This window comes from Cryptomeria japonica, chromosome 10, assembly GCF_030272615.1.
Source record: "Cryptomeria japonica chromosome 10, Sugi_1.0, whole genome shotgun sequence".
Lineage (NCBI taxonomy): Eukaryota > Viridiplantae > Streptophyta > Pinopsida > Cupressales > Cupressaceae > Cryptomeria > Cryptomeria japonica.
Genome location: NC_081414.1, coordinates 7264930 through 7841645, shown reverse-complemented (window position 1 = coordinate 7841645; position 576716 = coordinate 7264930). Strand labels below are relative to the sequence as shown.

The 576716-nt window shown below is 38.6% G+C and overlaps 3 protein-coding genes across 8 annotated transcripts; 1 reads left to right on the top strand and 2 right to left on the bottom strand.

Moving 5' to 3' along the window:
• Positions 1 to 99913: 99913 nt before the first annotated feature.
• On the bottom strand, positions 99914 to 140277 carry LOC131069391 (uncharacterized). Of its 3 annotated transcripts, none has more exons than XM_058004786.2 (7): positions 140053 to 140277; positions 138937 to 139014; positions 138706 to 138781; positions 120265 to 120338; positions 120010 to 120080; positions 100525 to 100665; positions 99914 to 100375 (listed from the first exon to the last, which is right to left on the bottom strand). In XM_058004786.2, exons 1-6 carry the CDS (start codon positions 140089 to 140091, stop codon positions 100662 to 100664), a joined length of 342 nt encoding a protein of 113 aa, XP_057860769.1. In that variant the 5' UTR covers positions 140092 to 140277; the 3' UTR covers positions 99914 to 100375; positions 100525 to 100661. The 3 variants fall into 3 exon arrangements, with proteins under 3 accessions (XP_057860769.1, XP_057860767.1, XP_057860768.1); XM_058004784.2 differs by having other exon boundaries at positions 100525 to 100640; XM_058004785.2 differs by having other exon boundaries at positions 100525 to 100626.
• Positions 140278 to 207951: 67674 nt separating this feature from the next.
• LOC131069392 (putative gamma-glutamylcyclotransferase At3g02910) lies at positions 207952 to 208905 on the top strand. Its single transcript, XM_058004787.2, has one exon. It carries the CDS (start codon positions 208050 to 208052, stop codon positions 208689 to 208691), a length of 642 nt encoding a protein of 213 aa, XP_057860770.2. The 5' UTR covers positions 207952 to 208049; the 3' UTR covers positions 208692 to 208905.
• An 82710-nt stretch (positions 208906 to 291615) lies between these two features.
• Positions 291616 to 570349, bottom strand: LOC131069394 (probable DNA helicase MCM9). Of its 4 annotated transcripts, none has more exons than XM_058004789.2 (20): positions 569988 to 570348; positions 569802 to 569904; positions 569616 to 569715; positions 525120 to 525258; positions 474972 to 475038; positions 468650 to 468824; positions 455592 to 455691; positions 408932 to 409029; positions 394891 to 394956; positions 393709 to 393765; positions 384170 to 384286; positions 329553 to 329625; positions 295769 to 295835; positions 294933 to 295014; positions 294602 to 294723; positions 294343 to 294413; positions 292640 to 292749; positions 292507 to 292554; positions 292274 to 292426; positions 291616 to 292190 (listed from the first exon to the last, which is right to left on the bottom strand). In XM_058004789.2, the coding sequence occupies exons 1-20, from the start codon at positions 570152 to 570154 to the stop codon at positions 291949 to 291951; spliced, it is 2157 nt and encodes a 718-aa protein (XP_057860772.2). In that variant the 5' UTR covers positions 570155 to 570348; the 3' UTR covers positions 291616 to 291948. The 4 variants fall into 4 exon arrangements, with proteins under 4 accessions (XP_057860772.2, XP_057860771.2, XP_057860774.2 ...); XM_058004788.2 differs by having other exon boundaries at positions 393709 to 393801; positions 569988 to 570347; XM_058004791.2 differs by lacking the exon at positions 384170 to 384286 and having other exon boundaries at positions 569988 to 570349.
• Positions 570350 to 576716: the final 6367 nt, after the last annotated feature.

Genomic DNA, 576716 nt, shown 5'->3' with positions numbered 1-576716 from the left:
ATTTATTGCTAAACTACCATGCATTAATGACAAAATTGAAATGCGTCAAAGTACGAAGAGGTTTGGTGGTACTTACCGGCTCTCCTGCCTCTGCTGGCCTCTGAAATCGGCGAACACGGTCGAATCTATGTACGAAGGCCATCGCTGCTGACTGCTCCTGCTCTTTTCTCGCTCTGCACTGTGATCTCGTGACGGTGTCGATGACAATGAGGATGTCTTTTGCCCATGGTCTATCTTATAGCCTACCCTAGCCCTTGCATTCATTTTCCCGAGTCAGTCTTCTTCATCCCGTGACTCTGTCACTTTATCCGGTCTATCCATTCTAGCCTTTCTTTCTTATCAAGAGATTGTCTGCAGTCTTTTCAGACATTTTCATCCAATCTCTCGAGGGGGCATATCATTCCCATTCTGGGGCAACTCTGTATCAGTTTATCTTATCTTCTTTGAAACAACGCGACAAGCCGCATTGTCTCAAAGAGGGGCAAAATGTAGACACCTAAAATTGTCCAGTCTAATTAAATAAATATTTTGTTTATTTAATTATTTAAGCCTAATTCTTCTATTAATTAAATAAATCTTTATTTATTTAATTAATTCATTTATCCTCTTCTAGCCTTATTTCTCATTTAAATAAATACATTTATTTATTTAAATTATCCTCTTCCTAAATTAAATAAATATTTTATTTATTTAATTATCCCACTTCCACTGTTAATTAAATAAATCTTTATTTATTTAATTAATTCATTAGCTTTTTCTACACATGACACATGTCATTCATCTCTTAATTCCTACACTACCTACTTCTTTCATTATTTTGGTATTTCTTTTACCTACCCTCTAATCCTAGCCGACCTCTCTTTTTACACCTCTCAATCTTAACCCTCCATTTCATATTGTGTCTTCTATTTAAGAAGATGTTTTCTTCATTATCAAACCCTAATCGACAATTTGGAGGACTGGACTACACTACGATCCTACTTGCAACCACATTCCGTTCTTTGTTGAGCTCTTGTGCATATAAAATCTGAGAGCAAATATATCAAGCAAGATCAATGGAGATAGGAAGAATGGAGATCAAAACCCTATTGGACATGTGATGGTATAATCTTTGTGATTTCATGTGATTTGCATTGTCTTAGGTAATCTTCATATGTTATGGTGGATCTTTGTTGATTGTTAGGCTAGGGTTTGGTGGTTGAATTCATTTAGTCTTTCAATATTGTTATTATTGTTATCCATTTTCACCATACTACAACATCAATTACAAAGGTTGTTAAAATGTCAATTGACTGTAGTTATCAACTAGAACCCTGTACCCGGTTGGTTACAATCTGAAAAAGGTCTGCTAATACAAAATTCAGGCTCTCAGTGAATCTGTCACTGTCCTTCAATGTTGCCTTTGTTCTTTGAATGGTACCAGTGAGGTGATGCATTTGCTCTTCCGGTGTCTTCAGTCCTTGAACAAGTGCCTCTGATATCTCTTTCCTCAAAGAGATGAGGTAATCCAATTTGGGACTGAGTCTACATTTTAGATCTTTTGCCTTTCCTTTTATTCTTTCCTTTTCCTTATCCAATTTCTCAAGTTTCTCCTCAAAACCTGCTATCTTCTGCTCAATAACTGATATTGGTTCAGGTGAACCAATGATGTTGTGAGCTATATCATTTCTTTCTTTCTGCACATTACTGGTCTTATTGTCTATATCCACTGTCAAAATATTAGTCTTGCATGTGTCTCTATACAATTCCTTAAACTCCATTATTGTTTTTCTTAGTGTCGATAGGAGTGTGTCAATATGTCCCATGCACTTCTTTATTCTCTCATCAAAGAATATCTCTTTTTCCTTATTCATTTTCTCTCAAAATGTCTCCTCATTTATCTAGTCAACTATCAATATGTTACCAGTGATATACTTAGACAATGTGTCTAATTCACTTAAAGAATCTTTATTTTCCACATTGCACTTGGGTGCAATTAGTTTTAGAATAGGAATGGTATCATCAATAGCTTTATATGCTAGTTCATTACACTCTCTGATTTTCTTAATCGAATCCAATAATACCTTTGTCACATTAGTTGGTCTGAATTATGTCATGGAAGAACCAGATGATTGTCCAACTACCTTAACAATCTGCATTCCACCTGTGTGAGTAACCTATTTGCTTGTATTGACCTCTGGTAGGTCAATTTGTGTGTGCATTTCTATCAGCAAAGGTTTACGCTTCTCAGTTGTTGCCGGTGGCATTGTCTCTGTATGAACCTGTGACTCAACCTTTTTGTCCTCCTGTTTCTCAACTTGTACCTCAGTGGGTTTCATTGTTCTCTCTACTGTCGGTTTCTCTGATGATGTCTCAGTGGTATTCACTACCGGTTTCTCAGTATGGACTTCTGTATTGTCCACTGTCGATATCTCAACTGGTTTCTCTGTGTTATCAGCTGATTGCTCTAACTTTGTAGGTTTTTCAATGTTTGCATTAATGATATTGTCAGTATCCATTCCAGTAACCAGGGGATCAACTGATTGTTTAGTTTTCTCAAGGTGTGTCTCAACCCCAATCTCAACATTATCAGCTGGTGTTTCAACTGCAATATTGTCAACCGGTGGTTCGGTAGCCACATCTTTCTTCTCACCAGTGGTTTCCTTATCAACCACAATATTGACCTTTTGTGTATCAATATTCATTGTATAAAAAAGTTCAGAATCAGGATTTGTATCCTCATGTGTAGTCTCCATATCCTCAGTTATCGGCGTGTCAACAATTTCAATCTGTGAAGTAATAGAGGGAGGTGGTGGCAAATTGTCTGTTACTTTTATGTTGGGTAGTCCACCTACCTTGCCTTTACCTTTATCCTTATCCTTTTGATATACCTTAAATGTTTTAGGTCTATTGAGTTCTTCTTGCTTCTCTTTCTCCATAAAGAATATATCCCATTTATCTGTTGTCTCTTCGATGATTTCATTAACTCTGCCTGCCATTAAGGATACATGCCAGTGACCACTAGAAAATACTGTCCTGTTAGCCTCACTTATTAACTCATCAATTTCTTCTACTAATTTAACAAGGTGTACAACAAGTAGCTTTTCAACATTTATTTTCTTATCCAATTTCGTAATAGCTAGCCTCTTGGCATCAAGTCATCTATACAAGTCACTAGGTAGATCATCTACAATCTCTATCAAAAATTTCTTATAGATATCTAGGTGTAGAATGATACTATTTTCTATGCTTTCCTTTTCCTCATTTGTAAAAGTATCATACAGTTTAATAACATTAGACAAGTTTCTATCATCCGTTATTTCATTCAAAAGATTGTCTAAAGGAGGAATAACTTGTTTTTACTTCTTCTTCCTTGGTGTCATTTTCTTTGTTAGGGGCCTTACTGCCTATTGTTTCCTTCTTGTTCTCTTTGGTGCAGGAGAGGGTGCCAGTAAAGGTTTTCTTTTCCTTTCTACTCTCTTAAACTCAGCTGGGATTTCACTGTCAAATGAGGTTCCAACCGGTGAGACGTGAGCTTTCGGTTTTAACCCTTCCAAGTCACTTTCCTTAATACCAGTGATATTCAATACATTTTCCTTGATCTCTTTCACCTGTTTAGTTGCTTTCCTGATATATTGCTCTCTTTTCTTCCTTCATTTAACTGTTTGTACTTTGATTTTGATGGTTTCAGCACAACCAAATATTTTCTCTTCAGGTTCTCTAGGGGCTTCAAGTAGGGCTTTGGCATATATCTCAATTATGTTTTCATCAGCCTCATAACCCAATTTTGTCAACCAAACAGTTCTAGGAACCACTGCCTCCATCCAGATTTCATCTTTCTTAATAACAAAACAAATTTCTTTCTGATATTTGTCAACAATGTCTTGAGGTAGCCTTTCCCTTGTTTTCATTCTAGCCTTAAATGCTTGGAAATATTCAATTATATTGTTTTCCCTGTCTCTTCCCATGCCAGTAAAGATATCTAATAGTTGTTTACCTACCGGTATGTCAAAACCAAATTCTTTCCTGCCTATACCGGGGACTTCCTTTGTAATATATAGCATTAGGCACACAAGTAGATTAACAAATCTGAAAGTACCTTTCTTATCACCTTTAATTTTCTTTAGATTATCAATCAATTCATCCTTCAACCATTCACATATATCTATTTTAACATTACTGTTCACCATATCATAAGCACTCTTGATACATAAACTAGAAACAAAGTTTAACCTATTAGCATGTGTAGTTTTTATAGGAGTTGAGAAAATACAACACCACAGGAGCCCAAATAATCTCTGTAAGCTGAAAAACTTTTTACAAGGAGAAGCAATGAAGCAAATCACAGAAGGAAAGAATACATAGGAAAAATATGCTCCAAAAGATGAGAGCTCAATAATCTCCAAAATGTATTGACAATAATAATCCTTCTTCATACAAAGAAAAGAAAGAACTCAACCTTTAATAGGTCAAGAAACCCTAAAAGGGAAAACCTAGGTTTGCACATAATAATTAATTATATGCGCCTAAAGTTAGCTTAAGTGTAAATGAGATAAAGGGAACTTAAATAATTAAACAAATAATGTTTAATTAATCAAGTAAATACCCGAATACTCTAACACCCCCCCTTAAGCTAGACTTAGGGAGAAGCTAAAACCTAGAACAGCTACTGAAAGCAATAAAGATGGGTCCCGGCAACAAGGCCTGATCAGGTACCCAAATACAATGAAATCTCTATGAACTGGAGAAATAGAGAAAACCACGTGGGAACAAAACTCTACTCCAAAAAGAGATGGAAAATAATATCACTGAAGCATGAAGAACCTGCAAACTTTGTCGAAGAATAACTGTTGATCTGAAGAGCATCCACTAAACTAGAACATGACCAGGTAGAGAAGACTATAATCTGCATGAGTGCCCTCAAATGACACTACTCGAATTAGGAGGCAAACAAGGCAAAAACAACTGAAATCGAAGATATAGATGGCATGAGAAACCAAAGCCTGAAGAGTTGATCAATCTAACCACAGAAGTAGTAGAACCAATAGGATAAACCTCCCCATAATGCGAAAATGGGAGAGGGACACGAACACTAAAAAGGACAGCCAAAAACAATTGCATGACGAAGAACCAAGAACATCAAAGGTGCTGAGACACATCATCATGAGGCAAATTTCATGGAAAGAACACTCACTAGACAAAGGAAGATGGCAAACAATAGGCAAACATCAACCCCCTCATGGCACTTGATCAATAGTGCATGTACAACAAGACACAAGATATGAAAGATTCCAAGTAAACAATGCATGATGGCACTTTATCTCAGTGTGTTTGCATAAATACAAGCTACAATGATAAGAAGATTGGAAATAGAAACATGAACCAAAATAGAGACACCCTACTTAGAGAAGAGATCCCAGGACCTGAAACAACCACGATATCCACCAGAGTGCTGAAAATAAAAAAACTGAATAAAATATGCATGGAGCAGAATCTAGAAATAAAACTTAGATGGATAGAAAGTACACAGCACATGCTTTCCAAAAATATAAAGTTTTCAAAAAATGGAGGTCGGATGCTCATTCTATGGCTCCTAGAGTGCAAAAAATAGACCTCACTTTGACTGGAAACAAAATAGTCAAACAGAAAAATTGGAAAAAATTACAACACCATGAGGTCAAACTCGGAACCAGCTTTCTGATGCCTATTCGTTTTCAAAAAAATGACTCCGTATGCCCAAGATAGAGCCAAAAAACCAAACCCCCCCTGAAAAGGCCAAAAAGGAGGTCTGGTGGCTCTTTGGGCAGAGGAGGCCAAGGAGCGGCGCTTCGGTGGCACTCCAGTGGTGGCCTAGTGGTGACCTGGTGGCAGGGCGGAGCCTCCTAGGGGGCTGGGTGGAGTGGAGCCACGTGGCCAAGCGGCAAAGTGGGTCGGGCGGCGGAGGAGGTCAGGTCGGGTGGCAAAAAAGGTCGGGTCGGGTGGCGGAAGCCGGTGGCGGGGAGGCCGAGCCAGGCGGTGGTTGGGGAGCTGGGGGCTGCAAGGAGGTAGAGGTCGGGGGCTACAGGTGGCAGTGGGTCGGTCGGGTGGCGGGAGGCTGGGTAGCGGCCAGTGGGGTGGCGAGGCCAGCAGGCGGCAGGGCGGTGGCTGGCGGTGCAGGACCGTCGGAGAGGGTCGAGCCGACGGGGAGAGGTGTCGTCAAAACAGCTACTGGTCAGTTGTCGAGAAATGTGGGGAGCTGGTAGCGTGGGGCCCAAGGCCTGCAAGACTGCGGTAGGGCCAGGGGCCCCATGGTACCTTGCGTACCATGGGAACCCGCCCCAAAAAAAAATTTTAAACCCCTTTTTTTTTGCTTTTTTTGAAAGAATTTTTTTTTAATAAAAAAGCAAAAATTCGGCCTGCATGCCGTAAAAAGGCAAAATATTTTTTTTTCTCAAAAAAAATTTCTCGATCTGTGTGCCAAGGCCATACGGCCTGGATCTAAGAAAAAAAATTCACCCAGAGGCTCAAGAACCAAAATAGGTCAAATTTTATATGACCATAGGGGTTTTCAAGCCTTCTGAGCACGATGGTGAGGTTCGTTTGGGCCCAAAGTTCTTAGAAAAAAAGGTCAAACCCTAGGTACATAAAAAATTCATGAAACCCCATATCTGCTTCCAAAGCAAAATTCTCAAAACAAGAACAGGTAGCTGTAAATCTGAAGCTCTGATACCATATAGGAGTTGAGAAAATACAACACCATAGGAGCCCAAATAATCTCTACAACCTGAAAAACCTGTTACAAGGAGAAGCAATGAAGCAAATCACAGAAGGAAAGAATACACAGGAAAAATATGTTCCAAAAGATGAGAGCTCAAAAATCTCCAAAATGTATTGACAATAATAATCCTTCTTCATACAAAGAAAAGAAAGAACTCAACCTTTAATAGGTCAAAAAACCCTAAAAGGGGAAACCTAGGTGGTTTGCACATAATAATTAATTAAAATAATTAATTATATGCACCTAAAGTTAGCTTAAGTGTAAAAGAGATAAAGGGAACTTAAATAATTAAACAAATAATGCTTAATTAATTGAGTAAATACCCGAATACTCTAATAGTTTTGTATCCTAGTATGATGCTAATGAATCTAACATTTATGTCTTTCACATCATTGACTCTCAAGGATCTGTTGTCATGGGTTGCACCAGTTAATCTCATCGCAGTGATATTTGGAACTTTCTTAGATTTGTCAGGCCTGCTACCGGTGGAAGGTAAGCTAGTCACTGCCTTTACTACTTCTCTAGTGATCTTATGGATAGAATCAAGCCAAAAGAATTCTCCATGAACTCTACTTAGTACAATCCTCACAACTTCCTTAGGGAAATCCGGAATATCAAGTATTTCCACAAAACCTAGGGTTTCTATGATCTTATGTTCTGGTTTCACAACACCATTCTCATCACAAATAACAGTCTTATACATATTCATGATTTCAGCAGCACCTAGTTCCTCAATATGACAATGTATGTATATCCTAGGGTCTTCTGCATATGCAACTCCTTTAGGGATTTTGGAGAATGCACCTAGGGTATCATCCAGCTTCGCTACTTCGGGTATGATTTTGAATATAGGCCTAGGGTGTTTAACCACTTTAACAACAGTAGGGTTTGCAATGAATTCAGGAGCAGAGGAGGAAGCCATTGATAAATACCTTAGTCTGCCTTTAGGTTTGGATGCTTGAAATATTTTGCTACACTTCTCGTTGTGGATGCCTTCACTCGAGTTTTTCGCACTCTTAGGAAATTTGAATGCTCGGTGAGTGAAAAAGAGTGAAAACACTTGCTTTATAATGTCTTTTCCTTCAATTACCACAATAAATGCCTGTCGGTTAAGTGAAACTTAACACATCTGCTGGTAAAGAAGCAATTCATCTTCTTACCATCAACCGAGGGTAAACTAGCATGATTTTCAATTAGTTACCATACCCCCAAAGGGTTTCTTTTCAGTTAGATGAAGAATCTCCTGCCGGTGGAGTGATACTGTGTGCTACCGGTGAAGGAATAGTCTCATCAGCATTCTGATCTCTCTTTCTAATCCATTGTTTTGAAAATTCTTGCTTTACCTCATCAACCGTCTCTTTACCTTTCAAACTGGGTCCTTTATTATTTGTCGGTGATGTCTTACTTCTACAAAATTTTGCAATAAGTCCAATCTTGTTACAAGCATAACAAGTCACATTGTTTTTCTGAATAACCTTTCCATATCCTATGCCGGTATGTGTTATGCATTGATTAGATAAGTGTCCAAATCTTCCACAAACATAACATCTTACATTCATTCTGCAATTTTTTGACTTATGACCAATTTTGTTGCATTTTGAACATTAACCGGTGGGTGCATTAGTGTTCTGATAGTTTCTAGATCTACACTGATTTGCTCTATGACCATACTTGTTACAGTTAAAGCATTTCCCATTAAATTTGTAGGCATTAGGTTGTCTTACCGGTTTACTGTGATCATGATTGTTTGCAGTACTGAAGCTTTCACCAACTTCAAAACCAAGTCCATTAGTGTCTCCATTAGGTTTCTGATTTTTCAGCACGTCATCAAGTTCCTCTGAACTTTTCTTAAATTTCTCTTTATGTTAATTTGCAGTAGCCAACTCATTTTCCAAGAAATCCTTCTGCCTCATGAGTTCATTTTTATCATGTTCCAAGTGAATCAGATTTGTCTTCAACATATCATTTTCATGACTGAGTCTTAGATTTTCAGTTCCAACATCATTGAGTCATCTAGTCAAGTCATCTTCATTCTTCTTTCTGTCTTTAGTGTCTTTATAAATGTTTTTCAAAGACTTTGAAGTCTTTGAGAAGTGACTCCAAGTTGCTTAGGAATGTGACAATAATTAGGGGATGGATTAGGCTAATTAGGAAGGGGTTAGAAGAATCTAGAAGGGGTTTAGGATTTCGAAGTGGGTTTGGTGGATGAGGGAAAATAGGATTTTTATTAAAATAAAATTCATTTATTTCAACAAATAGGTACAAGTTGCATTTTTAGGAGAATGCAAGTGGGGGGGGGGGGATTTAATGATTTAAATAAATGTTTTATTTAATTTATTTAAAAGAGGAAAGGGGATTAAATTGAATAAAAAGGATTTATTCATTTAATTGATTGTGAATTTAGTTTAATGAATTAATTAAAATAAATTAAATAATTTATTTAATTAATAGGAAAATGTTTTGAAGATGAATTAATTAAATATTAATTTAATTAAATCAAATAAATAGCAAATATTCATTTAATTAAAATGGACAGATTTACGTGACTACATTTGCCCCTCTTTGAGACGGTGCGGTTTATCGCGTCGTTTCAAAGAAATAAAAATAGGTGTGAAGAAATATGCCCCATAAAATGCTAATTTAATGGGTGGTATGCCCCTTCGAGAGATGGGCTGAAAATTTTGAAAAATTGGGTGATCTCTCGAAAAAGAATGAAAATTGGCAGGATGGTAGAAGAGAAGAATTTAGCAATAGTGGTGAAAAAATGGAAGAAAATGAAGATAAAATGGAGAAATGGGAGGCTCTAGATGTTCACGGGGACCACGGCGGTGAGCGAGGTACAAATTAGGGTTACGGTGAAGGGTATATATGGGGGGAAAGGGGTGAAAACAGGGTCATTTGCATTTCTCTCCATAGTGATTTCTGAGCTCCGATAGTGACCTTTTGGAAAGAGCAAGCAATAGTCAGGATGTCGATACCGATAGCAGATCATCGGCTAGAGCGAGTTCACCAATTCTAGTGGCCAGATGACTACGGACCAGCGGTATGTGAATTTGAAATTTTGAATTTCATGCATTTTTGATAGGTTTTTTAGCTTGTCCAAGTTGAGTCAAAACAATAGTGCTAAAATTGTGTTTTGGTGCTCTTGTCAATTTAATTAGCGCTATTGTGCCACTATAGCGCTATTGCATAGTGGTTTTAGCGCATTTGCAAAGTGTAGCGCTATTGCATAGTTGATTTAGCGCTTTTGTGTTGTCAACATATTAGCGCTATTGTTTGTAAAGTAGCACTATTGTGAGGAAAAAAGATGCCCCAGTGTGTTGAAAGAGAATCTCCTGATGCCAATGATGGAGGGATTGAGAGGGGAGTTGTTATGAACCATAGTAGACCTGTTGAGACTTAGGCCATTAGGATAAATGTTTGTTGTATTCTAGGTGTGCCATGATTGCTTACCTGTTGAGACCCAAAAATACTTGATCAAAGTATCTGTTGATAGTCTAGGTTTAAACTTAAGAAAGTTTGAAACAAAACAACTGATGATGATGATTGATGCACGTGTGTAGGAGGACCTTCATGTCTTACAAATGCGGGAGACGCATCCAACCACATAGGTGTTGTGTGATCGATTGACAGAGGCTGAGGTTGATTGCATTGCAACGATAGGATTGTACGATGTTATGTATATGCCCGTGATTCGGACGAATCGTGGTTTGATCACAGCATTGGCAGAGCGGTGGCATAGTGAGACATGCACGTTTCAAATAGCACAGGGGGAGATGACGGTTACACTAGAGGATGTATGGCGCATCCTACACATTCCCATTTGAAGAGAGCTAGTGATGTATGATCGAGCTTGGGGGATAGAAGCAGTGCAGAGATTTTTTTATGAGGATGTGTTCATTGATGATGGCTCAGTAGTATGGGAGGATATAGCTGCTTTGTACGAGCCACTACCAGTTGTTTTATTATGGATTGTTGGGGGACTGCTATGCCCAGATCGACGATCACATGGACTGGCCGCTGGTTGGGGCCAGGTTATAGAGCAGATGATGATAGAGGGGACCCGCTTTGCATGGGGACCATGTGTGCTATTGCACTTATATCGAGAGCTACATGAGGTAGTATACCGAGAGGTGAGCTCATTGGGAGTGGGTATCAGTCTTCTTCATATTTGGGTGTGGGAGAACCTTCCTATGACTCGATTGATGAGTCTGAGATTTAGGAAAATAGACCAGCCTTGTGTATATATGTATGGCGGTATGATGAGCCAACCCCACCTGGGGAAGCTAGAGTGGTGGTAGCGAGCACTGGATGATTTAGATGCAGTGATCTGGAGGCCGTATATTGAGTGCGATCCCTGGGAGGATGATGCAAAGGACTTGTTGTATGTGCTTATGAAACGATACCTCATTGGTAGGACAACCTACAATGTGGAGAGACTGGTACCTGGGAGAGTGCTGAGACAGTTTGGACAGAGGCAGGGATTGCCTAGTGGATCAGGAGAGTATGCATGGGTGGCCCGAGAGAGGTTCCAGTGGGGGCTAGTTTTACTTTATGATCAAGATTTGGTAGAGTTCCACAAGCTACAGGCAAGACCATGGCACTTGAGGTTGGGGATGGTAGATGCAGGGGTGTCAGATGAGTACACTCAGTACATTGTGGCACATTTGATTCCTCGGATATCAGATCCAGCAGAGCCTATTCCATCCTTCGAGGAGGACAAGAGACAGAGACGGAGGAGGAGAGGAGGTCACGTAGGTGGACGAGGGAGAGGGGATGGAGGAGGAGGTGAAGGAGGAGGAGGATTTGGAGGAGGTGGTGGATTCGGAGGTGGAGGTGGGGGTGGTGGATGGTTACAGCGGAGAGGGAGAGGTGTGCAGCCTTTGCGGCTATCATAGGGACCTTTGATGTAGGGAGGCATGAGATTAGGTGGTAGGGATGCAGGGGAGGGATAGGAACCTATGGATATAGGGGAGGGACCCACTGGAGGAGATCTGTGGGACCATATGATATTAGTTTTGCAGACACAGATAGAGGATATGGAGGCGGAGGTGGTAGCTAGAGATGTGTAGCTTTTTGCACAAGAGTCAGAGCTGACTGTAGTGCTGTGGGAGAGAGATCAGGTCATGGACAGGGTGATCCATTTATAGGAGAGAGTGCGGGCCTTGAAGGGAGTGTAGGGACAAGGGCCTTTATGGATGCATTGGCGAGGGAGTTACGGAGAGCAAGTGCAGAGGTTGATTACTGGAGGGGCCTATATGAGCAGGAGGTTCCACCTAGTCGACGGGCACTGAGTTATTCACAAATGCATCCAGAGAGATCAGAGTGGTCTCAGAGAATGTAGAGAAGTGGTGGTGTGATGGGTCCTCCATGGCCAGATAGATCAGGTGGTGCAGGGGGGAGCGGGGGAGTAGGTGGTGATGGTGGTGCAGCATCTGGTCAGAGTGGCATCTGAGAGAGCATTTATGTAATTTATCATATTGTCATTTTGGACTGTATCTTGGATGGCTCTTGGTAGCTGATATTTTGGAATTCATTGTACTCTGATACATGTATTTATTGTGGCAATATGATATGATATATGAGGAGATCCCATATTTTGTGATGAGATGCATGTTTGATGATATGTATGGATTTTATGTAGGATGTTGATCTATGATGTATACTTAGATGGATATTTGTGCTTGATGTATGTATTCATTGATGAGATGATTCCTATATGAATGGTTTATGATGATTTAGTTGATGTCTATATGCATGTTTTATGAATGTGGTACTAACATGTGGATGTAGGTTTATATATATGCATGATGTGTTGGTGTAATGCTTGATTGTATGCAATGCCATGATGTTGATGATGTATGCATAATGAAATGATGCTAACGATTATATAGATAGTACTTTGTGTTTTATGATGATATGCAGTGATGTTTGATATGTTAAAATGTAATTAATGAAATGATTTAAGTAAATGCATCTAGATGGTTTAAAATGAATGCAATATGGATAAACAAATGCAAAGTACAAATGTTTATGTGATGATTTCTAAATGAATGCATATATATAAACCAATGTTGAGATGGTTTGTGGTCATGATCTAAATGTTGATAAAATATGATTAAGTGAAATGATAATGTGATGATAATGCAACTCATGGGTAATGAATAACTACACCTTAATGTAATTAAAAGGATAATGAATGTGTTCTAATGAATCCTAAATGAATTTTGTTGTAAGATGAAATGAATGAGTATAAGAATATACAAGATGGATAAATGAATGCACTTAACTCGTGGATAGATGAATAAATGCATGCAATGACAGAAATCTAAACAAATGTGTTGGAAACAAGTTTTAAATGATGATAAATGATGAGTTGTGAATAATACTAAATGAATACATAGTAATGGCTAATAATGGTAATAAATGCAATGATGAGAATTTTTTATATAAATGAATCTAAATGTCATGAGTTTGCAATGATGAAATGATGTAATGATACTAATGCAAGTACATGATAATGAACTATATGTATTAAATGTGATTTTAAATGATATGAAATGCACTCTAATGAATGGCTAAGAATGAACCTATATGCAAGCATACGAGAATGAACTAGGTGCATTTAAATGAATCTAAATGTAATGAAATGCTAATGTGCTCATGATATATGTATGAAAGGTTGTGTAGACTTTGCATGATGGACTGATGATGTATCAGAGAACTCTATCATGATTGCATCCAAGACCAATTCGCTTTTCAAATAACTTCTCATATTAAATCTTGCTTGCATGCAAAACCATGCATATGAATAATGAATGATTAAATGGATGGGTGACATGCAATGGAATGCAATATAAACAGATGAGATGAAATGATGATCCATAGTGCTTTATTTTCATCATTGAGTATGGTAGTATCAATCTTGGACGAGGCAGTAGGAACCAAGGATGGAGCATTGTACCTGCAAACAAGCAGCATAAATAAAGAATAAAGAATATGGACCCTCCATAATGGTTCATGCTCATATGGTCGAGGTATACGTTGTAGTCAACAAGCTATAGTGATCTATGACTATACTTTGCATAAGATTACGTAGCTTAGTGAACTTCCCACGTAGACACCATTAGTACATGCCCCAGAACATCATTGGAATAATTCGCAGAAGATACACAAACAAAAATGATACTTAGGAACCATCCCAACCACTCTAATCACTTGTGGATATCCCAGAGTAGCGTAGGAACCTGATATAAATGAATAAATAACCTACAAATCAATCAAGTATTTGATAGCTTAAACAAAATTTTCTTGTCAAAGAAAATGTGATCTTGTCTTTGTTTTGGTAAGGATGCATCCTTGTTTAGACAGTTTGCATGTTTGATGTTGATTGTTTGGGAGATGTAATAAGTGATCGCTATATGAGTATTTCACAGTGTTTGTTTGGTATCTACTTGGATGCATATGTACAATGTGTTGCCATGTTTTTGATTGATTTTTGATGTTTTATCATGTTTTTTTTTGGATTTTGTGATTGTTTTTTGAATGTTTTTGGTATTTTGTGAGACATTTTTCTGAATGAAGAACCCATATGAATAATAAGTAATGCAGAATCCACTTCCATCAATAGGCTAAGGGCATTACCCCCAGTTTCGACATGACTATGAAAAAGTGGGATGCAAGACACATGAAGTACTATCCTTGATTGTAGATCAATAACAAGCTATGGTTTGAATGATGGATGAGTGGATGCAATGAATGTGATCACGACGAGTCTGAAATATAATGGAGCCATAGCCTTTACAAGTGGTTCCTGTTTGCCAGGTTTTCACCATCGCACTTACCCAAGGTGCCACCAGAGTGGTTGCTCACCGTTTGGATGCATGATTTTTCTTTACTATTTTGTTTTTTTTGTATTTTCTTCAGGACATTTATCTGAATGTTTTTGGTGTTTTTCTGGGGTTTATGGGAGCCTGATGCTCTATACAGCTTATGTATAAAACTGTTTGAGATGCATGTTGTTGATCGGATCTCCTAGCGGTTCTCCTTCTGAAGTAGCCAACTGATATGCCCCGGACCCAAATACGGCAGTGAAAACATATGGACCCAGCCAGTTTGATTCAAACTTTCCCTGATGTTCTTATTTGGTTGGTTATGAGGATTCTCTCGAAGAACAAGATCACCTACCTCAAATGTACGAGGTTTAACTCGATGATTATAGTTTTTGCTCATGCATTGTTGATAGGCTTTGAGGTGGTTGTATGCATCTTGTCATTTCTCATCAAGTAGTTCCAAGTCTTGAAGATGTGAGACTCTGTATGCTTCATCATCTATGAGATTATGCAAGGAAACCCATAGAGATGGTATTTCAACCTCAATAGGAAGGATGGCTTCTGCTCCATAGACTAGTGAGTAGGGAGTTGCGCCTGTAGGGGTTTGAATGCTAGTTCGATATGCCTATAGTGTTGGATTCAATTGAACATGCCAATCACAGCCGACATCATTGACTGTATTTTTGAGGATTCTCAATATGTTCTTGTTTGATGCTTCAGCCTGACCATTTCCTTGTGGATAATAGGGAGTGGAAAAGCGGTGTTGGATGTGAAACTTCTCACAAAGTTTACGCACATCCTAATTTTGGAAAGGAAGCCCATTATCTATGATGATGGACATGGGTACACCATACCGGTAGATGATGTAATTAAGGATGAATGAGGCAATCTGCTTGTCGGTGACTTGGGTAAGTGGAACAACTTCGATCCACTTTGTGAAGTATTCGGTAGCGATAATAATGAATTTGTGGTCATTGGATGAAGATGGATGAATCTTACCCACAAGGTCAAGTCCCCATTGACAAAAGGGACATGGTGTTGTGATTGGTTTCAATTCCTATGTTGGTGCATGTATCAAGTCTCCATGAACTTGGCATTTCTTGCATTTTCTGACAAAGTAGTATGAGTCTTTTTCCATGGATGGCCAATAGTATCCAGCGCGTATGATCTTCTTAGCTAGTGAAGGACTACTTGCATGAGTTCCACAAATTCCTTCATGTACCTCTTCCAAGGCCTTTGTTGTCTCATCATGTTCCAGACATTGAAGGAGAGTACCATCAAGACTGCATTGGTATAGGGTTTCAGCAATAATGGCATATCGAGCGGTTTGGCAAATGAAGGTTTTACGTTGGTTATTCGATTGGTTAGGAGGAAGTGTGTGATCGCGGAGGTAGGTATAGAACTTATTGTACCATGGGGATTCAGAACCGACAAGGTGACATATCATCTCAGATTCGAGGATATCATAAGCGGGAATCCAAAGTTGTTCTAGGAAGAACTCGTAGCATGTTGAATTTTGTGGAAGATCGAGGAGAGAAGAGATAGTAGCCATAACATCAGCAGCTCAATTCTGATATGATGGTATCTGCTCAAAGGTGATAGTAGTAAATGATTCCTTTAAACTATCCACCATTCATTTGTATGGCATGAGTTTGTCATCTTTGGTCTGATATTCATTTGTTACTTTTCGGATGACCAGTTGGGAGTCACCATATATTTGTAGCTCTTTTAACTTCCATTGGACAGTTAGTCAGAGTCTTGTGATCAAGGCCTCATACCCAGCTATGTTGTTTGTGCATAGACATGTGAGCCTATAAGACTTCGGGATGTTGTCACCTTGAGGTGTGATAAACAAAATGCCTACCCCTGAGCCATGCCTAGTGTATGAACCATCAAAGTATAGTTTCCATGGTTGTGTTGCTGTGATCATGAATACCTCTTCATCTAGAAAATTGGAAATGAGAGGATGATCGCCTATGAGTGGTGCATCATCCAACTGATCTGCAATAACTTGACCATTGATAGCCTTACGGTCCACATACTCGATGTCAAATTCATTTAGAATCATCACCCATTTGGCCAAGCGGCCTGTCAATGCTTCTTTGTTGAATAATTACTTTAATGGATCGATCTTGGCAATGAGCTGTACTTTATGTGTTAACAGATAGTGCCTCAATTTAGTGGTTGCCAAGATTACTACTAGGCAAGCTCACTCAATAGGGGTATAATTGAGTTCATAGCCGACTAGTGTGCGAGAAATGTAGTATACAACACACTATTTCCCTTCTGCATTGTGTTGAGCCAGTAGCACTCCTAATGCTGTATTAGTTGCTGAAATATAGAGCAATAGAGGTCTACTCAGATCTAGTGGGATCAGCAATGGTGTATTCATGAGATAGTCTTTAAGCATTTGGAATGCTTGCTAGCATTTGGTATCCCATTGAAAGAGGATGTTCTTGTGTAATAAGTGTGTAAAGGGGTGACACTTATCTGCCAGTTGTGCAATGAATCTTCAGATGGATTGTAGCTACCCTTGTAATGTCCTTAGCTGATTGATGTTCCGTGGAGGTAGCATGTCCATGATTGCTTTGACTTTGGCTGGGTCGACCTCAATGCCTTTGCTTGAGACAATGTATCCTAGAAGCTTCCCTAAGGTTACTCCAAAGACACATTTATTTGGGTTGAGTCAAACATGATATTGTTCCAGTCTATCAAAGATTTTATCTAATATGTCCAGATGACCTTCTCTTGTGAGTGATTTTTCCAGTAAGTCATCAACATAATCTTCCATTATGGTATGCATCATATCATGAAAGATTGTGGTCATTGCTCGTTGATAGGTCACTCCTGCATTTTTTAGACCAAAAGGCATTATATTCGAGCAGTATGTTCCCCATGGACATGTGAAGGCCATCTTATGTTGATCCTCTAGTGCGATCTTTATCTGATTGTACCCTTAAAAGCCATCCATGAGTGAAAGCATGGCATGTCCTATTGTTAGGTCCACTATTATGTCGATGTTGGGTAGGGGGAAGTCATCTTTTAGGACATGCCTTGTTCAGATCTCTGAAGTCAGTGCAAATATGGATGCCCCCATTTGGTTTGCCAATAGGTACAATATTGGATATCCAATCTGCATAATCAATTGGTCTAATAAAACCAACATCTAGGAGTTTCTTGAGTTTTGCTTTGAAGAGTACCACAATCTGAGGGTGCATCTTGCAAAGCTTCTATTTGACAAGTTTAGCTCCCTCTGCTATGGCGAGGTGATGCATGACTAAATCTGGATCAAAACCAGGCATGTCTGCATATGACCATGCAAAGTTGATCTGGTATTTTTTGAAGAATTTGACAAACTTAGGCTGTTCCTCTGGATTTAAAAGAGATGCCAGATGTATGTGGTGAGGAGTTTCAGGAGTCCCCATGTTGTATTCTTTTGTCTCTTCAATAAGGATTGTTGATCGTTCTTGTTGTGTACTAGAGGGGAGGATGTCAAACCTTTCATCCTCAGGCGCCTCAGAGAGGTTTTCACCATTTGATACGCTATTTTTTTTAACTTTTGTGGGATCAAACAATGCCACAGTGTGGTTTTCATTGGAAGATCCATGTTTTATTGTTATATTTTTGCAGCTGAAAGGTTTGGCATCCACCCCAAAGTATGTTGCGCTATCAAGTTCAATGGAGAATCTAGCTTTGTGATCCCTGCTTGGTATGTTATCCCTTAGTTCCAAAAATTCAATGATCGCCTCATCGTTTTGGAATTGGTCAAGGGATGGGGGACTAGATTGGTTCCATTCGATGAGTTCGGGATGGATAATGGGCATTACCTCATCGATCAGGTTAAGTTAATAAGAGGTTTCAGTGAGGGTCAAGACGTTGTGGTGAAGGTCGTTGATGGTACTCTCCCTGTTAGAATCAGGCATAGGATGTGATGTAGGGTCTGTGGAAGATGTTTCCAGTTCAGGAACCCAAGAGGTCTTTATTTGTGCTTCTTTGTAAACAAGGATGTCTTTGCGAGGTGGAGGTAGTGAGGCCTCTTCCTCATCTGAATTATTAAGCTGGATGGAATCAAATTCCCACTCATGTGAGTCACTCTCTGAGTCGCTTTCCAGTATCCGATTACTATACCATACTAGGATGTCCTTTGAGTTAAACACTACAGGTGTGATCGCTTGATGTACCATTGTAGATGAAATGATCGGTGCTGCAGGAAGAATTATGGGGATCAAAGAATCTGATACAGGGAGTATTGGCATTGTTGAATCTGCTGCTTTTGCTAGAATTGCCAGTGTTGTTGATATTGCTGGGGGTTCTGATATTGCTAATGGTGTTGTTGATGCGGTTGTTTTTGTGGATGGAGTTGTTGGTTTGATTGGTGGCATGATTGGTGTTGTGGAGGTTATTGTTGGGATGTTCAACCGTATTGGAGCAATTGGTGTGGTTCTGGGTGCTATTGATATAATCAAAGGTGACCTCTTTATGTTTCTAGTCGGCTGATATAGAGGTTTGCAGGGTTTCCCTTTGAATCTGAGTTTAGGAAGAATCTCCTTTTGAAAGCCTAAACCTGTGTTATCTTTGGGCTTTAATTCTGGCTGCAGTGGTTCATGTCATCCTTGCTTGCAAGGTCCCAAAGCACTCTAACCATCATACCACATTCTTTGCATAATGAGAAGACCTTTTCCATATTGATCTGTGGGAAGCTTAGCTTGTGGGATGTTCGTGGTGATAGGATCTTTATAGATCCATTCTGCTACGTCCTCATCTCTGGTCTCTTCTTCTTGACTCTTTCCAAGGATGAAAGGTGTCAAAGTGCATGTTGGCTTGATCAGTGGTGCTTGAAGTAACCTTTGAGGTTTACCATGAGTTCTAGGAGAAGTGGGCATTTGTCCAACACAAAAGAGTTGGTTGAGATTGTACTCCCCAGGACCTTCCTCTGTCATTTTCATTTTGAGCTTCTCTTGCTTGGGTATAGTGGTATTTGAACTGGAAAGAGAGGTTGGACTAACGTATGAGGCAAATGAGGTGGATTCTCTATTGTTAGGAATGGTAATCTCTGGTTGATGGTTGATATTGTTACTGTAGTCACATAAATCTGTCCACTTAATTAAATGAATATTTAGTATTTATTTGATTATTTAACCATCAATCAATAATTAATTAAATTAATATTTAATTAATTCATCTTAACCCTCTTCTCCTATTAATTAAATAAATTATTCAATTTATTTGATTTAATTCACTTAACCAAATTCAAACCATTAATTAAATAATTAAATCATATTTGTTTAATTAAATCTTCTCTCACATTTAAATAAATTAATATTTATTTAAATCCCCCAAAATCCCATCTCTCACATTTAAATAAATTAATATTTACATTTATTTAAATCACCTTTATCCTCCACCCACTTGCATTTTCCTACAAATGCAAGTTGCACAACTATTTTAAATAAATCCACTTGAAACCTTTAATGGTTTCCCTTAAAGTCTTCAAACTTAATGGCTTCCTTCTAGAGTCTTCTCAAGCCTTTAATGGTTTCCCTTAAAGTCTTCAAACTCAATGGCTTCCTTCTAGAGTCTTCTTAAGCCTTTAATGGTTTCCCTTAAAGTCTTCAAACTTAATGGCTTCTTTCTAGAGTCTTCTTAAGCCTTTAATGGTTTCCCTCTGTTGGGCCCATATAAAATTTCCATTCCATATGCATCCTTGTTTGAAGTAATGCTTATCTAATTCATTGGTCAAGAAATTTGTTTAAAATTTTGCTCATGTAATTCGGTCATTGTTAAGTTTCACTACGTTGAACTTGAACCTTGAGCTTGAACCTTTTTGGTTCAAGGTTCAAAGTTCGACGGGCGTTGTTTTGAATGTTTTTCCTACCGCGCGATTTTCAGTCTTGCTAGTCCTTGTCGGCATTTTGTGTTCTCTGAACCTTGAACTTCAACCTTTTTGGTTGAAGGTTCAAAGTTCAAGATTTGTCATGTTTGTGTTGTGTTGCGATGGTTTTGCAAGGGTCGGAGTTTTATGTATAGGTTTCTTGAAAGACAAGTGACTTGCCATGTGGTGACGACATGGACTTTTAGAACATGATAAACGGCCGCCGAGTGGAAGAAATATTCTTTCTTCAATGATTTGAAATCTGCCATTTATGGAAAGTATGTGTGAGGATCCACTGTGTCAGAAGTGAAGTGACTTAACATTTAAGGCATGATTCAGTGCAATCATTTCAAGGTAAGGTCACATGAACAAGGAGTAATGAAGGCAGCTTTTAGTAATGATGGGTAAGATTTTCTCGGCTTTAAAATTGAGTAGTTGTCTCGTCGGGATTATTATTTTCTTGAGAATATTTTGAGAAAGAGTTTTCAAAGCGAGAGAAATAGGCTACGATAGAGGTTTACAGAGTATAGAGGAAGGTATGTTCAACAACTTTCTAAATTACTGCAGTTTGTTCTAAAAGATCTGGGTATTTTGTTAGCTGCTTGTTTCTTTTTCCACTTTCCTTCTTTGCTTGGAATTTATTGGGGAAAACCACAAACTAAACATGAGACCTATTTTTCCCAAATTGATGAGCTCATCTTCCATTGTAAGATCTTTACCAGAGTTAGATGATACAGCTTTAGTTCAGCTCGATTTAGATGTTTTTCTAGAAAGAGTAAGGAATTCAGCCACAGACTCCATGATGAGAGATGTAGCACAGAGCAGATTATTAGAAGCAGTCGCCTTTCCCACAGTTGCTCCTTGCCCTGAGTTAGTCTTAGAATGTATGAATGATTATGACAAGGGTAATAGATGCATAAGGAAAAATGATGGTGAAGTCTTGTTGTCCATTGATAGACAGACAGTAATGGCAGCCATGGGTATTCCACACCGAGAACCCTATGAAGATTGGACCATTGGCAAATCCTACGGAGTTTTCTCTGAGAAAAAGCAATATTATAGAACTATTATTGCACGGAACTGGCTACTAAAATTCCAAAAAGGGGGCTCGAGGCTGCCAAAACCTCTAACCCATGAACATTTAATTCCTGCAATCCGAGACTTGGTAATACTATTGAGCAGGGTAAAGGGTAATTCCCACTCTTTTTACTGGAAGGACTGGATGTATTTCTTCATCCAGGTCACTCTGGATAGACGTCGGTTCATCGACTGGGGAACTGTCATTGCAGAAAGGTTACATGAAGGTTTGAGTAATTATCTGGGAATGCCTAATTTTTATATGTCATCCTATCTGTTATATATGGTTGCCTGTGTGAGAGAATGGTCTGGATTGTCTCATGTAAAATGGGTTCAAGGCATGAGAATTTATGAGTATCATCCTAGTCTGACTTTGAAAGGGCATGCTCATGATTATCTCCGTTGGAATGATGTTTTCGTTGGAAGGATGACCTTTGAATTACAAGGTAATTTTCATAGAAGAACGTCTCCAGAAGCAGTTGAGCTTGTTAACATATATGGGAGTTTCTTTATACAGTTTAGCCACTTCACTTACCTAAGAGTTGGAGGATTTAAAGGTGAACCCTTTAGACTACCCAGGTACATTTTAGACTCCTGCATTTTGATCAAAGTTTCTAGACAACTTGCTTATGTCACAAAAGATTATGGTGAGGACTCCGACACAAGTGGGATTTTTCCCATTGATTTAGGCCATTATAGTTGTAGGTCAGTCTCCGATGCACTAAATCTTGAACTGGAATTTAAAAGGTTTCATTTGAAGACCTTTGTGAAAAGGGATAACTTTGATAGTAAAGGTTTTATTGCTCAGTATGTGAAGAAGATGGTACCTGATCAACATGTTCCTCATTTGGAGGATTATTGAGAGCGTTGCCAAGATGAATTTGAAGTATGGAGAAGGAGTTGGTCTAGATTAACTTTGAAACAAATTCATGACATGAAATTGCCAATGGATACCTCAGGTGTCACCACCGATGATGAAGACATAATTGATTCAGAGTTTATTAAGCGGGTCCATGATGAACCTCTTCTAGAAGTGAATTGGAGCAAGAAGATGGGGGATAGTATTCAGACATGCACCTTCAGTGTAATGCGCAAGATGGAAAATTAGCTTAGGAGTTGCTGATTTCATCCAACACGAGCAACCAGTTCAAGAAGCAAAAGTGGAAAGAGGAGTACCGCAAGTAAAACTTCTATTTTGACTAACATTCCCGTTTCTAATGCAAGAAAAGGACAGGCAAGGATTAAAGAAGAGAACCTTGACATCGGGGTTGAGCTTTCTATTACTGGTCGAGTGACCAGGTCAAGGTCCAAGAATATTTTCCAGCCATTGGCTTCTCATCTCGTTTTGGATTTGGACGCAGAAGAAACACTTTGCAAGATGACATCCCCTGTTTCCAAAGCAGACAAGGTTTCAATTGACATGGATACTATTTTCCAGGACCCAGGGACACTCGAAATCCAGTCTCATATAGACCATGCCACACCACCATCCTCAGCGGGATTTCCACCCATGCCTTCAAAAGAACTGACTCTAGCACCAAAATGGTTAAGTGATTCAATCACCAGGAAAAGGAATGTGGTTCTGATTTCAGCATCAATGGAGGACATTGTCAGTAAGTATATGGGAAGGTCTACAAAGCCCAAAAAGTTAAAAATAGAGGCTATGACTGATTTTGACGAGAGCACGAAGCATTGGACTGTAGACATTGCCAGACCCGAGTCCAACAAAGATGCTGCTACAGCTTCTAACGCAGAGTACATTGTTGAACGAATTATTTGGGGATTGGAACCAAAGCCGTACATGTGAAGCATCTGGAGACTTCGACTAAATGAATTATCTCCCGTACTTGGAAGGATGAGAGAGACAAGGCTGAGTTAAAACAAAGTTTAACACAAATGGCCCAGTATATTCATGCTTTGCAGAACAGCCCATTACCATTGTCCCAACATTCAGGACCATTTAGTCCAAAATCACCTAGAAATCAAAAATTCTTCGATGAAGTTCAACGAAATAGGATGATTGCCAAGGTTTTCTCAGAATGGCTCACCTCGATCATGCATCAGACAACTAATTACATAACGGATTTGGTCTAGATTTTCAAAGAAGCCAATGAGGTCACCAAAGCATTGGACTCCGACTTGGTCTTGTGGCAGAAGGAGAAATCTAAGTGGGCTATGATTTCAAAACAAATGTGTGATATTCAGCATTATGGTCTAATGAACTTTCTTGCCGAGAATAAAGTGTCGGGATTAAATGAGGATGTAATGTTTATTTGTAAGGAGAGTATTGAACAGGGTTATAATGAGTTGGCCAGTTTGCGTGGCAAATTAATGGCCTCAAGGGCGACCATGCAGAAGGACTTACATTGCGTGGATGTCCAATTACTTAAAGAAGATAGCGAAACCCTGGAAGACACTACGGAGATGATTAACCAGTTTAGCAGCCACATCAGACAAATCAAGATGGAGAAATCCTTGTCCGTGGAAGACTTTATGAGGATCTCTAAAGTGGAATCGATGCTCACTGTTTGTCTTGATCACCTAGATTCCCACAGAGATAAAGTACAGATGGTGAAGAGAAAGAAGGAGCTCTGGAAGAAGAGAGTAATTCATATCAGTTTGCCACACGTAACTGTAATCCAAGAGTTTTCAATAGTGCATCGAGAGTGGAGTGCGGTGAAGGCGGTGATGGTGTCCATTCAAGACACTGACCCGAGCGATCACACCGGAACTGAGCAGACGGCATGACTAGCACTACTGGCAGTTGTTTGCCAGCGAGTCTAGTTATTTTCCTTAGTTTCAGTTATACAGTTAGGGTTTCTTTCTATTAACTCTTACGTGTTAATTTTACTTTGGTAAAAAGGAGCTATTGGTTCTGGTGACCTATAAATATGTTTTGTAATGACTTTGAACAGGTTCACTAAGTTTTTGGAAAGACTATCTTTAAGATTGGCTAGAAACATTTTGTGTATGTAGAAAGTGGATGACCATCGATGAATGCAAAATCTTTTTAACAGATATTATCGGTTTCAAATCCGTGTGTTTGAAATCTGAAGTTTGATTTCTGTGTAAATCTATTTTGAAGAAGGGGCTATTATACTTTCTATGTGTGCTGGAAAACTATTGGCAAATTTCATCTTTATAAGCTTTTCATTTTGTTTTAGTGTTTGTATGAAGTCTGTCGGCTTTATATAAAAAGTTATATATGGATCAGTGCTTGCATTCATTTTGTATTGACTGGTGTATGCAATTGCCTTTAAGTGCTTTCTGGTGAAAAGCATTCTATTGATTATATGTAATTTGGAGCCGAACAAATATTTACTGGAGGGAGCTGTGCCTTAATTCAGAGGTTAATCAATATAATGATTTTCCAGCTGTTTGGTAAAAAGTTTGTCTACCTTTCTATGACCCGCAGTACTTTAAGATTAAACAAATAAGGGAAGACAAATCTGTTTACCAACAGATTTTTGGTGACTTTGTTGGGAAGCGAAGAGAATAATTGGTTTTAAAACCAGATCATTTTTATAGTGTACTCTGTTCTTCATAAATGGTATTGCCTCTTGAAGGGTTTTTGCCTATGTTGCAACCAAATCTAAACTGGGTACAAGAGGAACAAAGTAACATTACCTCAGAGCTGGATACTCTAGCCTAGACGCATAGAAGAAGTCAAGCAGAGTATGATAGAATAAGTGTTCTTCTTAACGAAATAGAAAGACAATCGGATCAGCCAGTGTTAGTCATTGAAAGAGTAGTAGATCCTAGGGTTTTCTTTATCCACGTCCCTGATAATCAATTCCAGATTCCCAAACATTTGTTGCCCTGATTGTTCCACACTAGACTCTAGGCCGTATACTAGATCCCAGAGGAGGGGGGGTTTCTGACCCAATCTTTGAAGAATTCCAGAAATTAAATTTCCAATCCACCATCTCGCTCCAATGAAGGGCAAGGAGTAGACCTCCATCTCCTTTGTCATCATCACCTGCGTCTCCAGTTTATCAAGCATTGGTCCTGCACGGTGTTGCCTTACCAATTTCATTTAATTCTACTCCTCTTAATATTATTTTCCCAATGGCGGCCAACAACCCGTGGGGGGCAGCTGTAGGCCCGTTGAACCTAGGTTTGAACCTTAATCCCTTGCCAAAAACTGCTAGAGATGATTTGCCCAAATTTAGCAGGGATGGGGTGGTCACTGTAGATGAGCATTTGAATGCTTTTAGCGTAGCCTATGGAGTAATAGCGGTTCAACATGAAGATGTGGCTATCTGGCTGTTTATCCAGACATTGATAGGAGTGGCGGCTGATTGGTTCTATCATTTGCCGAATAGTGTGATAACGACCTGGCAGGATTTGAAGACAAGATTCAAAGCTAGATTCAAGGTAGCTGAAGATGAACACTCCCTCCTAGCTTAGTTATCCCAATTGAAAAAGGAACTTCCTGAATCCATGAGGGACTTTGTAGCTATATTTGATAAGATTCTATACAAGATTCCGGTCAACCAAAAACCTTCAAATGATAATCTCAAATGTTTTTTATTAACTCTATGCCCTCTAAAATAAGTTTCTTGATTCGTAGGCAAAGGGTTGCAAATTTGAACGCCGCTAAAACCCTCACAATTGAATTAGAGGATGATTTGATCACTGCAGGCAAATGGAAATGTGAAGTACAAACATTCAATGCCCAACCTACTACTTCCTCAGATCTGGTTATTCAACGATTAATGAATGATGTAATTGCCCTAAAGATGCAGACTCCTAAAGCAAGTACTTCCTATTCCCAACCATATCAAGATGTTCCTAGGAGATATCCTAATCAACAAGGAGGAGGTGGACGAAGACAATTACAACTACCCCCTGTTCAGCAAAGACTTTCTACTAAAGCACCACCCCTCAAGGTAAATTCTTGTGTGTTTCATTTAACTGATCAACATGATGGTTCTTTGTGTCCAGAGATGGTTCATTTTTTGCAAATGATCAATAAAGGAGAAACAATCTTAGAAGCGGATGAAGGAGGTTCCCAAAGTATGCCTGGTAACTCTGAAATTCATTATATGGAATATGTCTCCGATTCAGAAAGGGGAGGAAACATGTTGGTCTCTTTGGAAGATTCCTCATACGCAATTCTTACAAGAACTCAACAGAATTTGAAATCTCAAGATGTTGTAACACTCATACACAGTACTGAGAAAGGAAAAGAAATCTTGACTCATCATGGAGGTATGTCAAAAATGGTCCCAGGAGTTGCTCCTTCAAGTTCTGATTCTTTTACTAACCCTTTTGATATCATTGAGTTTTGCAAGACATCTTGTGTTCAGATTTCTCCGACTGAATATTTGAAATTAAAACCAAAAGAACTAGATAGATTGGTTGAATTTGTCAAAGGGGGTAATTCTCATGCCTTAGCAAGTGAAACCCAGATGCCCATGAGTATTGATTCTCCAGCACATGCTAATGTCAGTCCTGCTCTAGTAACTCCTGTGGGCTCATCGGGGACTGTTCCTACAAGATGATCTGCTCAAACCCAACCTTGAAAACAAACCAGAACCTTTCTATGTGTCCCTATATATTAATGGGCATAAGTTGAGTAATTGCATAATTGATTCGGGAGCATCCGATAATGTCATGCCTTCAGCTGTAGCAAAAGATTTAGGTTTAACCCTAACAAAGACCTTTGGAAAATGTTACTCCATGGATTCCAAGCAGGTTCCTTTATTAGGGCAAATTAAAGATGTGCAAGTTGCCTTAGTAGCACATCCTGCCAAAAGAATCAAGTTGACAATCCTAGTGGCTGACATTCCTGCTAGCTATGGTATGTTGTTGAGTCACACTTTTTGTAAAGACATGGGAGGGGAAATTAGGATAGATTGGTCTCAAGCGGTGATCACAGTTGGAAAACAGAGAGTCCTTTTGCACCCTGAAACAAAGGCTAAGTACACAGTCTTTCCCTCAGATGATCTGAAAGCTCAAATTTTGTATCAAGATTGTGGCTTTGGCAATTACATGATATCGGCTGAACTTCAGGATGAGAGTATGTTACTGGATGCGGGTAGGTCTAATGAGCTCTAGTCTATGGAATTCAATGGGAGTTGTTCATCTTCTGGATCAGGGGCTGGGGTTGTTTTGATACCTCCCAGTGGAAAGGTCATTCCTTATTCTTTCAAGTTGGAATTCCAAAACACGAATAATACGACCAAATATGAGGCCTTGCTATTAGGACTGGCTGAAGCAAAGAGGTTGCAAATCAAAATGTTGAAGGTGAGAGGTGATGCAGAACTTATTGTTAAGCAGGTGAGGGGCTTATTTGCAGTCAAAAAAGAGATATTGAGACACTATAGGAATCATGTTTGGGATGAGATTAAAGCCTTCAATGCTTTTTCAATTGAAGCCATTCCTAGGGAGTTTAATTCGAAGGCAGATTCTTTGGCGATATCTGCAGCCTTACTGGTTCCACACCCAGATTTCACAATCGACACTTACAGGGTTGAACTAGTTTATAGACCTAGTGTGCGAGATAATTCTGAATCCTGGCAGGTGTTTGAAAATGATAAACATATTCAGAACTTTTTGCAATGTACCGATATTTTTACATCCTTGTTTTGTGAGGGTTCAAAGACAAGTTGTAAAGAATTTTCTCCTGACACACTAGAAGAAGTACATGATGGGATGTTGCAGTTAAAAGGGAATAAAATTCCAAAGGGTTTAGTTTATCTTGAACGTCTTTTCGATAGAAAAGATGGATATGTTAAGCAAAGAGATAAGGAAGCTCCTGTAGTTCAAAGCTCTGGTGAGTATGAGCAAATTAACATTGGTACCAATGAGGATCCTAAATTTGTTAATTTGGGAAAATGTTGTTCTGAAGTGGAAAGAAGGAAGTTCATTGATTTGCTAGTTGAGTTTAAAGATGTCTTTGCATGGAGTTATGAAGATTTCAAGAACTTCAGGGATGGTAAGTTTCAACATCAAATTCCTTTGAAACCAGGTGTTAATCCATTCCGGCAGAAGTTAAGAAATTTTAATCCAAAGGTAGTAGAAGCAATTTTTCATGAGGTTGACAAGATGTTGAAGGCCCGAATTATTTATCCTCTACATCATTCTACCTAGATTGCCAACATCGTTCATGTTCAGAAGAAAAATGGTGAGATACGAATTTGTGTTGATTTTAGAAACTTAAATCAAGCAAGTCTGAAAGATAATTATCCCCTACCTGCGATGGATCATATTTTACAAACTATTTCTAGGTCGAAGATGATGTCTATGTTGGATGGTTTTTTTGGGTATAATCAGATTAGTGTCACGGAGCAAGATCAACACAAGACAGCCTTTATAACTCCCTGGGGTACCTTTGTGTATAATAGGATGCCTTTCGGGTTGATTAATGCAGGAGCAACTTTTCAAAGGGTGATGGATCTTTCCTTCGGACATTTGAGGGATAAGGTTATTGTGGTATATTTAGATGATTTAACTATTTTCTCCAGAAGAAGGAAGCATCATGTGCGAGATTTGAGAAAGGTTCTAGTGAGATGTAGAGAGCATGGGGTATCCTTAAACCCTAAAAATTATGTTTTTGGTGTCACGGAAGGAAAACTTCTGAGACATATCATTTTGCAAGAGGGAGTAAAAGTTGATCCACAGAGGGTAAAGGCAATACAACAGCTTAGTCTCCCCTCAAATAGAAATGGAGTGAGGTCCTTCTTTGGACAGGTGAACTTCTTAAGACATTTTATTCCTGATTTTGTTGAAACTACCAAATACATTGTGAATATGATGAGTGAAAAGGCAGCCTTTAAGTGGAATGAAGCTGGCATAAAAGCTTTTGAATAGATTAAGAAGGCAATTGCACATGTGCCTACCCTGGTAAACCCAGACTTTAATAAGGACTTTATTATTTATTGTTATGCATCAGAACATACTATGTCTGGGATTTTGGTGCAAAAAGGTGAAGATAATAAGGAGGTGTCAATTTCCTTTATGAGTATTCCCCTGAAGAAACATGAGTTGAAGTACTCACAGATAGAGAAGAAGGATTATACGTTAGTAAAAGCTGTGAAGCAGTTCAGGTATTATATACTTCACTCACATGCGATTGTTTTTGTTCCCAATTCTGTAGTAAAGGTTGTTTTAACTCAACAAGATGTTGGCATCAACAATAGAGCATCTTGGGTCTCCAAGATACAAGAATTCAATTTAGATATCAAGCCCACTAAACTGGTCAAAGGACAAGGCCTCTATAGATTGATGGCGGAGAATGAGTCCAATGAGGAGGACAGTTTACCTTTAACCCTGTTCGTTGATCATCAGGATTCTTGGTTCACCAATGTGGCGTATTATCTTACATATGGAGACTGTTTAGATCATCTTTCTCCTAGGGAAAAAAGAAATTTGAGGTTGAAAGCTGCAAAGTATGTTATCTCTAATAACATATTGTACAAGAAAGGTTTAGATGGCACTTTCCTCCGATGTGTGGATAAACCACACCAAGAAGCTCTATTGAAAACTTTCCATAATGAAGCATGCGGGGGCCACTTTTCCTCTACGGTTACTACATACAAAATCCTGAGAAACTATTACTATTGGTCAGGGATGTTCTGAGATGCATACACCTAGGTGTCGAGGTGTGAGAAATGCAAGTTGTTTACAGGTAAACCCCAGTTGGCCACCTTGCCTTTGAGGCCCGTGGTAATTGAAGAACCATTTAAGTAGTGGGGACTAGATTTTATTGGTCCTTTGAACCCCATTTCTAGTGCGGGGCACACTCACATATTAACAGCAATGGATTATTTCACTATGTGGGTGGAAGCTATCCTCGTAAAGAAAACTACCTCAGAAATTGTGTGTACATTCCTTAAGGAGAATATTCTTGTCAGGTTTGGAGTTCCTCAGAAAATAGTCATAGATAATGCATCAAATTTATCTTCATCCGAGTTGAGCTTATTTTGCTATGATCATAGAATTTCTTTGGCACGCGCTTCTGATTATTATCTGCAGGGTAACGGTCAGGCAGAATCAAGTAACAAGAACTTGATCAACATCATGAGAAAGTTGGTCAGTGAAAATTTTAGGGATTGGCATAAGAAGCTACATGAAGCAATATAGGCGGATCGAACTTCACCAAACAGAGCCATATGAATGTCACCATTTGAGCTGGTATATGGTATCGGCGCACAACTCTCTCTTCCTTTGGAATTAGCGGCTTCTAAACTACAGATGGTGATAGAAGATGCATTTTTCCAGAGCTCTCTTGAAAAATGAATCGTCTACTTAACCAAGATCGAAGAAGAAAGAGAGAAGCTGGTTGAAAAGATTACAGAATATCAGATGAGGGTTAAAAATATTTTTGATCAGAGAGCAAGGCCTAGAAAGTTCATGAAAGGGGACCTGGTGTTATTATGGGATAAAAGGAGGGAACCGAAAGGTGCTCATGGCAAATTTGAATTGTTGTGGAAGGTGCCTTATGTGATTCATGAAGTAAAGGGGCCCAACTCTTTTAAACTTGCTTACCAGGATAGTTTTGAACTTCCCTTGTCCTATAATGGGCAGGACTTAAAATTGTATCAATTGTAAACAAGCATCCCCTGTTAGTTTGTACATACTTTCTTTTGTGTTGTGCTAGTCTAGGTGTGTCCATTTTTGTTATAAGCTGAACCTTACTCAGTTATGTTGTGAAACCAGAGATCTTGTGATTCATTGCTAGGTACTTTACAAGTCCCAGTCCCCATGCAAAGCCATTGTTGGGCCCATATAAAATTTTCATTCCATATACGTCCTTGTTTGAAGTAATGCTTATCTAATTCATTGGTCAAGAAATTTGTTTAAAATTTTTCTCATGTAATTCGATCATTGTTAAGTTTCACTGTGTTGAACTTGAACCTTTTTGGTTCAAGGTTTGAAGTTCAATGAGCGTTGTTTTGAATGTTTTTCCTCCCGCGCGATTTTCAGTTTTGCTAGTCTTTGTCAGCATTTTGCGTTCTCTAAACCTTAAACTTGAACCTTTTTGGTTCAAGGTTCAAAGTTCAAGATTTGTCATGTTTGTGTTGTGTTGCAATGGTTTTGCAAGGGTCAGAGTTTTATGTATAGGTTTCTTGAAATACATGTGACTTGCCATGTGGTGATGGCGCGGACTTTTAGAACATGATAAATGGTCATCGAGGGGAGGAATATTCTTTCTTTAATGATTTGAAATCTGCCATTTATAGCGAGTATGTGTGAGGATCTGCTGTGTCAAAAGTGAAGTGACTTAAAATTTAAGGCATGCTTCAGCGCAATCATTTCAAAGTAAGGTCACACGAACGAGGAGTAATGAAGGCAGCTTTTAGTAATGATGGGTAAGATTTTCTCGGCTTTAAAACTAAGTAGTTGCCTCATCGGGATTATTATTTTCTTGAGAATATTTTGAGAAGGAGTTTTTGAAGTGGGAGAAATAGGCTGCGATAGAGGTTTACAGAGTACAAAGGAAGGTATGTTCAACAACTTTCTAAATTACTGCAGTTTGTTTTAAAAGATTTGGGTATTCTATTAGCTGCTTGTTTCTGTTTCCACTTTCCTTCTTTGCCTGGAATTAATTGGGGAAAACCACAAACTAAACATGAGACCTATTTTGCCCAAATTGATGAGCTCATCTTCCCTTGTAAGCTCTTTACCAGAGTTAGATGATACAGCGTTAGTTCAGCTGGATTTAGATGTTTTTCTAGAAAGAGTAAGGAATTCAGCCACAGACCCCATGATGAGAGATGTAGCACAGAGTGGATTATTAGAAGCAGCCGCCTTTCCCACAGTTGCTCCTTGCCCTGAGTTAGTCGTAGAATGTATGAATCATTATGACAAGGGTAATAGATGCATAAGGAAAAATGATGGTGAAGTCTTGTTGTCCATTGATAGACAAACAATAATGGCAGCCATGGGTATTCCACAACGGGAACCCTATGAAGATTGGACCATTGGCAAATCCTATGGAGTTTTCTCTAAGAAAAAGCAATATTATAGAACTGCTATTGCACCGAATTGGCTCATAAAATTCCAAAAAGGGGGCTCGAGGCTGCCCAGACCTCTAACCCATGAACATTTAATTCCTGCAATCTGAGACTTGGTAATACTATTTAGTAGGGTAAAGGGTAATTCCCACTCTTTTTACTGGGAGGACTGGATGTATTTCTTCATCCAGGTCACTCTGGATAGAAGTCGGTTCATCGACTCGGGAACTATCATTACAGAAAGGTTACATGAAGGTTTGAGTAATTATCTGGGAATGCCTAATTTTTATATGTCATCATATCTGTTATATATGCTTGCCTGTGTCAGAGAATGGTCTGGGTTGTCTCACGTAAAATGGGTTCAAGGCATGAGAATTTATGAGTATCATCCTAGTCTGACTTTGAAAGGGAATGTTCATGATTATCTCCGTTGGAATGATTTTTTCATTGAAAGGCTGACCTTTGAATTACGGGGTAATTTTCATAGAAGAATGTCTGCAGAAGCAGTTGAGCTTGTTAACATATATGGCAGTTTCTTTATACAGTTCAGCCACTTCACTTACCTAAGAGCTGAAGGATTTAAAGGTGAACCCTTTAGACTACCCAGGTACGTTTCAAACTCTTGCATTTTGATCGAAGTTTCTAGACACCTTGCTTATGTCGCAAAAGATTATGGTGAGGACTCCGACACAAGTGGGATTTTTCCCATTTATTTAGGCCATTATAGCTATAGGTCAGTCTTTGATGCACTAAATCTTGAACTGGAATTTAAAAGGTTTCATTTGACGACCTTTGTGAAAAGGGATAACTTTGATAGTAAAGGTTTTATTGCTCAGTATGTGAAGAAGATGGTACCTGATCAGCATATTCCTCAGTTGGAGGATTATTGGGAGGGTTGCCAGGATGAATTTGAAGTACGGAGAAGGAGTTGGTCCATATTAACTTTGAAACAAATTTATGACATGAAATTGCCAATGGATACCTCGGGTGTCACCACTGATGATGAAGACATACTTGATTCAGAGTTTATGAAGCAGGTCCATGATGAACCTCTTCTAGAAGTGGATTGGAGCAAGAAGATGGGGGACAGTATTTAGACACGCACCTTCACTGTAATGCGCAGGATGGAAAATTGGCTTAGGAGTTGTCGATTTCATCCGACACAAGCAACCAGTTCAAGAAGCAAAAGTGGAAAGAGCAGTACCACAAGTAAAACTTCTATTTTGACTAAAATTCCTGTTTCTGATGCAGGAAAAGGACAGGCAAGGATTAAAGAAGAGAAACTTGACATCGGGGTTGAGCTTTCTATTGCTGGTCGAGTGACCAGGTCAAGGTCCAAGAAGAGTTTCCAGCCACCGGCTTCTCATCTCATTCTGGATTTGGACGCAGAAGAAACACTGTGCAAGATGACATCCCCTATTTCTGAAGCAGACAAGGTTTCAATTGACATGGATACTATTTTCCAGGACCCAGGGACACATGAAATCCAGTCTCATATAGACAATGCCACACCACCATCCTCAGTGGGATTTCCACCCATGCCTTCAAAAGAACTGACTCTAGCACCAAAATGGTTAAGTGATTCAATCACCAGGAAAAGGAATGTGGTTCCGATTTCAGTATCAATGGAGGACGCTATGAGCAAATGTTTGGGAAGGTCTATAAAGCCCAAAAAGTTAAAAATAGAGGCTATGATTGATTTTAACGAGAGCACGAAGCATTGGACTGCAGACATTGCTATACCTGAGTCCAACAAAGATGCTACTATGGCTTCTGAAGTAGACTACGTTGTTGAACGAATTGATTTGGGGGCAGAACCAGAGTCGTAGATGTGAAGCATCTGGAGACTTTGACTAAATGAATTATCTCCCGTACTTGGAAGGATGAGAGAGACAAGGTTGAGTTGAAACAAAGTTTAACACAAATGGCCCAATATATTCATGCTTTGCAGAACAGCCCATTACCATTGTCCCAACATTCAGGACCATTTAGTCCAAAATCACCTAGCAATCAAAAATTCTTCGATGAAGTTCAACAAAATAGGATGATTTCCGTGGTTTTCTCAGAATGGCTCACCTCGATCATGCATCAGGCAACTAATTACGTAACGGATTTGGTCTAGATTTTCAAAGAAGCCAATGAGGTCATCAAAGCATTGGACTCCAACTTGGTCTCGTGGCAGAAGGAGAAATCTAAGTGGGCTGTGATTTCAAAACAGATGCGTGATATTCAGCGTTATGGTCTAATGAACTTTCTTGTTGAGAATAAAGTGTCAGGATTAAATGAGGATGTAATATTTATTTGTAAGGAGAGTATTGAGTATTTGTAAATTTTATTTGTAGGGAGAGTATTGAATAGGGTTATAATGAGTCGGCCAATCTATGTGGTGAAATAACGGCCTTAAGGGCAACCATGCAGAATGACTTACATTGCATGGATGTCCAATTACTTAAAGAAGATAGTGAAACCCTGGAAGACACTACGGAGATGATTAACCAGTTTAGTAGCCACATCAGACAAATCAAGATGGAGAAATCCTTGTCCGTGGAAGACTTTATGAGGATCTCTAAAGTGGAATCGATGCTCACTATTTTTCTCGATCACCTGGATTCCCATAGAGATAAAGTGCAGCTAGTGAAGAGAAAGAAGGAGCTCTGGAAGCAGAGAGTAATTCATATCAGATTGCCACACGTAACTGTAATATAGGAGTATTCAAAAGTGCATCAAGAGTGGAGTGCGGCAAAGGTGATGATGGTGTCCATTTAAGACACCAACCCAAGCGATCACACCGAAACTGAGCAGACGGCATGACTAGCACTGTTGGCAGCTGTTTGCCAGCGAGTCTAGTTATTTTCCTTAGTTTTGGTTATATAGTTAGGGTTGCTTTCTATTAACTCTTACGAGTTAATTTTACTTTGGTAAAAAGGAGCTATTGGGTCTGGCGACCTATAAATATGTTTTGTAATGACTTTGAACAGGTTCACTAAGTTTTTGAAAAGACTATCTTTAAGATTGGCTAAAAACATTTTATGTATGTAGAAAGTGGATGACCATCGATGAATGCAAAATCTTGTTAACAGCTATTTTCGGTTTCAAAGTTGTGTGTTTGATATCTGAAGTTTGATTTCTATGTAAATCTATTTCGAAGAAGGGGTTGTTATACTTTCTATGTGTGCAGAAAACTATTGGCAAATTTCATCTTTATAAACTTTTCATTTTGTTTTAGTGTTCGTATGAAGTCTGTCGGCTTTATATAAAAAGTTATATATGGATCAGTGCTTGCATTCATTTTGTATTGACTGGTGTATGCAATTGCCTTTAAGTGCTTTTTGGTGAAAAGCATTCTATTGATTGTATGTAATTTGGAGCCGAACGAATATTTACTTGAGGGAGTTGTACCTTAATTCAAAGGTTAATCAATATAATGATTTTCCAACTGTTTGGTAAAAATTTTGTCTGCCTTTCTATGACCCGCAGTGCTTTAAGATTAAACAAATAAGGGAAGACAGATCTGTTTACCAACACCCTCAAAGTCTTCAAGCATTTAATGTTTTATCTTCCTTTTTCTCATATAAATAAATTAAGAGTTATTTAAATAAAATCCAAAATTCACATTCACATTTAAATAAACTAATATTTATTTAAATATCTATCCAAATGCAAATTACACCATTTAATTGAAATAAATGATTTTATTTTAATTGAAAATCCCAAAATTCCTCCCACTTGCATTCTCCTACAAAATCTACTTGCATGCCTAAATCCCTTCTAGATTCTTCTAACTCCTTCTAATTAGCCTAATCCTATTCTAATCATTGTCACATTCCTAAAGAAAAGAAAGTCACTTCTCAAAAACCTCCAAAGTCTTCAATAACCATTAAAGGTTTTATGTCTTCAAATGGTTAACCTCTAAAGTATTCCAATCCATTAAAGGCTCTTACATAACCATTTATGGTTAACTCACCTTTTACCTTTGATTAGAGACTTTCCTCTAACTTAACCATCCTTTTGACTCATGGGTCTCTTCAAAGCATTTATTTATTTGACTAAGGTAACCATTTAACTCTTGCACATTCATTTATCCCTTGGATAAAAGGAATATCCATTAACCTAACCCTAACCCAACCCCCTAGGGTAACCATCATGTCCCCTCAAGCATTTAATGCTCCTTATCTCCCCTCTCAAGCCTCCTCATGGTGACACTTGTCAACATGGGATTGGGTTGAAAGTCTCACATGGATTGAATATCTTTCAATCCTAACCCTTGTTAAGATTTCTCAATCTTAACCCTTCATTTCCCCATTTCTTCTATAAATAAAACCCTTCTCCTCAAGCAAAGGAGGAAGCATTAGAGTATTGTTGTTATACCGGTATTAGCATAGAGCTTTTTCATAGCATCACTATCTACACTTGCATAGCATTTGTTTATCATATTCAACCATCTTGAATCTCCATATGGCATCCATGGCTAGTGCTAAAAGCTGAGAGCTACACTCATGTGGAACTTGGAGAGGAGAGGAACAAGGCAGGAACAACTATGAGCATCTTGATTAGCATTTGGAGGAGTATAGTTTATCTATTCTATGTTTGTATGCTTTCTATTTCATGCTTAAAATCTCTCTTGATATGCCTGTTTAGGATAATCTTTTGTTGCTAACACTAACATTTGTTTCTTGTGCTCTTGTGTGTGTTGTCATCGAACATATTTTCTAATCCTTTTTGCAGAGCATCAATTACAATATGCAAATGGATTTGCATCACCCAGGATTGTCATTTCTACACCATTATGGGGAAACTTGATACACTTGTGGTAGGTGGATGGAACGGCTTGCATGGCGTGCATCCAAGGTCTTCCTAACAATAAATTATATGGTAGAGGAAGGTCCAGAACTTGACATATGATGTGCTTCACTACTGGGCCCAATCGGATTGGTAACACAACTGCTCCTTTGGATGAATGCTCTACATCATCATAAGCTTTTATGGTTATCTTTTTGCGGGGATCCACTGATTCAATTGCATATCCCAATGTGGTGACCAATTGTAGTGTACAGATATTTAGGCTTGCTCCATTGTCGATCAAGACTCGCTTGATCTGAAGTTGGTTGATAAATCCTTCAATATGGAGTGAGGCATTATGACGTTGCTGGAAGGAAGTATTGTCACTTTTAGAGAAAGTGAGACATAATGATGACCTCAGATTTCCAGCCATAGCTTGGAACTGATCTGTATTTAAATTTGCAGGGACTGACGCCTCTTGGAGAGCTTGGTCCAAGATTGTTTTATGAGATGGGGATAGGTGCAAAAGCTCTAAGATGGAGATAAGTGCATGTGTCTTATCTAATTGTTCCACAAGGTTATACTGTTTTGGGATGGAAGGTGTACCTTGTGGAGCTCCTTTGATGGTGATCTTGCTGTGATGCGTAACAACATTGCAGTTAGAGTTTGGATTTTTGATGGTAATGGTTGCAATTTGTTCATTGGCATCATATGGGTGGTTGACAGTGTAATTATAAGCAGCTTGTGTATAATCAGTGGTATCTGTGTTGCACCCTAAAGTGGAAGGACCCCTTTGATCTTGTGATGGAAGTGGATTCTTAAACATAAGATGATCATTATTTGTTGTTTTTGGGTCGTGTCCTTCAATTTCAATCTCGCCTCGGTCAATGAGATCCTGAATAAGATCTTTCAATCTATGACAATTGCTTGTTTTATGCCCTTTCCCTTGATGGAATTCTCAATGTTCGTTGTCTCTCCACCATGAAGGTTTAACCTGAGGTTCCTAATTGGATGTCTTTGGTAAGGTCACCAGATTTGAAGAGACCAACTGATGTAACACTGTTTCAATGGGTTCCCCTAAGGGAGTGTATGTTCTTTTTTGTTTATAATTTTGCTGGCATTGTCTTGGTTCTTCTTGCAGTATATTGTGTCCTTGATTTGGTGGGGGAGGAACCGTGTTGGTCTTACGAGGGGGGTTTTGCCCTGCAAAGCAGACCACAAGTTGTACACTTTTAATAGTTCTTGCATCTACAACCCCATCATTGATGATGTTCTTGTTTTTGTTCCAGAAGTTAGGTTTATCACTGTTGAATCGTGGGTGAGGCGCATCTTTGGGTTCATTGTATATTTTGATAAGCCCCTTTTTTATGAGGGACCTTTCACATTTTAAACCCTATGTGATCATGCCATTGAAAGACTCTATACCTTTCATGTCTAAATGAAATTCCATTTCTTTGTTTAAGTTGGAAATAAATATTTCCACTAGCTCTCTTTCAGGTAGCTGAAGGGAATGCCTGCTAGACAATTGCCGCCATCATTGTAGGAAAGCTGAAAATAGCTCCCCTAGTTTTTGCTTAGTGTTACATAGATCGGCCATGGTGATATCATGTTCAATGTTATGTGAGTAATGTGCAATGAATTTCTAGACCAGTTCTTCAAATGTCCTAATGTCGTCGGTTAGTTAGGAAAACCATTGTGTGGTTGTCCCTGCCAAACTTTGAGTAAAGAGTCGCATTAGGTATGTGTACTCATATGCCACTTCTAGGCATGTTGAATGAAACTCTCTAACATGATCACGAGGGTCTCCTTTTCCTCGATACTTTTCAAACTTAGGTGTTTCAAACCCTCGTGGAAAAGGTGGCATATATCGATTCTTATCAAAGAGATAGGGACAAATATCGTTAAGTGAAAACTGGTTTGTTTTCACACCATTGTGGAGTTGTTGGGCTAAATTCTTGACTTGTTGCTGCAACATGTCTATGTCATTTGGAGGAGGAGGAGGTGGGGGATTTCCTTGATGAAGGTTGTATCTAATGTGATCTTGACCTCTTTCTTCCTCATTACGACTTTGGCATTCTGATGCTTGCCTTAGTTGTGCAATATCAAAATCAGAGGGTAGTTTGGCTCCCTCTTGGGCAAGTCTTAAAAAGTGAGCATGAGCATTGCTCCTAAGTATTTTTTCAAAAAGTCGATTAAAGAGAGGGTTGTGTTGTGCCCTTTTTATTGCTGCAGGAGTAGGAGTACTTGGATTTTCATCATTTGTGTTTCCTCCAAGGGCTTCTTGGAATTCATTGAGATTTTCCTCCTCTTCCTCTTCAAATTCGAGTTGTCTAGACCTTGATCTAGTTTGAGCCATTTTGTTTACAAGTTTTTGTTGAAGTTTGATGAAAATAATGATGAGTTGGTGATGAAATGAAAGATTCATGTTTGGTGAAGTGTTTTGCATATGGATCTCTAACACTAAAGGTAGATGTTACCAAAGTTCTTCCTTGAATTACTTGTTGTGTTTTGTTGACAATGTTTGATATGATAAGGTTTAGAGAGATCTGAGATGTGTTACAGACCCAACTACCTAGTAATGAGAGGATTCACTCATAGACTAGTTTTAACCTGAGTAGAAATGCCTCTTAGGATGAGTTTATCCTAGATGTAGAGACACTCTAAAAAGTGATGTGTTTTGTGTTTGATTCAAGCAATATCAAAATAGAACTTAGGGCAAAAACCTCTTGATGTTTTGAGAGTTGGAATGGATTTGATGAGATGTGAATGTGATAATGGATGAAATGTGAACTTCAATAGAAACTCTGTGTTACAAAAGGAACAAACTCTTCCTCTTCTCTTTCAGGGGTTGGTGGTTCTTCCCTAGCTGAGTTATATGTGATGCAAATGTCTGGAAAGAAGGAAGGATTGATTTTGCCTCTCTTGTTTTGATGATAGCTCAAAGCTCTATATTGAGTAAAAGCTCTAGGGTTAATGACTCTTGATCAAACTCGTTTGATTTTCCTTGAAGATATAGACGCATGTGACGTAAGAAGGTTCTATGTGAGACAAAGATTTGTCTATTAAGATAGAAGAATTTCCTTCTTTTGATGAAAGTCTTTGAGCTTAATGGTCTTCTCTTCAAGTTGTCATGTTGATGAAGACTCTTCTTTCTCAAGATGTGAAGAATGGTCATATAGTTTGATACTTTGTTTTTTGCACTTTGTTTTTGATCTTTGTTGGTATTTGAAAATGTTTTGTGTTGGATGAATACTTGTCTTTTGGAACTGGATATTTTATTTTTCTTTGACAAGAAAACAAAGCAAGCACACAAACACAAGAATGTTGCCTCAAAAGGCACAAGTAAGTATGGTTCTAGATCAACCCAATCTTTGGACTTTTATGACCCTTTCTTTCCAAATGTTTTTGAGTATATTTTTCCAAAAAGCCTAAAGTCAGCTTAGTTTATCACTGGTCTTGACTCAAAATGAAGACACTTCAAACACACTTTATCCCTAAGGTCAAATGGCCAGTTGCTATAATTTCAGCCCACATATTGATATTTCTTCAACTTTGGTACTATACCTTATGAATTCTGTCATGGTAGGTAAGGATGTGATATACTAAGTCTTGCACGAGCATAACAAATAGATGATCCCTATGATGGGGGAGTCACCACTTTTATCAGGCTACATGTAATCTTTCAAAAAGCTATGTTTCTACTCAAGGAAATATGTATGGTGAGCATCTTGGGAGCAAAACCTTCTATGCTCTTGCACTGAATTTATCACAAATATCCTCAATCAATAGAACGGGTGGGCTACTACATAAAGGTGTTTAGTAATTTTCGATGTCTTTGGACATAAGTTCATTCTGCAGTGACTCACTTAAGAGCCTTGTAACTTGTGGTGGGGCCCATTTGTCCTTTCGGCAAGTTACACTGTAGGAACAGCTATATCTAAGGCTACAGCTTTCACTCACACTTGATTTCTATAGCGGCTCGAAGGATTTACGGTGTGAGGTTGTTTCCAAGAGCGATGTGTCTCTTGGTAGGCCTCTCTTAAAAACATAAACTTTTGAGTGTTACTAACACTTTTCTCTTGCACCTAGGACCACGAAAGCCAAGGTAGAGGATAGTGTGTGTTAGAAGTAGGACCACTCGACAAAAATTTTGCACAAGTGTGCCAGACACAAAAGACACTTGTTCTTTTTAACTTATCATTGCAATATGATCTAACTATTTGGAGATGTTGCTCCAACAGTCATGATGTTCTTTTTATCCTTTAAAGGCAATATGTTGAGTAACTAGGAAATAAAATCCTGGTCAACTTAATGAAAGGCATGTTTTTCTTTGAAAGGAAATCATTTTGAAAACAAAACAGATTGATTGTTCTTTTTACTTTCCCAAAACAAAATGTGGATTGTGAATTTTAGCTTGAGTTGATGCAAGGAAATCAAAATTGTCTTGTTGAGTTTTAAGCACCAAAAATGAAGTGTTTGAAGTTGATTTTTAAGCACCAAAAAAGAAGTGTTCAAATTGCCTATCTTGCATGAAAAACAAAGTTTGTTGTGAGTTTTTAAAGCACCAAAATGAAGTCTTTGAGGTTTGATTTTTAAGCACCAAAATGAAGTGTTTTGAAGTTAATTTTAACTTGCAAGAAAATCAAGAAAAGTGAAATTCTAAAATTTTACGCAATAAAATGGGTTAGTTCAAACCTGCACAAGAAGCAAATAGTGAGTAAAATCCGCATACATGGTGGGCCTCTACAAGCCTAAGAAAAATTGATTTTACAATTACAAGGCATTTTTTACAACGCTTTGTTACAATAGCGCTACTCTATGTGAGAAGAGAAGCACTACTTAACACAAAAGTGCGACAGTAAGGACAAAAGTGCTAAAAGAAAATTTTTATACAAAAAGTTAACAGCGCTAAAACAGGAACAAAAGCGCTACTTAAGGGTCAATAGCGCTACACTATAGAAAAAAGCGTTAATTTTGGGACAATATCGCTATTGGGGAAACAATAGCGCTAAAAGACCAAATTGCAATAGCGCTAAAGCGTGAACAAAAGCGTCGAAGCGCGACCTGTGTGTCAAGTAAAATAGTCAAAAAAGTTAGTAGTTTAAAAAGTTTGTTCTTCGATTCACGTTGGGTTCACCAAATGATGCTCTGCAAAATGGGAGGTTGTTAGACAAAAACCTGTGGTCGTATAACACATAAGAAGCACAAGAAACAAAAAGAAATGTTAGTGTTAATCAACCAAAGACTAATCTAAGCAGGCATACCAAGAGAGACACTAAAAACATAATGAAGCATTTAACTATGAAAACAAATGCAAGAAGACATCTCCAAATGCCTTCCACCATGCTTGTAGCTCCTCCTCCCTTGTTCCTCTCCTCTCCAAGTTCCAAATTAGTGTAGCTCTCAGTAGCTTTTTGCACTATAGATGTCTTATCTACATTTGTTGTAAGAATCTCTATATTACAACAGACCTTGTAGATGCTAGTACATTGTTTCAAAGAATTTTCAATAAGTATAAGTTTCTCTTCAACCTTCCTCTTTTTGTCTCAATAATCTAGTCAAAAGTGGTTTTCTTCTCCAAAGTAAATCTTTCAAGTTCTTGTCAGTCGGAAATCTGCTATAATGATTGAAAGTTTTTAGATATGTGTTTTGTCAATGCCTTAAGCTTCTCGGAAGGGTTTGCTTCATTTTCAATCATACAATCAGGAATCAATCTATGCAAAATTGTTATTGACTGATGTATTATTCCTTTGTCTGCAGATCCCTCCTTCATTGTCTTTTGAGCAGCCATCATCATTAGCTCTATGGGCCTCGTCTCTATGATTGATTTCTTCTCAACTTGAGAAGTGTCAATTGCCAAAAGTTTTGTTGGGGAATCAACTGCTGGTATAGTACTAGGTGTCTTATCAGTCTCATTTTCCTTATCCTCTTCTTGTGTATCCCTTTTCTTATCCTCTTTTGCACCAGTGGCTTCGCCACTTGGTGCAGTATATGTTACTGTCAGTGGATTATTATCCACAATATTACCAGTATCCTATACAGTACCTATATTACCTTGATCAGACTATACAAATGTTGTCTATGCCAATTTAGTATGTGCACTCTCATCAATTTTAGGTTTATCTACTAGTTCATTCAAAATTTGATTTGAACTTCCCCAAATTCCTTTTCCTATAGATTTGTCTGGAATGGTGGGATTTGTTGCCTTAGCAAATTATTCTTGAGAAGTAGGGAAATCAAGATTCTTTTGGAAGAATTTAGCCCAGCCATCTTTGGTCTCATTTATTATTTCATTGACTCTACCCATCATTAAGCTTATTTGTCGAGGTTTGCTACTAAAGATTGTTCTATTTGCAACTTCTATACATCTTTGCATTTCCTCATTATTTATAGAACCACACATACTCAAAAGTTCAACTTCTTTAATCTCTTTGTCCCTCTTGATTGCATCTAATCTCCTTGCATCTAACTTATTATATAATGATAAAGGAATTTCCTTCAAAATCTATACCAAAGCCTTCTTATATATGTCTAAATGTAACAAAATTGCTTCTTCTATTTTATTTTGTTCATTGTCATCTAAATGCTCATATAAATTTGACACATTCTTCAAAATTTCATCTTTAGTTACCTCATCTATTAATTCTGCACAAGTCATATTACCAGATTCAGTTGCTTCATCACTCTTACTCTTCTTCTTGTTGGGGGTTGTAGGAGTGGATGGAACAAGCTTCCTCTTCTGAGTAGGTTTCCTTGTCGGAGGTGTGGATGTTGTTGTCACCTTTCTTACTAGCTTCCTCCTTGGTTCCACCTTCTTCTCTTCTACTGGAGGCTTGTCAACTTTCTTCCTATGTACCCTTCGGAATGCAAGAGGTTGATTATCCTCTGCATCAGAGTCAGAAGTGATAGAAGATATGAAAGTTGTTGGCCTCTCTACCTCAAGAGCACTTTTCACCACAGTTGTTGCAGTTGCCATTGCCGGTTGATCTACTGGTTTAGATCCAGAACCTAGTTCTGTATCTATCCTGTGAATTACATTTTGAATGAAGGCAGACATTTTGTCTATTTTATTTTCCCTCCTTTTCTTATTGAATCCAATTTTAACTTCAAGAGCCTTCTCCTCCGTAGTGCCAAAGTGTTCAGCCTTATCATCCAAAGGAGCATCAATCAACATTTTAGCATATAGTTCAAGAATGTTGTCATCAACTTCATATCCCAATTCAGTGACCCATATTGTTCTAGGTTCCACCACTTCCATGAGAGTCTCATTTGTTTTCACCATGAAGTAAATATCAGTGGAGTATTTCTCCACAATGTGTTTGGAGATTCTCTCCCTTGGTCTCATGTTCTCTTGGAAAGTTTTAAAGAAGCCCCAAAGCTTCTCATCCCTATTGCTGCCAAGACCAGTGATTGCATCTTTAACCTGCATACCTACCAGTATGTCATGAGCCCAACGTTTCTTTCCCAAACCCAGTAGCTCATTCATGAAATATAACATCAAGCAGACAAAAAGATTGCCAAACCGAAAAGTTCCTTTCTTAACACCTTTGATTTTACCAAGATTTAATATTAATTCACTTCTTAACCATTCACACAAACCATAGTTTTCATTATTCTTTATCATTTGGTATGCAGCATGGATACAGGAACTGGCAATAGAGTTCAATCAACTTGATTGTGTTACCTTGTAGCTGATGATCATGCTGGAAAATTTTGCATCTGTATCTTTGATGGTGCTAACCCTCATCGATCTTCCATCATGGGTTGCACCGGTGAGCTTTTCAACCTCAGTGTTGGAGATCTTCTTCCCTGGTTTCTGTCCAACTTTGGGTAAGCCGGTGACTACGTGAATTGCTTCTTTGGTGATCATGTGAGGCCAGTATAGCCAGATGAATTCATTATGGACCCTGCTCAAAACATATCTAATCATTTCATCCTTGAATTCCGGTATATACAAGATTCTGGTTAACCCTAGGTCTTTAATGATTTGATATTCTGACTTGATTGTTCCAGAGCTACCTAGTATCACAGATTGATACATTCCCTTGATTTCCTCAGTGCCTAAATCCTCCAAGGTGCAGTGAATATAAGCCCTAACATCTTCCACATAAACTACGTCATCGGGAACCCTCAAAAATGCACTAGTAGAGTCTTCCTTCATTGCAATTTGAGGAACTTCCTTGAAAATGGGTCTAAGCCTATCCTTAACCTCAACAACAATGGGATTCGCAATGAAAGTGGGAGCAGATGATGATCTGGATGTCATTTCAAATAAATACCTAGATAACGATCATCAATTTAAAGAACTTGATCACTTCTCAGATAACTGGTGGAAATCCTTTTAGAATGCCTTTGCTCACTCTTGATCGCCTATGATTTGCCTTTGCTTCACTCTGTTTTGCTCAAGTGCTGGGTGAGTGAAAATTAGTCCATTTTCCCTTTTTATCAGCGAGTAAACCCTAATCCTTCACTGTCATAAACGCTTAGCGGTGTAACCTATCGGATGTCAATTTCACAATTTTATACCAGATAAACCTCCATCGATGATCAATACAACTCTCCAAATCTCTTGCAGGGAATATGCAAGATTTGCAATGAATTTGCCAACCCCTAAGGTGTATGCCTCAGTTACCAGTTGAATTTTTTGTCGGTGTAGGAATGATGTGTTCTACCGATGGAGTTACTGGTGTAGTTACCGGTGTAGTTGCATCTCCACTCGGTTCTTCAGACTTTCTAACCCATCTCTTGGTGTGATCTTGTTGTATTTCATCTACCTTCTTTCCTTTCTCATTTTCTTTATCATTGATAACTGGTGTAGTCTTGCTTCTGCAGTACTTAACAATATGACCTATTTTGTTGCATGCATAACATGTAACATTGTTCTTTTGAATTTCTTTGACATATCCGATGTCATTCCTTGACCTACATTGATTAGCCAAATGTCCAAACTTTCCACATGCATAACACTTAACATTCATTCTGCAATCTTTTAACTTATGACCATATTTATTGCAATTTGTGCATTGACCGGGAATTGAATTGTAGTTTTGATTTTCTCTATTTCTACATTGTTTAGCCATATGCCCAAATTTATTATAAACAAAGCATCTACCATTGAATTTGTAAGCATTAGATTGCCTTACCGGTTTCCTCTAGTCTGATGAGTTCTACATACTGGTTGTTTGATCTTCATTTGCAGTACCGGAGCTTTCACCTTGTGCAAATCCAAGTCCTCTAAAATATTCACTCTGCCTTTGTCTTTTCAATAAATCATCCAACTGTGCAGCACTAATCCTGAATTTTTCTTTATACTCACTTGCAGTAGTCAGATCATCTCTTAGAGTTATTATTTGTCTCTCCAGCTCTTGTTCATTATTTTGGGATTGTACCAAATCAGTTCTCAACAGATCATTCTCATGAGCCAATCTGCCACATTCTTCAAATTTGTTCTTCAAAGATACAAGATTTTCTTCCTTCTTCTTTCTGTCCTCAATATCTTTTGACATCCTCATAGTCAGGTCTTGCATTTAATTCTTCATGAGCATGTTTTCTTGACTCAGTTTCTGACATTGTTCCTTAAGTGCATTTTTCTCTTCATCATTGTTTTGCAAAAGTTCCTTCCTCCTAGCTTGAGTTGATGATAACCTTTCTTGTAGAACAAGAATGAATTCATTAGCATAATTCAATTCATCTTGCAGCTTTAAGTTCTTCAACCTTTCAGCATCATAATCCTCAAGTGTCATCTCAAGTTGCTTCTCCATAGCCATGTTCAATGATTCTGGTTTCAGGATCTTCCTCAATCTGTTAAACTTCCTCTGAGGTACCAAGCTCTGATACCAATTGTTGGAATACAATGAATCAAAGAACACTGAGAGGGGGGGTGAATCAGTTTTCTACCGGTAACACAGGATTTTAACTTTTTATAACATACACATATAAACCGATAAATGAAGAAACATATAATATGAGGTAAATAAACTAGCAACATTAATGAACACCATAGCACACAGAATTTTGTATGTGGAAAACCTCAAAGAGAAAAAACCATGATAGGATTTGTGACCCACAATATCAATTCACTGGCCATATGAAAGATATTACATAGCATGGGGTCCTGCACATGCAGGAAGGCACACTGCCTAGAGCACACTGCTCAACACAAAAGAGTATCACTAACTACAAGCTTTTGTTGAGATAAAATAGTAATGGTGAACTCACAAAATGCATCTGCAATGCCGAAAAGAGTTCTGGTTATAGCTCTGCTCTGTACCAGTTCATAAACCCTGAACCCTTTTACCGGTATCTCCTTTCCTCCAAGAATTATTTACAAACCATCTACTGATCATTGCATGATATTAATTTCGTATACAAATGACCTACATACATATCCTTCGTATCACTTTATTCTACTACCTTGTCATATATCAAAATGACCTAATAGACTGACTTATATACCCTCTACAAACAATATGTCTTATGTCGGCTTATGATACATTACAAAAGATATTCAATGTCGGCCCTATATAATAATTACAAATTGATTTTACAAATAAAACTTTTCGAATCCCAGACTGATGTCGGCTTCACTTAAGTGATGGATGTTGGTGTTGATGTCGGTGATGACTCTGATTACTCCAATGTCGGTCTCTGCCGATGTATGCCTCCAAATGTCGGTATCTACCAGTGTATGCCTTCTATATAATCTTGTTGCCATCAATGACAACATATGAATCCAATGAGTGTCAATTGCCAACACTCTTAACCGCCACCATATGAGTCTCTTTTGGATTTGCAACAAATCTAGCAACCAAGCCAACTGCTTGTGCTATATACGGTCTATTGTGCACTTCATACTGCAACTTACCTATCATGGATCAGTATAGTGTCTCATTCACTTTATTAGCCTCATCATCTTTGAAAATATTTCAACCTGTAACCATCGGAGTTCCAATAGGTTTGGAATCTTCCATTCCAAAGGTCTTCTATATTTCCCTTATATATTTGGTTTGTCTAATGAATATACCATTCTTCAGCTGAGAAACTTGTAGACCAATGAAGAATTTTATTTCACCTATCATGGATATTTCAAATTCTTTCTTCATTTCTTCTGCAAAACCTTTGCTCATTTCATCATCTCCTCCAAAGATGATGTCATCTACAAAAATATTTGCAATCAGATGTTTTCCTTCTTTTCCATTCTTCAAATACAAGTTACTGTTGTTACTGGTTCTCATGAACCCAATACTTATCAGGTATGAGTTCAGTCTCTCATACCAAGCTCTTGATGCTTGTTTTAGCCCATACAGAGCCTTTTTCAGCTTACATACCATATCTCTTCCATCTTCTGAAGCAAACCCTTCTGGTTTCTCAATGTACACTTCTTCCTCTAGAACACCATTCAAGAATGTCGATTTGACATCCATTTGGTAGACCTTAAACTTCCTGTAAGTAGCATAAGCAAGCAAGATTTTTACCCCTTCCAGTCTGGTCACCGATGCACAAGTCTCTATGTAATCCAAACCTTCTTCTTGTGCATACCCTTTGCAAACTAACCTTACTTTGTTTCTTACTACTTGACCAGTTTCATCCATTTTGTTTCTGAACATCTACTTGGTGCCTATCACATTTTTGTTCTCCAATCTAGGCACAAGGGTCCAAGTTTCATTTTTCTCAATCTGCTCCAGTTCTTCGTCCATAGCCTTTATCCATTCTTCATCTTTCAAAGCCTCCTTTGTTGTTTTGGGCCCAATTTTAGAGAGCAAATAGGTACTCTCCCTTGATTTTCTTCTAGTTGATACTCCTGCATTCTTGTCACCAATAATATTGTAAGAGGAATGATTGATTCTGACATACCTTGGTGGTGTGGGTTCATTTCTTGGAGCTTCTTCTACCGGTTGTGCAAGTTCTACTTCACATGCTTCCTCATTTGCAGCTACACTAGGATTCTCTGTAGCAAGTTCAATCGGTACAGTGTAATTGAATCCTTGATAGTCCTCCAGTTCACTCTCGTTATCATGTTCATTTTTCTCAAAAAACTCATCTACTCTGCCATTTGCACTTTCCACAATCTTACCGGTCCTTTTGTTCAAACACTGGTATGCTTTACTCTTTGTGGAGTAACCTAAGAAGATTCCTTCATCACTCTTAGGATCGATATTTCTAGAGTACTCATCCCTCTTGATGTTGCACCTTCTTCCAGATACCTTGAAGTAACTCACATTGGGTGAGTATCCACACCATAATTCACAGGGAGTCTTATTTGTCCCCTTCTTCACCTGTATCTGGTTCAAGGTATACAAAGCAGTACTCACTGCTTCTCTCCAGAAGACATGTGGAATATCCTTCTGAATCATTAGAGTCCTCACACAATCAATTAGAGTTATGTTTTTTCTTTCAACAACCCCATTCTGTTGAGGTGTTCTAGGTGCATACATCTGCCTCATAATCGCAAGTTCTTCACATTAAATTATGAACTCTCCTCCTCTATTCAATCTCAAACATTTTAGACTCTTACCGGTTCCTCTCTCCACTCGAGCCTTGAAGACCTTGAACATGTGAAAGACTTCAGATTTTTCTTTCAAGAATACAGCCCACATCATTCTTGAGAAATCATCTACAAACAACATGAAGTACCAGTCCCCATAGAAACTCTTATTCCTCATAGGACCACACAAATTTGTATGCACTAAGTCCAACACATTCTCAGATGATTAAGATATGTTGCTGAAACTAAATCCAGTCAACTTTCCTAGCTGACAATCTTTACACATAGCATTCTTGGGCTTCATAATGTCAGGCATACCTCTGACAGACTTCATTTTACTAACATTTGCTATGCTATCAAAATTTACATGACACAATATTTTGTGCCACAACCAACTATCTTCTACCTTTTCCATTAGGCAACTTCCTATAGTGGTGTCTAGGTAGAACAAATTACCTTTAGTTTGTTTACCAGTAGCAATCAGACCTCCCGATTTATCACTTATTTTGCATATTTCTTCATTAAACTTCAACCGGCAACCCTTATTTTTAATTTGTGCAACACTTAATAGACTATACTTTAGCCCTTCTACCCAGTAAACATCTTCACAATTGGTTTTATTATTTAGGGCAATAGATCCCTTGCCTTTTACCGCACAGGGAGCATCATTGCCGAATCTCACCAGTCCTCCATCACAGTCCTCCATGCTGAGGAATTTTTTCTTGTCACCAGTCATGTGGTGAGTGCAACCACTATCAATTACCTAGTCTCCACACTGGTTTGAACTAGAAATCAGTGCCATATCACTTTCCTCTGTTATATCTTCCTTTACCACTACAAATGAAATCCATTCTCCATCATATCCTTGTGATTCTTCATCGATAACTCCTTCTGCAAGATAGAACTCCTTCTTGCTCTTCTCTTTGTATCTTATCCTTCCTATCATTGTCAGGACATCTAGATGCAATATGACCTATTTTATTGCAAGAGAAACACTTCCAGGGTAGTTTACCTATGTACTTCCCTTTTCCTCTTGGCAGCCTTCTTGCTATTAGAGCTTCAAGCTCATCTTGTTCCTGTTCTTCAGATAACAAGTTGTCATGTTCATGAGAATGACCAGTTCTTGCAGTAGAACTACTTCCGGTTTCTTTTCTTCTCATGGTTGGTGCAAGTGTCATGGAAGATTTGAAGGCAGCATCAATCTTAGGCATGTTGTTATCATAGTTGCTTAGTTCAAAAGTAGTCAACTTACCGATTAGGGAGTCAAGTGTAATATTAACTGTTCCCAAATATCTGAGTTTCTAAATTGCAGAAACCCTTATGGCATATTGTGGTAGCAAGGTTCTCAGGATTTTGCTGACCATGTCATCTTCCTCAAGTTTTCCTCCAGCATTTCTGATGAAATTTACCACATCCTTTATTCTTTTTCTCTACTGTTCTATATTCTCTCCTTCTTGCATCCTCATCTCATCAAATTTTCCTATCCAACTGTCCACCTTAGCCTTTTGTACATGAGGATCTCCTCCATAAATAGTCTTCAGCTTATTCCACATCTCATAGGCTATTTTCATATCTTGAATCTCAGCATACTCGTTATCAGATAGAGTACTAGAAATTACCTCCATAGTTGTGATGTTATCTTCTTTCTCTTTGATCTGATATGCAGTGAGAACCCCTGTAGGTTCATTGTACTTTATGCTTGCATGATTCCAGTATTGATCTCCTAGGGTTCTTAGGTAGAGCTTCATTCTACCACACCATAATGTGTAGTTCTCCTTAGAGAAATTGGGGCCTTCCTTTCATATCATCTTGGATCTTTCCTTAAGCTGTTAAGCTCTTCTGAATCTAAGAACCAGGGCTCTGATACCAATTGTTAGTCCCAACCAGTGTTGAGAGGGGAGGGGTGAATCAACACTATACTGGTTTGTTCTAGATTTAACCTTAATCAAAAATTCTATTCAAACTTAACACTTATCAGTATAAGCAGCATTAATAAGAAACATGCACACATAAAATCAAACACACATGACTACCAAGATTTATCACGTGGAAACCCAAATGGGAGAAAACCATGGTGTGAGTAGAAACTCACAAAATCTGCACTCTTCCGGAGTACGCCCGGTGAGGAGCCATCCCTATTAGGAGATTACAAAGACAATATTAGGTACGACCTGATTAAGGGATTTTCTTTAAGGCCTGTTAGAACCTTTACCTTTTTAGAGGTAGTCTTGTTAAAGGACTTAGGATCATCATTTAAGATGTCACCCAGTTAAGGGATTTTACAAAGGGACATGTTAAAGTCCACTCGGTTAAGGGATTTTACTATTGTAGTTATTAGAAAATAATAGAGAGAATGATCTGCTATAATAGCTACTCTTAGCTTAATCAGATCCAAATGAAGCTCTTCGGTTTGACCATTGGTTACACTTTCTTTGCACTCTATTCGTGCTCTGCATTACACTTGCTCTGCACTCTACTAGTGCTTTGCATTCTTTCTCTGCTCTTCACCCTATCTGAGCTCTGCACACTCTCTTCACCACTTTGTTATTCACTTAGCAGTTCTGCCCTCTTCTCACCTTGTTGGATCGCCTCTCTTCAAAATTGCACTTTGCAATTTTTATGATCAATCTTTTTGGTTTTTGCCAAAAACCTTTATACCATATTTTGCCAACACATACCCGTTGATTCCTCAATGAGTTTACACCTAACACTCGATAGATTTGAAATTCAAATCTTCCCGCACTCTCTCTGTGCGCTCTCCATCAATCTCGCCAGCAACTCATACTTATCTGCCTCTGCAACTCATAATTTCACCAACCTCTGGGTCGTGTTCTGTCTCTTTAATGCGAACCGGAAAATCCACACAAATCTCACCTTAACCGGTTGTTAACTGTTGTAGACTTCACTAGCCGTTTGTTTGATGATATCTTGCCATGACTGACTCACCTTTGGTCATCACATCCAACTTACCGATCACTGCTCCGAGATTCTCGGTGGATAGCATTCTTCAACTTGTATCACCGGTTCACCGATGTAACTCTTCATCTTTTGCCACCGGTCACTGATCATCAATCAAACTGATCACCTATATGTCCAGAGTGTTTCGGTCGTGCATAAGACTACTAAACTGCAATCTGAGTCACCTCTTGTCACCGCATCATCATTTCATCTGCCAGTTTTAAGAAAATGATCTCAACACCTATCGGGTGCTTGACTGACCGGTCAACTACTCTGTTTATCCTTCAACCAATTAGTCTTCTACCAACATACTGCTTAAGTGTGTCAATAATGCATATTTGGGAAGCAGTGAATCCTCCATATTGTTTGCAGCCATGAGTAAACCATTGGGGTTTACCACACCTCCTTGCCTATGAGCTTGGCCTTATTCACCGATAAGTGTTAGTCATCAATGACAATACTAACTGATGAACCAGTTGTGCCAACACCATTAGTTATGCCAACACATCCAAGCTCATTTATGAGGGGGAGTCACATGTGGACCTAGGTATGTGGAATGAATTTAAAATTGGGAAAAAAGTTAATGATGATTAGGCTTTGGTTAATTAGGCTTAATGAAGGGGATTAAATGAAGGGTTTGTAGGAATCTATTAATTAATTAATTGTGCAGTAATTAACTAATTGAGATTAGAAGAAATATTGAAGAAATTAGCTAAGGTTGGGGATGAAATCAAATTTTAGAAGAATTAGGGATAATATAATTAATTTTTAGACGAATGAGGACTAACATAATTAATAATTAATTATGTAGGAAGGGATAAATTAATTAATATTAATTGAATTAATTTTAGGTGGGTCTAATGGTTACAAATTTACAAGTATACCAAATGTGTTTAAATTGGATTCATATTTGTATGGTGGATATGAGTGGCCTCTTGTATGCTAGGCCTACATTTTCAATGAACGCATGATTTTTAGGTTTTCTATATAAAAATCCTTTTTAAAGATTTGTCGATATTGATGAAATGGGTTTTTTAGTGCTCCAAAATAAAATCTTCCTAGAATGGTTTCTACTTGAAGTTACATATTTTTGGATGATAATTTGATAATGTTTAATTGTACAAAAGAGTGTCTTTATGTACCAAAATACAACATTGCACTATTAAATTTGGCCAAGTTGATTCCCAAAAGTTAGTGCAAAAGGGTGAGGGAATTACCAATATTAAATTTGAAATTTTGAATTTTATAGTCAATCTCAAGCATTATAGGAGTGACCAAAACAAAAATAATAATAGATTCTTGAGATCAAGTAATAATGAAAAGAATGGGTAGAAATAAGTGCAACTAGGACATGGAGAATGTTGAATGTATGATAATATTAAAAAAAAAGATTAAATAGAATAAATAAACATTGAGGGAATCAAACTTAACACAAGAATATGCCACGTATTCATGTATGGTTATATTAAGACATTCCATTAAAAGGAGACAAAAAATTTATTTATTTTATTAATATAAATGCATGTTTCCAATAAAAAAAGAGACCCAAAACTAAATGAATTTGACACTAATGTGTACAATATTAAAAAACAAAGCCTTTACCCTATAATTGGATCTGAGGGAGAATTATCTCCCTTTTACTTCCATAGAAATAAAGAAAACTATTTGACATGAATTCAAATTAAAGATTAATTACAGATCAAATTCAATGTTCTCATCTCTTTCGCTGCTATTGCTTCTAGATTAAACTATTATTATAACATCTCTTTCTTCTTCGCTCTTCTCGTGGCGTTTCTACTCTTTTTGTTGTTCGTCAGCAACAGTCTATTGGCGTTTCTGCTCCTGTTGTTGTTCGTCAACAACAATCTGTTGTTCTGTTGCAGCAGCAGTCTGGCAGTGTTTCTGCAGGGCCCTCCCCACTTGATTTTTCCTTGAATGTTCCTAATGACAATGTTGCCTAGACGGTTGTTTGTCCAGGCGGAAGGGAAGATCTGCCTCCCTTTCCCAACCCCCCTTTTGTCTTTCCCTCCACTCTTGAGTTGGGGTTGGGTTGTTGCAAGTTTGACGGGTTTTTGGCCTGTCTAAATCTGTTTGTTTGGGATTTGTTCCCCTGTTTGGTCCATTTGCGGTCTTTGTGCTGTTATTTTTTCTCATAGCCTGTTGGCTTTGTAAAGGGTCAGCACCCTAGTTAACGCTGTTTAATTTTTTGATAGCCTTTTGGCCATGTAAAGGGTCAGCGCCGTTGTTAAGGCTGTTTTTTAAATCAAAAACATCTCTTTCTTCACTATTGTCTTGAATTAGATTGTTATTATTTTTTGTATCAACCTTTCAGATCACACTCTATGATCTATTATCTTTAACTCTCTGTTATTCTGATGATAGATCACAGAATGTAATCAGAAACGTTAATTAAAAATTAATAACACAATTTAATCCATAAACAACAACAATTAAAATCATCCGTTGTTGACGTCAGTTTTGCTGTGAAATGTCAACCGATCAATGATGAAACCAGCAGAAAATTTACATAAATCGAAGTAGGTAATTGAAAATTTGAGAAGTTAAATCTGTTTGTGCATGAGCACAGTAAAAGCGAATAGGTATTAATCTTAATCGAAATGGGCCTGCCTGCTTAGGTATTCTGTTTTGTGGATTTGAAGGGATCCAGCAAATCTCTGCAAAATCTTAGTGATCATCAGTAAGATGTGACCGCCTGCTGTCTACAGTGAGCTCCACCAAATGGGTGATGATGGGGTGCGTACCATCGTTTTCTGCAAGAAACAACTTAATGGGTGGTACGCTTCAAATTAGTCAAAAAAGTTATGGATTTGTTTCAGCTTATTCCGTACTCATTCACTGGTAAGAAATGAGCAATCTAAAAAGCAAAGGGCCAGAAGAAGAACATGGAGGGCATGTGCAATGCTCTTCCGTACTTCCTTTGACCATTTTGCACTCCTATTTTCTGTGTTGCCGGGAAAACTTTCATGGTTTAAATTTTGAAATCTGATGGTTTATTTAATCCTGAAACACCTACAGTCTTTTTAAAATTACACGTAGAGTGGTTGGCTTGGGCTGGTTGTTTGCTCCCTCATTGTTCCAGGTTCAACTCACATTGTAAGAATAAATATATATATATATATATATATATGTTATTTGTTTGATCATTTCTATGGACATGGGATCATTATACTGTAGGAAGTGTACAAATGTTCCAGTATTTATGCATAAATGTCCTTGTAGTGGTGCACAAATGGGTTAATTATGGTAAAAAAAAGCTAAAAAATTGTCCACTATTGGTACATGTGATATTCATTAATGAACTTTTCATTATCATTATTTTGGGCTCCTTTACAATCTAGTAACGGGGGGTTGAGTTGACAAAAACATGATTGTCATTGGTACTATGTCCATAACTAGTGCTCTTCCCCTATGTCACAAATTTGATTTTGAAATTTTAAAAATCAAATTCAAATTTTGATTGACTCCCACCTACTCATTTTTTGCCAAGGACCAACTAAACACAATTTTGTATTTTTTAACATTATCTTTGTATTTAAATGTGTTGAAATGCATTTGATCGTATCTCAACTAAGTGTGTATCTAATTACATCATTCACAAAATCATGCTAGCAACACTTACATTGGAGCTATCTAAGAACACTTCTAGCCATTCTAGACCATTTGCACCATTTGCTACTTTCACTTATAAGCATGACTATAAAGCTAATATTTTTGTGGGGTTTACCGAGGAGAATGTAAACCTTAGAAATTCTAGCAATCTTCTAGATGTTGTCAACCCAAACAATAGATCAAATAGAGGTAAACTTAACAAATTAAGAAGAAAAAGTACACATATATCCAAATCATTTATGTAGGTTTTAAGATTAGTTTGCATCCATGGAAAAGACTTAGATCCATGGATCTTTTATAATACAAACTAACTTTTCTATACCCAAGGTAAAATTATAACAAAGAGTAACAATTTTTTATTTCGGAGTTTTTTGAGTTCAATGTTTTCAATAAGATTGTTTCTTAATTTAATATTATGTTCCAATTTTTTGATATTCATTCCATGCAACTCTTAATTACCAATCTAGATTACATTTTGTTGAGTTGTACACATTTCATTTGATTAGCTTAGATTAAATTTAGGCAAAGTTTATTTTCCCTTACATTTTTGGTGAACCTATCTTTTGTTACATGGCTTGGTTTTCCTCTAAAGTTTTTCATCAATATTAGGGCTTTTAAATCTAATATAACTTTGACTTATTATTTATTAAAATTCTAGAGTTCAATTTATATTTATTGTAATGTTCCTTGAAAATTGAACAATTTTTTAAATTCTAATTGAAATCATGATGCAATCAAGGTAGGGAGATCCAATTAAGGACAACCCATCCTTGCAGCCTAACACATAAACCATGCAAAATATACCGATAACCGGTAACAAGATGCTAGAAATAGTAGAAAGGACAACTGGTAACATAACAGAGCACATAATCGGTAAACAATACGAACAATTCTTATTACAGTCTGAAGAATTACACATGCCACATGATGGATCGCAATCCAGGATACAAATAATGCTTACAACACAATTACAAGATCCGCAGATAATCCACATATCAGATCGGCCTCCGGAAACAATCTGTCAATTCTACCCTAATCCGGACCTCAGCCTTCCGGCCTCAGTCCACCAGATCAAAATCTCACTAGATCTACATCTTCGCTCGATCTCTAAACTTTGTCTTCGATCTTCCAACTTTTGTCCTCTCAAATGATTCACAAACTTCCATTTATACCGTCCGCAAATAATAACAACTTAATCAAGTCGGCCCAAAGATCAACCGGTTCATGAAACGTGTAACGGTAACATGTCGGCTCAAATAACCAAGAACAACTTCCAAAATGCATAAAACAATGTGTGGTCCTCCAAGAACATCGGACACGGCACAAGAAACATAAATCAACGATCCGCAAGTCACGAAGATCAACTGCAACCTGATCCAACTTCGCTCAACACGCTGCTAGAATAACCGGTAAGAACATATCAACCAGACCAATACCAGAATCGATAACTCACTGAGATCAAATCCAAAAGCCATGAAACTCGAACACAACAAAGACCACGAACAAAAGGGAATAAACCCAAAACCACAATGCTAAACACTCAAACAAGAATAAATGCCACGATCTCCAAGCAATTCCACTGAAAACTGCTCAATCGGTAAGAACTAGATCGATGCTCCTGCATCAAATCATGTTTAATAATTTTGTATGCATGTACTAAGATAAGAAAATACATTTTGATGATCACACTCCTTACAAGATCATTCGTTTAAACATTCCTTAGTCCATGTCTTTAGACTCAAGATCTATTTAGTTTAATCCTTAGATATTGGTAGTAGATCTCACACGAAACCATACCCTAAGTGAATAAATGTAAGATTACTAGTAAAAATATAATTATACTATTTCTAATCTTATGACATACACATTTTGTCAGAGTTGATAGTGAACTCTACAACTCTCCAAAATCGCCTGCAACCAAAATGCCTATCACATTTGAAGAGAAAAAGTTGTGATTGTGTAATATGCAACCTTGAGAGAGTTGTGTGATCTAAGCATTATTCTTGTAATTTTACTGTGACATAATCACATAAAATGGCAATGAGAGTTTTATGTTCTAATGAAGATAATCTAATAACCTCAAAGGAAATATTTGTACAATAATATTTATAAATCAACAATACCCTTTTTCTAGGAATCAAGCAACCCTATGTATAACTCTATGTATCACTTGAGAAATTGAAATCAACGAATGATTTTAATGTCAAATTCAATAATATAATATTAAATTAACCTAAACTACAACCCAAAATAATTACTCTCCATTACCATATTTAAGAGTCATTTCCCTCATAAGACCATGATTATCATGATTACTTGTATATCATATTACCTTGATAGAATCTTCCATTTTCTTCATTTGATTTAGTGCACTAAAAGGAATCTAGATTTTCATGACCATTCCAATGGTTTCCCACAAACCATCTATCAAAACCATGGGCCCAAAATGGATGCATGTAAGTCCTCATAATTTAAATATAATGCCCAACGTATGTGAGACCTCCAAAATAGAATATAGCTCATCTTACAAGGATGTCATTAACCATTCTTACCAGATATTTTATAATTAACTCATAAATGCTCTGTATGACGAACTAATTACTCATATACATGGATATTATTAGTCAATCAAATATGGTAGATCAAGTTCACTAAGTAACCCCTTAAATTAATGACTTGTACAAATATCATAAGAGATGACATATAGTAGAGAGTGCCACCTACCTATCTAGTCTAGGTATTGTTATATGCTCATCCCTTACCCTATCTACATGTTCAAATATCCATACACATTCAACCTATTCAAGCATTTATTAAACTGATGCATTCACATACTTCTGTGTATTGGTTTCCACACTATTTTTTCCTTTCCTTATGTCTAGGTTTATTTCCACAATTGTGGGTTCGAACTCAAGGTTGTAAATTTGATCCTTTCACATTCAAAATTTTAAATTAAAATTTGTCCAACTCTTGACTATAATTTTCCTACCAAGAGTTGGCTAAACATACATTTAAATGATATGTTGCTATGGCATTTTAAGGCATTTAACACATTTGTTTTACACATTGATTATTTTTCTCATCCTAGGGATTTGAACATTTGATTTAGTGTCCTAAATGGAATCTAAATTTGCATGACCATTCTAGGAGCGTGTGCATGTCTAAAGAGTGTTGTTCAAATATTGTAATCATATTTACTATTATTCACCTAAGAGATCTGTCCCCTAACAAAACAATTCCATCCCTATTAAGATATTTCTAAATATTACTAACCAAAAAATAGAAGAAACAAAGGCAAATCAAATAGATAAGGAGAATAGAATTGTACAAAAACATTTTATCAAATCCATAGGTATAAAACATTTGTGTCAGTTCGACCTTACACAAAACAAAAAGAATACTTTGATTCTAAAATAATGATAAAACTGTCATATCTTATTTTTTATCTAATAAACCTTATCTCTAAAACTTTATTTTAAATCATTCATTCTTCAATCACAAAATATATTATATTTACTTTTTTAATATAATTATTAAAATTATGTAAAAATATCATTCCTTATTATAATTTAAAAATATTATTAAATTAACCTAAACTAACACCCCCAAATAATTACTCTCCATTACCATATTTAAATACCCATTTCCCTCATGGGACCATCTTTATCATAATTACTCGTATATCATATTACCTTGATGTAATCCTCCATTGTTCTGTTCATACTTTTCTCTTTCTCAAGATAAGCAAATATGAGTGCAATTAGTCATTCAGAATGTTTGTCTCAGTCCAGAAAGCTTTAAATAACAGCATGAGAAATAAAATATGAAACTTTTTGTATGCTTAGGGGGATTCAACTCTTCACAACCGTCCACTCTGCGGATACCCAGGAAAAGAAGATTCTTCAATTTGACCAAAAATAAAACAAATTCAAAAGTTCACTTTTGTATATCTCGAGCCCCAATTCCATTTTCTTTATCAAAAGATGATAGATTATAAAACAGAAAAAGTTCCAACGCAGTCCCCACTATGCTTTTCTTCTTTAACATTCTCTTATCTCAAATTACTTTTTATCATGAATCTGTTCTAAACTTGAAGTATATCTCAAATAATATATGAGAAAAGATTGAAACAGGAAAAACACAGAACCAGTTTGTGATGGTGATGGTGATGGTGATGGTGACAGTGACAGTGATGGTAAGTAATGGTGGTGGTGGTGCACTGCACTCCAATTTCTATCATCATCTTGGAAAATATTCAAAATAATACTCAGTTCTCACTTTTTTTAAAGTATATGGGAGATGTCATAATTGCCTGCACTATCATCAGTGATGAGTGACGATCCCTTTTTTCTGTTCCTCAAAGGAAGTGCAAATGATAAGACCACTGATCACTCACTCGCCACTGCTTTCATTAAAAGAAAATGAAAGCAATGATCATATGTCTCTACTTTAAAAACATATGCATGAATGTCAACATAATCCAGACATTTTCAATGAGTGTCGATTTAGAGCTGGGAGAAGTTATATTAAATCGTTTTGCTTTATAGTAAGTGCTTGTGTTTTAAAATACTTGGTTGCATTGCCATTAATACAATAGATTTTTCTGTATCAAACGACCCCAACAAAACAAAAAAAAATTAATTTGAGATCACTTTTGTCATGGTTGTAAATATCTTTACTGGAGTTTTAAGAACAAATGCTTTAGTTACAGTCTTGATGAAATAGGTCTCCCTTCTCATTGATGTATGAAAAATATAATAATCTTGTAGATGTCCAAATTTCTCCTCAATAACATACGCAATAGTAGCAAAAACTTTACAATCTATCAGCCTCTTGATTTTTGCGTAATTTTGGTTATTGATATTATCTTATCTAGATTTCATTAGCATTTATATCCCTAAATTGTTGTTGAGTCCTAGATCTACTATTCACAAGCCTAGATTAAATGCATGCAAACATGACCTAAGTCATTTTTACAGTCGCAAATCTAAATATTGAACTTTTAAAATTCAAATCCAAATTAAAGCAGGTCAACTTCCTTGTTGGAAATAAGTCACACCCGGATCGATGAGGGACTAGCCACAAAGAGGACTATGGCTCGGTTGACAGCACTTGAGCAGCAAATAGAATGTCCTAGTTTTGAGTCCTAGCTGGTCCGTATGAGTTGTAGTGCAGCATGTGGTATCGGAGCTGGGTTAGGAGCTCTAAGCACCTATAGTGTGGCTTAAGGGTGGGTGTTAGAAATAAGCCACACCCTAACCAATGATACACTAGTCATAAGGGGCCAATGGCTTAGTTGGTAGAGCACTCCAACAACAAATGGAAGGTTCTAGGTTCGAGTCCTAGCTAGTCCATGCAAGTTGTAGCTCAACATTCCTCTTGCTAGTTATTGCAATGTCATTAGTCCATGCCTGCTCTTCATGCCCTAACTATCCTACAATAAATATATATAAAACCTATTTAGATTTGAAAATTAAGGATGAAATCATAAATATTTTATTCCATGATCAACAAGGATGAAGTATTACATTTGAAAATTAGTAGAATTCTCTTGGTACAACACTATGTGTAGACATTTGTTTGACACGCTAACATCTAGTGAATTTTCAAGATTCAAAAGTGTACTTTTTGTGTGGACCATTTACGACACGTGTTGTAATGCCCAAACAAGAAAGTAACAAGTCTTCTTACCCATTCAAACAAACTAAACACTTCCTCTTTCTCATTTTGCATATGTATTTCCACGCTCTCAAGAAAATATTTTTTCTCTCTAACTAAAAAGAAGCTCTATCAAAATCTTCTCAGTCATTGCAATATTATTGAAGCAATTTTGACCTCTTTGCATATGCTATCTAAAGATTCTCAACCAGCTCTTCTTTGTCAAATCAATCACAAATCTCAAGAGGGGAGCTCATGCTATTGGTAATACTCTTCATTATATCTCTGGTAGAATATATCTTTGAATCTAAATATATATATTCATCATTTTATCAAATCATGGTGCTTTTCTTTGTAGACCAAGGTTGACACCATAAATATTTTATCTTTGTATCACTACTTTTAAATTCCTAGGATCACTAGGATTTAAAAGTGTTCTTTTTATCATTTTCATCTCTAGTTGTTTGTGGAGGTTAGAAGACCAAAATGGATATTTGCTTGAGAAAAACCCTTAAACATCCTCGAACATTTTTTTCCATCTTTGTGTGTGTGTAGGGTAGGATGCTTCTAGTACTTGATATAGACACTCTGAAAGATTATAGATTGATTGTGGAAGGATTGCATTGCAATGCAAGGACATCCCCACTATGTGATGGTGTGGTAGGTTAGAGATCATGTGCCTAATGTCAAGTTGCTCTTTATTGATATATTCATTTTAAGTTAGAAAGAGACTTATATAAATCTATGTGTCTATTACAAGTTAATTTTACTTCTTCCCTTGTTGTTAGTCAGAATCAAGCTTCTATCTTCAACATACATTATATTTATCATTCACTTTAGAAAATAATTCTTCTTTGTATTAAATAGTAGCACATTTTATGCTCTATGAGGTAATCTAAGGATTTGTTGTTTATATTAGTATCTTCTTTAAGCATAAAATTATGTACTTTACATTTAGATGAACCTAGCCCTTCTAAAGCGTATATTCTCTTTCTTTAAATTCTTTACATCATTTTGATCTTTCTTAAGTTTGACAAATGTTTGGCATCTAACAATGTTGAAGATATCTTTCCCCAAACTTTCATGCATTTGATATTTTATTTTCTAAAGAATATTTTGATATATTAGATGTAACACTTGATGAATTTGTATAATTACCGTATTTCTAATTGTTCTATATCTCCTTCTTTATCAAACTCTATTCCTTTAAAATGTTTTTTAAATAGTTCTTCTAAAAGTCATAAAAAAATTATTAACTTAATCATTGTTCCTAGTGTTCATAAGAACCCTAAGAGACCAATAATATATGTTAATGAAAAAAAATTGAAATCAAAAAAATTAATAACCATTTTTAGTGACCCTTCTACAACACGACCTCCAAGTTATTACTTATATCTTGCTAAATCTATAACTTCTAAAGTTCTTGCAACTACTACTTATACCTCAATATCCCACACTTATAATATTCAAAGAAATAAATACAATTTTAATGCTCCAACATCTCTTCTAGCTCCTACACCTATTGCTCCTTTTGTAACTAAACCTATTTCAAAATACATAGGTGAGGACAGTTTTATTAAACAATTTCATGTTACTCTTGCTAAAATCTCATTTGGGATCTTCTTCAAACTACTCTTGTTTATCATGGAATCCTTTAGGAATATTTAAAAAAGATATTAATGCCTTCTACTAAACCAAATAATGTAAGTTCTTTGAGAATGTATTCATTCTAACACAACGAACATCACATTCTATCAGGATAAGATTTCTTCTTCTAAAGGAAAAAGTCAATCAGATTCATTAATGATAATTATTGATATAAACTAAATATGTATTATACATGCTCTCATTGATATTGGTTCGATCTACTCAATGTTTGTAGTGTGGATCTATTACCTCAGGTTAATATTGATATTATTATCTTGCTACTACATCTTTATCTATTTGTGGGCTTGATAACAATGGACGACAAGCTCTAGGTACAACAATATAACCTCTAAAGATAGGATTTGTTACTTAAATACCTACCATAGTATACATTACTTCAGATACATTACCATACAATCTTCTTCTAGGTAGATCATGGATTCAAGTATTGGGTGTTATCCTTTCAACTTAACATCAGTCTATTAAATTTGTTAATGATAATAAAGTAATTACAATAATGTTTGACCTTGATGCCCTTTACTATTGTTGACTGACTAAACCTAGTTGGTATTTAAATACTCCTAATAGATAATTTAAAACTTAATTTTCTCCTAACACAATAATACAATCATTAAATCCTACCAATGGTCCTACTAGTCCTTTTAATATTAATACATGTGTTGGTGATTATTGGGATTCAATAAACTTTGCATCATCCTTCATTGGAGAATATAAAGTCAACCTAATTCATTTTGACATTCCATAAATACCATTGACATCTCCAATGGGAGATGAAATATCATTTGCTTCACGATATAATGAAAATGATAAAATGTAATTACACTCTCATATTGAAAATGCCACTAATGTTGGTCATCCTTCTTTTGAGGAGTTCAATCACATTATGACCTAGGATTCAATATCCTTTAAAAATTACCTATAAAGGTAATGGTTATGATCAAGGATAATGATAATTTTCATTTGCATGTCTATTGAAAGTCTATCACATGTCCATAACTTGTTGGTTCTTCACCTTGTGTGGTGATTCATTTGTATTTGCTATTTTTTTTTAAATTTGGATTATTTGATGGAATTCAATAAAGTGTTAATTGTTTACATCTTTTATGGTGAATATGTCAAAGTTTGTGTAATAATTTCTCATGTAATATGGTAGTTTATGCAATTACTTTGTCATTTTCACAAAAATCCTTAGGATCTTTCATCTATGATGATTATGATTGTGTGAAATACTAGTCATGTCATTGTAGCTTGATCAAATTTCATTGGATCTTCCAAGATAAAAGATAGTGAATCAAATGCAAAGTTGGTCCTATTTATTTTTAGTTTATTTCTTCTCTAAACCTTCATCTTTTTTACTTTTTTTATATTTGATTAGTTTAGGAGTGGATTTTTTAACAATGTGTTGTTATAAATCAATTTTTCATGTTTACAAGTTATCCAATTTCTATTATAGTGCTAGAAGTGTTCAATTTTGTGCAATAGATGATTGGAGTACAGCATGTTCATATATTATTTATCTTATTTGTTGAGCACCTAGTGCATTTAATGACTTTTTAACATTATTTTCAGCATCCCCTTATTTGGGTACAACTCTATAAGCCACTGAATTATCCAACATTGTCATGAACTGACACAAAGGGACCTTCGAGTAATCAATCTCTTGAGGTTGGTTTCCTTTCAAGAGAGGTGGTACATTTGGTGTTCTACTTACATGTTGATCAGTGTGTCAAAACACCCCTCAACGCTAACACTAATAAAACTTTACAATTCTTGATCCTTCATATTGTAGTACACTCCTTGTTGGTGATACTATTAATGTCCCTATCGATCCTTCTTGTGGAAAAATAATATACTTGAAAATATTTTTCTTCTAGAGAACACAAATCACATTGTAATATTTACATTTTTATCTAGATATTTCTTCTTGGTCATGTATATGCATAGTATTGACCGATCCATTATGATCCATAATATAATTTTATCTCTATTCTAAGCCCAATAAGCAAAAAAATTGAATGATGCATCCCAAGGTTGATAAATTTTTGCGATATAAAAATATACTTTCTACATGAACTATTTATGACGTGTCATAACACTCAAACAAGAAAATAACGCCTCTTCTCACCCATTAGAGAAAACAAAGTCCCTCAAGTATTTCTCATTTTGCCTATGGATTTTCTCTCTCTCAAGCAAGCATGTTTTTCTCTAAGAAGAAAATCTATCAAAATCTTCTCAGCCATTAAAGCATTATCAAAGCAAGTGTTTCAGTTATTGAATATAAATTTAGCTTGCATCGATAGAAAATCACATTATTTTAAATTATCTCTCGACAAAATTCTTAAGAGATACTTGTTTTTGCATCATTTGTGTGACCATATGTATGGATGATATATGCAAAACTATGATTCAACTATGTACCGCACTTTTTCCACAATATGTACCAAAAATGACTTGAGAACATAATATCTTTGTCTAAGGTGAAACTCTACAACAATACATGTAGTTTGATGACTACTTTGAAGAGTAGATCTATAGCCTTGGATGCATCATTCAATTTTTGCAATGAACAAATTGTGTCGTTTTTAATAATTTTTAATTAAGATAGAGATAAAATTATTTTCTCATTAAGTTTGTGGTAGCTCAAGAATAGATTTCATGTTCTTCCTAAGTCTTATCTACTATTGGTAATGACTTCTACACTCTTATATTCTAGGCTAAAACTTTTTCAAGGTGGCATATTATGCATCTCCCAATAAATATTTGGCATATTAGTACAAACATTGCTAGTAATACATTTCCTACAACACAGCCAAAATTTTATCTACACTAAAGTATACTCCAAGTCCCCCATTATTACTTTCCTAATGTGATTCTCATGTTGAACTATGTGATATGCACAACTATTTACTTCTAAAAAAATCCTTCCTTAAAGAAATCATCAAATGAACCTTTACCTTCAGCCCAAGGTTCCATGCTTCTAAACATCAAAATCTATCCCAAGGTTACATACAAATTTGTCATTATCTCCATTCTTACCAATTTAACTATTATAGTAGATATCAATGCTTACATTCTATAGTTTACCAATTTAAATTTATTTCTTATGTTAGACCTACAGTTGAGAACAAAAGAAAAACCCAACAATTATTCTACCCATCTTGTATGTCTCTAGTTAAACTTTACCTAAATGTTAAACCTAGATACCTAATGATTGGTCTATAGACCACTCCTTGGCAACAAATAATGCCTCCACTTCCTTATAATATTAATCATAAATTGAATATTTTTTCTTATCTTCATTCAACTTTTCACTTCATTAAGCAATGGACATACCCTTTTTACTCAAAATAAAACCAATAGCACACCAATTCCTCTATTATCTTGTTCAAGAGATCAAAACTCTTCTCAATATTATTGTTAGGAAAATAGTGTCAAAACCTTGCAATAATAAACGGGCATTGTTGATACATGAGCGATAGGAGGTTTAGGGGGTGTTTAGGGGTAGTGACACTGACTATAGGGGGTTGCAAAGGGGTCACCCTTTGCTGGCGGGGGTTTCTAAGGGCAAAACCCCCAAAATAAAATCACTTATAATTTATCATTGTGAATCTTGGTCATTTATCATTGGGTCATAAATTTAACAGTGAATATTTTGTGTGCTTTGTTTGTCCTAGAAGGCAACCCTGTTTATGAGGGCATTGTATTACGATTGTGTATCATGATGTATTAGAAGAGTCCAATAGTTGTTGAGTTGCCTATGTATCTCCATTGGTGATAATCTTGTAAGAAGCTTGCTCTACAAGTATATAGTAATTTGTTTTCTAAATAATATATTAGGCAACTTTTAGAGTGTGGTGTTTTTCTCCCAAAAAGGTTTTGCCCACATAAACCATTGTGTTGTGGTATGCATATTATTTATGTCTATTTCTATTAAGTATTTGTAATTGTTGTAAAGATCTTAAGTTTCGCATTACCCTCCTCTCAAGGTTAGTGTAGGAAGTTGTTCCACTACTTAACTTCCTTACAATTACTATCTATTCAAATATGGCTTTACGAGCTTATATAGGAAGTTTATCATTTGTGTGACCATATTTATGAATGATATGCAAAACTATGACTCAACTATGTGTGTGTGTGAAAAGTGGACCTGTATCTGTATCTGAAATACACAACACTTCAATTAAGTCATTAGATGCATGGTTAATAAATCAATAATCAATGAATAATATAAACCATTACAAAGCGACCCATTGCCTTCTATTAGATGTGAGTTTAGATTGCTCTCAGATTACTAAGTTATCCAGTGACTAGACAACACCTAAATGGAGGATTTTTAAATCTATACGAGCATGGATTTAAGCTAGATGAATGCAAGATTAATTTAACATGATTTAAGCAATAAATGAATATTTAAGCTAAATGATTTAAGAAATATGAAATAACTAATATGCAATATCTCAATGCAAATTCTCAATGAACCTAGAGCAAAAATAGCATAATAACAATATATTTTCCAGTATCTTGAATGAGAGATGAGAGCCTGAATTTATAGAAAATTCAGAAAGAAACCAAAGGTTGAGATCAAATGATGATGAGCGGTCAAGATTTTCCAAGAGGAAGCACAATCCAGGTGAATTGATGTAATTGGATGCTTTTCTCAGTTTTAAAGGAAATCGAACTAAAATTAAGATAAAATAAAAAAAAACTGATTTATACTCTATTTCATTCAATTTTAATATTTAATTGTTTTAATTGCTTTCTCTGAGATTATTTATCAATTTTTAATTTATTTTTCGAGATTGTCTCCAATTTATTTCTTTTCTCAATTTTTTAATTCTTTCTTGGTCAATTAATTCATTTTTTATTTATTTCCTCTTTTGAAGATTTTTGGCAAATTGATTTATTTAATTAAATGTGCTAGGATATTTAATAAAATAAATAAGATAATTGTTTAAAAATGATTTACTTAGAATGATCAATTAATTAAATAAATATTTAATTAATATTGAGTGATTAATTTTGCCATGTGACATTTGATGATTTTAGAAATTAATTGTGTGCTCAAGATTTATTTAATTGTCTTTGGTTAGGACCTTGGTGATGTTGTCGAGATTAGGGGCTTATGGTTTAGATGACATTTTTTAGAGTATTATATTTGCCCCTCTTTGAATTAATGTGTGAGCAGCGCGTTGGTTCAAAGAAAGGTTTATGTCTAGGAGATACCAGTTCTGAACTTGATTGATCACGAACTAGATGAAAGCGAGGTGTTTAGCTTGTTTCAAAGCGACGAAGCTGAATGAAGTCTGATTAAAGTGATACCATTCCCGAACTTGATTGAACTTAGGAACGATAGAAAACAAAAGATACCGAACTTGAACTTGATTGATCAAGAAGCGGATCTTACTGATCTAGAACTTGATTGAACTTAGATACAGTGAGTGATGATAAAAATCGATCTTGAACTTGATTGATCAAGATACGATGAGCGAAGATAAACTGTCCAGCTTGATCCAAAGTGACGAAACTGAACACCTGCTTAGATTGAACGTGATCAAAGAAACTCTTTAAACCCTTGATTGAGTTTAAACAAATAATCAGCTTGATGAAAAGCAATGAAACTGATTAACTTTAAGAGATTGATTCAGATAAAATACAAATATCAGCTTGATTTGAAGTGATGAAACTGATATGCCCCTAGCGATTGATTCGATTCATATGATCGAGAAATCTCAACTTGATACAAAGCGATGAAGTTGAGATGCCCCTAGCAATGAGGTCTTATTTGATTTTCTTTAGTTGAAAAAGATGTTCTGCTCGACTTTCAATGAAGATTTGAAAATTTTCTCGACATTTGAAGATGTAAGGTCATAAGGTCACGAGTATGCCCCCTCAGGAGCGAAATCGAAAAATAGTGAGGGTACATGATTATAGGCAATTATGAGCGATGATAAGTTGTTTTGAGCACAAATTGATTCAAATGAATTTTTGAAAATTTTGCGTTGATTGATAAGAAATTGAGCGCAAAGTTGATTTGTAGAAATTAAATTGAAATTCAACGTTGAAATTGAGCGCAATTTGAAGAAAGAATGAGCATTTGATGAAAAGAGCGCTAAGTGGTCCATACTTTGTGAAATTGACTAGCAAAATGATCTCAAATTTTGATTTCGATCCTGAAAATGGAGTCAAAACGGGCAAATTAGCTAAGGGTACAATTTTCATGACGATCGGAGAAAGTTAAAAAATTAGGTTTCTGGCTATATATGGGACAAAAGGGTCATTTTCAATTCATTTTAACCCTCCAAAGTTTGAAAATTCAAAAAGCCTTCTGTGAGAAAAATGGTGGTCCCTACTTGTGAGCATCGATTCGAGCGCCAAAGACGACATAATTGACCGCGACACTATGAGCCACCAGTAAGTGATCTATCTTAAGCCTGTTATTCATTCCAAATTTGAATTTTTTTGTTGATTTTTCAAGTTTTTTGGCATGTTGAGTTAGGGTTTCTCATTTTGTCGTGCAAGACAGGATCTTGTCTCGTACGACAAACTGCTAAATTTTATTTTATCATTTCAGACCATTAGATTTGTCGTTCTAGGGCCACCCTTGTGTCGTACGACAACCTTCTTGAAAGACCATTTTTTTGTCTGGGGTCTAATCTTTTGTCATTTGGGAGTCTTTTGTTGTACGGGGCTCAATCCTGACTCGTACAAGTTTCTGATCTTCTGTGTTTTGTCGTTTGGAAAACAGTGAGCATTTTTGAAGGTCTAAACTTGAAATTTTGTTTTTGCAATTGACGTAGTTGGATTTGCGTGATTTTTTACTCCTCTTGTAGGCTTAGTTGGAACATATTCTGATACTCCATTGTTTGATTTTGCAAGTTCAATTGCCTCATGTGCTCTTCAGGTGTGTTTATCCACCTACCATGACTTTAGTTCAGCAGCTATCAGAGGTTGAGCAGGCTCATATTGACTTGTGCGACTTGACACATTTGTTGAGATTACTCGATATCCATGTGAATCACGGTATGCTCACAACATTGGTAGAGAGATTCCATTCTGAGCATAATACCTTTCACTTACCAATTGGGGAGATGACTATCACTCCTGAGGATGTATATAGGATCCTCTGTATCCCTTTTGCTGGGGATAAGGTGGACTACGATTCAGGACACCTTCCCGGATTACAAGCAGTGAGGCATGTCTTCAGGGATCCTGATATCCTGACAGGTTCCATCAGTTGGGACATCATGATGAGCAAGTACAGTGATGAATTTCCTCTGGCTTCTATCCTAGTAGGTTTTATCGGTTGTTTTCTGATGCCAGATAGAGGTCAGCAGGGATTTCAGTGTGGATGGGGCCGGATGCTGGAGAGATTGATGGAGACCCCTCAGAGGCTTGGCTGGGGTTCGTGCATTTTGGCCCACATGTATCGCGAGATGCATGAGATAGTGTACAGGGAGGGCAAGAGCATGGTCGTTAGTGTTTTGATTTTACTAGTTTGGGCTTGGGAGCACCTCCCATTTTATCGGTCTATCGTTGATGATAGCAGAGAGCCTGGGCAACCAGTTGTATATAGGTATGTCGATTACGTTACACAACCCCATCTGGGCAAGACAGATTTTTGAAGGCGGCAGTTGGATGACCTGATAGTCGTGGTATGGAGGCCTTACAGGGGCTTAGAGTCATGGGATGACTGGAGGCTGGTACGCAGGGACCTTTTTATTACTCGCCCTCTGATTGGCAGATCACAGACGATAGTGGAGCGGTTTGTAGTATCACGGATGATGAGGCAGTATGACCGGTCTCAGGGGGTATCACAGGAGTTTACAGCATATGCCCGATATGCTGATGAGGAGAGGAAGGGATGGTCCCCGAGGTTGTCCTATGCCTTGGCCATGCAGGAGCTAACTGGTCTACAGAGACTGAGATGGGATTACTTGGGTGATATTGCAGATGCAAGGGTATTGCCCCATTATAGAGATTTTTTCAGTAGCATTCATTCCCTCATTTGATGGATCCAGCTGAGCAAGATCCCCGAGGTTGTCTTATGCCTTGGCCATGCAGGAGCTGACTAGTCTACAGAGACTGAGATGGGATTACTTGGGTGATATTGCAAATGCAGGGGTATTGCCCCATTATAGAGATTTTTTCAGCAGCATCCATTCCCTCGTTTGACGGATCTAGCTGAGCAAGATCCTTGCATTGAGGAGGTTGAGGATGATTCCCCTGCGCAGGGACAGGGACAGGGTCAGAGGCAGAGTCAGAGACAAGGACAAAGAGTTGAAGCTCTGAGGCGGACAGGTGGTGATCCTGGCGCTAGCAGTAGCAAGGTTCCAGCTGATGCGGGATAGCAGAGGGGTGAGGGTGGATCTCTTGGGGGTATAAGCGTGAGATTGGGCTTAGCTGAGGAGGAGCGAGCAGCTCCGAGACAGGTCCGTCAACGGCGAGAGGAGCAGTGTGGAGCTGGAGGTGGATATGGGGGTAGAGAGCCTACGAGAGAGCAGGGGATGGATACTGGACAGTCGATGAGGGCATGCTTAGCGGAGCTGCAGTCACAGTTGACAGTGGCTCAGACTCAGTTGGTGGAGTGAGACCGATAGCTTGCGGATCTTAGGGTTGAGCGCGATTGCCAGATCTCAGAGATGAGAGCAGAGATAGAGCCCTTGCGACAGGAGGTCCTTCACCGGACTAGTAGGGCAGCCTACTATGTTGCAGCATATAGTGTCGCAATTCCAATTGCGCAGCAGGTTATACCCTACTCGCAGTATATGGCACGTTTAGAGGGAGCTCGGGCACCTCGTCAAGATCCCGATCATCAGGCTCCACCTCCTCCACCAGGCGATGAGGGAGAGGCCCAGAGCTAGATATTCTTTTTGTAGCTCAGATATTTTTTGTAGACACCCATTTTTGTAGCCATACTATTCTTGCTCCGATGGGAGTTTGTACATGTCATTGGACATCATTTTGTACTCTTAGACTTGATACAATATATATATATATACGAAATCCGATTTGACTTCATTATACTTGTGTTGATTCGATTTTTGAGATGTTTTCTATATGCTTTATTCTACATGTATGCATTTCTTGCAGTATGGATGTATGTAATGCAAATGATCATGGATGTCTATTTTTCTTTCTTTTCATATGCAAATAAATGATGATGCAAATAAATGAGGAGAATGAGTAACTAGTAATGCAAATATTTATTTTTCTATGCAATAAGATGAATGTGAATGAATGATAGTGAAATGTATGAATCTATATAAAATGCTCATGTATGCAGCTAACATCTCAAAACACAAGTACTCGGTTGGAGAAATGATGAAAAGAGACCACTTAGCTAAGAAATGATGAAACTTCCAACTCTCATTCAGAAGATAAGGAGATCATTGTTACCATACTGAAATCACTTGAAATTCACAAGATGCAGAATGAAATGCAAAATGATATGCAAAATGCAACCTAAACCTAGTCACTGGATTTTGAAAAGCTTAATTTTCATCATTGAGCATTTTGACAACCACAACAGGTAGATTAGAGTTCCTTTCTTTCCATGTGCAATATTAATTACCTTGTCTGCAATGACCCCTTTTTTTGTTCATATCCTTGGACATATTTAGCAGAGACTTGGATTGCACAATAAAGAAATTCCCTCAAAACAGACAAAGAAATGATGGGAACCTCCCTGTAGCATTCAAATAAGCGGAGTCGAGGTATGTGAGGCAATTTCACCTTGATGTGAAGGCTCTTATCACAGACACCCAGCTGATTAGATGTTTTCAGATCATCGGAATCATTCCTACAAGTAGAAAACAAGGAAGATATTATGCCTCCAATCCTTGCTCCTCTTAGTCAAGATAGACTTCCTCAAGTTACTCAAAGAGATAATAATCGAAATTCAATAAAAGACAGCACACAAAGAAAATTTTCATGCATAGCTCAAACAGTTTAGTGATTGTTTTCAGTAATGTTTTGCTTGTGTACTCAGTGATAAAACTCTTCAGTAGTCAGGAGACAGGTAACTGACTCAGAGTGGACGACTAGGTTTCACTGACGTAAGGTTGACTTGGTTGATACTACTTAGGACATGTAATGTGCTGTTGTCGATTACCTAAGACTAGGACATTGATCTGTTTCAAGCCATGAGGGTTCCAACGAACCAAGATGTCACAAAAGTGACTAAAATATGTACAAGCGAAAGCAAATATGCAGGAAGGTGGGAATGTCAACGTTGTGTTGATAGATGGAGCGCTTGAGTACAAGAGGCGCCTATTTGCCAGGTTTTCACTTGCTTGGCAGAGATTTTTTTATTTTTTTTTATTTTTTTTTACCAAGGTGCCTGTTTACCAGGTTTTCACCAAGGCATTTTCTCTCTTTTTCCCTTTTTTTTTCTTTTCTTTATTTTTTTCTGATTTTTTTTTTAGGATTTTTTTAGGACTTTTTAGCTGTATAGGCTGCTGGAGCAAAGAATATTTAAGTGAAGAATTTCTTTAGATGGATGGTGTTGATTGGTTTGCGAAGTTGTTTTTCTTCCGATGTTGTGAGTTGATAGGCACTAGAGCCAAAAGTTGCAGTAACGATATAGGGACCCAGCCAGTTGGGTTCGAACTTCCCTTTGTTGTCTCGAAACTGTTGATTTTTAGGATTTTCTCTTAGAACTAGGTCACCAACCTGAAATTCTCTTTGTCAAACCTTTTTGTTATATCTTCTAGACATTCTCTTTTGATACACTCTGAGATGATCAAACGCCACTTGTCAACGCTCATCCAGCAATTCGAGGTCTTGCAATCTAGATATTCTATATTCTTCATCAGTAACAAGACCTTGCAAAGAAACTTTTAGAGATAGTATTTCCACCTCAATAGGTAATACTACTTCGGACCCATACACCAGAGAAAAAGGTGTAGCCCCAGTAGGTGTTCTGATACTTGTTCTATAAGACCACAATGTAGGATTGAGCTACAGATGCCAATCCTTCCCAGATTTGTTCACTGTTCTGTGCAAGATAGTCAATAGGTTTTTTTTAGATGCCTCTGCTTGTCCATTATTTTGAGGGCAATATATTGATGACCAGTGTTGTTTTATTTTGAATTTCTCACAGAGTTCATCTAGATCTTTGTTCTTGAATTGTCCTCCATTGTCAGTTATAATGGATGAAGGTATACTATACCTGCAGATGATATAATTAAGAATAAATAGAGCTACTTGTTTGTCGATTGCTTTGATGAGCGAAACCGCTTCTACCCACTTAGTGAAGTACTCAGTGGTAGTGATAATAAATTTGTGTTCATTAGATGATGCGGGATATATTTGGCCAATTAGATCAAACGCCCACTGTTGAAAGGGTCGGTGTGTCACAAAGGGTATGAGATCCCTTGCTAGAGAATGGATAAGGTACCCATGCAGTTGGCACTTTTCACAGGTTTTAGCAAATTTTATAGCTTCTTTCTCCATGTCTAGCCAGTAGTAGCCAACCCTTAGTAGTTTTGGTGCTAAAGTTAGACCGTTCGAATGGGATCCACAAACACCTTCATGAACCTCGGATAATGCGCATTGGGACTCCTCAGTTTCTAGACATCTAAGAAAATTATTATCTAAACCTCGCCTGAATAGGTCGTTAGCAATGATGACGTATCGTGACGCATTTCGAATTAGGTTCTTTTTTTCATTTCGAGAAAGATTGGCAAGGACAACTTGGTCACGCAGATAAGAGTAAATGTGGCTATAACGAGATGAGTCATGTCCAATAATAGAACAAACCATCTAGGACTCGGGGGAATCATAGGCAGGAGAATGTAACTCTTCCACCAGGAATTCAAAGCAAAAATTAGACTCTTGTAGTTATGGTATAGATGCCAAAGTGGCCATTGCATCCGCTGCTCTATTTGTTGTTATGGGGATCTGCTGAAATGATACGAAGGTAAAGTATTCTTGAGATCATCCACCATTCTCTTATAAGGCATTAGTTTCTCATATCTTGTCTGATATATGTCATTGATTTGGTTGATGATGAGTTGAGAATCACCATAGATGTGTAATTCAACAATCTTCCACTCGATGGCCAGCTTGATCCCGTTTACCAAAGCTTCATATTCTGCAATGTTGTTTGTGCAAGGGAAGAGAATCTTGTAAGCTTTCGGCATTGAATATTTTTGAGGAGTAATAAAAAGTATTCTGGCACCAGAACCATGTTGAGTGAAAGACCCATCAAAGAACATCTTCCATGATTGTTCAGTAAGGTGCATGATTGATTCATCTGGGAATTCTATATGCAGAGGTTGACTGTCTTCAAGTGGAGCATCAGCAAGTTGGTTTGCAATAACCTATCCTTTGATGGCTTTACGTTCCACATATTCGATATCAAATTCTGTAAGAACCATGACCCATTTGGCCAGTCTTCCTGTAAGTGTTGCTTTACTGAGAAGATATTTGAGTGGATCAATTTTAGCTACCAGCTTAATAGAGTGTACCAACATATAGTGCCTTAATTTTTGTAATGCCAAGCATGATTTATCTATTATAGTGTAGTTCATTTCATATGACACCAATGTTCTGCCGATGTAATAGATAGCTTGTTCTTTTTTATTGTCATCCCGTTGTGCCAGAAGTGCCCCTAGTGAAGTATCTATAGCTGATATGTATAGGATCAATGGCTTACCTTGAATCGGTGGCATTAATATGGGTGGATTAGAGAGATATTCTTTGATTTGCTGTAAATGTTGTTCACAATATTTATCCCAGTTGTAATGAACTCCTTTCCTTAATACCTTTGTGAAGGGTTGAGCTTTGTCTAGTAGCTGAGATATAAAACGCCTTATTGATTGAAGACGACCCTGTAAACTTCTCATTTGACTAATGTTCTTGGGTGGAGGCATTTTCATTATAGCTTGGACCTTTTCAAGGTCAACCTCAATTCCTATTTTTGAAATTATGTAACCAAGCAATTTTCCTGATGTCACTCCAAATGCACACTTTTTAGGATTTAATCGGAGCTTGAATCTTTCCATTCTATCTAGTATGAGGCCTAGTTCTTGAATATGCGTAGATCTCTTCATGGTTTTTACCAGGGTGTCATCAACATAATCTTCCATGTTTTTATGCATCATATCGTGGAAGATAGTGGTTACTGCTCTTTGGTAAGTTGCTCCTGCGTTCTTTAGACCAAACGACATAACATTCCAACAGAAGGTTCCCCATGCACACGTAAAAGTTGTCTTTTCTTGATCTTCAGGTGCTATCTTGATCTGATTGTAACTAGAGAATCCATCCATTAATGAATAAATCTCATATCCAGCAGTCATATTTACTATCATGTCAATGTTGGGCAATGGAAAATCGTCTTTCGGACATGCTTTGTTGAGATCCCTGAAGTTTGTGCAAACTCTAATAGATTTGTCTGCCTTTGATACAGGTACTATATTTGATATCCATTCCGCGTAGTCTATGGCTCTGATAAATCCATCTTTTAGAAATTTCTCTAGTTCAACTTTGACTAGCAGTGCCACATGAGGATGCATCTTACAGAGTTTTTGCTTGACTGGTTTAACTCCTGGTGTAATAAAGAGATGATGCATGATGAGATCAGGATCTAGTCCTAGAATATCTGAGTATGTCCATGCAAATTTGATCTTCTTTTCTAAAAAAAGGTTGATGAAATATTTTAACTCTTCTACTGATAGTGATTGAGCTAAATGAATGATGTGTGGTGTCTCTTGACTCTCAATGTTCACTAGCTGAGTTGGCTCGATCAATATAGAAGACCTCTCCTGGAAATGACTTGGTAGTATATCAAGTATCTCACCTTCAGGCGCCTCGGAGAGGTTTTCACCTCTAGGTACATCCTTTATTTTCTCTTTTTTAGATTCTGACACCGCCACAATGTGGTTTTCGCCATCAGGTCTTTTATTTTTATTTTTCTTATTTTTGCGACTAAGATACTTGATATCTATTTCAGTCTTGTTTTCACTCTGTTCACCGATGGAAGAGTTCATGGGTTCAACTGCATTGAGATAATAGGCTAACGTATAGTCATTGGCAAAAGTAGGTACATTCAAGGGTTGGTTATAAAGAGTATAATCAATCAGTTATGGATGTATTAAGGATAAGGTTGGAACAGGCTCAAGGGAGTTCATGGTACTATCATCATGGCTTCAGACCAACCAGTCGAGTTCCAGAAGACTACCTTGCATATGTGTCTCGAGACCAGGAAGAGTCATGACATGATTATCGAAATTCATGTTAGTATTTAGTGGACCTAACCCAACCGACCTACTTCTAGTGTTGTCACCTACTTCAAACTGGACTACATACCGTGGTGTGATAGTAACAGGGTCAGCAGACAGCATCTCAACATTCATGACAGAGTAGTCATAATACGTTGTTGAATAATTGTTGTTATAAATAGAGCTCCTATCTGAGTTATCAAAGTCATAAGATGAAGTTTCTGACTCATCTTCAAGTGGCTTAGTAAAAGTATATATAGTATCAATACCCATATCTTTGATGCTGCAAGTTCCTTCGTGATTTGGTTCATTGAGTACTTGTATTTGACACACTTATGGACATAACCTTGATGGTTTGGTTAATCCTTGTCGTCTGTTCCATTCAACTTCTTTTGGACTGATGACTGGTTTTGTTTCTGTAGCTTCTAATTCTTCATTCGTAGTTCCCTACCTAATTTGTCCTATCTCATTAGAGGGAGTGTTAGTAGGTGAAGAAATTTCTTGTGTCATTTCTTCCTTCATCTGTCGTTCATAGTCTTCTTGTCTTTTTAGTCTGATTTCTTCCATTTCCTTTTGCATTTTTAGGCATATCAGCTCTTGTGCATCATCTATGATATCACTGGATTCTTTAGGGGTTTCTGTAGTAGATGTATTTGAGAGATGGTCAGGACCCCATTCATACTAATTTCTATCAGTTTTTGAATCATCTACTTGTTGTCTGCCAGTATATGTGACCGGAATGTTCAGCGGTGCAAACAATTCTCTGATTTTGTATACTTCATCTCTCATATCCTCTGGGACTTCTACTTCTTGTGGTATTATAGTTGATATAACTAGAACTTGATTACCATCGGTTTCCTCTCTCTGGGTGGGCAATTATTTTTGTTCATCATCACACTTTTCCTGAGTTTGTTGAGTATTAATTTCTTGTGTTGTTAAAGGTAGTACCTTTTTCTTCCACTTACATTGATGGTGGGATGTGTGCTTCTAATCTGATGACTTTCTTGGATCATATCCCAGGCCAGCTTTATCATTGGCAGACTTAGTTTGTAACTGAATAGGTTCAAAAATACCTTTTTGACGTTTGCCTAGAGGACCAGTACCTGAATATCCCATGCGTTGAAGCATCTTATAGCTTGGACCATATTGTGTCGAGGAAATCTCACAATGGCGTATTTCTTTATTTGCACTATCTTCTTTGAAAAGCGATTTGAGAACATCATCCTCTTCTATTTCACTTGCAAGAGAAGTAGAGGATTGTACAAAGAGACCATCATAAATGACTTTTGGAGTTGAAGTTTGTGGCCTCATAACCTTTGATGGTTTTCCCGACTGTCTTGGTGATGGAGGAAGAGACATTAGTGAGAGTATAGGCTCTATCTTGTAGCCATCTATGTCGGTGTTTGTGATTTTCAATTTCTTTTCTAAATCTTTCAGGAAAGATTCTGAACTTTCAACTGTAGAGGTTACTCTATTATGAGGAACAAAAGCATCAGCACTTTGCGTTAATGCATTGCAGGTATAGCTTGTATCGGCAGGAATACTGACTTCAACTCCATTATAAGGAAACTTCATGCATTGATGATACGTAGATGGTACTGCTTTCATTTCATGAATCCATGGTCTGCCTAGTAAGATGTTGTATGAAAGATGAAGATCTGGGACTTGAAAAATGACATCTCTTTCTACAGGTCCTACCCTAATCAGTAATCACACCAGACCCTTAGAGGTTCTTTCTTCTTCATCATAAGCCTTGATTGTTATTTTCTTTGTTGGGTCAATAACGTATTCAGAAAATCTCAACTATGTCAGTAGATGGTAGGTACAAATATGCAACCCAGCGTCTCCATCTATCAAAACACGTTTAACTCAGTGTTTATGGATCATGGCTTCAATGTGCAATGGTTGGTTATGTGGGTGACTCAGTGAGTTATCATCTTCTTTAGAGAAAGTGAGGTAATGAGGTGAGGTCAGGTGACCCACCATAGATTGAAACCGATCTATGTCTAAATCTTTAGGGACACTAGTGGTAAGTAAAGTCATGTCCATGACCTCTCTATGAGCAAAAGAGATCTTAAGCAGTTCCAAAATGGAGATTTGATCATTGGTTCTCTTCAATTGTTCGACAATACTATAACCAGAAGAAGATGATGAAGCCAGTTGTTTTGATTTGGCCGTGATTGTATCTGTTTGCCTATTTGGTAGATTTGATGTTGTTTGATCGAAAGTTGAGGAACTAGCTCCTAGGAGAGTAATCTTCCTTTGAGCACGAGTCATGGCATTAGCAGTTTGTGCTTGACTTTGGTGATCCTGGACTATGATCACATATGATCACATTGCAATATTCAAGTTGAGCATATTCAATCATGTTGATCACATTATCGTTGTTAGTGTAGGTATAATTGACTTTAGCTCCTCCCTTGGATTTTAAGGAATCTCCTTGTTCATAAGTCAGTAAGGGATCTTTAAAGGCCTTATGATCAGCATTAGTCGTGTGATTTCCAATAACAATCTTTCCTGCGTCAATGAGATCTTGGATTTCATGTCGAAGTTTCATGCAGTTGTTTATGTTATGTCCCTTGTTCCGATGGTAGTCATAGTATTCATTTCTCTCCACCATTTGGGTCTAATTTCTAGGTCATATGGTCTAGAATTGTCTGGCAATGTTATCAGATTATTTGTCAATAAGGTTTTAAAAGCGGATTCATATGATTCATCTAGAGGAGTAAAATCACGCTTAGGTTTTGAGAGCCAAGGCTTTTCTTTAAACCATTCTCTTGTTTTCTTTGGAGGATTTTCTGCTGCAGTTTCAGCTACCTTGAGCGCTTGCTTGCCACTGGCCAAGTTAAATATTGTGGATTTTATTTTTGCTTGAACAGTATCTACCACTCCATCACTAACAATGTTTCTATTGTTATCTTTGTCATATTTCCAATACTTGCTCTTTTCTTTGGAACTAGAAACTTGCGATGTTTCTTTCCAAAGCGATATATCTCCCTTTTTTATAAGCACATCTTCCATTCTGAGGGCGTTATCTACCATTTTGTTGAATGAAGGGTGTACTTGAATCTGGACATTGTACTTCAATTTAGGGATTAAGTTGTTGACAAAGATATCCATTTTCTCAAGGTCTGGAATAGTCTATGAATACCTTGAGAACATCTTTCTCCATCATTGGAGAAAAGTGAGAAAGGGTTCTCATGTCTTTTGTTTGGTATTGCAAAGCTCTATCATAGTCACAGGATGTCGAATGTTGTATAAGTATTGTTGTAAAAATAGTTGGATTAGTTCTTCAAACGTTTTTATTCCTTTGGGTAGACTTGAGAACCACTTCATTGCTTGACCCCCTAAACTCCTTGGGAAAAGGCACATGAGGTACGTTTGATCGTGCATGAACTCCATACAGGTGACACAACTCCATACATGATCTTGAGGATCTGAGGTACCATCATATTTATCAAATTTTGGGATCTCAACTCGTGAGGGAAATGGAGGCATGTAAAGGTTTTTGTCAAATGGGAATGGGCATATTGTGTCCAGAGAATATTGTTTTGGTATTTTATCTTTGTTTTGTAGTTTTGTGACTGTAGTTTGTAATGTTTGCATTTGTTTGCTTATCTTTCCCCATGGTGTCTCTTCCTCTTTAGTGACAAGGGCCTCCACATTATAACCAGTAGGGAGTTTGGCGCCTTGTTTTGCTAATTCTAGGAAATAGTCTTCTTTTTCCCTAGCCATGATGACCTTCATCATTTTTCGGAACTCTTTATCATTCTAACATCTATGTACTTCGGCTTTGGGAGGTTCAGGAAGCTCAGATTCAGTCGATGAGGAATCACTATTAGTGGCATGATTGTTGAAGTTGTCATGAGTGTCTCATTTACTAGCTTATCTTTCTTTTCTTTCCCCAGACATGGTGGGAGATAGGGGCTGACCAAAGATTGGGATGAAAACATAGAAAACACGCAGTATAAATAGTAACTCCAATCACAGCATGCAAACCCTATGGAAGTTGGCTTAGAGAAGAAAACTTTTGCTTGCTGACTTAGGTACACACCCAATAGCTAATCAGAATACAACCGCTAAGTCTCACATAATGGATTCTCAACATCGTATTAGCCAACTCCAAACGCTAATGGGGGCACGATATGGCAAGTGTCTTAGGAGAGTTATTATCTCTCTTGCACAAAGATTATCAGCCTTTCGGAGGTAAATCGGGTAGCTTCCGATTTTAATTGGATCTAGTAAGGGTTATGTTCGGTGCATCGAGGTATAAACTCAATTAAGAGGTCTCCCAGCCTTGAAAACCAAGGTTCAATATACCCGAAAGTACTGAGGAGAGCTATTCCCGAGCACTGTCGTTGACTTGATTTTCATCAAATCACGTTTATTTTATAGTGGGTTGGAGTACTTGGCGTTTAGTCGTTCCCACTTAGGTCGTTCCCCTCACACCGGTCGTAACGGCTTTAAGAGTTTTTCAACCCCTCGGGAGGGCAGGCCTGCTAAAGATGTACAAATCTCAAACAAAGAAAATACCTCAAGGGTCTAGATTTCTGATTGTCTAAAAAGAGACAAGAGAATACTCTCCTACCTCTTAGAATTTTCTAAAAATACAAAAGACGGATTTGTTCATTAACCAGATAGCAAGTTAGATGCCTAAAAAAATTAAAGAATAGACATTCGATTGATTCTCTTTAGGCAACCTACAAAAACAACGTATCAGTAGTCATGTTGTTTTTATTCTTTGACAGGCGTATGTTTGATTGATAAATTCTTTGACAAGCGTCCTGCAAGAAACTGGTTAGGCTATGAAAATACCAGGCAGACAGAAGACAATTTAGGGCTAGTGTTAGCGCAATCAAAATTTAATTCAAGAAAAACCCTGAAAAAGTGAAACTTGCTTTAATCCAACAGAAAATAGAATCGTACGACAATTCCCATAGAATTAAATGACAAAAGGATTTTGTCGTACGAGTTAGAAATAAGCATAGGAGGACAAAAGACAAAATCAAATATTCAAAACAAAATGTCATACGACACCATTTTCTGATTCGTACGATAAATAATAGGCTTCAATATAATGTCGTACGAAAAATAACAGGCTTCAATATAATGTCGTACGATGCAGTAAAACTACTCGTATGATATTTCGCAGAGATTGTACGGACGAAACCTGCAAGATAAAAAAAATGATTTTGAGGCCGAAAAATTAGTTTCCTGCCCCACAGTGGGCGCCAAAAATGTGTGTGTGAAAAGTGGACCTGTATCTGTATCTGAAATACACAACACTTCAATTAAGTCATTAGATGCATGGTTAATAAATCAATAATCAATGAATGATAAACCATTACAAAGCGACTCATTGCCTTCTAGTAGATGCGAGTTTAGATTGCTCTCAGATTGCTAAGCTATCCAGTGACTAGACAACACCTAAACGAAGGATTTTTAAATCTATACGAGCATGGATTTAAGCTAGATGAATGCAAGATTAATCTAACATGATTTAAGAAATATATGAATATTTAAGCTAAATGATTTAAGAAATATGAAATAACTAATATGCAATATCTCAATGCAAATTCTCAATGAACCTAGAACAAAAACAGCATAATAACAATATATTCTCCAGTATCTTGAATGAGAGATGAGAGCCTGAATTTATGGATAATTCAGAAAGAAACCAAAGGATGAGATCAAATGATGATGAGCGGTCAAGATTTTCCAAGAGGAAGCACAATCCAGGTGATTTGATGTGATTGGATGCTTTTCTCAGTTTTAAAGGAAATCGAACTAAAATAAAGATAAAATCGGAAAAAACTGATTTATTCTCTATTTCATTCAATTTTAATATTTAATTGTTTTAATTGCTTTCTCTGAGATTATTTATCAATTTTTAATTTGTTTTTCAAGATTATCTCCAATTGATTTATTTTCTCAATTTTTAATTCTTTCTTGGTCAATTAATTCATTTTTTGATTTATTTCCTCTTTTGAAGATTTTTGGCAAATTGATTTATTTAATTAAATATGCTAGGATATTTAATAAAATAAATAAGATAATTGTTTTAAAATGATTTACTTGGAATGATCAATTAATTAAATAAATATTTAATTAATATTGAGTGATTAATTTTTCCATGTGACATTTGATGATTTTAAAAATTAATTGTGTGCTCAAGATTTATTTAATTGCCTTTGGTTAGGACCTTGGTGATGTTGTTGAGATTAGTGGCTCATGGTTTAGATGACCATTTTTAGGGTATTACACTATGTACCCCACTTTTTCCACAATATGTATCAAAAATGACACAAGGGCATAATATCTTTGTTTGAGGTGACAACTCTACAACCCCCAATATAGTTTGACTACTTTTAAGAGTAGATCTATAACCTTGTATGCATCATTTAATTTTTACAAGAATGAATTGTGTCATTTTTTATTTTTTTTAATAAATATAAAGATAAATTATTTTCTCATTAGGTTTGTGGTAGCTCAAGAATAAATTCTTCCCAAGGCTAATCTACTATTGGTAATGACCTATACAATCTTATATTCTAGGCTACAACTTTTTCAAGGTGGCATATTATACAACAATATATGCTTCCACAGGGATCTGGGCTTGGTGCTCTGCAATTAATTATGTAGAGAACTGTGTTCGGTCGGTCACTCATGTGAGGCTTGTCTCGCACAGGACGAGAGGTGGCCGGCCTCTAGGGCTCGTGCGTATTCAATGCTAAGTTTCCCTTCTTCGACATGGACCTACATTCGCCCAGCATTTCAAATCCACTTGTGGAGGGTTCCAAGGAAGACAAGCCCAAGACCTTCAAGCAGGTGGTTGCTAACGCGGTGGTGCTTCCCGAAGGCGCGAGATTCTTGCCTAAGGAGGATTCTACAATAGATGGAGTTGAAGAGGGGGGAGGAGGTAATATTCTGGCTATCAATTCCCTTATTGTTTTTCCTAATTTTCAGAGGGCAAGTGTTATTTATGGCTGCCAATTCCGTCGTCTTTCTGGTGGCCCTAGATATGAGTAGGTTGTCGTCTAGGAACTATTTGAACAATTGGCTTCAGAATGTTTGACAAAAGAAGCTAGGGTTTTCTTTCTCCTTCTATAAGATGATTCATAAGGGTTTTCTTTTAATCTATTTTAACAACCCTAACAGTAAAAAGAGGTTGTAGAAAAACAATTTTGCAATATTGGGTCAAGTTGCTTTCGAGCAGTCTCATGGGACCCAACCAACCATGCGGAGGAAATTTTGGCATGGTCATTCCCTAGATGGATTACTATTAAAAATGTGCCTCCATATCTATAGGGTATTTTTCCCAACTTGGTCGAACCCTAAGGAAATGTGTTACAAATGGATGCTACAACATCGCTCCTCCCTCATATGAATGCAAGGATGTTGATTGCTTTCAAACCTGGCAAATAATTGTTGGATGATGTCAAAGTGGAACTCCCTGATGAGACCATCACATGCCCCATTGAATACATGGGTGGTATGAATGCTTACTTTATTTGCAGAAGGGAAGGGCACATTGGAAGGATTTTCCCTATTATCAAAAGAAAGTCTCCTATTAATGTTAAGTCTGGCGATAATTCAAACCCTAAACATCATAATCCCTAGATAGTACCCTTGTTTCAATGTCGTCCTCTCCCACTGTTGAGTCTATCTTTGAACCTTCTAAGGATTTGATTGATTCTACTCCTGCTACCCTCATGATGGATAAGCTTGAAGCCCTCTATTAGAAATCAGAAAAGTTAGCAGATCCTCTATTATCCCCCCCCTGTGGACTCTGTCCATAACCGGAGAGGCTCTACTCCCTTTTGCCCTCCCCCTTCCAACCCAAGGAAACTAAATGCCCAGTTGATTATTCCAAAAAAATTTAAGAAATTGAATGAAACTAGAGACAAGGTGCAAAACATCTTGGAACCCAGGAGAAAATCAAAAGGCAATATAATAGAAGTTGAAGGGATAGGCCCCCCACCCAAAAGGGACACTACTAGTGATGGTGGTGGACCCTTAAAGCCTCCCGCCCCCATCTCCAAGGAGGAGGTATCCACTTCTGACAAGATTAAGAATAAAGGGGGAAGTGACAAGTTAAATACAATCTCCTCCAAGGATTGTAACCTTCAGATGTTCTTTAACTCCCTTCTTCAGAGGCAATTTCTTGTTGATGTCTCTCCAATCCTACTGGTGGTGAGGATGGGGCCTCCAATAGGGACACAACCATGACTGGTAGTGAGCAAAATGTGGACATTGAGGTAGAGGATATGTCCACCACAATTCAGGATGAGGACAAAAGGACCTCTTGGGCAGTGGTGCCCTATGGGAAACAGTCAAAAGAGGAACTCATTGAAGAGTCTACGAAGCAATATGGTGACAACGTTGCTAAGGCCAAAAAAAGTACTAGTAAACACAAGAAGCAAAAAACTAGCAACCCTCCTCCTCTAAGTGTTGACCATGACTTTGGCTTTAAGAAAAGAAGGGGTGGACCAATTGGATCTACTAGCAGCTCTAAGGTAGGGGTTAAGCCTAATGACAATATTCCTAAGTGCTTTGACAGCTTCTGAGCTCCAATGGAAATGTAGAGATGAAGTTTTGAATGGAAGTACACATAGCCTCTTGGAATGTTCTATTAGATACCCCAGATAGGAAATATGTAGTCAAGAGATTCCTAAGACTATACAGAAACATTGACATGCTTTTGTTACAAGAAATCAAAGCAGTAGACTTCTGTCTTAACATCAATCTGAAATGTATTTGGAAAGATGCTATTTATTTCACTACCAAACACATGAAAGGTAAGGGAGATGCTTCTATCTTGCTCAATAGGAAATGAGTTGATTATGTTGTTAATTGGGGATGTTCACCATGCAATAGGGTGGTGTGGGTTATGTTGAAGATGGAAGAAACAGTGTTTGGTATTTGTTCATTGTATGCACCTAATGACTATAGGCTTAGGACATATCTTTGGAAGTGGATGTTTGAGATGGAGAACATCCCTTGGATAGTGGGAGGAGACTTCAACATGATTGAAAGCTCTGTGGATAAAATAGGGGGTTCTAAAATTGAATGGAAAGGTGAAGAATGGTTTTTCTGGAACAGAATGGTTAGTAAGCTCAGACTTATGGGGTCCTTGGCAGGATGTAGGAAAGACCACCAAGGCATTTGCTTTACCAGGTGCAACTATCAAAAAGGTAATAAAATGATTTTTTCCAGATTAGATAGATTTTATTTTAATAAAGATTTCTTTAGTATAGGCAAGAATGAAGAAGGGTTCCAATGCAAGGTCTCCCCTTATACACTCTATGATCACCACCCTACTCAAGCTATCATTTTTTAGAGGGAATTGAATTGTGTTAAGCAGACCAACAGGAATGGATTTTCTCTCAACATCAACCTGTTGGATAGAGAAGAAGTACTTCAGGCAGTGCTTAGCATCAAACAGTTTAATAACACAATGTTAAGAGATGTTGGGGCCATCAAGGCATGGAGCCGAGAAGTTCTAAGTTGGAGGGCCTTATTCCAAATAGTTGGTAATAAAATTACTAAGGATGTCAGGAGGGAAGAATCTCAAGCCCACCTTACGCTTCAAAGAGCTGAAGAAGACTTACAAACGGATCCTTTCAATTCTGAAGCTATAGAGACTATGAGTCAAGCCAAAAAATCCTTGAGGAAAATACATAATGGTAAGATTCAAGGAGCCAAGACTAGGGCCCATATGTAATGGATTGGGCATGGGGACAGAGGCTCCAAGTTCTTTTTTCAAGTATTGAAGTCCAAAGAGGTAAGAGTCAATATTAATTCTATTTGTGATGAAGGAAATATCATCTCAGATCAGGCAGATATCCTAAGCTCTTTTGCTAGGTTCCATCAAAAATTATTAATTGTTGAAGATAATGGACCACAAAAAGAAAGTGCTAGGATGCAACTGGGATCCATCATTCCTAAAAAAGTCTCTGAAGAAGATGTTGTAAAACTGAATCAGTGTGTTACTATTGAAGAGATTAAAGAAGCAATCTCATCTCTCAGTAATGGCAAGGCGCCAAGAATAGATGGCCTCCTAGTAGAATTTTACAAGAGTTGCCAAAATTGGATTGTTGAGGATCTGTTGCAAGTCTACCAGGAGGCTGAGACTAATGGTTCTTTAGGAGAAGATATTAATACAAGGGTTATCAAACTTATTCCTAAAGAAGGTGACAAAACCTTGATAAAAAATTGGAGGCCTATTAACTTGTTGAATGTCTCTTATAAAATCCTTACCAAGATTCTTGCACTTAGAATGGAGAGCATTCTTCCTAAGATCATATCCCCTACCCAAACAGGATTTGTGAAGGGTAGGTACATACTGGAAAACCCCCTCACATGTTGGGAGGCTATGAGATGGACGAAAGATTCAGGGCAAGATGTTGCTATATTGCTTTTGGATTTTGAAAAAGCGCATGATAGGATAGAGTGGAAATTTATTAACATGATGTTAGAGTGCCTAGGCTTTCCAAAACACTTTTTCAGACTTGGCAACATACTGATGAAAGATGCCAAGGCTTGTGTAGAAATCAATGGTGTGAAATCTGATAGGTTTGACCTGTCTAGATCAATAAGACAAGGTTGTCCCCTCGCCCCTGGATTATATGTCATTGTTGTTGATGCTTTATTCTATCTTTTAAGGGATTTCTCTACTTCCCCAGGACTAGATGGGATAAAGTTGCCTAATGGGAATACTCTTTCTAACATTCAGTTTGCAGATGACACTGCAATCTTAACTAAGCTAAAGGAAGAGGATATAACTGCATTAATGAACAAACTGAATTTGTTTTGTGAAGCATCTCGCAGTAAAATATCATTGGCCAAATCTACTCTTTTGGGGTGGGATGAACAACCCCCAGTCTGGCTCAGTAATTTTTCCTTCAGTTGGGGAGGACCTAACTACTTGGTTAGATACCTTGGTATACCTTTTGTTGTATAGCCTAACTTAAAAGCCATGTGGGATTGGGTAAGATGTAAAATTGATAAAAAAAAAATTGAGGAAATGGAATAAGCACTATCTTACAGTAGCTGGAAGAGCTCAAGTCTACCAGAAAATGCTTTCATCTTATAATATTTATTACATATCTTCATGGCTCTTCTGTAATTATCAGTTTTTCTACATTCAAAATAAAATCAGAGAGTTTCTCTAGTCATATGGGAAAGGGGGTAGGAATACACATCCAGTAAAATGGAATTGGTGCACTATGAATAAGAGAAGAGGAGGACTTGGGATGAAGGATTTGAGATGGAAGGGTGTTGCACTTGCTTCTAAATGGATTGTTAAATCCCTTATGAAAGAGAAGCCATGGAAGGTCTTGGTAAGGCACAACATCAGTAGGGTTGTACCCAAACAGAGTCCTAAATGGAGGAGTTTGAGCATATGTGACATCATTGTTGGAGACTTCCAAGTTAGACCTATTGGTTCACCAATGTTCAAGTCAATTTGGAAAGCATGGAAGGTGGCCAGAGGTTTCATCTCTTGCAAAGGTCTTGTTTGGAAGGATGGGAGTGTATGTGGTGAGTGTTCTATTTGGTGGAATTTGAAATATAATGACAAGCCATTGGCCCTAGTGCAAGGTTGTTTGGCCAAATCTTGGGCAAGCAAAGGAATTCTTTGGTTATCTGATATTTTGGACAATGGGCATCTCCTTGGTTGGAATGAGGTTGCTTCTAAATTTGATATTCCCCCCTCACAAGAAGAACTATACCATGCTTAGATCTACCTTTGTCCCTCTCTATCTTCTTAGATCTTGCTCTATTAACCCTGATAGATGTTGCTCCTTCAAATGGTCGGATGGTTTTGCACTTGTTGACTCTAAAGCCAAAACTATATATGCCTTCCTTGTTGATAATTTGGACATTTACTCTCATGCTAGCTCCTGTTGGAGTGTTAATCTTAATGTTACACAGTCGTATAAAATCTTTGAGGTTGTCTACTTTAGACCTATGGTTCCCAAAAAAAGATACTTTTGTTGGCTTCTACTATTGCATAAGCTCCCTATCCACACCCCTGATGGTGATTACAAAGTTTTCTCCTGTTGCAAAGTCCTTGAGTCTTTGACACATATTTTTTGACTATTTATTTGCAAAAGAGGTTTGGAGGATTTTTGGGGTGAATATTGGATGTAATATTAATCATAAATTGATTGATTTTTCTTATATTCATTCAAATTTTCACTTCAATAAGCAATGGACTTACCCTCTTTACTCAATATGGAACCTATAGCACACCAATTCCTCTATTATCTTCTTCAAGAGATCAAAACTCTTCTCAATATTGCTCTCTATTCAAATATAGCTTTACAAGCTTATATAGGAAGTTCATTAGAATAGTGAAATAGTGAACTTATCCTCCTTTCTACATGCGATGTGCTATTATTGCACACATTCCACTATTCTAATGAACTTCCCATATAATCTTGTAAAGCCATACAAACTTCTAGGCTATATTGCAGTTGGCGATAATGACCACTCAATAATTGATCAAACCTTTTCAAAATCCTTCTTCAACATATCTTAAGAAATTATAAATCACAAATAAACAAATTCCTTTTACATAAAACTACACTTCTTTAGGTTAATACCCTTATCCTAAGTTGCATGAAAACCTACCACAAGTGTTCAAAATGCTCTTCCTTCATCCTATTAAAAACCAAAGTATCATTCAAATAAACAACAACAAACTTACCAAAGAAAGGATTTAAAACTAAATTCATTACCCTCATAAATGCGCTTAGTACATTTTATCAATCCAAGTGGCATGATCAACTATTTGTGAAATCCATCCTTCGTTCAACATTTTGTTTCTTATTCTCTCCACTCAAAAAAACCATTAGGTCATATTGTTTTGGTCAATGAAAGGAAGGATATAGAAATGAACTAATATAAATCAATCCCTCCAACCAAACATTAGAACACAAAACAAACCAAGTGGTTGTGATTGTTGTTGTCCTCGAGGAAGAGACAAGATGGTTGGTGGGAATGGTTCCTTAATTACAATTACAAGGATTGATTGATTATGCAATGAACTAAGCTAACAATGATCAAATTGAGTAAACTAACTGAATATGGACGGTACAAGACAAATAAACAGTAATAGAAAGTGGATCTTACAAGATAACATAGAGAGCAACCTGGCATCAAAAGTTAGGACAAACTATCATAGATGCCTTCGCATATTGTCGATGCCAATAGACCACTTTGAGATCCGAAAGATATAAAAAAATTAGGGTTTCTTATCTATACAAATCCAACACAGTTTGTATACTTGCGACAAAGAATAACCAAAAATCAATATGTGAATGAATTTGAATAATTAGAATAACCCAATAGATCTATGATAAACTGGGAAAGAAAATATATGGGGCTTTAGGAGTCTCCAAATGACTAAAGGTGTCAAATATCCCTTCAACCACAACAACCTAAACACCTACAAAATGGAAAGAGGGAAAGGGTTTGTATTGTATAAGGGCTTGCCTCAATAAAACCTAATGTTTAGAATTTCCACATCCACAACAACAATGTTGATGACAAACATTATGTGCTCAGAAGGAGTAGAGGCCAAACAAATAACAATGCTAATGATAAATAAATAGAAGGATAGCTTTTGCCATACAAATCTAGAACCGTTGTTGGACTAATGTTGCCAAAAAAATCTCACACAAGACAAAAGAAAGAGCTTCCTTGAGATCCTACAAAATGTTAGCACATAGAATGATAATAATAGCAAAGAACATCAAACAATTCTCAAGTAGGGCTTCACTATAATAATGGAATTTATAAACTTGTGTATCATAGATTGCAATTTCTCTCTTGTTATGTGCCTATATTGTATCTTGTTCATTTTCTATAGATCTTTCATCCTTCTTTACCTTTTTTGTGAGGGATAAAGAAAGTTACTTATACATGAAACTAAGCACATCTTCAAGTAACCATTTGGGTGAGGCCAACAAGCAAGGTCGTGCCTTTTTGTATAACTAGGCCAAGATTTGATTCAAATATTTTGGCATGTACCATCAAGACGCTAGTACACCATGCTAGTGTTTACGAACATTTTTATTCAAAGGACAACTAAATTTCTAGAAAGGTGATGAAACAAGCACATTACAAACATAATCAAACACACATGCAAAACTAAGTGCCAAACCTAACATGAAATGTAATCATCAACAATTAACAACATTACATCTAGTCCTTATGAACATTAAGTTCATACACATCGTAAAGTATAGAGAAACCAAAATATTTTCATCAAAACACTGAAGAGACAGGAGGACTCTAAGATAAGAGATGTGATAGCCCCCAGGCTTAGGATCCTACCAATGTTAAGATAAAAAGGGTTACACACAAAAGACACGTGGCAAGAAGCCACATGCATACCTTTTCATATCTATAAGCTATCAAACACAAGGATCACACCATATACTATATGTTGAAACAACCATGGTTAGCAAAATAATATAATCAACATCCAAACATACACAGATCATGCACAACAAACAAAATCATACAAGGTATGGCCTCTCCAACTAGCGAGATCCACAAATTCTTACTAGGATACATATCAAAAACAAAATTCACAAGTCACGAGCTAGAAAAATATATTATTTACTAGGCTTATGAGAAAATGAAAAAATCATAGGCTATTAAGATTTGTATATTTACTAGGTAGGATTCACAAGTAGCAAATGAAAATAGCACAGGCTAGTAAGATCTAAAGATTTGCTAGGTGAGTTTCATGTCAACAATATAAAAAATTACAAGCCAATAAAAATGTGTTGCTTGCTAGGTAACTCTGATAAATTGCTACAAGGATTATCAAAAGGTGTGGTTCATCTTTCTCCTTTTCTGTTCTTCTTATCATCGAGACTTTCCACCTCTAAATTTTCTCCATGCTAAGGTGAAGCAACACTTTCCTCTTCCACTTGGCCCACATGAATTCTATCCTACTTACCATTACTATTGTTGTATTATATCTATTGACACTCAAATGCTATGTGCCCTACCTCTCCACATTATAAACTTGTACTATTGAAACCTCTGTCTCTTCCTCTTATCAAGTTTCATCTTCATCTAGAATAGTCACCTCTACCTTTAGAATAACATCTTCTTCCTTCAGTCTCTGGAGTATAAGAACTCATTTGGGAGATGTTGACCTCTTCTTCTTTCACGACATAACCTCTCCCAGTACTTGATAGCATCTACCATGGGAATTCCTTCCCCATCCTCTTACATTGTTCTGATGTTTCCTTATCAACTTCTCCTTGACCTTCAAAGTGTATCGGTAATTTATCTCATTTTGGTATTGACAACAATAAACCATTGACATACCTTAATAATTGCTCAAAATCATCTTCCACATGTCTCACTCTTATGCTCAATCAATAAACTCTTTGGTCTTTGACACTTGTTTCTCGTTGTTTCAAGTTTTGTAACTTACAAAACAAATTGATATGATAGTCTACTAGCATGAATTTGGTTGTCATCTTCGTCACCATGCAACCCCAAGACTTTTTCTTTTCTTTTCCTTTTCTTTGTCTAAATGTCCGCAAATAATCCCACCATATGGATGTGTGCCCTTTCAACTTTGTGCAAGCATATTTGACTTTTATTTCATCCTAAGTACCTTCAAAATCAAAATAGTTTTCAATATCCAATCGACAAGATCTTTAAAGTTTAGGCTTCCATTATAAATTGAGGGATCAATTTGTAGTATATTATTTATTCTCAAGAGGGCTCTCAAAAATCTTTTATTTTTTTGGTCTACTTGACCTTGGTTAGCTTCATTCCCTCTTATTACTTCCTCTTCTTCATCCCCACATCTTCTATGTTCACTCCTCTTCTTTGTGTTATTTCTTTGGCTTCAAATCTTGTTGTTTTTTTGTGATGTCCCCACCTTTAACCTAATAATGATAAGCAATAAAACACTTATGTGATCAAGGGTAGCAGCCTTGAAACACCTTCAACTAGTTAGTAGTTAGGAAATAAAAATTTGTCAATAGTATTTAAGATGTAAAAGTAAGCAGCCTTACATATTTTCAATAAAGATTGTAGCATGAAGACCTTATTGAGGACACTTGATTTTCCTATCAAGTGTCCAAGTACACTTGATTTTCCTATCAAGTGTCCAAGTACACTTCATAAGATAGCAAGTTGTTATGCAAGTTCCTTCAACAAGTTCAGATTCTCAAGATGTCTGGAGCTCCCGCCCACAAGGCAATTTCAAAATTCTGCAACGGCTCTCCTGCGTGCAAATCTCCTTCTGCTAAATCCGCTCATGCAGTGGTCTCCTTTGATGTTGTTTCTTTTCTGCCCCTTCCCCCTCGTGTTGGGGTCATTGGTGTTATTGGTGGTGCTCCCCATGAGGCGCATGTTGCTGGTTTGTGCAATGCTCCCTAAGGTAACTCTCCTATTGGGGACTTGCCCTCCGTGGTGGGAGTCGTTGGTTCGTGTCCACCCCCACCAATTCTTCCGGGGGGTGTTGTTGGTGTTGGCTCTCTAGCTTCTGGTGATGCTTCTCAACCAACTGTTGTTGATACTATTGGTGCTAAGTTCAAACCTTCCTCTGCTAGCAAGTGTAGCTTTGCTCGTGTGGCCAAATCTGTTGCCCAGCCCTCCAAGGGAGTTCATCCTCTTCCCTGTGCCAAATCCTCGCCTATGGTGATTTGTGGACAAGATGTGGTGGACAACATTGGGTTCTTCCAACGTTGTGCTCTTGTGTGCAGATTTTCAGGGCTCTAGCCTTCACTACAGGACCTTCATCGCTAGGTAAGTGACTCTTGGCGGCCTTTGGTGGCTCACAATATTGAGCTTTTTCCCTGTGCTAAAGGCTTTTTCATTACTTCTTTCACATCTTCGACTGATCGGGATTTGGTTTTGGGCGTGTTATGGGCTTGGGGAGTGCACTCCCTCTCTGTTAAGCCTTGGACAGCCTCTTTTAACCCTCTCGTTGAACCGCTTAGTGTGCGTCCAGTTTGGGTTTGCCTCATAAATCTCCCTCTTCAGTTTTGGGAGCACTCTTACTATGAAGCTATTGAAAACTCTATTGGTCGAGTCTTGAAGGTCGATTAAGCCATGTCTTCAATGAACCACACTACTTTTGCCCTCATCCTTTTGGACATTGGCATCTCCTCACCTCTCCCGGGAGATGTGGCTCTCATGGTGGGGAATAGGCCTTGGACACAACTGTTGGACTTTGACAACCTCCCCTTTCGCTACCAAAGATGCTTGACTACGGGTCATCTTACTTCAAATTGCTCTATTTCGTGCCACAAAAGTGTTGCTACTTGGTGGAAGAATGCTATTGTTGATCATTTAACAATCAATGCTCCCAACTATGCTTCCCCTGGCTCCTCTTATGAGGATGATGTATGCTCTCAAAACAAAGTCATGCCCCTCACAGCTACTGATACTCCCGTTGATCCTCCCTTTGAGGCCCCATTTCCTGAGGTCCCCATTGCAACTTCTCCTATTCTACAACCACAATCTACTCCTACTGGACCTGCTTCTAGTGTTATTTCGTCACAACCTGTTGTTGTTCTACAATAGCCTCTTGTTGTTCTGTTGCAGTACTCTATTGACACCGCTGACTATAACCCTACAAGGTCCCTTCCATTTGATCTCTCTTTTGATGGTCCTAATGACAGCATCACCTGGACAATGGTTGCTCGTAGGCGAAAGGGGAAGTCTTCTCCCCTTCCCCAAACCCCTCTTTGTTGAGGTCTAGGTGTCTCTCCCCCTCCTTGATTGGGGTTTTGGGTGTTCTCTAGTTTGACAAGGCTTTCTTTTGCTTGTCTGACTATGTTATGTTTCTAACTACCTTCGGGTAGTTGTTTTTGTTGCCAATATCTTCTTTTTTTTGTGTTGCTTGTTTTTGGTTAATATTTTTTGACTATGTTAAGGGTCATCACCCAAGTTAACGTTGCTTTACTAATCAAAAACATAAAAAATAAGATGTAGAAGTAAAGACAAGAATTCTCATAATCAAGGAACGAATGCTCATGGCATATTGAAGCCTTGATCATAATATTGATGTTATATAGAAACTCATGTAGATCTCTTATGTATCAATCCATAACATCTAGCAAAAGAAAGATAATGGAGATGATGAGTAACATATCCCATCATCATCACCAAGACAACATGAAGGCATCCCAATTGCATAAATACAACACTCAAATATCAATGCCACACCAATCATACATGGAGAAACTTATTATCAATTTCACCACCATAACAGCATATTAATATTGCCATATCAGGCAATATAGTGTGAAATACTAACAGCATATTGATATTGCCATATCAGGCAAAGCTTTAAAAAATTGGGCGGCAACTTACAACACAATCTACATTACCACATCCAGAAGAGCGAAGTTAACTTCATAACTGCATATTGGATCAAACTACCCTTGCATAATCTCCAAAGATATATCAAAGACGACAAAGATACTTCGTTCTATCAGTTAAAGTTACATATTGCAGAATTTAAAATACTTGAATATCATACATTGATATTAATTGTATGTCTCAAAACTGATGTGTTTATAGCAAATCATTGAGTGACATTTATTATCAGATTTATAAGGATTTTGTGTTTTGATAAGAAAGAAGTCTCTTGCAATTGAATATTTAAAGAAAGAATTCACTTGCAATTGATTTACAAGTTAATTGTTTCCTTCTTCCCAAGCATTAACATAAGGGGGCATTACATATCCCTTGTAACATTTCTACAATTGTTGTATCACCTCGTAGCGCTCCTCTACAAGCAAATTATCTTCGTGTCATATTCATGCAACTTCTCTACAGTTGCAAGTCTACACACACTTCACCCATAACAAAAATTTCAAAACCTCACTTCTTGACACTCATAATCACACGGTGCCTACTCTGATACCACTTGATGCAATCATGATGAGGGATAAACCCAATTACGTCGCCTAATCAACTTTCAATCATAAGTATGAACAATAGCAACAATAGTCTCATTATATTGCAAGATATATAACACCTCATAATAAGAATACAGGTACAAAAGTCACTTTAGGCTAACACAATTCAACAACAATTACAGACTCCAACTCCATGACTTCCATCTTTCCCTTGCCAACTTATGCATTAAAAAATGTCCAATCTTTGATTGGCAAAGAGCCAAACTTCATGTCCAATTGTATTCAATCTTCAATGCTCAAAATGGTCCACGAATCCTATCCTTCACTCACCCACATGTTCATGATCAACATTCCCCTTTTTATATTTCAATTTCTAGGAAGTTGAAACAACAAAAGGAGTAGTCAGATAACTTTATGACACATGATGTTGGTTGATTTGCTTGAATGGTTGATTTAGCTTCTTCCATTAACATTACTTTCAATCAAGGCTCCGAGTCTAAATCATGCATCAAAGTTCCTACAACTTGTAATCCTAAAATATCCCTTTTCAATCATCGATAGTTGAACGAAACTATGTACTTGTTAACATCTTGGCCACTTGAAACATGCCTACAGCAATTGGCAATTTAATAGAATCACAAATTGACCAACTCCTCAAGACCTCACCTTTCGACAATTGACAATTTGGTAGAACCACAAACTAATGAACCTTTCAATTGTTCACCTTTCAACGATCGACAATTTGGCAAAACTCAAAACTTGTGAACCTTCATGACTTAGTTTGTTTCTCATCGGTGCTTGATCAAATGATAAAATTATGTAGGCGATGAGCTATTTCGACGAACCAATCGTATCACAAACCCATCAAACCACTGAAATGTTATAACTTCACCAATACTATCCAAATTAGTTAAATTTGGATTGATGGAACATTTTAAGTTGCTTAACATAGTGAACTCTTGACATGGCCAAAATTCCACCACAATTTCCTTCCCCCACCCCTGTCAACTTACCAAAATTGTCAACCAAAAACAAAGAAAACTAAAACTAAACAAGAATTGTTTTTTATATACAAGATTGCCCATAAACCCAAATACTCTTACATCACTCCTTGTTAGAGCTATTGATTGCTTTGGAAACATAGTTATGCAAATTGCCAATTTAAAAGTTTGAAAGCCATACGAGGATAAGTCTTTTTGTGTTGTGCAAGTGGTGATTGATTCATCCAATATTTATAAACTAGTTAGCGTGATAGTTGAAAATGCCTAAAAACAAATTTTTGAGTCCTATTTTTTCATTCCTTCAATAAAGATTTGAAAGACATTGGGAATTGAAGCTAGAAAGGCACAAATATTGATATCTAACCACCACACAACACTTGCAACATGTAGAACCCTTTCAAATAAATGATTCTTCAAGCCAATAAAAACTAAATATGTTAGCCATTTCATTTTGTTGCAATGGATGTTAGAGGTGCAAGAAGCTCTATTATCCAATATTAGTTGAGAGCAAAAAAAATTGGATTGAATGAAGATAGAAAAAGAAATTGTGAAACAAGAATACTTGATAGTGCTTGGCCTACCACTATGAGGTAAGAAATTCAATATATCAGATAAGTAGCTTTTAATTTTAAATTTTAATTTCTAACTGTCATTGCAATTTGATAAACTTTAGCAATCAACTTTACCTTTTATTTTTAAAATTATTTATTAATAATTGTAATTTTCTAAATATTGCTTGCAAATGGATTTTCTATATTATATCACATGTTTAATCAAGTTTGTTGTTACAAACTCTCCTAGCCTAATCATATTTTTGTAATAAGAATATCAAGCTTATAATCAAAAAGATGTGGAAAATAATTAACACCAAACATTATATGGTTGTCAATGTTGTGAACCCCAATTAATATGCAATTAGACCCAACAAAGCTCCTTCAAATGAAAGGAGTGGTTTTTAAAACCCTTTGAAAGATGTACAATGTTGAAGACCAAGCAAATATTGACAGGAACGGATTGACTTGTCAAATCTTTAAAGTCCCGCGTTCAACAAACCAAAGTCTAAGTTGAATAGAGTTGTTAAAAAGGACCTTAAAATTCCACATACCAAAGTCTAAGTTGAATAGAGTTGTTAAAAAGGACCTCAACATTCGACAAACCAAAGTCCAAGTTGAATAGAGTTGTTAAAAAAGACCTTATTGAATGGTGGACATGCCATGGGAAGGAATACACCGAATCTAAAGCATCTCTCTCTCTCTCTCTCCCCTCCAAAAAATGACCCCCAAACTGCCATCCCACAAAAACATTCCTACCATGACACAATACCTTTTATTTTCACTAAATACATCTTTTTGTTGTTCCAAGTAACAAATGAATTTAACTAAAATGAATTCAACTAAACAATATTGTTTAAAAGGAATAGCATTCTCTACAAACTCTCACATCTTTAAATAACCCACTCATGCTTAACACATACAACTAAAGCCAAAATTTCCAAACCATCTCCTTCTAAGGAAGCTAGTTGCCAACCAATCTGCGAACTGATGCATTGACTTTTAAATTGTCCCCCTTAAATCTTTTTAAATCTTCAGTCTCTTGCAACTATAGTGCCCCATCTCCAAGAGCAAGAGAAAGTGAAACTTGAATCATAGAGGTTGCTAGTTTAAGTGTCATCTCTGTTACTCCTGCTAACAAGTTTATTCAAAATATCCGACACCTTTCAACCACTTGATCGAGTTCAACATATTGTTAGATTGTTGTTTTGAGTAACAAGCATTTGCATAAACCCCCTGCTTTTATCAATAAAAACTAACAAACCCATTTAAATCATGTTTTTTGTCGCACGAGGGTGTGCTTTCTTGGACCCTTCGGATATTTCTTATTCGTTTAGAGTCTAGAGTCTAGACCCTTGGGTACTATGTGATTTGTAGATCCTTCAAGCCTTGCGGTTAATACATTGCTGATTGCAAATATCCTCGTCCAAATTGGATTTGCTGATATTTGGAAGTCTGGCAATTTCAGAAAAAAAATGGTTTAATATTAATTTTCTTGCTATTTTTTTTTATTTGATGTTATATATTACTTACAAAGAGGATGTATTCCTGCAACTAAAACCTCCCAGAAGAAATAAAAGGTTTGTTTTGTGATACATCGATCCCTGAGGTCATTACAGTGAAGCAAGAATTTCAAGCGCAAGATAAAAGATTGATGAGCAGAAAAAATGGCTGTTTACGAAGAGTTTTTGAGAGAGCTGCAAGACGATTACGACAGATGGTAGCCTATTATGAAGTGCCAACCAGATTGGGAATTATTTATGTGATCATAGTCAACAGGTGCACATGTTGTCAACCAAACAATCACTTATTAGCGAGGGCAACTTAGCACGTGAATCAACATTCAACATACCTTAATGGCCTGTAATGCCATTGTCCCGCACTCTTCTCGATGAAATATGGTTTTGATGAAAACTCACATATAAAATTAAAACTAGAGAGATTATTTACAGGAACAAGTTGATATATCGTCTATTAATATAAACTGGCATCAACTTGATCAATTGATATTTTCCAATCCACAGTTGACCTGCATGGACAGTAAAAGAAAGATATGAACCTTTAAAAAACATAGTTACCATCTACATTAAATAAATACCAGGTTAAACATGCAAACTAAATTCTTAAAAGGACTACATCTCATGTAGAAAGAAAAAGATAATAGTTTCAAGGAATAACCTGTTAATTAAGACTTTCCAACTCATATTATTGAGTAGTATATCGTTAGGAAGTTCCAGGGCCACCATATAATTTTGGAGCATTTTTCTCAAGGTTCACCACCTATAAAATTAAAACTGACATCGAGAGTGTAAGTGTCAACTGCATATAAGAAAAAAGAAAATATTCAGAAAACAGAGGATTACACCTTAAGTCGAGCAACGCACATCCTTTGTACTAGGTCCAGTTTTCACAAAGGGATTGCTAAAATGTGATGAAAGAAATATCTCATTGAAATGAGCTTTTGTGTAGTTCATGCAGTCACCAGAGAGGTATGGTTTGAAAAGAAGGGAAACCAAATCTCTGATCACTTTATTGCCCAATTTCTCACCTCTTGTTTATAATCTTCTAAATTCATCCACTGACACGAGGAATTTGCCCAAGACTCTTGAAATTAATGAAGCATGGATATCGAGTACTCTTCTTTTCTTATGTTTTAGTGTATAAGTATGTGCTAGAAATTTAGAAAAATACTAGCAAAGTTTCTGTAGCTTCTGAAATTGCTTCTAATTCACTTTTTGAAATCAACAAAGCAAGGAAAATCGAGTAATCTTCTTTCTTACGTTTCATTGCAAGTCTATGGTCAAAACTCAGAAATTTTGAAAACATCTTTTTTGGTTTCGTTAGTTTCTTAAGTGGCTGCTGAATTATGTTTTGAAACAACTCCAAAATCTAAATTTAGATTTATAATTGATAATGTCTCTTTTTTCATGCATGTCCAAAATGCCTAGGGTAGCTGCAATTCAGCCCCTGTAGCACAACTATGAATGTTTCCTTCATCTCATGACACACCTAATACATCTAGTGCATATGTGCAATTCATCACAATTTTAAGTAATGTTTCCTGTGCAATTGCTGTGTAATAGGCAAACCTGACAAACACTTAGGTTCCTCACATTCCCCATTATGGTGCTAGCTAGTATTTCCAGGGTATGTGAATGCAGAAAAAACCAGTGTTAAATATGCATCCATCATCTGATGACACACCTTAACTCCAACATGATATTGGGAAAAACCAGTGTTAAATATGCATCTACAGCATATGTAATAACCACCCCTGATTTTTTTATGTTTGTTTGCAAGTTTGTTTCCAATGAAGAGAGTTTGTTGATGTTTACATTCAGATTTCATTCAAGATAAGAGACAAGCATAAAACAAGATACTCGCAACATAACATAGAAGTTAAAGTGCTGATTTTAATAAATGTTCATTCAAACTTCATCAAACTCCTAAATGGCATTATGAATCAGTTTTAAAACATAATCAGACCCAGGGGGCAGAATAGTATTCAAATACATGAAAGGATTGCTCAGAAATGTTTCCAATGCCCCTGCTAAGCATTCAAAGGACAAGGGCAAATTTGTATGAAGGTCCTCCAAGACTCCAAGCTTGGAAAATTCACATTGGCACTCAGAAAAAACTTCTGATCATCTCTAAACTCAATTGCACAATGTCATTCTCATAAGATGCAACAATTACTCAACACAAGTAGAACACACGATTTACATGAAAGCCCTTATGGGAGAAAACCACAACAACAATATTACTTATATTAAACTCTTCTATAAATTCCATACACAACAACCCACAAGAGACAACCACCCCCTCAATTCATAGGCACCAACCCCCACTGCTAAGCACCGACTTAGCGAGAGACACCAATCTCTCCTTTAGGAAGCACCAACCTCCAAAAAAGAACTAGGTTCCACCTACTTGGATGTTGCAACTTTAACGGATGATGGTCACATCTAATTCCTTCATAAAAGTCTTCTTCTTATTCATATATACTTTCCTTCACCAATTTGTATATACTCCCTTCACAAAATCTGCTTTGAATGATTTATTCTTGATTCCTCATAAATCTTTCTTGTGTTTAAATGATATATACTTTTATATCATGCATGCTTCTTTCCACTTCTTATTTGATCTTCACATCTCACATTCTTTTTCTTGCAAAATCTGCTAGAATGGCATTGCATTTATTTGTGATGTCCCCTTCTAGTTGACATCTGTCAGCTGAGTAGATTAGCCTATCACTGACCCTCGTAGGCTGATGAGGTTGGTAAGAGGGTCTCCCGGAGATTGATTTTTCATCTTCAGAGTGAGCATTACAGGAATGGCTTTCATTTGAGGTCTCCAGGACTCCGTTTGAGAAACTTTCTATTTTTAGCAGTCCTGCTATTTTTAGCCAGTGGGTTGGGCAGTGGCAGAGTATGGCTTGGCAATCTCCAATTCTGACGGCAGTAGGCAATTCTGATGGATACTTAGAGAGATATTAATATTTAATTACTTTAATTAAATATTAAATGGCGAACTTTAATGTTCTAATATTTTTAAGTCACTTTAAGTTATAACTTAAGTGAGGGTCTATTTCTCATCGGATGGGACCACTTTTATATTAAACTGAAAAGAGATTTATTTTTGAAGCTTCAATAGTCAAAAATAAATATTAAAAGTTAAAACATCATTTAATGCCAAATCGTACTTTTCTTGGGAATCGCACCAAACCCTAAAGGGGAGAGATAAAAGAAGTTTTTAGGTCTTCTTTTCATTATGTGAAGTTTTGATATTGAGTTTGCTTTGAGGAGACTTTGGCTTGAGGGTTTCAGCAGGGGTTTCTTCCTACAGATGATCTGAGAGTATCGGTACAGGGAAACGGTGGATTTATGTGCAACAGCATTAGAGGCTGTGAAATATCAATTGATTTTGCTTTCAGTTGGTTTTATCCAGAAACCAAGATTGGGCAGATTAGAAAGGGTTTTATTCATTTTATGCAAAGGATTGATTGCAGCCACTAAGTCAGAACAGAGGCAGAAATAAGTGTGTTTACAGCTGGGGTTTTTGTGCATGTACGGCCTGCAGATCTGCCATACCTTTCTTCCTTGAAAGGGTAGGATTTTGTTCAAAACTAGCTTTGTTGTTCGAAATTGCAAAATAAAAAACATAAAACGCAACAGGTTCAACTAAACCTCCGTTGTCTGAGTTGAGAACCCTTGGTAGGTTCTTACAGTGGTATCAGAGCTAAATCCCGCCATCCTAAGGGTTTAGAAGTTCCATGCAGTCACAGGAAGCGGGTTCACACAAGTATTACACACGCAGAAGAGCCCTCCTTGAAGGAGAACAGAGTCTTAATAGGCAATCAGACACTATGGGTGATAGGCATACAGGCAGCCCACCCAGAGGCCACAGAGCTGAGGATGAGGAGACAAGAATTTTTTAGGACTATGGCTACAGGGCAGCAGCAGGTTGCTCAGGCTTTACAAGCACTCACCATGATGGAGCATATGAATCCTCCAAACCGACACAATCAGGAACCAGAGGATAATAGGAGTGTAGCCAATATTCCTAGACCGCACAAGGCAGCTACACGCACAGTTGACAGGCCTTCAAGGCCTAATTTCTTGGTAGAGGAACCTGAGGATGTTGCTAGAGCTGAGGCAAAGCCTATCTTTGTTGATAATGTCATGACGGTACATGATGAGTGGAGTCTTCTTCCACCTAATGTTAGGCAGAATCTGAATTTTGATCAGTTCATGAGACAAAAACGGGAGGTAGAGAGAAACAGGAAAGAGAGGAGGCCTTGTTTCCAACATTGACATCTTGAGTTTGCCACAAGCAAGCTCACTCTACCTTATTATGATGGCAGCGGTGCAGTTACAGCTAGGTTCTGGATCCATAAACTGGATACATACTTCACACTGAGACCCATGATTGAAAGGGATGCAATTAAGTTTGCAATTTTACATTTGCACGGTACTGCACATGAGTGGTGGCATAATGGACTCATCACTGTCCAACATGATGAGATAATCACCTATCAGGAGTTTGCAGGTTTGTTAGTGGAGAGGTTTGATAAGAAAGACCCACAGTCTTACTTCAATGAGTTACCACAGCTGAAACAAACAGGGAACTTGGAGGTGTATGTTTCAAAGTTTTTGAAATTGTCATGCATGGTAACTAACATGTCAAATCAGCAGTTAGTAGTCTTGTTTATAGAGGGACTCGTGGAGCCTTTCAGAGGTTGGGTCAAAGCATTTAATTCCCCAACACTTCTACTTGCCATTAAAAAGGCACAAACTATGGATGTGACAGCCACACAGAATAAATTTGGGTCAAAAGGATCAACGTCTTTCAAAGATAATAAGAATTACAGCAAAGGGAAGGAAAAATCAGACTTTAGAAATGATGACAAAGGGAAGACGGCAGCTCCCCCCTTAGATCGTGAGACACTTAACGATTTGAGGCAGAAAAAACTATGTTTTTATTGCAAAGGTCCATATGATGCCAACCATGACTGTCCTTTGAGGCCTAAGGGCAAAGCAAACAAAGTAATGTGGGCATATTAGGATGATTCAGAATCTGATCAAGAAGGTCAGCCTGCTGGTTATGATGATTTAGAGGCTGAAAATGACACACGGGGTCCTCCAAGACTTGACAAGACGGATGCAGAAGGTGATGAACACCTTAAGGAGGCACTTCTCACTAGTATTCAGCAGGAAGGGTCATTCAGAATGAGAAGAGTACTTGCTAGTCAGAAAGTTATTACCCTACTAGATACCGGAGCCACACATAACTTTATTGATGCCAAGTTAGTTGAGAAGAGAGGAATCCAAACAGAGGAGTTTGAGGGCATCCGTGTGAGGGTGGCAGATAGTTACACTTTAAAGTGTAACAGGAGGATTACACAACTCCCATTGTGTGTAAACAATTATGAGTTCAAAATTGATTTCTATGTGGTTCAGATGGATGTTACAGATTTGGTCCTTGGTATGAGGTGGTTGCATGAGCTAGGCAAGTTTACACTTGACTTGCAGGAGATGGAGATGTCTTTCACTGTTGATGGAAAGACACATGTGCTGAAAGCTATTAAGGACATCAACTTTAGGATGATTACACTCGGGCGGATGGAGAGGCTTGTACGCCACGATTAGACTAAGTAGGCAGCATAGTGTATGATTATGCCTATACAACAGGATGCTCAGAAAGTTGAATATCGTCCCGACATTCAGATACTGAGAACCAAACATAACAAGGTTTTCAGTGGCATACCATCAGGGAGGCCACCAGATAGAGATTTTGAGCACATCATTGAGGGTGGCAGATGGTTACACTTTAAAGTGTAACAGGATAATTACACAACTCCCATTGCGTGTAAACAATTATGAGTTCAAAATTGATTTCTATGTGGTTCAGATGGGAGATACAGATTTGGTCCTTGGTATGAGGTGGTTGCATGAGCTAGGCAAGTTTACACTTGACTTGCAGGAGATGGAGATGTCTTTCACTCTTGATGGAAAGACACATGTGCTGAAAAGGACAGCAACTTTAGGATGATTACACGCAGGCGGATGGAGAGGCTTGTATGCCACGATCAGACTAAGTGGGTAACAGAGTGTATGATTATGCCTATACAGCAGGATGCTCAGAAAGTTGAATATCGTCCTGACATTTAGATACTGAGAACCAAACATAACAAGGTTTTCACTGACATACCATCAAGGAGGCCACCAAATAGGGGTTTTGAGCACATCATTGAGCTAGAGGAGGGTGCAAAGCCAGTGATGATTACTCCATAAAGACATTCGAAGCGCCTGAAAGATGAAATAGAGAAAACCATACAGGAGCTTCTGGCTATGGGACATGTTCGGCCTAGCAAGTCCCCCTTTGCTTCTTCAGTTGTTTTGGTGAAGAAGAAGGATGGCACATTGTGGATGTGTATAGATTACAGGGCCCTTAATAAGCGGACGATCAAAAACAGATATCCCATTCCGCATATTGATGAGCTCATAGATGAGTTACATGGTGCCTGCTATTTTTCAAAGATTGATTTGAGATCAGGCTATCACCAGATTAGTGTCCGTGAGCAGGATATTGAGAAGACTATTTTTCATTGTCATTATGGACATTTTGAGTTTGTGGTTATGCCATTTGGGCTAACCAATGCACCTGCTACTTTCCAATCCACAATGAACAAAGTCTTCAGACATCAGTTGAGGAAATCAGTTTTGGTGTTCTTTGATGATATACTGGTTTACAGTCGTACTTGGGAGGAGCACCCCCAGTCACTTAGATACAGTTTTAAGCATTCTGAGTAGGGAGTCCTTGTATGCCAAGGAATCCAAATGTAACCATCTGCCACCCTCACATGGATCAAACTCAGGGTCCCCACTGAGGAAGAAAGGGAAAGAATCACGACGGCTGCAGTGGAACAAGCCAAAAAAACCTATGCTCTCAGAAACAGAACTATAAACCCCGAGCAGGGAAAACCCTTCGGAATGTTCATAAAAGAAGTCAATAAAATATCTAAACCAATAAATAGAATGAGTAATATCCAAGATAAGGACCCAGGCAAAAAAGAGAAAGAGGTTCAGATAACAAAACTGCAAAAGGGAGAGAGGGAGAATATGGCAGCTACTTCCCCAATACCCGTTGCCACATCATTTGACATTGCCAATGCTTTGACACAAATGAACGTCTCTGTCCCATTGCTTGAGATGATGAAGTTCCCAGAATACAGAGAGAAGACTCTAAAGGATGATCACAGATGTCTCAGGAGATAAAGTGAAAGAACACCCCTTCAGTTCTGCATATTTTCCTTTCAAATCTGCTTATATATCTGCTGTTTAAAAGGAAAAATATCACTTCATACTTGCTGCTCCATTCTGCTCTAGGTCTACTTTGGACCTATTTTAATTCATATAATATTACCTTGAAAAACTTGCTTTCTCTATGTCAAAATCTCGTTGCATTTATACTCAATTGTATGCCTTTGTGAAGGGAGGCGATCTCTCTTTAAAGGGAACAAGTTGTCCCAAAGGTTTAACTCCCTTCAAGGAGTGCAATTCCACCAAGGGAGTCGGCCTTTTCATGTATTTATTTTTTTTATAAAAACTTTACCAAAGGATGCGCCACTTCATGGAGAGTTGGCCTCATTTTTAAATCCTTTTACTGTTTAATATTCTTTAATCCACAAGTTCATATGCTGCCACCATTATAATTGCTTCTACTTTATTATAAATTGTTGTCTACATGATAATTAGATGCTGCTTTTCATAAATATATGTTCTGCTGCTCTTATACTATGATCCTCGGTTGCTAAACCTGAGCAATTTAGTCTTCATTTACATATGAGTTTCTTTGCAAAATCCAAAGCGTGAGTTTCATTGAAAACTCCAAAGGGTGGTCGTCCAGCCTTGTATTTAAATTTGTCTTAGCCAAAAAGAAATAGGAAAATGATTAGTGGCCTTTGGCCATTGCAATTTCTTCTCCTTGAACCTGCTGATTCCATCGTGACATCAATGACAATCTTAGACTTCAATCAAGGCAATAGCCTTCCTTTGACATCAATGACAAACAATATTTCCAACAGTGGTTACACATCACAATAGGGTTCTTGAATTAGAAAGTGACAATACTCTATTTGTTCTAGGATGATGAACAGATAATTCAAGCTTTGTGTCGTATGGAGCTACTTAAAGGTATCAAATACCAATGTGTCTAGCTCGAGCATGCATTCTTGTGCCTATGAAAGATGGAAGTCCCCTCCACCAAGGTTTCACTCAATAGATTTGGGTGTCTAAATTGTCTTAAATTCTTAATAGGTGATGATTCTATGAGTTCAAAGTCTAGTTTTTGTCTTCTATATGGTATATGGTTGGTGTATAGTCTGTTTGGCACAACTACACCCATTCTAGGCTTATTCAAGGGGTTGTCTCTCGCGATTTTTTCAATCATCTAGTTAGAAGGGTGCTTCGTAGACTCGCTCCATTTGTGTTGTAGATGTCATACTGTTGATAGCAACTACAGTATATCTAGTAGGAAGAGTTAATTGATATTGTATGTAAAAGTTTATATAAAAGGGACAAGGACCCTTAAATAAAACCTTCACATTATATCTAAAACATAAACATCACAAATACCATCCAGTCAACTGTTGGTGTTCCCAACTGATTGCCTGATTATTCCTGTGAGCAGCTACCTTCAATGATTAGGATTGTCCAATCAGTAGCCAACGAAAAGGAGAAAATAACTTGTTCTCCTCTGCACTCTAGGCTCTGCTAAACCTGGGGTATTCCCTTATTACAATATCTGAAATGTCTATCTCTGCACACTAAGATATTGATTAACTTGTTCTCTCTTCTTTATCAAGGTCTGATTAGATTATATCTTGGATTAGCTAAATACTTGATACTTTATCTATGATAACCTCTTTGAGAACATGAAATAACACAAATACGTAAAAACGTAAAAGATTGTTTTCTGATTTTAAGAGTTAACTGCTTTGAGAACATGAAATAACACAAAGACATAAAAAAGTAAAAGATTGTTTTCTGATTTTAAGAGTATAAGAATCTAGGCTTTGAATCAAAATAATATTCTCAGAACGATGCCTATCCTAGGCTACAAAGTCAAATTCTACATGCAAGTGCTACCTAGGTTCCTATACACCTGGAGTAAATGAAGTCTTGACATTATAGACCTCCTCCATCAGGGAAACAATTGAAGAAGGATCAGAGCTCACATTACTTGATGATCCAGACAAAGAAGAGAAACTATTTGAGAGTTTCAAAGAATTTCTGGACAAGTATATGTCGGAGAGTGGAAATGAAAAGTAAGATTCATGAATTGTTGCTGACCAATTGGTGTCGAGTCCATGACACACTTCATTTAGAGTTCACTTGCAAAATGTGCCACAAAGCGATCAAGGAAGCTCGTCAAATGCTCCAGCAGTTTGCAGATCCTGAAAGTGATACAGAAAGTAAACAAGATCATCAAAAGCATGAGCCTCAGGAAAACACAGTTGAATATACGGAGGAAGATCAATTGTAAGATCGTCGTAAGCGCACCTTTGAAACACAAGCTTCATCGTCCAGGAGGACGATCAAACAAGAACTTGAAGGTAAAATAAACCAAGTGTTAGAAGAACTTGATCGAAGTATCATGGAGGTCCAAGCTCCGTCACCTCAGCAAGAAAAGGAAGAACAAATTTCAGTATGGTTTCAACCAAAAGGGCAAGCTTGGATCCTAAGGTTTGATGGATCCTATTCAAAGAAAGGAGAAGGAGCCGGATTCAAATTAACTAGTCCCGATGGGGAGATGCTTCTTATAGCTCGCAAACTCCAGTTTCCCTACACAAATAATGTAGCAGAGTATGAATCACTAGTTCACGGGTTGTTGTTCGCCATAAGTAAAGGAGCTAAAATTGTACAAGCCTTTGGAGATTCAGAGATAGTAGTGAAGCAAGTAAGAAAGCAGTATGTCTGCCATGGCAAGAGATTATCTCATTACCATAACAGAATCTGGGATCTCCTCGAGAGCTTTGATGCTTTCAATATTCAGTTAGTAGAACGGACAGATAATCAAATTGCCAATACCTTAGCTCAAGCAACAAGTTCACTTGAGCCTCTTGCCATAGAGAACATGGATCGGCTTTCCATAGAACTATCATTAACCCCCTCAATCCCAGATAATATCACGAATTTCCAGGTATTCAAGGATGATGATCAAATTTGTGAGTTTTTGACAAGTTCAGATGTATTTGCAACCCAGATGTTTGATGATGAGGAGACAGAGGAAGAGGCCGAATTTGATGATGATGGTGTCTTAAATTTGGGAATGATACAGTTAGAGAGGATGTTTGATCAGGACCAAATCAATGAAATAAAGACTCAAAAGACTGATGGTGACCAGTACAAGAAAGTCAATGTAGGAACCAAAGACAATATCAGAAATGTGTACATAGGCAAAGTTTGTACACCAGAAGAAAAGGCTGGAATAATTCAGGCTTTAGAGGAGTATGCAGATGGCATAGCTATGAAGACTTGAGAACTTATGATACTTCTATCATCACACACATGATTCCCCTCAAGCAAGACAGTAAACCTTTCAAGCAACACCAAAGGCCAATTAACCCACTATTGGAGCCTCTCATATACCAAGAAGTAAAGAAAATATTAGCAGCAGGGGTCATATTCCCAGTGCGCCATTCAACGTGGGTCGCCAACTTGGTCGAAAGAAGAATGGAGAGATTAGATTGTGTGTCGATTTCCGTAATTTAAACAAAGCCTCAGAGAAAGACAATTATCCCTTACCATCTCTTGACGAAGTTTTGCAAATTGTGAATGGATCACATATGATGTCCTTCCTGGACGGATATTCAGGGTATAATCAGGGACTCGTTGAATATGAAGACAAACTGAAGACTGCATTCACAACAAAATGGGGAACATTTGCCTACAAAAGGATGCCCTTTGGGTTAATCAATGCAGGAGCCACATTTCAGAGGGCCATGGATATTGCTTTCAAAGAGCTGATTGGAAGATGTATAATCATCTACAGGGATGATCTTAATGTGTTCTCAAAAGAAAGGGAGAATCATGTCGAAGACCTAAGAAAGATATTCCAGAGGTATCGAAGGTATGGGATTTCCTTAAATCCAAAGAAATGCATATTCGGGGTCACTGAAGGCAAGTTGTTAGGACACCTAATCATAGAGAAGGGTATATTAATTGATCCTGAGCGTATTGAGGCTATTTCAAGAATCCATCTGCCTTCTAGCCAAAAAGAGTTGAGATCTTTCTTCGGGAAGATTAATTTTGTTAGAAAGTTTATCACTGATTTCGCCTTGATAGTGAAACCCTTAAATGAAATGTTGAAAAAGGGTGCAAAGATGGAATGGACACCACAATCAACGATAGCGTTTGAGGAAATCAAGCAAGCTATAACTAATGCTCCTGTTTTGGTCAGTCCGGACTACACCAAACCATTTTACTTGTATTCCTTTGCATCAGAACATTCATGTGCCGCAATACTCACACAGTGGACAGAAGAAAAAGAAGAGCATCCTATAGCTTTCATGAGCTCACCCCTCAAGGATGTAGAGCTAAGGTATCCTAATGTTGAAAAGCAGGCTTACTCATTGGTAAAGGCCATTAAGAAGTTTAGGCACTATATTTTAAGAAGCAAAATTTTTGCCATCGTTCTTGATGTTGCTGTTAAGACACTCCTGATGCAGAATGAGCTAGGAGAAAGACGAGGAAAGTGGGTCACCACTATCCAGGAATATGATATTGAGTTGCAACCAATGAAGCTAGTCTGAGGACAAGCTCTAACACAAACTATGGCAATTGAAGGACCTGAATTAGTGCAACAAGCGTATGTTTTGACCGATGTCTCCCAAGTGGAATGGTACTACGATATAATGTCATATTTGGTAGATCACAGATACCCTGCTCCCATGAACACAGCACAGAAGCGAGCTTTTAGACTCAAGTGTCAGTGCTACATGCTTTAAGGATCAGTACTCTATAGAAAGAATCATGAAGGTATATAACTTCAATGTGTGGGAAATGATGAAGCTAAAAGAATCATAGAACATTTCCACTCCAAATTCGGAATGGGTCACGGAGGAAGCCAAGCAACTGCTTTCCAGATCTTAAGGGTGGGATATTATTGGCCTACTATTTTTAAGGATACCTGTGAACATGTAAAGACGTGCCACATTTGTCAAGTTGCCGCAATTAGAGAAAAGAACCCTACAATGCCACTGCAACCAATCACATAAGTGAAACCATTTGCTATGTGGGGACTTGATTTTATTGGAGCAATAAACCCACTATAATCAGCACAGCACAAATACATTTTGACAGCAACTGATTATTGCACCAGATGGTCTGAAGCTCAGGCATTGAAGAATTGCACAAGATTTGCACCAGATTGGTCTGAAGGTCAGGCATTAAGTTCATTGAAGAGCATATTATCACAAGATTTGGATGCCCTCATGCTTTAGTATGTGATAATGGTTCTGCTTTCACTTCTTTAAGATTTTCTAACTGGGCATTTGACTATGGTATCACTTTAAAGTTTTCATCAAATTATTACCCCCAGGGTAATGGATTGGCAGAATCAACCAATAAGAGTTTTCTCAATGTAATCAAGAAGTTGCTAGAGCAAAATCCGAAAGATTGGCACACTCAATTAAGGTTTGCTCTATGGGCAGACAAAACAAGAGCCAAGAAATCCTTGGGCACTTCCCCGTATCATTTAGTCTATGGACAAGATCCAGTTTTCCCGATCCAACTGAGAATTGCGACTATGAAATTTATGCAAGAATTTTTGGACCCAAAAGAGAGAGTTCGAATTCACCTCTCACAACTGTTGTTACTAGAAGAACAAAGAGATCAGGCCTTGGAGAAATTTGCTAAAAATCAAGGGACAGTCAAATGATGGTTTGATAGACGAGCTATCGTAAGGCATTCAGAATCTCAGATTTGGTCCTTTGTTGGGATAAAGCCCATGAACGAAAAGGAGATCACGATAAGTTTGAATGTTTATGGAAAGGACCATACCAAATTGCCAAGATACTAGGAGAGAATGCTTTCAAATTGAAGACCTTGACAAGTGATGACATTCCTTTGCCCGTTAACGGGCAATTTCTGAAACATTATTTCATGCCCTAAGTTTTGTGATGGGACTTATTTGTACATAGTTAGAATAGTTTTGTTTGGGTTGTGTGTTTAGTTTAGTTGTCTTTGTTTTCTTAGTTTAGTTTGTTGTTGTTTTTGCTTTCGCGTGCTTTAGTTTAGTAATAGAAGAGGATTCCCATTAGCAAAAGGGCGATGTTGCTTAACACGCGCACACACTGGTTTGACCTTGCCAAGTTACGTTTGGGGTATTCCTTTGGTAAATATTTGTGGAGAGCTTTTGAATTTTAGATTAATTGTTTCTAAAGTATCTTAAAGTTAGGATTAGTACTTGACTAGAAAGGGAATCACCCATTGTGTCTCGACACTGAGTCTTTCAATCATTACACCTTATACACAATAAATTCTCTGAGTCATGTTGGTCTCCCAAGTGAAGTCATGGCAAGAGAGAAAACTTAAAGAAATTCATCAAAAGTCTTACTTCAACGCCACTATAATGCTCAAGCCCATTGTGAGCTTCATTGCTTACGAGCCAAAGAGTGGAAGTGTGTGAAAAGAAAAAAATATCAAGAAAGAATAAAAGAAAACGAAGAAAATCAAAATACTTGGCTTTTGGGTGTGCAGAAATCTCTATAGGTGTACCCTCAAAACAAAACATAAATCATCAGAAGTAGAGCAATCTCCGTGAGATTATAGAGATAACCTCGTCGGGGCTATGGAAGTTCACTCGCAGCGAGGCTCTATCCAAGGATGCTTTTGGAGTTAAGACAAAATAACACTTAAACTATAACTTGCCATGGCGGAACCAAAGAGTCAGAATGGTCTTATGAGATGGAAATGAATACAATTGCACACACTTGTAATTGAAGGATGAAAGATCTTGATACTATTTAGGATTCCTCTTCCTTTTTGAGTACCCTTCCTAGCTAGCGGGTAAGTTAGCTATAATTAATTTTTGAATCTAGGGTTTCGAAATGGATTTTATCTTAGGAATGTTCAGGAACATTCCCCTCGAAGAGTCGCCCGATGTTGTGACCTTTTTCACACATCACCCCATTGAAAATAGGGACCCTCTCCTTTCCTGCTTTCTAGGGTTTTTGTTAGTGTCACATGGCCTTCCGCTTTAATTTTGCTCAGTTTTGTCAAGTTTTGAATGGTTTGTGTCTTAAGGATTGAAAGTCAATTTTTGCAAACCAAGTGATAACAGAGTCTAGACACTGTCAAAGTGACTACAAAGGCCAAAGGACGAAGAACACACTTTATTTAAATGAATTCAAACAACTTTCTATTTTTGGAAAGTTTGCTTTTTGTTTTTCCTATTTTTTAAGGAAGTTTCGTTTTTGACATTTTTAGCTCGATCCCCAGGATGGCTATTTTTAGAAAGTCTTCCCTATTTTTTAGGGATGTCTGCTTTTTGCTTTTTTGGAGTGGGGACCTAGGGTTTGCCTTGACTGACAACATAAATACTTTTCTAAAACAACGTATGTTCTGGTTGCAGTTCCTTAGTCTAAGCCTTAAGAGCCACACTTCTTCCCATCCCTAGCTATTAAAATAACCACTAGGCAGCATGTCCTATTCCCATATTCTCTGCCTTAATATTTTTTGGGGTTAATGATATGCAAGGAGTATTTCAGAGAATTCGATGAAGAGTTGTTTTTAAGTCACATTTTGATTTTTTATTGGTGGTGCTAAGTTCTATCAGTTTTAAAAAGTAGATATTGCATCGTGGTTTCTCTTAGCAGACAACACAGACTGAAGGTTTCTCATGGTTGATGTAAATTACTGTAGTCAAAATATCTCTACTTAGAACGGATAATATGATGTGACAGTATAGTTGTAGTAACAATTTTGCAAGCATATCTCCTCACAGAAGAACAGAAGCAAGCGTTAGGGCTTGCCTCTCTACACAGGTTTAGTGCCGGTCATACTCTGCGAGTCTGCACTACTAATTGTTTGTTTTGTTCTCTTCAGTAACACTGGTAAGTAATGCTGCTAACAGGATGATTAATGTGGCAATTGTGAAGAGAATTTCTATCAATCCAAGGGAAGCTCTCTCTTTTAACATAATTATGGTATGAAACATAATTTAAGAGCATAATGGGAGGAAAACAATTAAACTTTTGCTAGGCTTCATTATGCTTGTGCTAAGCAATTTGATGTGCTCTCCCCATTCTCAAGATGTGCTCTGGGTGAACAGTGGACAACCGTAGAACAATAAGAATCTTCTTGTAAGAAATACTGTGCCAGCTGTATAAGGGATGAAACTTAGTGAGGAACCTGTTCATTCAATTTGACTCATTCTTGATCTATACACCATAAATTTAATTCAAATGTTTCTTGAGGTGGTTAATTTTTCAAAGCCCTCAACTGTATTGGAAATTAGAAGAACATTCAATTTATTGAACACGTGTTTATAGAAAATTGAATAAGAAGATTGAAACATCCAATATGGTGCAAATTGCAATTCTTGATAAACTTTGGACTGATTACTTTGTGAAGGTGCAATCATCAATTTTGGTCTCCATTTATTGTATATAGTCTAAAATATATTTTCAAGTAAAATTACTATTAAAACAATTATGAAGCGTAGATAAAGAAGTTTAAATATACTAAAGTGTATATCAACCAAGAACAAGCTATCTTTGATAGTTCTCTGAATTGCAAATTTTGAAGATTAGGAAAACAAGATTCACCACATGATGTAATATATTAAGACTGTTATATGATGTGAAGGGATGCTATGTGCCATGGTTTTTAGTGACAAACTCAACAAAAAAAGCCGGTATTAGGACTGTATCTTTGATGAGTCATGAACGGAAAAGGTCTAGTCTTTTATTAGCATTTATGAGCCAATTGTAGATGCAATTGGATTGTGTGCCAAACATATCCCTTTATAACATTAGGTTGTAACCCTCCATTACAATTTTGTTTGAAGCTTTTGGATAAAACTTAGTAGCTATTTTTAACATCGACATTCAGATCACACTCTCATCCATCATCAGGATTTGCCTTCATCATTCTGACAATGGATCACAGAGTGTGATCCAAAACATTGATGTTGAAAAGCACTACACAGTTTTAACCAAACACAAGCGTGTCCCTTCTTTGAAAGATGTTTATAAGGGCATGGATTGCAGGAAAAGATCCTACAGAATGATCAATTTCAATAACAAAATTCATCCACTGAAACCACTGTCAGAGGAATAAATACAAGAACAACTTGCAAACTACAATATATGGTAGTCAGAAACCACTTGGTTGAATTTGGAAGCAAGAGTAAAGCTCCAAATAAATACAAATAAATAGCATCTTCTTCCAATGTTCCTTTAGATCCTATTGCAGGCTTACTTTGCTGAAAGCTGCTTCCTGCGACAACTTGAGAAAGTGGAGCCTTTGGTGATGATACCTATACACAGAAGGAAGATTCTTCCCAGTAGCATTTCCCTGTCCGTGCCCTCTCTAGCCTCACTTCCCACCATAACTAGCAAGATCATTCCCCAAAAGGATTAAAAATCACATCCATTAGGAGAGGTCATAGCTTCCTCCCACAACAGTCCCCTCCCCGGTCATACCCTAATTTCAGATCTGCAGTTCCTAGTGAGAAAAATCAGATTTGCAAAGAACACCTGCTCCGACTTATTTGCCACCATGTTCATGGAACCATAACATGTCCAAAGTTTCCTATCAAAAATGAAAATGGTAACTACATAAGAAAGGAAAACCCTCCGAGTTAAATTTTCTATAGACTAGAATGAAGTCAGGCTATGGCAGCTAAAGAAAAAAGCATTGATATACAGATTTGTGGGAATTTTCCCTAGATTCAAAAATCATAGGTTATGAGTATGAAAAAAATTGGAAACCTCCTGCCTTTGTGGACATCCCCATAATGCCCGAAGGGTATTTCATGGTTATATCCTCCTCAAAACGAGAGAGAGAGAGAGAGAGAGAGAGAGAGAGAAGACCTGCCTGCCAAGGTGAACTATGCTTTGTGAAAAAATCAGACCTTTTTATAAAGCCATGGCCACCTGATTTAAACCAGCTCAATATCTCCCAAGTAGAGTTCCAGTTTGGGTAAGACCCTTTGCCTAGGTGAATAATGGCAAAAGTACTCTCAGAAAAATTGACAATACTATTGGAAGATACATCATAACATCTGACTTCACAAAACAACCAGGATTTCTTACCCACACCAACATCTGTGTCAACATTAATTAGAAGTCATAACCAAAAAAAAAAATACTGTTCAACATAGGAGGAAATGAAAGGGAACAACCAAAAAGACAATGAGGATATTTCATTCATATATACGATCTACCATGAACATGGGCATCTGGCTCATGTTGGCCCCACCATAGAAGATCAAGAATATTAGTGCATGTATATATAGTATAATAATGTAATAAGTGTGGTTAGGGATAGGTCTTTAATTAGGGTGGTTGTTGTAGTCGTATTAGTTGTAGTTGTTGCAGCACTTAATGAGTCTGTTGTATTGTCATTTAATATTGTAGTTGTACAATTAAATATGGTAGGTGTAATAGAGCATTTCTGATTCTATATAATGCTGCTACTCCTCTTTGTGGAGTAAGCCACTAAAATTAATTTATCTTATCTCATTTTTTTGAGTTTACTGAAAAACGGCAAATTAAACCAGCAGAACAGGGGTAAAATAACGGTAAAAAATCGCATAGTTGTTAAGAAAGGTGTCTCAACCTTGCTCCTAATGTTGAGCATATAAAGGATACAGTTTTCAGACTATGAAACATAAAAAAACTCAATTTTTGGGCTATAGACTTTGTTTTGGGAAAATAAAAATTTCATGTTGTTGGGGGCCAAACAATCTCTCGCATCAAAGTTATGGCTTTACAAAGTTGGGACCCCTGCACTGGAAATATAAAAACACACTGAACATAGAAAAAAGTTATGAAAGGAAGTTACACTTCTTGCCCAGCTTATGATGTACATCACAACACATCATAAAGCATCTTTGAATGGATATAATGAAGCTGAAATGGAACACCCTAGTTGGAAAGCACATTATAGGACACTTATGATAGGTATTTGTGTGTCACTTTTCGGGTGGTTTTAGCTCATGGTTTTGTAATTACCATTTGATAGTTTCGTCACTCATGTACTACTTCTAATTATAGGATGCTTGAGATGGAGGTATTTGATAGTGTGTTTGTGAGTACTATTATGCTATCAGAACTACTCCAAATCTTTGGTTGGTGATATGCCTATAGAGGCTTGCTCTGCAAGTGTAATGTAACTGTGTTTAGATTACTAAATAACACATTGGGCTGCTTTGGAGTTTAAGTTTTTTTACCAAAGGGATTTTCCCCACATACGCCTGTGGTGTGGTATGTTTTTTGGTTGTATTTTGTATGTGTTTCTCCTCTTTGTAATTTTAAAGATCTAAAACTTGCACAATACTCACCTCTAAGATTAGTTGAGGAAAATTTTCAGCACAACTTGTTTCCTTTCAATAGCATAAATCCAAGAAAAACAGCACTCAACTACCACAGAGACTGAAAGAGGACAAATTTCAAAGAAACTACACTAAAAAAGGCAAGCCAACAACTCAACCCACCAAACAAATCAGCACTTCAAAATCCTCTGAGGCACTCAACCACTATGAGATCAATGACATGTGAAGTATACAAAGCAGACAGGAACAAATAAAAAGCCCATTTCCAGCCTTGGCTTAATGAAAGTATGTCGAAGTGAAGATATCACCACAGGCCAGCCAAAAGGATTTGACGGAAACAATCAAAGTCAACTTGTAGCACAAGGACTGGAGGAAGAGAAAAAAGTGGTAACTTGTCAACCCATCCCCCCCAGCCCCACAACCAGGTACTATTTATATCATTAGTAGGCCCCTCTAAATCAACACAAAAATGTATGGCCATGAAAAGTACAAAGAAAGAAACCAAACAAAAGTGAAAACCTTCATAATTCAGCCGAATACTGCAAAGTAAAAATGTAAATGAAAGAAGAAAACCTACAGTGGATGCCATCAAAGTGTTCCTATCAAAGTAATGAAATGGAGGAGCAGATGGAGCTTATCAATCTTCGTAAACATATTGTAGTCTCATCCCACAACCCACAAGCAGGGTAATTCAGATAATTATATTAGAAAGATTTTGTTAGCTAGTACTTTTGTTTCTTTTCTCCAAGATCGCTAACCCACCTTGTTTCAATCCCTCTATATCTCAGATTTTTATATCAGACTGGTATTGTTGTCAGAAACTCAGAACACCTATTACACCATATTTTGCATATGCGTGTCATCCATCAGCTTCAACTTTCCAGAAAAAGAAATTGATGTTTTGTAAGGGCCATTTTTGGTATATAATCATGATCTGATACACTCCAACAATGGTTAAACAGACTCAGCATAATCATAAGAATGCAGTTGAACTTTTATTAAAAATGGTGTTCTTAATATAGTTTTTAAGACACCTGAGTCCTTGTTCATTGCCATATGGTTCTTTCGCAAATTAATCCCAAGTAGTATCTTTTCCAGCTGTAGAAAGGAGTTTGATTACATATAACAACCTTAACCATGTGAGGAGAAGCAAGTTCAGGCCTCTTGGGGGCAGAAGCTCTGGCATATGTTCACAAACTTTTGAACCACTTCATGCTCAAAAATAAGAGTATATAGAAGGGCCTCCCAATATTTCAAGGATCAGTGTGGCCAGAAGTGCATTTCAGAGATGAATGACAAGTTTGATACAAGGATTTGGTATGCTTGGGGGACACCATAAAAGTCTCTATCCATCTCCTAACTTTTTACGACATCTTTGGAGGGCATTCCTCAACTTTTAAGAATGTCCCATGAGAATTGCAAAAACCATTAAAAATAAATAAATAACAAAAAAAGTACATTTTCTTTGTTTGCCCAATCCCTAAAAACATCATGGGCCACATCCACACTTCTTAAATGCATCTAAAACCTTAATATTTCAATTCTTCAGCAGCTGTTGAAGAAGAGACAAAAAGCGCATAGACATTGTTAGCAGCTTACCAAGAGGGTACATTTCCAATTCCTAGCCCATTGCATGTCAGTATCATCCCTTTAAATCGGCTCAAATATTCCTGCAATACCATATGGCAACTTAAAAATGGACCAATCCAATCTTTAAAGGCTACAAATTATGATCCACTCGGGACAATAAAATTCATTAACATCTCATCATCTGTACCAAAATTAAATTGATACTAAAATCTAAATATCTTTTTATCCATTATTATTGATGGCTAAATGAAGAAAAAGACTCACAGCTAAAGTGTATTGTTGCACATCATAATTTCCGCTAATATCATAATCAAGACGCTTGACCCGATCGCTTAACACTGCCAACCAATTATGTATCTAATTAACCATAATTGAAATCATGTTATGAACAAGTGCGACTTGAAATTGAATGGATTCGTATCATATGTGAAAAACAGTTTCAAAATTCGGGCAATAATTGGAACTTTTAACAAAATAAAAAAGCATTGTTAGACATGCAATAAAATATAAACTGAAAAGGAAAAATATGATTTAAATATGCAACCTAAATAGGACCAGGGAGATAGTAAAGTAATTAATATTGCACCCCTCTTGTGAAAAATATTGCCCTTTACTAGGCTTAAAAGAATTTGAATCTTAATGGGAAGATGATTAACCTAAAGGGTCTACGCTACCTTTCTCATATAATTATTGGAATATATCCTATTATCAATGATAGGCAACATGTTGATTAGCCTAGAGGGTTTACAGTATGATCCTCTATATAATATTTGGTATCGATGACAGATAGAAAGAATTTACATAGAAAGTGTCAAATTTTTGGATAGAAATTATTTGGAAAAGCAATAGATATTAAGTAAGTAAAGTAGTTTACTCAAGAATTGCATTTTGTGATTGTCCCATAGCATCATAAAATTGATCAACCATAGCAAGAGAGATAAAGGGGAGTGATAATGGATTAGGAGATAAAAACCATGTCTGTATCTTCTAAAAATAAGACAAGAAACTAAGAATTCCTGATCAAATTCGGAGATAGGTATACATCATTATTGTAAGAAGTTGGGTAAATATATCAACTATTGCACAGAGGGGAGTCGAATGAACCAAATAAAGCACAGGAGAGTACTATTTCATACATTACATTATACGAGATCCTGTTCATAACATGCCATTCTACTTCAGCGGAAAATCAGATATATGGCTTCAAGATTCTAAATCTACTTAATATATGATACCAGAATTTAGTTTCCACATGATTAACACAAAAACATTTAAGATTTGCTTCACATTCCTGTATTAACCAAAAATATTCATTTACACAATAGAATTAATAAGTGGAAGAATACGAGTTTGATTTAGATGGATGCTCCTTAAAGAATGTCACATGAAACCCACATTTCAACATAGAAAATTGGCAGAAATAAACTCCTAGGTACTAAAATTAGGGGTGGAATTAAAAAACAATTGTTGTTTATATCTATACTGACAGCATTCACAATTTTATTAGCTAGAAATTGGCTAAAAGACCTGTTGTTTTACCTAGCTTGCAAAGAATTTCCAAGTATCAAGCTCAACATGGGAGACTATCTATTTACACCCATATATGCTCTCCCACGAGGACTGGATGTGTAATGTCCCCATTTTTATGCCATCCTATTTTACGAGCATTGGCCAGTTTTATGGATTTGTTCTTTTCAATCCTCAAAGAACATTACTATTTATAGTAAGTTCTTGCATAGTACCAGTCTTTTTGGGTTTTTTGGGTTTGTTCTCTTCGATCCTTGCAGAAAACTACTATTTATAGGAAGTGCTAGCACACCACCAATCCTTCTGGGTTTTTCTGGGTTTGTTCTCTTTAGTCCTCAGAGAACACTACTATTTACACCATTGACAATTTTATTAAAAAGAAATTGATTGAAAGACTTGTTATTTTGCCTAGCTTGCAAAGAATTTCCAAGTATCAAGCTCAACATGGGAGAGTATCTATTTACACCCATATATGCTCTCCCACAAGGAATGGATGTGTAATGTCCCTATTTTTACACCATCCTATTCTACGAGCATTGGATAATTTTTATGGATTTGTTCTCTTCGATCCTCCAAGAACATTGCTATTTATACTAAGTGCTTGCATGATACCAAATCTTCTAGGTTTTTTGGGTTTGTTCTCTTCAGTCCTCGAAGAACACTACTATTTATAGGAAGTGTTTGCACAGCACCAATCTTTCTAGGTTTTTTAGGTTTATTCTCTTTAGTCCATAGAAAACACTACTATTTATGGTAAGTGTTTGCATGGCACCAATCTTTATGGTTTTCCTGGGTTTGTTCTCTTTGGTTCTCAAAGAAACACTACTATTTATAGTATATGCTTGTTTCAGCACCAAGCATCATTCTTCAACACCAATAATGTCTCAGCATGTTTGGTTTCAGTTTCCGATGCTTTGGTGGGCCTTTCTGCAATGTGCTAGGAATTATTTTAATATTTGCACTAAAGTTATGTTTTGATATTTACTTTTGTTAATTTTAAGAAATTAAATTATAATCAGACTGTGAATAAACAGTAACAGCAATAAGACACAAGACACAAGACACCAATACCCTGGGAAAACCTCCCTCTTGGAGGTGAAAAACCCAGCCTTTAAATATGATATGTATTATCTCAAATGTAGACAATTTACAAGGCAATGAATTATCTCAGATTGCTGTTCAAGATATCGGTGACGAATGCAGCCCTTCATTAACAGCAAATGATTAGGAGGAGCAGCAGATGTCTAGATCAGATTCGCACAAGAGACATGAAGATCTTTGACAACTTTGCCACAATCAACCTTGAAGAGTTTGCACAATCGCCTTATACAAGTTTGCATTAGGAAGGATCGCTGCTACGAGAGCAGATAGCATTTGATAAATGATGATTGACTAATGGCTTCATTTGCTGTTATATTTATATCCATCTTAGCGCCAACCCTCAAGTCGGCTTGCATTGATTATTGAATTATATTATATTGTCATTTACTAATTGCCTCCCACGTTACATTTGGGTCCAGCCCAATAACATATGTAATTGCATCCCACGTTACATTTGGGTCTAGCCCAATAACATATTTAATTGCCTTCCATGTTACATTTGGGTCCAGCCCAATAACACATTTAATTGAGATAATACATATGAATTTTAATTGTCATTGACAACATTAAATTTCGATAATCAGGTATCCGAACTAGCTAATATTTTCAACACTATAGTGTTAAATATTATAAAGTTACGTTCCTCAAGTGGACACCTCAGAGAGATAAGGAGGGTGTTTTTGCATATGAAAAAAATTTAATATTTCAAAGGGTCTTTTCAAGAGGAAATTTTGCTTTTTTGAAAAAGGCAACAAAAACAAAAAAGCCAATGGCAATACCAAAAAAAGCAAAAAAAGTGGTTTTTAAAAAAGCAACAAAAAAGCTAAAGTTATAAAAGGAGGATAGGGGCTCTCATTTGGCATATACAATGTTTGCAGTTGCACACATAATAGGATGTTGTTGGAATGAATAGTGGAATTTCTTTGGATTGGTGAGAGAACCAGCCTAGCTGGTCTAGTATTTTCACATAGAGGACACAAAGAATTAAAATGAAGTTTTGATTCAGGGTTTTAGAGAAAAAACAAAAATTTTAAGGTGAGCTGATTGTGAAGTTTTTGTAGTTTACACTTGAAACACTTGGCTACTTTCTCGATTAACTAAAAGTATCTCTTTACACACTTCCAATCAAGACAACAAAGTACACAGTAAGAAGATTCACAACCCTACTCACTAAAAATAATAATTTCAATCATAAAGAAAGTGTTGGCATATGTGAACCGGTATGAAGACATGATGACATTGTATGTTGTCATTGATGTCAATATGCTGAAGAGTGAACCGGTATGTGGAAATAAGCAACTGGCAAGAGAACCGGTATGATACTAAGAGCTGGTATATGAGAGAACCGGTATAACATTGTGAACCGGTATATGTGAAAAGGTGAACCGGCATGTTGGTATGAGAACCGGTAAATGGAAGTTTTGCATGACTACCGGTTGGTAGTCTCAACCTCAGGGTTTCCGGTTGAAGTGTTCCAAGCCTATGTGACTCAACCGATGACATTGTGTGATGAGTTAGCATTGTAATGAAGATCAGATCGTGTTGCCACGTCAGCTTGAGCGCATGAAGGATCTTGCATGAAGGAGATCGATCCTATCTACCTCGGGAATATGAGAAGTCTCTGTAAACGGTGGAGAACGCGTGATGGGTTACAAGCCGCCATGAAAGCGGTGAAGAATGAACGATGGAGAATGTCTTGAGATATGATCAAGACTTTTGTATTCAATGCAATGTGTTCAACAGTCAGGATTGAACCGTTTGAATTACTTAACCTAAATGTTTTAGGGTTTAGGGTTTATGCTACCGACCTATTTGTTTCCTATAAGGTCGATGTTGTGTTTCTTTCTGAGGTTGTTGGCAAATGGTGTGTGTGTATCTAAGTGTAGAGATACGTGATTCTTGCCAGACCAAATGAGATAAGAGGATTGATTCCTGCAGTGTGTGTGTGCAGAAGGAAGGAACTTAAGCGGATCTGCATTAGGCATTGAGTGCAATTATCAGATCATTGTAATACGTGTTGATCTTTAACCACTTCAACAGTTGGAAAATCCCTTAACCGGGTAGCTTTAATCAGCTTGTTGTAAATCCTTTAATAGGGTGACTCAAACTAATTGAGTTCTTGAAATCCTCTAACAAGGTAACCTCTAACAGGGTTTAACCCTTAACCGGGTATTTAGCCATCCCTTAACCGGGTGATCCCTAACAGGATCGGTTCCTAGCAAAACCTGTTGTAACAGTCTCTAACCGGACTAGGCTCCTAACAGAGCGGACTTCTAAAGAGTTCAAAAGCAGCTTGTGGGTATTCATCCCCATTGTGGTTTTTCCCAGTTGGGTTTCCACGTGAAAAATCTGTGTCATGTGTGGTATTTTTCATGTGATGTTTTAAGTGATTTGTGTCTGAAGGTAAAACATGCTGAGCTAGCTGTTATTATATTTTTTATGATAGATTACCTATTCGTGCACAAGGGTGAAATGGAAGTGTAGTATTAAGTTGAGTGGAAAACTAAGCGATTAACCGGTTAATGCTTGTCACAGTCATTCTTAACTTTACCGGTTGCACTCTATTTCAGACCAGTGTTACTGTCTGTCAGACATTTGCAGTGTTTGCAGTCAAACCGGTTTGGGAAAGGAAGTTTGTACCTGTAATGATTCACCCCCCCCCCCTCTCAGTACCGGTTTGGTACTTATTGTTCATCATTGAGTTATTAGAAAGATCCTAACAAAAGAGCAGAAAACACCACCCATTGTTATGACATAAACATAGTAAATGAACTAAAGCATAGAAGAATCAATATTACAAAAAGTCTTCTAAAACATGCCAAGGCATTTGAGGATCCTCCTAGAGGTCCATCACCATCTAGTGATGTTGACTGCAGGAAGCAATCCACCCAATATGTGCTCATAAATATACCTCTATCAGCCCAAAAGTGAAATTGAAAGGCTGTTTAAAGATATTAAAGTAATTATGGTATTATTTAATGGTCATTTAGTTAGTTTTAGTTGTTTAGATAGTTTTTAATTTTCTGTTTACGATTGTTTCTTTTTAAGAAACATCATCTTGTAAATTCCTTTATATAGATTCTTTCATCTTCATTTCTTAATATCAATTTACCATTTCATGGTCTTTCATCTTCATTTCTTAATATCAATTTACCATTTCATGGTCTTTCATCTTCATTTCTTAATATCAATTTACCATTTCATGGTATCAGAACCGGTTAACTTTTTTGGCGGAATGTTTTTAAAGACAAAAATTTCATGAATTATCCTGAAAAGAAATTTTCAGAGAGTTTTTTATTCAGTTTTTTTTTTAAAATCGAAAGTTTTTTTTTCACAGGCTTGATTAAGTTTTGGAAAATCAAAGGTTTTTGGTCTGCAAATCCATTTCAAGGCAGATCGAAGCATTTCGAAGGGTTTTCATTGTGGAGAAAATTGAAATTTGCGTGTTTGAGTTCGCTGAAGGAAAAATCATGGAAGGGTTTTTGTGTCTAAAGATCGTGGCGGGCTTATTTGTTGAATCGTGTGGCCTTCTTGCAACTTCGTGACAGATTTGTGAAGATAAAATAGTGTTTTTTCTTCATATCGGATTTTTAACGCTAAATATCACAAACGCTGATTTTTTAAGGAAAAATAGTGTGACAGTGGCATATTTTCTGCTCGTGATTTTCAATGTGTGACAACAGATTTTGTGTTTTTTGTTTGCGACAAGTCTGCAAAATTTTTACAGTTTGAGGATTGTGATTTTTCTGTGGCGTGAAGGGTTTTTCTCCCATGAACGGGCCTATTTTTTACCTGCAACAGGACGTTTTTCACAGTGGGTTTGTGCAAGTTCGGCTATATTTCACACACGGCTAGGGTTTTTGCATATGAGTTTTGGTCTGAAAAAAGTTTTTTCCCACGACCTGGGTGGTTGTTTTCTACAATAAGGGTTTGAGTTTTGTTTTTTGTTGCAGCTATGTTTTTTGTTTACAAATCATGGGTCTGCTAGTATTTTCTAAGCTGAACACCTCAGAATCTATGCCAGCAGTTTGAAAATTTGCCAACCCTGGGATTTGTGCCAGCAGAGTTTGACTGAAGTTTGGCCTTGTTTTTCATGCATAGGAAGATTGGAGGGATGGCGTCATTGACCAACATCATGTTGGAAAGCAGTCAGCGGTTCAAAATTTCGTGGATATCTTGAAAAAAGAAGTTCTGAAGTTTTTGATCCGGTTTTTTTAAGAAAATCAAACATTCTTTCTTTCACGGGCTTCACTGAGGTCTGGAAAATCAAAGGCTTTTTGTCTACGAATCCGTTTCAAGGCAAACTTAAGCATTTCGAAGGGTCTTCATTGCGGAGAAAATTGAAATTCACATGTTTGAGATCATAGAAGGAAAAATTAGGGAAGGATTTCTGTGTCTGAAGATTGTAGCAGGCTTATTTGTTGAATCGTGCCGCCTTCTTGCAGCTTCATGATGGATTTGTGAAGATAAAATCGTGTTTTTTCTTCATATCGGGTGTCATTTTTTTGCTGAAGATCGCAAACGCAGAATTTTTGAAGGAAAAATAGCGCAACAGTGAGACGTTTTCTGGTCATGACTTTCAATTTGTGTGACAATGGATTTCATGTTTTTTGTTTGCGATAGGTCTACAATTTTTTAACAAGATTGCTAATCATGATTTTCTCAGCGGCGTGAAAGGTTTTTCTTCCGCAACCGGGCCCATTTTTTACCTGCAACGTATGTGCAAGTTCAGCTCTGTTTCACCCACAGCTAGGGTTTTTGCAGACAGGTTTTGGTCTTCAACAAGTTTTTTCCCATTACTTGGGTGGTTGTTTTCTGCAATAAGGATTTCAATTTTTTTTGGCTGTGGCTATGGTTTTTTTAACAAACTGTGGGTCTTTTGGTATTTTCTGATCTAGATGCCTCGAGATCTGTGCCAACAATTTGAAATTTTGCCGACCTTGGGATTTGTGCCAACAGAATTCGACTAAAGTATGACCTTGTTTTCCATTCATTGGAAAGCGAGAGGGATGGCATCATTGACCAACATCATGTTGGAAAGCAGTCAGCGCTTCAATGGCAAAAATTACAACACGTGAAAGCAATGCATACTCACAATTTTCTAATACCGGTGCCTAGACCATATTATTCTGGGTAAAAGTGCACATCCTTCGACAGCAAGAAAAGACCAAGACAAGTTTGACGCTTGGGATGGCGTCGTTGACCAACATCATGTTGGAAAGCAGCCAGCGCTTCAATGGCAAAAATTACAACACATGAAAACAACGCATACTCACAATTTCTCATACTAGTGCCTGGACCATATTGTTCTGGGTAAAACTGCATATCATTCAACAGCAAGAAAAGTCTAGGACAAGTTCAATGAGCGAAATCGGCAAGTGGTTATGCTCATTAAGTTGTCAGTCACTGATGACATGCTTCCACAAGTGTCATCTGGCAAGAAAACTGCAGAGATTTGGACGCATCTGAAGGATCTCAATGAAACGTTAAACAAGGGCAAAGCATTCAATCTGAAGAATATGCTATATTCAATCATGATGGACGATAAGATGTCCCTGCAAGAGCATCTTACAAAGATCAAGGATATTCACGATCAACTAGAGGTTCACGATCAACTAGAGGCTATCGGTTGCAAGATGGAAGAAGAGGATATGATGGTTATCACGCTGAAAAGCTTACCACAATCCTACGAACACTTCATTGAAATGCTCAACATTACATACACGAATGTTGACCTAAACTTTGTTGACCTATGCAACAAGCTTTTGCAACATGATAGATGTAAACAACTGTTTGGGAGTAGCAACGAATCATCCACTACAAAACAAGCATTTACTACCAAAGCCAAACATAAAGGCAAAGGCAAAGGCAAGTCCTTTCAACCAAAAGGACAAAGCAAACCTGAGGATGACTCCAAGAAGATTATCACATGTCATCATTGTGGTAAGCTTGGCCATATGAAAAAACAATGCAAAAAACGGTTGGCTAATGAGAAATCCAACCAGGGAGGGTCTCAACAAAAGGCCCATGTTGCAGAGCATATTAAGCAAGAGTCTGCCTTTTATGCATTTATGGTCAAAAGACCAACAAACCATGTCAAATTATATGCCTAGTACATTGATTCTAAATCTTCTCAGCATTTCACGCACAAAAGAGATCGGTTCACGAAGTACGAGGCTTGCTCTGATTTTGTGATCTTTGTAGGAGGTGAAGAGTATACAATTGTCAACAAGACATTCAAATCACATCTAGTGGGAGAAATCTCATATTTCTCAACATATACTATGTTTCAAGCATGGAGCTCAATTTGCTTTCTATCAATCAGATGATGTGACACTGTCCAAAGTTGGATGTCGTCTTCAATGTACACAAGTGCCACATTGTTGATAAGGAACCCAAGAAGGTTATCACATATCATTATTGTGGTAAGCTTGGCCATGTGAACAATCAATGCAAATAACGATTGGCTGATAAGAAATCCAACCAGGGAGGATCTCAACAGAAGGCCCATCTTGCAGAGCATATTGAGCAAGAGTCTGCCTTTTATGCATTTATGGTCAAAAGACCATAAAACCATGTAAAATTATCTGCCTAGTAATTGATTTTAAAGCTCCTCGGCATTTTACGCATAGAAGAGATTGGTTCACAGAGTACAAGGCTTGCTCTGATTTTGTGATTTTTGTAGGAGGTGAAGAGTATACAATTGTCGGCAAGAGCAACATTCAGATCACATCTGGTGGGAGAAATCACATATTTCTCAACGTATACTATATTTCAAGCATGGAGCTCAATCTACTTTTTGTTAGTCAGATGATGTGACACTGTTCAAAGTTGGATGTTGTCTTCAATGCACACAAGTGCCACATTGTTGATAACGAGTCCAAGAAGACAATTGCAGTTGACCTCAGAGATCATGGATTGTACAAGCTAGTTGATGCTAGAGAGTCTTAGGAGATTGCTATGGTTGCGAAGAGTTCACCCATCAGCGGTATGGAATCTCAACCTATCATATCTCTCTCAGTTGACTTGAGAGAATCTGGTAGAAGGCTTACCTGAGATTCAATAGCAGACACATGGTGTGTGCAAAGCTTGCCAAGCAGGGAAGCAACATCGAACTCCATTCTCCGATGGACAAGCTTGGAGAGCATCCAAGGTCTTGCAGTTGGTTCATGTAGATGTTTATGGACCAATGAATATGACATTGGTCACTAGTGCCACGTATTTTCATCTATTTGTTGATGATTTTACTAGAAAAATGTGGGTGTTTTTTCTCAAAGCAAAATCAAATGTGTTTAATTAATTCCAAAAGTTAAAAGTGTAATGTCCCCACCTTTTTAGCATCTCAGTGGAGTTCTTAGCCTTTACATTCTCCGAAGGCTAAGTGGAGAAATAAGGAGAAATTGATTAAATTAATTTCTTATTAAGTCATTAAATAAAATAAAATAAAAAAAGGTGACTTTATATTTAATTAATTTAATTAAAAGTGACTTAAGTGATTTATTTAAATATTTTAATGTTATTATAAAGTTATAAAGTAACTTTATAATAATAAAGTCACTTTAATATTATAATGTGTGAATATGTCTTTAATCCCACATTGGCCAAGAAAGTGTTTGAGCTCTCATAAGAAAGAATAAAAAGGGACCTAAGAGCTCATTTTATATCATCCATCCAAAGAATTGATATTTGTTTGTTATGAACTTGGGAGAAGAAGCCAAGGGTTTCTGATTCAGTCAGCCATTGGAGAGTGACAATTCTTCAGTGTTGCAACCATTTGAGGTGGTGAAATATCCACTGAATTTGGCATTTCAGGAGAGCTTCATTCTGGAGTTCTATTTGGGCTTTAAAAAGAAGGGAAGACATCTAGGGTATGCAGATTTTCGAATATATATCAATTGCAGACCTACAGTTTCATTTGGCAGCCATTAAAAATCAGAATTGAAGCAATCATTTCAAGATACAATTGCTGCTACAATACCCGCGCTACAGTAACCGTGCTACAGTAGACGCTACAGTACTCACGCTATAGTAATCCGTGAATAGTGAAACGCTTCAGTGGCGTGAATAGTGACATGCTACAGTACTAAGAAATCAGGCATTTAATTGGCAAATTATTCGTAGCTACAGCAGGAACGTGTTTAATTGGCAGTCCATTGAAGAGTGGAGACCATCATTTGCAGCAAGCATTTTACATATCAGGTTCTCTAATTTTGCTGTCATAAGTTTTGGAAATTACATGTTATACCTTTGTAACTATTTGGTGTGAGAATAACTAATAAAAACTTCATTATGCTACTGCCACATAATTTCTAGTTTGCATGCCAAGTGTTTGATGATTTGTCAAGCCGCTGTAGTTGTTATTTTTAGTTACTTATATGCATCAAAATCAATTGGCATATCATTTCTATGACATTGTTAGTCAATCTTTCATGGTTAGAGGCATTCAAAACATTAATTGCAGTGTACAAGACCCAAACAATACAAACAGAAAACTCATAACAGCAAGTACAGACTTTGCAAGACAAGTGTTTGACAAAATTCCCAAGGGTAGAAATCAATGATTTAAGGGCAAAGTTAGTAAGGGTTCTTACAAAAAGCAATAGTTGAAAAAGAGTCAAGACATCAAATCATAACACTCTTAAGTCAGATAATGGAGGTGAATTGTGTTCCATTGAATTCATGAACTTCTATGCTAAACATGGTATCAAGCGTCAACTTACCACACCCTATACACCTCAGCAGAATGGTATTGTTGAGCGGAGGAACCAAACTATAACAAAGATGGCTCAATGTATGCAAAAAAACAAGAATGGGCCTAACAAGTTTTGGGTTGAGGCAATCTATTTTGCAATATACCTTCTGAATCGGTCTCCCACACAAGCTGTTAAGATGATGACTCCCGAAAAAGCTTTGTCTAGGAAGAAACAAAAAATCAGCCACCTCAAGGTTTTTGGTTCAAGAGCATATGTTTGGATTCCAGATGCAAAGAGGACCAAACTAGATTCCAAAAATCAGAAGTTGATGGTTACAGGTTACAGTGACAATCATAAAGCCTATCGACTGATTGATGTGGACATTGATCATCTCACATTGAGTAGAGATGTGGTTTTTGATGAAGGTGGACCTTTTTTGCTCTCTTCTCCCATCCAATGTCCTAAAGATAAGCCTCCCGAACAAAAGATATAGGCGTTAGGCTTCCATTAGCTCCACCTAAAGGGAGGTGATTCTGATGATTCTGAACTTCAGTTATGGAATCTCCTAGGCATGATATTGTTCCACCAAAGTTCCCTCAAGATAACCTAGACCAGCATCCAGATTATTTTATTCCAGGCAGCCCAAGTCATATTGATACTCCTAATTTGGAAGTAGATGATTCTGCTCCCCATCCTAAGTGTTGTGAAAAGCTTATCGGTGATGTTTGAGATGATAAGCTTCAAGGGTAGATCTTCTAGAGGCAAGATTTACCATTTCAAAAGACTTGTTGAATGTGGGATGGATCTATGACAGAAAAAACCCCTTCTTAACATCCGACCAGAAAGAAATGTGTTGCCTTCCAGATGTGCAATGACTATAGGGAGCTCATTGAAATACTCATGAAAAATAAGTTTCATATTCTCACCATTGATGATTTGATTGATGATCAATGTGGTGCAAGCATTCTCACTCAATTTCTTTTGAGAAGGTACAATTCTTTCATGTGGATCTCCCATAGTCTACACACAATCACCTTGGATCTTCTTCTTACCTTTTCCTTCTCTAGTCAATAACAAGGCTAAGTTAGATGGCAAAATTTTTATGATGGAAGCTAACACTAACTTGACAGAAAAACATGGTTCAAAGTTACTACCATCTATGGACTTGTCATGAGAAGCAAATATTACTTGTTTAGAAGGAGTACTAGTCGATATTTCATACAAAGGAGGTTGTAGTAGAGCAAAAGCAAGTTGTATAAGTTGTTGGCAAAGTTGTGTTGAAGACATCCAACAAACTTAATGGAAGCTGGAATGTCACAACCAGGATTATGAAACCCAAAATGAGGTCCTTTTGGGAAAATAATTGCTATTGATGAGGGAGTGGCATACTTCCATCACATGTACTGAATGTTATTGTAAATGTAAATAGACTGTTATTACTTTCTGAGCAATCAGAATTCTGAGACAACTAGTTTAGAAGTTTTAGCGTTGGATATAAGGAATGTAAAACCGATTTTATTAGTCTTATCGATTTGCCTTTGCAGATGAAAAACAAACGATTATATTTACTACCGATCACTGTATTGTTTTCTTCTATCGAATATCTTATAAACAGAGAGGGTAGCGTATATATATCTTTTGTTTCCATTGGATCGTGCCTCCACAGGGGGTCACGATCCTATATGGAACCACGTGGTTCCACATAGGGTCGTGACCCCTGTGTGGAGCCACGATCCTTCTACACCGGCGATTACTTCCTTACATAAACTCAACGATACATAGCATAGCAAATTTGTTAGTTCATACTAACTAAATTTAATCACAATTAAATCGCAAATAACAGACTTGGTTTCTGTGCGTTGATAAAATAAGGAGACAGATTTATTTTCCTGAGTGTTACGACTGAGACTATAATTAACACTCCCTTTACGACTGAGACTATAATTAACACTCCCTCTTAGTCTTAGGAGTATAGACCTAAAACTTAATTGAGCTCACCACTAATCTCATGAGAATTACATCACCTAGATGTGAAGTATCATCGTGTGATACTCAGGATATACTCACTTTGATATCCAGTTTTAAGTATCAGCGTGTGATACTAAGGATATACTCACTTTGATATCCCTATTATAGTATGTGCACTGACATTAATCCGCTTACATAATGTCTACTATAACTTATCATATTACTGATATTCAAATTGTCTGATTTTCAGTTTATATGATCTTCCAAACATTTATAAGATCGTCACCTTACAATGTTAAAATACAAGTGTTCATTAACTAAAGAATCGTCATCCTTTAGGAATGAACACAGGGAAAGGTTACATACTTCATATACTCAAATATATGACCAAGAAGTTTACATAAATTTTAGACATCAATTACAGTTTAACCATACCAAGATACCTCCTGAAGTGATCTATTTTCACTCTTGCTAGGGGTTTGGTGAGAATGTCAGTTGTCTGATCTCCTGTATTGACATATTCCAGTCTTATTACCTTTCTCTCTATCATGTCTCTTACATAGTGATATGGGATCTCAATGTGCTTGGATCTATCATGAAAAATTGGATTCACTGAAAGTTTAATGCAGCTCTGATTGTGACAATGAATGATAGTAGGCTTCAGACTTTCACCAAACAGTCCTACTATCAATTTCCTCAACCATACGGCTTCCTTAGCTGCCATGGATGCAGCCATATATTCAGCTTTTGTGGAGCTCTGAGCTACGGATGATTGTTTTCTGCAGATCCAAGATACCATGGCTGATCCTAACCTGAAACAGCATCCTAAAGTGCTCTTCCTGTCTATCACGCTTCCAGCCCAATTTGAATCAGAGTATCAATGTAGGTTCAATGCAGTGTGTTCATAATGCAGTCCATAGTCCAAGGTACCTTGTAGATATCTCAATATATGCTTTACTGCAACCAAATGTATTTCTTTGGGTTCAACCATGTGTTGACTGAGTGCATTTACTACATAACATATATCAAGTCTGGTATTGACAAGGTACATTAATGATCCAATAATCTATCTATATAATGTTGGATCTACAAATTTGGAATCTGCTATAGCTTCTTTTAGTTTATGTAGGTTTGTTTCCATAGGAGATGACATTGGCTTACAATTCATCATTCCAAATCTCTTCAAAATGTCAATGGTGTATTTACCTTGATTTAGATAAATACCATCTGGTTTTTGCCATACTTCTAATCCAAGGAAATAATGGAGTAGACCTAAATCCTTCATCTCAAACTCTGAAGCTAGTTCTTGTTTGCATTTTGCAATGAGATGATCTTCGCCTGTAATTAATAAGTCATCTACATATAATATGAGTATCAACATTTCACCTTTGATTATTTTGAAATACAGATTTTGCAATGAGATGATCTTCGCCTGTAATTAATAAGTCATCTACATATAATATGAATATCAACATTTCACCTTTGATTATTTTGAAATACAAATTTGGATCAGCAATGTTCTTAGAGAAACCTATCTCTAATAAGTAACTATCAATTCTTTCGTACCATGCTCTGGGAGCTTGTTTTAATCCATACAGTGCTTTCTCTAACTTGCATACATGTGTTTTAGCATTATTTACCTCAAATCCCTCAGGTTGCTCTAGATATACTTCTTCTTCAATTGTTTCATTCAAAAATGTAGTTTTTACATCCATTTGATGAACTTTCCATCCTTTAGATGCTGCTATAGCCAGGATTGTTCTGACAGAAGTGTATCATGCAACAGGTGCAAATGTTTCTTCATAGTCAATTCCTTCCTTCTATGAGAAACCTCGAGCAACAAATCTTGCCTTATGTTTTTCTATACTGCCATCAACAGCATGCTTAATTTTAAAGAGCCATTTAGAAGATGCAACTGATTTTCCTTTAGGTCTAGGAACAATTTTCCACACATCATTCTTTAAGATAGATTGATATTCCTCTATCATGGCATCCTTCCATACTTGTTGTTTAAGAGCCTCTCCGGCACTTGAAGGTTCAGCATTTATGAGGTCTATAATTAGAGTAACATAGCTAGAAAACTTTGAAGGATAGCTAGAAAACTTTGAAGGTCTTTTGCTTTCTCTAACTGTTCCTCTAGGTGTTGCAAAGGATTCTGCTTCCTGTACTATTTTAGTGGCCCATAGTGGTCTCTTCCTGGGATTCTCTGTTGTAGTGTTCTCAAGTTCCAAGGTGTTATCCTCAGGATGCTCCCTCTGAGTTTCAGAAAGAGAATCTTCTTCCAAATTAATGGAATCCGTTGGGATTTCAGGTGTGATGGAACTCCTTGTTTTGTTAATAGCTATATCTTCCTCAAATATGACATCTCTGCTTAATTCTATTTGTCTTTGACCAGGGATGAATATTCGGTAGGCTTTAGATGTTTCACTATATCCTACAAAAATCCCTTTTTGTCCAGTAGGTTCTAATTTAGTTCTTTTCTCCTTAGGTACATGAATATAAAAAGGACATCCAAATATTTTGAGATGGCTAATATCATGTTTAATTCCAGTAAAGACTTCTTCAGGAGTTTTGTCACCAATATGAGAGTGAGGACATCTGTTTCGAATGTATACAGCGGTATTAGTGGCTTCTCCCCAAAGTGCAGTTTCTAGGTTTTGATCTAACAACATAGCTCTTGGCGCTTCTACTATTGTTCTATTTTTTCCTTCAACAACCCCGTTTTGTTGAGGATTGTAAGGTACAGTGAACTCCCTCTTAATCCCAGCATCTTTACAAAACTCTTTAAACACTTCTAATGTGTATTCCCTACCATTGTCAGTCCTAAGAGTTTTGATTTTCCTACCAGAGTGATTTTCTGTAATAGATTTGAACTCTTTAAATTTCCTAAGAATATCTTCAGGTTCTTTACTTTTAAGGAAATAAATCCAAGTTTTCCTAGAAAAATCGTCTACAAAGATTACATAGTATAATGCGTTTCCTAGTGATGGTTCAGACATAGGCCCACATAAGTCAGAGTGAACTAGTTCTAATACCCCTTTAATTTTTCTAGAACTGCAAGGAAAAGAGTTTTTAGTGCTTTTCCCTAGTGCACATCCTTTACAAACATCTGAATGAATTGGCTTTAGTTTAGGTAGTCTTGTGACTAATTTCTCCATAGAGGGTAGAGCACGAAAATGTAAGTGCCCTAGTCTTCTATGCCAAATTTATGCTTGATCTATGACTTCATGAAGTAAGGTTTGATTTGGATCATTACACAATTCATATAGGTGCCCTTGTCTGTAACCAATCACTTGTGCTCTTCTGAAGGTGGTTGTTTTTGGCCATGCCATTACCTTTCCTTCTATGAATGAGACTCTATATCCGTCGTCCTCAAGTGTAGAGATAGAGACTAAGTTCCTTTTGATGCCTGGTACAAATAGTACCCCAGTGAATTGGATTGAGATTCCAAACTTCAGTCTGATTGTACATGTCCCGACACCCTTTACAGGATGTGCAGAGTCATCCCCTATTGTTACCTCTTCATTTGATCCCTTTTCCATTGAGTCTAGTAATTCTCTGACTCCGGTGACATGTCTTGACGATCCACTGTCTATCACCCAAGTGTTAGACTTGTTTGAAGCTTGACTTGATAGTGCTGTATATAATACAAACTTCTCAGATTCAAGTTTTGTGTTCCTCTCTACTTTAGCGAATGATGCCTGTTGTTTTACTTTATCGGGACAGTTAAATGACATATGTCCGTACTGATCACATCTATGACATTGGATTCTTGACATGTCTTTCTTATGAAAGCTTTTCCCATGATGGGATTTTCTCTTCTTGAAGTTTCTCTTCTTGTCTTTCTTACGGGAGTCGGTATTCAGAATGTGGAGGTCTTCATCTTTAGTTTTGTGATTTCCCCCTTTCATTTGCCTTGATTCTTCAAGGAGACAGTCATCCCTTAGTCGATCGAATTCTGTGAGTTTATCCCTTGCATTTATGCCTTGTTTGAATAATTCCCAGGATTCAGGTAATCCGTCTAGGGTAATCATTGATAGTTCTTGCTTCTCGACATGATAATCAAGTTTTTGCAGTTGATCTCTGAGTGAACCTATCCTCATGAAGTATGAGTTTATTGTTTCACCTTTATTTATACTTATATGGTTCAACTGTCTTTTTAGACCTAGGGTTTTGCTCGGATTGTTTATTTCACACGTCCTTTCAAGGGTTTTGAACATTTCATATGCGTTGTCATATTTTAATATAAGTGGTATTATGTGATCCCTTACTGTATCACGATTTTTACAGCTTTATCATTTCCTTCATTCCATACAGTTTTCTCAGGTTCGTTTACAAGTTTGGGCTTGTCTTCTTTTATGAATTTGATTACTTTGTTCTCTTTTAACACTATCATAAGTCTGACTTTCCAAGCCAAAAAATTTGCTGCTCCTTCGAGTCTGTCCTCAAATCTGATTGTGTTCACCATTTTAGAACTCTTCAATTTTGTAAACTTCGCTTTCAGTCTATTCGGATCTTTAAGTAGTTAGGCTCTGATACCATGTAAATGTATATAGACTGTTATTACTTTCTGAGCAATCAGAATTCTGAGACAACTAGTTCAGAAGTTTTAGCGTTGGATATAAGGAATGTAAAACCGATTTTATTAGTCTTATCGATTTGCCTCTGCAGATGAAAAACAAACGATTATATTTACTACCGATCACTGTATTGTTTTCTTCTATCGAATATCTTATAAACAGAGAGGGTAGCGTATATATATCTTTTGTTTCCATTGGGTCGTGTCTCCACAGGGGATCACGATCCTATGTGGAACCACGTGGTTCCACATAGGGTCGTGACCCCTGTGTGGAGCCACGATCCTTCTACACTGGCGATGTTCCACATAGGATCGTGACCCCTGTGTGGAGCCACGATACTTCTACACCGGCGATTACTTCCTTACATAAACTCAACAATACATAGCATAGCAAATTTGTTAGTTAATACTAACTAAACTTAATCACAATTAAATCGCAAATAACAGACTTAGTTTCTGTGCGTTGATAAAATAAGGAGACAGATTTATTTTCCTGAGTGTTACGACTGAGACTATAATTAACAGTTATGTAATCTATTTTTACAAATGAAGGGAGCTGTCCCCATTTTAAGAAAAAATAAAAAATAAAGCAATTTTAATGCTATATGTCAAGCAGAAGAGATATTATAAAACGATATCTGTTACAAAAAGGGAATTTTGGCCTTTGTAATGACACAAGGTTGTTAGTGATTCTACAAAGTAGAATAAAAAAGTTTTATTTTTGCATTTAACTCTTCCCATGCAATTTTATGTCTGGTTTCTAACAATGAGAGGGAAGTTGCCATAACAAAATTTATTATGCCAGCGAACTTGAGAAAAAATAACAAGTAAAAATACCAGTGTATGCTTCATTTATTTCTTGAAACTTTGCAGTTGCAGCATCATCTCCTTTATGCTTGTCTGGGTGCCATTTCTGTGAAAGAAGAAAACAGATGCATTCTTTAATCAAATATAACTGCAAAGTATCTCTCTTCAGCATACACTACTGAATTGTCTCATCGTAGCCATGCAAAAGCTGAATGACATTAAAAAAAAAACTAGAAAACAGGAAAGAAATTAAAGCAAAACCAATGCAAGCCTGAGGTAGTTCGTCCTAATTTTATCATCTGCGGCATCATAATCGACTTCAAGCACCTTGTAATAATCCTGAAAAAAAGTTTAGAGATGCTGTCAGAACAACCATTGCAGTTAAACATGTTTTAGCATTTTACTCATACTCTGATAATATAGGCACCAAATTCATACTATGTACTGACTACCATCAATCTGGAAATACCGATAGATTTGTTAGTAGATGTCATCTGGAATACGCTAATGAGGTTTAAAAGTCTGCTATTGCAGACTTTATACAAGCTCCCATTTTTGTGAATTTTGATAATGCTTTAAGGTTGGATTTTACCCTGCCTGATGGGAATGCTGTAGTTTTCAATAGTAATTTTGTATAATAAAAAATATTATTTGGGGATATCACTTATCCCTGGACACCTAAGCTGTTGATTGTTCTAATGCAGTTCTTAATTTAGGAAAAGTGAAGTCCAGGGGATGTGGAGTAACGATAATGGAGGCACTCTTAAGAACATAACCCTGGTTCAAATCCTTCATCTGGCAATAAGGCGGAGCATGTAGCCAGGTTAAATATTAATGTACATTTCATCAAAACCCAGGTTAACAAATATTAAGAATGCCGATTAAAACAAGTAGTCTGCTGTGAAATTCACTGATAAAAAACCCCAATTTACTCATTGTACATTTCACAAAAAATGCAAGTTAACTATAGTATCGTTTGACGAGGTTAACAATTATTGTGATTATACACCAAAACCCAGGTTGGCAAATATAAAATGACAATTAACCCCACGATCTGTTGAAAAACTTCCTCAGAAACCCTAATTTTGTCATCTTAAATATCCAAAAGCAGTTTTGATATACAGAAACCGATTAAAAACTGAGAAAACAATGTCAAAATTTATGCGCACAGAATAGGGAATTTAACAGCAAAAGGATGGTTTTTTCTGGCATGTTTCAAAATGCTCCCCGTAGTAGACCTCTCATTTCTCATTTTCCAGGATCTAGAAAAAAAATAACAGAGATAGCAGAGAACTAAAAGCCTGAAAGATGAAATTTAAGAGCCGAATTCGTTAAATATGTGAAACGTAGATATAGTTTGAAAGCCAGAAATTTGACCTTAACAGATAGTGAGAAATCTCTGAAACAATTTCCCATATACAGATATCTAGAGCTTCGACAATTCAGGGTAGAAATTTCCCATTTGGAGGTGGGTGCTAATTTAGTATGGTATGTTCCTGTGGTCTATAAAGGCCGACGAAAGCAACTATTACCTGGCCAAAAAATTACCGTTTATCCCAAAAGAAAGTACGCAAAGCCAACAAAAACATAAACAACAATGAAATGCTGTCACGCCGGAGGATTTATTGATGCATTTATGTCTTTTTGACATTTTGTTTTCATTACACGAAAAGTCGGTGGACGATTGTCGCGTGCGGTTTTTTTTTTTCAGTTTTTGTTGTTATTAAAAGGGACCATGTTTTTTTAAAAACATTCATTCTTGTTCTAATGATAATGGCCGGCCTTGTTTATCTAACCTTATCATAATTAAAAGTATATGAATAAAACTTATATATTAATAGTTGTTTATTTGTATTTCTTTTAGTTAAAATTTGTAGATTTTGTCAATGGGTCTTTGGTCTACGGTGAAGTTGAAAGGCTCTAAATGAGCTCACCAGGGATGAAGTCTTGCTGAATGCATGACTCTGATATCTTAAGGAATGAGGCCGGGATCGTGCCTCGAGCGAATTTGGCAGAATGGATACCCCTCAGTTTTTGACTCTTAGCCGAAGAGGTGCAGCCTATTGACTCGTGCCTCGGGTGGCAAAAACTACTTTGTGGACCTCCATCAAAAAAAAATTGTAGACTTTATGTCTAATCTAAAGATATATTTATTAACTCATGTTCTAATGATAATGGTCATTCATGTCTTGTTTATCTAACCTTCTAGTTACTAATTTTATAGAAATTAAAAAAAGATAATTAAAAGTTTTATTAATAAAAATTTGTAGGTATTAGTAGTTGTTTATTTGTACTTTTTTTAGTTAAAATTTGTAAACTTTGTCTAATTTATTAATTTAAAATGAATTTGTACATCCCATAAAGATTTTAATATTTTGCAAGTGATCTTCATTCATTAATTCATTATGGGATGTGATGGTGGATTTTTTCATGTTAGTATTAGAATTTTTTCATGTTACTTATGCATTCATTGTGTTAAATATTTCTATGACTTCAACCAATCAAATCACAAAATTAAAAATTTTGAAACAAATTTCTATTGTGCATATTTAATGAATGTACATTCTCATATTAATTTTGTAAGGTACGCCCTAAGATCTCATGTTTAGATTTGTGCACTTTCAAGACTAGGTGCTCTCCAACAACTTTGTCTATCTAGCACTCATATTTGTAGCATTGACCATGTTTAATAATTAATTGATAATTAAAATATAACAATTAATTATTTTTCAATGTTGGATAGATGTTTATTTTTCAATTAATTATTAAACACGATCAATGCTACAATATGGGTGATGGATAGACGTTGTCATATCCAATGCATATGTCTTAACCATGGTAAGAGGGTCAAGTTAACCCTAGTTAGAGCAATTGGATTTTTTAATTTTTAAATTGTCGTGCTTATCGGAGTTGGTAAAGAGGAGTCAAATAGGCTGAACAATTCATTTAATTTTGGTAATATTAATGAAAAAATTGTTAACAAATGTTAGTGTCACATTGGTCAATTTTTGTATAAAGGGATTGTGTTGAATTTTTGTCCTAAGTATTATTTTACTTTTTCATTTAAAGGGGTCGTGGGAGTGTAAATCCAATAAATTGTTTTTGGGGAATTTTTAAATTTTCTTGAAATTTTGACGACTATTATATGAATCCTTAAAATTAGTTTTAATTTTAGAAGTGTAATTTTAGATTATTGTTTATATAATGATGAATATATAAGTATTATTTTTATTTATTTTTTTATTTTTAAAATCAATGTATGTAAATTACATAAATTTAGATAATAAAAAAAAATAGCATCAATAATGTAGAGTATTTTTTATTAAAAGATATTATATAACTTAATTTATGTGTTTTTTATTCGAAGATATTATATAATTTAATTTATGTGTTTTTATTTATAAAAAAAATCATTTGCAAATAGATGTGCTTAAAAAAAACCATAAGTAATATAGAGTTTTTTTTTAATTAAAAGATTTTATATAATTCAATTTATGTGTTTTTCATTAAGAGATATTATATAATTCAATTTATATGTGTTTTTATCCATTAAAAAAAATCATTTCAAGTTAGATGTGTAATTGTATAAATAGGTGGTCTTAATATGTACTTGTAGAAGTGGTCTTGAAATTTTTAAATATAAATTTAATTTTTGGATTGTTATTTTTACTTCCACTTAGTTGTTGGTACCCTTAGAATTGAATTTAAGAACTCCTCTAATTCATTCTACGACATTGAGAGTCATCTTAAATAATTGTTTTAGGGCATTAACAACAATTACACCAACATTTAAGAACATTAGCACTACATTATATGCTTGAATTAGCATCTAGATATATTGCATATTAAATGTCATCCGCAAGTAACAAATATATTTCAAATTATGTTATAACTAATAATATATCATTACAACACCTAGCAAATATATATATATATATATACAAATACTTTTCTATTTGCTACTCTAAACTAACCACACTATTCGCAGGAACTTGACGCTTTACGTCTCTTTTTATTTTTATCATCTCATGGCTCACATAATAGTTGAACTTAATGCAATGTCATACATCAAGTTGGTCATGAAGCCAATTTTAGAGTTTGGTTAAGTCTCTAATTTGTTCGAGGGTCTAAAATATAATCAATGAAAGTATCTTGTAGAGTGTAGAAAGTGTTGATAAATGTACATCTCTATAGTGGTATATTAATGCATTAAAAATAAAGCAACTAAACAAGCATTAAAATTAAAACACCTTATTCTACTCATGCAAACCTCATATCAAGTGACATATCAAGATGTGCTCGTAATGAATGTAGGTGCACATTTTTCTCACATAACAACTAAAATCCCTTGATGATAAAACTAAAATAACTTAAGATGGTTGAAAGTGATGGTATCAAAATAATGAATGAAAGGCTTGATTAATGGAATTTTAGGAAGATCAAATAGATGGTTGATCTTGGATCTCAAGTTTGATCCAATATTGGTGGGTTTTATGAGGATAGGTAGCAAGCATGAAAAAGTTGCACATTGTTTTAATTTTAATTAAAATAGTATTGCTAGATTGATTAATGAGTAAATAGAATTGATTGATGAGTTAATTAATTGCATGAAGGAGTTAGACAAAGTTGACTATTTGCATGCAATCAATATGTGAGTGCATGGTGAGTGAAGTGGATTAATGAATGAAATTGAGAGCATGATTGGGTGAACTAGATGAACTAGGTAGTTAACTAGGTGAAGTGGATTTTAATAATTTAATTACTAGCTTACATATATTTGATTTTAATCACACACACACACACACATATAAAATACGCCGAGAGATATCCTTCTCAAGGCGCCTATTAGAGTTCAGGGTACATGATAAAAATAGGCGCCTCGAGAAGGATATCTCTCGGCGTATTATATATGTGTGATTAAAATCAAATATATGTAAGCTAGTAGCAGTCACGACACAAGATGGGAAACAATAAAAAAAATCAAAATATAACTATGTAATATTATATTATTAATGTTTGTTGAAATAATATGTAATATTATTATTGCAATTATTATTGTTATGTTCTATTTGTTTGTGTAATAATATTATAATATACTATTATTATTAATTTATATTGTTTTGATTATTATAATATTATTTTATAATTTATTGAAAATAATATTCATAATATAAATTTGAAATATTCTAAATGTATTATATTATTATTTTAAATTATTTTTAGTTATAATATTATTTTTATAGTTTTATTAGTAATATTATATTAATAGAGTGTTATATGATAAGTATAATGCTATTATATTCTTATTTTGAAACTATAATATTGTTTTATAGTTATTACGTGTATAATATCAAGTTAAGAGTTTAAATCTTGGTTAGAGTTAGGGTTAGGATTATGGTTAGGGGTGGGACTATGGTTATAGATTTGATTATGATCATGATAGAATAACAATTATGATGGGCTTTAGTTGAAGATTAGGGTTAGGGTTAGGGCTAATATCATAGTCAGATTTATGCTTAGGATTAGGTTTTGCATTAGAGATACAATTATAACGAGGGTTAGGGTTATAATTATAATGAGAGCTAGTATTATACTTAGGGTTAGGGTTAGGGTTGGGGTAAGGGTTAGGATTGGGGTAAATCTTAGTGATTATAATTAGGGTTAAGGTTAAAGATTATAAATAAAATTAGGGTTAGGGTTAGGGTTAGAATTATAATTAGGATCAGGGTTAGGGTTAGGGTTAAGATTACAATTAAAGATAGTGCGTGATGATAGCTATAAGAGTTAGGGTTTGGGTTAGGATTAGGGTTGGGGCTAGAATAGGGTTAGGGTTAGGGTTAAAATTATAACTAGGGTTAGGGTTAGGGTTAGGGTTAGGGTTATAATTATAATTTGTGTTACAATTAAAGATTATAATTAGCGATTATAATAAAAAATAGGGTTAGGGTTAGGGTTATAATTATAATTAGGGTTAAGGTTATAATTATAATTAGGGTTAGGGTTATGGTTAGGATTATAAGGTTATATATAATTAATAATTAGATATAAAGTTAGGTTAAAGATTATAATTAATAATTAGATATAAAGTTAGGTTTTGGGTCATTATCAGGTTAGGGTTAGGGTTAGGGTTAGGGTCTAGATTAGAGGGAGTTATAGTATTATGGATAAAATAATAGTTATATTTGGTTTTAATTAACAATTAGAATCGTTATTGTAGGATAATGCTTGGGGTAAGGGTTGAGGCTCAACTAGAATTAGTATTAGGGTTAGGGATAGGGTTTAATTAGGATCGAGGTTAGCATTACAACTAAATTAAGGTTAGAGTTAGTGTTATGACTCAAGAAGGGTAAGGATTTAAGGATAAAACATGTTGTTAGGTTTTCGGCTATATAATAGAGCTTCGTTTGAAGGTTAGCGTTAGAATTTAATTAGGGCTATGGGTTATGTTAGCATAAATATTGGGGATAACATCAAGCATAGGTTGGATTTACAATCAAGGTTACTTTAGGGTTATGGTTGAGGTTCAAAATAGGGTTTAAATAGTAATTGTGGTTAAGGTTAATTTTAAGGTTGGGTTATTACAAGGGTTCAGTTACAGTTAGTGCTAGAGTTTAATTATGGGTAGAATTAGGGTTGTTATTCAACTACATTATGGTTAGGGTTAAATTAGTATTACACTTCACTTAGGATTAGGGTTTGGGTTGGATTAGGGTTAGGAATAGAGTTCAATTAGAGTTAGGGTTAATTTTAGGGCTAGGATTCAATTATGGAAACAATTGAGGAAAAGGGTTAAGTTTAAGAATAGGGTTCAATTAAATGCTTAGATTAGGGATCAAGTTGTATTTAGGGTTCAAATCTATGGTCAAAGTTGAGTTTAGGGTTATCATTCAATCAGATTGATTAGGGTTAAATGTAAAGGGTTAGGTTTTGGGTTAGATATATAGTTAGGTTTAGGGTTAAATATTATAATTATCAATTATGAATAAAAGTAGGGTTAGTGTTAGTGTCAGGTTTTGAGGTAGGGTTAGTATAAGGGTTAAGATTAGAATTATTATTAGGGTTAATGATATAATTGTGTTAAGGGTTACAGTTACAATTAGTATTGGGCTTAGGATTAGGGTTAATCTTAGTGATTATAATTATTAATTATAAATAAAATTAGGGTTAGGGTTAAGGTTAGAATTATAATTAGGATTGGTGTTAGGGTTAGGGTTAAGATTGCAATTAAAGATAGTACATGATGATAGCTATAAGAGTTAGGGTTTGGGTTAGGATTGGGGTTGGGGCTAGAAAAGGGTTAGGGTTAGGGTTAGAATTATAATTAGGGTTAGGTTTTGGGTTAAATATATAGTTAGGTTTAGGGTTAAAGATTACAATAATTAATTATGAATAAAAGTAGGGTTAGTATAAGGGTTAAGATTAGAATTATTATTAGGGTTAATGATATAATTACATTAAGGGTTACGGTTACAGTTAGGGTTGGGGTTAGGATTAGGGTCAATCTTAGTGATTATAATCAAGGTTAGGATTAAAGATTGTAATTATTAATTATAAATAATAGTAGGTTTGAGGTGGGGGTAGTATAAGGGTTAAGATTAGAATTATTATTATTAGGGTTAGAGTGTGGATCATAATTAGGGTCAGGATTAGGTTATGGGTTAGCTTTAGGGTCATTATTAGGTTAGGGTTAGTATTAAGATTATAGGGAGTCATAGGGAGTCATAGTATTAGAGATAAAATAATATTTATAATTCATAAATTAGTTAAATATTAGGGTTAGGGTTAGTGTAATGGTTAGTATGATAATTATGATAATGCTATGATTAAGGTTAGAGTAATAAATTATGGTTAGGGTTTGAGATAGGATTTGTAGAAGGGTAAAGATTGCAAACATTGTCAGGGTTAATGAGTATGAATTCTAATTCTAATTATAATATGGGTTTTGATTAGGGTTAGGGTTTTAGTTAGGGTTACGATAAGGGCTTTGGTTCAAGTTACGATTAAAATTATGACAATATTAGGGTTAGAAATATAATAAAATGTTAGAGTAAGAAAAAATATTATGGTTACAATTACAATTGCACTTACGGTAATGATTAATATTAAGGTTTTGACCATGGAAAATTCTATAATGTGAGTGGATAAAAATCAAACATTATATTTATTTGATTTATATTAGCATTATTACAACAACAATTTTCAAGTCATTTGAAATTCGATTTTAGCATTAGTTAAAATGTGTAAAAATTGTAAAGTTTTGCAAAATATTTTACAATTAATATTAGAAATAAATTATTATCTATTGTGACAATTATTATTATTATATACATGAGCCTTATCAATACAACAATTTTTGAATCATTTGAAAATTAAATTTATTGGTGGAGAAAATGCATAAATTTTTTGTAAACATTTTGAGAATTATATTTTATATATTTACAACATATTCGCTTGTAAAATATACTTAATGTGACACATTTTAGAAAACCACATGTACGAAAAATAATATTAAAAAATATATTTTCTATGAAAGCTAAATAATAATGCAAACTTTTGTTTTCAAATATACATCTATGTCCTTTGAACTACATAAAACTTCAAAATTATCGGAGTATTATAGGTCGACCAAGAAGTAACTAAATGAACAACGCTTCATTGTAATGATTTAAATACATAACAAATTATTCACTGATGAGGATGGTATTCCAACCCTTGTTCTCATAATGATCGTGATATACTTTTTTTAAAGAATCTGGAAATTTTGATGTTATCGCGGAAACTTCCTTAACTTTTTTTGCAACATCTTCCATTTGTAATATTTCTAATTCTTCAACGTCATCTATCATTAAGGCCGTGTTTTCATATTCTTTGATAATTTTATTGCAGTACTCCAAAACTGTTCTCGCACATTTGTCCATGTGGCTCTCAATAAATTCATTTGAATTCATAGATACATCTGGGCTTGCAACAACAATTTCTAATGCATTTTTAGAAACATCCATGGTTTTGATTATTTACTGAATATAAATAACATAAAATGGAAGTTAGTATTTTAGAATTATGAGAATGAAAATATCCATAAATAGTTACAACATAAAATTAAAAAATATTAACATTTAGTAATAAGAAATATGCATAAAATAAACCATCAAACACTTAATAGTCATAGTAAAGTATGTAATAGTAATTGAGGAAAATTTGAACATAATTTATTAAAACATTTCATAGGCATTGAATAAAATTCGAACATAGTTCATTAAAAAACAGAGTTTACAATCCAAAAAAAAAAATTTATTACTCAATCCAAAATTGATTACAATCATAATAGTTACAAAATTTTGTAGACTCTCATTTAGGAGTCGCTATCACTTTGTCTGATGGATTCCTCTTAATAATGGAGAGAATTTATATGGTGTTTGATAGGCTCAATAGTGGTTTGACCCTTCTCAGGTGGTTTATTAAGGTCAGGTTTAGTTTCGATTCCAAGTTTCTTCCAAAATACGTTAAGTTTCTACTTGAATGTTGCTTTGTTAGCAGTTGTCGAATCACGTCTTTCTCTTCAAAGCCGGTCAATCACATCAGCCATTGTCTCTGTATCTGAGGGAAATGAACAACAACTATAGTCATGCTCAAGCCAAATTTTCCAAAAGTGAACTCATAAGGGGTTTCGAACTTTCTTCTGAGGTGTTCGTCGCAATCGCACCCTATGAAGCACGATAGTCTACGTTAAGTTTCTACTTAATTTTTTTGGTGGTGATACTAAGGTTCAGTGTTGAACTTGGTATCTCTAATAGCATATGTAACATCCCAAAACACTTGGTGGAAATTAAAAAAACAACTGATATGTATCTTTAAGAAAATATTTTTTAGCTAATATTCATTTTTTTGTTGAAATAAATAACAATCAAACAATGCAGTAGTTTTCTAAAATATTGAATAGGCATTGAAGAAAAGTTGAACATGATGTATTACATAAACAAATAATATATGAAATCATTTTTTCATTGAATAAAATTTGAACATAACATTTTGCATCAACTTATAATGATTTATTTCATAATCATTAAAGCAAATTTTAACAAAAACACATTACATCAATTTTTCTTCTAAAAATTCCAATCTATTTTCGTCAGCCATTGGCTTCCTATTTTCTTAAAGTCTCTTTACATAAATATTTGTTGAAGGTCCCATTGTAGTTGTGTCCATTGTCCTCCAATCCACTCTTGAGCGGAGCGTAGGTCAGTCTTAGGATAAACTTTCATAGTACAAGTATCAGGAAAGTATATTTGAAAGAGCTCATTCCCATCAAAAGGTGATATGAATATGTTCATAATAATACCCCTCCACCAACAATCAGCGTCAAGCGCTTCTACTGCGAAGCCAAGTGAGAGGTCAATGGGCATCTGCTTGTATGGTGGAATGGGTCTCATATTTTTCAAATATACCTCCTCCACCAGTGCCTCCCTATTTGAATCCTCTGTAATGAGTTTTTCATATTGAAAAAAGAATGTATTCTTGTCATGACTGTCATTGCCACATGCAATGATAGTTCCTTCAAACCACGCTCCTCAGAATCCCTCCTCTTCACTACACACCTCCACTTTCATTCCTACGCTCACCTCCATTTTCTGAGCAAGTATCACTAACCAAATTGAATCCAAAAAAATCATGATTACAAAATTTATATAAGAGAAGCTTATGCATATAATGTATTAATTTTGATATATAATATTAATTTTAAATCACTATGATGTCAAACATTCATAAAGTTAAAGCTAAAGAAAATTAGTATTGTTAGCCAAAAACAATTGTTCACATAGTTCGAGTTTTGAAAAACATATCCAAATATAATGAGATATAACATTGTAAGAAATAAATTGTACCATTTTCAACCTCAAATGATGACTTGTAATGCAACTAACAATGGCTCATAGTAGAAACATAGTAAAGTTCAAAATTTTGCAAATACAATAGTAAACAATTAACATTGTAAGAAATAAGTTGTACCATTTTTAAAATATGATGTACACAATCGACAAAAACATATTCATAGTAGAAAACATAGGAAAAGTACATAGTTTTGAAAATATGATAGTAAACCACTAACATAAATAAAATATAAAGGCACAGTTGCAAATTAGGAAGAGCTTGCAGAGGAAGGGGACAAAGCATTAACATTTTCTGTTGGAGGTTCTGCTTGTAAGGTTGATGTGGATACTGAAGATATGGTTGAGCAGGAATATGTATATACAAAGACATTAGTGCTTTGAAGACATTTGAAAGTCTAGCTGTTAGATAATGGCCCAACTGGATACTATGTGTTGTTAGGGAATGTGTAAAAACCAATGGACAATTATTGTTCAAGGCCACTTGTAGAGCATTGTAAATGCAAGAAGCTACATTACTTTCTTTCAGCAAGTAATGGGAGAATAGACCCCCTAGAGGAGCATCATGGTTGGTTTCATCGTAACCACCGATAGCTTCATTATAACCAACATATGGAAGAAAACAATCTTTAATGTATGCATATGCTAACTTCTCCATGAATTCTGAATTGTCAACCAAGTCCATGCAGTTCGATAAGAAGCATGAAACCACATCAGAGTACCAGATTGTGTTACAATCATTTTGAAGAAAGTCTTCACCCAATATGAACCTGAAGCATTGTTCAGCACACTCGCAATGAATAGAGAAAATGTGTGCCAATGTAGTGGAATCAATTGGCCTTAGAATCGGGCAATCCCATTTTGGTGGTGGAATGTAAATGTGTTTATTTGTCGGCACCTTACACACTCTGATAGTGTATAAAAATGAAAAAGGTAAAACCATTAAATCTATCTTGGCATAAAATAGGAAGATATAATGTTTAACATAGAAGACAAAAATATTTCCAATCGATTATACTTGTAAATTGACTATACCTTTTGATTTCTTAGGTTATGTAATCATAAGAATGCTCAAATCCGATTTGAATGCATCTTGAAAATAAAATAATAGTATTTTATTAATTCATCAACAATAATCAAGTTCTTAGTCCTGACATTTTTATAAATTACTATAAAACTTCTTCATAATTTTATGTTGTGCATAAATTTTAACTAATTTTTCCTCTAGATTTTGGACAACACTTCTTAAAAAACATAATAAGAAAGAACATTTGCCACAAAACACATTTAGGGAAAAAAATTATTTTTCTCTAATTGAAGCAAATTTGAAGAAAAATGTATTAAATCAAATTATCTTCTAAAAATTTGAGTCTATTTTATTCAGCTTTTCGCTTGGAAAGTTGTTCGCCATTTTTCATTTTTTTCATAACAATCACATGTGAATGGTGGCATTATTCTGAGACCTTCTAGAGACTTCGCACAAGATACTACAACAAATTTCAATCATGTTCTTTCTCTTGGTCCTATATCAATTGTATCTTTTGAAAAAGTCAATCCTTGAGATTTGTGTATTGTCAATGCCCATGCCAATCTTAATGGTAATTGAAGTGTTATGCCTCTTTGTATTGCTTCTATTGGAATTGTATTTGGATGATGTGTTGAAATGTGGTGACTGATCAGCAAAGTACTGTACACTCAGCATGTATCCTCGCCGGGGTTTGGGGGCGGGAGCCCCGAGAAAATTTTTTTTGTCATTTTTTGTTGATGAAAACCGACATTGTAATTAAACCCTAAAAAGGCTAACTTTGTTTGTTGCCCTAAAAATGCATGTTATAAGCGGCTGGGATGCTTAAGGCATTGTAATGTTGATGTACTATTTTTGCTGGATCATAAGAAAGATTGGACGACTGTATATGGTGGACGTAACCCATTTTGGATGAACCACGTTAAATCTCTGTGTTATCTGTGTCCTATTTTATTTCTTTATCTTTTGTATTTAAATCTGCATATAATTGTTAGTTCATATTTGCTTCGGATCTGATTGAAACCCTAACAATTGGTATCAGATCGAGGTTTTCTATAAATTGGCAGGACTTTCAGATTTGAGTGGGAGCAATGGAGGATTCCAAATTCAAGGTTGAAAAGTTTAACGACCAGAATTATCAGTTATGGAAAATGCAGATGGAGGATTACCTGTATCAAAAGGACTTGTAGCGGCCATTGGAAGGAAAGGCAAAGAAACCGACCACAATGTCAGATGAAGAGTGGGACATTTTAGATAGAAAGGCATTGGGATCCATTCGATTGTGCCTTGCACCGTCTGTAGCATTCAATATAACAAAAGCAAAAACGATTGTAGATTTCATGGCAACATTGGCAAAGTTGTATGAGAAACCCTCGGCTTCGAATAAGGTATTTCTTATGAAATGTCTGTTTAATTTGAAAATGAGTGAGGGAGGATCTGTAGCAGAGTACTTAAATAAATTTAATATAATTACCAGTCAATTGTCTTCGGTAAAAATTACTTTTGCAGAAGAGGTTAGGGCTCTCTTGATTTTATGTTCTTTGCCAAAAAGCTGGAATAGCTTGGTTATGGCTGTAAGTAACTTTGTCTCTGGTAAAATTTTGGTATTTGATGATATTGTTGGTGTTATCCTAAGCGAGGAAATGCGAAGGAAAAGCACAGGTGAGACTCCAACATCATCGGGTAGTGTTTTGAATGTGGAGAACAGAGGAAGATCAAAGGAAAGAGGAAAAGGCCCTGGGAATGAGAAGTCATGAGGGAAGTCAAAGAAAGGACGCTCTCAATCTAGAGGAAAGAAAGATTGTTGGTACTGCAGAAAGCCTGGTCATCTAAAGAAAGACTGTTGGTCTCGAAAAAACAAAGAAGGAGACAAAAATGAAAATGATAGTAAGGAAGCTAATATTGCAAGTAATACTTTACAAGATGCTTTAATCTTGTGTTTGGATAATGTTAATGATTCCTGGGTAATAGATTTTGGGGCTTCATTTCATGCTACACCCCATAGAAAATATTTTCTAGATTATGTTCAAGGTGATTTTGGACAGGTATATTTGGGTGATGATGAGCCCTGTCAAATTGTTGGAAAAGGAAAGATAAAGATCAAGTTGCAGAATGGTAATGACTGGTTTCTGCAAGAGGTAAGACATGTTCCTAACTTAAGAAGAATTTTAATTTCTGCAGGGCAACTAGGTAGTGAAGGTTGCATAGTTATCTTCTTAGACAGTATCTGGAAGGTCAATAAAGGATCATTAGTAGTAGCTAAAGGTACGAAGGTAAGCACATTATATCTGTGTACTGGTAACACTTACTCTACTTAGCTGCTACAGATAAAGTTACTGCAGGGACAACAACAATAGATGTTGCAAGAACAGATTCGATAATGTGGCACCATAGGCTTGGGCACATGAGTGAGAAAGGGATGAAAACCCTTCACTCCAAAAATCTATTGCCAGGACTAAAGAAGATTGATTTAGAGTTTTGTGAAAACTGTGTTTATGGTAAACAGAAAAGAGTCAGATTTCTCAAGGTTGGGAAAGAGAAGAAGAGTGAGAAGTTAGAGCTTGTACATTCAGATGTATGGGGACCGACTCAGGTATCATCTCTTGGTGGCTCTTGTTATTATGTTATTTTTATTGATGACTCAACCAAAAAAACATGGGTATATTTCCTAAAACAAAAATCAGATGTTTTTGAAACTTTTAAGAAATGGAAAGTTTTGGTTGAGAATGAGACAGGAAAAAAGTTGAAGTGTCTCAGATCGGATAATGGAGGTGAGTATTGCAGAAAATCATTTGAAGATTACTGCTCCTAAAATGGGATTCAAAAGCAGAAGACAGTTCTAGGAACTCCACAGGAAAATGGTGTGTCAGAGAGAATGAATAGGACTATCATGGAACGCGCGAGGAGCATGAGATTGCATGTTGGATTGCCCTTACATTTTTGGGTAGATGTTGTACATACTGTTGTCTACTTGATAAATAGAGGACCTTCAACCCCTTTGGATGGTGGTATTCCAGAGGAGGCATGGACTGGTAAAAAGGTAAATTATTATTTTCTAAAAACTTTTGGTTGCGAAGCTTTTGTCCATGTTGATAAAGAAAATATAACCAAGCTTGATGCTAAATCTCATAAATGTACCTTCATTGGATATGGGATAGATGAATATGGCTATCGGTTATGGGATTTTGAAAATAAGAAAATAATTAGAATTAGAGATATTATATTCAATGAGAAGGTTATGTATAAAGAACAGATGCATGAAAAAAAGCATGAACAGGACAAACAAGAATATGTGGTGTTGGATGAGATTCCTGAAAATGAAATGCCACAGGTACCTGATGCTCAGCAACAACAGATTGTCCCACAAACTCCTGTAAGTGTTAGACGTTCTACGAGGACAAGTAGACCCCCTGAAAGATTTTCTCCTTCTTTGTATTCTATTTTATTAACGGATTCTGGTGAACCAGCAGAATATGAAGAAGCAATGCAGATAGATGTGAGCTAGGCATGAAAGAGGAGAGGGACTCCTTGATGAAAAATAAGACTTGGGACTTAGTCCCTTTACCTGCAAAAAAAAGAACCTTGCCTAACAAATGGGTTTATTGGCTAAAGGAGGAGGAAGGAGGTCAGAAAAGATATAAGGCCAGACTTGTGGTAAAAGGTTTTGCACAGAAAAAGGGTATAGATTATCATGAAATATTTTCTCCAGTTGTAAAAATGACTTCAATTAGAACTGTACTTAGTCTTGTGGCTGCAAATGATTTACATCTTGAACAATTAGATGTCAAAACAGCTTTTCTCCATGGAGATTTGGAGGAGGAAATTTACATGTTGCAACCACAGGGATATGAGGTCAAAGGTAAGGAGAACTTGGTGTGCAAGTTGAAGAAAAGTCTGTATGACCTAAAGCAAGCACCCCGCCAATGGTATTTAAAATTTGATAGTTTCATGGCTGAACACAGTTATCATAGATGTCATTCTAATCATTGTGTATATTTTAAGAGATTTGATAATGGCAGTTATATTATCCTGTTGCTTTATGTTGATGACATGCTTATTGTTGGGTCCAACATGCAACATATAAATGATCTTAAACAGAAATTAGCCAGGTCATTTGCTATGAAGGATTTGGGTGCAGCTAAGCAAATTCTTGGTATGAGGATTACATGGGACAGGAAAAATAGAACCTTGAATTTGTCCTAAAGTGAGTATATAAAGAAGGTGTTCAAAAGATTTAACATGCAGGATGCAAAAGCAGTTAGTAAACCTTTGGCTAGTCATTTCAAATTGACTAAGGAGATGTGCCCAAAGGCACAGGAAGAGGTTAATAAAATGTCTAACATCCCGTATTCATCAGCTGTTGGCAGTCTGATGTATGCAATGGTATGCACAAGGCTAGATATTGCACATGCAGTGGGAGTTGTGAACAGGTTTATGAGTAATCTAGGTATGGAACATTGGAATGTTGTGAAATGGATTCTTCGGTATTTGAAAGGAACTACTACGAAGGCATTATGTTTCAAAGGATCTAATGTTGCTTTGAGTGGACTTGTTGACTCTGATCTGGCGGGTGATATTGATTCACGGAGGAGTACTACAGGGTATGTTTTTACTATAGGGGGGACTGCAGTCAGTTGGATTTCTAGGCTACAAAAGGTTGTTGCACTTTCAACCACTGAAGCTGAGTATGTTGCTGCTACAGAAGCTAGCAAGGAGATGATTTGGTTACAATGTTTTCTGGAGGAATTGGGTTAGACACAGGAGGATCACCCATTGTATACTGATAGCTAGAGTGCCATTCATCTTGCGAAGAACTCTGCTTTTCATTCAAGGACAAATCACATTCAACTCAGGTACCACTTCATCCGGACTATTTTAGAGGAGGGTCAGTTACGGCTTGAGAAGATTCACACAAGTGAGAATCCTGTCGATATGTTCACAAAGGCAGTTCCACAAGAGAAGCTGATTTCTTCATCAGTGTCTATTGGTCTTCTTGATTGATAATTGTGGAATTTATACTAGTCGAGTCCTAGTGTTTTATCCAGCGGATGTTGCATGTACAATGGTGTCATGTAGTATCAATCTCCAAGTGGGAGATTGTTCGGTGTGGAGCCTGATCAGTCTCCAAGTGGGAGATTGTTGAAATGTGGTGACTGATCAGCAAAGTACTGTACACTTAGCATGTATCCTCGCCAGGGGCCGAGCCCCGGGCAGGGGTTCAGGGGCAGCAGCCCCTGAGAAAAGCGGGAGTTCGGGGGCGGGAGCCCTCGAGAAAATAAAAATTGTCGTTTTTTGTTGATGAAAACCGACATTGTAATTAAACCCTAAAAAGGCTGACTTTGTTTGTTGCCCTAAAAATGCATGTTATAAGCGGCTAGGATGCTTAAGGCATTGTAATGTTGATGTACTATTTTTGCTGAATAATAAGAAAGATTGGATGGCTGTGTATGGTGGACGTAACCCATTTTGGGTGAACCATGTTAAATCTTTGTGTTATCTATGTCCTAGGTGCACCACGTTAAATCTCTGTGTTATCTGTGTCCTATTTTATTTCTTTATCTTTTGTATTTAAATCTGCATATAATTGTTAGTTCATATTTGCTTCGGATCTGCTTGAAACCCTAACATGATGATCATCAAATGACATTCCATAATAATTGTCAAATTCAACCATCACATATGTAGGTGGTTCAGGTGGAGCACTTCCTAGTTTGTAGACAATCTTTCGAATATACCCTGGAGCTCCATTTACAAGACCTGCCTCTATCCAAAGATTTGAAGTCAACATCACCCTTGAATTTTTGTTGATCAATAACTCTAGATCAAGTTCATCATCTGAACAATCTTTTATTGCATTAACACTTCCTGCCTTTGTTGCAACACTGTGTGCAACAAGATGCCTCAAGGAATATAACATTTTGTTGTTATGATTATGGACATTGTCATTAGTAGAGAACAAATGGACGAAATTTTCAAAATCCTCATTGGTTGTAGCATTTAAATTAATAGGGATTCTCGTCATAAGCAACTCCTAATCATCATTTATTGGGTTTGTATCTCTCAGATTTGTCAAAAGTTGACGAAATCTTTGTTGTTGGATGTTTTCTCCATCTTGTCTAAATATTTTATCTAAAGTTAACACCATTTTGAATTCATCCCATAATAACTTTTCCTGTCTATTGTTGTCATATGTCGGTCTATCATTGACTAGAGGTAACTGACCCAAATCTCCAACTAAAATCATAGATATACCTAATAGAGAATAAATAAAAAAATCTTTCAAATTATGTACTAATATTATATCAATTTAGTACAAACCAGTTATATTAAATATTATATAAAATAGTTGCTATCAATAGTAATAATGGTATACCTGCAAAGCTTATGTCTGTGTTTTGTGGGAATGCCTACCTGAGCCGAGAATCTATATTTTACAGCATGTTTTGACCAATGAATCTCATTTCATCAATCATAAATGTATTTGATATGTGTCATTTCTTCTTAGAAACTTGTGAGTCTTGCTCCTTCTAATGGACAAAATTCTCTCATTGGGATTCTCAATTTTGAGTGAATTGTTGAGGCCCCTATATTGAAGGCAGCAACTCTTGTTGGTACAAGTAATAGAAGCAGAGAACGACATGGAATTGCTACATTTTGAAGAGCTTGACTAATGACACCAATCAAATATGACTTTCTTGTTCCTGTTGTTCCTTGAATTATCATGAACAAAGGCACCACATTTTGATTACTATGATAGTGTGTCATAATCATGTTCATTGCCTTTTGTTGTTTATCACCAAGTGTTGTGTAGTTGATGCATTGTGGTATATCATCAAATATGAGACATCCATGATCCTTCATGTTTTTAATGAAATTGATTGCTTGAATTATGTGCTCTTCACCCTGATATTCATTACACCAATCTGTATTTCTGTCAATGTCTCTTCTACCTAACATATCTATTTCAGAAACTTGCATATTTTGACCATTATGCAATCTAGATATAATTTCCCACTCATGCTCTATGGTATTTCCTTGAACAACTTCATTTTATTCAATTTCAGAGTCACTGACATTTTCAACATTTTCTACAATTGTTATTCGCTGCACATGCCAAGTATTATAGTTCAATGACTCCCACTTTTCTACTATGGATTTATTATCCTGACCAATATCCCTTTCTATGTCACGAAATGACTTGTACAATAATACCTCTGAAAAACAAAAATCAATCCATTTATCATACTCATGTGAAGGAATCGATACAAATCTAGGAAAAACTCTGACAATGGCTGCTCTTTCTCTTGGCTCCCATTTGTTGTCTCTTCTTCTTTTTGGATTATGTATCCATGATCTAGCTACATCAATTAATGTGACACCTTCCATACAAATAGGCCTTGTTTTATATCCATCAATAAAAGATTTTGTTTATTCATCATTGTTCTGATCTTCATTTTTCACGGTTACAAGTTTGAAAACTTCACGAGAGACATTTAGATTAACAAACCTTCTACTGCTCTCCATCAACAGAAGTTCTAAAAGCATGTGACATGTCTCTTGTGCTCCAATGTCTCTTTCTATAATAGTTTCTGTGAGGAGCCTTCTATATACTTGTGCAGCTAAATCATCAGAGTTTTCCATGTCTGAAAGATGCATCAACATCTTCTGGTATGTTTCTGAGCTTTTCTCGACCTTTGCTGTGTACTTTGCAATGTACTTTATCACTACATGTTTGGAAAGAACTGACTGCCAATCTATATTTTCTCTTCATAGTTGCAATATGTGATGATTGTGTGAATTCACTCTGTCATCATTTCTTGTTGGTTCAATTTTTTTCTCACTGATTTCTATGTCTACATACAATTTTGATCCCCTTAAATTCAACGACCAAGGAGCATTATACCTAGAATTAATATCAACCAATCATATATATTATTTTCTTGCTTAATATATAATTTCGATATACAAATATTACTTGATTAAATAATTACCTACAAACCATCCTTCCTTGTTTTTTTCGTAGGCATGCACCCTCCTTACAAACTATGTGTCGTTCTACACAATTTAATATATCTTCATAATCACGGTCAATATCCATGTCTGCAAGTTTTGATGTATTTTTAAGACATGGATGTTGCAGATAATTTTGGAATGCCTACAATTGGAAATAAAAGAACTTACATATCAGTTTTATCGTTAATTATATAAATAGTTAGTTTAATGTAATATTATAGATATGTATGTCTAAATATTTATTGAACATGCCTGTATATTTCTTTGATGCGGATCTTCTCTAGGATTCCATGCATGAATGATAGAATGAAAATATCTCTCAGCACTTTTTCGTTCTTTCTCATTTGACCAATCAATATTGTCCATATTGGGAGCTCCATTGATCCATAAAAAATCTGTGCACATGTGGTGAACCCCTATGTTGCCACTCATATCTACACCAATAATCTTTGACATTCATTCCTTTTTCTAAAATCTCTTTTCTGAATATTGTATTTCTTAAATGCATGTAATGTGTGACTATATGAGGATAGTCAATAACATTCTGATTTCTCCATTTTTGAGCTTCTCGTGAAGTAGTTGGGGATGTTCCTGGCATTAATGCATGCAAATCAAGCCAATATATATATACTGCACTTAGAGTGAAGAATATTGTAGGAGAGCCGATTTGGTGAAGCATGTCTGTCAATTATGCATGACATTTAGCCCAGTACGATCCGGTACCCCTTAAAGTTGTTCTAAACCACATCAACCTATCAACTAAATTAGATTGTGGCATGTTTTCCATATGCTGACGTAACTCGTTAATGGTGATAGGTATGTCTTGTAAATTTCTTTTTGCAAACACTGCAGATGAATTCTGTGCACGGTGTCTCATTATCATGTTCATCATAAAATATCTAAATCTTGGATGTTTACCAAAACGATGATCCCTATACCACAATAGATGTTTCACAAATTCATGCAGGTGCACTCACCTCATTCTTGGTTCTAACCAGTCACATCTGCCATCAGGAAATAATGTTGGAAATGCCATATTAAGTAACCCTGATGTGGCATATTCATTGATTGGAGATGCACCAATGCTTGGTCAATCAATCAATGTTGTTGGATTTGCATCAGGATTATTAACCCATACACGGATTAATTCCATCTCACTTTGGGCATTAGATGGTCTCGAAGCCATTGACATTATTTGCTCAACTATATTACCTTCATCAATCTCCATGATGGGACCCACAAATGTGATTTCATTTACATCTTAATCAAATTCCATCTACACAGTTTTTCAATCTGTTGAATATATTTTCATCAGAATTTGTTGGCAGCTCATTGCAAGCATTTTGATCTATTTTAACATCAGAGTAAAATTTGTCATGCTCTACTTTGTATTTGAGTGCTTTATACACATGATCCCTATTGACTGTAAAGTGGTAATTTGTGTCACGTTGATCCCTTCTTCTAACAATAATAATTGGCAATTCTCTATTGAATGTGGCAAAACATTTAAAACATGCTCCACATTTTGGGGAAAACTAATAGTGTGTCCTTTGTATTTATATTGATCACCTATTGCACGTGTAACTTGCAATATTGGGTTGACACGTGCAATCAATATCTCCTCCACTTGAGTCAATTTTGCAAGGTCCTCCGGTTGTGGGCCAAGATCCATATTATTTGAAGATGATTTAACCTATGATTCCCTCTCTATTGTCGACATATGTTGCGTATGGGACCTTCAGAGCTTGGAGCTACTTTGATTCCAAGATAAGATCCTTGACAAACATAACACATGTTTGGGGTTCTAAATATGTCCAATTGATGCCTAAACTGCATTTGGAATCTTCTAAAATCATATTGAAGCGAACCATTTGGGTTTGGCATCTTTTGTAAACTACCTTGAACACCTACATTCATCTCTAATTGATGCCCATGTTGTGGTGTATCCTGTACATGGTCTATTGTTGTTGAATTTTCATTTTGAACATTGAACTCAATATTTCCATCAGATGGATGATTTTGTCTCTCACTTGGTTGGGGATTGACTTGTTGTCTTTCTTGTGTTTCAGAATAAGAGATTTGATCAGATGTTCTTTGACATCTATTTCTCTGTAAGTTTGTTGTTGGCATTGTGTTTTCATTAATGTCAACCGGTATTGTTGTCATGGATATCAACCGGTATGCAAGTTAGTGTCCCCAGTATACAAGTTATTGTTGAGGGAGAGGAAACTGGTACCCGGTATATAAGTTGGTATTAACCAGTGAGTAGGCATTGGATACTGTAGGCAGTCAACTAGTGATTGATGTGTTGGCAGTGTGTTGGTGCCAACCGATAAGCATGTGACCGATAAGAAAGCAAGGTTGAACTAATAAAGAAGGAAAAGCAACTGGTATGTAGTTTGATGACATTCAGCAGGACTCCCACCGAATAAAGATGTTATCACAAGATGGAGAGAAGACTGACAGAGAGTGTGCTCAACCGAATCATATGTCTGGTTGAAGTTGTGTCTGCTCAAACAGGGAAGTCATATTTGTGCCATGCCAGAAGCAGACTGAGAAATGTAATGTCAACCAGTTCCCATCAGATGGTTGTCAGCAAGTGACAAAGATCCACTTCTACCAGTAAGTGGTAATACTTAGCTTATCTCCCAACATGCATAGAAACATGCATAGAATGCATTATAACCCTTCGGGATAAGACAATCAAAGAAGTTAAAGGCAGGTGGTTGAAGACACATACCGGATGACCAAAGTGAAAAATCGTAAGCCTTCAATTTATGAAATCATAAATGAGCACCAGATCAATAAGAGTAAGCATGATGAGCTACCAGGACAGTTAAGGAGTGATGAGTTTGTCCCTTTGACAAACTAGTTGAGAGAAGAACCGGTCAAATGAAGAAGAAGGTATGTGTTAGCATTTGTGGATATGGATTCACTCTAGGTTGTTGATATCAACAGAGATGCCTGTTGATGATTGATGTCTGAGATTGTCATACCATCGATATGATAGGAGGTGTGCATTAGAGATTGTTGACATGTCAATGTCAACTAGTAAGTATGTCAACTGGTAAGAGAGCAAAGAGACAAGGGGATGGACTCTCATCAGATGGAGATGTGCATGATGACTCACTATATATTCATTTTGTGGATTGGCAAATTAGGTAGCTAGACTAAGGTGATCCAACCGACAGAACATGAGACTGCATGTCATGGAGGTTAACTAGTCAGTGTATACTGGTAAGGTAAGATATACCGGTAGGGTATGAGACTCGGTAGGTAAACACCAGTTGAGTGGTTGGTTAGTGACTGGACCGAAACCGGCATAGACAACTGAGCTAGATGCTGATAGAGAGAACACATGGATTTCAGGTAGCAAACGAGCAGTGACCGGTGAACCGTGTATTGTTGAGGTAGTTGGTGATTGGTTAGACATTAAATGTCGATTGTGACATTTGCGGGTCAAGTGCAAGGGTTTTTGGCTCGAAGTAGACCGTAAGGTAAAGATCTGCAATGTGATGATTGATGCAGGCTGTGCGGATGCAGATCAAAGTTGGTGAGGGTAACAGCTGCATCATGCATGGTAATTGAGAAAACACAAGGCCGACAAATCAGGATGCAGGTTGCTAAAAATAGAAAATGTGTATTGGAAGAATCAAACATGGTGATGATGAGTGACTTGTACATGCAGTAAATCCTTGAAACAAGATCTGATTGGATTCGACACACCTCATGGTCGGTGGAGAAAACCCTAGTGCACCAATGTTTGAATCTTTGTTTTGTCGGGAAAGCTCAAATATAAATATGCGTATCAAAGATTGAAATTGATTGATCGGAGAGTCAATCAGTCAGAGAGTTCATCGAAGAACATTAAAATGACCGAGTGTGTGGAGGTGTAACCAGTGAGAGGGTTTAAGAGGGGTTTAACTAGTAAGGTTAGAGTTACCGGCAAGTTGCAAAGAGTATAACAATCAAGTGAATCGGTAGTGCTAGAACCAGCAGGAAGGCAACAGAGGGTGTTACAGTGCAGTGTGAGTGTCAGAGGAGATCTGACAAGATAGAAGAAGAGAAGAAACAAAATCAGACAGAGAGGACTAAGAATGGGTAACCAGGTGGATGATCTGACAATTCATTCAACCGATAGAGTCTAAAACGGTAAGGCAACAACAGTGAGAAAAGAAGAGCTGAGAAAGAGTAAGAAGAGGTCAAACAAGGCAGAGGATAAGTGGAAGAAGAGTCAAAGAGGATAAGCAGAGAACTAGTGGTGGCAAGGAAACTGACATAGAGATAATTGATTACAGGAGTTACATAACTCATTTGTAACCGGGTTATTACTAATGTATTGTTTTGATAGTATTCATTGTACTCATTGAGTTGGTGCTTGGTGTAGGGGCTGGTGCTCCTTTGGGTTGGTGCCCATAAATAATTAGGGGTTGGTGCTCCTTGGGTTGGTACCCTAAATCAGTAGGGGTTGGTTCTCCTTTGGGTTAGTGCCCATAAATCAATAGGGGTTGGTGCCCTAAAATAGTAGGGGTTGGTGCTCCTTGGGTTTGTGCCCTAAACGTTGTACCAGTTGTTTCATTGTGAGGCTGGATTGGAGCAGTAGAGTCCAACAACATTTCTCACTGAGGTTTTTCCCACATTGGGTTTTCCTCGTATATTCGTTGTTATGTGATGTGTCTTTGTGTGCTTGCATTTTGAGTTCTTCCCTTATCTCACTGGTATATCCTCTTAGTGTTTGAATTGCTAACTGGTACTCAAAGTTAGGATTAAAAGGTTAAGATTATTGGAAACTATTGATTCACCCCCCCTCTTAGTGGTATCTTGTGTTCAACATTTGCATCATCTCTATTTTCAACTTCTAGTTGTTCCACTATTATCGATGCCCTTCTTCTAGCATATCTTTGTCTATGGGCTTCATTGTGTCTTCTTCTTTGTTCTTCTATTTGAACATCTGTCATTTGTTCTTATTGTCATCTATGATACTCTCTTTGATATTGTCTTCAATATTCTCTTCTTTTCTCCTCTGATTCAAAATCTAATCTCGGTCGCACCATAACTGGCACCAATGATTCTAAATTTTGCCTTGGTCCCTTCATAGCTGGTATCGAATAAATTTGAAGTTAACAAACTAAATAGACTTGATTTTCTTATTACCTAATACATTCTAATCATCAAGATCCCTCAAAGGGAAATATGAGACAATAATTTGTTAGACACGATGCAACGCTGAGAGGGGGTGAATCAGTGGTTCTCAATCATTTTCTTTTAACTATCCTATGTGTGTATACCAATTATTAGATCTAACTCAATGCAGACTTACTGGTTAGTGGGGAGACTAATCACAAATGCATTCACACATAAAGGGACATCACATAACACCAACATATACGAGGAAAACCCAAGATGAGAAATGTTGTTGGAGACTACTGCTCCAATTGAGCCTCACAATGAATCTCTGATTACACTATTTAGGGCACCAACCCCTGATTTAGGGTACCAACCCAAGGAGCTACAACCCCTGATTTTAGGGCATGAACCCAAGGAGCTACAACCTTTGCACTGAGCTCCAACTCAGTGAATACAAAACATAATCATTTACAAATTAATACCCTTGTTACAAATGAATTTTGTAACTCTTCTTCAAATCTCTCTATTGGATCTTCAATCTGGTTCACTATCGGTTCTCCCTCTCAATGCTGCAACCCTATCTCTTGTTGCAACCTTAACAATTCAGCCCCTTCTCCTTCTTTGTCGATTCTCTCTCTATTGGTTCTCTTTGCTAGTTCTCTTTGCTCTTAACTGCTCTGCTAGATCTCCACCAGAGCTATCTTATTTCAGTTCTTTGCTTGTCTACTCTACACTCTATTGCAACTATTCACTGTTGGTTTGGTCACCACCAGTTTCCTCCTCTGTCAGACTCAATGACCGACTATTAGTTGCTTCACTATTGCCAGTTGAAATCTTCAACCAGTTTTTCACTCACACACACTGAGTCTCTATACTGACACTCGTTGAGTACTTGACTGTTTTTTCTCTCAAATGCAGTAGCAACACTCTCTCCTTCAGCAACACAAACAATATCTTTGGCTCGCATACATATAGCTAGATTTTCCCGTCAAGATGTGAGTTTGAACTTGGCGCCATTATGATCTCTTCCAGTGATCATGAGGCATATCAAATCTGATCTGATCTCGTTCTACATGAAGATAAGCAACCTGCAAGCAATCAGGCATTACCTACCATATCTTCTACCTTCCAAGGAAAGTTTGCTAAACTTAGCAAACACGGACAGTCAGTCAACGAGGCACAAGATCAATCACCATAAATGGTTCTGCATATTGCATCACCAACCTCATTCTGTACCTGGACACTCTGCATCGATTGATGCATCCCATCGATCACCTCTATTTGACTTTCCTCGACCTGAACACCTCTGCAAACACATCCCATGATTTATGGGGTCTACAATTAATGTCGACCAACTCTACAACAACCTCGTTGATGCACACTCTGTCTACTACTGCATGCATGTTCGCTACCTTGACTCCATGTGGTACCTTTGTCGACATCCACCTTAGTTTGGACCTCTGTGTCAGTTCATAAAGGATCACTGACCAAACACTCAATCGGTCCTTCTTGTCTGTCGGTTCTCTAACCCTGTCGGTGTCTCACACTTTACCGGTCAATCATCATGTCTGGACTTTGCCGATCTGCCAATGGAACACCTTAACTAGTTGCCAGACATGCCTACCCATAGCATGCTCATTCTCATCATGTAGGAGCACATCACTTAGCCTCTTTGCTTCCTTTTTGGTTCTCATGCTCACTGGTAGCCATCCTGATGACACCATGTCATCAATCTTCAACAGATTCCATCTAAGGCATCTGTATATCAGTTGCGCTCTCTCTCTGCAGCTATTGTTGTGCCTTTCACCATTATTAGTTTGAACATTATCTCAGTCGATTTGTCAAGGTGACAAACTCATCACTTCTCTACTCTTCCTTTTATGTTCCAGTGGCCTATCATGCCTTCTATGTCGATCCAGTGCATATCCCTGATTTCATGCACTTGAGGCATCCCTTTGATTTACCAGTAGGTCCAGTGTGAGTCATGTTGTTCTGCATCCACACAACATACCGGTGACCTGTACATCCTTCTTCACCAGCGTTGATGTGATTTAGGTAAAATTCTACCTCTTCATCCCAAACAACAGCTCAAGCACCTCACTCATCCTATGTGTACATTGGTCATAAGTTTGTCAGTTGTCAACCTCTCACTTGGTTAGTTTATCTTCTCCATATCAACACATCACTTACCAGTTGACATCTTCTCCTTACCAGTGGCAGACTATACTAGTAACCTGTCCATATCACCCACACAAGTTAAACACTAACTTGTGTACTAGTGACTCCAGTGGTTATTCCTCTGAATGACATTCTTCTTCTTTACCGGTGACCTACAACACTGGTTTACATCAATAACTTCATGTCAACAATACTCCCATACCGGTTGACATCAATGACAACACAATGCCAACAAGATTTTAGGTTTTTTTTTTTTTTTTTTTACTTTCATTTATTTATTTTAAAAATTGCAATCATATCCATCTTTTGTTTTCGTCGCACTATAGTTGGTATCAAATAATTTTAATGTCAACAAACAAAATAGACTTGCTTCCCTTATTACATAACACATTCTGATCATCAAGATCTGTTGAACGACAAGATGAGAACATACAGTGGTAGATGAAAGGTTAGCAATTGTAAAATCGAGTGCAATCCACATAACTAAGAATTTTATTTATTTATTTTACTTTCATATATTTATATACAAATTTGAAATCACATCCATCTGGTGGCATTGCCTTCCAGATAATAAATAATCATTTACATCCATCTGGCGACATTGCCTTTTAGATAATAAATAATCATTTACATCCATCTGGCGGCATTGCCTTCCAGATAACAAATAATTTCATTTGCATCCATCTGGTGGTATTGCCTTCCAGATAAGAAATAAAAAAACATTCTACCATTACATATTTATCTGGAAAAGTGTCATCTGGTGGCATTGCCTTCCAAATAAGAAATATACATTATACTTTTATATATTCATTGCCTTGCAAATTTAGAATAAACATTCATATTATAATTGTCAAAGCTTAGAAATTGACCAACCTTAAAGCACAAAATGAATAATAAAAATAGATGTGCAGTAAATAGTTCTACAAATTCAAATCTAAATAAATATTCTTTAATGAATTATTGAAATAGATGTATTAATATTAGTAAAAAACTAATATTAATATCATTAAATTCTCATTAGTAAATAATCTTGATATTTGCTTGAATAGAAACAAATACTCTTAAAAAGTAATATTGTAATATTTAATACATACGTGGTTGATGTGGGTTGTTGATACACTTTAGTCGTAATGAAGCGTGCTACAAATTGTGCCTCAAGTTGCATAGATTTCCTGTCAAAAATATTTAAATTAGAAATGAAACAATTATACAAAACAAAAATTAATGAATCTGGTAAGCAAAAAAAACTAAAAAATGTAAGGCATAAATTACTCCAAAATAAATTATTCATAGTAATAACTTTTGATGTCTTGGAAATGGGGACAAGGAAACAACAAAGTTCAATGTTAATAAGTTAGTTTCAACCATAAAACCAAAACAAAGAACTAAAAACCATTCCAAACATATCAAAAGAGATTTAAAAAAGCATGAAAGAAGTTTAACAAAACAAAAGAAAGGAGAAGAGCCTCCCTATGACGCTTCCATGATTCCTTTTGATGCTTCTCCCTTGTTTCTCCCCTCTCCAAGTCCTAAATGAGTGTAGCTCTCAGCTTTTAGCACTAGCCATGGATGCCATATGGAGATTCAAGATTGTTGGATGTGATAAATAAATGCTATGCAAGTGTAGGTAGTGATGCTATGAAAAAACTCTATGCTAATACCAGTATAGCAACAATACTTTAATGCTTCCTTCTTTGTTTGAGGAGAAGGGTTCTATTTATAGAAGAAATGGGGAAATGAAGGGTTAAGATTGAGCAATCTTAACAAGGGTTAGGATTGAAAGATATTCAATCCATGTGAGACTTTCAACCCAATCTCATGTTGACAAGTGTCACCATGAGGAGGCTTGAGAGGAGAGATAAGGAGCATTAAATGCTTGAGGGGACATGATGGTTACCCTAGGGGGTTGGGTTAGAGTTAGGTTAATGGATATTCCTTTTATCCAAGGGATAAATGAATGTGCAAGGGTTAAATGGTTACCTTAGGCAAATAAATAAATGCTTTGAATAAACCCATGAGTCAAAAGGATGGTTAAGTTAGAGGAAAGTCTCTAATCAAAGATAAAAGGTGAGTTAACCATAAATGGTTATGTAAGAGCCTTTAATGGTTTGGAAGAGTTTAGAGGTTAACCATTTGAAGACACAAAGCCTTTAATGGTTACTGAAGACTTTGGAGGTTTTTGAGAAGTGACTTCCTTTTATTTAGGAATGCGACAATGATTAGGATAGGATTAGGCTAATTAGGAGTTAGAAGAATTTAGAAAGGATTTAGGCATGCAAGTGGATTTTGTAGGAGAATGCAAGTGGGAGGAATTTTGGGATTTTCAATTAAAATAAAATCATTTATTTCAATTAAATGGTGTAATTTGCATTTGGATAGATATTTAAATAAATATTAATTTATTTAAATGTGAATGTGAATTTTGGATTTTATTTAAATAATTCTTAATTTATTTATATGAGAAAAAGGAAGATAAAGCATTAAATGCTTGAAGACTTCAAGGGAAACCATTAAAGGCTTAAGAAGACTCTAAAAAGAAGCCATTAAGTTTGAAGACTTCAAGGGAAACCATTAAAGACTTAAGAAGACTCTAGAAGGAAGCCATTAAGTTTGAAGACTTTAAGGGAAGCCATTAAAGGTTTCAAGTGGGTGAGGATAAATAGGATTTTAAATAAATAATTTATTTATTTAAAATAGTTGTGCAACTTGCATTTGTAGGAAAATGCAAGTGGTTGGAGGATAAAGATGATTTAAATGTGAGAGATGGGATTTTGAGGGATTTAGTAGGAAAATGCAAGTGGGTGGAGGATAAAGGTGATTTAAATAAATGTTAATTTATTTAAATGTGAGAGAAGATTTAATTAAACAAATATGATTTATTTATTTAATTAATGGTCTGAATTTGGTTAAGTGAATTAAATCAAATAAATTGAATAATTTATTTAATTAATAGGAGAAGAGGGTTAAGGTAAATTAATTAAATATTAATTTAATTAATTATTGATTGATGGTTAAATAATCAAATAAATACTAAATATTCATTTAATTAAGTGGATGGATTTATGTGTCTACAACTTCTATAAATCTAGTTCACTACAACTTGTTACCATATTTTTTTCTCAAACTTACTAAGTTTTGTAACTTTAAAAATGTACTAAGTTGTATGTCTTTCCTATTTTTACTATATTTTGATTTTTTTGTTAAATTTAATTAAAAAATCCATTCTTTCACTACAAATAATTACCATAATTTTCTTCTAACTTACTAAGTTTTGTTTTATTAAAAAAAACTTACTAAGTTCTATATCTTTCTTATCTTTACTACAGTCTTGATCTTTTTGCAAACAAAACATGGAAACATCTATTTTATAAGAAATAACTTGCTTTATCTAAAACTTGTATTCTATAGTTAATATTATCCTTAAACACTCTTTAATTATTAAAATAGATATATAAATATTTGTCAAAAACTAAAATAGTAAATACCCTTTAGCAGTAATATTTATGCTCTTAAATGTCTTTTAATAAAGGTTAGCAATTGTAATATTGGGCACAACCCACATAACTAAGGAATTTTTATTTATTTTACTTTCATATATTTATTTACAAAATTGCAATCACATCCATTTGGCCGCATTGCCTTCGAGATAACAAATATTCATGGATTAGTATTAATATTATGGTTAGGGTTTATATCATGGTTAGGCGGTAGTGGTAGGTTTAGGTTTCAGGTTATGATTTGGTTTAGGAATATAATTATGGTCATAGTTAGAATTTAGGATTAGGGTTATGATTACGTTAAAGTTAGGGTTTACTATTATGGACAAGGATATGATTAGGGTTAGGATTTACATCATGGTTAAGGGTTTACTATAATGGACAAGGATATGATTAGGGTCAGGAATTACATCGTGGTTAAGGATAGGGTTAGGTTTGACATCATGGTTAGGCTGAGTGTTTACATCATGGTTGAATGTAATGTTAGGGTTACAAGTATGGTTAGGGTAAGGTTTTAGAGTCAAGGATTCGATTTAGGGTTAGGGTTAGGGTTTACATCATAATTACGGTTAGGGTTATTATTATGGTTTTGGTTAGAATACAGGGTTAGGATCCTTTAAGAAGTTGTGCATCAAAGTGTAGAATCTTCAGAGCAATCATGATAAACACCAAAGAAAAAAATACTCCACAAAAAGGAAATTTTATTAATGGTGTAATGACATGTACACTCTTTTTGAGAGAAATACATTCTTTTATGAATGGTGAGAATCATTCAAGTGAATGCGATAGGCTCATGCTGTAAGACGGGGACTCTTATGAGGGCGTTCTACTTCGTCTTCAATATCAGCATCATAACCTTCTTCAAGATGCACACGTACTTTTCGTGCTTGACAACACACATAAAAGATGAAATATTGTAGAAGACCTTGTCGGATAAGTTCATCAAATTGTGTATTTCTAGTATGGTGAAGAGCGTCTAACAAGGCAAAATAAAAACCAGTACTCTCTGGTACTACATTTTGGGCACCATGATTGCTATCAACGCTACTGACATCATCAGGAAAATTCGACATCAAAAAGAAAAATAGCTTCAAACCTCGATGACCTTTTTGCAATGTAAGTTCTTTATGCAACACAAAAAAATGTCTTAAAAGGCAGCTTCTTCACATAGACTTCTTTACATGCAAGTAGAAGGCAACTTGACACATGCAAACTTCTTCACATAGATTGGGAGTGAAAGTGTCTTCTATGCTTCCTTCATGCTACCCTCCAACACTCCCAACATTGCATCTCTGCTCTAATACCAAAATAGAAGAGTATAAGAGAAGAAAACAATGCAATGCTTTGGATTATTGGATGACATAAATATATACAGAGCATAAACTGTTGAGGAAAGATAGAAATCAAATAGTTATACCATCGTTGGGAAATGATAGACATATCATTGTGGAACAAAATGATAGAAACAATGAATGAATTATGCTAACATAGGCTTCATTCTATTTTTGTGTTAGGGGTAGAGGTCAATTTGATTTAGGTTTCATTTTTAGTACATAGGTTTAGGGGTTGGATTAGAGTTTAATGAACTAAAATATAGATGAAATAAGTTTAATTATAGATTTAAACTTATTCTTGTGAGCTGCCAGCAATCATCAAGCATCTTGATTATTTACGAAGACAAAACATAGATATAAATGATCATCATCACAAACAAAGATAGCAAGTTACATAATCATCATATCAAGTAAGAGTATACAAGTGAGTTGATAAATATAACTATAATCCATGAAGATCATCATAGCCGATACATGAATGATTCACCATAAGCCACGTCAATATCAAATCTCATGAGTATTGATGATAATTAATTGGTGAGATTAATAGTAGTAGTTTGGCAAGTAACCGATGCAAGTCAGCAATTAAGACATATTGTCAGCCATAGAAGGAGGGAATGATGATACTTAGAACACCGATTAGTTAAATTGACTATTATGTTATCAACAATGATGTATTAAGTCAAAGAACCAATGATATCTTCTACTGGCATTGATTAAATAATAATAGTAGATATATAGTATTAATATCAATAGGTTTGACTTAAAAGTTTGGCATTACGGAGGAAGCATCTCATGCATAGGAAGTATGAGCAAGATGGAAGATTTAATCAATCATGGAATCAAGCCAAATTATATTATCGCTAAGAACTTTGAAGGTCGATCACACATGCAAATTCAAGGATATCAACTAAGGCAAGTATTAATTAATGAGGGGATGACAACTTAAGCAATAACAGTTTGAGAGAAAAAGATGATTAGTTTGAGTAATCTTGAGGGGTGCAATAAGGTTCTATTCACATATTCAAAAAGCGATGTTGGGCAAGAAGGTAGTTACATCAGGACTAACGAATGGGCTCAGAGGCACAATCACAACTATGCGGATTCAAAGAAGCTTCCTCACCATTTCATATTTACCATAGACAGATCAGGTTCGATGAGCGACTAAGATATCAGTCCCACCTTGCTAAAGTTTAATGACCATAGGCATAGGCTTCGATGCGTATATGAGGCTATTTTGAGATTTATACAAGGCCACCTTAGAACAGTTTCTAATGATTGTGTATCTGTGGTTCTATTTGATGATAGTGCAAGTGTAGTGTTAGAGATGGAAGATTTGAATGAAGGTATTGTTCATCGCCTTCTTAAGTATAGCCCTAGTTGGGAAACTACCTACATAGCAAGGTTGGGTGTTGCATAGACAATATTGATGAAAGGGGTCCAACACCACAATGTGAACATGAAGAACCATTAATATTCTTCCTCAGCAACGGGGAAAACTGGGATGGGGAGGCTCCTGTACAAATTGTGGACAAAATAAAAAAAGTAGATCCTAGAATGATAGTATTCATACAATTATGTTTGGAACAAACATGACAACAAACATTTTGATTTATGCATGGCAGACTAATACAGTCTACAGATAACACACAGATACGAGAAAAGTGAAGTAAATAATAGATCAAAGGAGTGTTAGTTTAAAAACAAGCAGAGAAAAACATATAATAATGAACAGAAAATAGCAGAAAGAATAATAGACACAACAAATAACTCAAGACACAAGATTAACGTGGTTCACCACTAAGTGGCTACGTCCACCAGAAAGCAGGGAGAATTCTTATTAACCAATATCCAATACTATAGTACATCATGTATGGGCTGCACACAAGCATTTATATAAACATATCAAATATGAAATGAAGAGTCTTCTGGGGAAGACAAACAACCATGTGACTGTTGGGCTTCATATACCCAACAATCTCCCCTGTGAAGTCCAACCGACACAGCCTGTAACATTCCCCGCATCTCCATTCCAAGGCTCATACTACAACCAGCTCTTGAGAAGATTTTAATATCACCAAACTCTATTTATGAACAATGTGAATTAATCTTCTCTAAGTCAAATTAGAGTTAAAAATATATTCTCTAACTACTTCATCCAGTAATCCATAATCAGGAACACTTCTATTTGTAGATGCATAATGCACTCCTCCATCAAAGTCTCTTGCTCTTGTGCTCCCTCGTAATATAATATCTAGAAGATCACCATTATCAGATTTTAATACCCAAATATAAAACTCTCGTACAACTGTGAATAGTCTACAAACATCGCTCCCAATTCTCACGATTGCCTCACTGCCCACATCTGGAACACACCGACTCTCATTCGGCCACACGACATCCAACATAAACAAATCTAATGAATCATTACTACTGCCATCAAATTGGCCAGATTGGAACCCATGTTCTCTCCTCATTTGACCAACACTGGATGCAATATTCTTATGCAATTGGGCTGCCACAAGATCTGATTTTGAGCTTCCAGCTACACACCTTGCACCAACGGGCTCCATATCAAATGAAGTTGTTGTATTTTGTGTAGAAACTTGTGCAGTACCTGCAATCAATGCATTCCACTCCGCCTCTATTTCTGCAATCTGGAGCAATAAATCATCACTCTTTTGTTGTTTTTGAAATTCATTTTCCTCAAAGACCTTATCCTCAGCCTTTCTGAAGTCTTCTGGATCTTGCGTAGCCTTGAGCCAGAGGCTCTCTCTCGCCTCCATGAGCTCTATAATCCCTAAGCTCCTGGGATATTCAATGTCCAAACACCCCGAATCCTCTTGTGGATTCTTTCCACCAAAGAAAGGCTTTCCTATCAACAAGGCATACATTTTTGTGAGGAAAGAGTCCTCTGTTAGGAGCTTCCCATCACTTTCCTCTTGCTGAAATACGGTCTCTTCAAAAAAATCCCATTCTTTCTCAAAGTTATCTTTTCCAATATTCATGATGCGACACAAAACCATCAACTTTTGGTCCATACAAATCAGTTTGTCGGTGAGTAGGAGATTCTCTTCCTTCAACCTCATAAATTTTTCTTTTTCATAATCCTCCCAAGTCTTGGTTTCAACTTCATCCTCACTCGCTTCAACATCCTCCTCTTCAACATCCTCTTCTTCAGTTGAATCAAGAAAATCTTCAAGCAACGAATACTTCAAACCCTCTTTTTCTTCAGCCGAAGTCTCCTCCTTTTTTCAGCCATCCCACCAATGAACATGGCGTTTTGTTTTAACTTTTGCTTGCACAATTTAACTCTCCACCGAGTCTAAATTTGCAAGAAAATCTTTGATGACTGAATCGTTGTCTTCATCTTTTGGCTGCCTTTTAGCCTTCTCGAGAAACCAACAATTTCTTTTGATGTGGCCTCGCTTGCCGCAATACCAGCAGCTAATTTCTCTAACTTTGAACTTCCACATCTTCTCGAGAATTTTCAATCCTTTATCTATCTACCTTTCCATCTCTGCTCAATCACTTCACCTAAGCTCTGATACCAATTGTTAGTTTAAAACCGAGCAGAGAAAACACATAATAATGAACAGAAAACAACAGAAAGAATAATAGACACAACAAAGAATGCAAGGCACAAGATTAACGTGGCTCACCACTAAGTGGCTACGTCCACCAGAAAGCAGGGAGAATTCTTATTAACCAATATCCAATACTACAGTACATCATGTATGGGCTGCACACAACCATTTATATAAACATATCAAATATGAAATGAAGAGTCTTTTGGGGAAGACAAACAACCATGTGACTGTTGGGCTTCATATACCCAACAAGGAGCATACCCAATTTATGCACGAAAAAGACAGAGAAATAGGCAAAACCTTGTTGAGCTTCAGACGTGGATCAGAAAGAGATCCGTTAGCAGGGAGAAAATTCTTGGGCTTTCGATTTGTTCTTTTGTGAATCTGTTGTCAGTAAATGATGGTAAAGACGCTTTATTAGTGAACACACAACTTGAAAAAGGTACGAAATGGAAAAGAAAAAATGAAGATAACAAGTCAAGATTTCATTGTGGGTGAAATGATTAGGAGTAGGGAAGATCACTTACCAAAGCAATGATTAGGAAGATATCTGTGAAACACTAGAACAGATCGTTGTATGGCAATTTATAAAAAGCAGAGCTAGTTGGAGAAGCCACTCAAATCTGCATTGAATATGCACTCCCACGCTGAGGACGAATATAACTAAAACTCTTGCACTTCCATACGTTTCATATTCTCCACTTCTCTACATTATTTTCTATTGTATAACGGTCCACGCATACTTGGAATGGTTACAATTCATGGCTGCCATTAGGTTTCCGTTTTCTTTAGTGTGTACACACATGGCTTCACTCCCCCCCTACTGCGACTATAGGAATACCTCTCACCATAATTAAATAAATGAGTTACAGGAGCACATCAGGTGGGAAATATTTGTTATTAATTACTAATGGATAACATGTGAAAAATAAATAGATATTTATTGAATAATTATTGGATGATCTTGGATAATAATTAAATTTTATTTATTATAGCAAGTGGATAGGTCAATTTAGTTAAATAATGGGTCATTTAAATAAATGGTCATGTACTAGGTAATAAATGGATGATGAAAAAATGATGATAAATAATGAAATAGAGATGGTGAAGGCATATTATTTTGGTGTTTACTTTTACCCCCTCATTGAGATGATGTTCAAAGTAACATTGTTTCAAAGAAAATAAAAGTAGTTAGAAAGAAATGGATTAAAAGATTGAAGAAAGTGATGATATACTCTAGTTGTGTGGAATGAAATAATGAAATATTAGATGGTAAAATGATGATACCTTGTCTCATGTAAAAGTTGCCTTTTCCTTTTTTGGTCCTTCAATACTTTTTCCAATGTCAAGCATCATATACAAAATATCAATGTAGTTATAAGTGACTTTGGGAGACTATACTATTGGGAATTCTACCATGTTTGCCTTGTAGCGTGGCATTGTTATCTCACTAGACTCTATGCATTGTCAACTTCATCAATTATGACTATGTATTGCTGTTTTCATCTTTTATTTATTATAATATCATTAATCTCCAACTTGTCATAATAGATGCAAAACATAAACATGCTATTGAAAACTCATTGAACTTCTTTGTGCCCTTGTGTTTTGGTTTTTTCATTGCCACTTTTGATACAATGTTTGTTTCTTGATTCACTACCACTTTTAATGAACGTAACATTATCCTTCATGATGCTTTCATTATTTCTAATCTTGCCTCCATTCATTGTTCTTCTGAAGAAGCACTCTTATAGTTGCATGGTGTGGCACCCTACCCCATTATTTTCTTTTGGAATAAGTAAAGTGTTGTTTCATTATCCTCCTTACATAGATGAAGGTATTCTATATTGTCCTTTCAAAGGATTGTCATCTAATATTTTAATATTCCACTTAGACAATTATCATTTAGTCTTGTGTAGTATTATTGAAGAGTCTCATATGATATCTATCAAAAGGATTTTTAATCATTCAAAAATTGAGAAGCATGATGATGATTCCACTATCAGGTTAGACTATTTAATCCATGCATAGGTATTAAGTTAGTATTTAATAGGTGGTATATGCCACTGCTAACAGATTGAAACATTTATAATATCTAACTTCTAAATATTGTTTTACAAGATTGCATTTTGATTTTGCAGATTTAGTCTCAAGGGTTGTCATTATTTCCATGCTTTGACATTTTCTCCTTGATCTTTGGTGTCATTTCCAAAATTTTATTAACAAGTTTTCCCTCTTGAGTATGATTTCCTTCAATCTAATACGACCTAATGATTAAATCATGCTTGTTTATTTTTGCTTCATAGACCAACCACTTGATTCTTGATAAGTGACTGACTCCAAGGACATTGGGCAAGGAGTGTGTAAGACAAATATTTCACAATTAAGAATCTCAAATCAACCAAGTTTATTGGATGCTTCTCTCACCGTTGTAACCTCAACATAGTAAATTGGATCTATATACTTCAAAAACATGTTATGGCCGCTTGCAACAACCTCATCATTACAAACCACAACTTTAAAAATTCCCACCATGATCATATAACTAACTCCACTACATATTTGTTCAACAATGATATGACTACTACACATCTAGTCAATATATTGTGATAGAAGTGGTTCCATATCATATCCTACCTTTGAGTGATTAGATAGATCAACAAATAGGTGTAGTGAGATTGTTATAAACTCTCTAAAATGACTATAAATCTTGAGTTTGTTACTTTCAAATAGTAAGAGGTGTGAAGTTTGATTATGTGGCATAGAACAACATGCAACATACAAAAGGTCTTCCCAAAGTTCCATATTACCTTGAGGACCTTAGTGTTGCCTCCCATTATGAAGGAACAATAGAAACAAATACAAACAATTGACTCCTAATTAAAAGGATTCATTCTTAGCACTCAATGCTTTCATATAAATACTATAAGACTTGTCTATGAAGGTAGTCACCAAAGATCTAGAGGCTTAATGGAAAACACAATAACAAGAGAGAAACAATATGACAAGAATAAATTGTATTCCTATCAAGAATGCAATACAATGAATAGGAATGTACATAGGAGATCCCTTGGTTAAATACGCCAAGGTGAAACATAAGAAGGCATAAGATTATGACAAGTATCTTAATCTTATAACATTATACACAAAGTGATAACTTATCACCCACCTAAGGTGGAAAAGTGACAATGTGATACATCCACTAAAGGTGGATCATCCACCTAAGGTGGAAAAGTGATAACATGATAAAACCATTGAAGGTGGAAGTTCTACATGAGGTGGAAAGTGATAATGTGATAAGTCCACTAAAGGTGGAAATATCCATGTGGTCCCTAAGTAAGTTTAAGTGAAATATGTAATTAAAGCCTAGGTGAAGAACTAACACGGTGCAACACCTTAATTACACTAATACTATTGGCATGATTGGCATAACCGGTGCAGATGAGGTGATGTAGTTAAAGACTAATGACTGAACCGATAGAGAATAGAAGACTATTTGTGATGAAGAGATTGAGATTTTTTGATTAGATGACTTGATCAACTATTTGTGTTATCATTGATGACAACTGATGTTAAATAATGTTAACTAATGTTTCCTGATGTTTAGTTTGTCATCTAAGTGATTTAGTCTACCGAAGACAGGGTTTACCGGCAATATACAGAAGACTATGAAAAAGGACTTTAACCGGTATATGCAGAGATGTTTTACTTGAAGCGCATGATTGGTGATGATTGGTGATTTGTGGTTTGGAATGTAATCTTTTATCATGATAATGAGTATCTGATCAGAACCGCATCTTGTGATGACTATCGGAAGGCATGTTTCTAAATTCTGATGAAGTTTTGACGGGGTTTTAGAATTGGTGAATAAATCATCAAACCAGTAATGAATTTTGGTATGACGGTGATCAACATCAAGTCTACGTGTTGATGATAATGCAACACAAACCGTATGAAATGTTTGAAAGATGTTTTGGTGCATTCGGAGAGAGAATTTCTTGGGAATGTACAAAGTGCTTAGCAGAGCGAGCTAAGGGTTTGACTTTGTACCAGATCGACTTGCCGTGATGACTTATGATCATTCAACGATTGCTATTTATTTGTAATTGATAATAATGATCCATATGATGATCTGCAATGAGTTGTAAAGATATTTGATGATCTATGATGTAATTTAGGGTTTAGTGGCTGACCTAGTGGAAAGCATTATTTATGTTGGCTTAAGTTGATGTTTGTTGTGTCGGTGATCTTAGAGAAGAGTGTGAAGCCGTACAAGAGAAGAGTGAGATATGCCTAAGAGTTGCAGATAGTGAAGCATAACTGGATCTGATTTAGTAAGTTGAGAAGTGCAAGTAACAGATCACTTTTTCAACGTTGTTCTCTAACAATTACAACAAATTAAATCCCTAACTGGGTAGGTCCTGACAGGCCTTAATCTTATAAATCTCCTAACAAGGTAGCTCTCAAAAAGAGTGTTAAATACTCTCACGAGGTTGATCTTAACAGGTCATTAAGCTCCTAATCGGGTTGCACATCCAAATCCCTTAACCGGTGACTCCTAACAGGGCGTATCGTAAGCTCCTAATAGGGCATACTTCAAAAGAGTACAAATATTTGTGGGTACTAACTCCCACCGTGGTTTTTCCCTATTTGGATTTCCACGTCAAAAATATGGTGTTCCTGTGTGGAATGATTTTCATGTGATGTTATTGATTATCTTTAGTTTATTCATTATTTTTTAATACACCGATTATAGCAGTTTATCAGAGATTTATCAGTGATTATCGGTATTGTTTAATGAATTAGCATATGTGGTAAATGAAGTTAGATTTGTTGTAAGTTTGATTTGGGTTTAAAGTTTCAAGTTGGTATTAATACTGATTCACCCCCCCTCTCAGTATTAACTGGATCCTCATAGGATTAACAATTGGTATCAGAGTTGTGGTCCTTTGTGTGTAGAAGCCCTAATTGCTTGAGGGAAAGATTATGAGGAAGTTAAGATGATAAAGAAAGAAGGTCCTAAGTTCAACAAGGATAACTACAAGATCTAGAAAGACAGAATGAAGATCTACATCAAAGGTCTCGGTGTACAATATTGGAAGCAAGTTGAAATAAAATATGTTGCTCCTACTACTACTACTCCCTTGACACCGGATGAACTTAAAGAGCAACAAGATAACATGCAAGCCTTAGAAGCTATTGTTAGTACTTTATCTGATTCATAATATATTGATGTTCAAGGATTAGAAACTACGGGTGAGGTTTCAGAAAAGTTAGATATAATCTATGGAGGAGATGACCATGCACAAAGAGCCAAAGAGGAAAGCTTGAGAGGAAAGTTTGATGACATGAGAATGCTTGAAGGAGAAAATATTACACAATATGGTCAGAGAATCAAAGAAGTTGTTGGTGGCATAAAGAGTGCTGGAGGTAAAATGGACAATGACGCAATAGTAAGTAAAATGCTTAGAACTCTTCAACCTCAGTATGCTATAAGAGTATCTGCAATCCAAGAACTTAGATCTATTTCAAAGCATAAGGTACTTATTGATTCATTGATTGGTAAGCTTACAACTTTTGAGTTAAATAGTTTTGACAATAGTGTGACAAAATCTACTGAACTGCTTTTAAAGCTTATGTTACCGGTTCATCTACTAGAAAAGGAAAAGATATATGTCAAAATCATGAGTGCAGGTCAATTCATGGAAGTAACCAGGGAAATGAAGACAATGAAGATCAGGTGATGGAACTTGAGGCACTGTTAGCAAAAAGATTTCCAAGAGGCACCCGTAAGTATAAAGGAAAGCTACATATGAAGTGTTTCTCTTGTAGTAAAATTGGTCATATTGCTGCTAATTGTCCTAATGCTGACAAGAGAGAGGAATTTCGAAGATATAAAGGAAAGGGCAAAAAGCAATGTTATGTTGCAGCAGATGAAGGTGTGACTGATGAGGAGTCTGAAGATGAAGATGACAATGAGGAAATTGTGTTTGTAGTTGTGAAGGAGGAACTGACAGATGAAAAGGCACTGGTATCTCATATGGAGAATAGTGATGAATGGATTATAGATAGTGGTTTCTCACACCACATGACCGAAGACAAAAGTAAGTTCATAACCCTTGATGAATTTGATGGTGGTGTTGTTAGATTTGGAAATAACTCTCCCTGCATGGTGAAAGGTAAAGGTTCAATTTCTCTAAATGGGAAGAGTAATGTTGGTGATGTGTTTTAGGTTGATGGTCTAAAGCATAATCTTTTAAGTGTTGTCAGCTCAATGATAAAGGTTATTTGCTTGAGTTTAAAAGTGAAGTCTATAGAATTCTTGGAGGGAATGGTGAACTGATTGCTACCGGGAAGCAAACTAGAGGTAACTTATTCTATTTGAATAGTAATGTTAATAATTGTCTGGTTGCAAGAATGGAAGACAATTGGTTGTGGCATAAAAGATGTCATGTTAATTTTAATAATTTGGTTAAGATAAGCAAGTCAATTGTTGTAAGAGGATTGCCCCAACTTGTTAAACTGGATAGTGTGATATGCAAAGATTGTCAAATTGGTAAGACGACCTCTATTTATTTCAAGCAAGAATTATACTTTTGAGAATATTTTAGATTTGGTACATATTGATCTCTGTGGCCCTATGAGAACAAAGAGTTATTACGGTGATAGGTATTTCATAATTTTCACCAATGATTATTCTAAAATGACGTGGGTGACATTTTTGAAGGAGAAATCATAATCATTTAGTAAATTTAAATCATTTAAAGCTCTGGTTGAGAAAGAAACTGGTAAGAACTTGAAGTGTTTAAGATCAGACCGGTGAGGAGAATTCACATCTAATGAATTTGTTAAGTATTGTGATGAACAGGGTATCAAGAGACAGATGTCAGCTCTGAGGACACCACAATAGAATGGCATAGAAGAAAGGATGAACAAAACAATAGTTGAAGCTACTAGAACCATGCTATTTCAGGGTAATGTACCTAAAATGTTTTGGAGAGAAGCAATCAACACTTTTGTATATACTTTAAATCAGGTACTAGTAAAAAGAGGTAACAATAAAACACCCTATGAGCTATGGTATGGAAAAACTTCTTGTGTAAGTTATTTTAAAAATTTTGGGAGTCAATGTTTTATTAAGAAAGATAATCACATTGAGAAATTTGATGCAAAATCTGATGAGGGAATCTTTCTTGGTTACTCTACTAAGAGTAAGGCATATAAATGTTACAATAAGAAAACTAAGAAGATTATTGAAAGTGATAATGTGAAGGTAGATTATCTCTCTGGAAATTCAGAAGGTACCAGCAGATCTGAGCCTGAAAGAGATGATGAAAAACTTGTGATTATTGAACCGGAAGCACAAAACAATGAAGAACTGGCAAATGGAGAATTAGGTGTTCAACCGGTAAGTGATGACAACGATGAAGAAAATGAAGAACAAGAAGAAGAAGATGCAGAACCAGTACCAGTATTGCCAAGGTATGTCAAATTAAACCATTCACAAGAGCAGATAATTGGTGATAAGAATGTTGGTGTGCAAACAAGGAGGAAAATAAGAGAAAACTCTTGTTTGATATCTACAATAGAACCCAAAACAACAAAGGAAGCACTAAAAGATGGTGATTGGGTCAATGCAATGAAAAAATAATTAGATCAATTTGAGAAGAATCAGACATGGTCACTTGTTCCTAGACCGGAGGATAAGAATGTAATTGGAATAAAATGGGTCTTTAGGAATAAGTTGGATGAAGAAGGAAAAATTGTAAGAAACAAGGCGAGGTTAGTCTGCAAAGGGTATGCACAGGAAGAAGGTGAGGATTATGGAGAGACCTTTGCACCGGTTGCTAGATTAGGAGTGAGAATGCTGCTAGCATTTGCTGCATATAAGGGATTCAAAATTTATCAAATGGATATCAAATCAGCCTTTCTGAATGGGATTCTAGAAGAAGAAGTCTACATTGAAAAACAGGATGGATTTTCTCTATCTGCTAATAAAGACATGGTATGTAGATTGCATAAAGCTTTATATGGTCTAAAGCGGGCACTGAGAGCATGATATGAGAGGTTACATGCACATCTGATCAAAATTGGATTCCAATGTACCAATAAGGACAACATTTATTTGAAGACTAATGGAGACAAGATGTTGATAACATAAGTGTTTGTAGATGACATACTTTTTGGAGGAAATGATGATATGTGTACGGATTTTTCTGATGTAATGAAAAAGGAATTTGAAATGTCTCCAATCGGTGAAATAAAGTTCTTTATTGGGTTACAAGTCCAGCAACTGGATGGTGGTATCTTTATTTGTCATAGCAAGTATGTCAAAGAGGTGTTGAATACATTTGGCATGGAAGACTACAAATCAGTAGGAACACCGATGGTGACAGGTTGCAAGTTGTCCAAACAAGATGATTCTCCTATTGTTTGTGAAAAAGAGTATAGGTCTATGATTGGTAAATTTCACTATGTTGTTCATAGTAGGCCAAACATTGCTCATGTTGTTGGATTAGTTTCCAAATTTCAGAAAGAGCCTAAGGAGACACATTTGGTGGCAGTAAAGAGAATTTTTTGGTATCTCAAAGGCACAGTAGACTATGGTTTATGGTATCCCTATAAAGGAGATTTTAATTTGGATGTCTTTACTGATGCAAATTGGAAAGGTAATGTGGATGACCGGAAAAGCACAATCAGTGGAGCCTTTCTTCTTGGTGGAAGATTAGTGGCATGGAAGAGCAAGAAACAAACATATGTTTCTCAATCTACAATTGAAGCAGAGTATGTTGTTGCATCCATGAATTGCACATAAGCAATATGGATGAGACATGTGCTAGAAGGATTCAAAATAGATATGTCTAAACCGGTGACTATCTATTGTGGTAATACAAGTGCAATAAATATTTATAATAATCTTGTACTTCATGCTAGAACCAAGCACATTTAATTGAAGTATCATTTTCTAAGGGAAAGAGTTCAAGAAAAACAGATCAAGGTGGAATATGTGAAGAGTAAAGATCAAATAGTTGATATCTTTACTAAGCCCTTACCAAAGACTACCTTTGAGTTTCTTAGAGGTAAACTAGGGATTAGACCCCTACACTAGAAGAACTAGAATGATGGAGATGCATCAATCTTGTGGATATAATGCTTATTTTTCACTAAGGATTGATGAGGTGCAAGCTACTCCATAGGGGGAGAAGCTCAGATATAAAGTTGTGATTTAATGATTCGATATAATGATTGGATATAATGTTCTGATTTCGTTAGCAGAGATGATGATGACAAAAGATCGATGATGCACATACACCTTTGGAATTATTGTCAAAGGGGGAGAAGAACAAGATCAGATTTGGGAGAAGAACAAGATCAGATTTAGGAGAAGAACAAGATCAGATTTGAGAAAAGAAAAGGATCAGAGAAGCTGGAGAAGTATTGGTTTAGGAGGAGAAGATAAAAGGAGGAGACTGATAGATGATATGATACCGACCGACAGATGATATGATACCAGTAGCAAGTAGCAGTGATGGTGTTACAATCTGATTGGCATATCTGATTGGTGTTGCCATCAATGCCAAATGGGGAGATTGCTGGCATGATTGGCACAACTAATGCAGATGAGGTGATGCAGTTAAAGACTGATGACTGAACCGATAGAGACTAGAAGACTATTTGTGATGAAGAGATTGAAATTTTGTGATTAGATGACTTGATCAATTATTTGTGTTGTCATTGATGGCAACTAATGTTAAATGATGTTAACTGATGTTTCCTGATGTTTGGTTTGTCATCTAAGTGATTTAGTCTACTGGGGACAGGGTTTACCGACAATATACAGAAGATTCTGAAATAAGACTTTAACTGGTATATGTAGAGATGTTTTACTTGAAGCAGATGATTGGTGATTATAGTGTCATAAAATTGTGACCCCTACAATTTTAACCACATTTTGGGGTCGTCACCTTGGCGACGACATCTCCTTCCCTAACTGAGACCTATTTCTACATTTTCACCCTTCACTATTCCTCCTTCATATCATGTGTCTGCTCTAGACCCTGTCCGGGCCCCAAAATAGGGCAGGACAGGGGCGTGATGCCCCTATCCTCACCTCTTAGGGTGGCCCTATGTCAGGTCTGCTCGATCTCCTATGCACAATTTGTCTTCAGGGTTTGCAATTCCTCTTTGTTGGCCTTCGGTGGTTGAAAGTTAATCCTTGAGGCATGTATAAAAAGGAATTTGATACCCTCATTCATGAACAGATGGACAACACATAGACAGATTATAAGGGATAAGGAGCATAAGGAGAAGATACAAGATTTCAAGGTCATCATCAAGTATTCAAGTCTTCTTCATTCATCCATTGGAGCAATATTATAACATTCATTTGCAAGCATGTGTGTGTGTGTTAGGGTTTTGTCATGTTACATGCCATTTCATACAACATTTGTGATTGCATTCAAGAAGAAAAGCAATCATCATCAACAAGTTGCGGATCTACAAGGCATACATTTTCATTGTTTAGATTTAAGTATTTGCAATTACTTTCTTTCAAGGTTGATTTCTCAACTGAGGTTTGACTGAGGCAAACCCCTATCCATAACCATTCTAATGGGGAGGGGTCTCAAAGAGAGTCACACCTGGTTCAACATGTAGTTTAATGATGTTTTAGTGGGATCCTATCACTCTTCACTTTCCCTTTCACAAGTCAAACACTCAAACTCTCTTGGAGTGCTCCCTATCAATTTGTGCTCTTTAGTTGCTTCAGGCATGGTTGAGATTCACAAGGGTAAATCCAACCATTATGCTATCCAACTCTCCAACATGTACTTACAGGGGTTTTAGGGGGTGTCTTGTAGGTGTTTCAGTTCCAATCAAGTTATTATTCAATTGGTTTTTCATCATTTTCACATCGCTCCCTCTTTCTCCTATTTTCTAGGCCTAATAGCCCTAGAGCCCCAATTAGCCCTACCTTACCGGTTTTTGGGAAATTACTCAAAAATATCTCAACCAACCTTCCAACACCTTTGGTGATATGAATACCCTTTTGGACAAAATTTACGATCCATTAGGTTAGGTATTCCGGTCTATCCGTACTGGTACGGATCCCAAAAATGGCATTTTTAGAGGGTTTAGGACGTAGCAGTCTTCTCCAATGGGTTTTGTTGCTCTCTCCACCATATCACACCTCCATATCTTCATAGAGGATCTTCCACACATCACACTTTCAATCCAAACACTTGGCACATTCACAACTCTTCTTCCCTGCAAGCAATCGCAAAGTTTCAATCATTTTCCTAACCGGGCTACGAAGGAGCTTGCCTAGGAAATGATAACAAGTTGCCTCCAAAAAAATTCTAGGCTATTAAAAAACATATTTACACTATAAAAGGGTTCCATAACTTGAATCCCAAGGACCATTGAGCAAAACTCAAGGGATTTCAAGTTGGAACCATGACTGGGCTCTTGAACCCTTGCTCAGGCCGAGAGCAATACAAATTTGTAAACACACTTCAAACCTGCACTAAAAGAAATTACAAACACCTCCTAAGCAATAAAATAACATACACTAAGCCACCATGAAAGAACCGTAGAAATTTCAATCCATTTGGTACGGACTGCTGCTACAAAAATGACAAAATTACAAGGTGAAATCTGGAAATTGTCTTCAAAATCTATTCAGACTTGCTCACAAATATTCCAACATGTGTACAATCATTCTCAGAGCATTTTATATTCCGTTTTGGTCATAACCAACTCTTCATCAGTTTCCTAACCACCGATTTTCTCAAAAATGCAAAGTTGCTCAAAAAGTTGCATAAAGTTGTCAAGCAACAATGACAACTTTTGCTCAAATGTGCATTTTTGCATTTTATGCCTTTCTACTCAAACTAAACCTCCTAGAATGACTCCCTAACATTAAAATGACATTCCTAAATTCCTAATGAGGATTTACAAGATGTTTTACATCATAATGCAAATTTATGCCATTTTTAGGCTTACAAGGGCTCATAGGCCAAATTTGTGAAAACAAACAATCTTGGTGACAATCACCCTTCAAATGACTATCAAACACACATGTGGACCTCTGAGTAGTCCATTATTCAAAAACCTAATCCAAAATATAGAATATCACACCAAAATTTTGAAAATGCACTAAAAACTAGGTGTTCCTACACCACATTCTCCTTCTCTTTTCTGTGTGTAGGTTGCTGGTGCGCAACTGTAATTGTAGGTTTGGGCTTCATTTGTAGAGATGGAAGAACCCTTTTCATTTTGTGGATTTTGTGGTGGACCATGTACATTCCCACCACGGTCCCGATGACTTTTCTCCAAATTCGCAGGGAAGATCCACATCAGTCTAATTAGCTCAGATCGGAAGTTACAACGCGATCTCGAATTGGTAGCTCCTCATTTCACTCATTTCCTCTCTTTTCCATATAGTCAACAAGTCAAATTTATCATTTACAAAAGACGATAAATCACACTTCAACCACTTGCAATCCACTCAGAATTCACATCCTTGTTTCCCTCAGATTTGGATCTAGTGGATTCAACCCCTCTTTTGAATGTAAAGTTTATTTCCAAGTGAAAATCATCCTAGTGGCTTCCTTTCTCTCTCCTAGGTGGGGAGTCACTGGGATCCAATTTTCCAATTTATAGTGATGATTGGTGATTTAAGGTTTGGAATGTAAGATTTTATCATGTAATGAGTATCTGACCGGAACCGCATCTTGTGATGACTATCGGAAGGCATGTTTTTAAATTCTGATGAAGTTTTGACAAGGTTTAAGAAGGGTTTTAGAACTAGTGAAGAAATCATCAAACCGGTAATGATTTTTGGTATGGCGGTGATCAACATCAATTCTACGTGTTGATGATAATGCAACACAAACCGTGTGAAATGTTTGAAAGATGTTTTGGTTTGGAGAGAGAATTTCTTGGGAATGTGCAAAGTGCTTAGCAGAGCGAGCTAAGGGTTTGACTTTTTACCAGATCGACTTGTCGTGACAACTTATGATCATTCAACGACTGATATTGATTTGTAATTGATTGTAATGATCCATATGATGATCTGTAATGAGTTGTAAAGATTTTTGATGATCTATGATGCAATTTAGGGTTTAGTGGATGACCTAGTGGAAAGCATTATTTATGTTGGCTTAAGTTGATGTTTGTTGTGTCGGTGATCTTAGAGAAGAGTGTGAAGCCATAACAGAGAAGAGTGAGATCTTCCTAAGAGTTGCAAATAGTGAAGCATAATTGGATTTGATTTAGCAAGCTGAGAAGTGCAAGTAACAGATCACTTTTTCACTGTTGTTCTCTAACAATTACAGGAGATTAAATCCCTTAACCGGGTAGGTCCTGACAGGACTTAATCTTGTAAATCCCCTAACAGAGAAGCTCTCAAAAAGAGTGTTAAATCCTCTCATGAGGTTGATTCTAACAGGTCATTAAGCTCCTAACTGGGTTGCACATCCAAATACCTTAACCGAGTGACTCCTAATAGGGTATGCTCCTAATAGGGCGTATTGTAAGCTCCTAACAGGGTGTACTTCAAAAGAGTACAAATATTTGTGGGTACTAACTCCCACCGTGGTTTTTCCCTATTTGGGTTCCCATGTCAAAAATATGGTGTTCATGTGTGGAATAATTTTTATGTGATGTTATTGATTATCTTTAGTTTATTCATTATTTTTTAATACACCGGTTATAGCAGTTTATTAGAGATTTATCAATGATTACCGGTATTGTTTAATGAATTGGCATATGTGGTAAATGAAGTTAGATTTGTTGTAAGTTTGATCTGGGTTTAAAGTTTCAAGTTGGTATTAATGTTGATTCACCCCCCCTCTCAGTATTAACTGGATCCTCATAGGATTAACAAATGCCACCCTTAAGTCCACCTTAGGGAGAATGTACACAAAAAACAAACAATGTAAGATGGGTCTTGGCTACTAGGCCATGTTAAAGGGACTCATGTACAAATGCAATGCAATCTCTCAAAAACAAAGAAAATAAGAAAAACCAATGGGAAAAAAATCCTCCCCCAAAAATAGATGAAAATGCAAAATACTCTCAAAGAATAATGAGAAGGAAAAAATCCCATGTAAGTAAAAATCCCCCCCCCCCCCCCTCAAAGTATAATGTGCATCAATGGTAGATGCTCGAAACTAGATGTAGAAGATGCTCCATGATCATTGAACAACATTCTTCCCCGTAGGAAAAAAACAAAACTAAATTTGTATGAATAATGTCAATCCAACTCCTGAAAAATCAAGATGTATGGAGTCTCTGAAAACTAATCAAGTGCCCCCATGTCGATGTTGAAAGTTTCCCCTTCCAAATCAAGTGTACTAGGCTACACTGCTGAAAAAGACAATCTAGGGTCTAGTGAAGATGAATGTAGAACATGATCCAAAGACTCAGGTGTCTCCTTTGAAGACAAAGAGACCTCATCCAAATATTGTACATAAATATCCACACTCATATTAAACTATGAAGAATGATCACATAGAGAATGAACAAGAGGGTTAGAGTGTTCCCTTGCAAGAAATAAAGAAGGATAATCTCTATCAAAGAGAAAATGAATATCATCAATGGTGTCTACCAAATCCACAAGATAAGACTCCATGAACAAACTTGTAATGTTTGTCAAGTAGTCATGCATAAATGGTGTCTACCAAATCTACAAGATAGGACTCCACAAACAAACCTGCAATGTTTGTAGAGTAGTCATCCGAAGGCATTACATCTAGAAGACAAAGTATATCCTATTGCACTGAATCACAAGAAGTTGAAACTGTAGCAACACAAGCATCATTTGGATCAATAGTAGTTATGATCCCAATATGAGGAGATGGAATGCAAGGCTCAAGAACTAGATCACATGTGAGAATGCCCAAGTTCAAGTAACAAGAGTTCTCCTCAATATCTAAATCCACACTAAAAGTATGATCATCATATGAAAAATCACAATCATCAATAGGAACAAAGTTTGAAAAGGAGTAAAACTAAGATTCATGATCCATATCCCTACTAGAAATGATAGCTCCACTCTCCAATCATCTGATGATAACTAAATCAAGAGTGAACTCCAAAATTTTCCTTATTGCACCATGAGTGATTTGATAGATGGAAAGGAGATTATTTGTCAAGTGAGGTACACATAACACATCATTGAAGGTGTCATCTCCAATATCAATATACCCCTTCCTAATTACATTCATATATGTATGATTTCCCATCAAAATAGGTGGAATGTTGCAAGGCTCAAATGATGATAGCATAAATTGCAAACATATCACATGATGAGAAGCTCCAAAATCTAGAAGCCATCTCCTTGAATCATGACCTGTAGTAGCATAAAGAGCTTGCCCTTTGTTCTTACTTGTCCAAAAGGTGTGACTCTTTTCCTTATCAAATTCTATTTCTCTGGAAAAATAAGTTGAAGTAGACATTCAAGAAGGCAAACTAATTCTATTCTTCTCAAGAAGATGTTTCAATTCATTAATATCATTCTTATAACAATAGTGTTCTTTGTGTCTTATCTTCTTGCAATATGCACAAGTAGGCTTCTCCTTCTTAGATGATTTTCCCTTAGGAGAGGATGTGGAATTTCCTTGTTGAGGAGAAGAAGATTGTACTCTATCCTTGTGTGGCTTAGGCTTGTTCTTATATTGCTTTTTCTTCTTGTTGGATCCTATCTCATTACTCTAGCCACCAAAGCATGTGACTTGGATAACTTGAGAATATTCATTGTGATCAAAGTTTCTTATTCAAGCATCAACATATCATTGAATGAATCAAAGGATTATGTAGTATAGGCACTCCCCATATTCAAATAACGAGTGTAGAAACTAGAAACAAAAATTGCAGACTCTGAAGGAATCTTGTTCAACAAATTGAGGATCAATTATGCAATCTTCTTATCAATGCCACAATCTTTGAGTTGTGCTCTTAGCTCATTTTCCTTAGTTACATAGTCTTGGATTGCATCAAAATTCTTAGGATCGAGATTAGTGAGATCATTATCAAGTTTGTATCACCCAATCTCATCAACTTTGCGATACAACTGAGCAAGTTTATCCCAAGCATCCTTAATTATTTACACTTATCAATATGAAAGATAAGATTATATGATACATATTTCTTTAAATGTTCCAAGAGCCATAGCAATTTTAATGATCCAATCTATTTTCAGAATAGGATATGACGGTTCTTGAATAGTTTCATCAATGTAGTGAGTTAATCAATATGAAAAAAACCAAACTATGATCCATGCATGACATTTGCCAAAAATAAATCAAATAAGACCATGTGTTGAAAGTGAATTTTTTTATCATAATGACTACAAACTAATAGCACCGCTATGAAATACAAGAACAATTATACACTTTTATAAAAAAAATGCAACTAAAAAGGAGTCCATATGAGCCTAAAAGAAGCCTTTGAAGTTGCATAAATATGCATTACACAATTTTCTAAAAAAATATATGAATTAAAATTAGAAAAACTTCCACAATTACAAAGAGCATGAAATTCTATTTAAATAAAAAAAATTATTGTTTAAAGGAGCCTGAATGACTAAGATATCACTATTTAAATTTTGTTTTCATAATTATGATGCTCGTATCGCCGCGACACCTCCAAACTTCAAATGCCTATAGATTTGGCCTCTGGTGTTTGATTTGGATGAAACAAAAGGCAAAACAAACATTCTCAAACCTTTTGAATCCAATGGTAACCTTATATTTGACCCAACAAGCTTTAATTTTTACTTGCAATACAAAGCCATAAAAACAAGTAATTCCAAAATGCACCAAAAATCTCTCAAAAAGACTAACTAATGGCACTCTAAAAGTTCTAATACCATGTAAAATTTAGCAATGAAGGTAGCCACCCAAGATCTAGAGGCCTAATGGAAATCACAATAACAAGAGAGAAACAATATGACAAGAATAAACCATATTCCTATCAAGAATGCAATACAATGGATATGAGTGTACATAGGAGACCCCTTGGTTAAATAGGCCAAGGTGAAACATAGGAAGGCATAAGACTATAGAAATCATATCAATCTTATGAAATGATACATAAAGTGATAACCTATCAGCCACCTAATGTGGAAAAGTGATAGAGTGATACGCCCACTAAAGGTTGATCACCCACCAAAGGTGGAAAAGTGATAACATGATATAACCACTAAAGGTGGAAGTTCCACATGAGGTAAAATTGATAATGTGATAATTCCACTAAAGGTGGAAATATCCTATGTGATCCCTAAGTAAGTTGAAGTGAAATGTGTGATTAGAATCTAGGTGGAGAACTAACAAGGTACAACACCTTAATTACACCAACAAACACCTATAGGTGTTTCTTCATGCATGCATTGTTGAACAAATGCATGTGTTGATGTGCAAGGACAATAGGAGCTATCTCACACACATGTCAAACACTTAATAAATCTTTCCTCCACACATCCTCAAAGCTTGGAAAAACCTCTACAAATGTCAATTTTTGGTGTTCATGCTTCATGGGGTGGAAAGCTATAATGTTAGTCATCACTGGAGTAACCAATTGGTGGCCTCACACCATGCCATGAGATTCATTAGACTCTTCAATAAACTACAAACAAAACGCTAATATTTCTCATGCCATGTGGTGTTCAACCTTGAATTTAATCATTTCCTTTTCCTTCTAAAATAGCACGAGGATATTAAAAATATCAACAATAATAATTGTTGGTGTAAATAATTATTCATCATGGATATTATTACACTTTACTTAAGTTAACTTAGGATAATGCATCTCATCGTAGTTTGGATATGAGACACTTAGGGAAGTGTGCACATAGGGATGTAGCTTGTAGGAGAAATTCCACCTTTTGTGGTCTTATCTTGCTGTTACACTCCACATTCGGTGGGTTATCCACCTCTTGTGGAATATTATATTATTTCTCCTACATACCCCTACTTTTTCTTACCCACCCCTATTTCTCATTGAGCCACATGTCATGATTATGTGCTCACATATCCATATGGCCTTGCCTATACAAGCAGGCCCATATTCATTGTATTGGTTAATCCAATTGATCATTTGTATATTGATGAGAATACAGTTGTTCTTGTCATAATTTTCTCTCTCTTTTGTGCTTTTCATTGTGCCCTTGGTCTTGGCAAAATCTCACATGGTATCAAAGCCATTGGGGCTTCATTGATTGGTTTTGGGAGTCAGTTTTGGAAGGCTTCTATTTTTAGATCCGAGGTATTGCGCATTTTGGAGGCATCCTAGAGCATTTTCAACCTCACTATTGCGTCTGGGAGGCCATTTCCATAAAAAAGAGTAAAAATCGACCTATTTTGGTGAAAGTCGGATTTTGGGTGTGGAGAAATATTTTGCCCAATTCGGGCTATACGGTATGGATTTTTTTTTGACCCCACCCCCGGTACCTGCAGACTGATGGTTGTACCTTCGTCTGCAGGCATTGTACCTCTGGCGATAGGCATCATACCTCTAGCGGCCGTAGTGACCACCGGCAACAACAACCTTGACCCTGCTCCTCGGCGGCCCCCACAGCTTCGCTTCCACCGCAGCCGCCTCCTCCGCCACTCCGGCCCCACTGCAAGGCCCTCCCATCGACTCCAACATCCGCTCCGGCACCTCGGCCACCGGCAACTCCCCCAACATGTCGGCCACTGGCTCCGGCCTAGCCCACCGGCCACCGGTCCCCCATCGACCATTGACACTCAGGCCGCTGGCAAACAAAAACCCACTGGTAACCAAAAACTGGCACTCCTGCCACCGATTCTAGTTGCCACGTCACCGCTTAAACCAATGAATCCACACCCGCCACATGGTAGGAGACCACTGGCTCGTGGAAAACCTTCTGACACGTCATCCGCTCAGTCAACGCCACGTCTGTCTTGTCCATACGTTCAGCCAGGGGGTGTGACGACCATTTTGACGGTTAGATGACCGTCAAATTTAACACAATGATTTGCTAACGTCAGCTTGCATCAACATCTTTTTGAAAATTTTAGACCCCTCTCCGTTGAGTAGTTTGGTTTTTTGGGACAACTTTGGAGGCTCATAACTTGCTCAATTTTGCTCCTTTTTTGGTGCAATTTTTTTTAATTTGGGATAATGTTTTGTGCTCTCCGCAATGGTGTGGTTATTTTTTTATTTTGGTGCATAGGTTTTTCAGAATTTTCAGATTCTCTCAGTTGTACCTGTCCAATCCTCGATCTTGCAACTTCAAAGGCTTCATTTGAGCTCATACGACCTCCTTTTCATGTGCTAATTTTTTTTTGAAAGTACATATTTTTTCATCTACTTTCATAATCTATGATCAATTTTCAGAGATTTTGAGTGACATTTTACTTTCAGATATTGGTCTTCTTTGGCCTACTTGGTACTTGTAATTTGCTTGGATCTTAGTTTAGATCTCTTGCATTATCAATTTGAGTTTACTTTGGCCTCTTTGAGGCAGTTGTAAAGTTGAAATCAAGCATCCACTTTGCTATTTTTTGCAAGTGGCCCATTGTATATGCACTAAGTATAAAGTGTCAAATCATCATTTTGGGGGGGTTCTTTGATTGAGTGAATTTGAGGGGGTGTCTTGTGTGATTGTGCCTCTCTTTCCTTGCACTCTTTCATTTTTTGTTGCTATGAGTCCTCCTAAATTTCCACCTTTAACTCCACATAATTATGCATCTTGGAAAATAAAAACATGGAGCAAAATAATAGAAAAAGGACTCACGCATTACATAGATGGAACAATAGTAGCACCACCTGATCCTAAGGTTGATCCTAAGGCTGATCCTAATGCTCAATTAGAATGTCTCACTAAGAATTGCATGGCTCTTGGAACTTTACGTAAGTATGTATCAGATGACCTCATTTTTCACATTGAGAAGTGTTCTACAATCAAAGAGGCTTGGGAAATTTTTTAGAAATTGTATGGTCAAGTTGATGGAATCAGAGGTTACAAGATTGACAATGAGCTCACCAACTTGGATCCCAAGAGTTTTGATACAATCCAAGATTATGTCACCAAAGAAAATGAGTTAAGAGCTAAGCTTAAGGATTATGGAATTGACAAAAATGATGCTCAGTTGATATTTAACTTGTTGGACAAGCTTGCACCTGAATATGCAACATTTGTTTCTAGCTTCCAAACTCATTGTTTGACAGTGGGGAGTTCCTACACTATGCCTACATTTTATGCTTTCACATAAATGTTGATATTGGAACAATCTAAGTTGTTGAACATGGGGCTTCTCAAGTCTTCAAAGTCGAAGGCTTTGGTGGCTAATCAAGGGAGTCAAGGCAAAGATTCCAACAAGAAGAAGAAGCAATCTAAGTGAAAGCCACAACAGGAAAAAGGACAATCATCCTCTCCATTACAAGGAAATTTTGCATCCTCTTCCAAGAAGGGGACTTCACCTAAGAAGGATAAACCAACTTGTGCTTATTGCAAGAAGTATGGTCATGATGAGCATCAATGCCACGCCAAGCAAGTTGATGAGTTGACAAATCTTCTTAAGAAAAATAACATCAACCTTCCATCCACCTACAACAAGAAGGATTCATCTCCTTCCTCTTCCTCGCTATCTAAGGGAGAAGGGCAAGCATTTGTGGCTACAACAGGTTCTTCACAGTAGTGGATACTTGACTCGGGTGCCTCTTATCAAATGGGTTCTACAAAGGAGCAATTTTCTTCATTGGAGTCATCAAAGGTACCTCACATTTACATAGGTGATGATACACAAGTTGAGGTTGAAGGGAAAGGTTTAGTTGACACAGATGATGGAACATTTGAGAATGTTCTCTATGTTCCTAACTTGTCTACCAATCTTCTCTCTATCTACCAAATCACTCACTATGGGAATGGGAAAAAGGTTGAGTTTACACCTGATTCGGTTGTGGTAAAGGAACTTGATAATGATGCCTTGGTAGCAGTGGGACAAGTCAATGACAACTCAAGGCTTTATTCATTCTCCCACTTTGTGCCAAGTTCTCCTTCTAGGGCCTTTCTTACTCATTCAAATTCAAAAATTAAGCTATGGCATGAGCGATTTGGTCACCTCAACTACCGCTATCTTCAACAGCTCAACACTAAAGACATGGTCACAGGCCTACCTCGAATCAATTTTTCAGAGGGTGTGTGTTCAGGATGTTCCATGGGAAAGCATCCTGAGGAGAAGTTTGATAAGGGGAAAGCTTGGAGAGCTTTGGAAGTTCTTCAACTTGTTCACAATGATGTAGCAGGTTCATTTCCATCACCTTCATTTAGTAAGGCTCGCTATTCCCCACCTTCATTGATGACGACTCCCGCTTCACTTGGGTCTATTTTCTTGTTCATAAGTGTGAAGTGTTTGACAAATTTCTAGACTTCAAGGCTCATGTGAAGAAGCAATCTAGAAAAGTGGTCAAGATTCTTCGCATAGATAATGGAAGGGAATATGTGAACAAAAGACTTGAGGATTTTTGTACGGATTTTTGTACATTTGAGGGGATTAATCTTCAGCATTTTGTCACTTACACTTCACAGCCAAATGGAGTTGCAGAGCGCAAGAATCAAAATCTCAAAGAAATGGCTAGTTGTGTGATACATGCACGTTCTCTTAATCCTGCCTTTTGGGCAGAGGCTATCAGTTGTGCCACACACATCCAAAATCGGGTTCCTCACAAAGCTTTGATGGGTATTACTCCTTTTGAGGCTTGGGCTATTAGGAAACCGATTGTGAGACATTTCAGAGTCTTTGGGTGTCCAACATGGGCTCGCATTCCTCTGAAGAAATGCAAGGCATTGGAACCTCAGAGTAGGCCTTGTCTTTTTATTGGATATCTTGAGAGCGTTAAGGCATATCGATTGATGGATCCTAAGACACATGAGTTGTTCATTGAGAGGAGTGTTCATTTTGAGGAAATCTCTCCTAGCTTAGCTTCTCTACCTCCTCCACCTTCCGCGTTTGTGGATAGTGATGCCAGTGATTTAGATGATGAGACTCCTTCAACTTTGATTCACAGGGTTACACCTCCGCAGGGTCCACTTGTAGTTGAGGAGCCTCGTTCTCCACCTCCACCTAGATCTCGTTGGGCTTGACAAACACTTGAGTCAACAGGCTCTCTTGTTGGGGATCCTTCAGATACAGAGAGGACTCGATCACAACATCAGGACCTTCCACATGCATACATTGCTATCGCTTCTGATCCACAAACATTTCGGGAAGCATCAGGGGTTCCTGAAGGGGACCAAGCTATGAAGGAAGAGTATAGTTCCTTGATGAGGAACAAAACATGGGAGTTAGTCCCTCTCCCTAAGGGGAGAAAGATGGTTCGATGTAAGTGGATCTATCGGACCAAGTTTGTAGTGGATGGTAGTGTGGATAAGTATAAGGCTCGACTTGTTGCGAAAGGTTTCTCTCAGGTTCCAGGTGTTGACTATACTAAGACCTTTGCGCCCGTAGCCAAGATGAATTCCATTCACTTAACACTTGCTATTGCCACAACTCATGGCTGGGTTGTACATCATATGGATGTGAAGAGTGATTTTCTTCATGGGGATCTTGATGAGGAGATTTATATGGAGCAGCCACAGGGTTTCATCTAGGATTCTTCCTTGGTTTGCAGACTAAGGAAATCTCTTTATGGCCTTAAGCAAGCCCCCAGGGCTTGGTACACCAAGATGGATTCCTTTCTTCTCTAACCAGGGTTCACCAAGTGTCATTCCAATCCAAATGTCTACATTTTGCGACAAGATGACTCTCACTTGATACTTGTGCTCTATGTTGATGATTTGATCATTACAAGGAGCACCACATCCATCATTAGCAGGGTCAAATATGCTTTGCATGACATATTTGCTATGACTGACTTGAGTCTTTTGCACTACTTTCTCGAGATAGAGATTTCACAGTCATCTTCTGGGATTACACTATCGCAAACCAAGTATGCTCTTGATCTACTTGCATGCTTTCATATGGCTGATTGTAAGCCTGCATCGACTCCCTTTCTTTCAGGAATCAAGCTTGAGGCTCAGTGCTCTTCTCCACCAGTTGATGCTACATTGTATCGTCAGCTTGTGGGTAGTTTCATCTACTTGACTCACACACACCCTGATATTTCATTTGTAGTTGGCATGGTTTCCCGATTCATGCAGGAACCACATGAGCTTCATTGGAAAGTCACCAAACACATCCTTCATTACATCCAAGGTACACATCATTATGGGATTCACTATGCAGCAAACACATGACTTCGCTTGGTTGGTTACATAGACTCTGATTGGGCTGGCAATCTTGATGATCGTAAGTCTACTTTAGGTTACAACTTCCACCTTGGTTCGGGCCCCATTTGTTGGCAGAGCAAGAAGCAGCATGTTATTGCTCTCTCTTCGACTGAGGCTGAGTATCGAGGAGATATTAATGCAACAACTGAGACCATTTGGCTTCAACAAATTCACAGAGTTTGGGTTCACCACTCCATGACCGACAGTCCTACATTGTGATAATCAGAGTGCTATTGCAATCTCGAAGAACCCAGTCCAACATCAGTGGACCAAACACATCGAGATCCATATGCACTACATCTGAGAGCTGATTCACGAGCAGGTCATTGATTTGCAGTATTGTCCTATAATGTAGTAGGTTGCTAACATATTTACCAAACCTTTCACCGAGAGTAAGTTCCAGCAATTGCAATCTCTCTTGGGGGTGTAGGATGTCTCATTAGGGGAGGTCAGCTAACTTCTCCTTCCTCTCTTATGGGGGGAACTTTTTCCTCTTTGAGGTTTTGTCCTTCTTCTTTTAGAGTCTTTTGTACATTCATCTCTCTTTTGGGGGGGAGTTTTTTCCCACCGGGTTTTCTCCCTTTCTTCGTTTGTGAGAGATTGCATTGCATAGGTTTGCTTGCATTTGCATATTGTACATGGGTACTGTATATGGTGAAAATGGATAACAATAATAACGATATTGAAAGGCTAAATGAATTCAACCACAAAACCCTAGCCTAACAACAACAAAGATCCACCATAACATATGAAGATTACCTAAGACAATGCAAATCAAATGAAATCACAAAGATTATACCATCACATGTCCAATAGGGTTTGGATCTCCATTCTTCCTATCTCCATTGATCTTGCTTGATATATTTGCTCTCAGATTTTATGTGCACAAGAGCTCAACAAAGAACGGAATGTGGTTGCAAGTAGGATCACATATGCCAAGTAGTCAATTGATCAAGTAGTTAGAATGATTGATTAGGATTGATAATGAAGGAAGTATCTCCTTATATAGAAGACACAATATGAAATGGAGGGATAAGATTGAGAGGTGTAAAAGGAGGTCGGCTATGATTAGAGGGTAGGTAAAAGAAATAATAAAATAATGAAAGGGGTAGGTAGTGTATGAATTAAGAGATGAATGACATGTGTCATGGGTAGAAAAGGTTAATGAATTAATTAAATAAATAAATATTTATATAATTAATAGAAGGAGTGAGATCAATTAAATAAATAAGATATTTATTTAATTTAGGAAAAGGATAATTTAAATCAATAAATGTATTTATTTAAACGAGAAATAAGGCTAGAAGAGGATAAATGAATTAATTAAATAAATAAGAATTTATTTAATTAATAGAAGAATTAAGCTTAGATAATTAAATAAATAAAATATTTATTTAATTAGACTGGACAATTTTGGGTGTCTACAGGTACCTATCATGGCCTTGTAGCCGAGACCCATCTTGCATTTTTGACTTAAGTCTTCATTCCCCTAAGTTGCACTTAAGGGGGGGTGTTGGTGTAAATAATTATTCATCATGGATATTATTACACTTTACTTAAGTTAACTTAGGATAATGCATCTCATCATAGTTTGGATATGAGACACTTAGGGAAGTGTGCACATAGGGATGTAGCTTGTAGGAGAAATTCCACCTTTTGTGGTCTTATCTTGCTGTTACACTCCACATTCGGTGGGTCATCCACCTCTTGTGGAATATTATATTATTTTTCCTACCTACCCCTACTTTTTCTTACCTACTTCTATTTCTCATTGAGCCACATGTCATGATTGTGTGCTCACATATCCATATGGCCTTGCCTATATAAGCAGGCCCATATTCATTGTATTGGTTAATCCAATTGATCATTTGTATATTGATGAGAATACAATTATTCTTGTCATACTTTTGATTCTCTTTTGTGCTTTTCATTACATGCCCTTGGTCTTGGCAAAATCTCACAATAATTGTGTAATCAACCTTTAGATCCTCGTCATGTATCCAAAGTTAGCATGTTCCATAGTGTGTGGGTAGGAAGGACAGAGATTGGCATCAACATGTTATTATGATATATATCAACTCATTTCTCAACTTTATGGTACTTTCTTAACAATTATGTTAAGGTCTTCTTTTAAAATTTGTACATCCCTATCTGACAATACATTCTTAACTATCTCAAACTTTTCTTTTCTTTTTATTGTGTCTTTCAAGTTACAATAAGAGATAGAGTCCAAAGGCTATTGCTTCAACATTGTACTTTCAACAAGGAATCCACTTATGATGAGATTATTTCTAATTATCGCCTCCATAATGAATTCTACTACTTGGATGAGATAACCCTTAATTTCATAAAGATGCTTTTGGGTGAAGAGGGACTTGTAAATATTAGAGCTTTATGTGCTCAAGTTTTTATTGTTGTAGACTTAAAGAACAAATTGAGCTCTTGCATTTGGATGCTACAACCCTCCATTGGATTTTGAGTAAGGTTATCTCTAATGAGAAGGATCTTGTTTTGGGGTCAAATTGTAAGTCATTTTTTCTAGTTGGGATCTATCTTTATTCTCCTACAATAGACTAAAAAGGTTAACAACCTTAGTTGGGTTTTCAAATCATTAGTGAAGAAGCATCAAGTTATGACCTTGTTTTGTTAGGATATTATATGATGTGATAATGATTTGAAGGTTATTTTAAGAGATGGAGAGTTAGAGGTATCAATTTCCTTCACCCTCCCTTATTTGTTTATTAGTGGCATGAAAAGGGCTAAAAGTCATTTCTTTTTTTAAGCTAGTGTTAAAGTCAACTTTTTTTGTTTCATATGAGATATTTGTTAGGGTTTCAAGCAGATCCGAAGCAAATATGAATTAACAATTATATGCAGATTTAAATACAAAAGATAAAGTAATAAAATAGGACACATATAACACAAAGATTTAACATGGTTCACCCAGAATGGGTTACGTCCACCATACATAGCTGTCCAATCTTTCTTATTATCCAACAAAAATAGTACATCAACATTACAATGCCTTAAGCATCCTAGCTACTTATAACATGTGTTTTCAGGGCAACAAACGTGCTGAGTGTACAATAATTTGCTGATCAATCACCACATTTCAACAATCTCTCACTTGGAGACTGATCAGGCTCCACACCAAACAATCTCCCACTTGTAGACTGAAACTACACGACACCACTGTACATGCAACATCCACTGGAAAAAACACTAGGACTCGATTGGTATACATTCCATAATTATCAATCAAGAAGACCAACAGAAACTGATGAAGAAATCAGCTTCTCCTGTGGAACTGCCTTCGTGAACATATCGGCAGGATTCTCACTTGTGTGAATCTTCTCAAGTCGTAACTGACCCTCCTCCAAAACAGTCCGGATGAAGTGGTACCTGAGCTGAATGTGCTTTGTTCTTGAATGAAAAGCAGAGTTCTTCGCAAGATGAATGACACTCTAGCTATCAGTATACAATGGGCGATCCTCCTGTGTCTGACCCAATTCCTCCAGAAAACATTGTAACCAAGTCGTCTCCTTGCTGGATTCTGTAGCAGCAACATACTCAGCTTCAGTGGTTGAAAGTGAAACAACCTTTTGCAGTCTAGAAATCCAACTGACTGCAGTTCCCCCTATAGTAAAAACATACCTTGTAGTGCTCCTTCGTGAATCAATATCACCTGCCAGATCAGAGTCAACAAATCCACTTAAAGCAGCATTAGATCCTTTGAAACATAATGCCTTTGTAGTGGTTCCTTTCAAATACTGAAGGATCCATTTCACAGCATTCCAATGTTTCATACTCGGATTACTCATAAACCTGCTCACAACTCCCACTGCATATGCAATATCTGGCCTTGTGCATACCATTGCATACATCAGACTGCCAACAGCTAATGAATACGGAATGTTAGACATTTTATTTACCTCTTTCTGTGCCTTTGGGCACATCTCCTTAGTCAATTTGAAATGACTAACCAAAGGTGTACTAACTGCTTTTGCATCCTGCATGTTAAATCTTTTCAACACCTTCTTTATATACTCACTTTGGGACAAATTCAAGGTTCTATTTTTTATGTCCCATGTAATCCTCATACCCAGAATTTGCTTAGCTGCACCCAAATCCTTCATAGCAAATGACCTGGCTAATTTATTTTTAAGATCATTTATGTGTTCCATGTTAGACCCAGCAACACGCATGTCACCAACATAAAGCAACATGATAATATAACTGCCATTATCCAATCTCTTGAAATATACACAATGATCAGAATGACATCTATGATAACCGTGTTTAGCCATGAAACTATTAAATTTTAAATACCATTGTTGGGGTGCTTGCTTTAGGCCATACAAACTTTTCTTCAACCTGCACACCAAGTTCTCCTTACCTTTGACCTCATATCCCTGTGGTTGCAACATGTAAATTTCCTCCTCCAAATCTCCATGGAGAAAAGTTGTTTTCACATCTAATTGTTCAAGATGTAAATTATCTGCAACCACAAGACTAAGTACAATTCTAATTGAAGTCATTTTTACAATTGGAGAAAATATTTCATCATAATCTATACCCTTTTTTTGTGCAAAGCCTTTTACCACAAGTCTAGCCTTATATCTTTTTTGACCTCCTTCCTCCTCCTTCAGCCGATAAACCCATTTGTTAGGCAAGGCTCTTTTTCTGTTGGTAAAGGGACTAAGTCCCAAGTCTTATTTTTCATCAAGGAGTCCATCTCCTCTTTCATGCCTAGCTCCCACTATTTTTTGGCATCCACCTGCATTGCTTCTTCATATTCTTCTGGTTCACCAAAATCAGTTAATAATATAGAATACAAAGAAGGAGAAAATCTTTCAGGGGGTCTACTTGACCTCGTAGAACGTCTAACACTTGCAGGAGTTTGTGGGACATTTTTTTGTTGCTGAGCATCAGGCACCTATGGCATTTCATTTTTAGGAATCTCATCCAACACCACATATTCTTGCTTGTCCTATTCATGCTTCTTTTCCCGCATCTGTTCTTTATACATAAGCTTCTCATTGAATATAACATCTCTACTTCTAGTTATTTTCTTATTTTCAAAATCCCATAACTGATAGCCATATTCATCTATCCAATATCCAATGAAGGTACATTTCTGAGATTTAGCATCAAGTTTGGTTCTGTTTTCTTTATCAACGTGGACAAAAGCTTCACAACCAAAGGTTTTCAGAAAATAATAATTTACCTTTTTACCAGTCCATGCCTCCTTTGGAATACCACCATCCAAAGGGGTTGAAGGTCCTCTATTTATCAAATAGACAACAATATGTACAACATCTGCCCAAAAATGTAAGGGCAATCCAGCATGCAATCTCATGCTCCTCGCGCGTTCCATGATAGTCCTATTCATTCTCTCTGACACACCATTTTTCTGTGGAGTTCCTAGAACCGTCTTCTGCTTTCTAATCCCATTTAAGGAGTAATAATCTTCAAATGCCTTGCGGCAATACTCACCTCCATTATCCGATATGAGAAACTTCAACCTTTTTCCTATCTCATTCTCAACCAAAGCTTTCCATTTCTTAAAAGTTTCAAAAACATCTGATTTTTGTTTTAGGAAATATACCCATGTTTTTCTGGTTGAGTCATCAATAAAAATAACATAATAAAAAGAGCCACCAAGAGATGATACTTGAGCCGGTCCCCATACATCTGAATGCACAAGCTCTAACTTCTCACTCTTCTTCTCTTTCCCAACCTTGAGAAATTTGACTCTTTTCTGTTTGCCATAAACACAGTTTTCACAAAACTTTAAATCAATCTTCTTTAGTCTTGGCAATGGATTTTTGGAGTGAAGGATTTTCATCCCTTTCTCACTCATGTGCCCAAGCCTATGGTGCCACATTATCGAATCTGTTCTTGCAACATCTATTGTTGTTGTCCCTGCAGTAACTTTATCTGTAGCAGCTAAGTAGAGTAAGTGTTACCAGTACACAGATATAATGTGCTTACCTTCGTACCTTTAGCTACTACTAATGATCCTTTATTGACCTTCCAGATACTGTCTAAGAAGATAACTATGCAACCTTCACTACCTAGTTGCCCTGCAGAAATTAAAATTCTTCTTAAGTTAGGAACATGTCTTACCTCTTGCAGAAACCAGTCATTACCATTCTGCAACTTGATCTTTATCTTTCCTTTTCCAACAATTTGACAGGGCTCATCATCACCCAAATATACCTGTCCAAAATCACCTTGAACATAATCTAGAAAATATTTTCTATGGGGTGTAGCATGAAATGAAGCCCCAGAATCTATTACCCAGGAATTATTAACATTATCCAAACATAAAATTAAAGCATCTTGTAAAGTATTACTTGCAATATTAGCTTCCTTACTGTCGTTTTCATTTTTGTCTCCTTCTTTGTTTTTTCGAGACCAACAGTCTTTCTTTAGATGACCAGGCTTTCCACAGTACCAACAATCTTTCTTTCCTCTAGATTGAGTGTCCTTTCTTTGACTTCCCTCATGACTTCTCATTCCAAGGGCCTTTTCCTCTTTCCTTTGATCTTCCTCTGTTCTCCATATTCAAAACACTACTTGATGATGTTGGAGTCTCACCTGTGCTTTTCCTTCACATTTCCTCGCTTAGGATAACACCAACAATATCATCAAATACCAAAGTATTTTTTCAAGAGACAGAGTTACTTACAGCCATAACCAAACTATTCCAGCTTTCTGGCAAAGAACATAAAATCAAGAGAGCCCTAACCTCTTCTGCAAAAGTAATTTTTACCGAAGACAATTGACTAGTAATTGTATTAAATTCATTTAAGTGCTCCGCTATAGATCCTCCCTCACTTATTTTCAAATTAAACAAATGCTTCATAAGAAATACTTTATTCGAAGCCGAGGGTTTCTCATACAACTTAGCCAATGTCGCCATCAAATCTACAGTCGTTTTTGCTTCTGTTATATTGAAAACTACAGACGGTGCAAGGCACAATCGAATGGATCCCAGTGCCTTTCTATCTAAAATGTCTCATTCTTCATCTGACATTGTGGTTGCTTTCTTTGCCTTTCCTTCTAATGGCTGCCACAAATCCTTTTGATATAGGTAATCCTCCATCTTCATTTTCCATAACTGATAATTCTGGCTGTTAAACTTTTCGACCTTGAATTTGGAATCCTCCATTGCTCCCACTCAAATCTGAAAGTCCTGCCAATTTACAGAAAACCTCGCTCTGATACCAATTGTTAGGGTTTCAAGTAGATCCGAAGCAAATATGAACTAACAATTATATGCAGATTTAAATACAAAAGATAAAGTAATAAAATAGGACACGGATAACACAGAGATTTAACGTGGTTCACCCAGAATGGGTTACGTCCACCATACACAACCGTCCAATCTTTCTTATTATCCAACAAAAATAGTACATCAACATTACAATACCTTAAGCGTCCCAACCGCTTATAACATGCGTTTTTAGGGCAACAAACGTGCTGAGTGTATAGTACTTTGCTGATCAGTCGCCACATTTCAACAATATTAATATAGCTTCTTATCTATTGTCTTACTGAAAAGTTTTTTTTGGTATCCCCATTTTTTTTGTTATAGCTATGTGGAGGAGAGGATCTAGTAGATAAGAGTTCTCTAAGAGCCCCTATGGTGGTGCTTAGTAATGGCTTTGTTTATATATATATATATACTTTTATCCATTAATTATAAAGCTACATACTTATAGTTATTATGCTTGTAACTAAAAAATGAATAAAATATATCCACTTTTCATAAATCATATCAAAGAGATAACTAATCATATAGTGTGATGAAATTTTTACTAAAATTTGACTTACCATTTAAGAGTTTTAAAATAATAAAAAATATAGAGATATTCAATTTTCTTTAATACCTAACTTTGTAGCAAGAAATAATTTTTGCTTTTTTTATTGTCCACACTTGACTAAAAATAGTCTATGGGATAGTCAACCTTGTCATATTTTACTTTTTCATTTCAATCATTTTTCTATTCAAGGTGACTATGAGTTCCACCAACTTCTCCACAACCAACTCACTAAATAACCTATACCAAGAACTAGTTGTCAAGATATTTACATGTTTGTCACTTATGTCTTTGAAGGCATCACACTCCAAAATGAAGTGTTCATTTTATTCCATTGCCCTAGTGGTGCAATTAATACACACCCTTTCTTTCCATTCTTCTTTTGGCCTCTTCCATTGTCTCATTTCACATCAAAGCTTATGAGACTTAGTTCATAATCGAGTGGTAAGAATTTTGGCTCTTCATGGAATACTAGCCCCTATCTACACTTTTTGTTGATGATCACTTATGAGGTTGAACTCGTCAATATAATAATTTCTTTTTTTCTCCCAAACACTTTACTCCAAGTACACTTGAAAAACTTATCCATAACAAAAGCCTTTATCTCCTTGTTTTTCATGGGGTATGCATTTAAGTAGATATTTCATTTACTCACCCATTTGTTATTTTGCTTCATCCAAGTCTTCTTTATTTTGCTTAAGCTATCACTAAAAACAATCTTAGGCCATATGCCAATTTCTATTTCTTCAATTCTTTTTAGATATCTTATGAGAGACACCATAGCAATTGTTTCAATAGAAGCTACAATTCACGTCCATAAAACACTACCATAAACACTAAAAGTCTAAAAAAAATCTAGAAAATTTTCAAATTCTATAACTAGTATTATCTTATTTTACTTGGATATCAATATGATGTTCCCCTTTTGTACAACCACATGTAACTAAATATCAAGAAAAAAAATTGTATACTACGATGTACTTTTTACACCTTAAGAATACATTTCATTCAACTAACATACTCACAATCATCACTAACAACTTCAAAGTCACAACTACTAATATTAAAAATATTTAAACATTAAATTAACAAATGGTACATCTATGGAAATATGCTCAACAACGAGATCCTCTCTCTTAAAAAAATGAAGGAAACTTTTTTTTTAACGAGAAGGAATCAGTAAAATACACTTCATTCAACTTACTCACGATCAACACTAACAACTTCAAAGTCACAACCACTAATGCTCTAATATTAAAAATATTTAAACATTAAATAAACAAATGTTATAACAACTATGGAATATGCTCAACTACCAATCCATCTCTTTAAAAAATTAAGAAAACATTTTTTTAAAGGAGAAGGAATCAATAAAATACACTTTCACATGATTTGTCACTTTTTACACCTTAAGAATACATTTCATTCAACTTACTCACTGTCACTAACAACTTCAAAGTAAACACTAATGCTCTAAAATTAAAAATATTTAAACATTAAATGAACAAATGGAAATATGCTCAACTACAGGTTCTGTCTCTTAAAAAAGTAAGAACAATTTTTGTAATCATCACTAACAACTTCAAAGTCACAACTACTAATATTAAAAATATTTAAACATTAAATTGACAAATGTTATAACAACTATGAAAATATTCTCAACTACTGGATCCTCTTTAAAAAAATTAAGGAAACAATTTTTTTAAAAGAGAAAGAATCACAACTACTAATATTAAATCTCCAAATGGTATAACAACTATGAAAATATGCTCAACTATAGGATCCTCTCTTTTAAAAAAATTAAGAAATCAATAATTTTTTTAACGAGAAGGAATCAATAATTACACTTGAAACTCACATCTTGATAGAATGCTCACCACTCAAAAAATACTTACACTAAGTTTGCCTAGTCTATGATTAGTGGTAGAAAACTTGTATTTGTTGAAAAAGAGGTCGTAATTGAATTCATGAAATTTTCACAGTCCATAATAATATGCTTGTTATTCTTTTGGATTCGACTGTGTAGATTTTGATGCTGCCAATGTTTTCGAGAAAGCCAGAGGTTATAAGTTCAAATCTTTCAGGGAGTAAGGTATGTGTGCCTAATTTGTAGCACAATTAGGTGCCTCCAGTACAGTTAAGTGCCTCTCCCAAAAAGTAAGAGTAGTCTTATCATAAACCATCCATTATGTTTGACAGTTATCTTGTGATTTTTAATTCCTGTCAGCTGGATAGACATGAAGATCTACTTAAAAAGAATCCATTTCTATTTCTATTTCCAAAATAAATGAAAAAAATGCCGAATTAATTTAATTTATGGCTAGGTATTTTGGGGCCATTCGTGGCCATCGTGCGTGCGTTCAGTTGGCCCGCATAATCCTGTGTCATTCACGGGCCTCGTTTTTCCCATCAACAAGTGCGGACAAAGAGATGTACACGTAAGACACTAGGCTCCAACGTTTTTCTCTACGCCCATCACGTTGACATTTTTTATTCTTTTTAAGCAACCAACCAATTGGCGCCCCTTCCTGTCTATCCCCCTTCACCCATTTCGCGCTGAAACGGAAGCCTTCCCAAATTCCCGTCTTCCAATCAAAGAAATGATGGCAATCGCAGACAACATGGGGGGATCAGAGGATGAAAAGGTTTACAACGTATTTGTGTACGGAACTCTGAAGAAGGGATTCGGGAACGAGTGGCTGACGGAGCAGATGATTGCGCAGGGGCACGCGGAGTTGGTGGGCTTAGCGCGGAGCAGAGAGGCGTATCCGCTGGTGTGCGGGCCGTATGAGGTGCCCTTCCTCCTCCATTTTCCAGGGCGGGGGCGCCATGTCTGGGGAGAGCTTTACGCCCTCGATCGTCACGCCCTTGAGCAATTCGATCACCTCGAGGGCACCTCCAAAGGCCACTATTCCAGACGCCCCATTCAAATCTTCCGCATTGACGGTGAAAATAATGAGGTGGAGGTGGATGCAGAGGCTTATTTTGCAGGGGACGGGTACGCGCACCGGCTGTGGAGCAAGACCGGCGTGGAGAAGTGCCTGAGCTGTTATTCGGAGGAAGAGAGCAGGGGGTATGTCAGACGAAACGACAGGCCGCCCCATCTTACATTTCTTCAGCACATCGACGTTTTTCTCTCTACTTCTGCCCCTCCTCAGCATCGCCAATGTCCGCATCCCGAGGTTAATCACAGTGCTGCAATCGCTATTTCTGCACCTCATTCATTGTTTCGATCGAATTAGGTCTTTTGGGTTTGAGTCCTTGGAGACTGTAACTTTTTGTGACTCGCTATTAGGTATCACATGTAATTCATCTCTGGGTAGTGCTTTAATCACAGTGCTCCTCCCACCCAAATCGCTGTTTCTGCACCTCATTCATTGTTTTGATCAGATTCAGAGGTCCTGGGTTTGAAGTCCTTGAAGACTGAAACTTTCTATGACTCGCTTTTAGGTATCACATGTAATTCATCTCTGGGTAGTGCTAAGTAAGCTTTTTTCCCTATGGGAAGGTAGAAGTAGAATTAATGAGAGCAATGCGTAAAGGTTATTATTTCATTGTTTTTAATAAATTTTTTGATTTATCTATAATTGTTTTTGGATTTGATTGTGTGATTTTTTTTGCATCAATGTTTCTTAGCACATTTTCTGATCCATCATAGGATGGTTAGAGCACATTTTCTGATCCATCATTAGGATGTTTAGAGATTGTCAAGGTATGAAAGAAGGTCAATTGAAATAAGAAAAGCTCAAGGTTGTATTTGAAAGATTGGGTAGAGATCAAGACCCAAACACATAAAAAAAGGAGTAGGTAGATTTAATATATTTTGACTTGTTTGTTGTCTTTATGTGATTATTTTATGTTTTAGTATTGTTATAAAATTTGTTATAATGAGTTTTATTTTATTTATGTCATTCAATTATAAGTTTTTTAATCACTTATAAAGTATATGATGCCATTATTACCATTTATAAAATAGTGTTATATATATATTCATAAAAAGGTGGTGGAAATAGTAGTACTTGTTGCAAATTTTTATATATTTTCTTCGGTCATAAGTTTATTATCATTTACAAACTACATAATGTTACCATTATCATTTATAAATAGTTTTATACATGTTCACAAAAAAGGTGGTTGAAAATAATCATATTTCAAAAAATTTAAATAATGCATCAAAAATTGAGATAAAATATTAAAACATAGTTTTAGAATTTATTTATAAAAATATGTTACCACTTTAAGTAAGTTATATACATTTTTTATCCTTGTACAATTTTACATACATTAATAAATTAAATAAATTCAATCTAAATATCACAACACTATAATTCCATGTCCTACCAACTAATTATTTATAAAACTGACATAATTTTAAAATTTATTTATAAAAACATGTTACCACATTAAGTAAGCTATATATATTTTTTATCTGAATACAATTTTACATACATTAATAAATTAAATAAATTCAATCTATATATCACAACATTATAATTCCATATTCCACCCACTAATAATTTACCTAATTGATAAACATATTTAATCTAATTTTAAATATTATTCATACATTTATATATATAGCTCACTTGTTTTCATTGAACAGTAAGCATTTTCCATTAGAAATTGAGTCACATTTATCTACAAATACATAAAATTATTCTTCCTTGAAGAAAGTATACAAGTTTTGTAAGCATCTTACTCTACACAATGTGTCATGTCTCCTTTTTTGAATGAGAGTTATGGAGAAGATTTCTAACCTATCCTCATTTCTTGTAGGATAAAGCAAGGGGAATGATTAATAATATTATTTTAAATTGAGTTGGATGATTTTATATTTAAAGGGTAATTTAATAATATTGTAATTAATTAAAACATATTTTTAAATACTTAGTTATTAAAAAAACATTTTTAAATATTTTGAAGAGAAAATTTAATTCAAGGGATCATTTTGAAGAGTTTTTAAAAGGTGGTACTTGATTTTATTTTGGTGTCTTGATTTCATTTGGTATTTTAATTTTTCAAAATCAATCCTTGTGTTCAATATTCACATCTAAGGATGAAACCCTTGATCATTTGAAGATCTTGAACAACAAAAAAACCTCTCTATTTTTTGTTTCTAAGTTTGGAGTTGAAAACCCTCATCTCTATCCAGCGTATCTCCACATAGGGGTTGCATTGCAGTTAAATTTTGGTGATTTCATGCAAGTTTTAATATATAAGATATGTGATGCTTATGTTTGCAAAAAATGTTAAGATATTCATCAAGAGTTGCTCATCACTACACTTCAAGTTTTATCAACATATTTCTTATTGTTCAAACTTAGTTTTGGAGTGCCAACACCATAAGGAGTTTTTAGCACCTAGTTTGAAAAATATTGTACAATTTAAGTTGCATTATTAAAGGGAATGCGTGTTTGGGAAGTGTATTTTTTCCATTGTGTAGCCTCTTATACTCATTTACAACCACTTACTTCTTCTAGTAGCAATCGTACAAAAACTACCTTCCAACTATGATTGTATAATTTGGGTATCATTCACAACATATTTTAGACTTGGTCACTACTGATCCACAATTCAATATGGCATTTAAAGGGTTTTGACTAGTCATACCAGTAACATTCATGACCATTTCCATTTATACAACCAAACAATACTTTAGACTTTCTATTTTTGATTTCTATGAGTGCATATTTATCTTGCTAGATCATTATGTAATTTGTATTTACATCTCATCATATCAATATTTGTAACTTTCTCTAGCTACTATCATTGATTGAATTCGGTTTAAGAGGTTTTCCCACAATTGCGTGTCCATTTTGATGACCTAAATATATAAAACAACTCTTATATTGATGTAATTTGATTCATACGATTTAAATTTTATAATATTGATGTATGTGAAGTTGTTGAGGCTTTGATAAGAATTTTTCATCTACTTGTTTTTTTTTGTTCTATTTTTGTTTGTTTAAAAAATAAGAAATAAAAAAATTATATCTTTCCAAAATCCCAATTTGGGGACATTACAATAGTAGTATAGTTGTGATCTTGCTAGCTTACTTGGGCAAGATCTAATCTTGTGATGTATAGGATCACCCCACATGCATCATAGTGATCAAGAGTATAGATACCATTAGATAGAAAGAACTCTAAGATTGAATGTGAATTCATCAAAATTGAAGCACTTTACCTAGGACCATCAAGGAAAATTTCCCCTATCTAGTTGTATGGATTCACTTACAAAATAGTCTACATAACCCTTGAAGATTCTACTTATATCATGATGAAACAAACATGTAATATTGTTTATATTTCTAATAATTTTTTAAAATATATTTTTAGAATAATAATAATATTTTATTGCACAAGCCTACACAAAGCAGTTACCTACTAGGCGCTTGCAGGCATGCCATGTGATGCGACCCCATAGGTCAAACCCCAAATAAGAGAAATATTCCTCTTGAAGAGTGAGTATACTAGTGAGAATCCAATGAAGCTAAACGAATATTTTAAAGCATCTCAAGATTTCAATTGATTGAAGAATGTTTCGACAACATATTTCATCTAGGATAATATTTTGACAACAAAAGAGAATATTCTTATACAAGTCAATGTTGATGTTAGAGTGATGTCAATCATCCCTTTTTCAAATGCCTCTCTGTTGTAACTTTTGATTTTGAGGCCCGATTTTAAAAGGTCATAATGCAAACTCAAAACCTCCTTTTTGCAAGTAATTTTTTTATTTGAGGTAGATTTTCATGTTCTTCGTAGTGGTTCTGTGAAATTTTGATTCTAATTCTTTTTTTACATAAATTGAAATTCTCACAAGCATTCATGAACCATTCTTATTTTGGGAACTTTTGAGGCTTTGTTCTTATTCATATGGTGACATTTTTTGGTGCATTTTTTGAATTTGCATAATTTTTTGTGTACTTTGTAATAGTGTGATTAGATTGATCTCATTTTTTCAAAAAATGTACTTTTATTATATGGCCAAATTTGGCATTTGCATGCACTAAGATCGAGTCCACTTTATTATTTTTGGCAAGTGGCATTTGTACTTGCATTAAGTATAAAGTTCCATCATTATACTTTCTTGAGGGGGTTCGTTAATTGAGTGAAAAAGGGGTATTTTATGTGTTTTCCTTCTCACATTCTCCTACTTTACCAATATCAAAGATGGATAAATTTGTTCCTCTAGTCACACATTAAAATTATTTTGAGTGGAAAATAAAATAAAATCTCACTTGAGAAGATTGAAATTGTATAAGATAACAATGGATATTGATATAAAACCTAAAGCTGTTGAAGAAAAGTCTAAAATGTTTAACCAATGTGTTGAATATTTTAGAACTTAGTGTATGGTTATATCTCCTAATCTACACTTTCATATTATTTATGTAAAATCACCAAATGAAGTGTGGAATACTTTGAACATTCTCTTTAGTAAATATGATGTTTTGAGAGAACATTTTGTAGTCACCTAAAATTATCTCAGTGATGCCTAATTTTATTAACATTCCTCAAGTAATTAAATGAATAATTTTAATTAATTAATAAATCTAGCTTTATTCATCAATTCTAAATTCAAAAATCAAAATTTACCTCTATCCTCATATTTAAATAATTTTTAATTATTTAGTTATCTTATTTTCTTCTAATATTAATTAAATAATTTTATTATTTAGTTAATCTCTCCTTATCTCCTTTAATTAAATAATATTTTATTATTTAATTAAATATCTCTTCCTATCAATTTCTCAAGATTAAATAATTATTCCAAATTATTTAATTTGCTAATTATGTCTTCACAATTAAATAAATTCTTTAATTTATTTCATTGTCCATCCTTTTTGAAAATTATTTTCCTCTAAAAATATAAAATATTTATTTCATTTCTCCTACAACACATGTTTAAATGGCTAATTATTCCCTCAGGCATTTATTGCCACTCACTTCCACTTCAACTCTCAATCACCTTTTTTCGACTGAGCCAATCAATCCACCCCACTAGTTTAGTAACATAGAATAACAAGTTGAAAATGATTGTAATTGTTGAATGTGCAAAAATATCTCGGATTGTATATACATATGAAATTATTAAAATTGAAGTAAATATGAGATTATTTATTGTTGTAAATTGTGTAATATGAAAATCTATTTTTAATTGTACAATCTAGATTGTTCTTTATTGTGTTCCTTGTAAACAAGAAGGATATTAACCATAATATCCGAGATCCAATTTGATAAAAATCCCAATATGGTTTAGAATTGAATGAATCCCCTCCAACCTACATACCAAGGATAAGTGGTAAATGCATATTGGAAAGACAATAGTAGAGAGTTACAATAGGTCAAGGACAAAGAAGGTATGCTAGGGGCTAAGGAATAGCCTTGCCCTACTAGGAAACTGAAGTCACTGCTCCCAAATTTGTTCCTTATGTACAATCATGCATAAATAAATCAAGAAAGAACCATTCACAAGAGTGGATGAAATGGGAAAATCAATATCATCCATTTTATAAGTGCCTTACCTTAACCACTTTCCCAACAAATTTTCCAACCAAACCAATCAAAAGCATCTACCTTGAGGAAGCAACAAATACATAGCTACAAAGGTGAAGGTTCTAGAGATACAAGATATCTCCCAAAACCACCACTTGTGCTATGCATGGAGTAACATCAAGGGATGGAAACTCTACTTCATGCATACTAAAAACTCCTCCTATCAAATCTTTCCCTCAATTAGTTGTAGGTTCCTTATCAATTCCATGTACCTTTCTTGAAACTATAATATGATATTTGTAGGATCTACATGAATGAAATGGATTGCTAGTATCCCCACAACCCTACAAAGTTTATAGTGTTTATGGGGCAAGAGATTGTGCAGTTAACCATGGCCAAATGCTCTACAATCATACCTCATGAGCATAACTACATATTGAACATTTGTTGTAATTGGTGTCAAAGAATTGTTGTCTTTGATGTCAAAGGAGTGTTAGATGTGCTAGTCAATTTTGTCATTGATGCAATGAAATCTGAAAGATTGAAGAATGCATAATGTACTGTCATATCATATTAGAGAATTTTGAGTTGCAGAAGTGTTGTGGCTAGTTATGATGGTGGAATCGGTTGAGTATCATATTGCATCTCTTCTAGTAAGTGGAAGCGGTCCAAAAGCATGATCTAGAATGTATGTGGCAAGTTACCCAAACAATGAGCTTGTTTTGGTAACTTGTTTTGATCCATATTCCTTCACACTTGAGTTATGATCTACGGTATGGAAGGAGAGTATGTCTACACATGATTTATCATAATCTATAGTTCTTGGAGTTATTCTTTAGTAGTGTCACGTATCATTTTTATCAATATTTAATTGCAATTGTTAAATTAGGAAAATTATATATTTTTTTATGTTATATGGATGAAATGGAAAAAGAAAATGAAATTGAAACTTAAATTCAAATTATATTGAAATTGGAAATGGAAATTTAAATGCAAATGAATGATTTAAATTGTTTTATTGTGAAATTTGGGGATTGCCATTGCTAATGAACAATGGCAATCAAGTGCAAGTGCATGAAGGAACGAGTGAATGTGGATGAAGGCAAGAACTTAGTTTAGGTAGAGTTGTTTTAGCTTTTCGAATTTGGTAATGGAGATGAAATCTCACACACCACATTAGATTTTATGGAATGCATCTTGCATAGATGAGTGTTTAAAATGACTTTAAATCGAATGCTTGTTTAAATTTGATTTATGAATTCTTACTAAGTGTTCATAACTGATGTTATTTGATTTAGAGAAAGATTGATTTTTAAATGTTTATTAATGACTAAGCACACATTTTGATTCATTGTTATTATATTGTTCATGTAGATGGAGTATTGTATATTCCAAATAAATAGATGAACACCATGTTTATTTCTCGTCATATATATATATATATATATATATATATATATATATATATATATATATATATATATATCTTTTGTAACCACTTTGGTGTCCATTCCACTAGCACCTAAGTAGGCTCACTTTAGCCCTTGAATCAACCTTTTCCCTCTCAAGATGCTCAAGACACCTTTCAGCTGCTATCCTTCAGCTTTTGTTTCTTGTTAGTCGTGTGTCTCCCTTGTCTCATGTTGTTTTTGAGCGCGATTCATTTGGACACTAGCGTGTCACGCAGACGTCCGTGCACCGTGCATTTGTACTGCGACATCTTAGCCTTCGAATGTCGGTTCTGAGCACACCTTTCCACTTGTCACTTGTGTATGTCAGTGGAAAAGGCTCCGAACCTTTCAAACAACTCACCAGCCCCCCTTTTCCCTCCTCTTCTCTCTTTTAAATCTATCTTTTATCTCCATTCAAGCTCTCTTAGTTATTCAACCTCTCTTACACTCTCTTGGACTCTCTCTCGCTTGCTACAATAGTCTCTATTTTGCTACAACACTCTCAAGATCTCACAATATTCTTTTGCAATTCTCTTGGCTTTCTCAAGCCTCCTTGGTAATATCTATCTATTAATCCTATCTTTGAGCAGCTTGGGATTTATCACATCCCTCTTCTATCATTTATCATTTATCTTATCTCTTATTTATCTTTTATTCTATCAATCTATCTGGCTATATGTGGAGGTGGAAACACCAAAACATGAATTTGACTGAGGCAAGTCCCTAAGAAGCCTCAAACATTTTTCATTTCTGGTTTGTGTGCAGGTTGCATTATGAAAGATTCATTTGGCTGGAGGCTTCACATCGTGGACCGTTTGTGAGATTATCTTCCTCCTCTCCTTTGTGGCTTTCATTCCATTTATATAATCATTTTACCTTATTTCATGTATATTTATCACATTTAAATTAATCTTAAACACATATCTATTATATTGTGCCCTTCTGTGCGAACTCTGCATTCTGTCTGTATAGGATGCTAGCACGTCGCGTTGTTGTCCATAATCCACCCGCACATCTTTGTGCAGAGAGCTATCAGAGAACGTACAAAGACACTACATCTTGAGTGGAGAGGTCAGTTAGTGAATCTTCGAGAGGTTGTTATCCGTTTGTCGAAGAAGTTCATTTTCCCCGCTCTACACACACACACACACACACACACACACACACACACATATATGGGTATGTGCAAGATCATGGTGTGCCAAAACAGGCCCTTACATGGCAATGAAATTTCAGAAAATCAGAGTTATGCAACTTGACATGAAAATTTGAATAAGTTGTGAACATTATTTTTAAAATATGTCAGAAGAGAATCTATAGAAAATTGGATGTAGTTTCTAAGCTACTAGTTGTTTTTTGAAAAAATAAATCCTATTTGATGAAAATTTCAAATTTCAATGTAGTGGTACTAAAATTTCAGGAAAAAGATAAGAAGTAGGCGTATGTCTAACCACCCTAATCACAATAAAATCATAATATTTTTTATAATATTTATAATATAAGTATTAGACTCATGTCCGGATGTGACACATATATTTTTATAAAGCAAATAATTATTTATGAATTTTGTACTACAACGTTTCAAAAATTCAGAAACTCCTACGTCTGACCACCTTAATTTGGTCAAAACCTTATGAATTTTTTTTAATTTTTTTTTCCTATAGTAGATGAATCATAGGATGTGACACATGTTTCGGATTCAAAAAATGTTATACCGTTTGAAAGTTATGAGTGATTTTCAACTAGTCTATCAATCAGGACTTTTATCAAATTCAATTAGAAAATAAATAATTATTATTTATTAAAGTCAAAATAAGACAAGCCTTATATTGTTGGAAAGCTGAGAACGTCCTTAAAAAATCCTTTTCGTTTTATCATTTTTGGCTATAAAAAAAGTCGTCAACCACCAGTGTAAAGTTTGGAAAATCAAGGAATACTGAAAAACACGTTTTTTCAGTTGACTTTCCAGGCTTGTCACTTCCAAGCCAAATCCCAAAGCATTCCCGAGCCAAAATTTCAAATTTGAAATTTGTACAACAAAAATAGGATATCCGGTACAATCAGATATACGATTTTAATAAGTAAATTCAATAACTAAATCTGTACATAATTAATCTATTTTTTATTAATATATAATATATTAATATACAATATATTAATTTATAAATAAATTAGTATATGATATTAGAGAGAGGGAGGGAGGGGAGTGGGGGAGAGATAAAGAGAGAGAGAGAGATAAAGAGATTAGGAGAGAGAGAGAGAGAGAGAGAGAGAGAGAGAGAGAGAGAGAGAGAGAGAGAGGGTCATATTGTGTCCTATAACCCATTAGGACACCATATGACCCCTTAGGTGTCAATTTTTTGTAAGCAATATTGGCACCACTTTTTATATTGTAATAATGGTTCATCTTGCCACCTTATGACACCATATGGTGTTGTTAGAGGTCATATGGTGTCCTAAGGGGTCATGGGATACCATATGACCCCTTACGATACCATATTAGGTCGTTATGAGTCCTATGGTGTCCTAAGGGGTCATATTGTGTCCTACGACCCCTTAGGACACCATATGACCCTTTACAACACCGAATTGTGTCGTTATGGATCATATTGTGTCATATGACCCATTTAAGACACCATATGACCCCTTATGACACAATATGACCCTTTACAACTCTATACGATGTCGTTATGGGTCATATGACCCCTTATGATACCATATGGTGTTGTTAGAGATCATATGGTGTCCTAAGGGGTCATGGGAAACCATATGACCCCTAAGGACAATATATGACACCTTATGACACCATATTGGGTCGTTATGGGTCCTATGGTGTCCTAAGGGGTCATATTATATCCTACGACCCCTTAGGACACCATATAACCCCTTAAGACACCAAATTGTGTTGTTATAGGTCATATTGTGTCCTAAGGGGTCATATTGTGTTATATGACCCCTTTAAGACACCATGTGACCCCTTAGGACACAATATGACCCTTTATGATTCTATATGGTGTCGTTATGGGTCATATGACCCCTTATTACACCACATCATGTTGTTAGGGGTCCTATGGTGTCCTAAGGGGTCATATTGTGTCCTACGACCCCTTAGGACACCATATAACCCCTTAAGACACCAAATTGTGTTGTTATGGGTCATATTGTGTCCTAAGGGGTCATATTGTGTCATATGACCCCTTTAAGATGACATATGACCCCTTAGGACACAATATGACCCTTTACGACTCAATACAATGTCGTTATCGGTCATATGACCCCTTATGACACCATATGGTGTCGTTAGGGGTCATGTGACACCATATGACCCCTAAGGACAACATATGACCCCTTATGACACCACATTGGGTCGTTATGGGTCCTATGGTTTCCTAAGGGGTCATACTATGTCCTACGACCCCTTAGGACACCATATGACCCCTTACGACACCAAATTGTGTCATTATGGGTCATATTATGTCCTAAGGGGTCATATTGTGTTATATGACCCCTTAGGACATAATATGACCCTTTACGAATCTATACGGTGTCGTTATGGGTCATATGACCCCTTACGAGACCATATGATATCGTTAGGGTTCATGTGGTGTCCTAAGGGGTCATGGGACACCATATGACCCCTAAGGACAACATATGACCCATTATGACACCATATTGGGTTGTTATGGGTCCCATGGTGTCCTAAGAGCTCATATTGTGTCCTATGACCCTTTAAGATACCATATAACCCCTTAAGACACAAAATTGTGTCGTTATGGGTCATATTGTGTCATATAACCCCTTTAAGACACCATATGACCCCTTAGGACATAATATGACCCTTTACGACTATATATGGTGTTGTTATGGGTCATATGACCTCTTATGACACCATATGGTGTTGTTAGGGGTCCTATGGTGTTCTAAGGGGTCATATTGTGTCCTACGACCCCTTAGGACACCATATAACCCCTTAAGACACCAAATTGTGTCGTTATGGGTCATATTGTGTCCTAAGGGGTCATATTGTGTCATATGACCCCTTTAAGACACCATATGACCCCTTAGGACACAATATGACCCTTTACGACTCTATACGGTGTTGTTATGGGTCATATGACCCCTTATGACACCATATGGTGTCGTTAGGGGTCATATGGTGTCCTAAGGGGTCATGGGACACCATATGACCCCTAAGGATGACACATGATCCCTTATGACACCATATTGGGTCGTTATGGGTCCTATGGTGTCCTAAGGGGTCATATTGTGTCCTACGACCCCTTAGGATGCCATATGACCCCTTACGACACCAAATTGTGTTGTTATGAATCATATTGTGTCCTAAGGGGTCATATTATGTCATATGACCCCTCAGGACACAATATGACCCTTTACGACTCTATACGGTGTCATTATGAGTCATATGATCCCTTGTAACACCATATGGTGTCGTTAGGGGTCATATGGTGTCCTAAGGGGTCATGGGACACCATATGACCCCTGAGGATAACATATGACCCATTATGACATCATATTGGGTCGTTATGGGTCCTATGGTGTCCTAAGGGGTCATGTTGTGTCCTACAACCCTTAAGACACTATATAACCCCTTAAGATACCAAATTATGTCGTTATGGGTCATATTGTGTCATATGACCCCTTTAAGACACCATATGACCCCTTAGGACACAATATAACCCTTTACGACTCTATATGGTGTCATTATGGGTCATATGACACCTTATGATCCCTTATGACACCATATGGTGTTGTTAGGGGTCCTGTGGTATCCTAAGGGGTCATATTGTATCCTACGACCCCTTAAGACACCATATAACCCCTTAGGACACCAAATTGTGTCATTATGGGTCATATTGTGTCATATGACCCCTTTAAGACACCATATGACCCCTTAGGACACAATATGACTCTTTACAACTCTATACGGTGTTGTTATGGGTCATATGACCCCTTATGAAACCACATGGTGTCGTTAGGGGTCATATGGTATCCTAAGGGGTCATGGGACACCATATGACCCCTAAGGACAACATATGACCCCTTATGACACCATATTGGGTCATTATGGGTCCTATGGTGTCCTAAGGGGTCATATTGTGTCCTACGACCCCTTAGGACACCATATGACCCCTTACGACACCAAATTATGTCGTTATGGGTCATATGGTGTCATATGACCCCTTTAAGACACCATATGACCCCTTAGGACACAATATGACCCTTTACAACTCTATACAGTGTCGTTATGGGTCATATGACCCCTTCTGACACCATATGGTGTTGTTAGGGGTCATATGGTGTCATAAGGGGTCATGAGACACCATATGACCCCTAAGGACAACATATGACCCCTTATGACACCACATTGGGTCGTTATGGGTCCTATGGTGTCCTAAGGGGTCATATTGTGTCCTACGACCCCTTAGGACACCATATGACCCCTTACGACACCAAATTGTGTTGTTATGGGTCATATTATGGCCTAAGGGGTCATATGGTGTCATATGTCCCCTTTAAGACACCATATGACCCCTTAGGACACATTATGACCCTTTACGACTCTATACGGTGTTGTTATGAGTCATACGACCCCTTATGACACCATATGGTGTCGTTAGGGGTCATATGGTGTCCTAAGGGGTCATGGGACACCATATGACCCCTAAGGACAACATATGACCCCTTATGACACCATATTGGGTCGTTATGGGTCCTATGGTGTCCTAAGGGGTCATATTGTGTCCTAGGCCCCTTAGGACACCATAATCTCTATCTTTTCCCCTCTACCCTAATCCCTCTCTCTCTTTCCCCCTTTTCCCATATCTCTCTCTCTCCCTCTCCCCTAATCCCCCTCCCCCCTCTCTCCCCTAATCTCTCTCTCTCCCCCCTCTCTCTCTCTCTCTCTCTCTCTCTCTCTCTCCCTACCCTCTCCACCCCCTCTCCCCTAATATCTTTCTCTCTCCCCCTCCCATAATCTCTCTCTCTATCTCTTTGTCTCTGTCTCTCTCCCTCCCCCCTCTCTCCCCTAATCTCTCTCTCTCCCCTCTCCCTTAATCTGTCTCTCTCCCCTACCCCCTCCCCCCTCTCTCCCCTAATCTCTCTCTCTCCCCTCTCCCTTAATCTTTCTCTCTCCCCTCCCCCCTCCCCCCTCTCTCTCTCTCTCTCTCTCTCTCTCTCTCTCTCTCTCTCTCTCTCTCTCTCTCTCTCTCTCTCTCTCTCTCTCTCTCTCTCTCTCAAATATGAGTACTGAAATCGAATATTGGATTTCATCGAATATCCGATTTCTACCACTGCCATTAATGTGGCAACAGTAAAAAAAAGTGGCAACGGGAATAATTTTTGGCACAAAATGTATGTTTATATACGTGAATGTATGTCCATATACAAAATATACATGCCAACTAGACATGTAAGCATCCCAAAACTATCTATAACATCCTAAGCTACTGATGGATCATCAAAATCGATCCTCTTCACCGCACTGCTCGACTCCGAAGGATCCTGCACAAGAAAAAATAAACCATGATTAAGATTAGTTATATTATATAACTCACATTCAAAAAGTTAACATAAAAATGAACTATAATTGAACTATTCTTGTTTACCTCATCTCCACGTTTTCTCTTTGGCTTTGGAGGACTCTTGATGGATGTCTTCGATAGAGGAGGTATGTTTTCAATATTTTCATACACAACCTACACATGTTCACAAAGATGACATTGATACAAGTTAGCATATAATTGTCACTGATAATAACGAATTATATCTACTAAACAAAAAATAAAATAAACACACATGTACTCGAGGCATCTCTTCTTCTTCTTCTTCTTCTTCATTTTCAGGTATAATGGGTGTAGTCAACAAGGATGCAAAGCCAAGAATTTTCTGTACATATACACAACAAGTAAATGAAACTATCAATCTATTTCTAGACTTGTATAATCATTATAAGTTATTTAAACTATTCATTCAATCACATTTGCATTCAATTACCTTTCCCTTGTCTCCAACTGCACTACCAGATCCTGAATCACATAGCCCCACACTCGTACTACTTGTGCCCTACAAGAGTAAAATAAGATATACATGCAAGTTACTACATAATCTAATTAATACCAATATAAATGATGAGCATGTATGTACAATAAAATACAAACGACTAGGTGCAATAATATATGTGCCGTAAAGCTATCAAGGCCAAATGAAATGGCTGTCAAGGTGCCCTCTTGGATCTGTGTCAACTCCTCCTCCGTCATAAATTGTTAAATAGACCATGTAAATAAAATTTAGTACTTAATATTATCTAGATTATAAATATTCATTTAAAATATAGAATGAACTGTGAAAATACAAATCTTACCACTACATCATCAATGTATGATGAAAGTGCCTTCTTGCCTCTAGCATGCTAGGACTCTCCAGGGTATCCTCTAGTCTCTGTCATAACATCTGGTGCATCGTGCATCTCATGCACCTCATAATCTGCACTGTGCGCAGGAGGATCAACAGGTTGTCCAACTGGACCCAAGCATAGTGCCCACCCATGAAACAACTATGGGGCACACAAATGTGTGGAGCTGAGGAGGATGTGTCAGCACCACTGGATGCACTGCTACCATCAAAAGTAGGCTGAGCTACTACCTCAGCTTGAGACACCAAAAGGCTACTTAAAGAGTGAATAGCCGATATGGTCCATGATGCCGCCTCATAGATGATATTTGGATGCTGCACTGGAGGTGGGGGATCAACATGAGGAGGGGGAACATATGGGCCTTGGACTACTCTGACTGCCCCATGTCTATTTTGGGGCATACCTAAACCCACATCCTAGAAAGGTTGGATTTCAAAGTAGTTCACATGTTTTCCTAAAACAAACTTAGCATACAATTTTTTGATAAAGTAGAAGGGGACATCAAGATTGTTGTTGGGTGGTTTATTGAAAACCATCCACCAACGATCCCAATTTTTTTTCACAATACCATCATTTGTGCACCATTTAATAGAAAGTTTTGTTTTTTTGGGGTCTACATATACTCTTTATGATCGACGTGAGGGGATCAAACATTGGGTTCAAGCGAGGGATCCTATGATAGACATCTGCAATCCCCTTCAATTGGTTCAAATTTTGTGCAATTAAATCCTAAATTGAGGGGGGGTTTGGCAAAGGAGGGTCTGGTTGTTGCGGTTGTGGTTGATCAATGTTTTCATTGTTATCCCCCATTTTTAACCTAATTGAATGTAAACAATTGAATTTAGTTCACAAATTTGAACAATTTTGTATTTGATTTTAAAAAACCTAGTTTTCATGAAAAAAAACATATTTTGAATGAAAAAAAAAATAAACATTAAAAAAAATACAAAAATTTGAATGAAAATGATGAAAAACAATAAAAATCCTACCTTTTAATGGATTTTTTTTGCAAATTTGGGTCACAAAATCGGATATCGAGTCCAACTGGATATTGGATTTTAAAAAATCGTGCAACCCGTGGGTGAAAAATAACTCACGGGCTGTCACAGTCCACTTATATTGTCTTAGAAAATCATACATACATACATACATACATACCTTTTTTAAAAAAACAAAAAAACATTATATTATATAATATAATATAACATATTATTATATTATATAATATAATATAACATATTATTATATTATATAATACATATTATATAATAATATAATAATATATTATATATTAATTTATTATATAATATATAATATAATATAATATAATATAACATATTATATAATAACATATTATATAATATATAATATTATATATTATGTAATATATAATGTAATATAATAATAAATTATATAATATGTGATGCTCTGCAAAAAGGATTAGAAAATCTGTTTGATGGCAACACACACAAGAGCACAAGAAACAAACGTTAGTGTTAGCAACAAAAGATTATCCTAAACAGGCATATCAAGAGAGATATTAAGCATGAAATAGAAAGCATATAAACATAGAATGAAATAGCTAATCAAGATGCTCATAGTTGCTCCTCCCTTGTTCCTCTCCTCTCCAAGTCCCAAATGAGTGTAGCTCTCAGCTTTTAGCACTAGCCATGGATGCCATATGGAGATTCAAGATGGTTGAATATGATAAGCAAATACTATGCAAGAGTAGATAGTGATGCTATGAAAAAGCTCTATGCTAATGCCAGTATAACAACAATACTCTAAAATGCTTCTCCTTTTGCTTGAGGAGAAGGGTTCTATTTATAGAAGAAATAGGGAAATGAAGGGTTAAGATTGAGCAATCTTAACAAGGGTTAGGATTGAAAGTTGGGGATCCATGTGCACAATTGGCACCAATAAAATGGTGACAAGTTTCAACATAGGATTGGGTTGAGAGAAGAGGTTGGAGGCATTAAAGGCCTGAGAAGACCTCATGGTTATCTAAAAGGCAAGGGTCAAGTCTAAATTAAGATTACCCACTAGATTAAGAGTTAATCCAAGGATAAACCTTTGTGCAAATGTTTAAGAGATAATCATGGTCAAAGCATTAATGGCCTGATGAGACCTTTGGGTTGGGTAGAGGTTGAGTCAAAACAAATGTTTTAACCATGTGGGAGGGTTTGAGGTAACCATTAATGGTTATTGGAGACTTTGGGGATTAAGTGGTTGAAGGTTGAAAGCCTTCAATGGTTATCAAAGACTTTGAGCCATTTAGTGGTTGAAGGTTGGAAGCTTTCAAAGGTTATCCAAGACTTTGAGGGTTAATTTGTTGAACACACAAAGCATTAATTGCTTTTCAAAGACTTTGGAGTCTTTGAGAAGTGACTCCAATTTGCTTAGGAATGTGACAATATTTAAGGGATGAATTTAGGCTAATTAGGAAGGGTTTAGAAGAATCTAGAAGGGGTTTAGGCATACAAGTGGATTTTGTAGGAAAATGCAAGTGGGAGAAATTTTGGTATTTTCAATTAAAATAAAATCATTTATTTCAATTAAATGGTGTAAGTTTAATTTGGATAAATATTTAAATAAATATTAATTTATTTAAATGAGAAAAAGAAGATAAAGCATTTAAAATGCTTGAAGACTTTGAGGGAAACCATTAAAGGCTTGAAGACTTTAAGGAAAACCATTAAAGTCTTTAAGAAGACTATAGAAGGAAGCCATCAAGTTTGAAGACTTTAAAGCCATCAAGTTTGAATACTTTAAGGGAAACCATTAAAGGTTTCAAGTGGGTGAGGATAAATAGGATTTTAAATAAATAATTTATTTAAAATAGTTGTGCAACTTGTTTTTGTAGGAAAATACAAGTGGGTGGAGGATAAAGGTGATTTAAATAAATTATTTATTTAAAATAATTGTGCAACTTGCTTTTGTAGGAAAATACAAGTGGGTGGAGGATAAAGGTGATTTAAATAAATGTTAATTTATTTAAATGTGAGAGGTGGGATTTTGGGGGATTTAAATAAATATTAATTTATTTAAATGTGAGAGAATATTTAATTAAATAAATATGATTTATTTATTTAATTAATGGTATGAATTTGGTTAAGTGAATTAAATCAAATAAATTGAATAATTTATTTAATTAATAGGAGAATAGGGTTAAGATGAATTAATTAAATATTAATTTAATTAATTATTAATTGATGGTTAAATAATCAAATAAATACTAAGTATTCATTTAATTAAGTGGACAGATTTATGTGACTACAATATGTATTATATAATATATAATATATTATTATATATTATATAATATATAATTATATAATATAGAATAATAGAATAATATATTATATATTATATTATTTATTATATAATATATAATATAATATTATATATATAATATAATACGTATTATATATTATATAATATATAATGTAATATAATAATATATTATATATTACATATTACATATTATATAATATATTATTATATATTATATAATTTATTTTTTAATTTAAAATTTACCTATAAAAACCGGATATTCGATTTTATCCGATATTTGATTTGACGAATTTTCGTGTTTTTAGGCGAGTGGAAAAGGCTATTTTTTTCACATCGCCACTTTTTGGCCTCCCATGACCCTGCACTAACCCATATATATATATGTATGTATGTATACATACATATATACATACATACATACATACATACATACATATATATACACACACACATACATACATACATACATACATACATACATATATATATACACATACACACACACACACACACATACACACATATACACACACACACGCGCACACACACACACACACACACACACATACACACACACACACACACACACATATATATACATCGACCTGCATATTGTATGCTTTGAAAACTTCAAGTTATTTAATTACTAAATGAGTTGATATGAAGGAAATATTTCATGCATTGAATATACCGAATAAAGAATGCAAATTACAATCGATTTGGGAGACTTGGTAAACCGAACTGCTAGTTGAAGTGAAAACCGTGCCAAGTTAGGAAGTCATGACTTGGTTATCAATTTGAAAGAGGAAGACTTTGTAACTGAACTGCACTTACCTGGCAATATAAACTGCCACCACTGCCTTGAATAAGTTAAGAGCTCGAGAAAGAGGGCAACGTGCCTCTCCCAGGCTGTTGGAAACAAATGCAAACTTCAGTTAGCAGTTAGAAAAACTTAGAGTTTAAGCCACGATGTTAGGAAAAGTTCCACGCCTTCAGCATAAGAGGGAATACGTAGTTATTTTTTTTTACACACTCAACAGAAAAGAAGAGGGGAGACTCTAAAATCGATTAGCCAATTTGGGAAAGAAAAACAAAAAGGAGAAGAAGGGGAAATTGATATAATTCCATAAGTCATTTGTGCAATCAGATTCAACAATCAAATTCTGAGGTAGACAATTTTGTGCATTTCATATTATGCTTGAATGTTAGACAAATTGTTGTTGAATTTGAAATCTACGACAAATTTATATATTTCTCTGTTTGAAATATGGAATCTTTGAATGTTTGAATAATTGATTGTCAAAATGTATTTCTATTTAGCTAATGATAGGATCAACATTTCAAAGCTTTACATATATAAATATATACGTATTTATATATATATGTACACATATGTATATATTTATGCATAAAACTCATGAACAAATTCATGAAACCGATTCTTACCTTTAAACTGAATGAAAACACACTTTCAGATTTTGCAAAATTAGAAGAAGATGAAAACCTTTCTAGATTACATCTCTTTCATTTGCTCTTATTTCATTTATCTCTGTTACATATGAGACCTCTATATGAATTGCTTTAAAAAATGCTGACAATCTATTGTCACAACACAATATATTTATATGTATGTGATTTCATTATGAGATCTCTGTTATATTTATATTGTTACATATGAGATCTTTGTTATATATGTATATATGTATACATATATAAATATACATCGAATATAAAAGAGTGGGTTTCATTATCTTATGAAATATGTGATTTTAGATTTCAACTTGAGAAAAGAAATCATGTTGATTTATACCAAACTAGTGCGAAACTGTAGAAAACCTGTCAACAAACAAAACTAGTCAGGTATCATGAAAATAAAGATATAAACGTAAACTTGAATTCTGGAAAATTATACTGTAGTCACATAAATCTGTCCACTTAATTAAATGAATAGTTAGTATTTATTTGATTATTTAACCATCAATTAATAATTAATTAAATTAATATTTAATTAATTCATCTTAACCCTCTTCTCCTATTAATTAAATAAATTATTCAATTTATTTGATTTAATTCACTTAACCAAATTCAGACCATTAATTAAATAAATAAATCATATTTATTTAATTAAATCTTCTCTCACATTTAAATAAATTAATATTTATTTAAAACCCCCAAAATCCCACCTCTCACATTTAAATAAATAAATCATTTATTTAAATCACCTTTATCCTCCACCCACTTGCATTTTCCTACAAATGCAAGTTGCACAATTATTTTAAATAAATAATTTATTTAAATCACCTTTATCCTCCACCCACTTGTATTTTCCTACAAATGCAAATTACACCATTTAATTGAAATAAATGATTTTATTTTAATTGAAAATACCAAAATTCCACCCACTTGTATTTTCCTACAAAAGCAAGTTGCACAACTATTTTAAATAAATTATTTATTTAAAATCCTATTTATCCTCACCCACTTGAAACCTTTAATGGTTTCCCTTAAAGTAGTCAAACTTGATGGCTTTAAAGTCTTCAAACTTGATGGCTTCCTTCTATAGTCTTCTTAAGACTTTAATGGTTTTCCTTAAAGTCTTCAAGCCTTTAATGGTTCCCCTCAAAGTCTTCAAGCATTTTAATGCTTTATCTTCCTTTTTCTCATTTAAATAAATTAATATTTATTTGAATATTTATCCAAATACAACTTGCACACATTTATTGAAATAAATGAATTTTTATTTTAATAAAATCCTATTTTCCCTCACCCACCAAATCCACTTGCAAAATCTAATCCCCTTCTAGATTCTTCTAAACCCTTCCTAATTAGCCTAATCCATCCCCTAAATATTGTCACATTCCTAAGCAAATTGGAGTCACTTCTCAAAGACTCCAAAGTCTTTGAAAAACAATTAATGCTTTGTGTGTTCAACAAATTAACCCTCAAAGTCTTGGATAACCTTTGAAAGCTTCCAACCTTCAACCACTAAATGGCTCAAAGTCTTTGATAACCATTGAAGGCTTTCAACCCTCAACCACTTAATCCCCAAAGTCTCCAATAACCATTAATGGTTACCTCAAACCCTCCCACATGGTTAAAACATTTGTTTTGACTCAACCTCTACCCAACCCAAAGGTCTCATCAAGCCTTTAATGCTTTGACCATGATTATCTCTTAAACATTTGCACAAAGGTTTATCCTTGCATTAACTCCTAATCCAGTGGGTAATCCTAATTTAGACTTGACCCTTATCTTCTAGATAACCATGAGGTCTTCTCAGGCCTTTAATGCCTCCAACCTCTTCTCTCAACCCAATCCTATGTTGACACTTGTCACCATTTTATTGGTGCCAATTGTGCACATGGATCCCCAACTTTCAAACTTGGCCCTTGATTAAACCATTTAATCTTAACCCTTCATTTCCCCATTTCTTCTATAAATAGAACCCTTCTCCTCAAGCAAAAGGAAGCATTTTAGAGTATTGTTGTTATACTGGCATTAGCATAGAGCTTTTTCATAGCATCACTATCTACTCTAGCATAGTATTTAGCTTTTCATTTCATATTTGAAGCTTAGTATTAAATCTCAATCCTCCATAAGCATCCATAGTGCAAAAAGCTGCTGAGAGCTACACTCATTTGGGACTTGGAGAGGAGAGGAACAAGGGAGGAGCAACTATGAGCATCTTGATTAGCTATTTCATTTTATGTTTATATGCTTTCTATTTCATGCTTAATATCTCTCTTGATATGCCTGTTTAGGATAATCTTTTGTTGCTAACACTAACGTTTGTTTCTTGTGCTCTTGTGTGTGTTGCCATCAAACAGATTTTCTAATCCTTTTTGCAGAGCATCATATACTGTTATTGAAAAACATGTTAAAACTGATTTTTGTGAATATTACCAATGAAAACACAAAAACATAGATGAAATAAATCAAAATAAAGAATTAAAATGAATGCTGAAATGATTATGAAACCGTTACATTCAAATGATAGTGGAAGAGTGCCAAAATATTTAAAAGATAACAATCAATAAAATCAAGTAGCAATCGTCGGATTCCCTTCTATTATAAGATATCTCTTGGTGTAATTTACCTATATTTTTAAAATATAGATATACTAGTTTATTTGGAGTAATAAGATAACACCTCCACAAAAACCAAAAGATGACATATTTCATGCATTTACCCGTCATTTGCATGTCAAATTGTTTCAAAATTGATTTTTTGTTTACAAACACTTTGATGTTATTGTAGATGCCTCTCGACATAACTAGTATACCTATATTTAAAAAATATATGTAAAATATGCCGAGAGATATCTTATAATAGAAAAGAATCATCTGTAAAATAAATGTTCTTCTAAAATACTAAACACCAAGAATACAAATCCATTAAAGTCTTGCATGCAAAAAATTGTGAACCTAGCTGGAGACAAGTGGCGAGGGTTCTATTTTATTTGGAGTAATAAAATAATACCTCTACAAAAGCTGAAACATGGCATATTTCATGCATTTACATGTCATTTGCATGCCAATAAAATTAACGTTTCTCTTTATTCTTTGCCATCACAATCTAATTAGTCATTGTTCTTTCATGTCTATTCCTTGACACATCGACTATTATCAATGACAAACTATAATCATTGCTTGATGATTTGCTAATATTGTTCTATGTAGTTGACCTTTTTTCTATAGTCGGCTCTATCATGTTATGAAATTGGCCAGAGATTTTATGAATCTTAAATATATCAGTCCAATTGCTTCAACACACTTAGATTGATAATAATCTTGTCGATATACTTTCAATATGCTCTAATAATCTTGTCCATATTTGTTTGACGTTAATGACAACAATCTCCCCCTTCACCATTGATGGTAACATGATTCTCTCTCCCTCTCTAACTTTTCTCTATTATATATCTCTCCTCCTTTGACATCAATGACAAAGGGATGTCTATAAAACTTCTTTCCATGAATGGATCATGAGAAACATTTGAATGTATATTTACATCAAATGCAACAAGAATATACTTCTTTCCCTATCTGAGAAACTCTTATGTTCCCCCTTTCTTTAATACTCATCTTTCTCTATTTTTGATCCTTTCTATCCTAAATTTTCTTGGGTGACATGCTTCCTCTATAGCTATCAAAAAATAGGAATACTCTACTTCTCTTATTTTCTCTCAAATTTGGGCTCTTTAACACTTTGACTATCTTGATCCTTGATGCAATTTGCTCCTTTTCATGCTTAGTTTCTTTAAAAGGTAATTTTACTTAATTAGTTTAATTAAGTCACCTTTTATTCCTTCTTATGATTCTCTTAGTTATGCATTCTAATTATTAAATACATTCTCATATAGAGTTGCAGACCTTTTAGGGTTGCACAATCTCCTTTTATAAGGATTGTATTGTATTTCTTTTTTCATTCCCTCTCTGAATGATAATATTTTTTCTTCAGAGCCATTATTACTTTTTTGCCTCCATTCTTCTCTTGTGACAAGTATTTTGCTTGCAGGTGTTCTTGGGATCTCTGAAGTTGTATTTCTCAACTTCTTCAGTTTCTTTTGAAAGTTCCTTTCATAATTCTTCCTTTTCAAATGAATTCCATTATTCTTCTTATTCCTATAAATCTCTCTTGTTGTAAATTTGTTTCTTTGGTATTAATGGTGAAGTGATGCTCATCATAATTTCATCCATGTCTTCTATAACATCATTACATCAATAAGAACTCCTTTAATATGAAGCTGAACACAAGTACAATCATCCAAATTTCCACTATGAATTTCTTTCGCTTTTAACACCACATGATTTTCAAATAGATATACAAGCACACTTCTTTGGATTATTCTCATCCTCTTATCAAAATTTTGAAAAACTCTCTCATTGTCTTAGGCCTTCTAGGCTCTCTATTATCTTGACATTGATTCTCATTCTCTTCATTATATGTAACAAGTGTAATGTGTAGTTTTCTACTACCATATCATAATCATAAATTCTTCCATTGTTGCTAAAATATAGTTCTCATTCTATCTTCATTTTTGTGTTGTCTTTTCCACAAAATAAATAGCGCAATTGTAAGCTCACCCTAAATTCACACTTTTCCTCAAATTTGTGCATGAAGTGCATAATGCATAATCACAGATTCATCCTTTTTATTCTTCTCATTATCTTACTCTTGTTTCCTTCTCCATACCTTAGTAGGTCTTTCTTTTTGTTTGTTCATGGCATCCTTCGTCTTGTAATCTTTAGGTGGTTTCACAAAATCACATCTACAATGTCACGCTACATGTCTATAGTTATTAAATTTGTAGCATACAATATTATAATTCACTAAAGGAATATATGAGTTATAATTCCTTAAAGTAGAATATGTATTGTGATCTCTATTTGAGAATCCATAAGGTCTTTTGTTCCAACCATAATCATATCTCATATGTGTTATGCAGTCCCTTGTTCTAGGCCCAAAATGATTACATGAATAACAATAACCATAGAAAGAATTATTGATCTTAGATGTATGCGCTTGCTTAAGAGGAAACAACTTCTTAAAATTGTCCTTGTTTACTTTAAAAGAAGTTTTTATCTTCTTGCTATCTTCGTTCTTGATGAGGCTTTTCATAGTGCCTTCAAGGCTTTTTGTCTTTCCCTCATTTGTCTTCTTAGGAGTCTCTTTTGAAACATGCAATTCTTGTTTTATTTGATGGTGACTTTTGTCCATTAATGATCTTGTCTAGAATTTTAGATCTCTTTTCAAACTTGAGGTTAGTGTTTAATTCAACAGTAGTTTCTTGAAAGTCCTTTAAAGAAGTAATCTCAACTTCTAACCTTTCACAATTTTCTTCCTTGAATTTCAATTGGGTTCTTATTTCTTGTTCAATTCTTTTCCTTTATTCAATTTGAGATTTTAGAAATCTGATTATTCTTTTTGGATTCATCAAGAGTTTCTACTAACACCCTATTGGATTCAAAGTTCTCTTGAAGATGTAGCTCTAGTTTCTAGTTCTTCCTTCTAAGTTTTTCAATCTCATTTATGGCGTGGTAGAGTTCATTCTCATCATATTGTTTTGAATTCTCTTCTACATTCATCTCTTCATTACACACAGAATAAGTTTCTCTTTCGAAGAATTGATCTTTTATTTTCAAGGGTGTTCTTGCTTTTGGTGCTTTATTATCAATACCCTTCTTGGTATTTCTTTTTACATTTTTTCCTTTTTTCTTTGCCATATGTGCTCTCTTCATCTACCTTCAAGTGGTTAGACTTTTTCGAAGGAACCGACTCTGATACCAATCGAAGCGCACATGATTATATTGATAGGGGGCAAGGGGAGGGGGGTGTGAATCATTATAACAACAAACTTTTACTTTTTCAACTTAATACCATAAACATATAGCTTAATCTCATAAACATATCCATTGCACATTATCATTCACATAAGATCTAACTATCATGCAACAAAAATAGAACACAAGATGTACGTGAAAACCCTTATGAGAGAAAACCATGACAAATTACTTGCTTATATAATTATTTCTTAAACATTTCATAGGCTCAACCTAAGTTAGAGGTACCAATCCTTTGTTTAATTCGTGAGAACTTTCCCACTAGAGACACCAACCCCTCATTCATTTCGTGAGCATTAACCCATTAGAGGCACCAACCTCTCATTCAAATTTTCTTCACAACAATTATAACTATTTTCTTCAATTTGATGTATTCAAAATTGCTATAAACTGATCATAAAAAAACTATGACATCTTCAACAATATGCTCATAACTCTCATAAATCTACTCATTATTCTTCATAATTATTTTCACATAAATCCTTCAAAAATCTGCTAATGTAGGGGAGAGGGACCAGTAGTCGTTAGGGCTAACTTCGTCAACATGTAGCCGTCACATGGAATATCGCAAGACCTCCGATTTTTTATAGAAATGTAATATGGACACTTAACTATCTACAACTAAGGTTTGAAGGCGTGACTCATCATGCAAGTCATCAAAATAACACGTCTAGTGTGAAGTATCAAAAAAATGACTTTTTAAATATTCGACCAAAACTTAATTTAAAAAATCCCTAGTTGTTGAATAAAAAAATATCATTTGTAATTAATATTATATCGTATTTTTATGTAAAATATAACTTATATGAAACTTAAATGGACCAAGTACCTATTAGTAATCATAAATGTGTGTTATCTCTAACTTTTATATCCAACACCAAAGGACCAATAGTTGAACACAAAAACAACATATTATGATATAAAATAAAACTTATATGACCACAAAGGGACCAATTGTTGAACACTTAAATATTTAGACAATCCCTCACATTTCATGGATAAAAACAAGGTATTTATTTTGTTCACCTTTTATATTTGTGATAAGACAAATTACAAATATGAAATACTCAAATACATATACATTGCTACCCTAATAGTTGTACACATAAGAATAATATTTTTTCACTATGATAAGAGCACTTGTTTAAGTGAGTATCTTATTTTATAAATGACACTTATAGTGGATAGCTATGATATTTTATTTGAAACAAAAAATGATCTATTTCACTTGTTAATTAATGTATTTATGCCTTTTTTATATAACATTTATAGGTTCTTTTATGTTCAAGTATTGGTCCATTTTGATAACATTTGACATTTTTTTAATTTACATGTGGATTATTTATTTGCAACATAAAGTATAAATATGTGGCAAGACTGGATATTATATGCACAATTGCTATAACGACTATTGGACCCCGTACAACTACTGGTCCCTCTCCCCTATTCCCTCCAATGCGCTTCATTTCTATATAGGCATATTGGCCATCTTATTACAATAAATAAACTGGCTAGGGGAAGAGCACCAGGAGTTGAGCACCCTAAATTCGCGCTTCTCAAAATCCTACGTGGAAATATCAAATCACTCCCAATTTTTTACAATAGCTTACTTGGCAAGTCCCCTGCTTATAACTAAGCTTTCAACACCACATCATCATCAAGTATGGTGCCACATCAGCATGCTTTTTTCCAAGGTGTCCAAAACAGTCCCCCCGCAAAATGAGACCAATAGGCATGCAAAAGAGGCCCCAATAATTGTGCAGTTGACCTGATTGGTTACTTTTTACAATATTAGTACATTTCCTAACTACTATTGGTACATTTCCTAACAAAAATTGATATTTTATGTCTCAAACAATAAGTTTTATTTGTTCAATTTTTGGAACAAAAGGTATCAACAACCCTCACAACAATTGGTACATGCTCAACTAATGATGCTTTTCCCTAGTGTATGTGTATACTTTGCAATGATAAATACATCACATGCTGCTTGATGTTGCAATCCGATACCCTTGAAGATAAATCTTCAAAGGAAGACATTTCACTCAGACAACACACTACTCATATGCCAAGGCGTCTCTTATTTGAAATGCACAAGCTAGATTTGAAAATCGATGGTTTAAAATCCATTAAAATCAATGCAAGACGATCCAAGCCACTTCCTCCGTCGATTCTTCCTCCTCATTGATTGTCCGACTTTCGAAACAAATGAATGTATGGTCGATGATAATTGCACCGTCCTGTTGGTCACTTTGTCCATCATTTATGTCAATTTGTCATTTTTTTTCGTGCCAGATATTTTGTTCGGCATTTTTATTAGCCAATAGTCTATAAAGTACCTGTCTCACGCCACTCAAATGTTTACAAGTTATCGTTAAACAACGCTGGTTTTCAGGCATGGGGAATACATTGCACTTTGAAATCAAACGAGATCTTCAAAATATGAAGTGCGATCTTCGAATTAAATCGGATTTGATTTCACATCAAATCTCAGAGCTGTACAAATCGTATCAAATCTGCCTCCGGAGAGTTACGTTCAATACTCTCTCTCGATGCTCTACAAACCATTTCTTTGTTTTCTTCTCGAGCCTGTGTGAGGCCTGTATCACAATGCCCAATTAGAGGATTCAGTGCGGAGGCCAATTTGGAAGGGTCCGAAGATAGTTTAGAAACAAATTGTCTCGCAGTGCTTTAGCGTGTGGTCGTATGCACTTAACTTTTCTGGTTTGAACCGAGAATTGTTCTCTGCGGCTGGGCCCGGGTTCGATTCCCGTGAATCACGGTAGTGAAGCATTTTTCCTTCCATTTTCCAGTGGAGAAATATTAACTGATATCTTAAAAAAAAACAAAAACAAAAACACTGGACTGCACATATTTATACATTCATATTCAAATATGAATGAAAGAGTTGAGGGAGCAAAAAGTCATGTGACCGTTGAGTTCACATCCCAATAGGTTTTCTGGTTCATTTAGGTTTTCATGTTGGATATAGTTAAAAATTTGACTACTACAGCTGATGTCGGTCGGTCAAGGTGAGCATTCTCCATTCAAAAACTTTAGGCTTTGTTGGCCGGATCTGGATCATTTGAATATTTTTACTTACTGCACAATTCCAAGTGCTTTTTCGTGCTTGCCTCAAAGTACTTAGGTATTTCGTAGTCGTACGAAGCCCAAATATTGGAGCTTTTGTATTATAAGATTTTTCGGGCTCTGTCAGCTGTTTCTGAATCACTGTTATTTATCATTGCAGAAATCTGAAAGCATCTCAAATCAGGTGCACAGGATATGGGTTTTTGTTCATCTCATTGTAATAAAAATCTTTAACGACAGGTTTTCTTAAAGCAATGGTAGACATTTATGCAAAATGTGGAAGCATAGACAAGGTGCGTAACTTGTTTCACATAATGCGTGCAAGAAATTGTTCTCATGAACTGCAGGTTGTGCAAAAATGGATTGTTGAAAAGGCGTTAGAGACTTTCAAGGAAATGCATTTGGCAGGGTAAAGCCACAACTTTCACCGGCATGTTTCCTGCCTGTACCAAAATGGGAGCTTTGGAACAGGGTATGGACATCCATCAAAGCAAAATGGAAGGAGGGCTTTGGTTAAAATTATATTTGGAAATGCTGTGGTAGAAATTTTTGCAATGTGGAAGCATCGACAAGGAACTCAACTGTTTGACAAAATGTGTGAAAGAAAAGTGGTCTACTGAAATGCCATGATCGCACAATATGAAGGCTTTAGAAACTTTCAAGCAAATGCAATTGGCAGGAGTGGTGCAATAAAGTTTACCTATCACTCCATGCAATATTTTTGTTTTGTTCTAAGTGTTTTATGTGGGTTTTTATGTTTGTAATAAGTGGGCCAACCATTTGGGACTCCATGAAGTCATGGTTGAGTTGTCCAAGCTTTTGTTGTGTTCAAGATGTTGATATCCTAAAAAAATGTAATGTCGATGTTGTTTACATGGGCATTACTTTAAGAATAAAGTCATCATGTAATAGGGTGTAATGTATTGTTTTAGGTCTCCTAAGATGCATTGAGGGCCTTTTTGAGCCTTGCAGTGCACTTGAGTGCAAGGTTGCATCCTTAGAATAAAAAAGATGTAAAAATGCTAAGCAACTTTTTGCAACAATTGCAAAAGTTGCACTTTTAGTTGTTGGCGGTGAAGAAGTTGGTTTAAACCAATTGAATGACGATGTTAAAAGCCAAGGACAACGTCATTGTACAGGTTGGAAGATCTTGGAATGAAAAACAAGTTTTGGATGTAACGAAAAATCTTGTTTGCCATTGTTTTTGATTGTTTTTTTTGTTTTTGTTGTGTTGTACGGTCCAATACGAATTTGTTAGAAGAATCTAATTGTAGGGCATGAGAGCTTGGTGAGTCTACTTTCCAACAAGGTAGATTAGCAAGTTTGATTATGTCTGGTTGCAGAGATTCAATCCATTCTTTGTGACTAGGTGCAAAACCCTTGTAAGCTAGGGTTTAAGCAAGAAATGACTCTAACCTGAGCACCCATTGATGGCAACAGTTGAAATCTAGTGGAATGCTAGGTTAGGGTCTAAATATGTTTAGAGTAGGATTTGTGGCTTTGCAGACCTTTGTGTGGATTTTACAATGATACCCTAGGCTCATAGCTAGGAGTTGGTGAGACTAGGACAACATAAGATGTGCGTTTTCAGAGCACACATGGATTGGTAGAGCCAAAGTTGACACATGGTTGGAGACCCCTTTGAATGCCCTTAAAGAATCTTTAATTGGTTTTTGCAGAGATTTTGACTGGTGAAGCTTTCCAAAGCCATGTTTGCAAGTCACCTGGGTAGGCCTAAAACCCTTGAAAATATGATAGTTTTGGATACCCCATGTGTATGGAGAACCCAGATGCCATTTTGCACAATTGTATGTAATTCTGAAAAGGGTGCTCATAAATGTAATTTATTTGTGGCCTTGTGTGGGTGGATGTGAAACTAAGCCCTAAAAACCACAATAGGAGGGCTAATTGCATTAGGCTTGTTTGGAGCCAGTATAGCCAAAGAAACCTTGGAAAGGCTTGGCGATGGGTTTAAAGGTGATCAAACCCCTAAAAGTCATCAAAGACATTGTGTAACTTTATTTTACACCCTTGGAACTAGTTTGAGATCAAAGATTTTTGCAGAGGTTGTTGGAGCACTTGGAAGTGGTGTTAGTGATTGAGGTGGAATCCTCAATAGGAAGTGTTGATTGTTAAAGATTAGTGGCTATACCTTGGAGGCAAACCAAAGTGGATTAGGCCTTGAAGGTCTAACTAGCAGAACCCTTACCAAGTACCATTGGATGGGTTTGAGGAGTTAGAGGGTTGGTGAGAGTACCAAAGACAACTAGGTGATTTGGATCTACTCCAAGAATCTTTGCATCAGAGTGGTATTAGAGCCACCCTTTGAAATAGTGGTGTATGTCAGATTGTGAAGAATCAAAAGCAAGTTCAATGCCTCCAAAGGCAATGACTCCAGAAGCCATCCGACAGATGGTGACAAAGATGCTAGAGGATTGAAGGATCAAGAAGAAACTAAAGGGACCTGAGATGCTAAAAAAGGAGAAGGGGAAGGTTAAGACAAAATGGGGAGATAAAACAGATGGAGAAGTGGAAGATGAGGAGGACCAGACAACAGTAGCAATGTCTCAAGACCAAAAACTGTTCTTGGATGCAGTCAAATCCATCTCCAAGGATAATTTGGATGGACTACCCACCTATGGAGGAAATCTCAATGGAGAGGAGCTATTAGATTGGATAGAAGCATTGAATAATAATTTTGATTATAAGGAGGTAGAAGAGGAGAAAAGAGTAAAAGTAGCCAAGTCAAGATTGAGGGGATGGTTTGGTGGAACCCGATGCAAGAAGAAAGGGTACAAGTAGGTAAGAAAAAGATAACTTCATGGGAGCGTATGAAGATAAGGATGAAAACTCAATTCCTACCAGAAAAAGATAAGGGTAAAAGAGAAGAAAAGAGTAAAAGTAGCCAAGTCAAGATTGAGGGGATGGTTTGGTGGAACTCGATGCAAGAAGAAAGGGTACAAGTAGGTAAGAAAAAGATAACTTCATGGGAGCGTATGAAGATAAGGATGAAAACTCAATTCCTACTAGGAGATTATGAAGTTCAAATCCACAAGAGACTGCAAAATTTGAAACAAAGGGAACTAGATGTCAATGCATACACTGAGGAATTCCACAAACTAAGTTTGAGGGCTAGGAAACATGAGAATGAAATGGAGAAATTGGCCAGATACATGAATGGTGTTAGACAAAACATACAAGATGAAATAAACATCCTCACACCAGACACTATTCACAAGTGTTTTTAGTTGGCATTAAGGGCAGAGAAAAAGATCAAAAGGAGAAGTGAACAAAATCAGAAGCATAGAGGTGGTAAGAAATTCATAGGTAGAGGAACCTTTGGCAGAGGGCAAAGTGCTTCAAGAAATGAAGAACATCAAAACCAAGAAGGAAGTGGGGACTCACAAAGAGGAACATATAGAGGATCCTTTAGAGGGAGAAGCAATTTTAGGGGCAGGTTTTGAAGCTCAGGGAGAGGAAATACAGTCTTCAACGATAGGTGTTACCACTGCAACCAAGTTGGACATACCATGAGTAGGTGCTCGGGAAAAGCTTTAAGTTCAACAAGCTCATAGATGGGTAAAAGAAGGACTCTGGTGCAGGAGCACCCAGGCCAACCTACAAAACCATGAAGACAATGAAGATACCAGGAAGGTTTTATGAAGCAAATCAAGTTGATAGGAGAGTTTTAGAGCCAATAATGGCTTTTGAAAGCAATAAATCATATGTAATGTGTAAAAGTCCTAAAGGTCCTGATAAAGGCCCTAGGACCAAAATGCTATGTAATTGGGTTAATGATGCCTAGGAGTCTAGATAGGTTGAATAAGGGTCTAATATACTTTAAATGATCATATCATGATTAAAACCCATTGATTTGATAGGTTTTAGTTGATTGAAGCATTAAAAATGAAGTTTAAATTCAAAAATTGGACTTCCAACGGTTAGTTCTAGTTTTGGAGGGAAAGTAGATTATGACTTGTTTAAGCACTTTAATCATTCTAATCAGTTGGGGATTGGTTGGAGTTGGTTGGGGAAGGACTTATAAAGTCTCTTATGTCATTTTTGTGTGGTTGGATGATGTTGGTACGGATTTGTATGGACTGTTCCAGAAAATCAATAAAAAACCTCTTTATTTGTTGTCAAAATCTTGTGTTTTCATGTTTTTCTTGCATTGCTAAGTGAAGGGGCTGATATTATTATGTTTTAGGGACTCCATAGACTGTTTTTTACATGACTATCACATTTTGAAGTTCTGAAAAGATATCATTTTTGTTTTATTGCTGACTGTCCCAGGAAAACCAGTGATTTCTCACTAATTTTGTGAGTTTCCAAGCATGTATGGATCCATCCTATGAATGTAAAGGTCTGATTTTCATAGGGTGGATGCCTACTAACATGTACAATAATTTCTTAACCTTTGATTAATAGGAAGGAGTGAAGAGTGCAGGTGTACACCATGAAAGTTGCATGAAAGTTGAAGAAAAATGACTGAAAATGTGTGAAAATGAAGGCTAGAGTGTAGCAGCAGAGAATCTGATTGAACAGGGGGGTATTTTATGCATTAAAGTGTCTAGACACACCATTGTGAAGGTGTTTGAACTTTGTTTGAGCCTCAGAAGTGACTGGAAGTGGGATTTTGAGAAAGCCCTAGTTATAAGGTGGATTTAGTGAGGTTTTTGGAGTTTGGGTATTTAGGAGTGCAACCAAGACTTAAAACCTGAAAAATCCTTGGATTAAGACCATAACAAGAGAGTGTACAGAAGGGTTAAGTTTGGAAGTGAGTTTGGAGGGTACTTCCTTCACAAAAGTGACCTAATTAACCCTCACGGTGACTAGGGACATCAGTTTTTTGAAGACTTTGTGCCAAAACAATCATAGGCAATATTTTGGGTGTTGATAAAGGTTGATATTGGGTATCTAAATCAGTCATAACATTGGTTGGTGTTTTGTGAAATGTGTGTGAAAAGAGCTAAAAACAGTCCAGCCGACTACTAGGAGACTAGGCTTAGTGAAGGGCTAGATTTGAGTTTGTATCAGTTGATGAATTGAGGGTTTGAAAACCTTAGAGACATGTTAGTTGAAGTTATTTGATGTATGTGGAGGTGGAGGAAACACCTGATTAAGGTGAAGACAAGTTTTGAGCCTATTGAGACACTTTGAGCATTTGAAACACCATAGGAGTGTTGGGGTTTGGGTCCATATTATACTTTAGTTTGCAAGATTGCAACCAGATCCTCCATCCTCTGCATCAGACTCAGTTAGTGCAAGAGGAGGATACTCAAAGTGTGACCTCTTCAATCAGTAAGGCAGGGCCAATGACTGATGGAGAAAATTTGATGATGAGAAGAACAATGCTAAAGATACCCCAAGCTCAAGAGCCACCACAGAGGAAAAATCTATTTAGGACCACTTGTAAGTCACATGGCAAAATTTGTAAGGTGATTGTGGGTTCAGGTTCCACAGAGAACATTGTCTCAGTTGAAATGGTGGATAAGCTCAAACTGAAAAGATTGCCTCATCTCACTCCCTATAAGGTATCATGGCTCAACCGGGGTCAACATGTCTTAGTTAATGAGCAAGAATGGGTGGACTTTGAAATTGGTGAATACAAAGACAAACTTCTATGTGACATCTTGCCTATGGATGCCTGTCATCTGCTCTTGGGTCGTCCATGATAATATGATATAAAAGCCTGTCATGATGGAGAAAAGAATAGTTATCTCATCACCAAGAATGGTAAGAAGTATCAAATGGATCCATTACCTGATCTAAAGTAGGAAAAACAAGTAGGGTCAAGTGTTATGTTGCTGAGTGGCAAAAAGTTCCTTAAAGTGTTAAAACAAGAAGGTGATGCTCTGCAAAAAGGATTAGAAAATCTGTTTGATGGCAACACACACAAGAGCACAAGAAACAAACGTTAGTGTTAGCAACAAAAGATTATCCTAAACAGGCATATCAAGAGAAATATTAAGCATGAAATAGAAAGCATATAAACATAGAATAAAATAGCTAATCAAGATGCTCATAGTTGCTCCTCCCTTGTTCCTCTCCTCTCCAAGTCCCAAATGAGTGTAGCTCTCAGCTTTTAGCACTATCCATGGATGCCATATGGAGATTCAAGATGGTTGAATATGATAAGCAAATGCTATGCAAGTGTAGATAGTGATGCTATGAGAAAGCTCTATGCTAATGCCAGTATAACAACAATACTCCAATGCTTCTCCTTTGCTTGAGGAGAAGGGTTCTATTTATAGAAGAAATGGGGAAATGAAGGGTTAAGATTGAATGGTTTAATCAAGGGCCAAGTTTGAAAGTTGGGGATCCATGTGCACAATTGGCACCAATAAAATGGTGACAAGTGTCAACATAGGATTGGGTTGAGAGAAGAGGTTGGAGGCATTAAAGGCTTGAGAAGACCTCATGGTTATCTAGAGGCTAAGGGTCAAGTCCAAATTAAGATTACCCACTGGATTAAGAGTTAATCCAAGGATAAACCTTTGTGCAAATGTTTAAGAGATAATCATGGTCAAAACATTAATGGCCTGATGAGACCTTTGGGTTGGGTAGAGGTTGAGTCAAAACAAATGTTTTAACCATGTGGGAGGGTTTGAGGTAACCATTAATGGTTATTGGAGACTTTGGGGATTAAGTGGTTGAAGGTTGAAAGCCTTCAATGGTTATCAAAGACTTTGAGCCATTTAGTGGTTGAAGGTTGAAAGCCTTTAATGGTTATCAAAGACTTTGAGGGTTTGAGAAGTGACTTCCCTTTTGCTTAGGAATGTGACAAAGTTTAGAGAAGGGGTTAGGTTATTTAGAAGTGATTAGAAAATTCTAGAAGGGGTTTAGGCATGCAAGTGGATTTTGTAGGAAAATGCAAGTGGGAGAAATTTTGGTATTTTCAATTAAAATAAAATCATTTATTTCAATTAAATGGTGTAATTTGCATTTGGATAAATATTCAAATAAATATTAATTTATTTAAATGAGAAAAAGGAAGATAAAGCATTAAAATGCTTGAAGACTTTGAGGGAAACCATTAAAGGTTTGAAGACTTTAAGGGAAGCAATTAAAGTCTTAAGAAGACTTTAAGGGAAGGAAGCCATCAAGTTTGAAAACTTTAAAGCCATCAAGTTTTGAAGACTTTAAGGGAAACCATTAAAGGCTTAAGAAGACTATAGAAGGAAACCATTGAGTTTGAAGACTTTAAAGCCATCAAGTTTGAAGACTTTAAGGGAAACCATTAAAGGTTTCAAGTGGGTGAGGATAAATAGGATTTTAAATAAATAAATAATTTATTTAAAATAGTTGTGCAACTTGCTTTTGTAGGAAAATACAAGTGGGTGGAGGATAAAGGTGTTTTAAATAAATTATTTATTTAAAATAATTGTGCAACTTGCTTTTGTAGGAAAATACAAGTGGGTGGAGGATAAATGTGATTTAAATAAATGATTTATTTAAATGTGAGAGGTGGGATTTTGGGGGATTTAAATAAATATTAATTTATTTAAATGTGAGAGAATATTTAATTAAATAAATATGATTTATTTATTTAATTAATGGTCTGAATTTGGTTAAGTGAATTAAATCAAATAAATTGAATAATTTATTTAATTAATAGGAGAAGAGGGTTAAGATGAATTAATTAAATATTAATTTAATTAATTATTAATTGATGGTTAAATAATCAAATAAATACTAAATATTCATTTAATTAAGTGGACAGATTTATGTGACTACATTTGCCCCTCTTTGAGACGGTGCGGTTTATCGCGTCGTTTCAAAGAAAGAAAAATAGGTGTGAAGAAATGCCCCATAAAATGTAAATTTAATGGGTGGTATGCCCCCTCGAGAGATGGGCCAAATTTTTTTTTTGAAAAATCGGGCGGTCTCTCGAAAAAGAATGAAAAGTGGAGGGGATGTAGAATAGAAGAAATTAGAACTAATGATGAAAGAATGAGAGAAAATGGAGTGAATATGAAGAAACAACAAGCCAGCGAGTACCCTGAGGTCATGCAAGAGATACATAGCAGATATAGTGTGGGGTTTGGATTGATGCTATACAATTGATCAAAATTGGTTGGACAATCTAGTGCAATCGGTTTAATTGCCCTAGTCAAGTCAAAGCGTGACAGTTGATGTCAGTTGGTCGCTTGGACATGATAAAGTCTGAGTAAGTGAATCAAAGTGACCTGATGTGACTTAGACAATTGATATAATTGCCCGATGAAGTCAAGGTATCTGAAGCAAAATACTCGTTGAGACTTAGACAATTGATGTAATTGTCCATTGGATTGTGTTTGATTGGTTGATCAATTGATAGTGTGTGCGTGGGATGGATGATTGTGGTGAATCATAGCAGCTCCGTTGAGACTAGGTCATTATGATAAATGCCCGATGTAGTCTAGGATTACCATAATAGATTACCTGTTGAGACCCGAAGATACTTGATCAGAGTATCTGTTGATAGTCTAGGTGTGTGTCAGTCGAGGTACCTGTGCAGAGAGAGTAACTTGCTTGGCTTATTGGATGACTTAGCATAGGAAACACAATCCCTCCTATCTAGAGATGGATGGTGATGAACGTGGCTTGATTGGGTTGATTGAGAAATGATGTAGGGTATGTGATGCTGATTATCGAGATGGGGAGGGTGAGGGGGGGGGTTCAATGTTAGATAGAAGAAATGGAAAACCTATGACTCATTCCTATGGAAGAAGAGGAAAATAGAGTATGCATTATTATGACTATGTATGGATGATATGCAACTATTATGAATGTATGGATGGGTGGAATGCAACGAAATGCAATATATACAGATGAGATGAGATGACGATCCATAGTGCTCTATTTTCATCATTGAGCTTTAAAATGTTGGAAGAGAATACAAGCATCTTGACATAATGATTCAAGATGACCGGAGTATTCCTTACATGGATTTTATATAGAAAGTTAATACAAGCAACTTGATATAATGGATCAAGTTGACCTGAGTATTGCTTGCGGAACAGACAAGGATTATCTCCTTTCATGCATGACTTGGATCGTCCTCCTTGATCTTAGGCTGATCATATCCTGAGAAAAGTGCATACCGTACTAAGAGATAAAACCTTTATCCAGTTTGGATGAGGTAGGAGGAACCAAAGAAAGAGCAATGTACCTGCAAACAAACAGTATATACATAAAGAATAAAGAATAAGGATCCTTGGTAATGGTTCATGCTCATATGGTCGAGGTATACGCTGTAGTCAGCAAGCCGTAGTGATCTATGATTGCATTTGGCATAAGATCACGTAGCCTAGTGAACTTCCCACGTAGACACCATTAGTACATGCCCCAGAACTTCATCGAAAATAATGCGCAAACGATACAAAACAATGCTGCAAGATCCTGATATAGATAAACGAACGATTGTACTCACAAATCAACCAAGTATTTGATAGCTTAACATAATTTTCTTGTCAAAGAAAACGTCACTTTTGTCTTTGTTTTGGTAAGGAAGGATGCATCCTTGTTGAAGACAGTTTGATTGTTGATGTTGATTGTGTGGTTGATTGGTAAATGGTCATTGTGTGAGTAGTTTGTCAATGTTTATTTTGGTATCTGCATGGATGGGTATGTACAAGGTGTTGCCATGTTTTTGTGTGATTTTTCAATGGTTTTGTCGATGTTTCTGGATTTTGAATTGTTTTGAATGTTTTTGGTATTTTTGTTGAGACATTTTTGAATGTTTTTGGATTTTTGCGAGATATTTTTTTTTGAATGTTTTTGGATTTTTGACGATTGCTTTGAATGAAGAACTTAATGAATCATAAGACAATGTAGAATCCACTTCCATCAATAGGTTAAAGGCATTGCCCCCAATTTTAGACATGACTATGAAAAAGCGGGATGCAAGATGTATGGAGTACTATCATAATTGCAGAGGAATAACAAGCCATGGTTTTGGATGGATGGATGTATGTATGAAGTAGATGTGATCGCAACAAGTCTGAAAGACAATGGAGCCATAGCCTTTATGAGTGGCGCCTGTTTGCCAGGTTTTCACCATTGTACTTACCCAAGGTGCCACCGGAGTGGTTGTTCACCGTTTGGATGCATGATTTTTCTTTACTTTTTTGAATGTTTTTGTATTTTCTTCAGGACATTTTTTTTTTTTTGAAATGTTTTTGATATTTTCTGGTATGTAGGGGAGCCTGATGCTCTATACACCTTAGGTATAAAACCGTTTTAGGTGCATGCTGTTGATTGGATCTGCAAGCGGTTCTCCTTTTGATATAGCCAATTGATATGCCCCGGACCCGAACACAACAGTGACAACATATGGGCCCAGCCAGTTTGATTCAAACTTGCCCTGATGTTCTCTGTTTGGTTGGTTGCAAGGATTCTCTCGTAGAACAAGATCACCTACCTCAAATGTACAAGGTCTAACTCGGTGATTGTAGCTTCTGCTCATGTGCTGCTGATAGGCTTTGAGGTGATTGTATGCAGCTTGTCGTTTCTCATCAAGTAACTCTAAGTCCTGAAGACGTGAGACTCTGTAAGCTTCATCATCAATGAGATTGTGCAAGGAAACCCGTAGTGACGGTATCTCGACCTCAATAGGCAAGATAGCTTCTGCACCATAGACCAATGAATAAGGAGTTGCACCTGTAGGGGTTCGAATGCTAGTTCGATATGCCCATAGCGCTGGATTTAGTTGAACATGCCAATCACGGCCGGCATCATTGACTGTCTTTTTGAGGATTCTTAATATGTTTTTATTGGATGCTTCGGCCCGACCATTGCCTTGTGGGTAATAGGGGGTGGAAAAGCGGTGTTGAATATGAAATTTCTCACAAAGTTCACGGACATCCTGATTTTTGAAAGGGAGACCGTTATCTGTGATGATGGACATGGGCACACCATACCGACAGATGATGTAGTTGAGGATGAATGAGGCGATCTGCTTGCCGGTGACTTAGGTAAGTGGAACAGCTTCGATCCACTTTGTGAAATATTCAGTGGCGGTAATAATGAATTTGTGGCCATTGGATGAAGATGGATGGATTTTACCCACAAGGTCAAGGCCCCATTGACAGAAAGGCCATGGTGTCGTGATTGGTTGCAGTTCCTGAGCTGGTGCATGTATCAGGTCGCCATGAACTTGGCATTTCTTGCACTTCCTGACAAAGTAGTAGGAATCTTTTTCTATAGATGGCCAATAATATCCAGCTCGCAGGAGTTTCTTGGCGAGTGATGGATCACTTGAATGAGTCCCGCAAATCCCTTCATGTACCTCTTCCAAAGCCTTTGTTATCTCATCTTGTTCCAGACATCGAAGGAGAGTACCATCAAGACCGCGTCGGTATAGGGTGTCGGCAATAATGGTATATCGAGCAGTTTGGCGAATGAAGGTTTTTCGTTGGTTATTCGATTGGTTGGGAGGAAGGGTATGATCTCGGAGATAGGTGTAGAACTCACCATACCATGGGGATTCGGAACCGACAAGGCGACATATCGTTTCAGATTTAGGGATATCATAAGCGGGGATCCAAAGCTGTTCGACCAAGAATTCGTAGCGTGTTGAATTTTGTGGAAGATCTAGGAGAGATGCGATGGTAGCCATGGCGTCAGCAGCTCGATTCTGATCTCTTGGTATCTGCTCAAAAGTGATAGTAGTAAATGATGTCTTTAGACTATCTACCATTTGCTTATATGGCATGAGTTTATCATCTTTAGTCTGATATTCATCGGTTGCTTGTCGAATGACTAGTTGTGAGTCACCATATACTTGTAGTTCTTGTAATTTCCATTGTACGGCTACCCTGAGTTCTGTGATCAAGGCCTCATACTCTGCTATGTTGTTTGTGCATGGAAATGCGAGCCTGTAAGACTTCGGGATACTGTCACCTTGGGGCGTGATAAACAAAATGCCTGCCCCCGAGCCATGCCTAGTGTATGACCCATCAAAGTAGAGTTTCCATGGTTGTGTTGTTGTGATCATGAATATCTCTTCGTCTGGAAAATTGGAAATAAGAGGATGATCGCCTGTGAGTGGTGCATCGGCCAACTGATCTGCAATAACCTGACCTTTGATAGCTTTACGGTCTACGTACTCGATGTCAAATTCACTTAGAATCATCACCCATTTGGCCAAGCGACCTGTTAATGCTGTTTTGCTGAGTAAATACTTGAGTGGATCAATCTTTGCAATGAGTTGTACCTTGTGTGTCAACAGATAGTGCTTCAATTTTGTGGCTACTATGATCACTGCTAGGTAAGCTCGCTCAATAGGCGTGTAATTGAGTTCATAGCCCACCAGTGTGCGAGAGATGTAGTAAACAACACACTCTTTTCCTTCTGCATTATGTTGTGCCAGTAGTACACCCAATGCTGTACTGGTTGTTGAGATATAGAGTAACAACGATCTACTTGGATCTGGTGGGATCAACAATGGTGGATTCATGAGATAGTTTTTAAGTGTCTGAAATGCTTGCTAGCATCGGGCATCCCACTGAAAGCGGATGTTCTTGTGTAGCAGATGTGTAAATGGGTGACACTTATCGGCCAATTGTGCAATGAATCTTCAGATGGATTGAAGTCGCCCTTGTAATGTCCTTAGCTGACTGATATTCTTTGGTGGTGGCATGTCCATGATTGCTTTTACCTTTGCTAGGTCGACCTCAATACCTTTGCTTGAGACAATGTATCCTAGAAGCTTCCCGGAGGTCACTCCAAAGACACATTTCTTTGGGTTGAGCCGAACATGGTATTGTTCCAGTCTATCAAAGATTTTATCTAAGATGTGGAGATGTCCTTTTCTGGTGAGTGATTTTGCTAGTAAGTCATCCACATAATCTTCCATCATGGTATGCATCATGTCATGGAAGATGGTGGTCATTGCTCTTTGATAGGTTGCTCCTGCATTCTTGAGGCCGAAAGGCATTACATTCCAGCAATATGTGCCCCATGGACATGTGAAGGCTGTCTTATGTTGATCTTCTGGTGCGATCTTTATCTGATTGTATCCTGAAAAGCCATCCATGAGTGAAAGCATGGCATGTCCTGCTATCAGATCCACTATGATGTCGATATTTGGAAGGGGGAAGTCATCCTTAGGACAGGCCTTATTCAGATCTCTGAAGTCAGTACAAATGCGGCTGCCCCCTTTTGGTTTGCCGACAGGCACAATATTGGAGATCCATTCTGCATAATCAATTGGTCTAATGAAACCAACATCTAGGAGTTTCTTGAGTTCTATTTTGACTAGCACTGCAATCTGGGGATGCATCTTACGAAGCTTCTGCTTGACAGGTTTGGCTCCTTCTGCGACAGTGAGGTGATGCATGACTAAATCAGGATCAAGCCCAGGCATGTCTGCATATGACCATGCAAAGTTGATCTGACGCTTCTGGAAGACCTCTATAAATTTAGGCTATTCCTCTGGAGTGAGAAGAGATGCCAGATGTATGAGATGAGGATTTTCAGGAGTCCCCACATTGTATTCTTTGGTTTCCTCGATGAGAATCGTTGATCGTTTCTGTTGTGTACTATCAGGGAGAATGTCAAACCCTTCATCCTCAGGCACCTCAGAGAGGTTTTCACCATTGGATACGCTCTTTCTTTTTACTTTTGTTGGATCAAACAGTGCCACAGTGTGGTTTTCACTAGAAGATCCATGTTTTATTGTTATATTTTTGTAGCTGAAAGGTTTGGCATCCGCCCTGAAGTATGCTGCGCTATTAAGTTCAATGGCGAATCCAGCTTTGTGATCCCCGCTTGGTAGGTTATCCCTTAATTCCAAAAAGTCAATTATAGCCTCATCGTTTTGGAAGAAGTCAAGACATGGGGGATTTGGTTGGTTCCATTCGATGAGTTCAGGGTGGATAATGGACATTACTTCATCGATTAGGTTAAGTGCATTAGATGTATCAGTGAGGGTTAAGACATTATGGTGAAGGTCGTTAATGGTACTCTCCCTGTCAGAATCAGGCGTAAGATGAAACGTAGGGTCTGTGGAAGACGTTTCCAGCTCAGGAACCCAAGTGGTCTTTATCTGTGCTTCTCCGTAAACAGGGATATCTTTGCGTGGTGGAGGTGATGATGTGTCTTCCTCATCTGAAGTGTTAAGTTGTACCGAATCAAATTCCCATTCATGTGAGTCGGTCTCTGAATCACTTTCCAGCATCCGATTACTATACCATACTGGGATGTCTTTTGAGTTAAATACTGTAGGTGTGATTGGTTGATGTACCTTTGTAATGATCGGTGTGGCAGGGCGATTGAGGGGGATCAAGGAATCTGTTATAGGGAGTATTGGTAATATTGATTCCGTTGCTTCTGCTGGGACTCCTGGTGTTATAGATGCTGCTGCGGGTGCTGATACAGTTACTGCTACTAATGGTGCGACTGATGATATGACGAGTTCGTTTGATGGGATGAGTGGCATTGGTGATAGTTGTGTTGGGGTTTTGAGCCTCGATGGGGCAGTTGGGATGGTGCTTGAGGGTGCTTTGATTATGAAAGGTGCCCGCTTTGCAGTAGGTGGACAAAATGGTTTGCTGGGTTTTCCTTTGACTTGAGTTTAGGAAAGATCTCTTTTTCAAAGCCGAGGCCTGTATTACCTTTGGGCTTGAATTTCGGCAGCAGGGGTTCATGTCGTCCTTGTTTGCAATATCCCAAAGCACTTTGACCATCATAGCCCATTCTTTGCATAATGAGGAGACCTTTGCCATACTGTTCTATAGGAAGTGTAACTCGTGGTTTATCAGTGGTGATGGGATCTTTATAGATCCATTCCGCCAGGTCCTCATCTTGTGTTTCTTCCTCTTGACTCTTTCCAAGAACGAAAGGTGTCAAAGCACATGCTGGTATGTTTAGTGGTTGCTGGAGTACCTGCTGTGGTTTACCATGAGTTCTAGGAGAAGTGGGTATTTGTCCCACACAAAAGAGTTGACTCAAGTTGTATTCCCCAGGACCTTCCTCTGCTATCTTCATCTTAAGCTTTTCTTGCTTGGGTATAATGGTGTTTGAACGGGCAAGAGAGGTGGGACTTATATATGATGTGGAGGAAATGGCTTCTCTATTATTAGGAACGGTAATCTCTGGTTGATGGTTGATATTATGGCAATATGCAAAGGGATTTGCGTCACCCAGAATTGTGATCTCTACACCGTTATGTGGGAACTTGATACATTGATGGTAGGTAGATGGAACGGCTTGCATGGCATGTATCCAAGGTCTTCCTAACAATAGATTGTATGGCAGAGGAAGGTCCAGAACCTGACAAATGATGTGCTTTACCACGGGGCCCACTCGGATTGGTAGTACCACAGCTCCTTTGGATGAACGCTCTGCATCGTCATAGGCTTTGATTGTGATCTTCTTACGAGGATCCACTGATTCTACTGCATATCCCAATGCTGTGACCAACTGTAGTGTACAAATATTCAGGCTTGCTCCATTATCGATCAAGACTCGCTTGATCCTCTGCTGGTTGATAAAGCCTTCAATGTGTAGCGAAGCGTTATGAGGTTGCTGGAAGGAAGAGTTGTCACTTTCGGAAAAAGTGAGACAAGGTGATGACTTTAGACTTCCAACCATTGCTTGAAATTGGTCTGTATTCAAGTTTGCAGGGACTGACGCCTCTTGGAGTGCTTGATCCAAGATAGTTTTATGAGATGGCGATAGACGCAAAAGCTCTAAAATGGATATAAGCGCAGGTGTTTTGTCTAATTGTTCCACAAGATTGTACTGCTTTGGGATGGAGGTGGTGCCTTGTGGAGCTGCCTTGATGGTAACTTTGCCGCGACACGTAACAACATTGTAATTTGAGTTGGGATTTTTGAAGGTTATAGTTGCAACTTGTTCATTGGCATCATACAGATGATTTACAGTGTAATTATACGCAGCCTGTGTATAATCAGTGGTATCAGTGCCTCGTCTGGAAGTGGAAGGATCCCTTTGATCTTGTGATGGAAGTGGATTTTTGAACATCAGATGATCATTATTTGTTGTTTTTGGGTCATGTCCTTCAATTTCAATTTCTCCTCGATCAATAAGATCCTGAATGAGATCTTTCAATCGGTGACAATTACTTGTCTTGTGTCCTCTCCCTTGATGGAATTCACAGTGTTCAGTATCTCTCCACCATGCTGGTTTGACCTGAGGCTCATAGTTTGATAGCTTAGGCAGAGTGACCAAATTTTGAGAAATGAGTTGTCGCAATACTGTTTCAATGGGTTCCCCTAAGGGAGTGTATGTGCATTTTTGTTTTTGCTGAGGAGGTCTTGGTTCATCGTGAGATGTGATGCGACCTTGATTTGTAGGACCATTTGTGTTGTTCTGAGGTGGAGGATTCTGTCCTGCAAACCGAACCACAGGTTGTGCATTTTGTATAGTCCTAGCATCCACAACCCCATCATTGACGATATTCTTGTTTTTATTCCAGAAGCTTGGTTTATCACTATTGAAGCATGGGCGAGGACCATCTTTTGGTTCATTAAAGATTTTGATGAGTCCTTTCTTGATAAGTGCCCTTTCACATTTCAAACCCTTGGTGATCATATCATTAAAAGAGTCTGTGTCTTTGACATCCAGGTGAAATTCCATTTCTTCGTTTAAGTTGGAAATGAATATTTCCACTAGTTCTCGTTCAGGTAATTGAAGAGAACGTCTGTTAGACATTTGACGCCATCGTTGCAGGAATACTGAGAATAGTTCACTTGGTTTTTGTTTAGTGTTGCACAGATCAGCCATGGTAATGTCGCGTTCAATGTTATGAGAGTAATGAGCTAGAAACTTCTGGATGAGTTCCTCAAATGTTCTAATGCCACCTGGTAGTCAGGAAAACCATGATGTGGTTGTTCCTCCCAAGCTTTGGGGAAAAAGGCGCATTAGGTATGTGTCTTCATATGCCACTTCAAGACAAGCGGAATGAAATTCTCTGACATGATCACGAGGATCTCCCTTTCCTCTATATTTTTCAAATTTGGGTGTTTCGAATCCTTGTGGAAATGGTGGCATGTAAAGATTCCTATCAAAAGGATAGGGACAAATGTCATTGAGTGAGAATTGGTTAATCTTGACACCACTATGAAGCTGTTGGGCGAGATTCTCGACTTGTTGCCGCAACATCTCCATTTCATTTGGAGGAGGAGGTGGTGGGTTACCTCGAGGAATGTTATATCTGATGGGATCTCTACCTCTTTCCTCTTCATGGCGACTTTGTCTTTCTGATGCTTGTCTTAATTGGGCAAGATCAAAGTCAGAGGGGAGTTTTGCTCCTTCTTGAGCGAGTCTTAAGAAGTGAGCATCCGCATTGCTCTTGAGTATTTCGTCAAAAAGTCTGTCAAAGAGAGGGTTATGCTGAGCCCTTTCTATTGTTGCAGGAGTGGGAGTACTTGGGTTTTCGTCATCTGCATTTCCTCCAAGTGCTTCTTGAAATTCATTGAGATTTTCCTCTTCTTCTTCTTCCCTTTCTATTTCTCGTTGCCTTGACTATGATCGGGTTTGAGCCATTTTGCTTGCAAGCTGTTGTTGAAGTTGTGTGAAAATAATGATGAGTTTTTGATGAAATGAAAGGTTGATGGTTGGTGAATTGTGTTGCACGTGGATCTCTAGCACTTTTAAGGTGGATGTAACCAAAATTCCTTCTTTGAATTGCTTGTTTGTTTGATAAGTTTTGATGTGATAAGGTGTAGAGAAATCTGAGATGTGTTACAGATTTAACTACCTAGTAATGAGAGGATTCACTCATGAACTAGTTTTAACCTGCGCAGATGTGTCTCTTAGGATGAGCTTATCCTAGATGTAGAAACAATCTAAAAAGTGATGTGATGTGTTTGATTTCAAGCAATATCTAAAAGAGAACTTGGGACAAGAACCTCTTAATGTTTTGAGAGTTGGGATGGATTGATGATGAAGTGATGATGTATGAGTGAGATGATGGATGAAAATGTTTTCAACTTCAATAAAAACTTTGTGTTATAAATGGGACAAACTCTATCTTTTCCCTTTCGGGTGTTGGTGGTATTTCTCGAGCTGTGTTGTATGTGATACAGACGTTTGGGAAGAAGTTGGGATTAATCTTTCCTCCTTGGTTTTTGTGATAACTCAGAGCTCTATATTGCATAAAAGCTCTGCGGTTCAATGATTCGGAATCAAATTCGTTTGTTTTGCCTTGAAGATAGAGACACATGTGACGCAAGAAAACTCTATGGGAGACAAAGATTTGTCTATTGATATAGAAGAATTTCCTTCGTTTGATCAAAGCCTTTGAGCTTAATTGTCTTCTTTTCAAGTTGATATTTTGATGACGCTTCTTCTTTCGCAAGATGTGAAGAATGGTCATAAAATTTTTGACTCTTTTGTTGTTTGCACTTTGTTTTTGATGCTTTTGGTTGTTTTTGAAAGATGTTTGGTTGGATGAATACTTTGTTTTTGGGATTGATTTTCTGATTTGATGTTTCTTTGACAAGAAAACAAAGCAAGCACACAAACACCAAAATGTTGCCTCAAAGGCACAAATGAGTATGGGTCTAGATCAACCCAATCTTTGGACTTGTATATGACCCTTCTTTTAGATGTATTTTAAGGTGTATTTCCAAAGCCTGAAGTCGGCTCAATTTGCACTTGGTTTTTAAAACGAACACATTTCAAACACTTTTTATCCCTAAGGTCAAATGGCCAGTTGTGATAAATTTAGCCCACATCTTGATATTTCTTCGACTTTGGTACTACATACCTTATGAATCCCGTCGTGGCAGGTAAGGATGTGATATACTAAGTCTTGCATGAGCATAACAAATAGATGATCCCTATGATGGGGGAGTCACCACTTTTATCAAGCCACAAGTGACTTTTCAAAAAGCTATGTTTCTACTCAAGGAAATATGTATGGTGAGTATCTTGGGAGCAAAACCATCTATGCTCTTGCACTAAATTATATCGCAAATATCCTCAATCAATAGAACGGGTGGGCTACTACTTAAAGGTGTTTAGTCATGTTCGATGTTTTTGGACATAAGTTCATTCTGCAGTGACTCACTTAAGAGCCTTGTAACTGGTGGTGGGGCCCATTTGTCCTTTCGGCCAGTTACACTGTAGGAACAACTATACCCAAGGCTACAACTTTCGCTCTCACCTGATTTCTATAGCAGCTCGAAGGATTTACCGCTCGAGGTCATTCCCAAGAGTATCGATCCCTTGGCAGGCCTCTCTTAAAAAGATAAAATTTTGAGTGTTACTAACACTTTTCTCTTGCACCTAGGACCACGAAAGCCAAGGGAGAGGATAGTGTGTGTTAGAGGTAGGACCACTCGACTGACTTTTTGCACAAGTGTGCCAAGTACGAAAGACACTTGTTCTTTTTAATCCACCATTACAAATGTGATCTAACTATTTGGAGATGTTGCTCCAACAGCCATGGTGTTCTTTTTAACTTCAAAGGCAATATGTTTTGTAACCTAGAATTCGGAAATCCTGGTCAACTTAATGAAAAACACGTTTGCTTGAAGTAAAATTTATTTTTGCAAAAATCAAAACAAGTGGATTGTTCTTTTTATTTGCCCAAAAATTGAAGTGTGGCTTGTGATTTTTAAGTTTGATGTAAGAAAGGAAATTTGTTTTGTTGATTTTAAGCACCAAAACAAAATGTATCCCTAACTTGCAATGAAAGCAAAATTTTGAAGTTTGTTGTTTTTTTTACTTTGCAATAAAGAAAGATGAATTTTCTTTTTAAGCACCAAAAACAAGTTTGAGGTTCATTTTATGCACTCTAAAATAAAATGTGAGGTTTATTTTAACTTGTGCAAGAAGGAAAAATGGATTCTTTTTAACCAACTTTTGTTGAAAGAAAGTAAAAAAGAAACTTTTAAAGCATTTAAACTAACTCCTTCCCCTGCATAAAAGACAATTAGTTAGAAAAATCCGCATGTTTTGGTGGGCTTCTACAAGCCTTATTTTTTTTTTTTGGTTACAAGGTGATTTGTACAACGTTCTGTTACAATAGCGCTAGTCTGCGTTTGAACAGAGGCGCTATTTAACACAAACGCGCTAAAAGAAAGGGAAAGACAAAGAAGGCAAAAGCGCTGAAACAAGGTGAATAGCACCAAAACAATGTCAAACGCGCCAAAACAATGTCAAAAGTGCAACCTGTGTGACATTTTCAACATTCAAACATGTTATTGGTTAAAAAAAAAAAAAGTTGATCTTTGCGTGTTTGATTCACGTCGGGTTCACCAAATGATGCTCTGCAAAAAGGATTAGAAAATCTGTTTGATGGCAACACACACAAGAGCACAAGAAACAAACGTTAGTGTTAGCAACAAAAGATTATCCTAAACAAACATATCAAGAGAGATATTAAGCATGAAATAGAAAGCATATAAACATAGAATAAAATAGCTAATCAAGATGCTCATAGTTGCTCCTCCCTTGTTCCTCTCCTCTCCAAGTCCCAAATGAGTGTAGCTCTCAGCTTTTAGCACTATCCATGGATGCCATATGGAGATTCAAGATGGTTGAATATGATAAGCAAATGCTATGCAAGTGTAGATAGTGATGCTATGAGAAAGCTCTATGCTAATGCCAGTATAACAACAATACTCTAATGCTTCTCCTTTTCTTGAGGAGAAGGGTTCTATTTGTAGAAGAAATGGGGAAATGAAAGGTTAAGATTGAATGGTTTAATCAAGGGCCAAGTTTGAAAGTTGGGGATCCATGTGCATAATTGGCACCAATAAAATGGTGACAAGTGTCAATATAGGATTGGGTTGAGAGAAGAGGTTGGAGGCATTAAAGGCCTGAGAAGACCTCATGGTTATCTAGAGGCTAAGGGTCAAGTCCAAATTAAGATTACCCACTGGATTAAGAGTTAATCCAAGGATAAACCTTTGTGCAAATGTTTAAGAGATAATCATGGTCAAAGCATTAATGGTCTGATGAGACCTTTGGGTTGGGTAGAGGTTGAGTCAAAACAAATGTTTTAACCATGTGGGAGGGTTTGAGGTAACCATTAATGGTTATTGGAGACTTTGGGGATTAAGTGGTTGAAGGTTGAAAGCCTTCAATGGTTATCAAAGACTTTGAGCCATTTAGTGGTTGAAGGTTGAAAGCCTTTAATGGTTATAAAAGACTTTGAGGGTTTGAGAAGTGACTTCCCTTTTGCTTAGGAATGTGACAAAGTTTAGAGAAGGGGTTAGGTTATTTAGAAGTGATTAGAAAATTCTAGAAGGGGTTTAGGCATGCAAGTGGATTTTGTAGGAAAATGCAAGTGGGAGAAATTTTGGTATTTTCAATTAAAATAAAATCATTTATTTCAATTAAATGGTGTAATTTGCATTTGGATAAATATTCAAATAAATATTAATTTATTTAAATGAGAAAAAGGAAGATAAAACATTAAAATGCTTGAAGACTTTGAGGGAAACCATTAAAGGCTTGAAGACTTTAAGGGAAGCAATTAAAGTCTTAAGAAGACTTTAAGGGAAGGAAGCCATCAAGTTTGAAAACTTTAAAGCCATCAAGTTTTGAAGACTTTAAGGGAAACCATTAAAGGCTTAAGAAGACTATAGAAGGAAACCATTAAGTTTGAAGACTTTAAAGCCATCAAGTTTGAAGACTTTAAGGGAAACCATTAAAGGTTTCAAGTGGGTGAGGATAAATAGGATTTTAAATAAATAATTTATTTAAAATAGTTGTGCAACTTGCTTTTGTAGGAAAATACAAGTGGGTGGAGGATAAAGGTGTTTTAAATAAATTATTTATTTAAAACAATTGTGCAACTTGCTTTTGTAGGAAAATACAAGTGGGTGGAGGATAAAGGTGATTTAAATAAATGATTTATTTAAATGTGAGAGGTGGGATTTTGGGGGATTTAAATAAATATTAATTTATTTAAATGTGAGAGAATATTTAATTAAATAAATATGATTTATTTATTTAATTAATGGTCTGAATTTGGTTAAGTGAATTAAATCAAATAAATTGAATAATTTATTTAATTAATAGGAGAAGAGGGTTAAGATGAATTAATTAAATATTAATTTAATTAATTATTAATTGATGGTTAAATAATCAAATAAATACTAAATATTCATTTAATTAAGTGGACAGATTTATGTGACTACAGAAGGTAATTAGGGCTATGCTACAATGCTCAAGTCTAAAGATGAAGCTAAGGCAGATCCAATGAGTGAAGTGCCTCAAGAAGTGCAAGGTTTACGAAAGCAATATGCAGAAGTTATAGGAGATGATATGCCTAATTCCTTGCCTCCAATGAAGGATGTTAATCACCAAATAGACTTGATACCAGGGGCAAATCTGCCTAACAAAGCTGCTTATAAAATGACACCTAGCCCAAATGAGGAGATTGCCAAACAAGTGCAAGAACTCTTAGACAAAGGGTTTATTAAAAAGAGTTTGAGTCCTTGTGTTGTTCCCACTATTCTAGTGCCTAAAAAATGAGGAAAATGGAGGATGTATACTGACTCAAGAGCAATTAATAAGATCACTATAAGATACCGATTTCCCATGCCAAGGATAGAGGACCTATTGGACAATCTAGGTGGAGCATGCTACTTCACAAAGGTAGACTTGAAATCTGGTTATCATTAGATAAGAATTAGACCTGGTGATGAATGAAAGACAATATTTAGAACCAATGCAGACCTATATGAGTGGTTGGTGATGCCTTTTGGCCTCACCAATGCACCTAGTACCTTTCAAAGGCTCACGAATGAAGTCTTAGTTGAGTTTATTAGCAAATTTGTTATTGTGTATCTTGATGACATTTTCGTCTTTAGTAGGTCCAAGGAGGAACATCTTAAGCACTTGGAGATGGTCTTGAAGTTGAAGGAGGCTCAACTCAAAATCAACCTTGAAAAATGCGAGTTCTTGAAAATAGAGTTAGTTTACCTTGGTTTTGTCATTTCACAAGGTTGTTTAAAGATGGATCTAAGTAAAGTAGAAGCAATACTTAATTGGCCTATACCTAGGGGCATAAGTGATGTTAGATGTTTCCATGGAATGACATCTTTTTATAGGAAGTTTGTGAGAAACTTTAGCCATGTTTGTGCTCCTATACTCAACACCATTAAATGAGGGATTAAATGTCAATTTAAGTGGACAAAGGAAGCCAATAAGGGATTTGAATTGTTGAAAGCTAAGATAACAAAGTTGCCAATCCTTAGATTGCCTAATTTCAGTTAGTTGTTTATAATAGAGTGTGATGCTAGCCAAAGGGCAATAGGGGCCGTTTTGAGTCAAGAAGGTCATCCCATAGCATTCTTTTTAGAAAAATTGAATGAAGCCAAGCAAACATACTCCACATATGATTTGGAGTTTTATGCTATGGTGCAAGCATTGAAGAAGTGGCGTCATTACTTACTATCCAAAGAGTTTGTAGTTTACATTGACAACCATGCCCTTAGTTTCCTTAATAGGTAAGAGAAATTGAATCAAAGGCACCTAAAGTGGGCTGAATACTTACAATCTTACAACTTCACTATCAAGCACAAAAGGGCACTGCAAACAAGGTAGCTGATGCATTAAGTAGGAGAGTCATGACTATGCAGGAGATACAATTGCATAGTGTGGGATTGACTGAGTTAAAAGACCTCTACAAGGATGATAAAGACTTTGCTGAGATATATGCTGTTTGTTTTGATTTTTCTAACACCTCACATGTTTCTTATTTAGAGTATATGATACAAGAGGGTTTGTTGTTCAAGGGACCCCTTTTTTGCATTCCCCAATGTTCTATGAGACAAAACATTATACAAGAAAAGCACCAAGGAGGTCTAGGAGGTCATTTTGGCATAGATAAAACTATGGAGCAAGTTAGTAGTTTTTACCATTGGCCCAAGTTGCAATCAGAAGTGAGAAGGTTTGTAGAACAATGTGCAATCTGCCAAAGAGAAAAAGGTTCATCAAGTAATGTAAGTCTATACCAACCTTTGGTCATACCTTAGAGGGCTTGGGAATGTTTAAGCATGGATTTTGTGTTAGGCTTACCAAGAATTCCAAGGGGATTTGACAATGTGTATGTAATGGTTGATAGGTGCAGCGTCCTAAAATTGTGACACTTGCAATTTCAACTGCATTTGGGTCTTCACGATGGCGACGCAACATTGAACTTGAATGGAGACCCTGAAACCTGCTTGTGACACCAAAAACTGCATTTTTCTGCACCTTGGCATGATCCCTCCTTGCACCCTGCTGTCCCGAGAGGTGGGACCATGGCGCCCAGTGCCCTGGTCCCCCAGGACCATGGCGCCCAGCGCCCTGGTCCCCCAGGACCATGGCGCCCAACGCCCTGGTCCCTGGCCCTATTTTGGGCCCGGTCTCTTTTGGGCATCGGGTCTTTAAGTTTGCAATTCGGGAAATAATGTTTCCTGGTCGGCCTAAGGTCGGAAAAATGAGTCTCTCAACCCTAATTGACAAGTATATAAACTAATTTTCCTCTCCTAAAAAGGGGGGAAGGAAATAAGTAAGGGCAAGACGCAGAAGCGATATTCAAACATTCAAGCATTCCTTCAAGCAATTGAGCATTCTAAGTCTCCATTCAAGGCTAAGTGTTGCATTCAAGACAAGGATTCAACCATTGAAGAGGAGATCACTTACAACATACAACATACAACATACATTACACCTTCGCATGTAAGAATACAAACATTCTTACAACAAGGTATCAGTACTTGTTTACATTACAAACATTTACATTTACAACATTCTCATTTCTTGGTTAATTCCAAAACCGGGGTTTGACCTAAAGGCAAACCCCTAATCCCTAACCCCCCAATCATCCTCTCTTTTTTGTGTGTAGGTTGCAGGTACGCGGCTGTAATTGAAGATCTGGAATCCTTGTGCAGAGACGAACAGGTCCCCCTTCGTTTCGCGGATTTTTCGGAGGACCGTGTGCACGCCGGGCGCCATCGTCCTGTCAACTTTCGCTCAAATTTGCAGAACAGCACTGTCTCGACATTTTACTACTAATTCCAGGTCCGCAGCTTCATCCCGTATCCCTATCTCTGTTTATAAGCGAATCTTTCTTACTTTACGTGTACTCCTAGTTCAATCTTTCTATCTGCATTCTTTACAAAAGAGGGTATCCTTGATGTCTCAACCCTTGAAACTCATTTAGAATCCAATCCTGCATTGTGTGGGATTGGATCTTGTGGGTTTCAACCCCTCTTTTGAATGTAAAGTCTCCCCTAAGTGAAAACCATCAACCCTAGTGACCTCCCTTCTCTCTCCTTGGAGTTGGGGAGGGGAGAACAACTAGGGTTCGATTTTTCCGCTTTACAATAGGTTCAACAAAATGACACATTTTATACCTTGCAAGAGCATCAATGATGCCACCTATATTGCATGACTCTTCTTCAAAGAGATAGTTAGAATTCATGGCCTTCTAATCATCATAGTCAGTGATAGAGATGTAAAGTTCTTAAGCCACTTTTGGAGGACACTTTGGAGAAAGTTGGGCATAAAACTATCTTTTTCATCTGCCTACCATCCTCAATCAGATGGTCAGACAGAGGTAGTCAATAGATCCTTGGGTAATATACTGAGATGTCTCACCAAACAACATGGGCAGACTTGGGATTTGGTCATCGGTCATGCATAATATGCATACAATGACTCAGTTAACCAAAGTATAGGTAAAAGTCCATTTGAAATAGTGTATGGTTTTCATCCTATGGGCATACTAGAACTCAGGGATCTCAGTTCTATGACACCTAAGAGTGCACAAGGTGAGAATTTTGCAAAAGGAATCAAAGAAGTGCATGATAAGGTAAGACATACCTTACAACAAAAGTCCGAGAAGTATAAGATGAATGCTGATAAAACAAGAAGGAATGTGCAATTTAAGATTGGAGATTTGGTCCTAGCATACATAAGGAAGGAGAGACTTCCGAAAGGGCAACCTACTAAGCTATTGATGAAGAAGATTGGGCCTCTCAAGGTGGTGCATAAATATGGTCAGAATGCATATGAAGTTGAACTCCCTCCCATCTTGAGTATCTCTCATATCTTTAATGTATGTAATCTCTATCCATACAAGGGAGAATCACAAACACATCAGTTAGACACTTCATCATAGGGTAGTGAAGATTGGGTGAGAGATTTGCCACCAAGCCAACCGGTCAAGTTGGAAAGTATCTTGGACACCAAGGTAGTAAAGAAGACAAGGAAATGGGTATACAAACATCGTCTTGTAAAGTGGGCAGGGTTACTTGAATCAAATGCTATGTGGATGTCAGAATCATATATACTTCAGCATGGTGTGGAAACTGCAGACCTCTTAACTCAAGGGACTTGAGTTCTTTGTCCCAGGGGAGTATGGTGCAGGGCACCTATCACTCCATGCAATTTTTTTGTATTTTTCTAAGTCTTTTATGTGGGTTTTTATGTTGTAATAAGTGGACCAACCATTTGGGACTCCATGAAGTCATGGTTGAGTTGTCCAAGCTTTTGTTGTGTTCAGGATGTTGATATCCTAAAAAGATGTAATGCTGATGTTGTTCACAGGTGCACTACTCTAAGAATAGAGTCATCATGTAATAGGGTGTAATGTATTGTTTTAGGTCTCCTAAGATGCATTGAGGGTCTTTTTGAGCCTTGGAGTGCACTTGAGTGCAAGGTTGCATCCTAAGAATAAAAAAGATGTAAAAATGCTAAGCAGCTTTTTGCAACAATTGCAAAAGTTGCACTTTAGTTGTTGGCGGTGAAGAAGTTGGTTCTAACCAACTGAATGATGATGTTAAAAGCCAAGGACAACGTCATTGTACAGGTTGAAAGATCTTGGAATGAAAAACAAGTTTTGGTTGTAAGAAAAAATCTTGTTTGCCAACGTTTTTGACTGTTTTCTTTGTTTTTGCTGTGTTGTACGGTCCAGTACGGACTTGTCAGAAGAATCTAATTGCAAGGCATGAGAGCTTGGTGAGTCTACTTTCCAACAAGGTAGATTAGCAAGTTTGATTGTGTCTGGTTGTAGAGATTCAATCCATTCTCCGTGACTAGGTGCAAAACCCTTGTAAGCTAGGGTTTAAGCAAGAAATGGCTCTAACCTGAGCACCCACTGATGGCACCAGTTGAAATCCAGTGGAATGATAGGTTAGAGTATTTAAATATGTTTAGAGTAGGATTTGTGGCTTTTCATACCTTTGTGTTGATTTTACAATGATACCCTAGGCTCACAACTAGGAGTTGGTGAGACTAGGATAGCAGAAAATGTGTGTTTTCAGAGCACACATGGATTGGTAGAGCCAAAGTTGACACATGGTTTTCATAGCACACATGGGTTGGTAGAGACAAAGTTGAATGCCCTTAAATAATCCTTGATTGGTTTTCATAGAGGTTTTGACTGGTGAAGCTTTCAAAAGCTATACTTGCAAGTCACCCGGGTAGGCCTAAAACCCTTGAGAATGGGACAGTTTTGGATACTCCATGTGTACGGAGAACCTAGATGCCATTTTGCAATATTGTATGTAACTCTAAAAATGGTGCTCATAATTGTAATTTATTTGTGGCCTTGTGTGGGTAGATGTGAAACTAAGCCCTGAAAACCGCAATAGGAGGGCTAATTACATTAGGCTTGTTTGGAGCCTGTATAGCCAAAGAAACCTTGGAAAGGATTAGCGATGGATTTAAAGGTGATAAAAACCCTAAAATTCATCAAAGACATTGTGTAACTTCATTCTACACCCTTGGAACCAGTTTGAGATCAAAGATCCTTGCAGAGGTTGTTGGAGCACTTGGCAGTGGTGTTAGGGATTGAGGTGGAATCCTCAATAGGAAGTGTTGATTGTTAAAGATCAGTGGCTATACCTTGGAGGCAAGCCAAATTGGATTAGGCCTTGAAGGTCTAACTAGCAGAATCCTTACCAAGTACCATTGGATGGGCTTGAGGAGTTAGAGGGTTGGTGAGAGCAACAAAGACAACTAGGTGATTTGGATCTACTCCAAGAATCTCTGCATCAAGGAGTAAAGCCAAATTCCACAACGTTTGCCAACATCCTCCATGCCTGTGCCAAAATTGGAGCTATGGAACAGGGTATGGACATCCATCAAACCATAACTGGAGGGTTTTTTTGAGCTATGGAACAGGGTATGTGCATCCATCAAACCATAACTGGAGGGTTTTGTTTCGCCAAAAATATGGGTTGCTTCACGATAATTAATAAAGATATGTTATCCTTGACTTGAGGTCATCAAGTGCCACCACTGTTTATCAATTCTTGATTGATGGAATTGCCCCTTCCGTTTCACCCGACTGAGTTAACTCGACTTTTGATTGAAAAGTAATTCATGACTTCTTGAATATGTGTCATTGCCACTCATTCATCCAAGTGTCTATTTCACTTGACTGAGTTAACTCAACTTTTGATTGAAAAGTAACTCACAACCTCTTGAATATGTGTCATTCTAACTCATTCATCCAAGTGGTCTATATAACTGCATCTTACTCATTGTATTGTGGCTAAATAGCTCATTCATCATCAATTAAATTTATAATAGAATGGCATCATTTTTATTTATAGTTTTGTCATTAATTCATTGATATTAGATTCTTAATTAATTTTGTTCATTACAAAATTTTAACACATAGAAGCCAAATTTAGTTTAATCATAAAAGCAAAAGATGCTTAGAATTATCAACACTATTTTTTTTATTAATTACAAAATGATCCATAAATGATGATTTCAACACTATAACCTATGTGAAGCAATAAACCATATAATTAATAGTAATAGTAATATGCTTGGCTTTTGCAATCTATGCATGCTTCCATTGGGTCAGATTTGATTATACTTTATGACTTGATTGAGTTGTGATTTCTCTGTTTTGCAATCTTTGAATGTTTTTTTATAACCATAAATGGCACTTGGTACTGTATCCATATATATTGGATATGGCCCAAGCATGGGCTTGTATACAAATACATCTAAATATTTTATTCATCTTCTATTTGGGAATATTGTATCCATATCGGGTAGGAAAGAGAGTATTCAACAACTCTAATTACAATCTAAAACCTACTTTTCAAAACATCACAATGTTATTGAACTTCAATCATCATGAAATGCAATTTAGGGTCATCATTTCTATGTTATATAAATAATATGGTTAACTCCAACGTATCTCAATTTACTCATTTTTAACTTCCCTTCATTAGTGCAAAATTGTTTGTGATTGTCTACCTTGTCTTCATCCTATTTTGATGACAACACAAACCCCTGATATGTTTCACCTTAGCTTGTGCCATGATTATTTGTACAAATCAAAATTCATATTGTAGTAAAAACATATAAAACATATATTGTTATATAATTAATTATGTAATGTTAAAATTCATTTATGTTCTACCTTTTTTTCCTCCTATTGATTCATCCCTGTAATCTCCCCACACTTATTTATGCTATCAAACTTGTACAACATGTTTTGTAGGGTTGATGCTGTGTGAGCTTGAATTTCATCCTCAGAATGTTACCTGTAATAAGTTAGTTTCACAAAATACAATGGAAATGCATACAGGAAATCCAAAGTCCACCAATGAAACTACATATTAAAATAAAATATTATTTTACCTTCATGATTTATGTCTCATGGTGTCCTAACTCCACTGTTCCTGGTTGCAGATGGTGTGCTCTCAGACAATGCACTGTTGGCTTCCAAGATGGCATATGAAGAATGGACTGATAACTTGTAGTTAACTGATAGTATGATATGCAAAGCTACATGATTATGCTAAAATGATAATACTATATGATTATATTGCTAAAATGATATTTGCTATTTGCTTCAAAAACTCACAGATGCATAAGATTGGCTTGAAGACTATTTTTGAAGACTAACTTCCTCTCAACTGAAGCTCTTGATTTTATACACTTTGAGAGGATTAGATGATGTGGCTTAGATCAACGGTCACGATCAGATCTACAAATTTGAATGGCTATGAGAAAAGGTGAAGGTTGAGAGAAAGGGGGAAGGAGAAGACAAGTGTCACTCATCTCACCTTGACTGGGTTGCTGACTAAGGGAATCTAGGGATGGTTGGAGGAAATTTAGGCATGGTAGGACAAGTGGACTCAAGTCCTTCCTAAGATGCAGGGGGTGTTGGAGAGAATATAGGAAATGGTTATGAAATATGTGTACGTACACAATTTTCATTAATTTTGGAAGTTGAAGATAAATCATGAATTAATATTTAAGGAATATTAATTTCTTTAGCCACATGTTTGATGAGTTGGCAAAGGGAAGATGAAGTGGAGATGGAGGGTGAGTTGGAAAAGGGATTAAATAATTTTGAGAATTATTTAATATTTGAGACTATAGGATAGGAGAATAATATTAAATATTGGATATTTAATTGTTTGGAGAAGATAATTAAATATTAGATATTTAATTAACTTGGTTAGAGGAATAATTAAATATTAGATATTTAATTAATTAGAGGAATACGATAATTAAATATTGGATATTTAATTAATTCAGAAGAATAGGATAATGAATTAATTAATAGAAAGATATGAAAATGAATTAAATTAATTAATCTTTTCGAATTAACTATTTAATAGAAGAATAAATATTAAATAAATATAAAATATTTATTTAATTGCTCATAGCCAATTTTTAGGTGTATACAGATGCAACCACTTCTAACCAACACATAATGGTTGATGCAATACATTGTCCTAATTACTACTCTCTTTTTTACATATGCCATAAAAGACCATTTTGATTTATTATTTAATGTTGTCTTTGAAATCTCAATTTTCAATTACATTTTGTTAATTATTTATTTTTTATGTGAATTTTTTTTAAATGAATCAAATGCCACATATGAGAAGTGAAATTTTAATACTACTCTAAAAGGCAGTTGTAAATTAGGCATCCAATATATTTTTATGTTCCTAGATTGACAAACTAAAGATAGCTATAATATAGATTTATAATACTAAAAAAAACAATTAAAAATCAAATGATATTATGCTAAAAAATTAAATATTACATTGAAACACTATTAAATTCACTCAAAAGATTTACAAAATTACATCTAAATATTTAAATCAAATCATAAAAATCAAGCCACCTACTATCTCCATAAGCAAGCTCAATTAATTCACATAATCAAACAATGAAAATTTAATAGAGAATAATTTTTAATAAAAAAATGATCTACATATAGGTTACGTGCACATTTGTGTATGCTCTCTCTCTCTCTCTCTCTCTACCCCCTATATATCTCTTTATATCTACCTATTTCTCCTTTTCTCCTCCCATATCTTTATCTATCTCTCTTTTAGTTACAATATATCTCTATCTCTCCCTCCCTCTCCTCATCTCTATCTTATTTAAATCAGTTAATTTTGTGAGACTCTCTCTCTCTCTCTCTCTCTCTCTCTCTCTCTCTCTCTCTATATATATATATATATATATATATATATATATATATATATATATATATATATATATATATATATATATATATATATATATCTCCCTCTCGCTACCCATATCTCTCTCTAATTCTATATCCCTATCTTTCTTCCTATCTATCTCTCTAACTCTATATCTCTATCTTTCTTCCTATCTATCTCTCTAAATTACTATGTATTATGGATCAATGTTATTTAAGTCTTTTGTTCATTAAGTATTTTTAATATGATCTTTATAAAATCAACGCTTCTCTTTATTCTTTGCCATCACAATCTAATTAGTCACTCTTCTTTCATGCCTTTTTTTAAACAAATCGACCAGTATCAATGATGAAATATAATCGTTTTTTCATGGTTTGCTATGGCTATATCATGTTATGAAATAGGCCAGAGCTTTTTTGAATCTTAAATATATCACTCCTTGATTACTTCAAGAATCTTAGACTAATAATAGTCTTGTCAATATGCTTTCACTATGCTCTAACAATCTTGTCCATATTTGTTTCACATCAATGACAAGAGAGAATCCCTTTGACATCAGTGACAATATTTCCGACAATCTCCCCCTTTATCATTGATGTTAACATAATTCTCTTTCTCTAACTTCCCTTCTTTTTATATCTCTCCCCCTTTGACATCAATGGAAAAGGGATGTTTATAAAATTTTTGCCCACTAATGGGTCATGAGAAACATCAAATTGTATATTCACATCAAATGCAATAGGAATATACTTCTCCCCTTGACGAAGATTCTCTAATGTTTCCCCTTTCTACAGTACTTGTCTTTCTCTATTTCTTGATCCTTTCTATCTTGATTTTATTAGGTCACATGCTTCCTCTATGACTCTCAAAAATTAGGAATATGCTTCTTCTCATATTTGCTCTCAAATTTGGGATCTTTGACACTTTCTCTCTTGATCCTTGATGCAGTTTGCTCCTTTTCTTGCTTAGGTTTCTTTTGAAGGTTCCTTTCATAGTTCTTCCTTTTGACACCAATGCCATCATTCTTATTATTCCTTTAGCTCTCCCTTGTTGTAACTTTATTTCTTTCACATTAATGGTGAAGGGTTGCTCATCATACTTTCATCCATGTATTCTATGACATCATTACATCAATAGAAACTCCTTTAATGGGAAGTTGATCATTACCATAATCATCCAACTTTCCACTGTCAATTTCTTTTCCATTTGCCAACACATAATTGTCAAATAAAAAGTTAAGAACACTTCTTTAAAGATTGTTCTCATCCTCATATCAAACTTTTGAAAAACTTTCTTATTGTCTTAAGCCTTCTAGGATCTCTATCATCTTGACATTGGTTAGATCCTTCTCTTCATTATATGTAACCTGGTAATATTTAGTTTGCTACTACCATATTATAATTATAAATTCTTCCATTGCTACTACAATATAGTTCTCATTTTGTCTTTATTTTTAAGTTATCTTTTCTACAAAATAAATAGTGCAATGATAAGCTCCCCCAAAATTCATGTTTTTCCTCTAATTTGTGCTTGATGTGCATAATACATAATCATAGATTCATCCTTTTTATTCTTCTCATTATATTTCTCTTGTTTCCTTCTCCATACCTTAGTAGGTCTTCCTTTTTGTTTGTTCATTGTATCCTTCATCTTGCTCTCTCTAGGTGCTTTCACAAAACACATCTACAATGTCGTGCTATATGTCCATAGTTATTACATTTGTAGAATATACTATTATAATTCACTAAAGGAATTTATGAGTTATAATTACTTAAAGAAGCATATGTATTGTGATCCCTATTTGAGAGTCCATAAGGCCTTTTGTTCCAGCCATAATCGTATCTCATATGTGTTTTGTAGTCCTTTGTTCTACACCCAAAATGATTACATGAATAACAATAACCATATAAAGAATTCTTGATCTTGGATGTATGTGTTGAACCCAAGGTAAGACTGAGAGGGGGGGTGAATTAGTTTTAAACAAAAGTTAATGAAGCTCATAGACAATTAATCATCAACATAGACACAACACATGAACACCAAGATTTTCTATGTGGAAAACCCAAATAGGGAAAAACCACAATGAGCACTTGCCCACACAATATATTCACTATGTATATCGGATTACAATGAATGAGCTCACTACTTTGGACTTGCAAAACAAGGCTAACTACTCTTGAGGCAAGATACAAAACGAGGACTTCCAAACCTGAAGCTAACTGCAACATAGCAAGATACAAAAAATGATTTGAAAAAAAGGATCTTGTAATGTCTCATTTCTAGCTAGTTAGTTCATGATTTGTCGTTAGCCTATTTTCTCATGGTCCCCTAGGCTAACTAGGACTCATAAGAGATCTTGGAGGAATTTTGCCTCGGTATTTTCAGTTGTAGGTCATTTTAAGGTGATTCGATGCAATTTTGGCTTACTATTTATAGTAAGTCACTTTAGAGTGATCCAGAGCTTTAGTGGGTGCTAGAGATTTCATGGTTGATATTCGAGAGGTTGGCATACATTTATAGTCATTAAATATTTATTTTTTAAAGCAAGTTATAAAGTTAAATTTAAATATTTAACTTTATTTAATAAATGACCATATTAGGATAATAAAGTAGTAAGGACTAAATCATAGATATTAAATGTCCCTTTTTCATTTTAAAAGGTACATTGCACACATTAAGAGGGATAAAATCTAAATAAAGTGTTTTATTATCTCACATTGACAAGACAAGTGAGTGGGCTCTTATGAAGAAGTTATAAAGTGGATTGAAGAGCTCACTTTCAACATACTGAGTTGAATAAGTAATTTATGAAATTGTTTGGATAGTTAATCTTCAAGGGCTTGGAGGACGAAATCCCTCTTCACAGATATTCTCTTCGTTGTTGGAAGATACAATCAGGAGGATCTTGTTATAGCTTCAAGGTAAAATCAGTTATGTGATCGATGCTATTTCATTAAGTCATTGCCAATCTTGTGCATTGATTTGCAATATCAGTGGTAGAGATTCGATGACATTGCTGACCAACATTGGGAAAGTTACGTTGAGTATTTGTTGTGATTATCCTGATTAAGAGGGGCTGCCATACATACCCAGAACTCCTTATAGGGCTGCCATATTACTGGAAACACTACCCAATCTACCATACATATTGAAGAACCATTGTTGTACAAGTATGAGTTATTAATTAGGTGCTGAAGTTTTCCAAAGTGCATTTGAATTGAGTTGTGTGGGGTTGTAGAAGACTTAAGGTTATCATACCTACATTAGGAGTGTTGTACCTACAGCTAGGAGGTCGTACCATCAATAGATATTGCTGTACGTGGCCAAAGGAAGGGTTTTTTTAATGTAAAAATGAGGCTGTTGTTATAACATTGATCAATATTGTATTCCAGAGCAGCGATTTGGTATGCAAACCCTTGTTATCGTTATTCTTAATTGATAAATCATAATATTATTACTATTTTTAGTTTTGGAATCAATGTTGATTAAACATTACATATAAATTTGGTTCCTATTGTTGCAATATAGAAAATTCCGTGTTGTATTGAATTTTCCAATGCTACCTATACCTTGTCCAAACAACTACAAACTCAGTCAAACAAGCAATTGCAAACTTAGAATAAACCAAATTAGTGAACAACTTGCAAGCAAACTATTTGACAAAATTATAGTGAGTGGGAAGACAAAAAAAATCAAAGGTCAATAAGGGGGCATCTTACAGTGGTATCAGAGAAGTGTATCCTGCCATCTTGAGGGTATAATATGAAAAAAAAATGACATTTACGGTTATGATCAACAACCCTTCACCCACCATTACAACATACGAATAAATAGAGCAACACTTAATACAAGTCCAAAAGAACAAGGAGTTATACGAGAACAAAATATTGATAATATGGGTGAAAGAAGGGATCCAGATGAGGAGAGATTTATATAGTTATTGGAAACACTAGTTCAAGGACAACAACTAGCATCGCAAAGAGAACTGCAATAGAATCAATGTTTCGATTTACTGACATAGATGATAGCTCGCTAGATGGGTATTAATGTGAATAATTTGGGTGGCGGAAACAATTGTGCAAATAGTGGTTGCAATAATCAGAATGGGAGTAATAATGGACAAAATGGTGGAAACAATGAAGGTAATAATGGTGGACAAAATGGAAATGTGGGTAACATAGGAGGAAATGTGGATGACAACTTTGGTCATGTAGCTCAACCCATTAGAACGGTGAGCTCTAAACTGCTTCTACCTACCTTCCCACCTAGGGCACCAACACAACTTGTGAATGAGCCTCAGATCATCGACTTACATGATCAATTCAGAAGAGATTGGGAGAGTGGAGGACCTGACTTTCAGGAAGCTATATCTCTATGAGATTACATTGATGTGAGGATGAGACACATGCCTCGTGCAGGAGACAAGAACCAAAACTTTGAGTTACCAAAGAAAGTAGGGAAGTTGTCTCTACCATATTTTGATGCTTCTGGTAAGACTACAACACGAGCTTGGGGTCAAAAGGTGGATACTTACCTTCAGCTTAATCCTATGCCTAAAGAAGAAACCATTAAATATGCCGCTATACACCTTGATGGAGTTGCACAGGATTGGTGGCACCATGGCATGGTGACTATGGGACATGATCAAATCACTTCCTATGTTGAGTTTATAGAACGATTGATAGAGAGATTTGATAGGAAGGATCTAGAACTACATTTCAAGGAGTTGACACAGTTGAAACAATGGGGACCACTATAGAGCTATATCTCAAATTTTTAGAGACTCTTGGTATAAGCTACAAATATATCACATAAGAGGCTCATGGTGCTTTTCATGGATGGGTTGGCTAATCCATTGAGAGGGTGGATTAAGGCCCTCAATCCACCTATACTATAGGAGGCCAGGGACATGGAGTCTTCTAGTTCAAAAAGCCAATTTCAGTCTAAGAACTTTCCACAGAACAAAGAAAAGGACAAGAAATAGAGTGATTTACACCCACCATGGACAGATACATGAAAGGAAACTTGTAGCCAACTTTATAATAATTTCCACATAACCCAATTGAGATCTTAATCAAATCAACAAATAGAATCCACATGCAAAGAATAGACAACATACCCATGAAAATGTGACACAAGATATACCTTGGGAAAAACCTCATGAGGGAAAAACCCAGCCTCCAAAAGCATCATCCACCATGTATTATTCAACAATGGGTTCATTACAATACAACTATGGAAAGCTTCTGAAACCCAACCATAACACTCCATCAACAAACATTCCATGTGAACAAGCATGAATCCACACATCCCATGCCATGCTTCCAACCTCCACAAATGCTAACTTGGCTAATTGACCAACCCAAAAAACTACCCTTGTGGTTGCTTTTATAAACACAAGCTCCCACAAAACCACCAAGTGGTATTACATCAAACAACATGCCCAAAACCATGTGACAATAAAATATAATATTTTTCCTACCTACCCTTGACCCACATTTAATATTGGGTACTTCATCACAATTACAATCCCCAATATTAAATAAATACAATATAATAATAATACCAATGTGTCAATACAACTCATCAAGTGGTTACAAGAATATTCCAAGGGAATCTCTACATGTTGCACATCCATCTAGGTGCTAGGTTCTCCTAGGTGCAACAATACAATATGATACTACAATATAATTCCGTGTCCACCTCACACAATAATAAAATAATACAACAATGAAACATTATTATGCAAGGTGTACAATACCATTTTCCCAACAATACAAGGAAACTTGACAATGATCAGTTGAATGAGATCAGAAGAAAGAAACTTTGTTTTCATTGCAGAGAGCCATGGGACCCTTCACACAAGTGTACTATTAAAGCAAAGGAAAAACAATTAGAGTATTTTTCTGCTGAAGAATTAGCTTCAAAAGACTTAGAACAAAATTCAGATTCAGAAAGTAGTGATGAAGAAGATACTACGGTAGAGGAGGTTGGAGAAGATAAGACCATTGCACGACTTGCCAGAACTTAACCGTCAATAAAATTCAAGGTAAGAGGAGTGATATAGGGGCAGAGAGTGGTTTCATCGATAGACACATGAGCCACCCACAATTTCATTGATGAAAGCTTCATGCAAAAGCGAGGACTTCAGACAAAGGAGCATGAGGGGTTCAAAGTGATGGTAGCTAGTGGACACAAGATTCTCAGTACTTGGATGATTCCTGATCTTTATATGTAGATGGAAGACTATGACATAGTAGACAAGTTCTATGTTATTGATATGGGAGATTATGATATCAACCTGGGCATGACATGGATAAGATCTCTAGTGGATTTCAAGGGTCGAAAAGTGGTTCTCAGAGGATTATCAGATGGGGGGCTTAGTGTAGTTTCACTTAAGAGGACGAGACATTTGTTTAGACATGACCAGGTGGAGTGGGCAGCATAATGTATGATCATACCTACAGTTATAGAGCAGTTCCTTAAGGAGTACCATCCAAACATTCAAGAGATCATATCTAAACATACAAAGGTGTTTGGAAGTATTCCACGAGGTGTTCCTCCAAAGAGAGAAATAGAACACACGATTGAACTGGAGGGAGCGAAACCCATGATTACCACCCCCTATCATCATCCTAAGGTGCATAAGGATGAGATTGAGAAAGAGATAAAGGATTTGTTGGAAATGGAACATATTAGGAAAAGCAAAAGTCCATTTGCTTCGACAATGGTGTTAGTGAAGAAGAAGGATGGGACAATGCAGATGTGCATTGACTATAGAGCACTTAATAAGAAAACCATAAAGAACAGATATCCCATTCCTAGGATAGATGAGTTGATTGATGAGTTGCACAAAGCTTGTTATTTCTCGAAGATAGACTTGAGATCTAGGTATCATCAGATCAAGATGAGAGTAGAGGACATCGAAAAAAGAACATTCAGATGTCACTTTGGGCACTCTGAGTTCTTGGTTATGCCATTTAGGCTAACCAATGCACCAACTGCTTTCTAGAGCTGCATGAACCAGGTCTTTCGGAGATAGCTGCGGAAGTTTGTGCTTATATTTTTTGATGACATATTGATATACAATAGGACATGGGAGGACCATTTGTAACACTTGGAGGAGGTATTGAGCATTCTTGAGAGTGAGTCCCTTTATGGAAAAGAATCTAAATGTGAATTTAACATGACAAAGTTGTTGTACCTTGGACACATCATTAGCGTAGATGGAGTGAGGGTGGACCCGTATAAAATCAGAGCTATAGTTGAATGGCCTACTCATACAAATCTTACCTAGCTCAAGGGGTTCTTTAGACTATGTGGATTCTACAGGAGGTTTGTGAAGGGGTTTTCATAGATATCAGCTCCACTTATGGATTTGGCCAGGAAGGGAGCCTTTGTATGGACAAAGACAACTCAGAAGTGTTTTGAGCACTTGAAACAATTGATGCCATCTTTCCCAATGCTAGAACTTCCATATTTCTCCAGGCCATTTGAGATTTAGTGTGATTCATCTGGAGATGGGGTAGGTGTAGTCTTAATGCAGGAAAAGCTTCCCATTGCTTTTGAGAGGAAAAAAACTAAGGGGAGTAGAGAAGAGATATTATATATATGATAGGGAGATGCTGACCATAATGCATGCATTGGAAAAATTCATGTCTTATCTGGTTGAAGGTAAATGTGTGATTAAAACAAACCATAACAATATAAAACATTTTATGAATCCGAGAGATCTTAATGATAGGCAACAGAAGGGGATCACCAAACTACAGGCATACGATTTTGACATAGAATGTGTAAAGGGGAAAAATAACGTAGTGGTTGATATACTTTCCAGGAGACCGCATGTATGTTCCTTAGTTGAGATTTCAATAGATAGGAGAGAAAAGATAATAGCTGAATATGCTAAGGATCAGTGAGCTACAAATTTGATTGAGGGTTCTATACATGATGATAAATATGTGGTGGTTAATGATCTTATCCTGTACAAGGATATGATTTATTTGGTACCTTTGTCTCACATCAAAGGTACTATCTTGAGGACAATCCACAATGCACCTATGGCTGGACATCTTGGGTTCTTCAAAACATATAGGCAGATTCATGAGATGTTTACTTGGAGAGGGTTTAAGGATGATGTGCAAAGATATGCTAGAGAATGTCCATTTTACTAGCAGAATAAAGATGAGCATACTCCTCTAGCTGGATTACTATAGCCTTTACCCATTCCTAATAGGAAATGGGAGAGCATTTCGATGGATTTTATTATAGGCTTACCCAAGGTGCAAGGCCGAGATTGTATTTATGTGGTGGTGGACAAGTTGATGAAATATGTTCATTTCTTTGCTATTACATATATCAACACAACATCACAGGTGATAGACTTGTTCTTCCAGGAGGTGTTTAGGATTAATGGGATACCTAAGAACATAGTCATCGATTGGGACATTAAGTTCTTGAGTCTATTCTGGCAAGAACTTTTTAGATTGAGTGGCACTAAACTCACTCCTAGCACTAACTATCACCCATAGACAAATGGACGAACAAAGATTGTTAATAAGTGGGTTGATGGGTACTTTTGAACTATGTATCAAGGTAGTAGAAGGCTTGGATCAGATGGATTTATTTAGGTGAGTATTGTTACAATAGGTACCTATCACATGTTTTGTTCATCATGTATGTTACCTTGATATCTTTAAGAGTCTGTCTCATCCATGTTACTTGAGTACAACAAGATGTTGTTGCAATATACTCTACTTCAACATTAGATAGGGAAATCGAATCCCTTTTCTTACTGAACCAATAGACCAAACTGTTTCCTAAAAAGAAAGCACCACCTCTAGTACTCTTTTGGTAATCAACACTTCCATCCCAATCTGCATCAATATAAGTTTTCAGCATAAAATATCCACCTTTTTTGTACCAAAGTCCAAAATCCATAGTACCTTTCAAATATCTGAAAATTCTTTTCACAGCTTGCACATGTGTCACCTTCAGATTTGCTTGAAACCTAGCTACTAGACAAACAACCAACATGATATCTGATCTGGAAACAGTCAAATACAACAATCCACCAATCATTGACCTATACTTCTTTGGATCTTCTATCAGTCTAAACCCATCTAATTGCTCAATGTATACCTCTTCTTCTAGATCTCCATTCAAAAATTCTAATTTGACATCCATTTGATAAACTCTAAAGTTCTTGTAAGCAGAAAATGCAAGAAACATACATATAGCTTCCATCCTTGCTACCAGAGTGAAAGTTTCTCCAAAGTCTATGCCTTCCACCTGAGAATAACCTTTACATACCATCCTTTCTTTATTCCTTGTAACTTGTCCTTGCTCATTTAGCTTGTTTCTAAACACCCCCATCACATTCTTGTCCAATGGTCTAGGTACCAGTTCCCAAGTCTTGTTTTTCAATAGCTAATTTAGTTCTTCTTCCATTGCTTTTACCCAACTCTCATCTTTACTCGCTTCTTCATAAGCCTTTGGCTTAGTCATTGATATTAAACGGTAATTGGCTTATTCTTGAGATTTTGCAATCTTCCTTCTTGTTTGCACACCTTTTGTTTGTCTCTAATTATTTAATTTTTTGAATGATGCTTCTGGACATACTTAGCAAGAAATTTTATTGAGTCTTCTTCTTCAATTGATTCCTTTTCCTTGCTCTCTTCCAGATTACTTGTCTTCTTTGGAATCACTGGAACAATCTCCACCTTCTGTGCTAGAAGACATTCTAACTCCTTTTGCAACTCTTTTACCAGTCTTCTATTTTTTGATCACACATCTGGTGCTACTGAACAAAACTTCATAACCTTTTCTACACATCTAACTAACACTTAACATACTATGTCTTAATCCTTCAACATTAAAAACATCACCAATTTTATATTTACTATCAATAGAAACACTTCCAATACTTCAAATAGCTATACCATCTTCGCTGACAAATTTCACTGATCCACCACCATATTTCTTGAGACTGATAAACCTATCTCTATCACCAGTCATATGATTTGAACATCCGAAGTCAATAATCCATGTATTCAGTTCTATCTTAGCATGCCATACAGTCTTGATTGTCTTCTCTTCTTCTGGTTTCTCCGCAGCATTATCATTTTCTTCAATTGTTAAAAATAAAGATTTTTCATTCGAGTCATCATTAATCTCATCTTCAAATGTATGTTCCTCTATAGAACATAAGCCCTTATTCTCTCTTCTCTTAAAGTTGCGCTTCCTAGTTTTATTTCTCTTCTCATCATCATCCGGTCTCTTATAATCTTCTCTATAAGTGCAACGAGAAGCATAATATCCAATTCTACCATAAGGAAAACATTTCAAAGGTAACTTAACTTTATACTTTCTAGTGCCTTGCTACAGTCTTCTCACAAAGCTTTCTTTAGCTTCATCCAAATCTCCACTGCATTCTGAATTACCATGTCTTGAAACATTAAATGGTACTTCTTTCTTTTCTCTTTTCTCTTTCTCCATTTCTGAACTTTCAAAGGCTGCTAAGGTATTGGTTAATTGATCAATAGTATACTTGCTCAAGTAATTGATTTCTTGAATGGTGTAAGGAAGTTAAGTAGCAAAACAACTTCCTACACTAACCTTGAGAGGAGGGTAATGCAATTTTTTTTTATAGATCGTTACAATAGTTATAGAAACTTAATATAAATAAACATAAATAACATGCATACCACAACATAATGATTTACGTGGGGAAACCCCTTTCAGGAGAAAAGCCCCACACTCCAAAAGTTGCCAAATATATTATTCAGGAATCAATCATAGATTGCAATATATTTGCAAAGAAAGCTTATCATAGGAGTATCACCAACTAGATATTTAGGGGTAACTTGATAGCCATTAGACTCTTACACAACCTCTATCTCACACAACTCATATATTGGAGATACAATACATGAAACCGTTAAACGGTATTACAAAAACATGGGCTAAAACCACCCAATAAAATGAAACTGACCTTATTTCCAATCTAGATGCTCTATGATGTGTCAAAACACACATCAACACATGTTCCTCCCTTTTATAGCTCATTTATGTGTCCGATGCATTTTTTATATTTCCTATTTCAGAAGACCAAACTTTTGGAGGCCATAACTTGTGAATCAGGTGTCTGATTAAGGAATTGTTTAAACTGCCAGAAAGCTCGCGAAGTGCTCTATCACATCGTAACCCGCTACACTGATTACGTCCATATTTCAAGACATTTTAGAGCCTCTAAAGTCCTCAAAATAAAATTTAAACCTTTCATTGCAACCTTAAAAAACAAAAACTTCAATATCTTCAAATCTAGTTATGATCTTGCATTGAAAATTTGTCGACATGCTTGTCTAGCCAATTTGAAGCTTTGGGAATTTTTTTGAACTAATTCATGTCTAAATGAAAAATTACTATAAATACTAACCTTATGTAAATGTAAGGCTGAGACACCATTTTCTCAACATTCTCCCACTTGTCGAACACTTTGAAAGAGAAAATGACGTATCTACACAATAAATTAATTGCTAGGGCCATGAGGCCGATAGAATCCAAACACCATTTGAACTTCTTTGTGCTCACAACCTTAGTTCAAAAATATGGAACATTCATCAAAGTCTCTACCTTAACTAGCTTCACCCTACCATCTTCGACCATATGTCTGACAAATTGGTACTAAACATCAATGTGCTATGGGCATGAAACAACAAGTTCTTAGCTAGGCAGATCACACTTTGACTGTCATAATAACCTATCACTGCACCTTGTTTTATTCCAATATTTGAACATAGTATTTTAAGCCAAATGACTTCTTTAAAAGCATGAGTAGCTTCCATATACTTTGCTTCCATAGTGGAAAAAACAACCATATATTTTCACTTACTCATCCAACTAATTGCACCACCAAATAAAGTAAACACATAAGCACATGTGGATCTTTTGTTATCAATACCACCTACCCAGTCTGAATCCACATAACCATGAATATCAAGGAAAATCATGTCTCATACCAAATTGCCATGATAACACAAATAATACTTTGAGGTACCTTTCAAATATTTGAAGACTCTTTTAATTCAATCCTAATGAACTCTTGGACAATGTCTAGTCTAGTACAAACCGTAACATACATCAAACTCCACTGCACTCTAGTAAGGCACTTTGGTCATGTCTTTTATCTTTGATGGAGATGTAGGACAATCTGAAACAAATAATTTTGTTCCAACTGTAAAAGAAACACATAATGGTCTACAATCTCGCATGTTGAACCTCTATAAAATTGAATTCACTTACTTATTTTGACCTAGCCATAGCTTTCTATTCACTCTATCTCTTCTGATCTCCATCCCAAGCATGTGTTTTACTGCAGCAAGATCTTTTATTTCAAATTTAGCAACGAGTTGACACTTTAGTTCTGAAATCATGCCTTTCCCTTTACCAATGAATAACATATTCATCTACATATAACACAATATATAGGAAATGATCACCATCGAATTTATGATAAACATAGTGATATGATTTCGAATGCTCAAATCTCAAACTCAACAAATATGTATCAAATTTCTAGTACGACATCTTAGGACTTTGTTTGAGGCCATACAAATATTTCTTTAATTTTAAGACCAAATTAATTTTACCTTTTACCACATAGTGCTTTGGTTGTGTCATATAAATATCCTCCTCCAAATTACCATGAAGGAATGCAGTTTTCACATCCATTTGCTCAACCTCTAAATCATAAGCTGCATCTTATTATTTTACTAGGAGAAAATAGCTCACCATAATCAACACCCTCAACTTGAGAGTAGCCTTTCGCAACTGACCTTACTTTATACTTCTCAATACCTCCATTTGAACCAATCTTTTTCATGAACACCATTTATAACCAACATGTTTCCATCCTTCAATCAATGGTACAAAATATTGTGTATCATTCTTTTTCAAAGCTGCAATTTCTTCTTTCATAGCAATCTTCCAAGATTCTGCATCATTCATACCTAATGTCTCTTCTACAGATCTAGGTTCATCCACATTGGTATTCAAAGAAAAAATACATCTCCAATCATTAGGTGAATACCTTTCAGGTGGTTGTCTATGTTTTGTAGACCTTCAAACAAGTTGAGTTGGATGTTTTTCCTCCTCTTCTGAAGATTTAGACCTAGATGAGCTCTCCTCAATTTCTTGCCTATCTAGGGGTCTCAATTCAAATCTTTAAGCGTATAAGGAAATTGAATCACATCTTATTGTTTAGTTTGTTTTGACTACAATGCACATGGGCTTCACTGGCTAGGCAATATTATATCACACACATTCATATTGGGGGGTTTAATATCCCAAAAAATGAGCTTAATATATTGCTTATCTGGTGAAAATAGGGGGGTTTTAATTCGGGCTATGAAAAAATGCAATATTTGATGAAAATAGGGGGGTTTTAAATTCAAACTATGTATTGAGAGGGGGTGAAAAAAAAGGAGTTTAGGGCAATATTTTTTGAAAATAGAGGGAATCTTTAGTATGCCATGAATGCATGTGATATAACCTAGGTTCACTAAGTGAAGCCCCCCGTGCTACAATGTAACAGAAGGGGATTTAGTTTCTCTAAAAATAACACTTCTACTATGTATCACCTTTTGTGCAACAAGGTCCCAAAGATTGTATCCTTTGACACTATAACTGTATTTGATGAAGATACATTTCACAACCCTGTTCTCCAACTTTGTTTGCTTCTCCTTTGGCACGTTCATAAGCCTCAAAAACCAAAAAGTCTTAGATGTCTCAATGAAGGCTTGTGACCTGTTAATCAGGTAGCAAGCAATGACAACAACTTCAACCCAAAAATTTTGTTCTAGGTCAGCACCACTCAACATACTCCTAGCCTTCTCAATCAGTGTCTTGTTCATTCTTTCTGCGACTCCATTGTGATGTGGAGAATACAAAGTTGTCTTCTGTCTATTCATGCCACAATCTTTATAGAAGCTATCAAAATCATTAGAGAAAAATTAACCATCATTATCAGTCCTCAAACATTTAATTTTCTTTCCAATCTACAATTCAACCATTGCTTTAAATTCTTTAAAACGACCGAAAACTTCATATTTACACTTTAGAAAGTATACCCATGTCCTACTAAAATCTCCAATAAATGAAACATAATATGTGGATTTTCCAATAGAAGGAACATCTATAGGACTAAACACATCAGAATGAATAAGATCCAAAACATCACAAGATTTATGAGAACTCGAGTAAAAATGAACGTGATTTTGTTTTTCATAAATGCAATGCTCACAGAAATCAAAATCAAGATTACAATCATTCAAACCTTTGACAAGTTTTTAATTTTTCAAGGTCCTTAGACCTTTTTCTCCAATGTGGCCAAGCCTCTAATGCCATAACATAGTCTTCTCTACATGTAAATTTTCTTCAGAAGAAAGAGTACCCTTAGGTGCCCAAAATCCATGTCCATCTGCTGAAGGTGACACCCTCAAATCTTCCAACGAAGTATCCACAGATTTACGTTTTACAAAAATGCTATTACACTCAACAATGTATGCCTCTAGCTTATACAAAGTGCCAAAGCAATCACCATAGCACCCTTAACCATTTTACATCCTCCATAAGAAAAGACTACCTGCACACCTGCATCTATCAGTTTTCTAATGGGTAATAAATTTTGTTTTAGTTCAAGGATATGCAACACTACCATCAAGAAACCCGATTCTAACTTTACCATGACCAAAAATATCTAAATGTGAATCATTGTCCAAGTACACCTTACCTCCATTAAATTCTTCATATTCAGAAAATCAATCTCTATTGGAAGTTATATGAAAAGATGCACCTAAGTCAATTAACCATGCATCAGTACCTGTATGAGTAGCCAAAGCAGCAATGAAAGCATCACCATCTTCCTTCTTGGACTCAAAATTAGAGTCAAACTTCTTCTTTTCTTCTTTGCAGTCCTTATGAATGTGTCCTAATTTACCACAATTCCAACAAATGACTTTGGACTTTCCGGGAGATTTTGATCTTCCTCTGGACTTGGATTTATTACACTTCTCATTTTTATTGCATTTTTCCTTAGGTATTCCACGAATAGTTAGGGCTTATTTCAAACTGATGGATACCTTCATCTGCATCTCTTCACCAAGAAAGACACCCGCTATATCTTCAGACTTAAAAACAACAGAAGTACTACCGATAGCCATAACAAGAGAATCCCACGAATCAGGCAAAGAACAAAGCAAGATCTGACGTTTCTCCTCCTCATCCATCTTGACACCAACAAACACTAATTGAGCCACCAACATATTAAATTCTTCCAGGTGGTCTGTAATCCATCCACCCTCTTCCATTCTTAAGGAATACAATTTCTTCCTTAAGAAAATCCGATTCAATAAAGATTTTGCTTGATACATTTCATTAAAATTAGTCCTTAACTTCTTTGTAGAGGTCTCTTCATGGACATTGATTAGAACAGAGTCTGCCAAGCACAATCTGATTAGATCCTTGGCTTTATGGTCCATAACATCATACTGAGCAATTGTAGTAGGATCTGAACTCAGGTCTTGAGACATTCGCATCAACAAAATCTCATAGATCTCAATCTATTAGCAAATCCTCCATCTTCAACTTCCACATCTCAAAATTACTTCTGAAAATGTTTTCCACCTCTATTTTCCTTGATGAACTCGCCATCTGATAATTCCTACAACAAGATCAAAAAGTATCTTCAACACAAGCTCCGACTCAAATCTAGATTAGTTCAAAAAACCCAACAACCTGCAATTGAACCAAAGGTGATCAGACGTTGATACCACTTCTAAGGAAGTTACGTAGCAGAACAACTTCCTACACTAACCTTGAGAATTTTTTTTATAGATTGTTAAAACAATTACAGAAACTTAACATAAATAAACATAAATAGCATGCATACCACGACACATTGATTTATGTGGGGAAAACTCTTTCGGGAGGAAAAACCCACACTCCAAAAGCCGCCCAATATATTATTCAGGAATCAATAATAGATTACAATATACTTGCAGAGCAAGCTTATCACAGGAGTAGCACCAACTAGAGATTCAAAGGTAACTCAATAGCCATAAGACTCTTACACACAACCTCTATCTCATGAACCTCATATATAGGAGATACAATATATGAAACTATCAAACGATATTACAAAACCATGGGCTAAAACCACCCAATAAAGTGGAACCACCTTATCTCCAATCTGGATGCCCTAGATATGTCAAAACACACATCAACACGTATTCCTCCTTTTTACAACTCATTTATGTGTTTGATGCATTTTTATATTTCCTATTTTAGGAGACCAAATTTTCAGAGGCCCTAACTTGTGAACCTGGTGTCCGATTGACAAACCATTTGAAGCATCGAAAAACTCATGAAGTGTTATATCACCTTGTAACTCACTACACTGCTTATGCCCATATTTCAAGATGTTTTGGAGCCTATAAAGTCCTCAAAATTAAATTTAAACCTTTCATCGCAACCTTCAAAAACATAAACTTTAATATCTTCAAATCTAGTTAAAATTTTCCGTCATGTTTGTCTAGCCAATCCAAAGCTTTGGGGAAAATTTTGAACCACTTCATGCCCAAATTAAAACTTCTATAAATAGTAACCTTATGTAAATGCAAGCTTGAGACACCATTTTCCCAACAAATGACATACCTCGTTGCTTTATAGGGTTTCAGTAGGGTCAACAAGATTTTCTGAACAACATCACATTCATCCAAATGTCCACTAGCAGCTCTAATACCATCAACAAGATTAGCCACTATGAATATAGTTATCAACACCTTCATCTTCAAGCATTCTCAGATATTCACGCTTTTGGTTCAAATTCATCAACCTAGCCCGTTTTGTCTTCGAATCTCCTTCAAATGCCAAACATAGCTTGTTCCACACAACTTTAGCTTCTTTCAATCCTTTTACTCTTCTAAATACCGAGTCACTTATACAACTAAGAATTATAACTCTAGTTTTTACATTAGTCTCCTTCAACTTTATCTCATTCAGAGTTTGAGGACCACCTTGCGGAGGTGTATATCCAGTTTGAATGATTTCCCCATATCCCATTTTGCAATGTCTCCAAATGTGATTCCATTCTATTCTTCCAGTATGGAAAGTTTTTACCATCAAAGATCAAAACCTTGTAATGCACATCCTGCACGATACCGGATCTACCTCAAGAGGTTAAGTTTACTCAAGAGGAACCTTGCTTTGATACCAATTGTTGAACCCAAAGAAGGACTAAGAGGGGGTGAATCAATCTTAAACAAAAACTAATGCAACTCATAAACAATTAATCATCAACACAAACACAACACATGAAAATCAAGATTTTCTACATGGAAAACCAAAAAAAGGAAAAACCACGATGAGCACTTGCCCACAAAATATATCCACTATGTATATCAGATTACAACGAATGAGCAAACTGCTCCATACTCGCAGATCAAGGCTAATTGCTCTTGGGGCAAGATACAAAAAGAGGACTTGCAAACCTGAAGCTAGCTGCAACATGGCAAGATACAAAAATGATTTGAAAAGAAGGATCTCTTGATCATGAAGTCGTGCTTGAACTCTGCATTAAGCGACCAACATCAACTCACACAACTTAGACCACAACTGTCAACACTTTGTCTCATATCTCTACCACAGTCTCAAACAACTCACATATCATTCAATCACAACTCTTCTTCTCTGTTCTTCACCAAATTTCTCTGACTATCTTCACATCACATACTTCCTCCCTCTTCCACACGTTCTCATTCATACAGCTTAATCACATACATCCTTTATATACAAGATAGATCATCAAGCTTGAACCAAGTTGGCCTGAAAAAAAAAAACCTTTTGGACCAAAAACACACACTGATCCATTCCAAGAGAAAGACAGGACTAAAACACATCTTCGAACGATAAATCCACCGATCCGCAATCATCGGAACAAAACTAACATCATACTAACACAAAACACATCCATACAAGCAATTAATAGTCAAAACATATCCTCGAATGCAAATAACTCTTATCCAGATCTCCACATGCTACGGTGAGATGCATAACATATCAAATAATTGTCCACAAATCATATCCGGATACAAATATAGGTTTAACATAGAATATCACAACTAGGTATGAATAATGCTTCAACATCTAGAAAACAAAAAGATATTTCCAGACCACAAAACCAACTCATCCATTATACCAAAAACATAACCAAAGAAGATAACAACATCAACAACAACACATACCGTACCCAAACACTTCCGAAACAACCAATAGAACAACTGCAACACCAACACAACAAGATATCTTTGCACCACAGACATTCCAGACCAACAACTATCCAGAATAACAAGCATGACATCAATGACAACCACAACAATACATACTTCCAAAGTATGTGCTTGTTTTCAAGGAAAGGGCTTCTTTAAATTGTCCTTATTTTCTTTAGGAGAAGTGTCTGTCTTCTTGCTACCTTTGTTCTTGATAAGGCTTTTGATAGTGTCTTCAAGGCTTTTTATCTTTCCCTCATTTGCCTTCTTAAGAGTCTCTTTTGAAAATCCATTGAATAATTGATTTTCATAGCTAAGTCATGTTTTATTTGATTGTGACTTTAGTCCATTAATGATGTCATCTAGGATTTCAGAGCTCTTTTCAAACTTGAGACTAGTGTTTAATTGTGTAGTAGTTTCCTTTAAGTCTTTCTTTAGAGAAGCAATTTGAACTTCCAACCTTTTTACATGCTGCTCCATGTAGCAAACCAATACCCTTGGAGATAAATCTTAAAGGCAAGACATTTCACTGACACAACACACTACTCATTTGCCTTATATATCTTTTACTTCTCCACAATGCATAATCTACACCATTCACAAACACTCATATTTATATCTTCACATTTCTTTCAAAGAATGTTACTTTCTTTGAAAGACACAATGATTCTCAAGAGATAAGCCTTCTCCAAGCACGCTTCTTTAAAACACGATTACTTCTTTCTAATAATCGTATCTCTTAGATAAAATAATTTCTTTAACAAACCTTTACAAAGTCACATCTCCTAATTTAATTTCCAATGCTGGTTAGTAATATTATTCACTACTAACAATCATTTATATTTGAATCAACCAACATCCTTAATATAAATTGTATTGCTTAAGCAAACTACTTGGAGTAGCTTCTAACTTTTCTTTTTGAATACTAATCACATCTTTTGATTGAATAAACATTAGTCAAACATAACTCTTGGAAAACATACATATCTCTTTGATCAAATCACAACTTTCCCCATGCTAATTGATGTATTTTGTTTATTGATTAATGTCTCTTCTTAATCTCTATTTATCATTATTAACCAAAGAGGTCACTTGATTAATCTTAGCATCACAAAGTTGTCATTCTTCATTAGTATAGTTGTTGCATGGTCTTAATAAATCAGCCAACCATACCTTTTAAGGAATCACACTTAATAACGTTTTTACCTCTTAATAAATCGTTGTTGTTTGTTGCTTCTTGTTTGTCCCAATCAACCCATTGTATTATTGTAACAATTTGCACCTTTTTCAAACTTAATCACACCTCTTGTTAATATCTCTTTTCATTAATTTAAATTGCACATTGTTGCTAAATCAAGTCACACCCTTTGCTTTTGCTACTTTTGTTTTAAACAAATTGGTTCCTTAACAAGTCACTATCTTTTCCTTGTAATCACAGCTTATTATCTAATCACTTTTCCTTTAATAAGTCACCACCTTTTACTTGTAATTGTTGTGTATTACTAATGAATCACTCTTGCAAATATAGTTTATTACTATGTATTATGGATCAATGCTATATAAGTCGAATGTTCACAAGGACTTTCATTATGTTCTTAACGAAATCAATGCTCCTTTTTATTCTTTGCCATCACAATTTGATTGGTCGTATTGGCCAATATCAATGACAAATTATAATCATCGCTTGATGGTTTTCTATTGCTGTCCTATCATGTTATAAAATCAGCTAGAGCTTTTATAAATCTTAAATATATCACTCCAATCACTTCAAAACTCTTAGATTGATAATAATCTTGTCAATATATTTTTAGTATGCTCTAACAATCTTATCCATACTTGTTTGACATCAGGAACAAATACCTTTGACGTCAATGAGACAATGTTTTCATTGAATTCATCTTGAACGACACCAAAAAGGCATCACCATCATTTCCATCATCCTTGTCATTTCCCTTGTGCACTTGCTCCTTGCATTCAAGAAAACCCCATATGTTAACACTACAAAGTCTAAGTGTAGCTAAAGCAAGAGATTGTGAAACTAATCAAGGCCAAACATTCTACAATCATACCCCACAAACAAAACTATTATAATTTTTTGAGGAAAACTTACCTAATAGATGAATCAATAATTCATCCTCAACAACACCCAAAGAGACATCACCCTGATTTGCACCATCCTACTACTCTTCCCAATACTGTCATTTCAAACTTCATCAAAATATCTCTTTAAAGTATAGATAATAATTTTCTTCGTTGCTAAGTTCATTTAAAAATCTCTTAAAGCTTGTTGCTTTGTTTTGATTAGATAAAGTGAGAAGAGTCTAAACCCATTACATATAAGCCATAGAGGTGAAACAATGAACCGCTAAAAGAAAAACAACCAAAAAGACAAACCAACATAATCTCACAAGTTGTGAGATAGAGACCACAATAAACAAAAGGAAAACCAACAAAAGAACATGGTTGCAAACAACCAAAGGAAAGTAAACTAGAAGAGTCAAGGAGGTTTGAAACCAAACTTAATCCAAGCCCTCAAGAGATGGGTAGGATGGGAGTGAAAGTCTTTCCATTGTTCACATGATATAACTCAATTGAATCAAGTTCTCTCTTGATCGAGCTAAAAACACCAACCTTAGCAAAATGATCACTCCTAGCATGTTTCAACACCATCCCTTTTAAGGGAGTTACAATGATTATTCTCTAAGCATTCAACAACTTGTACCTTACAAATCGAACCTAAAACCATACCAAAGAATATATATGCACTACTATCCAACATTGTCTCAACATTGTACACCAAATCACGATTACCTTGACACATCAAAGAGGAATGCCCAATAAAATGGAAGTGATACAATCGAGAGGGCTCTTAATGAATTTTCTTCTACTAGACACCAAGCTCAGAGCAGAATTTAGTACCTTTGATAGACAAAATCTCACAAAAAGAAGGCTCACTCGCTTTTATTACATCATCTTTGAATATAAATTGGCTAAAAGAACCAAAGGGAATTTTGGGAGACGAACCTAGATAGGAACCAACTTAATCTTCCTAACATCAAAATCAACAACGCAACTTTGTAAATGAAGAAAGACCTTACCAAAAGACTAGGGACCTCCTTGAAGAACACAAGAGCATCCCTTGGATGATTTGAGGGAGAATAAAAGGAATTTGTTCATCAAAACCTTCACACTCAACAAATCTAAGCTAAACCATATGTCAAATGCCCACCTACAAATAAAATCTATATTTGGTTTGTGACCCAAAAATCTCCCAATGAGAGAAGATTGCAACTTAGAAGTTCTATTAGTCCACTCATTGTGAAGATAGAGAACAAAGTGTAAAGGATGCATAGAAATGATGACCTTCATAGCCTTGGGAGTCCCTTTATTGCGAGAAGAGAGCACTCATTGAGTAACAACAAAAGGAATGTGAGCTTCCACTTGAGGAGATAACTCTATGTTGTAGCCCACATCAAGATCAAGTGAAAGAACAACATCCATGATGCACTCATTAGTAATAGGGGTTGAGACAAGGGGGGAAGAAGAAAGGTGAACTATATGCAACCCCTTCAAAGGAAACACCTCATTCCTAAAAGGAATAGGACATGGCCTGTGATAGGTGAACCAATGCCCTCCTTGTCACTAAAAACATGTTACAACACAAGGTAGATGATTACCAACACCATTAACCAACAAAGAAAGCACAACATCCACAATGCACTCATCAACAACAAGAGTCAAGACAAGGGGGAAGAGCTAGGGTGAACTATTTGCAATACCCCATTCTTGGAAGAAATATGACATGGTTCATGAGAAAAGAAGAACCAATGCCCTCCTTGTCACTAGAAACATGTTGGACTACAACATAGGGCTAAGGACTACCAACACCATTAATCAACAAATGAGGAGATCCAAAGGCATCTTTAGAGACAAAAGCCAACTAGCCCAAATTAGGGCTTGCCCATTAGTTATCACCATCAAATTTAGAATGAGACCCAACCACCCTCCAATGCAGAAAACAACCAAACAGTAAGAAGCCTCGTCGAAGACCAAAGTCAAAGGAGGGCAAAGACCAATCCTTCTCCAAGGCTTTTTTTGCTAGTCTAGATTCAAGCAAGATGTCCAATAGAAACTCATATTTATACTCAACTTCCTAGGTATCAAGCCAAACCTCATCATCCTCAACAAAAACCACAACATCCATCTCCTCATCAAACAAGAAGCCTACCCCAAGAGCACAACCACACATAGCAACAAGGAACTCTTTTAGTCCATCAACCAAAATCTACCCCCAAGGGGTCAACACAACAAAGGTGGACTCACTCTACTTGCACATGCCAACCATAAGAACCCTCATGATGTCCACAATAGAAAGAATGGAAGAAGACACCTCTGGCGTAAGGAGAGATAAGACTAGACTAAATGCAAGAACCCACAACGTCCTCCTTGGTATCACCATCACCAACGCCTTCACTAGACTCCCTTGCTTAAACAAGTCCCCACACCATTGACACCATCCCTTCACGTTTTTGTCGCTTTCATCTCTCCCTATTATTTACTTCATTGTGTGCTTTTTTTAAAATAAAAAATATGAAATGTTTATACAGAGAAAACTTCTCACTTTGTCACCTTCATAACCAGATAGTTATTTGAGTACATCATACTAGATTTTTTAGGAATTAATGAAATTATTAATCTCTTTGCCTGATATATGTTTGAGGTTTTATTTGTAAATTTTCCTTACCATCTAATTGTTCTCTTGGGTTCTCTATACTGTACAACACCTACAATCTGATGATATTTACTTTATTCCGCATGCTGGTTCATGGAGTGTGATTTAATGCTGATGCAAATGAGACAGTTTTCCTAGAATTAATAGACATCCACTAACCAAATCCTATGTTAAAACAAGCTTTTGAACAAATTAAAATTATACTGATTTAACAAGTGGGAAATGGACAATAATTGTCTAAAAAAAACACTTTCACAAATTCAGCTTTCTCAATTTGATAATATTTACTTTCATCCTTATGATGGTTCATAGAGTGTGACATTAACATTGATGCAAAGAAATGAGAAAATTTTCCTAGAAGTTCTTTCTCATGTACACAAGTGGGAAATAGAAATCCAGCAATCAAATTAGCTTCCTCTAACAAATCCTATGTTAAAACAGGCTGTTGAACAAATTGAACTGATATTGATTTAACAAGTGGGAAATGGGTAATAATGGTTAAAAAAACACTTTCACAAATTCAGCTTCCTACATCTGTACGAGGGAATAATGAGAATCAAAATTTTGTTTAAGCTAATTCCAAGGAAAAATAAGCATATTGCAGGAAAAAAATTACGCCATTTTATAGCAACTTGCACAAGCATGTGTGAAAGTCATCTAGAACTGTAGAGAACTTGATGCTGTATATTGTACCCGAACAGCTTTCCAGTATTTCAGGAAGCACCGTAACCTGGAAGCCCTCTTTCCTTACAAATGACAGATTATATAATACATTTTACAAAGTTAAAGAATTATCTAGTTAAATCACAGAGCCACTAAAGGTTAGCTACATAATCTAAATATAACATTGGTTATGTATCTTTATCAATAGAAATGACCAAAGTAATCATTAAACCATGCGAACAGCATTATTTACACAAATGTTAGGTTCAGTCAACCCTGGTTTCCCGATGACTTTTTCCCAGATTTGTGTGTGCATCCCCATAACTGCATGGTCGCAGGTTTGACTTGCCATTGCAACTGTTTGTTCCATTGACAGGCTGATTATTATTTACTCTTTGATGATTTGAAGCTTCAACATTCTTTGCGATGCCATCAGATCCATTTTGGTTGTCAAAAGTATTATCCACAAGATTCAGCTTTTCAAGAATAAGTTTTTCCTGTTTTGCATCTATATTCTTGTTAAGAAAAGCTGCAAATTATAATAATGCGAACTACCACACTTCTAAATGAATTATGTTCTTGGCAGGATACATTCTTCATCAGGGTTTTCTGTGAAACTGGAATGAAGCACATTGCCAACATTGTCAAGTATGGCAGACGTTGTCATAGATGATTCAACACATATAATTGCAGAAATGGCATCCAGTCGGGTTACTTCATCCCTGAACATGAGTCTGGCATGTGCTGCAACAAGAATATAACTGTGGGTATATCTACAATCTTGAATATGCATTATGAGAATAGAAAGAAAATATTGATTATACCTTGTGCTAATCTAATCAAGCTCTCAAGCATACGAATAGTTGTCCTTGCTACACACAGGTGAGACAGTTCAATAAATGGCGTAGAGGTTACCAAAATAACAAAAAGAAACTTATTAAAACACAAATACTACACCAGCATTCTGTGTTGCTGATCTCCGCTGCAGTTGATAATAACTTGAAATCACTCTTTCTGCCTGCTTCGTTAAGACTGGACGGAAATTCCCCTTTACAAAGTGGATGTACCTGAAACGATATATTTTGAAGGAATTCATTTTGCGACAGATGTTTCTAATGGACAAAATATTAAAGATAAAACAACCCATTTATTTTCATTTAAAAATAAAACACAACTTGGCCAAAAGATCCGCTTCATGATTCTCACAAGCAGCAAGATTCACAAAGGATGAGTATATTAAGGAATACTTTTTTCTTTTTATCATTTGTGTTGCTCAGTAGTTTTGCACCTTAGTGGTCTAATGCCACAAGCTGGGTATCTTATACTCGAGAAATGAATTTAAGAAAAGAGGGAAAAACAAGAAAGGGAAATTATTTTAAAATTAAGAAATGAAGAGAAAGAGGTCAATGGGACAGAAGAATACAAAGCGACAACTATCCTGGCAACTCCTGGATAAAAAAGTGAAATTAGGCAAAAAGTCAAAAAGAGAAAAAGATAAAATAACTTCCCTTTCTTATTCGACTGGCAAGTAGGTGAATCCTACACACCACATATGATGTTTTTTATCGAGCAGTAAATAAAATTATGACCACAAGAAGAACATGGATGTAAGTCAAAACAAGAAATTGGCATAAAGATCACAATAAACACAATACAAATACAGTTTGGGTCGAATTAATTTCATTAAGTGAAGACTCAACAAAACCTAGATTCAAGGTTCCACCAGAAGCAAATTTTCTGATCCATTTAACAAAGTGTTTCTTATTAGCAAGAAAAAACATTGAGTATTAATTCCATTTACAATTAATCATTGTTCAATGTATATTTTGAAGCTTCAACGCTTGCTTTTGGTTATATTAATTTATAGTCCTTTTCTATATTTATGATTATTAGTGTTAATCTATTGGTACCTAACTAGAAGCTAAATGTGACCACTAGCCTTCACATCATCTAATTATGCTGAGGCATTGTACAGTGGCAGCAAGGAGTCCAATGTTGTTAAGTGTGTACATAAAAGCCTCCTTAACTAAGTTTGACAGCAATTTACATGTCAAATAATCAATATTTAATAATAAACATAAGTTTAAAAGTTAAACAAAATATTTACTACACTTCTCAAACAAGCAAAAGAATTTTCAAGATAATGAATAGTGACTTTTTCAAAAGTAAGAGTCAAATTTACATACAAAAGTAAAATAGCTTCAAAAACATTAATATCAATAATAATTCTTAAATAAAAAGTAAAATTTATGTATCCATGTAGTAAATTAAATAATTCTGAGTAAACTAAAATAACTCTTGCATAAATAAAATAGTGCCAACCCAGATGTATTTATGATCTCTATACTAGTATTATTAAGAATAAGAATTTATGAGCAAGCTTCCTATGGAATCATTTTTCTCCCCATAACCCAACGGATAAACACAATGTAAGCAATCATAGAAGATCCAAAATTCTCAACTCTACAATGAACAGTTCCAGGTACTATAATTACACAGAACCTTATAATATTTCCATATGGGTCATAAAATAATAAGCTATACTGTTTTACTGATAGTAAAGTATGCATTACTATATTACTATTGGGATATTCTGACTGAAAAAAACAGTACGTTTAAATTTTAAAGTCGTAATACAGAATTTTATATTCCATCTGTACCTTCTTAACATAAGCAAGGTCCACAACCCCCTTAAGTCATCATTTGCACTAACTTTCTCCTTCTGTTCATGCTGGATATAACAGAGAACAGTGACAAATCAGATAATATGTGTCCACACAGATAATATATGTAATCTAAATAAATGTCTCTATAAAAAAATATAAACAGGACTTCACTAGAAATACACTCTGCTACAGTCTAGTCAAAATGCATTCATTTCATATATTACACTTATAGAATATAATATATCCTGGCTACCTCAGATAATATATGTGATGATACAATTTTGTCCCAGTCTGGCTTCTTTGTATCCAATAGAACTAAAATTATATCAAATCTGCTGAGAAGTGGACTAGAAAGGCTGGTATTAACAGAAAGTGCTGGAGATAAGAAGGAACAGGCATTAGTAAATTGTTTCGAAAAGAACACCAACAGAAATGACTGATATTTTATGTTAGAAGTGGTATTTGCATTCCTTTCAGCCAGTAAAGAAAAATTTGTTTGAAATGATTTCCTGAACTTGAGATGTATTCTGTATCAAAAGAAAAGAAAAGAAAATTCAAATAAAGATATACAGTAAGGTGGATACATCGATAAGGATCGTACTGTCCCTTTGGATTAGTGACACCAAATACGGTAGTTCTGGTGTTGAGAGTTGTGACAAGCCCAGCCTAGCACAATTATCCACCATTAATTGTTAATCCACTGCCTATCTTGCCAAAATAAGCATACAAGCAACCATATATCTCAAAATAAATGAAGAATTTAATGAAAATCACATGCGAACCATAGAATTCAACATAATGAATTATTAGCTAAATATCATCACAATCAAATAAATCCCTAACAAACTACAGCGTAAAGCACATGCATTCATACATTTATGTCAATATAAATATCAGAAAGAACATTCATCTGGCTTGAGTTGTGTTTTGAACTTGATCTTGTCCGTCTATGTTTTTGTTGTGTTCTTGTAGAATTGATGCAAAAGGCTTCCACATGCATTAATCAAATAGAAAGACAAAATTGAAAGGATAAAGAGGTTGCTTGTAGTGGCCAAAGTGTGATTAGAGCTGGTTGATTCTCATCATGTTTGGAGATGAAGATGCCAAGGGAAAAAAGCTAAAAGATCTGCACATGTTAGATACCAAATCTCACACGTGGTTTTCTCTACAAAGAATGGGTGGTACCCTTCTCTTTGGGGCATCCCGATTGCTCTAATTACATTGGTCAACTAAGTCTCCAGCTTGAGATCATTTAAAATATAATGACTGTGAAGAAGAGAAAGAAATCAAACCAATTTTACATATAGTTTAGTCAAGCAAAGACAATAGCAACTATTTCAAAAACCAAATAAATATAAAATAAAACTAATAATGGTTTCATAAACACCTTCTAAATGAATATTGAAAGAGAACCTAATACCTTAGCCACACTTATAGTTTGTTGCTCCATTGCTTCGTGAATGGTTGCTCTATCTGGTTCCCTTATGCTACAAAAAAAAAATTACAATATTATTTTACATGAATATAAGTGAAAGTGACAGACAAACACATATTTGGATGTTACAGCTTTAGAGTAGTTTGATAGCACTTTGCTATGCTGAATTTTTAAAGAAACATCACAAAAGTGTAGGGCACAAATTTATGAACAAGATAGAAATGAATTTACACTAGATTTTTATATTGGTCATAGTCATTATGCAATGGTATTTCTTATTCGAATAACTTTTTGTTATGATGCAATAATTTTAGTGTAATTAATAGCTAGTATAAGTGTCAGTCATGTATTATAGGTTACAAAAAAGTTATTATGCTTTCTCTATGATGTTTTATAATATGAAAGACAGCTAACTTTAGTTGTTAATGCAAACTAGCAAGGACTCCCTAAAAATATTGATTCTTAGCCCATTGAGGCATAGGTGTATTACACCCAAAGATTAGAAAACCGCCCCAAAATCGCCAAACTCGGTGAGTCCGAGTTCGAGACATGCTCGCCGAGTCTCTGGAGCTCGGACTCGGGCTCGACCGAGTCTGGCGAGCAACTCTCTGAGTTGGTGAGTTTGGCAAAAACTCGCCAAACTCGACGAGTCCCGAGCCTCAAACTCGGTCGGCGTCTAGCATAGAGAAAGACAAAAAAATAAACATTTTCAATAGATTTTTCAAGTCCGTTTTTTTTGTTTAGTTATCTCTAACCCCTAAAAGTGAACTTCATTTCATTCACTTGCAAAAATAGGAGGAGTAAAGTGAGTTGGGAAGAAAAACAAGGGTGCATAGAAGAAAAACCAGCAAGGAGGAAGCTCAAGTTTTCTTCAATTTATCACATTGGGGCTGCATTGTGTTTGGATTTGGTGCATCAAGAGTTGGATAGGAAGAGTTTGCAGCTCATTTCAAGCTTGTTGTAAGAGGTAAGATTGTTTTTTTGAAGATTTTTTTGTTTCTTGTACGCAAAAATTCCATTTTCTATTCATTTATTTTGAAAGTTTTACATTTTCTTCCTAAATCTTTTGTATGTTTGTAACTTTGTATGTAGCATGTAGTATGTAATTGTACTATGCAGGGTTGTATGTAGGGTTTGTAAATTTGTTTTTTTTAAAAGTAGGGTTTGACAAACCCTACAATTTTTTTTACAAAACCTACCTGAGTTTTTTTGAATGTATGTATTAATTTCATTTTGTATTTGTAATGTTTTATTGCAGCAAACTTCACTTTATTATTTGCCTCAACTTCAAGTTTCACAAAACTATCCTACAATGTCTACTTCAGCTTCTCGACCCCCCATTAGAAAGGACCCTGCTTGGAAATATCATGAGGATTTTCCAGGGCAAGGAAAGGGGCAAACAAAATGTACATTTTGCAAAACAATATTCCATGGAGGTATATATAGACTGAAATACCATATTTTTGGTGTGCGTGATACCATATTTCTGGTGTGCGTGGACATGATGCCGAACCATGCCTAAAAGCACTCCCTGAGGCCGTACGTGATTGTTATGTAATGGTTGAGGAAATTGAAAGGAAAAAGAAACAAAAGGAGGATCGAGCGGCAACTCTAAGAAGAGGGACACAATTAGGTTGTGTTGGAGGCCCTTCTTCCTTGCCTTCATATCGACCCACTCAGTTTGCTACTGCTGGTGCTTCCGCTTCTACTTCTGTAAGTGGCAGTGCCACTGCCACTTCTCATGCTCCTAGCACTAGTAGTTGTAGGGGGAGTGTTAGCATTGGACCTAGGATTCATAAATCTAGGTTGGATACCTTCTTTGTGCCTCGCACTACTCCTAGGTCCCAATAGTCGCTTGAGGGCATGGGTTGGAACAAGGAGGTCCATGATGCTGCTAAAATGGCAATTGGCAGGTTTTGGACCTACGGCCATATTCCATTCTTTACAGCCAGGTGAATGTTTTATAACTTTTATGTTTGATTGTTTTAATTTTTATACTAAACTTATCTCATTGGATGTATTTGTGACAGGTCTCCTTATTGGCAAGAAATGGTTGATGCCCTTACCATATGTGGGGCGGGGTTCAAAGCCCCTACTGAGAATGATTTGAGGGGACCCATTTTGTCTCAATTGGTGAATGATGTGAAGAAGGATTTAGATGAACAACACCAGATATGGAGCACTAAAGGTTGCACCATCATGACTGATGGTTGGATGGATAGGAGAAATAGAACTCTCCTTAATTTTCTTGTTTCTTCTTTAGGTGATTGATTAATTTTAGTTTCATATAGTCTTTAATTTTTTATTTTTTATCTAATGGTTTATTGAATGATCATTGACCTAGCTTTATTTTTTTATTTCAAGGGCACTGTTTTCATCAAGTCCATTGATGCCTCTGCCCATTGCAAGAATACCACCTACCCATGTGAGCAGATAGAGGACGTGATTGATGAGGTGGGTGAGGAGAACGTGGTACAGGTGGTGACCGACAATGCAGCAAATTATGTTGCTGCGGGTAAACTTTTGATTACAAACTAATTTTGTTTGCAAATTAATTACTATTTTGTAGTTTGTACCTCCATTAATTACAATTTACAATGCAACAAATTATGTTGCTGCAGGTAGACTATTGATGGAGAGGCACCCATCTATAGTTTGGACTCCATGTGCTACCCATTGCATTGACCTCATGTTGGAGGATATTGGAAAACTCCCATGGGTCAAGAGATGTGTAGAAAGGGCAAGAAATGTGTGCAAATTTGTATATAATCATTCATGGGTGTTGGCTCTTATGAGACAATACACAGAGCATAAGGAATTGCATCGTCCAGGAATCACAAGATTTGCCACAAACTTCATCACATTGCAGTCCGTGCTTAGCTCTAAGTCGGCCTTGAGACGTATGATTGTTGGTGAGGAGTGGTCTTCCTCATCCTATGCTGCCACCCCTGCAGGGAAAGACATGGCAGACTGCATTTTTGATGAGCGAGACTTTTGGGTCCCTTATGATGAGATAGTGAAGGTAAATTTTTTATAAATTCTACAATTTAACTTTGTGTTTTATAACTTATTATATGTATTATCTTATTTGCTCATTTTTCTAAATTACACAATATTTTCAATTTTGCAGTTTGTTAAGCCCTTGGTGGTTTTGTTGCGAGTTGCGGATGGAGAAAAGCCTGCAATGGGCTATATATATGAGGGCATGAATAGGGCGAAGGAGGGCATCAAATCCGTCTATGGAGGAGATGAGAGCAAGTGTGGTCCCATTTAGGAGATCATTGATAGGAGATGGCATCGTCAGCTTCATAGGCCCATCCATGCAGCAGCCTATTATCTGAATCCGGCATTCCATTTTATCCCTTCTTTCAAGGCTGATGTGGAGGTCTTTAATGGGCTATACTCAATCATGGAGAAGATGGGACCTGCTGGTACTACTTAGATAGAGCTTATTCAAGAGCTACAGTTGTTCTCATATGCACAAGGGGAGACCTTCTCTTGTCCTGTCGCCAAAGACGGTAGGACAACTATGATGCCAAGTAAAAATAAATTGTAAGGCTTAATTTTAGTTTTATTGTATATTGTAACTTGTTAAATGAGTTCATGAGTGAGACTGATTTTATTTATTTTTCTCATTTCAAACTCAGATCATTGGTGGAGCTTTTTTGGCCCAACGACATCAAATATTCAGAAGTTGGCCATTTGCATCTTGAGCCAACCATGCAGTGCATCAGGTTGTGAGCGTAATTGAAGTATGTTTGAGCACATATACTCCAAGAGGCGCAATAGATTATCTGTGAAGAAGATGAATGATCTCGTCTTTATTCACTACAACCTCTGCCTGAGAATGAGAAAGAATGCATTAGTTGACATCTCACCTATCATTCTAGATGAGGTTGATCTTGAAGCAGAGTGGGCCAATGAGAGTCAGACAGATCCTGCGAATCTTGGGGCTGTCTTTAGTGATGGTGACATTGATTGGATCGACCAGGCAGATATAGAGGCTGAGGCTGTAGCCATGGCAGAGGAGGAGCAGAGAGCATGAGCAAAGACAGGAGATACTGAGAGTGACACAGCTGTTCCTGATGTTGGCGAGCATGGCATGGTGTCACGGGGAGGGACTATGGCTGCTGAATCATCCAGGACCTACCTTAAACACCTTCACAGGGGGCCAGGGCGAGAGTGTGCACGCTCCTATGAGCCATAGGCTTGTAGTTGTATTTACCTTTGGTATTTGTGTGGAACATTTGATGATGATCGTATGATGACATGGATTTTTTATTCCATGACTTTTGTAATATTGTATACGTTTGACGATATTTATATATTTATGTTTGTTATTTCCTTTAGCTACAATTTGCATTTATGCTTATGTGATTGATGTATACTTGTGTATGTAATCAAATGAGCCAAGTTTGATGATGTTATTGTGTCTTTAAGGTGTATTCAATAAAGGGTGCATGAAACAAGTTTTAAATCTTTAAAAATCTCTAAATTTCTTGAGTTTTTCACTTTCCTGAGTCCAGCCGAGTCCGAGTCCGATTCGGCCTTGCCAAGTCCGAGCCGAGTCCGAGTCCTTACACCACTACAAAAGTTTATGTTGAAATCGTTCTTATATAATTTGTTGAGTTCATGTGTTAATTTGTTGCCTATAAAAGTTGAGTGTTGTAGTTACATCTTTGATACTTGTCCTTGTCTAGACTATGGTTTTCATTCTTAAGGTTGTGCTGATAGGTTGTCCAAAGTAATGTATGAAAACAACTAGAAGGATGTCATGTGTTTTTGATCTGATTCTTAAACCTATCCAACTGATTGTGAAATGACTAGGGCTTTAAATCGGTGGCAACTACTTCTAGAGCAAATGCTCGAGGAATATTTGCCATGTTAGAGGACGTGTGGAGGCAAGCTTGAGTGGAACAAGCCAATTGATAGCATGCCAAAGAGGGATAGATGAATACAAATTATTCTACACATGAAAGTGACAATAATGTCTTTCAAAGGGCATGGTTGCACGTTTTGTGTTATGTTCAATCACTTTAAAGCATAGTTCGTAGACTCGAACTTGGAGAGTACTTGGCAACTTTGAAAGTACTAAAAATTAAAATTTCTTAAAAAAACATATTTTTTTTGCAAAATTCAATTACAAAATGTATTGAATTAAAAATTGACATCTCAAAAGAGAAAATGCATGGTTTTATAGCAAAAAAAAGGGTGTGAAAAACATGTTTTAATTGCTGTTTAACCCGCGTAGGTGATATTACCTAAGTTTTTCCTATGTCTATAAAAACTCACAATTTAAACTTGTAAAAACTCGTAGAGCAAAAAGAAGAGAGAGTACTTGACAACTTGGAGACTACTCGTAGAGTTTGCAAACTATGCTTTAAAGTGACAAATAAGGTTGAAACATGAGCATGCCAGTCGTACTATTGGCCTATTGTAAGACATACAAGGTGACGACAGGGCACACACCGTTTCCATTGCCATACGGGCAAGAAAAAGTGGTCCCCACCGTGTACATGGTTCCTTGCTTGAGAATTACTAGCAAGAATTGTCTTGGTGACACCAAGGGCTTGAAGCAATGACACTTCACCCTAAACAAGTTGGACGAACAAAGGGTAATGGCATAGTGGGCAACCAAAACCATGCAACAATGACGAAAGTACTGGCATGACAAACATCTCTAGAGAATGAACTTCTAGCCAAGGCACTTAGTTTTGTAGTATAATAGTCCTAACGAGATTAACCAAGGAAGTTCAAAGTTCGTTGGTTGGGACCCTATAAAGTTAGAGAAGTTGGGGAGAATGGAGCAATTAAGTTGGCAACTTTGGACGACATGTTGATACAAGAATCTATCAACAAATCAAAACTAAAAGTATACCAAGAGAGAAGAGCACCTATTGTGGAGATCAACATGTTGTGCTATGCGGCCAAAGGAAACTAGACAATAGGAAGGGACCAAACATTGGAGGAAGACCCCCAATGATAACAAAGAAAAGGTTCATGCCAAAAGAGGCCTAGGCAGGTAGGAAACAGGTTGAAGAGAGACTTGTAAGGGAGTATGTTGAAGGCATTGTTGTGATTACTCATCAACAACTGAAGGAATTCATAGTCAAGCATATGTTGTGATGACATGTTCCCAGACGCGGTTAGCTCAATAAGAAGCAACAAAGACGATGGGTGACTTCCAATTGCCTGTCACTATTGCCAAAGGAGGAACACCCCTGCTTACCCTTCCTAAGGATGCAACAAAAAAATCAAGTAGTAAAGACCCTCCTATTGTTTCTTCTAATGATCTGAAGCCCAGTGTGTCTAATCACAAGCCTCAATTTGAAAGTGTCCCTTCTTCCATAGCTGGTTCTTTTCAAGCTTTTGATATTATTGACCATACTAGGAAGATTAAAATTTAGATGTCTGAAGTCGAGTACCTTCAAGCTAATCCACACCAATTTGATAGGCTGGTCAAGTTTGTTTAGAGCAAGGACACTCGTCCTATTGCTGAAAATACCCCTATTGTTCCAAAGCCCAGGAATGTACCTAATAACTTGGTAACCATTCCATCATTGATCCCAGGAAAGACAAAACCTTTTTATATTTCCCTATTGATCGATGGTTTTAAGTTGAGTAATTGTTCTAGACTCTGGAGCTTTCGATAATGTTATGCCAACCAAGGTACCTCATGCTCTAGGATTTACCTTGACCAAAACTTTTGGTAATTGTTATTCCATGGTAAATAAACAAATGCGTTTGATTCGGCAAATAAAAGGTGCACAGTTCACATTTGCAGCTTTCTTTGACAAGAAAATAAAGAAGACTATCCTAGTTGCGGATGTTCCTACTTCTTATGGAATGTTACTTGGTCGTAACTTCTGTGAAGATGTGGGATGTGAGCTCAACATGGACACGACCGAAGCAAGAATACCTGTTAAGGGTGTTGTGTAGAAGTTGGTGTCAGAAAGAGAAACAAAGTACACGGTGGTCAAGTCAAATGATCTCCATGCTGAGATTCTTTTTGAATTTGTAGGATTTGGGAATTATATCTGCATATTGATGAGGTTTCAAAGTTTTGATATGATGAAAGGTAAAACTACTTTCCGGTGGAGTCCAGAGGGAAAAAGCTGCATTTAGCGAAATTAAGGAGGCAATAGCTCACACACTTGTGTTGGTCTGCCTAGACTATACAAAGGATTTCATCATGTATAGCTATGCCTCTGAGCATACAATGTTTGCGATCTTAATGCAGAAAAATACAGAGGGGATTGAATCCCCCATTGCTTTCATGAGCTGTCCATAGAAGTCTCATGAACTCAAATATTCCCCAATGGAAAAGAATGCTTATGTTGTTGTGAAGGCAGTAAAGTATTTCAGGTTCTATATTTTAAATTCCCACACCTTGGTTCTAGTTCCCGATACAACAATCAAATCCACTTTAACTCAACAAGATTTTGGTACAAAGAGAGACAATTGGATTGCTAAAATCCAAGAATATGATTTGGAGATCAAGCCTACGAAGCTTGTTCATGGGAAAGGACTTTGTCAACTCAATGCTGAGAACAATCCGAAGGGACAAGAACAAGATGTTTCAAAAGATCTTCCAAGAGTATTGTTCTTTAGTACAATTGATGAATGGTATTCAAACATAGCCTATTTTCTGACTTATGGTGAATGTCCAACTTGTTTGTCATTCAAAGAAAAGAGAAATATAAAGTTCAAAGCTGCAAACTTTGTTCTTTGGGACAGAGGTTTGTATAAACGAGCTATTGATGGTACATTCATGCACTGTGTTGATAAGGCACAACAAGTCAGATTATTAGAACCTTTTCATAATTTGGCATGTGGAGGGCATTTCTTTGCACCAGTTATTGCTCACAAGATTCTGAGAGCAAAGTATTGTTGGTCAACGCTCTTCCAAGATGCTTACAGATGGGTGCGTAAGTGTGTGCAGTGTCAACAATTTGTAGGTAAGAAGAAACTTGCAGCATTGCCTCTGAAACCAATTGTGATTGAAGAGTCTTTCAGGCAATGGGGAATTGATTTCATTGGTGTCATTGACCCCTCAAGTGCAGGTCACATTTATGTTCTTATTGCAACTGACAACTTCACCAAGTAGGTGTTGTGCGTTGCACACGTTCCTTGTCGTTGACAGGGTCCCCTTTCTTTTTGAGGGCCTTTTCCGTCTTAGCCCTGTTGAGTTCTGCGCAAAGTGTCTTGTGTCCTTTTGAGCGAGCCCGCGATCAGTCCATAAGATGATGATGTTGAACGAAGGAGCCTGTGATTCCATGAGGTCAGTCGAGCCCTCAGGCATGAATTCCAAGAGATTGTTCAAGCTTGTAAAATCGCCTTGGATGGGCGTGGGATGATAGAGGCTGGCAAAATCCGTCAAGTAAAGGATAAAGCATCTGAAGGTCGCATGAGGACCCAAAGATGCCGATTCTCGAATAAGAATAATGAGAGGGATTACATGATGTTTTAGAGGTTTGCAGGATTTGTATGAATGACAATTTTCGCTAGCCGAAAGGTAAAGGAGGGGCGAAAGCCTTAAACTCACCCAAGTGCTGAAACTCACACCTTTTAGTAAAAACGCAGTAAAATAGCAAAGTTGGCAAAATGCCCAAAAGGGCCGAATTTCGGACCTTTACGTTGAAATGTTAAAAAGTGAAAAGTTGGCAAAATGCCCAAAAGGGCTGAATTTCGGACCTTTAAGTCGAAATGTTAGAAAGAGCAAAGTTGGCAAAATGCCCAAAAGGGCCGAAATTCTCAAAAGAAACTTAAATTACGAAATTTTCAAAACCCCAAAAGTCCGAAGTTGCAAGGTAAGAGGAAATGCCAAAAATCGCCTTGTGAGGGATGAATACGAAAAGTTTAAAGTTTTAAACTCCTCCCAATCGCCGAAAATCGCAATTCGGAGGAAAGGTGTGGGGAAAGTAAAGATCGAAGTTGGCAAAACCCTTTGGAATGCCGAAATTGGCAAAGACCCACCATTCTCCGAAATTAGAGCAGTAGGGGATAGAACGCGAAAATCCGAAGTTTGCCTACCGGAGGAAATCGCGATTTTCAAACCTCTCCCAATCGTCGAAAATCGCGATTGAGGAGGAACAGGTGAAAGTAAAGCTTGACGAAAGAGGAAAAACCCCGAGGTTTGCCAAGGTTCGCGTTATTAAGCATATCGCGCAGTGAGTGTGTCTCGCCGATTCCATTCTCCATTGACCGAAGCCTTGCATGGGGTTGAAACTGTAATTTCTAGAGGGCTGCAAGCTTGCAAAGGCGTCTCACTCTTTGAAATTCGCCAGTCAAAGGTATTGCCGTGATTCTTCTTTAATTATTGAAAGTCAAAGGGTTTTCATACCTCGTAGAGAGCAATAAAACGCCCAAGTTCACCGCGATTTCTAAAAACTCTCCAAACCCCCTTTCAAGCGCCTTGAACCCGTAACAATTGCGGAGAAGTGTCGAAGGTTAAGTAATTTGCTAAAAATCGCTGAAATAAATCGCCCAAGTTTGAAGCCGTAAAGAAAAAACACGCAAGGTAAAATCACATTGAAATAAACCGCCAAAATCACCAAGGTGATAAAATTGCTAAGTCTGAATAAAAATTGCAAGTTCTTTTCAAAACATAGGCGTGAAAATTTGAATAAGGAGTTAACCGTAAAATTCAAATCGCAGGCTTCCCCACCCGAAAGTTGGAATTCATTCTTGCAAGGCAAATTGTGCAAATTCTCACCATTCATTTTCACCAGGGAAGTGTGCTTCGCCTCTCGCAGTCGTTTAAAATATTTGCAAATTGGATAGATGTGTGTGCGAAAAATTGATTAAAATGCTTAAGTCTTGAAAATCGAATCTTTTTCCGCTTAAAAGACGTCATGCAAAGCAATTGAAAACAAAGTCTCGGAATTAACCAGAAAATGCATTTTCAGACTTAGGAAAATTTCTCAGGCTTTGTCCATTTTGAAATTAATGCCTAAGTGTAAATCCGCAATCGAAAAGCTTCATAAATATTTATGTTTAAATCAATCAAGCTTTTAGCTAATGACATCATGCTGTTCTTTCAATTTGGTTTTTTTTGAATTGATCCTTGTATGCTGGAATATTCTTTATCTAGCCCACTTTACTTCTTTTATGCCGCCTTGTAATCCACGTCCGGCTGTGCAGGATAAATGCCTAAATCGGCGGTAGAATCATCAAAGACGCCTGCTACAGCCGAGACATCGCGAGCATCCAAATCAAATATCCCTCGCAAAGTCGAAAGGATGAAGTATCAATATTAAAGAGGGGGACTGAGGGAGTCAAAAGTTTAAAGTGTCTGGGACAGTGTCGGTGATACTGATCTGGGCCATATTGATATCCACAATTTTAGGAACCGAGTCTTCTCCTCTAATGCCTACGGCAGGCCTAGACAGATGATGGCAAGTGGCATCGCCCAAGCGGCGGGATTTCCTCCAACAGTGCAAAACTATGAGTTAGTAGTAGAGGCTGCCCGACATTACTAGCCAAGTTCCAGATTGGTACTCCTCGAGGACATGGTCCTTGCTAACTTCACTCCTGAGGCCATTGGTGACGCATTTGACATTCCCTTCCCAAACAATCCTATAGCAACAACTATTGGCGAAGCGCAAGGGGTGTATGATATGAATCCTGCCAGGTGTGAAACACTAATGAATGAAGAGTGGTACAAGGAGAGAAGACCTCCAAGCATCAGGATTGGGAAAAAGACCCCTAGAAGCGACTTTCACAACGAGCATGGGGACATGGTCACATTGCTCAGCAGGATTATGGGACTTCCCCAATCCAACTACTTTGAAGAATGGATGTTTTACTTCACAGAGCAGGTTTTCGCTGGGAAATCCAAGTTTGACTGGGCCTAGATCATAAGCGACAACATGCACACTCAGCTGATAGAACTTGAGACAAAGAAGTACTTCACTATGACCCCCTATTTGGTCTACATGTTCGCCAGGAACCAGCCACTGCCAGGTTTAATAATGAAAGGTGAAATTGGGAATAGGCCTGATCAGGTAAAAGTATATGATTGTTACCCACAGCTACATTATCAGGATATAGCTCAAAGAGAAAAGAACAGCTCGACCTATGCAGTTGGTCAATATGAGCCCGTCAATGACGCCTTCACAATGCACCTGGTCAGGCTAATGCAGGGAGGATTACACATAAGGCTCTCAAAGCAAGCTACTATTCTAGTACAAAGATACGGAGCCTGGTTCATCCAGTTCCCAAGGTTCTCCTACATCCGGATAGCTGGCTTTGATGGTGCCCCTCTCCGGCTTCCACGGTACCCAACCGACAAGATAGTTCTTATGGAGGTCGCAAGGCAGTCGCATCCGACAGGCAGCTTACTCAGGGACAGAAGCAGGTTGGATTCGCATTCCCCATGATTATAGGCAACCAGGATGTCCATCTAAAGACCCCATCTCAAGCGAAGGAATCCTTTGCAGAGCTAGCCTCCTATCGCCTATAGGAGCATTTTCCAAGGAAATGCTTTGATCACGACAATCTGGCAAGGAGAGCCTATGGCAAGCGATACAGAACAAAAGAATCAGTTGAAGATTATTGGAAAAATTGCTCTGATGACTAGGTCCGTAGGCGCGAATATTCTAGGCTGAGTGTGTAGCAAATGCGACTCTTTGAATACCGTCGGGTCCCTGATCAACTCACAGATTCAGGGAATTGTTTGCAAGTCTGGGAATTTGAGGCAGTAAGCATCTTTTGCCAGGCGTTGATTGGTCGCAAGACCCAATCACTGATTTTGAGGCAGTTATGGCAGCCCCAGAAAGATATACAGATCAATGGTTGCATCAGCAGATTGAGCGACTAATTCATGAAGGAGTCCAATTCACTTACCACTTAATGGGTAGCCTTGATTCTCAGTCCTCCGAAGATGAGGGAACTTCCAGTGCACCTAAGGAAGAGATTGAAAAGCCCGAGAAGAGGAAGAAGGCTAAGGCCAATAGAGGAACTCGGATATCCGAACAAGAAGGGAAAAGATTCCCATTAGGAGACCAAAGGTCACTTCATTGTCAAAGGACCCTAGTTCGTCCGATGATGTAGTAGAATTAGATTATATACCTGCTCCGCCTTCCCAGAGTGATATTGATGCATTTGGAGTTGATGACCCTCCCGCACCCGACATGCTAAACGTCGAGCTAAGAGCCATTGAATCAGCCGAGCCGGGTAACCAAATTGAGGAAGGGGAGATTCCATCCATTCAGGGGATTGAATTGCATGAACCCACCCAACAGAGCCGCCATGAATTGTTGCTCCATGATACTACCAAAGATGACTCTACCGTTGAAGGAGAGCAAAGGACAGAGGAGACCCGAGAGCTTGAAAGGACTGAAGAGCAACCATCACACGAAGGCACTAGACAATTGTTCAGTGGAGTGGGAGAAAACTTTGTTGCGAGCAAAGAACTTGACACCTCCTCCACTCCTCCGGTAACGGAACAACTGCAAATTTGTGATAAGACGGTTGAGAACATCAAAGAACAGAGAGCAAATTTGACCATAGCATCATCCCAGACTGTACCTCAAGAATGGTTAATTGCCCGAGCTCAGTGCAAGGCCGCCACCAAGCCACCCATCGATTTGGAGGACATCTTCTCACGCATAGACCAAGCTAAAGCCAAGGAGAAGAAAAAACCCAAGGCATATTCCAGAATAACCAAGGATGAGCAAAGAAACCATACTCTTCACATCGCCACCCCCGCTTGTAGACAAGCTAGCAGATCAGATTACATTGGCAGATTATAGCATCACGACTGTCCCCATCGGATGAGCCACTAAGGAATAGGAAAAGGAGGAATTCAAAGATTTAGTGCAGAACATACTCAGGCAACTTGAAGAAATAACAGCTGAAAAGGACATGTATCGAGCTCGTGCTGAGCAGGCCGAGGGATACATTGATCAACTCTTGAGACCATTACACAATGCTTCCGAATCCCACATTCCCCCAATGGCATTGGCACAAAGAACCACAACGGAATTTGAAGGAGTACGGGATACTGCAAGGGCAGTCAAGGAATGGATACAAGGCATCAAAGGGAGGGGAGAACGAATCCTTGAAGAAGTAAAAGAAATGGCCCACCATCGAGAGACCACCCTGGTCAAGCTATTAGAGGTAAAAAGGGAATCCCTCAGAATGCATGAAGTGGCTGCCACAACTCTTCCCCTCGTAAGAGCTCTCTTTTGGACCCAGGCACAGATCCCCACACTCTTCGACATCTTGCACCCCCATGGTATCGGCATTTTCAAAGAATGGTACTGGACTATTACTATGAAGAATGACACAATAGAAATCATTGATAGAGAAAACGACGCATGCGAGGCAATTCTGAGAGGCATGCAAGAACTCGGCAAGACGATCCTCCAATCAATGGTCTCAAGATGCCAAAATGACCTGTCAGATGATGTGATACAGCCGGACTGGGAAGAAAGACTGGGGATGGATAGGATCACCTATTCCGCCAAGGACCTGAGTTTTGTTGGTCAGTTCCATTCAGACATGTTGTGCTTCGAGCGTAATCGTTCCAGTTGGAAGGATGGTTTGAAGCACGTAGACCAATACCTTGAAGGCATGCAGTATAAAATTCATCATCCTCCTATGCCTCCATTCAGTTTGCTTTTCCAATTATGCATCAGGTTCCAAGAATATGTTCATAAAGAACGTGCACCAGGTCAGGACCTTTGGCAAGAATATTTGCATGGTGAGGATGAATTCTTGGAAAAGGGATGTGAAGCTGAAAAAGAAAAAGTGCTCTCCTAAAGTGTTTTTTCCTTTTTAATTTTGAAAAGTGCACTTTTTGGCCAAAGGGTCATATTTGACTTCCAAGTCAACTATAAATGTAAACTTTATGTATGTGCACTTTTGGATTATTTTGGATAAGTTTTAATTACCTTTTTGGGTAGTTATTACTTCCTTTGGGGTAGTTGCTGATATTTACCCTCCATTTATGGGTATGGGTACTCTTTTGTAAGGATGAATTTGGGCCTCTTGTTTAGATTAGATCTTGGCCATTCATCCATTTTTGAAGCCTATTTAAGGGACTGGTTTTCCCTCATTTTGTAAGAAGTTCATGGATTGTTGTTGAAGCTCTGGCGAAATTTACAGGATTTAATGCAAAGTTAAGACTGTTTCAAGTTTCCTTGTGAGTGCATGGTCTCCTTCTTCATTAATTTAGAATTTTCAGTTATGTTTCTTTCCTTTATATAGCATTTTTCAGATAAACATCCGATAGAATCCTCGCTATTCATACCATTAGGGGATGACTGATTGTCTTTCCTTCTGCATGGTTAATCTGAACCTTTCATATGCTTAAATTAGTTATTGAATACTCACTGAATGAATGTTAAAGTTCTGATGTTGTATTTAGTAGCATGAAAACTCAATTTTCCCTTGAAGATCGCACTAGATTGATGCAAGTATTGTGCTTAAATGGCTGGTAATGCTTAATCTAGTTATTTGGAGGTGTCTGTCTATTTTCTGAATATGCTATCCTAGTTAAATAGCTTAGATTTTCTGTATCTCTCCCTCCCTATCCCTCTTTTTCCTTTTTTTTATCAAAGAGAATCCGCAGTCTTGCTGAAAACAGTATCAACCCAACTGAAACCATTCGATAAACGAGACTATTAAAGTTCTAGGGAACTCATCCAGCAATTGCCTATTTTACCGTAAGTCCCCTTGTGTTTCCAGCAAAAACACATCAAACCACTGAGTAATCCCGCAGTCAAGACCTGACAAACGAAACCTTGAGGTTGTCCCCTTTGATCAAACGTAAGAAATAGCATTAGAGATTTCCTTATCTCAAGAGAGGATAGGATACTCAGCGAGTACATTCTATTTTGCGTTGGCCGTACGGAGTTTGCAGCAATACGACTTTAGACACGTCAACAGTAGGTAAAGGCCATTCCGGTAAAATATGCTACTTCAAAAGTGGTATGTAGATTTCACAAGGAGAATATAATTTCCAGATTTGGTGTCCCACATAAAAATGTGTCAAATAATGCAACAACCTTTTCTTCTCAAGAGGTAACCCAGTTTTGTTTTGATTATGGTATTACCTTGGCATATCCTCAAGGTAATGGTTAGGTAGAATCAAGTAATAAAAATTTGGTTACAATGATACATTAACTTATGGAAGAAAATCAAAGATCTTGGCATAAGGCTCTATATGATGCTTTATGGGTAGAAGGAATTACCCCCAAAAGAGCTATTGGCATGTCACCATTTCAGCTACTCTATGGGATGAATGGAGAAATACCTATTACTTTAGAGCTTCTCACTTTAAAGCTGGCTAAGGCAATTGAAGATAAGACATTTGAAAATGCCTTAGATAAGAAAATAATGTTTCTTTCTCAGTTAGAAGAATCTCAGTTAGAAGAACAACAAACACAAGTGGTAGACCGGATTGTTGAACATCAGAAGCAAGTCAAGGTTCTCTTTGATAAAAAGACAAAGCAAAGAGAATTTCAAGTTGGTGATTGTGTTCTACTTCGGGACAAAAGGAGAGAACCAAAGGGTATGCATGGAAAATTCGATACTCTTTGACGTGAACCTTTCACCATTTATCAGGTCACTGGTGAAAATATTTTTTTGTTGGCATACTGTTGTGCGTTGCACACACTCCCTGTTGCCTACAGGGTCCCCCTCTTTGAGTTTTCAGCTTTTGTCCTGCACGAAGAGTCTCAAATTTTTGAATGCCCAAAATCAAAACAAAAGAGATCTGGTTACAACGTAAGCCTGAGAATCTGCTAGATGAAGTAAACACCTAAGTTTCAAAACCTTGCGGAATGACCATTTTAAAAAGTGCGTTAAAGTGTTAAAGCGTTAGAACTCAACCATTTTAAAAATTTCGCCTTGTAGCCCGAAATTGCAAGGGTGGAAATTGCAAACTGAAAACCTTTTCAAAAGGCCCCTTTGTTTCGAAAATCGTTGAAAATAGAAGACCTTTTCAAAATGGCCTTATGGGCCGAATTTCAGGAAAGGTGAATAAAACGTTATAATATAGAACCTTTGCAAAAAGTGCCCTTTGGGCCATTTTTTCGCCAAATAGAGGTAAAATGTAAAATGTTAAAAGTTTGCAAAAGCTCGATTTAGGCCGAAATTCGGCGAATAGAGGTAAAATGTCAAATGTGTAAAAAATTTGCAAAAGCTCGATTTGGGCCGATTTTCGACAGAAAGGTTAAAAAGGGATAATGTTAAAAGTTTGCAAAATGTCATTTAGCCCGAAATTGGGCAAACAAGAGAAACACAAACTTTATAAAGTTTTTGAAAAGGCCTTTTTAGGCCGATTTTCGCCACATATAGTTAGAATGCAAAACTTAAACGAAGTTTGCAAAAGTGCCATTTGACCCGATTTTCGGGGCACAAGGGTAAAACGTTAAACTTGATAAAAGTTTTCAAAATTGTCTATTTGGCCGAATTTCACAAGTGCGAAATTTATAAAAGTGTTATAACGGTAAACCTTTCCAAAATCGCCCCCAACCTGAAAATCGCCAAAATGATGAAGTGTTAAACTTTAACGTTTGCAAGAGGACTCTTCACCCCGAAATTAGGAGAATCGCGCAATACATAAGGTAGGGCATCACTAAATCGAGTTTGCAAACACCACACAAGACGAAATTGGAAGAAAGGACCATTTTCGTGAAATAGGGTTAAAGGCCGAAATCGAAAATACCAAATGCGTTAAAGAAGAAGGGAGTGTTTGAAACCATCTGCGGGAAACTTGCGCATTTCCTTCTGAAGTCGTGAAATCCCGATAGGCCAAAAATCAAATGGCGACGATAATAAAGGTAGGGGAAGTCGCGAAATAAAGCCTAGGCAGTGTCTTAGGGTTTACATGTGTTTCCTCCAGCCCGAAAATTGGGCAATCTGAGAATCGCGTGAGTTGAAGGTAAGGCGTTTTCAAGAGTTTGCAAAACTCTCTTTTGTTCCGAAAATCGCCAAGGAGTGAAAATTGCGATAAAAGGAAAGGCTTTTTCAAAGTTTTCAGAACGACCTTGTAGGCTGAATTTGCACAAAGCCCTTCTAACCCGAAGTTTGGGGAGATTGTAGGATAGACACCTTGTTTGCCAGGTAAGCTCGCTTTATCTCCTTTGAAATCATTTAAAATAAATGCAAGACTGGTCAATGTGTTTAAGCAGATAATAAAAAATTAATCAAATGGTGAATTTTTGTAGACCACAATCTTCTTTTTGGAAGGCATCAAGCAAAGCATTTAAAGCAGAGTCTGTCAGGAAAATTAACCTAGGAATGCAAAATTCAGACTTAGGAAATTTTGAACTTTTTTTTGAAAACTAAACTTAAGACTTTGAGTGCAAAATTAGCAATCATTGAACACCCAAGCCCTAAACCGCAGCCAAGTAGCAAATTTTAAACGAAGAGCTTAATAACATTTCATTTCCAAATTAATCAAGCTCCTTTGCTGAAGCATCGTACTTTCTTCAAATTTCAGTTTTCCCGTTGATCCTAACATGCTAACATCATCCTCTATTTTGACTAACTTGTTTGTTTCCTTCATCTCGTCTCGTAATCCGCGTCCGGTTGTGCAGGATAATGTCTAAATCTGTGGTAGAATCCTCAAAGACGCCTGGTGGAGCCGGAACATCTCGGGTTTCTAAATCAGACATTCCCCGCAAAGGCGAGAAGATGAAGTACCAGTACTAGTACCAGAGAGGAGGACTGAGGGAGTCAAAAGTCCAAAGCATATGGGAAAACATAGGCGATACTGACTTGGGCCACATAGACATTCAGGACTTCAGAGACTGGGTATATTCTCCTAATGCCTATGGCAAGCCTAGGCGGATGATGGAAAGTGGTATAGCCCAGGCAACAGGATTTCCCCCATCAGTGCAGGATTATGAGCTAGTAGTAGTTGAGGCTGCCCGACATTATCAGCCAGAGACCAGATTAGTAGTTCTAGAAAATATGGTGCTAGCTGACTTCACACCTCAGGCCATTGGCAATGCATTTGACATCCCATTCCCAGATAACCCCATTGCAACAACCATAGATGAAGCACAAGTTGCATATGACATGAACCCTGCTAAATGCAGGACATTGATAAACGAAGAATGGTATAAGGAGAGAAGGCCTCCGAGTATTAGAATCGGGAAAAAGACCCCCAAAAGTGACTTTCACAACGAGCATGGTGATATGGTCACCTTGCTTAGCCGGGTTATGGGACTCCCTCAATCTAACTTTTTTGAAGAGTGGATGTTCTACTTTACGGAGTAGGTCTTTGCCGGGAAATCCAAGTTAAACTGGGCTCAAATCATCAGTGATAATATTGATACACAACTGGTCGAACTTGAGGAAAAGAAGTGCTTCACCATGACCTCTTACCTAGTTTATATGTTCGCCCGACACCAGTCACTGACGGGATTAATCAAGAAGGGTGAAATCAGGAACGGGCCCAATCTGGTAAAGGTGTACGACTGCTATCCTCAACTACATTACTATGACACAACTCAGAGGGAAAAGAACAATCCTGCTTATGCAATTGGTCAATATGAGCATGTCAATGACGCCTTCACAATGCGCCTAGTCAGGTTGATGCAAGGGGGATTGTACATAAGGCTCTCAGAGTAGGCTACCATTTTGGTACAAAAGTACGGTGTCTGATTTATTCAATTCCCTAGGTTCTCTTATATCTGGATAGTCGGCTTTGAGGGAGCTCCGTTCCGACTTCTACGCTATCCAACAGACAAAGTAATTCTTATGGAAGTTGCAAGGCAAGCACATCTAGCGGGCAGCTTACTCAGAGATAAGAAACAGTTCGGATTCACCTTCCCTATGATTTTGGGTAACCTTGATGTGCATTTCATGAATTCAGTGCAAGTTGATGAGTCACTTGCCGAGTTAGCATCGTATGGCCTACAGGAACATTTCCCAAGGAAATGTTTTGATCATGACAATTTGGCAAAAAGAGCCTATAGCAAGCACTATAGAGCAAAGGAATCAATTGAGGACTATTGGAAGAATTGTTCTGATGACTATGAGGTTCGATGGCGTGAATATTCAAGGTTAAGTGTGCAGTAGATGCGACTTTATGAATATTGTCAGGTCCCGGATCAAGTGATAGATTCTGGCAATTGCTTGCAGGTTCAGGAGTTTGAGGCAGTAAAGTACCTCTTGCCGGGCATTGATTGGTCTCAAGATCCGATTACTGATTTTGAGGCAGTTATGGCAGCTCTAGGAAGGTACACCGATCATTGATTACACCGGCAAATTGAGAGACTAACCCATGAAGGAATTCAATTCACATACCATATGATGGGTGGTCTCGATTCCCAGTCCTCAGAAGATGAGGGAACCTCGAGTGCATCGAAAGAAGAGGTTGAGAAACCCAGAAAGAGGAAGAAAGCCAGAGCTAATAGAGGGACTCAGACGTCAAAAAAGGACTATATGGGAAAAGATCCCTATTAGAAGGCCAGAGGTTAGTTCGTCATCCAAGGACCCCAGTTCCGAGGATGATGTAGTTGAACTTGAATATATACCTGCTCCGCCCTCCCAGAGCGATGTTGATGCATTCGAGGCTAATAATCCTCCGTCACAAGATGAGCTAGATATAGAGGTAAGGATCATTGGTTCTAGTGAACCTAGAAATCAAGCCGAGGGAGAAATTCCGCCTAATCAAGAGGCCGATATGCATGAACTCACCCAAGGGAGTCGGCATGAATTACAATTGAATAGCGCCGACAAAGATGACACCACCGTCAAAGGAGAACAAAAGGCGGATGAGACCCACGAGCCTGACAAAACTGAGGAGCAAACATCACATGGGGATACTCGACAGTTGTTCAATGAGGTAGGAGAGAACTTAGCTATAAGTAAAGGGCTGGATACTACATCTGCTCCTTCTATGACAAATCAATTGCAGATATGCAGTGAACCAGCCGAAACCTCTAAGGAGCAGAGTGGAAATTTGGCCATAACATCCGGGCAGACCATACCTCAAGACTGGTTAGTTGCTCGTGCATAGCAGAAGGCAGCCACCAAGCCACCTATCGACTTGGAGGATATTTTATCTCGCATAAGGGAGACAAAGTCCAAAGGGAAGAAAAAGCCTAAGACCTACTCCCGAATCACCAAGGATGAGCAGAGGAACTGCACCATCCATATCGCTACCCCGCCTGTCGATAAGCAAGTAGATCAAATTGCGTTGGCTGATTATAGCATTACAATCGTCCCAATAGGGTGAGCCACCAAAGAACAAGAAAGGGAGGAGTTCAAGGACTCTGTGCAAAATATGCTCAGGCAACTCAACGAGATAACTGTTGAGAGAAACATGAATTGAGTTTGTGTTGAGAAGGCTGAGGGGTATATTGATCACCTGCTAAAACCATTGCAACACGCCCTTGAATCCGATGTTCCCCCATCAACATTGGCACAAAGGACTACAACAAAGTTTGAAGGAGTATGGGATACCGCCAAGGCTGTCAAGGAATGGATTCAAGACATTAAGGAAAAGGGAGAGCGGATCATTGAAGATGTAAAGGAGATAGCCCACCACCGAGAGACCATTCTGGTCAAATTGCTCGAGGTAAAGAGGGAATGTCTCAGGGTTCATGAGGTGGTTGGTACAACTCTTCCCCTCATGAGGGCTCTTTTCTAGACCCACGTGCAGATTCCCACATTGTCCGCTATCCTGGATCCCTATGACATCGGCGTCTTTAAAGAATGGTACTGGATCACCATCATGAAGAATGAAACAAAAGATACCATTAATAAAGAGCAGGCGAAATGCGAGGAAATCTTGAAAGACATGAGGGACCTCGGTGGAAGGATCCTCTGATCAATGGTTTTGGGCTGGAAAAATAGTTTGTCCGATGACCTGGTGCAGCCGGACCGGGAAGATAGATTGAGAATGGATAAGGTCACATACTTCACGGAGGACCTGGAGTTTGCCAGTGGATTGCATTCAGACATTTTATGTTTTGAGGCTCATCAGTCCAACTGGAAGGATGGGTTTGAAGCATGTAGATCGCCATTTGGAGGGTATGCAATATAAAATACGCCATCCTCCTATGCCTCAATTCATGGTGCTGTTCCAGCTATGCATTAGATTTCAAGACTATGTTCGGGTAGAACGTGTGGCAAGTCAGGACCTCTGGATAGAATATTTGCGCGCCGAGGATGAATTTCTAGAGAAAGGGTCTATAGCGGAAAAGGAAAAAGTGCTTTCATATAGTACAGTTAGATTTCTTAATTAGCTCTTCACCTTTCCTAGAAAGATAGTGGATGGTAAGGGTGGTTCATCATGGCCAGACCCAAACCCAGGAGCAGTCACTTGCTCTCCTGGCCTACTGGTTCATTCTCACACAGTAGGTGGTATATTTGGGTGGGCAATCGACCCCCTACAGATCCCCTCTCCAAGGAAAGGCAATTATAATAGTTCATATTCATTAGGTTTATTAGTGTTGTATCAGTTAGTCCAGTTCCTTGTTTTAATGGTTTATTTAATTTATTTTACAAGAATTTTGTATTAATTAGTTCTTCTAATTTATTTATTCTTGAGGGAAATCCTCAACAGTCTGAAACAACTTAATTTGAAACAAAGAATAGACTGTAACTTAAGTTTATATAATTCCTCCACTAATCGGAAGAAACCAGAAACCTCCTATATATATCATATCGTATGAGAATGCTATTATGGAATACACTCAACGAAGGTGCAGTTAATACTTTCAATATATTTTATATGAATTCGACTAGGAACAAGTTATAACAATATCGTAACACATAAATTGGAACTGTTACAGTTACAGTAAAGATATAATAATAAGTTTTGCATTTAAACAATTAAAGGTAAATAAGTTTCTAAGTTACATATTCATATATCCTTGCAACCTATAAATGCCAAATGACAAATGTTAAATTTGAGCAGATCCATAATTGGATATAAGAAATAAACAATACTATATTCCATATAAGTGCGGATTAGAACATATACCAAAAAATAATATGGGTGGTCATTTACCTTTCCTTGGGACTCATGCGTATCCCCTTTCTTCCTTTTCTATGCATTGACTGACTCCAGCAGGATGGCAAGAAAGTTGCTCTGATACCACTTGTAATGTCACCTACTAGGGTTTGATCGCTTTTAACCATAATTAATCTATTTTCAAACTACTTATGACTTAAAGTAACTTGGTTAAGTGTCAAGACTCTCTTAACATGAATCAAATCTAAGATGTTCTATCTTTCTTTAGTCTATCAAGTATTTGCTATCTTACCATACTAAATAATTAATCTTACTCTGATCCATTCATAAATCCTTTACATATTTATTAATTACTAATTATATGAATTATTACTAATTTCTAAAAGTATTTTTATATTTATTATTATCCATATCTATATTTACAATCCTTATTTTTTTCCGTACTCTGATTTGAGTATATATATATATATATATATAAATATATAAATTAAGTAATATTGCCAATTGTTTATGTATTAGCTAATATTCTTTTATATAATTTACTAATACTATAACCACTTAAAACAATCCTAGTTAGTAATATGTTTACTGGCAGGTAATGGCAGACAAATCTGACATTTGACGCATGTCAGATCTGGTCTGCCACTGTCATGTTACTTGGTATCCTTATATTGCACTCTATGTTAATATTTCTATTAATATTAAATTATGCATAGAAACATTATCAAACTTCATATATAAAAAAATATATTCCCATGTATACCATCACGGTCAAGGATGCTACCACCTGTAGCTTAATACAGTTCGGATCTGTTCTCATGCCTCCTCACACAACCTTAGGACATTAAGGAATCGATTGATATCATAACCACCCAATGATAAGTATTACTGAATCCGTTTTGACAGCAGGGATTAGTGTCTTTCATGGTCTATCAGGCTTAATACGAACCATATACGTTGTTATCGAAGCTGCGATTTTGATATATTAAACCTTTTATATTGCTGCCTTTTAATAATATATTCCTTAATGTCTCCCCTAATGTCTGATATATATACTATGAATGAGATTACTTATCCCTTATAGATAAAGGGATGATGCTATGTCCGAAATAAACGATATTATATAGGATATGCAGTGTTGTGTCTAATGTGAATAATCCTGGGCTTCATACACACGATATTGGGCCTTCGGCCTACCCTCCTTCTGTTCTTCTAAACTGTAATAAGGATATATAACACAGTCGATAAATAATTATGAAAAATAAAGAATGAAAGTATTTTTTCCTCCCTCGTTGCAATGTTGGAGACTTCTTTTATACTTCCAACTCTCAAGAGTCACACTTCTTTGAAAAGCCCTCTCTTCTTATTATAGAGGCACTTCTTCATAACCACCCGACAACTCTTCTATTGGAATTATTATCTAATTAGTCATTTGTCTAGTCAATAAAATAAATAGATCTTAACAATGATTAATGGTATTAATGTTACGTTTCTTAGCTTATTATCACCACAACTCGTGCCTCTTTCTTTTAAATATATAAATTAAGAATATGTAAATCATGTTTATAATTTATTTTTTATATATATAAATCACGTCTATAATATAATATTAATTTATTTCCATTCGAATATTTCAAAATATTATTATTAATAAATATTATTGAATAATAATAGTTTATAAATAAATAAATTTCAAATAATTATTTGTTTGGTAATTATATTAATTAATAATAATAATTGTTTCATTTATGCTATATATAACGATCAAGGAGGGGACATGACAACAAGATCATCTTGATGGAGTTGGCTAGATAGTTGATGATAGTTCATGCAGACTAGTTAGCTCAATATAAGTTAGGGATCAAAATATCCTCACATAATTCACTGCAGATTGGCCGATATTCCTTGACAACTTCAGCAAAAGCCAAGGCAATGGAGACAAAACGTTAGAAAATCAAGTTGAACAAGTTCAAGGCGAGAAAAGATTTTGATTATCAAGGGATAAAATCAAGAGAGCCTTCACTCATGTTTTCATCGCCTTGAGGATATTTGGATTGATCTTCCTATACAAGAAGACATCAGGAAGATGGACTACATCAGGCTTACCTTTGAGCAAATTGTAGATCTGGATCTAACCAACATTCCAAAAGGCATGGTAGATGACGGGAAAACACTTGACCCAGAGTATATAGAACAAAGGGTCGCTGAAGCTCCTCTTCCATCTGTCCAATGGTCGCAAAAGGAATGCATCTCAATCTTTGATAGATTTCAGCCCATCCTTGCCAACACCAATGCTTGGTTGAAAAACAATAATGTTAAAACCATAAAGATTAAGGTTGGGGCAAAAGATGATTCAACAAGACTAGTTGGGCGTAAGTCTGAGGTGAGAGTCAAATCCAAAGAGGGTGCTTCTTCCTCCAGTACTAGAATCAAGCTGAAAGTCAGTAGGGTCTTGGTTATTCCTCTAGAAGAGGTATCGCTGAAAGGAAAAGAGAAGTCTAAAGTGCAAATTCAGGTCATTGACCCAGAGGTGAACCACATGAGGAGAATGCTCCAAAATATACTTTTAACTCAGATTCTCCTCATATGGCCATTCCCCAATTGTCTTTGGATGTCCCTACGTCTCCAATAGAAACAAAAGTGGATTCCTTTTCTACATTTCACATTGGTACTATTGTGCCAAGTGCGTCTATTTGTACCATTGTGACATCATCAGCAACAAATATACCTATGGATGCTTCACATGACAACTTGGAGAATGTTTTTGATACAAACCCTTCATATGTTGTCCTCTCAAGTATGTCACTTCTTGAGATAGACACCTCTGTTGTAAGCTTCGATAAGTTCATGATTGAAGCTAGCCATGATTTGCCATTTGAACAAAAACTTGTTGCTGTCTAGACTGAGGCTTCCCATAGAATGACAACTATAGTACAGGTAGAGCCTATTTCCACACAAACTGCAATTGTTGTTACTGATGTAAGCTCATTAGATTTGCCCCCATGGTTGAGTTCAATCTGATGCAAGAGCACCGATGTGGTTCTTACCGGTTGAGCAGTTTGCAGTGGAATTGCTTGAGATCATGGCATTTCTTCATGTTTAGTGTTGTGGTTTTGGGTTTATTCCCTTGTGTTCATTGTCTTTGTCGTGTTCAAGTTTCATGGCATTTGGATTTAATCCCGATGAGTTATCGATTCCGGTATTGGCCCGATTGATATGTTCTTACTGGTTAGTCTAACACTGTGTTGTGCGAAGTTGGATCGGGTTGTGGTTGATCTTTGTGACTTGTGGATCGTTGGAGATGTTGTTTTGGGCCTTGGCCAGTATTTCCGAAGGTCCGCGCATCGTTTCATGCTTTGGAGTTGTTCTTACTGATTTGAGCCGACATGTTACCGTTACACGTTTCATGAACCGGTTGGTCTTTGGGCCGACTTGATCGAGTTGTTATTATTTGTGGACGGTATAAATGGAAGTTTGCGAATCATTTGAGGAGACAAAAGATAGAAGATAGAAGACAAAGTTTAGAGATTGAGCAAAGATGTAGAACCAACGAGATTCTGGTCCAATGGACTGAGGCCGGAAGGGCCGAGGTCCGGATTAGGGTAGAATCAACAGATTGTTCCCGAAGGCCAATTTGTTGTGCAGATGATCTGCAGATCTAATATATGTGTTGTAAGCATTGTTTGTATCCTGGACCGCGATCCAGCATGTAGCACGTGTAATTCTTAAGACTGTAATAAGAATTGTTCATATTGTTTACCAATTATGTATTCTGTGTTGTTACTGGTTGTTCTTTCTGCTATTTCTGGCATTGTGTTACTGATTACCGTTATATTTTTGCATGGTGTTTGTGTTAGGCTGTAAGGATGGGCTGTCCTTTATTGGATCTCCCTACCTTGATTGCATCACAATCACACCAAAGAGGAAAAAGCAGGTGATTTCTCCTGATGTGTTTGACGTTTAGCAACTTAGGAAATCCAAGCCAAAGGCTGCCAAAAAAGCCAAAACAGTTTTGCGAGTGGTTGTGGACAGTAATAAGATGAAGTATGCAAAGATGGCAGGGCCTCTTATAGATAAACCACAAGGAGAAATCTAGCTATCTAACTACAGGTTCACGAGAGTGGAACTAGGAGAGCATACACATGCCAAAATGATGCATGATGCTTAGGACTCAATAGCCTCATTGGTTTAGAGTTATGATGAGCTTCTAGCAAAGAGAGATAAGCTCAAGGAGGAAACTGCACAACTCATCTCAGTGATCCAAAAGATGACTAATTCTTCAGAAAAGCTTGATCCCTTGACTTCCTCCACTTCTTAAGAGTCCATCAAACAAGTTGAAAAAGCTACTCAAAAGGCCAAAGCTATTGATTCTTGGGTAGATCAATTGGCAGATCAAAGTACTCAAGTGGTGAAGAAAGGCTTACTGGTGTTAGGCAATGTAAGGACAACAAAGATGAAATTGAACTAGACTTTAGAAGCTTTTAAGCAAAGTCTGGAATCTATAGAGAAAGATTTGAAAATTTGGCATGAAATGGGTCAAGTGAAGTTGGAAATCCTGTGCAACAACACTGTGATACCAAATAGAGAAAGGTATATTGAGTTTGAGGAGCTTATGAACGATACGTCATTAGTTGTCAAGGACTTGATTAAAGATATTGAAGCTGCTCTAGAAATGAGTACTGAAGTGGAGCAAGATAATATCTCCAATTTTGGGAAAATGTCTTGCAAGATGGTAAGTCAAGATGAAGAGTCACTTATTGAGAATGTGATACTTTCTGAGTTGGTGTCAAAGCTTCATTAGGAACTTGAATCTGAACAAATTACATTGGGTTCAATCAACAAATTTGTGAATTGCAAAGCTTTCCTTGATAAGATGCAAACTGTTCTTGAAGAGCATAGAGTGGCAATGGTGAGATACTTCGATGTCATCATCAAAATTGTTGTTGTTGCAAGGAATACAACAAGTCCAAATCCTGATGAATTGCATGAATCAATTAGCAAGTTTCAAGCTTTCATGGCCAGGAATAGAGAAGAACAAGAAGTGTCTCCCAACACTTAAATCATGTTTTTGTTTTATGTATTTTCCTTTTGACAAATTACATGTAGTTTCAAACATGTAATTACAGGTAGTGTCATTACTTGTAATCTTGTAACTTGTAATTACATGTAAACAAATTATAAGTTGAAATACAAAAGGATTGTAATTTGGAATAAGTCATAATTAGTTATAGTTAGTTGTGGAATAAGATTTAGTTAGTTGGACTTCTCCCACTTTTTGCTCTTAGCCCCTCTCCTATATATATTGGAGGGTGCTCTATGTAATTTTTATCTTTTTGGCAAGCAAGAAAACTCTGTAGAAATTTACAATGATAAATACTTTGTGTTTTATACTTGTAAATTGGATTCTCAAGAAATATAAAGAAGACATTTGAATTTTAGACTTTGTGTTGAACCCTTGTTCATATATCCATTGTGTTCTTATGTCATAGTGATATACTTTTTTGCATATACTTGAGATTCTAGTGAGGTTGTTGGAAAGAGCTTTGGTCTAATTTCTTGTAGACTTTGTGCTGCAAATATCGAGGATTAAGTTAGCGTAGTTAAGTGTTCATAATAGAGTGAGGTTACAAGACTTTGTGCTTGTAGTTGTTCCTATTTATAATAGTCTAGAAGTGCACCATATCAACAGACTTTGACCTGTTGTAAGTTGTACATTGTTATCATAATAATCATCTTAAAAGGTAGATAAGACAGTAGACAAGTGAAGACTTTGAGCTTTGCTTCTATATTCTCGTCCCAGGGAAGTGATGGAAGACTTTGCACTTTCATCGAAACTTTGCTTCCTTTCATATGAGCATCTTTGTTGTTCTTGAAATTTCTTAGATTTCTATATTTGTTACTTTAGCTGCAATTTCTTTTCTAAAAAAAGAGAAAAGGATGTTGTCCCACCCAAGTTAGATTAGTGTTTGTATGTTATAGTTAGTTTGTAATAGTAGGAAGGGGGAGCTTTCCCTTAAAATTAGGAGAGTTTTTAACTCACACGCTATGGCTGAAATTATAATTTTGCATGCCTTCCCAAGTTTACAAAATTTTCAACCAACAAAGATGAAAGAGGACCAAGCTGCACCGGATGTGAAACCTAAAGACAACCCAAAGGAGGAGATTGATCTTGACACGTACTAGGAAAAGAATGGACCGTGTTTGAAAGCCATCATAAAGGCAGATGACTAGTTCATTTGTGAGTGGGATGGACATAATGAAGACATCGTCAAGTATTGCCTCAAGAATAACATGGAATCTTCATGTAATGTCCCCGATATGATTAAATAGTCAACTTAAATAATTTATTGTACTGCCCCGTATTTAATAATATATTTCGGGCCCTTTTTATTAATTAGTTAGTTATAAACTTTTTGGTGTCGGCTCGTTTGTAACCCTTTGGGAAACTTCCTGGAGCCCATATATATGTCTGAGTTAGTCATTGTTGTAGGTAGGTGTGAATTTGGTATTTTGTTTGTATGCGGAATTTCAGTTGGAGTTTTGTTGTCAGCCATTTCGGAGGTGGAAGATCCTCCCTACTTGGCATCCACAGTTTCGGTGGGAGTAACTCCTCACCCTACTCTGCTTTGCCCTCAGTCCAAGATTATTATAATTTGAAGTGCTATCATTACTGAGTCTGAATTTCTACTTGCATGTCTGATGTTCATTCCGTGCCAAATTGTGTTAATCTGATTGTATGGTATATCTAGCACTATGCATTATAAAATATTTGTGGAGTTGAACGCGACTGAAGGAAAGTAGTTTCGACGTGCAAATGCATTGCGCGGACGAAGGGGCTATACATACCGTACGACTTGGCACCAACCTCTCACCGTACGACTTGGTACCAACCTCACCGTATGGCTTGGCACAAACACCACCGTACGCCTTTTTTGTGGTCTTTGCATTTTGCCAAGGGGGGGTTTGTGAGCTGAACAGTTTAGGTACATTACAGTGGTATCAAAGCTAGTGATCTTGCCAGCTTGTCGGGTAGTGGATGCAGGTGTACACCAAAAGGAGGTACCGTTCTGCCGATAGAATTGGGGAACCACAGAATCCTGCCAAGGAAGTCATGGCACTATTAAGGGAGCTAACCAAAAGCCAAGCTCGGCTCAACGAAACAATGATTAGAGGGGAACAATGACAAAAACTCATGGAAGATACATTGCGTCAATTGGCATCGGGAAAAAACAAATGGAGAGAGCGATAATTCAATCATTGGAAGGTCAAACCCACAGTGTTCAAATTCCCGACCGCTGATGCCAACTTTTCCCCAGAGAACTGAAGCACCGCGTAGGGAGCAAGAGCCCACTTTCCAGGACTTGCAAGCACAGTTGAATCAAGATTGGAGGGATGCAAACCTCGAGGGAGACATATCCTTCAAGGATTATGTCGAGCTCCGGATGAAATACTCAGGTGGCAGAAGTCCTGGCTACTATGGCTACTATAACAATGATATCAAACGGAAAGTTGGTAAGAATAATTTTCACCTTTTGATGGGATCGTTGCAACCTCGGCACGAGCTTGGGTACAAAAAGCAGATACCTATTTCCAACTTAACCCGATGCCTGAAGATGTGGCTATCAAATTTGCTGCACTTCACCTGGAAAGAGTCGCTCACGAATGGTGGCATCATGGAATGGTCACCCTCGGCCACGATCAGATAACTTCATATGCCGAATTCACAGAGAGGCTTATAGACCGTTTTGACAGAAGAGATCCTAAACTCAATTTCAAAGAGTGGCTCAACTGAAGCAATCTGGACCGGTGGACAGTTACATTATAGAATTCTAGAGACTATCCATGTTGGTAAGAGATATCTCGGAGAGGAGATTGGTGGTCTTATTCATGGACAGGTTGATGGAACCACTGAAGGGTTGGGTGAAAGGGTTCAACCCCAACACACTCTCTGAAGCGATTAAGAAGGCATGTGACATGGCGACCTCATCTTCTTCCTCCGAGAGTTACTCGCATGACAAACCACCCCTAGCCCCGAAGAAGCCATCATTAGATGAAGCCACAAGACAAGAACTCAGGAGAAGGAAACTCTACTTTACCTGCAAGGAGCTGTGGGAACCAGGGCACCAATGCTTAAGCATTGAAGTGGTGTCCGACAGCAAAGAAGAGAATGAGGAAGATGGTTAACAAAGCACGGGGAAGGCTAAGGAAAACATAGATCATGTAGGGAGAATTTTTACACTGGTCCGTAGGGGAGGTGCCATTGCCGCTTTGACTAGCACTCCAAAATGCAGTGTGTTTCGGGTTTGCGTTACACTCCTAGGGCAACGGGTCATAGTCATGTTGGACAGTGGGGCTACTCTCAACTCTATCAACTCATCACTCATCACCAGGAGGGGTTTGCATACAAAGGAGCATGAAGGGTTCGAAGTCAAGGTGGCGGGAGGAAATCTATTGTCATGTACTCATCTGGTTCCACAACTCAACATCACCATGGGGAACTACACAGTGACAAATGATTTCTTCGTAATTGATTTGGATGATACAGATGTCATCTTGGGCATTCAATGGATGGAGACCCTCGACCAGTACACACAAAGCTTCAAGAAGATGGAATTCTCATTCGAAGTGGATGACAAGAAGGTGGTACTAGGAGGAATGTCCAATGGTGGCGGGAGGGAAATTTCGGCCAGACGAATGGAGGCAATCTTCAGACATGATGACATCATCTGGGAGAGTGAACGGATCGAGGAGCATCGGAGTCTGCAATTTCTTGAGGGCAAGCAATTTTTGGGCCGGGAGGACTATAATGTCCCCGATATAATTAAATAGTCAATATAAATAATTTCTTGTACGGCCCCGTATTTAATAATATATTTTGGGCCCTTTTTATTAATATATTAGTTATAAACTTTTTGGTGTCGGGCCGTTTGTCACCCTTCGAGAAACTTCCTAGAGCCCATATATATGGCTGAGTTAGTCATTGTTGTAGGTAGGAGTGAATTTGGTATTTTCTTTGTATGTGCGAATTCCAGTTGGAGTTCTGTTGTCAGCCATTCCGGAGGTGGAAGATCCTCCCTACTTGGCATCTGCAGTTTCAGTGGGAGTTACTCCTCACCCTACTCTGCTCTGCCCTCAGTCCAAGATTATTGTAATCTGAAGTGCTATCATTACTGAGTCTGAATTTCTACTTGCATGTCTGGTGTTCATTTCGTGCCAAATTGTGTTAATCTGATTATATGGTATATCTGGCACTACGCATTATTAAATATTTGTGGAGTTGAACGCAGCCGAAGGAAAGTAGTTTGGGCGTCCAAATCCATTGCGCAGACAGAGGGGCTGTACATACCGTACGACTTGGCACCAACCTCTCATCGTACGGCTTGGTACCAACCTCACTGTACGGCTTGGCACAAACCTCAACGTACGGTTGGCACAAACACCACCATACGCCCTTTTTGTGGTCTTCGCATTTTGCCGAGGGGGGGTTTGTGAGCTGAACGGTTCAGGTACATTACACTTCACCACTGCCAACATCAAATTCACTTTGGCCAGTGTCACATCCCATTATTCATCTTATTTAAATAATTCATAAAAAATTGAGTTAGATATTTAATCAATTAATTTGAATGGATTAAGTAAATTAGAATAATGATATGCTTAATTTTAAAGTGATTTAATTAGATTGCAATGATGTTGTAATGTTAACAAGATAAATTGATGATGATTTAGACTATGTATATGTGATGATAATGATTTTTGAAGGTTGACCTACTAATGTGCGAATGAGTTTAAGTGGTTGCAAAATTAGTCGAAGATGGGATCATTGTCAAGGAGAGGGGACCTAGCCATTTAATCAAGAAAAGGAATGTAGTTTGAGTTTCGGTTCCGCTGGAAGACATGGTGAGCAAGTGCTTGGGGAAAACTCCCAAAGTGAAGAAGCTGAAAATATTTCAAAAATTGATTTTGATGCTGACAGTGGGAATTGGACTGCGGAGATAGCACGCCCATTGACAAATGAGAAAACAAAGAATCCTACAGCCTAGGATTTTACCGTTGAAAAGGTGAATATTGGTACTGCTTCTTGGGCCACGGATGTTCTTCATCTTGAAGCTTCAGTGAAAAAGATCATAACCAGGACTTGGAAGGATGAGAAGTCAAAAAGGAACTAAAAGAAGCCTTAAAACAAATGGCAGAATACATTGACGCAATCCATGGACTAGATCCCCAACCACTGTCTGCACAACCAACACTCTTCGACCCTAAATCCCCTAGCAATCAGAAATTGCTCATAGAAGTATAAAGGAAGAAAATGGTGCATGGGGTGTTCCTTGAATGGTTGGATACGATCAGGAAAGAGGGAACATAATATATTTGGCATTTGAGCAAGGTGTATGATGATGCTGCTAAAGTCATCCGAGAGTTGGGAAAAGAAATCACAACCTGGAAGAACAAATAAGCCAAATGGGCCCGAACACTAGCCGACATGGAAGAAATTCAAAGGCATGGTGTAATGAAGTTCCTTGCAGAGAAGCCTTTACAAGGATTTGATGACAATATTCTATACATCTGCATGAACATCGAATGGAGAAATATATTCTATACATCTGCAAGAACATCGAATGGAGAAATTCTGTAATAAAACAAGGCTATGAGGAATTTGTAAAACTTGGGCGAGAATTGTCTGAATTGGTGCAAAACATGCTTAATGATCTGAAATGCATAGGGGTGAAATATATGAAGGAGGATGGACAAACTGTTGACACTGCTGACGCCATAAGCAAATCCTTTGAAATGCAAATTCATATAGTTAAGAGTGCAACGGTGATCACCATGAAGGATTTCTCCACCATTGCCAAAATTGAATCCTTACTATTTTAATGCATAGATCATTTGAACAACCTTTCACATTCAGATCTGCAATTCTGATTCCCCAAATTCCCCTCAAATGAGGTTCTCTTCTCCCCTTTATATCTCATGTTTGAGGGAGTCACAACTTTTCATTTCATGTCTTTGACCATTCATTAACTTAATTAAAATTTAATTATATTTAATTGTATTCTTTTATATTTTAATTTTAATTTTATTATTATCATTTATCATTAAATTGTATTTCAAAGTGGGGGCATTACATTTTCTGTGTGATATGGGGTTTAGGGGAGTCTTGGGGCACATCCCCACATTCCCATAACATCTCCCGTATGCAGGTGGGTCCCCAGGTAACAAAGGAAAAAGAGTAATGCTTTTTTGAACGTCATTCTTTAGAATGTTGATGCTTATGTAGATATTCTCTTGCTGTCTATATTTCCCAGAGAAAGGGTAATGAATCTGAACCTACGTTTAGTTATGTCAAAAACTTAGAAGGGATGGACACCAAAATGTGTCAGCAAAACATATATAGGTGTGAGTACTAACATCAATAAAAACTATAAACTTTCTAAAGAGGTGGAGATATCACGTGCTTAGATTGTTATTGGTCATCCAAGAAGCTATGAGATCTACACTGGATAACCAAATTCATTAAAATTCAGTTTGTTGAGTTGATGAGCTATAGTTCCTACTCTATTAGACTAAAGAAGATCTTGAAACATGATTCTAACCACATTAAGACAGAATTAAGGGAGGCAGACATATAGTTAGATGCAAAACTAGAGTAAAGACAAAATAACAAGTTGTGTAACCCAGGGAGAACTATACTTGACCCATATCAATAGGTGGGGAGGAGAAGGGAGGTGCTGTTGAGGGACCTGGTAACATAGTATTAGATTTTTCTTCTAAAATACAATAACTATAACCTTACACAAAGAAAAAAAATCCTAAGCATACCTATCAAATTCGTCAATGCAACAAAGGCCACCATCAGCCAAAACAAGTGCTCCTGCTTCCAGCATCCATTCACCTGTAAAGTCTCACATCAATAAAGGTCGAACTTTGAAATTGCAAAAGAACATGAGTACATGACCAATCTAATTTGTAAAATGTTGATTAAGGGAATAAGATACAAAATCAATTAAAGAAAAATCAATTCTGAAAAGAAGACTAATTTCTCTCATAAGTGACTAGTCAATCTGAAATAAATGAATAAAACTGTAACTCTTAATGCACCTCTTTTCACCTCCACCCTAACTCCACTTATTAAACTCTGTAATTGAGGTGCATAAGCAATAGAAAAATTCAACCAAACAATAAATTAAATTTGTACTAATTGATTTAAGAAAATGCACACTCAAACCATTCTTTCTAGCCAAATAACATATGGAAACAAGAAATTTCTGCCAATATTGTTAAGGTGACATGAATTATCAACCATTCTTGGCAATTATTCTCATTGTAGAATACTAAAGTCCACAAACATATCATCCACATTTTTACAAAATTAGGATTCCTGGTTTTAGCTGGAAGAAATGATAATATTTAAGTTGATGTACTTCCAATGTCTTAGTTTATTTTTTATGTTTTTAGGAGATGATAGAAACCTTGTATGGATTTCTCTAGAAATTTAACAATATTTGAGCAGAAGACCAATTTCATATTGCCCCCTGATATATTCTTAAGGGCAGATCATTATTATATTAATCTTTGATATTATTGTAAGAAGAATTATTGAGCTCATAACAATCACTTCACTGTTCCCCTGACCAGCATATCATTTGAATATTGCTGGCCATATATTATTATGTATACTGACCACTTCTCTCTCACAAATGTCAATTACCAATCACATTACCCTGATGATAAATGAGGTAGCTCACTCAAACATTAGGCAAAAATAAACTAAGGTATCCAGAAAAGATTTGTCAAACCCATATCAATACTACCAAAAAAACATTACACAGGTAAATCCTATAACAACCATCTGCAATGGCAAATCATTTTAAAACTGTCCAAACACCATAGTACACTATTAGATCAAATCATTTTGTAATTATATTTAGAATTTAATAAACTCCATACATGCAAAGACCAAATAGCTTTCCGGTCTGTCATAGTCGAATATGTACACTTTGATTTCTACCTAATACGAAGAGATCTTTTTTTCTTAAAAAAATTATCAAAATTGGAGCTCACCAATTTCTTCCCCAATTCATCACAAATCTTTATTTTTTGCCATTTTTCTCAACTGATCAAATAAACCAAAAAGGGGGCAATTTTTTTGGGGACAAATTGGCAATAGCAGAGACGCCTCTATTAATCACAATTCTAGCAATTTTTGTAGAGCCTGTAGCAGTTATCAACACAATGAGTCAATTTGTCTTCAATTTTGCATGGCCTTCTAGTGGACTAGATTTTAGTGCTAGCGACCAATCGAAGAGTTCTTCTTCTAGTGGATACCCCATGATTCAAGTACTACCATGATGTTGGAAACTTTTGAGTTATGAAGACTAACTTGACTATAATTTAGAAGAAATACATATCTACTAATAACTGCAAAAGAACTATGCTGTAAGAAATAAGGGATGATTTCTAAACACTATCCTTTCTTTCTCTCTTTGTGTGCATTTCGGCTTTCATGTGTTTGTGTCACACTCGAATGCAAAATTTATGAGCCCTATGTAGATGCTAGATAACATATGTATTGATTTTCCAATTGAAGTCTAAAGTTGTTCGTCGGTCTGGGTGTGGCTTATTTCCAACACCAACACCCCCCTTAAGCCACACCTCTCGTGTGCTTGGGGCTCCTAGCCTGGACCTGGCTTTGATACCATGCTCGTTGTAGAATCTTTCTTATAGAGCTCCCACTCGTTCCCTTGCATGACTTGATGCTTGCAATCACTCCTTGGATGTCTTCTTATCTTGATCTTCTTACTCGCATGATTTGGACTTAGACCTTGATTTTCTTGTTGTCATCCAAGTTTCTTCATCCGCTTGGGGCTCCTAGCCTGGACCTGGCTCTGATACCATGCTCGTTGTAGAATCTTTCTTATAGAGCTCCCACTCGTTCCCTTGCATGACTTGATGCTTGCAATCACTCCTTGGATGTCTTCTTATCTTGATCTTCTTCCTCGCATGACTTGGACTTAGACCTTGATCTTCTTGTTGTCACCCAAGTTTCTTCATCCGTTTCTCTTGAAACATATTGTTCTAGTCCTCTTTCTTGTTGTGTCCTTGCATCCATTTTCCATTCACTTCCTTGCACTTGATTTCTTCCAATTGTTCCTTTATGTATAATCTGAAAAAGAAGAAATGCCATGAATCAATGAAATGTAAAACTAAAGTGTAAGTTTAAGGCTTTGCATCATCAATAACTTGTAAAGCACTTATCCCTTGTAAAATCAAGTTTCAGGTCAGATTTAATTCACCTATTTGCACCCCTCTAGGTCTGGTTAAAAAATTCACTCTTCAAATCTGCTCTTGATTCAGCTGAAATCTGCCTTTAATCTGTTATAAAATTCGTTGCAAATCTGATGTAGTTTGCAGCCCTAGGTCGGCTCTTCACTCACACTAATATGAAGTCAATTGTTTGTTGAAAATTATGCATCTGAACTCTCATTTATATGTGCCGCACTTTAGGAATTTCATCGTCTCAATAAGGCCGACCTAGTTGTTAAAATGCTTGCATTTACAATTCGAATCAGCCTTTACCAAGTCGGCTGTCTTCAAATCCCTTGTTTTTGTTTTTTAAAAACATAAATTTTCCCTCATTTTTAATCAGGTTGGCCAGCTTTGAAACTTGATTTCATATTTCATCTTGTTTTGAACACTTATAAATATAAGGTTAGGGCGCTTCATTCAAAACACAACATGTGCTCTGCATTTCTAAGCAGAAATCTGCTGTAGGCAGAGATTTCCAGCAAATTTTCTGTCTTGAATGACGTTCTGATCTTCTCATATGTATGCCACACCTTACAAATAGCAAATTCCCCCAATGAAGCCGATCTAAACAAGGTTTATTTTTCTGTTTCTTCCACACATTTTACTTACTATACCAGCCAACCTTGACTTAAACTCTCCTTGAGTGGGATTTGCATGTGGTCCTAGACAAACAAGAGCGCATTTCCAAGTATGTTATGGACAACCTAGGTGCTAGAAAAGAGGAGTTTCGAAATATAGGACTCATGTGACCTATAGTTTCAGACTAGAGAATGCAATCAACATGTGGTCAAGGATTAGTTCCAGAGTTGTGAGCGCTAAACAAGGATTGTTACGGAATTCCAAGCGCTAGTGAGGGGTAGCCAATGATTACTAGGGCATGAATTCATCATTGACATGGATATTCTTTTAAATGAAATGCAACCTTGACACTAATTCCATAATGGGTGCTAATTCCATATTGACAAGGACAAATGAAGGGCGGATTTCCACGCTTGGCAAGGACTAGCAAAGGCTGAAATGCAAGGTGTCCACGGACAAGAAAAGTGGAATTTTCACTTGTGCAAGGAAGGTTGAAAGCACAATTGAGAGATTGTCAAGGAATTTCCAAGTTAAAGGGCACAATTTCATGTTGTTCAAGGACAAAAATGTGAGTGCATCTAGCATGTGGACAAGGACTAGGATGAACGCTTGTAAAGATGCTAAGGGAAATCCATGAATTAACTAAGGATCCAACAAGGATTTTAACATTTGAACTTTGCATTCCATACTTCAACTTTGGATTTTTTATTCCAATTTTGAATTTCCACATTCTAGACAAGGACTTTCATAAAATTTTCCTTATTCCCTATCCTGTCAAGGTCGGAAAATCCGACCTTCACAAGGAATTTTCCTTGTCTTGGTATTGAAGAGCACACAAATATATTGAGAGGGGCGGGAGGGGTGGGGTGGGGGGCGGCTGAATCAGTATATTAATGAATTTTAATCTTTTTAACTTGATTAGATATACTCACTTTACTTCAAATATTTATCCAATAACATATGCAAATAAGAACACAATTTTTACGTGGAAACCCAATATGGGAAAAAACACATAAAATTATTGCTTTTATATAATAGTTCTTTTACAATGTTTGTAGGCACCAACCTCAACTTGGTTTGTGAGCACTATTTACCGTTACAACAGGTAAATTAAATACAAGAAATAATAATGTACATGACAATGCATACCAGACACGACAGCAAAATATATATTTATTCGCACATTCAATTATTACAGAGAAGAGACCAACGATAGTCGGCCAAGGATTACAATAGATCCGACAATATCATGCCACCTCCTTGACGGTACACAACATATTTAAAGGACCCGGCGGTTGCCGAGAGGTACACAACCATCAACCAACCGACACATAACTACCTGAGACTGACAACCCACTTGATACAATTAATTAATACCTTGTCAGATAACAAATATTATCAAACATAACAATAGGCAATTTATGCCGACATCATCCCCCCCAAAAGAAAAAGTCGTCTTCTAGACAACAAGCGAACATCAAGTAATATTTCGGAAGACTAACAACAGACAACGACTTCGACTGGGCAACCCCAACTTGTAGTGTACCTGCCAAATCAAATGGGGGTTTGGGGGCAGCGCCCCCAGCGGGGTCAAGGGGCACATGATTGCAACCTTCAAAACCACATGGAACTCCATGGCACACAAGATTTTCGCAATTTTTTAAGACGCCAAAAACAATGCTGATGAAGCCAAAAAAGAGCTTTAACCAACATCTGCAACATGTCGTGAAGAAACCACTTTGTTGTACGGAACGATGGCATTGAGAGGATTGTACCATATATGACACGATGAGAACTCCACACACAAGTTGGGGTTGATGATGTACGGCTGATTGGTGTTCCCGTACAGGATGCAACCACTGTCGTACGATGCGAAAGAAATGCTCTGGCTGTACGGTGTCAACAATAGGCTTTATCCATACGAGATGAAGTATCCTCCGTACGGTGTGGGCAATATGATTTGTTCTTACGTGATGGAATTGACGTATGACAATAACCGCTTGGAACTTCGAAATGTGCGTTGGTAGTAGGGAACGATGCACTAGGTACCATATAGAAGGAATGCACCTGTGATACCGTACGAGATGAATGAACTTGCCATGTCGTATGGAATGAGCTGAAAGTCGTACAATACAAAGCAATGACCGTCATGAAGTCCGTACAATTATTACACAATTATGTCGTGCAGTTGTGTTGTGCCTTGCACACACTCCCTGTCACTGACAAGGTTCCCCTCTTTGGTTTTCAGCCTTCGTCCTGCTGAGGTTCGAATTTTGATTTTTGTCCGTCGTCCCTTTTGTTGGGATCCAGGAAGTGGTGAAGCAATAGGCTTTGTGGTCGTTAAAAGAAAGGGCGTGTTTGGATTTTAAGTCGCATGGCCTGGGAAGTTCTATGAGGAGAGTTTCGCATTTTGAATACCCAAAATCAATCCAAGGGAAACCTAATTTAAAGCCTAAGAGTCTACTAGGTACGCAAGAGTGCCAATTCCAGAACCTTGCAAAATTCCTCAGGAGGCCGAATTTCGCCAAATGGAGGAAAACCCGTAAGTTTCAAGAGTTTGTAAAATTCCTCAAGAGCCTGATTTTCACCAAATGGAAGCAAAGCGTCTAAGTTTCAAAACCTTTTCAAAACACCCAAGTTGGCCAATTTTCGAGGGCCAAAGGGTAAGGTGAAAATAATAAAACCTTTTTAAAACACACATGTGGCCCGAAGTTCGCCAAACCAAGGTAAAAACGTCTAAGTGTGATTTTTTCAAAACTTTGCAAAAGACCCAAGTCGCTCGAAGTTTGCTGAGCAAAGGTGAAATCAAAACTTAAAAGAGTTTTCAAAAGTGTCCTTTGGGCCGATTTTCGAGAACCAAAGGTAAAACATCAAAACTCAAAAGCTTTCAAAATTGCCATTTAGGCCGATTTTTAGGGGCCTAAGTGAAAACGTTAAAATTACAAAAGCTTGTAAAACACACATTTTGGCTGAAGTTCACCAAACCAAGTTAAAACGTCAAAACTAAGAAAACCTTGCAAAATCGCTATTTATCCTGATTTTCGCCAAATCCAAGTGAGGGCATTAATATTTAAAACTTTTCAAAGCGTCTTATGGCCCGAAAATCGGCAAGACAACTCGAAATCGCAAATAAAAAGGAAGGCGTCTTTTTCATAGGGTTTGCAAAACTGCCTTGTAGCTTGAAATTGCCAGTGGTAAAATCGCGAAGGTAGGTAAAGACTTCTTGAACTCTAAAACATTCCGAAAATGCCGAAAATCATGAGTCGCGATATTTTGGTTAAGGGCGCTATAAGTTTTAAACCTTGCCTACCTTTTCAGTCTTCCTAGTCTGAAATCGCAAATCAGGAGGAAGGCGTTGAAGGTTGAAAGTTTGCAAAAGCTTGTTTTGCCCCGAAATTGGGAGTGTCGCGGTTTTTCAATTGGGTGTTTTTTTTAAACAAGCTTGCGAAGAGTGCCTCCAATTCGAAAACCGGCAAGTATAGTCCAGTATCGCGTAAGGCATAGGGAAGAACGTTTCGGTAATCACAGAGTTTGCATTTTTTCATTTCGCCTTCCCAGTCCGAATTCGCGTGGTAGGCATTTTACCTCAACAAGTTTGCATTTCCTTGCAATCCAATATCGTGCAAGAGGAAAAAGGCAAGAGGGCAACATTTTGCGAAACCACCCAAGTCTCTGAAGTTCGCTCATCAATTAGGCAATTCGCCAGGTATGATTCAATTTTTTCCTTCAAATCATTATTTATGCAAAATTGGTCGTCTATTTGAAACATTAAACATGGTGCAGAGGCGAACCTGCCAAAAATTAGCCTTGCAAGACAAAATTCAGACTTAGAGAAAATTTTGAACATTTAAAAAAAAAAACTGAACTTAAGACTTCGAATGCAAAATTGGTAATCATTGAACACCAGAGCCCTGGACCGCAGCCAAGTAGCACATTCTAAACAAAGAACTTAACAGCAGTTCACTTCCAAATTAATCAGGCTTTTTTGTTGAAGCATCATACTTTCTTCAAATTTTCAGTTTTCCCATTGATCCTTATGTCCTAACATCATCCTCTATTTTCACTAACCTATTTGTTTCCTTCATCTTGTCTCGTAATCCGCGTCCAGTTGTGCAGGATAAATGCCTAGATCTGTGGTAGAATCCTCAAAGACGCTTGGTGCAACTGGAACATCTCGGGACTCTAAATCTGAGATTCCCTGTAAAGACAAGAAGATGAATTACCAGTACCAAAGAGGAGGACTGAGGGAGTCAAAAGTCCAAAGGATGTGGGAAAACATAGGTGATACTGATTTGGGCCACATAGACATTCAGGACTTCAGAGACTGGGTATTTTCTCCTCACGCATATGGCAAGCCCAAGCGGATGATGGAAAGTGGTATCGCTTAGGCGGCAGGTTTCTCTCCATCCGTGTAGAATTATGAGCTAGTAGTTGAGGCTGCCCGACATTATCAGCCAGAGACTAGATTAGTGATTCTAGAAAATATGGTGCTAGCTGATTTCACACCTGAGGCCATTGGGGATGCATTTGACATCCCATTGCTGCAACCATAGATGAAGCACAAGTTGCTTACGACATGAATCCTGCTAAATGCAGGACATTGATAAACGAAGAATGGTATAGGGAGAGAAGGCCTCCGAGTATTAGAATCAGTAAAAAAGACCCCCAAAAGTGACTTTCATAACAAACATGGTGATATGGTCACCTTACTCAGCTGGGTTATGGGACTCCCTCAGTCAAACTTTTTTGAAGAGTGGATGTTCTACTTTATGGAACAGGTCTTTGCCGGAAAATCCAAGTTTGACTAGGCCCAGATCATCAGTGATAATATCCATACCCAGCTGGTCGAACTTGAAGAAAAGAAGTACTTCACCATGACCTCCTACTTGGTCTATATGTTCGCCCGACACCAGCTGCTGACAGGATTAATCAAGAAGGGTGAAATCGGGAATGGGCCTAATCAGGTAAAGGTGTACGACTGCTATCCTCAACTACATTACTATGACATAGCTCAAAGGGAAAAGAACAACACTACTTATGAAATTGGTCAATATGAGCGTGTCAATGACGCCTTTACAATGCGCCTAGTCAGGTTGATGCAAGGGGGATCGCACATAAGGCTCTCAGAGCAAGCTACCATTTTGGTACAAAAGTACGGTGCTTGGTTTATTCAATTCCCTAGGTTCACCTGAATTAGAATAGCCGACTTTGAGGGAGCTCCGTTCCGACTTCCATGCTATCCAACAAATAAAATACTCCTTCTGGAAGTTGCAAGGTAGGCACATCTAGCGACCAGCTTACTCAAAGATAAGAAGCAGTCCGGATTCACCTTCCTTATGATTTTGGGTGCCCTCGATGTCCATTTCAAGAATTCAGTACAAGCTGATGAGTCACTTGCTGAATTAGCATCTTATGGCCTGCAGGAACATTTCCCAAGGAAATGTTTTGATCATGACAATTTGGCAAAAAGAGCCTATGGCAGGCGCTACAGAACAAAGGCATCGATTGAGGACTATTGGAGAAATTGTTCTGATGACTATGAGGTCCGACGGCGTGAATATTCAAGGCTAAGTGTGCAGCAGATGCGACTTTATGAATACCGTCGAGTCCCAGATCAGGTGACAGATTCGGGAAATTGCTTGCAGGTCCAAGAGTTTGAGGTAGTAAAGTACCTCTTGGCGGGAATTGATTGGTCTCAGGATCCGAGTACTGATTTTGAGGCAGTTATGGCAGGTCCAGGAAGGTATACCGATCACTGGTTATCCCAGTAGATTGAGAGACTAACCCATGAAGGAATCCAATTTACATACCATATGATGGGCAGTCTCAATTCCCAGTCTTTGGAAGATGAGGGAACCTCAAGTGCACCGAAGGAAGAGGTTGAGAAGCTGTTGACGTGGACGAAATCGCATTGCTGCAAACTCCATACGGCCAACGCAGAATAGAATAGCCGACTGATTATCCTACTCTCTCTTGAGATAAGGAAGTCTCTAATGCTGTTTTCTAAGTTTGATCAAAGGAGACTACCTCAAGGTTTCTTTTGTCAGGTCTTGACTGCGGGATCTCTTAGTGGCCTGATGTGTTTATGCTGGAAACACAAGGGGGACTTACGTTTGACTGGCGACAAGCTAGTCTGCTGTGATTCTCGAATTATGCAATAAAGAGCAAAAGGAAAGGGTTAGGAGATCTAAAACTAACAACACGGGTATGCGGGTAGACGGATTCAACATAACCAATTCCTGCTTGGCCAGAATGGCTCACAACCTTGCAGGAATGGTGCAATCTTCAAAGGAACTTGGAAGATTTTCAGATTGGAGACGCACGGCTAAGCACCCAATTCTGGCGCAGCTCAAATGGACACTTGCAATTGAACTAAGCACAATTGAAGGCTCAGGTTAACCACACAAAAGGATACACAATCAACATATCCTCAGTGGTATGAGCCCGAATCTATCAAATACCTGCACACCCAAAATAGAAAGATCTATCTAAAATGCTGAAAGAAACCATGCAAACAGGATGAAAACAAGACAATAAACACCAAATCAATGTTTATATATTGATTTCAACTGCCTATTACAACAATTTCTGCAGCATCTCTATGCTACTGCTAAGATCTAACCTATTCTAACTCTAAAATCTAACTATCTAACCATCTCACTATCTAACAATCTCTCAATCTCTAACAATCTAACCTTTTACAGAAGAAAGGCCTCCGCCTTTTATAGATATTACAACTTTGAATCAGAGGCCAGGATGGACTGCATCCAAGGGTCCTGATCTGTCTTCCAGAAGTTGACAGCCTTGACCAATGCCGAATTAATTCTCAGTTATCCAACCAGCAACTATCTCAACTGCCTGCCACTTTTTGGCTTTAATTCAAGTTTATCCGATTTTCTTGCTGGTTGGGAATAGTTATCCACAAAAATATCTTGCACGGGACCCATAGGCAGTTTACAATAAAGCAATTTCAGCTTTAAAACTGAATTTCTGGACTTAAATCCAACTGTGTGCCTTTTCTCGAGAATGCATAAACTTGCAGCATTCAGAGTGTTCTTTTGCCTTTTGCCTCCAATTTCGCCGGTGGACTTCATCTTTGTTCAACGGCACGGTTCCCAATGCTCGGTTGCTCTTGCGCTCCTGCATCCTCTCTTTTCCAATCTTTAGCACCTGGCTTTGGATTGCGATCCTTCCTTGATTTGCGTTTCAGGTTTTTCTCCTGGTTCTTCAATGACGTCCTGCGATCAATCAACCAATTTCATTTCATTAAATTAATTTGAAAAAATGAAATAATTTAATTTTAACAAACATTGAATTTAATTACGACGTCTGGCTTGAGAAGCTCTTTGCGGGATGTATCTTGAAAATGCTTCTCCTTCTCCTCGATTGTGAAATCTGATCCTTGGTCGATTACTTCTGCGTATTTTACCTTTGGAGTCTTGGACGTTTTAAATGGGTTTATGGCGCGATTTTGGAGGTTTGGAGAGCTTCTGCAGATTTTAAAACTCTAACTCTCATGCTTTCTGGTAAATTTCGAAGAACGGAGGGCATCTTTTGAAATTTGCAAAAACTTCGGACCTTTTGGCGTTCTTTGCAAATTCGGAGCTTACATATATTTCGCAAAATTGCGATTTTCAAACATTTCGCCCCTAGGGTCCAAAAATGGACACTTAAGTGTATTTTCAGAGCTTTTCACGTTTTTGGCGAACTCTCATTTTCGGAGCTAAACCACCTTTGCGATATAAGTGAACTTCGGACCTTCGGATGTTAAACGTCTTTGGCGAATTTACCCATATTTCGGACCTGAAAGCGAGTTTGGAAATTTCGCGATTTTAAAATGAACTTCGGAGGTAGGGTCCGAAATTGAGCGTTTAAGTGTTTTTCGGGGCTTGAAGCGCTTTCGCCAGTTTTCGGACCTAGTGCGTCCTTTTATATTTCGCGCTTTTAAACCCAGGGGTTCGAAAATAAATATTTCGGGTTTTCGGACCTGAAGCGTCCGTTTTAAAAACTTCGCGCTTTCTTTATTTTCTTCCAAGGGTCCGAAAAGAGGGACTTAAGTGATTTCGGACCTGGAGGCGCTTTTGCAAAATCGCGTTTTTTAACATTTCGCCCCAGGGTCCGAAAATGGACACTTAAAGTGTTTTTCGGACCTTGAAACACTTTTTGCGATTTCGTCATATTTAGAAATTTCGGCCCTAGGGTCCAAAAATGATGGTTAAAGTGAATTTCTGACCTTGAAACACTTTTGGCAACTTTAACTTTTTCAACTTTGGCTTCTGGGTCCGAAATTAAGCATATGGAATATAACATTTAAGTATAAGTGACATTTCCATATGACATTTAAGTTTAAGTTATATTCCATATATACTTTCAGGATGTTTGAGAGTGGTTTCGGCCCTCTAGGAGTTATATTGCAAATTCTAGTTTTTGGAGGTTTCCTCAGTTTTCAGAGTTAGCCAAATTTCAGGATCAGGAAATTTCAGACTTAGCCAAATTTCAGGGCAGGACAGAAAGGCACAAATTGGGGGTCCCTGTCCAAGACGGGGATGGGTGTGCGATTCGCACAACAGAAGCCCAGAAAGAAGAGGAAGAAGGCTAGAGCTAATAGAGGGACTCGGGCATCAAAAAGAACTAGAAGGGAAAAGATCCCTATTAGAAGGCTTGAGGTCAGTTTGTCATCCAAAGACCCCAGTTCGGAAGATGACGTAGTTGAGCTTGACTATATACCTGCTTCGCCTTCCCAGAGCGATGTTGATGCATTCGAGGCTAATAATCCTCCAGCACAAGATGAGCTAGATACAGAGGTCAGGATCATTGGTTCTAGTGAACCTGGAAATCAAGTTAAGGAAGGAGAAATTCCTCCTAATCAAGAGGTTGATAAGCATGAACTCACCCAGGGGAGTCGACATGAATTACAATTGAATAGCGCCGGCAAAGAAGACACCATCATCGAAGAAGAACGCAAGGCGGATGAGACCCACGAGCCCGATAGAACTGAAGAGCAACCATCACAAGGGGACACCCGATAGTTGTTCAGTGAGGTGGGGGAGAACTCGGCTATAAGTAAAGGGCTGGATACTGCATCTGTTCCTTCTACGACAAATCAATTGCAGATAGGCAATGGGCCAGTTGAAACCTCTAAGGAGCAAAGTGGGAATTTGGCCATAACATCCGGACAAACCATTCCTCTAGAATGGTTAGTTGCTCGTGCACAACGGAAGGCAGCTACCAAGCCACCTATCAACTTGGAGGATATCTTCTCTCGCATAGGGGAAACAAAATCCAAAGGCAAGAAGAAGCCCAAGACCTACTCCCGGATCTCCAAGAATGAGTAGAGGAATTGCACCATCCATATTGCTACCGCACCTATCGATAAGAAAACAGATCAAATTGCATTGGCTGATTATAGCATTACAATCGTCCCGATAGGGCGAGCCACCAAAGAGAATGAAAGGGAAGAGTTCAAGGACTCCATGCAGAATATGCTCAGGCAACTTGACAAAATGACTACTGAGAGAAACATGTACCGAGTTCGTGTTGACCAAGCTGAGAAGTATATTGATCACCTGCTAAAACCATTGCAACATGCCCCTGAATCCCATGTTCCCCCATTGGCATTGGCGCAAAGGACTACAACAGATTTTTAAGGAGTACGTGATACCACCAAAGCTGTCAAGGAATGGATTCGAGACATTAAGGAAAAGGGAGAGCGGATCATTAAAGATGTAAAGGAAATGGCCCACCATTGAGAGACCATTCTGGTCAAATTGTTTGAGGTAAAGAGGGAATGTCTCTGGGTTCATGAGGTGGTTGATACAGTTCTCCCCCTCATGAGGGCTCTTTTCAGGACCCACACGCAGATTCCCACATTGTCCGCCATCCTGGATCCTTATGGCATCAGCATTTTTAAAGAATGGTACTGGACTGCCAACATGAAGAATGACACAAAAGGCACCATTAATAAAGAGTAGGAGACATGCGAGGAAATTTTGAAGGACATGAGGGATCTTGGTGGAAGGGATACTCCAATCAATGGTTCTAGGCTGGAAAAATAGTTTGTCCGATTACCAAGTACAACCAGATTGGGAGGATAGATTGAGAATTGATAAGGTCGCATACTCCACGGAGGACCTAGAGTTTGCTAGTGGATTGCATTCAGACATTTTATGTTTTGAAGCTCATGGGTCTGACTGGAAGGATGGGTTAAAGCATATAGATTGCTACTTGGAGGGTATGCAATATAAAATACGCCATCCTCCTATGCCTCCAAGCATGCTGTTGTTCCAGCTATGCATCAGATTTCAAGACTATGTTCGAGCAAAACGTGCGGCAAGTCGGGACCTTTGGAAGGAGTATTTGCACGGCGAGGATAAATTTCTGGAAAAAGGGTCTACAACAGAAAAGGAGAAAGTGCTTTCATAAAGCGCAAATTTCTTTTAAAATCTTAAAAAACACTTTTTAGCCATAAAGTTCATTTCTAACTGTCAAAACAGTTGTAAATCTTGAGCTCCGTGCATGTGCACTTTTTGGAGCAGCTTTTTGGTAGTTATTAATTACCTTTTTGGGTAGTTATTGTTTCTCCTTTTGTTGTTGTTGATATTTTGCCTCCCACTTATGGGTATGGGTAGTTTTGATGTAGGATGAATCTGGCCCACTTAAGTTTAAATCTTGGCCATTCATCCGTTTTTGGAAATCTATATAACAGAATTAGTTCCTCTTTGTAAAGAAGGAAGTCTAAGATTGTTGCTGAAACTCTGGCGAAATTTATGCAGAATTAATTAAAATTAAAGCTGTCTTATTTCTTTGAGTGCATGGTCTCCTTCTTCACCATTTAATATTCTTGTTATGTATTTTGCTTTCAAATAGTATTTTTTGGGATAATATTTGATAGAAACGTTGGTGTTCATACCATTAAGGATTGGTTGATTGCCATTCCCCCCTGCATGGTTAGTTTGAACCCATTTATGTGCTTAGTTCGGTTGTTAAACATCAAATGAATGGATGTCAAATTCTGTATTTATGTTTAGTAGCACGAAAATCCAACTCCCTGCGAAGACTGCACTAGATTTTACAACATTGTGCTTTATTAGCTGATAATGTTAAATCTAGTTTTTTAAGGTTTTTGTCTATTTTCCTGAATATGCTATCTTACGTAGATTAATTAGATATTTTCTCTCTTTTCCCTTCCTTTTTTCCTTTTTATCAGAGAGAAACCATACAGTCAAGCTGAAATAGTATCAATCAGAGGCAAAATTAGATGATATAGGACTAATGAACTTTAGGGAACCCGTTCCAAACCAATTCCATCTAACCTTAAGTCCCCTTTGTGTTTCCAGCAAAACACATCAAACTGCTAAGCTATCCTGCAATCAAGACCTGACAACCAAAACATTGAGGTCATCCCCATTGATCAAATTCACACAGCATTAGGGATTTCCTTATCTCAAGAGGATAGGATTCTTAGTATTTCTATTCTGCGTTGGCCGAATGAAGTCGTAAGTATCCGTGACTTTAGACGCGTCAATAAGTTGGAAGTACGGTTCTGAGGTGATGTACGTGGCAAGGAGGTGGTCGTACAATGGTGATTCCCTCATGGTGGTTTGATTTATGTACGGTGATTCCCTCCTCGCAGTTTGATGTGATGTTGTCTTGGTCTTTACTTGCCTTCGTGTCTCCTTCCATACGAACTCCGTCGTATGGGTTGAGCCTTATTCCCTTCGTCCAACCCCGAACCCTGCCAATGTATGGTTTGTTCTTGTGGCTTTTTTGAATTTCACCTCTGCATGGATTTGTGGTACGAAACTCTTCTTGGGTAGTATTCCACAGGGCGTACGAATCCTTTTAAGGTAAACGGTGTGCTTCCAAATTCCGTACGGATTTGTTGTACGGATGATGTGCGTTCAACTTGTACAGCCTTCTCTCATACAACCCCCCTATAGCATACAAATGATGTGCTTCATTATTCCTGCAACTTTTTTTCTCCTTCTCATATGGCCTAACCCCATAGAATTCCTTCAAGCCTGTTGGACTTTGCACTTCCTCAATTTCACCAATCTGTAGCATGTTACAGTCGGGGTGGAAGACTTCATAATCCTCCATCTGCCAATGAAATAATCCATTAAGTGAACTCGTCTCATCCTCAAAGCAATCTTCCAGTTTGAGGACCGCTTCATCGTTGGGTTTCATGCCTTTCCTCCCTCTGTCCATACCTAACTCTCCACCCTCAGACTCAAAGTCCGAGGGTGCCATTTCTTCACTCACTACCTGGTTCCTCAAGTCAATAATGTGCTTTCTCCTATCACTCTCGATCGAGATTGTGTTTCGCTTCCAATTATGATTCGCCTTGGCAGTAATCAACCATCCCCTCCTGAGGAGTGCATCGTACGCCTTCTTCTGTAACCGGATGACTACAAAGTCCAAGAAAAATTGTTATGTCCCAATCATTACTTTTTGTGCCATCAATGTTCCCAACGGCTGGATGTCGTATTGGTCGACACCAACCAAGTGGAAGGTTGGTGGCCAAAGCTTCGACTTCCCCAGACATTTCCATGTGTCTTCTGGCGGTACATTTACTCCTGAGCCTCCATCGACAATGGTGTTTGTCAACTTCTTCCCCATTATTTCCATCTTGACGACCGTTGACTTCCTCCCGATGCTCACCATCAACAACATTGGATCACAGGACTCATTCCCTTCGACTAATGGTTTTCCCGTCAGTTCCTTCTCGTGTGGCTTACATTGTTTTTGGATGACTGTGTCGTCACTGACTATATTGGCAATTGCCATTCTCAGTTGCGGCATAGTTTGAAGAAGGTCTGCCACCTTGATGGGTACGATTGTTTGTAGCACCTGCCTGACTATGTTCTTCTCTGACTCCCGGAATGACATACTTGCAGTTCCATTAGAAGTTACTTGTTCCTTCGCCAACACTTGTTCTACTTCGGCTTGTTCCTTTTCCGTACCAGAGTTTGAATACATCGCCTTCTTTGTTTGTGCTCTTTTGATTGCCAAAACTACATCCTCTTGTTCCTCCATGTCCAACATATTAATACCCTTCTGATTAGGGCAGTTGGTGTCTTCATGATCACCTGGTCCACACCATTTGCACAATAATTGTATGTTGTCTTTCTTGTTATGGCAGTTTCTTGCAAAGTGTCCCCATTCACTACATTGTCGGCATTGTATGATAGGACGTCCTCTGGAGTCGTACTATATTTGGTTTCGCCCTTGTTGATTTCCTTAACCACTTGGCAATACATTCTATGATTTCGATGGGCTGGATTCTCCCTGTGTGAAGAGTACTTGCGTACTTCTCATCTTCAAATTGTACAGGCACTCCTTGATTGAATGCCCCAGCACTTGGTAAATTTCACACAACATATTTCTAGCACAATTACCTTTTGTTTGCCCCTCCCTTTTGCACTCAATACACCATAGTTCATTACCTTCATTGTCGGTTCCTCTCTTTGCCTTCAATTCTTTCATCATTCTCAACATATCCCGTCGAAGGGCTCGTACGGTTTTGGATTCTTCATCACTGCTACCTTCGGTGCTCTCATCATCATCGGTCTTCCTCTTCTCTCGAGAGGAGGTTTTATTTTCACTCTCGATGTCCATCGCTCGATTGTACGCATCGGCGTATGAGGACGGAGGCACTACTTTCATCTTCTTGTGCAGTAAAGGTATCAATCCCTTCGTGAACCACCTCTTCTTCAACCGGTCAGCTGGTTGGTTTTCCATCTTTTTCAACAATTCTTTCGGCCACACTTCTTAAGCGTGTACTCTCTCATTTTTCCCTTGCTTAGTATTATAGATTTCGACCACGATCTCATTATCATCCCTCAAGAGTTTGAATTCCTCCTGGAACACCCTCTTCAGATCACTCCATCTCGTCTTGTGCTGGGCGTCGAGGTTTGTGTACTAGTCAATGGCGATCCCCCGAAGGGTGGCGGGAAATGCCTTCAACCAGTAGTCCCTGTCATCTTGGCCATTTGCCTCCCAAATGGTTATGCATGTTTTGCAATGTCATATCGGGTCCTCTGACACGTCTCTCGTGAACTTCGGCAATTTCTGCTTCTGCTGGGTGTTCAACATTGCTTTCACTCGGAAGGTACGTGTGTATTCGCCTTGTGTGCCGAACCTGGGTGGACCGTTTCGACCGCTACGTTCTGGTGCTTTCCCTGCACTCTTGGCCACGCAAGCGTTCTCTACACGTCCACCTTCAGCGTCCCCAACACTTCGAGTACTTCCAAGTGTGTCGAACCTGAGTGAACTGTTTCGACTGCTACGTTCCGATGCTTTCCTTGCACTCTCAAACACGCGCGCGTCCTCTACACGTCCACCTCCAGCATCCCAACACTCTGAGTACTTCCAGGCTTCAACTCGTCTCTGTGCTCCCTCCGACCGAGGGTCGGCAGATCACCTAATTGCTTGGTCTTGACCACCCTGTGGCCTCTTCTCACCTTTGATGGGATCTACGGACATGAATCACTCAAGGCTGACCCAATTTCTTTTAAGGCAACGGCACCAAAATGTTTACCGTTACAACTGGAAAAATAAATACAGGAAATAATAATGTACATGACAATGCATACCAGACACAGCAGTAAAATATATCTTTATTCGCACATTCAATTATTATAGAGAAGAGACCAAAGATGGTCGGCCAAGGATTACAATAGATCCGACAATACCATGCCACTTCCTTGACAATACACGACATATTTAAAGGACTCGACGGTTGCCGAAAGGTACACAACTGTCAACCAACCGACACATAACTACCCGAGACTGACAACCCACTCAATACAATTAATTAATATACCTTGTCGGATAACAAATATTATCAAACATAACAATAGGTAATTTATGCTAACAACTGACAACAAGCACCAACTCCACTTCTGAAACGAGGCACCAACCTCCTGGATATGAAGCACTAGCTTCACCTATGATTACGCACCAACCTCTACTCTTGAATTCTGATATAATTTTCTTCTCCAATCTGTTATAATCTCCTTTTAATAATTCTGATAATCTGATCACACCTGCTCAAAAACCCTTCATAGATCTGCACATACAGTCCTTCATATATCTGCAATATTTTCTTTTCAAATCTGTTGTGACTTAATCATAAGTCACCCAATGATATGGCCACAACTTTCAATTCTTAGAATCTCTTTACTAAGTCTGATCTTATCTTCATAAGACTCTTCCTCTCCTTGAATTCATGTATGCACTTGATATGTATTTCACTTATACGTCATGATCAACATCCTTTCGCCATTTCCACACAATTTAATATATGTGGTGTTTGAATAAACCAACTCCTTTTTCTTTTCTTACGCCACTACACAATTACAACTCCTCTTCGATTTCTATATTTATGTGTACCAAGAATTGCATTTCTCTTTAAAGAACATGTCTCTCCAACAAATAGACATATTCCAATGATCGGTTATATCTTTCAAGAACTAATCGCTTTCCTTCAAAGTATTCGCACCTCCTTGAATGATCTATTTGTTCTGAATATGTTTGTCTTGAATCGGTCTTCATTTTTCTTAAGACGGGTGGCAATGAGTGTTGATCAATGTTAATAATAAATCACCATTTAATGACTGATTATGATAACTTTCCTTTGCACCTTTTGCTAATGTTTGTTAACTGTCTTAATGAAATAATAACTAGATATCGACTAATATATCCATTTGGCACTTGTCATAACATCATTACAATTTGGCTGGCATATATCCATGATGTCTGTTTTATGCTAAACATCTGGGTCTGTCATATGTCCACGATATCTGGTTGCATATCTCCTCAATATTTTTAAAGTATTCTGTTGATGAAATAACAAGGAGATTGCTGTCTTCATCACTCCATGCATATAATTAGCAACTATGATCCTCAAGATTGGTTTATAAGTTATTGTCCCTGGTATTTCAACTGTCACATGGCAGGGTTGATATCACAGGCAAAGACATTAGTCTTGTCTTCTTTATTTTTATCAGCAACATCTAGACTCCCACAATGTTTGACATTATAGATAGCTTCCAAGAGACTGAATGTGATATTTCTTGTTATATAGATCATTCAAGGAGAATAAAAATGGCAACAATGGGTCTTCAACGTGGATGAGGGCTTTGCCTATATGGATCGGGTCTGCAACCTGTTCAATGTGGATAATCTTATCCAATGATCTGCAACTTATTCCTCGACATCAATGACAAATATTTCAACAGGTATCATATTCTAGAATTTTTTCATCATCTTTCGACACTTAGAATTTCCAAAATCTCAATTTTCTTGACAACTTTTTGCAACATTTCTTGCATTTTTACCAATTTCGACAACATTGTGCAACATTGACAACATTGACAATTTTTTAACACTTTTACATTCTCACCCTTAATTTTCAATCTTGACATTTGTTCATGGATTCTGGACGTGAAACTTGAATTCATGACTTGATCACACCCTTGGTCTTAAATTTGGAAAACTTCTATTTTCTTTCCCTGGAACAATTACACATTTCCAATCTCAAGCAAGGAACTTTCCTAGGCCAGATGGTGGATTGCACATTCAGTCCATATCCTAGACTTGGAATTCTTGACTTGAACATACCTATCCAAGGATTGAATTTCGCACTCTAACTCATTCCAAGGATTGATCAACTGCATTCTCGGACTGGCAAGACAAAACAAAACCCTCTCACAAACAAAGGCTAAAAGACTACAAAATTATTGGCAAACTAAAACTAAGAAAACTACTAACCTAAGGAGCAAAAAAGTGGGGGTCCCCATTTCCAATGGGGCATGTGTTTTTACAACACAATAGGTATTGCGTATGTTGAGAACATGGTTATACTAAGAGACGAGAGGGGGGGAGTAAATAAGTACAACAACGTTTTTTACCAATTTAAACTTTATCAATCGAATAGTACTGATCACACACATGCAAAGAACACAATAACATGACATTTACATTGAACCCTGTTGTGACCATTTCACACATCACCCCATCAAAATGGGGACCTGTTGTGACCTTTTCACACATCGCCCCATTGCTAACGGGGACCTGTTGTGACCTTTTCACACATCGCCCCATTGCTAATGGGGACCCCCTCTTTGCCGACTTTCTGCGTTGTTAGGTTAGGGTTTTGGCTGCTTAGTGGGCAATTTTGCATTTTTCCGTGCCCGAGTCTCAGAGTTTTGATCATTCCTAGTGCTGTCTAGGGTTTTTGAAGTTATAGGATCAAGTTGCAAACGTTGATATTTTAATGATCCCAAGTTTTTGCTAAGTGTTAACCTATTGAGCGTTAACGTGTTTTTAAACACGCGCATCAGTGATTTTAATGTGCCAATGTATTCATAGAGCTTTTGGAGTTGTTTTCTCGCTCCTAAGGTATTATTTAAATTGATTTCGCACTTTATTCCGATATTTTCCTAGCATTTCGCTCATATTTTTTGGAAAATTTGCCTAAGTCCAGTCTAAATTTAATGTTTCTAAGTGATTTTGAGTGGTTAAAATGATAAAATCCTATGAGGAATCCATATTCCAAGGGTTAGAGGGTCAAATTCCATGCTAGAAGTGCTTTTCCCCTCACATTCCAGACTACCCAACCCATTCCCCCACTCAAAATTCACACTACACATGGGTTTCCCCTGAAATCCATACTGGCTACTATTTTCCCCCACTATTTATCCATACCCAATTCGATTTTCCCCTGGAAGTGTTAAAATTTGGCTAAGTGTCAGGATTTATCCAGACTGCCATCAATTTTCCACCAGGAGTGCGGACTGGAGTGCCGACTAAAGTGCGGACAACGTTGAGGATAATTCCATGCCTGGATCGATTTTCCACCAGGATTTTAGTGACAACTAAGTGCGGATTTTTGTCTGGATTTTCATCCAGGCAAAGGTCGATTTTCCCCTGAGAGCATTTTGTAAGGATTTTTTTCCGCATTTTCATCCAGACAGAGGTCGATTTTCCACTAGGAGCATTTTGAAGAGTTTTGAGTCTGGATTTTCATCCAAACTGAGGTCGAAATTCTACCAAGGAGTGTTTTTCCAAGTTAAGTGACTTCGGATTGTGGATTTTTCAATCCAAACTGCCATCGATTTTCCCCTGGGGAGTTTTGTGTGCATTTTTGATGAAGTGATGCATGGATTTTTATCCAAGCTAGGATCGATTTTCCCTTACGGGGAATTTTTGGCAATTTTAATGATTTTTTAAGGGATTTTTCAATCCCAACCCAAGTCGATTTTCCCCTTGAGGCTTAATTTTGATTTAAATTGCAATATTTTCATAAATAAGCCCCATTTAATTGCTTTTAAATAATGATTAACAATTATTTAATATTTTAAAAGCAAAATTTAATAATTTGCAATAATCATTTAATATTTTAACCTTCTAGAAGCAAGTTAGGTTTTTACCAAGCAAGTATATATATAAGTGTTTTATCCCACATTGCTTGTGTGGTGAAAGTGAGAGGTGAAAGAAAGTATAAGAGAGGAGCCTTAACATTATTTTATTATTATTTCTGCTAGGTCTCTCCATGAAAGGCGATTTTTTCTCCAAGTTGGGTGAATTTTAGCAAGTGATTAAGTGAAGTGTTGGGTTGAGGATTCTTTCCTCCTCTATTTTTTCCAGCTTGCTGATCTATTCCAATTTGCTGCCATTAAAGACCATTTCCAGAATTTGGATTTTTGCTAAGTTTGGCGATTTTTCTAAATTTGACAATTTTTGGTGAAAAGTGGCGATTTTGTGTTTGGAGACTTGGGTGATATTTTCCTCCATTTTTTGCTTGTTGTTCCAGACCTCCATTGCTGCAGATCCGGGCTGCCATTAACAACATTTTCAGAATTTCACTTTGGCGCCATAGCTAGGAAAATTTCGATTTTGCTTGGAGAGTGGTTTGGTGCCACATTTCCAGCTTGCTGATTCGCTTCAGATCTGAGGTTTACTTTAGATTTTGACCTCCATTAATGGCTGCCATTAATTTTCAGACTTAAGTTTTTATTGCCCAGCCAATTCCAACTTAGGCGATTTGCATTTGGAGGTATCTTGTGGAGTTTTTTGTGCATTTTCAGACCATCTTATCGCTCTTGCAGGTCTGAAAACTCCATTGTTGGGTAGTTGTCTTCAGAAATTTTTATTTCCAGCCACCTAACTATTTTGGTGATTTTGCTTGGAGCTGATTCCTTAGCCATTTTTCATCATTTTCAAGGATTTTTAACTAGTTTGCAAGGTGTTGGTAAGTCTGAAGTATCCAATTTTTAGACTTGTCCTCAAAAAATAATTTTTTACCAGCCACACTTACATTCCTGAATATGATTATTTTCTTCATTAAAACTGATTTTTATCGAGTTTATGCACATTTTTGGAGATTGCAACATGTTTTAAAAGTTTGATTTTCAAGTTGTCTTCAGAATTGTTGACCTCCATTGTTGACTGCGGAAGGTGTTTTCAGACATACATTGTGTGAAAACACAACCTTTAACACCTTTCCTTAGTCATCATTAATCTAGTATACTCCTTCGCAATTTTAGCTTGCATATTTTCTAAGCATAAGGAGGTATCAATAAATTTTATGAAAGGTTTCCATGCCTTAGTGTTGTCACACTTTGAACTTAATTGCTAAAATTTATCAAGTGTATGGATTATTTTCTTGACTCCATGCTTTAAATTACCTAAATATTTAGAAAGTCAGGAATTTTATTAAAAGAACATTATTTTTATCTTCCTAAGTCTAACTTTGAGCTTCGTACAGGTGTGATGTCAAAGTCTGGATATAAGGAAAGGAAAGAACTATTGAAGATGCTGGAGACTGGATTTTATCCAGAACTTAAGATTTCATCCAAATGGAAGGAGATCACAGATACAAACATGCATTTCCTAGACTTCGACCAGATGTAGCGTCGGATGTTCGGAGTCGGAGATCAAGTTCCTTCCCCAGCATATGCGAACATTATGAAGAGTGACATTTTCCATGCCGCTGGATTTCCACAGTCCATACAGTGCAGTGAGCTTATCCTGGAGTGTGCACGATGTTACGATCCGCTCACAAGAATGATTAAGACTCCTAAGGGTGTTGTCATCGCCTACCTTGCTGTGGATGCTATTGCAGAGGTATTCGGAATTCCACACGGAACAGACATGAAGTATGTGACCAAAGAGGATTATGTAGAAAGATACACGAAGAAGATGGGTGTATGCAAGAATTTAATTAGCAAGGAGTGGATGATTGAGCCTAGGTCTCATCATTCCAAGGCTCCCAAGACACTCATGTGCATAGATTTTAAGGAGGAATATAGTGATTTGGTATTCCTACTCAACAGAGTGATGGGGATGCCGCAAGGAGAAATATTTGATGGATGGATGTTCTACTTCATCCAGGATTGTCTTAGAGGAACACTAGTAAATTGGTCCAAGATTATAAGTGACAACCTATATTTTCAGTTGAGGAATGTAGAGCGGTCCAAGTTATTCGCCATGACTTCCTACTTGGTGTACCTGCTTGCACAGTTTGTTTCATACAAAGGATTAATATGCAAAGGTGAAGTCGGGATGGGCAAGGACAATTCAAGAGTCATGAGTGCTACCCCCTGCTAAGCATGTATAGAATTGAAGACTACAAGAGAGTGAATGATGCATTCACTATGTACATCACATGGATGCTGCAAGGCGGAATCCACAGAAGATTGTCCAAGGAGGCAACGGAGTTAATAGAAAAGTATGGATCATGGTATATACAGTTTCCCACTTTCACATACCTTAGGATTCATGGGTTTCAATCTGAACCCTACAGACTTCCTAGGTATCCAACCGACAAAATAATATTGTTGGAAGTGGTGAGACAGCTTCTAGAGTTCGATGTTATTCAAAGAGAGAAGCACAGGACAGCCATGACATTCCCTATTTCAGTTGGGAAGACATCAGAGGTTTGCGAGTCCGCCATAGTCGCCAGTGCTGTGAGTGAGGAGCTTGCATTTTATTGATTTGCTACATACAAGAAGAGAGAAAGATTTGATCCAGACAAGAAGGTCGGAAGGATCAGGGGAGAGAAGTTCATCCACAAAATTGACATAGAAGATTATTGGGCTAACTTGATGGGCGAGCAAGCAGTGAAGAGAAGAATGTGGTCTAGAATGTCAGTGGATTTCATGAGGAAGTGTGGACTTTTCCTCATTCTTGATCAGGTATTAGATGATAGAGATCATACACATCCACAGTATGAGAGCGAAATGAAGAAGGCAATCCTATTGCCTAATTGGTCAGAGTCAGAAGAGATTGACCTGAATATATTGATGAGAGAGGTCTTGAATTTCTCCCGCCTATGGGTGGATATACAGATGAATAAGTTAGCTGACATGGGTGTACCCTTCACTTATGAAAGGATGAAGCTGGAAGAGTCTACTTCCAAGGATGATCACAGGACTATCAATGATATCACGATTCATGCAGACAAAGAGAGTCAAGCTCCCAAGAGAAGGAAGAACACGCCAGGAGAAGTCAAGGCCAGAGGGAAGAAGATTGAGGAGGTGAAGAAGAAACAGAAGACTATCATTCCTCCACTTATCGTTCCTTCACCCCCTCCCAGTGTCTCATCAATCGAAGTGATTGAAGTAACAGAACAAAACATGGAGACTCAGCAGTGTTCCAACACAGTGATACTACCACAGAATATTCAGGAGTTCCATGCCACAGCGACATCTGCACCTCCTGATGAGAATAATGATCAGCCGGAATCCCCTACTGTCCTTTTGGAAGTTAGTTTGGGAAATGAGGTATATGATTGGACCAAGAATAGTCTTGATGATAATGATGATGTTATCTCGGCATTGAGAGGACTTGATCGAGAAATATGTCTCGATGATGGTATGGAGATGGCCGCTATCCCTGAATGGCTGATGAGAAGTATGGAGAAAAGTAAACAAATGATAGAGGTACAGCCTATTGACGGTATTGATGACTACCTAGCTAGGAGTGCTAAGGAGAAGGAGCCCAAGAGAGCGGAGATTTTGTCGCACATAGCTAGAGATGAGACAGGAATGCAGATTGCGCAGGTTGTTGTTCCTATTGCATGCGTGACAGCGAACATGGCTATCCCTATGGATTTCCAGATCACTTCAGTTGCCCTTGGTCGTACATCCAGAAAACAAGAATTTGATTAGGTTGGTGAAAACCTCAAGGCAATTAATGCAAGGTTAGACAGAGAGGTTGAGGAGAAAGAAAGGTACAGAGAAGAGAATATTAGACTCAGAGAGTATATTGCAAGGACAAGGCGTGGAAATCCCACCCTTACTTCCCCTATTGCAGTTGACCATGGAATACATTCACACTGTGAGGTAGCGAGAGGTACACACTCGGAGGTGGAAAAGTGGATTGAGGGCACAAGAAAGCAGGCAGATGATTTCCTCACTTAGTTTGTCCATGCATATGATAGGACAACATGGCTCGTATTCAGAATCCAATATTTGGAGGGAGTTTGGGAAGAATTCCGGCCTATCCAAGAGAGGACTATTACACACCTCCAGGCTTTGAAGAAGATTCCTAATTCCACCTTGGTCAGTGAGAACATTGTGCACAGTGGAGACAGATACGATTTCCATGGCTGGTATTGTTCACTAGCCATGAAGAAATCAACTTATGAGAACGCCCAGTCGAGTTGTATGGAGATGGAAGGATTAATTCAGGACATTCCGATGAAGATCCTTGCCTTGCTTGGGGAATTATTGGGTGTTGATGTTAGTGATGCTAGTGGTTTACACTTAGCTGAATTAAGAGACAAGATGAAATTTATATATTTTTGTCGGTTGAACTCTTTGAAGAAGAGTCAGATAGATGATTTGGTCTCTTTGTTGATTCATGTTCATAGCTCGCAGAAGCTCATCCGAGAATAGGAGAATACTTTGAATGCTTGCTTGGATTCACTGGACGTGATTGATTTACAACAGGATACCTTGCCTAGCATTTCCATGGAGGAGTTAGATTTAGTATTGGCTAGATTCTTGGAGTATGCTAGGAGAGAGAGAGATGCAGGGAGGAATCTTCTAGAAGATTCCCTACTTGATGACTAGGTATCTTTTCATTGGGCCATATGTTGGTGGCACAATTTTTTATGTAACCCTAATTAGGGCAATTCTAGGGTTTTGTTGGCATGATCTCGGTCGTTGATCTTGTATCAATCTTGGCCATCCATTTTGTAAGAGACTCTATATATACCTCCTTGTCTCTCATTTGTAAGGGAGAGTTTTTGTAGAATTGTTGGTATATGCTGCAACTATTTGAATCATAATCATTGTTCAATTGTTGGTGATTTTGCTCTTCAAATGTTGTCTTTGCATTCATGGTTCTCAATTCCTCCAAGTTAGATTAGAAGTTTAGATTAGAATTTATTTTCATGTATGTTAGATTGAGTGAAAGATTTGTTGAATATATTTGTGTGGAATCCTTAATCCATACCACTAGCCTCTTGCCGCTGGTAAGTGTGCCTTGTGTGGTCAACTGGAATTTAAGTAAGCATAAGTTCAACTATTACTCGTCCTTTGACAAGCATCAACTTGGATGGTGTCAACGTTTGATGGTGATAGCCTGAAAATCTTTAAGTATACCATAGACGATTGCACTAAGCTTGTGTCAATACCTGATTGTGAGACCTTGCTTGGTTTGATTCCACTAAATCCATTCATCATTTCCTACATTTTTAGGTTTAGAATAGATTTTCTGAACCCTATTCCTTTTGCCCATTTTTTAGTAAGGAGTAAATCCAGAGCCGTATTGATAAATCTTAAGTTGTCAGCACACCTATTCCGCATCATTCATGATAATCCACACATTTTCGTAAGTCCCCAAGTGAAACACAACAATTCACATCGACCATTGAGTTACCCACTCGTCAAGACCTGACATATAAAAACCTTGGAATCATTTTAGTTGATCTCATTCTTAGCATCTGAGGTGATTTTGTTCAAGAGGGTAAATTATCTTGGTAATTTATTCTGTATTGTTATGTGCGTAAAATACACATCAACAGGACCCCCGTTTTTTTTGAGTCCTAGCCTCTTAGTCTAGCCTCTCTCTTGTTTTTGCAGGTGAAATGAGTAAGTTCATTAGGAGTCTAGCTAAAGAGTTGAATAAAATTGCTAGTAGCGACAATCCAAGAGTTCAAGGTTGTAGGTAAGCTCCTTTTGTCTTAATTTTCTTTGGTTGAAGTTGTTTCCAAAAGTCTTCATCTCACAAGCTTGAAGGGAGAGAATGAATCAAGGTGATGTGCACATGAGCAATTTTAAGATGTCAAATCACCTTAGTCTCCAAGCTTCAAAACCGCACTTCATGTTGAGTGATAGATGAGCGGATTTTTTCTTGAGTCTATTGTTTGATAATAGGTGTAAGTATGAGTTTGAGCGTTGAATGAGTTATTCCAAGGATTGAACTCTTGTGCAATGAAATGATCAATAAGCTCATTTGTAATCTGCCTCATCTCTAAGTCTTCTCTAGGTTTTAACTTCATGATTTCACAACTTGAAGTGAACTTCATGAGTTCACCTTTTGGTGTTAACTTCATGAATGAGGAGATTGGAGCGAACTTCATGTTTGAAGGGTATGGAGTGAACTTCATGAATGAGGAGATTGCAGCGAATTTCACTTTCAAGCATTCATAAAATTAGGTTGGCAATAAAGGAATGAAATGAAGGATTTAAGAACAATTACTTCATGGGTTGCACTTTTGGAGCGAAATTCCTACTTCATGAGTTGCACTTTTGGAGCAAATTTCCAATTTCATGAGTTCACCTTTTGGAGTGAATTTCCAACTTCATGAGTTGCACTTTTGGAGCGAACTTCATGAGTTGGGGTATTGGAGCGAATTTCACCTTCAAGGCTTCACGAGCGAAATGGAAAGATAAAGAGATGGAGGAATCACTCACTTCATGTTCAAGCATTCACAACCGAACTTCATGAGTTCATGTTTTGGAGCAAACTTCATGCTTGAGAGAGTTGGAGCGAACTTCTTCACGATGAAAATGGAAGAATGAGGGAAATTTAAAAAGCACCTAATTCATGATCAAACACTCAAGAGCGAACTTCATGACTTGAGCTTTTGGAGCGAAATTCCTACTTCATGAGTTGGACTTTCGGAGCGAAATTCATGAATAAGGAGGTTAGAACGAAATACATCTTCAAGCCTTCATGAGTGAAGTTGGGAATACAAGAATGAAGCGAATTTGAGAACAAAACTTCATGAGTTGCAAGTTGCAAGCGAGCTTCATGACTTTGCATATTGGAGCGAATAACATACTTCATGAGTCGGGTTCTTTAAGCGAACTTCTTGATTTCACAATTTGGAGCAAATTTCACACTTGGAGCAACTTCATGAGTTGGAGTATTGGAGCGAACTTCACATTTGTAAGTTAAGGAATCGGGGCGAACTTAAGGTTTGAGCGATTTGGAGCGAATTTCATGTTTGGAAAAGACAAGCAAGCTTAGCAAGTAAGGCGATTGAAATAAGACTTCATGTGCAAACCACTTCATGAGTTGAGCAAGAGGAGCGAAATTCCTGCTTCATGAATTCAAGGTTAAGAGCGAACTTCATAACTCAGCCTTTTGGAGCGAACTTTATACAAAATGCACTTCATGAGTTAGAGAATTGGAGCGAATTTCACATTTGGAGTAACTTCATGTCTTCAAGGTTGGGAGCGAACTTCATGAATCAAGAAAGAGGAGCGGATTTCATACAAAGCTGAACTTCACGATTCAAGATAGAAAAGCGAGCTTCATGAGTTGGTCATTGGGAGCGAATTCCACATAAAATGCACTTCATGAGTTGACAAAATGGAGCGAAATTAACTAATGCATGACTTGAGCGTCCAAAACAAATTTGAAATTAACAGATGTAGGTCGGCCAAAGGTAATTTATTATTTTGTTTTAATTTGACAAAGTCAGCCTTCATAGGAAAGGGCACAACTTCTCACCTTGGTCCCCTATAAAGTAAGATTGAAATAATCATTTTAACATCAAATCAAACAATTCATTCCTTCTCTCTTGAGCGAATTTCATCAGCAGGCAATCTGTAGCGAACTTCATCAGCAGTCAGCAAATTTTAAGTGTAGATCAGCAACATCTTCTTCACAAAGGTGAATTAAATCATTAGCAAGGTGAATTTAGGCAATCTGTAGCGAATTTCATCCTTCAGCAGCAGAAGATCAAGAAAATACAGCGAACCCTTGAACATTAGCAGTCCCTTCATTAATTAGATTTTGGAGTTAAAGTTCTAAGATCAGAAGTAAGTGCATTATTTAGACTGATGTAAAGTCAGGAGCAGATTTGATTTGAGACTGGTAGTCATTTTCTTGAAGTAAATCAGACCTTCCTAAGGCATATAATGAATAAATCAGTCTTAATTAGTAATCAATTTCACATTTAAAATGCAAAATTCATTTTGTAGTTAAGTGAATAGGCTTTGCCATTATTCTAACTTGCACATCTCTCATAGGTGAAAGATGGCAACTTCCAAACCAAACAAGACTCTCTCCCACCAAGCGCTCATCAAGGAAGATATGAAGGGGAGTGCATTCGAAAGCAGAATCACGTCGAATTGGAGCAAAGCAGGAGACACTAATCTCGGGAAGTCCGACACCAAGAAGTTCCGCCACCCATCATACATCAATGAACCTACAGCCACAGCCAAGAAGATGATCGAAAGTGGAATCATAAATGCAGCCGGCTTTCCTCCCGCAGTGCAATGCTATGAGTTCATTGTAGAGTGTGCTCAACACTATGACTCTGACTCAAGGAGAATTGTGGCGAAGGATGGGATAGTGCTCGCATATCTCTCAGAGATAGCAATCAGCGAGACATTCCATCTACCCAAGCCCAAAGATATGATCTACATAAGCTTGGAAGGAGCTAAATCAGCTTATGACAGTGATCCAGATGATTGTGCAAAGATCATTGACAATTTTTGTTTGAAGAAGAGTAGAGAAGGAAGAAGCAGATGGCCTGATAGACTGCACATGATAGACTTCAATGATGAATATAGAGACTTCATCAGCTTACTCCATTGATTGGTTAGTGCACCTAAGGCTTCATACTTTGAGGGGTGGATGTTCTACTTCATTGAGACTGCTACCCGTGAAAAGAAGACGATCAATTAGGCAAGACTCATTAGCAACAACATTGATAAGCAATTAAGGAGGCTAATGCGCACCAGAACGTTCTATATGAGCTCCTACGCCATATACTCCATGGCAAGAAATTTTGAGTATCTGGGACTCATGTACATAGGCATAGTTGGAAGGAGACCTGGAGAGATCAAAGAGTATGATTGTTATCCATAGCTTAAGCATCCACCAAAACAACACTACAGGAGGGTGAATGATGCATTCACTATGCATATCATGAGGCAGTTTCGAGGTGGATCACAACAAAGACTCTCCCCAGAAGCGCAGGCATTGGTAAAACAACATATTGTGTCATTTATCCAGTTCTCGAAGTTTACCTACATTAGAGTTCAAGGATCTCCAGTTCCTCCCTACATGTTGCCGCACTACCCAACGAATAGAGTGGTACTACTCGAGGTGGTGAGACAGTTATTGGCATACATCAAGGCATATAGACATAAGCATGGAGCCGGTGTTTCTTTTCCTATCACACTTGGAGATTCTATTGAATCATGCCCATCCATTCATGCAGCTGAAGACGCCGAACAAGAATTAGCACTACATTCATTCAAGCTATTCACAACTAGAGATTGCTTTGATCCATATGGCACTATGAAGGAAGTTTTGGGAAGAAAGAATAGACATCGGTGGCATCTTGAAGATTATTAGATGAATGTTCAAAAAGATATGGAGGTAAAAAAGAAGATGTATTCCAGGCTATCCCTCGATTTTATCAAGGAAGGCAAGTTGTTTCATGTAGCCGACCAGGTTCAAGATGGTGGCAAATACCTTCAAGCAACATGCACCAAAGAAGACAAAGAGATCAAATTCAAATGGGCAGACATGGAGATTGATGATTTGAAGGAGTTAATGAAGCCAGTCTTGGAGTACACTCGCATATGGATAATGTACAACACCAAAAGTTGAAAGAGCAGAATATAGCACCGACATTCCACTTAGAAGATGAAAGAACTAATGATGAAGATGAAGCTAGTGCAAGTGGGAGTGCACCTCAACCATCTCATTCAAGAGGATCAAAGAGAAAGGAAGATCATGATGAAAAGGAACCTGCAAGGAAGAAGCATAAATCAAGTGCGAGTCATCCTTCTTCCAGACATGAAGAATGTTAGGGGCTAATAACAAATGTTAGTTTATAGTTGGTTGGGATGTTTATGTTTTGTTATGTATTGGTTGCCGAGAGGTTCCTCTCGGGTAGTTGCTAGTTGGTAGGTTGTGACAGTTGGCAGCCTAGCCAACCGTAGGGTCTATATAGTGTATGGATGTAACCTCGGCAAGTTAGCATTGTACTGGCATATTTTGAATACAATAAAGATATCATCATTCTGCCATATCTGTTTTGTAATTGTTATCTATGTTTATTATACGTGAATGACCCTGTTACATGAATTATTGGTACGTGTGGAATATCTCTGTTTATCTGTGAGTTTACCAAGCTCATCATAGGGACTAAACATTTTGGCGCGTTACCAGTACGAACCTGGAGATAACAATGGCTACAGGCGGAAGGAATTAATGGGCCGGCCATTCAACCAACAATTGACTGTCGTAGACAGTGACACACACGAAGAAAGAACCGAGGAAGAGGCACGAGAGGATCAGTTGACGGTAGACTTGGTAGAGTTGTGGGACGTGTCGCTCACGCAGTATGTGGAGAGGGAGGCTCAGGAGAGAGTCGTCTCTGAAGGCAAGGTACGTGGTGAACTCACCGTCAACACTCCCGTCTTTGATCTGCTCGGGAGCATTCCAAGGGTGCTCGCCAAAAATCTGATTGCACTCCAAGACCGAAGGGAGGAAACTGCACGGGAACTTCGTCAGCAACAAGTACTACAAAGGTACGAAGAGTGGAACTGTAGGGAGGAAGAGGAAAGGGATACGAGCTGACGCCCTACCCCTAGCAATTAATGCCCCTATGGCCAAACAAAGACAGACGTACCACTACCACCGAAGGAGTAGACGAGGGAATCGTACGGAGATCGCTCTACATAAAAGAACAGGCCGAGCGGAGACGATGGCTGAGGGAAGTTGTTGACTCAGCGAGTTCGGAGAGACGTAGTAGGAGCCAAAGTGTGAGTCGGAGTCGTAGTTGGGAGAGATAGAGACCGTGTACGTGGAAAGAGTTAGAGGAGGTCGCTAGGAACTTGCCACTTCTAGACATAGCGGAGGAGGATCTTGCCGACCAGGCCCCATACTCGACATCGAGTGAAAACTTCAGAGCCGAGTCGCAGGGCAATCCATCAGAGTACTCTAAACAGGGAGAGGAGGCGGTACAAGATCTGCACGAAGAGATCGCCAATATTTTTGAAACGACATTGTTTGGCATAAGGAATCTGTCCTTGACGGAGGAAAACAAAATAGGAGGGTCAGACCCAGAAACCTCGGGAAGGAGGGACTATAGGAGTGAGGGTGAGCAAACTGCAAAGGATAGGGGTGGACGCGGAGAAGGCTCGTGGAAGGAGCAATACGGTCCAAACCAGTCGAACGCAAACGGTACCTTCCAGGCATATAATAATTTCAAGGGGTTACACAAAACCCTCCAGATGAAGACAATGGCACACACCCCAGAGAAACAAACGCTTCCAAAGTTCATGGGCGACGGGTCAGAGGACCCCGTACGACATTGCAAGACATGCGTAACCATCTGGGAGGCAAACGGCCAAGACGACCAGGATTACTGGTTGAAGGCATTTTCGACCACCCTGCGAGGAATAGCAATTGACTGGTATACGGATTTGGATGCCCAGTATAGAACATCATGGAACAACTTGAAGAAAACCTAGGAGGAGTTCAAACTCCTACGTGATGACATTGAGATCGTGGCGGAAATTTACAATACCAAGCAGGGAAAAAGTGAAAGTGTGTGGGCTTACAATAGAAGGCTGAGGGAACTACTGAACAAAATGGAGAACCAACCGGCTAATGGCCTAAAGAAGAGATGGTTTGTCGAAGGGCTCGTACCGTCCCTTAGACGGAAGATGAAGGTGCTCCCTCTGCCCTCATATGACGAAGCATACAATCGTGCGATGGATATTGAAAGTGAAAATAAAACATCCTGAGGAAAGCGTCGGGTGAGTGATGGTGATAGTATGGATGAAGACAGCGATGGCGAATCTAAGACCGTACAAGAACTCCAAAGGGATATGATAAGAATAATGAAAGAACTGAAGGTTGACAAAGAAAATGGCAAAGAGGGAAAGGAATTGTGGTACACCAACTGTAAGAGAGAAGGGCACACTAAGGGGAGTTGCCCTCGAAAAGCTTTCTGTGACATCTGCCAAGTAATGGGGCATTCCATCAAGGAATGCACATACAACTTGAAAGCACAGAGCACCCAAGTGCTCTTCACCCAACCCGACCAAGGCACACCGCCAACCACACCTCCAAAGCTGGCAGCAAACTCGGACGCCTCTCGTGGAGGGTACCAAAACTACCGGCGGGGTAACAACAGGTCCAACAATAACACGCCGAGGAGTAAAATTCAATACGACGCAAAAGGACGACCCATGATTCAATGCCGGAAATGTAACGAATGGGGTCACTTTGCGTGGGAATGTCAAAATGGAGATAGTGCAAGGAGTTTGTTGTCTAAATGGTGCGGTCCAGAAAATCACGAGAACACAAAGTGTCCAAAGCAAAACGGGGTGAATATGTTGGAGGTAAAGGAACCGGAGGGAGGTGTACTGGCAATCACAAGATTGCAAAGTAAGAAAGCCACGTACCCCGACCCTCGCACGGAGAGGGAAAGACTCTAGGAGGCCAGGGCAGACATTGAACGTGCGCTGGTAGAAGAACGGAGGGCCTCGCAACCGGCTGCCAGTACTCCACTTCGGTCGAGACCGGAAAAAACTATCATTAAGTAGATGTTACAGACCACTATACCCCTGCGGGTATTTGACCTCCTACAAACCATGTCGTAGTTGAGGATGACCTTGACAAATGCAATTGGTGACACCACTGCCGACCAAGAACATCGAATGACAACAAAACCATCTAGTACGGTTCCAGTGACGGGACCTGGTAAGAATGCCATAGACCCTATGTTGCTCACAGTAAGCATTGGACGGAAACCTGTCATGGTGGAGATGGAGATAATGGGGCAAAAGCTCACAAACACCATTGTGGATGGCGGGTCCGGCGTCAACATACTACCGGAAGAAACATGGAAAGGTCTTGGCAAGCCGACCCTCTAGCCACCAACATTCCACCTTATCGGTGTAGATCAACACGGCATCAAGCCCCTCGGGACTCTCGTGGCACAAAAAGTGGTGGTTGGTACGCAAAAATTCTTTCTGGACTTCGTGGTCATTCCACTAGAGAGGAAAGCATACAATGCCCTCCTCGGAAGGGGATGGTTGATCATGGCTAAAGCCAATCATAACTGGAAAAAGAATACACTCTCAATCAAGAGCAAGGGCCATAAGTATGTGATTGACTTGAGGAACTAGGCCGTCAGCGAAGAGCTTGTATCATTCGACTCCGACTCGGATGACTCAAACGAATGGGAGTGGGATTCCGAAGGAGGCAGAGGAGGGATGGAACCCAACGAGGAGGGAGTGCAAGAATTGGACGGATGCTCTGAAGATGAAACTAGTTCATTGGCTGGACTCTTCCATTGGCAGATGGAGGACTACGAGGTATTCCATACGGAGTACCACATGTTGAAGATATGCAGGATTGGGGAATCAAGTGGTAGTACGGAAGAAGAGCTTTCATTCCCTCCGGAGTAGGGTAGGTACCAGGAAGGGGTGGCACGGGTGGATGATACACTGGTTCGAACGGGATAAAACTATCAAGTACAAGGAAACCAATATAAAAAGAGTCAATCTAGGCAAGGACGAGGACCCGAAGGTGATACTCGTAGGGGATCATTGGAACCCCGTACTAAAGGCGGCGGCTTTCAGGATATTCCTTGAGTACAAGGATGTCTTCACCTAAACGTACAAAGACATGAAGAGGATACCTCCGGAGTTGTGCGTACACCGCATACCCCTCATACCAAGAGCCCAACCCATACGGAGGAGGTCGTACCCGATGAACAAGAACTACACTGCCAAAGTGAATGAGGAAATCAACAAATGTTGCAGGCCGGGATCATATTCAAGGTAGAGACAAGCGGCTGGGTGTCCCCAATCGTTATTTCACTCAAGAAGGAGGCCACCCAGATAACTATGTTGATTTCAGGTGTCAAAACGCAATAACAATCAAAGATCGCTTTCCAATCCTGTTCACGGACAACATCTTGGAAGAAGTAGCTGGGCACAAGATATACACGTTTCTGGATGGGTTATCTGGGTACAACCAGATAAGTATTGCTGACGAAGATAAGCTAAAGACTACCTTCATGGTGGAAGATGGCGTGTACTCCTACAATCGCATGTCCTTCGGGCTATGTATGCACCGACAACCTTCCAGAGAATAATTTTACGCATCTTTGACAAAATGTCAGTAGGGAATTTCAAGGCATTCTTGAATGACTGGTCTATTTTTAGTGACCAGGATACTCATCTAAAGGCACTTGGAGAATGTATGGAGAGGTGTCGAAGAGCCAAGCTACCTCTCAACCCGAAGAAGTGCAGGTTCATGGTGCTGCAAGGAAAGCTCCTTGGCCACATTGTTTTCAAAGGACTAAAGATAGACCCGGACAAGATAGGGGTGATTATCAATATGAAGAGCCCGATGAATGTAACAGAGGTGAAGTCATTCCTAGGCCACGTTGGCTACTACCGAAGATTTGTCAAAGGCTTTGTGCAAGTTTCCTGGCCCCTGAAAAAGTTGACAAGGAAGGGGGAGCCTTGTCTATGGGGTACGAAGAAGGAAGGAGCCTTTAGGGAACTGAAAGAGCGACTGGTGAGTGCACCAATCCTGGTGTACCCGGATTGGAATAAAGAGTTTCACGTACACGTTGATGCCTCCAACTTTTCCATTGGTGCCACCCTCGCACAAGTGGGAATGCAGGGATTGGATCACCTCGTCTTCTTCACCAACTGACTTTTGTTCAGGGCTGAACGAAACTACAGTACAACGGAGAGGGAGGCACTCGGGATGGTGTATGTCGTTCAAAAGTTTCGCCACTACCTGCTGGTGACCCCGTTCACGTTTTACATAGACCACCAGGCATTAATGTACTTGGTAAATAAACCGATCATCCAGGGTCGGATAAGTAGATGGTTGCTGCTGTTGCAAGAATTCACCTTCACCATTATTGCACGAACAGGAAAGTCCCATGTGATAACCAATCAACTGTCACGGATCAGATCAAGGGAGCCAGTCGAAGGGGTAAACGACGACTTTCAGGATGCGCACTTGTTTCAGATTGCAGTACTACCATCGTGGTACAAGAAGATCGGCCAGTACCTCTCTACTTCCACATTTCCATAGGAGATGCCACCGGGCGAACGGCGGAAGCTAGCATTGAAGAGTAAGACCTTCCAATTGAGCAATGGTCTTTTGTACAAAATGGGACCTGATCAAATCTTGAGATGTGTCATGGAGGAGGAAATCCCCAATGTCTTGAAGGAAGCACATGACGGATTAGCAAGGGGACACATGGGACCAGATGCAACCGCGCGGAAAGTACTTCTGGCCGATCTATGGTGGCCAACTCTACGCACCGATGCCCAGGAGTGGGTGGTCAAGTGTGATACTTGCCAACGTGCGGGGAAACCACTCAAGCAGGACTTAATGCCCCTCTTTCCCTCCCAGCCGCAAGAGCTATTTGAAAGCTGGGGTCTGGATTTTGTGGGACCCTTGAAGCCAAGCAGTATGCATAGGTGCAAATATATTATGGTCGCTACGGAATACCTCACTAAGTGGGCAGAAGCGAGAGCCCTACCAAATAACACTGCTCTTAGTACGACACGGTTCTTGTATGAACAAATTGTCACCAGGTATAGGATACCCCTTCAAATCACAAGTGATAGGGGAGTGCATTTTGTCAACCACGTAATTCGTACCATGACCGTTCAATTTAAAATTTTCCACAATCTTTCTAGCTCGTACTACCCCCGAGCGAACGAATAAGCAAAGGAAACCAACAAGGTATTGGTGTCAATAATCTATAAGTCATGCGGGGTGGAGCAGGAAGATTGGGAAGAAAGGTCGTCGACGGTACTGTGGGCTAACCGCACAACATACAAGGTCACTACAGGGCATACCCCGTTCCAGCTCATGTACAAGGAGGAGGCTGTGGTACCTGCGGAGTACACCGTACCAAGCGTGCGGGTGGTGGTGGACAATAGACTTGGTGATGAAGAGAGTCTAAGTGCAAGGCTTGACAACTTGGTGAAATTGGATGAACGGATGGTAATGGCACAATGGGCAACGAAGGTAGCGCAACGGCGGCGAAATTTCTGGCATGACAAGCACCTATGACGGGTCAACTTCCGGCCAGGGTAGTTGGTTTTATAGTATAACGGCCGTAACGAACTGCGACCAAGGAAGTTTAAAGTTCGTTGGCTCGGACCCTATAAGATCAGGGAGGTCGGGAAGAACAGAGCAGTAAAGCTATCCACCTTGGACAACAAACCTATCACGGACCCAATGAATGGTTTGAAACTAAAAGTCTACTGAGAACGAAACAAACCTGTGATAACGATCAACATGTTGGGATATGGTACAAAAGGAGATTGGACCATCAAGAAAAGTAGGGAAGTGGAAGAAGACCCAATGGTTACAGGAGAGCCCTATCAATGGGATGAAGATTGGGCCAAACCGCTCACATTCATGGAAGAACGACTTGTGCCGAAGCAAGTGGAAGGTGTTGCGGTTCCGAGGATCCATAAACACCTGACAAATGCGTATTTTGGGGACTCGACTATGTGGGTACGGATTTCAGGTCATTGGAGGAAGAGGGCTCCATATGAAGGTCTTCGAGAGGGGTATGTAGCATATGATATCGATGAAGAAGCGGAAGCCAAGAGGAAAGCTGAAATTGCAAATGAGGAAGGAGAACCTACAGACTTGGATGAAGAAATTGACCTAGAGGAGTACGGGGCAACATTAGGTCCCTGTTTGAAGATGGTGCTGAAAACAAAAGACTTGTTCATCATAGCCTCGCAGCTAGGTGAATTGGAAGCCGAACCAAATTCATTATATCGAGTGATACCTAACCCCGCAGGACGCCCGAAGGTGAATGGAGAAAGGGTAACATGGTACCAGCAGTATGCAAGCCGGTACGTCGACAAGCGATAAAAGGGAGTGGGACCTGCTCCGTTGGTGGACAAGATTTGGGATATGGAGTACGCGGGGACGTGTTGTGCAAAAGAATGCTACAGGATGATGTTGCACGTATGTATGTGGTTGCATGATTCGGAGATTAAGTTAAGGCTTCAAGACAACCCTTCAAGACTGAAGAGGAACATAGAAGATGAGGATGCTGATCAAGGACCAAATAAAAGGTGGAAGGAAATCAGAACAAATGGCAAGGGAAAAGCAAGGAAAAAATCAAGTATCCATACATCGAAGAGGAAACTAAGGGGGCAAAAAGATCATTTAGAAGTGTTTGAAAAGGCGATAAGCTATCCTGTAGATCAAAAAGGGCGAACTGAACGATGGAAATGGACCCCGGGATACTTGAGTAAGTTGAAGGTATATGGGAAAAATTAGTTGAAAAAGAAAAGTATATGGGAAAAATAGAAAGGACATGGTTAGCAAGTATTAAAAAATTAAAATGTAAGGCAAAAGTGATGGAAGTAAGGGAAAAATACATTTAATAAGAAGGCGATTATTTTATTAAAACCTAATAAAGTACTAATGCCTAACCCTAACCCTAGAAAGAGCAAGTGATTATAAAAACCCCAGAGGAGCCCATTTTTACACAACACACAGGCAGAATCAAGTCAGTGAAAGCAGAATCGATGAAGGAGGAAAATCGAGAAGTGAAGGTACCGGATCATCGAAAACATTCATACGACTGTCACGTATGGACAAGGTAGGCGGAGAGGAGAAGTCTAGTCCAAACGGAGTACAACCAACAATCGAAGAAGCCCGTACGTCGTACGATCTGCAACACTCTGTTTTGTACAATGTGCACTCTGCTCAGCACCTTGTTCCGTACGGTGTGCACTCTGTTCCCTACAGTGTACGGCGAACAAGGCAGGCAAATCGCATGGAAGACATCCCGTATGGTGTACGGCGAGCAAGATTTGAAAATCGTAAGAGGGACATACCATACATTGTACAACAAATGAGATAGGAAACCTCTACGGGGGTCATACCATACGACAGAATAGTTCAGGCAACATTGCGCGGCAAAAAGATAAGTAAGTCGTACAATCACGTACGGATATCAATAGGGGAAGAGACAAGATCGTACGACGTTCGTACACGCAGGGTCTAGTTGCATAAAAACTTGGAAGGCATCAGTGCAGGAATTCATGCCATCCATACGGAGCTATGGACAGAGTTCGCACAAATTGAAGGAGTTGTATGGTCAAAAAGTACCACGTGCAAGCTTGGTAGGGAAATTGGTACGATGGTGCGTACTAGCTGGGGGAACCCCAGTCGCGCAGCCAACTCAGACTGTTATAATAACGGCCAGGAAGCAGGAAAAGACAAACGGAAAAAGTAACACGACAATCATAGTGCCACCATGACAGCTACAGAGCCTAGCAACACCAACAAGAAGGTGAAAATCAGGCCAAAAGTACAAAAGGAACCGAAAGGAATTACTGCAAAAAATGTGGCATTTGAAAGTGTGATCGGTAGTAAATGTCGTACTTGGTGGGAGGAAAACCCTTTAGACCATGAGATAAAAGATTCTCTTTGAAAAGCACAAGTGGATCACACCATTTAGATGATGACATTTAATATTAAGGATTTCGAACCTGTGCTCCGTACTATGGTGTCTAGATACAACCGCCATGAGAGAGCCTCCATTATCCAGTTCTAGGGCTGCACAGTAAGGGTTTCCTTCAAGGCTGAGGACTTCAAGAGGGTATTTGGTATACCCGATATGAGAGCATCTGCAGCAAAACCAGCCAAGAAGCTCACCAAGGAGAAAAAGAAATGGTTGCTGGACTAGGTGTGTAGGGATGACCTGACGGAAGAACAATGGAAGAGTGTCTAGTCTGATAGTAGGGGACTGAAGCTTGCTTTCATTGCACCCGGGGAGTGTAGGATGTTCGTGGACTTGGTGAAAAGTTGACTCACAGGGTCCAACCGCGCATCTGATATAGCCATTTGGATGATAGGACTAATGAATGGCATCAAGTGTGGTAAAGTTTATAGCTAGGGGCAACTCTTATCTGAGAGGATTCATGATTTCCTCAAACTGGAGCATAAAACATTCTATATGTGCCACCCCGCCATTAGTCTATTTCTGGATGCAGTACATACACAAGTACCTTCAGAGATGTGAGGTACTTTTGACCCATGTGTTAGGGTGGGACCCAACAAACCATCCATGTACTATTATGTTAATCCAGACACTCTTGGTGATGCCATACAACCAGCGAAGAGGAGGAAGCTGGAAGTAGCAGTCGAAGTGGAAGAAGATAGCAGCATGAAGACTCAAATGAGGAGGCCGAGGAAACAGAGGAACAGAAGAGTGGAGATGAAGGATTCCGCATGGCACCACACAACATCACAGAAGAAGAGGAAGCGAAATCAGAGCAACAGGAAGAGGAGGAAGAAGAGCAACTGGAGCATGGAGGATTGCGAGCACAGTGGAGAAGCACTCGGGTGAAATTTACACCCCCCAAATTACCTCCTTTCGCGCACTTGGTACCTAAGGAAGCACTCACAGTGGCTAGCCTGGTAGGCGGCGTGAGACTAGTAGGAGTGTTGTTTAGGAAAGTTGACGAAGGGGAGCCTCCAACACAAAGGTGGGTGTTGCTGCCGCAGATAGGCCTAGTTGTACTAGAACCACAAGTCGTACCTCCAGACCGTACGAGTGGAGACTTAGGCAGCACAATAGTGGTGGACCATACGATGGCAGGGATGAACGTGCAACATGCCAGGGAAATGGACACTGTGTAGAGTATTGAGAGCCAGGAGGTGGTCGTACAAGAGGTAGGTACTAGTACGAAGGAGGTGACCGTAGCGGTTGAGGGCAGTACGACACCCCCAAGAGGGAAGGAGTTCGTGGACGTAATGATGGCAAACACGAAAGGAGGGGATGGCTAGGAAGAGTTGGCGGTGTTGGACACACTGGTTGACGAGGATATAGATGCATCCTTGGACGGGTGGCTCGGATAGTTTGCACTTGCACCTCACCTCCCCACTTCGGCTTCACCCCACCAAATGGCAGTTGGCCAAGGCGAGACACAGCATAGGGCCGCTCCTATCATAGATCAGGTTCAGGACAAGATGATGTCCGCAGAGGAGCAGGAGAGGGAGATAGGGGAAAGTGGACCTGACCAGAGCATCATTGATGTAGACCCTACCGATCTAGCAAGTTCCCTACAGCGGTTCTTTAGGGAGTTACAAGGGATATCAGACATAGCCTGAGGTATGGCACAGTTGACTGGACAGATGGATGCCAGCAACTCAGTTGACGCTGAGAAGCTCTTGCACTTCATGGCTTCGGGATGTGAGGAGTTTGCACACCACTTTGAGCAGCGGGGGTGGCCCGATAGTGGTACGCCGACGATGGTGCAGGAGTGGAAGCACGTGCGATTGGTGGAGGGAGTTGGCACCTTGGGAGCTAACTTGCGTAGTATGGAGGGGTTCTTCCGAGATGTCTACCTGCAGATGAGACAAAGCAAGATAGAGCAACAGACACAACAGTTGTACGTCGAGAAATTGGAGAAGGGGAAAAGCGTGCGCAGTTGGCCACAGTAGAGAAGAACTTGAGGGTTGAGTTGGAGACGAAGGTGGCCACTTATGAAGCCCGTTGAAGCAGGCAGGAGAAGGAAGCACAAGCACTTGCAACAAAGGTGGCTGACTTAACTCTACAAATGGAGCAGAAGGACAAGAAACTATTGGAGGTTGCACATTGTTGTGCGTTGCACACACTCCCTGTCGCCGCCAGGGTCCCCCTTCCTGTTTTGAGCTTTCCGTCGTTGCCCTGCTGAGTTTCGCGCAGAGTTTCTCGCGTCTCTTTGAGCGAGTCCGTGACTGATCCGTAAAGTGATTGGTGTTAGAGTAATGAGCCGATGAATCTTTCCGGCTAGTCCAACTCTTGGGCGTGAAGATGAATCTTTCCGGCTAGTCCAGCTCTTGGGCGTGAACGCCAAGAGTTTTGTTCGAAGTTTTGAGAATCGCCTTGGGTAGGCGTAAGGTAGTAGGAATTGGCGAATCCCGCCAAGCAAGAACAGTGCGCCTAAAGGTCACACGAAGACCAAAGTCGTCGTTTTTTGCACAACAGCTGTGAAGTAGACTGCATAAGGTTTGTCGCCGCGATGTTTATAAGATTTGAATAACAGATGATTTTTGCATGCTGATGAACGATCAAATTGCCTGGCCAAAATGCCTTAGAATTTTGAAGCCTCCTAAATCCAAATTAGTGGAATCTAGCAAAAGGCTAGTCTGAGGTCCGACGTTTCGCGCAAGTTTTCAAAATTGCCTAAGGGGCGAATTTCGGACCCCGAAGCCCGAAGGGGTCAGAATTTCACTAAGTTAATCTTGCCAAAATCGCCCAGGGGGTCGAATTTCGGACCCTGGAGCGAAAATTTCAAAGTCTGATGCTTCCCATTTGGTCCGAAAATAATGCAAAAGCCTTTAAGTGCTGCAAAAGATGGTTCCAGCTCCGAAATTTGAAAAAATGGCAAACGTAAAGAGCACGCACATATAAGCGTTCAAGTCCAGAGTTCGCCAGATGTGCTTCCAACTCTGAAAAGCACTTGGGCGTCCATTTTTGGACCCCAGGGCAAAATGTGTAGATGCAAGATGTCGCAAGGGGTAGCTCAAAGTCCGAAAACCCTTAATACGCCCATTTTCGGACCTTGGAGCGAATTTTAAAAATGGAGATAAAATGCTAAGTGTTCCAAAGACGCCCCCGAAAATCACTTAAGTTCCTATCTTCGGACCTTAGCGTGAAAATGAAAAGCGGTGAAATAGCAACATCTCCAAAAGTACTCCTAGCTCCGAAATCTGCCGTAGACTTATATTTTCGGACCCTGGGGAGCAAAAGGAAAATACACGAAATATTTGAAAAGGGACGCACTTAGTCCGAAATTCACCAAAAGTGCCCCCAGCTCCGAAAATCACTAAGCAGTTACATTTTCGGACCCTGGGGAGCAAAAGGAAAAAACACGAAATATTTGGAAAGGGACGCACTTGGTCCGAAATTCACCAAAAGTGCCCCCAGCTCCGAAAATAACTAAGCAGTTAGATTTTCGGACCCTAGAAGTCATATGGAGAGTGGGCAAAATATTTGAAAAGGGACACACTTGGTCCGAAAATCGCGAAAGTGCCCCCAACTCCGAAAATCACTAGGCGATTATATTTTCGGACCCTTTGGACCAAAATGAAAAACGCGAAATGTTTCCAAAGGTGTTAAAACTCCGAAAAGCACTTAGAGCTTGTTTTCGGACCCTAGCTCCAAAATGAGAGACAAAAGGAAATTGCGAAAGATGCTCCCAGCTCCCAAAATCGTTTAAAACCTTGAAGTCCTTCTTTTCGGACTTGGAAAGCGAAAATTAGAAAGATACAAGTGTTACAACTTGCTAAGGAAAATTGCGAATTCATTCAATCCTCCGACGCTCCGGTCCGAAGCTTTCTATTTCCGAAGGAGGGCGAATGCTCCGAAGATCGAAAACACCTTCAGGTCCGAAGTTCCGGGCGAGCTGTTAAACTCTTGAAGTCGCGAAAATCGCGAAGGGTGGCATAGTTTAAAAGGTTGGCAAACACAATCAATCCTCCGAGGTTTTTTTCGGATCGCCAAAACCCTTCCTTAGGTGGCAAATGCATCTAGTGCAAGCTTCCAAATAACGTTCAAGTCCGAAGTTTCTCTAAATTCACGAAATACACTCCATAGCGCCCAGACCTCCAGCAAGGTACGATCGCGAATTTTCCAAACCGTAAAGGTGTCAATCCTCTGAAGTTTGAGAACAAGGAAGTGTCAAGTCCGAAGTTTTCCTCAGGCTCCAAGCTCCGAAATTTGCCAGAGGCTTGCAAATCGCGAAATATAAAACGCGAAATTTGCGAAACTTGCAAGGAGGAAAACGCAGTTCAAAATTTGAAAACCCTTCGAGGTCCGAAAATAAGAAGGTAAAACGCTGCATTAACACTCCCTCCTGATCATTTAAATTCAGATTGCCAATTACCCAAAAAAAAAAAAAACCATTTAAAAACGATAAATTCTCTTTTGTCCAGCAACCGCGAAAATTTAAGACAAAGAGATAACCGTTGGAATTCAAACTTTGTAGGATCGTCCGTTCATTTCATGCGACAAGGTTGGGTAATCTCTCGCCATCAGCTCCCATCAAGTAAGTACGCTTTGTTGCATATGATCATTTGAAAAATGTGTAAATCGAATAGACAAATGCGTGAAATTTGATCACAATGCTTGAACTCTTGAAATCTGCATCTCTTTTGCTCATAAAATGTTGTTCAAAGCACTCAAAAATTTAGAATTCGCTCCTAAGGCTTCACCAAAAATTGCATCTCTTTTCAAACCTAGGAAAATTTCCATGCTTTGCCTCTATTGAAAATTAATCCAAAATCTAGAAATGATAAGTATAAATGCGCAGTCAGAAATCTTCATGAATATGCTATGGTAAAAATTGATCAAGCTGTTAGCTAGAAATATTGCTCCATGTCCAAACTAAACTTTAAATTAATCCCGGCAGGCTGGAGCGTTTTGCTATCTAACCGGCATTACTTTTCTTGTATCACCTCGTAATCCGCGTCCGACTGTGCAGGATAAATGCCTAAATCGGCAGTGGAATCATCGAAAACGCCCGCTGCAGCCGAAACCTCACGAGCATCCAAATCAGATATCTAGCGTAAGGTTGAAAAGATGAAGTATCAATATCAGAGGGGAGGATTGAGGGAGTCGAAAGTTCAAAGCGTCTGGGACAACATTGGTGATACTGACCTTGGCCATATCGATATTCAGGACTTCAGGAATCGGGTCTTCTCACCCAACACATATGGCAGGCCTAGGCAGATGGTGGAAAGTGGCATCGCCCAAGCGGCAGGTTTTCCTGCAGCAATACAGAACTATGAATTAGTAGTGGAGGTTGCCCAGCATTATGAACCAAATTCCAGACTAGTGCTCCTAGAGAATATGACTATTGCCGATTTCTCTCCTGAGGCCATTGGTGATGCATTTGACATCCCCTTTCCAAACAATCCCACAGCTACAACCATAGACGAAGCACAAGGGGCATATGATATGAATCCAGCCCGATGCAAGGCACTGATCAACAAAGAATGGTTCAAGGAGAAAAGGCCTTCAAGCACCAGAATTGTGAAAAAAGACCCCCAGGAGTGATTTTCATAATGAACATGGGGATATGGTCACCTTACTCAGCCGAATCATGGGACTTCCGAAGTCCAGCTACTTTGAAGAGTGGATGTTCTATTTTACAGAGCAAGTCTTACCCGGGAAGTCTAAGTTTGATTGGGCCCAGATCATAAGCGATAACATCCACACTCAGCTGATTGAGCTCGAAACGAATAAGTACTTCACCATGACCTCTTATTTGGTCTATATGTTCGCCAAGAACCAGCCACTGCCAGGATTGATAACGAAAGGTGAAATCGGGAATGGGCCCGGTCAGGTGAAAGTCTATGATTGTTACCCCCAACTGCACTACCAAGATATAGCTCAGAGGGAAAAGAATAGCCCGGCTTATGCAGTTGGTCAGTATGAACACGTCAATGATGCCTTCACAATGCGCCTGGTCAGGCTAATGCAGGGAGGGTTACACATAAGGCTCTCGGAGCAAGCTACTACTTTAGTGCAGAGGTATGGAGCCTGGTCCATTCAGTTCCCAAGGTTTTCCTACATCCGAATAGCTGGCTTCGATGGTGCTCCCCTCGAACTTCCACGGTATCCAACCGACAAAGTAATTCTTATGGAGGTTGCAAGGCAGTCACGCCCGGCCGGCATCTTACTCCGAGAAAGCAAGCAGGCTGGATTCACATTTCCTATGATCATAGGCAGCCATGATGTCCATTTGAAGACCCCTACCCTAGCAGAGGAGTCCCTTGCAGAGCTGGCCTCTTATGGCCTACAGGACCATTTTCCAAGAAGGTACTTCGATCATGATAATTTGGCAAAAAGAGCCTATGGTCGAAGGTACAAAGCAAAGGAGTCTGTTGAAGACTAATCGAAGAATTGCTCTGATGACTACGATGTCAGGCGACGGGAATATTCTAGGCTGAGTGTGCAACAGATGCGACTCTTTGAACACCGTCGGGTCCCAGATCAGCTCACAGACTCAGGGAATTGCCTCCAGGTCAGAGAATTTGAAGCAGTAAGGCATCTCTTGCCCGGCGTCGATTGGTCCCAGAACCCAATCACAGATTTCGAGGCAATCATGGCAGCCCCAGCAAGGTACACAGATCAATGGTTACATCAACAGATCGAGAGGCTAGTCCATGAGGGAGTCCAGTTCACTTACCATTTGATGGGCAGCCTCAATTCTCAGTCTTCAGAAGACGAAGAACATCTAGTGCACCCCGAGAAGGAACTGAGAAACCAGAGAAAAGAAAGAAGGCTAAGGCTTGCAGAGGGACTCAGACGTCCAAAAGAACAATGAGGGAAAACATTCCTATAAAGACGCCGAAGGTCACTTCATCTTCAAAAGATCCCAGTTCGTCAGACGATGCTGTAGAATTGGATTGTATACCTGCTCTGCCTTCCTAGAGCGACATCGATGCACTTGAAGCCAATGATCCTCCTGCGCCTGATGTGCTAGACACTAAGCTAAGAGCCCTTGAGTTGACCGAACTAGGAGAAATTCCATCCACCCAAGGGGTCAAAGTGCATGAACCTACTCAACAAAGCCGTCACGAGTTGCTGCTCCACCATACAGCCAAAGATGACTCCACCGTCGAGGGAGAACAAAGGATAGATGAGACTCGTGAGCTCGAGAGAACTGAAGAGCGACCTTCACATGAAGATGTCAGGCAGTTGTTCAGCGAAATAGGGGAGAATTCAGCTGCAAGCAAAGAGCTTCACACCTCTTTCACTCCTCCGGTGGCAGGGCAGCTGCGAATCTGCGGTCAGTCGGTTGAGAACGTAGGAGAACAGAATGCTGACTTCACCCTATCATCAACCCAAACAGTGCCTCAAGAGTGGCTGATTGCCAGAGCTCAGCACATGGCCGCCACCAAACCACCCATTGATCTAGAGGATATCTTCTCGCTTATGGATCAAGCAAAAGCCAAAGGGAAGAAGAAACCAAGGGCATATTCTAGAGTGACCAAGGACGAACAAAGGAACCGCACTCTTCATATTGCCACCCCGCCCGTAGACAAGCCAGCAAATCAAATAACACTAGCAGATTATAGCATCACAACTGTCCCCATCGGACGAGCTACCAAAGAGCAGGAAAAGGAAGAATTTAAGGATTCAGTGCAGAATATACTCAGGCAGCTCGAAGAGATCACAGCGGAAAAGGACATGTATCAGGCCCGTGCTGAGCAGGCCGAAGGATACATCGATCAGCTCCTAAGGCCATTGCACAATCCCTCCGAATCCCATATTCCCCGGACAGTGTTGGTGCAAAGGATCACAATTGAATTTGAAGGAGTTTGGGACACCGCAAAAGCTGTCAAGGAATGGATACAAGACATCAAGAAAAAGGGAGAGCAAATCCTTAAGGAGGTGAAAGAAATGGCCCTTCATCGAGAGCTCACTCTAGTCAAGATATTGGAGGTAAAGAAGGAATCCCTTCATATGCACGAGGTGGCAGCCACTATCCTTCCCCTCATGAGAGCTCTTTTCTGGACACGCGCAAATTCCCACATTGTCTGCCATCCTAGATCCTCATAGCATCTGTGTTCTCAAGGAGTGGTACTGGACCATCACCATGAAGAACGACACCAAAGAAATTATTGACAAAGAAAGTGACGCATGTGAGGCAATTATGGGAAACATGCAAGAACTAGGTAAGACCATCCTCCGATCAATGGTTTCAGGATGGATAAACGACCTGTCCGATAATGCAATCCAGCCGGACTGGGAAGAAAGGTTGGGGACGGATAAGATTTCCTATTCGGCTAAGGACTTGAGTTTTGCTGGTCAGTTCCATTCAGACATATTATGCTTTGAGCATAATCGCTCCAGCTAGAAGGACGGTTTAAAGTACGTGGACCAGTATCTCGAGGGCATGCAATATAAAATTCGCCATCCTCCCATGCCTCCATTCAGTCTGCTCTTCCAGTTGTGTATCAAGTTCCAGGAATACGTTCACGAGGAACGGGTAGCAAGTCGTGATTTATGGTGGGAATACCTGCATGGCGAAGATCAATTTCTAGAAAAGGAGTGTGAGACCCAAATAGAGAAAGTAATTTCTCAAAAGTGCTTTTTTCCCTCCAAATCTTAAAAGTGCACTTTTGCACAAAAAGGTGACAGTTGACTTTTGGTCAACCAATGTAAAGCTTTGTTTGATACACCTTTTTGGATTATTTCAAATTGTTGTAATTATCCCTTTTTGGTTAGTTATTGCCCATTTTGGGGTGGTTGTTGATATTTGCCTCCCATTTATGGGTATGGGCAGTCTTGCTTTATGGATGAATCTGGGCCACTTGTTCAGATTAAATCTAGGCCATTCATCCTTTTTGAAGCCTATTTAAGGGACTGGTTTTCCCTTTTTTTGTAAGAAGTTCTTGGATTGTTGCGAAAGCTTTGGAGAAATTTACAGGAATTAACGCAATGAATTAAGACTGTTTTCAAGTTTCCTTGTGAGTGCATGGTCTCCTTCTTCACTTAATTTAGAAAGCTTTCAGTTATGTCTATTTATTTTACATAGCATTTTTCAATCAAGCATCTGATAGAATCTTTACAGTCCATACCATTAGAGAACGGCTGATTGCTTTTCTTTCCGCATGGTTAATCTGGACCCTTTCATGCTTAGTTCGGTTATCAAATACATACTATGAATGTAGAAGTTCTAATATCGTACTTGATAATATGAAAATCTAGTTTCTCCTTTGAAGATTGCACTGGATTTATGCAAACATTGTGTCTAAATAGCTGGTGATGTTTAATCCAGTTTCCTGGAGGTGTCTGTCTGCTTCACTGAATTTGCTATCTTAGTTAGAATTTACAGTTTGTCTCTCTCTCTCTCTCTTTATCCTTCCCTCCTTTTTCCCCTTTTCATTCAGAAAATCTGCAGTCCTATCAAAACAGTATCAAATTAACCGATATCATCCAATAGAGAGATCGTAAAAGTTCCAGCGAACTTACCCATAAATTGCCAGTTAAACGTAAGTCCCCCTTGTGTTTCCAGCAAAAACACATCAAGCCACTGAGAGATCTCGCAGTCAAGACCTGACAAAAGAAACCTTGAGGTTGTCCCCTTTGATCGAATATAAAAAATTAGCATTAGGGACTTCCTTATCTCAAGAGAGGATAGGATAATCAGTTGGCTATTCTATTCTGCGTTGGCCGTATGGAGTTTGCAGCAATGCGATTTCAGACACGTCAACACACACATGGTCAAAAAGGCATGCGAGCGGCAGCTGATTGCGGAGAAGAACCTCCGGCTCCACAGAGCATGACAACCTTCCTCTTCGGCCATGACAGGGACGCCTCCTCCCCCTCATAAGTCTTAGTATTTTTTGTTTTGTCGTTCCAACTCTTGTTTGTTCTAGTCGTCTGGAAGACGACTACTTTTGGGGGGGGCTGATGTTAGGGGCTAATAACACATGTTAGTTTATAGTTGGTTGGGATGTTTATGTTTTGTTATGTATGGGTTGCCGAGAGGTTCCCATTGGGTAGTTGGTAGGTTGTGACGGTTGATAGCCTGGCCAACCGCCGGGTCTATATAGTGTATGGATGGAACCTCGGCAAGTTAGCATTGTACTGGCATATTTTGAATACAATAAAGATATCATCATTTTGCCATATCTGTTTTGTAATTGTTATCTATGCTTATATACATGAATGACCCTGTTACATGAGTTATTGGTACGTGTGGAATATCTCTGTTTATCTATGAGTTTACCAATCTCACCATAGGGACTAAACAAAGAACTAAGGATGGAAAAGGAGTTGAGTCAAGGAGCCAATGAATCAACAGAATCTATAGTCCACAATGATAAAGGCAAAGAAAAAGTGTCTCAAGAACAAGAAGATCTCACTCACCTCATTCAAGAGATAGAAGAAGGCTGAGAAGATAAGGATGAAACTACTTTACCACCTAGAGATGAGCAAATGCACGAAGGAGCACAAATTAAAGAAGGAAGGTCTTCCATTCCGGAGTGGTTAAAAGAAAGATTAGCTCAAGAGGTGATAGTGGTTGAAGAAGAACAAACATATGATATAGCAATTCTTCTAAGCCAAACTCGAGAAGTCACTGAGAAGAGGAAAGCTACGAAGATGTCAAAGGTGATTAGAGATGAATCGGGATCAAGAAAGCTGCAAATAGCCACTCCAAGAGTTGAGAAATATGAAGGAGAGATTACAGTGGATGAGTATGATATGGAGACCATTGATTTCGGACCACTCACATCCGAGCAAGCTATAGGGGATGCAACTGATTCATCGAAGGAAGTCAATGACATGTTGAGAACTGAAATAGAGAAGAATAGAAGATTGGGAAAGGAGATAAGTGTGTGGAGGAACGATGTCCAGCAATTTCAACAACCATTAACACATCAAAGTTCAGCAGCCACACCACCTCCCTTGCTTCCCGCAGAGTCAGTTGATCATATGGACAAAATGAGGATTTCAGCAAAGTTGATAGATACATGGATGGAGGATTCATATACCAAAGTAAGCAAGTTCATGAAGGGCATCATACAAATACTTGATACAGTCATAAAGGTCCTTGGGAGAACTCATGTCCTCATAGAGGCCTCCAAAGCATTTACTCATGCTAGAGATGTTATCATTCTAGTGCTTCAAGTAATAAGGAAAAAACCAAGGGAGGTCCTATCAAGGGAGAAAGTAAGAAGAGAAGGAACCACACCTATCCTTCTACGATGGAGTAGCCTACTTCGCACAAAGAACATTTTTTAGGAGATTGGAAACGGATGTAGTCAAGTTCGGGATGATATGCACTGAATCCATGATAAGATAGTGGGAGTAGCACAGATTGTTTTGGGAAGAAAGATTGATCCAGGGACAGTTATAGAGGCTAAGGAGTTGGAAGAAAGAATAAGAGTTATCTTCCATGGGGCTGATGGTATGATCACCAAGAAGCAGCTAAATGATATGCTTGAGTTCGTAGTCTTGGCAAACAAAACTCAAGAACTTGAACCTGAATGGGAGGATGCCATCGTCAAATCTTTCAACGAGGTCATGCACATTGAAGAGCAACTGAAATCTCTACCGGAGGTCCCGATGACTGAGATAGAAGACATGGTGACTAGATTCATCGAATATGCCACAAAGGAGCGTGAGAAAGGGAACCAAATTATAGAAGATAGTTTGTTATGATCCCACTTGGCATTCCATTTTCCTATTGGAGGATGCTCCCTCAATTTCCGTGTTGGCACATGCTATTTTCTCAGTGGTTGTTTCATGATGATGATTATCTAGATAGGGTTTTCATTTGTATGAAACCCTAATTGGGGTTTAGGTGGCAAGATCTTGGCCCTTGATCTTCATTCGATTTCGGCCCTTCATTGTATTTGGGAGTCTTATATAAGCTCCACTCATTTCATTTGTAATGGTTAATAATAGCAATAGAATAGTAAGAGAATAGAAGAGAGAGTAGAATAATAGAGCTAGAATAGTGGCAAGAGAAAAACTTGAAGAATTGTTGTTGTTTGGCTATTGGATCAATAAAACATTGAAGTTATGGTGTTTTTGCTCAATCCTTGAAGCCTATTGCATGGTTCTTTATCTTTTCAAGTCAACCTTTGATGTTAGTTTTAGTATTTAGATTGAATAATGGGATGTTGCACTTGATATATTGTGAAGCTCGTTATCCATACCACTAGCTTTCTTGCTGATTGTAAGTTAGCCATGTGTGGTCAACTGGAACCTTTGAAATTGCTTAAGTTCGATTATTGCTCAATCATTGATATGCATTCAACTAATGGTATCTATGCTTGGCGATGATTTGAAAACCTCCAAACATCCTTAGAAGATTGCACTAGTTCTAGTGGAGTTGTTCATGTATGGCAATGCAATAACTAGTTGAGTTTCACTTGTGTCATTCTTCATTCATCCATTCTTAGGATAGTTTAGAACTTCTTTAAACCCTTATCTTTTGCCATTTATTTTTTTTGCAAATCATTCAGTAGTCTTAGGAAGAAACTTCATTGCATATCATCTGCAAATCACTTCATGAAATCTTTCGAACCATAAATGCCCCTTGATGAAATAGCAATTACAACGACCAACTGAACTTATCCACACGTAGTGACCCTACCTTCATGAACCTTGGAGTCTCCTCAAGTGATCCTTAAGCCAATCTTCAACATTTGAAAGATTTTGTTCAAGAGAGGATAAGATACTCTTGGGTATTTTATTCTGTGTTCGCATGTGCATAAAAAACACATCAACAAACCCCTTATGGGAGAGAACCATGACCTTTCTTTATATAATAATTTCTTTACAATTTTAGAGCAACCAATACCTCATTCGATTCATGAATGCTTGTCCACTAGAAGAACCAACCCCTCATTCAAATTCCCACCTTAGTAATGTTGCTTAATCAATGGATGATTGAAACACAGATCTACCATATTGTCTTCTATAATCTGATTATAAAACTGTCATAAAGAATCCACAATTTCTTCTCAAAAGTGTGTACCTTAAGTCTGAAATGATCTTCATATAATTCTCTCTCTTAATCTGGTGTATATATTATATACTTGATTGTCTTCCTCACACTCAATACACACATCCGCAAAATCCATTTCGTATCTCTATTTATATCTTTACTTCTAATAGACATTCCCTTTCAGATTGAAGAGATATATCTTTTCCTTCAAATGAAACATGTCTGTTAGGAACACACCTCTTTGAGACAAATCAGATCGCACCTTTTCAAAAGAATAAATGACAAATCCTTATCTTAATTGCTGCACATATCATGAAGTCATCCTCCATTAAGAATACACACCTTTTAACTATAAATCACATGTTAAATTAGTTAGTGCTTCCTTTTATGAATCAACCAGCACCTAGCAAATCGTATCTTCTCATAACCAATTGCTCCATTAATTATAATTGCTGTATTACCATAACTTAGCAAATTAAATATACAATTACATCTGCCTTATATTAATTGTTGTCTTATTATTTCTTAGTTGCTGTACATAACTTTCATCACACCATTTTGAATATGTAATCACCACTGCCTTTAATAATCTCAAGCGCTTCACTTTGATATTAATCGCTGTCATTTGTTTGCTTTATCATATTAATTATGCTTCTCATTAACTGCTGTGTTTGCTAAATAGATTGCCTCTTTTGAACTTGCCACCTTGATGCTTATTGTACCCATTCACAACTGTCTCAAATGAATCCCTGCTTAGTCGATATGCAGTTTGTCTTTATTGACCAATCGTTGTTCCTTTATGTCTTTTCTCTGATACAAGTCGCTTCTTACATAATTGACCATTCAATGTATATTAATCAATGACTGGTTGCTTCTACATAATCTGGATTGCAAGCCTGTCATATATCAGATATATATAGTCACTGTCATAAGTCATATATCAAAGGTTTATACTTTCATCGCTGGTCTAAGACTCTGTATTTCTTCATGAAGTTGCTGCTTTATAGATTAGAAACAAATTAATGATGATTGCAACTTATTTCCTCAAAACAGATTTAGTCGGCACCTTAATATATTGCTCCTTTGTTTGTAGTCAACTATGATATGACCATATAATTCGGCTGTTCAAGATCATTTATAATTGTTGATCAATCATTTCCTTTATCTGATCTTTATCCTTGACACATTGATCTTCATTTGCTATTGTGACTTTGACTTCGAGAATAGCTTCAACTCTTGCTTCTTGCGATATTGTAAATTGACGTGGCAAAGTACCCTTTGATGAACCAGCAAATAGAATACTTTTCTCCCATCACTAATAAACCTCCATGAAAGTACTTTAAGATTTATATCATCATTGATCATAGTAATATTCATTTCTTTATGCCACCTTCTTGACATCAATGACAACTCCACCTTCTCACCTTTGACATCAGTGACAAACTTTTGACATCCTCAACTGAGTGCTCTTGACAGCAATGACAATATTTCTATTAACTTACCTAACAACACATAGTTGTACTTCATTTCTATCTTTAAACATGTGAGATTTTATATATCTAATTAAGAACATACCTCCATCCTTGACTGCAGTTACCGTGAGACCTGCACTAGTGCTCCCTAATCCAGTGGTTATTACAGAACGATGACTAAGCTTTGAAGCAAACTTTAAAAACTGAGACTTTCCTGTACCTGCAACAGTTACTAGAGTATATCAATTAAAATTGTAAACTCGGAAATATTTGGGCAACAAAAAACTTTTAAAAAGTCTAGTAAAGAAGCCTCATATAATTATAATCATTCTTCAATATTTTCTTTTATTTTTTTAATAAAGAGAAATTATATATCTTTATCATTTTATGCAAACAAACTAGTTACAAAAACATCACTTTAGGATTATCATTGCCATCACAGTTGTCATTACCAAAGAGGCAGAAATTGATGATAGTAACTGCAAAATAAATTTTAGGAGCCAAAGCATTTCAAAATAAATTCACTTTAGCCTGCATACCAGAAAAAATGTTTAGATAACAAAGCACATAGACATGGATAATAGTTAGAAACTGCAGGGAACTGTCCCTGTACTAGTATTTGTCGTGCCTCTAGTGTAGCCTATTGTGACATTGTCATTCTATGGGAGATTGTATCTGTTTACTCCTTTACCTAATAAGACTAATACTTGCATAAATGAAAAAAAAAATACAATGCATATGAGATTGAATAGCAAATGTATTGCTTTATTCATATGAAGTTCTTTGCACAGATTTAAACAGAGGTGATCAGCCAAGGATCAGAATCTCTGTATCTAAAACTGATAAACTTAAAAAGAGGGAGCCAACGATTGCTGGTTCAGTCAAATCTGTTGGAACAGCTTTCAACTAATCAAAGCAACTCACCAAAACCAAGAAGTACTAACAAAATAGTCAGCTACCAGGAAAACATTACATTTGTATTTATCCTAACCTGGCAAATAGAGGTCGAATTCCTAGCCAGCATGAGAAAAATACTAACTATCAAGGACAAAAGATGTCACTAGAGGAACCACAGTTCCTGCCAAATTCAAAGACATTTTGCCTAAATGGGGAAGTTGCTTAGCAGAAGCCCTAAGCTTGTATATTTCCAATTTGTTAGTAGATTTCCATTTATTTTTAGAAGTACACAGAATGCATACACAATTTCATGCACCTATCAAGGACATAAAAATTTATTTTCTTTACATAAAATGCAGCCACACAAAGGCACAAGTGTGAGTGTTAGGGTAGGAATAGAAACAAATTTTGTTGTCCAAATCACAATAGCAAGTAAACACATTGTAAAATAATATCACAAAATAGAAATGTAAAATTGTATTGCAAACAATGACAAAAATAATATTGTGCAACAAATTTTGGAAGATCTTTTTTTTGTTTTTCATTTTTTTATTAATTTAGGGCATTTTCCAGGGGGGGACAGAATGAAATGTTAGTGAGATGTTTCCTACATTTTAAGACCACTTTGTACCCATTTCCAAAATAGGAAATGCATCCCAACCCCCAACACCCACCCCAAGATGTAAGAGATGCATCTCCATGCAACAATGGTTATATCATAGTACCTCAAATGTAATGCCCCAATCCAGAACCTGAAAGATAAACGATTAGGTAAGTTTAAACTTATTATTAAAAGGAACAAACATACGAAAGTCAGTATGAAAGATTCACCATCACTTCATGAAATTAGTGATTATCAGTTAAAGGACAAAAGCAACTTAATGGAGACTACCTCAGCAAAGGTAATCCATGTGGAGGCTAGATACGCTGAACACGTCTACCGCAAGTATCATCCTAAGTACCACTGGCATAGTGATTCACCAATTTGAGACAAAATAATAAATGGACTATCATTGAAATCATTGTTGGAGCATGGAGTTATCGACATCCCTTACAACATGGACAACGACTAATATTGAGATGACAAGATAGCTATTTGCCACAGCAGGGGTTTGGTCTAATATAATCAGCAACTATCCTGTGCTATAAGAAGACATAGCCATTTGGATATAGGAACGATTAATGGATGAGATACACATATTGAAGGCTACACAGACTACGTGATCTCCCTAAACAAACAGCAACTTGGAATACTCCAACATGAACCGTCTTAACAATGGAAGGAATTATATGTAAGAAGTTTCTGACACAACCACATGTATCTGTCAGGAGTTAGTGACTATCTTATACTCAACCAAAAATTAATTAAGGAGATTGCTATCAACCTAATCGATATTACTCAAAGTCAATTACTACACAATAAGAAGAGCATTACTAATATTGATTAAAGATACCAATTTAGTAAGAAGCCTTAAGCGATTAGGATGATAATGAAAAGGTGCGATCTGTATACAGCAGTTAGCATTTGTTATTAATGTAATTAGTAATCATGAAGAAGTGCGATAATGAAGGGAGGTGTCTTCTTGTTACCAAAGGATGCTATGCTTTCAGTTTTGGGGATATATAAGACCAATCAAATTGGTCATTTTCTATGATCGATTTTGTTTTTATATTGTTTCTTATTCCAGTTTGAAAGAGCTCAAAGTGAGCAGGCCGAACGCCAAATATCATGTGCATGAAGTCAAGGATTATTCACATCAGACACAGCACAATATACCTTGCATAATATCATTTCCAGATCTGATACAGCAGAAACCAATTGCGCATACTATATATTCCAAATCAAAAAAGCCATTCATATTGCCATTGGCAAAATCAACTTCTAGTCCATTGCATATTTATATTGTCTTATTTGAAACAGCAAGTAATTGTGCACTTAGTGCAAATTGATATCAATTCACTTAAGCATAATCTTAATTGTATAAATTAGAGACAGCCAGTGTCTTGATCATTATCATTTATAATATAATTGCATTCTTATTTCCAAATACATAAGTTTATTGTAACAATCAGACATTAATTGTCCTATAATTCATATATTGTTCAATGAGGGACATTACAAGTGGCATTAGAGCATTACATTTTGTGGTTATATTAAATTGTTCCTAAAACGGGACATTACATCAAACGCAATGAAAAAGTTTGCATGCATTTATGTGATTGTTACCTATCAGTCCATGTACTACACAAAAGGTTCCTTCTTCACTCAATCATAACTAGAGACCATTCAAAACCAAATAAAGCTCAATGCCTCTAAAAGAAAAATAAAGCATTTACATCATTTTACCTACCTACACTAAAGAAAAAGCACCCTTTGGTTAATGATAATCTAGTACATTCGTGCACCATAAGCCTACATTCTTATCCACTGAGACTACCCCAAGTAATGGTATTTGCAATGGTTTCCCCTTTTCCGAGTGCAAACATCTACTTCTACTTTCATTTGGTACAACTTGTGCCCTATAATGGGGTTTGCAACATGAATAAGAATAAATGAGCAATTTATTGTTGTGAGGAAAATATATATGTGTACAATAATCGTTTGAGGAAATCAACTGACTACCCAACCAATCACCTTATGTTAATAATAATAGTCATAATTACTATTATTGACATATTTATACCATGACGTAATTTTACAATGATTTGGAATTATTATACAATACTAATATAGTATTCAAACAATCTCTCCCTTATTAATTTTTCTCAAGAGGACAAATCTACAAAGCCTGAAAAGCTTTGAACTACACCGCTGCAAAATATTTAGTAAGATGTCAACACATTGCTCTTAAATGGAACGATACTAGAGACGAATATTTTTTTGTTGGTCATGATCGTGGATTTAAAGGAATTGAACCTTGATGTGTTTAGTGAAGAAAATACAAGCACTTATACTGAGAGGAGCGGGGGGGCAGGGGGTGAATCAATATGCAAAAAAAATTCAATTATTTAAACTTTAGCAATCACAGAGCAATAATCACAAGTAAGATCCAGCAATGAACACAAGATGCACACACTATTTTATTTGGAAACCCTTGCAGGAGAAAACCATGGCAAAATATTGCTTTTATAAATATCTCCTTACAAGCTTTGTAAGCACCAACCCATAGGAGACGCCAATCCCATCCACTGACCACCAACTCAGCAAGAGATGCCGATCTCTTTGAATGAGAAGCACCAACCTCCCAATCTTACAAAATAGAAGGCATCATAATAAAATATTTGGATCTGCTCATAAGTCGCCTTCAATAACTGCTCACAACATCCAAAAATCTGCAAAATGTCATTACTTAGATCAGCAATAGAATCTAAAATGAGTGCTCTTAAATCCGAAACATATCTTCACAAAAATTCTGCTCCAAAATGTCTGAAATTCTGAATTCATTTCATAAATCTGCTCTTCTTCTGCTGTAGATTTGCTCTTAAAGTAGGACTGATATTCAATGAATTGATGTTCAAATGACCCTCAAAACACTTGAAATGTGCCCTTTGATCATTAACGAAAATCAACCAAGGAAAATGCAATCATCTAATGCAAGACAGAAACCTCTTGTTACTCAAACCTCATCAAAATGAACATCCAAACATAACAAAGACTCTCTGTTCACAAATTTACTTTGATTGCACCTAAGAAACATAAACAAATTTGCATGTATAAATATTACGAACTTGGCCTCTCACAGCCTCTCACTCTACATAACAAAATTACCCTAGTCTCTCCATGCTCTCTACACACACGACTCTTCACCCTCTCTCTGAAAAGCCACACCTTATTGGCCAATTCTTCTCTTCTTCAATCTGGCCGCTACCACACTCTCTCATTTGCAGCCCACCTCTTTGTTGTCGGGAAAATTAGTATTTTTTAGTAAGTGTTTAGGGGTCGGCGGTTGGTCAACAGTTGCTGACAAAAGATGTATCAGACAAAAGATGTATTTATGAAAAGAAGCATCTAATTATTATGTAAGAGCAGCAACTCCTTTATTAGACAAAAGATGTATTTATGAAACAAAGCATCTAGTTATTATGTAAGAGCAACAACTGACCTTGTTAAGATGAAGCAATTTATGTTAAAGATCAAGTTATACTTAATTATGGTGACAGCATATGAAATTAAGGATTAAAGAATATTAAACAATAAAACAATTTAAATTGTCTTGACCCTTTAATTTGTTGCATCTATACCAAGGACAAATTGATGTTATGAAGAGGCACATTATGTCTTTTAATAAAGCTTCCAACCATGTATTAATAAGAGATATGTGGGACATAAAGAAGGCAAGCTTCTCATTGAAATATCACATGAAATAAAACACTGCACTTGATTAGAATGAAGATAAGATTTGGGTTTAACAAAAGGATATGTCCTTTTACGAAGATATCTCTCTTCTAAAAGATGCATCCTTTCATGTGACAAAATAAGATATATGGAATGTATAAAAAAAGATGAGTAGGAAAAGATGGATGAATAGATTTAAAAAGATAATATCAGTCTAGTTGCAAAAAGATTTTAGAAGGGGACATAATTAAGTGTGTTATGTGATGATCATCATACAAACACACAAGGAAGAGCCACGATTGTTTTGAAAAGACATAGCTATTCAAAGAGATGTATCTCTCAACAAGAGACATGCAAATGTAAAAGGGAGTTTGTGGAATGTGAAGGAAGTGTGTGTCGAAGTATAGATAAATCAAATTGATGTAAAGAGAATATAGTAGAAGATTAGTCAAAGGCAGATTTTGTGCAGAGGATCTAAGAGAAAAATTAGAGTGAGGTATTAGAGAAGACTTTTAAAGCATATTGGAGCATACTTTGCTGATTGTCTGACTCTTAGTGTACTTGATACTTTTAGGTTTTCAAAATATCTGTCATGCCGTAGGGCAGGCATGTAGACATTCATGTGCAGATTCTAATCCTTGAAATTGATTTCTCCTCTTTATACCAACAAATGATGTGCAAGCTCATACTGGATGTGAACTTTTGTTTTTGAAAACCTCAGATCTCTGATGACTGATGGCATGCAACCTGAACATTTTCTTCTTCTTTTTTTCCTTTTTATTTGAGAATCTGTCTTTCCTCATAAAAATCACCTGCCCTAGCTACACCTTAGTAGATTTTGTTTTTTTACTTTGAAAATATTGCTTTATCGTTCCTGCAGTGTCCCTTTCTATATATCTATTGCAAATTTTAACCGGGACAAGATTCCCTTCTTCACAGCTCTTATAACTTTAACATTTCTAAACAATTTTCAATGGTGCGCTCTATACTCAATTGTAGACCACCTTTGATGCCTCATCAAGATTTCAGAAATTTTTCATCATATGAATTTGAAAGCTCAATTTTATCAATCCTATGAAGACAAGTACAGAAGGACAAAAACATTGATGAAATTAAATAAAAAAACCATTCTGCACAAAAAGAACATCATTAAGATTGAATTTAACATGATACAGAAAAAAAAATTGTACGGGTACAAGTTCAACCTGTTATTCCTTTGCAAGCAATAATTACATCTTCCATTGACTTTAAAGAACGATAGCTAAATACAACACAATACATTCAAGAATAAGGAAGGAGCATTTTTTGGCCAAACACACCCCTGTTCAACTAATCCAATGCAGATAAAGGTTTATATCAGACAGTTTATGTATTTGTGATGGCCCTTGACTAGATTACAAATACAGAGGACGTCAACTAATAGCAAGAAGGTATAAACATCATGGCAACTAAGAACAATTAAAATATTTCAGCAGCATTCCTAATTCAAACATTCTTAATATGCTATCATAATGGATAATGATATACATTAACATATTTAATAATATATTATATTTCACTAACATTACATAATGATATATTTAATAATGCAAGACAAAGATCCTTAGAGATCGAGCATAATAGGACGCAACATGAGAAGTTGCGATCTGCATAAATAGATTGGTTAAGAATAATGATAACCTACACAACAGATGCGATCTGTCATAAAAAGGCAGGTATGTATTGTAACGGTGTAACCCTTTGATAGAAAGGAATGTGTATATAGATTGAGATTCGATCAAACAGGCATCATAACCATCGAATAAGAATAACACAGCATTCACTTCCGAGTAGAATCAACAATCACTTCAGCATACACAAGAGAAACTGATTCATCCCAATCGAATAACAAGCAATCAATTAAATACATTAGACAGTGGGTTCGAGCAAACATAACTCCATTCATTCCCAGCGAATCAGTTCAAGGAGATTATAAGGATAATCTTCAACCATCAGCATTCAATCACAGCAAACAGGCAATTTTGCAATTCGAGTCAATAAGGAGATTAGGAGGAAGATCACCAGCATCAGCAAGTTGAAGATCACATTCATTTTGTCATAACCCCTCTTTAGACATTGGATTATTGTGATTAAATAAATACGATAATTAAAACATTTATTAAATAACATCTAATAATATTAGAAAAATCGTCTCATTTATGAGACTTCACGATTTTCCTCTAAGGTTGAAAGAGGACAAGTAGGGACTTACGCAATATCGGTTTGAGTGGAGATGATGGGTAGTTTGATAATAGTCATCAGTTATGGTTAGTAGCGATTAAGGAATAATATCGATTATCATAAGGAAGGAGTTAACAGTATCACCAATGTAAATTTATTAAATAATAATATACTAAGAGGAAATAAATCATTAAATATGGATTAATTAAATAGGGTTAACATTAATAAATAATTAAAATATTAATAGATTTAATACATATAAAATAATAAAGGAAAAGTATTATCAAACAAATGATTAAATTGGTAATACATTTGATATATTAAATAATAATGGAAAGTATTATAAAGTAAATGGTTAAAATGTTAATGGGTCTAATAAAGTAAATGATATTATAAGTGAATGGTATTATAAAGTAAACGATTAAAATACCATAAAGAATATAAAAAAACAAAGAAATATATTTAATACTAAAGACTACCCCCCCTACCCCGCACGAAGTGATGCTAAAGACTATCCTTGCATCCCTTCACGTGGAAAGGGACCCGTGGAGGGATGCAACCTTTCCCCTCCACGGGATATATAAAAAGGGGAGTTCATTTGCGGCACTGGAGGTGGCAGAATAGACGGGGAATATGCAGTGATCTTTACGAGGAAGAAGACACCATACATAATAATCAATATACTAGGTGATAAGGAATTAGAAGCTCCCCTCAATACAAATCCTCACCCCAATAATCAAAGGAACCGCAGAATGTAACCCATGATTGGTAAGGTGATAGAGAGTAGCAACTTCTTTGGTTGGAGATTTTCTTAATGGGCAGCCGACTCCATTAAGAAGTTATCGGACTTTTCAATGATACGAATTACCGAATAAGCATGCATAGTCATGACATTGAAGAGTAGTGCACTTATCATTATCAATGGCAGAGATGTATAAATCAAAGATGCGGGATAATATACTCAGCAATCCATATGAAAGTAGCGACCTGACTGTATCAGATTTGCTAAGATATCTACAGCGACTATAGTAGAGTATTAACACCATTTGCTGGCAGTTTATTATCAGCATAAAACAGCAATTATAATGAGTAATCAAATAATGCAAACATTAAAATGGTGCGATGTTTGGTTAAGGATGATAACCACCAATGGAAGGGCTCGATCCATAACCAGGAATTAATAAGTAAAAATGTTTTGTCTATGAGATACATTGTCCAAAGAAAGGGTACGATCAGATGGAGAGTTACGTGCATTTATCAAAAGAGATGTCCCTAAGAGAATCAACCCTTGTGGGAAGTATAAAATGGAGAAGGGGAAACGGGGGAGGAACGGAATATATATTGATGATATTCCCACTATGGAGTACTCACGGAGCAGCAAGGAGTTATTCTTAGAAGCATAAGGGAAGTTGATACCATATCAGATATGGCTTCTTAAAAATAGTGTGCATATATTTAATTATATCGCAGGATTTTAGAAGCATTAATCAGGAGCAACATTTTCAGATCTGCAGACATCATGGATCCTATCAGTCTTAGCATTTCTCCCATTGTCCAAATAGAGAATCTTATCAAAGATAAGTTCTACCCTCCAAACTATTCTTAAAATTTTAAGCTAAATATCATAATTAAATGTCATCAGTTTAGATAAATTTTATATTACAATTCTCATATTGAGTTGGAATTTTTGTCTCAGGACTAAATTACGGCAAATCCTAAAAGGGGACATTACACATTTCCAGCCAGTGTATAAATATATATATATATTCAATTCACTTCCAGCAAATCGAATCAAGGAGGGTACTCAACACATTCTTAGTGAATGTTGAAACTAGATCAAGGACATTCTCAGTGAATCTTGAGACTTGGTCAAGCATACTCTTAGTGAATGTTGAGACTAGATCAAGGACATTCTTAGTGAATGTTGAGATTCCTAGAAAGAAATTAAGGCAGAGATTCTATATCTCTGACGATTTATTCAACAAGGAGCAAAACCGGAAGAGGAGACATTACAGTATTGCAGGTGTATATGATTTGCATGGATGTGCTGATGAGCTACAATATACATGTCTTATCAAAATTTATCCTACAGAAAACTTGGTGCATTATAAAAGTCAATGGAAACAAATGTCTGACATAAATGTACAAAAAAGAAAAGAAAAGAAAACAAGTTTTCAATATAACCAAACCTGGATCGCCCACCAACAAGAAGTGGGACTCTCCGCGAACCTTTGTTCCAGAAGCATCTGCATGTTGCACACCTCCAATTAAAGTCAACATAACTGCAATAATAAGAATTTAAAATCACTTCTGGCAGCAGGTGAAACACACTTCAAATCCTTAATCTAGAAATAGCTAGCGTACTTCATTTCTACAACTAAAGCTAATACAGTACACAAGTTATTGCACTCAGATAATCTGAAAGTGAACATTTCCTAGTTCACGAGCACATTCAACATATTATCAATTTCAAAAAGCCACCAAAACATGTTAATTTCTCATTTAACAAGGCTGCAGGCTCACCTGATCGGTGGCATTCTCAAATAAGCAATTAAAGTCATAGCTATGGAGGTTTAATCAGAATGTTGATAACAATCCTCCTCACAGACCAACTACTGGCATGTACATTTGCACTTTCTAAAGACAGCACTTAAAGAACTAATGCCCTCACTTTATGTTTTGCAGAAATGACACACTTATTGCTTTGGTGTTGTAGTTAGCAGCCAGATTTAAACCTCTTTCATTTATGTATTCCTGCTTATATTTTGTAACTCTTTCCTTTACTGTTAATTTCTTTAGCCAGTGAGGTCTCCATAATCCCTGCTTATCTCTCTATGTGTTTTATAGTAAGTATTTAAAATTTTAATATAGTTTTCCCTTTATCAACCAAAAAAGAAAAAGTCCACAGTAAAATTAAACCCTACATGATTAGGTACCCCATACTCATAATCATATTTACATTCAGACATCTGAGAATATTGCCATGCTACTTTATTTTTTGTAAAAGATAAAAATCATGTTTACATATAGGAAAGTGATATTTACAAAAGCTACAATCCTCAATCAGAAAAAAATTGAGTACAGGGCAGGATGAGAGCAGTATACATTGTTACAAAACCTGGAAATAAGATCATTTTCCATGGCAGTACTAAAAGAGAAAGCATATATACACTTTCAATTTTAATAGAGATTTCAAAGATAGAGGAGAAAAGCTCCAACTTAATAGCTAACCACTGGGTTCCTAGTAGCATTAGCATTGCTTCCAGACTATATTTATGTTACTAAAAATCAAAACAAACGAATTTCCACAAATTTTTGATAGCTCTTAAATCCACAAAAAAAAGACACATTGATACCACAAACATTTTTACCTGCAAGCTTTACCGTAAATAGCCCATACACTTGTGGACAAATGCCCTGTAAAATAATATTTCTTCCTGCAAACAAAGATTGAAGGCAATTAGTTTGAAACCATAAAGAAACATAAAATATTGTTGTCAAGCGTAAAAAAAAGCAGTAAGTCCTCTCTTCTCAATTCAGGTATGTGTGATATTAAAACATCTAGTCCAAGGGATTCAACACTACATATATTATGCAAAAAAAAGTACAGAAGTACAAATGATTGTGTTTTGTACCAAATATGGCATTGGCGAAGATTATGTAAGAAACCACTTCCAATATATGTACTGGGCAATAATAAATAACAGTTTGGGTGCATGTGCTTTGTAAGTCATCTCATGAGCTGATTAGAATAAAAGCATTTATCCCACATATATGGGGAAGTAATAATTTTCTTATTTGAGTGCCATTTATTGTGGTGCCAAGGCAAGAGAAAGCCATCTTGAGAATATTATATTTGGAGCTGCTGTTATTTTAAAGGATTGCTCCTTCAAAGCAACCACCGAACATTACTACAAATTCATTATCTTGCTTATGATCTCTATTACATTTGTGAAATTGTCTTCATTGTTTGCAATATGTGGATCTATTATTGCCTATTATATTCTGCATGATCTTCATTTACATTTGCATATTCCTTGCAAGTGGTACCAAAGCTCTTTCTTCAATATCATGTGCAATAATCAACCAACTTCTTCACTGCAACATACACGGCAGCAACAATTATAGGCAATTTGCAATCTCTTTTCCATGACACTCTGCATAAAAGCATCTGCAACATGCTAATACCGTATGCAGCAATGCATGCAAGCCCCAACCACTTAACTCACAGAAGTATATGGGTTACAATTGAATCAATAACTCACTGTGACAAGTACCTCAAGAAAGCCTGATTAGCTGGATCTAAGGGAATTTAACCTATGAAAAAGATCAATGCCACCACACATTTGTTGTAGAAGCTTATGTTTTACCACAAATTATACAGTGAGCTGTTGATGGGAAATAAATTCACAGTTAAATTACCATTACCAGCTACACGGGCAAGAAAATTGTAGGTAACCAGACAGCAGTACTCAATCAAACAACCTCTGACATGGGTAAGATTTGACACTAAGCCCCCTAAGCAGGCACAGTATTTTGGGACCCAATTACTCAGTATAGAGTTCAGCAGTTCCAGACTTACATTTGTTGTTTCCCAAAGGATTTTCCTACCGCACTAACACGAGCTAATGCATGGGAGCAAGACAAGCCACTAAAAAGATTTCAATCGTTAATATTTTTTCAATTTTAAAAAAGCATGCAAACCTTAAAAAGAAAAAAAAAAAATTGGCATTGTGAATGACCTACCTGTTGTGCGTTGCACACGCTCCTTGTCGCCGACAGGGTCCCCCTCTTTTTGTCTTTTCGCCTCCGCCCTGTTGAGTTCTGCGCAGGGTGTCTCGCGTCCTTTTAAGCATGTCTGTAATCCGTCCAATAGATGATGATGTCATGAGCGGAAGCCTGGGAATCCGCAAGATGAGTTTAACATTCGGGCGTTAAAATTGCAAGGGATCATTTATACTTGTAAGATCGCCTAAGTTACGTAAGGAATGGCATAAGCTTGCAAAATCCCCCAAATAAAAAATGAAACGTCTAAAGGTCGTAGAAGGACCCAAAGTGCCGATTTTCGCCAAAGGATATAGAGGGGAGAAAAAATTGTTTAAGTGTCAAAAGTTTGCAAAATGGCTGAAAATCCTGATTTTCGCCAATAAAGGGGTAAATTGCAAAGAGTTTTTAAAGTTTTCAAGACCTCCCAAAATCCCGAAATTTGCATTAGAAGGCTTAAAGTGTGAAACGTTGAAAGTTTGCGAAAACCCCAAAAACTCCAAAGTTCGCTGTCTAAGGCAAGAATGTCAAATGTTTTAAAAGAATTTCCAAAATACTCTAAATCTCCGAACTTTGCAAACCTCCTCCAAACCCCAAAATCGCATTCCAAGGGTAAACCACGCAGTATAAAGTTTGCAAACACTCTCAAATCGCCGCGTTTCAACTAAAAGGTAAAATCGCTATTTTTGTTAATGTTTAAAAAAGCAATAGAAACTCTGAAATTTACATTCCAAGAGGAAATCACGATTTTCGACAAAGTTAAAAAAGAAACTCCAAATGCCGAAGTTCGCGCTATAAGGTAAACTGTGGAAAGGAGTAGAGTTTGCAAGATCCAAATCGCCAAAGTTTGCATAAACCCCTCAAACCCCGAAATCGCGCCTAGAAGTAAAATCGCGATTTTTTTGGGTAAGTGTTAAAAGTTAAAAGGTTTTCAAACTCTCCAAAAACGCCGAAGTTCGCATAGGGTTAAGTTAGTGCGAAGTTTATAATCCTTGCAACGCCACAAACCCATTCTCATCGTGCAAAAAGAAGATCGCGATTTTAAAAGTTTGCATGAAACCCTCCCCCATTCTCCGAAAATCGCCAGAAAAGGCGTAAATGTTAAAGTATAAAGCCTGCAAAAGCTCTTCAAACCTTCGAAATCACGATCCAAAGGTAAATCGCAAGGTTAGAGTTTGAACGAGGAGCAGGTCTTCGCCCAAGTTTCACGCCATAGGGCAAAATCGCGAAGTTAATAATTTGCAAACCTCCCTCATTCTCTGAAATTCGACATAAAGGGGGTTAAGTGTTGAAATTTTAAAGTTTGCAAACCTGTCTAGAATCCTGAAGGTTGGCAAAATCATTGAGTTTGAGGTTAAATAGTTTGTTGAAAAACAAAAATGCCCAAGACGCCATAGAGGAGGAAAAACGCAGAAGTTAAAGTTTGAAAACATTGCAATAACCCCGAAGTTTACCACTAAAATTGCAAAGTAAGAGCTTGCAACAGGAGTCAAAATTGCAAACTTAGGCGAAATAAGAAATAGGGAGTTAATCGTTAAAATTTGAAATTGCAGAAACCCTCCCATTCCAAATTTGCAAGTTGTGCATTTGTCTTTTCAAAAGCATAGGGCATAAGAGGGGCATTTTCAAATTTCAAAAGAAATCATTCCTGCAGGCCAGATTGTGTGGATAGACACCATTTATTTCGCCAGGTAAGTTTGCTTTGTCTCTCTTAGAACCCTTTAAAATATATGCAAAATTGGATAGATATGTTTGTGCAAAATTGATCAAATGATTAAATCCTTAAACCGCATCTTTTCCCGTTTGAAAGGCATCAAGCAAAGCAATTGAAATGAGAATCTGTTCCTAAGAGTTAACCAAAAATGCATTTTCAGACTTAGGGAATATTTAAAACTCATCCATTTTTGAAAATTGATCTTAAAATGTCTAAGTGCAAATTTAGCTGTCGAAATCGCCCAAGTCCTTGAACCGCAGCCGAATAAGAAATTTTTTTAGAGAGCTTAGTAATGTTCATGTCTAAATCAATCAAGCTCTTTAGCTGAAGTATCGTGCTTTCTTCAAAATTCGGTTTTCAATTAATCCTTGTATGCTAACGTATCCCTTTTATCTAACCCGTTTTGTTTCCTTTATCTCGTCTCATAATCCGCATCCGGCTGTGCAGGTTAGATGCCTAAGTCTGCGGTAGAGTCCCCAAAGACACCTGGTGCAGCCAAAACGTCCCGAGCATCCAAATCAGACATCCCTCACAAAGTCGAAAAGATGAAATATCAATATCAGAGAGGAGGACTCAGGGAATCAAAAGTTCAAAGTATATGGGAAAATGTAGGTGATACTGACCTAGGCCACATTGACATTCAAGATTTCAGAAACAAAGTATTCTCCCCTAACGCCTATGGTAGGCCTAGGCAGATGATGGAAAGTGGCATCGCCCAAGCAGCAGGATTTCCCCCGTCAGTGCAAAATTATGACCTGGTAGTAGAGGCTGCCCAACATTACCAACCAAACACCAGATTGGTGCTCCTTGAGAATATGGTCCTCGCTGACTTCACTCCTGAAGCCATTGGCGACGCGTTTGACACCCCTTCCCGAACAACCCCATAGCAATAACTATAGATCAAGCGCACGTGGCGTATGATATGAACCCTACCAAATGCAGAACATTGATAAATGAGGGGTGGTACAAGGAGAGAAGACCTCCAAGCATCAAAATTGGGAAAAAGACCCCCAGAAGTGACTTTCACAATGAGCATGGAGATATGGTCACATTGCTCAACAGGGTTATGGGACTCCCCCAATCTAACTATTTTGAAGAGTGGATGTTCTATTTTACAGAGCAGGGCTTCGCTGGGAAATCCAAGTTCAACTGGGCCCAGATCATAAGTGACAACATCCATACCCAGTTGGTAGAACTTGAGGAGAAAAAGTACTTTACCATGACATCCTATCTAGCCTATATGTTTGCCAGAAACCAGCCACTGCCAGGTTTAATCATGAAGGGTGAAATTGGGAATGGCCCAATCAGGTGAAGGTGTACGATTGTTATCCACAATTACATTATCAGGACATAGCTCAAAGGGAAAAGAACACCCTTGCCTATGCAGTTGGTCAGTATGAGCGTGTCAATGATGCCTTCACAATACACCTAGTCAGGCTGATGCAAGGACGACTACACATAAGGCTTTCAGAGAAAGCTACCATTCTAGTATAGAGGTACGGCGCCTGGTTCATCCAGTTCCCGAGATTCTCCTACATCCGAATAGCTAGTTTTGAAGGCGCTCCTTCCGCGATATCCAACTGACAAAATAGTTCTTCTGGAAGTTGCAAGGTAGGCACGTCCGGTGAACAGTTTACTCAAAGATAAGAAGCAGTCCGAATACGACTTCCCTATGATTATAGGTAACCTCGATGTCCATCTAAAGAATCCAGCTCATGCAGAAGAATCCCTTGCTGAGCTAGCCTCCTATGGCCTACAAGAACATTTCCCAAGGAAATATTTTGATCATGACAATCTGGCGAAGAGAGCCTATGGCAGGCGCTACAGAGCAAAGGAGTCAGTTAAAGATTATTGGAAGAATTGCTCTGATAACTACGAAGTCTGACGGTGCGAATATTCAAGGCTGAGTGTGCAGCAAATGCGACTCTATGAATACCGTCGGGTCCTAGATCAGCTAACGGATTCTGGAAATTGCTTACAAGTCCAGGAATTTGAGACAGTAAGACATCTCTTGATATGGTAAAAAAGGTGTATTTGCCAAAGTTTGGTTTAGTGTGGCATTATGTGAGAAGTAAAAACAAATAATTTATTTTCAAAATGTGGTTGGCATGTAGGATTCTGCAAACATCGTCTAACATCATTTTAATATTGTTGTTCATTAACTCGTAGAAAACTTATGGCACAATGATTGAGTTTTGGTTTATCAAGAGAGAGGCAATTTAGTTTAAAATTGCATAAATATTTAATCATGGCATCCAAGCTTTAAAGTAATTTAATTAAGGCAAAAAAAAAATTCATTTTGGACAACCCCCTCATAGGAGCCGCCCTATTAAAAAGGAAATTAAATTAATTTTAATTTGCTTTTGTTCTTGGTCCACTAAATGGGATGACCTCCTTGTGCTAAGCTCCCGAATTGAAAATGCATTGAAAATAAAAAATATAAACAATGCCTCTTGGCCAACCCTCCATAGGTTTGGGCTTTCTTGGGCAAGCAAAGTTTGAAAAAAAATTAAAAAAATCAAATGCTACCTTGACCAACCTAATTGAGGAGATGCAACCGTTGGTGGAAGGGTGTTTTTGGTGGATATAAATAAGGACTCATTTACGATATTCTAATCATGCATTCCACTAAATAATTTTTTCATTCAAGGCAGTTTTGAGCAGATTTATTTCAGATATGTAAGAGCAGATAAATTCAAATTTTGTGAGCAGAACCTTGAAGATTGCGTTCAGAATTTAAGAGCAGATAAATTCAGACTTTATGAGCAGAACCATTGTATTCATAATTTAAAAGCAGATTCATTATCAAACCTGTTGTGACGTTTTCACACATCGCCCCATTGCAAATGGGGACCCATGCTTTTTGCTTTTTAGGGTTTGTTTTCTAGGTCTTTTAGGGTTTTGTCAGTTGGCCTTTGCATTTTTGAGTGTTGTCGGGGAGATCAATAGGAGAGCAGGTCCTGCTTGAGTAATGTCCTGATCCTGAATTTGACTAAGTCTGGAATGTCCTGATCCTGAAATTTGACTAAGTCTGGAAACTGAAAAACCTCAAAAAACTAGATTTTGCAATATAACTCCTGGAGGTCTAAAACCACTCTCAAACATCCTGAAAGTATATATGGAATATAACTTAAAGTATCACTTATACTTAAATGTTATAATCCATAAAAAATTATCCTGTCGGAGAGTTCGAAAAGTCAAATTTCGCTCCTGTCCTTCACTGAGGACAGGAGCGCTCCTGTCCCTCTCAGGAGGACCAAGGCAAAAGCGCTCCTGTCCCTCTCCAAGGGACCAAGGCGAAAAGACTTATTTGAGCCATTCCTGGCCTTGTTTGGTCAAATTGAAACATCAAAGGCATAGTGAAGGACGAAATGAACATGATAAAGCATCCAGACTTGATCAAAAACGATGAAATGATGAAGTTTTTGCCTAGAAGGTCAAAAGTGCTCCTGTCCCTCACTGAAGGACCAGAGCGCTTTTCTTTATATGCAGAATTTTAGACCTTTTTTGGACATTAACTCTTATTCGTAGCGTGAAGTAAGATGAAATCTTCCCTAGCAAAGGAATTTCGGGGTGGAAAGTGAGACAATTTGGCTTAGAAGGCAAAAAGTGCTCTTGTCCCTCACTAAAGGACCGTAGCTTGAATTTCAAATTTACACCATTTTTGCAAGATTAAAGTGATTTTACGATTTGAAGAGGTCAAGGGAAGCATGTTTTGTCCATTGAATATAATTTAGGTGGTCTACAAAGGAGTAAATCAACCCAAGTGACAAAAAGTGCTCCTGTCCTTCACTGAAGGACCATGGCACTTTTTCAAGTTTCTCCTCTTTGTTTGATATTATATGGCAAAACTTGACTTGGATGGGAAGGACAAAGGATGTTTTATGCCTTGGACGCGATTGAAAGCTTAAAAGAACAAAGAAATACACCAAGATGCAAAAAGTGCTGTCGTCCCTCTCCAAGGGACCAGAGCGATTTTCCAAAAAGTGCTCCCGTCCCTCTCCAAGGGTCCAGAGCAATTTTCCAAGAAAGTGTTAATTTCTTGCAAAGACAAGGCAAGTTTGTGATTGAAATGAATGGGAGAGGACATGATTAGCCCATTGAAGATAATTTGGGAAGCTAGCAAAGGACGGATAAGCTTGAAGTTGAAAAAGTGCTCCTGTCCCTCACTAAAGGACCAGAGCGCTTAACATGTTATCTAGCCATTCTCTCTAATTTTGGACAAATCTAGGCCAAGGCACAAGTTTGAAATGATGTTTAAAATGCTTCGACGTGGAATTGAGATGCAAGAGTTGCAAATTTTGACGACAATTTGCAAAAGTGCTCATGTCCCTCTCCAAGGGACCAGAGCGAAATCTCCAAATATGCCCATTTACCTTGCATTTTGAAATGATATTTTTATTACCAAGACTCAAGAAGTAGTCAAATGTGATATTCTACGCCTGGAGAGTAATTTGAAGATTAATGTGATCAAGAATTTGCACAAGGGCTCAAAAGTGCTCCTGTCCCTCACTGAAGGACCAGGGCGATTTTTATGAAATCAACAACTTCCCTCCAAAATTACGCTAAGGCAAGGTTGTGCGAGATGGGGAGGGTCTTCTAAAGCATGATGAATAAAGGTTTGACTTCAAAAATTGAGAATCCTAGCCTAAAAGTGAAAAAGTGCTCTTGTCCCTCACCCAGGGTCCAAGGCGAAAATGTCCTAAGGCACGTTCCTTCTAAAGATCAAGTGAATTAAACTCAAGGCTCCAATTGAAAATGCCATTTTTGATGCCTAGATGAAGTTTTGAACGTGAAAATGAGGAATGCAAGGCCTAAAATGCAAAAAGGGCTCCTGTCCCTCTCCAAGGGACCAGAGCGAAGTCATTGACATTCTTTATTTTTGCCATATCCTAACATTAATATCCTCCAAATCGCATTAGATGCCAAATTGCTAACTTTGGAATATTTGAAAAAATTAATTAAATTGGCATTTAATTAATTAATTTTGGGCCTCAAAAAATCGAATTTCTATTATAAAGGCATTTAAAATTAATTTTTGTGAAATAAAAAAATTGAAAATGGAGCGCTTCAGGTATTATTTTTATCTATTTTATTAAGTCGGCCTCTTGTTTTTTTGCAATTTTATTTATTTTTTGGCCTATTTTGCCAAGTCTGCCTATGGGGAGATGAAATGGTGAATGCCCTATATAATAGAGGTGCTTTGATCAAATTTAATCCATCATTCATCCATTATTTCAAGTGCGATTTGGAGATCAAGAAGAGGGTGCAAAATCTGGTCTAGTTAGGGTGAATTTACCTCAAGTGTTGAAGACTAAAGGTGGTGGAGTTAATGCTTGTGAAGGCTAAAGGAGGCGCAATTTGTTCAAGAGAGGGCTTTGATCTACATTTTGCCTAGCGAAATTCATCTATTTTTACATCATTTCTTAGAGTTAATTCTCAAGACGAGGTATGGCAAAATCATCTTGACACCCTTATTCAAGGTTTGATTTTTTTTAGACATTTTTTAGAAAAGTCTAAATATTGCATGGTTAATTAGGAAATGATAACTCAAGATTTATCATGAAGTTTCCTAATTAAAATCTTGAATCTTCCTTTTAAAGTTTAATTTTTAGATTTCAAGATATATTACTAATTTTGAAATGTTGTGTAGGTATCAAGATGGCAACTCCAAAGCCCGGAGGATCTACAAGTCGGCAGGTTCTCATCAAGGACGATCAAGCAAGGACAAGGCCGACCTCCTTCAGTCTAGCATTGACAAGGACGGCCTTCTTCAGTCAAGCGTCATCAAGGGCGACTTCTCCAATCCAGCATTCCAGGGCGAGGTACATCAACATCCTGCACATCAGAGACAAAAGAAGTCGGAGCAAAGGGTTCGTTGAAGAAGCAGATAGTTCCAGATGAATTAATTAAAGCTAGCTTCTCAACAACATCAAGTTGAATATCTACCAAGTTACAAGTGTCAGACGAGGTGGCATCCTAGTCATCACTTCTCCAGTCGGATTGGTCCACCTCAGCATGTCCAGATTCAATCTACCTAACTCATGGAAGGTGGCACAAACTTCGATGTACCTACCCTGGCTATCCATTGGTGGAATTTTCCAAAGAGGACATGTGTCCAAGCAATACAATTATTTCATTGGTCGAGCATTAAATGTTATGTAATGGTTGTAACAAACCCTAATTAGGGTTTTCATTATTGAATCTTGGCCATTGATCTCAAATTGATCTTAGCCATCGAATTGTATTGTGGGCACTATATAAGCCCCGGCTCTTCATTTTGTAAAAGGGAATAGTTGGAAGCAGTTAGAAGACAGATAGAGAGTAGTTAGAAGGTGATTAGCTAGTTGATAGAATAGCAATTAGAGTAGAGTAGAGAGAGAAGGCAAAGATTGTTGCCAAGATGTTGTTGTAAAAAGACTTGTAACTTCATTGAAGAAATGGTGAAATTTATGGGTCGATTCGACAATTTGCATGGTCTCTATACTTCTCGTATTTGATTTCATGTTATTAGATGAGTGGAAGAAATGTGCTTGATTGATGGTGGAATTCGTATATCCATACTACTAGCAGTTTGTTGATTGCAGACTTGCCTTGTGTAGTCAACTGGAATCATTCAGCTTAAGCTTAACTTCAATTGTCACTTCTTCATTGATATGCATCAACCTGATGATGTCTATGCCTGCAGTGATGATTTGAACATCTTAAAGCTTTCCTTCGAAGATCGCACTAACCTTGTGGAGATGGTCTTGGGATGTCAAAACAAGACTTACTTAGAATTTCATCAAAGATCAATCATTGCTCCTACATTCCTTAGTATTAGGATTAGATTCTTTCCTCGCCCTCATCTTTTTTCCTTTTTTTTTTTCCAAATCAAAGCTAGTAAGAGCTTGTGTTCCAGCAATATTCAAAGCAAATCAGAAGTTCAGTCATCAAGTGTAAGTCCCCTTGTGATTCCAGCAAATCACATTATACCACAGAGAGCTTATCCACACGTAGAGATCCTACAACGAAGAACCTTGGAGTCATCCTGATTGATCCTTTTCCGCGATATCTTCAGCAATCAGAGGCTTTATTCAAGAGAGGATAAAGTACCCTTTAGGTATTTTATTCTGTGTTTGATAGTGTACAAAATACACGTCAACAAAACCCTATAAGCGGATTTTGTTGAAGAGTATGAACAAAACTTGAAGGTTAATTACTGCAGACTTGAAGGTAAATTATTGCAGTCATTGAGGCCAAATTATTGCAGATCTACAAGCAAAAATTATTGAAGAGTAGGACTAGATTCTGAGATCTCATACAAGAAAGAGATCAAAATTTCATCACTTTATTCTTTAGGAGGTTGGTACCTCATTTTCAAACAAATTGGTGTCTCTTTCTGAGTTGGTGTTTAGTGTGGGGATTGGTGCCTCCAATGGGTTGGTGCCTACAAAATCATCTAGAGGGGATTGGTGTCTCTTGTAGGTTGGAACCTACGAAATTCATTAGAAGCTCTCAATACAAAATCAATATTTTGTTGTGGTTTTCTCCCCCACAAGGGTTTCCACGTAAATCGTGTGTTCTTTTGTGTTCCAACTTGCTAGATCTTGCATTCGTCGTTGATTAAGCATTTTGGAGTATTGCTATTTGTTGTCATGGTTTCCTCACCTCTTTGTAAATTTCATTCTTTTGCCTCTTAGTAGTTTGAATATGATAAATCAAGCCTTAATAGCGTATATTTTCAACTTATACCACCAGAGTCCTATACTTAACCTTTTTCTAAAATGTGTCGGAATTTCATCTCGATTACAAACTTTCGTTGGAGTCTAACAATCCTTCATATACTTGTCCTAATCTCCGCTCATCTTCTTTGTAATTGTTTCAAAGTTTTAGCGGCTTGCATCCTAAGTTTGTAAAGTCATGTCGAAGTCTAACACAGTTTCCTAACCTTGTCGATATCCAGCCATCCTCATCATACTCCGAAAGTTGTCTAAAGTTTAATCTTTAAGCTTGAAATTTTCAGAAGTCTTGGCTTTGAATGATTCATTGAAGTCCGACGTCCCAACTCAAACTGTTTCTTGCTTATATTTATGTTTCATGGTCGTCAAGCCCTAGTTTAAAACAAGTTTCGTACTCTGACACGATTTTGTGACCGTGTCGAAACCCGATGATTCAAATCATACTCAATGCAAAGAAGGAGAAAGCTAAAGTGGCGAGATGCAACCAGAGCAAGAGTAAACCGCAAGAGAGTTTAGAACCAGTATCGGAACCCGTTATTCCAAGTTACCCTCCGAGTACAAGACTAATAAAGGTACGACTCGGGAGTTTAAAACAAAATAGATTATGGAGAAGTTAGAAAAGTTTGTCGGACTCCGACACTTCATCTTGGACTAAAGAGGGACCAATACAAATAAGAGGAATGTCATATAAAGCAGGAGTTATGACCAGTTTTAAAACCTTTAGTGGAGTCCAACACTTATTCATAACCAAAGGAAGAGACAGTGATAAAGAGAAAAGAGAAAAGCTTTCTTTTGGTGTTCTAAAACTTGTGGCGGAACCTGACGAGTCTACCTAATTGATTTGAAAGGCTGGCATGACACAACTCTCGACAATATTGAACATTAATTACCAGGAGCCAAAGTACGTGAGCATTGAATACATTGTTGAGCACAGACTATTAATTCATGTCACCCACTTTTAATTTTCATTCAAACAAGCAATTGGGCATTGAAGAGACATAAGCAGGAGTACAAGAGTAGCATACAAAGCCAGCACCATCGCCATTGTTGCAAAAGAGGTAAACGCCTGAAACCACCACAGAACTCATTTTCCTCGTAACGCTAGGATTCTTAAGGTTGGAAAATGAAGAATTGTTTGGAAAGGGGGAAAATTTTGCCAAAATTTTTCTGAAATTGTAAACATGAAATTCAAATATTTGGGTATGAACATTTTAATGGACTTGAGAGCATGTTGCCTGAAATTGAGGATACTAACCTAGGGTACGTAGATTTAAATGAATTTCAGAGAAGGATTGAAAACCCTAATAGACACCCCATTACTCCAAGATTTCGTAGAGAGTGGGTTGCTCGAGGCAGCTGCCTTTACGGTAGTTGTACAGTACACGGACTTAATGCTAGAATGTATCAACAGATATGACCCGGCTACCAAAGAAATCAAAACCCCAGACGATAGAGTTCTGATGACTCGACAGCACCACTATTCAAAATTGTTTTCGACTTCCAGCTAGAGATGAATATGCTCACAGGAATTTTACCTAATCATAATGCGAATTCAACACTAAAAAGGGTGTTTACAAGAATGTTATTGCCAAGGAATGGTTTGCAACACCCAGGAGGGGAAAATCACAGCTGCCCAGGACCATTCACAAATCATTATTTGAAAGGGGAGACGCCAGCATTGGATATAAATAATTTACACCTCAGCCATAAGGCTATTTATGTTTCTTGTTATTAGGACATCTGTTTATTGGCTTTTAAAGGACTCTTTTAGTTGTGTTGTAACGATTCTTTAAAAAGAATTAGTTTTCCACGAAGTTAGACAGTTACAAACTCTAAATCTTAAATATGTACGAAATGAGCTATCCAAAGGTCCGCATTTTTTTAATCCCCCTTATGCTTTGACATATTGAGTGAGAAACGATCAAAATTGGATGGTCAATATAATCTTGCTGAATCCCTAAGCTTCTCGTCTATGTGCATTGGAGTTGGATATCATTTGTGTTTTGTTGTGAATCTGTGTGAATTGATTACAATCCAGATGTTATGCTCTTTGAAGTTTAAGCATTTACATAAATAATTTTTCGTCTTCTCAAAAATTCAATTTCTATTTTGGAATCTATCAGTTAACCTATCCATACATTGGTTGTCAGTCTTTGAGTTGATACTCATGTTTGGAATTCATATGTTTATGTTGTGATAATCTTTGTATTATCAAATTGCACCCCTAAGGTTTCTTGTAATCTATAATTTCCTAGATTTCACATTTGTTGCAAAGTGATGGGCAAATGTTAGTACCTTTCCTACTTTCTGGAGAATACCCAGGTTTTATATCTGCAAAAATCGAGAAAAAAAAAATTGATTATAAAGGGAGCTGTACCTTTTCTTAAAATTCAGAGGAGAATCGCTAATTCAATAGCAATTCCTCCAACTGTTAGTCATGATTTTGCCTTCCATTTTGGGCATAGAAAGTCTTTTTCAGAGTTATTTTGGAAGGACAAATCCATTTACTAACACTATTGCATCTAATCAAGTTTTGAAAAGTAAAAGTTATATGTATATTGTTTTATCTTATGGTTGCTTCATCAACTCATTGGGTTAGTTTAATCCTAGTACTCTTATACTTTACTTCTATAATTCATAGTATTTCCAAATCCCATTTACCTAATTTAGTAATTCATGAGACTTAATATTATTTTTTTTCCTTCTTCCTCATAAAATGTTTGTACTGAAAATACAAAGACACTTGATATCAAAAACAGTGACAATAAACCAACATGTCTAAAGGAATTGTTACTACTAACCATTATATTGAGGATAATGCAATGGCATAAAATGTTTGGTAGATCAGTAAAAAGTTGACAGTTAAAGATAATGAACATGGATATTGGTATTGTTTCCAGCCTCAAAATATATAGACCTTCGGCCATTACACATTTTTAGGCATTAGATCATGTACATACTGCTTTCCATCATACCACTTTAAGACACTATAGTCACATGCACCATTTTTCTTCTCTTAACTTAAATGGTGGAAATACTTAGTGCACTCTCTTAACTAGACATGGCATATTTGCGTCTTTCCCATCACATTGACCACTTTTCTATAATCCTTCAATATTTTACGACTTATTGCAGTCTCTTTTCACAACCCAAAAATACAATTCAAATTGGGAAAATATTAATCCTTTGATGAAAACAAAACCCTATACATACCCTTCAATGGATTGTCTTTAAAATGCATCCAAAATCCCTCAAATTGCTTAATAGCTTCCTCTGAGATGTCAACTGCTAACTTCAGCTCATTCGTTCTCCTGAAAACCACATACAACATAACTATAATGCCCAAACACCTCCTAGTAGTTTAAATAGCAACAATTTAGTCAATATATGCAAAACATCTACTACAAAATGGCCACATCATGACACAAAAATTTGGTAGACCATCTAATATCTCGAGAGAAACATACCTAGACAACATGAAACACTGCTGTATAGTGATCTTCACAAACTGAGACCTCAATTTGGGCCTCCCAAATGGGGAATTAAGTGCATAAAGGCAGAATATGACAACATTTTTTATTGATAAAAACATTTATAAGATTAACCTAGGAACTCCCCAAAAATGTTAACATGAACAAACAATCATTCTGAAAACAGAAAAGAAAACATTACAAAGATAAAAAATGCATTTTATTTTTGTCCTAAAATAAACAACAGATGCATTCCCGCCACAATGGAATGACTATAAAGTTGGATATATGCATGTTTTTGGTTTTTCATTGTCTACTCATGGTTTCAATTACCACCACAATTTTCAAAAGTTTGGGCTTCAAATTAGTTGAATTTTAAAAATTGTGCCATTGTCCATTTTAAAACTTTGGATACACATAGTTTGCTTTAATAAAGAAAATATTTTACAAATTTGGGGCACTTAAACAAAAGAAATTTTAGGATTTTAGGATCTTATGTTTCTAATATTATACTTGAAATCCAAAATGGTTTTATTATATAAAAAATGAATAAAATTTTCACAACACTCAAATCTAAAACTGTGAAAATCAAATGTTTTTTGAAAGGTTTGGGGGAGTTTTGGGGTTTGGTTAAAAGCAATGAAATTACGAAAAATAGCATGCCCCATGAAAGTCCATATGGTTTTAAACGCTTTAAATTGGACTTAGTGGCAAGGACAATGCCCCACAACCCTACCATGTATCACAACAAAGAGCATGTCAAGGGCATTGACCCTGAATCCCATGAGAGGTGTTGCCCCTCAACTCCACTAGGGACACTGCACCCAGACCCCTATGAGGAACATCACCCCTCAAGGCACAACAATTGTGAGAGGTATTGCCCCTTGACCATGCTAGGGATTGTGACCCTAGATCCCTGCTCTCATTTTTATTTTCTCTCTATATCTCTATGCAATTAAAATGCCTTGATATTTTTAAAAAAAAAGCTTTTTCTCTTCTCCATTTTTATGTTTTTTTTTATTTTTTGATAATTTCATTTTTTCCCATTTTTTTCTTATACTTTTTGCTTTGTTGATTTTTTCCCCACAAGGTTTTTTGTGCTATGAAACACTCACCAAACTAGGCATCATCATGACGAACATGTTGACCTTGGATATAGCTAGTGTGGAAAAAGGAGGTGTTCAGTAAAAATCCTTGTCAAAAGCATCACAAAAAATAGCAACTGGCGACTGAAAACTAACAGTTGAGACAGATGTAATGATGTTTTACACCCTCTCTCTACTTGTTTTACAAGGCACAGCTACAAAGAATAGATTCCACGTATGCTTTTAACCAAGAAGCAAATAAGCATAACAAAATTATAACTAAATGGAATACAAAGATTCTACTTGAAAATACTAAAATTCATAATATTCAAAACATCAGTGTTCCATTTGTTCAAAGGCAAAACATCCACAATAATGTGCATATACTAGTTTGCATAAACCACATAACAAATATCCTGAAGAGATTGTTAGGGGTCAATAACACATGTTAGTTTGAAGTTGGGATGGGTGTTTATGTTTGGTTATGTTGAGTCGCCGACAGGTTCCCGTGGGGTAGTTGGTAGTTAGTGACGGTTGGCAACTTGGCCAACCATCGAGTCTATATATGATTCGGATGGAACCTCGGCCAGGATGGTATTGTATTGCCATATTCTTGAGAATTCAATAAATATATCATTCTTATGGTATAGCTGTTTATTGTTGGTACTTATGCTTTGGTATATGAATGTTCTGTTACATGAATAGTCGGTACGTGTGGGAAATCATTGTTTTATCCGTGAGTTTACCAACCTCACATTAAGGACTAAACATTTTGGCGTCGTCACCTGAACGAACCCGGAGATAACTATGGCGGCAGGCAGAAGGAATTAATGGGCCGGCCATTCAACCAGCAATTAATTGTCGTGGACAGCGACACGCACGAAGAGAGTACCGCGGAAGAGGCACAAGAGGACCAGTCGAAGGCAGACTTGGTAGAGTTGTGGGACATGTCGGTCACGCAGTACATGCAGAGGGAGGCTCAAGAGAGAGTCGTCTCTGAAGGCACAGTACGTGGTGAAATCACCGTCAGCACTCCCATCTTTGGCCTACTTGGAAGTATTCCAAGGTTACTCGCCAGAAATCTGATTGCACTTCAAGACAAAAGGGAGGAAACTACACGGGAACTCCATTGGCAACAATTACTCCAAAGGTACGAAGAGTGCAACCGTAGGGAGGAAGAGGAGAGGGAGACAAGTCGATGCCGTACCTCTGGCACTTAATGCCCCTACGGCCAAACAAAGACAAACGTACCACTGCCATCGAACGAGTAGACGAGGGAATGGTACGGAGATCTCTCCGTATAAAAGAATAGGCCAAGCGGAGGGGGCGGCTAAGGGAGGTTGCTGACTCGAAGAGCCCTGAGAAATGTAGGAGGAATCGGAGTGTGAGTCAGAGTCGTAGTCGAGAGAGACAAAGGCTATGTACGTGGAAGGAGTTGGCGGAGGTCTCCTGGAACGTGCCACTTCCAGACGTAGCGGAGGAAGATCTCTCCGACCAGGCCCTACACTCGACGTCAAGTGAAGAAGACTCTGGAGCCAAGTCACAGAGCAACCCGTCAGAGTATTCTAAACAAGGAGAGGAGGCATACGGGACCTACACGAAGAGGTCGCCAATATTTTTGAAGCAACATTATCCGGCATCAGGAATTTGTCCTTGTCAAAGGAAACCAAAATAGGAGGCTCAAATCCAAAAACCCCAGGAAGGAGGGACTATAGGAGAGAGGGTGACCAAAGCCCTGCGAACAGGGGTCCAACCAAGTCAAGAGCGTACGGTACATTCCAGACATATAATACCTTCTAGGCATATAGTAACTTCCAAGCGCTACATAAAACCCTCTAAACAAAAACAATGGCACACACCCCAGAGAAACAAAAGCTTCCAAAATTCATGGGCGACGGGTCGGAGGATCCCGTGCGACATTGTAAGACAAGCGTGACCATTTGGGAAGCAAATGGCCAGGACGACCGGGATTACTAGTTGAAGGCATTTCCAGCCACTCTGCAAGGAATAGCCATTGATTGCAAGAGGAGTTCAAACTCCTACGGGATAACAATGAAATTGTGGCTGAGATTTACAATACAAAGCAAGGAAAAAGAGAAAGCGTGCGGGCATATAATAGAAAGTTGAGGGAACTGCTCAACAAAATGGAGAACCACCCGACTGATGGCCTCAAGAAGAGATGGTTTGTTGAAGGACTGGTACCATCTCTCAGACGGAAGATGAAAGTGGTCCCTCTGCCCTCGTACGACGAAGCATACAACCGTGCGATGGATATTGAAAGTGAAAATAAGACATCCTGGGGGAAGCGTCAAGTGAGCGATGGTGACATTACGGACGAAGACAACGATGGGGAGTACAAAACCGTGCAAGCACTCCGAAGGATGATGAAAGCACTAAAGGCTGACAAAGAAAGTGGCAAGGAAGGGAAGGAAATATGGTGCACCGACTGTAAGACAGAAGGGCACACTAAGGGGAGTTGCCCTCGTAAAGCTTTCTGTGACATCTGCCAAGTAATGGGACATTCCATTAAGGAATGCCCGTACAACTTAAAAGCACGGAGCACACAAGTGCTCTACGCCCAACCCGACCAAGTCACACAGCCAACGACACCTTTGAAGTCGGCTGCAAACTCGGACGCCTATCTTGGAGGGTATCGAAACAACCGGCGGGGTAACAACAGGTCCAATACTAACACTCCGCGGAGTAGAATTCAATACGATGCAAAGGGACGACCCATGATCCAATGCCGAAAATGCAACGAATGGGGTCACTTTGCGCGGGAATGCCAAAATGGAGATGACACAGGAAGATTGTTGTGCGAATGGTGCGGTTCGCGGAATCATGAGGACACAGCGTGTCCAAAGCAAAAAGGGGTGAATATGTTGGAGGTAGAAGAACCGGAGGAAGGCGTACTGGCAATCAGAAGATTGAAAAACAAGAAAGCCATGTATCCTGACCCTCGCAAGGAGAAGGAAAGACTCCATGAAGCCAAGGCATATATTGAGTGGGCGATGGCAGAAGAACGGAGGGCCTTGCACCCGGTAGCCAGTACCCCACTCCAATCAGGACCGGAGAAAACAATCATTAAGCAGATGTTACAGACCACTATACCCGTGTAGGTATCCGACCTTCTGCAGAACATGCCACAGTTGAGGATGGCCCTGACAAATGTAGCTTGCGAAACTGCCATCAGCTAGGAACACCAGACGATGGCAGAACCGCATAGTACGGCCTCAGTGAAGGAACCTAGTATGAAGGCTGTGGACCCTATGCTGCTCACGGTAAGCATTGGACGGAAACCTATCGTGGTGGAGATGGGCATAATGAGACAAAATCTCACAAACACCATTGTGGATGGCGGGTCTGGAGTCAACGTGCTACCGGAAGAAACTTGGAGAGGTCTGGGCAAGCCTACCCTCTAGCCACCAACATTTCATCTCGTCGATACGGATCAGCACGGTATCAAACCCCTCAGAACTCTCATGGCACAAAAGGTGGTGATTGGGACACAACAATTCATTTTGGACTTCATCGTCATTCCACTAGAGAGAAAAGCATACGACGCCCTCCTCGGAAGGGGATGGCTGATCATGGCTAGAGCTAATCATAACTGGAACAAGAATACACTCTAAATCGAAAGTGAAGGCCATAAGTATGTGATTCACCTGAGGAATCAGTCCGTCAGTGAAGAGCTTGCGTCATCTGACTCCGACTCGGAAGACTCAAATAGATCGGAGTGGGGTTCCGAACGAGACAGGGGAGGAAGGGAACCCAACGAGGACAGAGTATTGGAATTGGACGGATGCTCTGAGGATGGAGTTAGTTCGCTGCCCGAACTCTTCCATTGGCAAATGGAGGACTATGAGGTCTTCCACCCAGAGTGCCACATGCTGCAAATATGGGAGATTGGGGAATCAAGTGGCGGTATGCAAGAACAATCATTTACATCGAAGTACGGCAGGTACCGGAGCGAATGGCACGAGTGGATGACACGCAGCCCACTAGTTCAAACGAGACAAACCCATCAAGTACGAGGAAAGGGGTGTGGAAAAAGTTAATCTAGGCAAGGACGAGGACCCCAGGTAATACTCGTAGGGGATGACTGGAAACCCATACTGAAGGCGGCAACTTTCAGGATATTTCTGGAATACAAGGACGTCTTTGCCTGGACCTACAAGGACTTGAAAGGGGTACCACCGGAATTATGCGTAAATCACATAACCCTCGTACCAGGAGCCAAACCCGTACGGAAGAGACCATACAAGATGAACAAGAACTACACGGCCAAGGTGAATGAGGAAATCAACAAAATGTTGGAGCCTGGGATCATATTCAAAGTGGAAACCAGTGATTGGGTTTCCCCAATAGTCATTTCTCTCAAGAAGGAAGCTAATCAAATAAGGATATGCGTGGACTTCAAGTCCCTAAACGCAGTAACAATCAAAGATCCATTCCCAATCCCATTCACTGACAGCATTCTGGAAGAAGTAGTTGGGCATGAGATATACACGTTTTTGGATGGGTTTTCGGGATACAATCAGATAAGTATTGCCGAAGAAGATGAGGTAAAGACTACATTTGTGGTAGAGGAGGGAGTGTACGCCTACAATCACATGCCCTTCGAGCTATGTAATGCACCGACAACCTTCCAGAGAATTCTTTTACACATTTTTGACAAAATGTCTGTAGGAAATTTCAGGGCATTCTTAGATGACTGGTCAATTTTCAGTGATCAGGACACCCATCTAAAGGCACTGGGGGAATGTATGGAGAGGTGCCGGAAAGCTAGGCTGGCTCTTAACCCAAGGAAGTGCAGGTTTATGGTACCGCAAGGGAAGCTTCTCGGCCACATTGTCTGTAAAGAAGGTTTGAAGACCGACCCGGATAAGATAGGAGTAATTGTCAACATGGAGAACCCAACGAATGTGACAGGGGTGAAGTCATTTTTGGGACATGTTGGCAACTATCGAAAATTTATCAAAGGCTTTGCACAAGTTTCCTGGCCCCTAGATAAGCTGACAAGGAAGGGGGAGCCGTTCGTATGGGGTATGGAGCAAGAAGAAACCTTCAAGGAATTAAAAGATCGGCTGGTAAGTGCACCAATATTGGTGTATCCGGACTGGAATAAGGAGTTTCACGTCCACATCGATGCCTCCAACTTTGCGATTGGTGCTACTCTCGCACAAGTAGGGACGCAAGGACTGGACCATTCTGTCTTCTTCGCCAGCCGACTCTTGTCAAGCACTGAATGAAACTACAGCACAACGAAGAGGGAGGCACTCGAGATGGTGTACACAGTACAAAAGTTTCGCCACTACCTGTTGTCTTCGTCGTTCACATTTTACATGGACCATCAGGCAGCAATGTATCTAGTAATAAATCAATTATCCAAGGTCGGGTAAGTAGATGGCTACTACTCTTGCAAGAGTTTACCATCACCATTATTGTGCGGCCAAGCAAGTCCCATGTGATAGCCGACCAACTATCAAGAATCAGATCGGGAGAACCGACCGAAGGGGTGAACGAGGACTTCCCAGATGCACACTTGTTCCAGATTGCAATACTACAATCACGGTACGAGAAGATCGGCCAGTACCTCTCTACTTCCACATTTCCAAGGGAAATGCCATCAAGGGAATGGTGGAAGCTGGCACTAAAGAGTAAGACTTTCCAGCTAATCAATGGCATGTTATATAAGATGGGCCCCGACCAAATCCTGAGGAGATGTGTTATGAAGGAGGAAATTCCCAATGTGTTGAAGGAAGCACATGACAGGTTAGTAGGCAGACACATGGGACCAGATGCAACTGCCAGGAAAGTACTTTTGGCCGGCCTGTGGTGGCCAACTCTACACACTGACGCCCGAGAGTGGGTGTTCGGGTGTGACACTTGCCAACGTGGAGGAAAACCACTGAAGCGGGACTCAATGCCCCTCTTTCCCTCGCAGCCACAGGAGCTATTTGAACGGTGGGGTCTGGACTTTGTAGGACCCTTGAAACCGAGTAGCATGCACAGGTGCAAATATATTGTAGTAGCTAGAGAATACCTCACCAAGTGGGCAGAAGCGAGGGCCTTGCCAGATAACACGGCTCTGAATACGGCACGGTTCTTGTATGAATAGATCGTCGCGAGCTATGGGATACCCCTTCAAATCACCAATGACAGGGGAGACCACTTTGCCAACCAAGTAATCCGTACCATGACCATAGTGTTCAAAATATTTGACAATCTCTCTAGTACGTATTACCCTCGAGCTAATGTACAGGCAGAAGCAACCAACAAGGTGTTGGTGTCAATAATTTACAAATCGTGTGGGGTGGAGCAAGAAGACTGGGAGGAAAGACTACCAGTCGTACTGTGGGCTTAACACACAACCTACAAGGTCACCACGGGGCATACACCGTTCCAGCTCATGTATGGGCAGGAGGCAGTGGTACCGGCAGAGTACACCGTACCTAGCCTCCGGGTGGCGGTGGATAATAGACTCGGTGATGAAGAAACTTGAGTGCAAGGCTTAACAGCCTAATGAAACTGGACGAATGAAGAATAATGGCACAATGGAGAACGGAGGTAGCGCAACGACGACGGAAGTACTGGCATGACCATCACCTACGATGAGTCAACTTCCGAACGAGGCAGTTGGTTTTGAAGTATAACGGCCGAAACGAACTCCGATCGGGGAAGTTTAAAGTTATTTGGCTCGGACCCTATAAGATCATAGAGGTCGGCCAGAACGGGGCAATGAAGCTATCTACTTTAAGTAACAATCGAATCAGAGACCCAATAAATGGTTCAAAGCTGAAAATCTACAAAGAACGGAAAAAACTTGTGATTGGGATTAACATGCTGGGATACGCCACCAAAGGGCACTGGACCATTAGCCAGAATAAGGAAGCCGAAGAAGACCCGGTGGTAAAAGAACCCTGGCGGAGAGATGAGGAGTGGGCAAAGCCTTTTGCAGTCGTGGAAGAGCGGCTTGTGCCAAAGCAAGTGGAAGGTGTTGTGGTTCCCAGGAACCACAAGCACCTCACAAATGCGGATTTTGGGGAGCCAGCTGTATGGGTACAGGTTTCAGGACACTGGAAGAAGCGGACCCCATATGAGGGTCTTCGAGAAGGCTACTTAGCATACGATATCGATGAAGAAGCTGAAGCCTGAACGAAATCCGAGAGTGCAAATAAAGAGGAGGAACCTAAAGACCTAGAGGCAGAACTGGACTTGGAGGAGTACGGGGCAACCCTGGGTCCCTGTTTAGAAATGGTGCTGAAAAGAGAAGATTTATTCATCATTGCCTCCCATCCAGGTGAAGCGGAAGCCGGACCCGATTCATTATATCGGGTGATCCCCAACCTCGCGGGACCCACGGAGGTTGACGGAGAGAAAGTAAAATGGTACCAATAGTACGGAGGCCATTACATTGACGGACGATATAAGGGGTGGGACCCGCTCCGTTAGTTGACAAGATATGGGACCTGGAGTACGTAGGGTCATGTTGTGCACAAGAATGCTATAGGAGGCTGCTGCACGTCTGTATGTGGTTGCATGATTCGGAGATAAAGTTGAAGACTCCAAATGACTCCTTAGGAATGAAGAGGAACATTGGAGATGAGGACGCTGACCAAGGGTCAAACAAAAAATGGAAGGAAGACAGGTCAAGTGACAAGGGAAGAGCCAAGAAGAAATATAGTACCTGCACAGCGAGGAAGAAACTAAGGGGGCGGAAAAATCATTCCCCAGCAGTGGTAGAGGCAATAAGCTACCCTATGGAGCACAAATGGCCATCTGAACGATGCAACATAACGTCACGATACCATGGTGAACTGAAGGTACGAAGAATCACATTTAAAAAGTGTTGTCAAATAAAAGAATTAAAACAATTGTTAAGAAAGGGGGTATTAAAAGTTAGGGAAGGGAAATATATGGAAAGGAGGAAAAGGCCAGTCTCAACAAGTATTAAAAATTTAAAACGCCAGGCAAAAGGAAGGAAAAAATACGATTCGTAAAAAGGCAATTATTTTGTATAAAGTTAATAAAGTATTTGAGCCTAACCCTAACCCTAAAAAGAGCGAATGATTATAAAAAGCCCCTAGGAGTTCATTTCTATACAACACACAGGCAAGATTGTACAGGTGACAGTAGAAGGGCCAAGAGGCAGGAAGCAAGCCCAGGAGAAGGCGCAACAAGGGAGAATTTGTACGACGTACGGATTACACATATAGAGGCACTCAGGACCAAACAAAGTGAGTCGTACGGCGTGACAAGTGAAGCGTACAGAAAAGTCGTACAAGGTTTGGTAACCCAAAGGACGTACGGTAAAGTCGTACAATCCACACGAGCATACCTGGAGGTGCACCCATACGGTGAAATCGTACGACACGTGAACAGACGATGTCAAGGGAAGCCGTACGGAAAGGAGGTGTCGTACAAAAAGACAATCAGGACTCCTATGCTGGAATTTCGTACGGAAAGGAGGTGTCATACAACGCAGACAGACAGAACGCACGCACTTCGTATGGGAAGGAGGGGTCGTACATCGAACACATTCAGCACTTTTGCCACCGTACGAAGGAAGTTGGACATTGTACGGCCAACGTACAGAATTGAAGGCAGTGTGCAGTGTAATACGTACGATATTTCGTACACGTCAAACAGTGCTACAGGAGAATTTCCATGCCATCCATACGGAGCCGAGTACAGAGTTGGCGTGTATTAGACAAGTCGTACGAACAGGAGAGGAAAGTATACGAGCCCATCAGTACAGTGTAGAAGCGGCACTTGGTCTAATGGTTCGTACCAATTGGCGAGCCACAACCATTATATTAACAATCAAGGACGGGACAAAGACACGAAAACAGGGCAAAACAGTTGCAATGCAACTATGACAACTACAGATCCAGCCAGCAGCAGCAAGAAGGCCAAAATCAAGCCAGAAGTGCAGAAGGATCTTGAGGGAATCACGGCGGAGAATGCAGCCTTTGAGAGTGTGACTAGCAGTGAGTGTCGTACCTGGTGGGAGGAAACTTCCACGGACCATGTGATAAAGGATTCCCTCAGAAAAGCTCAGGTGGACCATGCCATCCAGATGCCCACATTCAACATTAAGGATTTTGAGCCAGTGTTGCGGACTATGGTATCCAGATAAGACCCACAGGAAAGGACTTCCATTATTCAATTCCAGGGATGCACGGTACGACTATCATTCAAACCAGACGACTTCAGGAGGGTATTTGGCATACCGAAGAAGGGGGCATCTGCAGCGAAACCAACCAAGAAGCTCACCAAGGAAAAAAAGAAATGGCTAATGGATTTGGTATGCAGGGATGACCTCACAGAGGAACAATGGAAGAGTGCCTGGTCGGACAGTAGGGGGTTGAAGCATGCATTTATTGCACCAGGAGAATGGAGAATGTTGATGGACTTGGTAAAAAGTCGCCTCACAGGAGCCAACCGTGCATCCGACATAGCCGTCTGGATGATAGGATTAATGAATGGGATTAAGTGTGGTAAAGTGTACAACTGGGGGCAACTAATGGCAGAAAGAATTCATGATTTTCTCAAGCTGGAACATAAGACATTTTACATGTGCCACCATGCCATTAGCCTATTCTTGGATGTCGTAAGCCTGCAAGTACCGCAAGAAATGTGGGGAACCTTCGAACCGCGCGAACGGGTGGAGCCTAATAAGCTGACCATGTACTACTATGCCCATTTGGACACACTGGGTGACACCACGCAGCCGGCAAAAAGGAGGAAGTTGGACGCGTCTGTAGAGGTTGAAGATGTCAGCAGCATCGAGGATTCTAAGGAAGAGGTAAAAGAGACTGAGGAGCAGAAGAGCGGCGATGAAGGGTTCTATATGGCACCACACACAACCATAGAGGATGAAGGGGAAGCGGAATCACAGTAGCCGGAAGACGAGGAAGGGGAAGATCAACATGGAGGGCTACAAGCACAATGGAAGAGCATGAGGGTGAAATTCATACCCCCAAAATTATCCTCGGCACACTTGGTACCTGTTGACGTGTATTTTGTACACTATCAAACACAGAATAAAATACCCAAGGGTACCTTATCCTCTCTTGAATAAAGCATCTGATTGCTGAAGATGTTGCGAAAAAGGATCAATCAGGATGACTCCAAGGTTCTTCGATGTAGGGTCTCTACGTGTGGATAAGCACCAGTGGTCGTTCTGAATGTTGTTTCATCAAGGGGCCTTGCGTATCCGAATTGCAGGAACAGAATTTTCCTAAACTAACAAGTTCTCAAAAAAGATCAAAAGATAGGGTTTGCAAGAGATGAATTCTAATCTAATCCTAAAAATGACTCAATGTAGGCTAGACTTGGTAAGATTCTACCAATTTCAGTATTGCCAAGGAATAACAACTCTATTGAAATTGACGCGATCTTCTAAGGTGACTAATGATTTATCAATTCATCAAGAATCATAGACACTACCATGAAGGTACATATCAATAGTTCAATAATGCTTGAAGGTTTAAGCAATCCAAATATCTCCAGTTGACCACACAAGGCGTTCTTACAATCAGTCAGAAGCTAGTGGTTTGGAACGTGAATCTCACCAAAAATCAAGCCCAACACTTAGTCCTTCAAACTTAAATACTATTTCGATTGAGAATGATTCAAGAAAGTAAACAACCATGAAGATAGCCACAAGAATTGCAATAAAACACCATAACTTCAATATTTTATTGATCTCAAAGCCAAAATAGACAACAATTGCTTGAAATTCTTTCTTCAATGCTCAATCTTGCTACAAAATAACTTTCTTCTCTCCAAAAGCTCTAATCTTCTAACCTCTAACTATCCAATCTCTAATATCTTATTCTAATCACAAAAAGAAAATGAGTGAGGGTACATATAGCATCCTCAATTACAATGAACGGCCCAGATCAAAAGAAGATCAATGGCTGAGATTCTGACACCTAAACCCTAATTAGGGTTTGTTACAAAAAGTTCCCCTTTTATTGAACAATATTAAATGCATAGCCAAATATTTAATTGGCACAACAATCTAGGAAACATAGACCAATGATAATTAAGGTGCCACGTCATCTACAACAACCTCTCTTCTAGAACCTTATTCCCTTTCCAATGCTCTTTCTTAGCATATGCAATGAATCTGGACACAATTCCTTCAATCTCAACAATAGGAATCTCGGGAAGATTCCTCATTCGTTCCTCCAAGTGGATAACCTGATCAAAGGCCTTGAGAAGAGCTGCATCCCATCCAGGTTCGAGTTCTTTGATCTTCTCAATCAGGAGCATAATAGCGAACATTTGATCTCGTTGCTCATCTGTGATGACATTCTCATCTTTGCAAAAGATGATCTTGACCCTTTCTTCCAACTCTTGAAGGTCCACATCTGTCTCAACTTCGATCCTTCTGCCCAGAATGGTACATAACACCTCAAACACCTTGTCTTCAATTGGATGGATGACTCCTTCAACTTGATTGCATTTGCTGTTGATGTCTTCGAAAAGAACCTCCTTCATCTGGAGTAGAGTCGACCACTGAAGTAAACTATGAGCTCCTCCATCCATTATCGTTTCTTGTGCTAGGATCTTCCTTGGTGTTTGCTTGATTACTTGTAGAACAGAAATGATAACATCTCTAGTGTGGGCAAAACTGGCTACTCTTATCATTAGGTTGTGGATGATCTCAAGGACCTAGATAGCTCGGTGAATTGTCTGCATCATTCTTGTTGCAAATTCAATAGCAACTGTGTGGGATTTGTCAATCCAAAAGCTCATAAGTTGAACCAAGCTCTTGACTCTCTTTGCCTCGCCAACTGATTCAAGGGGAAGTGCTTGCACAGGAGACACTGCTGGATCCTGACATCCTAAGGGCTGATTGATATGGCTAAAGTAGCCTCTCCAAGCACCGACCTCTCTCTCAAGCTTTCTATTCTTTTCCATTTCTTCCTTAAGCTTGTCTTTAAGTGCCTCAAATGAATCGGTTGCCTCATCCAGTGCCTGCTCAGCAGTGAGTGGACCAAGTTCAAATGTTTTTACATCATACTCCTCTGCAAGGATTTCACCTTCATACTTGTCCACTGCTGGTGTAGCTATCTGTAACTTCCTGGACCCTATCTCATCTCTGATCATCTTGGACATCTTGGTGGCCTTCTTCTTCTCTATTACTTCCTGAGAATTTCCTACAAGGCTCTCTAAGTCAATCACATTATCTTCATCCTCGATCACAATCACCCTTGTTAGCCTCTCCTTCAACCAATCTGGAATGGCAGATCTCGTCTCTCTAACTTGTATTTCTTTAGGCAAAGGTTCTTCTTCTCGGAGAGGAGATGTCACTTCATCATCATTCTTGTCTTCACGTAGCTCATTGACTTGGGGAGATCGACTTGATGAATGCTGAGGTGCCTTCCCTTTTTCAGGTCTATCATTCTGTACTATTGACTCCATGGATTCATCTACCTCAGGCCTCGCCATCTCTTGTCCTTGAACTTGACTTGTCCTTTTCTCATGTCGAGATGATGCACCTGATGAACGATCTCGATTAGCCTCTTGCTTCTTCTTGGAGGGTTCCCTTTTCTCGGGTCTTTCTTTCCTTTTCGCGCCTCTAGGATGAGAATTGTCTTCACTTGCACTTGCTAACCTTCTTCTGGTTTTTCCTCCAAAGTATAAGTCATTGGTACGTTCTGCTCTCTTAACTTTTGATGTTGCACATCCACCCATCTGCGAGTACACGACAAAACTGGAGCCATCAAAGCTCTCAAGTCTGTAATCTCAGGCTCGTTCCAATCTATCTTCACTGCCTTGTCTTCTCTATCATAGGATGACTGGAGATGTCTGCCACTGTCCTGAGCTTGATCGGCCACTCTATAAACTTTGCACTTCCTGATGAAATCTAAAGGCAATCTGGTATGCATCTTTCTTTTCACTTCTAAATCACTTGAGATATTCATCCAAAAGTCTTCTACCTGAAATTCGTGCTTGTACTTCCTACCATATGCCTCCTCTATATACCCATAAGGATCAAAATTCTCCCTTGAGGCAAAGAACGTGAATGAATATGAGGCCAACTCCCTCTCTGCATCATCTAAGGCTAGAGCATTAGGACATACCTCAACTGAATTCCCCAATATGATGGGCACGGGAGCTCCATTTCTATGTCTGTGTCTGAATGCCTTCGCATAGTCTGCCAACTACCTAGTGACCTCGAGTAGCACTAACTTGTCTGTTGGATACCTCAGCAACATGTAGGGGGGTGAAGGACATCCATGGACTCTGATATATGTAAACATTGGAAACTGGATGAACCAAGCACCATACCTCTTTATAAGTTCTTGTGCATCTTGAGATAGTCGGTTGTGAATCCCGCCTTGCAATATCCTGGTGATGTTCATCGTGAAGGTATCATTGACTAACTTGTAGTCACTTCCTGGTGGATGATGCAAATGAACATAAGACTCACAAACTCCGGGTCCTCTTCCGATTACTCCTCTGTGAGGTAGTCCTGCATATTCGAAACTCCTGATCAAGGCATATATGACGTATGAGCTCATGTGAAATGACTTGGTAGCCTTCAGTCTTCTCAACTGCACGTCCAAGCAATGGCTAATAATTCTAGCCCAATGAATCGCTCTTTTTCCTTGAACTATCACTTGGATGAAGTAGAACATCCACTTCTCAAAATAGAAGGCCTGAGGAGCCCCTGTAACTCGATTCAACAAAGTTATCAAATCTCTGTACTCCTCCTGGAAGTCGATCCTATGTGGTGTGTTGGGAATCTTGCTCAGGCGAGGACGACTTTTGAGTAACCAACTCTTATTGATGACGTTCAAGCAAGAGTCTGGATCATCTTCATACATGGACCTGGCTCCTTCTAGGCTCTTGTAAATCATATCTTTATGCTCTGGAAGATGGAGAGCCTCACTTATAGCCTCCTCTGAAAGGTAAGCCAAAGTGTTCCCTTCCTTGGACACGATCGATCTTGATTGTGGGTCATAATGGCGAGCACATTCGACCATTAGCTCATGGCACTGGACTGCTGGAGGAAAACCGGCCGCCTTGATGATGCCACTTTCAATTATTCTCCTTACGATAGGTGATGGCTTTCCAATGTAAGGGACCTCTCAAAACTTCTTCACACTGAAGTTTCCCAAGTTGGTGTCTCCAATGTTGCTCCACTTTGACACGATTTTAGTCTCCAATTCTTCACTCCTCTCATCTTCCTTCATGAGAGCTGGACGACTAGTGGATGCTCCTGCCTTTGGGGTCGCCATCTTGACACCTACACAACATTTCATAATGAGTAATATATTTTGCAACATAGAAATATAGAGTAAAAAGGAAGATTTAAGATTTTAATTAGGAAACTTTATGATAAATCTTTGAGTTATCATTTCCTAATTAACTACGCAATTTTCAAAAACTTGAAGTTCAAAACTTAAAACTTCAACGTTGGGACTAGGATGATCTCGCCATACCTCCACTTGAGAATTAATTCTAAAAAATGATGCAAAAATGAGGTGAATTTTGGTTCGGCGAAATGTAGATTGGAATCCTTCCTTTAGCAAAATGCGCCTCCTTTAGTCTTTACAAGTCTCAACTCCACCACCTTTAGTCTTCAACACTTAAGGAAAATTCGCTCCAAATAGGCCAGCTTTCGCACTTCCTTCCTTGCCTCTCCAAATCGCACTTGAAACAATGAGTGAATGATTTGAATAATGAAAAACACACCCCAAATATATAGAGCGCTCACCATTTCACCTCCCCATAGGCCGACTTGGCAAAATAGGCCAAAAATAAATAAAATTAAAAAAAGGAAGAGGCCGACTTAATAAAATAATAAAAATGATACCTCAAGCGCTCTCTTTTTTTTTTTAATTTAATAAAAAATTAATTTTAAATGCCTTAATAATAAAAAATCGATTTTTTGGAGGCTCAAAATTAATTATTAAATATCAATGCACTTTTATTAAATGCCAATTTAATTAATTTTCCTTTTTCAAAAATCTCGAAGTTGGCAAATTTGGCATTTCATGTGATTTGGAGGATGTCAACGTTGGGATATTGCAAAATAAAGAATGCACATGTTAAGCGCTCTGGTCCCTTGGAGACGGACGGGAGCACTTTTTCATTTTTAGGCTAGGATTCTCAATTGTTTGGAGTCAAATCTTCGTTCACCATGCTTTAGAAGATTCTTCCCATCTCATACAACGTTGCCTTAGCATAATCACGGAGGGAATTTGTTGTTTTCAAAAAAAGTGGGACGGTCCTTGAGTGAGGGACGAGAGCACTTTTGAGTCCATTGCATGAATTCTTGATCATATTAATCTTCAATTTACCCTCAAGGCATAGAATATCACATTTCACACCATCTTGAGCCTTGGTAATAAAAATATCATTTCAAAATGCAAGGTAAATGGTCATATTTGGAAAAAGTGGCACGGTCCTTCAGTGAGGGACGGGAGCACTTTTGCCAATTGTCGTCAAAATTTGCAACTCTCGCATCTCAATTCAACTTCAAGGCGTTTTAAACACTTTTTCAAACTTGCGCCTTGGTCTCAATTTGTCCAAAATTGGTGAGAAAGGGAAGATAACATATTAAGTGGCATGGTCCTTCAGTGAGGGACGGGAGCACTTTTGCAATTACAAGCTTATTTGTCCTTTGCTAGCCTTCGAAATTATCTTCAATGGATGAATCTTGCCTTCTCAAAGGCCCTGACTTGACCTAGGGTCAACCTCATGTAGTCTCGCTTCTGTACTTTTCTGATATCCAGGCAATCTTCCCAGTAATACTCTAATCTTGGTTGATGTAGATATGTTCTTTCTCCATTAAAATGTGACCAAACTTGAAGATTGAACTTAGCTAAAAAAAATCCTATTGTCTTGGCAGCCTCATTGCTCTTACAAGAAAAATCAAACAAGCGATTGGGAAAAGAATACCCTTTCTTCTTCAAGTGCTCTATATATTTTACATTAACTTTTGTCATTTGGCAGCAAACTTCCAATAGCACAAAATAATTAGAGACATACTTAGGTAATTTCTACGAGGTATCTTCATAACCTCCAATCCTTAGATATGAGAAACTATCAAATTGAATAAAATAGCTGCCAAATTGCGTTACTAGAGTTGCAGCTTCTGAGGATAATCTCCTTTCAAGCAAACCTTCAAATCTTTTAATCACTGTCCACAAAGCATCATTGACACGCAGATAGTCTTTCAGCCCCAACTTCTTTTGCAACTACGGGGAATAATCATATACGGGTGCATTTGCCATCAACGAGCTTAGGGTTTGCAACCTCGGCCATGACACTTCTTTGCTAGCGAGGATATAAGTCAACAATGAACACGTATGAAAAGATCACCTTCGTTGATAACCAGACAGTTGCTCATGTAAATGATAGCTTATGAGTTTTGCCCAATCAATGTATGAATTATCTCCGCAAATAACAATCATAAATTGGCACACTGTTGACGTGTCTAAAATCGCTAAACTTGCGACTTCATCCGGCCAACGCAAAATAGAATGATCTTTCCGAGTATCCTATCCTCTCTTGAGATAAGGAAATCCCTAATGATGTTTCTTTGATCAATGGGGACGACCTCAAGGTTTTGTTTTCCAGGTCTTGACTACGGGATTACTCAGTGATTGATGTGATTTGCTAGGGGCACAAGGGGTCTTACGTTTTGCAACAAGCTGGCCTATTGCAATTCTCAGACTACAAAATAAAATCAAAAGGGAAGGGATACGAGATCTAAAACTAACAACACGGGTATGCGGGTAGATGGATTCAGCATAACCAATTCCTGCTTGGCCAGAATAGCTCACAACCTTGCAGGAACGATGCAATCTTCAAGGGGACTTGGAAGATTTTCAGACTGCAAATGCACGGCTGAGCACCCAATTCTGGTGCAGCTCAGACGGACACCTGCAATTGAACTAAGCACAATCGAAGGCTCGGGTTAACCATACAAAAGGATACACAATCAGTATATCCTCAATGGTATGAGCCTGAATCTATCATATACTTGCACACCCAAAACAGAAAGATCTATCTAAAATGTTGAAAGAAACCATGCAAACAGGATGAAAACAAGATAATAAACACCAAATCAATGTTTATATATTGATTTCAGCTGCCTATTACAACAATTTCCGCAACGTCTCTATGCTACTGCTTACAAAAGAAAGGCCTCTACCTTTTATAGTTTTTACAATTTTGAATCAGAGGCCAGGATGGACTGCATCCAAGGGCTGCAACCTGTCATCCAAAAGCTGGCAGCCTTAACCCATGCCGAATCAATTCTCAGTTATCCAACCAACCACAATTCCAACTACCTGCCACTATTTGGCTTTAATTCAATCAATTTGGCAGTTGGACATAACTGTCCACAAAAATATCTTGCACGGGACTCATAGGCAGTTTTACAATAAAACAGTTTCAATTTACAGAAACTGAACTTCTGGAGTTAAATCTAGCTATGTACTTTTCCTGAGAATGCATGATTGTTGCATTCAGAGTGTTCTTCGGTCTTTGGTGGTGAACTTTAAATTGTTGCTCGGGTGGCACGCTTCCCAATGCTTTCATCGCTTTAATCCCGCGCTGCATATTTTCTCCTCCAGCTTCCAACGCCTAGCCTTAGTTGCGATCCTTCTCCGATTTGCATTTTCAGGCCTTTGCTTGGTTCTTTGCGACCTGCAAACCATTAATCCCATTTTAATAAATTAATTTGAATAATTAAAATTAATTTAACAAACATTAAATTTAACGCCTGGAGGGTCATTTGAAAATTTCCCAAGTTTTAATGCTTTTACTCCTTCCGCGAATTTAGTTGTTCCTGGCAATTTCGAGCAAGAGGGGCATTCGAAAAGTTTTTTAAAAAGTTCATACTTGGACGTTTTCGAAATTCGGCCCAAATGTCACTTCCGCAAACTTTAAATTAAAGCCTTACTATTTTATTTTCACATTTTCGGGGGTTTGAGAGCAATTGCAAGGTTTTAAAAACTTTGACATTTTCACCCCTTTATGGTGAATTTCGGGATTTTGGGCACTTTTGAAAGTTTTAAAAACTTTGACATTTTCACCCCTTTATGGTGAATTTCGGGATTTTGGGCAATTTTGAAAGTTTTAAAAACTTTGACATTTTCACCCCTTTATGGTGAATTTCGGGATTTTGGGCACTTTTGAAAGTTTTAAAAACTTTGACATTTTCACCCCTTTATGGTGAATTTCGGGATTTTGGGAACTTTTGAAAGTTTTAAAAACTTTGACATTTTCACCCCTTTATGGTGAATTTCAAGATTTTGGGCACTTTTGCAAACTTCGGAATTTTGGAGTGTTTTGCAAACTTCGAGATTTTGGAGTGTTTTGCAAACTTCGGGATTTTGGGCAATTTTGCAAACTTCGAGATTTTGGAGTGTTTTGCAAACTTCAGGATTTTGGGCAATTTTGCAAACTTCAGGATTTTGGACACTTTTGCAAACTTCGGGATTTTGGGCACTTTCGCAAACTTCGGGATTTTCTTCGAGATTTTGGGCACTTTTGCAAACTTCGGCATTTTGGAGTGTTTTGCAAACTTCGGAATTTTGGACACTTTTACCCTCTAAAATGCGATTTTCGGCATTTTGAGGAGGTTTTGCAAATTCTTAAAAAACTTTTCAACTATTACTTGTCCCTCATTGTGCGATTTCTGGTGAATGGGAGGAGTTTGTCAAGTTTTACCTCTTGTATTTTATCCAATACTGGCAAATTTCAAGGATTTCACCCATTTTGCCAATTTTTAGAAACTCATGTAATTTCCCCCCTTAGTGCAAATTTCAAGATTTGAAGGAGTTTTGTCATTTTTTTTACATTTTGCATTCTTTATCTCCTTTGTATCCCTTGGCGAAAATCGGCATTTCAACGTCATTGCAGGCTTTAACTTTCTTCACTATAGGCGACTTTACGAGAATTGGGGAGTTTTAAGTTCGCAATATGGCCCTAGAGGCCGAATTTGATTTTAGCGGCACTTGACCCTTCATATCTCCTTCCTCTTCCGCAAGGACAGAAAGGCACAAACTGGGGAGTCCCTATCCAAGACGGGGATGGGTGTGTGATTCGCACAACACACATCCAGAATGGAAACTGCTCCACTTCAACATTTCCCACAACACAGTTTAAAAGGGCAATGCCATTAGATATTTCATTCTAGAAATGATCCCTTTTTAGCAATGAAGGGAGTTTTGATTTACCCTTCTTCTTAACCTTTAACCAACTGGTCGCAATTCGCTTCAGGCACCATTCCCTTTTATCCGAAAAATAAACCCACCTAAACACCACAAATACATTCACAAATTACTCCATTCAAGAGGCCTAAGCACTTGAGACACAATTTCAAAATCAATTCTGACAAGCACCAAACCATTTAAAGTTCGAATTTCGTGGGATTCGGGGTGGTAGTGATTAGCACAAGAAATGATTAACTCAAGACAAAGGAAGGCATGTGGGAAACCATTGCTTTCAGGAGGCCACTTTCTACAACTTTCTTGGCAATAGGAGAGGCAACCTCTTCTTTCATTCTTCTTAAAATGCCATGCAACCTCACGTCACATAGCTCTATGTCTACTATACCATCCAAGCCATTTTCTATACTGGGAGACATGGAGGAAACAAGAGTTTGGAAATGATGATATTAAAAGAAATTTACAAAAAGCATTGCAACGCTGGTTCGCAAGGGGCGACCATATATTAGAGTCTCACTAGGTAGACGTGAAAGGGGATTCTCAATTTACCACAATGGCCAAACTTCTGAGAAAGCTTTATATTTTGATTCAAGAAACAGAGAAAAAGAAAAGAAACCTTTCAACCTGACCTGTTTATGCACGCCTCCAATTTTCTTCTGCCACGAAAACTCAAAGCTAGCTCTTGAGTCGAAATGAATTTTTCGAAATGATATCACCCTTTTTAAGAAGGGGAATTAAATTCATTTAATTCTGGTGGCAAGAGCACCTTCATTTTCTTCCGAAAATCATGCAAACTGGTGCAGGAACACCTAGTTTTGAGTGCAATTTCTTCATTTTGGTGTGTTTGTTTATAGGTGTCTTTTGGATGCTGAATAAGAGTCTTCTCATAGGTCCTCATATGTTTGTGATATGCTTTGATAGGTTGGATGTCCATAGGACCATGTATTTGCTCAATTTTGGCTTATAATCCCTTGTAAACATAAAATGGCATAATCATGCATTTTGATGTAAAATGTCTTGAAAAGCCTTGTTTGGCATTGGGACATGTTAAGGTTGTGGTCTTTAGTCATCCTAGATGGTTTGACAAAGGAAACAAAGCATGTAATGCAAAAATGCATTTTTTGGCAAAAGTTGCTTGACAACATTTTGCAATGTTGAGCAATTTTTTGCAACTTTGAGTAAAGGGTTTGTTAGGAACTGTTGGTGTCTGTTTTATCATCTAACAAACATTAGGATAGGATAACCGAAGGTATTCTATCCTCTCCTGAAAAATCACTACTGATTCCAAGGTCTATATATGCGAACAAGCGACTTTAGTGGAATAGCTTCTTGGGTAGTGTATGCTGAAATTTTCAAGGGGGACTTACGTTTGACAAGTATTCTTGAACTGCTGGACTTAGATGGATATAGCAATTTACACTCTTCTTTCTTTTTTTGGGGGATTTTCTGGGATTTAGACTTTCAAAAGAAAGGGAAAAAGACTTAGGGTTCAGGAAGGCTAATCTAATCCTACGAATTCTGGAGACAGTATCAACTGGGTGCTCTCGAGAAACCAAACCATGCTTCGCCACACTAGGGACAACTACACAAGGCCGGTGCAATCTTCAATGGGTTGTGCTTATGATCGAGATATTGGGATGCACAGGGGATGGGCTCAGACTAACTTTGCACAGTAGAATGGAAATCATCCATTTACCAAAAGTATGAGCAGAGACACAGCATCAATTGATACTTGTCAAATCCTTCATTCAAATTAACAGCAATGAAAGCAAATCTAGATTAATTTTAACTAAGTGTTGAGGCAATTAAAACCATGCAAATCATTCAAATAATAGAGATTACAAAGCAGCGCACACGCAATATGTTATCTGGAAATGACCTTAACCAACAATACATCAAAAACCTCACCCTTTTCAAATGAGAGGAGGCAACCTTATATAGTTTCTCAAAAATAAACGAATGGCCGAGATCAAACAGTGATCAAGGGCCAAGATTGAAAGCCCTAAACCCTAATTAGGGTTTCCCAAAATACTACTAGTTCAAGCAAATGAAAGAGTGACAAGTGGCGCAGCAGCTAATTTTACTGAGGTGAGTGGCCACTTTCCTCTTTCAGAAACTCAACGTATCTGGACACCACGAGCTTGACCTCCTCCATGGTGACGCTTGGCAAACCGCCAATCTGGAAGTCAATGAGATCCACATCGTCGACGCATGTGGCAAGGATGCCTTCCCACTCCACTGCTTGGGTGAGGAAGTTGTCATCGATGGAGAGGAAGTTTGCAATCTTCGAAAGATCGCCTTTGTTAATCATCCCTGAATCTCGGAAGAAGCTTGCCTGAATCCTGGCTCTCAGGTTCTCTGCTTGTAAATGCTTCTCCCTTAGGCTTTCCTTCTGCCAGATCTCTGACGCCACACGGAATACCTTGCCCAGGATCTCTCTAACCCTTGCCTCTGTCTCAAAACTCTTGGTCTCGAATTTCTTCAGAACCTCAATCCGAGTGACCAGAGCATAGTACCACGTGCCAAAGTCGTACCTGTCTCCTGTCTGTATGATGCCTGCATCCACTAAGCTCTTCTTTGACATGCCTCAGATAACCTTCAGGTGAGGGAGTATTTCATTCTGAATTTCATCCACTTCTTCCCAATTGGATGATAGATCCTAGATATGATCAATCAACAAAGAAGTTGCCTCATGTGCGGATACTAAGTTTTCTACCAGGATGTCAGCACGTATCACAACGTCTGGAACCCACTCCTTTTCTTGAGTGTATGATCCCTTCATCTCATCATAGCCCTTCACTGATCCCTACTGAAGAGGCTGTGGTGGAGTAGCTGGGACTTCATGGTTGAGCGGGCTGGTAAGATGGAGAACATACTTCCTCCACTGCTGGTTCTTTTCTTCTACTTTCTTCCTCTTTTCTTTCTCATGAGCCAGCCTCGTCTTTAGAACGTTACAGGAGTCGTCAAAGTATTGGATCTCTTGGTCCTGGGTAGGCTTACCCATCTCTATGGTGGTAATCTTGTAGTCATCTGCGGTGACATTGTCCCTAGTCTTTCCTTCTTTGGGCACTGCTATCTGGACTGTCCTAAATCTGGCACTGTCTCTCTGAATCAGGGAGAACTTCCTGGCTGGTTTGGGCGGTTTAGCTACGGCGGGTTCATTCACCTTCTCCAGGAATGCTGCGGTAACCTCCTCGGTTGACTGGACATCCTTGGGAACCTTGGCCTTTATCCTTGCTCTCAGCCAATCAGGAATGGTTGATTGTTCTACAGTGTTCCGATCAAACTCATCGTCTGCTTCTCCTGGGTTCGCTGGTATGCCATCCAAGAAGATTGTAGGGGCTTCATCCTGCCCCCTGTCTCGAGTTCGGAAGAGCTTCTCCACCACTTCCTCAACTGGCTGGGAAAGCACTCTTACTTCATCATCACTCACATAGATGTTCATTTCTTGTTCCCGAATTGTACTCTGATAGGGCGCAATGGAAGCAGCACTTAGGATGGAGTGACTTTCGCTATATTCTCTTCTCTCAACTACAGCCCTTTTTCCTGTGCACTTTGTGGAGCTTCCACCCAACTCCTTTCTCTTTCGAGATCCAACACTTTCTGGATTTCGAGCATCACCGGCGGAGGTACAAGGGTGGACGGACAGAGTATCATCTACTCCCATTAATTCATAAGTTAGAACCACACCTTTGGCCTTTAACTGTTTTGTCTTTTCAGACACCCACCACCTTGAGTACTCAACCACCGACCTCATGAGGTCTGCTAGATCTGATTTTTCTCCCTCTGTCCAATCTATCAAGACTAAAGGTTCACTCTTCATCTTCTCAAAACCCGGCTGCTGAAGTTCCAGGCTTTCTTCCACCTGATCGGCAACTTTGAACACTTTCATTGCTCTCACCATACTTAAAGGAATTCTTGACCAGAACCTCTTCCGGATCTCGAAACTATCGGCTGCATTAGCCCAGTAGTCTTCCAGATCCAATCTGTGCTCATACGTTGTCCCTTCGATCTTCTTTATCCTATGGAATGGATCGAAATCTTTTCTTGCCTTGTATTGGTAGAAGGGATACCAGGCCAGTTCTTTCTCAGCGGTAGCTACAGCCTGTGATGATGGACATGTTTCCAGCCCATTAACAATTGTAAGTGAGGATGTCCCTGCCTTCTTCTGCTTATCCCTTTGAATTACTATATACTCCTCCAATTGTCTCACAACCTCGAGCAACACCACTCGGTTGGTAGGGTAAGTTGGAAGCTTGTATGGGGGCCCAAAAAATCCCTAAATTTGGAGGTAAGTGAACTTTGGATATTGGATGTACCAACACCCGAACCACCCGATGAAGTCCATAGACTCTTGAGAGAGCCTCTGGTGCAGGCCACCTTGAAGGGTCCGGGTAATGTGCATCAAGAACGCATCATTATCCCTTTTGAAATGGAACTTCTCCTCCATATGGAGCTGGGGATAGCAATCATATACCGGAAATTGGTTCTCCTTGTTCCCAACTTCTCCTCTACAAGTGAGACCTTTGTACCTGTAGGTCCTGGCTAAAGAATAGAACAAGTAAGAACTCATGAAGAAAGTCCTATACGCCTCCAGATTCCTTAGCTGGCTGTCTAGGTTGTTGCTAATCATACGGGCCCAGTCTATCATTTTTACTCCATTGATTATTTCATTAATGAAATAATACATCCAAGGTTTGAATGGAGCTCACTGAGGATTTCCTATTATTCTATTGAGCAAGACAATCATGTCCCCAATGTCCTCCTTGAAGTATGCTCAAACTAGGCTCTTTCTCTGGAGTTTGGAGGCGTCATTCCTCGGCTTGTCTAGCCAGGAATGATTAACTATGGCATCATATTCTTCCAAGTGATCATGGTACAGACTGTCAGCTTCGTCCTTGGTCATATATATTGTGTTGTGGTACTCAGAGATCCTGAAGGCCTCTCTAATGGCCTCATCGCTGACATTCGCCAACACTCTTCCATCAGGTGCAACAATATCCTTACAGATGGGGTTGTAGCGTTTGGCACATTCAACTACTAGTTCATTGCACTGCATGGTGGGGAGGAAACCAGCAGCGTGCACGATACCACTCTTCATCATTTTTCGCGCAATGGTGCTAGGCACAAGGTTGTCCAGACCAAACATTCGCTTCTTAAACTCCCTCAGATTGATGTGTCCGAGGTTGGTGTCGCTGATGTTCTTCCACTTGGAAGTCATCCTAAACTCTGGAGGAGCATCTTTATCTACCTGGAACTTGATGGTGCTTAAGACCTGCAGATGAATGATGAAAACTTTAAGTTAGAAAATTTCTGCAGAATTTCGAAAAAAAATAACAGTGCCGCGAAATGGCTAAGTGTTGGAAAATTTTCCATTTTTCACTCCCATACTTAGCCACAAAAATTGAATTTTCAACTCCAAACCCTCAGCCTTGAGGTCGGTTGAAGTCACAATCAAGTGTTAAGATTTTCAAAAAAATTTCATACTCGGCCAAAAAAATGATTTTCTTTCTCCAAAATTTTCGAAAAAAATTATTTATTAAATTCTCGAAAATATTCAGAAAATTCACAATTTTAATTTCACCTCTGACTTGGATAGGAATAAGCCTAGACTTTTCTCCAAAATATTGAGAAAATTCAGAAAAGATGCCTTTCTCCAAAAATCTGTAAGCCTTCTGCCAAAAAATATTATCCCACTTCCAGCAATATCTAGAATTTCCTCCAGATGATCTTCAAACTGACATACTTTACTAAGCTCTCCTTAGTAATTTTGAACTTCTTGGTGTAATAATGAATTTGATAATGAAGTACTTGTAGACAATGTTTAAGCAAAACCCCTAAAATCATCCAACTCATACTTCTAATTCAAAAAAAACTTTCCATTTTGATTTAAGTTTGAAGATATTCATTAATCCTGCAATATTCCCTTTCAAAAAAAACTTTCCATTTTGAATTAATATCCCAATAAATTTTTAATATTCTCTCAATATTCTCAAAAAAAACTTTCCATTTTGGATTTTATTTTTATTTAGATATTTCTTCATTTTGGATTTAATTTTCAAATCTCTGTGGATTTTGTGACATCATGTTGACTTTGTTTGACCTTTCGTGTGTAGGTTGATTTTTTTTTTTTGAATTTTATCTCCATCTTTTTTCAAATTTTGGCGGACTTTAAACACATCTCCAGGGTATGGCGGACTTTGGCTAGAACTCCTTCATGGCCTCTATTAACGTGAAAATTTGACTAAGGCATTCAGGCGGACTTTGATGTTGACTCCTCCATGGCCTCCATTACCTTCGTGGATTTTGGTGTTGACTCCTCCATGGACTCTCTAGGTGGGGCGGACTTTGTAGTAGGCACCTTCAAGGTCTCCATCATCCTGGCGGACTTTAGCTATGACACCCACGGACCCTCCTAGCCTATGGCGGACTTTGGAGGTTGCTCCCAACACTTGGCAAGCTTGGGTGGACTTTGTTGTTAGCTCCTTCATGGCCCCTCTTCTTGCTTGGCCGGACTTTAGGCAACACTCCCACCTTGAGCGGACTTTGCAGACACCTCCTAGGGAGGACTTTAGGCATCCCTCCTCTTGGGCGGACTTCAACCTTAGCCCCTTCCTGGCTTCTCAAGCTTTGGAGGACTTTGGCTTGGCCTCTTCATGGCCCCTTCAACCCATGGCGGACTTTGACCCTTGCTCCCACATGACCTCTATCAAGGTGGGGCGGACTTTAGCCTTAGCACCTTCATGGCCTCTTCAGCCTTGGGCGGACTTCAACCCTTGCTCCTCCATGGTCTCCTTAGGTGGGGCGGACTTTAGAGTGGGCACCCATGTGACCTCTAAACTCATGGCAGACTTTAGGCAAGGCACCCACATGGCCTCCCTAAGGCATGGCGGACTTTGTTGAGAGCACCCACACAACCTCCTAAGGCATGGCAAACTTCATGCATGGCTCCTTCATGGCCTCTTCAACCTTCATGATGGGGTTTGAACCTGCAGAAACACTTCAAAACCCATGTTAGCCAGACTTACAAGAATTTTAAAAGAAATTTCAAAATTTCACAATTTAATCTAATTTAACCAGATTAACTTGAAATTTGAAATCCATGCTTAGGTGAATCATCTGAAGCAGCAAAAAGCCTAAAATCTAGGGATTTAGCCTTTTTAGGTCAAAACTTGGAATTTTCGAGTTCCGGTCGAAGTAGGTCAATAGTACAAGTGTAAACCCTAGGTTTGCATCCCAGAAAAAGCAAAAAGCAGACATCCCTAAAAAATAAGGAAAACTTTCTTAAAATAGCCATACCGAAGATCTTAAAATTGCGATCTTCGTCCTTTGGCCTCTCTAAGCACTCCGGTGGTGTTCACACTTCGGAGTCACATAACTTGCAAAAAACTAACTTTTAATCGTCAGAGCCTGAAAGGCTCCGAACTGGACAAGGCTTGGTGAAACTGCAGCAAAAGGTCATAGGATACTAACAAAATCCTAGAAAACAGGAAAAGAGAGGGTCTCCATATGCAATGGGGCGATGTGTGAAAAAGGTCACAACAGAAACCAATGGAGAGTTAGTTCGACCAAAAATGGCCAATAAATGCCCTGAGCATGAATATAATGAGGTTGGTGAATGCCTAAAGGAGAACTGAATACAATTTGGAGACCATTTTTCAAGTTTTTACCTTGTGTTTTCTAAGAATTAGAGCAGCAGTCCGTACTTGATGGATTGATTGCATTGTTGTTCTTTGATCATTGTTTTGTACATTTCTTGTAGTGCTCAGCAAATATTTTGGTTAGTTTTGTTGCAGGTTTGAATTGAGTTCTTAATTTTGAAAGCTCTCGGCCTGAGTAAGGGTTTGAGAGGCCCAAACATGGTTCCAGCTTGAAGTCCTTTGAGTTCTTCTCAATAACAGTTGGGACTCGAGTCATGGAATCTTTGTACAGTGTACATAGTCTTAGTTTTCATTTGGAGGTCATTGAAAGGCCATTGAGCATCATTTCCTAAGCGAGCTCAATCATAGCCCGATTAGGAAATGAGTGAAATTATGTAAATGCTTGCAGGGATGAGCAAGGTTGGAGTTGCAGAGTGTTTGGCATGAACAAGTGGGGTGTGGCAAAGCATATGTGAGAGTTTGGAGGTGCGGCAGATCAAGCAAGACACCAAACTCTTGAAAGAAGACCAAAAAGAGCCTAAAACCCCTTAAAACAAGCCATTCTCGGGTTCTGTACCTGTACGGTCAGACTGAGATTTCTCATTTCAGAAACTTTAAAGTACTTACAAAAGGGTACTCAGATCACCAAAGAGTTTGTGAGGGTCTTTGGGAAAATTGTGAACAAATCCTCAAAAACCGGTTAGGTAGGGCTAATTGGGGCTCTAGGGCTACTAGGCCTAGAAAATAGGGAAAGGAAGGAGCGATGGAGAAATGGATCAAACCCAAACTCAAAACCAGTTGATTGGCAGTGGAAAACCTCATAGCCACCTGCTACAACCCCTCCAAGCATTTGTTAGGAGCTTGATAGTGTAAGTTTGGATTTACCCTTGTGAATCACAACCATGCCTGAGCAACCAATGAGCACATCATGATTGGGAGCACTCCTAGAGAGTTTGGATGCCTAATTGCATTGATAGACCAGAGAATGATGAAGTGAGCCCACTAAAACAAACACTTGACTGCCCTTATGATTAAGGATTGACTCTCTTTGAGTATCCCTCCCTATCATAGTGGTATCAGAGCAACCAAGATTTGGGAAGAAGCCAATACATGACAGACATTGAATCAGTAGGAGAGAAGTAGGAGAGAATAGTCTAAGGATGGTAACCAATGCAAAGTTAGCCAAGAAGGTAGAAGATCAAGAGGAAGAAAATAGGCTCCTCAGAGAAAGATTATTACAATTGGAGACCAAACTAGACACAATAGAAGACAAAACTGAGAAAGTGACAATTAAGGTCAATGAAGGGAAGGGTAAAGAAGTTGTAGAAGAGGATAGGACACCTGAACAAGACCCTATTCTACCTGAAGAGCCTTTCCTTAAAGCAATCAAAACCTTGGGAGGAAAAACCCTGGAAGGAGTGCCACTCTTTTGTGGAAAAATGGAGCCTGAGGTAGTCCTGGAATGGATAGAGGGATTGGAGAATCACTTTGAATGTGATGGAATCAGTGAGGCACAAAAGGTGAAGGTGGCCAATTCTAGATTCAGAGGAGCAGCATTGACTTGGTGGAAATTTATCCAAGAAGAGAGCCCAAATGAGGATAAGAATCCAATAGCTACTTGGAAAGGCATGTTAGCCAAGGTGAAAGAAGCATACATCCCTGAAGATTATGAGATCCAGTTGCACAAGAGGAGACAAAATTTGAGACAAAGAGACTTGGATGTGAGCAGCTACACTGAGGAATTTCAGAAGTTGTGTTTGAGATCCAAGGTGGTAGAGGATGAGAGCATCAAGGTAGCCAAATACTTGAATGGCTTGAGATGGAACATTCAAGAGGAATTAAGTTTGTTATGTCCTAATACCGTGCATAAGTGCTATCAATTGGCACTGAAAGTGGAGGAAAAGAGCAAGAAGAAACAAGAACAAAGCAACAGAGGCAGAGGTAGGGGAAGAGATGGCAGAGGTCAAAGAAGTAGCTTTGGTGGAAGAAGTGTAGACCAAACATCCCAAGGGGAATCCAAGTTAGTTGAGCAAAATGGGAATTCCAATAGCAAGAGCAGCTATAGAGGAATGGGATCTAGCAACTCTAGTAAAGGAAGGTCTAGCGGATCAGGAAGAGGGTCATATTTTGCCACCATGAAGTGCTACAATGGCCATCAACTTGGACACCCGAACTATAGATGCCCTGAGAAGTCTTCTTCACCCCAAGGAGGTGAGAGGAGAGTAAATTATGCTCAAGAGGATGCAGCAAACATGAAAGCATCAGAAGTGAGTTTGGATTCAGAGGTTGGAGAGAACCTCATGATAAGAAGAGTCTTGATTAAAGAACCGGTTAAGGAGGAATCTAGCCAAACAAGATCCTTGTTTAGAATAAAATGCAAGATTATGGGAAAGGTATGTAGAGTGGTGGTGGATTCAGGATCCACAGACAACATAGTGTCAGAGGAAGCGGTGAGTAAGCTTAATTTGCCTAGAATACCACATATTGATCCCTATAGAGTTACATGGCTCAACAAGGGGCAGCATGTTCATGTAAATGAACAAACTTGGGTGGAGTTCACTATAGGAGGTTACAAGGACAAAATCTTGTGTGATATCTTGCCCATGGATGCTTGCCACCTACTCCTAGGTAGACCATGGCAGTTTGACAGAAAAGCAATACACCATGGAGAGAAGAATGCTTATACCTTTCAAAACGATGGAACCACCTACAAAAATCAGTCCATAGGTGATCAAGTAGAGGGCATATCCAAAGGTTCTAATGTGTTGCTAGTTGGTGAGAAAGAGTTCATCAACGCACTCAAGGAGGGAGAAGGAGTGGGGTTTGCCATTGTTGTAAAACCAAAGGAAGACAGCAAAGAGAAGAAGGTGGGCATTCCTAAAGAAGTGCAGCAGGTCCTAAACTAGTTTAAGGACATCATTAGTGATGGAACACCAGCTACATTGCCTCCTCAACGTGCCATAAGTCACCAAATTGATTTCATACCCGGAGCTTCATTGCCCAATAAGGCAGCTCATAAAATGACACTGGATCAGAACAAGGAGATAGCCAAGCAAATACAAAAACTCCTAGACCATGGACTAATCAAAAAGAGCATCAGCCCATGTGCAGTACCCACTATTTTGGCTCCAAAGAAGGGACATACTTGGAGACTTTTCACTGACTCTAGAGCCATAAACCGGATTACTATCAGGTATAGATTTCTCATCCCAAGAATTGAAGACTTGATGGATTGTTTGGGAGGTGTTGAATACTTCACCAAGATAGATCTCAAGAGTGGTTACCACCAAATCAGAATAAAGGAGGGTGATGAATGGAAGACAGCCTTCAAGACCACAGAAGGACTCTATGAATGGCTTGTTATTCCATTTGGACTCACAAATGCTCCTAGCACATTCATGAGACTCATCAATGAAGTACTCATGGACTACATTGGTAAATTTGTTGTTGTTTACTTAGATGACATCTTAATTTTTAGCATGTTTAAAGATGAACATCTTAAGCATATACAAATAGTATTGAGTAAACTATGTGCTGAGCAACTAACCATTAATTTGGAGAAATGTGAGTTTATGAAACAGGAGTTGGTGTATCTTGGGTTTGTAGTCTCAAGAGGTGATTTGAAGATGGATACCTCTAAGGTGGAAGCCATAATCAGTTGGCCTACACCTCAGACAGCAAGTGAAGTAAGAAGCTTTCATGGCTTGGCTCAGTTTTATAGAAATTTCATCAGAGGGTTTAGTGAAATATGTGCACCCATGCTCGAGACAATCAAGGGAGGTATGAGAACCAAGTTTGTATGGGCAAAGGAAGCACAAAGAGGATTTGATCTCTTGAAGACAAAGGTAGCTACTCAACCAGTACTCATCCTACCAAGCTTTGACAAGCTCTTCACCATTGAATGTGATGCAAGCAACATAGCAGTTGGAGCAATTTTAAGCCAAGACAATAGACCGGTTGCCTTTTTCAGTAAGAAGCCCAATGATGCAAAGAAAAGGTATTCCTCCTATGATTTGGAATTGTATGCACTTGTCCAATCTCTTAGAAAATGGAGGCATTATTTGTTGCCTAAGGAATTTATGGTTTACACTGATAATCAAGCTCTTAGCTTTGTTAATTCTCAAGAAAAGTTAAACCATAGGCATATTAAATGGGTAGTGTATTTGCAGTCATATACCTTTACCATTGAACACAAGAAAGGACAATGTAATAAGGTAGCTGATGCATTGAGCAGGAGGTTACTAATAGTGCAAGAAGTGCAGCTCAAAAGCATTGGAGTGGATAGTTTCCAGAATTTGTATGAAGATGATGAAGACTTTGTTGCTGCCTACAAGGTTTGCCAAGGGTTTGGAAACCATTTTCATAGTGAATATGCAGATTACACCTTGCAAGATGGCCTTTTGTTCAAAGAAGGACAGCTATGTGTACCTAAAGGGTCTATAAGAGAAAACTTGATGCAAGAGAAGCACAATGGATGCTTCAGTGGACATTTTGGTTTGAATAAGACTTTGGAACTTGTCCAAAGATTCTACTATTGGCCTAAAATGCAAAGAGATATCAGGAGATATGTGGAGCAATGTGTGGTTTGTCAAAGAGCTAAGGGCACATCTTCCAATGCTGGTCTTTATCAGCCTTTGCCTATCCCCCAACCGGCCATGGGAGTGCGTGAGTATGGATTTCGTTGTTCGTTTGCCTAAAACCAAATCAGGTTTTAATAGCATCTATGTTGTGGTGGATAGGTTTAGTAAGATGGCTCATTTAATACCATGTAAGGTCACTCATGATGCTAGTCACATTGCTCACTTGTTTTTCAAGGAGGTTATTAGAATCCATGGTTTACCTATCAGCATTGTGTCAGATAGATATGCAAAGTTTATTGGTCATTTTTGGAAGACTTTCTAGCAAAGATTAGGTACTAACTTGTCTTTTAGTTCAGCCTATCATCCCCAAACGGATGACCAAACTGAGGTGGTCAATAGAACACTTGGAAATCTTCTTAGATGCCTGACAAAAGAGTATGGGCAAGCTTGGGATCAGATCATCCATCAAGCTGAGTTTGCCTACAATGATAGTGTGAATAAGTCCACCGTTAAACGCCCTTTTAAGATTGTGTATGGCATTCATCTTAGAGGTGTTTTGGAGCTCACAGATGTGGGAAAGATGGGACAGCAGAGTGGACATGCCTTAGACATGGCTCAATCAATGCAAGAGGTTTATGAGCAGGTTAGGACAGTCCTATTGGACACTACTCAAAGGATCAAGGAAAGAGTAGATGAGAAACGAAAAGAAATCCAATTTGTTGTTGGTGACATGGTGATGGTTCATTTGAATAAGGCAATGCTTCAGAAAGGTGTCCCTAGTAAGCTTCAGATGAGGAGGATAGGTCCTTGCAAAGTTTTGGCCAAATATGGCACTAATGCATACAAGATAGACCTACACGGTGATATGGCTTTATCACCTATTTTCAATGTCGTAGATTTGGTGCAGTATAAGGGCACATTTCCAAAAGAAGATAGCAGAGTCTCAAAGGTCTCTCAAGCCCTTTCAGACTTGCCCTTACCAACTGCATCCATTCCCCAAGCCAAGAAAGTGTTAGATTCTAGAGTTTTGAAGAAAACAAGGTATACCGCCTATATGGAGCACTTGATCAAATGGCAGCACCATCCAACATCTGAGGCTACTTGGATACCTGAGGCAGAATTTTCTAAGAATGGAGTTCCCCTTTCTTTGCTGCCTAAAGGAGTCACTTGACGTCTTTGTCATTGCGGGAGTATGGTGCAAGAGCACTTAGTTTTGAGTGCAATTTCTTCATTTTGGTGTGTTTGTTTATAGTTTGGTTTTGCATGGTGAATAAGAGTCTTCTCATAGGTCCTCATATGTTTGTGATATGCTTTGATAGGTTGGATGTCCATAGGACCATGTATTTGCTCAATTTTGGCTTATAAGCCCTTGCAATCCTAAAATGGCATAATCATGCATTTTCATGTAAAATGTCTTGAAAAGCCTTGTTTGGCATTGGGACATGTTGAAAAATAAATTGAATGAATGATTCAATAATCGGATAATGTATTCAACAATATACAAGCGTTTATATAGAGATTACAAGACGACGTTCTAAAATAAGAACAAGTCGTTTAAAGTGAACTACTAAAAAGCTAAATGCTAAATAAAGCTTAAAAGCTAATTAACTAAAAAGAAAAAGCTAAATGCTAAATAAAGCTTAAAAGCTAATTAACTAAAAAGCTAAATGACCATTAAACAAGGAACTAAATATAGGTGACTAAAATATAATAAAATATTCTAATACCCTTCCTTAATGGTCATTCTATCTACTAACTACCCTACAGAAGACACTGCGGGTCTTTTGATCACAAATGAAAACAACACTTTGCTGCAGTGGAGACCCTCCCTGGATCTGAAAAGTGTTAATGACCAAGAATACCAAAATCCATCCAACCCAACGTTTGGTAACCAAACTGAAAATTGAAACCATGATTTTGAGGAAAATCGGCAAACCCTTTTGCCGAAGAGTATCAACTCCAAAACTGACTACAAGATACCACGGTTGCAGATGTTCACCCTGGCAGGTGCGACCCAAACTAACTGCAACAAAGCACAATTTTGAGGAAAAAACCGTCGAACCCTGAAATAGGAACCTGTTGTGCATTGCACACGCTCCCTGTCGCCGACAGGGTCCCCTTTCCTGTTTTAAGCTTTCAGTCGTTGTCCTGAGGTTCCAAGTAGAGTTTCTCATATCTCTACGAGCGAGTTCGTGACCAATCCGTAAACTGATTGACGTTGAAATAATGAGCCGATGAGTCCTCCTGACTAGTCTAGCCCTCGGGCATGAGCGCCAAGAGCTTTGTTCCAAAATTTTTGAGGATCGCCTTAGATAGGCGTAAGATGGTAGGAATTGACGGATCCCGCCAAGCCAAGTGCCTTATTATTCTGATCCCTCCCAAATCCAGATTTGTGGAGCCTGGCGAAGCTGGTGGGAGGTCCGACGTTCCGTGGAAGTTTCCAAAATTGTCTAAGAGGCAGATTTCGGGCCCTAGAGCGAAAATTTCAAAGCAGATGCTCCCTGCTCGGTTCGAAAGCAATACAAAGTTCTTTTAAAATGTTGCGAAGATAGCGCTTCAAACCCAGAAAATCACTCAAAGTGTTATTTCGGACCCCTGTCCCGAAATTTGGAAGTGCCTCGACTTCGCTAAAGCGGACCTGTGGTCTGAGGTTTTCTTAATATTGCAAAAGTGCTTCAAGGTCCGAAACTTCGGATGGAGGCTCAAAAATCTTCTTTTCGGACCCCAAATTCGGACCTCTGGGGGAAGGGGCGTCAAAAGGGAAAACACTGAAAAGAAAAGCATAAAGCGAAAAAGGACGCATGAGGTCCGAAAGTCCGAAAATCACTCAAAATCTTTCTTTTCGGACCCCCAAAGAAAGCTGAAAACAGAAGGCGAAAAAGCGAAAAAGGACGCACTAGGTCCGAAAGTCCAAAAAGGCGCTTAGGTCCCGATTTTCGGACCCCAGGTCCGAAGTTAATGCAACATCTTTGAAAAGCGCCCCAGGTCTGAAGTTTATATCGCGAAGAGACCATTTTCGGACCCCTGGGAAAGTGAAGCGCGAAGTTAAAAGAAGGCTCTCCTTGCGAAGAAAGCGCCTCCAACACCCGAAATCACTTAAAGCTATTTTCGGACCCCTGAAGTAAAACGCAAAGTGTTATTTTCGGACCCCATGTCCGAGGTTTTGAAAAAGTGTGAAGTCTTTTAAACGCATTGAGGTCCGAAAGCCCGATGAGCACTTGGGTCCGAATTTCGGACCCTTGAAGAGAGATAAAGTAAAACGCAAAGCTTATTTTCGGACCCCAGGTCCGAAGTTTAATATAACGAAGTGCTATTTTCGGACCCTAGGTCCGAAGTCACGAAGTTGAAGTGCGAGAGGCTTTAAAAAACAAAAACCTCCGAGGTTTCGAAGGCAACCAGCGTAGGCGGCGAGTCCTCCGAGTTTTCCAATTCGCCGAAGTTTGAACGGGCGCCGAGATCTCCAAGGGTTGCCGAGGTTTATATCCGCGTCCCAGCTCCGAAGTTCCAAAGTTGTGGGAGCATGCAAAAGAGCGCTCAGGTCCGAGGTTTTAGAAAAGCTCCGAAAACGTCTCCAGCTCGCCTAAAGCCCAGGGACTTCCGAAATTCGCCAGCAGGTTGAGATCTCCAAGTTTGCAAATAACGTCCAAGCTCCGAATTTCGTGCAGGCTGAGTGAAGCCAAGTTTAAATTCCGAAACCTCCAAATTCGTCAAAATCCAAAGTTGGAGAAAGAATGCAATTCAAAATTTGAAAGAACTCTCCAAGATCCGAAAATAAGAAGGTAAGACGCTGCATCAACCCCCCCCCTCGACCATTTAAATTCAGATTGCCAAGGATAAAACCATTTAAAATTGATAAATTCTCTTTCATCCGCCAAACCGCGAAAATTTAAATCAAAGGGATAACCGTTGGGATTCAAACTTTGCATGATCGTCCATTCACTTCACGCGACGAGGTCGGGTAATCTCTCGCCATCCGCTCCCATCAGGTAAGTACGCTTTATCGCGTATGATCATTTGAAAATGTGTAAATCAAGTAGGCAAATGCACGAAATTTGATCGCAATGCTTGAATTCTTGAAGTCTACATCTCTTTTTCATAAAGCGTTGTTCAAAGCATTCGAAATTTAGAATTCACTCCCGAGGTTTAGCCAGAAACTGCATCTCTTTTCGAATCAAGAAAATTCCCATGTTTTGCCTCTGTTGAAAATTAATCCAAAATCCAAAAGTGATAATGTGTAGTCACAAATCTTCAAGAATATGATGCTGTTAAAGTTAATCAAGTTGTTAGCTAAAATGATATTGCTCCATGTCCGGACTAAACTCTAAACTAATCCCGGCCTGCTGGAGCACTTCTTTTGTTATCTAACCCGCATTACCGTTCTTCTATCACCTTGTAATCCGCGTCCGGCTGTGCAGGATAGATGCCTAAATCGGCGATGGAATCATCAAAAACACCGCTGCAGCCGAAACCTCACGAGCATCCAAATCAGACATCCCGCGGAAGGTTGAAAGGATGAAGTACCAATATCAGAGGGGAGGATTAAGGGAGTCGAAGGTCCAGAGCGTCTGGGACAACATTGGTGACACCGACCTTGGCCACATTGATATTCAGGACTTCAGGAATCGGGTCTTCTCACCCAACGCATATGGCAGGCCTAGGTAGATGGTGGAAAGTGGCATCGCCCAAGCGGTAGGTTTTCCTCCGGCAATCCAAAACTATGAATTAGTACTAGAGGCTGCTCGGCATTACGAACTGAAGTCCAGATTAGTGCTTCTGGAAAATATGACTATCGCCGACTTCTCCCCTGAGGCTATCGGTGATGCATTTGATATCCCCTTTCCAAATAATCCCACAGCTACAACCATAGACGAAGCACAAGGGGCATATGATATGAATCCGGCCCGATGCAGGGCACTGATTAACGAAGAATGGTTCAAGGAGAAAAGGCCTCCGAACACCAGGATTGTGAAAAAGACCCCCAGAAGTGATTTTCATAATGAACATGGGGATATGGTCACCTTACTCAGCCGAATCATGGGACTTCCTAAGTCCAGCTACTTTGAAGAGTGGATGTTCTATTTTACAGAGCAGGTCTTCACCGGAAAGTCTAAGTTTGACTGGGCCCAGATCATAAGCGATAACATCCACGATCAACTGATTGAGCTCGAAACAAAGAAGTACTTCACCATGACCTCCTATTTGGTCTATATGTTCGCAAAGAACCAGCCACTGCCAGGATTGATAATGAAAGGTGAGATCGGGAATGGACCCGGTCAGGTGAAAGTCTATGATTGCTACCCGCAGCTGCACTACCAGGATATAGCTCAAAGGGAAAAGAACAGCCCGGCTTACGCAATTGGTCAGTATGAACGCGTCAATGACGCCTTCACAATGCGCCTGGTCAGGCTAATGCGGGGAGGGTTACACATAAGGCTCTCGGAGCAAGCTACCACTTTAGTGCAGAGGTATGGAGCCTAGTTCATTCAGTTCCCAAGGTTTTCCTACATCCAAATAGCTGGCTTCGATGGTGCCCCCCTTCGACTTCCACGGTACCCAACCGATAAAGTAATCCTCATGGAGGTGGCAAGGCAATCACGCCCTGCCGGCATATTACTTCGAGCGAGCAAGCAGGCTGGATTCACATTTCCTATGATCATAGGCAGCCATGATGTCCAATTGAGAACCCCCACCCTAGCAGAGGAGTCCCTTGCAGAGCTGGCCTCTTATGGCCTCCACGACCATTTCCCAAGAAAATACTTCGATCATGATAATCTAGCAAAAAGGGCCTATGGTCGAAGATACAGAGCAAAGGAGTCAGTTGAAGACTATTGGAAAAATTGCTCCGATGACTACGAAGTCAGGTGACGGGAATATTCTAGGTTGAGTGTGCAGCAGATGCGACTCTTTGAATACCGTCAGGTCCCAGATCAGCTCACAGACTCAGGGAATTGCCTCCAAGTCTGAAAATTCGAAGCAGTAAGACACCTCTTGCCAGGCATTGATTGGTCTCAGGACCCAATCACGGATTTCGAAGCAGTTATGGTAGCCCCAACAAGATACACAGATCAGTGGTTACATCATCAGATCGAGAGGCTAGTCCATGAGGGGGTCCAGTTCACTTACCATTTGATGGGCAGTCTCGACTCTCAGTCTTCCGAAGACGAAGGGACATCAACTGAGAAACCAAAGAAAAGAAAGAAAGCTAAGGCTTGCAGAGGGACTCGGACGTCCAAAAGAACAAGAAGGGAGAAGATTCCCATAAGGAGGCTAGAGGCCACTTCATCTTCAAAGGACCCCAGTTCGTCCGACGATGCCATAGAGTTGGATTGCGTACCTACTCCGCCTTCCCAGAGCGACATCGATGCATTCGAGGCCAATGATCCTCCTGCACCTAATGTACCAGACACCGAGCCAAAAGGCCCCAAGTTGACCAAACTGGGTGACCAAATAAAAGAAGGAGAAATCCCATCCACCCAGGGGGTCGAAGTGCATGAACCTACCCAACAGAGCCGTCACGAATTGCTACTCCTCAATACAGCCAAGGACGACTCGACCGTCGAAGGAGAACAAAGGATAGACGAAATTCATGAGCCCGAGAGAACCGAGGAGCAACCTTCACAGGAGGATGTCAGACAATTGATCAACGAAATAGGGTAGAACTCAACTGCAAGCAAGGAGCTTCCTCCCTCTTTCACCCCTCCGATGGCGGGGCAGCTGCTAATTTGTGGTCAGCCGGTTGAGAGCGTAGGAGAACAGGGTGCTAACTTGACCCTATCATCAACCCAGACAGTGCCTCAAAAGTGGCTGATCGCCAGAGCTCAGTGCAGGGCCGCCACCAAAGCACCCATCGATCTAGAGGATATCTTCTCACGAATGGATCAAGCAAAAACTAAAGAGAAGAAGAAACCAAGGGCATATTCTAAGGTAACCAGGGATGAGCAAAGGAACCGCACTCTTCATATTGCCACCCCGCCCATAGACAAGCCAGCAGATCAAATAACACTGGCAGATTATAGCATTACGACTGTCCCCATCGGACGAGATACAAAAGAGCAGGAAAAGGAGGAATTTAAGGATTCAGTGCAGAACATACTTAGACAGCTCGAGGAGATCACTGCGGAAAAGGATATGTATCGGGCCCGTGCTGAACAAGCCGAGGGATACATCGATAAGCTCCTACGGCCATTACACAACCCCTCCGAATCCCATATTCCCCCAATGGCATTGGCATAAAGGACCACGACTGAATTTGAAGGAATTCGGGATACCGCAAAGGTCATCAAGGAATGGATGTAGGACATCAAGAAAAAGGGAGAACAGATCCTTAGGGAGGTGAAAGAAATGGCTCTCCATTGAGAGCTCACTCTAGTCAGGCTGTTGGAGGTAAAGAGGGAATCCCTTCACATGCACGAGGTAGCGGCCTCTACCCTTCCCCTCATGAGAGCTCTTTTCTGGACACATACGCAGATTCCCACACTGTCTGACATCCTAGATCCCCATGGCATCAGTGTTCTCAAGGAATGGTACTGGACCGTCACCATGAAGAACGACGCGCAGGAAATTATTGACAAAGAAAACGACGCATGTGAGGTAATTCTCGGGAACATGCAAGAACTAGGTAAGACCATCCTCCGATCAATGGTTTCAGGATGGATAAATGACCTATCCGACAGTGTAATCCAGCCAGACTGGGAAGAAAGGTTGGGAGCAGATAAGGTTTCTTATTCCGTTGGAGACTTGAGTTTTGCTGGTCAGTTCCATTCAGACATATTGTCCTTCGAGCGTAATCGCTCCAGCTGGAAGGACGGTTTAAAGCACGTAGACCAGTATCTCGAGGGCATGCAGTACAAAATTCGCCACCCTCCCATGCCACCTTTCAGTCTCCTCTTCCAGTTATGTATCAAATTTCAGGAATACGTTCGCAAGGAACGAGCGGAGGTCGTGATTTATGGCGGGAATACCTGCATGATGAGGACCAGTTTCTAAAGAAAGAGTGTGAAACCAAAATAGAGAAAGTAGTTTCTCAAAAGTGCTTTTTTCCCACCAAATCTTAAAAGTGCACTTTTGTCCCAAAAGGGTGACAGTCGACTTTTGGTCAACAAATTGTAAAGCTTTTTATACACCTTTTTTGGATTATTCCAAATTGTTGTAATTATCCCTTTTTGGGTAGTTATTGCCCATTTTGGGGTAGTTGTTGATATTTGCCTCCCATTTATGGGTATGGCCAGCCCTGCTTTATGGATGAATCTGGGCCACTTATTCAGATTTAATCCAGGCCATTCATCCTTTTTGAGTCCTATTTAAGGGACTGGTTTTCCCTCATTTTGTAAGAAGTTCTTGGATTGTTGCGAAAGCTTTGAAGGAATTTGCAGGAATTAATACAATGGATTAAGACTATTTTCAAGTTTCCTTGTGAGTGCATGGTCTCCTTCTTCACTTAATTTTGAAAGCTTTTAATTATGTCTATTCATTTTACATAGTAGTTTTTAATCAAGCATCTGATAAAGTCTTCATAGTCCATACCATTAGAGAATAGCTGATTGCTTTTCTTTCCGCATGGTTAATCTGGACCATTTCATGCTCAGTTCGATTATCAAATATATATCATGAATGTAGAAATTCTAATATTGTATTTGGTAATATGAAAATCTGGTTTCTCCTTTGAAGATTGCACTAAGTTTATGCAAGCATTGTGTCTAAATGGCTGATGATGCCTACTCTAGTTTCCTGGAGGTGTCTGTCTGCTTGATTGAATCTGCTGTCTTGGTTAGAATTTACAGTTCATGTCTCTCTCTCTCTCCCTATCCTTCCTTTCTTTTCCCCTTTTTATTTATTCAGAAAATCTACAGTCCTGCTAAAACAGCTTCAAATTAACCAATATCACCTGATGGAAAGACCGTAAAAGGTTCCGAGGAACTTATCCATAGAATCGCCAATTAAACGTAAGTCCCCTTGTGTTTCCAGCATAAACACATCAAGCCACTGAGAGATCCCGCAGTCAAGACCTGACAAAAGAAACCTTGAGGTAGTCTCCTTTGATCAAACTTAGAAAACAGCATTAGAGACTTCCTTATCTCAAGAGAGAGTAGGATAATCAGTCGGCTACTCTATTTTGCGTTGGCCGTATGGAGTTTGCAGCAATGCGATTTCAGACACGTCAACAGAATTGGCGCTAGAAGGAGGGCCTTTTGGGGCAATTAGCTCAAGATCATATCAGTCTACTCTTGTGAAGAGCAGCAGAATCAGCTTTTACCCTCTGTCGCGTATAACAACTCCTGCGGCCGCCCTTTTATAAAATCCGCGAGAAAACCCTAAAACGCAAACCCAAAAAAATAAAAAACACTTTAACAAACCCTAATTTTTTTTTCGAATTTAATCGATGTTTTGCATAGTTTTTCAAGTTCGCCGAATTTCGAACTTCAAGGTTCAAATTCGGTCGAACCTGGTGACTTAGTCTGATACCATGAAAAATAAATTGAATGAATGATTCAATAATCGGATAATGTATTCAACAATACACAAGCGTATATATAGAGATTACAAGACAACGTTCTACAATAAGAACAAGTCGTTTAAAGTGAACTACTAAAAAGCTAAACACTAAATAAAGCTTAAAAGCTAATTAACTAAAAAGAAAAAGCTAAATGCTAAATAAAGCTTCAAAGCTAATTAACTAAAAAGCTAAATGACCATTAAACAAGGAACTAAATATAGGTGACTAAAATATAATTAAATATTCTAATAATGTTAAGGAAGTGGTTTTTAGTCATCCTAGATGGTTTGACAAAGGAAACAAAGCATGTAATGCAAAAATGCACTTTTTGGCAAAAGTTGTCAAAGTTGTTTGACAACATTTTGCAACATTGAGCAACTTTTTGCAACTTTGAGCAAAGGGTTGGTTAGGAAACCAATGGAGAGTTAGTTAGACCAAAAATGGCATATAAATGCCCTAAGCATGAATGTAATGAGGTTGGTGAACGCATGAAGGAGAACTGAATACAATTTGGAGACAATTTTTCAAGTTTTTACCTTGTATTTTCTAAGAATTAGAGCAGCAGTCCGTACTTGATGGATTGATTGCATTGTTGTTCTTTGATCATTGTTTTGTACATGTTCTTGTAATGCTCAGGAAGCATTTTGGTTAGTTTTGTTGCAGGTTTGAATTGAGTTCTTAATTTTGAAAGCTCTCGGCCTGGGTAAGGGTTTGAGAGGCCCAAACATGGTTCCAGCTTGAAGTCCTTTGAGTTCTTCTCAATAACCCTTGGGACTCGATCCATGGAACCTTTGTACAGTGTACATAGTCTTAGTTTTCATTTGGAGGTCATTGAAAGGCCAGTGAGCATCATTTCCTAGGCGATCTCAGTCATAGCCCGATTAGGAAATGAGTGAAATTATGTAAATGCTTGCAGGGATGAGCAGGGTTGGAGTTGCAGAGTGTTTGGCATGAACAAGTGGGGTCTGGCAGAGCATATGTGAGAGTTTGGAGGTGTGGCAGATCAAGGAAGACACCAAACCCTTGAAAGAAGACCAAAAAGAGCCTAAAACCCCTTAAAACAAGCCATTCTAGCGTCTCATACCTGTACGGTCAGACTGAGATTTCTCATTTCATAAACTTTAAAGTACTTCCAAAAGGGTACTCAGATCACCAAAGAGTTTGTGAGTGTCTTTGGGAAAATTGTGAACAAATCCACAAAAACCGATTAGGTAGGGCTAATTGGGGCTCTAGGGCTACTAGGCCTAGAAAATAGGGAAAGAAAGGAGTGATGGAGAAATGGATCAAACCCAAACTCAAAACCAGTTGATTGGCCATGGAAAACCTCATAGACACCTGCTACAACCCCTACAAGCATTTGTTAGGAGCTTGATAGTGTAAGGTTGGATTTACCCTTGTGAATCACAACCATGCTTGATCAACCAGTGAGCACATCCTAATTGGGAGCACTCCTAGAGAGTTTGGATGCCTAATTGGATTCATAGACCAGAGAATGATGAAGTGAGCCGACTAAAACAAACACTTGACTGCCCTTATGATTAAAGATTGACTCTCTTTGAGTATCCCTCCCTATCACAAACATACTTGCATTACTTCCGCCATCTAACCAATCATTAATGCCTCATACTTGTAAGTACTTTGAGTTTGGAATGACTGCTCCTTGGGGGATAAAAAACCTTTTAAGTCGAGACGTCAATGACTTTTTGAACTTTCGAAGCATCATTGACAAGGGGTGTTAGGGTTCGAGAAACTGTCGGCTTGCCAACTAGAGAGACAAGACCAATGCAAGGTATCAACACTAAGACATCCTAAAGAAAAGTTGGATGGTCGACAAATCTAAGAACTCATGAACCATATAAATGAAAGGTGGTGAAGGTTTGAAATACACCCGGCTAACTGATACAGAGACTTCTTAGCATACGTGACCAGCAACAAGGACTTGTGAGATCAGCGATTTTATGAACTTCAGTACCATGAGTGTTGGGTTTAGAAATTCGAAAGTTTGCCCACTTGGTGCAACATTTCAACAAAGGGGCGACTAGGAGACATGACTTAGCAGTAAATGAAGACGAAAACATGCTAAAGCACAATTTCAAACAAGAACTTGCTTTCAAAAGGGGGGACCAAAAATTTCAAAAATCTAGGGTAACAAAGTGTACACTTCGTCTCTAGCAATGTTACCTTGAAGAGAAAATTGGGCCGACAGACAAAGGAAATAAGAAAAGGAACAAAGCTTACCACTTAGGTTAGAAATTTCTCATCAAAGGCCACTAAGTTATAGCTGGTGCCACTTAGTGGTGCTATGAGAAGGAGAGGAGGAGCAACCCAACCAAGCATATAAGATTTTGTTTATCAATCCGAGCCAAATGAAGAGAAGACAAAGTAACTATTTTGATGTTCTGCCCAATATAATAGATATAATATATTGTAATAAGTGAACGATTAAAAAATGAAATATTGTTTACAACAAAAAAATGCCTAAAACATAAGCATAGCCAACACAGAAAAAAGCTACAAAACACACTAACTCCATAAGAGCCCTAGCAGCTTCAATCTCATGTTGCAAAAGGTAAACATGCAAATTGACCACCTCCTGAATCTCTTATTTCCGATCTTGCAATAGATCCCTAGAATGGCTACGAGTGTGAGCACTTGAACCCTACTTCACCAAAGAATCCTGTTTACCTTTAATTATAAACTTACCAGCATTATCAGCACCTATGAACTTCCTCATCAAATCCTCAGCATTCAGGTTGTTGACCCTCTCATTAATAAGAACACGAAACCCTTCAGCACTATTCCCAATAGTAGTTTGGTTCAATTTCACAACCTTTTCCAATTTCTGATGCACCTTCGGAATAGCATCCTCCATCACCTTGATGTGGCCCTCATCCTCATTCTTCATAAATGTTTATAGTTATAGAGATAGCCAAATGGGTTAAGTACGACTGTTCATGCACAAGCAATGTACTCCAAAGAAGCATAAAGATAATGAACATGTTCTTCACATTCTTATCTCTATTGTGTAAATAACAGTACACACTGATGCTGCTTTGATGATGATGTTTTAATAATAAAGATTGATTACATTTAGTTTTGTGCACACAAGTGCTTTTGATGTAGTTATCTTTGTGCAGCATAGATTAACATGGAGATTTCAAAAACAAGCAAACTTCTACAAGCTTTCCACTACAGTCCTCAAGGAGGGCTCCACTTTGGATTTATTCTCAGGCCCCATCAAGACTTGAGCAACACACCAGAATGTAGTTTCTCACCTCTATGTGGTGGTTGTCTATCTGCACAAGACGAAAGGCAAGCTATGCATGCACCCACACCAATAAAAAGGCTTCAACATTGGAAACAGATGTCCATAAAGAAAAATTTGGCCATAAACCAAACTTTCAATAGACTAAGAAATTCACTTGAAAGAATATGCTGAATTGGCCTTCTAGTACATCATTGTATTCCTTATTTCTGGTCTAGACAAAGAAGATAAATCTGGTTGGAGCCCTAAACTAGTGATGTTCATCTTGGTGAAAGTCGAAGAAAATTTTGTCTTAGGAGACGGTTTCACAATGGCCTTCCTCAAAACATAGCCCAACCGAGCTTTTATTAGTAACATTTCGTGGTTTGAGTGCAAGCGTCATCCCAATCAAGTCCCCCCTTCTTAATTCATTAGGTTCTTTAAAAAAGCCTCCAACTACAAGTTATTGACTAGGACTAACTAGTTATGTCTCATCCTAGTGAACGTCAAAGAAAAGTTGTCTTAGGAGATGGTTTCACAAAGGCCTTCCTCAAAACACAGTCCAACCAAGCTTTTATTAGTAAGTAACATTCGGTGGTTTGAGTGCAAGTGTCATCCCAATCAAGTCCCCCCCTTCTTAATTCCTTAGGTCCCTTAAAAATAGATCCAACTACAATTTATTGACAAGGAACTAACAAGCCCACTCATTAAAATTACAAACAAAAACAAACAGCCTTTCAAAGACTTATAATTGGTGGATGAGACAAGAATCATTTTCCAAAATTAATCAGACGGGTGTCTATTTATCGAAATATTGTTTCAGATTCTAGGTGGCTAGTCAAATCGTTGAATTCATCCATACAATGCAAATGTTGTTACACTGCTCTCATTTGAATCATCATTAATTTGATTTCTTTCACAACAAAATCAATACTCGTCAAAATTAATGCAGGATTTCATTGTTAGCCATGTTTATACTATTAACAACATTAAAAGGCTTGTGCCTAAATACAAAATATTGCAATGTGTAAATGTTAAACAACTATAACTTGATTTTTATCACTCTAAGGAAAGCTACAACCAAATGACAACACTTCATAGGACATAACAACAAAAACAAAATGAAGCAAAGTTAGGTCAGGAAATTCACCTTATATAGTTAGCAAGCAAAACTAGATCAAGGTCACATCGAACATCTTTTGAGACAGGACGCCATTTTGCAAAAAGAAGACCTGTCACAATGATATCATCTAAAACCAAAAACAAAATTATTAAACAAGGAAAAATAGAAACACAATTGTTCGAAAAATAAAATTAGACTAAACAAGTATGTTGAGAGTGAGACATATAAAAATATAAAAAATAAAAGTATATATATAACTGCAAATAAGATGCTAGAATTCAAACAACATGTGAGAAAACCATAATGCATCTCATTCCAAGGCCACTTTGGTAACAAATGTAGTCAAGTGCTTCCAATACCTACAACCTAGCTTACTAAGAAAGGGGTACATATATTCACACCAATACCAGTGCATGCATTGCTAACACAATTTTTTGGGACCTCGAATACAGTTCATCATAAAAAGTCCTTAACATTATTGTTAAATAACCTAAAGAAAATTACCATTTTATTAATGTTATGTGTCATCATTAATAAAAATAAACAGACTTCACAAAACTGTTAGAATAATATTTCTTTATATTGTTTAATGGTCAATTATATTGTAATTAGTTCGTCTACAGTGGTCAGTAGTTAGAGGTAGTTAGAAACATAAATGTCTACAGTAATTTGTAATCCCTATAATTGTAACCTCTTTTTTGTTAATAGATTAGTTAGTTCTTTCCTGAACATGGTATCAAAGCCCTAACAAAATCTTGGGCAAATTTAAAAAATAAAAATCTGTAATTCAAGAACAGATTTTTAAAATCTGTTCTTGAATTGTTAATAGATTTTCATGTGAGATTTTAGAGTGGGTCTTTTCTGCAATTCACGATTTTTAAAATCGCGTGGGAATCTGCCTGTGAGAGTCGCGCGACTTTTTCGTGCCCAATCTGCTCTCTACGTTTTTTTTTCAAGCCTATATCTTCCTTGTGTTCCGCACCTATGGTTTTAAAAAACCATCCATCTACTTTCGGCACCATTTTTCCCGCCTAGTGCAGATTTTCTCACGCACAGTCGACGCCCTCTGTTTTTACAATTGATGGGTTTTATGCGCGAAAAAGAGTTCCGTTTTTTCACGTCTGGGCTCTATAAATCTTCCGGCTGTTTTCAGAACTTTTCACGCGATTTTTGCGACTCATATCCCGTGTTTTTCACGACTTCTTTTAGCGGTTTCCAGACGTTTTTCAAATCGCAATTTTTGTGCCCTGCCAACGTGATTTTTCTAGAAATCACGATTTTTATCATGGTTTTTGGGTGTCGCGATTTTTACGGCAGTTTGTTTCATGAATTGTTCAGGATTTCCCGTTGCCCGTGTTTCTCACAAAACTGGTATCTAAGTTTTTGTGCGTTTTTTAAAAACTCATCTGGGTTGCTTTCAGATTTTCTTGGGTCTTCCAAAAAAAAATTGCGTTGAAAACCATGCTAGGGTTTCAATTTTTGCCTTAGAATCCCACTTGCAAAAATTTTTTAAAAAACCTTATGTTTTCATCTGTTGGTTTTCATGCATTGGAATTCATGCCTTCACAAGTTCGACCTCTAGGTACGTGATGGCACCTCTGACAAACATTATGCTCGAAAGTAGCCATAAATTCAACAGCCACAACTACAACACCTGGAAGCAGCGCATGTCGACAACTTTTGAGTACTGATGTCTTGATGCAGTTGTTCTCGGCACGTCTCAACGTTTGTCGGAAAAAATCAAGACAAATGGGATGAGCGCAACTAAGAAAAACTGTGAAGGAGATATGGGATCATTTGAAGAGCCTTCATGAAACCTCTGACAAGAGAAAAGCATTCTTTCTGAAGAACATGCTCTTTTTGATTATGATAGATCAGAGGACACCTCTACAGGATCACTTGACAAAGATAAAGGACATCCGTGATCAACTTAAGGCGATTGGTCGCACAATGGAGGAAGAGGACATGATTGTCATCACTCTAAAGAGTTTGCCCAAATATTATGAGCATTTCATCGAAACACAATATATCACTTCCACTGATGTCAATTTGGTTTTTGTAACAAGCTTTTACAACAAGATCGGTGGTGGCAGCAGTTTGGAAGTAGTACCAGTTCCACCACCCAACAAACGTATTACGAAAGTAATTTGGTAAAAAAAAATTGTTGTATTTACAAATGATAATGAAGATCATTATAAAGAACTACAAAGAATCTCAAAAAAGAAAGATTCTAATAAGAAACTAATATGACAATATCTTACAAAATATTACATTATTGAGCATTAATAACTTAGGAAAATATAATATTAATACCCTGCCTTAATGCTCAATCTATCAACTACACCAATAGACCCCCTGAATTTTACAAACTTATCTAGACTGAGGGGCTTGGTGACCGCTGTAGGAACATACACCAACTAAATGGATCCGTCTTCAACCAACTAGCGAATATAAGGACAATGAACCTCTACATGTTTGGTTCTTTCATGGAAGACTGGATTCTTGGCAAGTTTGAGAACTCCTTGATTGTCAAAGAACAAGGGAGTCGAACCTTCTTGAGATATTTGCATATCTGCAAGCATCTGGCGAAGCCAAACTCCCTCACAAGCTGCCTTAACTGCTCCCTGACATCCCTGCTTTTGTCATCAACTGAGCCTGCCCAATCTGAATCTGTGAACTCACTGAGTCTAGGATCATGACACCTAGTGTAAAGACGTCCATAATCAGAGGTGCCTTTCACATAACGCAGCACACGCTTCGCTGCTACCCAATGATCAGCCTTGGGGGCTGTCATGAAACGTGAAATGTAGCTCACTGCAAAACTGAGATAAGGTCTAGTAGCAGTAAGATAGACGAGACTGCCCACTAGTTGCTTGAATTGTGTTTCATCTGCAGGAGGAGAATTAGACTTCACTAATAACTTCAAGCCAGTCTCCATAGGTGTGGAAGTAGGTTTGCAATCCTACATTCAAAACCTATCAAGCAAGTTCCTGGCATACTTGGACTGAGAAATAAAAATGCTACCATCAGTCTACCAAACCTCAACACCTAAACAATAATGGAGAAGCCCCAAATCTGTCATATCAAAATCCTTGCACAGATCCTGTTTGATTTCTGCAACCAAATGTGTTGAAGTGCCAGTAATGATTAAGTCATCCACATAGACAACAAGAAAGAGAATATCATCACCAGAGTGTCTGATATACAGATTAATATCTGAAGGGTAACGCTGAAAACCATGAGCAACCAAGTACTGATCAATCTTAATGTACCATGCTCGAGGTGCCTGTTGAAGTCCATAGAGTGCTTTAACGAGTCTACATACTTGATGTTCTTTGCTGGCAACCTTGAAACCAAGAGGCTGCGTCATGTAGACTTCTTCCTGCACTTCACCGTTGAGGAAGGCACTCTTAACATCCATCTAATGGACTTTCCATCCAAACTGAGCTGCAATAGCGAAAAGACGACAAATGGTACTCATCTTGGCAGTAGCAGCAAATGTCTCCTCATAATCAATGCCCTCCCGCTGTGTGAATCCTCGAGCAACTAATCTGGCCTTGTATTTAGCTAACATACCATCGGCATGATACTTGACCTTATAGACCCATTTGCAGCTAATGGGTTTCTTCCCTGGAGGAAGATCAAAGAGAACCCAAGTGTTGTTCTTCAGAAGGCTTTTTTATTCTGCATCCATTGCCTGATCCCACTTTGGAATCCCTTTTGCTTCGATATAAGTCTAAGGCTCATAAATATTGAGAATGTTGGCCATGAGAGCAAAGTTAACTGTATTTTACTGCTTGCCCTTATTTCTGGAAGATCTACCCTCAATGAGCTCATCAAGACGAAGATCTCTAATTGTCTTAGCCCACCACTTACGTCAAAGAGTAGATGTGCCAACATCAGATGGAGGAGGAAGAACTGGAACTAGAGGTGGAAGAGGATCTGGAACAGGTGGAAAATTAGCATCACTGGGAAGAAATTCAGGTAGTGCATCATCAAATACAGAATCTGCATCATCCCTCTCATCAGGTCAACCAAATGGAAGACGAACACCTAAATCAAAAGCCTTCAAAGGCTGCTCCTCAAAATTTTGCTTAGACGAGGAAAGCTGAAATGGTCCTCGATCTTCATCAAAGACAACATCGCAACTAAAGATGAGACGATCGGTGTCTACATCAATCAACTGGTAGGCCTTATGGTTGTCACTGTAACCTATAAACATGAGTTTCTGACTCTTGGAATCCAACTTAGAGCGCTTGGCATCTCGAATCCAAACATATGCAAGAGAGCCAAACACTTTCAAATGGCTGATCCTGGGTTTGCAATGAGTCCAGGCTTCCTCAGGAGTCTTCCATTTAATAGCATGAGTGGGAGACCTATTAAGGAGATAGACTGCAGTAAACACTGTTTCTCCCAATACTTAGGAATATTTTTGTGTTCCAACATAGACCTGGCCATTTTTGTAACGGTGCGGTTACGACATTCTACAACGTCGTTCTGCTAAGGGGTGTATGGTGTGGTTAACTGACGTTTTCTGCCATGTGTATCACAAAAAGTGGAGAAAGCAATTGAACAAAACTCCCCCCATTATCAGACCTAAGAGTAATAATAGAACAACCAGACTCTTTTTCTGCCAAGGCCTTAAATTTCTGAAATACAGGAAACACATCTGATTTTTGTCTAAGAAAGTACACCCACATCTTACGACTGTAATCATCAACAAAAAGTAAGAAATACCTGCACCCAGTAAAAGAAGTAGTATTCATTGGACCACATACATCAGCGTGGACCAACTGTAGTACCTTAGATGCTCACCATGAGGTCACCATCCTTGAACGGTGTTCTGTGTTGCTTCCCAACCTGACAAGCATCACAAACTCGTTGATTCTGAGTTTGAATTTCAGGTAGGCCATGTACTAAATCTTCCCGAACAAGCTGAGCAAGATAATGAATGTTCAGGTGACCATATCGCTGATGCCATAGACAGGGGATAGAGGAGGGTTTTGTTGCGAAGGCATGCTCAAGAGAATCACTTGTATCCACAAGTCTATAAAGACCATGATCCTCAATACCAATAGCAACTGTACTGTATGTCGCATGATCAACAATAGAACACTTATGTGCACTGAAGATGACATCAAGTTCAGGTGAATGTCGTATAATCTAACTCACAGAGACAAGGTTCAGTTCCATGCTAGGAACATAGTACACATTGAGGAATATGGGATTCCTCCCACCAGACTGTATCTGAACGTTGCCCTTGCCCACAACTATATACTCCTCACCTCCTCCAAAAAAAAATAAATCAGTATAGGGAGAGAATTTTGTAAACCAATCACGCCAGTGAGTAAAATGCCGAGAAGCACTAGAATCAATATACCAAGCAGAAGATTTCACATGGTCTGCAAGTCTTTTTAGCCACGAAGGCGTAAAAGGAAAACTCTTTCTGCTCTGTGTGCTCAGCGACATTCGCTTTAGGCTGAGACCCTCCCTACTTCCGTTGTTCAAAAGCTATCTGATTGCGACAATCGTTAATTAGATGGCCATATTTGTGACAATAATTGCATTGAACCTTCTTTTTCGAACCTTCCTGTGACTGACTAGAGCCCTTCGACTAAGAGAACTGAGATGACTGAAATTTGCCTTTATCCTTGTGAAAGGATTTGGCTGCAAAGGCTTGCTTAAAGGAGGATGAAGTGGCACCGCTACCAAACTATTGTTTCGAGCGATCTTGCTGCAGAAGTTTGGTGCACAACTCTGGAAATTTCAGATCAACATTCGTAGACGTAATGTTGAGAGTCTCTATGAAGTGCTCGTAGGATTTTGGTAGACTTTTGAGGGTTATGACTACCATATCCTCTTCTTCCATTTTCCGACCAATAGCTTCGAGCTCATCTCGAATGTCCTTAATCTTCATGAGATGCTCCTGTAGGGACATGCGTTCATCCATCATGATGGAGAACAACTGGTTCTTCAAGAAGAGCGCTCGGCTTTTGTCGGATGTCTCATGCAACTCCTTCAGATGCTTCCAAATTTCTGAGGCTGATGGACCAGAAGGAATCGGAGGTAGCTTGTCATCTGTGACAGAGAGCTTGAGAAGCATGGCAGCTTCCCTATTGCGGTCATCAAATTTGTCTTGATCGACTCTGGCTGCAGAAGAACGAGATTCTTTTCCCAAGACAAGATCATCTAGGCGGCGATATTCAAAGATTGTCAGCATGCGCTGCTTCCAGGTGTTATTTTTGCCATTAAATCGCTAACTGCCTTCCAACATCAAGTTGGTCAATGATGCCATCATGCACGTTTCCCAATGCACAGAAAACAAAAATCAAAGAGGTGATAGCATGGAATACAAAGCACAAATCCCAATGCAAAAAATAGAGGCAAATACAAGTATAGACTTCAAAAAATAGAAGAAGTATGGTTGCCACAAATTTCGAAAAAAAATTCTGGTTGACCAAGAAAAATCTAAAGACAACCCAGAAATCCTTGCGAAAAACCCAAAAAAGAATCTAAAATCAGAATTGAAATCCGTTGGCACGAAATTCGAGGCACAGAAAACCTTGCACCCAAAAAATCTGACGACGACCTAGTTGAGATCTCGAAAAACCCACAATGAATCTGTAGATGAAAAAAATTTCTGACTTGAAAAACTAAGGTATAAACCCTAGTCAAAAAAACAGAAACCCTAGGTCAGTAAAAATTAGATATCCAGAAGAGTTCTTCGAGCCAGGAAGCCAAAATACTGAAACCCTACGTCATAAATAGTAGAAAAAATACCGAAAGACGATTTTTCTTCTTTTTTTTTGTAAAATACAACCAAAGATGAAAAACAACCACACGTTGCGATTTTAAAATCGCACAGAGGGGCGTGAATTCGCGTGATGGCACGCAAGGAAAAAACCAGAAGACAAAACAACGTCGTCACGCATAGGGAAAGAAATTCGTCGGGTGGAAATAAAAGGACGCAACACGATTTTAATTTGCACAATCTCTGCACGAGGTCGCGCAAGGAAACCTATTAGCTGTAAATGGGTTTATAAAGTCAAGTATCATGCAGATGGTACTTTGGATAAGTACAAGGCCAGATTGGTTGCTCGGTGATTTACATAGCGGGAGGGCATTGACTACGAGGAGACTTTTGCTCCTACTGCCAAGATGAGCACAATTCGGCTTCTTCTTGCCATTGCAGCTCAGTTTGTATGGAAACTTCACCAGATGGATGTTAAGAGTGCATTCCTCAACGGTGAGTTGCAGGAAGAAGTTTATATGACTCAACCTCCTGGCTTCAAAGTTTCTGATAAGGAACATCAAGTTTGCAGATTGGTAAAAGCCCTCTATGGCCTAAAGCAAGCCCCTCAGGCTAGGTATTTCAAGATTGATCGGTATTTGGTTGAACATGGTTTTCAACGCAATCCCTCTGACACTAATCTATATATCAAACTCTTCGATGATGATAACCTTTTTCTTGTTGTCTACGTGGATGACTTGATCATTACTGGCAATTCAGCACATTTGATTACAGCCATCAAATAGGACTTGTGCCAAGCTTTTGACATCACAGATTTGGGGCTTCTCCATTATTGCTTAGGAGTTGAAGTGTGGCAGACTGATGACAATATCTTTATTTTACAGTCCAAGTATGGCCGCAGATTGCTTGACAAGTTTCGAATGCAGGATTGTAAACCCGCTTCCACACCTATGGAGAAAGGGCTGAAGTTATCAACCAAGTCTGATTGCAGTAGATGAAAACGAATTCAGGCAACTTGTAGGCAGCCTCATCTACCTCACTGCCACTAGACCTAACATCAGTTTTGCTATCAACTACATCTCTCGCTTCATGACGGCCCCAAAAGCTAATCATTGGATTGCAGCTAAGCGAGTGTTGTGATATGTGAAAGGCACTTCAGACTATGGCATTATGTATAGAAGGTGCAACCATCCAAACCTGATTGGTTATACTGACTCAGATTGGGAAGGATCAGTGGATGACAAAAAATCCACTTCTAGGTACATATTCAATTTGGGTGCAGGTGTCGTCACTTGGAGCAACAAGAAGCAAAGGTCGTGGCTCTTTCCTCGACTGAAGCCAAATACCGGGGAACACTCAAGGCCGCATGTGAGGCAGTTTGGCTCCAGGGGACACTCTCTGACATGCAGATGCCGCAAACAGGTCCTTCTCCCTTGTATACTAACAATCAAGGGGTGCTCAAACTAGCCAAAAATCCAGTCTTCCATGAACGTACCAAGCATGTCAAGCTTCATTGTCACTACATCCGCAAGCTAGTGGAAGACGGATCAGTTCAGTTGCAGTATGTTCCCACAGTGGATCAGACTGAGTATATTCTCACCAAGTCTTTGAGCCCAAATAAGTTTGTAAAATTCAAGGCTCAACTTGGAGTTTTTGATAGATTGACCATTAAGGGAGGGTGTTAGAATAATATTTCTTTATATTGTTTAATGGTCAATTATATTGTAATTAGTTGGTCTAAAGTAGTCAGTAGTTAGAGGTATTTAGAAACTTAAATGTCTACAGTAACTTGTTATCCCTATAATTGTAACCTCTTTTTTGTTAATAGATTAACCAGTTCTTTCCTGAACAAAAACACAAAATTGTTCAAAATATTATTTTAATTATGACTCAGGATTTAGGTTTAGTTATGTGATTTTTCATTTCTTCTGACTTTTTTATTAAACTTTCAGCAGATCATACAGCAAATCCATACCAAAAAGATATTTGTGGAAAAATATAACCGCAATTAGTACAAAAACCATTTAAGTTCACATATAATGTAATTGTAGAAAATATAGTAATAGACACAACCAATGGTAAAAAAAAAGAGATCAACTTTTACCCCTTCTCGTTTACAAGAGGCTTATTTTTTACTACTAATCAAATCTATAGATAACCAGTAAACAGAGTGAAGGGACACTGTCTAGTTAAACTGAAATATCCCTAACAGTAATTTCAATCTTTCTCATTCAATATTCCAAATCATAGAGCAATGGATTTGATGTTAAAAGCTATCTATGCTAAGTTCCAATTTTTGGAAGATTGCAGACTTATTTATAAGTGAAATAACCAGAAAGTTAGATTCTTTCAATATGCAATATGTTCCCAATCTGTCAACTCCATTATATCTGTCCACAAATAAGTCTTGACGATTACAAAGTTCAAACAGAAATTTAGAGAGCAAAGTAATCAGCTTGCACCTTAATCAACCTACTCAACAGCGATTGAAGACCACCCTTACAGTAGATATCGATATGAATAGTTTGAGCCTGCAATGGAAAACGCAGGGCACTATCAACCTTAGAACAACCCGCCCAAAGGAAAAGAGCCTCAATCATGGAAGAGTTCTTGCACAGAACCAATTGTGCAGCTTAGCTACAACTCATGGTTGATGAAGAAGACTTCTATCAGCTCTGCGAATAATTTCTTACTTGTGCCATTCGATACAACAGTCCCTGTTCAGAATGGTGTGCCGGTGATGAACCTGCAATCAGTAAGGAAGTAACGGCTCCAAGTATGGAAGGTTGCGCACACTAATGATCTCCAGCAAGACGACGCACAGCACCAGCAAATACTTCACAGCTTTGCCAAACAATATCAAATCAAACAATAGGTTGCAATATCAATAGCAGTATTACTCATGCTGCGGCTTCTCAATGTTAAACACCAACTCAGATAACCCGACTTATTAATATTCACCGCAAATCGAGCCACGATTCACAATATCAATCACTTAGCCAACAGCTTCAATCAAATGATCAAACTCACCGCTAATAATATTACTATGCTGTTACATAAGGAAGACCCCTCTATGAAATATCAGCTCTAAGCACATTCACAGCAACATGAACATTTTAACTTTCTCCTTGACTTAATTCCCACAGATTAATATGGATTATTAATAATCCTATGCCGTCCTTGTCCTGATGTAGCTTACACACAGGCACCTCACACACCAGTCCATTACCACAAAGAATACATTCAATTATTTCAAACTCTGGATATAAAATGATATTTCTTTTGGATCAACTATCTGTAAAGTTACAGCTCAAGCCCAAATATATGTATCTCCAAAGCACACAGAATATCATAACCTTATTCTTCAAATAAGAGATAGAAGTAAATATCTTTGTTCTTGGAAACAAAACTCAAAACCTTACAAATCTGTCTTTAATAGAGACTTCACAAATTTGTCTAGATGTAGACTCCGTCGTGAATCCACCCTTTAGGAAGAACTAGTTTTTCGTCCAGCCCTTCTGTCAAACTCCCAAAGGTTTTCATCTCCAAAAATCATGAAATGATTATCAAATTTTAAGCATGACATACTTCCTCCCTCCAGTCTCCTTATAAAGAACTCCAAGAAGCTTCTAGAATATTAGGCCGACCACATTTGGAGAACTTTATTTAATAAAGTGACATTATGATATTATTTTATTGTTTATTTAATTATATTAATTAATATTAAGTCTAAGGGGTTGTGTTCTATTGGTAAAAGCATTGAGTTCTCATTGTGGAGATCAAAGTTCAAATCCCAAAGGGACATCTAATATGAAATTCAAAGTTGTGACTCTTAGTCTTCCAAGTTGGCTTCTAGGTGGTTTCTAATAAGTGGATTCTAATTTGTGACTCTTAGTCTTCCATAAGTTGATTCTACTGTGGTTGCTCGAAATGAGCTAATGGTGGTTTCTAATAAGTGGATTCTAATTTGTGACTCTTGGTCTTCCATAGGTTGATTCTAATGTGGTTGCTCAAAATGAGCTAGTATTAGTGTCATGGTTGTGGTTGCTCGATCTGAGCAAATATTAGTGTCATGTAATGGTCTCAAGTTGATGCTCGTATGAGCATAATATTTGTAAATGATCTGGAATATAAAAAATAAAAAAATTAATATTAAGTCATCATTGGATATTTTATTTACTTTTGATAACTATATAGAAATCAATTTAATTAATTGTCACCTTTCAAATTGGGGACATTACATATACATTTCTCATTGTGTTCTCAATAATGAGATTATAAGCATCATTAGCAATACATTGAAACAAAGTCTGGAAAACATTTCTAGCCTTTAAGCAATTGCAGCACTACATGTTTATGCTCTCAAAATACACCATGTTTGCCATTTGTTACTACAAAAATTGATATAGAATAATCTCATTGCCTAGGATAACCAGCTTGAATCCACAAATTGATCTTCCATGATTTCTTGGTCAACTGTTTCTTAACCTTGCAACCACCTACATGCATCCATGTGTCAATTACATTGTTTATTATATAAGATAGAGACAAACCCACATTGAAGCAGACGGCAGACAGAAGATTGAGTTTCAAAGATCTTTAGGCCCGTGATTAAATTGATGGTCATATGGCCATCAAAATTGTAAAGCATTACAGAAAAAATGCGACTGCGTAATTTACCCTTTGGTATTTTTAAAGTTAACCATGAGCTGTTCAACCATGTAGGAGGCAAAGTTTTTAGAGAAACAAATTTCATAAATTTACCTAGCAGATGGGATGGACAATGAAACATATCCAGTGACTTGTGCATTACTTGGTCAAGTTACTAAAACTTTGAAGGTTAACACTTAGGAAACAAATCAGTAATCCATTGTAATCTACCAGGTAAAATGTAAAAAAGGACTTCAAATTTTAACCAAAACTATGAATAGCTGCTCTGCTCTAGGAATTATACTTTGAATGCATCTAACTATAAGGTCAGGAAATTGAATTACTTCTCCCAATTCACCAATGTGCTCTAAGGATTTGCTCATTCCTGTTCCAGGTTCCCTATGACGTGTGACATCTTTGCAAAATGGTAATACAGCAAACAGTCTTCAAATTCCTCAAAATTTTCACTTCTACCAATATCTTAGATCCTCTTAACTGCAGACCAGCAAGGAATTGTTTGTGCATCATTCTCATTGTGACTGTGCCTTACAATGATTTGGCCTTGCACAAATTCAATGTCTTGATAGAAAACTCCAATGCTTGACATAAACTTCACTTAAAATTTTGTCCCTAAAAATCCAATTAAAATGAGTATCTGAGGGACGTGCCTTACTACTCATGACTAATTAGTGATGTCAAGGATTTTAAAACTTATAAAATTATATTTTCTAGCTAGCTATAGACCTTAATGAGGGTTTAGACATCTGCAATAGTATTGCTAGCTGTTACTGAGGCTACAAGGAAAAAAAATCTTTAGAACCTCGGCGATTGTGTGAAGCTAAAAACCGCACTATAACAAACATAACTATGCTGTTATTTATCAATGGTTACATTCTAAAAAGAATGTTCTGAAATAAAGACGTAGCCATTATATCTCCTTCTCCATGGCAACTATTCAACCACTTCCTTCCAGAAACCAACTTAAATCAGCCTATTTTTTTCTCATGAACTTATTTTGGTCCTTTACAAACCTTGTTGATTGGTTTGTCCTTTGTAGATGATATTTATAGACATCAATATTACCATCATAACTAGATATTAAATGCACATGTGGTTATCAAAATTATCTGAATAGCATTTCACTCAGTGGCCATGTAAATGTTTTTTAAAGTTTCAATAAAAATAAGTCAAGATTCAAAAAATAAATCATAGAACGGACCAATTATTGTAACTAACATTTGTCTGCTTGATATCAAGACAATAGAGAATGTGATAATTGACAAAATTTAAACACCGACATTATGCATACATTCTACTAAACTATAATATTTTCATTCAATTGTCAACATATGCAACCATTCAAAGTGAAAATATAGAGCACCCAAACTACACACCAAATTTTTCATCAGTCTATTAATAAGCAAAACAAGGTAAGACTGCACAACTTTTAAGGATTTCTGAATATTGAGTTATAAAAATGTTAAATTTGTTATTCACAAAGAAGAGAATGAGCAATGCTCATAATATTCACTGTTATACTCCATATATTTCAAGATTATGTGAATTATAATGATCAGCAAGAATTGGCATCCACATTTTATTAAAATTCAAAGGAACTTGTACCCATTAAAGACTAGAAACTTTGAAAATTAATTTGATAAGGATTCTGAGTTGTCAAACTTACCACCAGCTTTGACAAAATCAACAAGGTCATCTTTCAAAACGACAGGTATAGAGCGAGGTACAGAACCAACACCAAGAGATTGCATATTTTCTTGGATTTTGATTTCTTGATAGTCGTGACACATTTTGCTATCCTCTATATACTTGAAATTAGTTCCTTGACATCTGTTTACTCTCTATCAAGCAAAAAATAACCAATATAATTATAACATGAATATTATAGCGTAAAAAAAGAAACCAACATACCTGTGTTAGAATGTTATGCGAAGAAAGCAAAAGAAAATAAAAAACAACTCCACAAAGTCACCCCTAATTTGTACAGGACATATAGTTTATTGAATAAACGAACAAACAAATTTTAAAATAGATAACTTATATATCTTCTTAAATGCAAAACCAAAAACAAAATGCATGCTGCTTAAAATCATAATAAAATACTTTCTTCAAAATGTATCAGTATTTTCCATTTTATTAGAATATAAAAATTATCATATAGTAAAGTGTTTCTTTATTTTAGTCTCTACCAAATCCTAGTCTGGTTCGTGCTAAAAAACTATAACTAAGTAGGCCTTATTATTGCTAAAGTTGTGTGTATGATGATTTGATTCCTGAAGTTCAAGATGTTATCTCTACAAATGTATTGTAGGTTATTATGAAAAAAAACTACCAAACTTCTGAAAAATGTTGGAGTTAATATTTAAAAATATTTTTCTACTAAATCACATGAGATTGTGTAATGTCCCCTATGGGTCCTCTTAGGATTTCACCTATCATTGAATAGATTATTTTGTACAAGGGTCAATTGTGATTATAATTTCTAAGAACTTCCTTGGAAATGGAGAGATTGACACATAATATTTCTACAATCCTTTAGGTAATCCAAGTCTATCTCTAGTTAGATTAGTAAAAATACTTATCAGTGAGTAACCTTAGACAAACGTATTAATAGGATAATACTTCCCTTATGCACATAAGAATAATAACTGATGCAATGTAAGATATCTAACACTAGGAGAAAGTCTGATATGATCTCAAGGTAAGTCTGATAAAGATTACTGACTAGTTGGACTCTTTCCAAATTTCTACTGTAATGACTCTCATTAGTTTATAATCCTGCGTTTGGAGTAGTAATAGACCTGCTGGTATGTGAAAGGAAGTAGATCCTTATATCTGATCAGCAACCTTATAGTGCATATATGTTAGATTGTTCTTATAGTGGTACCCAATATTACTATTACTTCCCTGGTATCATAAATGAGAAGTCTGATATGATTTCCGACTCCTTGTCTAGAAGGCTAGATTTGGCTTCACCAGGACTTCTACTAAAGATTAACCACTATGCTGAATAGGATATCAGGATTTCTTTTAGAATTCTGAATCTTGTATGGTCTTGTTCACTGTCCTTGAATATCTTCCTGATGATGTGTTTTGAACAGCAATGAGTCTCCTTGTGTATGAACAAATATGGATTCTTATAACTGATAGCTTTTCTTGACTACATTCCTTATATGCATGCTATATCTTTGACACTGTTCCTGGTTCATGTATTATAAGCTTGTGTGTCTATTGCCATGCCATTAGTGGATAATAGCACTACAATTACAGTAAACCCTTAACTCACACATTACACATTTAAACAACCATTTGGCAAAATATATATTAAATCGTCAAGATATCCATTTCACCCAATATACCCAAAGATAGGTTATGTGCAGCACATACTGCCTACTTGAAAATATTATATGCTTAGGTACACAACATAATGACTGGAAATGGCAGAATTTGCTTCTCCAAATTTTGGAATAAATCAAAAAAATGCTTTTGTTATTTACTTTATATTATTACATTTTAACAATTTTGAGATTAGAATAAATTCCAGACCGAAAAATGCATCACTTGAAATTCATTTTATTTTTTTTGCAAATAAATGTGATAAGTTCTGGTTGACCATTTATTTGACCCTATATTACATTAAGACTATCATTTTCATCTCTTTTGATTAAATTCAGCCCAAACGCAACAGTTAAATCCTGAAAACAAAGCAAGTTATTTGTTGGTGCAGGAGCACCTGGGATCTCATAGTTGATCACAAGTTGCCTTGTGATGGTTTTGGTTTTGTTTTGATGTAATAAGGTCCTATGGACCATTTCATGTTATTTCTAGTCATATGTAATCATTTCTTTCAAGATTGTATGGTTTTTACTCCATTCAAGCCTTGTAGTCCTACTAGGTCCTGATTGGGTCAACCTTGGTCAAACCATTCTAAGGGGGCCACAAATGGTTGCAGCTGATGTTTTTGGTCTAGTTAGGTCCATTTTGACATGGACAACTGATTAGGAATAAGTTTTGAGTCATATGGGTCTATTGAGCAAAAGTTGTCAAGTTGCTCAAAAGTTGCATTTGTTGATTTTGTGTGATCAGACTGAGGAATATCATTTAATTTAATTTTATAGCAGAGTATTAAGTTGGTATTGTATTACTGTCTTAATTCCACAATGTAGGTATTTGAGCAGCAAGAAGTATGATCAATCTTCCATGAAATGATATCACAAAGAACAATGTTGTTCTAAAGTCTAATCTCCCACGGAATAATATCAGAGATAACAGTGTCGTTCTAATGTTTAATATCACATGGAATAATATCAGTGATGATAGTGCCAATCCAACTGATATATTTTAATGTTGCCTTGCTGTAGGTATCCGATCTGACTTCTAATGTTGCCTTGCTGTCTGCATACGATCTGACTCTTATTCTTATTCACCACCACTGAGAATGAAGGCTGCAATCATAATATATTCGAACTAAGAGCCACGTCTATAGCATGAACCAATGCGTCTTCCAAAGAGCGGGCACAACTAAAGATCTAAGGAGACGACAATTGAAGAGCCGATAACTAAATACTTGTAATAATTAATCGTGGTTTATACATGACAGCTAATCGGTAATTAGTAATAAGTAAATTACTGATAATATATGCAAAGCACATACGATAGAGTATAGACAGGTTTCATTACATGCAAAGCACATACGATAGAGTATAGACGGGTACCAATAATCTAAATGTTCAAGGCCAATAGGCCAATTGAACATTTAGATTAGCTCTGTCGGTTACAGTAAGGATACCGACCAGAGCTATTACCATTAACAGCATTAGCAACTTTTACACTTTTTTCTGTTGAATCATGCTCCCAACGGCTAACTGGTTTGAAATATGGTTAGAGTCGGTTGGGATGATGGAAAATGCTTTAAATATGCCTCCCCTTGGTTGAGGCAAGGTTGTTGATGCTTTTGATGGTGAAATTTCAATAAAATATCTCTGATTTCTGCTCTTTCCCATGTTTTTTCTCAGAACAGTCAATTTGCACGAATTTGTATGGCTTCCCCATGACCTGCACGTGATACCATTGGGAAGAGGGGAGAGATAGCTTTCATTTCCTTTTCGTTTGGGCTCAATCTATTAAGTTTGGAGGGAGATATTGCATTTTTCCCAGAAACAGTCCAGAAACCCTCCTTACCTAGGGTTTGGGAACAAAATTCCACATAACTCCCGTGTCCACCGGGGAAAAATCTAAATTTTGGCAGAATGCTAGGTTTTTGTATGCTCTTTAATATTTCTTTGGTTGCAGGGCAGGATGAGGAGTTTGGAAGAAGTTATGCAATGCCCTACGCCTGGCATCCCTATGTGACAAGCCTAGAAAGGTGATTTGAAGGTTGAAAAGTGGTACAGTCAAGGAAATTGACCCCTTGGATGCCTAAATATATTGGAAAAGGTCTTAAACAGACTGAATACAAGTGTTGGTGCCCTGAGTTGAGTGTTGGAGTGGCCAATGTTGTGTATCCTTGCGTGGAAGGCCAATTTGGAAGCCTAAAACCATGAGTCTTGACACAGTCATATAAGACTATTGTAAAAATTGTCAAAATTCTTTTGTGTCACTTTTTTCTGTAGAAACCAATCTTATTTGATGTCCTTCAAGTGTTTCCAAGTGGCTAAGACTCTGGTTGAGTGTAAAGCTCCATTGGGAAGGCCCTAATCCTAGTAGCCCGGGGTAGGTGAAAGACTTCACTTTCTTGTCTTTCAAGCATTGTCAAATCAAGTTAAGTTGTTCTTGGGGTGTTATAAGTGTCCCAATCATGTCCAAGTCATTCGTTTCACAAAATGAAGGGGTTAAGCCTTTGCTGTCCCAAGTAATGCATTTTATTGTCAATTAAGAGCCCGGGTGTAACAAGGGTTGAAGGCGTTGATGACTAGATGATCCCATTGAACTCTTAGAGTTGTGGTACGTGGTTTGGACCTTCCTTGTGCCTCTGCATCATTTGTATATCAAGATTTGAGGCAATAATACATCACATAATGACTTTTACTTCTCTTTATAGCCATTATCTTGTATTTTATTTTAATTTTTTAAGAGCCATTATCTTGTATTTAAAAGCCTAAGAAATTAAGTTTTTCATGTTCTCCCACTGCCTATTATTTTTCTGGTAAGCAGAGATCTCCTATCCAGCTCAATTTGAAAAAATAATTTGTTGAATTATTGTCATTGATGTCAAAGGATAGATTTAAATTATTTGGAGGTTAGATTGTGCAAACATTATGACACTATTATCGTGATATTTTTTGGGCAAGGAAAGAGATAGTCAAATTGCTAATATAATGGTTTATTTCCTTGATAGCTGCCTATGATCAGGACTCACAATGAAGGCATTGTTAGTCGTAAATATCTAGTCCGACCCCCCTCTTTGAGTTGCCCCATTTGGGGGTGTTAAAATAATAAATGTAATGTTTTTGGAGCCTCACAAGAGGACCAACCCCCTCTTGACATGAGCGCCCAACCAAAATAAAATAAATAAAAATTAATTATTGCTATTTGGGCTAACCCCTTTCGGAGAGTCACCTCCCTTGGGTGAAAAGACTTTTTCGCAAGTATAAATAGACGATTGGAACAGTGTTAGATGCAAGCAACTTTTATGGAATAACATTCATATAAAGAGTAGAAATAAGAGGTTATTCTGTTGATGGATAGCGTCGGTCGGATCCTTAGCACCGACTCTTTACCATCAAATTTGTGAAGGACCTCTTTCGGTCTTACACATTTAATTAAAGATAATATATTGCCGACATTTATAGTGAAACCGTTTGTTAAATATAACTAATATCTAATCTCGCCATCTGTTGTGAAGAGTCGGGTTAATTAATATCTATTAAGGAGGCGTGTTAATTGGTGAAGAACTGATCCTTGGTGGAAGACGTGTTGCTTGGAATAGAACCGACCTTTGGAGAAAGACGTGTTGCTTGGAATGGAAGACGTATGAGTATATACATAAGTTCGGTTCCCTCTATCCACGATAATATGGTAAGACTATCTACAGCAGTTCATATAAATCTTCTGCAAAAGACATACACATCTACAGCAGTTCGAAGAAGAATATACACAGCACATTAATCTAACTCAAACCAGATCGCCCTCATTCATCTTGCACTCAGACTTAGGCAATTACTATATCTTCATCAAGGCAGTAGATACGTAGTATAAATCGACACAATTGTTATAACAGATCGGCCTTGTTAGGGGATTTATAACTGGCTATGTGCTGATCATATTGTAATTAATTACTCCAATATATATAAGAGATTTTATAGCTGGGTTTTTCTCCCTCATGTTGGAGGGTTTTCCTAGGGTATATGTGTGCAAACTTAATTGAATTATCTTCTATTAGCATTCTCCTAATCTGATCATTAAATTTAACATATTCAAGCAGACTCATAAGAAGTATTTGAGCAGATTTATGTGAGTTATTTGAGCTCATTTATTAGAGATATTAGAGCACACTGCTGACAGATTTTTGAAAGAGTTTTTAAGCAGATTTGGACAAGGTTATGAGTAGATTTAAGAAGACTACTGAGAGCTGATCAAAGAAGAAGTTTCCAATAATTTATTATATTGTTATCTTGAAGGTTAGTGCCTATGAAATGTGTAAGAAGGTTTCATACAAGCAATAGTTTGCCTTAGTTTTCTCCCCTACGGGTTTCCACGTAAAATCTTGTCTCTTACATGTAGATTTTTCTGTGGAATAATTGTTGCATCCTATGTTATTGATATTGTGCAATTGATATGCTTATGGTATTAAGTTTGAACATTAAAAATAGACTTATACTGATTCACTCACCCACTCTGCCCGCCTCCCTCCCCACCCTCTCAGTATAAGCATGTGTGTTTCTTCACAATTCACAAAGCATAAGGCATTACATTTATAGAGAAAGAGTTGTAAAAGCAAGGTAAAACAAAGATACACTGGGAACATAAAAAGCTCTGAACATTCAAACCTGGGAAGGACATGACATTGGCTGCCTGACAGTATTTCCTGTCTCCAACTCTGGAAAAACTTTAAACCTGGTATAACGTGAATAAAGCCAAATATAAGGTAACAAACATAAGCCCAGTCATAACAGGCTACACAAAGATCTCATTCTTACACATCTTGTATACCAATTTGCAACAAAATTCTTTAATGAAATGGAGCTTACAATGTGTCAATAACAGCATAGATTTGTCTTGCAGATTTTGACAGAGGTAAAGTTCGTTATAAATATTTTGGACTGCTTCAAGTTTCAAGAAGAGGGTAAACAATCAAGGATGATGTGAAACATTGGTGTACTGTTATGAAATACTTAAATATATACTTAGCAGAAACAGGGCTTCCTGACCTTAAACCTTAGTTCTGCCAGTATAGAGATTATTAAACAAAAGAACCACATCCATTTTGCACTACATAACCAGACCTATTCTTTGAAGAAACATTTCACACATATTTTCAATATCTTGACAAAATTATTTTTCGATTCAATAAATAGTTTACGTTTCTTGTTCTTTCTCATGCAGAACCTAACTTTAATAACTTTAAGCTGTCTAGGAACATTCCTGGAGCTCAAGAATCACTTATATCACATGTATACAGTTTCACGCGCAAATTAAAAATAGATCTTCAGATTTGGGTATTGCAGTTTCTAGTAATTATCTTCTTGTTGATTTCTTTTCCTCAGTTTCTAAAAAGTATATATCCACTTCAATTCTGTGTATCAACATTTGAATGACAAGCTCAAGCATCATTTTCAAAGTTTCCAAAAGAAAAAAAAAACCATGTTCCACCAAGTTTCTGAGACAGAGACACCAGGGGGCAATGGGGATGCATTTCAAGGATGGATTTTTTGGAGGCCATTTTAGGGGATGGTAGCGGGCAGATATTTCAAAGTACAGATATTCTTAAAATATAGGGAAATTTCAAATAATAACATTGATAACGCATTCATCACATACATTACAAATCCTTAATACACAACATTTACAGCAAAATGCCCTAAGGCCGCAAAAAATTAGAAGATATACTGCTACTCGTGAACTTGAAAAGAACTTGAGCAATCGTTTGCTCCCTATGGTGAATATGTTTTAACCTACGAAACCCGGGGACGTGTCCCCTACCTGAAAACCCCCATCCCAGTCCCGGGGACATTTCGGGGACTTGGGGACGGCCAGGGGACGTCCCCGCCCCCGTCCCCAAATTGTCAGAATTTTGAGGGGACGTCCCCGGGACGGGGGGACGGCTGGGGACAGCTGGGGACGGATTGGGGACGGCTAGACGTCCCCCACATCTAGAGCTAGGGAAAAATATTAAAAAAAAAGTCGTATTTTCAATTTTTTTTTAATTTTTCTAACATGGGTCCTCTATATTGAAAAAATTTTAAAAATGACTATCAATTTTTTTATTATTGAATTTGAATAGTTATGAAATCAAAATACGACTATCTATATTTTATTATTTTTCTAACATGGGCCCTCTATCAAAAATTAAAAGGCAACATGAAATTTATTAATTCATATCAAATATTCATATTATAAATTTTAAAATTTATAAATAGAAAATAAATTAAACAATAAATATTATACTTTGCTTTTTAGTATTTACTTAGTACTATTTTGATTTCCATATCGCAATTGACAATGAAACAATATGGCAGCAGTGTGGCCTTTGGGCATTTTGTATGTTATTTCTTTAATATCTATTATGATATGCATATTGACAATGTGATTGAATTGAAATTCTGAATTATGAGTGCATATTGAGTATTGAGTCTATTGATAATGTTGTATGTTCGATGTTTGCATTCTAAAATGTTTTCATAGTATCATACACATGCTATATCCATGTTTTCATATGAATATAATGTATAGATGCATGCTTTATCCATGTTTTCATATGAACATTTAGAATTTTCCTATATATTTTAAATTTTTCCTATATTTTATATAGCCGTCCCCTTTGTCGTCCCCCCCCGTCCCCAAATTTGGCAAAAAAAATTGCCGTCCCGGAAACTTGGGGTAACGTAGGTTTTAACTTCACGGAATAAACAAAGAATCTAGAGAGTGCATAAAGCATAAATAGCAATCACAACAACATAGGCAGAATGATATAACTTTATTGCATCATGTAATGGATAGTACCACAGTAAACAAAAATATATCTTCAATCATAATCCCCGTGTTCCCGATACAATGCTAGAATATATACTACTCGGTCGATTGGCAAAGAGGCCAACTGCAAGGAACTACCAACTACCTACAGGAACAAATTACCCATTACATTGCCATTTCAAAACATAACAAACATACTTTATTTAGTTGCAGCATAATTGTCGTCTACATCAGCCCCCCAAAAAAAGAAGTCATCTTCCAAGCGACTAAAAAAAAATGGGGCTATCACTATCATACTACTACCGAGGACTAGGAAGGTGAGAAGACGTCCCTGGAGTAACTAAGGATGCCAGACGTTGCTGCAAGCGCTGGATTTGCTCCGTCCGGAGCCACAGGTCTCAGCCACCAACTGATGCTCGCGAGCAATCTTCACCATCACTACTACCTCTTGCATATCCTTCTCCTTCTATTCAAGTTGGACTTGTGGGGCAACCATGTGTTCCTCCATCTCTCCTACTCGGTTGATCTGCTCCTGCACTCTTGCAGTCTACTTCTCCAAGAGTGTTTGATGCCGCTTCACCTCACTTTCCAACTCAGCTCGCAATTTCTTCTCTATGGCTGTGAGTTTGGCCTGGAGGCCGAACTCCTTCCTAACACTCTAGATCTCCTCCATAGCAGAATCCCTCTCAGCCTTAGCCCAACACAACTTGTAAAAAATCTCCCTAAAGGAGCTCTCCATACCTCGTAATGTAGGTCCCAACCCTCCTTGTGTCTCCCTATTGTGCGCGAGCATCTGCCTCCAACTCTGAATCATCTCATCTATCTCTACAAGTGGCCATCACGTGAAGTGGCCTGCAAACTCTGTCATGCATCCATCCCTCATGAAAGCTAAGAGTCCCTCAACTGCAAGTACTGAGTCTATGTCAGCTTCTCGAGCTAAGACTGCAAGGTCCCGAATGACATCCGTTAAGGGCACCCAACTCCGTCAAAAACCTGCAAATGGATCCAATGGGGTCTCGTGGGTCTGGCCTAGACACTCGAATACTGCTAGTGTCCTCTTGTCGAGTCCTTGTGTCGCCCACCTGAGTGGGCTCGTCCTCGATATCTATGATCGTATTCTCATATTGCTCATCTTCTCTACACGACATTTCCTCATGTACTGCTTCCTGCACACCTCCCCCTCCTTCCTTCATTAAGTTCTCACGCACAGGGTCCTCCACTGTGCGTGGAGAGGGAGATATGACCACCACAACATGCTTACCCAACCACCTATCCAAAGAGGCATCTACCTCCACATCCCTGCCCGCAATCTCAGTTTGGGCTGCTGGTATAGGTATGATCCGTTGCACACTCGTGGTGGGTTCAACCGGCATGGTGCCCGTTGGTGCGACCCTCTTCACGTGTTTATCTCCCCCATGCTATGGTGAGTGGAATCATCTCTTCCTCAAGATATGGCAGTCATTGATCAAGAAGAGAATAATGATTTGCATTCTAGACTCGAGGGTACACATGGTGCAATCATGGGTTATGATAATGTGAATAATACAACCCATCATAAATCAGATTTTATGCATTTTGGGCCAGCTGATATAGAGCAATCCCAAAGGGTGAATGAAGGATGGTTGGCAAGAGCCAGGCAAGCCAAGTTGATAGCTCATCAGACCAAGCTTCAACTTCAGCACATTTATGATAATCATCACCATATTGGTTAGCAGAAACAAGAGCTATCTAATTCTAATTTTTCAGCTGATATTGGTTATTTTCTACATGGTGGTAATGGAATTGATAATGAGGCTCATAGTGGACCAACCACTAATGAGTTATGCTTGATTGGCACGGAAGGTGTTCCCAATGCACCCTTGATTTTGTCACCTCTTTCATATGATAGGGCAGTGATGTACTTATTGATTGGAGATTCAGTCTTCTTAGATATTTCATTAGGCTATCAGGATCAGAATGTAAGGAACTTCTTTGGTTGCAGGGCTAAACAAAACATTTACTTAGCAACCATTAATGAAGGCACATTAATTTGTGGAAATATAGATAAACTTACAGCAGCTGTTTGGAGGTCTCGGAATAGTATTCAACACACTTTCCTCGCTGAATATTGGCTCATTCATGAATTCTTAACAGCATTGGTTGTTGGTAGTAATTGTGGCTTCATTTGGTGTGAAATTCTCAGCTGGTTAGTTGATGCACAGGATCACAGCGGCAACATAAGGAGTATTGACGAGAGGGATGGATATGACAATACAATGATTTGGGATCCTGGTATTGACACGTGGTACATTCCTTTAGTGGATCCGTGATGAGTTGCTTCACTTCGGGTATACAAATGTTTATATGAGAGTAGCGCAACGGTTGGATGAAGCAATGTTTCTCAAATCGATATGGGATCCAGGAATTGGTTTTCACCGTGCAAGTGTAGATTGCTTGAGGGAAAGCAATCTCCGGGAAGGGAGGATTGTAATGTCCCCTTCCTAGGTGACAGGCAGTTGGGCAGGGATTGGCCTATCATCTGGTTCCCGTAGGCCAATGGAGTGAAGAGGGAACACATTCAGGAGTCATGGAGCCTTGCAAGGGGCTTTGTGAGCTGATTTAGACTTTCAGACGACAATTCCTAGTTTTTAGGAGGGATCCCTATTTTTAGGGGATGACTAAAGAGTTGGTTCCGGGGTGTTGTTGACGTGTCTGAAATCGCATTGCTGCAAACTCCATACGGCCAACGCAGAATAGAATAGCCGACTGATTATCCTACTCTCTCTTGAGATAAGGAAGTCTCTAATGCTGTTTTTCTAAGTTTGATCAAAGGAGACTACCTCAAGGTTTCTTTTGTCAGGTCTTGACTGCGGGATCTCTCAGTGGCTTGATGTGTTTATGCTGGAAACACAAGGGGGCTTACGTTTGATTGGTAATTTCATATGCGAATTCCCAGGGACCTCTTTTGGTTTTCTTTCAGGTGATGTTGATTTATTTGAAGCTGACTTAGCAAGACTGGATTTCTAAAAAAAGGACAAAATTGGGAGGAAAGAAAGGAAGGGTAGCGAGAGAGAACAGTAAATATTAACTAGGACAACAGATTTACCCAAGCAGACAGACACCTCCAGGAAACCAGGTTAAGCATCATCAGTCATTCAGACACAATGTTTGCATAAACTTAGTGCAATCTTCAAAGGAGAAACCAGATTTTCATATTACCAAATACAATATTAGAACTTCTATATTCATGATACGTGTACTTTTGATAATCGAACTGAATCATAAAATAGCCCAGATTAACCATGCAGAAAGGAAAAAAGCAATCAGCTATCCTCTAATGGTATGGACTGTGGAGATTCTATCAGATGCTTGGTAAGAACTGCTGTATAAAATGAACAGACATAATTAAAAGCTTTCTAATCTAAATGAAGAAGGAGACCATGCACTCACAAGGAAATTTGAAGGTAATTTCAATCCATTGTATTAATTCCTGCAAAATTTCTTCAGAGCTTTCGCAACAATTCAAGAACTTCCTCCTGAATGAGGGAAAACCAGTCCCCTTAAATAGGTTTCCAAAAATGGATGAATGGCCAAGATCTAATCTAAACAAGTGGCCCAGATTCATCCTTACAAAAGGAGGGACCCACACTCATAAATAGGGAGATAAATATCTACAATTACTCAAAAGGAGCAATAACTACCAAAGGATAATTACAACTTTGAAATAATCCAAAAAGGGGAGGTGCACAAAAAACTTTACAATATGTTGACCAAAAGTCAACTGTCACCCTTTTGGGACAAAAGTGCACTTTTTAAGACTTGGGGGGAAAAAAGCATTTTTGAGAAACTGCTTTCTCTATTCTGGTTTCACATTCCTTTTGCAGAAACTGGTCTTCGCCATGCAGGTATTCTCGCCATAAATCACGACCTGCTGCTCGTTCCTCGCGGACATATTCCTGAAACTTGATGCATAATTGGAAGAGGGGATTAAAAGGGGGCATGGGAGGGTGGCGAATTTTGTATTGCATGCCTTCGAGATACTGGTCCACGTGCCTTAAACCGTCCTTCCAGCTGGAGCGATTACGCTCGAAGCATAATATGTCTGAATGGAACTGACCAGCAAAACTTAAGTCTTCAATGGAATAAGAAGCCTTATCTGCTCCCAATCTTCCCTCCCAATCCGGCCGGATTACACTGTCGGACAGGTCATTTATCCACCCCGAAACCATTGATCGGAGGATGGTCTTGCCTAGTTCTTGCATGTTCCCCAGAATCGCCTCACACGCGTCATTTTCTTTGTCAATAATTTCCTGGGCATCGTTCTTCATGGTGACGGTCCAATACCATTCCTTGAGAACACTGATGCTATGGGGACTCAAGATGTCAGGCAGTGTGGGAATTTGTGTATGTGTCCAGAAAAGAGCTCTTAGGAGGGGAAGGGTAGAGGCCGCTACTTCATGCATGTGAAGGGATTCTCTCTTTACTTCCAACAACCTGACGAGAGTGAGCTCTCGATGGAGAGCCATTTCCTTTACTTCTTTGAGGATCTGTTCTCCCCTTTTCTTGATGTCTTGCACCCATTCCTTAACGGCCTTTGCGGTATCCCGGATTCCTTCAAATTCAGTTGTGGTCCTCTGCGCCAATGCCATTGGGGGAATATGGGATTCAGAGGGGTTGTGTAGTGGCCGTAGGAGCTTATCGATGTATCCCTCGGCTTGTTCAGCACGGGCTCGATACATGTCCTTTTCAGCCGTGATTTCCTCGAGCTGTCTGAGTATGTTTTGCACCGAGTCCTTAAATTCCTCCTTTTCTTGCTCTTTTGTAGCTCGTCCGATGGGGACAGTCGTAATGCTATAATCTGCAAGGGTTATTTGATCTGCTAGCTTGTTTACGGGCGGGGTAGCAATATGAAGAGTGCGGTTCCTTTGCCCATCCTTGGTTATCTTAGAGTATGTTCTCGGTTTCTTCTTTCCTTTTACTTTTGTTTGATCCATTCGTGAGAAGATGTCTTCAAGGTCGATGGGCGCCTTGGTGGCGGCCCTACGCTGAGCTCTGGCGATCAGCCACTCTTGAGGCACCGTCTGGGTTGAGGATAGGGTTAAGTTAGCACCTTGTGCTCCCATACTTTCAACTGGCTGATCACAAATTAACAGCTGTCCCGCCATCGGAGGGGTGGAAGAAGGAGGAAGCTCTTTGTTTGCATCTGAGTTCTCCCCTATCTCACTGAATAATTGTCTGATATCTTCCTGTGATGGTGGCTCCTTGGTTCCCTCGAGCTCATGGATCTCGTCTGTTCTTTGTTCCCCTTCGACAGTTGAGTCGTCCTTGGCTGCATGGAGGAGTAGTAATTCATGGCGGCTCTGCTGGGTAGGTTCATGCACTTCGATCCCCTGGGTGGATGGGATTTCTCCTTCCTCTATCTGGTCACCCGGCTTGGTCGAATTGGGGCCCTTTTGCTCGGTGTCCGGCATATCTGGAGCAGGAGGATCATTGGCTTGGAATGCCTCTATGTCGCTCTGGGAAGGCGGAGCAGGTATGCAATCCAAATCTATGGCACCATCGGGCGAACTGGGGTCTGAAGATGAAGCGGTCTCTGGCCTTCTTATGGGAATCTTCTCCCTCCTTGTTCTCTTGGACGTCCGAGTCCCTCTGCAAGCCTTAGTTTTCTTCCTTTTCTCTGGTTTTTCAGCTGATGTCCTTTCATCTTCGGAAGACTGAGAGTCGAAATTGCCCATCAGATGGTAAGTAAACTGGACCCCTTCATGGACTAGCCTCTCGATCTGGTGTTGTAACCATTGATCTGTGTATCTTGCCGGGGCTGTCATGACTGCTTCGAAATCCGTGATTGGGTCTCGAGACCAATCGACGCCTGGCAAGAGATGCCTCACTGCTTCGAATTCCCGGACTTGGAGACAATTCCCCGAGTCTGTGAGCTGATCCGGGACCCGACGGTACTCAAAGAGTCGCATTTGCTGCACACTCAATCTAGAATATTCCCGTCGCCTGACTTCGTAGTCATCGGAGCAATTTTTCCAGTAATCTTCAATTGACTCCTTTGCTCTGTAGCGCCTACCGTAAGCTCTCTTTGCCAAATTGTCATGATCAAAACATTTTCTTGGGAAATGTTCCTGTAGGCCATAAGAGGCTAGCTCTGCAAGGGACTCTTCTGCTAGGGTGGGAGTTCTCAATTGGACATCATGGTTGCCTATGATCATTGGAAATGCGAATCCAGCCTGCTTGCTTTCTCGTAATAATATGCCGGCAGGGCGTGATTGCCTTGCCACTTCCATGAGGACTACTTTATCGGTTGGGTACCGCGGAAGTCGAAGGGGGGCACCTTCGAAGCCAGCAATTCGGATGTAGGAGAATCTTGGGAACTGAATAAACCAGGCCCCATACCTCTGCACTAAAATGGTAGCTTGCTCCGAGAGCCTTATGTGTAACCCTCCCTGCATTAGCCTGACTAGGCGCATTGTGAAGGCGTCGTTGACACGTTCGTACTGTCCAACTGCGTAAGCCGGGCTGCTCTTTTCCCTTTGAGCTATATCCTGGTAGTGCAGCTGCGGGTAGCAATCATAAACCTTTACCTGACCAGGCCCATTCCCGATCTCACCTTTCATTATTAATCCTGGCAGTGGCTGGTTCTTTGCGAACATATAGACCAAATAGGAGGTCATGGTGAAATACTTCTTTGTCTCAAGCTCAATCAGCTGAGCATGGATGTTATCACTTATGATCTGAGCCCAGTCAAACTTAGACTTTCCGGCAAAGACCTGTTCTGTAAAATAGAACATCCATTCTTCAAAGTAGTTGGACTTAGGGAGTCCCATGACTCGGCTAAGTAAGGTGACCATATCGCCATGTTCATTATGAAAGTCACTTCTGGGGGTCTTTTTCACAATCCTGGTGCTTGAAGCCCTTTTTTCTTTGAACCATTCTTCGTTAATTAGTGCCCTGCATCGAGCTGGGTTCATATCATACGCCCCGTGTGCCTCGTCCATTGTTGTAGCTATGGGATTATTTGGAAAGGGGATATCAAATGCATCGCCGATAGCCTCAGGGGAGAAGTCGGCAATAGTGATATCTTCCAGAAGCACTAATCTGGACTTTGGCTCGTAATGCCGAGCAGCTTCCACTACTAATTCATAGTTCTGGATTGCTGGAGGAAAACCTGCTGCTTGGGCGATGCCACTTTCCAGCATTTGCCTAGGCCTGCCATATGCATTGGGTGAGAAGACCCGATCCCTGAAATCCTGAATATCAATGTGGCCAAGGTCGGTGTCACCAATGTTGTCCCAGATACTCTGGACCTTTGACTCTCTTAACCCTCCCCTCTGATACTGATACTTCATTCTTTCAACTTTCCGTGGGATGTCTGATTTGGATGCTCGTGAGGTTTCTGCTGCAGCGGGTGTTTTTGATGATTCTGCCGCTGATTTAGGCATTTATCCTGCACAGCCAGACACGGATTACAAGGTGACTCGAGAATGACGATGCGGGTTAGATAATAACAGAAGTGTTTCAACAGACCGAGATTAGTTTAAATATCACTCTGGGCTAACAATCTAATTAACTTCTACAACATCATATTCCTGAAGATTCATAACTAAGCATTCTTACTCTCGAATTTTTTTTTTTTTTGATTAATTTTAACAAAGGCAAAACATGAGAATTTTGAAAAGAGATGCAGTTTCCGGTCAAACCTCGGGTATGAATCCTAAATTTTGGATGTTCGAATGACGGAGATGCAGACTCTAAGCATTTCAAATTTTGCGTATTTTGCCTATTTGATTCACACATTTTAAATGACCGTACGCGATAAGGCGTACTTACCTGATTGGAGCGAATGATGGGTGATTACCCGACCTTGTCGTGCGGGGCGAGCGGATGACCCTGCAAAATTTGAATCCCAACGGTTATCCTTCCTGTTTAAATTTTCGCAGTTTGGAAGATGAAAGAGGATTTATTAATTTCACATGGTTCTGTGTCTAACAACCTGAATTTTAAATGGTTGATGGGAGGATGATGCGGTGTCTTACCTCCTTGCTTTCGGATTTAAGAGTTCCTTTCGAATTTCGAATTGGAGGTTTTCGAATCTAACCTTCGCGGGTGTGCTCGCCCTGGCCTCCGCGTTACAAACTGTGCCTTTTGCGTTAAAGTTTCGCTTGCTTTTGGACTTCGCTTTCTGCATTAAAGCTTGGAGCTTAAGTCGGGAGAGATGATCGCATTGGCTTTTAACTTTGCCTTCGTTTTGTGTTCGGACCTAAGGTTCGAAAATGATTGTGTCGCCTTCAGCTTCCATCCCCGCCGAGGTTCGGACCTGGGGTCCGAAATGCGATCTCACAGGGTTAATTTCCTCGCCTTTGCCAGCGCTCGAGGCTTAGGGTCTGGAGACGATAATCGCACTATGTTTTGCTTTTAAACGTTCATCTTGGAATTTCGGACGCTTAGGGTCCGAAAACGTTGTTTGCACTATGTTTTTACTTAACTTCGCCTTGTTGGAGCTCGGACGCGGGGGTCCGAAATGGATGCTGCGCTATGTTTTTAAAACTTTATTTGCCTTTGTTGAAGTTCGGACGCGGGGGTCCGAAATGCGCGTCGTTCGCACTATGTTTTAAAACTTAACTTCGCCTTGGTTTAAGTTCGGACGCGGGGGTCCGAAATGCGCGTTTTGTTATGTTTAAAAAACCCAACTTTGCCTTTTTCGGAGCTTAGGGTCCGAAGCGCGTGTTTAATATGGTTGCTTTTAAAGCCTTGCTTCGCCCCTTTTATTCGGAGCTTGGGGTCCGAAGTATGCGTTTTGTTGTGCGTTTTTGCTTTTTAAAACTTACTTCGCCCTTTTCAGAGCTTAGGGTCCGAAGTATGTATGGTGTGCGTTTTTGCTTTTTAAAACTTATTTCGCCCTTTTCAGAGCTTAGGGTCCGAAAACGGTGTTTATGTAGCTTTTTTTAAAAAAACTTTAACTTTGTCATTTAGGGTCCGAAATGCGATGTTTGCACAATGTTTTAAAACTTCACTTTGTTGAAGTTCGGACCTAAGGTCCGAAATGGATGCGCAGCGTTACGTTTTAACTTGATTTTGGATATTTCGGACCTGGGGTCCGAAAATGGATGCGCAGCGTTACGTTTTGACTTGATTTTGGATATTTCGGACCTGGGGTCCGAAAATGGATGCGCAGCGTTACGTTTTAACTTGATTTTGGATATTTCGGACCTGGGGTCCGAAAATGGAATTCCACCTTACGCTTTTAAATTTTGAATTTTCACTTTCGGACACTTAAATCCAAAAAGAGGAGCGCATAACGTTTTTTTACCTTAACTTGACTTTCGCCAAGTTCGGACCTGGGGTCCGAAAAGGAGATGCATTATGTTAAGTTTTGAAATTTCGGAACAAACTCTCGGTATTTACGCCCGAAAGCCAGATCAGTCAAAAGGGCTCATTGGTTCACTACTCCAACGTTGATCAGCTTACGGACTGATCACGAACTCGCTCGAGGAGATACGAGAAACTCTGATTCAATTCTCGGGATGACGATCAAAAAACTCAAAACTGGAAAGGGGGACCCTGTCGGCGACAGGGGGCGTGTGCAACGCACAACAAATGGCGACTCTGCTGGAGAAATGCTCCCAGTCATTTCGGGAACGCAAGTTCGGATCGAACCTAGAATCTCTGGTTAACCACCACGACCGAGAGGAGAGAAGGAGAAGAATCTTTCAAAATAAGATAATGTGAATAGTCAAATCAAATCACACGCAAGTCGGATCAACTAGTGTGTGCAAATGGGGTTCATTCCAGCCTAGAAAAAGTTGTGGCATCAATGTTTCACTGTGTCGAGATGTCCAACGGGCTAATACTCCAAAAGCAACCTGGATAGAGCCCCGCTGCCAGCAAGCGTCTATAGCCCCGGCGGAGTTATCGCCTGTTAGCTCACAGAGATTGCTCTGTTTCCGGCAAGAAGGTTTTATCCCTTTTTCTTTTTATACCGGCAGAGATGCCTGCATTCCCTTTTGCCAATTTTACGCTTAACGCTTGATTTCAGAGCGCTTGATCAGTTTTCTTTTCTTTTCTCTTTTTCTTTTTTTTTTTTTTTTTGGAATAGTAGGCAATGAAGCCTACGCGGGATTGAGCATAACAGTGGTCGCTGAAGTGTAGCCACGGACCTTTCATCGATATAGCGTCCCTTTGATTAGCAACTGATTGTATGCAGTTTTTTTTTTATGTGTATCTGTGCAGTAATCGCGATATTGTGGATAGGTTTTGACTAGGACAAGATTTTGTAGAGAAAGGTCGTCTAGATCTAACCGGACGGATCATGGAGTGCTCCATTAATCAAAAGTCTCCCCGAGCTTGGATTCCAAAAACAGATGGTAACAGTAATCTGGCGTCGCACCAGCGTTTGTACATGGCGAAGGCCTCTTTCGAGAAAATGACAGGGGTCCCAAAAATGGAGCAGGAAAACAAGAAACTAAGCTAAGACAAGGAAGGAAAACGGAGCCGCTATTCACAATGAAAAAGGCTTGGGGAAGCCTATGGCTGGAAATAATGCTTGAGGAATTGACCATTCACGGGCAAGGGAACGTCCTCGCCTGTTAGGGTCCTGAGTCGGAATGCATTCTCTCCCAAAATTTCTGAAATTTGAAAAGGACCGAGCCACAGATTATCAAATTTGTCGTGCTCTCCCTTTCTTTCATGAGCTTTGTCCCAACAAAGAACAAGATCGGAAATGCGAAAGGCCTTTACTTTTGCCCGTCTGTCGAACCAACGCTTGACTACTTCTTGGTGTTTGGCAAAATTATTTATAGCGTCGTCTCTTTTTTCATCTAAGTATAACAACTGGGACAACCTGGCTTCCGCAGCGTTATCGATTCCTAGGTATTTGCTCATGAACTGCAAAGTTGGTATTCTCAATTGTATCGGGAAGATGGGGTCAAGACCATATACTAAGTGGTATGGAGAAGTTCCAATGGCGGCCTTGCATCGGGTACGGTCTGCCCAAAGGGCAAATCGGAGTTGGGTATGCCAATCTCTCGGGTTCTTGTCTAGGAGTCTCTTAATCACACTCAGGAGGTTTTTGTTTGTGGATTCCGCTAAACCATTACCTTGGGGATAGTAATTAGATGAAAATTTTAAAGTGATCCCGTAATTGAAGGCCCAATTTGAAAATTTTAATGACGTGAAAGCAGAACCATTATCACAGACTAGAGCATGAGGACAGCAAAAACGTGTAATAATATTCTCCTCTAAAAATTTAATAACAGCATCAGCATTGCATTGTTTCAACGATTGAGCTTCAGACCACCTTGTACAATAATCGGAAGCGGTTAGAATGTACCTGTGTTGCGCAGAGGAGGGTGGGTTGATTGTACCTATGAAGTCGAGCGCCCATTGGCCAAATGGTCTTACCTCTATGACTGGTTGGAGTGGCATAGCTGGGGTACGCTCCCTTGCTGCGGATACTTGGCACACATGACATTTCTTTACATGTTCGTGGGTGTCTCGAAATAAGGAAGGCCAATAATAGCCTGCCCTGAGGATTTGGTGAGCCGTTGCTAAGCCTGATCCGTGGCCGGTTCCGAACTTGGTATGGAACTGCTCTATAATCTGGCGTGCTTCATCCTCATTTACGCACCTCAGGTAAATGCCCTCATGATTCCTGCGGTATAAGACGGCACCTTGCAGCATGAAACGGCTACTCTTCATCCTTAGTGCCCTTTTCTGCACTGGGTTGAGGTGTGATGGGCATTTCTGATTAAGAAGGTAGAAAATTATGTCATCGTACCAACTGTCTGGGGAGACCTGTTCAATCAAATACTGTTGATGTACGATTCCTGAGCATTCAGACGCGAGGGTTTGTGTCAAGGCCTGACCTCGCACTAGCTTCATAGGCTGGATTTCAAAGTCATATTCCTGAATGATGGTCACCCATTTGCCTCTCCTTTCGCCTAGCTCATTTTGCATCAATAATGTCTTCACTGCGACATCTGGTACTATGGCATATATCTTACTCCTAAGTATATAATGCCGGAACTTCCTGATGGCTTTGACTAGCGCATAGGCCTGCTTTTCAATGTTTGGGTATCTTAGTTCAGCCTCCTTCAACGGAGTACTCATGAATGCTATCGGGTGCTCACCCTTTTCCTCCCTTCGCTGAGTTAAGATTGCTGCACAGGTGTGCTCGGAGGCGAAGGAATAAATGTAAAAGGGCCTTAGGTAGTCAGGGCTTACCAGAACCGGCGCTTGGACGATTGCTTGCTTGATCTCTTCGAACGCCCTTTTGGTTATTGGGGTCCATTCTATCTTGGCGTCCTTTTTCAACATATCGTTGAGAGGGCGAACTATTTCAGCAAACCCAGTTATGAATTTCCGAACAAAATTTATCTTTCCGAAATATGACTTAAGTTCCTTTTTACTTGCAGGGAGGTTGATTTGCAGTATGGCCTTGATCCTATCAGGGTCAATTGCTATGCCCTTTTCTGAGATAACATGGCCGAGGAGCTTACCTTCGGTCACTCCGAACATACATTTCCTTGGGTTTAAGGATATCCCGAATCGACGACAGCGTTGGAAAACCTTTCGCAAATCATTCACATGATCTGCCCTTTGTTTGGAGAAAACGGTCAAGTCGTCCATATAGACAATGATGCAGCGACCTACAAGGTCTTTGAATGCAATGTCCATGGCGCGTTGAAATGTAGCCCCTGCGTTGATCAAACCAAAGGGCATTCTCCGATAAGCAAATATCCCCCACTTAGTGGTAAACGCAGTCTTAAGTCGGTCCTCGTATTCGACCATTACTTGGTTGTACCCAGAGTAACCGTCCAAAAAGGACATCATCTGGGATCCGTTGACTGTTTGCAGGACTTCATCAAGGGAGGGCAGCGGGTAGTTATCCTTTTCTGATGCTCTGTTTAGATTACGGAAATCGACACACAGTCTGATTTCCCCGCTCTTCTTTCTTACTGGGACTAGATTAGCGACCCAGGTAGAATGTCGTACTGGAAAGACGATGCGAGCAGCCAGCAACTTCTTTACCTCTTGATATATTAATGGTTCGAGGAGGGCATTCACTGGACGCTGTCTTTGCCTGAAAGGTTTTGAATCTGGCTTGAGGGGTATGGTATGAGTTATTACAGATGTATCATAGGTTTTGAGATCCTCATACCCCCAAGCGATGATATCTGGGAATTCCCTCATATTTTTGAGGATTCCGTCTCTTTCTTGGGGCGTACACACTTTGCCAATCAGCACGTTCTTTTGATTTCCTTGCGTGCCGATGTTGATTTTATCACAGGCGCCTCCTTCTGCAGTGCCCTCTTTGCGAGACTTAAGCTGGTCCCAGTCGAAAATTCGTTCTAACTGCACCATACCTTTGGGAATCGTATTTGTTCTGAGATTTAAGACCCCCTCTATGTCAATCTCGGCTTCTTGGGGTTCTTCCTCATCTATGATCTGAGTTGCAAATACATCTGAGCTTGTAATGAAGTCGATGATGTGTTTGTCATCATTAAACACCTGAAAATTGGTAATGTTGTCTGGGACTGATGGAACTGAGGCTAACTCTACTGTAAATTTCTTCAAACTTTGCATTGATAGTGGCTCAAGCGTGCTTGCGGCCTGGGCCAACGAATCAGCGACCTGGTTTTGTGACCTGAATATGGTTTTGATGTTAAAAGCATCGAAGCTTTCCATTATGTCCCACACGCGATTACGGTAAAGGCTGAGTCTCTTGTCGTGGCAAGTGTATTGTCTTCGAACTTGCCTGACTACTACTTCGGAATCTCCGAAACAATGCAGGATCTGGGCTCCCTTTTTAGTGGCTAATAGCAAACCGTGAATTAAAGACTCATATTCTGCTATATTGTTGGTGCAGTGAAACTGTAGTCTGTAGGAAGCTAAATAGGTTTCACCAGTGGGGCTTATCAGTTCTACCCCTGCTCCAGCCCCTCTCTTGGATTTAGAGCCATCGAACCTTAAGGTCCAAGTCTGATTTGGGCTGGTAACCTTGCTGGTCGCGGTTGCCGAACCTGTAATTCCATACTTTTGCCGCTCAGGGGGTGTGGTGGCCTCCGGTCTGAGAGTATGAGTTTGTAGCACCTCTGAATGCCTCTTGCATGCCTGACTCAACGCTGACCTGCATAGTGAACAAGTTGTTTCTGAATGGGCAGCATTGTGAACTCTGCACCAACCGGTTAGGAGCAGATTTGCAATAGAATCTTGATAGTTGAGCTGGGACGCTGGTCTTTCACATTTACAGAAGAATTCCCTGAGGCTGCTAAATAACTCCCCTTCTTCTGGCGATGGGGCCTCCTTATCATAACTCTCCGCAATCTGTCCGAAATTTTGGACTGGGTTTGAGCATTGTACCAATAGGACTTCGTTCATTGACCCGACGTCTGCCCTATATGTGCCCAGGTCTGATTCTAAGAATAGGGTTTCATTAGCCTGATTATATTCCGTAATCATCAGCTTGAGCCGAGGTTCGGACTCGATCCGGATCTGATTTGCTACCCCTCTCCATGGTAGCCACATGTGAGTGAAACTAGAATGCAGCCAGCCGTTGAGGACGCGGGTCCAATCTCGGCTGAGTAACATGCCATAGGCCCCTGGGATGTCCACCACTTGAATGTCGATGTACATCTGAATACGTGGATCAGCTGTTAGTTGCATGTGTATGTTGTTTAGCTCGCCCACTACAGTTACTTCAGATTTGTCCAACTGGGTAACCTTTCGGTTAGTCTTGGTGGGGGTCAAGCCTAAAGCACTGCATACTGACAAGGGCATAACATTTGCTGAAGCTCCCGAGTCAATGAGGCAATTGTGCAAGTTCTTACCAAAGATTCGGAGAGTTAATAAAAAAGGGGGGGGTTCTAGCTTTTCGGTGAACAAGCTTATTGTAGGCTCTGATGGTATGGTATCATTGTTCATGATTGAGATATCCTGAGTCCTTCCCCGTGCACGTGCTCCAAAGCCGGCCTCCATAGGTGGATCATTTTGGAACTCAGGTGGTGCAGAATAATTCACTGTCGCATCCCTGGGAGTTGTTGGTCCTCTCACCTCACCACTGATCTTCTGGGGTTGTCCTTGTACTATCCTTTGTCCAGGGTGATCGTCCATCCCTTTGGACTGAGTAGGTGTGGGTTCCTTAAGACTATTCAAGACCATGTCCCTGACTTCGGAGACTTTCATTAGTTCAAAAAAGGGTAAGTTGACTTTCATTTTTTTGAACTCATCTGCCACCAACTGGCCAAGCTTAGCAATTTCTATGTTGCTGGATGACCTATCACTAGAGCCTGGATTTGTGACAGTAATTGGCTGGTTCTGCGGAATGAGCATCCTTGTCTGGGGTGGGGTTTTCTGGGGCTGCCCTTGGCTCGCGTACTGTTGCGATGCCTTTGGATAACTTGGGTTATTACTAGCATTCTGATCTGGAGGGACCTGGATGTCTTTGGGAGGTGTGGAAGTGGTGTAGGGGCTGCTGTTGCTGTTCTGGTTGTTATTGTTATAATACCCCCGATTTGCGCGCTGGTACTGCTGAAATGCATTCACATCGACGGGCTGATTCGGGTCAGCCACCTCGTTTTCATCCTGATTGGGGAAGAAAAATGGGGGAATGTAGGTTTCTAGAACAAGTGCAGTGTCGTACCTTGGTGACGGCACTATTTCAAATCCAGAGGGAGGGAGCACTGGTTGAGGCATTGTGTTTTCCACCTCTCGTTGGAATATGCTGGCAGCAACCTGAAATTCGTCGCATTGTAACTCTGAGTGCCGATTAGTGTTGTGTAACCTGCACCAGTTAGAAAGTGCTGCCTCTGCCAAAAATACCGTATCCGTTGGCCTGTTTTCCGATGCTGGCGGATTGTCGAGCGGAGTAGGCACTCCTCCGTTGTTGGGACGGGTGTTCCATGTCCTTGCGGGTCTTTGATATCCTTGATTCTGATATTGGCCCTGGAGTTGGTTCCTCTGATTACTTTGCAACTGATTATTCTGATTTCGCAGATGAGTAACTTCAGAGGACAGCCTTTTCATTTGGTCAGTCAGTTCCCGCATCTCATCCTTCTCCTCTTGGGTTCTTGATGACACAGTGGTATTTTGCAGATAGATAGGCTGCTTAGGGAGGATTTGGGCTATAGGTGGTCCTGGATGAAGTACCAGTTGGCTGGTGGGCTGCTGAGGCTGATATGCCGGTTGTGGGATTGGGTTTAAAATGGGCGTTTGGTGGGTCAAAGCTTGAGTAATTCCCTGGAGTTGGCTGGATGCAGCAGGGGGGCCTAATTGCATCAAGGGCCCGGCGATATTTTGGCCTAGCCCCTTACTAATTTCCATGGCCTTAGCATAGGCCTCAGTCAGTGTAGTTGGCGCAGGGTGTGATTGTCGGACGAACATGGCTGTTAAATAATCCAGCGCTGAATAGTAGATTTCCCTTGCCGAAGCGTCACTCACCACATACGGATCCTGTAATCGGGTGAAGGCCTTATGGAACCTATTGTTGAAAGAACTTATAGGCTCGTGTTCCTGTCTCTTGACTTCCACAAATTGCCTGTACAGCTCCGTGGGGGTTATAGGGATGCCATATTTTCCTGTAAAGGCTGCCTTCAACTTTTCCCAAGAGTCGATAGAGGATACCGGTAAATGTATGAACCAGTAAAATGCGTCTTCCCCCAATGAATAAGGAAAAAGCCTGCATGCAACATCCGCGTATTCAATTCGCCTATTGCGCAACGCATCCTCAAATATTTTGATATGCTCTTCCGCTGTCCTGTTTGGGTCATTTGGATGAAAAACGGAACAGAATCTGTCTGGGCTCTTGGGCATATCATGGTAAGCCGGGAAAATCAGCGGTGACGGGTTGTCTACCAACCATGTGGCACCATTTGGAGCAGGTGGATTGTGCGCCATCCGTGGCTGAGTTATCTGTGTTGTAGTAGGAACTAGATTTGTAACCACTGGAACCGTAAAAACTGAACTCCCTGGAACGGCGGACTGCTGATTCGCCGAGCTGGACTCACTGGGGTCTGAAGGTTGGCGATAACCCTTGCGTCTATAGCACTGAAAACCAGTAAATCTCTCCCGTTCTGGGCTTGATTTTTGGACTCTTTCGAACCTTTTAGGAGAAAAAGACCCAATTCGTTCCAGCGTGAGTTGTCTAATATGATCTTTGAGCTAGACTGCTCGGAGGCCCTCCTTCTAGCGCCAATTCTGTTGACGTGTCTGAAATCGCATTGCTGCAAACTCCATACGGCCAACGCAGAATAGAATAGCCGACTGATTATCCTACTCTCTCTTGAGATAAGGAAGTCTCTAATGCTGTTTTTCTAAGTTTGATCAAAGGAGACTACCTCAAGGTTTCTTTTGTCAGGTCTTGACTGCGGGATCTCTCAGTGGCTTGATGTGTTTATGCTGGAAACACAAGGGGGCTTACGTTTGATTGGTAATTTCATATGCGAATTCCCAGGGACCTCTTTTGGTTTTCTTTCAGGTGATGTTGATTTATTTGAAGCTGACTTAGCAAGACTGGATTTCTAAAAAAAGGATAAAATTGGGAGGAAAGAAAGGAAGGGTAGCGAGAGAGAACAGTAAATATTAACTAGGACAACAGATTTACCCAAGCAGACAGACACCTCCAGGAAACCAGGTTAAGCATCATCAGTCATTCAGACACAATGTTTGCATAAACTTAGTGCAATCTTCAAAGGAGAAACCAGATTTTCATATTACCAAATACAATATTAGAACTTCTATATTCATGATACGTGTACTTTTGATAATCGAACTGAATCATAAAATAGCCCAGATTAACCATGCAGAAAGGAAAAAAGCAATCAGCTATCCTCTAATGGTATGGACTGTGGAGATTCTATCAGATGCTTGGTAAGAACTGCTGTATAAAATGAACAGACATAATTAAAAGCTTTCTAATCTAAATGAAGAAGGAGACCATGCACTCACAAGGAAATTTGAAGGTAATTTCAATCCATTGTATTAATTCCTGCAAAATTTCTTCAGAGCTTTCGCAACAATTCAAGAACTTCCTCCTGAATGAGGGAAAACCAGTCCCCTTAAATAGGTTTCCAAAAATGGATGAATGGCCAAGATCTAATCTAAACAAGTGGCCCAGATTCATCCTTACAAAAGGAGGGACCCACACTCATAAATAGGGAGATAAATATCTACAATTACTCAAAAGGAGCAATAACTACCAAAGGATAATTACAACTTTGAAATAATCCAAAAAGGGGAGGTGCACAAAAAACTTTACAATATGTTGACCAAAAGTCAACTGTCACCCTTTTGGGACAAAAGTGCACTTTTTAAGACTTGGGGGGAAAAAAGCATTTTTGAGAAACTGCTTTCTCTATTCTGGTTTCACATTCCTTTTGCAGAAACTGGTCTTCGCCATGCAGGTATTCTCGCCATAAATCACGACCTGCTGCTCGTTCCTCGCGGACATATTCCTGAAACTTGATGCATAATTGGAAGAGGGGATTAAAAGGGGGCATGGGAGGGTGGCGAATTTTGTATTGCATGCCTTCGAGATACTGGTCCACGTGCCTTAAACCGTCCTTCCAGCTGGAGCGATTACGCTCGAAGCATAATATGTCTGAATGGAACTGACCAGCAAAACTTAAGTCTTCAATGGAATAAGAAGCCTTATCTGCTCCCAATCTTCCCTCCCAATCCGGCCGGATTACACTGTCGGACAGGTCATTTATCCACCCCGAAACCATTGATCGGAGGATGGTCTTGCCTAGTTCTTGCATGTTCCCCAGAATCGCCTCACACGCGTCATTTTCTTTGTCAATAATTTCCTGGGCATCGTTCTTCATGGTGACGGTCCAATACCATTCCTTGAGAACACTGATGCTATGGGGACTCAAGATGTCAGGCAGTGTGGGAATTTGTGTATGTGTCCAGAAAAGAGCTCTTAGGAGGGGAAGGGTAGAGGCCGCTACTTCATGCATGTGAAGGGATTCTCTCTTTACTTCCAACAACCTGACGAGAGTGAGCTCTCGATGGAGAGCCATTTCCTTTACTTCTTTGAGGATCTGTTCTCCCCTTTTCTTGATGTCTTGCACCCATTCCTTAACGGCCTTTGCGGTATCCCGGATTCCTTCAAATTCAGTTGTGGTCCTCTGCGCCAATGCCATTGGGGGAATATGGGATTCAGAGGGGTTGTGTAGTGGCCGTAGGAGCTTATCGATGTATCCCTCGGCTTGTTCAGCACGGGCTCGATACATGTCCTTTTCAGCCGTGATTTCCTCGAGCTGTCTGAGTATGTTTTGCACCGAGTCCTTAAATTCCTCCTTTTCTTGCTCTTTTGTAGCTCGTCCGATGGGGACAGTCGTAATGCTATAATCTGCAAGGGTTATTTGATCTGCTAGCTTGTTTACGGGCGGGGTAGCAATATGAAGAGTGCGGTTCCTTTGCCCATCCTTGGTTATCTTAGAGTATGTTCTCGGTTTCTTCTTTCCTTTTACTTTTGTTTGATCCATTCGTGAGAAGATGTCTTCAAGGTCGATGGGCGCCTTGGTGGCGGCCCTACGCTGAGCTCTGGCGATCAGCCACTCTTGAGGCACCGTCTGGGTTGAGGATAGGGTTAAGTTAGCACCTTGTGCTCCCATACTTTCAACTGGCTGATCACAAATTAACAGCTGTCCCGCCATCGGAGGGGTGGAAGAAGGAGGAAGCTCTTTGTTTGCATCTGAGTTCTCCCCTATCTCACTGAATAATTGTCTGATATCTTCCTGTGATGGTGGCTCCTTGGTTCCCTCGAGCTCATGGATCTCGTCTGTTCTTTGTTCCCCTTCGACAGTTGAGTCGTCTTTGGCTGCATGGAGGAGTAGTAATTCATGGCGGCTCTGCTGGGTAGGTTCATGCACTTCGATCCCCTGGGTGGATGGGATTTCTCCTTCCTCTATCTGGTCACCCGGCTTGGTCGAATTGGGGCCCTTTTGCTCGGTGTCCGGCATATCTGGAGCAGGAGGATCATTGGCTTGGAATGCCTCTATGTCGCTCTGGGAAGGCGGAGCAGGTATGCAATCCAAATCTATGGCACCATCGGGCGAACTGGGGTCTGAAGATGAAGCGGTCTCTGGCCTTCTTATGGGAATCTTCTCCCTCCTTGTTCTCTTGGACGTCCGAGTCCCTCTGCAAGCCTTAGTTTTCTTCCTTTTCTCTGGTTTTTCAGCTGATGTCCTTTCATCTTCGGAAGACTGAGAGTCGAAATTGCCCATCAGATGGTAAGTAAACTGGACCCCTTCATGGACTAGCCTCTCGATCTGGTGTTGTAACCATTGATCTGTGTATCTTGCCGGGGCTGTCATGACTGCTTCGAAATCCGTGATTGGGTCTCGAGACCAATCGACGCCTGGCAAGAGATGCCTCACTGCTTCGAATTCCCGGACTTGGAGACAATTCCCCGAGTCTGTGAGCTGATCCGGGACCCGACGGTACTCAAAGAGTCGCATTTGCTGCACACTCAATCTAGAATATTCCCGTCGCCTGACTTCGTAGTCATCGGAGCAATTTTTCCAGTAATCTTCAATTGACTCCTTTGCTCTGTAGCGCCTACCGTAAGCTCTCTTTGCCAAATTGTCATGATCAAAACATTTTCTTGGGAAATGTTCCTGTAGGCCATAAGAGGCTAGCTCTGCAAGGGACTCTTCTGCTAGGGTGGGAGTTCTCAATTGGACATCATGGTTGCCTATGATCATTGGAAATGCGAATCCAGCCTGCTTGCTTTCTCGTAATAATATGCCGGCAGGGCGTGATTGCCTTGCCACTTCCATGAGGACTACTTTATCGGTTGGGTACCGCGGAAGTCGAAGGGGGGCACCTTCGAAGCCAGCAATTCGGATGTAGGAGAATCTTGGGAACTGAATAAACCAGGCCCCATACCTCTGCACTAAAATGGTAGCTTGCTCCGAGAGCCTTATGTGTAACCCTCCCTGCATTAGCCTGACTAGGCGCATTGTGAAGGCGTCGTTGACACGTTCGTACTGTCCAACTGCGTAAGCCGGGCTGCTCTTTTCCCTTTGAGCTATATCCTGGTAGTGCAGTTGCGGGTAGCAATCATAAACCTTTACCTGACCAGGCCCATTCCCGATCTCACCTTTCATTATTAATCCTGGCAGTGGCTGGTTCTTTGCGAACATATAGACCAAATAGGAGGTCATGGTGAAATACTTCTTTGTCTCAAGCTCAATCAGCTGAGCATGGATGTTATCACTTATGATCTGAGCCCAGTCAAACTTAGACTTTCCGGCAAAGACCTGTTCTGTAAAATAGAACATCCATTCTTCAAAGTAGTTGGACTTAGGGAGTCCCATGACTCGGCTAAGTAAGGTGACCATATCGCCATGTTCATTATGAAAGTCACTTCTGGGGGTCTTTTTCACAATCCTGGTGCTTGAAGCCCTTTTTTCTTTGAACCATTCTTCGTTAATTAGTGCCCTGCATCGAGCTGGGTTCATATCATACGCCCCGTGTGCCTCGTCCATTGTTGTAGCTATGGGATTATTTGGAAAGGGGATATCAAATGCATCGCCGATAGCCTCAGGGGAGAAGTCGGCAATAGTGATATCTTCCAGAAGCACTAATCTGGACTTTGGCTCGTAATGCCGAGCAGCTTCCACTACTAATTCATAGTTCTGGATTGCTGGAGGAAAACCTGCTGCTTGGGCGATGCCACTTTCCAGCATTTGCCTAGGCCTGCCATATGCATTGGGTGAGAAGACCCGATCCCTGAAATCCTGAATATCAATGTGGCCAAGGTCGGTGTCACCAATGTTGTCCCAGATACTCTGGACCTTTGACTCTCTTAACCCTCCCCTCTGATACTGATACTTCATTCTTTCAACTTTCCGTGGGATGTCTGATTTGGATGCTCGTGAGGTTTCTGCTGCAGCGGGTGTTTTTGATGATTCTGCCGCTGATTTAGGCATTTATCCTGCACAGCCAGACACGGATTACAAGGTGACTCGAGAATGACGATGCGGGTTAGATAATAACAGAAGTGTTTCAACAGACCGAGATTAGTTTAAATATCACTCTGGGCTAACAATCTAATTAACTTCTACAACATCATATTCCTGAAGATTCATAACTAAGCATTCTTACTCTCGAATTTTTTTTTTTTTTGATTAATTTTAACAAAGGCAAAACATGAGAATTTTGAAAAGAGATGCAGTTTCCGGTCAAACCTCGGGTATGAATCCTAAATTTTGGATGTTCGAATGACGGAGATGCAGACTCTAAGCATTTCAAATTTTGCGTATTTTGCCTATTTGATTCACACATTTTAAATGACCGTACGCGATAAGGCGTACTTACCTGATTGGAGCGAATGATGGGTGATTACCCGACCTTGTCGTGCGGGGCGAGCGGATGACCCTGCAAAATTTGAATCCCAACGGTTATCCTTCCTGTTTAAATTTTCGCAGTTTGGAAGATGAAAGAGGATTTATTAATTTCACATGGTTCTGTGTCTAACAACCTGAATTTTAAATGGTTGATGGGAGGATGATGCGGTGTCTTACCTCCTTGCTTTCGGATTTAAGAGTTCCTTTCGAATTTCGAATTGGAGGTTTTCGAATCTAACCTTCGCGGGTGTGCTCGCCCTGGCCTCCGCGTTACAAACTGTGCCTTTTGCGTTAAAGTTTCGCTTGCTTTTGGACTTCGCTTTCTGCATTAAAGCTTGGAGCTTAAGTCGGGAGAGATGATCGCATTGGCTTTTAACTTTGCCTTCGTTTTGTGTTCGGACCTAAGGTTCGAAAATGATTGTGTCGCCTTCAGCTTCCATCCCCGCCGAGGTTCGGACCTGGGGTCCGAAATGCGATCTCACAGGGTTAATTTCCTCGCCTTTGCCAGCGCTCGAGGCTTAGGGTCTGGAGACGATAATCGCACTATGTTTTGCTTTTAAACGTTCATCTTGGAATTTCGGACGCTTAGGGTCCGAAAACGTTGTTTGCACTATGTTTTTACTTAACTTCGCCTTGTTGGAGCTCGGACGCGGGGGTCCGAAATGGATGCTGCGCTATGTTTTTAAAACTTTATTTGCCTTTGTTGAAGTTCGGACGCGGGGGTCCGAAATGCGCGTCGTTCGCACTATGTTTTAAAACTTAACTTCGCCTTGGTTTAAGTTCGGACGCGGGGGTCCGAAATGCGCGTTTTGTTATGTTTAAAAAACCCAACTTTGCCTTTTTCGGAGCTTAGGGTCCGAAGCGCGTGTTTAATATGGTTGCTTTTAAAGCCTTGCTTCGCCCCTTTTATTCGGAGCTTGGGGTCCGAAGTATGCGTTTTGTTGTGCGTTTTTGCTTTTTAAAACTTACTTCGCCCTTTTCAGAGCTTAGGGTCCGAAGTATGTATGGTGTGCGTTTTTGCTTTTTAAAACTTATTTCGCCCTTTTCAGAGCTTAGGGTCCGAAAACGGTGTTTATGTAGCTTTTTTTAAAAAAACTTTAACTTTGTCATTTAGGGTCCGAAATGCGATGTTTGCACAATGTTTTAAAACTTCACTTTGTTGAAGTTCGGACCTAAGGTCCGAAATGGATGCGCAGCGTTACGTTTTAACTTGATTTTGGATATTTCGGACCTGGGGTCCGAAAATGGATGCGCAGCGTTACGTTTTGACTTGATTTTGGATATTTCGGACCTGGGGTCCGAAAATGGATGCGCAGCGTTACGTTTTAACTTGATTTTGGATATTTCGGACCTGGGGTCCGAAAATGGAATTCCACCTTACGCTTTTAAATTTTGAATTTTCACTTTCGGACACTTAAATCCAAAAAGAGGAGCGCATAACGTTTTTTTACCTTAACTTGACTTTCGCCAAGTTCGGACCTGGGGTCCGAAAAGGAGATGCATTATGTTAAGTTTTGAAATTTCGGAACAAACTCTCGGTATTTACGCCCGAAAGCCAGATCAGTCAAAAGGGCTCATTGGTTCACTACTCCAACGTTGATCAGCTTACGGACTGATCACGAACTCGCTCGAGGAGATACGAGAAACTCTGATTCAATTCTCGGGATGACGATCAAAAAACTCAAAACTGGAAAGGGGGACCCTGTCGGCGACAGGGGGCGTGTGCAACGCACAACAGGTGTTTAGAAACCATTCTAGATCATTTGAGACCATCTCCTATATTTTAGGGAGTGGTCCCATTTTTTAGGGAGGACTACCAGTTGACTGGTTGACTACCCGGAGGGCCACAGAGCATTGCAAGATTGCTTTTCAGCATTTCCAGAGGTTTGGAGACAGTTTCCTACTTTCTAGGAGGATTCCTACTTTTCAGCGGATCACTACCAGTTAGCTTGCAAGACTCAAGTGCCTTTGGTGACCATAGCACCTCAGAGGGAATTCCAAACTGAGTCCCGAATCTCATTTTATTAATAAGGAAATATTTTAATATTTCCTAAGTTTGGACTTAATAAAATAATAATAAAGTGATATTCTAATCACTTTATGCCGAAATAAGTTATAATAATTCATTGGCCCTCTTACCTAAGCGTTTTAGTAAATATCACTATAATAATGAAGGGGCCAAATTAAAACAATGATGGAGGCCCCTTGTGGTTCGATTTTCATAAGGAGGCACTAATAAAATAAAGTTATTTTATTAATAAAAGGGGAAATGAAACCCTAATTCAAAATTAGGGTTAGAGCTGAAATAAAAAGTGAATTTGACAATCATTTTGGCATTGAGTTGTTTATTTTTTGAGAGAATATTATCTTCTACAAGCCTGCAACGAGTTTGGCAGAGTTCTGGAGTGGAATTGGGGACAAAAACCTTTATTTCTTGGTGATAGGACGAAATCCCTCACTTTTCAACATACCAATTTGCTTGTAATGCCTATATCTGGTCAAGGAGAGCTAAAATCAAAGTTTTAATGACAACTACAGCAAGTTATCATTCTGAAATTCAGATCTCGGAAAGAATTTGATCATTTTCAATGAAGTTTGGGCACATTTGGGGCCAGCCGTACTTTCCCAGCTTGGTCGTATCATTCTAGCTAGCTTGGGAGATTAAATAAATAAACAGGAGGATTTTGGAATCAGCTCTTGCCAGAGAATTCATTGTTGGGATTGGATTAAGGCAGATTAGTGGTTATTTCAAAGAATCCATATCTCATTTGAGCTACATGTGCAATTTATTTTACCCTACTGGACAACCCCTATGAATTTTCAAAGAATCCATATCTCATTTGAGCCGTCATTTTTTAATCTTCAAAAAAATAGGACAACCCCTATGAATTTTCCCTTAAAATTCGTAGGTTTTTGCCTCTTAGGCACGTTTTACAAGGTGAAGTTTCTTCTAATATGTGCATCTAGTCATGTGTAAATATTCTTGTCGTCTTCGTTTCAGTTTAGTTCGTTTTTGTCATCTTTTTTCTTCATCACTATGCAATTTCAGGTCTTAAAGGCTAATACGCAAGTAAAGGGGAACTTTTTAAAGTGCATTGCAAGTTTGTTGGTCGTAAAATGGGCTTTGTACTACTTGTTAAGCTACATTGGTTAAGTATGTTAATGTCGTCGAGGGTAGTTGTCTGTTGCATGACGGTTCCCCACGGGTGGTAACCGCAACCCTCAACTGTGTCTTTATATATGCTCTTGTGCTTGTTGTTGGAGACACTGATGCAGAGAATGATTATTGTGCTAGACATTTTGGCATTAATGAAAGCATTGCTCTGAGTTTCTGGTTACTACTCTATCCTATGGTTATCATCTGACTGTTGATATGCAATATTAATAACATACCCCACGGGGTAAACATCTAGCACTGTTGCCTAGACATACTCGGGAAAGGAAGGAGCAGATGGCGTACGGACACGATGGGCCTACCCGTTGGTGAGATTAACCCAGAGGCCAACGACGCACAAACGGAGCTCTACGACGGGGAAGACACTGCAACGAGGGAATTCTCAATCCTGCTTCAAGCGGCCATCGAGACCTACGTCTGAAGAGAGGCCACGAAGCCTGAAGTCCCAGCAAGTGTCGTGTAGACCGCACTGGAAGTTAGCCCCGCAGTGAATCTATTGATGAACCACCTCCCCCGGTTGCTTGCACAGGCATCACTGGCACAGCGAACCCGCCTGGAGGAAATTGCTCGTGAGGAGCGACACCAACGGGTCCTCTGACAGTACGAGGAAAACAATCGTCGCTGGGAAGCGGTGCGTGATGGCAAGAGGTGAAGGGGAAATTGAACCTTGAACCTCCATGAGGAATAAATAACATTCTATACTATAATAATGGTGTCGTACTATTGACATAAATTGTATCCGACGGGATGAATTAATAAAGAAGTGTTCTATTTTTTATGGGTTGTTGCTATTTATGAAGATGTACGGGAATTAATGCCCAACTTATTAAATAAGCATAGAAATAAGAAGGCACAAAGTGAGGAGTGGGAGGCCGCACAGAGAGCCCTAATTCTGAAACAACAACTAGAACGTAGACGGAGGCTAAGGCAACTTGCCGAAGGGTTGCCTGAAGGGAACCAAGGAGGTGTCAGGGAGGGTGCGGGAGCAAAAGCCGAAGGAGATTTCTACGTGTCGCCAGAACACCGTAGGGTGAGAAGCTACGAAGAATTTTTGGAGGAAACAAGGCTACGAAGAAATTTGGTCGAAGAGACCCGGGATCAGTTCAAGAATTTATCCCTTACACCGCGCACGGAGGACCACCCAAGGGAGTGAACAGATGACAAGGGTGAGAACGGAGGGGAGGGCAACCGTACGACCGTAGGTGCGGAGGAGGCACAAGCACATGACAAGCAGGGCCCCCTCTTGGGACCCATCACACCAAGCACGCGGGTACAAAACACCGTACCCCCAGTCACTCAAACAAAAAACACCACCGGCGCGGGGGGGAGTGGTGCGGGTGCACGACAAAAACAGCCACCTCTGGGGACACGACCCCCATCAATGGCCAATAGGCAGAAGTTGCCGAAGTTCACCGGCGACAGGAAGGAGGATCCCGTAAGGCAGTGCAGAACCTGCAAAACCATATGGATGGCCAATGGTGTCACGGACCAGGACGAATGGACGACGCAATTTCCAGCGACATTATGGGGAGTTACCATCGACTGGTACTCGGATGCTGATAAAACTACAGTGGCCACATGGGACACGCTGCGGAGAGCCTTCGAGAAGGAGTTCCGCCTACTCTGGGATGATAATGAAATAGTGGCAGAGATATACAGTACGAAACAAAAACAAAAGGAATCAGTTCGTGCCTATGGAAGGCACCTGAAGGAGCTAATTGGGAAAATGGAGAGTCAGTCGGCCGACAGACTCAAGAAGAGGTGGTTCGTAGAAGGCCTTAAACCCAGTTTGAAGAAGAAAATGAAGATAGTCCCCCCTTCGTCATACGATGATGCATACAATAGGGCTATGGACTTAGAAAGTGAATACAAAACGTCCAAGAAAAAGGGGAAGTCCTGCTCTGAGGAAAATGACTCTCCCTGTAAGGAGAGTGGTAACGAGGGGTCGAAAAAGAAAGTGACGGCCCTGCAGAGGGACATGGAGCGTATGATGAGAGAATTCAAAGCGATGAAAGGCTCTACTAGCCAGACCGAAGGAGATGTGTGGTGCACGGAGTGCAACGAGGAAGGACATACGAAGGGTACATGCCCGAAGAAGGCCTTTTGCGAAATTTGCCAAGTAATGGGACACTCCATCAAGGAGTGCCCATACAATATGAAGACCCAAAATACGCAAGTGTTGTTCACTGAGCAGGCCACAACATCCGCACCAGCGAGTACGGCCCAGCAAACCAACAAAACGGCATCATCTGGAGGTTACCGGGACAACAGACGCGACTGCAGAAGGAATAACAACAACAATACCCGAAGCCATGTCTAGTACGACGCCAAGGGCCGACCAACAATCCAATGTAGGGCCTACAATCAGTGGGGGCACTTCACCCAGGATTGCACGAAGGAAGCAACCCCTCAGCACCTCTGCCGATGGTGTGGGCCAGGCGACCATGAGGATGCAAATTGCCTGAAGCCAAGAGTAAACCTTTTGAACATCGAACCCACGAAGGCAGAAGTGTTGGCAATCACAAGGGCACAGGCCAAAAAGGCCGCATACCCAAATCCTCACACGGAGACCGAAAGAGTGAGGGAACCAAGGGTCGAGATCACAAAGGAAATGGCCGCACAAGGGCAAAACAGCCACGAGGCCACAAGCCCGTCACGGATGAAGGGAGAAGAGAGAATCCTACGGCAAATATTGCAAATAGAGGTACCCGTGAAGGTTCAAGACCTCCTTGAAACCATACCACAGTTCAAAATGGCTATCTTGAGCTCCGTACCCACAGAAGCTAAAACGAAGGAGGTCATAAGTCCCGCGATCGACCCTATGTTGCTAGTAGTCAACAGCGAACGCCACCTTGTGGTGGTAGAAATGGGCATCCTGGGGACTACCTTGACAAACACCATTGTGGACGGAGGGTCAGGAGTAAATGTGCTCCCAGAAGAGACATGGAAAAAACTGGGAAAGCTTACATTGTGGCCCCCCACATTCTATCTGCTAGGGGCAAATCAACACAGGATTAAACCCCTTGGTACCCTCATGGGCCAGCGGGTGATGATCGGCATGCAGCAATTCGTGCTGGACTTTGTAGTGATTCCACTAAAGCAGAAAGAGTACGACGCCATTCTCGGACGTGGGTGGCTAATTGCAGCAAAGGCAAACCATAATTGGAAGCGGAATACATTCTCCCTGGAAAGTGTGGGGTGGAAGTACGTGATCGATCTCTGTATGTAGATGGTGAGCGAGGAATTGGCATCCTCCTCCGAGTCCGAATCTGAAGGAAACCAGTTGGGTGGGGATGAAGACCGACGCGGAATGGAGCCCAGTGACGAAGGGGTATTAGAGTTGGAAGCATGCTCGGGGGATGAGAGGGACTCCATGAATGGCCTCTTCCATTGGCAAATGGAAGATTATGAGTTGTTTGCACCCTTGTGCAATGTATTGAGTATCGAGGAAGAACCAGATACATTCCCTCTTGAATACGATTTATACAAGGAAGGGGAGGTCTGTGTGAATGACACTCCCGCACACCAGTTCCCGAAGGGCGCACCTATTAAATACCAAGAAACCAATTTGAAGGAGACAAATCTAGGAAAGGCAAGTGATCCCAAGGTCATCCTTACCGGAGATGACTGGAACCCAGTGTTGAAGGCCGCAGCCTTCAAAATTTTCCTAGAGTACAAGGATGATTTTGCATGGACTTACAAGGACCTAGAGGGCGTGCACCCAGAGCTATGTGTACACCGCATAACATTGGTACCGAGAGCCCAACCGGTAAGAAAGCGGCCTTACCATATGAACAAAAATTATGCTGCAAGGGTGAAATACGAAATTGAGCGGATGTTGGAAGCGAGCATAATCTTCAAGGTGCAGACAAGCGAATGGGTGTCTCCCATTGTGATTTCCCTCAAGAAAGAGGCCAATCAGATCCGGATCTGTGTAGACTTCCGGTGTCTAAACGTTGTCACTATTAAAGACCCGTTTCCCATACCCTTCACCGACAGCATCCTCGAGGAAGTGGCTGGACATGAAATATACTCCTTCATGGATGGGTTCTCTGGGTACAAACAGATATCCATCACAGAGGAAGATAAGTTGAAAACGACCTTCGTGGTGGAGGACGGTGTGTATGCATACAACTGAACGCCCTTCGGCCTATGTAATGCACCCACGGTCTTTCAGCGCATCATCTTGCACATCTTCGACAAGATGTCGGTAGGAAACTTCAAAGCATTCTTGGACAATTGGTCTATTTACAACGGGCAGAACATCCACCTAAAGGCCCTCAGGGAGTGCCTGGAGAGATTTCAAAGAGCATGGTTGGCACTTAATCCGAAGAAATGTAGATTCATCGTACCATAGGGAAGAATGCTTGGACACATTGTGTGCAAAGAAGGATTGAAAATGAACCCCGACAAGATTCGGGTCATAGTAGAAATGGAAGCTCCTCCAGACGTCACCGAGGTAAAGTCTTTCCTTGGTCATGTAGGGTACTACAAGAGTTTCATAAAAAACTTCGTTGAGGTGTCCCACCCGTTGGATAGATTAACACGGAAAGGGGAGCCATACATCTGGACAAAGGCACAGGGCGACGCATTTGAAGAGCTGAAAATGAGATTGATGGGAGCACCCACACTCGCATACCCGAATTGGGATAAGGAATTCCACGTTCACGTGGATGCTTCAAATTATGCCATCGGGGCTACACTAGCTCAGCTAGGGGGACACGGGTTGGACCACCCGATTTATTTTGCGAGCATGTTGCTCTCCAAGGCTGAAAAGAACTACAATACCACGAAGCGCGAAGCCCTCGACATGGTCTACGCCGTACAGAAATTCCGACATTACCTACTGGCTACACCATTCACATTTTACGTAGACCACCAGGCACTAATATACTTGGTAAACAAGCCTATTATTCAAGGGAGGATAAGCCATTGGCTATTGCTACTACAGGAGTTCATGTTTACAATTGTGGTAAGACCAAGACGAAGCCACGTCATAGCAGATCAGTTGTTTCGGATTAAATCGGGGGAACCTCCAGAGGGAGTAAATGATTTCCTGGATGCGCACTTGTTCCAAATAGTCGTACTCCCTTCGTGGTACAAGAATATTGGAGAGTACTTGTCGACATCCCGATTCCCGGAGGACATGCCTCCAGGGAAACAGTGTTGACGTGTCCAGAATCGTATTGCTGCAAACTCCATACAACGCAGAATAGAATAAACTCGCTGAGCATCCTATCCTCTCTTGAGATAAGGAAATCCCTAATGTTATTTTCTACGTTTGATCAAAGGGGACAACCTCAAGGTTTCTTTTGTCAGGTCTTGACTGCGGGATTGCTCAATGGTTTGATGTGTTTATGCTGGAAACACAAGGGGGACTTACAGTGAGATAGGCGATTGATAGATGAGTTCCCTGGAATCTTTATGATCTTTCTTATCAAATGATTTCAGTTGAGTTGATATTGTTTTCAATGGGACTGCGGATTCTCTTGATAAAAAAAGTGGAAAAGGAGGGAAGGATAGAGAGAGAGAGATACATGAAATATAAATTTTAACTAAGATAGCAGATTCAGTAAACAGACGGACACCTCCAAATAACTACACTAAGCATCACCAGCTGTTTAAGGACAACACTTGCATAAATTTAGTGCAATCTTCAAAGGAAAATAGGATTTTCATGTTATCAACTACAACATTAGAACTTTTACATTCATAGTGAGCATTCAATAACCGAACTAAGCATATGAAAGGTTCAGACTAACCATGCAGAGAGAAAGGCGATCAGCCATTCCCTAATAGTGTGAACTGCAAGGATTCTGTCGAATGTTTGTTTGAAAATGCTATATAAAGGATATAAACATAACTGAAAAATTTCTAAATTAATGAAGAAGGAGACCATGCACTCACAAGGAAATTTGGAAACAGTCTTAATCTTTGCATTAAATCCTGTAAATTTCGCTAGAGCTTTTGCAACAATTCAAGAACTTCTAAAATGAGGGAAAACCAGTCCCCTTTAAATAGGCTCCAAAATTGGATGAATGGCCAAGATCTAATCTAAACAAATGGCCCAGATTCATCCATAAAACATGGCTGCCCATACCCATAAATGGGAGGCAAATATCAACAACCACCCCAAAATGAGCAATAACTACCCAAAAAGGATAATTAAAACTCATCCAAAATTATCCAAAAAGATGCATTCATAAAGTTTTACATTTTAGTTGTGACTTGAAAGTCAAATATGACCCTTTTGGCCAAAAGTGCACTTTTCAAAATTTAAAAAGGAAAAAAGTGCATTTTTAGGAAAGCACTTTTTCTTTTCCAATTTCAAATCCTTTTATCAAAAATTGACTTTCTTCATGCAAATATTCCCGCCAGAGATCTCGACCTGCTGCACGTTCCTCACGAACATACTCCTGGAACCTGATACATAATTGGAAAAGCAGACTGAATGGAGGCATAGGAGGATGGCGAATTTTATATTGCATGCCTTCGAGGTATTGGTCTACCTGCTTCAGACCATCTTGCCAACTAGAATGATTACGCTCAAAGCACAACATGTCCGAGTGGAATTGACCGGCAAAGCCTAGGTCCTTAGTGGAATAAGTGATCTTATTTGTTCCCAATCTTTCATCCCAGTCTAGCGGTATCACTTCATCGGATTGGTCATTCACCCATCCCGAAACCATTGATCGAAGGATTATCTTGCCAAGTTCCTGCATGGTTTTCAGAATTACCTCGCATGCATTGTGTTCTCAATCGATGATTTCCTTCGCATCATTCTTCATGTTGATAGTCCAGTACCATTCTTTGACAATGCCGATACCAAGAGGGTGCAAGATGTCGGAGAGTGTAGGGATCTGTGCCTGGGTCCAAAAAAGAGCGTTCATGAGGGGAAGAGTAGTGGCAGCCACTTCCTGGATGTGGAGGGATTCCCTCTTTACCTCTAATAACTTAACCAAAGTGGTTTCTCGGTGGCGAGCCATTTCCTTCACTTCCTCAAGGATTCGTCCTCCCCTTCTTCTGATGCCTTGTATCCATTCCTTCACGGCCCTTCCGGTTTCCCGTACTCCTTCAAATTCTGTTGTGGTCCTCTGTGCCAATGCTATCGAGGGAATGTGGGATCGGAGGCATTGTGTAATGGTCTCAGGAGTTGATCAATGTACCCTTCGGCCTGCTCAGCACGAGCCGGATACATATCCTTCTCGGCTGTTGTCTCTTCAAGTTGCCTAAGTATGTTCTGCACTGAATCCTTGAATTCCTCCTTTTCCTGTGCCTTAGTGGCTCGTCCGATGGGGACGGTTGTGATGCTATAATCTACCAGTGTGATCTGATTTGTTGGCTTGTCTACAGGCGGGGTGGCAATGTGGAGAGTACGGTTCCTTTGCTCATCTTTAGTTATTCTGGAATATGCCTTGGGCTTTTTCTTCCCCTTAGCTTTAGCTTGGTCGATGCATGAGAATATGTCCTCGAGGTCGATAGGTGGTTTGGTGGCGGCCTTGCGCTAGGCTCTGGCAATTAACCATTCCTGAGGTACACTCTGGGCTGATGCTATGGTTAAATTTTCACTTCGTTCTTTGATGTTTTCAGCCGTCTCATCACAAATTTGCAACTGTTTTGTTACCGAAGGGGTGGAGGATGTGCCAAGTTCCTTACTTGCAGCTGAACTTTCTCCCACTTCACTGAACAATTGTCTGGTGCCTTCGTGTGATGGTTGCTCTTCAGTCCTCTCGGGCTCGCGGGTATCATCTGTCCTTTGCTCTCCTTCAACGGTAGAGTCATCTTTGGTTGTATTATGGAGCAGCAGTTCATGGCGGCTCTGTTGGGTAGATTCATGCACTTCGATCCCTTGAATGGACGGAATCTCTCCTTCCTCTATTTGGTTACCCGATTGGGTTGATTCAATGGCCCTTAGCTCAACTTCTAGCATGTCGGATGCGGGAGGATCATCAGCTCCAAATGCATCGATGTCACTCTGGGAAGGCGGAGCAAGTATATAATCTAATTCTACTACATCGTCGGATGAACTGGGGTCCTTTGACGATGAAGTGACTTCTGGTCTCCTTATAGGAATCTTCTCCCTTCTTGTTCTCTTCGACGTCCGAGTCCCTCTACAAGCCTTAGCCTTCTTTCTCTTCTCGGGTTTTTCAATTTCTTCCCTGGGTGCACTGGAAGTTCCCTCATCTTCGGAAGACTGAGAATCGAGGCTACCCATTAGGTGGTAGATGAATTGGACTCCCTTATGAATTAGTCTCTCAATCTACTGATGCAACCATTGGTCTGTATATCTTGCTGGGGCTTCCATGACTGCCTCAAAATCAATGATTGGATCCTGGGACCAATCAACGCCTGGCAATAGATGCCTTACTGCCTCAAATTCTCGGACCTGGAGGCAATTTCCTAAATCTGTGAGTTGATTCAGGACCCAGCGGTATTCAAAGAGTCGCATCTGCTGCACACTCGGCCTAGAATATTCATGCCTCCGGACCTCATAGTCATCAGAGCAGTTCTTCCAATAATCCTCAACTGATTCCTTTGCCCTGTACCGCCTGCCATAGGCTCTCTTTGCCAGATTATCATGATCGAAATATTTTCTCGGAAAGTGCTCTTGTAGGCCATAAGAGGCCAGCTCTGCGAGGGATTCCTCTGCTAGGGTGGGGGTCTTTAGATGGACGTCCCGACTGCCTATGATCATGGGGAACGCGAATCCAGCCTACTTGCTCTCTCTGAGTAAGAGGTCGGCCAGACGTGACTACCTTGCGACCTCCATAAGAACTATTTTGTCAGTCGAGTACTGTGGAAGTCAGAGAGGGGCACCATCAAAGCCCGCTATTCAGATATAGGAGAACCTTGGGAACTGGATGAACCAGGCTCCGTATCTCTGTACTAGAATATAGCTTGCTCTGAGACCCTTATGTGTAATCCTCCCTGCATTAGCCTGACCAGGCGCATTGTGAAGGCGTCATTGACGCGCTCGTATTGGCCAACTGCATAAGCTGGGCTGCTCTTTTCTCTCTGAGCTACATCCTGATAGTGTAGCTGCGGGTAACAATCATAGACCTTTACCTGACCAAGCCCATTCCCGATTTCACCTTTCATTATCAAACCTGGCAGCGGTTGGTTCTTGGCGAACATGAAGACCAAGTAAGAGGTCATAGTGAAGTACCTTTTGCTCTCAAGTTCAATTAGCTGAGCGTGGATGTTGTCGCTTATAATCTGGGCCCACTCAAACTTAGACTTCCCAGCGAAGACTTCCTCTGTGAAATAAAACATCCACTCTTCAAAGTAGTTGGATTTAGGAAGTCCCATAACCCGGCAGAGTAATGTGACCATATCCCCATGCTCATTATGAAAGTCACTTCTTGGGGTCTTTTTCCCAATTTTGGCGCTTGGAAGCCTTCTTTCCTTGTACCACTCTTCGTTGATCAATGTTTTGCATCTGGCCGGATTCATATCATATGCCCCCTGTGCTTCATCTATAGTCGTGGCCGTGGGATTGTTTGCGAAGGGAATGTCGAATGCGTCGCCAATGGCCTCAGGAGTGAAGTTGGCGAGAGTCATATTCTCGAGGAGCACCAATCTGGAACCTAGCTGATAATGTCGGGCAGCCTCTACCACTAACTCATAGTTTTGTACTGCTGGAGGAAATCCCTACGCTTGGGCAATGCCACTTTCTACCATCTGTCTAGGCTTGCCATATGTGTTAGGGGAGAAGACCCGATTCCTCAAGTCCTCAATGTCAATATGGCCTAGGTCGGTATCATCAACATTGTCCCAGACGCTCTGAACTTTTGACTCCCTCAATCCCCCTCTTTGATACTGGTACTTCATCCTTTCAACTTTGCGTGGGATATCTGATTTGGATACTCGCAATGTCTCGGCTGTAGTGGGCGTCTTTGATGATTCTACTGCCGATTTAGGCATTTATCTTGCATAGCGAGACACGGATTACGAGGCGATACAAAAGAAGTAAGGCGGGTTAGATAGAGGATACTCCAGCATTCAAGGATTAATTCAAAATTTAAATTGGAAATAGAGTGATATTGCTAGCTGAGAGCTTGACTGAGCAAAACATTTATTCAAGAAGCTTTCGATCGCGAAGTTATATTTAAGCACTTTCTGGATTAATTTTCAAAAGGGACAAAGCTCGAAAAATTCTCCTAAGTTTAAAAAAAAAATGCAATTTTTGGTCAAATCTTAGGAGCAGATTCTAATTTTCGACTGCTTTGAATGATGCTTTAATAGTCGGAAAAAGATGCGAATTTTGAAGACTTAAGCACTCTAATCAATTTTGCACAGGCATGCATCCAATTAAAAAAACATTTCAGATGATCAAGAGAGACAAAGCGTACTTACCTGATGAAAAATGGATGGTGAGAAATCGCCTGACTTGTTGCGCAAAGACGAATGGATAGTTCTGCAAATTTTGAATTCCAACGGTTATCTCTCTAACTCAATTTTTTGCAGTTTGGATTGGAAAAGAATTTGCAATGTTGAATTTTAGACTAAGCAATTTTCACTTTAGGCGAAATGGCAATTTGAAATTGGACAACTGGAAGGGTTTATGTCAGCGTTTTACCTTGGATGCAAATCGCGCGAAATTGGCTTTGCCTTTCAAAACCCTACGCGAACTTTGGGTGCCTCCACGTTCATCGCCTACTTTACTTTCTACGCAGTGATTTTCGGAGAAATGGGAGACTTCGGAGCATAAACTGCGTTTTACCTTGAAGGATTTCGGCTCTTTATTTTTTTCGGACCTTTCATGCCTTTTGCGATTTTCGGGGCTTTCACTTTCTTCGGCGACTTAACAAATTTCGGACCCCAAGGCACTTTTTGCGATTTTTAAACTTTGAAATTTCAGAGCTTTGAACGCCCTTTGCGAACTTCGGAGTTTTCACGCCTTTCGGCGGCTTAAAGTATTTTGAAATTTCAACGCCTTTTGCGATTTTAAAGTATTTTGAAATTTCGGCCCCAGGGTCCGAAATTAGATAACTCAAGTGAATTTCGGACCTTGGGGGGGGGGGGGGGGGGGGTTTTGCAAACTGAAAGGTAATCTTCGCACCTTAAGGCCCCTTTTTCAACTTTAAGACAAATGCGGACCTTAAGCACATTTTTGCAACTTTAAAGAATTTTCGGAGTTTTAACGCCTTTTGCAATTTCGGAGCTTTAACTCCTTTTGCAATTTCGGAGCTTTAACGCTTTTGGGCGAATAAACAAATTTTGAAATTTCGGCCCCAAGGTCCAAAATTAGATAACTCAAGTGAATTTCGGACCTTGGGGGGGTTTTTGCAAACTGAAAGGTAATTTTTGGACCTTTTCAACGATTTTGTCAATTTTGAAATTTCTCTCCTTTTGTCCCCAGGGTCCGAAATTCGGCCCCCTGGGCGATTTCGCAAACTTTGGTATCTTGCAACGAGATTCGCTCCTCCTTTCCCAATTGTCGAAAATCGTCATTCGTTCAAATCTTGCAAACTCCGCAAAAACAAAACCTCATGCAATCTATCTCATCGCTCTTACGCGGAAATGACAATTTTGGGTCGTCACGCGACCTTCAGACGCACTGCACTTTGCTTGGCAGGCTTCGCCAACTTCTATCACCTTACGCCTATCCAAGGCGATTTCACAATTTTGAACAATCTCTAGGTATTCGTGCCCGAGGGCTAGACAAGCCTAATGGAATCATCGGCTCTTTTCTTTCAACATCATCACTTCACGGACCGGTTGCGGACTCGCTCGAAAGGACGCGAGACGCTCTGTGCGAAACTCAACAGAGCGAAGACGAAAGGCTCAAAAAAGGGAAGGGGGACCCTGTTCGCGACAGGGAGCGTGCGCAACGCACAACAAACAAAGGAAGCTAGTATTAAGGAGCAAGACCTTTCAACTAATCAATGGCTTACTCTACAAAATGGGACCCAACCAAGTACTAAGGCGTTGTATCATGGAGGAGGAAGTCCACAGTGTATTGAGGGAGGCACACGAAGGACCCGCAGGCGGACATATGGGCCCGAACACTACGGCACGCAAGGTGTTGCTGGCAGGGCTGTGGTGGCCAACCATACACAATGACATCCGGGAGTGGGTCGTGGGGTGCGACACTTGCCAACAAGTGGGTTAACCTTTGAAGCGGGACTTCATGCCCCTCAACCCTTCGAACGCACAGGAACTATTCAAACGATGGGGACTCGACTTTGTAGGGGCTCTTAAGGCTAGCCTTGCACGACGGTGCCATTACATTGTGGTCGCGACAGAATACTTGACTAAGTGGGTGGAGGCGAGGGCCCTCCCGGATAACTCTGCAGTAAGTACAACTAAATTTATCTATGAACAAATTATAACGAGATATGGCATACCTATTCAATTGACAAGTGATCAAGGGGGCCACTTTGTGAACCATGTCATACGGTTGTTGACCACCGAGTTTAAGATTTCAACTCATTATCGAGCCCGTACTACCCACGCGCCAATGGGCAGGCTAAGGCCACTAATAAAATATTGGTATCAGTAATCTACAAGTCCTGCGGGGTAGAAAAGGAAGATTGGGAGGAGAAGTTACCCTCTATATTATGGGCCTACAGAACGTCTTACAAGGTGACCACCGATCAAACTCCATTTCAACTGATGTATGGTCAGGAAGCAGTGGTGCTTGTCGAATTCATGGTGCCGAGTCTGTGAATAGCAATTGAAAATAGACTCGAAGACATGGAAAGCCTGTGGGAGAGGCTTTACAACTTGAACAAGCTGGACGAGCGTCGAATGGTGGCGTAGTGGGCCACGAAGGTCGCACAAGCGAGAAGAAAAGTATGGCATGACAAACATTTAAAACGGGCTAAATTCACCTAGGGATAGCTGGTTTTGAAATACAACGACAAAAACGAAATCAAACCAGGGAAGTTTAAGGTGAGATGGCTAGGACCCTTCCAAATTGGCGAAGTCGAGGCCAACAGGGCGATCCAGCTGACAACGTTGGATGGGAAAGAGGTGCCCCAAGCTATGAACGGCTCCAAATTGAAGTCGTACCACGAGCAACAACCACATCAGCAAGTCCTAAGTGGAAAAAAAAAATTTAAAATTTTTAAAAAAAAAAGCCACGATAGAACCACCATGCTTTCCCCACCGCACAAACCACCGACACAGCAGCCGGTGAACGCCACAACAGCCTGCGAACGCCACAACAGCCCCGTGAAAACAACATAGCCGCGGGAGAATAAAAAGAAGACAAGGCCAGAATAGCCGAAGAGCTCCGCCGACACCTCCAGGAGAATAGAGACAGAGCCGCACTACCGCAGGAAAAGGTAACAGTATAACCGTTGGTGGAGAAATGAATTCCGCAGGGAAGCGCCAATGGAGAGCATAGTTATTAGACTTGGACAAGACGGCAAGGGTTTTACCATCGGGAGTAAGGATTGCAGGAGGCATGGACACAAGTACTGGTAAAAAGAGGCCCCGACCAAAGGTTGCAGCAGGCCCGTGGTGGATAACAGCTGACACAGTGATGTTTGAGGGTTTACATGGGTTGAAATGCAGAAAATGGAGTGATACCGCGGAAAACTATTCTGTGAAGGAGAATTTGAGGAGAGCGGGCGTACAATGGATTATCCGAATGGCAATCTTTCGAATAAAGGAGTTTGAAGGGCCTCTTAGAGCCTTGATTCGGAATTATGATAGCCATGGGCATTGCTCGATAATTGATTATTGTGGGAGGAAGCTCACTGTGTCCTTCTCCAAAACAGAAGTTGCCTGGGTTTTTGGCCTGCCAACCATAGGAGCCACAAAAATCGATGAGGTAGGGAAGAGGGCATCACAGCAGGACAGGGAAAAGATGTTGGGATTAGCTTGTCGTCAGCTTTCACAGAAGCAATGGGAAGACATAGCTCACGCACAGAAGAAGAGGGCGTGAAGACGGACTTCATTGCTGAGGGTGACATGTGTTGCTTAATGGACGTGGTGAAAAGCAGGCTCACCGGTTCCAGCCGTGCCTCGGACATTTCTACCCAGCACATATTTCTCGTGGACGGGTTGCGCAATGGGATATAGTATGACTGGGCAGTTGTCTTAGAAGATAAGTTGGACGAATTTCTCTTGTTACGGCACAAAACTTTTTATATGCCGCACCATGCCATTACTTTGTTCCTTGCAGCCACGATGGACCAGGTCCCACTGGAGGACAACAAGTTTAAACCACAGTTACCAGCACACAATACACACCCACCTATCTGCTATTGGATGCATTCGGACAGCTTGGGCTCTGGGCCCAACAGTATTCCGTCGTCTTCAAAGAAAAGAAAAGTACAAGTGGTAGTCTCCGAGTCTGATGGGGACGATGGTATGGAAAGTGACAGCTCAGAGGAGGACGCTGAGGAGGCATTCTGCACGAAGGGTACAGAGCGCGAGGATTTAGAGAGTGTGGGACCAACCGTGGGAGAGCAGGGACACGGTCTTGGGGGCATGGCGCAAGCTGGCACACAACAGGTTGCATCTCCCATAGGGAAGATTCTTTTTTCACCTGCCCTTCTTTCGGGTACTTTGCCTATGGATGTGAGGACACGAACCCTTGGCCCTGCATTTGGGGAACTACAGCCAGCCATCACCCTCAGTCCAACCCAGGAGACAACATCAGGGGTAGCGCCAGCCTCAGCCGTGCATACTGGAGAGTCAATTCGGCATGTGGGAATGGAGGAGATTCCGCACATTGAGGGTGTCGCCGTGGGGCAGGCTAGCAGGATGTTGGGAGAGCCTATGGATGCAACCACAAACGCCTAGCTCAGTGAGTGGGCAATGCAACCTATGCACCCCGTCGGACTTCCTCCTTTATTGGGACGTTGTCACATTCCCAATGAGGTCGTGGAGTTGGAGGATAGCGCGCGTCTGGAGCTCATGGGGGGCGTGGTGCATGTCTCAGATAGGGCGGATGCCCGCTCTGGAGTGAGGTCTCCATTAGATATTGAGGTCGGGTCGGAGGTTGTCAGTGGATTGGCTTCCATGGGTGCATACATGGCACACATTACTCAGGTGGGAGAGTCACTATTGGAACAGGGCCATAAGCTGGCCGAGAGTATGCAGGCAGCCAGGATGGATGTTGCTGCGAGAGCCTTAGCCAGGCGAGTGCAGGTCCTTACTGGACAGTGCGAGGAGGAGTTTGAGCGATCTTTTCTTTCTCAGGGATGGCCTGCAGTGGAGACAGTGGAGATGGTCAATGCTTGGCAAGCTCCACGGCTTTTGGGTCGCCACCAGCTGTAGTCCCTGGTGTAGGAGATGGAGCAGCAGTTCCAAGATACTTACTTAGCCCTGCAGCAGGCTCAGCATCAAGGTGCTTCTGTAGAGGTTGAGAGACTAGCTGCGGTGGAGGCTGGGCGATCTATTGAGAATGAGTTGACTCGCGAGAGGGAGTCCAGATTGGTGCTAGAGGTGGAGTTGGCTAGAGAGAGGGAATCCAGGCTGGCGGTGGATGTTGTGTTGGTTCAGGAGAGGGAATTTCGGATGTCGTTGGAGACCCAGTTGGGGACGGCTCAAGAGACATTGGATGCGAAGGAGAATAAATTGTTTGAGGCGGTGTTTATGGTCAAGAGATCTCGAGAACACCAGTTGGCGGCAGAGCATACTTTGAGGCAATTTATTGAGCAGCAGCAGTCCAGGCCTTCTTCATCAGGGACGCTTCCTCCTCCTCCTCCTTGATTTTCTTTTGTGTAGCATTATACTCATCCCCATTTTGTTGTGTTAGTCTCGGATTTTTGTCCTTGTCGTCTGGAGACGACTTTTCTTGGGGGGGGATGATGTTGGTCGTAAAATGGGCTTTGTACTACTTGTTAAGCTACGTTGGTTAAGTATGTTAGTGTCGTCGAGGGTAGTTGTCTGTTGCACAATGGTTCCCCACGAGTGGTAACTGCGACCATGTCTTTATATATGCTCTTGTACTTGTTGTTGGAGACACTCATGCAGAGAATAATTATTGTACTAGACATTTTGGCATTAATGAAAGCATTGCTTTGAGTTTCTGGTTACTACTCTATCCTGTGGTTATCATCTAACTGTTGATATGCAATATTAATAACATACCCCACGGGGTAAACAAAGTTTAGTTGCATACTTGCAATCGAGTCCTTAAGACCCGATTACAAGTTCGTTCATAAAGTACTTGTAATCGAGCCTTAAATACCTGATCACAAATTGTTTTATTTTTATCTTGCAAAGCGTTTTACTTATACTTGCTATCGGTCACTTAAGCCCCAATTGTAAGTAATGAAATGATAGTCTTTTCTTTTGTTTGCGTCGCGTTTTCTAAGACCCGACACTCTTTCCATCTCCGTATCTTCAGCATCCCACATTTTGGGTGGGTCGCATTTATGTTTTGGTCATTGATTCATGGTAGGAGTGTTCATCTTATAAGGCCCCTATATTAGCTCTTTGGGTGACTTGTTATTATTTCCTTTGCTCATTGACGTCGTATTTTTCAGTTGGGCATCTTCTTCTTTCAAGTATGTTCATTCTTTTGTTTCCTTTATTTTTCTCTAGTCATTTTTTAGTCTATTTGTATTTCATCGTTTCTATTGGTTAGAGTTTTGCCTTTTGATCATGTGATCATCTTTCTTTCTGTATGTTGTTGCATTTGCTTCATCAAATGTGATTGAGAGATCATTCGATTTCAAGTTCCCTTAGTATCGTGTTTGTAGTCGGGATAATGAGTTTTGATTGCCAATCTTTTTCCCCTCATTTGATTGATAGCATTCTCTTCCAAGAATGGTTTTGTTCATATTGCAACTGAAATTCACGTTGGCATGTTCGGAACTTGTATTTGGGTCTCTTTTATTCGATTACAAGTTCTTTCTTTCCCTTTATCTTTTTTCCATTTGCAAGTATCTTACTTGCAATCGGGCCTCAAAAACCCAACTGCAAGTCTTCTTCATCCATGTCGTCCCTTGCATACTTGGAATGGGATCTTTGAGGCCCGATTGTAAGTTCACTTGTGTGTATCAAACTTTCTTTTGTCTTCTTGCAATTGGGCCTCAAGGACCCAATTGCAAGTCTTTAATTTATTGCCTTTCATCATATTCATTTGTGATAAGACCACCATCCAAATGCAAATATATCCACTTGCAATCGGGTCCTTGAGACCCGATTTCAAGTGCAAAATGTTAAAGGTTTTCCCAATTATGCCTTGCACACTTGTATTCGCGTCTCAGAGACCCGATTACAAGTTCATGTCATGCTGCCCTAGCATGCAAAACGTATTTCGAATCTCAAGCTTCTAGTTGTAGATTTATTTTTCCCATTCAATAGCATTTGCCTATACATGCATTTGGGTCTCAATCTCAAGTAAGTGTTAGCTCTTTTTCAAAAAGTTCGCGCTCTCCCACTTGCATATTCAAAGTTCATTTCACTTGCAATCTAACCCGCAAGATCCGAAATTCCACCCTTGTCATTGTCAAAGTCTTATCCATTATGCGTTGTCCAAGCTTTTCCATTCATTCCCCCTCTCTTCATGATAAATATCCAAATAAGTCAAGGGTTGAGCATTAATTTAACAAGCAAGTGTCTTGGCATCTCCAATAGCTTCTGAAGATGTCTTAACTCTTTTGACTTTCCATTGTAGTGTTGCAGATTCATGTTCAATGATAGAATAGTCGGCATCTCCTTCCAATAAGAAGATAACATACAAGTATGATAAATACCCAAACGGGATTGCTCCTTCTCAAGCGAGCTCTATGGTGGATGAGATTAAAGATACGGAGATCGGACATGTTGACAAGTCTGAGTTTCTTGAAAGAGAAGAAGGATCACCAACCCATGGCATGCAGTTGCTCCTGAATAGTCACATCCATATAGCTTCCACTTTCCCAGTGGCTGCCTTGGAGCTAGAATTTGTTCTTGTCTGTGCTGCTCGCTTTGACAGAGAATCCAGAATGATCAAAGATGATGACGGCAATATCATTATCAGATCGGATGCAGAGACTATTGACAAGATCTTCAAGGTTCCTGCTGCCCCGGTATATGCAGATATCTCTATGAAGAATGCTCTAGATCATTACAACCAAAAAGAGGTCAGATTGCATAAGACATCAATTCCAAAATGGCTCAAGACTCCTAGAACCTGTTTTTTTCTAGATGGCCCAAATTGTATTGATCAGATTTCATTGAGGAAGACACTGATATAATCATACTTCTCAGCAGGATAATGCGGTTGAAACATTCCATGTTTTTGAAATCTTTTGTATGTTTGTATGTAGCATGTAGTATGTAGTTGTACTATGTAGGGTTGTATGTAGGGTTTGTAAATTTCTTTTTTTTAAAAGTAGGGTTCGACAAACCCTACTTTAGTTTTTTTGAATGTATGTATTAATTTTATTTTGTATTTGTAATGTTTTATTGCACCAAACTTCACTTTATTATTTGCCTCAACTTCAAGTTTCACAAACCTATCCTAAAATGTCTACTTAAGCTTCCAGACCCCCCATTAGAAAGGACCCTGCTTGGAAATATCATGAGGATTTTCCAGGGCAAGGAAGGGGCAAACAAAATGTACATTTTGCAAAACAATATTCCATGGAGGTATATATAGACTGAAATACCATATTTCTGGTGTGCGTGGACATGATGTCGAACCATGCCTAAAAGCACTCCCTGAGGCCGTACGTGAATATTATGTAATGGTTGAGGAAATTGAAAGGAAAAAGAAACAAATGGAGGATCGAGCGGCCATTGGGAGAGAGGCAAATTTAGGAAGAGGGACACAGTTAGGTTGTGTTGGAGGCCCTTCTTCCTTACCTTCACATCGTCCCACTCAGTTTGCTACTGTTGGTGCTTCCGCTTCTAGCTCTATAAGTGGCAGTGCCACCGCCACTTCTCATGCTCCTAGCACTAGTAGGTGTAGTGGGAGTGTTAGCATTGGACCTAGGATTCTTAAATCTAGGTTGGATTCCTTCTTTGTGCCTCGCACTACTCCTGGGTCCCAACAGTCGCTTGAGGGCATGGGTTGAAACAAGGAGGTCCATGATGCTGCTAAAATGGCAGTTGGCAGGTTTTGGACCTACAGCAGTATTCCATTCTTTGCAGCCAGGTGAATGTTTTATAACTTTTAAGTTTGATTGTTTTAAGTTTTATACTTAACTTATCTCATTGAATTTTTATACTTAACTTATCTCATTGAGTTTATTTGCGACAGGTCTCCTTATTGGCGAGAAATGGTTGATGCCCTTACCATATGCGGGGCGGGGTTCAAAGCCAATAGTGAAATGGTTGATACCCTTACCATATGCAGAACCATTTTGTCTCAAATGGTGGATGATGTGAAGAAGGATTTGGATGAACAACGCCAGACATGGAGCACTAAAGGTTGCACCATCATGACTGATGGTTGGACGGATAGCAGAAATAGAACTCTCCTTAATTTTCTTGTTTCTTCCGCAGGTGATTGATTAATTTTAGTTTCATATAGTCTTTAATTTTTTATTTTTTATCTAATGGTTTATTGAATGATCATTGACCTAGCTTTATTTTTTTATTTTAGGGGGCACTGTTTTCATCAAGTCCATTGATACCTCTGCCCATTGCAAGAATGCCACCTACCTATGTGAGCAGATAGAGGAGGTGATTGATGAGGTGGGTGAGGAGAACGTGGTACATGTGGTGACCGACAATGCAGCAAATTATGTTGCTGCAGGTAAACTTTTGATTAGAAACTAATTTTCTTTGCAAATTAATTACTATCTTGTAGTTTGTACCTCCATTAATTACAATTTACAATGCAACAAATTATGTTGCTGCAAGTAGACTATTGAAGGAGAGGCACCCATCTATAGTTTGGACTCCATGTGCTGCTCATTGCATTGACCTCATGTTGGAGGATATTGGAAAAATCCCATGGGTCAAGAGATGTGTAGAAAGGGCAAGAAATGTGTGCAAATTTGTATATAATCATTCATGGATGTTGGCTCTTATGAGACAATACACAGAGCAGAAGGAGTTAGCTCGTCCAGGAATCACAAGATTTGCCACAAACTTCCTCACATTGCAGTCCATGCTTAGGTCTAAGTCTGCCTTGAGACGTATGATTGTTGGTGAGGAGTGGTCTTCCTCATCCTATACTACCATCCCTGCAAGGAAAGATATGGCAGACTGCATTTTTAATGAGCAAGACTTTTGGGTCCCTTGTGATGAGATAGTGAAGGTAATTTTTTTATAAATTCTACAATTTAACTTCATGTTTTAAAACTTATTATATGTATTCTCTTATTTGCTCATTTTTTTAAATTACACAATATTTTCAATTTTACAGTTTGTTAAGCCCTTGGTGGTTTTGTTGCAAGTTGCGGATGGAGAAAAGCCCGCAAAGGGCTATATATATGAGGGCATGGATAGGGTGAAGGAGGGCATCAAATTCATCTATGGAGGAGATGAGAGCAAGTATGGTCCCATTTGGGAGATCATTGATAGGAGATGGCATCATCAGCTTCATTGGCCCATGCATGCAGCAGCCTATTATCTGAATTCGGCATTCCGTTTTATCCCTTCTTTCAAGGCTGATGTGGAGGTCCTTAATGGGCTATACTCAATCATGGAGAAGATGGGACCTACTGGTACTACTCAGATAGAGCTTATTCGAGAGCTACAGTTGTTCTCAGATGCACAAGGGGAGACCTCCTCTCGTCTTGTCGCCAAAGAAACGTAGGACAACTATGATGCCAAGTAAAAATAAATTGTAATGCTTAATTTTAGTTTTATTGTATATTGTAACTTGTTAAATAAGTTCATGAGTGAGACTGATTTTATTTATTTTTCTCATTTCAAACTCAGATCATTGGTGGAGGTTTTTTGGCCCAACGACACCAAATATTCAGAAGTTGGCCATTCGCATCTTGAGCCAACCATGCAGCGCATCAGGTTGTGAGCGCAATTGGAGAATGTTTGAGCACATACACTCCAAGAGGCGCAATAGATTATCTGTGGAGAAGATGAATGATCTCGTCTTTGTTCACTACAACCTCCGCTTGAGAATGAGACAGAATGCATTAGTTGGCATCTCTCCTATCATTCTAGATGAGGTTGATCTTGAAGCAGAGTGGGCCAATGAGAGTTAGACAGATCCTGAGATTCTTGCAGCTGTCTTTAGTGATGATGACACTGATTGGATCGACCAAGTAGTTATAGAGGCTGAGGCTGTAGCCATGGCAGAGGAGGAGCAGAGAGCACGAGCAGAGACAAGAAATATTGAGAGTGACACAGTTGTTCCTGATGTTGGTGAGCATGGCATGGTGTCAAGGGGAGCGACTATGGCTGTTGAATCATCCAGGACCTACCTTAAACGCCTTCGCAGGGGGCCAGGGCAAGAGGGTGCACGCTCCTCTAAGCCATAAGCTTGTAGTTGTATTTACCTTTGGTATTTGTGAGGAACATTTGATGATGATCATACAATGACATGGATTTTTTATTCCACGAGTTTTGTAATATTGTATACATTTGACAATATTTATATATTTATGTTTGTTATTTCCTTCAGCTACAATTTGCATTTATGCTTATGTGATTGATGTATACTTGTGTATGTAATCAAATGAGCTGAGTTTGATGATGTTATAGTGTCTTTAAGGTGTATTCAATAAAGGGTGCATGAAACAAGTTTTAAATCTTTAAAAATCTCTCAATTTCTTGAGTTTTTCACTTTCTCGAGTCCAACCGAATCTGACTCCAAGTCCCGAGTCCGAGTCCAATTCGGCCTTGCCGAGTCTGAGCCGAGTCCGAGTCCCGTTTCTTTGGTCATGACTCATGGGTCGGGAGAAGGCTTTCACCTCCTCCTCCAAACAGAAGGGATGTATCAATCCCATGGAGAGGAAATTGCAGATGTGTTTGGATGCCCTAAAAAGCACTCTGCATATGAATATATTTGTGTTGATACTGGTTGTCAGTAGTTTTCATTTTTGTAAGTCATGGGACTTTGCATTGAATCTTGCAGCGGACATAACTTTCCTTATACCAGGAAACCTATCAATTGTTCTTTCGAATTCCCAATATTATGGCTTGAGAGGTGCAATCATATAAAAATGCTTCTATTCAAAATGAATTAGTAATTATGAATAGAACAAGAACATTAGTTGGCAGTATAAGCGTTTCTAACAACAATGAAATAGAGCAGCTCCTGAGGCTAACAGGAAGCATTATGATGCAGATAAATAGGGTCAGCATTTGGTATTTATCGTATCTATATTGATGATGTGAAAACTAACCCCAAAGATGTTGCATTTATACATTGAGCAGCTTTTAGATCATAATTATACACTGGGCAACTTTTACATCTTGAACTTAATGCATTTTGATTTTTTTTAATTATATTATTGAACAGCATTAATTTACCATCCAAATCATAATTCCACACTTCTAAATGACAAAAAAATAGCATGCTATTCAATTTCAACTTTCAAGTCCTCTGGCATTTAAAAAATATCAGAACTACAACCTGCTTACTGCATGCATCTCGTTTTCTTAAAGAGGTTCACATTCCATACCTGTGCTTACATTTAGTGCATTCATATTCTCGCTCTCCTTCAAGCATCTTTATTGCTCCAGATCGGATGACTGTTCCTTGAAGTGTAATTAGTTTACCCATATCCTTTACTCTCACGCGTCCAATTGATGGATGAGTTTCTGGTAGATCCACATAAAGAAGTGAGACAATCTGGATGCATAAGATTGCTTCTAATGGCAGATAAGCTAGTATAAGTCCATTTAGTGCTCTATGAGTTTCTATCCAGTCTAACTAAGAACTGTGCAACAACTCACTCCACACACACTGCTGTCTAAATTAATTTAAGATTATCAATTTTATTTCAAACAATGTTAAGATAATTCAAAGGAGCTTTATAAAGCACATCGTTGGCTACTTCCAATTTTATTCAAATAATCCACATTGCACGAGGAACTGAAAATGTGTGCTTGGTGATTTTTGATAAGCATGTACAGAAAACAAATATAGCTAGGTTGGGATGTGACAAAATCTTTGGTGTAATTTTTTAATAACGTGGAAGAAAATGAAGAATAGATAGTATTAGAAACATTGAGATAAAGTTTAATACAAGTGTAAGGAAACTAGGAATAGGAAGGAAAGGTACTAAAAATAGCTGAGAATACTGGAAACCCTTGACAACTATTTCCAAAACACCTATAGATAATATTAGAAACTGAGAAATATTTTGGCAAGCTCAACTCCAGCATGGTAAACGTCTGGAAACTCTTATAAAAAGACTGACCTCTAGCAGAATTGTTCTGAATTCACAAAAACAATCGAGAAGTTTTCCTTCTCTCTGGAGGAGCTTCAAGAAATTAGAAATCATTTCTCAGATGAAGAATTTGTTGGGAACACAATTATACTGAGAGGGGGGGGTGAATCGGAATAACATAAAACTTTTTCTTTTTCAACTTAATAACAAAAGCACATAACTTAATCCCGAAGCATATAAATTTCATATAAACATTCACATGAAATCTAACTATCATATAACACAAGTAGAACATAGGATATACATGGAAACCCTTATGGGAGAAAACCACAGCAAAATAAACTCTTCACATATATCTGCTATAAGACTCCTTATAGTCATTTATCTTCTGATACTCTCTTTTGAATCTGCTCATGAGCACCTCAAAAGATTTCTCCAATATGCTTCACAAGTCTCCAATAATTGCTTTTCACAAATCTGAGATATTATCTTTGCAACATACAACTCTCTATTGTTGTCGGGTAATTAAGCATTAAGGTAAATTGTGTTAGCGTCGGCAATTAACCCGTCCGTTGTCGGCAGTTGGTACCGGGTAACTGACCAAACTCCTTTATATTGTATCTGTTTCCAGTCTTTGGACAGGCTATTGTAGTCGAACATATTGCTATCATTGTATGTACTGGCTTACCATGAATCAATAGAACACTTGTGAGTTCCATATATTTTGTGTACTTCTGTCATTTATGCAATGTCTTAACCTGACACCCTATGGGGAAAACATTTGGCGCCATTGCCTAAGTAAAAACCTGGGAGCAACGGGAAAAGGACGTACTACATGGCACATGGATAATGGGACAACCATTACCAGAAGGAACGAGTGACCCTGACAGAGAACCCGTCGAATTGTTCGAGGGGAAAAAACACTCACGAAGGATTTCTCCTGCATCCTACAGGCAGCAATCGAAACACACGTACGGAGGGAAGCCACCGCCGAAGATGTCCCAGAAGATGATGTGTGGAGTTTGCTCGGAGTAAGCCCCGTTGTGAATCGGTTGATGAGCCAACTACCTAACCTTTTGGCACAAGGATTTTTGGCTCTTCAGAACTGAAGGGAAGACACCTTCCGAGAGAACCGACGGCAGCAAATTCTACGAGAATTTAGGGAGCACCAAGAAGAGGAGCGCAATACATGAACTCTGACGGTCAACAAGAATAAATAAGAACACCCCCATTGTAATGAGTATGTCAGTGACATAAATTATGTACAAGGGATGAAGTAATAAAAGTTTTTTTGTTTGGTTGTGTACATGGTATGTGCTTGCTGTGTACGGAAGTGATTTATGCCCAATATACTAAATAAAGACAAAAATAAAAAGATACAAAGTGACGAATGGGAAGTGGCACAAAGAGCGTTGAATCTCAGACAACAAATAGAACAAAGGCGTAGGCTAAGGCAGCTTGCCGACGGACGACCGGCCGAGGGTTTGCTCGAAGGGAACCCAGGAGGTGTCACGGAGGTTGCGGAGGCAGAGATAGACGGAGAAAATTACACTCTCTACACTGTTGTAGGGTTGCCCGAAGGGAACCTAGAAGAAGTCACGGAGGGTGCCGAAGGAGAACTCTACAGTTCACCAAAATACCACCATAGGATAAGAAATCGTGAACGGTTGGTGGAACAAACAAGGCAAAATCTAAACCTGATTGACGCTACCAGAGACCTACTAAAGAACTTGTCCATTTCGAAGGACAATCCGAGAGAGACAACCAACCGGAGGGAGACGACCGAAGGTGACGGTACGACCAAAGGTGCCGAGGGAACACAAGGGTATCGTACGGGAGGCAATTTGTTCGGTTTGGGGTCACCAACCTTCTCCGAAGGACCCACGAGTGGAGGGTTCGGTGCAAAAGGTGGAGGCGAAGGATCACCAAGTACAAGCACACAAGGCATCAGAGGAGCAAGACCCAGCGGTGGGATGGCAAGTAAACAGAAATTGCCAAAGTTCAAAGGGGACGGCAAGGAAGACCCCGTACGGCACTGTCATACATGTGAAACTATTTGGTCCGCCAACGGAGTGACGGACCAGGATGAGTGGGTACAGCAATTCTCAGCCACATTACACGGAGTTGCCATAGATTGGTACTCCGATGTTGACAAGCAAAAGTGGCCACATGGGCCAATCTACAAAATGAATTCAAGGAGGAGTTTCGGTTGCTCCGCGATGACAATGAAATCGTAGCCGAGATATACAATACCAAACAAGGTCCCAAGGAGACAATACGGCCCTACAGCCGGAGGCTGAAAGAACTACTGGGTAAAATGGAAAGCCAACCCACAGATAGGTTGAAGAAACGATGGTTCGTTGAAGGGTTGAAATCCTCCCTACGGAAGAAGATGAAAATTGTACCCCCGATGTCATATGACGACACCTATAATAGGGCGATGGACCTCGAGAGTGAACACAAAACGTCAAAGAAGAAGAAAAGTAATAAATACTCATCCGACGATGATGAAGACTCTGACGGGGAAAGCAACAGCGGTGGCGAATCGAGCAAAAAAGTGCACGCACTCCAAAAGGACATGGAACGAATGCTGAAAGAATTCAAAGCCATGCAGGGGAGTACAAGTAACACTGAAGAAAACGGCGTGTGGTGTATGGACTGTAGGAGTGTCGGACACACCAAGGGGTCCTGCCCCAAGAAGGCTTTCTGCGACATTTGTCAGATTGTCGGACATTTGACAAAGGAATGTCCCTACAATATGAAAACCAGGAGACAACAAGTACTCTTCACGCAAGAGCAGCCGGCCGCCGGAACTTCGCAAACCGCCAACAATAATGCATCATCTGGCGGATACCAGAACAACCGTCGAGGGGGGAAGACCAATAATAATAGGAGTCGGATCCAATATGATGTGAAGGGACGACCAATGATCCAGTGTCGAGCCTGCAATCAATGGGGCCACTTTGCCAGAGAATGCACCTCAGAAGAAACTCCACAAAAACTATGCAAATGGTGTGGGCCTGGAGACCACGATGATGGAACTTGCCCAAAGTCGGGAGTGAACCTGCTCAACATTGACAGGACGGAGGAACGGGTATTGGCAATCACACGGTCACAAGCAAAGAAGGCCACATACCCGGACCCCCGCACAGAGAAGCAGCGAACGCTAGAGGCGAAGGCTGAAGTGGCGGAGGAAATGTTGGCACAAGGGAACACTCAGGAAGCGGCAAGTACTTCCCGCTCTGAGGCTGAGGAAAATATCCTGAATCAAATGCTACAGATTGAAGTACATGTGAAGATGAAGGACCTCCTGGAAATGATGCCGCAATTACGTACGGCACTCCTACGAACGGTGCAAGTAACCCCACAGAGTCGGGTGACCCGAAATACAAATGTTCCTGGCAGAACACCAACAGACCCATTGGCGCTGCCACTATACAATGGTCGGCACCAGGCGGTGGTAGAAATGGGAATACTTGGCACCATTTTGACTGACACCATTGTCGACAGTGGGTCGGAAGTGAATGTGCTTCCAGAAGAAACCTGGAAGAAGCTTGGCAAGCCGACACTATGGCCGTCAACCTTCAACTTACTGGGAGTGGATCAACATGGTATCAAACCTCTTGGAACGCTCATGGCGCAACAAGTGACCATCGGGACACAACCATTTGTCCTCGACTTTGTGGTGATTCCCCTCGCCAAGAAAGGATACGACGCCATTCTTGGCAGAGGGTGGTTGGTGGCGGCTAGAGCGAATCACAACTGGAAGCATAACACGCTGTCCATGGAGAAAGTCGGGCGAAAATTTATTATCGACATGAAACACAACTCGTGAGTGAAGAACTTGCGTCAGAATCGGAATAGGACGGCGAGGGCGAAGTTGACGAAGGAAAGTACAAAAGGGAACTGGATGAGGAAGGCGTCCTGGGAATCCAAGGATGTTCGGAAGATAAGACCGATTCTTTTAATGGGCTCTTCCACTGGCAAATGGAAGACTACGAGCTGTTGTATGGGTGCAACATGTCGGAGGTTGACGAGGAGCAAGACGAAAATGAATTTCCGCTAGTGTACGGGGAATACACGGAAGGGGGTGCTCCTGTCAACGAGACACCAGCACATAGGTTTGACATGACGAAACCAATCTGGTATGAAGAGTCTGTAAAACCTACAAACCTCGACACGGAAGCAGAGCCAAGGAACATCCTGGTTGGCGACGACTGGAATCCAGTCCTGAAAGCCGCCGCGTTTAAAATATTCATGGAATACAAGGATGTATTCGCCTAGACGTACAAGGACCTCAAAGGGGTGCCGCCAGAACTGTGCGTACACAAAATTTCACTCGTACCTGGGGTCGTACTTGTACGAAAGAGGCCGTACAGAATGAATAAAAACTATGCTGCAAGAGTGAATGATGAAATCAAGCGTATGCTCGATGCCGGGATTATTTTCAAAGTGCAGACCAACGAGTGGGTATCGCCCATAGTGATATCCCTTAAAAAGGAGGCAAACTAGATCCGAATCTGCGTGGATTTCAGATGCCTTAACGCGGTCACCATAAAGGACCCATTTATGGATAGCATCCTGGAGGAAGTGGCCGGTCATGAAATTTATTCATTTATGGATGGATTTTCTGGGTATAACCAGATATTCAATGTCGAAGAGGACAAATTAAAAACGACCTTCATAGTGGAAGATGACGTGTACGCGTATAACCGAATGTCGTTCGGTTATGCAATGCGCCAGCGACATTCCAACGGATAATCCTTCACATATTTGACAAGATGTCAGTAGGGAACTCCAAGGCGTTCCTTGACGACTGGTTCATCTACAGTAACTAGGATGCACATCTGGCCGCACTTGGCGAATGCATGGAGAGATGCAGGCGAGCCCGCCTAACACTCAATCCCAAAAAATGCAGATTCATGGTGCCTCAAGGGAAGTTGTTAGGACACAGAGTGTGTTAGGCTGGACTCAAGACTGACCCAGACAAGATTCGGGTGATAGTGGAAATGGAGGCACCGGTAGAGGTCACAGGAGTCAAATCCTTCCTAGGACACATAGGGTATTATAGGCGGTTTATCAAAAATTTTGCTCAAGTATCCTGCCCTCTGGACAAGCTGACGAGGAGAGGTGAACAGTACGCATGGGGGACGGCTCAAGAAGAGGCCTTCTAAGAACTGAAGTCACGGTTGGTGGGTGCGCCAATCCTGACATATCCTGACTGGGACAAAGAGTTCCACGTACACGTTGATGCATCCAATTTCGCCATAGGGGCCACACTAGCGCAGGTTGGCGATCACGAGCTAGATCACTCGGTCTACTTTGCAAGCAGACACCTGTCGAAGGCAAAGAAAAATTATAGCACCACAGAGAGGGAAGCCATCGGGATGGTGTACTCCGTCCAGAAATTTCAACATTACTTATTGGCCACCCCGTTCACATTTTATGTGGACCACCAGGCGTTGATGTACCTGGTAAACAGGCCAATTATCCAGGGGCGAATCAACCGATGGTTGCTACTGCTTCAAGAGTTTACATTCAACATTATTGTAAGACCCGGGAAGAGCCATGTGATAGCTGACCAGCTATCGAGAATCCAGTCGGGAGAACCAGCCGAAGGAGTGAATGAAGATTTTCCAGATGCTCACTTATTTCGCATCGCCGTTCTCCCCGCCTAGTCCACAAGCGTGGGGGAATACTTGTCGACATCACGGTTTCCGAGGGAGATGCCACCAGGAGAAAGAAGGAAACTGGTACTGAGGAGCAGAACATTCCAACTCATTAATGGCCTCTTGTACAAAATGGGACCTGACCAGGTCCTACGGCGATGCGTCCTAGAAGAGGAAATTCAGGGTGTCCTAAGGGAAGCACATGAAGGGCCCGCAAGTGGACACATGGGGCCCGACACCACGGCCAAGAAAGTTTTGTTGGCAGGACTGTGGTGGCCGACACTACATAATGACGCCAGAGAGTGGGTGACGAGCTGCGATACATGCCAACGGGTCGAACGACCATTGAAGAGGGATTTTATGCCCCTCAACCCATTGAATGCCCAGGAACTGTTTGAGAGATGGGGGTTGGATTTCGTCGGACCATTAAAACCAAGTAGAGCTCGACGTACAGATACATTGTAGTGGCAACAGAATACTTGACCAAGTGGGTCGAGGCACGGGCTTTGTCGGACAACTCGGCGGTCAATACAACAAAATTTATCTATGGACAAATCATTACGCGGTATGGGATTCCAATCCAACTAACGAGTGACAGAGGAGGACATTTTGTAAATCATATAATCCGGTAACAACGGAGTTCAAAATCTTCCACTCCTTATCAAGCCCCTACTATCCGCGAGCAAACGGGCAAGCCGAGGCGACCAATAAAATAATCGTGTTGGTGATTTATAAGTCTTGCGGAGTGGAGAAGGATGATTGGGAGGAGCGCCTACCGTCGGTACTTTGGGCATACCAAACGACTTATAAGGTAACTACAAGACAGACTCCCTTCCAGCTAATGTATGGACAAGAAGCCGTGGTGCCAGTTGAATTCATGGTGCCGAGTCTCCGAATCGCCATCGATAATCGACTTGGCGACATGGAAATCTTGAGAGAGAGACTGTATGCTTTGAACAAATTGGACGAGCGACGGATGATGGCTCAGTGGGCGACAGAGACGGCACAGCAAAGGCGGAAGAGTTGGCACGACAAGCATTTGCGAAGAATGTGGTTTACCCCAGGGCAACTTGTATTAAAGTTTAATGGGCGCAACGAGATCAATCCCGGAAAATTCAAGGTAAAGTGGCTGTGCCCTTTCAAAGTTTGCGAGGTCGGTGCGAATGGGGCGATCAAGCTGTGGACACTGGACGGGCAGGAGGTGCAGGACACAGTGAATGGCTCTAAATTGAAGGTGTACCATGAGCGAGAAGGACCCAACCAGCGGCACACGTAAGAAACAATAAATTTAAAAAAAAAAAAAAAAAACCACCCAACTTGTAGTGTACCTACCAAACCAAACGGAGGTTTGATGCCAACACCCCAACGGGGTCAAGGGGCAGCGCCCCTCGCGGGGTCCTGAGGCAGCACACGAAATTAAAGTGGCAAGGAGAGGAACAAAACCGTACGGAATTTTTTGGCGACAGTGCCAAAGATTTCTGTACGAAAAGTGGAGAATCGAAATTCCGTACAAAATTCAAACGCAAAGTCCGTACGACCTTCACCAGTAACCGAATTGGGCGTGACAAATTCCGTATGAACCAAGGGGCTGCCAGAGTCAAGAAAAAGTCCGTACGGATTCAGGGGTGCCAGAGGAAAACAAATTTTCCGAGAAGTAAAATACTGGTCATATGGACCACGGAAGCAAACTAAAAGTTGAAGCATACAAGGCACACAGGGCCAAGTCGTACGGACGCAAGGGGATTGCAGCAAGTACCATTGAGACAAGAGGAATAAGAGATCGCAATCGAAAGAAAGAACATGTGAAGGTGCCCAGGAGAGGAAAGATATAAATTTGGTAGAAAAAAAAAAAAATCATTTGATGGCGTCTAGCCCCAGGCAGTTGAAAAAACTGGATTGGAGGAGGAGACTACAAGATTCAGAGAAGACAACCAGGATACCGTCTACAGACTGGCCTATGGATAAAGCGAAGGTTGTTGTACCGGATACAGGCAAGAAAGAAAGGCAACTGAAAGTCACAGCGGACACAATCACTTTCGAGGGGTTGAACGACAATGTGTGCGAGCAATGGTGGTTGGAGGCGTAGCCCCAGATGACATTTTGGTGAAAACACAATTAGGGAGGGCACGGGTGCATTGGTCCATTCAGATGTCGATATTCGCCATTCAAGATTTTGAACCTTTCCTGCGCATGATGATAAAATCGTAAAATGACGAGTTGCGCGCCTCCTCGTTCAAGTACCAGCACATAGACGTCATCGTGTCTTTTGCTTCAGATGACTTTGCTAGGGTTTTTGGCATTCCTGACGAAGGGAAGAAGGTGGACAAGCATGCGATGAAGATGTCCGCCGAGAGGAAAAATCAGCTGCTACAGCAAATATGTCGGGATAACCTGACCAAAGCAGAGTGGGACAGGATTACGTCACCCAAGGGGCGAGGACTGAAAAAATCTTACATAGTACCTAGTGCATGGCAGTGCTTGCTCGACTTGATGAAGAGCCATCTCAAAGGAGCCAGTAGGGCCTCCGACACAGCCGTGCCGATGATTGCATTGATGAACAGGCTCCGGAATGGGACGGTATACAATTGGGCTACTGTGTTGTCAGACCGCATTCATGAGTTCCTCACACTAAAGCACAAGGCATTCTATATGCCCCACCACGCCATTGGGTTATTCCTGGATGCAGTCCATATACAGGTGCCGGAAGAAAGGCAAGGATGGCAGCCGCGGGATAGCATTGACCCTACCGCGCCCTCCATTTTTTACTGGACTCATTTGGATACACACACAGGGGATGCACCATCCAGCAGGAAGGGGAAGCCCCAGATTCAGGTAGTCTCTGCTAGCAAGTCGGATTCGGCCACCGAGAGTAGTTCAAGAGTCGAGTCGGAGGAGACATCTTCTCGATGTTCGGGTGGTGATACCGGATTTCGCCTCTCACACACAGAGGTACCGTATCCAGAGTTGGGTACGGAAGAAGACCCAGGTGGTATGGTTGCCCTCGGCCAGATACCTAAGGGGACACGGGGATTGCCAGGAGGAAGAGTGGTCCGACCTACAAGTGTTCAGACAAGGAGGCTAGTATATGCACCCGCTGTGTTGACTACAAATGGGACCGTGACACCATTACTAGCAGCAGGAGTGACAGTGGGAGCCATATCAGCAATCCCTGTGGCGGGGTTTGGCCAGCTGCATCCTCGTCCCTCCCTCGGGCAGATTTCACAGGTCCCTAGCAGCAGTGTAGTTCAACCGAGGGACACAGCCCTTATTCGGATAGAGCCAATGGTACAGTTGATGGAGGGTGAGGTGGAGAGATCAGGTTAGACAGGGGTCACGTTGAGGGAAATGATACAGACTCATGGTTGGACAAATACTTAGCCCCACCGAGAGCCCCAGTATGACCCCCGCCTGCCACACCTCACCGTCAAGAGGTGGTTGATTTAGAGGGCAGTGACTCTCCTCATGAGATGCGTGCACAGGGGGAACCTACGGACCTACTCCAGCACATGGGTGGTGCGAAGGATACGGTGCAACAAGTAGACATTCTGATGCCTGGTTCTACAGAGAACCAGCCCACTGCTTGGACTCGGTTTTTAGCAGCAGTAGAGAGTGAGGCACACAGACTTTTGGCCTTGACGGAGGAAGGGACCCTAGGGCAGCCAGCGTTGGAGGGTCTCCTGGCATTTGCTACCGAAGGAGTTGCTGAGTCATTTCAGCAATGCTTTGTTGATAGAGGATGGCCTCGCGTGGATCTTCCTGTGATGTTGGAGGAGTGTGTTGACATGTATTTTGTACACTATCAAACACAGAATAAAATACCCAAGGGTACCTTATCCTCTCTTGAGTAAAGCCTCCGAATGTTGAAGATGTCGCAAAAAGGATCAATCAGGATGACTTCAAGGTTCTTTACTGTAGGATCTCTACGTGTGGATAAGCACCAGTGGTATGATGTGATTTGCTGGAATCACAAGGGGACTTACACTTGATGATTGAACGTCTGATTTGCTTTGAATATTGTTGGAACACAGGATTTTACTAGCTTTGATTTGCAAAAAAGGAAAAAAGATGAGGGCGAGGAGAGGATCTAATCCTAATACTAAGAATGTAGGAGCAATGAATGATCTTTGACGAAATTCTAACTAAGTCTTGTTTTGACATCACAGGACCATCTCCACAAGGTTAGTGCGATCTTCGAAGGAAAGCTTTATGATGTTCAAATCATCACTGCAGGCATAGACACCATCAGGCTGATGCATATCAATGAAGAAGCGACAATTGAAGTTAAGCTTAAGCTGAATGATTCCAGTTGACTACACAAGGCAAGTCTTCAATCAACAAACTGCTAGTAGTATGGATATATGAATTCCACCATCAATCAAGCACATTTCTTCCACTCATCTAATAACATGAAATCAAATATGAGAAGTATAGAGACCATGCAAATTGTCAAATCGACCCATAAATTTCACCATTTCTTCAATGAAGTTTTACAAGTCTTTTACAACAACACCTTGGCAACAATCTTTGCCTTCTCTCTCTACTCTACTCTAATTACTAGACTAATTCGCTATTCTAACTACTCACTCCCTACCTTCTAACTCCTTTCTAACTGCTTCCAACTGCCTTTACAAAATGAAGAGTCGGGGCTTATATAGTGCCCACAATACAATTCGATGGCTCAGATGAATTTGAGATCAATGGCCAAGATTCAACAATGAAAACCCTAATTAGGGTTTGTTACAACCATTACACAACATTTAATGCTTGACCAATGATAAAATTGCATCTTTAGGACACATGTCTTCTCTGGAAAATTCGACCAATGGATAGCTGGGGTAGGTACATCGAAGTTTGTGCCACCTTCCATGAGTTAGGTACATTGAATCTGGACATGCTGAGGTGGACCAATCCGACTGGAGAAGTGATGACTGGGATGCCACCTCGTCCGACACTTGCAACTTGGTAGATATTCAACTTGATGTTGCTGAGAAGCTCGCTTTAATTAACTCTTCTGAAACTATCTGCTTCTTCAACGAACCCTTTGCTCTGACTTCTTGTGTCCTTGATTTGCAGGATGATGATGTATCTCGCCTTGGAATGCTAGATTGGAAGAAGTTATTCCTAATGATGCTTGACCGAAGAAGGTCGTCCTTGTCGATGCTAGACTGGAGGAGGTTGCCCTTATCCTTGCTTGATCTTCTTCGAGGAGACTACCTTTGATCTGGCTTGATTTTCCAACTCCAGGATCTCCATTTGATGCGTACACAAAATATGAAAGTTAGTCTTTTGAGCATCAAACCTCAAAGCATGAAATTTAAGACCTTTCAAAGGTAAAACTTAATATATTAATTTGAAAAAAGTCATGATAAATCAAGAACTATACATTTTCAAATTAATTATGAATGGAATTTGGATCTTCAAGACTTAGATTTTACAAAATTGCAATGGGATCACAATAAGTCTTGAATAAGAACTTCAAAAATGATTCTTCATACCTCCTCTTTGATTGCTTAACTACAAAACCTTGGCAAAAGATGAAAGAAAACCAGATTTTGATGGACAAGCTTAGATTATAGTCCTCCCTTGGATGAATTACGCCTCCTCTAGCTTGGAAAAGAATAAACTCCACTAGCCTCTTCAAAAATCTGGAAATTCGCCTTCAAATACCTTCAAAACATCTGGAAATTATCCTCCAATCTAGCAAGAAATTCGCCTCTCCAATAGCCTTCAAGATGAATTTCGCCCTCCTTAGTCTCCACACTTAGTAGAAATTCGCTCCACTCCAGCTAGATTTCGCACCTTCAATTAGCTCTCCAAATTCGCACTTGAAAGGATGATTGAATGATTTGAATTGTGAAAAAAACACCTCCAATATATAGAGCGCTCACCCCTTTGCTCCCTCTAGGCCGACTTAGGACAATTTTGAAGAAAAGTTGTAGTTTTTTTGCAAAAATCGCTCTGGGCCTTCAGTGAGGGTCAGGAGCGCTTTTGCAAATTTAAGCTTGTCCATGCCTTGTTGTTTCTCCTAATTATCTTCAACGAATAGAACACACCCTCTTCCATTTATTTTAATCACAAAACTTGTTTTGTCCTTGCAAGAAAATTGTACTTTTAGAATCTAGCTCCGGACCTTCAATGAGGGTTAGGAGCGCTTTTGCAAATTTAAACAATTTTCTCTCACCTTTCCCTTTAAACTCACCTTGATAGGGAAGAACTTTCCTTGTTTCACGCTATGAATATATCTTCATGTCCAACAAGTGATAAAATAATGTGCTTTTAAGAAAATCGCCTTGGGCCTTCAGTGAGGGTTCAAAGCGATTTTTTGTTTTTGGGTTGATTTCCTCTTTTGATGATCATCCAAATTATATTCAATGGGTAGAACACGCTTTCCTTGATCCCTTCCACTCATAAAATCACTTTGATCTTGCAAGAATAATGCAAATTTGAAAATCTAGCTCCGGACCTTCAGTGAGGGTCAGGAGCGATTTTGCTACCTTGATCAAACTGCTTCATTTTTCATCTCGAAATTTCTTTGCTAAGGAAGATGTTATCTTGCTTCATGCTATGAACAAATTCTCATGTCCAAGAAACGTCACAAGATGGTACATATAAAGAAAATCGCTCTGGTCCTTCAGTGAGGGTCCGGAGCAATTTTTGTCTTCGTTGCCCAAAATTCGCCATTTTTCAAACTTTCAAACTTTCAAATGCATCCAGTAACATCCAATCTTCTCTCCAAGAAACCCTGCACAAAACAAGTTAGCCAAAATTAGCGAGAAATAAACTTGAACCACATTTTCGCCCTGGACCTTCAGCAAGGGTCAAGAGCGAAATTTACAATCTAGGCTAAATTGCTCAATCTTTTAGTTTCAAATCACTTCACAGGGCAAGGTAAGATCATTTTCAAGGCCAGGAACAAGGTTTCAAATTCAAGCGAGTTGGCAAACAAAATCTACAATGAATTTTGCTCTAGACCCTCAACAAGGGTCAGGAGCGAAATTCCCAATCTTGGCCAAAATTCATCATTTTCTTCAAGATGTTCAATCAATTCCAAAGTCCAAACAAAATACTTTGCCAATCAAAATTTGGTCAAATAAGGCCAGGAATAAGTTCTAGGTTCATTTTCGCCTTGGACCCTCTGGAAGGGTCAGGGGCGGGGTTCGCTTTGGACCTCCTAAGAGGGTCAGGAGCGAAATTCGCTTTAGACCCTCAGGAAGGGTCAGGAGCGAAATTTGACTTTTTGAACTCTCTGTCAGGATAATTTTTATGGAATATAACATTTAAGTATAAGTTCTTATACTTTAAGTTATATTCCATATATACTTTCAGGATGTTTGGGAGTGGTTTCAGACCTCCGGGAGTTATATTGCAAAATCTAGTTTTTGGAGGTTTTTCAGTTTCCAGACTTAGTCAAATTTCAGGATCAGGACATTCCAGACTTAGCCAATTTTCAGGATCAGAACAAATCAGACTTAGCCAAATTTCAAGATCAGGACTTTACTCAAGCAAGACCTGCTATCCAGGTGATCCCCTTGGCGACACTCAAAATGAAAAGGCTAACTGACAAAACCCTAAAAGACCTAGAAAACAAACCCTAAAAAGCAAAAAGCAGGGGTCCCCATTTGCAATGGGGCGATGTGTGAAAACATCACAACAGAGTGGTAGCACCCTGGACAAACTGGAGAGAGTCAGGTGCAGAGCCTACTCAGGAGGATCGAGCAGGCCATACGGGATAGTCATTTGGCGCATTGTCGTGCTCAGCAAGAGGCAGATATCACTAGGGAGACACTGGAGTTGGAGTTGGCTCAGCATAGAGCCCAGACAAGGAGTATGGAGGAGGAGTTGGCTCATGTCCGCGTCGAGTTAGCAGCAGCCTCAGCCGCACGGGTGGCAGATAGGGCTTTGTTGGAGGCCAGTCTGAGTAGTACGAGGGCAGAGTTGGATAAGAAGCATACCAAGCTGATGGAGGCCGTATTCAGAGTGCAACGGTCTCGGGAGCGCCAGCTGGTGGCTGAGAGGGATCTTCGCCACCGCACAGAGCAGGTGTTGCAGCTCCGGGAGCAATTGGCCTCTTCCTCAGCCACGAGACCATCAGGGACGCCATCTCTACCCCAATCCCAGTAATTTGTTGTTTTGGGGTTTCAGTTTTGCTTGTACATCATTCCCATTTTGGTTGTCTGTCGTCCGGAGACGACGTTTCTTTTTGGGGGGGATGATGTTGTCGGGTAATTAAGCATTAAGGTAAATTGTGTTAGCGTCGACAGTTAACCCATCAGTTGTCGACAGTTGGTACCGGGTAACTGACCAGACTCCTTTATATTGTATCTGTTTCCAGTCTTTGGATAGGCTATTGTAGTCAAACATATTGCTATCATTGTATGTACTGGCTTACCATGAATCAATAGAACACTTGTGAGTTCCATATATTCTGTGTACTTCTGTCATTTATGCAATGTCTTAACCTGACACCCTACGGGGAAAACATCTATCACAATCATTACTTTCCTCTTTTCATATATTATTCATCAAATCTGCTAATACACTTATTACTCTTAACATTCTTCTTTGAATCAAATTGATGCTGGTGTATAATGGTATTCTTCTTTATTTCACTTATTCACATCCAACTCCACACTCAACACACACTCTTCTCTTCTATTTTCATTGACTATATATATCTTCATGTTTAACCGAAGGAGTATGACCTTTTCTAAGAGAGATATTGTTTCATTTTAGTCACACCCTTTTGTTATTATTTTTACTTATTAGATTCTTTAAATTGTAAACACACCCTTTAGATAATTGCTGCCTTGTATTTATTTTCTCATGATTCGTTAGGATAAACTTTGTTAACCACTTGCATTAAACCTTTGTTCTATTCACGTCCCATAATGGAGTCCTCATGCTATTAACGTTGTCTTATCTTCACTAATTTTAATTGCTTATTGGATCACTGTATGAAATCAACTGACTGCTGCAACTTAATGACTCAAACACCATCTCATGCTGAGTCGACTATAATGTGTGGAACCAGTCTTTGTCTTGGTTCATTGATATAATCACTGTCTTCATTAATATTGCTTTCGTTCATCTCTAAATCTGATCGCTAACCTTTTGATTCGTATTTATTGTGAAACACATTCTTCTCCAATAGATCATATTCTTTTATTGACTCAGGTTTCTGACTTAATCGTCTGTCTTAATGTGCCGCCTTTGGTTATCCATTGTTTAAACTTTTTCCTTGGTCGATTTCAATATCTGTAAACATATTACTTATATCACTATGCTTCATAATCTTTTATCTCATTCACTACCCATACTCCTTATCTTTTTTGATTGCTGACTTTGCTTTGTGTTTATGTATGTTAACCATTTAACATGCAAACCACTGCTTTATATCGCTGTTAACATACAAATCACAGCTTTATATCGCTGTTAACATACAAATCACTGCTTTATATCGCTGTCTATTATATCCATTAATCAAAGTGCCGCCTTTTATTACTAGTTCATAATCTTGAGTGTTCCCTTAAGAAGTCGCTGTCATTTGTTTCTTAAACAAATTGGTTCCTTATCAAATCGCCTGAAATCATGTTATCATCGATTACCATTTTGTCTTTCAATTTTAGAATATGTAACCGATGGATCTGTTTGGTAAAGAGAAGGGAAACTTGTATATGGATCAAAGTCTAGAATGAGTGTCAACAAACCAAAGGGCCTCACTGTACCACTCAGTGTGTACTTCTGTTGGAGACCTGCAATATAACGAGTGATATACTCCACAGTAACAGGATCCTCAACAATCAATTTATGACTCTGAATCACAGCTATTTCATTGATCCATCATACTAAGACTTGGGCGATTAAACTTTTACTATCATGTCATTTACTTGGGCTCCAAAAGTGAAGTCGACCTATATTTGATTTATTCTCAATCATTATCATAGTGTATTGGCAACTCGAACAACCAACTGAAATTGGCAACCTTGGAAATGTACATGCAGGTTGTGACCTTTGCCATTTCCTCAATAAGACAAATAAAGTGTCGGACTTGTCACAAATCTTATCTAATGGTTGATTAAACATAATCTTTGCTCGACTCTTCTTTCAAAGCAAGCACACGGGTGCTAAGATCACCCAAATGCTAGAGAAGTGATTATACAACATTCTTCTTTTCTTACTGCCTCTGCTCCATTCATAACTGCCCATGATATGAGTTGGCCAGTGAGTCAGCCCATATCTAGATATGTCCTATGTAAGTGATTCTTAATATAGTCATTACTTTTCTTGTAAATACTTTATTCCACCATATGCCTTATCAACTCCACTGTAAACCTCCATCCCATCCAATATTCACTCTCTTGGATATGATCATCTTTGACTTTGACATCAATGACAACATTTCCAACAGAATTGACAAAAGAAAACAATAAACAGATAGCAAATATTATTTCTAGGATTCAAAGGGAAAAGAAAAACAGAAATATTTCATCCAGCATTTCATTAATTGCTTGTAGACTTCTCAAAAAAAAAAGGTGAGTTATACAAAATCATAGCACGTGTGAAATAGTATAACCCCTATTAAGAATTAAGTTATTGGATTTTACTCATTATAAAGTTTGAAAAATATGTTTACAGAAGAAACCTAATGAAATTGTAATGTCTACTTCCTTTGAGTAGCCACAATTGTCTCTTTTAGCATATTTAATTCCCGCAGGCTAATTTCAGGCTTTGTTATGGAATAATTTAATTAAATAAGTTCTCCAATAAATTAATTTTCTGAATGACTTTATTTTAATTGATTTAAAAAGTTGACTTAAGTGATTTAACAAGGATATATTATAAGGTCACTTTATAAAAGTGCTTTAATGATATATTTTGAGGCAAGAAATTAAAAAATACCTTCAGGAATGTTCTAAGGGAAATTATAAAAGGTGATTTGGAAGTTCATTTGCGATGGTTGGAGTTTATTTTCTTTGTGAAGTTTTGAAGCTTTCAAGTGAGAGAAAAACCTAGGACAAAAACCCTAAGGGAATTGGTTTCAGTGGTGAGATATCTACCCTAGCCGATTGCAAGTGGAATCACACAAGTTCCATGCAGGTGCCGAACGATGATAGATTAAATAATTTGGAAAGTATTGTAGACAAGTCAAGTTATCTTATTCATTTGGAGGATGGAAGGAGATTATTTACTAGGGATGGGACGCGAAAGTTGAAGGTATCGAGAGAAACAAAATATATATATTCCTATGTTGGGCATGGGAAATCTTCTTGTTAGATGTTGAAGTTTATGTTGTTGGGTGTGGTAATACTTTGTCAAATTTGTAGGCGTTTGGAAGGTCATTGGATCAACACATGAGTTTGCATGATTGCAACCCATTTTGAGAGTCATTTGCTGGTCACTCTACACTAATAAGGGTTTACATGGAGGCTGTTTAGCACATTGGAAGGAAACAAAAAAATCTGAAAGCTCTTTTATAGCAGGCTCACTCTATACAAACATCTCTTTGCTAATTGAAGATACATGGAGGTGGTTGACATGGGTTTAGACACAGCATTGAAGAGACCATGGGTTTTTGTGGAGCTGTTTGGGATGTTTGGCAACATCTTTGCAAGCTCGTAAATTCATTGGAGGCTTGGCATTAGAGTTTGGAAGGAGCAATTGCTGTCACAAACCATTGTTTGAGCTGGAGAATAAGGTCAGATTATATACATGTTTATATTTAGTAAGCTGAAACTCAGAACAACAAATTGTAGACCTCTTATTTGTCATGATAGTATTTGAAATAAATAGCAAATGTTTGATGAAGTACTTTGAAGGTTAATGAATGAGAAACGTAATGAAGACTTGCTCCAAATGATAAAAAAAAAATTTATCAAACATATAGCAATTAAAAAACTCTCCTCAAAAGTGTCCACATGAACTGTTTCACAGAATGCTCATGCAATAAAACTATTAAAAGTGGCAAAAACTTGGCAAAGAAAATTGAATCAGATCATTGCAGTAAAAAACTTGAGTTATTTGTGTGACCCTGTTTTAGAAAAATGTGTCAATCAAACTATCATGTCCCATTTTTAACGAATTTAATTTCATCAACAAAATGTTCATTCCAATATTTTCCATGGAATAAGGTAGGATGAATAAAAATATTTATTCAATATTTACCTCTCGGACCTACGGTAATTTATCTTCAAAGAATATTAATTGTGACTGGATTGAATATTAAATCTATTTTATTATATTATAGAAACCCAAAATAGGGCATGGGATTTCTGATGAAAAAGTTTGCAACCTCCAAGTTCACATGGAGGTCAATAATTAGTAGCAGTTTATAACTTTATATGACAACTTGCATATGACATATTATTGTTTACTTTTAGTCAAATAATCTGGTAACAGTCAAAATGGTGAGCTTCTTTGGTTTTTTCATGTAAATCTGGTGTCTCTTGTGCAATTTGTTGGTCATAAAATGGGCTTTGTACTACTTGTTAAGCTGCGTTGGTTAAGTATGTTACTGTCGTCGAGGGTAGTTGTCCGTTGCACGACAGTTCCCCACGGGTGGTAACCATAACCCTCGACCATGTCTTTATATATGCTCTTGTACTTGTTGTTGGATACACTGATGCAGAGAATGATTATTGTATTAGACATTTTGGAATTAATGAAAGCATTGCTCTGAGTTTCTGGTTACTATTCTATCCTATGGTTATCATCTGACTATTGATATGCAATATTAATAACACACCCCACGAGGTAAACATCTGGCGCCATTGCCGTCTGAATCTGGGTAGCCACGGAGCGTGAATGGCCTACGGAGGATAATGGGCCAGCCCATTGGCAATAGCATCGAGGGGGATGATAGCCGACTGAGAGAACTTTACGAAGGGGAGAATGCACTGACAGGCGACTTCGTGATCCAGTTCCAAGCGGCTATAGAGACTTTCGTACGAGGGGAGGCTACACAGGAAGAGGTACCCGAGGGTGTAGTCTGGGACGCTCTAAACGTCAGTCCAGCGGCAAGTAGGCTGTTGCACCAACTCCCGCATCTCCTAGCCTAAGCAACCCTTGCCCACCAGCACCGAAGGGAGGAAAGCCAGCGTGAGGAGCGACGCCAATAGGTCCTCCGGGAGTACAAAGAAAACAACCGTTGCTAGGAAGAGAAGCGTAATGGAAAGCGACAACAGGAAACTTGAACCTTGAGTCTCAGGGGCAAAATAAAGAACACTCCTACATTATGTACCGGAATTAATGCCCAACTTATTAAATAAGGATAGAAATAAGAAGGCACAAAGTGAGGAGTGGGAGGCCGCACAGAGAGCCTTGATTCTGGAACAACAAGTAGAACATAGACGGAGGCTGAGGCAACTTGCCGAAGGACGACCTGCCGAAGGGTTGCCCGAAGGGAACCAAGGAGGTGTCACGGAGGGTGCAGGAGCAGAAGTCGAAGGAGATTTGTACATGTCGCCAAAACACCATAGGGTGAGAAGCTACGAAGAAATTTTGGAGGAAACAAGGCTACGAAGAAATCTGGTCGAAGAGACCCGGGATCAGTTCATGAATTTATCCCTTACACCGCGCACGGAGGACCACCGAAGGGAGCGAACAAACGACGAGGGTGAGAATGGAGGGGAGGGCAACCGTACGACCGTAGGTGCGGAGGAGGCACAGGCACACGACAAGCAGGACCCCCTCTTGGGACCCATCACACCAAGCACGCAGGTACAAACCATTGTACCCCCAGTCACTCAAACAGCACACACCACCGGCACAAGTGGGAGTGGTACAGGTGCACGACAGGCGACACGACCCCCATCAATGGCCAATAAACAAAAGCTGTTGAAGTTCAACGGCGACGAGAAGGAAGATCTCGTCCGCCATTGCCGCATTTGCGAAACCATATGGTCAGCGAACGATGTTACTGACCAGGACGAATGGGTAACACAATTTCTAGCAACCTTAAGGGGAGTGGCCATCGACTGGTACTCCGATACGGATAAGGCCAAAGTCGACACATGGCCCAACCTGAAGAAGGAGTTCGAGACAGAGTTCCGCCTCCTCAGAGACGACAATGAAATAGTAGCCGAAATCTATGGCACAAAGCAGAACAAGAACCAGACGGTCTGAGCCTATAGTCAGCGGCTCAAGGAACTGTTGGGGAAAATGGAGAGTCAACTAGCAGATGGGTTGAAAAAGAGATGGTTCATGGAGGGACTGAAACACTCCCTCCAGAAGAAGATGAAAATTGTTCCACCAACCTCGTACGAAGATGCATATAATAGAGCGAGACCTAGACATCCAAGAAGAAAAAGAAGCATAGCTCGTCCGAGGATGATGACTCTTTCGAGAGAAGCAGCAGCGATGGCGAGTCCGGCAAAAAGGTGCAAGCCTTGCAGAAGGACATGCTGAGGATGATGAAAGAGTTGCAGGTTATGAAGGGAGGTCCGAGCAAGACCGACGAAGGGGAGCTTTGGTGCACGAAATGTGAGACGAATGGCCACACAAAAGGATCCTACCCAAAGAAGGCCTATTGTGATATATGCCAGTTGATGGGGCATCCCACCAAGGAATGCCCCTACAACATGAAAACACGAAACCAACAAGTATTGCTTATGCAAGAACAACCAACTAAATCGAGCGGTACCGACAGCTCCCAGGCGAACAACAATGCAACATCGGGAGGCTACCAAGATAACCGGTGAGGAGGACGAAACAACAATAACAACAATAACAATACAATTAGCCGGATCCAATACGACTCCAAAGGTCGACCGACGATACAATGCAGAGCGTGCAGCCAGTAGGGGCATTTCGCCTAAGACTGTCCGAAGGGAGAGGCCACACAATATTTGTGCAAATGGTGCGGACCGAGAGACCATGAAGACGCCACCTGCCCGAAGTTCGGCGTCAACTTGCTCAATATCGAGGAAACCAAAGAAGAGGAAGTGTTGGCTGTAACCCGCGCCCAAGCCAGACAAGCAACGTGCCCAGAGCCGGAGATGGAGAAGCGAAGGGTATAGGAAGCACAGGAAGAAATTGAGAAAGAGATACAAGAGAGGGCGAAGGCGAAGGCTACAGCGGGTACTTTCAACCGACCAGAGGCGGAGGAGGCTATACTAAATCAAATTTTAAAACTGGAGGTGCCTGTGAAGGCACACGATCTCCTCCAGACGATGCCTCAATTACGAACGACGTTGCTGAATAATCTCTCCCAACCACGCACCAATACCAACCACTACACGGATGTTCCTGGGGGGTCTGCAATAGACCCCAGGCTGCTGGCAGTTAACACTGGAAGGAACCCGGCCATTGTGGAGATGGGTATCCTTGGCACCATTCTAACCGATACCATCGTCGATGGTCGATCGGGAGTGAATGTTCTTCCAGAAGAAACCTAACGGAAGCTGGGGAAGCCAACGCTGTGGCCATCTACATTCAATCTGCTGGGAGCAGATCAGCATGGAATCAAACCCATCGGGACACTGATGAGCCAGCAAGTTACAATCGGGGCGCAACCCTTCATACTGGACTTCATGGAAATCCCACTAAAGAAAAAAGGGTATGATGCGATCTTAGGGAGAGGGTGGTTGGTGGCAGCCAAGGCCACCCACAACTGGAAGAAGAACACTCTGTCTATGGAGAATGGAGGAAGGAAGTTTATCATAGACCTTAGGACGCAATTGGTTAGTGAGGAACTGGCATCATCTTCGGAATTGGAGGGTGAAGGAGAAGGCGACCTGAGGGACGAAGGACGGGGCTGCATGGAGCCCAACGACGAAGGGATTCTCAAACTAGGAGAGTGCTCCGAGGATGAAACGAGGTCATTGAACGGGCTCTTCCACTGGCAGATGGAGGATTACGAAATGTTCCAGAGCTACAGGCTCGAAGTAGAGGAACCAGAGCAAGTAACAAAGGAGGTGTACCTGCCGGAATACAGAGAATATTGGAAGGGAGACGTCCATGTGAGTGACACCACCGCACATCAGTTCCCGAAGGAAGAAATTATCAAGTATCAAGAGGTAAAATTGAAGGAGACAAACCTCAGTGACGTAGATAATCCCAAGATCATTAGTGTCGGCAACGATTGGAACCCTATGTGGAAGGCTGCAACCTTCAAAATCTTTATTCTTCTTCTTCTTCTTCTTATCTACGCGAAGGAGACCGTGGTCCCTGTAGAATTTATGGTTCCAAGTCTTCGGATGGCCATTGAAAATACACTTGCCATCAACGGGTCCAAATTGAAACCCTACCACGAGAAGCGCGCAGGGGACCGAGAGGCCAGAAGGACACCCAAGAGTCCGGAGGGGGACCCAAGAGGATATAGGGGGACCCAAGAGGCCCGGCAGGCGACTCAAGAGGCACGGGACCAAAGCGAGAGACTCTCGGGCGAGGCAAACCGAGAAGAATGAAGGGCGATCCCAGAGGCACGAGACCCGAGCCGAAGACTCTCTGGACAATTAGATTAGGAAATTAAATTAAAAATTGAAAAAAAAAAAATGAAAGTGGTGGTGGGACCACCGTACGGTGGAACCACCAAGGCCGAGCAGGCGACTCGAGAGGCACGGGACCAAAGCGAGAGACTCTCGGGCGAAGCAAACCGAGAAGAATGAAGGGCGATCCCAGAGGCACGGGACCCGAGCCGAAGACTCTCTGGACAATTAGATTAGGAAATTAAATTTAAAATTGAAAAAAAAAAAAAATTGAAAGTAGTGGTGGGACCACCGTACGGTGGAACCACCACGGTGAGACCACCGTGCGATGGAACCATCATGCGGTGGTTCCACCGTACAGTGGACCCCGTGCGGTGGGACCCTGTGCGGTGGAACCACCGTACGGTGGACCACCATCGACGAAGGTCACCGAAGGAGCACATCAACGACAACGGCGGTTTAAAAAAGGGTGAAAGGAAAAATACCACAACACGATAGGGATAAACGGTGGTGATGGCACGTGAAAAGAAAAATGCGTCGACATTCAAACAAGCATGCATTTAATTTATTAAAAAGAAAAAAAACGACGACCAGATTGAAAAATCATTCAATCGAGTCTAGAGCCAAGAGTGGAGAAGAAGGTTTTTGGCATTTTAAAATATCACAAAAATGATGTGCGCCATGGACTTCCGTGTGGTTCTGAAGGTTGTAAATTGGTGTTGGCACCTAGGGCGCTGCCTCCGAACCCCGCAAGCGCACCTCAATATCACCTGGGGCGCTGCCCCCAAACCCCGGTTTATTTTTGAGCTACAATACACTTTTGAATTGGGCGAAGGGCATCAAAGAAGTCACGGTAAGTGTTGGGGTTGTTTCGTATTGTGAGAAAGAAGCCTAAAGCTAAGCATTGGCGGGGAAGCAATAAGCCATAGAGAGAGACGGATTTGGAGGTTGCAAACAAACAGAGTTTGAGGGAAGGCATTGCAAGAATGCGAAGTCGTACGGCACCAGGGAGTTATTCAATTAAGTTATCAGCCTTTGGGGAGTGTGATGGAGGATTTGAGGCGTCTCCTAGCCTTTGTGCCAGAGGGTTGTGACCACTTCCAAGCATGAATGGTACGCTTTGAGGAACTTGGAGTAGGTCTCGGCTAGACATGAAGTTGCCTTGGTGGATGCATAGAGGGCTCGAGAGGAGCTGACCACCAAGTTGGAGGCAATAGTAGCGTGAGACTTAGCTCAGCATACCCAGGAGTTGGATGCTGAGAGGGCAGCGCGAGTGGCTATCGAGGACAAATTGGCTAGGGAGACAGTATCATTTGAGTAGCAGTTGGTGGAGGCTGAGACTGAAAAGCGTGTTTTGCAGACAAGTTTGGTTTAGGCACAAGAGGATTGTGATGTCAAGGAAAAAAAGAACTCCTTGCGGAAGCAATAATGGTGAAATCCGCACTTGAGCATCGGATGGTAGCAGAAAAGGGTTTTCAGGCGAGGACACAACAAGTGTATGAGTTCCAAGCTCGACTGGCGTCAGCAGTTCTTGCATCTTCTTCATCGGCGGTGTAACTACCTCCTTCAGGGACGCCCCCTCAGCCCCTTCTCAGTGATTTTCTTATTGTATATAGTGTACTTCATCCCCATTTTGTTGTGTTAGTCCCGGATTTTTGTCCTTGTCATCCAGAGACTACTTTTCTTAGGGGGGGAATGATGTTGGTCGTAAAATGGGCTTTGTAGTATGTTAGTGTCGTCGAGGGTAGTTGTCCATTGCACAACAGTTCCCCACGTGTGGTAACCGCAACCCTCGACCGTGTCTTTATATATGCTCTTGTACTTGTTGGATACACTGATGCAAAGAATGATTATTGTACTAGACATTTTGGCATTAATGAAAGCATTGCTCTGAGTTTCTGGTTACTATTCTATCCTATGGTTATCATCTGACTGTTGATATGCAATATTAATAACACACCCCACGAGGTAAACACAATTGTAATATTGTGTTTCATTGTTGTTGGCTTGTTTTAAATAAGGATTTTAAGTTTGATTGAATACTGATTTAGCCCCCGTCTCAGTATTCCGGTATATCTAACAAAGTTTGCATACAAAATTTAGTATTTAATTTTATAATTCAAGAACCTAAACTTAAAAGATAAATTATACAATAATAATATTTTAATATAATAAATATTATGATAGCATCGAATGAAAAATGATAAAAATAAAAAATAAAATGATACATAATTGGGAGAGAACTTTAATTGCAAGAGGCTGCAAGAAAATGGAGCCTTGACCATGTAGATATCATCACTTATCAGCGCTTATCCTATCTTGCAGTTTATATGACATATTATTGTTTACTTTTAGTCAAATAATCTGGTAACAGTCAAAATGGTGAGCTTCTTTGGAGAGAAAATGATGAAAATAATATTATTTTATTTATTTTACCAGGAGAATGGCATTTGAATCCAGCTCTCTATTTATTTGCAGGCAAATTCAAATTTTATCATTTTTTATCATTTCTTCTTCTATACAAATTTTCATTGTATGAACTCAATGTTCTACATTTTCATTTTGTAAATGAAGGCCATAAAGGATTGTGACTTGGGGATGAAAACCCACAAGTCACAGAAGTCGGAAGAAGAAAACTCTTTGACTCAGGAGGGCATTCTCATCCAGAGAGTGCAATGAAGCTTTACAAGTTATAGTAAATCAGCTAGATTAGTATCTTTGTCCAATATGAAATAGAGTGCTAAACGATAGAATACTCCTCACGCAGCAACCAGACAATGATCAATAGCGGGATTGCAATAAAATGAATGTATTGTCAACCAGTGCTGAGAATTCGATGATGCTTATGCCAAAATAAATAATATTTCCATACCAAACATAGCGTATTGTTTAAACACCAAGACTGAATGTTCAACATACACAAGGAAGGCCATTTAATAATGGTTAATATGTAACCTCCAGCCCTCAATATGAAGCACCCCCGTGTTATGATATTCAATCCTCATAACAGAAGAAGCCGTTGGCAATTGTAAGCACGCCAATATTCCCAATAGATCTCACTAAACGCTCCCAATTAAGAAACCACACTGCATTTGATTATAAATTTGCTATTTTAAAAATAAAGTGCTCGGCAAACTCTATTAAAGTAATATTGTTATATTTAGCTTCTAATAATCGTTTAGTTAGTTTTAGTAACTTTCTTTTATTTATTTTGTTCTCGATCATTTCTATTTTAGATAAATTGTTTATAATCTCTATTTAAGGAGTCTTCCGCTCCTTTGTAATTAATCAATTATCATTTCATGGTATCTGAGTAGAGGTATTTTTGGGCAAATCTTTTTTAAATAAAATTCGTGGTGTTTATCTGGAATTTTCTAGAAGTTTTTGTGATTGATTTTATGAAATAAACTCGTGGGATTTATCTCTGCAAATTGTGTTTATTTTGAAGGGTTTTTTTGATCGATTTTACTGAATAAAATCAAGGGCCTTTTTAGTCTTCGTGTCGCGACCTGAATCGTAGGGTTTTTGCTCTAAATCGTGGCGTCTTGAAGGTCTCTGCTCAAGCAATCTGTTTGTCTAAGAAAAATTGCAGTGATGGTTTTTTCTGCACATCATTTTTGCTTTCAATCGCACGACCTGCAAGCTGTTTTTCTCAATTTCAGCACCATTTAAGCCTGCAGCGTCTTTCTCAAACAGCCCACATGACTGTTTCATTGTTTTCTACCTGCGTGAAAGTTATTTTTTCAACTCATGCGACCCTTGTTTTTGGTAAAAATGAAAATCGTGATCATTCTCTCTACAAAAATCCGCACACCTTGTTAATGCATGGTAGCTTATGCAAGATAAGATCTTCCTAACCTTCCTTGTTCTGTTATTTATCTACATGCTTCATGTCTGATTTATATTGCATATGATTATCGGATTGTACAAACATTGCTTATCATTATGCTATCGGGCTAACAAACCGATAGCATATTAATGTCAATTGTTAATTGGCATTAATATGCTATCGGGGTATTAACCCGATAGCATATTAAATGCTATAAGTTATCAGGTTAAATTCGCCAAACATACTTGCTATCGGGTGCATAAACATTGGAACCGATTCACATCTGTTATCGGGCTTAATTATATCGGGCATATTTGTTATCGGGTTTAATGAATACACCGCTTCATTTGGCATTAACATTGGTTAACAAATGCACCAGTTGGATTATATACATCGTGCACTTTGAATCATCGGTGTTTATATGAACTGATTCATTATATTGATCAGTCATTATATTATGATATTACAATATGCTATCGGGGGTTTTTGAACCGATAATCAGCATTGTGTTAATGGTATAATTGTAAAGGCACCGATGCCGGTCAATACACCAATTGACCGGTTGCCTAAATGATATATTTGCCAATTGAATTCATTTGGAGAAGACATAGAAAATATTAAATGATCTCTCTCCTTCAGACCTGCAGATAAATATAAGAATTATTAGACATTGACATAATTCCTCATATCCATATATAGCATTTATAGTTCATAACTTGTTCTTTAATTAAAATTGAAATAACTTTACACACCTACGGTTTATCAACCTACGGTTTACAGATTTTTATTGGTGGTTTTATTTGTTGTTTACATTCTCAAATTTTTTCCATAAAATTTTCAATTTTAGCTGCAATTTTTTGCGAATTATTTTATCAATAAAAATCAAAGGTATTTGCGAAGCTGCATTTTATCTCATTTTTGTGCCTTTGGATAGCGGGAGGGATGGTTTTGTTAACCAACATCATCTTGAAAAACTACTAGAGGTTCAACAGCAAGAATTATAATACCTAGAAACAGCGGATGCTCACCATTTTCGAGCATCGGTGCCTGGACCAAATTGTCCTTGGTACACGCACTTGTCCAATAGCTGCAGGCAAAGACTAGGACAAGTTTGATGAGCATAATCATGAAGTGGTTATGCTGCTCAAGTTATCAATCACCGATGAGAAGCTTCCAAAATTGTCGTCTGGCAAGACCTCTATAGAAATTTGGACTCATCTAAAATCTCTGCATGAGACTTCAAATAAAAGCAGAGCTCTCTTCCATAAAAATATGTTGTTCTTGATTATGATGGATGTCAAGATGTCTTTGCAGAATCATTTAATGAAGATCAAAGACATTCACAATCAATTAAAGGCCATTGGTTGCAAGATTGAAGAAGAGGATATGGTGGTTATCACGCTAAAAAGCTTACCACGATTCTATGAGCACTTCATTGAAACTCTCAACATCAGCTCTACCAATCATGATATTAAGTTTGATGAACTATGCAACAAGCTCTTGCAACGGGACAGGTCGAAGAAGCAGTTTGGTAGCAACAATGATTCAATAAGTGTGGAACAAGCTTTTACTACAAAGACAAAGGCAAAGGCAAGTCATCTCAGTAGAAAGGACAAGGCAAATCTGATGATACTTTCAAGAATCTGAACAATATCACATCATTATTGTGGTAAACTTGGTCATATGGAGAAGCACTACAGAAAGCGGTTGGCTGATCACAAATCCAACCAAGGAGGGTCTCAACAAAAGGCTCATGTTGCATATGACTCGAAAAAAGAGTCAACCTTCTATGCATTCATGGCCAAACGACCAGTAGATCATGCAAAATATTTTGTGTGGCATATTGATTTTGGAGCATCTCAGCATTTTACACACAGGAGAGATTGGTTCATGGAGCATGATTTGCTCCGATTTTGTTATCTTCAATAGTGGTGAAAAGTACACAATTGTAGCAAAAGGGAATGTTTAGATCACTTTGGCAGGAGAAATCTTATTTTCTTAATGTATACTATTTTCTAGGCATGGAGCTCAATTTGCTCTCAGTGAGTCAAATTAACCACACTCCCAAGTTGAACATCATCTTCAATGCACATAAGTGTCATATTGTTGACAAGGAGTCCAAGACAACGATTGTAGTTGGCATCAAAGATCATGGGTTGTATCAACTAGTTGATACTAGTGAATCTCAGGAGGATGCATTGGCTACAAAGAGTTCATCTATCAATGCTCTTTGGCATTAGCATTATGGGCATCTCGCCCTATCTTGTCTCTCTCAGTTGGCTCAAGAGAATTTGGTAGAAGGCTTGCCTAAGATTCAGCAACAAACATGTGGTGTGTGGAGCTTGACAAGCAAGGAAACAGCATCAAATTCCTTTTTCAAAAGGACAAGCTTGGAAAGCATTGAAGATCCTTCAACTGGTTCATGCAGATGTTTGTGTGTCAGGACCCTCTCATGAGAGGCAAATGCAACACAAAGGGAAAATTGCCTTGATGCAAGACTTCACTATTTTCCAAACAAAAGTCCAAACTACCAATCAGCCATTGTCTACCACAAACAATGGAATGAAGATATAACAAAATCAATAAGAGATTAGTTAAGGAAAGATCAAATCCAAAAGGTGGGATTGGTTAAGAGCCAAAAGGTGTGAAGACAAATAACAACCATTGCAAGCACTTGTCCCTTTGAAAGAGATGTGCCTCTTCAAGACAGAACAAGGTATAAATAACAATGATCAGCCTCCAAGAATCAGCATCAAAATCAGCAAATAGAATCAATTATCACAGTGGAACAAGACAGATAGTTTGCAGTCCAGACGTGGAAGCAACAGACTTATAACTATTTCAGATCTATATAACTGCATCTACTATAACTTGCATCTTGTGGTATATATCTGCCTATGCATTATTGTTAATGTTTATCTCAATCTATATATAAATATTTGTGGCTGGCTATTGAATGTATGTGTCTGCAATAATTCTGTGTGAGACCTCCATCATGTATGGAAGGAAGGAGGTGTAGAAAAGAGGGGAATTAGAAGGTTGCCATCTAAGTAGGCCACCCGAGGGATGTCCATGTTGCCTATCCCTAGGGCCAAGAGGGCAAAAATCTGCTCTTGGGCTTAGATAGGAATATCAAGAAACCCCCACTACGATCTTCTCTCTGACTCTACAATGATGGCTATTGTCTTTAGGGGGATGAGACATAGATGTGAAAAGTAGGTACAAGCACCCTACTTAGTAGGCCACCCTGATGGATGTCCATGTTACCTGCCCACCGAGGCCAAGACGGTGAGTGTCCACTCTTGGGCTTAGTGTGGAGATTACTTCAGGTAAACCTATCATGTCTCTTCCTCCAAAACCCTAATGTGTTTGAATAATATTATAGATATTATATGAATATTATGTGTTATTGTCTAACCCTAATAATTGGAGATATATATATATATATGCATATATTCCCTTGGTTATGGTTGCAAGATTCAAATCCAAGATCATATTGTTTAAGGAGATCTCTTTCTTGGTAAAGATGTAACCCTAACCCTAACTTGGTGCAAATGTGATTCTAGGGTGAATTTGGAAGGGAACATTACATTGTGGACCAATGAATATTGCATTAGTCACTATTGCCATATATTTTCTCTTGTTTGTTGATGATTTCAATAGGAAAGTGTGGGTGTTTTTCCTCAAAGCAAAGTCAAATGGGTTTAATGAATTTCAGAAGTTTAAAGCCTTAGTTGAAAAAGAGTTAGGACGTCCTATCATCACTCTTAGGTCAGATAACGGGGGTGAGTTTTGTTCTTTTACATCTTCACTGACTTCTATTCTAAACACAATATCAAACGTCAACTTTCAACACCCTATACCCCTCAATAGAATGGTGTCATTGAGAGGAGGAACCGTATTATTACGAAAATGGCCTGATGTATGTTGAAGAACAAGAAAGCTCCAAAGACGTTTTTTGGTTGAGGCAATTTACACTGTAGTATACCTTCTTAACATGTCTCCCACACAAGCTGTCAAGAAGATGACCCCAGAGGAAGCTTGGTCTAGGAGGAAACCAAGGAATCAACCATCTAAAGGTTTTTGGTTCTACTGCATACGTTTGGATTCCAGATGCTAAGAGAACCAAACTAAATTCCAAAAGTTAAAAGTTGATGCTTACAGGATACAGTGAAAATCATAAGGCCTATCGGCTCATTGATGTGGACATTGATCATCTAACATTCAGCAGAGATGTTGTATTTGATAAAGAAGCTGGGCCTTTTCAGCTCTCTTCTGACATCAAGAGTCCTAAAGATCAGCCTTTGCAGACTAAAGACTTCAGTGTTTAGCTTCCATAAGCTCCACCTGAAGTAGGGAATTTTGACGACTCCGACCTTGTGGTATCTCCTAGACAAGTTCCCATACCAACAAATTTTCCTCGAGACAACCAGGATCAACATCCAAATGATTTTATTCAAGGCAGCCCAAGTCATGATGGTCATACTGATTTGGAAGAAGATGCATCTACCCTATGATAGAAGTGGTGGGAAAAGCTCATTGATGATGTTCGGGAAAATGAACTAATTGAGGGTAGATCATCCAGAGGCAAGAGCAAGCAGAGTACAATGAACTTTGCTCTTATGGTCAACGTTCAAAATGTTTATGAGCACCAGGATTATTCAAAGGCGAAAGGTAAGCCTAAATGGGAAAAGGCTATGGAATTTGAACGTCATAGTCTTTTGAAGAACAATACTTGGGTTCTTTTAGATCTTCCACCAAGGAAGAAATACATAAATGGGTATACAAAGTCAAGTACAAAGCTAACGGAACTCTTGACAAAACAAAGCACAATTGGTGGCTAAAGGATTCTCGCAAACAGAAGGCATAGACTAAGAAGAGACAGTTGCTCCTACAACAAAGATGAGCACCATCCGTCTTGTTCTAGCCATTGCAACATAGTTTGGCTGGAAACTCCATCAAATGGACATAAAGAGTGCCTTCCTCATTGGATATTTGGAGGAGGAAGTGTACATGACAGCCTCAGAGTTTTCAAATTGTAGGCAAAGAGCAACAAGTATGCAGACTGGTTAAGACTCTTTATGGCCTAAAGCAAGCCCCCAAGGCATGGTACATAAAGATTGACAAGTGTTTGGATAAACAAGGCTTTCAACAAAGTCCTTCAAATCCCAATTTATATGTCAAAAGCACTACTAGTGACATCATTCTCCTTGTCATCTATGCGGATGATATTACCATTACTACTTGTAGGGCACATTTGCTTGAGCAAATCAAATTAAATTTGTGTTAGGCTTTTGATATGACAAATTTAGGCCTTTTGCATTATTTTCTAATTGTAGAAGTTTGGCAAACAGGAGGTACTATTTTCATTTCTCAATCTAAATATGCCAAGAGTTTGCTAGACAAGTTCAAAATGATAGATTGCAAAATCTCGTCTACACCTATGGAGAAAGGGCCGAATTTTTCAACCAAATCAAACTCACCAACAGTCAATGAGTTGACTTTCAGGCAACTTGTAGGCAACCTCATCTATCTTAAAGCCACTAGACCTGATTTAAGTTATGTTGTGAGTTGCATTTCTCGTTTCATGACAGCCCCTAAGACAAAACAATGGGTTGCAACGACGCGAGTACTGAGATATGTGAACAGGACATCTCACTTTGGCATTTTGTATAGCAGAAGCAAAGATCCCCAATTGATTGGTTTCACAGATTCAGATTGGGCAAGTCCTGTTGATGACAAGAAGTCTACTTCTAGATATTTTTTCAGTCTTGGCACAGGTGCCGTCACATGGACCAATAAGAAGCAACAAGCAGTAGCTCTTTCCCTGAAAAAAGCAGAGTACCGAGGAACTACCAAAGCAGCATGTGAGGTATGGCTTCGGAGGATTCTTTCTGACATGAAAATATCTCAAGTAGGGCCTTCACCTTTGTTTTGTGACAACCAAGGGATGTTAAAGCTTACCAAAAATCCAATCTTCCACGAGCGTACAAAACATATAGAGCTTCATGGTCACTTCATACAACAACTTGTTGAAGATGAATCAGTGATCTTGCAATATATTCCAACTAAGGATGAGACTCTATACATTCTTACCAAGTCCCTGAATTCAGACAAATTTGTAAAATTTAGGAGCAAACTTGGTGCAGTTAGTAGAATGACCATTAAGGGAGGGTATTAAAGTAATATTACTATATTTAGCTTACAATGGTCATTTAAGTCGTTTCGTTAGTTTTAGTAACTTTCTTTTATTTATTTCATTCTTGACCGTTTCTGTTTTAGAAACATCGTTTGTAATCTCTATTTAAGGAGTCTTTTGCTCCTTTGTAATTTATCAATTATCATTTCAAACTCAATAGACACAGGAAAACCTTCCATTCCGGAATAATTCCCATATTACATAGTATTATGGAAATGTAATTGGTAAAAAATAATTGTTGTGTTAACAATGAGCAAGAACGCTCAATAAATAGATTACAAAGATTTACAACAGAAAGTTTCTAAAATACAATATATTACACGATTGAGCATTAACTATTAACTTAGGAAAATATAATCTTAATACCCTCCCTTAATGCTCAATCTATCAACGACACCAAGCTGCCCCCTGAATCTAGCAAACTTATCAAGACTGAGCAACTCGGTGAGAATATCGGTTGTTTGCTCCACTGTTGGAACATACAGCAACTGAACTGATCTTTCTTCAACAAGCTTTCTGATGAAGTGACAATGAGTTTCCACATGCTTGGTTCTTTCATGGAAGACGGGATTCTTAGCAAGTTTGAGCACTCCCTGATTATCACAGAACAAGGGAATCGGACCTGCTTGAGATATCTCCATATCCGCAAGCATCCGGCGAAGCCAAACTACCTCACAAGCTGCCTTAACTGCTCCTCGATACTCTGCTTCTGTCGAGGAGAGAGCCATTGCCTACTACTTTTTACTAGTCCATGTGACTACACCGGATCCCAAACTGATCCCAAACTGAACACATATCTAGAAGTTGATTTCCTATCATCAACCGAACCTGCCCAATCTGATTTTGTGAACCCACTGAGTCTAGGATCATGACTCCTAGTGTAAAGAAGTTCATAATCAGAGGTGCCCTTCACATAATGTAGCACACGCTTCGCTGCTACCCAATGATCAGCCTTGGGGGCTATCATGAAGCGTGAAACGTAGCTCACTGCAAAATTGAGATTAGGTCTAGTAGCAGTAAGATAGATGACTACCCACTAGTTGCCTGAATTGTGTTTCGTCTACAAAAAGAGAATCAAACTTGGTTGACAACTTCAGTCCTGTCTCCATAGGTGTGGAAGCAGGTTTGCAATCCTGCATTCTAAATCTATCAAGCAAGTTCGTGGCATACTTTGACTGAGAAATAAAAATGCTAATAACAGTCTACCAAACCTCAACACCTAAACAATAATGGCGAAGCCCCAAATCTGTCATATCAAAATCCTTGCACAGATCCTGTTTGATTTCTATAATCAAATGTGTTGAACTGCCAATAATGATCAAGTCATCAACATAGACAACAAGAAAGAGAATATCATCACCAAAATGTTTGATCTACAAATTACTGTCAGGACTACGCTGAAAACTATGAGCAACCAAGTACTGATCAATCTTGATGTACCACGCTCGAGCAGCTTGTTTGAGTCCATAGAGTGCTTTAACGAGTCTACATACTTGATGTTCTTTGTCAGCAACCTTGAAACCACGAGGCTGCGTCATGTAGACTTCTTCCTACAACTCAACATTGAGGAAGGCACTCTTAACATCCATCTAATGGACTTTCCATCTAAATTGAGCTGCAATAGCAAGAAGAAGACGGTTTGTACTCATCTTGGCAGTAGGAGCAAATGCCTCCTCATAATCAATGCCCTCTTGCTATGTGAATCCTCGAGCAACTAATATGGCCTTGTATTTATCCAAAGTACCATCTGCATGATACTTGAACTTATAAACCCATTTGCAGCTAATGGGTTTCTTCCCTGGAGGAAGATCAAAGAGAACCCAGGTGTTGTTGTTTAGAAGGCTCTAGTATTCTGCGTCCATTGCCTGTTCCCACTCTTGAATCCCTTTTGCTTCTGTATAGATCTGAGGCTCATAAATACTATGAATATTGGCCATGAGAACAAAGTTAACTGTATTTTGCTGCTTGCCCTTATTTCTGGAAGATCTACCCTCGACGAGCTCATCAGGACGAAGATCACTAATGGTCTTAGCCCACCATTTAGGCTGGACAGTAGAGGTGCCAACATCAGATGCAGGAGGAATAACTAGAACTGGAGGTGGAAGAGGATCTGGAACGGGTGGAAGATCAGCATCATCCAGAGGAAATTCAGGTATGGCATCATCAAATACAGAATCTGCATCATACCTCCCATCAGGTGAACCAAATAGAAGACAAACACCTAAATCAGAAGCCTTCAAAGGCTGATCCTCAGAATTCTGCTCAAACGAGGAAAGCTGAAATGGTCCTCGATCTTCATCAAAGACAACATCACGACTGAAGATGAGATGATGAATGTCTACATCAATCAGCCGGTAAGCCTTATGGTTGTCACTGTACTCTGTAAACATAAGCTTCTGACTCTTGGAATCTAACTTAGAGCGATTGGCATCTGGAATCCAAACATATGTGAGGGAGCCAAAAACTTTCAGATGGTTGATCCTGGGTTTGCGACCAGTCCATGCTTCCTCCAGAGTCTTCCCCTTAACAGCATGAGTGGGAGACCTATTAAGGAGATAGACTACAATAAACACTGCTTCTGCCCAATACTTCTTAGGAACATTTTTGTGTTCCAACATCGACCTAGCCATTTCTGTAATGATGCAGTTGTGACGTTCTACAACGTCGTTTTGCTGAAGGGTGTACGATGTGGTTAACTGACGTTTTATGCCATGTGTATCACAAAAAGTGAACAAAGAAGTAGAACAAAACTCCCCCCCATTATCAGACCTAAGAGTAATAATAGAATAACTACTCTTTTTCTACCGAGGCCTTCAATTTCTGAAATACAGGAAACACATCTGATTTTTGTCTAGGAAAGTACACCCACATTTTACGACTATAATCATCAACAAAAAGTAAGAAATACCTGCACCCAGTAACAGAAGGAGTATTCATTGGACCACATACATCAGCGTGGACCAACTGTAGTACCTTAGATGCTCGCCATGAGTCACCATCCTTGAACGGTGTCCTGTGCTGCTTCCCAGCTTCACAAGCTTCACAAACTCGTTGATTCTGAGTTTGAATATCAAGTAGGCCATGTACTAAATCTTCCCGAACAAGTTGAGCAAGGTAATGAATGTTCAGATGACCATATAGTTGATGCCATAGCCGGGTGATAGAGGAGGATTTTGCTGCGAAGGCATGCTCAAGAGAATCACCTGTATCCACAAGTCTGTAAAGACCATGATCCTCAATACCAACAGCAACTGTAGTGCGTGTCACACGATCAACAATCGAACACTTATGTGCACTGAAGATGACATCAAGCTGAGGAGAATGTCGCATAATCTGACTCACAGAGAGAAGGTTTAGTTCTATGCCAGGAACGTAGTACACATTGAGGACTATGAGATTCCTCCCACCAGACTGTATGTGAACGTTGCGCTTGCCGACAACGGTACACTCTCCACCTCCTCCAAAAATAACTGAATCAGTATAGGGAGAAAATTTTGTAAACCAATCACGCCTGTTAGTGAAATGTCGAGAAGCACCAAAATCAATATACCAAGCAGAAGATTTCACATGGTCTGCAGGTCTTTTAGCCATGAAGGCGTAAAAGGCAAACTCTTTTTGCTCTGTGTGCTCAGCGACATTGGCTTTAGGCTGAGACCCCCCCTGCTTCCGTTGTTCGGAAGCTATCTGATTTCGACAATCCTTAATCATATGGCCATATTTGTGACAATAGTTGCACTGAACCTTTTTCTTCTTCGAACCTTCTTGTGCCTAACTAGAGCCCTTCTACTAAGAGGACTGAGATAACTAAGATTTGCCTTTATCCTTGTGAAAGGAATTGGCAGCAAATGCTTGCTCTGAGGAGGACGAAGTGGCACCGCTACCAAACTGTTGTTTCCAGCGATCCTGCTATAGGAGTTTGGTGCACAACTCTGGAAATTTCAAATCAACATTCGTAGACATAATGTTGAAAGCCTCTATGAAGTGCTCGTAGGATTTTGGTAGACTTTTCAAGATTATTACTACCATATCCTCTTCCTTCATTTTCCGACCAATAGCTTCGAGCTGATCTCGAATGTCCTTAATCTTCGTGAGATGCTCCTGTAAGGACATGCGTTCTTACATCATGATGGAGGACAACTGGTTCTTCAAGAAGAACACTCGGCTTTTGTCGGATGTCTCATGCAATTCCTTCAGATGCTTCCAAATTTCTGAGGCTAATTTGCCAGAAGGAATCTGAGGTAACTAGTCATCTTGACAGAGAGCTAAAGAAGAATGACTTCTCGATTGCGATCATCAAATTTGACATGATCTGATCCGGCTGCAGAAGGACGAGATTCTTTTCCCAAAACAAGATCATCTACATGGCGATATTCAAAAATAGTTAGCATGCCCTGCTTCCAGGTGTTATAATTCTTGCCATTAAATCATTGACTGCCTTCCAACATCAAGTTGGTCAATGACGCCATCTTTGCATGTTTCCCAATGCACAAAAGACAAGAAAATCTGAAAAGGTGTGAATCTGAAACATAGGCAAAATTAGGTACAGACTTCGAAAAAGAGGAAGTACGATTGGCAAGGATTTCGAAGAAAAAATGGCTAACCCAAAAAAAATCCAACAAAGACCCAAAAGAGTTCTTGAAAAACCCTCAAGGAATCTGAAATCAGAATGTAGATCTGACGGCTCAAAAATTAAGGCGCGGAAAATGATGCACCTAGAAAAATTTGACGATGACCCAATTGAGATCTCAAAAAACCCACCAAGAAATTGAGGTTTAAAATTTATTCCGACTAGAAAATCTAAGGATTTTGAGAAAACCCTAGTTGGATCTGTCAAAAATTTTATATTTACCACAGAAAATAGGGGTTACAACCCTAGCCATCGCCAAACTTAGAAAATCTGCAAAAAAAATTGTAGAAAGTCACAAAAACCGACGCGTAGGATCACATAGAGGAGTTTGCGAAAAACGCAGGGGTCACGATGCAGACGAAACCCACAAACCAGAAAACCCTTCGTCAGAAATAGCAGAGACAGTCACGAAAAAAGCAAATCGCGACAATAAATCTGGAAAAACACGGGCCAAAGTCAAAGATTTTTATGGAGCCGCTGAAAGAAAATTCTCGTCGCCGAAAGAAGAACACGAAAAAACGCACGAAAAAATCCGTCACGCGAGCTACAGACCAGAAGCTTCTTCGCGATTTACAGAGCTGGAAAAAAAAACCAAACCCGCACGCACGAAAAAAAGCAAAAAAAGGCACACGGAAAAAAACATCGGGCACGAAAATAAAATCGCGAAGAGCATCGCGTACAAATCGTGCACGATTTAGGGCATAAAAAAATCGTGACTGGTGCAGAAGAAACACGCACCAAAAACCCTTTTTTTTTCAGAACAAATCGCCCAGGAAAAAACTACCACTGATACCATATTACGGAAACGTAATTGGTAAAAAATAATTGTTGTATTAACAATGAGCAAGAACGCTCAATAAATAGATTACAAAGATTTACAAAATAGAAAGTTTCTAAAATACAATATATTACACGATTGAGCATTAACTATTAACTTAGGAAAATATAATCTCAATACATAGAACCTCCTTTATGACCACGACCCCAGAAGGTTTCAAAATATTATAACCAGTTTAATGAATATGGCTTACAACAGAACACATATTAATTCAATTAACAAACATAATGCAACACCCCCTAGCAACAAAATCACACATGCCTGAAATCGAATCTCTCAGACAACAATATGGAAGTCACAAACATATATAAAGTATTCATCGTTTGCTAAATGAGATTCTCCATGCCATTATTTGAATGGTCAAACTCGGCATATATTAACTCGCCCAAGATACCCATCTAGCAATTAAATCATTTTTTGCAAGTAGTCTAAATTCCATTCCACATTAAAATATGAAAACACCATCTTCTGTCATGTCCCTTTTTCAAAAAAAAAATCAAAAATAGTAAGCCCAACCATCCCAAAATAGTAAATAAGGATCATATGATAGTTTGGGAAATATTATTAATTTAATATTTGTTTGTTGTTGCGAATTCATATTTCTTACAGCAAACAATGTTAAATTAGTAACTTATTATTTTGGGCTTTGATTTTAGAAGCAACTTGTTGGCTTTGGAAAGTTGGCTAGTAGTGCATGTTTTTGAAAAGTTTCCTTTGCAATTTGGCAACTAATGTCTTTGTAATGGATTCTTATCTAAGTTGCCAAAAATGATTATTTCCATTTCATGCAAGTTTCCTCCATTTCGAAGGTGGTTTTGAGCGTCAAATTTAAGTTTGAAAGTGGTTTCATATATGCATGGATTTAGCTCCATTTGGAATCACTCTTGTTGCAGATTTTGGCTAAGCTTTGCTTGTTTTTACAGTGGCCGATAAACCAGTGGAGAAGGAGACTTTTGGACGGGATGTTCATGGTTTCCAAGGTGATCTAAGGATGAGAGTCAATGGATAACCAGGTGTTCTAAGGTAGGGAGTCAAAGAATACCATTGAATAATCTCATATTAGAGGTTATCACTATACTGAATAGTGGAGGTTTCATTAGTTTTAAGCTTGCATGTGTTGCAAAAGTTAATGGCAGCCTTGAGGCCATGGTTTTATGAAAATATCATGTACTTTGCTATTATTTATCATTTTGAACTCATGCATGGAGTTATTTGAAGTTATCAGTGAGATAGTGTAGTTTGCAGCTAAGTCACAAGGTTCGAATTCGAATTCGAATTCGACAGCCATGAAATTCGGATGAAATTCGACAAGAGAAAAATTTGAAAAAAAATTCGGATAAAAATCGCCTTCTATAATTTTGTTTATTTTTAAATATATGTATACTTCTAATAAATTATCAAAATAGCAACCCTTGTTGGAGAAAATCCGAGGGCGACCCAGCAGTTGCAGACACCCATGACCCAATAGAAACAAAGCATATACAAAGAATACCCACGACCAGCTGAGTTGTGTTTAGAGGCAGATAGCAGTGCTTTATAGAGGAAATTCGATTAAATTCGGTTTTTTTTATAGAAGTTTGAAATTCGATTAAATTCGAACCTAATCCATGAAAATCGTCGTATCCTATGACTTAGGTTTGCAGTGAGATTTTGGTTCCAGATTTGAGCATCATTTTGTATGCAGCACTTTGGATTGTATGAATGCTATTAGCAGCAATTTATGACAACAATAATATGTTATTTATTACAAGGAAATTACAAGGAAAAAGTAGTGAAAAATGATGTATCTCTTTCATTCAAACTTCTCCAACCCACAAATTCGAGTTTGAAGGGTACATTTATAGTTTTATACATTTACCATCAATTCCAACTATTTTCAACCACCTTTTGATTAGTTTTTTTAACAAAACACTATTTTGACACTTTTTGACAAAGTTGTTTGACAACTTTTTGAGCAACATTGACAATTTTTGCATTTTTGACTTTTAATCACCCAAATCTTTTGATAATGGTCCTAAATGACCCACAATGGTCTTATATGACCTTATTGACTCAATCAAACCAAAAGAAACCAAAATTTGACAAATGACAATAATTTGACTCAAAGGGTGCATTCAAGATGCCCCTGGTTTACTATTCAGGTTGATCACTTATGTAATTATTGCATCATCAATTTATTGTTGATATTGGTAACTCTTGTTTTGAATAGCTACAGTTTGTTGCACTTAAATATGGTTTCATTGCAAAAAGAAGGTTATCATTGTTGGTGAAAAATAATACAACCACCATGGCATTGTTTTGGAGGATATTCATGATAGGAGTCTCCATTGAAGGAGATGATATACACATGGGTGATGCACACAATAGCTTCTATGATGAGTTTTGGAAAAGGCTTCAAGATGATAATCACAAGAAGGCAAACAAATTCATTTTTCATATGGATAGTGAGTGTCTCTTTCCAAAACTAAAGATGAAGAGGAGAATGTTAAGGGCAACTCATAACATTTCATTCGTAAATAATGTCAAACATATATCGATGGATGATTATAGAAGATACATTATTCTCCATCAAGATAAGATATCATCTGCAATTTGGGCACCTAGAATGTTTTTTAATGAATATTCTTGTTTTGTGATACTAATGGCTGCTCCAGTGATGTGCATTTGCTATTGCAGATCAGTCCATAAAGATGGAAACACAATTGCTCTGTTTGAGCTAATGTATGGGTTTAATGTTGTGTATTCTTGTGATATGTATCTCAGCAATGCAGAGGTGGATGAAGGATTTGTTTCCAAAAAGTGTAGAGGTTGTAATAGTGGATATGGTGAATGCTATAATAGTCCTAATAGTAGAAAAAATCAGATCCACAACATCATCAAAAGAATCAGGAGCCTTTGGTACAAGTTGCTCAATGTTTGTGCATCAATTCAGTTTGGAAGTCAAGCTTGGGAAGATAAGTTTTTGATGGGAGGAAAATTGAAACTAATTGCATGGGCACTTTGGTTATTCATTGAATATAGCCACAACCAATCAAATCAACATGGTTACACCTCACAAAGTCTCTTCGGGATGCATAGAAAGAATATGGAACATTTAATTTATGTAAAATCAAGGTTTGGTATGCAATTTGTCATGACAGGTCATTTTGGCATCAAAATTTCGGAGTTACATGTTTGCAATTGCTTGAGGACAAGCAATTTTAGGAAGGGAGGACTTGTCATGTCCCTTTTTCAAAAGGGAAATCCAGAAATAGTAAGCCCAACCATCCCAAAATAGTATATAAGGATCATATGATAGTTTGGGAAATATTATTAATTTAATATTTGTTTGTTGTTGCAAATTCATATTTCTTACAACAAACAGTGTTAAATTAGTAACTTATTATTTTGAGCTTTAATTTGAGAAGCAACTTGTTGGCTTTGGAAAGCTGGCTAGTAGTGCATGTTTTCGAAAAGTTTCCTTGGCATCTTTGGGCAATTTGGCAACTAATGTCTTTGTAATGGATTCTTATCTAAGTTGCCAAAAATGATTATTTCCATTTCATGCAAGTTTCCTCCATTTCGAGAGGTGGTTTTGGGCACCAAATTTAAGTTTGAAAGTGGTTTCATATATGCATGGATTTGGCTCCATTTGGAATCATTCTTGTTGCAGATTTTGGCTAAGATTTGCTTGTTTCTTCAGTGGCCAATAAACCAGTGAAGAAGGAGACTTTTGGACAGGATGTTCATGGTTTCCAATGTGATCTAAGGCGGGAGTCAGAGGATTACCAAGTGTTCTGAGGACGGTAGTCAAAGAATACCATTGAACAATCTCATGTTAGAGGTTATCACTGTGCTGAATGGCGGAGGTTTCCTTAGTTTTAAGTTTGCATGTGTTGCAAAAGTTAATGTCAGCCTTGAGGCCACGGTTTTAAGGAAATATCATGTACTTTGCTATTATTTATCATTTTGAACTCATGCATGGAGTTATTATAAGTTATTGGTGAGATAGTGTAGTTTGCAGTGAGATTTTGGTTCCAAATTTGAGCATCATTTTGTCTGCAGCACTTTGGATTGTATGAATGCTATTAGCAGCAATTTATTACAGCAATAATATGTTATTTATTGAGAATGATTTGAAATTCAACTTGCATGTTAAGTTTGGTGAATTTCTAGATCGATTTGACAGTCAGATCTACAAATCAGGTGCATAGATTGTGAGATTGCTTGCTAAATCTTTGTGGGTATTTCAGTTTATTTGGAAAGGTTAATTATATGAGGGTTTGGAATAAGAAGTGAATTATAATTTTCTGTCCCTTGATGCAAATTTAATTTAATTTCACAAATTTCTTAGTCTGGGACATTACATCTTCCCAATAACTCCCTGCCACATATATATATTTGCTTTTTAGCGATTCCTTCAAATATCACCTAAAGAAATATTAGCTCCCAATTCACACAAAAAAGTATAATATAAACAAATATCCTGATGCGATTAGGCTACTTCTTCTCCAATCAGACTTATGAGTTGTTCTGAGAGTGCTGATAAAATAAGATGGCAAAATCGAAAACTTACAATAAATCCAACGCACTGACTCTCATCTTCACAACAAAATCAATACAATAATATCCGATTAATATTCACATCTGACCTGCAATTCACTGAATGACTGTAATTGATCTTCTGGAAGACTTCATCAATTTCAGTAAAGCCAAACATTAATCTCCAATGCAGAACCTGATTGATCCTTCTCCAACCACCTAGGACAGATCTCGCACTGCCGAAAATGGCTTCCTCGGGCTCCCATCCCGAGAACACGAAATTCGAGAAACTCCCAAATAAAAACTGAAAAGGAATTATTAATCCAATGCATATCTTCATCAATCCCAATAGACATTAATATGCCATTCCTTTTCAGTTACCTTCCTTTCCCATTATTCATTCACTTAAAAATTATTTAATATTATTTCAATTATACTTGAAGCATAATATTAAATAATTTAATACTTTTAAGCCTAGAAAATTATATAATATTTAATTTACCCAACCCTGTCCAAAATGGGACATTTCAGCAATTTGGTTTTCAGATTTTCTATAGGTGTTGTTGTTGTTGTGTGGTGTGTAATTTGTTGGTATATCAGTGCTTAAGACCTTTCCTTCAAGCTATAGCAATCACATTTCATGTGGGTGCAGGTTGGTAGTGATTCGAGTGAAATTCCAGTAAGATTATCAATATTTCTTCCAGTAGCTTGGTTGCTATTGTTTCAAGTTTTGTATGAGCTGCTGCAGACGTTGTAATGACTATCATAACATTCCAATTTGATGCAAAAAAACAAAAAAATCATACATATAGTTTGCAAGCATTTCAATTTCATTTAGTGCAATTTCAATGTTGACTAGTCTGCTAGTTTCTATTGATTTTATGTACAATTTGCAGTTTGTGCTCCAATTTATATTTTGTTGTCGCTACTGGTGGTGAACAGCTGTATTAGATCTCTTTCGATGCATAAATCTAATTATTTCTAAGGGTTTCTGGTGCATTTTTGTGTTAATGTGCTGAAGACTAGTTATCATTGTGTGTGGTGATTTGTTATAAATGGTCTAAAGTTGTTTTATCATTTTCAGATCTGATTTTAATGGTTAAAATTTAGTAGTGATATTAAACTTAACTTTGAAACTATAGGAAAGATAAGAATGGTTTGGTAGGTCATGGTCTACAGGCAATGCAAAGAGATCAATATCATCATCCGGATTTAGTACGATTGTACAATCTCCCTGAAATTTAGGGGATGAATTAATTTAAGGCAACTGTTTTTTAGAGAAGAAACACCATGACCTAGGATTAAGCCTTCGTGTACATCTTACCTGTTTAGAGGAGACGAGTTAATTGAAATTCAGGGAAAAAAATTAATGGACAGTAAACACCTGTTCGTATCAGGTGCATCAATAGCCATCTTAAGACTATGAGTAAGAGTCAAATAATGATCAAAGAAGGTTAAGGCAACAATAGTAACTGGTATAGAGTATTCCAGGAGTAGGTAATTGGCAAGATTCAGTTTACTGTTAACCAAAGTGGATATTGCTTGGCCGTGACTTAAAAAACAAACTCAACTTTTGACAGCCTATAAAATAAAAAAATAAAAGAATCAAACACTGTAATCCTTAAAGATAAAGAAATAAGTAAATATAAGCAGAGCGATAATAAATGCAGCACGTTACCCGGGCAGTCCATAGCAGAACCATTCACGTCAAGACGAACATGAACATTTCCCTTAACGGACATATTCTCAATGTGTTTGTGCGCTTCAAGAACCACACTCTGGAGGCAAATTTAATAGGTTTCAGCAAATACTTATTATTATCAAATCCCTAAAATTTTGAACTGCTAAAGACAAGGTCTACAACCTGAGCTAAACGAGCAGCATTGTCAAAAAGGGGCAAGAACCTGGCGGGTTGAGTGTAAATGAGATTGGCCAAAGGAGGGCTTGCTTCCAGAAGCTCTGCAAAGCTGGATGATAAAATGCAATTAAGAATAATGCCATAAATTGTGTGCATTAAAGCGCATTTTACGAACAGTTTAGCTAAGCTTACTCGACTTGTAGAGGATAATGAAGCGTATCATCCTCCGCAAGAAGAATGGCTTCCAAAGCTTCTAGATGGTGATTTATTAGGAACTGCTGGAATGCGTGGATATAGTCTTCCTGGACAACAACGAAGTCGCCGTCTTCTCCTTTGCCATCGCCAAAACCCCTTCCCATGTCAACCACCAGACTTCGCCCACCGCTTCAAGAGGAAAAATTTGATGCACTCTCTCTTCTCCTCCTTCTGCAAGGCGGGAATTTAAATGCTCTTTCAACCTGTTTCATTTTCATAACTGTTTGCGTAGCTGACTTGTCTTTAAAGAAAGACCATTTAAGAACATATGTGACGTGTGGAGGCAAAACCACCCAATGAGAATGTATGTTCAAACCTTAAGAGGAGGCTAACGTTTTCTTGACAAAAACGGTGTTGTTTCAAAAAAAATAAGATCAGACTAACATTAAATGAATAAAAGAGAGAATTTAATAAAATCTATGAGGTTAAAGGAGTTTATGGGATCTAAGAGCAACACATAATCTTTCAATAAAGAAATTTTATAAAGTTTGTAAACTTTTTTTGAGATCAGATTTTCAGCAGTGAATTTTGATGATGAAGTTTGCAATCTTGTTCAACCTTAAATCATTAACTTGAAAGGTATCTTCATAGTTGGCACAAATGTTTCTATGCGTTGAGCACTCTATGACAAAGTGTCATTTTGTCTCCACCATTCTCTTATTGCGAAATCAACATATTTTTTCACCCACTCTTTTTAAAGTACCATCCATTTGTTGATTTCACATATAATATGATCAGAACTAACTTTTAATTGGGTTGTTAACATATTTTCCTTTCCATTTAATATTTACTCCTACGTATGATTTTGCTTCATTGTCCTCCATGGGGTTAAATTTTCTAATATAGTAAGTTTTTTTTCGCCTTATTTGTTTTGTTTATATCTTTCACATACTTTTTAATTTCCTCATTTGTGTTTAGACAATCATGCATATTAACATCCCACTTCTTCATACATTTGTCAATTTGTTTAATCCATGTGTTCTTTCTTCTAGTTAGCTCGTCTTCCACAATTAGCTTAGGCCAAGGATGGTTCTCCATACTTTAGACCTTTTATAGGTAACTTAATAAGTGGAGTACCATCGATGACTCTGGGGAGAAGGTACCTATCTCGGCTAATGAAATCTAATAAGGAATGACAGTATTAATTTTAAGGTTGCTTGTGATCCGACGCTTTTGTTCATTCTTTCAATTTGTCTCCACTTCCGATCTAACATGCTGCTACCCCAAATTTTACACCTATAGAGAATCACTGAAGTAACAAGCAAGCCAAAAAATGTTCTCATGGTTTCTCAATCTCATAACTCTATATTTAAAAAATCTATTATATATGGAGTACAATAGTTTCCAATCCCCTTTCATTCTTTTTACTCTACATGTTTCCTAATTGAGTTTGTTGTGAAAATTAAGCCAAATATATTTGTATTCGTCCACAATTTTCAACAAGTTGCCTTCAAAGAGAGTTAATTTGTTTCTTTTTTCTTTGAAATGAGAAGAATATTATTTTGGTTGTGGTTAGCTTAGATAAGTTGCATGCTTTGGTCTTGGTTTTCTAACTGCATTAACCTCCTGATTTTCCTCGATCTACACCTAGAAGAATTGGAAGGTCTGCTACTACTACTTCTACTCTTCCTATACCTTTTGTAGCAACATAAAATCCACCAAGCAAAAAGAGATTTGCAACTATTGAACTTAATAAGGAGTATACATCTCGGAAGAAGAAACCACTTGGAAAGAGCAACAAGCAAAAAAGGAAAAGATAAAAGTGGTTAACATTGATGAAGAAGAAGAAGAATAAGTAAAGGGTTTTGTGTTGAGAAGAAGAGACAAGAAGAGAAAACAAAGTGAAGGAGAAGGCAGCTCAAATAGGAAATATAAAGGAAAATGGATATTGAAAGGAGAGCCAAAGGAAACAAAGAAGGCTCCTCTGGAGCAAGAAACCTTGAATATAGATGCAATTGAATGTCATGGGGCACTAAAAGAAACAAATTTGGTACATCTGAATGAACAAGCAATTATAATGTACATAATTAAATGTAACTTGACCTTGAGTGACATTTTATACCAACTTCCAGAGACCATTACAAGTGCATTGATGGAGCAAAGAGATGATGCAGTCAAGTTAGAAGCGAAATAAGAGAAGAACCTATAAAATAAGTCGGTCTTACATTGTTTGAGAATTAAATTGTAAATATTACATAGAGGCAGTCACAAGAATTGAGAAGACAACAAAGAGTAAACACCCTTATAGGCATGAGTGAAGAAGATAAATAGAGAATTCAAAAGGAGACATAAGTTTACTATCAAAGTATTGAAGGAGATGAAGGAGGGAGAAATAATTATAGAAAAACAAGTTCCTTCTAGTGATACTAATCTAGAAGAAATCTCTAACATAAAAGACATTGATAGGTTTGTTTTTGGTGAACCGATGATAGAGATTGGTGGTAATGTTGAGTTGTCAAATGAGACTCCTCTAGATAATGATACACAAGACACAAAAAATATATGAGGGGTGTCCCTCCTTTAGACAATATTGATTGGAATGTGCAGCAAGATGTTTTGGTGAACACGCAAAAGGAAATATTGATACTAGAGGAGAAGGAGAAAAGGAAAAGATTGATATAGTGAATGTTGGTGGTGAACAAGAAAAGGAAGAAAACAAACCTAAAAAGGATAATGTTCAAAATGTGACTGTAGAGACAAATAAGAAGTAAGAGGCTTCTTCTAGTGGTACAAACGGTTGCGAGGAATCATTTGATTCCTTCAAATACCTATTACGTCTACAAATGCAACTTCAGCCTGTGGTAACTCCAAAGCTAGATTACAAATACCAACAAAAGGGGGTTAGATAGTGTATACAGTGAAAAATGATGATGACAAACTATTGTAAAACCACAAAGATCCAACTACAACAAAAATCCTATTTCTACAAAAAAAAGCATTCACCATGCACCAATGAAGAAACCTAAGAACATGCAAATAAATATATAAAACAATAATGTCATTCACATGCTAAGTAGGGTTTGATCTTCATTGTCTCCTATCTCCATTGATCTTGTTTGATATATTTGCTCTTAGATTTTGTATGTGCACAAGAGCTTAACAAAGATCGGACTGTGGTTGTAAAGTAACTTGATTGCAAGAAGGCTTGATAAATGCATTACCACTAGAAGGATAAAAGAATCCTCTTATATATAAGACACTTTAGGAAATGAAGGGATAAGATTAAGAGGTGCAAAAATAAATGGTCGGCTAGGATTAAAAGGTAGGTAAGAAAAATAATAAAATATGAAGGGGGTAGGTAAGATAAATGGCATGTATTGTGGAGGGAAAAAGCTAATGAATTAATTAAATAAATAAAGATTTAGTTTATTAATAGAGGAAGAGGGACCAATTAAATAAATAAAATATTTATTTAATTTTAAGGAAAAGATAAATTAAATAAATAAAAATATTTATTTAAATAGGGAAGGGTTTAGAAAAGGATAAATGAATTAATTAAATAAATAAAGATTTATTTAATTAATAGAAGACTTAGGGTAAAAACTAATTAAATAAATAAAAATATCTATTTAATTAAACAGGACAATTTTAGGTGTCTACGGATAGACTTGTCAAATATCTCACATCTTCATAAGTTTTAGTTGGGAGATATCCTCCATGCATTAGGAAGAAAGGAATTACTACGAAGCATGTAAATAAATTGAGTTTGATTGATGATGTAGTAAAGGCTACACACAAGGGCTTGTTGAAGGTAGATATTGAGTCATTCTTAGCTTCCGAATATAAGTTAAAGTTACTTATGGATTCCTTTAAGGATCATTCCGCTCATGTAGAAAAAAAAGTAGAGGAGTAAACCCTAAGGAAATTCAATGTAGGAGAATTACTTAATTTTTTGACTTGTGTGCCAATGCAGCCAATACTTTGTAGATGCACATAAGGAATTTTAATAACAGTATTGATGATGTTACAGTGTTATGCCAATTTTGTTTGACAAGACAAGATTTCATAAAAAGCATCAAAGGACAAATTGACTCAATTGAGTCACAAATATTTCAATTAGCCAGTGCATATGACCTTGGGAAGGATAAAGATGACTCCATCAAAATGCAAATAGAACAACTTCATGTGCAACTATTTTTGTTGAAGGAGTAGAAAGACCAAATTAAGAAACAATTTTGTTTGCCAAGGGAAGTACTAGATTTGAGGTTTGCTTCTTTGTTCAACATTTTGGAGAAGTTGAGCAAACTGAGTAGAAAATGAAGGTTTTGAATAATATTGATATAGTTGAGGACTTATAATTATAGTTTGAATGTCAAAAGTAGGTTCTCACCTTGACAAAGGCCACTTGGGATAAAACTATGGCTGATCTCAAGGTAAAATATAAAGGTATAGATTACCTTGCAAGAGTGTGGCTAAGGCATAGATTAAACATTTTTTAACTGTGCAGTTTTATAATAGATCACACTATCTTTTTTTGGAGTTCATAGTTGAAGGATTGTATATATCAATGTCAGTTTTTTGAAGGATCTCCATCTGAGGGGGATAATTTTGAAATGAATACACATTGCTAGGGGAAGTACATGTAGTACTATTTTGGATGATGTAGATATTATGCCATTTGTCCTTGATGTGAAAGGGGGAGAGATACTAGACAAATTCTATGCAAGAGAGATTTTAGATAAATAATGTAGGTACTAGTGAAAGGGGGGGTGCATATATATAGATGTAGCTTTTGTAGATACATATGTGGTGTTGCCATCAGTGACAACAGGGGAGATTGTTAGCAATATGTGTTGTCATTAATGTCAAGTGGATGTCTGACAATATATGTTGTCACAAGGAGATGTGTTAAATTATTAATTGGTATAGGTAAGGCATATTTGAGAGAAGCTATTTCTCTATCTTAATTAAGTATCTAATGATCAACAAAGAATATACTTTGAAGAAGCAACAAAGATATTCATAACACTGTTAGTTTGGAATTGGGTGGACCAATATTTTTGTCCATATTTTTCCACATTACATGCTTTGGGCATGTGGTTCAAATTTATGCTTAGGGGTATGTAGTACATACTGCTACCAATTTTCATGACTTAAAAATTGGTACAGAAAAAGTTATGAGTGTTTGTTCTCCCATTAGCAACGTGTCAGTGCAAAATGTTCTTGTTAGCTCAATAGAATAATTTGCATTCTACCACGTTGTTGGGTACGACTATGTGGTTTTGGGAGGATGTTAAGGATGAATTATTGGATTAGTGATATAAGTTTCAATCATGTTGGTGCTCTAATACACAGTGTTCTTCACATTGATGCCACACAATTTGTCTAATCTGCATAGTATATTTTATCTTATGCACTAGGTCTTGACATTTGATTACTTCAAGAGATGTTTGTATAAAGATATTTGATGGTCAACATATCCTTCACGATGGTCCACATAGTTTTTTTCTCTCCCTGTTAGTATTGAGACAAACAATTAGCAATTTTGACAATGGTGTTGATATATGAGTTGACTACGTATCTTGCTTCAATTGCAGTTGATATTGACCCATTTCATTTGCCTTGGAGGAAGTGGTATGACATGTTTGAAGATTATATTAATTTTTGCTTCATATGCAACCAATTCTTGATAATGTTGAACGCATTTGAGGCTGACCTATGTTGTGTTGCACATTTCATCTGTTAGGTCCTATTTGAGCCAACATAATTAGTATTTTGGGTGTTGCAAAGGATATATATAGAAGGACAATTCATTTTTTAATACGTGAGAGTTAATGTGAAGTTTTCTGATGTGCAAAATTAATCACTAATATATCAAATGGTTATGAAGTGTGTGAAATATGTGTGACATAATACTTGAACTACAACAAGGATTGCACTATCAACATTTGGTAGATGATTCTTCTACAACAGTTCATGTGATGTTTTTCATTGTAATATCATTGTATCTTTCCCTAGAGAAGTGATATTTGTTAGAAACACGGTTGTCATTGCACCAAAAGATCAATCTGTTATTGCCTGATACAACCACGGGATTTAATGAATTTCATGGAAGGTGGTTAAGCCATGTCACAAACCCAAGCATTGCACTACATAGCATAAGGAGACCAAGGGTGCACACCTTACAAAACCCCTCCAATGTAAGTGAGGGGTTTGAACCCATGACCTAGGCTCTAATACCACTTGTTGAACATTATCAGATGTTGAGAGGGGGGCCTTAATCAAACTTGAATATATTTAAAACACTTAAACCATAATCTCCTTTCAATAGATATGCATGAAAGTAATAATTGAAGCAGCCAATGTATTCACACAAGAACACCAAGATTTTTAGGTGGAAATTTAAACTAGGAAAAACCATTTTATCTTTCCCTAGGGTAGCGTGTCTTAGCCTATAAGTCTATTCAGGGAGCAGTGAGCTTCCTTGGTAGAGAGCCTAAAACAAACATTGTAATACTAGTTTCATATATTGTGAGTTGATCTTCACCGTAGATTTTCATGTAAAAATCTTGGTGTTCTTGTGTGGTACATGTCCTATTTTTGTTCCTTACTTCTATAGATTTGACTTAATATTTTAAAGGTAAATGAATGGTTAAAATTTAATTTATGTTGATTTACCCCACCTTTCAATATCCAAGTGTGTTCAACAAAACTAGTCACCAAAGC

What these genes read in the sequence shown, in the direction of transcription:
- LOC131069392 (XM_058004787.2), top strand. Translation starts at nt 208,050, where the DNA reads ATGATGGCAATCGCAGACAACATGGGGGGATCAGAGGATGAAAAGGTT.
- LOC131069394 (XM_058004788.2), bottom strand. Translation starts at nt 570,154, where the DNA reads ATGGGAAGGGGTTTTGGCGATGGCAAAGGAGAAGACGGCGACTTCGTT. An exon ending in ACAGTACGATCCTTATCGAT is followed by an intron (nt 294,724 to 294,932) that starts GTATCCACCTTA and finishes TCTTATCTCCAG; the next exon opens with CACTTTCTGTTAATACCAGC. An exon ending in ATCAGCAACACAGAATGCTG is followed by an intron (nt 292,555 to 292,639) that starts GTGTAGTATTTG and finishes ACCTGTGTGTAG; the next exon opens with CAAGGACAACTATTCGTATG.
- LOC131069391 (XM_058004784.2), bottom strand. Translation starts at nt 140,091, where the DNA reads ATGGGAAATTGTTTCAGAGATTTCTCACTATCTGTTAAG. An exon ending in ATTTCTCACTATCTGTTAAG is followed by an intron (nt 139,015 to 140,052) that starts GTCAAATTTCTG and finishes ACTTTTTTTCAG; the next exon opens with GATTATTACAAGGTGCTTGA. An exon ending in ATTGGAAATGTACCCTCTTG is followed by an intron (nt 100,641 to 120,009) that starts GTAAGCTGCTAA and finishes TCTCGATGTCAG; the next exon opens with TTTTAATTTTATAGGTGGTG.